Source organism: Schistocerca serialis, chromosome 1, assembly GCF_023864345.2.
Source record: "Schistocerca serialis cubense isolate TAMUIC-IGC-003099 chromosome 1, iqSchSeri2.2, whole genome shotgun sequence".
Taxonomy (NCBI): Eukaryota; Metazoa; Arthropoda; class Insecta; order Orthoptera; family Acrididae; genus Schistocerca; species Schistocerca serialis.
Genome location: NC_064638.1, coordinates 1,178,360,481 through 1,178,858,803, shown reverse-complemented (window position 1 = coordinate 1,178,858,803; position 498,323 = coordinate 1,178,360,481). Strand labels below are relative to the sequence as shown.

General features: G+C 41.8%; 2 protein-coding genes, 1 non-coding gene and 1 pseudogene across 4 annotated transcripts; all 4 read right to left on the bottom strand.

The window, feature by feature from the left end:
* Nucleotides 1-21,468: 21,468 nt before the first annotated feature.
* LOC126459712 (ionotropic receptor 25a-like) lies at nucleotides 21,469-303,324 on the bottom strand. The gene is made up of 17 exons (XM_050095879.1): nucleotides 303,265-303,324; nucleotides 211,978-212,073; nucleotides 200,089-200,244; nucleotides 182,973-183,176; nucleotides 172,570-172,736; nucleotides 150,894-151,073; nucleotides 129,152-129,391; nucleotides 112,818-113,009; nucleotides 102,900-103,127; nucleotides 95,395-95,494; nucleotides 85,278-85,455; nucleotides 68,776-68,959; nucleotides 60,061-60,182; nucleotides 43,028-43,175; nucleotides 40,581-40,750; nucleotides 35,782-35,903; nucleotides 21,469-22,500 (listed from the first exon to the last, which is right to left on the bottom strand). The coding sequence occupies exons 2-17, from the start codon at nucleotides 212,063-212,065 to the stop codon at nucleotides 22,271-22,273; spliced, it is 2,709 nt and encodes a 902-aa protein (XP_049951836.1). The 5' UTR covers nucleotides 212,066-212,073; nucleotides 303,265-303,324; the 3' UTR covers nucleotides 21,469-22,270.
* LOC126426963 (5S ribosomal RNA) lies at nucleotides 84,854-84,971 on the bottom strand (annotated as a pseudogene).
* A 14,162-nt stretch (nucleotides 303,325-317,486) lies between the features above and the next one.
* On the bottom strand, nucleotides 317,487-410,471 carry LOC126418691 (hornerin-like). Of its 2 annotated transcripts, none has more exons than XM_050085589.1 (5): nucleotides 410,418-410,471; nucleotides 363,661-364,804; nucleotides 355,545-355,816; nucleotides 335,055-335,207; nucleotides 317,487-320,762 (listed from the first exon to the last, which is right to left on the bottom strand). In XM_050085589.1, exons 1-5 carry the CDS (start codon nucleotides 410,463-410,465, stop codon nucleotides 320,583-320,585), a joined length of 1,797 nt encoding a protein of 598 aa, XP_049941546.1. In that variant the 5' UTR covers nucleotides 410,466-410,471; the 3' UTR covers nucleotides 317,487-320,582. The 2 variants fall into 2 exon arrangements, with proteins under 2 accessions (XP_049941546.1, XP_049941552.1); XM_050085595.1 differs by having other exon boundaries at nucleotides 364,504-364,804.
* Nucleotides 343,585-343,659, bottom strand: Trnas-cga (transfer RNA serine (anticodon CGA)). Its single transcript has one exon. It is a non-coding gene; the product is annotated as a tRNA-Ser (tRNA).
* Nucleotides 410,472-498,323: the final 87,852 nt, after the last annotated feature.

Genomic DNA, 498,323 nt, shown 5'->3' with positions numbered 1-498,323 from the left:
AGTGCAGGAGAGGTTTGATGGAGGTTCTTGTAGTTGTGGTGGTTAGTGGTAATCCAAGGTGGGCTTATGATGTGAATAGATTGCAAAGTTTTTTGAGGTGGCATTGTGCATGCTGCTCTAGTTCATGCAGGGCAAGGGTATCAACCTGGGAGATGGGATGTAGGAACTGGTGATTGTAGAGCAGGAGGATTTTACAGATTGGGAAGGGCTGTGTAAACAGGTTAGGGCACGATTATGGTTTTTTTAGGAATAGATTGGTGAGGGCTAGGTATTGATGAAATTTGAACAGAATGAGCTCATTGTGAAAGGGGGAGATACAATTGGAGGTGAGTAATTTGACAGGCAGGCCATTCTACCTCTGCATCTATACTCTGCAAACGAATTTGAAGTGAAACCTCCTGGCAGATTAAAACTGTGTACCGTGCTGAAACTCAAACTTAGAACCTTTCCAAAAGTCCCGAGTTTGAGTCTTGGTCTGGCACACAGTTTTAATCTGCCTGGAAATTTCATATCAGTGCACACTTTGCTGCAGAGTGAAAATTTCATTCTGGGCACTGTGAAGTGCATGGCAGATGGCTTACCCCACTGTACCATTTTTGGGGTTTCTTCATGAGAGTTGGCTGATTCCAGATATGATTCATTAATATTATAGTCATAGAATACTATTTTTTTTAAGTCCACAATTTTACATTTCTGAACATTTAAACCAAGTTGCCAATCTTTGCCCTGCTTCGGAATCTTATCAAGATCTGACTGAATATTTACGCAGCTTCTTTCAGACAGTACTTCCTTACAAATAACTCCAAGAAGTCTGAGGTTATTATTAATACTGTCTAAAAGGTCATTAACGTACAACATGAACAGTGAGAATCCCAAAACATTTACTTGGAGCACACCTGAAGTTCCTTCTACATCTGACAATGACTCTCCATTGGAAATAACATGCTATGTCCTCCCTACCAAAAAATCCTCAGTCCAATCACAAATTTCACTTGATACACCATATGATCATACTTTTGACAATAAGTGTAGGTGTGGTACTGAGTCAAATGCTTTTCAGAAATCAAAAAATACTGCATTTACCTGACTGCCATGATCCAAGGCTTTCATTATGGGGGATTCTTTGGGGGGATTCAGTCAGTCAGGCAATAAAGTGGGAACAGTATGTGGGTGTATTAACACGATTCACATTGTCTGTCGCACTTCACATAGTGTAGACCAGGAACTGTCTGCTAGGCATGCCTGATGTGAAACTGACTGGGCACGGCCCTTGCTGCCTGAGTTGTTGTTGTTCCGCCGGCAGAGGGCGCGGCCGAATTCTCGCGTGCCCTCTGGTGGACGGGACTTTACTTGTGGCAACTACTGTCCGTGACACGCCGTGCTGATGTGCACCTCCCGTGATCTTTCTGGTGGATACTGCAGTAGGACTGTGTTCTAGCTAGGGATAGGGGAACTTTTCCATACAGGTGCAGAAGAAAGAGGGAATGATCCATAATAGAGGACACAAAACATGCACAAGGACTATCCAGAAAGTAACAGATGTTTTGAAATGAAAAATTAACAATAAGGAAAAACCAAATTTTATTATATTCATTTTAAAGGTTCACGCTTAAGCTATTTTTCTACATGGTTGCTATTCAAACTGAGGCACTTACCATACCATGGTACAAGTTTTTTGTTACTGTCTGTGTAGTAACTTGCAATTGCAACCACTTGTTACTACCGGCTTGCAGTTTGGCATCGGTATCAAAGTGTGTAGCAGGCCATATCTTTATAGCTGAGAAGAGGTGGTATTCACTAAGAGCCAAATCCTAGTTGTAGGATGGATGACAAACACCTACCATGAAAATCCCATAGGGGCTTTTGGGTATAATTGGCCATGTGTGGATGTGGACTGCTGTGAAAAAACAAAACTTTTGTGCCAAGTTTTCTCTGGTGCTTAACTATGTCAAATGTATGACAATACCTCTCTGGGCTAATTGTTGTGCCATGTTCAAGGGAACCAGTGAGAATCACTCCCTTATAGTCCCAAATCACAGTATCCATGATCTTTCTTACTGACAGCATTTGCAAACATTTCCTTGGTTTCTTGGGAGAATTTGGGTGTTCCCATTCCATCAACTGCCTGTTTGTTTCCCAACTGACATTCTTCACTCAAATCTCATCCCCAGTTATGATATGAGTGATAACTTTGTTACATTTTTTCTTGTAATCTTTGAGGAAGGTCAGTGTTGAGGTATCTCTGTTTTTTATGATCTTCCATTAGGATTTTGGGAACCCTCCTAGGGCAAAATTTGTGGTAACCAAGTTTCTTCGCCACACTTCATGAAATTTGGGGAAAATGTTGTGAAAGTTCTGTTATCATGAGACAATGATTTTCACAAATTTTGTCATTGATTTTCATCACCAGTTTGTCAGTCACAACGCTAGGCCTACCACTGCAGTCCTCATCATGAACACCGGTATGGCCATTTTAAAAATCATTGCACCATTGCCTCACCCAGCTTTCACTCATTATTCCTTTTCTGTACACATAACAAACATAATGATAAATTTCAACTGATTTGAAGTTTTCTGTTGACGTAAACCTAATCACAGAATGCACCTCACATGTGGTGGGGTTTTCTATTGCAGCACACATTTTAGCATGCCTCAGAAAGCAAAGTAGCAGAGACACAGACCACACCCTATCACTGCTGGATGCATGCTGAGTATAGGAACGTTATGGCACCAAGATGGCAGCTGCAGCCTTGCCCACAACTGTGATAGATAAAAATGTCTGTTGCTTTCTGGATAGCCCTGGTAAATATACATTTCACTACCTCTCATTGTGTCCTGAACTGAGACATATCCTCCCCATCCCTCCCACACTGATATTCTGCTGCACACCCAACCTACACAATGTTGTTGTCCTTCCCTACTACATCCCTGCTCTGAACCCTTTGCCTCATCACTCGTATCCTTGCAATAGGCCTAGATGCAAGACTTGTCTCATACATCCTGCCTCTACCAATTTCTCCAGTTCTATCACAGGTACCTCCTACCCCATCAAAGGCAGGGCCACCTGTGAAAGCAGGTGTGTAAGCTACCAAGTTAATGCAACCACTGTGCAGCATTCTATACGGTCATGACAACTAACGAGCTGTCTGTCTGCACAAATGGCCACCACCAAACTGTGGCTAAGAGACAGCTGGACCACTCAGTTGCAGAGCATGCTGGCCAACATGATGTGTTTGATTTTAACAGCTGCTTCACATGTGTGCCACATGGATTTCTTCTTTCAACACTAAGTTTTCTGAACTGCACAGGTGGGAACTTTTCCTGCAACATATCCTCAATTTCCGTAACCCTCCTGACCTCAGCCCTAGCTAGGCCTTGTCCTCCACCTCCCTATCTCTTCCCTACTCTGACTCGACTACTCACACACCTTCTATCCCACTTCTGTAGTCCTTTCTGCTTCTTTACTTCCCTTTCTCCCTCTCCCTTGACTGTGACCCTCCCCCCTCCCCAACCTCAGCACAGCCTCATGAAGCTGCATCTAGCAGTCCTATCCTATCCTCGCCATGTAACTGCAGTAACTGCATATTCCAACATGTAGCTTTACCATCTTCCCCCTTCTTTACTCTGCTATCCCTCCCCCTCCCTGCCCCAGGTATTTTCTGCACTCTATGACCCACGCCAGCAAAGACTGCTGCTTATCTCAGACGCAGTCACCACTGGACCTTAGCACTTGGAGATGACAGTGGTCGTGTGTGTGTGAATTGTGTTTGAGTGAATGTGTGTGAGTTTTCTACGTATAATGGAGGTCTGTTCCTCCATATCGTCATTGCCTTAGTGAAACCGACGGAGCTTGGTAGGAGAAAGTGCTAACTCAAGAGAGTTAATTTTTTTAGTTACTGCATTTTATATGCAGGTTATGTTAAAAGAAAATAGAATAATTATAATAGGATGAAACAATTTCTTTAGTAGACAGGTATTTATAGTTGTGCAAATTGAACTTTTTGTAACAACCATGTAGTGCATTTGAAAATACAACAAATGTCATGATGAGACCTACCCTTGCTAATTGAGGGTTAGCACTTTCTATCGCCAACCACTTCAATTGAAACATACTCTACCTGTAAAGAATAGAACAGCTCTCAATAGATTCTTAAAACATGATTGGAATGATGGGCAGAATACCTTTACTTGCTGTCTAACACTAAAAAGTGCTTCAGAAAGAGAGGGGAAACACATAACAATCAAGAGTGATATTTTGGTGCAGCTTCTTCATCACAGTCTGCATTGATAGCTCAACTGCATATGACTGTATATAAAGTCCAAAAATAATCAGTTTTTGACAATATGATGTAATTGGATAGATAATAGCTGGAGAACACACATATAATAGAAGGTTCTACTTATGCAAGCTTTCAGAGCCAGTGGCCCTTTCTTCCACAGAAAGGTTGAAGGGTAAGCAAGATGGTTGAAGGGAAGGAACTGGAGAGGTTTAGGAAAAGCATTGAAGTTCAGAAAAGTAACCCAGAACTCCAAGTAAGGGAGACTTACCAGACAGGATGAGAGGGTCTTCCCTTCTTAACCAGTCCAGTAAGTCTCCCCTGACCTGGGGTTCTGGGTGACTGAACTGTAACCCTTTTTCTAAACCTCTCCAGTTCCTTTCCCTTCAACCTTCTTCCTTCCCCATCAACCCCCACAAGATGGAGCTACTAACTCCGAAAGCTTGCATAAGTAAAATCTTTTTTATTTGTATGTCTTCCTGCCACCACTTGGCGAGTAGATTTTTTATATATCCAGTTACATCATGCATAAAGTCCCTGTACTAATACATAAGAGTCAGTGTATTAGAATACCAGATCCTTCATCAACTTTATCCAAGGGCTGTTTCACACTTGCTAGGTGTACATTTGGTTGAGCAGTGAGAAAATGGACCCATGCAGAATATAACAAGCTCTCACTCTATGGGCAGATGAAGATTATGCCTTTCAAACAGTTATCAGATTAAATTATACAGAAATACTTGCTAATACAATAAGAAGTTACTACCTACATTAGTTTCTAGGTAGCAGACCTATTCATAAATCAGCTAGAAGTAAATACAATATTATAAATTAAGCCCTCAGCCCAACATTATATATCATTTATGCAGCTGAGATTGAAACTTCCCTATCATCAACTTTTAAACTGTTTCAATATGTAGGTAATATATGACATAGCTCAGTAATCATGTCACTTGAGGATACCTGCCATAGTCTAGACCATACTACCAAAATACCTAATGACTAGCTAATATAAAAAATGGGATAACAATATCACCTTGCTAATGACATGTACAGAAGTGGTGCTTACTTGAACATGTGTGCAGCATCCTGGTCCACTGATTAATTTGGGAGAACCTTAATATTAATGAACTTGACTGCATGATGTCTGGAACTAATTTACATCTCATGACTGACGTTCTAATATTGGCCCTTACTTTGTGGGGAGCTTATCCTGATGTAATGCTCAGACTGTGCTGATTGATTGTTGATGTGAGGCCTTCTACTACACTGGCCTTAGGTTAGCAATTACCAAATTAGACAAAATAAAGTACTGTGGTGGTTCTACCTGCTATTATTTCTTCGTTTGTTTTCCTCAGTTTCGATGTAATGATTGCTACACTGGCTGAAAAATGGGGTTTGTGGATTCTGACACTGACTACTTTAAATGATGTAACTGACAGGTGCACAGTTATGTTTTTCAGTACTTTAATTTTATTGTTCACAACCCCCTAATAATATACAGTTACATGACCAGTGCACTATTGTTTAAACTTTCCATAAGTCTCATTAATAGTTTTCAGGCGAAACTCTGCATACTGCTACAATAGTTTCTTGTTGACCATCTATGAGCAGTAAAACCTAACCACAAAGTTCACAGTTCTTGAAGAATAATCAGGTACATACGGAGCAGACACTGTCACTGTTTTTACACATGGCCTAGTTATTTAACACTTATTCCACAGTTAATTTGAAGCATTGTTGTTGTTCTAACCAGCATAGGTTATTCATCAAAAACTCTGCCATTGACTGACTGTCTCGTGACCAAAAATTGGGCCCTTATATATAATCACAATAATAGGTGCTGAAACTACACATTGTTTAAAGTTTAATTTACAGAAATTACAATTAAAACTTAACTCATTAAATTAACTGAATACATTGAAAAATTGATTCTTTTTAGCAATTTCTTCTACTACGAGGTTTATGCAAAATTATTTGTTTAAATCGTGAAATTAACAAATATGGTTACGCAAACAATACTTTTGACAAAACTGTTAATTACTTTGGCATTAATGAAGGACTAGTTTTGCCAACATGTTTTCAAATGGATTCAAATACATACTTTAAGAATACTATTAGTTCGTCTTCCAAATATTTATAATTAGGCTAGTATAGAATTTATATTTGTTTACAGAATTGATACAGGGTCAGCTTGCCTTGAGAATCGCTGGTGATGAAGTGTGCAGACATGGCCGGGGGTTTTTATTTTCCACAAAGTGCATTAATACTATGTGGATTACAGACATGAATTATCAATAATACTGACACAAGAAAAACATACAGACAGAATCTATATGTAAATTTCTGCACACTCTTCAACAATGATAAAGAACAATTGATTCTTAGTCATCTTGTATGTCAGCTGTGGCATTCTTCTGGGAAAGGTAGCTTCCACTCACATTTCAGTTTACAGACAGACTAACCTCCCCAGCATTTCCTGCCCCATTCTCTTGTGTGAATACACAAAAGAACTTCACTGAGTCTGTGTTCATATAGTGGAGTTATTTTCAGTTTTTTGAGTGTCTATTTACAGTTGTTAAATGAGTTATTGTGTAAAAAAGCTCAACAACTGGAGCTCTCAAATGTCTACCACACTAAAGAGCCTGACAAAAGTTTAACATGCTATCAATATGTATTTGACAATGTTGATTTCATTGTCCCCATTATCAGAGGCTGGAACAGTTTTCACACCTTGAGGAGGTGTCAAATGCATTACCACTGTTGTGTCTGACTTCTTAGACACTGAGGTGGCTAGTAATAATTCACTTAATTAGGTCACTCTGAATAAGTAATACTTTATTATGTACAACAAAACTTATCTTTGCTCACCAGGCTTGGCTGTAGCTACTAAGCTACAGTTCAGAACTCACAAAATGAGTCACAATTACAGAGTGGTGAATTGATACAAGTTCAGAATGGCCTTATTGTGGCTTCACAATAGTCACTAGAAAACCTAAGTTTGTAGACACTTGTTGACACAGGTCTGATAGCATTGGAATGTGGGCTTAGTTCACAAGAGACAGAAGTCCCTTCACTCCTCAACAGCTGACACGAGCTGTGTCATGGTGAGTAGGCAGCACAATGAAGTTGCTCTGACAGGAACTTTCTGGAAGTGGGTAGGATCTGACCTCAAACAAAACTGCCCTCCTGGCCTCTGGCAATGCTATTTCAAGGCAGAGGTGCAGTAGTGGTGCCACGGAACTATGGGAAACACGGCTTCTTCCTATCATCTCACTGACACCCCGTGATACCACTTTGCTGTGCAGTATGTCTGCAGTGGTCAATACTTCTTGTACAGCTTTCAATACTTGACAACATCACAACCCCAGTTTCATATCTTTTCAGAATCTGAAGAGGCTTAAATTGGCTACCTATGTAACAGAAGTAGGTTAGCTAGTTTTTATAGAACTTCAGACAAAAGTCAAGTAGTGTGTAGCTACCATCAACCGAAAGAGAACTTTGAAAGCTCTATCAAGGCATATCCTTTGAACATCTTTGCTTTTTCCTCAGTCACTGTTCTTCCAGCATGTTTTTAAAACATGTGTACAATATTCGTCTACTGAATAAAGTTATTTAGATAATAAGTTCTGGGATTTGTTCTACTCATCATCCAACATAGTACCTGAAATCCACATTGATGACCCTGATTATCATGAAATGCTGACACCTGTGCAACCAGTTTTTTTCAAGGACTGCCTCAATCGCTGCCATGAGCTGCCAATCCTTTGCAGATTTTATGTTTTGCCTTTCAACACCTCCCATGAAATTCTTTGACCTGAATTATGTACTCAGCATGTACAGTGCACCTGGGCGATATTGTGTTCTTCTGTTTACTATTTCAACTTTTGTGTTTTCCTGCAGTGTTAGTGCACAATAAACAATGACACTCTTCATACTGGTGTTGCTGTGAGACCTGACATTACTGTGCATCATGCACCAAACATTCAGTACACGTCACCATCAGTGTTCATTGCCTGCATACCACAGTGGTGATGCTAAACATCATTCACTAGACAGTTTGTCTTTATGAAGTTTGTTTATTGCACAGTGTTGCTTACTGTGCACAGTGGATTGCCCACCATTTCCTATGCTGCACCCAGTGCTTTCAAAAAACATTCCACATCTGGATTGTTAGGCTCCAGTACAACACTCAGAGGAAACAGCTCTAAAAATGGAATATAAAAGTGTGCCGCAGGGCTCACCACAATTGCATGCCCTAACCACTATGACTTCACGTATTCTGTGTGCTGCCACCATGCTACACCCTTGTCTGTCCAGTCCTGCATGAATGCTACTGACAGTGATCTCACAGCTGCAGCCCAGCAAACAGACCTTTGCATAGCCAACATAAACACTGACATGTGAAGGTGTGTGATGCCTATTGTGTGTGCCACCCACCTATACTGACTTACTGACTCTGCCTGGCTCAGCACAATTGCTGCTGATAGTGACGTCATGGCTGCTGCCCAGCAACCAGAACTTTGCACTGTCAACACAAACAGTAACATGGTGGGTGGCCATGCCCTCCGTACTACCACACTCACTTGGGAGGAGCTTGTTGACATTGCGTCTCACACCAGGCATCGATGCTTGCAGCACTGTTGGCAATGAGAGCAACCAACTCCTGACTTGGCCCTTCTCCACCTGCCTTTCCACTCCATACTGCACTGATTCTTCACTTCCCTCACTAACTATGACCACTGTCGAACTGCATGCTCATGCACTTGAACGGATGCACATTGCCATCAGTCCCATACTGTCACACTTGACTGACACATGTTGGATTTCAATGTCACCACATGTTCCAACGCACTCACCCCTTGTTCCGACACACCGACAGTAGATGTGCACTCATTGTTTGTTGTTCCCAAGACTGACAATGAGCTGATTCCTCTTCACAGTCCAATACTCTCAATGTTGCCAATGCAAATGCCAAGCCACCTTACATGGGCTTTCTCTGTGAGGAGCATTGTAATACCCAACTTCCAAATGGTATTCTTGCTCCACACACACATCACTCTCCATATTGTGCATTCCTTGATCATGCACAACCACACAGGGTGCTGCTCTCCATGGCTACTCACCCTGATGTCACCAGTCCTTCCCAACATATTGCTTACTTATGCCCAGCGACTTGTGGATACCTACAGCCCAACCAACCTTGCCACCTCACCTGGACCATGCTCAAGAACCAGTGGACCATGCACTAGTTTCTCCCTCCCCAACTACTGCATACTCACTGATTCAGGATCTGCAGTGCCATATACAGCAATATACGACATGCTCCACCCCAGCTATGACAAGTAACTTTACTACACAACAAAAGGTTGTGAGTTCACATCTTACTCAGCACCAGCCGTACATTTTGGTGGCACCACACACCAATGCCTGTCCGAGTGATGGTGCTGTCTGCTACTACAAGTGCCCCACACCAACTGCTTGAGCTTCCCTTCTAGCACTCTGCAAATGACAACCCATGCATTTCCTAAATTGAGCTTGAATGAGAGATTGGTGCCATGTTAGTTGAATTGCAGTTCACATGCTGCACTATTCACTGCATCCCATCTTGTCTTGGATTATGCCACAGTGTCACTGATTTGTGTGGCCACTGTCCGAGGACATTCTGGTCACTGACATGTGCTCGCAACGTCCACTTCTCCCATACCAACAGTAGTTCAATGTGGCTGACCTTGTGATGACATGATCTTCATCTTCGGCTTCACGCTCTTTCCACCTCCACCATGCTCTGCACTATCAGGGGAGTGGGTGGAAGGGCCTCTGTGGTGACCATCAACAACAGAGAGAAGTCAGAAAGTGACATCCTGGTATATCTAGTGCATATCTTTGCTTTTTCCTCAGTCACTATTCTTCTGCCTTAACATGTGTACAATACTCATCTACTGAATAAAGTGATTTAGATAACAAGTTGATGTGATTTGTTCTACTCATCACTTGGCATAGTTTGTTAATAGGGTATTTGACTGTTTTCTGCAAATTGTCTTAAATGGTTAATTATGTCATTTTATGCTCGTAACATGCTTTTTTCCCTCTTGAATCTCAATATTATTTTATAAAATTGGAAATGAAATTCAAATAATTTGAAAGCCCACTAAAATGCTCCATTCGAATCATGTTATGCCTGTAATGTCACTTGCTAGATTGTGGCTCCTACTGTCATAAGGTTAATTCACAGCGATTTATTGTTTTGGAATTTAAATTTTGAAAAATGGGTTACAAAAGGTGTGTAGGACCATAGTGTACAAATACATCCATAAAAACTATTGAAAAATTGTTTTTGAGTGTCCCAAAGAATGAGAAGGTGTGTAAAAAGTGGTTACACTGTACCGGGAAAATGCTACCATGTCATTGCCCAAGTTACCTTACTTAATTAAAAACGTCTTGTACTCAAAAGTTAACATTAATTTACTTCCGAGAAATGCTTTCCTTCTGTTGCAAAGAAGGGTAGTGTCATTCAACAAAATTAAACTCCTAGTAAAAATTGTCATTATACCCACTTCATTGCACCTTATTTGATAACTCAGTTGGTAGAGTGGTGGACCGTAGAATATAATAAGACGATATCCGTAGGTCACTCATGTGAATCCAGAATACGAACATATTTAAACTTATTTATAAAATGAATTGACACTCCTTTCAAATTAAAATCAAATCACAATTACAAAACTTACCTCACAAATTAGAAACAGAGTATTATTGTAATCTCCTTAGCATTTACATGCACTTACATTTGCAATAGCTGTACATTTGCAATAGCTGTTAGTTAATGGGTTCACACATTTTTGTTAGAAACAATGTTTTTTATCTTCGTATTGTCCAACTAGGATCCTTATTGTTTAAGCTTTTGAAGTTTCATTATCTTATGTAAGATAAAGTTAAGTCTGCTTCAGATACCGACATTAGTTAACACTCACAAACAGCACACGCATTATATTTATGCTAACTGCATGTTGTACATATTTTATATCTCTCCACATACAAGTCCTCATCATCCTACACCTCATTGCACTGTGGGAGTGTAATGATATCTTCACTACTAGGAAAGCTTTCCAAAAAGGGGAATTGTTTGTACGCAAAGTAAACCTAATAATTCTCAGTTGTCCATTTCTTAGATTAAGATTAATGTGAAGCTATATACTGTATAATTCAGCCCACCATCAAAACAACTGCTGTAAGGAGTACTTGCTAATGCTATTTTCTTATTTCATGTAGAACTTTTAAAAATAATAAGACCCTTCCAGGATTCAAACTTGTGTTCTTCTCATTCATAACCAATGTGTAATCTAGAATGGGATTTTCACTCTGCAGCAGAGTGTGCACTGATACGAAACTTCCTGGCAGATTAAAACTGTGTGCCGGACCGAGACTCGAATTCGGGACCTACCAACTGAGCTACCCAAGCTGAGCTACCCAAGTTGGTAGAGTGGTGGACTGTAGAATATAATAAGATGATATCCGTAGGTCACTCATGTGAATCCAGAATACGAACATATTTGAACTTATTTGTAAAATGAATTGACACTCCTTTTAAATTAAAATCAAATCACAATTACCCAAGCTTGGGTAGCTCAGTTGGTAGAGCACTTGCCCGCAAAAGGCAAAGGTCCCGAGTTCGCGTCTCGGTCCGGCACACAGTTTTAATCTGCCAGGAAGTTTCATATCAGCGCACACTCCGCTGTAGAGTGAAAATCTCATTCTGGAAACATCAACTAGGCTGTGGCTACGCCATGTCTCCGCTATATCCTTTCTTTCAGGAGTGCTAGTTCTGCAAGGTTCGCAGGAGAGCTTCTGTAAAGTTTGGAAGGTAGGAGGCATGGTACTGGCAGAAGTAAAGCTGTGAGGACGGGGCGTGAGTCGTGCTTGGGTAGCTCAGTTGGTAGAGCACTTGTCCGTGAAAGGCAAAGGTCCCGAGTTCGAGTCTCAGTCTGGCACACGGTTTTAATCTGCCAGGAAGTTTCAATGTGTAGTCTGTTACACCACTGAGCTGCCTGTCTGTCCAGTATCAGTGTTCACAAAATTCCTTTCTATTGTCAATTAAAAGTTTTGAATGAGTTTTACATCACTAAATCACTAAAACTATTTGCAGAAAAAGTACATAAAAACCTAGTAACTTCTGCTAACACTCCTGTAACACATGTGTAGCTAAACCTAGTAACTTCTGCTGACACTCCTGTAACACATGTATAGCCTTTCTTACTCCTAGTCTGTGACGTCACCAGAGCTTCAGCCAATAAAAGAGCATTTTCAATCACGTGACCAAATCTTGATATTTAATGATTTTTAAGCTTTCTTTACACAAAAATAACAGAAATTTTGTGAGAATACTGACTGCAAATGTGATTGGAATGTTATAATCACTCAGAATAACAGCAATCCAAACCATATTTTTAACACAGGAAAATAGCCTATTCCACAAATGCATTATAGCAGATTACCGTTCTAGATTTAAGCAAGATCAGTCATATTCCATCGTTCATGCTGACACCCATTTTGTAATGTATTGTGGATGTGAGGTAAGTGGCGCTACTCTCTGCAGGCTGCTCTACAGTTGCCAGCAACTTCTGAATTGAAGAGGTTTATGTAGTCTACCAGCAACACAATTAAAGATGAGAGATGTGCAGTAACTTTCTGGTTCATGATGAATTCAATACCAACTGACTACAACACAGCTGCATGGCTTTACAATATGTTGTCAACGACAGGACAGTACCAAGATGCTATATCTTCCAATCCAGTCCATTTAGCCATGGTTTATAGGAACATATTTTACATAAAAGCTCACCAAACAACTTCAAATAACTACTCACTTAATAAATTGGAAAATAACTCCTCCACATAAACAGGAGCTCAGTGAAATGATTTTGTCTACTTACGTAAGAGAGCTGGACAGGAAATACTGGGGAGATATAGTTTATCCGTAAACTGAAAAGCATTTAGAGTTCACAGTGGAAAGAGTCACCCTTCCCAGAATAGTGCTACAACTCCCATACAGGATGACTAAAAATTAATTTCCACTGTAGCTGTGTAGAACATTGTGCAGAGATTTATGTAGATTCTATCTATATGCTTTCTTTATATTTGTATTACTAGCAGTTCATAGCTGTATTGAGTGGAAAATATTCCCCCTCTCCCAGGAGAACCTGCAAACTGTGTCACCCGTAACTCATAAGATGCTGTGGAAGAATCGGTATAACTTTGTGAAATGCCCTGTAGTTGCTCTCTGTAATTTAGTGTGGGAGAGAATGGGAAACTGCCTGTTCACTCTTCATTTTTCACCTCCATAGCTAAGTGGTTAGTGTTGGCAGCTGCCTTGCAGAGGACCTAGATTCAATTCCTGGTATTGCTAAGAATTTTTCCTTGGTGAGAGTACTGTTCAGGGTGTAATCAGCTTCATGTTACCATTTGAGGAGTCACTTGCTGAGTATTAGCGGCTCCATGCTCTGGAAAGACAGCAAAACAGCTGAGAGAGCAGAGTGTTAACATCATGCCCCTCTGTATTGCATCTGCATGATGCTGCAAAGCAGATGATGGTACAACAGCCGATAGACATTCTTTGGCCTTCATGGCCTAGCATGGAACTCATTATGAAGGAGGGACACATGGCAACAACCCTGTGATCTACCTTGAGTCAAGCTTGTAACCTCCATCCCCTCATTTGCACTCTGTTACATCTTCATAGCACAATTTATCAATTAATATAGTTCTACTGATCTTAGATGTGGAACAAACATTTAATACTTCTTATTAACCCACTGCATTTAACAATAAATATCAAGTTTATGCCATTAAAGTACTACTTTTAATAATCTGTGATATTTCCATCCACTTCAAGGTGGGAACTATTAGCCCTAGTCAGTACCTCAGGCGACCGATGAAGGTATGATAGTATCATTAATGAAAGTTGAAGCTATAATCATGAAACAAAGCAGGGAAATAATCATGAAGGCTTCAGAGAAAGGCGATCTGTATACTTTAGTGAAGACAACTCCAGTATTTAACATGTGTACATAGCCATGACGCAAATCTTACCATGAGTTGGGAAATGGATTTATGGCTCCATACATTGATAAAGCTAAGAAACTGGTCAAATGAACTAGAAAAAGACTCGAAGTATCAGATAATTGGATAATTCAGTTGTATATTGTGTGCACTGAAGGAAAGATGAAAGCCAAATATTTCCCCAAACAGACTGAAAATAGGACAAATGAACTTCTACTTTCGCTACACAGTGTTCTAATGTGTGTACCTGGGCCACAGTCGCTTCATGGAGTGAAATATGTTGTCACATTCATTGATGACTGCCCAAGATATGCAGTAGCATATTTTCTAAAAGCGAAAAGTGAAGTGTTTCAGTCATTCAAAGCATATACAGGAAATTCTCAACAGAAAAGAATAGAAATGCTACATTGGAAACAAATATATGAGTAAATAATTCAAAGAACATCTGTGAACAGAAGGAATTTGGAGGCAGCTGACCATCACTAGCACACCTCATCAAAACAGTGTTTCAGAACAGTTCAACAAAATCTTTTCAAATAATGTATGATGCACGCGCTTGGAGAGCAGAATGTCACATAATTTCTGGAGTGAAGCAATAACAATGGCAAATTATCTGTGAAATAGATGTCCAACAAAAGCAGATAATGGTGAAAGTCCTTATAAATGACAGAATGGATGAGAAACAAATATTAATCATCTGCTATTATTCAGATGTCATGCAAGGGGAAAAATGAAAAATTTATAGGGGAAATATTAACCAAAAGAAACAACCTCATGTAATGGTTGGATATTCAGAGATCATGAAAGCTTATACACAGTGGAATCAAGAAACAGGAAATATGTTGTTATTGTGGTCTTCAGTCCAGAGACTGGTTTGATGCAGCTCTCCATGCTACTCTATCCTGTGCAAGCTTCTTCATCTCCCAGTACCTACTGCAACCTACATCCTTCTGAATCTGTTTAGTGTATTCATCTCTTGGTCTCCTTCTACGATTTTTACCCTCCACGCTGCCCGCCAATAGTAAATTGGTGATTCCTTGATGCCTCAAACTGTGCCCTACCAACCAATCGCTTCTTCTAGTCAAGTTGTGCCATAAATTTCTCTTCTCTCCAATTCTATTCAATACCTCCTCATTAGTTATGTGATCTACCCCTCTAATCTTCAGCATTCAAATATAACAATTGACAACAATATTGTATAAGATGAGACTATCTTTCCAGCAAAATTGAACAAAGGTATTACAAAAGTGATAGATGTTATGGAAACAGGAGAAGAACCTGACATTGAACAAAATGATTTGGTAACATGCATGGCTTCCAAATATATTGACGTAGAAAAGGAGACTGGAGAGGAGAGAATGATTACTCCACAACAGACGTTTGATAGTAACTGAGAAATACAAGAGCCACAATAAGCAAAAACTACAGAACATTCTCATTCTGCATGACAAGCCAAACCACCAAAATGGTTGGTAGACTACAGGACAAATGAAAAGAAGAAGATGTGTACAGTTGAAAAGGAGAATACAACAAGTGAAAAAAATCCACAAAGCATGCAGGAAGCCACATCAGCTGATGATATAAACAAATGACAAGAAGCAATATCAGAAGAATTGGTAAACCTGATGTGAAACTGAACCTGGACATTTGAACCATGTACTAAAACCACAAAGACAATATGAACAAAATAAGTTTTCAGACAGAAATGTGATGGAAGTGGAAGAATTACTAGACATAGAGCACAAGTGATAGCTTTAGGCAATGAGCACAGACCTAAAACTGATTTTGACGAGTCTTACACTCTAGTTGTAAGAATGAAAACTATATGAGCACTTAGGGAATAGCAGTTGAATGAGATTGGGAAATCCATCATTTTGATGTAATTGCAGAACATTTGATGGCTGAAATAAAAGATAAAGTTTATGGGAACACCCATTGCTTTCACAGATGCCACTGACAAACTACAAAGAAAATTCAATGGCATACCAAATCAAGAGGAATTTAGTTCTGGTGATTGGATCTGCAGAGTTGAAAAGTGCCTCTATGGGTTGCATCAGCAACAGAAGATGGAATGAGACACTCCACATATTCCTGTCCAAAACAGGGATATATGATCAGCTGAATACCATGTTTTTACAATGATCTACAGTGTGAGCTCATAGTAACTGTGTGTGTGGATGATATAATGTTGTATGGTGAGAAAAGAGAAATGAAGAAAATGAAAAATGTATTAAGTACTGAATTTGAAGTAAGAGACCTTGGAGTAGCACAACACATACAGTCAATTCAAGTTATAAGATGGAACTCTGATTTTAGACCAAACAGAATATACAAAAGAAATCTTTAAAAAATTCCAAATGGAAAATAGCAAACCTGTCAAAAATATATAGCTACAAAGCCCAACAGATAAAGACAAGATCAGCAAACAGGATGCATCAAAACACAGAACCATAATTGGAAGTCTTCTGTAGTTGACAATGGGTACAAGGCCAGATTCAGCATACTTAGTGACATATAAGCCAGTTCGGTAGGCTGTGAGTAAGGAGCATTGGCATGTCACCATGGATACACTAAGTTATTAGCAAGGTGCAATAAATGATGAGCTCACCTTCTGCAAGGCTGATACAAAAATCAAAATGTATACCGAGGCAGACCAGGGGACTAATCCAAATCACTGCATATTCTTTAGGGGACATTTAATAGTTTTTGGGGCTGTGGCTATAAGCAGGAGCAGCAGAAAATAGTGAACTGTTCCACTAAGTACTGTTGAAGCAGATGTAGTTTGTAATGAGTGGATCTGTAAGAGAAGCAAAGAGGATGAACACTTTTCTCATTGAGATTGGTGAAGTTTGTTTTTGGTCACCTCCTATGAAAATTTTCATAGATAGTCAAGGAGCAAAGAAATTTGCTGAAAATCGTGAGGCTCTGGAAAAATCCAAGCATATGGAACTAAAGATTTACTTCATGCAACATAATGTGGGAGCCAACAACTGAGCTTTGGTAATAAGTAGCGAGTGAGAGGAATGTCACTGACTGTCTGACAAAGGCAACTGACAACCTGAGGTTGAAAACTCATCAGATGTTAATGGAGGGTGGGATAAAGGACCGGTGGTGGGGGAGGGGTGATCAGTGATGTGAACTGTCCTTCTTGTGAACTTCTTGTTATGATGTATTGTGAAAGACATTCTGAATGTATGTAAAAATAAATGTGTTCTTTCATTTGTGATGAGCTGTGCATTTGTTTGTGTCCCCACCATTTTCATAACGAAGATTCACAAATGCTACCTTCCAGAACAATGGGCTCCTTTGTCTGTCATCAAAAGGGGCTATGGGTTTGTCAGACTATGATGTTCACCTGCTTTACTTCTTCATTGATAGTCCTCAGTATTGACATACTGCATTGTTATACTGTAGACAGTAGTATGTTGTTAACTCCCACAAATGATAATGAAATATTAAAGGTGATAAAGAGTCTAAAATCAAAAATGTCTGCAGGTGTGGATGAAGTGCCTGTGTCAATAATAAAAAAAGTTGCCCAACAAATTATAAAGCCCCTGGTACATATTGCCAATTTGTCTTTCAGCGAAGGTGTGTTTCCTGAGAGGTTGAAACTCTCTAAGGTTAGACCTCTGTTTAAAAAAGGAGATCCATACAAGGTAGAAAATTATAGACCAATATCCCTTCTCCAATCATTTCCAAAAATTAATGAAAACCAGACTCATAAATTACTTAGATGCTCACAAACTTCTAAACTGCAATCAACATGGCTTTCGCTCAGGCCACAGCACAGAATCAGCTATCCATGCCTATACCAAAGAGATTGTCAGGAGCCTTGACACTAAAAAATGTGTAGTGGGAATTAACTTAGATTTATCTAAAGCTTTTGATACAGTAAATCACAAAATTCTGTTAAACAAGATGCAGGCAATAGGTGTAAGGGGAGTTGTGAAGCAGTGGTTTGAATCTTACCTTCAAGATAGAACTCAGGTGATAGAAATCATTGCTGAACGTAAAAATCGGAAAATCAAGTGGGTCTCAGATGCAAAGAAATTGGAAATAGGTGTCCCACAGGGCAGTGTTCTTGGTCCCTTATTATTCTTGCTTTATATAAATGACATAAAAAATCCTAATATTTCTACCAAAATAATGTTGTTCGCAGATGACACTAGCATAATTATAAGTGATGATAAAAAATCATTAACCACCACAACTGATATAGTCCTGAAATATATTCAACATTGGTTTAATGCTAATGAGTTAACTCTTTATCTAAGTAAAACAAATTATATACAGTATGGCAAAGCAACTCAAGATATGGACCTCCAGTTAAAACTAATGGATAAGAAGATAGAGGGTGTACAATCCACAAAGTTTCTGGGCATGCACATGGATCAAAACTTACGCTGGAAAGAGCATCTCAAGTGCTTATCCCACAGGCTCAATTCAGCATGTTTTGCATTGAGGATATTATCTAGAGTATGCAGCACAGACTGTACTAGACTAGTGTATTTTGCTTACTTTCAGTCCATCGTGTCTTACGGCATAGTGTTCTGGGGTAAAACTAAATCAAGCTTAACAGATATCTTCAAATTTCAGAAAAGAGCTATACGAATCATAACACATAACTCTCCAAGAACTCATTGTAGGCCCCTTTTCAAAGAACTGCAAATACTCACAATACCATCACTGTATATTTTTAAAAGCATTCTGTGTACAAGAGCACATATGAAAAATCTACGTACAAATGAGGACTGCCATAATTATAATACTATAACTCGTAAGAATTTGTATGTAGAAAGGGTAAGGACAACACAAACCCAAAAGCATGTAAGTTATTTTGGAATAAAACTCTACAATGCTCTGCCAGTGTACATGAAGGCAATAATAGATGAAGTAAAATTTAAGACTGAGCTTAAAAATTACCTTTTAAGCAAAACTTTCTATGGTGTAGATGAGTACTTTGATTGTGTGTAAATTTATTGCCAAAAATTTTAATTTATATGTCTAAATTTGTACTTTTAAAAAATGCGTTGAAAGTGATATTCCATTATTATGTCTGTAGTACTTGTACTAGTATGATAACTTTGTTGTGACAATTCCTAGGAAGATAATAAAATGAAATGAAAAATGAAATGAAATGACTCAAAAATGGGTGGTGGAAGTTCAACACTGACTTATATGGCCAGTTCACTGTTAGTAAAGGTTAAGCCTCATTAATAGATTGCTGACAAATGTCAGCATACTGCTACAATAGTGTGTTATTGAACATCTATGAGCAATAAGTACCTAACCACACAGTTCACAGTTCTTTCAGAAAAATAAAATACGCGTGACACTATTTCTCAAATAAATTGAACAGACACTGACTGCACTGTCTTAACACACAGCCTATTTGTGATACACTAATTCCACTGTTAAGTTATTGCATTATTGTTACTCTAACTCATACAGACTTCCCATATGAAAATTGGCCATGGACTGACTGTCTCAGGACCAAAAATCAGGCCTTTACATATCCTCACAATGATAGGCACTGAAACTACACATTGTTAGATGTTTAATTTACAGAAATTACAGTTAAAACATAACTCATTCAAATAACTGAATCCATCAAAAAATTATTTCTTTTTAACAGTTTCTTCTACCACAAAGGTTAGGCTGAATTATTTGTTTAAATAATGAAATTAACAGATATAGTTATACAAACAATGCTTTTGACAAACCTGGTAATTATTTTGGAATTAATTAAGGGCTGGCTTTGCTAACATGTTTTCGAATAGAGCCAAATAAATACTTTAAGTATCCTAGTAGTTCTTCTTCCAAATATTTATAATTAGTACAGGATGTATATTTGTTTATAAGTCAACAATAGAATCTAAGTCACGAAACAATTACTGATTTCGCCCTATAACAAAAGATAGTAACTAGGAATCAAAATAAATTAGGAAATTGATTACATACACAAAACTAAGCACAAAATTAGATCTGATGCTATATTCTTTAAGATTGAGGACTAAGCTTTCTCTTTTATGGAAATGCAGATTATATACATACATGTTAAAGGTAATTAGGCAAAAATGAAAATAAAATGAATTTAAGGATGCATATGGCAAAACAAGAGAGGAAGTAAAAAGATCCCAGCTTGCTTCATCACAAGACAAACTAAAATTATATATATATATATTTGGTATCTGTTCTTTCAGATCTGTCTGAAAGAACAGACACCATTTTGATCCAGCAGCCATTAAAAATTAAGACAAAAAGGAATTACATACATTGACTGCAAGTGGGTATTGATTGAAATCAATGGGGAAAGTTGAAAATTTGTGCCAGACCAGGGTTCAACCCCGCATCTCCTGCTTACTAGGCAGATGAACTGACTACTAAACCATCCAGACACAGTGGTCACTGCAACTGTGTCCAAAAGAACAGGCACCACATAATTATATATAATTAAGGCAAGATGGCCAATGATCTCTCCAGTGCAGATGCATATCAGGCTTGAACTCTTACGGGAATTGGCAAAATGACATAAGTAATGAGAATAATGAGCAAGGGTCAATACATTAGTAGTGTGTGGATAAGATGAGAATTTGGGTCTGATGGGAGGCATGCTAGGGTAGACTGTGCAGTAACAGTGACTGCTGTGGCCAGATGGCATAGTGGTCAAAGCACCCACGTAGTAAAGAGGAGACTCATGTTTGAATCCCATCCAGCACAAATTTTCATGTTTCCCCATTGATTTCAATCAGTGCCAACATGCAGCCAATGTCTGTAGCTCCTTTGGGTCTTAAACAAATTTGTTTCTGTAACTATGGTCTGATTTGTGAACGATGGCAGTCTGCGCAGGTTGAGACAAGAATGGGGATTGTATTGTTGCTGGTTCAAAGTGACGGTTGGATTACTCTCATACAAGTGCTTTGCACATGATAAAAGCTTGTATCCAACAAATTATATCTGTCACTTGCTTCTGTAAAGTTTGATGCTCACTCCACCATCAGCCATGATGACTCGCAACAAATGGAATAAAAATTCACTAAATAACTTTGCTACAATTGTGTATCATGTTTGCATTGCATACAAATTTCACAGCAGAATGCTCAGTACACTACTGAATGCTCATTGGCTATCAGAGAACACATGAAAAAGATGCGCAGAACAAGCTTAAAGCTTGACTGTCATCATTCATGACGAACTATAGTGCCTCTCTCAAACTCAATGTGTCACCTTTACGATAAGTAGCAACCTGTCCTTTGCTTAATATTGTTGATATTCCAACATGGAATTTCCATTATTTGTTTCTGAAACTAGTGTTTATTTTCTTTTGTGCCTTTGCTCTTGTGTCCCCAGGTGAAGTACTGTTGCCTGTACTATACTACACTCCACTGAAATATCACTTACTCACACCCTCGCTTATATATATACTATGAGATTTGGACATCACACATTGAACTTCAGAACATGAATTCCATTTGTCTCACATGGAATGTCTGCAACAGTTTCATTTTTCATGCCATATATTTTTACACATAAATTTACAATGTGAACATATTTTTGCTTCTTGTGTTATAAAATGGGACTGATCCTGTTACCAGTTATTTATTTACAAACCATAACAATTAAAATAAAATTTTATTTTGTTTTCAGTAAAGAAGATAAACATATGATCCATAATTAATATTACATTTGAAACGATGAAAGTGGCCATTCAAGAATGACAATGGTGTGATGCTTTAGACAAAATGCGTATGAGATGATGTTACTTTTTTTGGTCTGAAAGTTTCCTTTTTACAAAAAGAAAACTTTTTGCAGTACAATACCCAAACACAAAGTGATGCTAACAATCCATGAGCAGAAGTCTTGATACTGTAATAATCATTCACTATTATTTACATGTTGGTTCCTAAGTGGTACTGCATTACTGAATAATAATGTTAATATAGCTGATTTCTTGGGAAAACTGAGATATATGAAACTCGAGGTGCAGTCTTTTCCATTACTGGCCGGAATTCTTTCCCTATTGTCACTTGTTTTTTGGGAATTTTTGCTGATGTTGATGTCACATTAACTGTTGTCAACTTTTTCCTCTTGTAGTAAAATATTTCTCCAGCAAGAGTTATCATAGCCAGTGCAAGTCCAAATAAGGTTGCTATGAAAACACCACCTGTAGCAAAGAAACAAGAATAGCAATGAAAAAAGTATGAAATATTATGGCAACAATAAAATGTTCAATACAATGTGCCATAGAAGAAAGGGAAAAGAGGGTGATGTGACTATACCTATTTGTGACATCAATGGCAGATGTAAATCAGAATTTTTTTATTATTATAAGGTCTCTTTATAAACCAATGTTATTTTCATTTTATCCATTAAAACTCTCTGGTGAAATCTTGTGACTAAAAACAAAGGGTTTGTTTGTAAAACAACATCTTCTGATACCAGTCATGATTTCATTTTCATTATATTTTGCATGATGCATTTCAGGAAATGATCCCCATTTTTCAAGTATGTGTTTTGTGTGCTATGCCATTTACTCGTGATGTTTTTGATGTGTGAGATACTTTGATTGTTTCGATGACACAGCTATTGCATGCACAGCAGGTGGGAAAGTGCAAGTAGGGGTGGTCAAATGTAATATCATGGGCCAATGAGCAGTAATAAAATTGTACTGTAAATTAGGAAAACCAGCATCAGAAGCTTACAAAGATATGAAGCTTGTTCACAGGAATGTTTGTCTTAGCCATGCACAAGCATGGTTTTCAACATTTAAGAATGGAAGTGAATCTTCAGAAGATGAAGCACATGTCAGATGCCCTTTGTCTGCTTAGGTAAATGGGGGGGGGGGGGGGACAAAGGAAATTGTTACCAATGATAGACAAATTACCACCAGAAAGCTTGCAGTGAAACTTGGTGTCATTAGGAATTACCTAGGTCCATTTTAGAGAGAGATTCACACAAGAGAAAGATTTGTTGCGTTTTGTGCCATTTTCGATAACACAAGAGCTGAGAGAGTACTAAGTGGCAAGTTGTGCCTGTTTCATTACCACAGTTAATAAGGATCCCAATTTGTTGAAACAAATTATAACTAGGGATGAAAGTTTGTGTTTTCACGTTGAGCCAGAGACAAAATGTCAGAGTATGGAGCATTGTCACTGAGGAAGGAGAAATTCAGGTTGCAGAAATCATCCATCAAGAAAATTATTATTGTTCTTTGATGCTTCTAGAGTGATCTATTGTGAGTTTCTCTCTGCGGGTATAACAGTGACTGGACAGTACTACTTAGGAGCTATGCAACATCTCTTTGCTCACATGTATCATTTTGGGCCACATCTGTTCAAGTGCTAGAGTTGGGTTCTTCTGCATGATTTCACTGACTCAGTGCGCACTAACCATGAAACAGTTTTTAGCATGAAAACAGAAATGCATGCTTGAAAAATTACCCTTTTTGTCTGATTTGGCACCTGCAGACTTTCTTCTGTTTGTGAAAATTAAATGAGCTTTAAAAGACGATCATTGTAGTGACACTGAGGACATTCAAAGTGCTGTGGCCAACAGACTAAAGGAGGTACACACTCAGGATTTCCAGTGTTGTTTCAACAATGCTTATGGTCAGTATAAAAGTTGTGCGAAGGTGCAAGGGGTTGATTTTGAAGCCATGTAAGTGCAAAATTGAAATAAAATTCTTAGTTTGGATGTAATGCTAGCTGTCTCATTACTTATTTGATGTGCTGTGTGTATTTGAGGTTGTCAATTGTAATTACAGAAACTCTTCACTCAAGGTTAATACAGAAATCAAAGTATAAGAAGTGCAAGGCCTGTGTTACAATACAGAAACTGAGAATGACAACAGCACTGCATTTGGTGTGGCAGTGAACTTTGAATATGAGAAAATATTGTGTGAAAATTCATGTTTTGAATTCGTGATACAATTGGATTGATAAAAAAATCAGGTCATCAAGTGGCAGCAAAACAGTATGAAAAATTAAGGAAATGTGCAAGATTTCAGAGCCGGTGCCTCCTTCTTCTAGCAGAAGGGTTGAAAGGGCGGGAAGAGGGATGAAGGAAAACGACTCGTGAAGTTTAGCAAATGGGGAGAGTTACAGAAAAGTCATCCAGAACATGTTATCAGTGGTGACTTACCATACAGGATGAGAAGGAAGATTCAAAATAAATGATTTAGATGGCTATATTTTGCATTTATATTTTATAGGTGGGCCTTGTAGTATAGTAGTGGAATAAATTAGATTTACTTTCATTCCAATTGATCCGTAGTGAGGAGGTTCTCCAGGATGAAGAACATGTCATAAAAACAATAATACATGAGAAATATTTACAACTGAAACAAATAATCTAATGTACCTTCCATAGGTCCCAAGCGGAATGATAATCATTTTTTAAAATCTAGATCTACATCTACATGACTACTCTGCAATTCACATTTACATGTTTGGCAGAGGGTTCATTGAACCACAATCATACTATCTCTCTACCATTCCGCTCCCAAACAGTGCGCGGGAAAAACGAACTCCTAAACCTTTCTGTTCGAGCTCTGATTTCTCTTATTTTATTTTGATGATCATTCCTACCTATGTAGGTTGGGCTCAACAAAATATTTTCGCATTCGGAAGAGAAAGTTGGTGACTGAAATTTTGTAAATAGATCTCGCCGCGACGGAAAACGTCTTTGCTTTAATGACTTCTATCCCAACTCGCGTATCATATCTGCCACACTCTCTGCCCTATTACGTGATAATACAAAATGAGCTGCCCTTTTTTGCACCCTTTCGATGTCCTCTGTCAATCCCACCTGGTAAGGATCCCACACCGTGCAGCAATATTCTAACAGAGGATGAACGAGTGTAGTGTAAGCTTTCTCTTTAGTGGACTTGTTGCATCTTCTAAGTGTCCTGCCAATGAAACGCAACCTTTGGCTCGCCTTCCCCACAATATTATCTATGTGGTCTTTCCAACTGAAGTTGTTCATAATTTTAACACCCAGGTACTTAGTTGAATTGACAGCCTTGAGAATTGTACTGTTTATCGATTAATCGAATTCCAACGGATTTCTTTTGGAACTCATGTGTATCACCTCACACTTTTCGTTATTTAGCGTCAACTGCCGCCTGCTACATCATACAGCAATCTTTTCGAAATTGCTTTGCAACTGATACTGGTCTTTGGATGGCCTTACTAGACGGTAAATTACAGCATTCAAGCTTTCACAACCAACGGTTGATTCATCAGGAAAGAGGGAAGGAGAGGGAAAGACGAAAGGATGTGGGTTTTAAGGGAGAGGGTAAGGAGTCATTCCAATCCCGGGAGCAGAAAGACTTACCTTAGGGGGAAAAAAGGACAGGTATACACTCGCCCACACACATATCCATCCACACGTACACAGACACAAGCAGACATTTGTAAGGCAAAGAGTTTGCCTTACAAATGTCTGCTTGTGATTTCATTGGTATTTCATCATACCCACTAGATGTTTTTGATTTTAAAGATTTTATGATGGACATTACTTCTGTTGGGGTAGTGAGGGTCAAATTCATATTATGGAAGTTACTTGAAATGTCTGGTCTGAGGTATTCCATAGCAGCATCTACAGAACCTGACAACCCAATCTTTTCAATAACAGTTATAAAATGTTTGTTAAAAAGTTCTGCAACACTATACACATCTGTCACCAATGTATCATTTGTACTGAATTGTATGTTAACCAGGAGCCTAGAAACAATGGAGAGGCTCCATCCCTGCTGCAGCCACAGTGGTCCACAACCCCATGACAACTACCGCAGTCCACTTCACCCCTCCGCTGCCCCACACTGAACAACTCTTTCAGGGTTATTGTGTGGTTTGGCCTCTGGTGAACCCTACAGGGAATGTCTCACATCAGACGAGTGTAACCCTATGTTTGTGTGGTAGCGTAATGGTGGTGCACGCGTACGTGGAGAACTTGTTCGCACAGCAATCACCAACATAGTGTAGCTGAGGCGGAATATGGGAAACCAGCCCGCATTCACTGAGGCAGATGGAAAACCACCTAAAAATCATCCCAGACTGGTTAGCTCACCGGACCTTGACACAAGTCCGCAGGGCGGATTCATGTGGAGAACCAGGCACTCCTTCCCAGTCCGGAAGGCCATGCGTTAGACCACACGGCTAACCAGGTGGGCCAATATATCATTTACTCTTAATGCTATTTGTCCCTCTTGATGTCTGGTTCTACCGGACTCCTGCTTCACTATATCCCATATTGTATTTATTTTGTTATCTGATACGACTATTTTTTTCTTGTAATATATTTGCCTTGATGTCCATATCACAGTCTTTAATATTTTGTAGTATTTCTTGTAATGTGCCACATCATCAACATCAGAACTGTTTTGGATTGACAGATACAGTTTCCTTTTTGTAGAAGAAAGCATGTCTGGAAACAAAATTACCTGGACAGTGCAATATGTAAAATAAGAGAAAGACCACCACACACCTATAACACACTGATGGATGGAGCACAGAAACATGTGACAGTAGATAGCTTCCACACTATCTTTTGAACACTAGCCCCTTTTCCAGCAGAAGTACACACATTCAAACACACAAATACAGAGACACTCAAATACATGCTCCAGTGGCCACAGAAACATTCATTTCTGTGTAGTTGTGTGTGTGAATGTGTATACTTCTGCTTGAAAAAGAGCTAGTGCTCAAAAGCTAGTGTGGATGTTGTTTTCTTCTATGTGTTTCTGTGCCTCATGCATCAATCCATTACAGGTGAGTGGTTACATTTCCCTTATTTTTCATGTTGCTCCATTCTGGAAACCAAAAGGTTTTTGTGGCCTTGCAATGTAATATATTCCAGAAGTCTCAATCAAAAACTATGATTAACTTCTTGTGGCTATGGTTTACCATCATGAAAAATTTTGTAAATAACATTTTAGTTGCCTTTTGACTGTAAAATTATGTATTTGTAAAACCCAATATTGTAATTTTGATCCTGTGGCCTTTATCAAGTGGAAATAATTGCGCCACAGTGTGTCAAAACCACAAAATCATCTGACATGTCATGACAAAGAAGATGGCTTTCTTTGCCTTGTTTTTGCGATTATGACATTTTTATGTGAAGCGCATCCCGAATATGTAGCTCATAGTCTGCTTTATTTTTGCATGCATCTGTGTGTTGAGTAAATAATTCCAAATCTGTTTTTGTTTCATATAAAACAAAAGCTAGTTTTGTCATATAGTGTTCTGTGGGAATGTCAATATGTTCCTGCTTATGAACCCATATGTGAACTGCTTGATTTCAGTGTATTGTAAATATATTGTTTGTATTCTACTTATTTTTAGTTCGCATCTATTTTCATACTCTCTCACATTTAATGGCGAATACCAAGTGCACCCGTGCCTGGAGGCCAGATGGGCAGGGTAACCCCCCAGATTTCAGGAAAAAGAAAAAAAATATCGTGGAGTCAGGTGTTATTCTTTCAGGAAAATGATTTAAAGTCAGTTCTATGCTGGTTTTTAATGGGGTCACAACTGTAACTTTTTTATCGCTAAGTCCTCGTTTGTCTTTCAAAATATTATTATAAATACAACCTATCCCCAGGTTTGCCTCCCCGCCCCCTCCCCGCACCCCCTCTCCTTACAAACTATTGTGTGGGCACTCTTGTCCTGGAGTGAGTATGCATTTCTGTTCTGAATGGCGCTATATCTTGTCACGGAATGAATATGTATTTCTACTTTGAATCGTGTTGCTTCTCACCACTGTATATGCTTTGTAGTCTTGGTGACTAAGGCATTCTTCCTTTCAAAGGCCGAAAGTGCAACACTAAATGTGTTTGCATGTTATAAACAGGAACTACAAACAATACATTTTAGCAGAAATCAATGTACTGCAATAATTCTCCCACCCCAATGAAAATTTAAAAGAAAATAATCCACATTTTATACTTTCTTCATTAAATCTACTAAAGAATTCTGTATTATTAAAGTTTACTAAATGCAGCAGAATTCAGTGAAGTACATTCACAATATACTTTACAATCTGTACAAAAAAGCCCTTCAATACAGAATATTTTTGTTGCATAATGGTAACCTAGAATAATATTGTCGCAGAAGAAGCTAAGTAGAACAATCATTATGGTGAAGTGGTTATGATACAAGACTGTTGCATGGAGAGTCATGAGTTCAAAATTCACCTGAGCTGTAAAATTTTAATTTCTATATTCGGTTCGAGTACATCGTAGAAGTATCCACAAATGTCAAGAATCATTGTACTGGAATGTTCTGAAACTGTATGTATACTGTATGTGTTCTGGCCGGAGGCAGTTTGCTCTGCGCTCTTATATGTGCAAGTACTGAATAAACCTTTGTTATGTGAAGTTAGTGTTTGTCATTCATCTAATTACGCCTTCTTCTAGGTGACATTATTCTGGTGGAGACGCTGGGTATTGGAACTTTTGATAGCGCACATTATCGACAACACAGTGGCTCCCATCAGGCCATGACAGAGCCACCATTTACATGGCGAAAAACCTGAGTTCAAGCCATATTCAACAGATTGCAATCTATCGGAGACAGAAGAAGAAGAGGATGTTACGATGACAGCAACTGTGTGCCACCACATGAGACATCATTCCGGGTTCTCTGGTGATGATGGCCAAGAATCAAACTAGTGGCTACTTGGAGAACACTTCCAAGCAACGGTATGAGAACAACAAGGAGAAGTTCACAAGCTGGGAAGTTTTCCAGGCGGAACTGCACATGTATTTCAGCGACACACAATGACAGAAGTGCAAGGCTGAAGATAAATTAAAGTGCAGGGCACAGTGTCCAAGAGAAACTACAGCATCCTACATTCAAGATATCTTGGAGCTGTGTAAAATAATAGATCATAGAATGAAGGAGTAAGATAAGGTTGCACATCTCATGAAGGGTGTTGCTGAAGACATGTAGCAAGCCCTATTCCTGAAGGAGGTTTTACCAGCAGACGACTTCATAAAATGGTGCCAGTATATCGAGACAATGCATCAAAAAATAATTACACACAAGAAGTTTGAACAGCTTCAAAACATCGTATCGATATCTCTGATGGAGGAAGGAACTGATTTCACAAGTATACTTCGTCAGATAATCAGAGAGGAAGTTTGGAAGGCACTTGGATTGCACAGCGAGCAAAAAACAGAGACACTTCAAGAGGTCACAAGGGAGGAAGTGGAACAGACATCGAACCCAATCTCTCCAAAGTTACGTTCAAGAACGCTGTATGAGGAGCCTATTTGGGCACCAAGGAAGACTGACATCTGGAGGACCCAGGATAACCAACCAGTATGTTTTCACTGCCAGAAGACAGCAGACCGATCTTAGCTGATGCCAACTCTGGGACGATGAAGATGAGCAAGAAGATGCGGGTGCAGGATGATGTAGGTCACCATTACCGCAAGCCAGCCGCTGGAGAGGATGCTCCCCAACACGCCGATCAAGGTCTCCATCACCGTTTAGAAGCTCTAGGTGATCACCTAGCTGCTGCAATCTGGAAAACTAAAGGGTGCGACCTTGGAGGTGAGGCCGCTGAAGAGAAAAATCCTCCACCGTTGATCACTAAAAAAATGATAGGAAATGACGTTGATATCCTCATGGATGGCCGACCAGCCCAAGCTCTTGTAGACTCTGGAGCATCATATTCAGTCATTTTGGAGAAGTACCTTCGCCAGTTGGAGAAAACCACATTCATCGACAACAAAACATCTCTGCTGAAGGTGGCTAATGGGAAATATGTAAAACCTACAAGAAGATGTGTCATTCATGTGGGTATAAGTGGCCCTACACAGCCCTTAGGATTCATCATCCTACAAGAGTGTAGTCATGACATCATTTTCGGATGGGACTTTTTGAAAGTTTCTCAGGCAATTATAGATTGTTGTCACTCGAAAATTATGCTAGACGAGAAGAGATACTGTGGACAGGAAGATGCGCATCCGAGTGTGTGGAGACTAGGGTGTGCTGGATGAAGTGATCATTCCTGCAGTCAGCATTAGAAAGGTAACTGTCATGTGTCTTGCCATGCATCAACCCATGGATCTCGTAGTGGAATGTAAGAGAAGCCTACCACTGAAGAATAACTTGGTGATCCCAGCCTCTTTTGTGTTGTTCAAGAATAGATTCAGTGACTTGTGGATAGTTAACTGTCACCTAGAACCACAGATCCTTCCAAGATGCACGTGCATAGGAAATACTGAGGTGTAAATCGCCGAACAGCTGAGTGTCATAGAAACCTCCCACACTGAGTCTGTGGGAGGAAATTGATGCTACCACTATGAGACAAGATCTTCTAGCTCTAGCTCTTCTAGCTTCTAAGGAACAACAGAAGAAGCTACTTGCCATTCTTCAAGAGTTCTCTGAATGCTTTGATCCACAGGTGAAGAGCAAATTAGACAAATTGACAGTGAAGCACCAGATTAGCACTGGAGACCATCAACCAATAAGCCACAGAGCATACCGTGTGTCAGCAATGGAATGTTGAATAATTCATGATGAAGTAGAGAAAACGATGAAGAATGACATCATTCAGCCATCACAGAGCCCATGGTCGTCACCAGTGGTTCTTATCAGGAAGAAGAATGACAGTTGGCACTTTTGTGTTGATTACAGGAAGCTTAATAAGATAACTAAAAAGGACGTTTACCCCCTTCCACGAATTGATGATACACTAAATTGTCTGAAGGGGGCTAAGTTTTTGTCAACCATGGACGTGTACTCATGATACTGGCAAATAGAAGTAGATGAGGCTGATCATGAGAAAACTGCATTCATCGCCCTGGGGCCTGTATGAGTTTAAGGTAATGCCATTTGGTTTATGTAACCGACCAGAAACTTTTGAACAGATGATGGATAATCTTCTAAGTCACCTGAAGTGAATGATGTGTCTTTGTTATTTAGATGACAGTATAGTGTTCTCAGAGACATTTGATGAACACATAAAAAGACTGAGGACCGTTCTCAAGTGTCTCCAACAAGGCGGACTGAAACTTGATCCAAGAAAGTGTCTCTTTGGAACAAAAGAAATCAAAATACTTGGACACCTTGTGTCACACGAAAGTTTGCAGCCATAGAGATGTGAGAAGCTTACTCAGATTATGTTCTTATTACCATTGTTTTATCAAAGACTTTTGTATCAAAGCCAGACCACTCCATGAGTTGTTAAAAGCCAATGCTAAATTTATCTGGGGTGGTGCTCAACAATATTCTTTCGACGTGCTGCAAGAAGCTCTGATGACTGATCCTGTACTTGGTCTGTATGATGAGAGAGCATGTGCAGAACTACACACAGATGCCAGTGGGTCTGGGATTGGTACTGTTCTGGTGCAAATTTTGAATGGAAAAGAGAAGGTTGTAGCCTATGCTTCTAGGACACTTACAAAAGCCAAGAGAAACTACTCAACTACAGAAAGAGAATGTCTTGCTGTGATCTGAGCCATGTGCAAATTTCGACAGTATCTCTATGGAAGGCCATTCACAGTTGTTACAGACCATCATTCACTTTGTTGATTGACAGGTCTTGAGGATCCAACAGGACGATTTGCCGGGTAGGCACTACGACTGCAAAAGTATAACATTACCATAGTGTACAAGAGTGGAAGAAAACATCAAGTTGCCGACTGACTCTCAAGAAACCCTATGCAAGACGATCAAGACTTTGATGAAGATAGTGACTGTCTCACTGCACTCCAGGATCTTCCTGCTAAGCAGAAGAATGATGCCAAGATATCTCAAATTATGCTTGTCTTAAATCGGTCAGAGGATGGGAAAGGACAATTTAAGTTAGTTAATGGATTAGTTTGCAAGAAAAACTTTGATCCATTTGGAAAGAGGTGGCTACCAGTGACTCCTAAAAACATGCACTTAGATGTTCTATAGAAATTCCATGACACACCTGAGGCCAGACATTTTGGATTTATTAAGTCATATGATAGGATCCGCAAGAGATTTTTCTGGCCAGGTTTATTTAGGAGTCCGTCACTATGTGTCGCACTGTTGAGAGTGCCAGAGGAGAAAGGCAGTTCCTCAGAAACTACCTGGGTGACCCATATGAATTCCACCAGCCGAAACGCCTTTCCAGCATGTTGGGACTGACCTCCTCAGACGATTTCCAATGTCTGCTAGTGGCAATAGATGGATTATTGTTTGCACTGATTATATGACAGGCTATGCCATCACAAAAGCTGTGAAAACAGCTGAAGCATTCAAGGTAGCCAAATTCATCATGGAAGACATTGTATTAAAACACGGTGCCCCATTAACTACGGATCAAGGGAAAGTTTTTCAATCAAATCTTGTGACAGAGATAAACTGTCAGTACAACATTACTCATCACATGATGACTGCTTACCATCTGCAAACTAACAGGCTTACTGAATGCCTTAATAAGACCTTGGCTGACATGCTATCAATGTTCACTAATGTTGAGCAGAGCAACTGGGATGAGGTGCCACCTTTTGTGATGTTTGCCTACAACACCACCAAAGAAGACACCACAGGATTTATGCAATTTTTCCTGGTGCATGGGTGTGCGGCGACTACGATGATGGACACTGTGTTTCCGTTACATCCTGATGATATGGACAATGACTACATCAGCCAGGTATTAACCAGAGCTGGGGAAGCTCGTCAGTTAGCTCGACTCCACATGCTGCAGGCTCAAGAAAACGTTCGCCAAAGGTATCACATGAGCCACTACCCTGTTGTCTACCAGCCTGGTGACCTCGTCTGAGTCTTCACTCCTGTTTGGAAGGTTGGTGTCTCTGAGAAGCTCCTCAGGTGCTACTTTGGACCTTATAAGGTTGTAAAACAGTTATCTGATGTTACTTATGAAGTTGAAGATTTCAACCCTGACACGAGATGATGAAAGATCAGAGATATGGTCCACATTCTTTGAATGAAGCCCTATAAAGATCCTGCAACCCAGGGTAAATTTGAAGCTCCAGCCACAGGCAACAAGCAGAAAGGTGACGAAGAGCATAGCAGCAAAGGAAGTTCTAAGAAGATCACCACCAGGGCAAACATCAGCCATCGGGAGTCGGAGTATGCAGGACCGATGACTCATTCCGGACTAGGAGGATGTAACACCAAGACGCTGTTCTCTTAAGGAGGGAGCAATGTCCACAGAAGAAGCTGAGTAGCAGTCACTGTGATTTAGTGGTTATGATACTAGATTACTGCATGGAGGGTCGTGAATTCAAAATTCACCTGAACTGTAAAATTTTAATTTCTATATTCAGTTTGAGTACAGTCTAGAAGTATCCACAAATTTCAAGAATCATTGTACTGGAATGTTCTGTAACTGTATATATACCATATGTGTTCTGGCTGGAGGCAGTTCACTCCACACTCTTGTATGTGCAAGTGCTGAATAAACCTTCATTAAGTGTAGTTACTGTTCGTCATTCATCTAATTACACCTTCTTCTGTGTGACAATATTACATACTCTGTCACTAATACTACAAGGCATACTCAGTGGCGAGAAGCAATGCTATTCAAAGCAAAAATACAAACAAGATGTAATAAACTTGAATACCAGTTCTGTCAAAAACTGCTAACATAGAATTCTGGGAATCCAGCAACTTTTTCCATTACTGCAAATTTTACTCTGATTTATAGTCTACTGAACATGAATTGGATTTACCTGATAACATACAGGGTGAGTCAGGAGAAATGTCACATAATTTATGATGTAATTCTATTTGTGAATATAAACTGAAAAAGTCCTATTAAAATGTGTCCATTTTTCAGTCATTATGGAGCTGGAGTGGGTTGAAGACTACACATGCCCTTGAATGAATATGAAGACAAGGGTGAACATTACTTACCAAAATGCTGTGTAGGCACTCAGGTGAACAGAATAATGGTGGGGCAGATGACTGACCCATCCTACAAGAGGTGTTCAAAAAGTCCCCCATCCCTCTCAATGCACTTGTTGTCTCAGTGGAGGGTGTGTTGTATTGTGCATAAAACATCATCTCAACTGGCTTTAATGTGGGCAACAACACTGGTGATGCAAGCAAAAAGTTTTTCCTTGTATCTGCCTACATAGCATACACATCCTCCTTTAATTATCATCATACCACATGAGACAGTCACTGAGAACTTAACTTGGAATGTTATTTCCCCCATGTCATATGGGTTCTTTATCACCCATGTATGAGAACTGCGGGTGTTCACGATACCATTGGTGTAAATGTAGACTCATCTGTAAATAAAGAGTATTGCACAATGTCTCTCTGTACAGTCAACCATTCACAAAATTGTTGTCTGCGTAATCAGTCACCTGGCTGCATATGTTGCATAGGCTGCACATGGAATTGGTACAAGCCCTTGGAATGTAACGTATGCCACACTCACTTTTATGGAATATCAGGGTGATGGCTAATGTGCCATGTACTGGTTGTGGGACTCCTTTGTACCAATTCAGTAATGTCTTCCCTTTCCTCAACTGACTGAATGGCCTCACATTCTGACATTACATTTATAATGGGTAGTATTCTGGATTCACATAATGTTTGAAAAACCCTGGGAAATATGCTGGCATAGGGGGTTCATCAATCAGGAAAACGTCTCTGGTATTCCATGACAGCTGCATGGGCACTGTCATTACGGACCAGTATTCAAACATCATGTCTGTGTATTCTGAATGGGTGAACACATGTGGCATGTTGGTATTACAGACACAATGAAACTACTCGATTAAACATCACTCCAGCATGACATGCACATGGCCTCACAACTGCTCACTGATCCAACCCAGGATTGCACACTGGGTACACCTGCAGCTGTTGCCTTGGTGCAACAACAAAGAGCTCCTGCACCTCTTGTAGGGTGCATCAGTCATCTGTCCTGCTATTATCCTGCCCACCATAGTGCCTACACAGCATTTCAGTAAGTAATATTCACACGTCTTCATATTCATTCATGGATGTGTGTAGTCTTTAACCCATTCCAGTTCCATAACGATGAGAGATTGGACATTTTTTCAAAGGACTTTTTCATTTGATTTTCACATGTACAATCACTTCGCAAATTATGTGACGTTCTTCCTGAATCACCATGTATAATCATAATATATTATTAACAGAGTCCACAGAATTAGACTAACGGTATGTTTTCGTGGTTTCAGTGAAAACAGTTACATTTTTGCACAGAATACTTTGACAACTGACTTACTCATTACTTAAATCCCTGGATCCTCTCCTTCATGATGGAATTTGATGGGCTTTACTGACATGATGTGTAAATGAATGAATGGAACTCCAGATGCAATTCAAGAATTTATGTATCGAACATTCACAAATAAATTCATTTTTCATATATTTTAACTTTCACATGTTAAAGGTGTTGTAGGAAGTTTATCGCATTTAAATTTACTTGTGCATAAAGGATTTCTTGTGGTACTTGCCCAAACTTTCCAGGGTGATTCCTTCACTGTCATCAGAGTTTGGACATGTCCCTTTTGCAGAATTATTCCAGAATTTTGCAGTTAGTGATTCAAAATAGCGGTCTTTCTGGAGATCAAGAATTCTGAAAGAATCAGAAAATTATTATCAGTGTTATCTGTTATTAATTTATTAAATTATAGCTGTAATAAGAGTCTGCTATAAGAATTAAGTGGAGGATTTAGTTGATAACTAAATTTGTAATAATAGTAGCAAAAGGAAATTAAAGATGGAATATGAGTAGTCTTTTGATAGCTTACTCATTTTACAGATAATGACAGTAGGATAAAGAAATCTGCTGGTAGAAGACAAGCACTTTCTTACCCAACTGTTACTTTTTAACAAATATTTGAGGTTTATATAATTCATCAAAAATATATAATAATGAAATAATGACTGACTTCCTCATCAGTATGTCACATGACCTTGTTTAATTCATCAAATATCTGTACTAATGATATACTGACAGACATTCTCATAAATATGCCCCATGGACTTGTACATTCATATTTTGCAGTCATACGTGTTTGAGATCAAGTGCCCCAAGTAAACCTAGCTTTTTCATTCTTTGACCAAGCTAGCAATTATCTTTTCTTCCCGAGCAAAGTATTTGTCATAAAATGCATCTAGTACATGTGTAAAAGTAATCATTTACATGTCTAAAAGTGATCACTTTTGCATCTCAGCTCCAGTATACAATTATTAATATTCAATCCTAAAGTATTGATTGAAAATATGAGCCATCACCTGGGCTCTAATGCAGATTTCCTATTATTTTAATTTTAACTGAATCAGCTACAGGTTCTTGGTGAAACATTGTAGATTAACTAAACAAACTCCATTTTCTGCCTTGTCTCTGGAACAAAGGTTTTCAGTGCACCTCTTCTGTAAATAAGGGCACAAAATAGCAACAAAAAGAATTTCAAGAACTTACCAAAAAAATCCTACATTCTACTTTTAAATCTGTCTTTCTGCTTCTCAATGCTTCCTCTATGCAGTGAGTAGCAGTCTTTTGTTTAACATACCTATATGATTTTAGTGCCTGACTGTTAGCACTCCAATACACGTAACAAAAACTAGCGTCACTCTCTTTGATCAGGTATGTGTAAACATGGACAAGTGTACATCAGAAAACTTTGATACTGACTATAGTGACCACTTTTCACAATTACTAACCATACCTGTAAACCACATTTTGACCAGTGTACAAAATATTATCCATTAAAGGAGTTATAGTCAGAAAAATATTGAACACTTCTAGTGTCTAATCAGCAAACAATCTTGGAGAGAAGTATATGATACCTCTATTACCAATGATAAGATGCAAATTTTTTAAATATTTTCAATCATATGTTTGAGACAGCTTTTCCATACGGGAAAGTGATTTCTAGAAGCACAGACAGATTAAAAAACTGGATTACATCAGACATTAGATTATCGTGTAAAAGGAAGTAGAAACTTTTTCTGCACTGAAAAACTGACAGCAGTTCAGACTTTCTTAGTTATTTCAAAAAATACAAATTAGTTTTGAAATGTGTCACAAAATAGGCAAAAATGACGGAAAATGACAAATGCATTATGAAGTCATCCAATAAAACTAAGTCCATGTGGGAAGATGTGCAGGTTCTTACGGGGAAGAAGACAACTCACAAAAATATTGTCGGTCAATGGCAAGAATGTCACTGACCCTAGGGCAGATGCAAGCAACTTTGATTCTTATTATGCAACAGTTGCTGGAAAATTGGTGATTGAAACTTTTGGTAATCCACCTAATACAACAATGAAAGAACTTTCATCTATTGAAATAAATAATATATCCATGTTCTTCAGTCTAGTGGGCCCAAGATAGCTCCTAAATACCATTATTTATTTATTTATTTATTTATTGTTCCGTGGGACCAAATTAAGGAGAAGTCTCCATGGTCATGGAACGAGTCAATGCATGAAATTATAACGCGATATTAGAAACAGATAAAATGAAATATAAAAAAACATATTCAGGTGACAAGTTGTAAGTTTAAATGAAGAAAATCAACAATGTAACACTGGAATTTGTTTAATTTTTTAGCTCTTCCAGGAGCTCCTCGACAGAATAGAAGGAGTGAGCCATGAGGAAACTCTTCAGTTTAGACTTAAAAGAGTTTGGGCTACTGATAAGATTTTTGAGTTCTTGTGGTAGCTTATTGAAAATGGATGCAGCAGAATACTGCACTCCTTTCTGCACAAGAGTCAAGGAAGTGCATTCTACATGCAGATTTGATTTCTGCCTAGTATTAACTGAGTGAAAGCTGCTAACTCTTGGGAATAGGCTAATATTGCTAACAACAAATGACATCAAAGAAAATACATACTGTGAGGGCAATGTCAGAATTCCCAGATTTTTGAATAAGGGTTGACAAGAGGTTCTCGAACTTACACCACATATAGCTCGAACAGCCCGTTTTTGAGCCAAAAATACCCCTTTTGAATCAGAAGAATTACCCCAAAAAATAATACCATACGACATAAGCGTATGAAAATATGCGAAGTAGACCACTTTTCATGTTGAAGTGTCACTTATTTCAGATACTGTTCTAATGGTAAATAAAGCAGCATTTAGCTTCTGAACAAGATCCTGGACATGGGCTTTTCACAACAGCTTACTATCTATCCGAACGCCTAGGAACTTGAACTGTTCTGTCTCACTTATAATATGCCTATTCTGTCTGATCAAAATATCGGTTCTTGTTGAATTGTGAGTTAGAAACTGTAAAAACTGAGTCTTACTGTGATTTAGCATCAAATTATTTTCCACAAGCCACGAACTTATTTCATGAACTACATTATTTGTTACTGTTTCAATATTACACACAAGATCCTTCACTATCAAGCTGGTGTCATCAGCAAACAGAAATATTTTTGAATCACCTGTAATACTAGAAGGCATATCATTTATATAAATAAGAAACAGCAGTGGCCCCAGCACCGACCCTTGGGGAACGCCCCACTTAACAGTGCCCCATTGGGACTGAACATTACTACCACTCTCAATATTGCGGTGAATTACCCTCTGCTTTCTGTTCTTAAAGTAAGAGGCGAACCAATTGTAAGCTACTCCCCTTACTCCATAATGGTCCAACTTCTGCAGTAATATTTTGTGGTCAACACAGTCAAAAGCCTTCGTTAAATCAAAGAAAACACCTAGCGTTCGCAACCTTTTATTTAATCCGTCCAAAACCTCACAGAGAAAAGAGAATATAGCATTTTCAGTTGTTAAACCATTTCTAAAACCAAACTGAACATTTGACAGCAAATTATGTGAATTTAAATGCTCCAGTAACCTTGTATATACAACCTTCTCGATAACTTTAGCAAACACCGATGGCATAGAAATAGGTCTAAAATTGTCAACATTATCAATGTCTCCCTTTTTATAAAGTGGCTTCACTACTGAGTACTTTAATCAGTCAGGAAACTGACCACTCCTAAAGGAAAAGTTACAGATATGGCTGAGAACTGGGCTAACATACATAGAACAATACTTCAGTATTCTGCTAGATACCCCGTCATATCCATGAGAGTTCTTGCCATTAATTCATTGAAGAATATTTATTAAACTGGTATTGATGATACTCCAGATTATATTGTAAAAATAACAAAAAGACACATACTGGCTCCTTTATTAGACATATGCAATTCATCCTTATCATGTGGTGTCTTCCCACAGCAATGGAAAGTGGCAAAAGTAATACCCCTGTATAAAAAAGGTGATCGGCAATGTATGGGTAACTATAGGCCTGTGTCACTACTGTCAAGGTTTTCAAAAATTATTGAAAAAGTGTTCTTTTCACAACTAACTACATTCTTCAACAAGAATAATATTATTTCTGGATGTCAACAGGGCTCCAAACCACAGAGGTCAACTGAAAAGTCATTTTCAACCTCATAAACTATCTTAAATACAGTGGACAATCTCAGAAAAATCTCAGGTTTATTCTTGGACTTAAAAAAAGCTTTTCATGTGACTAATCATTCTGTGCTCCTCAGAAAGCTTGAACAGTATGTTGTAAGATGTCTGCCAAATTAGTGAATTAAATCATTTTTGAAATATCACTCTTAGGTAACTGAAATTAAGTATATGGAATGAAATGAACTCCAGGTACACCTTTCAGAACAATGTGGACTAAGTTATGGTATTCCACAGGACTGTTTCTGTTTTTGGTATACATGAATGATTTTCCACTACACATCAGGGATTCTGAACCAGTACTGTTTTCAGATGACACCAATCTAGTGATTGAAGGAAATAAAGAAGAAAATCTTACTGCATCTGCAAAAGATATTACAAAAGAAGTGTCTGAGTGGTTTGCCAGAAACAGGCTAAGAATGAATTTCCAAAAAACACAAGGCAGAGGAAAATTTTCAGATCTGAAGGAAAAGAGTAATGTAAATGTACCCACTTTTCTTTGGTTTAGAATCTTTGATATAACGTGGCAGTCAGACAGAGATCTTTTCAATACAGTGTTACTCAATTTATATCTATTTTTGCTGAAACAATAAGAGTATTGGTGGGTAATGGGAGTAAAACATGAAAAAAGATATTTTAGGAAAGGTCATGGTACATTAGTGTACAGTTTTTTCTAAAGATTGAACCAAATCCAGTCATAGTATTCTTCTTTCAAATACAGAAATATAAAGTACACAGTTGCTTATCTATGAACGTACAGAAAGCAGCAGTATACAGTGTAAATTACTGAGAGTAGCCAATATACAGTGAACTTACTGTCTGCTGATCTCTTCCTGCAAGTGGCTTCCTTGTTGTACTGCAATGGCATATGGTTGTTCAGCAAACATTTCCCCAACCTCAGTCAGGTTGCAGTTTTTGGACACCTCATACCTTATCTGAGCTGCATCATGAATGAATGCGAACTTACCTTCCTCCTGGTCAATGACCTACAACAGAAACCTTTTGTGGAACCAGGTAACAGCAATACAGTAGCAGTATGACAATTATAGAGCTAATTAATTTGAAGAAAAAAATGACTTTTGTGATTGTGTCTAAGATTAAAAAAATGTAAGCAAATTTTGTTATAAAATGTCTGCAAGACATGAAATTTGTTGATGTAATCATAACATTAGTATGTGGATGCCAGAAACAGAACAATCTAGGACAAGCATTTAATACTACTTCTGAATCTCTTGTATGTGAAGGTTTTCTGCAGTTGGTATATATTGTTTCAAAAATGGGTTTTCCAGTATTAAATTAACAAGTCAGTTGGGTAATTCCACAACAATGTCTATTCATATGTCAATGACCTAATGAATGTGGAAAAGTCCGATCATCATAATCACATAGCAAAGAATATTTTAATGTTTTGAGTTCATTCATTCACATATCATGTTCCATGTATCCCACTATAAAGGAGGGCCTTGGGGGACATGGAGTCGCAAGTCATATGTTAACTATCAGAGGATGCCACTGCAGACAGCTATGACAAATTATGACTAGTGCTGACCTGCTGGCATTGATAGTTATATGAATTGTCATTCTTCCAGGTTACCAGGCAACTACTCTGATAAATGCCATTGTTCCACTTCTTACGTGTTTCAGCTGGTGTTTCTTTCTAACGCAAAGCGTTTATGTGACTACATGAAACACTATCAGCTGCCTGTATACTGCCACAGTCAAAACCTCTTTAGTACAAACATTACAGTTACAGGAAATTTACATCCCCAATTTTAATGTTCTGTACATTACAGAAATAATGCCCCTTAATTCACCTTAAATTTTCAATTTACTGCCTGATCTCTACGGGTAGCTGCTTTCTGAACCCTATACAGGGTCTACAAAAAAATTAGTTTTACTTCTGTTACCAGTATCATAGTTGTGAACTGTAGTAGCTTTTCCTTTGTGACAGGATATAAAGAATGGATTATGAACATATGAATGAATATTAGGAAATGAAAATGGTCTATCATCAGCTAATTGAGAAACTATGGATATTAATTAATACAATTAGTTTCTTGCTTTTGCTTAAGGAATATTAAAGTTGTTTTTAATATGCAGATATCATTTGTCACCTCATTGTTTCTCTTTTGTCTTGATGGTGTGAATGGCTCTTCCTTCCTTATACCAGTAAATCCAGGTTTCTTGTGTTGTACTGTATCTTCATTGAGTTTATTACACATCTTTTGTATACAATGCACAAAAGATATTTGAAAACTCAACATATGATTTTGGAAAAGTTTTTCATTCTGTGCCTTGTCTTTTTCTCCTAAGAACTTCATACTGAAAGTATTTTTTCTTTTTGTTTTCTGGCAAAACTTGTTTTGATTGTTCCTGTTTTTGTATGTGGTATGTAGGTATCTTTTTTCACTTGTGAGTAGTATTTCAGTACTTATTTCACAATACTGATAAGGATATAGCCAAAATATAGAACACTTTATGAAAAACCTTGATGGGATTCATGATTTCTTCACATTAAGATGCAAACTTTTATGTTACTTACATTTGGTGACAAGCTAAATACTAACACAAGCACATATCCATTTATTCAGCTAATAAGTACTCTACAAGAATGCAAATAGTTCAAAAAATACTGATGCTTTAGTATTAAGTGGCAGCTACAATTAATTTATTTTCTGTTGATTAAGTTTCCTATTTACTATCATTAATTTAAGTCTGTCAGTAGGATATTAATGAGAAACAGTTCACTCTTTTATTAGTATGTAAAACTGTTGACAATGAATGCCTTACCATGTTCTCAAGAGCAATGACATTTAGAAAAATGTCATGGCTTTGAAAAAAGGTGAAATTTTTCTAGTTACATTATTTTGTTCCAGTTCATTTGTGCAAAAAACTTCTTTGTGTATAATCTGTCACTGCAGATGTCTACTCTATATACTCATGTATGTTGTTAGATCTATATCTATCCATATATTGTATGACTAAAGGCTCATTTTATTATGAAATTTATTTCTGAGACTTACTTTAATATAAACTCTCCATAATAATTGCATTCTAGAATGAATCCTTCATTCTGCTATACAATGCACAGTTTTGATAATTCTTGAGAAATATAGCAGTGGCGATTGGTTGTGACTTGTGCGTGGATATCTCGGTAGGTGCATTGCCCACAACAAGCAGAGGTCTGGTTTGTGTCCTAGTTTGGCATGCAGTTTAGTCTAGCAGTAAGTTCCAACAATACCCTGTATTATTAGATGGTATACCTTTTGGAAGCCAACAGATGCATTGGGCACTGGCCCTGCCTGGTCAATAGCTTGAAGGATATGCCCATACTGCTCCTTGATGGGGTAGTCCCATACCCTGTACTTAGACTGGTCACTTGAACTGTTCAGTGTGATGTCTTTCCAAACACTGTAAAGATGAAATAAGTTCACATTTCTGGCAAGTTGTGTAAATGATACACTATCTTACAGGAAAAGTGAAGCAGCCAGAAGACGTGGTTCTGAAGTCAATGCAACTTTGTACGCATACTCACCGTCGGTGGCTATGTAAATGAGTAGAGTCACAATACTCTGTGACAGGTTGAACAGCCACCAGAGTGCATTAGTGTTGTTCATGTTCAGTGTTGTTACCAGGTCTGGTAGGATATATAAGGGGCATGAGCAGCATCAGATGTTGAGTGATAACTGAAGGACAAAGAGATGCCACATACTCGTGTGAGACAGCTTTATCAGAATCTGACAGATTTTGGAAGGGGCCTCACTGTGGATCTCCATTTGGCTGGCTGGTCAAATTGTGCCATATCCAGATTTGTGAGGCATTTGAATGTGACAGTGGCTCAATGGTGAACTGTATGAGAACATGAGGGCAGGCATACTCATAATCAAGAACCAAGCACAACATAAACCCCTCACTCCTACACCCGCCACCAAAAACAAGTGATGGACTCCCTACAACATTCTGAGCTATCCCATGCCATTGATCGGAGACTAGTGGCAGCTGGAATAGGGAATTACAGTCCCATGTGTAGAGTGCCATTAACACAATAATACAAATGGCTGTTCTGGAGTGGTGGCAAGAATGGGAAGCAAGGACTGCTGTGAAATGTGTCTCATTGTGTTCTGTGATGAGTTGTGTTTCTGGACTACCCTACATGAGCATCGTCAGATAGTATGGAGGTTACCTACTGAGAGATCCCATTCTTCCAATGTTTGGAGAGGCACAGAGGTGATACTGTTGGCGTAATAGTGTGGGGAATCGTGGGGCACGACTTCAGGTCGCAGCTGGTAGTGATCGAGTGAACTCTTAACTTTACACTGGTATGTCCCAGATGTCTATTGTCTTCATGTATTACCTCTCATGTGATAAAATCGCAGTGGCATTTTTCAACAGGACAATGCTCATCCAAAGATAGCCCATGTGTCTGTGAACTGCCTGCAAGATTTTGAGGTATTTCCATGACCAGTAAGATCCCCAGATCTGTCCCTTATAGAACATGTTTGAGACTAGCTCAGATGTCAACTCGGTCAACAGTTGTGGGTCAGCTTGCCAGAGGTGAGGATACAACAGCTCTATGACAGCCTTCCCAACCAAATCGTTTCAGTGCACCCAGCATAGAGGGGCTGCAACATTATACTGACAAGTGGGCTTGTACGGTCAATTATCTTTTGTAAATTTGACAGTTTTGTAATTAGTGCAATAACATTACATACTCTCTCAAACCTCGAACCATGAAGTTTCATTTTGTTTTCCTCCCCTCCTGGGCACTTCACTTTTTTGTCAAGCAAAATGGTATTATATGTAATTAAGAACTAGTACTTTCGTCATTTAACTGATGGGGAACAACAGTGAGCACAATTTTCTACACTCAATAATGTTTGTTGCAATAAAATTCTACCATAAAATACAGGGTGTACATAAAGTACACAAGAACCAAACATTGTTCAGATGATATACATATGTCATTTTGAAGAGAAACCCTGAAATTTTTTTTTCATGTATACCATCACAGCGTCGTTTGGTAATTTGCCGATAGTCAGCACTAGTTGCAAACATGGAGCTGTCACATTGACAGATTGGCCGTGCTACAGAAGGGGATAGCTGTCTCATGGAATGGCTTCCCCGATCACCAGATCTCAATCCGTTTGACTATTTTCTTTGGGGACACTTTAAAGATCTGGTGTATTTACTGCCTCTACTACATGATGTAGCAGAGTTTCAGGAGAGAATACGGGGAAGTGACTACCACAGTCGACGATGCCATGCTGGGATGGGTATGGCAAGAATTCGATTATGGTATTGATGTCTGCTGGGTCACTCATGGTTTGCATATCGAATGATTGTAAAAAAACTTTTCAGAGTTTCTCTTCAAAATGCAATGTGTATGACATCTGTACTATGTTTAGTTATTGTGCTATAAATAATTGAAAGCATTCCCGGACTTTATGTACACCCTGTATATCAACAGCTAAACTGTGTTTGTCTTATCAGTCATTTTCAATAACCATTGAATAATACTTTTGTGTCCAGTGACTAAGCAGAGAAATGTCAAATTATGGTTCCAAATGCTTGGGGTTAGATCCCTCATTAATAAAAGAATTTTTCTTCACCTTTAAACTCTGAAAATTCATCGTTTATGTGGATCTGATTCCATATCAAACTGAAAGTTTCTCTATAACTGACTGATTAGGTTAGCTCACACAGGTTGGAGGAAGGTGGAGGCATACCATCTGCAGAACAAACATGTCTCATAAAGCACTGTGATATTCACCCTTTTGATTGAGGACAAGTTTATATCTTTTTATTAATTAGTCAGAGTCAGTCAGACAAAAACAAGACATCAAGGAACATTGAAACAAAAATGGAAAAAAATGAATATCTTGTTATGTAATGTTATGCTGACACTCTAGCTCTGGTGACTGTATGATATACGCACTGAAAGCAACTTATCAAGTGAACTTATTACAGATTTCAAATGTGAAGTAACAGTAGCGAAGGCAAGTATTACAGGTATGTTGAACCTGGTTAATCAGATCATGCAGTTGTAATAGTGAATGAAAAACTTACTACCTGTACTGGAAACTCATGTGACTGTGATGCGAATTGTTCTAATTAACTTTTCTGAAAAATATCTTGAATAGTTAGATAGAGAAATGACTCATGAGGGCAATGTGTAGGGTCACCATCTGTTTAAAGTCAAAAGTCAGGACACTTCAATCAAAAAGTTGCAGTTGACTAAAAATGTGCAGTTCTTAATAATGTTTATCTGTTTTTATCCTCACATCAAAACTAAACTACAAATACTATATTTGAAACTTAAAATATTTAAAAGTTAACAGTATTTACCCTACACATAGGTGAAAATCAATGTGACAGGTCTGTCACTTAATAGATGTACTTGTCATATGGTGTGCATTTTGTATTTCCAATTAATTTACTGAGCATTTTAAACATGAATTGGGCTTTGGAAACCCTAAGATCACTGTACAGTAATATTAATAATGTTTTGCACTTATAGGACAGCAAAAGTATGAAAAATCAATAGTTATTCACTCAGTCACTTCATAAATACAACTGCTTCTTCAACACTTGCTACAGTATTATGAAAATGGGGTGGTGAAACAACTAACTTTTAAAGCCGTTGTCTTGTTGCTCTTACATGTATTTTCACATATTGGCTTTGGCTATCAATAATGAGATGAAATATTTAAGAACATGAAATTAAAATTTACACAGTCATATCTCAGACACAGATCTCAGATTGTAGAGCACGCCACTGTTAATTCAGATAAAAAAAAAAAAGGTTTGTTTCTTTTAGGTTGGTTCAAATGGCTCTGAGCACTATGGGACTCAACTGCTGAGGTCATTAGTCCCCTAGAACTTAGAACTAGTTAAACCTAACTAACCTAAGGACATCACAAACATCCATGCCCGAGGCAGGATTCGAACCTGCGACCGTTGCGGTCCTGCGGTTCCAGACTGCAGCGCCTTTAACCGCACGGCCACTTCGGCCGGCGTTTCTTTTAGGAGTACTCCAGGGCAGCATCACTTTTTCTCATATATCTGGGCAATTTACTGTTACAGTATGATACAGCCAAAATGCAGATGATTCAAGTCTAGTTAGAGTGATTTTTAAAACTCATTAAATTCTGCTATTGATAAAATCATAAAAACTACTGAGACTTGGTTCAGTGAAAATAAATTTACACTGAATGCAAAGAAAACAAGGTGAGACTCAAATGTCTCAAGGAAAATTTAATTGTATCAAATTACACACAGCTTGGTAAAATGATTCAGGGTGAAGACAATGTAGAACTGGCGGACAGACTAAAAGGAAGAATACAGTTTGCAAAACTGTTAGGAACGTGTGTAGCTAAAGCTATGAATTGGGAAGACAATGTAAGATTCCTTACACAAATACTTAAATCAGTCCTTTTTGCACTGAGAGCTACTGTAAGTATTTGCACATTAGAAGGCATACTTTGGAATGTCGAAACCTAATTTAAAATAAGTTTGTCTTACAAAAATGGGCCATTCGAATAATTACCCACAGTCCTACACATACTCACCACAGGCCTATTTTCAGAAAATTAGAAATACTTAATCTGCCATCGCTCTATGTTTTTAAATGTGTACTCTCTTAACCAAAGCAAATCTAAGCAATCTGCACAAAAATGCTGACTGTCACATTTAGAACACAAGAACAGGGATGATCTCCTTGTAGAACAAATAAAAGGAGCACAAACTCAGAAGCGTGTAAGCTATATGGGTATTAAGCTCTACAGTTCATTGCCTCCATACATTAAAGAGTTGAAGGATGATATAAATTTTGGATTAGAATTTAGAAAATTTTTAATTGCTAGATGTTGCTGCTCAGCGAATGAATATCTTGAAAATCAAGAAAATGATTTTATAAACTAAGCTCCAATATATAAATGCAGTTGTATGACAAATTCTGTGACAAGTTTCTATCTTTGTATGATTCAGTTTATACTATACTACTTCACTATCTATATTACTTTTTATTCTACATACAGTTATTACTGGAGAACAAATTATTATTCGCCATTCAAACACAAAGAAATTGTTAATTCACTGGTGTATGTGTAACAAGTCCAATACCGTTTGTATGATGACACGGATGCTAAAGAAATAAAGAAACAAAAAAGTATAAAAAAGTAAGACTGTGAAAGTACCTAAACCAAAAAAGTAGGGATTTAGGAGAGTCCCAGCATAATCATGTAGAGACACTGGGCAATTATAGAAAATTATTAGTTTCCCATGCGCTCTGCAACTGTTTGTTCAATTTTGTCCACTAAATAAAGTTCTACAGAGCAATGGGAGCGGCCTTTCCATTAATTGTACAAAAGTAGGGACGATCCTCACAAAACAGGGACTGTTGGCAATCCTACAATATCTAAGGTCTCTCTTTGTGGGATGCAGACCTGAACTTGTCGATCAAGTTAACATAAGAGGATGTAACCAGTTACTGTTACAGCATGAGTAAATGAAACGGAATGAATATTTTCGACAAGTGGTGTTCCACCACTGTTTTAAAGAACGTTTTCATATTTAGGCCAGTCCTTGCGATTCTGTCCTCACACCATTCCTTCAGCTATAGTTTTCAGCAATGACTAAAAGAGTAAGATGTGCCCAATGATTCTACTTCTTCGATTCAGAATGTCCTTTATTAGCATTGTTTTGTTGACTTGTTGCAGGACATCTTCATTACTTACTGGACCACTCAATCTGCTCTTCAGCACACTCGAATACCATCACATGTCACAGGATTTTTATTGTTTGGTTCTGTCTTCATTGATGTCAGTGCTTTGACCCTTACAGTGCTATACTCCTAACAAAGCTTTTCATGAAATTTTTCTGATCCCAATGGTTATATTTTTTGAAGTTATCAGCTGTTTCTCTTTGTTGAAAGATGAACTGGTTGTTGCTATCTCATTGTTTACTGGCATACATTAGTGTCAAGTGAGACCTCAAGTAGAGTGCGCGCAGAGTAACATGGCCGGCAGATGCACAATCGGCAGGGCACGTGTGAGGAGAGCGGTAATGGTGGTGGGTACAGGCAGGCGCTGTAGGGGAAATTCCGAGCGCTGGAGGAGAGCTGCAGTTCTGAAATGAAGCTGAAGCTCACATTTTTTTTTGTAAATATTAAGTGGAGCCTTTCCATGCCCACACTTGTATGGTGACCATTAAACAGTTCTGTCACCTTTGCTTTGGTTAGTATCCCAAAGGAATTCCGCTCAAAATACAGCAAAAGCAGCGATTTAATTTCGCCTTGCTTGTTAACCGTTTATAACTTTCAGAGAAGCGTTATGAACGGCGAATTTTAAGTAAAACCCACACATTTTACTTGTTGTCATGTTAAAATTTCCTTCTTCTGCCACAACACAGCTGAGTTTATACAGTGTCACCTCAGCAACATGTTGTGTAGACGTAATTGCGAGAGAATACTGAAACAGTGATTTGTTAAGTTTACTAAATGAGGAACTGAGGAAAAGTAAGCTCAATAATTGATGAAAAAGCACGCCCTCGGTACAAAAATAAATGTGTTATGTCTTCAATAATGTTGTTCTAAAATCCGTAGCATCTCCCTCGTTTCACCAGCTATCTATGACGCTAAAAATCACATTCTTTCATCAAAAGGGTCTATAGTTAGTGGAATAACACGATAGATAACGAAGTTTTGCATACTAACCATAAGGCAAAATGCTCTCCTGTTTACGTGCAATCATTTGTCAAAATCTCATTTTAAGATTTCAGACCGTTTATGAAATATGGGAAATGCGGATATTTCACTCTGGCTTCATCGCAGGCGTAAACGACTGTAAATGAGTGTGGTACATCAGATCAGTTTTCTCGAGATTGGTGACACAGGCCTGCACCCGAGTCTAAAGCACAATTCAGTATGTTAGCTAAATTTCATATGCAGCAACATATTATGTTATATGCACCAAAAGCAAAATCATAGCGATCACTATTTACCAGTGCAACCTTTTTCGAATTTGATGCAGTCTCTTACTTACATGCAAATATCACAATAACTATGACCATTAACGAAATGATAGGTACATCATAATGAAGTTGACATACAAAGCTATGAGCAATGGAAAAATGCATTTTTTTGCAGAACTGTTTCTCTAAACCTGTGTGCCAAAGATTCAGGGCGTGCGCCTAGATTGTCGTCACCGACCTGCCCAGAGCAGACAAAGACTGTTGGCCGCCCTTCCAACCAAATGAAGGAATTCACCCAGCGCTTTGGACGAAAGTTTGTCACTACGTGTCGGCCACCGTATCCTGTACAGAGTCTTATCTGGTGTTCAGCGACCGCGTAGGCCGTAGAGCAATGCTTTCGTACTGTCCTCATCGGAAAGCAAAATAGCTAACAACTTAACGAACAGAAAAATCGGTTTGTTGAAACTGAGTGAAGTTCTGGTTAACACCTAACATCCTTCAAATTTCATTGACCTATATAGGTGTCTAGGGTTGAGTCGATATTAGTTGATCCATGACATTTGGAGAGGCTGGGCAGAGGAGCTTCGTAGCCCTACCTCAACCAATAACGTAACGTGACTTTGTAAACGTCTCTATGACAATGCGTGAATGTTTTCACAGCTCTTTAGATGGCTACTGTTTTCGGCTGCAGCCGTTAGTGCTTCACGGAAGAAAGCTGGCAGCAGCACTGTGAGCTGTGAGGAAAATTCTTAAACCGCCTCGAGGATAGACAGCGGCGGCTGCCGTTTAAGAGCACAAGAGCACGTGAACACCTTACTTTGGGGAACCTTGTGGAGTTGTTTATTTTTCTTTGAATGATGTTAAATGTAGCATAGATACGGGAATCTGAAACATACAGCACTTAAACATCCCATGCTGTGCTACATCACCACTCCTCTATACTCTGTGAAACTTGGCATCCCAGTTGCTAGCACATCTTCAGTTTGTATGATGTAATTGCCTTATGAGTGTGACCCACGCGAAAGACAGGTTGTGGCGTCTAAGTCACAGCACAAGACCCTGCAGGTCTTACGAGTGCCAGCAACCATCTATGGTGGGGGACGAGTAAAACAAGTTTTGCATCAACCCGGTTCCCAGAACTCCTGAAGATAGACGTTGACTGTAGATATTGTATCACAGACACAGTCCCTTTGACTGTTCAGAGATGCCACTAAACCCGCCCAAAGATGTAAACAACCATGCATGAGGAGCGCCTATGAGACCTAGGGGGTGCGACAGCCGATCAGTTCCAGTCATTCCACCAGGAAGGAGGTATACAGCTCGTGTTGTATGTAGTTCAACCATGCCTTGACAGTCAATACCGCGGTTCGATCGCGTCCGCTTTGTTACTTTATGCCAGGAAGGGCTCTCAACAAGGGAAGTGTCGATGCGCCTTGGAGTGAACCAAAGCGATGCTGTTCGGACACGGAGGAGATACAGAGAGACAGGAACTGTTGATGACATGCCTCGCTCAGGCCGCCGAGGGCTACTACTGCAGTGGATGACCGCTGCCTACGGATTATGGCTCGGAGGAACCCTGACAGCAACGCCACGATGTTGAATAATGCTTTTCGTGCAGCCACAGGACGTCGTGTTACAATTCAAACTGTGCGCAATAGGCTGCATGATGCGCAATCTCACTCCCGACGTCCATGGCGAGGTCCATCTTTGCAGCCACGACACCATGCAGCTGGGTACAGGTGGGCCCAACAAAGTGCTGCATGGACCTCTCAGGATTGGCATCACGTTCTCTTCACCGATGAGTGTTGCATATGCCTCCAACCAGACAATCGTCGGATACGTGTTTGGAGGCAACCCGGCCAGGCTGTACGCTTTGCACACGCTGTCCAGCGAGTGCAGCCAGGTGGAGGTTCCCTGCTGTTTTGGAGTGGCATTATTTGGGGCCGGCATACGCCACTGGTGGTCATGGAAGACGCAGTAAAGGCTGCACAATACGCGAATGCCATCCTCCGACCGATAGTGCAACCATATCGACAGCATATTGGCGAGGCATTCGTCTTCATGGACGACAATTTGAGCCCCCATCGTGCACATCTTGTGAATGACTTCCTTCAGGATAACGACATCGCCCGCCTAGAGCGGCCAGCATGTTCTCCAGACATGAACCCTATCGAACATGCCCGGGATAGATTGAAAAGGGCTGTTTATGGACGACGTGACCCACCAACCACTCTGAGGGATCTACGCCGAATCGCCGTTGAGGAGTGGGACAATCTGGACCAACTTGTGGATAGTATGCCACGACGAATACAGGCATGCACCAATGCAAGAGGATGTGGTACTGGGTATTGGAAGTATTGGTGTGTACAGTAATCTAGACCACCACCTCTGAAGGTCTCGCTGTATGGTGGTACAACATGCAATGTGTGGTTTTCACAAGCAATAAGAAGGGCGGAGATGATGTTTATGTCGACCTCTATTTCAGTTTTCTGTACAGGTTCCAGAACTCTCGCAAGCGAGGTGATGCAAAACTTTTTTTGATGTGTGTATTTCAGATGAGTTTTAATAATTCTTGAGTGCATGTTTAAATGCATGCACGTTCTCGATAGCACACGACAAATTTAAGACCTTTAGTGGGCATCATTTCAATTAAATATTAATTTCCTGTGGGTTGTGCACAAAGCTAAGCATTCGCGAAATGTGGTGACAAGCTGACAAGACATCACAAGTTCGTTGCAGGGCCCAAATGTCTCGTTGTACCTGCTTATGTTTCAAATACAAACTAGCCCTAACCAGTCACCTACAAGTTTACATCAATAGATGGTAGCACACTACAGCAGACTTTTATCCCCATTCGCTTGGCATAAATCTCACTAGATGATAGCACACTCGTCAGATATGCCATTTCACTCACTATACCACAAAATTAGATCATGTGTCAGTGTATGTTATAATTGTGCTAATCGAAAAACCCATTTTGTGGGATTCTGAATGAGTTACAGCATGTTAAGTTTTGGATTTTATCATACAGTTATCCATTTGTATTTCTAAGAGGAGAGTGCACCGGTTTAGAGGGTTTCTTTCACATTTAGTCAAGCGAACATGTTGACAGATATTACTACTTGAATTTAATGATTTCTACAAACGGCAATTTGTGTTTCAAGTTGGTTGTTTACTGCGCAGGAATGAGCTTTCGTGTGCAGTGTCAACATGAACTCTGTTGAATCTCTTGTAAGTGCTGACAGAAAAGTACACTGATCAGATAGAACATTATGACCGTCGTCCTTGCTGTCATTGTGTAGAATAGTGAAGGCGCGCGATCTATCTGAGTTTGACCGAGGGCAAATTATGATGGCCCGGAGGCTCAGCACGAGCATTTCAGAAACTGAACGACTTGTTGGGTACTTGAGGAGTGCTGTGGTGAGTGTCTTCAACACTTGAGGAAACCAAGGTGAAACCATGGCCAGACGTCGTGGGGTTGGCTGGCCATTCCTCATCACAGATGGCGGAACTAACTTCAGACTTCAATGCTGCGCAGAGTACAAGTGTATCTGAACACACAGTGCACCAGACACTCCTAATGATGGGCTTCCACAATTGACAACCCATGTATGTGCCAATGTTAACACCACAACATCGGCAACTACAACTGAAATGGGTACATGACCATTGGCACTCGACGCTGGCGCAGTGGCAGAGAGTTGTATGGTCTGATGAATACTGATACGTCCACATCATGCCCATGGGAGGGTGCGAATCCGTCATTTTCCAAGGGAACAGCTCCTTGGCACTTGCACTGCGGGACAGAGAGAAGCTGGCGGCGGCTCCGTTATGCTCTGTGGAACATTCACATGGGCATCCGTATGTCCAGTGGAACTCGTACAAGGTACCATGACAGCCAAGGAGTATCGTTCACTGGTTGCAGACTACGTACATCCCATCATGACGATCATGTTTCCCGACGGCAGTGGCATTTTTCAGCAGGATAATGCGACATGTCACAAGGCCAGGAATGTGATGTCGTGGTTCGAGGAACACAGTGGCGAGTTCCAAATGATGTGCTGGTCCCCCAAATCGCCAGATCGGGAAACATGATCGTCATGAAGCGATGTACGTAGTCTGCAACCAGTGAACGATACTCCTTGGCCACCATGGTATTGTACGAGTTACACTGGACATATGGATACCCAAGTGAATGTTCCACAGAGCATGGATCACTGCCGATCGAACATATCTGGTATGTGATTGAACTTGGCGTCAGACTTCTTGGCTCTCCTGCCCGGAATTTGCGGACTTGTGTGGCAAGGCCTCATTACCTCCACGCCACGACGCATAACTGCTATTATCCGTGCCACAGTTGGACATACCAGCTGTTAGGTAGTTGGTTATAATGTTCTGGCTGATCTGTTAAGTGCTGAAGGTGCAATGTTCTTAAAGTACTCTCATCGGGAAGAGACTTTCAAGAACATGCCATCACCCAGCACAACGGAAATCCGTGCTCACTACTCTTGTCTGCAGAGCTCATGACATATGCGACAAGGACGGTTTATCTACTGAGATTCAGAACCTGAAGAAAACTTTGCAGAAGAATGGATACACCGAAACGCAGATTAGACACGCTCTCAAGATGAGCAAGAAGAAGAAGGAGAAGGACCTTCAGGAAGAAGAGAACAATAAAGGTCTGGCGTTCCTCCCGTACGCTGGGCCGCCCACGGTCAAGATTGCCAGGATACTGGAGAAGAACAACATAAAAACCATCTTCCATCCTCCAGCAAAAATCAGAAATATGCTGGGCTCAATGAAGGACAACCTGGGTCTAAGAACACCGAGTGTCTACAGTATTTCCTGTGAATTTGGGAAACAATATATGGGACAGACACAGCGCTGCGTAACACATCGCATCTCTGAACATGTGAGAAGCGTCTACCACGGACAAAAAGAAAAATCCGCGGTAGCGGAGCACAGCCTCAGTGAAAAACACACGTTTCAACTTGAAGAAACCAAGAGACTGTGTAGAGCGAAAGGTTTCTGGGACTCTATTATTAAAGAGGCAGTGGAGATACGGATCAGTGATAACCTGGTCAATCGGGGTAGTGGATTCCAATTCAGCAACGCGTGGAACACAACATTATCGAGAATGAGACGAGAGCGCACCGATGGAGGCAGGTCGGTGGCGGCGGATGGAATAAACAGGTCGCACCGAGACGAGACGCCAGGAACCGGCGCCCGCGGCCCCCCCCCCCCCCCCCCCAACACCACCACGCACCACCGCGCCGATTCCACTCGCGTCTGATTGGTCCGACCGGCGCCGAGGATGCAGAGAAGCTCGTAGTCCAGCGGATATGAAGTTCTGGACGGGACGTTAACCCGACACTTCGCCTGAAGATGGCAAGTAAGAAACTTGCTGAAACGTTGCTGGAGAACAACACATTGACTCGGCTGTCAATCCGAGAAGATTTTATCATCGAGATTCGCCGAGAAAGCCTGCATTCTCATATAATTTATTACCTGATGTTTTTTGCACTGCACCGCTACGTGGACTACCCCTGAAGTATAGACTACCCGTTTTGCGCCCCCACTTCAACACCTGATGTGCTGCCCTGGGGAAAGTAAGCATTAATGGCTTGCTCTTGCTACATGTCCTTGGAGGTACTAACCAACCTAAAAATATATTACTCGTAATAGATATAATTATTGCTCTGCAAATGAAGTAAATGCCGTTTTAATGTGTTCAGTACACTGTTCACAGTCACCAAGAAATATATCTACACTTGCGCCCGTTACACCCCGTATATGCAGTGTGGATCACAATTAGCCGCGATAAACTGACATATTGAACTACCGTCCTGGTTAGTAAAAATCTGATACTGCTCATTTTGGATTTCACCATCTTGGGATGCAGACAAGGAAGGAAAATCAAACAAGCAGAAGAGCACTACAAGTTTCGCAAGCTACACTCTTCACTGAGTGTGGCGCACCGAACCTCAGACTGCTTCTGCCAGTGGAGTGGTCACGAGACAGGCACCCTATAAACAATCTGCGTGGCGACTATTACCAGAAATGACGTCCATATCTCAATCACTATCAATTTTTTTCGTACCGAAAGACATTAATGTATGGTTATTTTACGTGATGTCGAATTCAAAAGGAACAATATGAAAAAAACAATATTTCTCCCCGCTGCGTTTTCCTACGTGGGCGACGGATGGAACATACAGTGTTATTTATGAACAGCTCTAGGGTTTCAGAAGACAATTGAAAAAAAAAAAAAACCTACTAGACATGCAGAAAACAGACACATACCAGTGGACAGGACATCTCTAAGTTTTTAACTCACGTTACAAGTACCCAATATGGGCACCGTTTGTGACGTGGCGAACGTCAATACGTGCATACTTGTTCGGGAAGGCGTGACAGCAGCCTGCTTTGTAAATCTGTTAGGTGGGTTGCCTACCTACAGGCGTGAGCTAATTCGATGTTGCAATAAGGAGCAGAGCAAAGGATGAAAACGGAACTTGAAGACAGTACAATCTACAGGTGCAAGCTGTAATTATAAGAATTCTGAATGTAATAGCAGGATTTCCTCTACCAGTTGGACACTGATGCATAGTAATAACATGCAGCAAATTCGCACTGGTTCTCTGATAATCTATCGTGAGACACAAACGTCCCACTGGTAGCGAAGGTGTTAGGTAGTCTACCTGAACAGAAATTTTTGGAAATATATTCACATAACTAACAGAGGTAAACAGACTGTGTATTTCATTTGACTCCTTTTTTTGGTTGATTTACTCACAATTTTTATTATCATTTTATCAATTGTCTTTCGCATAACCCATTTTTTGGGTTTGTTATTCATTACGATGCGACAGTGGTGTCTTACATTAACAAATAATGGATCTTCCATCACTGTATGTCTAGTATCAAAATATTTCTGCAGAAATTATTATGACACTTTTTCTGCTTGCGTTGAGTCGGCAGCTGAGATGTCAACAGTGCATTTTGCAATGAATTAACAGCTAGAGTGATAGGAATATTACCAAATATCTTCCCCTCTTTCTGGTATTAAATATGAGTAAGAAACCGAGTCGGGTGATCGGAAAGCGCCCAATGAGCTTTTAGGCTTACATCCGCCAAACAAACTATCTAGCGAGGTTGAAGATACCTGTTACGGATGTATGAACATTCCAGACGGAAAAAGTTAATATGTAGGCCTAACGGCAACGGTATGAGAAATTATTCAAAGTGCCTCGAGTTATGGTGTCATTTACTTTGAGGATACAATCCAGAAGAAACATGCCGGCGCTCGATTGGAAAGTGCTTCGGGGGACAAGTGTGAGCTTTACGAATTTGTATCAAAAAAATGTAAAAGAAATATGGAAGTCCGCCAATGTTATGCTGATTTTTGCAATTCATAGGTTATAGTTAAAAGTAACTATTTTTTGGCCAAATACCACCAATTTTAGCCGGCGGCTGTGGTCGAGCGGTTCTAGGCGCTTCAGTCCGGAACCACGCGGCTGCTACGGTCGCAGGTTCAAATCCTGCCTCGGGCATGGATGTGTGTGATGTCCTTAGGTTGGTTAGGTTTAAGTAGTTCTAAGTCTAGGGGACTGAAAACCTCAGATGCTAAGTCCCATAGAGCTTAGAGCCATCTAAACACCAATTTTTGCAATAACACAATAAAAACTAAAATGCTGTTCAATCTTTTGAGTAGATGTCTTCCAAGAGAAACTGTTGCAGGCCCAAACCCAAATATTCAGCAGTCGGTTTCAAAAGTAGGTAAACGACAACTCCCAAGAAAGAGTTAAAGGTGAGGAAGAAGGAAAAACTAAACGCTACAAAAAAGCTGTCGCTGACAAAAGGTGCAACGAACTCATTGTTCGTTTTCAAACCATACAAAAGGGCATAAGAATAATAACTGAAAACAGTAGTTGAGCTCCTTGTATAGATATGTTTAAAACACTGAGGATCTAAATTACACCATGTGATTACATTTACCTGTCAATTGGCACATCAAAAATAACATTAATAATTTTTGCACAAACAGCTCTGTTCTTGGCTACAGAATGAGAGCTAGACTGAACATACGTTTACCAAGAAAGAATAAACATAAAACTCAAAACATCATTTTCTACAAAGGAATAAAACTGTACAATGACTCGCTCAAGGAAATTAAATAAATTACTAAAACAAATCATATTTTAAAACAGTCAAAAAGCACCTGCTAACCAATAAATTCTATACACTGAAGGGCTACTTTTTTCTTTTTCTTTCGTGGAAAAGCTTAATCCCACAGCTATGCAATGCATAATACTAATACACTACACTCTTTCTGAGATCAACATTTCCCTCGTTATAGAGGGATGCTGACTCAGTTTTTTTCAGGCTAGCAAATGAGAAGTTGCTGTACAGAAAATGGAAACAGACATAGCCGCTATGACTCTGAAATCAGCTGATAGCGTGTGTAGTGTTACGGAACAATATGTGTATAGTGTGCGTAGTGTGTGTAGTGACTGAGGGTGAGAAGTGAATGTACAGTGTAGCACTAATCTTTTATATTGTTAAATAGCTTCTTTGTAAAACAGAAGTGTACACTGGGGATGACCCAAATGAGGCAGCACTGTTTTGCACTGACTGGTCTTGCATTAGGGAGCGTGGAGGCTCCATTTTTCATCTGGGTTTTCCGTGGTTACTCTAAAATATTTCAGGCAGATTCCGGAATGGTTCCTAGTATCAGGCCACGGTCGACTAGCTGTCCTATCCTTGTCGAACTAGGCCTGTAAATATACAAATGCCTGTATATATGAATTATATTATTTTTGATTTTCTTAAATTGTAGTAGCAAGGCATACCCAATAACTACATTTACATCTATATCTAAATCTACTTGGACACTCCGCAAATCACACGTAAGTGCCTGGCAGAGGTTCATCGACCCACCTTTACAATCATTCTCTATTATTTCAATCTCGAATAGCTCAAGGGAAGAACGATCACCTGTATCTTTCCGTGCGAGCTCTGATTTCCCTTATTTTATTATGATAATCGTTTCTCCCTCTGTAGGTCAGCGTCAACAAAATACTTTCGCATTCGGAGGAGAAAGTTGGTGATTGAAATTTCGTGAGAAGATTCCACCGCAACGAAAAACGCTTTTGCTCTAATAACGTCCACCCCAAATCCTGTATCATTTCACTGACACTCTCTTCCCTACTCCGCGGGAATACAAAACGTGCTGCTCTTCTTTGAACTTTCTCTATGTACTCCGTGAATCCTATCTGGTATGGATCACAGTGCGCGCAGCAGTACTCCAAAAGAGGACGGACAAGCTTAGTGTAGGTACATTTTCTAAGTGTCCTGCCAATAAAACGCAGTCTTTGGTTAGCCTTCCGCACAACATTTTTCCAACTTGAGTTGTTAGTAGCTGTAATTCCTATGTATGTAGTTGAATTTGCGGCATTTAAATTTCATTGATTTATCGTGTAACCGAAGTTTAACGAGTTCCTTTTTAGCACTCAAGTGGATGGTCTCAGACTTTTCGTTATTTAGGGTCAACTGCCAATTTTCGCACCGTACAGATATCTTTTCTACATTGTTTAGCAATTTGTTTTGATCTTCTGACGATTTTACTAGACGATAAACGACAGCATCATCTGTAAACAGCCTAAGACGGCTGCTCAGGTTGTCTCCTAAATCGTTTATATATATAAGGAACAGCATAGGGCCTATAACACTACCTTGGGGAACGCCAGAAATCACTTCTCTTTTGCTTGATGACTTTCCGTCAGTTATTACGAACTGAGACTCTCTGACAGAAAATAACGAATCCGGTCACGTAACTGAGACGACATTCCATAAGCACGCGATTTCACTACGAGTCGCTTGGGTGGTACAGTGTCAAAAGCCTTGTGGAAATCTAGAAATACGGAACGATTCCATGTAAAAGTGATCAACAGATGAATAAAACTACTGCTGCTACTAGTACTACTACAACTGCTAATTTTTATATGATATATGAGTGATACATTTTTATAACTAAGAATATTAGGGTGCAGCACTCAAAAATCTTAGACCCAACTGTTAGAATAGGAGCACAAGCTCAGGTTGAGAAGGGATAGAGAAGGAAAGTGGCCGTCTCCTTTTCGAAGGAAGCATCCGGATGGCAGGTTGGGACTTGAAATACCACCCCCCCTCCCCACCCCCACCTCCCCACCGTCTCAAATAGGAGTCCAGTGTTTCACCCAATGCACAACTGCGCACGACCTGCTTTAGAAACAGGGCAAAACTTCGGTGATGATAATGATAATGGAGTAGTGTGGGATCGACTTACTTGTAGAGCACGTCCTCGGCGTTCTTCATGTTGCGGAAGTACTCGTGCGTGTCTGAGTTCATCACGACCGTGTAGTTGATGCGGCTCTGGCGCGCCAGCTGCTCCAGGGATTGGACCGGCGACTGCGGGAGAAGAACACAACGCGTGTGCTTCGCTTGGTGTCCAGTTCACAGCAAAACGTCTGAATACTCTACTACATGTACGCAGGGAGAAACTGTAGAACATTGTAGGCATGGCAGCCGGCAACAACATCGAGGTGCGTGTAATACAGTTACATAAATATCGTCCATCTTTTTCCAAAATATTTGGAAAAGCAATGTACTCGATAATAGTCTCATATTTAACGAAACAATTTATTTAGAATTTCACAATTTCGATTCTAGAAAGATTGCTCGACTGAGATTGCCATTTATGCATTTAATCATTAAACATCACAAGCCTTAAGTAACAAAATATCGCCCGCCTGTATTTTTTGTGAGCTTTCAAAGGTGTACGTCATGTAATACCCTCCGAAAAACTCAGTTTTTATAGAACTGGTGGCTTTACACACACCTGGTTTGACTCACACTTAAACATAATGCAAAGAATTATGCTGAATAATCTATAGGACATGCAGCTAGCTAACTAACAGAGATGTGTCATTGAATTCTTCACTGATGAACAAATTGTGTCAACCAAGATCCATTGGCTCGTCCTTGAAGATACGTTCTTGGAATTTCAACAGCCGACCTCCCCGTGAAGCAAAACGCCACTCTCATAGTTTCTGCCGACTAAACAATCCCGCAACGAAACGCGAGGTACTACTGTTTAATCACCTTGGCAATGGTCACCAACAGATGAACAATATCCAACAATCAGTCGAACAGGTGTTTCTATATAAATTCTATTCCAGATGCACTCCTTAAAAGTCAGCGGTGCTCGCGCAATACTATGAACAGCAAGCCGGCTAAAACCATAAACTGATACACACACACGCACACACACACACACACACACACACACACACACACATTTATATATATATATATATATATATATATGTATATATATATATATATATATGTGTGTGTGTGTGTGTGTGTGTGTGTGTGTGTGTGTGCGTGTGTGTATCAGTTTATGGTTTTAGCCGGCTTGCGTTATGGAATTCACAGTTTCAACAAAGCGATGTCACAGAATTTCAAGTGCCAGGCATAGGGAGGATAAAAATGCGGTATTTTACGTAACCCACCAAATAAAAGTGACAAGGTGTGAGGCCTGGAGACCTGGGAGGCCGCCGGCGATGAAGTTCATATTCAGCTCCTACACTTTCAATTCAACGTCCTGGAATGGTGTCATTCAGGTAACTTCCGGCGTGCTTAGCGGAATTGTCTTAGCACGTCCGCGTTTTTATCCCCCCTTATGCCTGACACCTTTTACATTCTGCGACACCGCACTGTTGAAACTGTGAATTCGACGAGAGATCAGCTGCTTCATGTGCGTCAGGAAATGAGCCGCCATTTCCATAATTGTCATGTAACACATGGTGCTCGCAATGAATGAATGAATTTGAACTTTTCTCTTTCCGGGAACGTTGAAATTGTGTTCCTATCTTATAGCTATTCAAAAAGAAGTAACAAATTTAAAACATTTATTGGTTCCAAACTGCAAAAGATAGGAACACAATTTCAACGTTCCCGGAAAGAGAAAAGTTCAAATTCATTCATTCATTGCGAACACCATGTGTTACATGACAATTATGGAAATGGCGGCTCATTTCCTGACGCACATGAAGCAGCTGATCTCTCGTCGAATTCACAGTTTCAACAGTGCGGTGTCGCAGAATGTAAAAGGTGTCAGGCATAAGGGGGGATAAAAACGCGGACGTGCTAAGACAATTCCGCTAAGCACGCCGAAAGTTACCTGAATGACACCATTCCAGGACGTTGAATTGAAAGAGGAGGAGCTGAATATGAACTTCATCGCCGGCGGCCTCCCAGGTCTCCAGGCCTCACACCTTGTCACTTTTATTTGGTGGGATACGTAAAATACCGCATTTTTATCCTCCCTATGCCTGGCACTTGAAATTCTGTGACATCGCTTTGTTGAAACTGTGAATTCCATAACGAGAGACCAGCTGCTTCGTGTGTGGCAGGAAATGAGCCAACGTTTCGTAATTTGTCGTGTAACACATGGTGCTCACATTGAATGCAGAAAAAATTTAACTTTCTCTTTTCAGGAACGTTGGAATTCTGTTTCTATCTTTTGTAGTTTGGGAGCAATAAATGTTCGAAGTTTGCTTTTTTTTTTCAAAAGCCCTGTATATCATTAACAAAGCTGTTAACGATGAACACTAACTTTGTTAATGAAACCAACAAAAATCGGTAAAAACACGCAATATATGCATGTGACACACCGTTATGTAGCTCTTCATATTCTGTAGGGAATCTACATCTACATCTACATCCATACTCCGCAAGCCACCAGATGGTGTGTGGCGGAGGGTACCCTGAGTACCTCTATCGGTTCTCCCTTCTATTCCAGTCTCGTATTGTTCGTGGAAAGAAGGAGTGTTGGTATGCTTCTGTGTGGGCTCTAATCTTTCTGATTTTATCCTCAGGAGGGAGCAATATACTGCTTGACTCTTCGGTGAAGGTATGTTCTCGAAACTTTAACAAAAGCCCGTACCGAACTACTGAGCGTCTCTCCTGCAGAGTCTTCCACTGGAGTTTACCTATCATCTCCGTAACGCTTTCGCGATTACTAAATGATCCTGTAACGAAGCGCGCTGCTCTCCGTTGGATCTTCTCTATCTCTTCTATCAACGCTATCTGGTACGGATCCCACACTGCTGAGCAGTATTCAAGCAGTGGGCGAACAAGCGTACTGTAACCTACTTCCTTTGTTTTCGGATTGCATTTGCTTAGGATTCTTCCAATGAATCTCAGTCTGGCATCTGCTTTAGCGACGATCAACTTTATATGATCATTCCATTTTAAATCATTCCTAATGCGTACTCCCAGATAATTTATGGAATTAACTGCTTCCAGTTGATGACCTGCTATTTTGTAGCTAAATGATAAGGGAACTATCTTTCTGTGTATTCGCAGCACATTACACTTGTCTACATTGAGATTCAATTGCCATTCCATGCACCATGCGTCAATTCGCTACAGATCCTCCTGCATTTCAGTACAATTTTCCATTGTTACAACCTCTCGATACACCATAGCATCATCTGCAAAAAGCCTCACTGAACTTCCGATGTCATCCACAAGGTCATTTATGTATATTGTGAATAGCAACGGTCCTATGACACTCCCATACGGCACACCTGAAATCACTCTTACTTCGGAAGACTTCTCTTCATTGAGAATGACATGCTGCGTTCTGTTATCTAAGAACTCTTCAATCCAATCACACAATTGGTCTGATAGTCCGTATGCTCTTACTTTGTTCATTAAACGACTGTGGGGAACTGTATCGAACGCCTTGCGGAAATCAAGATGTTTCTATTATTTTTAAACAAATAGTTATAAATTATTCATTGAGCAAGTTTAAAACCGAGGCCAAAACAAATATTTCTTCAGATATACACAAACGATTATCGCCAGCATGAGAGAGCTCTTCCATTATCCCATCAATCCACATGTTTATTTAAAGGCTTTTTTGTAACTTAATATGACTTAGATTATCATTTGACTTACATAGGACTGCAGCGCCAACGTGAATAGAGTTGCTGTAGTGATTCATTTTAGTGCAATTCCATTTGTGGTGTACAAATCTGAATAGAGCCAGTTAATATTGCTATGTTTAAAATTGAATAATGGTGTTGCTAATCAACTAGGAGAATTAGCTGTATATATTTGAAATGTGTAAGTGTTATAATATGTCGAGTCTTACAAATAATGGTCAAACTGTAAATTGTTGTATCGAGTATCGAGTAAGGTAGTAGTCACATGGCCAAGGTTTATATAAACAAAGCAAGTGGTGCTCGTCTCGTCTTCGTCGTTTAGTCAGTGAGGCTGGTCTTGGTAAGATATTTGAAGAGACTGTGCGGCCAGAGAGCTCCTTGGGTTTAAGTGTGGTAATTCGGACTTGGTAATATTTTCGGTGTCGATCATTTCGGAACTTAGAAGTATTTTGGAACTCTGAGTGTTAATGAACAGCCGGCCGGTGTGGCCGAGCGGTTCTAGGCGCTTCAGTCTGGAACCGCGCGACCGCTACGGTCGCAGGTTCGAATCCTGCCTCGGGCATGGATGTGTGTGATGTCCTTAGGTTAGTTAGGTTTAAGTAGTTCTAAGTTCTAGGGGACTGATGACCTCAGATGTTAAGTCCCATAGTGCTCAGAGCTATTTGAACCATTTTTGTTAATGAACATAGGTTCACAGTTGGGTTCTCAGTGAGTGAGTATTTCCCGACTGCGGTAAATTTATACTGTGTAATGACTTGCAAGCGGATATTGCGCATTGTGATTTTCTCTGCAGTTTTAGTTACTTTGCTCCTCGGCTCCAAGACTTCAGTTCGCATTCGTTACTGCCTGTGAACGTTCTGCTTGCACTGCAGATTAATCATTTCATGCTGTTCTGAAGTTGCAGGGTGAGTCACTAACTATTGCCACGAAGAATAACTCCGAAAGTATGATAGGAGCTGAAAAGTTTGTGGGACAAAAGTTGTATGGGACATCGGGGACCATAATATGACGTTGTTTTTTTGCTGCTAGGCGGGGTCGCGTCAGAGATATGAAGGTCAACTTTGCTTTTTAAATGGGATGCTATAGTTTGGTATTTATTTTCTCATAGCGGCTATCGAGACGAATAAAATGATGCGCAACAGCAAGGTCTTTGAAAGTCAACGGAGGTCAAAAAGGTGGCATGAACGTCCATTTACAGAAGGTGTTCGAAGTGATGACCATTAGTATCATTGCAGTGCTGCAATCTTCTTATCATGGATTGAGTGGTATTCCTTATCACATCGGCACTTATCGAAGCACATGCTCTGACAATTCTCTCTCGCATATCTTCAGGTGTAGTCGGAACGTCTTTATAAACAATGTCTTTTACGAATCCCCATAAGAAAAAAATCTAGAGGCGTCAAGTCTGGCGAACGAGGTGGCCACGACACATCTCCTCCGCGTCCAATCCAACGATTTAGGAATTGTCTCTGCAACTCATTTCTAGCCATCAGCGAAAAATGTGCCGGACACCCATCGTGTTGATACCGCATCCTGTTCCTAAGGTATTTCTTCCAATAACAGACTTAATGTTTCTTGCAGGAATGTGGTGTACTTTCTTTCTTCGATGAAATAAGGTCCTATAATTCTGTCCTCGAGAATCCCACACCATACATCCACCGACCAAGGAGCCAATATGGATTTTCAGTTGCCCAATAATGCATGTTATGCAAATTAACATTTCCATGGTTCGTGAATGAAGCTCCGTCAGCAAATAAAAACAAATTAATAAATGTGTCGTTCCTCTGAATCTGAAGTTGAGCCCATCGACAGAATTCAATGCGACGCATACAATCTGTACCAGTTAATTCTTGGTGGAGACTAAGATGGTTAGGATGATATCTATGGCGATGCAGAACAACACTATTCTGGCTCATGACAGATTCCCTTGCGATTTGACGCGAACTAACACAAGGACCTCGAATAACAGTGACAAGAGTACCAATGTCCGTTTTCTCGTTAGTAACTTTCCTTTGCCGGATATGTTTCCGATACGTTAAAGATCCAGCTGTTCTCAATTTATCATACACATATTTAAATGTAAGACGTGTAGGGTGAGTACCTTGAGGATATCTTTCAGCGTATAAGTCTCTAGCTCTCACTGAATTTCGTTGGCGTTCTCCGTAAATGAAAAGCATATCGACTTGTTCTTCGAAGGACTACATCATCCACATTCGCTTGATTCGACGATACTAGTCCTACCATTCCTATTAGTGTCGTATTGCGAAACCGTCGAATGGTGTTTGCATGTCAATGGCACGTTAGATGGATAGTATTTTAGTTGACTAAGCTTCAGAGTGAAACTAGTCCTTACATCTGTAAAGGATGAGCCAGACAGTAAGAGATTTTACTTTATTATATGAACTTTCAAACGGTGACTTCATTTTTCCATTGCGGCCAAGCCACGGCCGGCAGTGTTAGCTGCCTGTAAATTCTTTCGTCCCACAGTCTAATAACAGGAAGTCAGCACCAGCGAAGGGCACCTTGTTCACGCGCCTCTCTCATGTGCTTACGAGGTAACGCCGCCCGAGGCGTCGTTGAGAAGGGACTGCTCTGGAAAGTTCCATGCCGCCCGCACGGTTTGCTCGGTCCTGACCAATCAGGGCGGAGGAAGCCGCGTGGTGCGTCGAACATACCCGGCCTCCCGTCGCCCGGCTCGCTCTCTTGTATTCTTGCTCACCCGCGAGTCGGATGCGCGCCCTGTAGCATTGAACATCTCCCGCTTCTCCCGGTGCTGCGGCACTGTGGACTTAGTTTTGGTAGACAACAACTTTCGGTAGCTTCGCGAACAATGTTCGCCAAATTGTAAGCTCTGGCTCACCCTCACCTCCCTAGGCCTATGTATCCCCTTTCAAATGCTTTAGCCAATAAATGTCCTTTCTCTACAAATTACCCTATTATTCCACTACGCCCACCGCCTGCCTATACGCGCCATCCTGTACAATCATTTAAAATTATTTAATTTTTTCCTGTTGATTAAATTGTTCCGGATGAAATTAACACGTAACTAATTAAGCTGGTGTACCGTTGGGTGTGCAAACTTGAGGATCAAAGTTCGCTTAGTAGTATGCGAAGAAGAAAGGAACATTGCCAGTTTAAGCGAGTGATTGTATTTCGTTTTACTGAAAAGGTGTGGTGTTATACACTAATTAAAAATCACATGAATCTCACACTTAAGCACGTATTCAGCCATTTACCTGTACGGGAAATTAGTTAAGTTGTGCATAAAATTACGTTACCGACTGCACACATAGAGGCATAGCGGTATTACTCCTGGCACCATGGTACGGGATGCAACGTCAGTGATAAGTGGGCTCATACTGGAAAGTTCTTTGTAAATTTCACTACATTTTGTAATCACTGAAATAACATATTCTCTCTCAGTCCGTGAAGTTTTATTTAGTTTCCCACAACTGTCGATGTAGTCCCATTAAGAAAGAATTGTTGAGGTCTACAGGAGTTGGACAAAAATATGAAAACACGGCGAGAAATGCATGCCTGGACATAAATGCAAATACCAACCAAGCCTGTTGTATTTGACCACGGCCGGGCGCTGTGGCCGAGCGGTTCTAGGCGCTTCAGTCTGGAACCGCGCGACCGCTACAGTCTCAGGTTCGAATCCTGCCTCGGGCATGGATGTGTGTGATGTACATAGGTTAGTTAGGGTTAAGTAGTTCTAAGTTCTAGGGGACTGATGACCTCAGATGTTAAGTCCCATAGTGCTCAGAGCCATATTTGACCACGAACGGTACCTCTGAAATGTCCTCAATACGTTGCAACTGTGAATCATGGTCAGAACAATGTTCCGAGTAGTTGTGAGCGCGCTACGTCGGAGGTAACTGAATTGGAATGTGGGAAAATGGTTGGTGCTCGTATGGTGGGTTCTTCTGCAACCAAGATAGCCGAGGTGTTTGGTATTTCCGGAGCCACATTCCGCTAAGTCACAACGCGGACGGATGTATGTGTTGAGTGGTCGTGACAGATGATAAGTGAAGAGGAATGTGATGAAAAATAAGAGAGCGACAGCTGCAAAAGTCACGCCAGAACTGAATGTCACACTCACGAACCCAGTCGGCATCAAAACAACACGAAGGGAACTCCATAAGCAGGGCATTGCAGGGCGAAATGTAATTCCAAAACCATCAATCTGTGATACAAATGCCCATAACAGAAAAGGTGGTGCCGAAGCCATAAAACCTGGACTGTGCAGCAATGGGAGAAATCATTTGATCGGATGAGTCTTGATTCACACTATTTTCAACTTCTGGCCAAGTCTACATTGAAGAGTGAAACATGGCGGGGGTTCCGTGATGATCTGGGCAGCCATATCGCAGCATTCCATGGTTCCCTTGGGTATTCCGCAAGACTGCATTATAGTCAAAGTTTATGGAATATTTTGGCTAATCACGTCTAAGCCACTGTGAAATGTTTGTTCTCCAATGGCGATTCTATGTTCCAAGACGACCGGGCCCCTGTTCACACATCTCACACCGCCCAGGGCTGGTTTTGTGAGCACGAGAATGATCCGTCACATCTTCCCTGGCCACCAAAGTCAGCAGACTTCAAATTATTGAGCCTTCGTGGTCTACTTTGGAGATAGGTCTGCGTGGTCGCTACCGACCTCTATCATCGTTACTTGAAGTTTCCATTATTTTACAGGAAGAATGGTACAAGATCCCTTGAAAACTACGAAAGACCTGTATTTCTCCAGTCCAAGAAGACCGGAAGCTCTTTTGAATGGCACCCGTTTTCCTACACAGTATTAGGCAGGGTGCTGTGTTGTGTTTTTGATGTGCCCATATTTTTGTCCACCCCCTGTACCTGTTAGAAAGCCTTGAATCCAGTCACAAATTTAGTACGATACTAGCTACTGTCACATTCTATTCACAAAAAGACGGTGTGAAACTTATGAAATGGCTTCAGGAAGACAGGGGACGCGGTACCAACCTGATCGCCACCACGTTTCACCGTATAGTAGAGTAACACCAGTGCTAGGGTGGACGTACCTTCATCCTCTCGACGGTGAGGAAGGCCGCCAGGTTGGCGGTGAAGGTGGCCAGCATGAGCACCACGAAGAGCCAGTAGGCGGCCACCAGCGTGCGGCCGGATAGCGCTTTGGGCGCCTCGCCGCCCCCTTGCGGAGTGAATGACGTCAGCGCGAACCAGAAGCTCTCCTTCAGCGTGAATTCTCTGCAACGGAACGTCACGTGCGGGTTACCTACAAGTAAAGTACGAACTGCGCTGGACAAAACGTTAGTCACTGCCTTAAAAAAGCGCAGAGTTCACTTTGGAGCATTGTAGACGATGTTGAACTGGTATCAGTCACGTGACCATCTTCCGCTGACGGGCGCTTTGCCACTGTATTGGTACGTGCCAATTGGTTCCAAGGAATCAGGGCAGGGAGACACAGGAGGTGGATAAAAATACGGGAACACCAAACACGCGACACATTAGCTTGCCTAATACTGTGCAGGACAACCATAGGCATTCGAAACAGATCCTAGCCGTCTCGTAATGGATAAACAGAGATCCAGTATAGTTTTCAAGAGAATCTTGTAACATTCTTCCCGAAAAACAGGGGCAAGTTCAGGTAATGATAATGGAGCTGTACAGCGATCAGACACCGTTCTCTCCAAAGCAGACCACAAAGCCTCAATCATATTGAGATCTGGTGTCTGTCGTGGCCAGGGGAGATGCGGCAATTCATCCTCGAGCTCACAGAATCAGTCCTGGTCGATGCGAAACGTGTGGACAGAGGTTCTTGGGCCAAAGCATCACGATTACAAACATTGTAGCGTGGGATGGATTTGATCAGCCAAAATAGTCGCATAATCCTCGGCAGTAATGCAGACACGTAGAGCAACCATAGGGCTCATAGAACACCGTGATTTCGCTGCCCAAATCACCACTGAACCCCCATTGTGTGTCACTGTTGGGACGTAGAATTGGCCAGAAGTTAAAAACAGTATGGAACAAGACCCATCAGGGCAAATGGCAGTCTTCCCTTGTCTGCAGTCCAGGTCTACGCCTTCGGCATCACTTTTTCCTGTTTCGGATATTTTCATTACCGATGAGTGGTTTTGGAATTCCAGCTAGTCCTTCCAAGGGGCGTTAAACCAAATCTTCCTACCTTTTTTTTCTACCAAGTCCTGCAATTCGCTGCTAATGGAGCTCCCTTCGTGTGAGGTCAGATTCGGTGAACGCGGTGGCCATGCAGTTGGCGCATTTCGGTTCAAAAAATGGTTCAAATGGCTCTGAGCACTATGGGACTTAACTTCTAAGGTCGTCAGTCCCCTAGAACTTAGAACTACTTAAACCTAACTAACGTAAGGACATCACACACATCCATGCCCGAGGCAGGATTCGAACCTGCGATCGTAGCGGTCGCGCGTTTCCACACTGTAGCACCTAGAACCGCTCTTCCACTCGGGCCGGCGCGCATTTCGGCTCACCCATTTACGAGCTAGCCTATCAGCGTCTTTTACTTCATGCACCATTGTACACTTGTATGGTTTCAGATGCAACCATTTCCTTAACACACACCAAACAGTCACAAGTGAGAACCCCAGCTGTCGAGAAAGACGTCGGGTCGATTTTGCAGAGCTGTCCACGAAGATTTGTCTCACTTGTTCTTTTCCGTCGTCAGACGCATGTGAACTACCCGATGAGTTGTTATGTCTTACCGAACATCAAGTTTCAATGAAACATGTACGCCAGTCATAAATAAAACACCCACTTGAAGGATCTTTACCATACTCTGTAGGAAAATTAAGTTGCAATGTTGCTGCAGACTTCGATTCTTCAAACCAAAACACACAGCGAGCAGCTCGGGACAAGTAAAGGCAGCCATGTTTGCTGCACTACCGATAACGCTTGCACTGGCCCACCCTCTGGACTAGCGTCCCGCCTGAGTGTAAACTTCATCTATTTTCCTTCAAGATGACACCAAGACCAAGTCTATGAGGCGTGTGAATATGTTTGTGCGCATTTTCAAAGTTGTACAGTCCTTGGTGATACGTCTTGGGCTAATATCTTGTTTGGTTGAAACTTCCTGGCGGATTAAAACTGTATGTCGGACCGAGACTCGAACTCGGGACCTTTGCCTTTTGCGGGCAAGTGCTGTACCAACTGACCTACCCAAGCACAACTCACGAGCATTCCTCACAGCCTTACTTCGACCAGTACCTCGTCTCCTACCTTCCAAACTTCACAGAAGCTCCCCTTAAAAACTGCAGTTTCATATCAGCGCACACTCCGCTGCAGAGTGAAAATCTCAGTCTGGAAACATCCCCCAGGTTGTGGCAAAGCCATGTCTCCGCAATATCCTTTCTTCCAGAAGTACAAGGTTCGCAGGAGAGCTTCTGTGAAGTTTGGAAGGTAGGAAACGATGTAGTGGTGGAAGTAAAGCTTTGGGGACGGGTCCTGAGACGTGCTTGGGTAGCTCAGATGGCGCCGGCACGTTAGCTCAGCGCTTTCAGTCAGAGACCTGGCTGGTCTCTGTCACACAAAAACTAAGTGAAAGGATCGACAACGAAATTCAATGGATGTCATGTGACGTCCGCTACGACCAAATACAACGAACAACAACGAACAAAATGAAAAAAAAAATGGTAGAGCACTTGCCCGCGAAAGGCAAAGGTCACGAATTCGAGTCTCGGTCCAGCACACAGTTTTAATCATCTGCCAGAAAGTTTCATATCAGCGTACACTCCGCTGCAGGGTGATGTTTGATTTTTGCAACTGAAATAGTAGTTAAAACTTGAAAATTCATGTTCAGAATATAACACAAACACCGAGATCGATTTCATTGAACTGTTAAAAACAAGAACGTTAGATCATGTTTGTACAATATATGATCATAACATTAAAATTTTAATATATAAGAATTGTATTCATTTTGAAAACGTACGATATGTTTCTCACAAGAAAACTGAGGAGGGAGGTGGTTGCCAGGTGCGTTGAGAAACAGGCATATTTTGTAATTTCTGGGTACCTATATTACAGTGTTGTGTAATGTTAGCGCTTATGTTGGAACTTTAGTGGTTTTTCATATACCGGGTGTCTGTCCTAAGAGTCGTTAGGTGCATTTTTCTGCTATTTCGGAGGATATTTGCAACTCAGTTTTTCCATTTGCATTTCAGCCCAAAGAATCACTGGCTGTCACGTCTTCCATGCCAAGCCCAGTGGCAGTCTCAGACCACTCCCCTTGATCCTTGCTGTCAACATTCTTAAAACTTGGCATTGTGCCCTTAAAAAAATCGGAATTTCATTATTGCAGTACAGTTTACAGGGGTTTACGAAAACAACGAAACACCGCGACAAAGGCGTACTTGAACGTACACTATGTGATCAAATGTATCCGGACACTCCCAAAAACATACCTTTTTCATATTAGGTGCATTGTGCTGCCACCTATTGACAGGTAGTCCGTATCAGTGACCTCAGTAGTCATTATACATCGTGAGAGAGCAGGATGGGGCGCTCCGCAGAACTCACGGACTACGAACGTCGTCAGGTGATTGGGTGTCACTTGTGTCATACGTCTGCATGCGAGATTTCCACACTATTAAACATCCCTAGGCTCACTGTTTCCGATATGATAGTGAAGTGGAAACGTGAACGGACACGTACAGCACAAAAGCGCAAAAGGCCGACCTCGTCCGTTGACTGATAGAGACCGCCGACAGTTCAAGAGGTTCGTAATGTGTAATAGGCAGACATCTATCCAGACCATCACACAGGAATTCCAAACTGCATCAGGATCCACTACAAGTACAATGACAGTTAGGTGGGAGGTGAGAAAACCTGGATTTCATCGTTGAGCGGTTGCTCATAAGCCACACATCACGCCGGTAAATGTCAAACGCGCCTCGGTTGATGTAAGGAGCGTAAACACTGGACGATTAAACAGTGGGGAAAACGTTGTGCGGTGTGACGAATCACGGTACACAATTTGGTGACCCGATGGCAGGGTGTGGTTATGGCGAATGCCTGGTGAACGTCTTCTGCCAGCGTGTGTAGTGCCAACAGTAAAATTCGGAGGCAGTGGTGTTATGGTGTGGTCGTGTTTTTCATGGAGGGGGCTTGCTCCACTTATTGTTTTGCGTGGCACTATATAGTAGGCCCGTGCTGTGGCACGGGCCTACTATATTGATGTTTTAAGCACCTTCTTGCTTCCCACTGTTGTAGAGCAATTCGGGGATGGCGATTGAATCTTTCAACATGATAGAGCACCTGTTCATAATGCACGGCCTGTGGCGGAGTGGTTACACGACAGTAGCATCCCTGTAATGGCTGGCCTGCACAGAGTCCTGACCTGAATCCTATAGAACTTCTCTGGGATGTTTTGGAACGCCGACTTCGTGCCAGGCCTCACCGATCGACATCGAAACTTTCCTCTGTGGAGCACTCCGTGATGAGTGGGCTGCCATTCTCCAGGAAACCTTCCAGCACCTGGTTGACCGTATGCCTGCGAGAGTGGAAGTTGTCATCAAGGCTAAGGGTGGACCAACATGTTGAATTCCAGAATTACCGATGGAGAGCGCCACGAATTTGTAAGTCATTTTCAGCCAGGTGTCCGCATACTTTTGATCACATATTGTAAATGCAGTCTTTAACTAAGATTGCAGGTTGCACTGTTGTATTTGACTACGAAAAACATCTTGAAATGTCCTCAATACGTTGTAAGGAACAGTCGTGGTCACAACGGTGTGCTGTGAAGTTGCGAGTAAGTGCGTTATGTCGGAGCTAAGTGAATCCGAAAGTGAACAAATGCTTGATAAGCGTACGGTGGCTACTTTCGTAACAAACGTAGCCGAAGTACTTGGAGTTTCAAGAGGCATACAGGGCAAGCGGGAAAACATCATCCGGTGAATCACAATGCGTGTGTGTTGAGTGATCGTGACGGACAGTTATTTAAGAGGATTGAGACGAAAAGTAAGAGGACTGCAGCTGCAAAAGTCTCTACAGAACTTAACGTCGCTCTCGTGAATTCTATCAGCACCAAAACAACACTAAGGGAACTCCAAAAGCAGGGCATTGGGGCGAGCTGGAATTCCAAAACCGCTCATCGGTGTTGCAAACGCCTTTAACAGGGAAACGTGGAGCCGAAACCATAAAGCCTGGTGTGTGTAGCAAGAGTGCCATTTGGTCGAAAGAGTCTTATTTCGCAAGGTTTCCAATCTGGCCTCGTTCACATCCCAAGAGCGGTGCATGGCTGGGGTTCGGTGCTGATTTGGGAGGCCGCATCGTTGTTTTCAATAGGCCCTGTGGTTACTTAGTAAGGCTTATACACTAAATGAATTGTCAGTAAATCAAAGTTGTTCTTGTATATTATCATTCGGTGCATCTTAGAAAGTAAATACACTACTGGCCTTTAAAATTGCTGCACCACGAAGATGACGTGCTACAGACGTGAAATTTAGTAGTGTACACTAGTGGCCATTAAAATTGCTACACCACGAAGATGACGTCCTACATACGCGAAATTTAACCGACAGGAAGAAGATGCTGTGACACGCAAATGATTAGCTTTTCAGAGCATTCACACAAGGTTGGCGCCGGTCGCGACACCTACAACGAGCTGACATGAGGAAAGTTTGAAACCTATTTCTCATACACAAACAGCAGTTGACCGGCATTGCCGGGTGAATCGGTGTTATGATGCCTCGTGTAAGGAGGAGAAATGCGTACCATCACGTTTCCGACTTTGATAAACGTCGGATTGTAACCTATCGCGATTGCGGTTTATCGTATCGCGACATGGCTGCTCGCGTTGGTCGAGATCCAATTACTGTTAGCAGAATATGGAATCGGTGGGTTCAGGAGGGTAATACGGATCGCCGTGCTGGATCCCAAAGGCCTCGTATCACTAGCAGTCAAAATGACAGGCATCTTATCCGCACGGCTGTAACGGATCGTGCAGCCACGTCTCGACCCCTGAGTCAGCAGATGAGGACGTTTGCAACACAACAACCATCTGTACGAACAGTTCGACGACGTTTGCAGCAGCATGGACTATCATCTCGGAGACCATGGCTGCGGTTACCCTTGACGCTGCATCACAGACAGGAGCGCCTGCGATGGTGTACTCAATGACGAACCTGGGTGCACGAATGGCAAAACGTCATTTTTTCGGGTGAATCCAGATTCTGTTTACAGCATCATGATGGTCGCATCCGTGTTTGGCGACATCGCGGTGAACGCACATTGGAAGCGTGTATTTGTCATCGCCGTACTGGCGTTATCACCCTGCGTGATGGTATGGGGTGCCATTGGTTACACGTCTCGGTCACCTCTTGTTCGCAATGACGGCACTTTGAACAGTGGACGTTACATTTCAGATGTGTTACGACCCGTGGCTCTATCCTTCGTTCGATCCCTGCGAAGCCCTACATTTTAGCAGGATAATGCACGACCGCATGTTGCAGGTCCTGTACGGGCCTTTCTGGATACAGAAAATGTTCGACTGCTGCCCTGGCCAGCACATTCTCCAGATCTCTCACCAACTGAAAACGTCTGGTCAATAGTGGCCTAGCAACTGGCTCGTCACATTACGCCAGTCACTACTCTTGATGAACTGTGGTGTCGTGTTGAAGGTGCATGGGCAGCTGTATCTGTACACGCCATCCAAGCTCTGTTTGACTCAATGCCCAGCGTATCAAGGCCGTTATTACGGCCAGAATTGGTTCTCCTGGGTACTGATTTCTCAGGATATTATGCACCCAAATTGCGTGAAAATGTAATCATATGTCAGTTCTAGTATAATATATTTGTCAAATGAATAACCGTTTAACATCTGCATTTCTTCTTGGTGTAGCAATTTTGATGGCCAGTAGTGTATAAGGAAAATTATCTGTTTATTCGGAATGTTGTCACTTCTAATATCTTTGCATGCTGAGCACATGGGCGATACAGAGTCTTTGATTTCCAGTGGTTGCATTATTGACAAAAGCGCGGGAAAACTAGTTGGTGTCAGTCAAGTCGCGCCGCAGCCTTGAGCAGCAGTATATTCTGTTCATCATAAGAATAAACCTGATGTAAACATTACGCTATATATTCTTCCGCGTTTGCTTGGATCTCATTGGAGTTCGTTTCACGTGGAGCGGAAGACAAGTTGTGACCAGTACAGTCAAGCACGATCATAAGGATACGTTTTATGCTGCGTAAAACGCACATAGACTGAGCGATAATGGGCGGGACAACAGCTTTACCGAGGCAGTAAACTCTGACAGCACTGGCCAACCAGCGGTCCAACTAGCCTGGAATGATGTGAGCAGCTGCAGTTCAGACGTAAAAAGAAACGGGAAAAGAAACAATATAGTTTTGAATGTCATTTAATTTTTAAAGAAAATGAAATAATATTAGGCAAAACTCCAGCACTCGTTCTCATAGTATTATAATCACAAGAGTGATGAAAATTCCTAACTTAAACGTAGCGTAATTTTTCTGAGCGAGCCGTGTGTGATGCAAAAGTATACTGCACGGATTTCACCGTACTGCTGAACACTGAAGCCAGTGAAGGTACTAATTACAGTCAGTCGTCTGGTAATCTCTTAGCTCCTTCCTTATCGGAATCCGAGAAATACATTCGGTAATGGAACTGTCATCTGTTACTTTGACAAAGAGTCGATCAACAACAGAATCCACGAAGCAACCGAGGCGCCGCATTTTCTCCTCTTCTTTTATGACGTGTCATTCTACATCCCACCAATGTCCGGCAGTGACATGAAAAAGCTGCGTGGGTTAGATCCAGTACGTGTGGTAGCTTAACAGTCTTGTTATTTCTCGGGCCAAATCCCTTAACTTGGTTGCAGATCAGTACTGTTGGGTTCATATTGCAATGGTACAGTGGCAAATGTAAAAATGCAGCAAATGCATGGTGTGCTCGATGCTGTGAAAATGATTGTTTTTCATGTTTCCACGACACATCTGTGTTATAAAACAATTGACATACTCCAAATAAAGAGTATTTAGTTTTTTCCTTAAAAAATAAATTGTTATCCTATCTCAATTTAAGCAACATTTGTTAACAGTCTTTCATAAAATATCGATAACTGAGAATTGATATTTGATAGCAGGAATTTCGCGTGCAATATGTAATTAAAAACGAAAAGACATGCATTATTCATAAAATGATGACGAATTTTACAATTGCGAGTTGTAGGTAATTCAGATTGAATGAGAAAAAAAATTGACTCAGGCGAGACATTAACCAACTAAACATGTGCAGTAATAAGTCAGCCAGACTATTACGCTACCGAGTCCGCTGAACACAAACTTTCATTTTTGTTGCAACTGTTGCCAATACAGTCCCTCGGAAAACTTCAGAGCCGATTATCTCTGTAAATTTAAGACAAACATAAAGAATAACCTATTTCTCGGCACTTTTTAATCGTGTTCCACACGCATGTTTCACTACGGAACAGGAAGCTGCCGCAGTCATTTTCGTACTGCGTATTAACAGCGCGTCGATCCGAGCACAACAGTGCAAAGGCTGCGACTATACACGATTTTTGAAATAAAACTACGTAACCAAAGCGTAATTAAGAAAAAGGTAGGATGGCTGTTAATACATTTGAATATCTTAAAGTTTCATTTAACGTAATTTAGTAATAATATATGTAATACATAAGGAGGACCTACTTCCTGTAATGTAACATCATCATGTACGTGTACTACGGTTACTGACCAATCATCGCTTTGGTGTTTGTTTACACCAGGTTTATTCTTATGATGAACGGAGTATAGTTGTGGAGTCGTGGAGAGAGGGTGTTGGATCATGGAGGAATGAGCAGCTTGGCGCACAGAGATTTCTACTGCAGATGTTCCATGGTGTGTGACCCGAAGATGAAGAATAACTTTTAAGATTATTTTATAAAGAGATTGTACTTCAGAAGAAGGTAAGATATTTTGAGCTTTCTATCTACAAGAGTGAGTTCAGTAATTATTTTGTGCAAAGACTGAATTGTGTCCAACGATATCTACGTGTTGGTAGTCAGAGAGAACAATCAATCGTGTGTTCAGTATTTTAATTAGCTCTCCCTCATTTAGATCAGTTAGATAAAAATGTATTAGAAATTCAAGAAAACAAATTTTGGTAATAGACATTATCGAGTACGACAATGCGGAGAGAGAGAATGCTTGTTGTTGGTATTTGTCAGAGTTCTTTTTCGTCTCATTAAAAGAATTTTAAACTAATACCTTTTGTCATTTATAGATTTTTTCAAAAATCATATCTTCACTGTTTGTTAAAATATGCGTTGTCATGCTGCGCACTTTAGTAGAAATAATAATTAATGATTTAGAAAACACAATGAAAAAACTGAAATAACGATAAGAAGGCAAAATGCCTTGCTGTGATTTATTTCAGCTCATCATTTGCAATGCAGCCAGAGCAAAATCAGGTTATCCGTTGCAACGAAGGAATTTGCTGTAGGGCTAAAATGAACGTTTTTGACGGAACATTAGAAACAGTTTTCAATTAGTGAAATTTCATGTACATTCTACACATGCTTTTTTTGTAATAGGGTACATTTAAATTACGCACAGTTAGCCATTGTGAGTATTGTTGTGAATAGATCTTTCGTGCAATCTACCATACAGATAATCAAATACAATTCAGATAATTAAATTCATATTCATATTAAGTAATTTGCATAAATAAGTTTATGTTAAAAAGTAGGGTAGCTACGCTGATTCTAGTTATGAGTCTGTAATCGGAATTTAGAAACCAGGCAGTTTTCAGACTGTTAGCGAGAAATTCAGCTACACACAGTTTCAGCATACAGCCAACTCTAAACAGATAACTTTCAGTTCTGTATGGTCACACTATTGCCAAGGTTTACGTGACCATTTGGGCTGATCAGGTCTGCTCGTGGTACAATGTTTGTTCCCCAATGCTGATGCTGTGTTCCTAGACGACAGGACTCCCGTTCACACAGCTTGCATCGTCGAGGACTGGTTTTATGAGCATGAAGGTGAACTGTCACATTAACATCACAGGTAGGGCATCTCAATATTATTGAGACTCTGTGGTCTACGTTCGAAAGAAGAGTATGTGGTCGCCATCCACCTCCATCATCATTACCTGACGTTGCTGTTATTTTGCAAGAAGAATGATATAAGATTCCCTTGAAAACCACATAGGACCAGCATTTATCCATTTCGAGACACCTGGAAAATGTTTTGTACGCCAACGGTTTTCCTACGCCTTATCAGATATGGTAATGTGTTGTGTTTGTGGCGTTTCCATATTTTGGCCCATCCCCTGTACTTTAGACTACAGTAAACCGGGTATATTTTGAACGTTTTTCAGATTTAAATGTGATTATCATGTCTGCTTTTTTACTTCTGCGACATTTTTGTTAGTGAACATAGGACCTTGTATGAAAGGTTTACATACCAATTAGTACAGTAGTGTTGTTTTGTGGTCTTTAGTCCAAAGACTGATTTGATGCAACTCCCCGTGCTACTCCATCCTGTACAAGCCTCTTCATCTCCGAATAACTACCGCAACCTACATCCTTCTGAATCTGCTTAGTGTATTCATCTCTTGGTCTCCCTCTACGATTTTTACCCCACACGCTTCCCTCTAGCACTCGATTGGTTATCCCCTGATGCCTCAGAAATGTCCTACCAACCGATCCCTTCTTCTAGTCAAGTTGCGCCACAAATTTCTCACCTCCCCAATTCCATTCAGTACCTCCTCATCAGTTATTGTGATCTACCCATCTAATCTTCAGCATTCTTCTGTAGCACCACATTTCAAAAGCTTCTACTCTCTTCTTGTCTACACTGTTTCTCGTTCATGTTCACTTCCATACGTGGCTACACTTCATACTTTCAGAAAGGACTTCCTGACACTTAAATCTATATTCTATGCTAACAAAATTCTCATCAGAAAAGTTTCTCTTGCCATTGCCAGTCGACGTTTTATATCCTCCCTTACTTCGACCATCATGAGTTATTTTGCTTCACAAACAGCAAAACTCATTTACTACTTTAAATATCTCATTTCCTAATCTAATTCCCTCAGCATCACCTGATTTAATTCGACTAGGGTCCATTATCCTCGTTTTGATTTTGTTGATGTTCATCTTATAGTATCCTTTCAAGATACTGTCCACTCCGTTCAACTGCTCTTCCAGGTCCTTTGCTGTCTCTGACAAAATTGCGATGTCACCAGAAAACCTCGAAGTCTTTATTTCTTCTCCCTGGACTTTAATTCCTACTCCAATTTTTTCTTTTGTCGCCTTACTGATTGCTCAACATACAGACTGAATAACATCGAGGATAGGCTACAACCCTGTCCCAACGCTTCCCAATCACTGTTTTTTTTTTCGTGTCCCTCGACTCTTATAAGTGCAATCCAGTTTCTGTACAAATTGTAAATAGCCTTTCGCTCTCTGTATTTTACCCCCGCCATCTTTAGAATTTCAAACAGAGTACCCCAGTCAACAGCTTTCTCTAGGTCTACACTAATGCTATAAACGTAGTTTGCCTTTTATTAACCTATCTTCTACGAGAACTCGTAGGGTCTGTATCGCCTTGCGTGTGCCTACATTTCTCTGGAATCCAAACTGATCCTCCCTGAGGTAAGCTTCTATGGGTTTCTCCACTCTTCTGTGAAGGATTCGTGTTAGTATTTAGCAGCCGTGACATATTAAACTGGTAGTTCGCTAATTTTCACACCTGTCAGCACCTGGTTTCTTTAGAATTAGAATTATTATATTCTTCCTGAAGTCTGAGGGTATTTTGCCTGTCTCACACCTCTTGCGCACCAGAGTTTTGTCATGGCTGGCTCGCCCACGACTATCAGTAGATCTAATGGAATGTTGTCTACTTCCGGGGCCTTGTTTCGACTTAGGTCTATCAGTGGCTTGTCAAATTCTTCATGCAGTGTCAAATCTCCCTTATCTTCTTCCTCTACTCCTCTTCCATTTCCATAATATTGCCCTCAACTGCACCTCCTGTGTATAGACCCTCTATTACTCCTTCCACCTTTCTGTTTTCCGTTCTCTGCTTAGGACTGGTTTTCCACCTGAGCCCCTGATATTCATACAAGTGGCTCTCTTTCTCTCGAAAGGTCTCTTTAATTTTCCTGTAGGGAGTATCTATCTTACCCCTAGTTGTATATGATTATAGATGCTTCCATTTGTCCTCTAGCCACTCCTGCTTCGCCATTTTGCGCTTTCTGTCAATCTCTTTTTTTAGACGCTTGAATCCCCTTTCGCCTAATTCATTTATTGCATTTCTATATTTTCTCCTTTCATCGATTAAATTCAATATCTCTTGTTTTACCCAAGGATTTCTGCTAGCCGCCGTCTTTTTGCCTACTCGATCCTCTCCTGCCTTCACTATTTCATCTCTCAAAGCTACCCATTCTTCTTCTATTGTATTCCTTCCCCCTGGTCTTGTCAATTGTTCCCTAATACTCCCTCTGAAATCCTCTACAGCCTCTGGTTCTTTCAGTTTATCTAGGTCCCCATCTCCTTAAATTCCTGCCTTTTTGCAGTTTCTTCAGTTTTAATCTGCAGTTCATAACCAATAAATTGTGGTTAGAGTCCACATCTGCCACTGGAAATGTCTTACAATTTAAAATCTGGTTCCTAAATCTCTGTGTAACCATTATATGACCCATCTGAAACCTTCCAGTGTCTCCAGGTCTCTTCGACGTGTACAATCTTCCCTCACGATTTTTAAACCAAGTTTTAGCTATGATTAAATTATGCTCTGTGCAAAATTCTACTTCTGCTTCCTCTTACATTCCTTTCCCCCATTCCATATTCCCTACTAATTTTCCTTCTCTTCCTTTACTGGCTATTGAATTTGAGTCCCCCATGACAAGTTTTCGGCTCCCTTAACTACGTGAATAATTTCTTTTATCTCTTCATACGTTTCCCCAATCTTCTCCTCATCTGCAGAGCTAGTTGGCATATAAATCTGTACTGCTGTGGTGGGTGAGGGCTTCGGGTCTATCGTGGCTACAATAATGCGTCCACTATGCTGTTCTTAGTAGCTTATCCGTGCTCCTATTTTTTTACTCATTATTAAACCTGCTCTTGCATTACCACCATTTTATTTTGCATTTATAACCTTGTGTTCACCTGGCCAGAAGTTCTGTTCTTCTGCCACAGAACTTCACCAATTCCCACTATATCTAACTGTAACCTATCCATTTCCCTTTTTAAATGTTCCAACCTACCTGCCCGATTAAGTCATCTGACAAATCACGCTCCGATCCGCAGAACGTCAGTTATGCTTTTCGTGAAGAAGACGTCGTCCTGAGTAGTCCCCATCAGGAGATCCGAATGGGGGACTGTTTTACTTCTGGAATATTTTACCCAAGAGGATGCCATCATCATTTAACCATACAGTAGAGCTGCATGCCGTCGGAAAAAAATTACAGCTGCAGTTTCCCCTTGCTTGCAGACATTCTCGGTACCAACACAGCAAGGCCGTTTTGGTTGATGTTACAAGGCCAGATCAGTCAATCACCAAGACTGTTGCCCCTGCAACTACTGGAAAGGCTGCTGCCCCTCTTCGGGAACCACACGTTTTCTGGCCTCCTAACAGATACCTCTCTATCGTGGTTGCACTTATGCTACCCCATCTGTGTCGCTGAGGCACGCAAGCCTCCCCACCAAGGCAAGGTCCATGGTTCATGAGGTGGGCGGGGGGGGGGGGGGGGGAGGGGGAATCAGTACATTACATTTTCCAAAACGCAGAGAAACTAACGGAAAAAATGTAGGTGGTCAAAATTAGTGTGGATTACGGGATGCAGTGACTGGGTTATACTTCCACCTCAAATATCAGCTACCATTCCATTTGTGGTCAATATTTCAAAAACACAATGAAACTTTGACCACTCTGGAACAAATACAGTGATCTACAGTATTAATATGTGCTTTATTAAGTCTCATAAAAGAGAAAAAACTTGTACAGTACATAAAACAAACAGTTTGATCCATGACCAAAATTATAAATAATATGAAAGGTACTAAGGTGAAGTACCACACACATAGCTCCAAATGTAGCTTAGCGTAATAACTTCAATTTCTTCCATTTCAGACATAATTATCGTTTCTAAACATCTATTGCAGTTAGAATTAAGGTTATCTTTCTTCATCTATCTAGACAATGTCTGACACTTGTGGCCACACAGTCTTCATTCCGTGTTTCCTGGTATATTTGGCATTATATGTTGTACTTCAATCACTGCCTGAACCACAACAGCTTGCAATTTGAGCAATATATGACCGACATTTGTTTTCTTAGTTGTAGGCACATTAACAGTAACAAATGAGCCTTCGACTATATAATGATAGTTAATGTACGCATTCCTTAGTTGCACACTGTAATTAGCAACAACACTATTTAATAAGTTGTGTATCTGTAACCCTGGGGTAACAATGACTGGTAGTTAAAGTAACACGGAAACAGAGAAATCATGGACGTGACCTCAGAAATCGTAATTTAGTAGCTGATATACAAATCTCTAAAAAAAAACTAATCAATTTTCTGTTTTGAGAATTAATCGAGTAATGTCATGATACAATTGAAACACCGATCGCTTTGCAGTTAAATGATATCGGTGGATTCAGTACAATCTGATTTTAACACACTTTTTCGCATACAATTATAAGTCGCAACAGGTTCGCCAACTGTTGCGCAAGAAATCAGCACTATACGGCGCCTCATAGAGTACATGACGGTACTTTACCAACAGACAATATATACTAAATACCCAACTGAGGGCCAGCAGAGCGCTGTAAAACTCTTGGCGATGAGTGGTCAAAATAACCACGGCGACCAAAGTACAAGGTAAGTCTTTACAACTTTGGAATGATACAGAAATTTGTTAAGATAACTTACAGATCGGTAGATGTACTATTTAGTAGCAAACAATCTCAAGTTTGATTCACGTAGTGCGTTAGTACCCCATTCCGCCAACCAGGAGTGCTAGCGTGGTGCACAGTTAAAATGGCTACTTTCACTGGTGTGGAGAGTGCTCGCTGTGTGTTTTGGTTTCTTGAAAGGAACTTTTTTCTCTGGGGTTTCATTAAAGACTGTATGTATATTCCTCCCCTACTAAACAATTTAGCTTACCTGAAAAATCGAATCTGCACTGCTTTTGCACAAGTCACGCACGGCTTTCTGCATCGAGTGTGGGAAGAAATTGATCACCAGTGAGATGTTTGTCGCATCACAGTTGGTGCTCATATCGAACCATAATGACACTTGGCACTTTTATAGGAAACTTGAAGTTGTCTGCCACAAAATTATGCATTTACCGATTCTGTAAATTATCTCAATAAATTTCTATATCATTCCAAAATTGGAAAGTCCTTTTTGACTCACCCTGTATATCTACTTTACGGTACTTAGATATTAATACTAAAATTAAACTCCTCCCGCACAGGCCATTAAGGCCGAAAGGTACCGACTGGTCGCCGTGTCATCCTCAGTCCACCGGCGTCACTGGATGCGGACATGGAGGGGCATGAGATCAGCACACCGCTCTCCTGACCATATGTCAGTTTCCGAGACCAGAGCCGCTATTTCTCAATCAAGCAGCTCCTCAGTTTGCCTCACAAGGGCTGAGTGCACTCCGATTGCCAATAGCGCTCGGCAGACCGGATGGTCACCCATCCAAGTGCTAGCCCAGCCCGACAGCGCTTAACTTCGGTGATCTGACAGGAACCGGTGTTACCACTGCGTCAAGGCCGTTGGCATTTAGACTCTAATACAACTGTGGCAATATTATTTCTTACCTTTAACAGTATAAACCGACGGTGAAAGTTACCCGTTCACCAGCTTCTACGCTCAAAACCAATAAAGTTTATTTGTGATCCAAATCCAATACTAAAATTAAACTCTTCCCGCACAGGCCATGAAGGCGCAAAGGTACCGACTGGTCGCCGTGTCATCCTCAGCCCACAGGCGTCACCGGATGCGGATATGGAGGGGCATGTGGTCAGCACACCGCTCTCCCGACCATATGTCAGTTTCCGAGACCGGAGCCGCTATTTCTCAATCAAGTAGCTCCTCAGTTTGCCTCACAAGGGCTGAGTCCACCCCTCTTGCCAACAGCGCTCGGTAGACCGGATGGTCTCCCATCCAAGTGCTTGCCCAGCCCAACTGCGCTTAACTTCGGTGATCTGACGGAAACCGGTGTTACCACTGTGGCAAGGCCGTTGGCATTTAGATACTAATACTAGTGGGGCAATATTATTTCTTACCTTCAACAGTACAAACCGATGGTGAAAGTTACCCCGTTCACCAGCTTCGACACTCAAAAACCAATAACGTTTATTTGTGACACAAATCCAACCTCTACTTATTCAAGTTTTAGCAAATGGCGGAGCGATGTCTCCATTTTATTCGAAACACTACATGCGACCGCTGTTTCATGGCAAGTCGAGCAACACGAAGTGGTCCATCCTACCTGCCATACTAACCTCAGTTCCCCCACTTCCGGGGCGGCCGCTGGTGGGGAGGTACGCACCTGCAGGGGTAGGGGTACATCTCCTTGTTGTTCTGGGCGCTGTAGGGCGAGTACTTGTCCAGCAGCCAGATCATGATGCCGGTGACGGTGAGCGCGCCCACGATGCTCAGCCACACCTCCAGCCGCAGCACCGTCATGAACTTGAACAGCGACGTCTCGCGCACCGGCTTCCGTATCACTGCGCACGCCGCCCAACGAGTGTTAACGAGCCATGCATCAACAACCAAGTAAGCACCATTTCCACTTTTATGAGGGCCTTCTTTTAAGGTTTTGCAAAGATAACTGAAGGAAACACACTGACGGGAAAAAATCGCAACACCAAAAAATAATTAATCAAGATGAGCCGTGCACAGCTCGTGTTCATGTCATTTATTGTTTGTCACCTTCTATTACGGTACTGCTGCCTCGTTTTCTTATTACATTTACTGGTGTCACTAACTTCCTGCCTTACTTGCCCGTGAGCGGCAGCAGCAGCGCGTATCGATAAGTGCACTGTCGTACCATCTCTGGAGCGACCGATAGTATTTCCGGGTCGTTGTGTGTCTGGGAGTCAGTTCACGCACTCCGCTGCTCGACTCGCTGCGACTCACCTCGTTACCGTCGCTCGCGCACGCCAACGCCACTAGCCAACGCCATGCCGAGAAGTAGGAATGGAGGAAGAGGCAAGATTGATGCTGCTGTTGAGCTCCTGCTAAACGCAGTCGGGAGCAACGGTTGCGGCAACAAGAAGAAGAAGCGGAAGCCTGTGGCACGATTACAGTGTTATAAGTGCCAAAAGCTGGGACACATAGCAAGGGAATGCGACGGCGCGGTAGCGTGTGTTAAGTGCGGGAAACCGCACGAGACACGCAACTGCACCAAACCAAGGGGTACTGCAGCGGTGTGCGTAAATTGTGGTGGCTCGCACGCCGCAAACGCGCGCAGCTGCAGCTATCTGAAGACGTGGAAGCAGCGGAAGTTGGCCACCACACACGAAGAGGTGGCCCAAGAAGAAGAAATGGTGGTCACCCCGCCCCCCTGCCTTAGTAGGGGACGACGTGGACGCCTTCCGCCAAGCACTGCGGGAAGCCAACGAGGACGCAATCACCGCGCTCAAATCCGCCATGGCGGAGGAGAGTCGGCCCTGAGAGCGGAACTAGAAGAGATGTGTCAGGAGGTGACTCAGCTGAGGGTCGCCTTGTACCTCGCGTCCCGCACGATGCCGGACGTGGCACCGACCCCCACCAGTACGGGGGTAGACGCGGCAACACAAACGACCGCTTCCCTGGCCGACGCGGCAACGCAGGTTGCTAGGGAGGTGGTCGTGCAGTCGGGGAAAACCGCCGACAACAAGGAGACGGCCTCCACGGGAGCAGTCGTCACTCCTGTCTCCCCCCCCCCCCTCCCCCAACAAGAACTGTGTGAGAGAGGTGCTCACCGAGATCGCAGATTCCCTGCGCGTCGGTAGCTACCCCCATCATGATCATCCTTACCCTTTCACAGTAGACAACATCCCTCCCCTACCTCATAAACCTTATCCATTCCACTGGGGGTGCGAACCCTAGAACCCGAAGCTGCATGGGAGGGAACTCGTCAGGCGTGCAGATCTGGAGCTCATAAACAAGCACCCCATCTTCACGGACAAGGACTGGAAGTACACGACTGAGCAAGCAGTCAAGTACATCCAGCAACAGACGCCGCCAGTGGACTTCTCCCTCCTGAAGGAAATAGAATTCGGGCAGCCAGGAAACAGCAAGAAAAAGAATAATAAAAAGCCGCCGGAAGCAGCCGGTAGATAATTCTTCAGCTACAGAAACCAGAGGCCAAACCAAACCGAGAAGAAAAACATTCCCAACAGATAGGACTCAGGAGGAACAGCTTATCCAAGCTTAAACTCTTATACCTCGGGGCAAGGCAGGCCCGTTAATATAGTGAGTGAGTGAGTGAGTGAGGGGAGTCAGTTGGAGACGGACCAGCAGTGCAGTCGGGACGCAGCAGCAGTGAAGTCGGGGGACGGAGAGCCGCTGAGGCGCCGACAGCCAGTGCTCGCCGACCGCTGGCGACACACATGAACTGTCCGACGGAGGGAGATTGGAGCGGGACGACCGTTGGTTGGTCGTTCGGTTGGTTGTCTCGTCGGACGACGTATATTTGCTCCTTTCAGCGTTTCCGGGTCTGGCGTGGAGCAGCGAGGAAGTCTCTGTGGCGCGTGTCTGGACGGGGCTTGGCGGCGTCCACGCACGGTCGGAGAGTGAGGGGCCGTTCCCGTTGCTACGAGGTCCGTGGCTCACCGATCCCGGACACGAAAGATAAGTTATCCTATCGCTTGGTCCGTTGAGTGTCTGTCGGTTGGGTTGTCGTCGGATCGTGAATGGTTGGCCCGACTGCCTGTTTCACCTAAGTGAGCGTTAGTGTTCGAATTACAGGCCGACCCTCGAACATCTGAGCGCCCTTGGATGTTCTGCCCTTTTTAAAAAAAATTTCTTCTTGTTGTTTGTACTTGTATGGCTTCTAGCAGTTTTTTTAAAAAAAAATTAGCGTTGTTTTGCTCTTAAGGCCTTCAGCCTAGTTTAAAGAACTGATTCACGTAAGGTCTTTGGTATTTAAAAAAAAAAAAAATGTTTTGGAGTTTTGGGTGATAGGCCTTCAGCCGATTTGAATTTAACTTGTTACTTCAGCCTAACTAAAGAAATGATTTAAGATAAGGCTGCCCTTTTAAATTTCTGATCACGCTTGCGTTTTAAGTTGTTGACCTTCAGCCGTTTTTAAATTGAAGTGACTTTCAGCCGGTAATCTCCCAAAGATTAAAGCTGTGTGTTTTAAAAATTTTTTTTGAGCTCTTGTAATGTTTGATCAAACAATAAAGTTGTATGTTCCAGTGTAACTGACAGCCCCTTATTTTGGCCCCTTTCCACAATTTATACTATCTGTCATGTCCTGCGGGTTAAGCAGGGGGTCTCAGAAGAGTAATTAAATTTCGGATACACATTTGTCTAGGTAACTTGTTTAAGTCATTAATATTGCAAGATCAGAGATTAATGTAAGCGCGACATAAGCACTCCGTCTTCAGGCCACGAGCGGCCTACCGGGACCATTCAACCGCCGTGTCATCCTCAGCCGAGGATGCGGATAGGAGGGGCGTGGGGTCAGCACACTGCTCTCCCGGTCGTTATGATAGTATTCTTGACCGAAGCCGCTACTATTCGGTCGAGTAGCTCCTCAGTTGGCATCACGAGGCTGAATGCACCTCGAGAAATGGCAACAGTGCATGGCGGCCTGGATGGTCACCCATACAAGTGCCGACCACGCCCGACAGCGCTTAATTTCGGTGAACTCACAGGAACCGGTGTATCCACTGCGGCAAGGCCGTTGCCGAGCGCGACATAAGACATGTGAAATGTTGGTACATTAACAATCAATGTAACCCCCAGACGAATGCAAGCACTCAATCCTACATGCACTCTGCTGTACAGGTGCCAGATCTAAGTTTGTTGGGATTCTATGCCTGTTGCACTTGGTCGATCAATACAGGGATGATTAATGCTGTTTGTGGATGACGCTGGAGTTGTCGTCCGATGATTTCTCATATCTTCTCGATTGGAGACGGATATGGTGCTGGAGTAGGCCAAGGCAACATGCCGACACGCTGTAGAGCATGTTGGGTTACAACAGCGATATGTGAGCTAGCGTTATCCTGTTGGAAAACACGCCCTGGAGTGCTGCTCATGAATGGCAGCTCAACAGGTCGAATCACCAGATTGACGTACAAATTTGCAATCGGGGTACATGGATAACCACGAGAGTGCTCCTGCTATTGTACGAAATTGCACCCCAGACTATATGTGTAGGTCAAGACACTCTGTTCGTAGGCTCTCTAGTGGCCTCCTTTCTAAACAACACGCTGTCATCACTGGCAACTGGCACCGAGACGGAACCAGCTTACATCAGAAAAAACAATGAGCTCTCGCTTGATGAGCTCTCGCTTGACTCCGCTGAAGACTCAAATGGTGGTGGTGTAGGGTCAGTGGACTGCACGCTACTGGGCATCTTTCTCGGAGTTGTCGCTGAAGTAAGCCATTTGTAACGGCTCGTTGTGTCAATGTGGTGCCAACTACTGCTCAAATTGCTGCTGCAGATGCAGTATGATGCTCCAGAGCCATACGCTGAACACGATGGTCTTCCCTCTCGGTTGTGTCTGTCACGTGACCCTCCGGTGCCCTGCCTTCTAGAGTGACCAACGCTGCCAGTAGTCATTACAGTGGCTATGTTCCTGCCAAGTCTTCCTCCAGTATCGCAGAAGTAACATGTAGCACCTCGTAGCCCTATTACACGACCTTGTTCGAACTCAGTGAGATGTTGATAACGGCAGGCCATGAAGGCCCAACGGTATCGACCGGCCGCCGTGTCATCCCTCAGCCCACAGGCGTCACTGGATGCGGATATGGAGCGGCATGTGGTCAGCACACCGCTCTCCCGGCCATATGTCAGTTTCCGAGACCGGAGCCGCTACTTCTCAATCAAGTAGCTCCTCGGTTTGCCTCACAAGGGCTGAGTGCACCCCGCTTGCCAACAGCGCTCGGCAGACCGGATGGTCACCCATCCAAGTGCTAGCCCAGCACGACAGCGCTTAACTTTGGTGATCTGACGGGAACCGGTTTTACCACTGCGGCAAGACCGTTGGCCTTATGCGATTAGCGCGGTAAATGAAAAGACATCATCTTTAAGACGTAGAAATACGCCTACCAACTTTCGTTGATGTCGCACAACTCTTTCTTGATGTTGCGATTTTTTCCGTCAGTATATTTATTTACACATACATTTTATTGCATCTGAAAATATTGACTACTGCATGCGTTCGCAATAGTTACGTAAACATTTATCGCACTTTGACATTGATACCTCAAAACATGATTTTGGTGGGATTCAGCTGCAGATTCACTGTACAAATACTGCGGTTTATCTTTTACATTACAAAGGGGTAGTAAGAAAATATAAATCACATAAATCTAAAGGCTGTGAAATCATTAAAATACTTACGATTTCAATTACGGATAACTTAAATTGATCTCCTATAGTACACTTGTCCGCTCTGGAGTATTGCTGCGCAGTATGGGATGCGCATATGATAGGATTGACGGAGGACATCGAAGTATTTCAAAGAAGGGCAGCTCGGAGGGTGAGAGAGAGAGAGAGAGAGAGAGAGAGAGAGAGAGAGAGAGCGAGTGCCACAGATACGATACGAGTATTTGGACGGCAATCATTAAACCAAGGCGTTTATTGTTGCGGCAGGATCTTCTCATGGTATTTCAATCACCAACTATTTCCTCTGAATGCGAAAAAAACATTTGTTTGCGCCCACCTAGATAGGGGGAAATGATCGTAATAAAATAAGAAAAGCCAGATTTCGCAAGGAAAGATTTAAGTGTTCGTTTTTCCCGCGCTCTGTTCCAGAGTGGAACGGTAGAGAAATACCTTGAAGGTGGTTCGATGAACCCTCTACCATACACTTGACTGTGAATTGCAGAATAAACAGTTAGATGTAGATATCATAATGCTATTCGTCATGTAGAGCGCCACTTCAAATTCGATTTTTATACTCAGCTTCACCACTGTAACAACGAAAGAAAAATGTTTATAATGCTCTTGTACTTTTCCGCAGCTTGCATGTAATGCCCACGTTTAGTGTTCGATACATTCAATGTATAAATACTTTATCTGATCATAATTTAACACACGTAACATGTGGCTGGATAGTTCGCATCCATAGAACTTTCATTACTTGTAATATTTTTTTGTGTAACCTTAGCCATTTAGTACAATTCCGTATTAGAATTTATTGTACATAATTTTACTTCTCTTTACGTCCTCTAAATTAATTTCATCGCTACTGCACAGACATGTTTTACTGTGCCCATATACTCTACACAGTGTCTGTAGCTTAACATCTTTACTATTCCAACGTCTTTAAATGGTTTTTGTTGCTCAGGAGCTTGTGCTTCCACAAAACATAGAATGGTGTGTGTTAAAGCAATTTCCAGAGAATTTAGCAACACTCGTAGTGCACGTGCCAAAATGTCGAAACTTCAAAACGTGTAACACAGACGACGAACTCGTCGCACATAAATATTCATCACTTAACTTTTCGCCACATTTAATGTTTTATTAAAGCCATTTCACGTATGTGAAGGAAAAATCGAAAAGAACACCTTCGTAACCATAACGAATTTTGAACGAAAAATTTATTTTTATCTCACCTGTTAGTGCACGAACCCAGTAACGACCATAAAGCGAGGCTCCAACAGGAAAGCAAAAAAGTCTTTAAGAACCACCTGAAAGCCGGCCGGAGTGGCCGAGCGGTTCTAGGCGCTACAGTCTGTAGCTGCGCGATTTAAATTTTGATTTAAATAAAACTTCTTTCAGCCGTACTTGGCGCTGTCTGCTGTTTTGAATTATAAACTTTATAGTTCTACTACAGCTTCGGTTATCATAATGTCTACTTCAGACAAGTAAGCGTTTCTTGAAGCGCCAAAATCGCGATCCATGCAATTCTTTTTTTATGTAAAGGAACAAAAACTCGATAACCGATAAACCAGGCGAATTTGGCCAATGAGACATTGATTCGAAGTTTCCTCCGTCAAATCTACACCCACATCTACATACACGACTGAACCAAAACATTACGACCACTTCATACATCGAGAGTGAACGAAGCATTGTGGCGAAGCTGAGAAGAAACGAATGGATGATCACCTTCGAGAGGGTATATCTCAAGAAGCTACCGCATCACTTCACCTCCAAGGCGATAATACTCGAGCCTGCGCCAAGTCTCGTGGCCGCAAGTAATTCGGGAAAGATTCATCCGCCCGTCGCTACTTAAGCCGTTGCCCGGCTCGTAACCGGCAGTTGCACCTTGTCAACCCTTCTGGGGCTGCCGCCTTCCAGAGGTACGTGGAGCTGCCAGCGGTCTTCACCCTGGCTATGCAGAGACTTGGCTTCTTGACATTTGGACCTCTCGGATTTTGGTATCTCTGCATGTTACAGTGATTCTGTTTAGAGACAGACGCTTCAAAGGGTGGTCCTTACAGCTCTGACTCTTTGTGACTTAGCCATTCTAGGCAAACAGTTGAACTTTGGCTTAAACAATCCGAGGTGTTTAGTAAGACAGAGACCTCGATTGTCAACCTGTTTTTGGTGTTATTGTGAATTTATGCTCCAAGACGGAGAAGGGTGAATAATGATGTTAGTAATAAACCTGGGTGTTAGTTCTCCCGTGGCGGAGCTGGTGCGGATTACTTCACGAAGAAACATCTGATGAGCACACACTGTTGTTGTTGTGGTCTTCAGTCCTGAGACTGGTTTGATGCAGCTCTCCATGCTACTCTATCCTGTGCAAGCTTCTTCATCTCCCAGTACCTACTGCAACCTACATCCTTCTGGATCTGTTTAGTGTATTCATCTCTTGGTCTCCCTCTACCCTCCACGCTGCCCTCCAGTACTTAATTGGTGATCCCTTGATGCCCCAGACAGAGGTGTACAAATTCCCATTGCAGCCTGCTTGCCCCTAGCTCCTCTGCAACCATTCATGCAGGTCAGCCTGCCGCGACGTAAACACAAGAGTACGCATGTACTGAGGCATAGTGGGTAATGCGACCGACTTGGGCTCCCGCAAGCCCGGGATACCTGGGTTCCCGCAAGCCTGCCAAGCTTCACGGGACCCGCTCAGCTTGCTGCGCCTGACAACAGGTTGCGCTGTCAAGCTACCGTGACTAGAGTAGCCAGGTAGTTAGCCCGCAGTACATTTATCGCAACGGTGGGGGCAGCACAATGAATAGGTCGGACTTTAGTGAGACTCAAAAAAAATTGACAACTGGCGAATACATGCTGGTAACGAAACAGAGCACAAGTGCCCCATAGGAAAGGTTTTCGTGTGTTTATGAGGCCGCTTCAAATAAATCGGTAGGTGTATCTCAAGGAAAACTATGTAAAAAGCTCTTAAGTACTTATTTAGGAACCTCGAGTATGTTACGACATGTGTGCAAATTTGACAAGCAGTTCCCTCACTTCGTAAATATCTTGAAAGAGGACAAAGATTTAGTGGCCGAAAAGGGCGTCGAAATGTGTGCTAAGGACCTGAGACCATTTAGCAGTATAGAGGGAGAAGGATTTCATGGTAACCCGCAAACGATGTCAAAATCTTTTGTAAGGTACTCTATTCCATGCACTGTCCGAAATATTATGTAGACAGTAATGTTCCTCTTGATGGTCAAGTGTGCAAAATTTCTTCAAGATCGGAATGAAACTGTAGGTTGGTGTAGAAGTGTGTAAGTAAAGTACCCACCGCCATGCACCATTCAGAATTTTAAGCAGATAGCGCCCTTCATCCTGCTTTGAATATCAAGTATGCCAAATTTCATCAAGATCGGAATAAAAACGTACAATTTGTCGAATTCCATTAGGTAAAGTAACAACCTCTGCCATGCACCCTACGAAATTTTAAGTAGACTGTGACCTTCCTCTTGGTTTCAAGGTATAGTGTGCAAAATTTCATCAAGATTGTATGCAATACAAACACACGGACACAATGACAACACACTTTCAGTTTTTCTCAAATTTTCCAATTTTTCGGTCGATTTTCGAAAAATTTTATTTCATAAAAACCTTGTCCTGAGAATTACGAACACCGGAAAAAAAATTGCCGAATTGGTCCAGCCGTTCTCGAGTTTTACGCTTATCAACGCATTTGGCAATTCATTTTTATTTATATAGATAATAAGCCCGAAATATACGCGTAAAGGAAGAATGTACAAATAAAACCCAATATTTTTTGACCTGAAATTAATATATACATAATGTTAGGGTTTGTCTTTTGGTGCTCAGGTAAAATAAAAACTTTTAATTAACGTTCATAGTACGACAATGAAGCGCGCAGACTAAACGGCTGCGTAGTGCAGCTCAGCAGTAATATGGGCAGGCAAGTAAGTTTCCCGCAGCCTGCCCGAGTTGGGTTCTGCTTGGCTTGGCTGGGAGTGAAGCAGCCTGCCCGTTCTGTTGACAACGAGCGGCGGCCTGCCCGCCTGGCCACCGGGCAAGCATGGGTGGGTTAAAAGCGGGACATGTACACCTCTAGCCCCAGAACATGTCCTACCAACCGATCCCTTCTTCTAGTCAAGTTGTACCATAACTTTCTCTTCTCTGAGCACACACTATGGATCAAGAATAAATTGAACAAAGATGAAGTAATGAGAAGTAGCAAAAATGAGATTAGCGATAAACTTAACATTAGAATTAGGAACCACGAAGCAGATGAAGTTAAGCAATTCTGTTACCTTGGAATCAAAATAACATACGGCAGACGACGGAAGGAGGACAAAAAAGGAGACTAACACTGCTAAAGAGTATATTCCTGGCCAGAAGAAGTCTGCTATATCAAACATCGGCTTCGACGAGGAAATTTTCAAGAATTTACATTCGGAGCACAGCATTGTATGGTAGTGAATCATGGACCGAAGGGAAACAGAAAGAGAAGAGAATCGAAGCGTTTGATACGTGGTGCTGTAGAAGGGTGTTGAAAATTAGGTGAACTCATAAGATCAGAAATGAGAAATTCTCCTTAGGATCTGCAAAGAGAGGAACATGTGCGAAACATTCACAAAAAGAAAGAACAGCATGAGAGGGCATGTGTTAAGACACCAAGGAATAGCTTTTACGTCACTGGAGGGAACTGTAGAAGGTAAAAATTGCAAAAGAAGACGGAAATTAGAATAGATCCAAAAAATGATTGAGCTAGTTGGTTGCAAGTGCTACCCTGAGACGAATCGCCATCAACAATGCAACATGTTCTCATGGCAGCATATACCATGGAGACGTTTGGAATTCAACCTTCGACACTGGGTGGAAAGCCAAACCGACCAAGAACTCAGCCCATCACCTCCCCTCCCCCTGCCTGACAAATACTGCAAGCAAAAACTCCTCTCATTATCGGAATTCGAACCGGCCACGTTCGAAGCTATCACCGCCGCAACACTCAAATCGCTGAACAGCGTAAGTCAAGTTATTGATGTGAGGAAAATTTCCAGTTGTTTTGCGGTCTTTACACGATAAAATGTAGTAAGTAGGCTCATTAGATGGTTTTACTTACCAATAGAGATGCCAGACTGGTCGAAGTAAGGAGCAACGAAGTCGATTACTTCTTCCCTCTCTGACGTCATTGTCAGCGGTGCGATGATCATGTCTGTCTCCTGAACATGAAACAATGTCACTGAGTCAGAAGATGAACAGTTTTTAATTTGTTGCATCGTCGATAATGGACGACAAAGAATTTCAATTTTATGTCACTCTTACTAATACCTTGTTAACGAGTTCTGGTAGCTGCGTTTTATTTGTTGATGCTCTCTAAATGGAATATCACACACTTCCGTCCCGGCTAGGTGGATTTGTTAGTAATTAAGAACAATGCTTCAAAATAGGAACTCAATAAAGACTTCGAGGTAACGAGATCATAATGTTCAGTGAAGTTGAGACAATGGCAAAGACCAAATTGTAACCGATCTGCCATATCCCATCGTGAATGGTTGGCCCGACTGCCTGTCTCTCCTTAGCGAGCGTTAGTGTTTGAATTATAGGCCGACCCTCGAACATCTGCGCGCCCTTGTGTGGACTGCCTTATTTTTTTAAATTTGTTCTTGTTGTTGGTACGTGTATGGCTTCTAGCCGGTTTTGTGTTTTAAATTAGAGTTGTTTTTCTCTTAAGGCCTTCAGCCTAGTTTAAAGTACTGTTTCACGTGAGCCTTTTGGCATTTTAAAAAAAAACTTTTCAGTTTTTAAGTCTTCGGCCTTCAGCCGGTTTGAATTTAACTTGTTGTGCATTTTCAACTTCTCGCGGCGTAATGAATAATCCATTAAATTTCGGGCATGCAGCCGCGCAAATAAAATTTCTTCTACTGATATTTCGGCCGCGTATCGTCCGGCCATCTTCAGAGCGAGTTCCAAGACTGAACTCGCTCCAAGACTGAACTCGCTCTGAAGATGGCCGGACGATACGCGGCCGAAATATCAGTAGAAGAAATTTTATTTGCGCGGCTGCATGCCCGAAATTTAATGGATTATGAATTTAACTTGTTTGCTTCAACCTATTGGATTCTTAAGTCTTCGGTCTTCAGCCGGTTTGAGTTTCAGTTGTTTGGTCTTAAGGCCTTCAGCCTAGTTTAAAGTACTGTTTCACGTGAGCCCTTTGGCATTTAAAAAAAACTTTTCAGTTTTTAAGTCTTCGGCCTTCAGCCGGTTTGAATTTAACTTGTTGTGCATTTTCAACTTCTCGCGGCGTAATGAATAATCCATTAAATTTCGGGCATGCAGCCGCGCAAATAAAATTTCTTCTACTGATATTTCGGCCGCGTATCGTCCGGCCATCTTCAGAGCGAGTTCCAAGACTGAACTCGCTCCAAGACTGAACTCGCTCTGAAGATGGCCGGACGATACGCGGCCGAAATATCAGTAGAAGAAATTTTATTTGCGCGGCTGCATGCCCGAAATTTAATGGATTATGAATTTAACTTGTTTGCTTCAACCTATTGGATTCTTAAGTCTTCGGTCTTCAGCCGGTTTGAGTTTCAGTTGTTTGGTCTTAAGGCCTTCAGCCTAGTTTAAAGTACTGTTTCACGTGAGCCCTTTGGCATTTAAAAAAAACTTTTCAGTTTTTAAGTCTTCGGCCTTCAGCCGGTTTGAATTTAACTTGTTGTGCATTTTCAACTTCTCGCGGCGTAATGAATAATCCATTAAATTTCGGGCATGCAGCCGCGCAAATAAAATTTCTTCTACTGATATTTAGGCCGCGTATCGTCCGGCCATCTTCAGAGCGAGTTCCAAGACTGAACTCGCTCCAAGACTGAACTCGCTCTGAAGATGGCCGGACGATACGCGGCCGAAATATCAGTAGAAGAAATTTTATTTGCGCGGCTGCATGCCCGAAATTTAATGGATTATGAATTTAACTTGTTTGCTTCAACCTATTGGATTCTTAAGTCTTCGGTCTTCAGCCGGTTTGAGTTTCAGTTGTTTGGTCTTAAGGCCTTCAGCCTAGTTTAAAGTACTGTTTCACGTGAGCCCTTTGGCATTTAAAAAAAACTTTTCAGTTTTTAAGTCTTCGGCCTTCAGCCGGTTTGAATTTAACTTGTTGTGCATTTTCAACTTCTCGCGGCGTAATGAATAATCCATTAAATTTCGGGCATGCAGCCGCGCAAATAAAATTTCTTCTACTGATATTTAGGCCGCGTATCGTCCGGCCATCTTCAGAGCGAGTTCCAAGACTGAACTCGCTCCAAGACTGAACTCGCTCTGAAGATGGCCGGACGATACGCGGCCGAAATATCAGTAGAAGAAATTTTATTTGCGCGGCTGCATGCCCGAAATTTAATGGATTATGAATTTAACTTGTTTGCTTCAACCTATTGGATTCTTAAGTCTTCGGTCTTCAGCCGGTTTGAGTTTCAGTTGTTTGGTCTTAAGGCCTTCAGCCTAGTTTAAAGTACTGTTTCACGTGAGCCCTTTGGCATTTAAAAAAAACTTTTCAGTTTTTAAGTCTTCGGCCTTCAGCCGGTTTGAATTTAACTTGTTGTGCATTTTCAACTTCTCGCGGCGTAATGAATAATCCATTAAATTTCGGGCATGCAGCCGCGCAAATAAAATTTCTTCTACTGATATTTAGGCCGCGTATCGTCCGGCCATCTTCAGAGCGAGTTCCAAGACTGAACTCGCTCCAAGACTGAACTCGCTCTGAAGATGGCCGGACGATACGCGGCCGAAATATCAGTAGAAGAAATTTTATTTGCGCGGCTGCATGCCCGAAATTTAATGGATTATGAATTTAACTTGTTTGCTTCAACCTATTGGATTCTTAAGTCTTCGGTCTTCAGCCGGTTTGAGTTTCAGTTGTTTGGTCTTAGGGCCTTCAGCCTAGTTTAAAGTACTGTTTCACGTGAGCCCTTTGGCATTTAAAAAAAACTTTTCAGTTTTTAAGTCTTCGGCCTTCAGCCGGTTTGAATTTAACTTGTTGTGCATTTTCAACTTCTCGCGGCGTAATGAATAATCCATTAAATTTCGGGCATGCAGCCGCGCAAATAAAATTTCTTCTACTGATATTTAGGCCGCGTATCGTCCGGCCATCTTCAGAGCGAGTTCCAAGACTGAACTCGCTCCAAGACTGAACTCGCTCTGAAGATGGCCGGACGATACGCGGCCGAAATATCAGTAGAAGAAATTTTATTTGCGCGGCTGCATGCCCGAAATTTAATGGATTATGAATTTAACTTGTTTGCTTCAACCTATTGGATTCTTAAGTCTTCGGTCTTCAGCCGGTTTGAGTTTCAGTTGTTTGGTCTTAGGGCCTTCAGCCTAGTTTAAAGTACTGTTTCACGTGAGCCCTTTGGCATTTAAAAAAAACTTTTCAGTTTTTAAGTCTTCGGCCTTCAGCCGGTTTGAATTTAACTTGTTGTGCATTTTCAACTTCTCGCGGCGTAATGAATAATCCATTAAATTTCGGGCATGCAGCCGCGCAAATAAAATTTCTTCTACTGATATTTAGGCCGCGTATCGTCCGGCCATCTTCAGAGCGAGTTCCAAGACTGAACTCGCTCCAAGACTGAACTCGCTCTGAAGATGGCCGGACGATACGCGGCCGAAATATCAGTAGAAGAAATTTTATTTGCGCGGCTGCATGCCCGAAATTTAATGGATTATGAATTTAACTTGTTTGCTTCAACCTATTGGATTCTTAAGTCTTCGGTCTTCAGCCGGTTTGAGTTTCAGTTGTTTGGTCTTAAGGCCTTCAGCCTAGTTTAAAGTACTGTTTCACGTGAGCCCTTTGGCATTTAAAAAAAACTTTTCAGTTTTTAAGTCTTCGGCCTTCAGCCGGTTTGAATTTAACTTGTTGTGCATTTTCAACTTCTCGCGGCGTAATGAATAATCCATTAAATTTCGGGCATGCAGCCGCGCAAATAAAATTTCTTCTACTGATATTTCGGCCGCGTATCGTCCGGCCATCTTCAGAGCGAGTTCCAAGACTGAACTCGCTCCAAGACTGAACTCGCTCTGAAGATGGCCGGACGATACGCGGCCGAAATACCAGTAGAAGAAATTTTATTTGCGCGGCTGCATGCCCGAAATTTAATGGATTATGAATTTAACTTGTTTGCTTCAACCTATTGGATTCTTAAGTCTTCGGTCTTCAGCCGGTTTGAGTTTCAGTTGTTTGGTCTTAAGGCCTTCCGCCTAAATTAAAGAACTGTTTCACGTAAGGACTTTGGTATTTTTAAAAAAAATTAATGTTTTGGAGTTTTAAGTGTTCGGCCTTCAGCCAGTTTCAATTTAACTTGTTTACTTCTGCCTAACTAAAGAACTGTTTTAAGATAAGGCTTACCTTTTAAATTTCTGATTATGCTTGCGTTTTAAGTTATTTTCCTTCAGCTGTTTTTAAATTAAAGCGGCTTTCAGCCGATAATTAAGTCCTAAAGATTAAAGCTGTGTGTTTAAAAAATTTTTGGGGTCTTGCAATGATTGATCAAATAATAAAGTTGTATGTTCGAGTGTAACTGACAGCCACTTATTTTGGCCCCCATCCACGATTTATTCTATCTGTTCTTTCCTGCGGGTAAAGCGGGGCGTTTCAAGTTCCTTCGCACATGCATGCATGAGTCGTGCTCGGGCAGCCAAATGATAAGGCGACCGCTAACGATAAATTCGAGTCCGGTCCGGCGCAAATTTTCACTGCCGTAATTCCATTATACAGCTGATGGTTGACCTTATTCGCAATTGCGAATACATTTAATATGTTTCATAACGGCTGAAGTCGCTGCAGGGATTGTTCTTTTCGACATGAATGCATATGGAAAGGAAGTTTGCATTGTGATTTAGAATAACACAGGCACTTTAATATCGTATTTTAAATTTAGATCTCTGCATTCCCAGCTTGCTGAGTCCCACTGATATAGTCTAACATTTAAATTTGTTTAGCGCTTAAGGGGGACAGGACGCCAAACAGGCCGACTTGGAGCAGGAGAGGCATCACAGGGCATTTTAATTTCCAGTGTCTACACTTTTACAAATAAATTCATCAAACTTTGTCAGCATGACCAGGAAGGATTCAGGATTCACACCCATTGCAGTGGAAGTTCGAAAACATAACAAAATAAATTTTTTTGCGTGCGAAATTTCATCATTTTTTCACTTACTAATGGCTGCATTTGTTGCTATAGGTACACTTTTCTTCATAAGTTAGAGAGATTCTTCGATGAATTTTGCACAGCATACATACCATACTCACAGGTGTATGAAACTCTACAATTTATTTAATTTATGAAAAAACGAATGAACTGTTATATTTTAAACTTCATGTTTAGAAAAAACACAAATTTTATAGTTAATTACCTCAATTTTTACCACAGTTTTTAATAGATTTGGAAAATTCTAGAGTTTCATACAGCTTTAAGTATGATTTGTATGCTGTGCAAAATTTATCGATGAATCTCTCTTACTTACGAAGGAAGATGTACCTACAGCAACAAATGCTGCCATTAGTAATACACTCCTGGAAATGGAAAAAAGAACACATGGACACCGGTGTGTCAGACCCACCATACTTGCTCCGGACACTGCGAGAGGGCTGTACAAGCAATGATCACACGCACGGCACAGCGGACACACCAGGAACCGCGGTGTTGGCCGTCGAATGGCGCTAGCTGCGCAGCATTTGTGCACCGCCGCCGTCAGTGTCAGCCAGTTTGCCGTGGCATACGGAGCTCCATCGCAGTCTTTAACACTGGTAGCATGCCGCGACAGCGTGGACGTGAACCGTATGTGCAGTTGACGGACTTTGAGCGAGGGCGTATAGTGGGCATGCGGGAGGCCGGGTGGACGTACCGCCGAATTGCTCAACACGTGGGGCGTGAGGTCTCCACAGTACATCGATGTTGTCGCCAGTGGTCGGCGGAAGGTGCATGTGCCCGTCGACCTAGGACCGCACCGCAGCGACGCACGGATGCACGCCAAGACCGTAGCATCCTACGCAGTGCCGTAGGGGACCGCACCGCCACTTCCCAGCAAATTAGGGACACTGTTGCTCCTGGGGTATCGGCGAGAACCATTCGCAACCGTCTCCATGAAGCTGGGCTACGGTCCCGCACACCGTTAGGCCGTCTTCCGCTCACGCCCCAACATCGTGCAGCCCGCCTCCAGTGGTGTCGCGACAGGCGTGGATGGAGGGACGAATGGAGACGTGTCGTCTTCAGCGATGAGAGTCGCTTCTGCCTTGGTGCCAATGATGGTCGTATGCGTGTTTGGCGCCGTGCAGGTGAGCGCCACAATCAGGACTGCATACGACGGAGGCACACAGGGCCAACACCCGGCATCATGGTGTGGGGAGCGATCTTCTACACTGGCCGTACACCACTGGTGATCGTCGAGGGGACACTGAACAGTGCACGGTACATCCAAACCGTCATCGAACCCATCGTTCTATCATTCCTAGACCGGCAAGGGAACTTGCTGTTCCAACAGGACAATGCACGTCCGCTTGTATCCCGTGCCACCCAACGTGCTCTAGAAGGTGTAAGTCAACTACCCCGGCCAGCAAGGTCTCCGGATCTGTCCCCCGTTGAGCATGTTTGGGACTGGATGAAGCGTCGTCTCACGCGGTCTGCACGTCCAGCACGAATGCTGGTCCAACTGAGGAGCCAGGTGGAAATGGCATGGCAAGCCGTTCCACAGGACTACATCCAGCATCTCTACGATCGTCTCCAGCCTGCATTGCTGCGAAAGGTGGATATACACTGTACTAGTGCCGACATTGTGCATGCTCTGTTGCCTGTGTCTATGTGCCTGTGGTTCTGTCAGTGTGATCATGTGATGTATCTGACCCCAGGAATGTGTCAATAAAGTTTCCCCTTCCTGGGACAATGAATTCACGGTGTTCTTATTTCAATTTCCAGGAGTGTAGAAAAAAATGAAGAAATTTCACATGTAAAAAAAAAAAATATTTTGCATGTGTTCAACGTCCACTGCTAAGAGTGTGAATTCTGAATCCTTCCTGGTCACGCTGACAAAGTTTTATGAATTTATTTGTAAATGTATAGACAGTGGAAATTAAAATGTTCAGTGGTGCCTCTCCTGCTCCAAGTCGGCCCGTTTGATGTCCCACCCCCCTTAACCTTTTAATTGAAACCAGTCATATATCATTATTTTCCATTTGCATTACTTTAAAAAAGCCGTATTGATCAAATTGTGACACTGTATGTGATTAGAACTGGAAAACTTAGTCTCTTTAAAAACGTGAAATATTTTGATTTTTTTTCGTAAATCATACAAAAATTTGGAGACTAAAACTAATTCTTTTAGTCTGTGAGAGAAGTATGTATGCTTTGAATGTCAGAGTGAATGGTGTTTGTTCAGCTGTGAGACTTTTCGGCGTCGAAAAGCACCATATTTTGATAAGAAAGGAGAGATTCAACTGAAAATATTTTGAGACGACAGTAGACTCAAATTGGTAAAAGTTCAATCTGAGAAAGTGCTCACAACAACTGTTTACGTATCTCTGGATTTCGTGCAGTCACGCACGACACTGGTGTGTTTAAACGATCGAGAAGCTTAGCTCACCCCCATGGCGAGGTCTCCGACGAGCCCGGTCCAGCTGCCGGAGGGCGACCGCGAGCCGAAGTCGTTGTCCTTGGCGGGCACCAGCTCGTAGTCGAAGTTCATGTGCGTCGGCTCGGCCAGCTTCTTCAGCAGGTCGATGCAGTAGCCGTCCCAGACGGGCTCGCCCTCCGGACCAACCAAGGGCGCCCCCGTCTGCTCGTCGCGTACTGGGAACGACCAAGGCACGCCCTGTGTCGAAAGAACACCAACAGGTGGCGATCACGTGTTCAAGGGACACTATCCGGTAAAAATATCAGTCATTTACAAGGAGATACGTAAAGTGTAGCGAAACAACGTAAGTTACTCAAAAATACACTACTGACCATTAAACCTGCTACACCAAGAAGAAATGACGATGATAAGCGGATATTCATTGCACAAATATATTATACTAGAACTGGCATGTGATTACACTTTCACGCAATTTGGGTGCATAGATCCTCAGAAATCAGTACCCAGAACAACCGCCTCTGGCCGTAATAACGACCTTGATACCCCTGGGCATTGAGTCAAACAGAGCTTGGATGGCGTGTATAGGTACAGCTGCCCATGCAGCTTCAACACGATACCACACTTCTTCAGGAGTAGTGACTGGCGTATCGTGACGAGCCAGTTACTCGGCCACCATTGACCAGACGTTTTCAATTGGTGAGAGATCTGGAGAATGTGCTGGCCAGGGCAGCAGTCGAACATTTTCCGTATCCAGGACCTGCAACATGCGGTCGTGCATTATCCTGCTGAAATGTAGGGTTTCGCAGGGATCGAATGGAGGTGTAGAGCCACGGGTCGTAACACAACTGAAATGTAACGTCCACTGTTCAAAGTTCCGTCAATGCGAACAAGAGGTGACCGAGACGTATAACCAATGGCACCCCATACCATCACGCCGGGTGATACGCCACTATGGCTATGACGAATACACGCTTCCAACCGCGATGCCGCCAAACACGGATACGACCATCATGATGCTATAGACAGAACCTGGATTCATCCGAAAAAATGACGTTTTGCCATTCGTGCACCCAGGTTCGTCGTTAAGTACACCATCGCAGGCGCTCCCGTCTGTGATGCAGCGTCAAGGGTAAGCGCAGCCATGGTCTCCGAGCTGATAGTCCATGCTGCTGCAAACGACGTCGAACTGTTCGTGCAGATGGTTGTTGTCTTGTAAACGTCCCCATATGTTGACTCAGGGGTCGAGACGTGGCTCCACGATCCGTTACAGCCATGCGGATAAGATGCCTGTCATCTCGACTGCTAGTGATACGAGGCCGTTGGGATCCAGCACGGCGTTCCGTATTACCCTCCTGAACCCACCGATTCCATATTCTGCTAACAGTCATTGGATCTCGACCAACGCGAGCAGCAATGTCGCGATACGATAAACCGCAATCGCGATAGGCTACAGTCCGACCTTGATCAGAGTCGGAAAAGTGGTGGTACGCATTTCTCCTCCTTACACGAGGCATCACAACGACGTTTCACCAGGCAACGCCGGTCAACTGCTGTTTGTATATGAGAAATCGGTTGGAAACTTTCCTCATGTCAGCACGTTGTAGGTGTCGCGAACGGCGCCAACCTTTTGTGAATGCTCTGAAAAGCTAATCATTTGCATATCACAGCGTCTTCTGCGTGACGGTTAAATTTCGCGTCTATAGCACGTCATCTTCGTGGTGTAGCAATTTTAATGGCGAGTGGTGTACATGTCTTCCGGTCAATACCGCGCACCAGTTAGGTTCCTTTCGGAGTATCCTGGTGAAATAAATCCATGTTTAGCAGCCGCATACAACTGCTCGCTGGACGAAAGACCCGCACCTAAAGACTGGAAAACTGCACAGGTCACACTAATACATAAGGTAGAAAATCAAGTAATCCGCTGAATTAAAGGTCCACATCATTGACATCAATTCGCTGTAGGCTTTTGTAACATATATCGTGTTAAAAGATTACGAAATATCTTGAAGAAACAGATCTACCGTTATGTAACCAGCGCGGGTTCAGACTATATCGTTCTTGTAAAAGACAACTAGCTCTTTACTCACACAAATTAATGAATGCTATCGACAGGGGATTTCAAGGCAATTCCATATTTCTAGATTTCCAGAAGGCTTTTGATACCGTACCTCGTAAGTGCAGCTCCTAATCAAATTGCTTATGCCGGCCGGAGTGGCCTAGCGGTTCTAGGCGCTACAGTCTGGAACCGCGGTACCGCTACGGTCGCAGGTTCGAATCCTGCCTCGGGTATGGATGTGAGTGATGTCCTTAGGTTAGATAGGTTTAAGTAATTCTAAGTTCCAGGGGACTGATGACCTCAGAAGTACAGTCCCATAGTGCTCAGGGTCATTTGAACCATTTTTGAAATTGCTTACCTATGGAGTATCGCCTTAGCTGTTCCATTGGATTCGTTATCTACTGTTAGAAAATGAATGGGAAGGCATGTAATGATTGAAAGTGGCATTTGGAGTTCCCCAACGAAAATCCGTATAGGTCATTTACTGTTGTGCTGAAAAGTAATGCCTCCGAATTTTTTTTCTGTTTCAAATATCGGTTAACGTATTACCTACCGTGCGTATTACTCGGTCGACTTCCCGCTTCGCTGATCCAGGTTACAACCTTCTATGACTAGAGGGTTTTGAATTGTAGCGGGTAACATGGCGGTGTGCAACGTGCATGTGAAACAGCGTGATGTAATCGAGTCGCTGAAAGCACAAATTTGAAGAATTCTTCCACACACGAAGCACTTCTCCTTCAGCTTGACGATGCCAGATCACAAACCAGTGCTGCGACATCTGGACTATCTGACGCCATGGGTTCACAGCCATCGATTATCCTCCACACAGTCCCGACTTGGTCCCATCCGATTTTCATTTGATCCCAAAATTTAAAAACACCTTCGGTGGTAGTGATGAAGCGATGCAAGCACAGGTGAGATTGTGACTCTGTGAACATTCTAGGCTGACGGTGTCAATAAACAGGTTTCTCGTTCTGAGACATATGTCTGTCGCCAGAGTGACTATGTTGAGAAATAAGTACGCAAACATGAAGAATAAAGAGGTAAAATGTTAATAACGTTTGTTTTACTTAAAAATGAAATGGTTGAAATGGCTCTAAGCACTATGGGACTTAACATCTGAGGTCATCACTCCCCTAGACATAGAACTACTTAAACTTAACTAACCTAAGGACATGACACTCACCCATGCCCGAGGCAGGATTCGAACCTGCGACCGTAGCAGCGGCGCGGTTCCAGGCTGAAGTGCCTAGAACCGCTCGGCCGCCTTCTTTAAAAAGCTTTAAGAGTTTTCATATAGGACATTTGGAGGCATTATTTTTCAGCACGCTCTCGTATATAAACAACTTGTGAGACAATGTAAGCTAAACAGTGCTCTTAGATTGTTTGCAAATGATGCTGTCATTTACGATCTACCTAAAGTCATCAGAGGATCAAAACGAACTGCAAAATGATTTACACAAAGTAGCTGTATAGAGCGGAAAGTGACCTAAAGACCACTCCACATGAGTATTAATATTCAATTAAATGTCGGTTACACGATAAATCACAGAAATTAAAGGTTGTCACTTCACCTAAATACCTGCGCATTACAATTACAAACAACTTAAATTGGTACCATCACACGGAAAAAGTTGTGAAGAAGGTGAACCAAAAGCAGTGTTTTATTGGCAGAATGTTTCGCAGATACAACACATCTACTAAAGAGATTGCATACACTACGCTTGTCTGTCCTCTTACGGAGTACTGTGCTGCGCACTAGGGATGGGATCCTTACCATGTAAGACTGGCGGAGAACATCGAACAAGTTCAGAGAAGGGCAGCTCGTTTAATATTATCAGAAAATAGGGGAGAGAGTGTCACGGACGTGGTATGCAGGTTTGGAGTGGCAATCAAAACAAAGACGTTATTCGTTGTGGTGAGAACTTTTCACGAAATTTCAACCATCTACTTTCTCCTCCGAATGCGAAAATAGTTTGTTTATTCCCACCTAAGTAGGAAGAAATGAATATTTTAATAAAATAAGAGAAATAAGAGCTCACAGGGAAACATTTAAATGTTTATTTTTCCCGTGTATTTTTCGAGCGTGGAATGGACGACAAATAGTCTGAATGTGGTTTTGCGAATCCTCTATAAAGGACTTAAATCTGAACTGCAGTGTAGTCATTGTAATGACACATTCCGACGCAGAGACATACAATACCTTAAAGGCTGCGCCAAAGATTTAAATTGAGAGCGATGTAGAATATAATCTTTGTAATGTTCACATTGGATTCTCTTTTGTTTCATACTCCAAGAATGAGGATGGACGTCATTTTTGGAGTGTGCGGAAAGGCAGGCATATAGTTAGTAATTATGGTTTGTGCGACGAGCACAGCAAGTCTTATTGTGTTGTGAATAAAAAATAGTGAGAAATATCTAAGTTTTACGAGAATTATTTAGAGTGACGTAGCATTGTATTCCTTGGTTTCCACCGTCTTCGTGAAGTGAACCGATGCCGACTCAGGAAGATACACACGGTCAACAAAGAGAAGAACACCGATGGCGACTAATGAATTAATATTGTGGCAGAAGGACGAATTCTACGTCTAAGGTGAGAACTCTGAATAAATCAACAATGGGGTAGAATTCAAAATGTAATTAATCGGAATGGTAAATTATATTACAGGCATATTTCACGCAGCACTGAATTTGTCCGCATTCAAGCCGGTCAATACAGTCCGTAGAAAAAAGCCTTTCCAAAACTCTAAAGTTACAGTTCCATGTCCATAATATTTCCTCTTAAAAAAAAAAAAAATAAAATTAAAAAAAAAATAAATAAAAAAAATGCATAAATTTAATTTTTTTTATTTATTTCGCCACATCATGTAGATGTAGATTTAGATACACTCTGCAAGCAATTTTACAGAGCATGTATGAGTTTACTTTGTATTAGTATTAAAAAATCAATTTGCGGATGGAGAGAGGAGAAAGTGATAGTTTTTATGCCTCCGTAAGCAGCCTAATCTCACTTGTCTTATTTTCATGAGCTCGACGACAGGTATCCATAGGATACCTACGACAGGTATCCTATGGAACGAGCAGAACTGTACCACAGTCTACTCTGGACACCAGTTTTCAAAATTTACGCAACAGCATTTTCCAATGATTCCCACAAGACCCCAGAGCATTGCTGTAACACTGTTTTGTGAGCTATACCGATGTGTTCCAATCCTTGTCTTTGAATTCCTTCGATTTTTGCTGTCAAGCGTACACCGAAAAAAGAGGGAACTAAGATTTAAGTATATTATTTATGCATCGAAGACGCCATTAGGTATGCAGCACAAAGTCGAATACCATAGGATGTGGAAGAAAATCGGCTGTGTCCTTTGTAAAAGATCCATTGTATCATTTGCTGTAATCGATTTAGTGAATTTGCGAGAAACGCAAATCTCGGTGGCCGGATGGGGTTTTTAGGACAGACCGAGTAATTGATGAACAGGCAGTGAATCGAAATAGGGAGAAAAAAATTGTAGTACAGCTTGACTAAATGAGAGGGTTGTTTGATAGGACACATGTCGAGGCAACAAAGAATCGTCACTTTGGTAGCGGATGGCAATGTAGGAGAAAAAAATGGAGAGGGAGAGAAAGGTTTGACTACATCAAGCAGGTTCAGATGGAATGTTTGTTGCATTACCTGTGCAGAGTAGAAGAAACTGGACAGGATGGTCTAGAGTGGGCAGCTGTATCAAACCAGCTTTTAGACTGAAAATCACAAAATTTTTTATCGTGAACTAATCGACAACAATACGTGGAAACCATTCTGTCATCTCAGAAGGCCTTCTCAACAATTATGCCGAAACGATCTATTGTTACAGAGAAGTAGAGTTCACGTCTTAGTACATGTTATTAGCAAGATGACGTATGTAATAAAATGTGAATATCACCAAGCGAGGTGGCGCAGTGGTTAGCACACTGGACTCGCATTCGGAAGGACGACGGTTCAGACCCGATTAGGGAGAAAATTCTATCCTTATTTAGGTTTTCCGTGGTTTTTCTAAATCGCTTTAGGCAAATGCCGCGATCGTTCCTTTGATAGGGCATGGCCGATTTCCTTGCCCATCCTTCCCCAGTCCGATGGGACCGATGACGTCGCTGTTTGGTACCCCCCCCCCTCCCCCCTAAACAAACCAACCAATCTGTACAGATCGAAATGTGTTTCCCTCTTTGAGATAGAAATACAGTACTTGTTTATCTTGACTCTTATGGAAAATAGAGCCTTATGAAATTGTACATTAATTTGTTATTACTGTTTACTAGAGGTAAAACCCTTACAGACCAGTTCACACTTGCCATCACGTCGCGTCAAAACATTCCATAATGTATTTCAAGTAGCGGCATTCACACAGGCCGACGTCACGTCACGTCGTCAAGGTTTCTCGGGAAGAAAGTTTTGACGGTGATGTTGAGTAGGGGGGCAGTGTGTCGTCGTCTGCTATCTTCCGAAGTTAACCTATTTTTCCCGTGCTCACTGTTGTTATAGTAGTAGTATATTTTGTGCTTTTGTATCTTCTTAATCTTTATTTAATTATTTTGTTTTGTTTCAGTGACAAACCGCAGAAGTTCTATTACGACTTCAAAATTTTTTTTGCATTGAGTGATCTGCGAATAAGCGAGGCTAGATACATGGAAGTGAAAAATGATTTAGGTTTTACAATAACAAAATGGAACTGACACCTACTCTGTGTGTAAATAAGAACATAAATTGATGAATCAATTTTCACTGAATAACCTTTTGTTAAGTGAAAAAGTCAGCTCTATTGAAAGAGAAAAATACAGTTCAAAAAAATGGTTCAAATGGCTCTGAGCACTATGGGAGTTAACATCTATGGTCATCAGTCCCCTAGAACTTAGAACTACTTAAACCTAACTAACCTAAGGACAGCACACAACACCCAGCCATCACGAGGCAGAGAAAATCCCAGACCCCGCCGGGAATCGAACCCGGGAACCCGGGCGTGGGAAGCGAGAACGCTACCGCACGACCACGAGATGCGGGCAAAAATACACTTGTTTACGTCGTTATTTGCTGCATAGGAAAAACAAGCGTAAGGGGTAAGGCAACCAGGCTCCGTGTATTCTATTATAAATACTGTTTGACGTGTTAGTATGTATATATTTTCGCTAGCAAATAGTTGTCGGTGTTTTGAAATGTCGTTTAACTTCTCAGCATTTTATCACACAAAATTGATCAAGAACATACAGCTGCGCCACGAATAAGTACAGGCGTGGATTTGTGGAATTCCTTTAAATCTCGCTATGAATGGAAGGTAGTAATTAAAGGTCCATTGGCACATCGGATGGCCGGCCGTTGTGACCGAGCGGTTCTAGGCGCTTCAGTCTGGAGCCGCGCTGCTGCTACGGTCGCAGGTTCGAATCCTGCCTCGGGCAAGGATGTGTGTGATGTCCTTAGGTTAGTTGGGTTTAAGTAGTTGTAAGTCTAGGGGACTGATGACCTCAGATGTTAAGTCCCATAGTGCTTAGAGCCATTTGAACCATTTGAACCAGCACATCAGATGGCAGGCGCGGACGATGTTGATATTCCGCAAACTATTCTGCAAGTCAGGTTTACGACACCGCTCGCAGACTTGAGGGCACGGCCCGGCGGGCACTGTGTACAGATGTGAAGTAATCAGGAGAGTACAGGATACAGCCGTGCTGTAAAGCACCCATACATTGCAGCTACAACAACGCCTAGTGACTTGCGTGTAGGGGCCGAAGTGGACTGAGTAAAGCTGGTGTTGTAATTATCGAAGAGCACTTCGCTTATCCCTCCAGAGGAACTACGTCAGAGGCGTAGGGAAAAGACGAAACCGACCGTTGTGGCCGAGCTGTTTTAGGCTCTTCAGTTCGGAACCGCGCTGCTACTAGGGTCGCAGGTTCGAATTCTGCCTCAGGCATGGATGTGTGTGCTGTCCTTAGGTTAGTTAGGTTTAAATAGTTCTAAGTCTAGGGGACTGATGACCTCAGATGGTAAGTCCCATAGTGCTTGGAGCCAATTGAACTCTTTGAAAAGACGGATAAATAAGCGAGCCAGGAGGCTCAAACCAAATAGTCTATTTGCCATTTTTCCCACGTCTAGAACCGGAGAGAATGACGATTGTTTAAGTTGCAGGCCAACAAAGGCGGCCTTTTGGCGATGGATATCGGCGGCCAGCCGGCCGCCGGAGCTATCTGCAATCTTCGCTGCACGGACGCATCATTGCTGTGTGGTGGGGCGCGTCACACCTTGGAGCTACAAAGGCGCGAGGAGCGAGAGGGCTGTTAGCCTCCGCTCTCTGGATGGCATCGTTAGGCGGACTGTAAGTTGGCGCCCACAGGGCCGGGGCCGGGACGCGAACTCGCGTCCTCCCGTGTGCAGAGATGTCTGCAGGCGCTGAACGAGCTGCCCTAGGTGGGCGGCAGGAGCTGCTGAGGCTCACTGTAAGGACGGCGGTCGGTTGTTTCCCATCGGCGCTCTACATGGTGTCCACGAGTTGCGCTTGGGGGAGCAGTCAGCCGTGTTCCGGGCCACAGGCACAGTTAACACACGCATTCGGCGGCCACTCTGTGGCATTCCTCTGGGTCCCAGGGCACGTTGGTATCCGTGGAAACGAGGCGGCCGATATAGCGACCAAGGCTGCAGTCTCTCTTTCTCAGCCTGCTGTTCACATAGTTCCCTTTGCCGATCTACAGAGCGTTTTCTGTCGTCGTGTTGCTCTTTCATGGCACGCACATTGGTCTACACTTCCCAACAATAAATTGCGGGACGTGAAAGCTCTCCCCTGTGCTTGGACCTCTTCCTCCCAAACTCGTCGTCGGGAGGAGGTTATTTTAACTGGACTCCGGATACGGAGCCATCGACACCTTTTAAGTGGCGATCCTCCCCCGCTTTGTCCTCACTGCTCTCAACTGTGGACAGTGAGACACCTTTCACTTCAGTGCCCCAACTTTACTCCGCTACGCGCCCTTTTACAGCTGTCTCCTGATTTATCTTCAATTTTGGCAGATGACACGCGCCCAGACGATCCCGTCCTCGAGTTTATTAGTGACAGTGGGATGACGTCGGTCATTTGAAGCTCTTTTTGGGGAAAATACCCCCTCCCCCTTCTATAGTGCTTTTCTAAGCTTTCCTTCTGTTTTTTAGTTTCCCCGCTTTCTGAGTTTCGCTCCCAATGCTGCTGATTTCCAATTTGGTTTTTTTACCCTTCACTAAGCCACAGAACGGACGCTAATGACCGTAGCAGTTTTGCGCCCTAAAAACATAACAAAAACAAAAAAGAACTTAGCCGTGGCGCGAGTAGGATCGCTACATCCTCAAGGCTGAGCAACCGGACGCCGACGCTGTAGATTCCAGATTCAGGTGCCACTGACCCACGCATGCTGCGCGGCGCCATCGCCGAGTTCAGGAAAGGCCGGCTGTGCTTCTCCGCACGCTTCGGCGTAAGTCATCCCTCTCTCCCAGACCACAACTCTCGGTCGTTCTGACATATCACAGTCCCTCAGCTTGGAGGTTGTAACAATACGTTATGAAGTTTGCTTTCGCCATTAATCAACTTCATCGTTGTTACTTCCTCAATTTCGATACTATACTCCGACTTTTTGTGTGACTGGTGGTATTTCATAACCTGGCTTTCACAGTTCCGTATTGGGCTCAAGCGAATTGACGTGACGTGAAACTTAAGTGATTTAACGCGATGTCGTATGTGAATACACTCTGACATTGACGTGACGTGACGTGAATCGGCCGTATTTATTCCAGAGGGTCTCTGGAACGAATGTTTTCGATATGAATCACAGGGTCGTTTGCTCTTTTCCATTGTGCACTTCGACGCCTCGGTAGCGAGACTCACCTCTGCAGTGCCGACGCGGAAGAAGCGTTTGGCAGGCTTGAGCTGCGTGTTGAGTTGCAGCCCCTTTTCTGCCGACCAGTTACCGAGGTCGATCTCCTCCGACCGATTGACCATCCGCAGCTGCAGCGGCGTGTTGAAGGTGAGCTGGGCCGCCTGCATGCGGAAGAACAGCGTCGAGTTGGTTTGTCCACGCTGTAGGGAGGATAAACACCTCTGCATTAGTGTCGAAATCGTATACGCAATCAAGAACTTAGAGAATGTTTCGTGAATAGGAAGCCAGAGCGGCAACAATTTCAGTGCAGCAATATCGAACACATGTCATAAAAAAAATCTAACATTGTACACGAACATGAAGTCCATCTCTGTAACCGACTGGCATCACCAGGACACAGGTTCGATTTCTGGTACCTCCAGGATTTTTTTTTTGATGAGCAGAATGGAACATTTTCTATCAGGGATCACAATTGTACAATGAATTGCGAGAGGAGATGGAAAAGATTAATATACTAGGGTCAATCCACACAAGTGGTCGAGCACTGGTTGCTTGACCATCTCAGAAAAAAATTATATTTGCTGGGTGAATTCCCCAATGTTGAGTAGTCACAAAAATATTTTTTTAAGAAAATGGATTGTTTATTATTTTGAAATGGCGGCCATATTTGTTCCAGGCCGCATGCGTTTTTTCGTATTTGCAAGCATCTACATTTTTTACAATTATTCAGTAGTGTGTTGTCCTAAGCCCTTCAGATAAAGTGCATTTAGTTCAACACACACTGGGCTACAAATTAAAATCATTATCACTTAGCTGAATGTATTCTTTAATATATTTTTAATAGTTCAAAGTTATCAGCCACAAATTATAAAAAACTCAGTTTTTGAACAGTAGTTTTCCAAAGAAAGATTAATTTCTCAGCTTAAATATTTTTTCTGCTATTACACTCGATAGTATAGTTACTTTTTATGGCATCAATGGTGAGCAGCTTACACTTAAAAAATACACTATTTTAAAAAATGGATTTTTTTTAGTTTTTCCATTTTGTGGCCTGCAATATCTTTGTTGGGGGACCAGATAAAAATCTGAAAATTTCACAGTTAATAGAACTTTATGATGTCAAACTTTAGTATAAATTTCAACTTTGAGATTCAATTAGAAGTTATGGAAAATATATTACAAACACGAGTCAAAAATACGTTTTTTAACATCTGCAACATCTAATAGGCTAATCAAATAAAGTATACCAGTTGCATAATGTAATACACCACATTACACCAGCTAATGATTATTTGTCGAAACAATGCTGTGGTAATTGTTTCAGCAGGCTAACAATTGCATCTGCAAGCCTATAGAAGTCTGATTGTTGTCGTCCCCCTTACACCAACAATTGTCTACTCACAGTTATTTAGCTAGAACTTCTTGAAGTGTGTAGTTGAAAAATGGTGTCTCAGTGTTCTGTTGGTATTATTATTAATGAAACATGTCATAAAAGTGTGTATGGAGTGTATCCTAAAGACCTTACTTTAATCGAATATTACAATGAAGAAGAAAAAGTGTTGTTTTACTTACGAGTCATCTCAGTGGTCAAATCAACATGCAAGTACCACGAAATGGAATACTTTAAAAAATTTCATCACCTTTTTGGTCAGTCTTGCATGGACCCTTTTGAGAAATATAAGAAACCTATAACAAAAGGTCTGCGAGAAATAACATTTGATCATTATTCTAAAAATAAAAGCCCTTTTGTCAATCTCATACGAGGAAAATCATTGTGTCCATCATGTTATTCTAAGATATTTGTAATTCACAAGAGAAATGACAGCGAAACCTCAGATACAGAATTTTGTGACTTATCAGCAACCATTAAAAAAATAGATACAGCTTGTGAAATCCTGGGTATATCGTGTGCTAGTAAAATTAGAAAACTAAGTCAAGATAAAACACCAAGTGCCTTGAATACAAAAACTGAGAAAGTGTCAGCTACAGTCAATAAGAATTACGAAGTTTCATTTCAAAATACAATTTGTACATAAACAGACGGAAGTTCTAAAACTTCACCAACCGAATATGATGATTTGATAGAAAAACTAAAAACTAAATGCAGTACTTCAAACAAAGAGTATAAAATTAAGATTATAAGTTTACTGTCGAATTCTTGGAGTCGAGCAAAAGTTAGTGATGAATTTAATGTGTCAGAACGTCTTGTTAAGTTAACAAGGCAATTAGTAAAAGAACAGGGAATTTTACCAGCATTACAAAAGAAAAGTGCATCTAATTTGGTAGATGAAAACACAATCAATAAAGTTATTAAGTATTATGATGATGACAATAACAGCCATTCAATGTCTGGCAAAAAAAGACTTTCTGTGAAAGAAAATAGTTCTAAGTTTCAAAGAAAAAAAAGGTTAATACTGTGCAATTTAAATGAACTATTCACTGGATTTAAAAAAGAAAATCCTGACATTAAAATTGGAAGATCAAAGTTTTGCGAGTTGAGACCAAGATGATGAATTGTTGCAGGGGCATCTGGCACCCATAATGTTTGTGTTTGTTTGTATCATCAGAATGTAAAGTTGATGATAGAGGGGGCCAATCTTAGAGTTGACTCTAAAGACCTTTTGGTTGTTATGGTATGCAATATTGACAGTCACGATTGTATGTATGATCAAGGGAAAATGTGAAGACTATCCAGGCAAGCAAGCCATTATTTGACATGTTTGAAGAATCCGAAGAAGACGATTTGATGCCTGACAATATAAAATACAAACAATGGGTGACACAAGACAGAAGTGAAATGGTGACAGTCGTAAAATAACGAGAAGAGTTTTTTGAAGTGTTGGTGGCTAACCTTGAAAATCTGATAATGTATCATTTTATTGCAAAAGCTCAAAGAAAATTTTTGAAAGACAAAAAGCAAACCTTGGCAGCTGATGACTGCTTAGTTCTTGCTGACTTTTCGGAAAATTATTCCTTTGTTGTTCAAGATGAAGTACAAGGGCACCACTGGGTAAACAAACGGGCCACAGTTCATCCATTTGTATTCTATTATACAGATGAAGATAAACTAATGAGCCACAGATTTTGTGTCATAAGTGACTACCTTGAACACAACACTACAGCAGTGCACATTTTTCAACTAAAATTAACAAACTACATTAAACAGCACTACCCTTCCATAAAAAATCTGATTTACTTTTCTGATTAGGCAGCAAGTTAATAAAAACAACAAAAAAATTTATTAACATCTCCTTTCATAAAGAAGATTTTGGGTTTGATGTAGAATGGCACCTTTTTCGCTTCATGTCGGGAGTACAACAAAGCGACCTGTCACAAAAGCAAGTCTGCAGTGGACTGATGACAATCATAGCATAACACCTCAAGAAATGTTTGAATTCTGTAAAAAACATATCAAAGGAATTACCTAAGTTTTTGTACAATGTGAGGAAATACAAGAAGTCTATGACAATGTCTTGAAGGAAAGGTACAACACTTGTCAGAAGATTAAAGGCACTCGATCTTTTCATTGTTTTATACCCCATTCACACAACTTATTGAAGTGTAAGATCACATTAACTTCTCCCGATAGTGAACGTCATCAGTGTGGAAAACTTGTACAACTGGTTCGTCAAAATAAAGACACAGTGGCTTGTGTTTACGATGAACAGTGGTGTATTGGCGAAGTTGATAATATTGACTGTCAAACCAAGATGTACATGTTGTATTTTATCCCCCTCCAGGACCAAGGACATTTTTAAAAAAATTGAGAGGGATCAAGTTTGGATGCCACTTAAAATGTACTAAGGAAGCTGTCTCCCAAGGAATTTACAACTGTGAGTGGGTGAACAAATTTCTCAAATGTTCAATAAGCGATGTACTAAAAACAAATAAGAGAACAATATAATGTAATTAGTAGGCTTATTTTCAATAAAAAAGTAAATAATCATAGATATGATTAAATTATATACTGTAACTGCTATATTTTATGAAGTTGTTGATGGCCGCCGAGTAAGTGACGCCAGAAACCATTTCCAGAAAGTTAAGTGATTTAGACAGGAATATAATTTAGTTTAACGCCGACAACAAATTAAATACGTGCATTAGTGTATCGTTTAGTCTTGCCATTAAAGGTTTGACATTTCTTTGCGTATTTTTTCAGAAAACACGAAAAGATCGTAACTTCGCGAAGTCGCGCTTAGGCTTAAATTTTGTAAACGTGTTTGTTTCTTGTTTCACGGTAATTTAACTAGTTTCTCGGTAACAAATAAGTAAACTACCGTAAATAGCGCATAACTTCATTGTTGTAATACAGATTTCAGAAAAACAGCGTAACTTTATATCAGAAACTTGCCTATATACACTTGTTTATAGGCCTAATTCTCGTAACGTTTTTGGAGAATCAAAGTTAAAGTATCTCGTTTAATTGTTCTTTTTTTCATTCCATCGAGTGAAATATATAATAAATAGCGTATAACTTCATTGTTTTAATACAGATCTCAGAAAAACAGCGGAATTTTAAATCAGAAACTTGCTTATATACATTTGTGAATAGGCTTAATTCTTGTAACGTCTTTTTTGATTTTCGGTAATTTAATTGATTTATTCTAGCTAAAGTATTATTTTTGCCATGAGTGAGAAGTGCCTGACTTGCCGTAGAATTGTTAGTTCCGGGATTTGGTGTGATGGATGTAGTAGTTTTTTTCACTGGGGGGACTGCAGTGGCGTGGGTGTTGGGAAAGTGGATCAGGCTCATCAGTGGTTATGTAGGATTTGCAGCAGAGATAGGAAGATAGTGGAACAGGAGGAGAAAATTGCTGCCCTTCAGGCTGAGCTAGATCAGGCTAGGGAAGATCTGGACAGGTTAAGGAGGGAGAAGGGCAAAGAGAGGTGGGAAGTGGCAACAGGTAGCAGAAGGAACAGGCCTAGAACTAAGTCTGACAGTTTTGTGGTGAATGTCAAAAATAAGTTTGACCTGTTGCTTCAGTTAGAAACTGATGAGCCTCAAGCAGAGGTAGGTGTAGACAGGACACAACAAACTTTCAATAGGAAATTGAAGAAGAATGTAGGAAAGTCATCGAAAAGGAAGAAAGTTTTGTTGTTAGGCAGTTCTCATGCCAGAGGTGTAGGCCAACTTCTGCAGGAGGAATTAGGACCAGAATACCAGGTCACAAATTTTTTCAAACCAAGTGCTAGTCTGGATCAGGTGACAGAGGATTTAGGTTCACTCTGTAAAGGATTTACCAGGGAAGACACTGTGGTTATTGTGGGAGGGCCAGGGAACAGCATCGACAGAGATCCTGGGTACAGTATAGAGTGTGACCTGATCAAGATTGCGTCGGCATCGAGACACACCAATGTTGAATTTGTATCTGTCCTGAGACGCCATGACCGGCCTCATTTGAACTCTTCTGTTGGGAGAGTTAATGTGGAGTTGGAACAGCTGCTTGGATCGGGTGCGGGGGCTCATATTGGTGTGGTTCCTGTTGATTATCTCAGTAGTTGGGACTATACCAGGCACGGCCTACATCTCAACAGGAAAGGGAAGGGGAAACTGGCTGGGGTAATAGCAGGAAATTTAAGGGGGGGAGGCACTGCCATGAATGGTAAAATACCAGTGGTTACAGGTGTTGGAGCAGCACCTTTTTTAGGATAGGTAAGACAGAAAGATGTCAAGTTCTACGAGAGGTCAGGATTGAAACAAATCTTCAGTTTAGGAAAGAAATTAAACAGCACAATTCTAGCACATTTGATCACCAATCACAGCTATCAATTATAAATTTTCACCAATCACCAGAAATTTTATGTCCACCAAGTTTTATCTCAGTCCTAGGTAATTGCATTGATGAATTAAAGTCACCCAACCCAGTTGACATAATCTGCCTCTCTGAACACCATGTGACCACTGGTATAGGAACTAGGCCTAAGCACAATGAGAAACTCAGACAGGAGAGTACTGCAAATGTTAGAATAAGGAAAGGTTCTCATAAAAGTATAATTAAAAATAATGTAAGTATATTTCATCAAAATATTGGGAGTTTAAAGAATAAAGTAGATGAGCTTCTGGTTTGTTTAGAAGATTTAGAAGCTGAGAATGATATAGATATACTATGCCTGTCTGAGCATCACATTGTTACTGATATGGATAAGGTAAATGTAAGTGGATATAAGCTCTCTGCACATGTAATGAGAGAAAATATGGAGAAAGGAGGAGTTGCCATATATGTCAAAAGTTATCATTGTGCAAAAAGTATAGAAACAAAAAAGTTGTGTAGAGAAACATATAGAAGCATGTGCCTGTGAGCTTAAATTAAATAAAGGCACATTTATAATTGTAACTGTATATAGGTCCCCATCAGGAAATTTTCATCTATTTCTGAAAAATTTGGACTCCTTGTTGTGCTATCTGTCAGACAGGGGGAAGCAAATTATTATTTGTGGGGACTTCAATGTAGATTCTCTGAAAGAGGGTAATAGGAAAAATGACCTTGAAGTATTACTCGGTTCTTTCAATTTGACACCCGTTATTGATTTTCCTACTTGGGTGGTAAAGGATAGCAGCTCACTGATAGATAACTTCTTTATAGACCAAGATAAGTTTAACCAGATAAATGCTCAGCCTGTTGAGAATGGTCTTTCTGATCATGGTGCACAGCTAGTTACAATATATGACATAGCTCCATTCAGCAATACTAAACAGTCCTCCAAAGTAGTACGTTCAGTCAACGATTTAACAATTGCAAATTTCAGGGAAAGCCTACAGCAGTTAGACTGGGATGAGGTGTACCGTGAACCTGATGCCAATTTAAAATATAATTTATTTCATGACATTTTTGTAAATGCATTTGAAAACTGCTTCCCCAAGAAAATAGTTAAATATACTCGTAAGAAACCTTGTAACAAACCATGGCTTACTAAGGGTATAAAAATATCTTGTAACCGGAAAAGGGAAATGTATCTGACAGCAAGAAAGAGTAGTGACCCAGAAACTATCAAAAATTATAAAAACTACTGTGTTATATTAAGAAAAGTTATTAAAAAATACAGGAGTATGTGTATCATGTCTGAAATCAGCAACTCTGATAATAAAATTAAAACAATTTGGAATATTATTAAAAGAGAAACAGGTCAACCAAGAGCAGAGGAAGACAGTATTACCATCAAATTGAATGAAAACTTTATGAACAAAAAGTCAGAAGTTGAAAATATTTTTAATAATCATTTTCTAAGTGTTGTGGATATAGTAGGATCCAGGTGTTCATTAGAAGATGCTAGGCTGTTAATGGAAGAGGCCATACCTATGCAATTTGATACAATTGAAATCTCACCCACTTCTCCCTCTGAAATTAGGGAAATAATAAACTTGCTTAAAAGCAAAAACTCACATGGAATTGATGGCATTTCCAGCAAAATACTAAAGGCTTGTTCTCAACAGATAAGTAAGATTCTCAGTCACCTGTGTAATAGCTCTCTGGAACAGGGCATTTTCCCTGATAGACTGAAATATGCTATTGTTATACTTTTGCATAAAAAGGGGGATAGATCTGATGTCAACAATTACCGTCCAATCTCCCTTCTAACAGCTTTATCCAAAATTTTTGAGAAAGTAATGTATTCAAGAGTAGCTTCACATATCTGTAAAAATGAAGTACTAACAAAATGTCAGTTTGGTTTCCAGAAAGGTTTTTCAACAGAAAATGCCATATATGCTTTCACCAGTCAAATTTTGAATGATCTGAATAACCGAACACCACCCATTGGGATTTTTTGTGATCTCTCAAATGCTTTTAATTGTGTAAATCATGAAATTCTGCTAGACAAGCGCAAGTATTGTGGCATGAGTGGGACAGTGCACAAATGGTTTAATTCATACCTAACTGGAAGAGTGCAGAAAGTTGAAATAAGTAGTTCTCGTAACATGCAAAGATCAGCACATTCTTCAAACTGGGGAACTATCAAGAATGGGGTTCCACAAGGGTCAGTCTTGGGTCCTTTGTTGTTCTTATTATATATTAATGACTTGCCATTCTATATTCATGAAGAGGCAAAGTTAGTTCTCTTTGCTGATGATACAAGTATAGTAATCACACCTGACAAACAAGAATTAACTGATGAAATTGTCAATACTGTCTTTCAGAAAATTACTAAGTGGTTCCTTGTAAACGGACTCTCACTGAATTTTGATAAGACACAGTACATACAGTTCCGTACAGGGAATGGTATGACACCATTAATAAATATAGACCTTAATCAGAAGCATATAGCTAAGGTAGAATATTCCAAATTTTTAGGTGTGTCCATTGATGAGAGATTAAATTGGAAGTAACACATTGATGATCTGCTGAAACGTTTGAGTTCAGCTACTTATGCAATAAGGGTCATTGCAAATTTTGGTGATAAACATCTTAGTAAATTAGCTTACTACGCCTATTTTCACTCATTGCTTTCATATGGCATCATATTTTGGGGGAATTCATCACTGAGGAATAAAGTATATATTGCACAAAAGCGTGTAATCAGAATAATAGCTGGAGTCCACCCAAGATCATCCTGCAGACATTTATTTAAGGATCTAGGGATATTCACAGTAGCTTCTCAGTATATATACTCTCTTATGAAATTTGTTATTAACAACCAAACCCAATTCAAAAGTAATAGCAGTGTGCATAACTACAATACTAGGAGAGAGGATGATCTTCACTATTCAAGATTAAATCTAACTTTGACACAGAAAAAAAAAATGGTTCAAATGGCTCTGAGCACTATGGGACTCAACTGCTGAGGTCATTAGTCCCCTAGAACTTATAACTAGTTAAACCTAACTAACCTAAGGGCATCACAAACATCCATGCCCGAGGCAGGATTCGAACCTGCGACCGTAGCGGTCTTGCGGTTCCAGACTGCAGCGTTTGGCACAGAAAGGGGTGAATTATACTGGCACTAAAGTCTTTGGTCACTTACCAAATAGTATCAAAAGTCTGACAGATAACCAACAAGTATTTAAGAAGAAATTAAAAGAGTTTCTGAATGACAACTCCTTCTACTCCATAGAGGAATTTTTAGATATAAATTAAGAAAAAAAATAAAAAAATAAAAATAAAAAATAAATAAAAACAAAAAACACAAAAAAATAAAGTTGTTATATTAACTTAAGTATGTTGTTAAATTAACCTAATTATGTCATGTATTAGAAAATTCGACTCGTTCTACATCATTACGATATATCGTATTCATGATCCATGGAACTAGTATTAATCTAATCTAATCTATTCCATAGGCCTAGATATCGCAGATGTTAAAAAACGTATTTTTTACTCGTGTTTGTAATATATTTTCCATAACTTCCAATCGAATCTCAAAGTTGAAATTTATACTTAAGTTTGATATCATAAAGGTCTATTAACTGTGAAATTTTCAGATTTTTATCTGTTCCCCAACAAAGATATTGCAGGCCTCAAAAGGGAAAAACTAAAAAAAATCCATTTTTTAAAATAGTGTATTTTTTAAGTGTAAGCTGCTCACCATTGATACTACAAAAAGTAACTATACTATAGAGTATAACAGCAGAAAAAATATTAAAGCTGAGAAATTAATCTTTCTTCGGAAAACTAATGTTCAAAAACTGAGTTTTTTTTTTTAAATTTGTAGCTGATAACTTCGAACTATTAAAAGTATATTAAAGAATACATTCAGCTAAGTGATAATGATTTTAATTTGTAGCCCAGAGTATGTTGAACTAAATGCATTTTATCTGAAAGGCTTAGGACAATCCACTACTGAATAATTGTAAAAAATGTAGATGCTTGCAAATACGAAAAAACGCATGCGGCCTGGAACAAATATGGCCGCCATTTCAAAATAATAAACAATCAATTTTAAAAAAAATATTTTTGTGACTACTAAACATTGGGGAATTCACCCAGTAAATATAAAATTTTTCTGAGATGGTCAAGCAACCAATTATTTTTTTCATGGACCACTTGGTACGGATTGACCCTACAGCGCAATTTTTTCCACCGCGTACAAAGTCTAGGGATTGATCAATGAGAGGAATCGAAGCGAAAAAGGTATAATGCACTTACGTCGGAAATGCACGGTTTCCATGCTAGGGACAATTTATTGTTACAGAAACTTCGGTCTAATATGCGCTGTTCCATGCAGCCACAGTTGAAAATGGTTTGCATGTGACTCAATGCATGCGTGTACGCGTCGTAGCATATTCTGTCTCACACGTTTACCGAACAGTGTCAAAGGCAGCACGAGTACGCTGCTCCAGTGTCTCCGCATCTGGAATGGGCTCTCCATACACGATATTTTTGAGGTGAGATGCCCCATAACGAGAAATCGCACGGGCTGAAATCCAGTGAATGAGCAGGTCATGCCATTGGACCTCAGCATCTGATCCATCGACCTGGGAAGACGTGACTGAAATGCGTTCAGACATTAACAGCGAAGTGGGCCGGAGCACCATAATGTAGCAGCTACATAGCCCTTTGAATCATCAATGGCACTTCTTCCAATAGGGGAGGCAAAGTCACCCGCTGAAACGCCGATAGTTCCGACCTGTTAGGCGACGTGGAAGGAAGACTGGTCCCAGCCCACACTTTCCGGCTGACCAATGCTGATCATTCGCCGTCACCATACCATTGGGATCTGCATACTATCCCACATATGACAACACTCTGCGTAAAGCTGGCCTCATCTGTGAATAGGATGGATTATACAAATCCCGGAATCATGGTTGCCTCGTGACGAAACCAGTGACACAACTGCTTCCGATGTGGAAAATCTGCCGCTAGTAAGCCCTGCACACGCTGTACGTGATAAGGGTAGTGACAATTGTTATGGAAAATGTTCCACACGTTCGTCTGGCTTACCCTGTACTGGCGGTCGCCTTCCCCAGTGTTAATCACATTTTCCTCCAAATCTAGTGTCCGAACATTTTGGATACGTTCTTCATGATTTCCTTCTTCCTGAAACTACCCTGCCTCAGACAAACGGTGAAACACTGTAGTAAACATTGAATGCTGTGGTTATTGTCGATTGGGATAAGTGTCCTGATACAACCTTTCTGCTCACCACCCGTTGCCACTTGCTTTTCCGTAAGTAAACAACATGTCGGCTAGCTCTCGATTCGAATACGGAACCATTGTGTACAACGCTGTATCACAGCCATTACGAGGTGAGTCAGCAAAAGAGGTCAATCAGACACAATATCACCAATGACTATGGCAGGGGGGGGGGGGGCGCTAGGTCATGACGTATGAAGAACAGTACCACCTTCCAGGAGGAAACCATGCATACTCTCAATGTGGCTGCATGGGACAGCGCATACTAGTCCGCAGTCCAGTAAAAGAAACTCCCATTGAAAATGATACAAATGAGGTCTTTGGAAAAGTCATTAATTGGTTTTCTGCAAATGGGCTTGCTCTAAACTTTGAAAAACACCGTACATCCAATTTTCTGCTCCAAAAAGTACAGTTCCTTCAATAAAGATAACACGTTAACAGAAGTCAGTAGTCAAGGTGGAGCATACTAAGTTTTTGGGTGTACATATAAATGAGAATCTTAATTGGAAAATTCGTATTTTGGATCTTCTAAAGCGAATGGGTTCAGCAACTTTTGCAGTAACAATAATTTCCAATTTTGAGGATGTACTTTCACTCTCTGGTGTCATACGGAATAATATTTTGGGGTAACTCAACACTTAGACAAAAAGTATTCACTGCTCAAAAGAAAGTGGTTAGAATAATGTGTGGGGTTCACAGTCGTACATCTTGTAGGTATCTTTTTAAATGATTGGGAATTTTTACAACAGCCTCACAGTACATTTACTCACTAATGAAATTTGTTCTCAACAACATGGACCAGTTTAAAAACAACAGTGACACTCATGATTATAATACCATAAGAAAGAAAGACTTACACTATCCTTTACTCAACCTATCTTTGGCACAGAAAGGGGTAAAATATGCTGCTATAAAATTTTTTGACAAATTACCAGAGGAAATAAAATGTCTGACAGACAACAGTAATAGCTTCAAAAAGAAATTGAAATCATGTCTCTTTGACAACTCCTTCTATACCATAGATGAATTCTTGAATAGGAATAAATAGATCTGTAAATATAGTACATGCATGTGGTGCCATTTAAGGGTATGGGGTAAATAATAGAGATATTAATATTTAACACTGTACAATCTTGTTTCATATGTGCATTTCTTGTGCACTTCACACGTTCCACATCACCGCAACCGGCTAACTACTGTATCTCAAACTAACAGTCTCTGTAAGAATGTATGATTGAATAAGTGGACAAAAGTTCATTAGACCTTTTTTGTTCCATATCCTATCCTCGTTCAATCCCTAGAGTTTGTACATTCTGAAAAAAATCACCCTGTATAGATTTATTTAAAAAGGCAGTAATAATATCTCCTACACAGTTACCAACATTGCTCAGAATGGGGTTTATTAACGAAACGGGACAACTACACACCTTGTCACACTAAAATAGATAATCACATTGCAATGGAGAAAACCTTGTATCAAAATTTATAGTGCACTATAACAGTATGATTTGTTATTCTCCATTCTCATGAGGTAAACATCTCACTCGTGTTGCAGGAAGAAGATGATTCAGTTTCCAGACGTACTATGGAAGGACATGGAGATGTGCTTGGAGCATGGTATCATGTGTGTGGGTCTGGAGTCAGTTTTTCGGACAGACTGAAAGTATGACGAGGGGCACGTCAGCATGTTCGTGGTCCACTGTAAAGAAACAGTGCTAAACTACTTTCTTACAGTATTATATAAGTTATCTTGTGCAAATTGTGTATGACCAGAAGCGTATTGTTCAATGGTGACGAGCCGAATGAGGTAGTGCAGTCGTTAAGACGGGAGGATGGAGTCCGCTCTGTCGGCCGATCCTAATTTAGATTTTCTGTGGCTTTCCTAAACTAATATACTTTCATAAGGTTCAGAGGCCGTCTTGATTTACCATCAAGAGCTGCTGATAAAATTCCTTACTGAACAATCAGTTTCGGCCCACAGATCAACGTCAGGTTGTAAATGTTTTGATGAACATGCTGATATTCTGCAAGCTGAAACTGGTTGTTCAATAAAGAAATTTTATGAGCATCTCAGAACGTTTTACCTAAATTGTTTCCAGCAAGATCTCACAATTTTAAACATGGCTGACAGCAGCAACCGTAAATAAATTCTCAGTGTCCAAAGTATACTGCCAACCGGTTGCATAAGTTTAATGTAAGAAACATTGATCAGGTTTCGATACCACTAAGGGTAACTTCTTCAGAAGGAAGTCACATAAATTGCCGGCCGCGATGGCTGAGCGGTTCTAGGCGCTTCAGTCTGGAACCGCGCGACGGCTACCGTCGCAGGTTCGAATCCTGCATCGGGCATAGATATGTGTGATGTCCTTAGGTTAGTTAGGTTTAAGTAGTTCTAAGTTATAGGGGACTGATGACTTCAGATGTTAAGTCTCATAGTGCTCCGAGACATTTAAACCATTTTTTGAAGTCACATAAATTACGTTGTAAACGTACATGATGAGCTAAAGAGCTGAAGTGAAACAACAGGAAATACGGTGTAAAGTCCTCCAGGGAAAAAGTAAAAATTGTTACACAGGCAGAGCTTGTTAAAAGAGAAGACATTACGTCATGTAATTTACGTGGCTTCCTTCTGAAGAAGATACCCTTAGTGATACTGAAAACTGGTCAAGGTTTTTACATTGAACTTATGCAACCAGTTGGCTGTATAATTTATATATTTAAAATGCCAGGATGGTTCCTTCAGTGGGTCCACAGGGGACCACCTTTCTTATCCTCCTAATAACATACAGTATATCCTATATTTATATATATTTGAGCTATTTATTTTCATTACGAGAATAAACACTATATCATTGTCAAATGGTCCCTGTGTGAATAAATAATTCAATAAAAAACATTGTGGGAGGCGTTTGGGAGAAAGACGTCCTTAAAGCAATAATTAAGAAGACGTAAATGTTACAGTACCTCACTAATGATGTATATAATCAGAAATAAATATCCCTCAATGCTACAGACATTACTTCACAGTACTTCGGCCAGGAGCATTTTATGCAGCAGAAGTTTTAACTCTAAACGTAAAGGCGATGATAGAAGCACCGGTAACCACAGACAGAAAAATACTAAGGAAAATTTTGGGACAAATTAAAGAGGATACACTATACAGAGGACGAAATAATAGTGAATAGTACACATTCACTGAAAAAAATTACGGACTTGATAGGGAAAAGGAGAAATCTTTCTGTAGCTTCATACAAAGGATGAATACCAACAGACCGACAAAGAGGCTGTTCATTCATTTCGATAACCCAAAAATGGATGACACATGGGGCAAAGTAATTGGAAGGGACACAGAAGAAATCCTAATCACTCCGCAAGATACCGAGGAACGACTGCTACTCAGAAAGAAATTGCAAGATTCCAAAGTTTTCCATGGAAAACAGAAGGTGACTGGAGTCACTTGGATAGAAGAAAGAAGAGGGGAACCTCCAGAAATGATGAGAGCACATGGAAGAAAATAAAGGAGAAACAGTTGAAATAAACTTAGTACAGAGTAGCTCATGCGTAGAAGAAGAAAAAAGAGTGCACTCAGCTTCAAGAGGAAGAGTGAAGAGATACTTGGAAGGTAAATAGCGGAGCCAAAGCTTGGAAAACTGACAGTAACTGGGGCAGGAATATGTCTACTCCATTACCTTCAGACCAGAATCAAACGACGTCACTAGCCGATCAGGAGACGGAGGTCGGTTGGCATCGTGTGGCCTTCAGGTCCTTACTGTGTAGGTCGTCTTTAGAAATACATCCTGTACAACAATATACAGTTAATCACAGATATAGCTATCCCTGACTACCATTCTAGAATTAGGCATGGGCACGACTGAAGCGGAGGTTCCTACTAGGGCGACCAACATTTGTGTGTCATTTTAAGGGAGGCAGTCAACATCTAACATTGATTTTAAGAAACTTTTAAGGGAGATTTAGTAGCAATAAATTTCAGCTGCACACGACCGTCGAATTTTCTTGGAATGGGCTACAATGGAGATATAAATATAAAAGAACTGGCAATTTTTGCTTACTCTTACTCTATTATGCCCTACGGTACCATAGTATGGAGAACTGCACAAACCGAAAAAAGCGTGTAACAAGACTCAGTTGTGGTGCAAATTCAGAGACAAATATTACACTCAAGTGTTCTAAATATGTTTGTTATATTTTTCTGACATATGCCACACTAAGACTATTCTCTCATTTTTGGGTCTGTCGAATGAAATATAATCTAAACTAATCTAAACTCAACAATTTATTTGTTCACTACATATAATACACAATAGAATCCGACAAATTTGCCCACATACAAGGGGGTCCCATTTATCTTGACCACCCTAAATAACTGATTGTCCAGATGCAAATTACAAAATGTTTCAGCAAATGTTCTTTAGCTGTTAGGGGGACATCAATCAGCATGATTGCCTTCGTTGTAGCTTTGCTTTCTACAATGATGTGAACAGCGGTATGACTTTTTTAAATGGCACCATGTATTTTTCATTAGGTATTTCACTTGCAATTTCCATCTGGACAAACAGTGGTCAAGATAAATGGGATACCCTGTATATCTTGTGGTCACTACAAGTACTTATGTACAGAAGCTGCAGAATTCTACAGTCTTGTACCTTCTAGTGCAAATTAAAAATATTCTTTGCAGTTATAATAAAAATGGTTTCTATCATAAGCTCTGACTTTATCAATCTCTGAGCAGGGAATCAACTCTTTCGAGGTATTGAGAAATTTTCTTGCATTGTGTGAGTCAGTTGAGAAATAAACAATGTAATGAGGGGTCTCTATAATCCTCCTGCACGGCTCCTTGTTGCTTCATTGTGTCATTTGTACCACAGTTACTGATCGGTACGAGGCGAGCGCATCCGTAGGTTGCCAGTACAGTACTGAGAAGTGAACATTTCCCCTGTCACGACCCCTCTAGATGCGTAGACTACGCCATTCCTTCTTCACTCTTTACATTCCCTTGAGCCAAACTCTCTTCTTTCCGTAGAATCAAAAACGGTAATACTACTGTATGTCAACAATAGTGTCGAGTATTACACGAAACCTTTACGAGATCTATCGATCATGGTACTTGAACTATCGATTGTACTTCGAGGGATTAATGTTTTCAATAGTGATCAGTGACGAAATATACGGGAGAAAGAGGCGTTCAGTAAGGGAGTCGCGAGGGGTAAGAGAATACTGCCGTAATGCGGGAGAGACCTGGTCTCCCCAGTGCTTACCAGCGCGATGGCCCTGAGGAAGGCGTCGTAGTTGCCGGTGGCGTTGGGCGGCGGCTCGGTGGCGTCCTCGGCGTCCACGCCCCCGCCCCCACCCCCGTCGCCCTCGTCGTCCGACGGCGAGCCGGCGTCGGCGGAGCTGCACTGCTTGGCCACCGGCCGCACCTCCAGCCCCTTGCTGTGCAGCTCCGTCAGCGCCTCCACCACGGCGGACAGCGCCGCTCGCAGGTACGCGGGCGCCACCTGCACCCATTGGCAGATACAGAACCTCGAGGAGGGGGCGCTAAAGGTATCTTGAGCTACCTTCAGTTTTACCGTAATAAAAAATAATCAAGTCACATGCTAAGTTTAACGAAAGAAATGCACTCTATTTTTTTTAATATCCGTCTTTTATTCTAAATGTTTGAAAGTTTTACAGTGTGTAGATACATCCTTTAGGAACAATATTTTCATTTCTTCACATAATTTCCATCCCTCTCAACTGCCTTACGCCATCTTGGAACCAGCGCTTGTATACCCGCACGGTAAAATTCTGGACCAACCTGTTGGAGGCACTGTTTGGCAGCGTGCACAAGGGAGTCATCATCTTCAAACCTTGTTCCATGAAGAGAGTCTTTCAGTTTCCCAAAGAGATGATAGTCACATGGAGCCAGATCAGGATTGTAAGGCGGGTGTTTCAGTGTTGTCCATCCGAGTTTTGTGATCACTTCCATTGTTTTTGACTGACATGTGGCCGTGCATTGTCGTGCAACATCAAAACATCCTGCTTTTGCCGATGTGGTCTAACACGACTCAGTCGAGCTTGAATTTTCTTACCTGTCGTCATATATGCATAAGAATTTATGGTGGTTCCACTTGGCATGATGTCCACAAGCAAGAGTCCTTCGGAATCGAAAAACACCGTAGCCATAACTTTTCCAGCAGAAGGTGTGGTTTTGAATTTTTTTTTTCTTGGGTGAATTTGCATTGCCTCTTCGTCTCTGGTGAAAAATGATGGAGCCTTGTTTCATCACTTGTCACAATTCTTCCAAGAAATTCATCTCCACCATTCCTGTACTGTTCCAAAAGTTCGCTACATACCGTTTTTCGTGTTTCTTTGTGAGCCACTGTCAACATCCTGCGAACCCACCTGGCAAAAACCTTTTTTAACGCCAACACTTTCAGTATTCTGCAAACACTTCCTTCCCCTATCCCAACGTAGCGTGACAATTCTTTCACTGTGATGCGTCTGTCAGCAGTCACCAATCCATTAACTCTCTGCACATTCTTTGTAGTGCGTGCAGTATGAGGCCTGTCGCTGCGAGGACAATCCTCAATATTGCCGTGCCCGCTTTCATCACGTAACCTGCTTGTCCACCGACTAACTGTATTACGATCGACAGCAGCATCTCCATACACAGTTTTCAACCTCTTGTGGATGTTTCCCACTGTCTTGTTTTCACGGCACAGGAATTCTATGACAGCAAGTTGCTTCTGACGAACGTCAAGTGTAGCAGCAACCTTGAAGACATGCTGTGACGGCGCCACTCACGGGAACAGTTTGAACTTAGTTTGAAAACAAGCGGGAAGGATGTATCTACACACTGTAAAACTTTCACACATTCCGAATGAAAATGTATTTTTACAGAAATAGTGTGCATTTCTTTTAGAAAGGCCCTCGTACAAAAGAGTTACAATTGTGGTTCTCCTCGTTAAATGATGAATTCTATGCGCCTGTTCTTCCTGGCAAATTGGTTAATTACATCGTCAATAGGACCATCAATGTCAGGGTGAGTGTTCAACAGAGCTAAGCCATTAAGTCGCTCCTCCTTCATTGTCGACCTCAGCCATGTCTTTGTATGCCCCAATGTTGAAAAATTTCTTTCTACTGCAGCAATTGATGCAGGTAGACAAGCAAATATTTTGTACAGCGCGTGAAAAGTAGGACAGTCAGATCTAGGACAAACAGACAACGCTTGCATAACAGAATCATGATCATTAAGGGCGTTTATGCTCGTTTGCTTGTATTAAAGGATGTCTCCAATTAGTCTCTCTTTAATCACAAAGAGTGATTCTTCTTCAAAGAATGGTAGCTCATTTAATGACTGATTCGATTTATGCGCCATATCATCACCGTCACGCCGGCCAGAGTGGCCGAGCGGTTCTAGGCGCTACAGTCTGGAACCGCACGACCGCTACGGTCGCAGGTTCGAATCCTGCCTCGGGCATGGATGTGTGTGACGTCCTTAGGTTAGTTAGGTTTAAGTAGTTCTAAGTTCTAGGGGACTGATGACCTCAGAAGTTAAGTCCCATAGTGCTCAGAGCCATTTGAACCATTTTTTGAATTACCGTCATGTTCCAGTAGTTGTGAGGGCAAAAGTACGAGGGCTATTCAATAAAGAATGATTATAATTTTTTTCTGACAACATACATTTACTCATCCTCATGATTTTGATAGTCCTTCTCAAAGTAGTCTCCCATGAATGCGATGTACTTGTCCCAGCGTTTCTGCGAGTCTTCAGATACATACTGGAAACCATTTTTTTAAACGTCCTTCAAAATCGCCTCCGCAGCCTTCACCACTGCTTGTGATAGTTAATAATGCCTCCCCCGAAGGCGTTTCTTCATGTTAAGAAATAGAAAAAAGTCGCATGGAGCTAAATCCGGACTATATGGAGGGTGAGGGATGCACTTCAAGTTGATTTTTGCAAGATATTCAGCAACAACCTTGGCAATATGCGGCCGCGCATTATCGTGGTGCAACATCCAGCCTGCTTCACGGAAATGTGGTCTTCTGCCCCTGATATGGACCTGCAATGTTTTCAGGACATCCCTGTAGTATTGTCCAGTTACTGATGTGTGTGCAGGTACTGACAAAACCATTCCAAGAATATCAAAGACTGAGATGACCATGACCTTCCCAGCAGAAGCAACCACTTTTGCTTTTTGGGGATTGGTGATGAAGGAGATGCCACACTGAGCTTTGCCGTTTGCTCTCCGGATCAAAATGATGTAGCCAAGTTTCATCAACAGTGATTACATTTGAAAAGAACTCCGGACCTTCCTCTAACATCAATTTTAACTGCATGCAGACCTGCACGCGAATGTCCTTTTGTTCGGGAGTAAACAGTCTTGGAACCTATCGCGCACAAACACGTGTCATGTGCAATTATTCTGTCACCAACGTGTGGTGGCACCCAATGAAATGTTCAGTATTTCAGAAAGTGATCCTCAGGTAATTCGTCGATCATCTCTCACAGCGACAGCAGCAGTGTTGATGTTTTCTTCTGTAAGAGCAGCAACTGGAGCATCGGGTCCACCTTCCTTTGAAATTGCTTGTCTCTCCCCTTTAAACATTTTAAACCACCTTCGAGCTGCGCTGTAGGGAAAAACAGATTCTTCATAGGCCGCCTATAACGTTTTATAGGCCTCAGCTGAAGATCTGTTGAGACGAAAGCAGAATTTCAAAGTCTCATATTGTTCTTCGCGTGTTATCTCCATTGCAGCGGTTGGCGATACTGAACATGTCTGACCGTGCCCGCTACTCACTGGCGGGAAGCAGGAGTCACAACAATGAAACTACTACGGCGTGTTTGTTGCACATAAGCTAACAGAATATCATAAGATTAAATTTTAGCGCGAGAAATTATGACCATAAAAAAATTATGCTCATTCTTTACTGAACAGCCCTCGTATGTTTGAATTTTACATGAATGCAAACTAGCTTCCTATTCGGCTACGTATCGAAGGTTCTCTGTACAAGAAAACAGTAGAATATTCGCGACTTTTCTCGAACAAATGCCAGACAGAGTAACGTATCGAGATCACTAGAATGGCCGCGACTTTTCTCGTGGGTATGTGTTAGCTATGTATGTGCCAGTCAGAAACGTATAAAATACGATGACGCGGACGCGCCTGCTACATAGGAAAGTACAACTACTCCATAACTCGATTCAGCCGCGTTGACTGGCGAAAGAAACGAACGAAAAGCGTACGAGGGCTGACTTAGGGGGGGGGGGGGGGGGGCGGCGTTGGTGGCAATGCGGGCGACCCCGCAAGGGGCCACTGCCTGCAGCCGAATGCAAAAAGCATCTACCACAATTTTAACAGCATCTAGCTACGCGTGAGAGGACGTCAACATTTTCATTTATGTATCTTTGTTGATGGTCCATTACCTAGTTAACTAGGCATTACATTTTGATATACATTCCTGGAGGCGATCTGCAATGTCTAATTGAAGATAATTTCGCAAGCCAATATAGCTAAAAAAGCATTCTGTTGGATGACCGGTTTCGAGAGAGCTGTGCTTACATCATCGGATCTGCAAGAGGATGAACAGAAGTTTATGCAAAATATTTTACAATCATGGTATTACAACTTGACAAACTGTCTTGTTAAATAACCTATGGAATCACAATGTAACTTATCCAGAATGAGATTTTCACTCTGCAGCGGAGTGTGCGCTGATATGAAACTTCCTGGCAGATTAAAACTGTGTGCCCGACCGAGACTCCAACTCGGGACCTTTGCCTTTCGCGGGCAAGTGCTCTACCAACTGAGCTCCCGAAGCACGACTGACGGCCGGTACTCACAGCTTTACTTCTGCCAGTATCTCGTCTCCTACCTTCCAAACTTTACAGAAGCTCCTGGCTCTACCAACTGAGCCACCGAAGCACGACTCACGCCCGGTACTCACAGCTTTACTTCTGCCAGTATCTCGTCTCCTACCTTCCAAACTTTACAGAAGCTCTCCTGCAGGAGCTTCTGTAAAGTTTGGAAGAGGGGACTGATGACCATAGATGTTAAGTCCCATAGTGCTCAGAGCCATTTGCCAAAGTTTGGAAGGTAGGAGACGAGATACTGGCAGAAGTAAAGCTGTGAGCACCGAGCGTGAGTCGTGCTTCGGTAGCTCAGTTGGTAGAGCACTTGCCCGCGAAAGGCAAAGGTCCCGAGTTCGAGTCTCGGTCGGGCACACAGTTTTAATCTTCCAGGAAGTTTCAATGTAACTTATGCTTTAAAATTTTTACTACACATTGTCCGTCAGTGTTGGATATCGCATTACATTCCAATTTGCCCTTTTCACTACCATGAAGATCATTACTCATCGGTTTGTCGAATACAAGAGTATTACGTACAAACATAAACATAACTATATTGGACTACAAGTGTTCACGTTCATCAGCAGCTGTCAACTGACAGTGGTGTAAACACAACGACTACCATTTTATGTGCACCAGGTTGCGGTATGGCGGTTGGCTGAATTAGCGTCTTGTACGTAGTATAAAACGTAGATGCAGAATTCCTTATAGCTGATAATACGTTATTCAAGTCCATTTGAAGATATGCACACAAAACAGGATAACCCTAAAATGTAAAAATCTGAAGAAAAGCGCTGCCATCTCTTACTAGATACGAGAAGTATCAAAATTGCCATCGCTCTAACCCCTAAATATCACCTTAGGATGTAATACAACACAGAAAATGTATTGCATTTCGTTAGACATGATTTCTGTAATGTCAAAAACGGACCAACCGTCCACTACACTCCAGCTTTCCTCTAGCGGAAAGAAACTGAACAGCTGAGTAGCAGGATAGACAACTTTGTACCAAATGATAGACGGACAACAGTTAATTGACTGAAATTTGAATAGGGTTAGGGGTACAGGTCGATTATATTGGAATTAATGAAAGTGTAAACATGAAATATAAGCCTTGTGTAATATTAATCTGTTTAAGAATCAAGTTTAGAACGTTTGAAGTGTTCAGTTGTCGCATTCGGTACAATACAAACAGCGAACATGGCAGAGGTGGAAATGGGAAACGTTGACAAAAATGTGAAAATCAGTGGAAATTATCGGAAGAGGAAGCATAAGCCACAGAGTTGGCGCAAAGGAATAGAGAAGAAGAAGCGAAACAGTGGTAAAATAGTACAGTAATTATAAGGGTGCAATGAAAAGGGTAAAATGACAAGGTTCAAATTTCGCCTGCCCGAGAGAACTTGTTTCGTGATCTCTGGAATCTAAGTGACAGCGATATTCAAAGTTCTTACATATTTGGATGTGTGAATATGAATCTTGTCAAAATTTTTCGGAAAGATACGCTTACAAGCCTCTGAAAATTCTAAGAAACATACCTTTTCTCCCGTAAATATATAATGAAATTAGGGAGCGTCTGTTTTTGAACTAAGATAAGTTTCTAACATGCATAAGTTAAGTTTACAGTTTCGTTATACTGGGTACAAAATCTCAAAGAAACAGTTTTTAAAAAGCAAACCGTACATCCATGCAGAATTTTGTGACTTATTCTCAAGGAGGGAGGATTCACGGACTTTAAGGCAAAGGAATGGTTTGGTTGCCCTTATCAGAAGAGGGCATTACAACAAATCTTCGTTGTAATTCAATCGTTACCCTTTTAATAGCTTTTGCGCAGTCATCTAATGTGGAAGCTTATATCTTACTGAATAGCAACCAATAAAAAAAATGCCAGATTCATGCATAAGATTTTCTAATTCCTTTCCTAGTGTAACCCCTGGAGGACTTTCACTGCACTGAACCACATGAAAATCCGTCATCTAGCGGTTCCCTTATTGATTTTTAAACTGTCCTTTGTCGTCATTTTGAACTAAAGTTCTTCAATTTATTTCCGGTTGTTTCAATCTAGGAAAGACGAAGTTCTAACAGCAAATTCAGCACCAATGTTTTCTGACGATTCTCCTTTATTCATAATGTACAGTGCACTTAACTTTTTGTCCATGGACACTAGCAGTTTCTGTAGCTTTGATGTCATTTTACATTCGCAACAAACGGAGGCACCAGAGTACTATTAACTAACATCGCGCCAGGACATGTGTGCGGTAGTTGGCTGAATTTAAACTTAATAACTGTGGTACTAGGCTGCTGTGCTACTAAATGCCATGTCTCAAAAAAATTGAAAAGACATGTTCAGGGATAACCGGAAATCCGAAATAGTGGGACCCCGATTAACGAGGTTTGACTTTAAATAGTGTATCCTCTGATGAGTCACAGCAGTGAGGAAACATATTTGGGTGAGAAGGAAAACAAAACTATGTTTTTGCACAAGGTGGACCTGATCTCCAACTGCAAAGTTCTTTATTGTTTGATGAAATAGTTACAATTTAGTATTTTTCAATTCTATTTTCCTTTTTTTTTCTCTGGAAGGAAGTGCTTCTCTTGAAACATTCTTATAATGTATAAGTTCTGTCATTCATTGTATCATACCTAAAGTTTCCCATGAGAGTATCGTTTTTAGGTAATGGGGATCTGCTGTCAAGACTGGAACGCGAGTGGTGCTATAACTTTCTGACAGCTGACCATAGAGCCACAGAAATGCTGGCGAGGCAGCGGCGAGTGAAATTCGGCGCACGAACTGATAGTTTGATGAACGAGACGCGACCGACAAGGAGGCGGTTCCCGATCTGATATCCAATTGTCCGGCTGTCCAGCTAGAATCTCGGGCCATCAGAACTGGATCTGGGTCATCGGAATAGAGCTGGGCGTCTGAAACATTGAAGGGCACTCAGTGTGCGAGCATCGACCAACCCGTTGCCAGGTTACAGCACAACACGCGATTACAGCCCGACTTTCGATCGGCAAACGGGCGAATGCCCGCTAAAAACCCGGCCCAGAGCAGTCAGGCGAATTACAGCAGACCTTATTTACTAAAGAGCACGTCGATCAATATTCCGTGCGGTCATTCAGATAGCTTGATAACATATTTCTTTTGCCATTTTACGTCAAAAACCTCCTTGTAAGTTTCCGTTCAAAATCTAGATCTACATGTAACATACACTCCACAAGTCACCTTATGGTGTGTGGCGGAGGGAACTTCTGTTACCACTATCATTCCACCTGTTTTTTGTTCAATTTGAGAATGGTGCGAGCGGTAAACTACTGTTTGTAAGCAGCCGTAAGACCTACAATTTCTCTCGCTGGTAGAGTCGCGGTATCTGTATGAGAAGAAATAACACTCTGACCGAAAAAAATCGCATCACCAAGAAGGCGTAGTGCGACATAAACGAAAGTTGGTAGGCGTGTTTCTACAGCTGAAAGATGACGTCTATTCAAATTTTGCGCCAGTGGCATAAGAGTGACGCTAGTAGCTCCACTATGAGAATGCAAATCAGGTTTGTTTTAAACACACGCTGTAGGTATCGTGAGCGTTAGTTAACTTTGAGATTGGAAGTGGTGAGTTGACCACGATCAAGAATGCTGAAACGTCTCTGTGAAGTCGTTTTATAAGACGCTTGTCGAATTCGGTACAACTTATTCACTTTACTACCCGATTTCAGCTCAATTCATGAACTCTTCCAGAAGGACTGAGCATTCAGATAAGGCCTATTGAATATCATATGTGTGTTTGAATGTGGGGTTTCGGTTTTGTTTTGTGGGAAACTCTGAGTTGGTCATCGTCTGCTGGGAGCAGACGATGTTGCTTCTCGTTGGAAGGAGAGCACAGGATGACCAACTTAGGTTTCCAATACCTGAACAGAGAGGTTTACCCATCTTAGTTGAAGGCTGTTTTTGTATGTGAGGTTGGTGACGGAGGGCTACCCATCTGGTAGCTTTCGCTGCATGGGGAGCTAGGTAATCTCGAAAGAGAAAGCGGCACTCTTCGGTGAACGCTTGGTGAGTACGGATCGTAGCTCTTAAGGGGGGTTTCAGGTGATAGGAAGCAAGTTGAGTTAGGACTTGGTTATGTTTAACTGTTGAAATACTTAAGGACTTCAGCTTAACTGAAGCGTGTGAAGCGAGTTATTTTTCCGAATATGCCATAATTAGATTGCTTTAAATAGGCGATTTTTGGGTGTTTGAGTTAAAAGTGTGGAAGCTACTTTGTTCATTTTGAACAACAATGAAGTAGAATTTCACACGGTAAATCTGATTAGGAAAAGCTGGTTAGGATCACTTCAACGGTACGTGAGTGTAATACTGTGTCGAAGTGAGTATGATTTTTAATGATTTTTAATCTTATGTTTTGTGGAAGTTGCTTTTGTCTTTGTGTGTCGATTTTGTGCCAAGTGTTTGGTAATCAATGACCCTTCTGGTCCACCACGGCACCGCAATAGGCTTTATTTTAACAGTTTGCTTGTTTAATGAGCTATAATTTCTGCAAGAATATCTGTTCTTTCGTGCGCTTTCTACCAAGCAGCACAACAGTTTGATTCGGAATGCACCACGTGCTCTATTTCAGGCGTTTGCAAGCAGCAGACGCAGTTAGTATGTTGAATAATTATCGCACAACCTCGTGGATTGGTTAAACCTCTGTCCAGAATAGTGCATGCGTAGAATCGTAATGGGAATCTCACTGAGAAATTTTTATGGTATGAATGCAAAGGAGATGATAGTATCATTGTCTCCCACCCCCGTTTTCTGTGCTTTTTCTTGCTGTAGTTAAATTTTGCTCTGTTACATTCTCACGTAATTCTAACTTAAACATTTCTAGTCAGGCACCAGTAATGTGTAGTGAAGATGTGCAACCAAATACTTCGATACAATAAATAATTTGCGTGAAAGATAAATTCTGTGGTCTTGATCTTACCCACGTACTCCGATTTCCAATCCTGAATTAATCAAGTTGCTTCATGCACGACATGGAGTGCTATTTATCTGGATACTTAAAGAAATTATTAAAGTAATTAAACTAATAATTTTCCAGCTCCGTTTTTTTTCTAAATGGTTAGAAAGGGCTTGGGCTGGTGGCGACCCTGAATTTCTGAATTTTTATCATTATTTGTGTGAGAGATAACGTATGTGGCTCGATGAGGAACGTCGTAAAGATAGTAATACGTTACAATGCCTTTAAGGCGACAAAGACGCTCTTTAAACACATTACTGAGTTTGAACGAGGTCATGTAATAGGACCAAAAGAAGCTGGATGTTCCTTCTGGGATTCTGCAGAATGACTTGGCAGGAATGTAACCACTGTACATGACTGCTGGCAGCTGCGGTCTTGGGAATGGACGGTCGCAGAAGACCGTGCTCCGGACGGCCACGTGGCACTACCGAGAGGGAAGACTAGTGTGTACAGCGTATGGCTGTGGCCCATCGTACTGCAGCTGCAGCAGCAATCTGAGCAGCAGTTGGCACCACAGCGACACAACGAACTAATACATGTAGGTTATCTCAATGACAGCTTCGGACCAGACGCTCTGTGCATTCCACTTATCCCAAACCAAGGCCATTTGCAGCTTCATTGTTGTCAAGCGAGAACTCATTGGAAGGCAGAGTGGAGGTCTGCTGTGTTTCCTAATGAAAGCTGGTCCTGCCTCAGTGCCAGTGATGGCCGTGCTTTGGTTAGGAGGAATCCAGTTGAGAGCCCACTACCAACCCGTCTGCATGCTAGAAACAGCGGACTCATACCGGAGATAGGATCTGGGATATGATTTCGTATGAGAGCACGAGCGCTCTTGTAGTTATCCCATACACCCTGACTCCAAATCTGTACGTCAGTCTGGTGATACGACCTGTTGCGCTGCCATCTCGTACATGAACAGTATTCAAATCAAATGGCTATAATCACTATGGGACTTAATATCTGAGGTCATCAGTCCCATAGACTTATAACTACTTAAACCTAAGTAACCTAAGGACATCACACACATCAATGCCCGAGGCAGGATTCGAACTTGCGACCGTAGCAGCAGCGCGGTTCCGGACTGAAGCGCCTAGAGCCGCTCGACCACAGCGGCCTGCATGAACAGTATTCCGTGCGGTATTTTCCAACAGTATAACGCTCGCCCACATACCGCTCTTGTAACCTAATAAGCTCTAACAAATGCCGATATGTTGTCTTGGCCTGCTCGATCGCCAGCTCTGTCTCCAATCGCGCACATACTGGACACCATCGGATGACAACTCTGGCATCATTCACAAATAGCATTAACTGTCTCTCTTTTGACAGACTAACTGTAACAGGCATGCAACGCCATCCCACAAACTAATATCCGGCATCTGTACAACACAATGCATGCGAGTCTGCATGCTTGCATTCACTATTCTGGTGGTTTCACTTGTTATTAACGTAATTACCTTGAAGTGAATATCCTAGCTGCATACAGGTGTTGATATAAGTCAACGGGGACAGTTGAAAATGTGTGGCATGACCGGGACTCGAAACCGGGATCTCCTGCTTCCATGTCAGACGCTCTATCCTTCTGAGCCATCGAGGTCACAGAGGACAGAGCGACTGCAGGGACTTAATCTGGCACGCCTTCCGTGAGACCCACATTCCCGACTTATTGTCCGCAGTATATTCATAGCGCACCTGCCCATTATACTCATTACTCGCGGCTTGTTGCCGATTCCCGTAAGAGTTCGGGCACTGTTTGTGCGTCCGCACAGAAGAAGATGGTCAAATGGCCGGCGAGTCTTGTGTATATATGAAGATGGTATCTGTTCTTTCAGACATGTCTGAAAGAGCACATACCACCTATATATATATAATATATATATATATATATATATATATATATATATATATATATATAATATGTACCAGAATTTCACATACGCAATGCCTTATCTCGTGCTTACTGTTAAAGTAATCACTTAAATAAGTTATCTAGAGCAATGTATTCCAGAAATTTCATTACTCTACATTAATTATTTTTTGATGTTTTTTCCGTCAGTGCTGTCCACGGAACGTGCGCTCTCGGAAATTCAACAGTTATTCTCTCTGTGGTGGAAAACGCCTCTCTTGTACTGTCTGTTACTGGACTTTGTTGGACATCTCCGTAAAGCTCTCGCGCTTATGAAACTATTCCGAGACAAGACGCGCCGCTCTTCGCTGGCTCTTCTCTGTTCGTTCTACGTTATATAAGCAGTGTTCAAATGAAAATACACGAAAAGTCGTAACGACAAAATCGATTGAACTTTGCATATGCCGCTTTGGGATATCTTAATGAAACTGACAGGCAACAGAAGCACCCATCGTGACCTCTCCCTAAAAAACTCAACGCTATGCCCTCAGCAGGCAAGGTAACGCTCGACGTCCCAGGTCCGATACTCATCGAATTCCTCGAGCACGGAATAACCATTAACAGTGACGTGAGCTGTGAGACATGTGGTGTGTCACTTGGACTGGGAATAAACAGAAAAAAGCTTTCCCTTGGGGGTAGCGCCCAACATAATTCTGAAAATTAAGCAAGCAGTGTGACGGCTACTATACGTACTGTGCAAGTAGTTGCTCTGTGCGACTCTAGTTACTATTTGCTGCGCCGGCCGTTGTGGCCGAGCAATTCTAGGCGTTTCAGTCCGGAACCGGGCGACTGTTCCGGTCGCAGGTTCAAATCCTGCCTCGGGCATGGATGTGTTTGATGTCCTTAGGTTAGTTAGGTTTAAGTAGTTCTAAGTTCTAGGGGACTGATGACCTCACAGCGGCCGGCCTCGGGATGGTGCGTGGAGTAGAGTCCAGTCTGAGATTTGGGAGAGAGAAATGTAAAAACCATTGTTGTGGCTTACCTATGTTCAGTTTTTGTGAATTTTCGAACTGTTGTTGTAATTACTAGCTAGAAGAAAAAGCAGACATAAAGAGTAAATCGCTGTAGTTAATCTAGAAAATATATTCAGAATCAGTTCAAACTGCAAAGTATGTTTCGTGATCGTTATTTTGATTAACGTTTGAAGATTAGATGTTCAGAGTTTTGTCTTTTGCATAAATGAAAAGAACCAATATGAACAGAGTATAGATATACGAACCTGCAAACTCTACGTGGTCAATCTTTTGTTAATTGAACTTTCGATGAAAAGAAAGTAATATACACCTTACTTGACTAACTCTAGTCTCGTGTCCCCAGTCAGCATCAGAAAACTGTTATGGCACTGAAATAGGCTCCACATAGGATGAATGAACGAATATACGCTGACGAGTGTACAGATTTTCGACAGTTTAAAGCAAGAAAGATTTTGTCTACAGATTTTTTAGTTGAGTTCATTGAAAAACAATCTGATAAAAGTTGATAACAGTAACAGAAAGAACTTACACCATTTTTATCGTAAGAAATGCAAAGACTAATATAGACAACTTTCGGAGGTTCCTTCTCTTCTGCAACAATCTGAAAAGGATGAGGTTAAACTCAAGTGCAAAGCTTAAAGTCAGTCACTGATTCATTAGTGCTCTTCCCACATTAGTTTCCCCACTTGGTCTAGCTATTTCAAGCACAACATATTACGAGCAAAAGACAATTAAGACATTATGCATTTTTTCGCGCCATTTTGTGGACCGGTCGAGTTCTGATGGGTGTCTGAGTGTTCGTCAAACAAGGAACGTAAGCATGCAGCCGTATGAACTCGACCGTTGGCATCGTGGAAAACGGGTGGTCACTGCGAATGTTCACGATAACATGGCTGAGCAGACGCAAGTCGTGGTACAGAAAACATCCCCAAAACATCACAGAACTCTCTGCAACCTGAAATACAACAATCCACATTACACGTCTCATTAGTCCATCGATGCACTCGACGCCTTGGATCAATTGAGAAGAAGCAAAACCGCAGTTAGTTGTACCACAAGTTGGCTGCTGTCCGCTGTGAATCACGGCCTTCTGCGGGGTATCCGACCCCAAAAGTCTACTGAACGCAGTACACATGCCATTATTCCCTCGGAACTCTGGTTACGATGGACCATCACCCACCGAAGGTAGAAATGTCTGCCTTGTTTGAAACCGATACTTTTGTATGCATATAGCTGGGAAAAATCAGCTGCTAAATAGTCGTTGGAATTCAAGGTGGAAACCTTCAGCTGTCCTTCAGTTTGCACAGTGCTCCTAGTCTCGTCAATAGACCATTTTCTAGCTTGGCCTACCGGAGAAATGCAAAACGTTAGAGACTGTGCGATCTGACAAGGTAGTGAAACGTAATTACCGTCATACTTACGGGCAGAAATGGCAGGAATGTTATACCAAGATGTAAACGATTACAAGTTGCCGTTGCAGGCCAACCATAGTCAGCAAAATTGTCACCAATATAGTAAATGTACTAATCTGACCAAACTGTTTGCTAATAAATATATAATGACTGAACTACATTCAGTTTGTAAGTAGGCTGTTTATGTTTTCTTATTGGCAACGTTACGTAGCGCTCTGTATGAAAATCACTGTTGTCTGCCATTGTAGTGTTGGGCAGCGGCAGCTGGATGTTAACAGCGCGTAGCGTTACGCAGTTGGAGGTGAGCCGCCAGCAGTGATGGATGTGGGGAGAGAGATGGCGGAGTTTTGAAATTTGTAAGACTGTCATGAACTGCTATATATAATATGACTATTAAGGTAAATACAGTGTTTGTTCTCTATTAAAATCTTTCATTTGCTAACTTTGCCTATCAGTAGTTAGTGCCTTCCTTAGTTTGAATCTTTTATTTAGCTGGCAGTAGTGGTGCTCGCTGTATTGCAGTAGTTCGAGTAACGAAGATTTTGGTGAGGTAAGTGATTTGTGAAACTTATAGGTTAATATTAGACAGGGCCATTCTTTTGTAGGGATTATTGAAAGTCAGATTGTGTTGCGCTAAAAAATATTGTGTGTCAGTTAAAGCACAGTCTTGTATAATTTTTCTAAGGGGACGTTGCAAGTTGAACTGAGTGATTAGTAAAATATTGTTATTTTAAATAGCAGAACCAAAGGAGGGGGGAGGGGTTGTGGAACTATTTCTTTAAAGTGAAATTTTAATGCTGCACTATCGACATAGGACAATGTAAAGAAACAGAAAAATTAGTAGAGAAAGCGATTACAAGCAAGAATTGAAGGGGAAGGGGGGAGAGGGTGGGGGGAGAAAAGAAAGAAAACGGACAAAAGCAAACAAGGGACATTAAAAGTCAATGAAAGAAGGTTGTATACATGGAAGAACCCTGGAGATACTAAAAGGTATCAGATAGATTATATAATGGTAAGACACAGATTTAGGAACCAGGTTTTAAATTGTAAGACATTTCCAGGGGCAGATGTGGACTCTGACCACAATCTATTGGTTATGACCTGTAGATTAAAACTGAAGAAACTGCAAAAAGGTGGGAATTTAAGGAGATGGGACCTGGATAAACTAAAAGAACCAGAGGTTGTACAGAGATTCAGGGAGAGCATAAGGGAGCAATTGACAGGAATGGGGGAAATAAATACAGTAGAAGAAGAATGGGTAGCTTTGAGGGATGAAGTAGTGAAGGCAGCAGAGGATCATGTAGGTAAAAAGACTAGGGCTAGTAGAAATCCTTGGGTAACAGAAGAAATATTGAATTTAATTGATGAAAGGAGAAAATATAAAAATGCAGTAAGTGAAACAGGCAAAAAGGAATACAAACGTCTCAAAAATGAGATCGACAGGAAGTGCAAAATGGCTAAGCAGGGATGGCTAGAGGACAAATGTAAGGACGTAGAGGCCTATCTCACTGGGGGTAAGATAGATACCGCCTACAGGAAAATTAAAGAGACCTTTGGAGATAAGAGAACGACTTGTATGAATATCAAGAGCTCAGATGGAAACCCAGTTCTAAGCAAAGAAGGGAAAGCAGAAAGGTGGAAGGAGTATATAGAGGGTCTATACAAGGGCGATGTACTTGAGGACAATATTATGGAAATGGAAGAGGATGTAGATGAAGATGAAATGGGAGATATGATACTGCGTGAAGAGTTTGACAGAGCACTGAAAGACCTGAGTCGAAACAAGGCCCCTGGAGTAGACAACATTCCATTGGAACTACTGACGGCCTTGGGAGAGCCAGTCCTGACAAAACTCTACCATCTGGTGAGCAAGATGTATGAAACAGGCGAAATACCCTCAGACTTCAAGAAGAATATAATAATTCCAATCCCAAAGAAAGCAGGTGTTGACAGATGTGAAAATTACCGAACTATCAGCTTAATAAGTCACAGCTGCAAAATACTAACACGAATTCTTTACAGACGAATGGAAAAACTAGTAGAAGCCAACCTCGGGGAAGATCAGTTTGGATTCCGTAGAAACACTGGAACACGTGAGGCAATACTGACCTTACGACTTATCTTAGAAGAAAGATTAAGGAAAGGCAAACCTACGTTTCTAGCATTTGTAGACTTAGAGAAAGCTTTTGACAATGTTGACTGGAATACTCTCTTTCAAATTCTAAAGGTGGCAGGGGTAAAATACAGGGAGCGAAAGGCTATTTACAATTTGTACAGAAACCAGATGGCAGTTATAAGAGTCGAGGGACATGAAAGGGAAGCAGTGGTTGGGAAGGGAGTAAGACAGGGTTGTAGCCTCTCCCCGATGTTGTTCAATCTGTATATTGAGCAAGCAGTAAAGGAAACAAAAGAAAAATTCGGAGTAGGTATTAAAATTCATGGAGAAGAAATAAAAACTTTGAGGTTCGCCGATGACATTGTAATTCTGTCAGAGACAGCAAAGGACTTGGAAGAGCAGTTGAATGGAATGGACAGTGTCTTGAAAGGAGGATATAAGATGAACATCAACAAAAGCAAAACAAGGATAATGGAATGTAGTCTAATTAAGTCGGGTGATGCTGAGGGAATTAGATTAGGAGATGAGGCACTTAAAGTAGTAAAGGAGTTTTGCTATTTGGGGAGCAAAATAACTGATGATGGTCGAAGTAGAGAGGATATAAAATGTAGGCTGGCAATGGCAAGGAAAGCGTTTCTGAAGAAGAGAAATTTGTTAACATCCAGTATTGATTTAAGTGTCAGGAAGTCATTTCTGAAAGTATTCGTATGGAGTGTAGCCATGTATGGAAGTGAAACATGGACGATAAATAGTTTGGACAAGAAGAGAATAGAAGCTTTCGAAATGTGGTGCTACAGAAGAATGCTGAAGATTAGATGGGTAGATCACATAACTAATGAGGAAGTATTGAACAGGATTGGGGAGAAGAGAAGTTTGTGGCACAACTTGACCAGAAGAAGGGATCGGTTGGTAGGACATGTTCTGAGGCATCAAGGGATCACCAATTTAGTATTGGAGGGCAGCGTGGAGGGTAAAAATCGTAGAGGGAGACCAAGAGATGAATACACTAAGCAGATTCAGAAGGATGTAGGTTGCAGTAGGTACTGGGAGCTGAAAAAGCTTGCACAGGATAGAGTAGCATGGAGAGCTGCATCAGACCAGTCTCAGGACTGAAGACCACAACAACAACAACAACTGTACTTATATTACTAGCACAATCACTTGTGAAGGGGGGAGGGGACGAAGAAGGCAAATTTGGGAGGGGGGGGGGACAAACCATAAACAAAATTATTGACTGAGCCACTGTAGCCACAGGATAAATCAGAGCACTAACACAAAGTAAAAAGGTGGGGGTGGGGGAGGAGGAAGGACGGACGGAAGTCAGCCATGGGAGAAGGTGGGAATATCCAGTAGGAAGAAGCGTGGAATGACAAGAGAAAAATATGCTAACAAAACACATGAAGACATTCCATAGCGCACATAAGAATTTTAAAGGTTACATGAAAATAATTTTTGTGCTTAACATCTTTTTATTCGTAATAAACAGAGTTAGGAAAAAGCTTCACTCTGCAAGTATCTCCTCATTTAAGGAGAACGTGTAGTATAACATTAACATATGTTTTTGAGTTTATTCACACGGATGTTAGCTGGATGATATTTACCTGCTTAGTTAATGCGTAAGCTTATACTTGACAGTTAGCGTCCCTTGTCACCCCCTTTGCCGGTTTTCGTCTCCTTCTCCTCCCCTCCCTCCTCCCCTCTCCCTCTTCTCCTCAATTCTTCTACCCACTTTCCCCATAATCTTTTCTTTTTCTTTACATTTGCCTTTGTCTATAGTAGAGGATCAAAATTTCACTTTAAAGAATTGGTTCTACCTCCTCTCTCCAACTTCTTTGGTTACGCTGATTAAAACTAGAATATTTTACTAAGCACTCAGTTCAACTAAATAACATTTTGTTTCTGTTTATGTTGTATAGTTAATATTACGATCTATTTCACAGATGTATGCTGTTTACTATCAACCAAAGATTGTGTTGTACCTCTCTGTTTGTTATGCTAAAGCTTCACTTGTTAGCATATGCTCTAGTGTTTTTATCTCTAACATGGCATTATCTTTGCCTGTTCTCCACGTACTACTTGACATATTTTCGACTGTTTATCAGTACCAGCCAAAGCTGTAAATTTCACTTTTTTTATTTATTTGATGATTAGCTACTGGCCGGGACCCATTCGCAAATCATCCAAATAGTCAAAATTCTATTTCCAAAAATGCGAGAAACATGTCAAAAATACATACGCTTTATGAAGTTCAAATGAACAGTTACAGTGCATACACCTGGCCGAAAACTACATCTACATCTACTTGGATACTCTGCAAATCACATTTAAGTGCCTGGCTGAGGGTTCATCGAACCACCTTCACAATTCTCTATTAGTCCAATCTCGTATAGCGCGCGGAAAGAATGAACACCTATATCTTTCCGTACGAGCACTGATTTCCCTTATTTTATCGTGGTGATCGTTCCTCCCTATGTAGGTCGGTGTCAACAAAATATTTTCCATTCACAGGAGAAAGTTGGTGTTTGGAATTTCGTGAGAAGATTCCGTCGCAACGAAAAACGCCTTTCTTTTAATGATGTCCAGCCCAAATCCTGTATCGTTTCTGTGACACTCTCCCCCATATTTCGCGATAATACAAAACATGCTGCCTTTCTTTGAACTTTTTCGATGTACTCTGTCAGTCCTATCTGGTAAGGATCCCACACCGCGCAGCAGTGTTCTAAAAGAGGACGGACAAGCGTAGTGTAGGCAGTCTCTTTAGTAGGTCTGTTACATTTTCTAAGTGTCCTGCCAATAAAACTCAGTCTTAGCATCCCCCCACAACGTTTTCTGTTTGTTCCTTCCAATTGAAGTTGTTCGTAAGTGTAATAACTAGGTGTTTAGTTGAATTTACGGCTTTTAGATTAGACTGATTTATCGTGTAATCGAAGTTTAACGAGTTCCTTTCAGCACTCATGTGGGTGACCTCACACGTTTCGTTATTTAGGGTCAACTGCCAATTTTGGCATCACTCAGATATCTTTTTTAAATCGTTTTGCAATTTGTTTTGCTCTTCTGTTGACTTTATTAGTAAATAAACGACATCGTCATCTGCAAACAACCGAAGACGGCTGCTCAGATTGTTTCCCAAATAGTTTATATACATAAGGAACAGCAAAGGGCCTATAACACTACCTTGGGGAACGCCAGAAATCACTTTTGTTTTACTCGATGACTTTCCGCCAGTTACTACGAACTGTGACCTCTCTGACAGGAAATCACAAATCCGGTCACATAACTGAGACGATATTCCATAAGCACGCGATTTCACTACGAGTCGCTTGTGTGGTAGCGTGTCAAAAGCCTTCCGGAAATCCAGAAATACGGAATCGATCTGAAACCCCCCTAGTCATCAAGTAAATAAAAAAAGTGAAATTTGCAACTTTGGCTGGTTTTCCGTTGTACTGATTAAGACAAGTTGCTGACGTGCAATTTTCCCAGCATGCTGCAAATTCGTTCATCTGTTTAGTTTGTTACTGACTTTCGACGTGAATCAGCCTTCTGGTAACAACTGCTCTGTACAGTTATTTTTTGTTGTTGACAATTTTACTGACTATGGCAGGTCTGTAACAGCAACTTGTAAGCGTTTACATCATGGTATAACATTTATGCCATTTATGCCTTATGTGCGATATTTATAACATTACACAAACTTGTCAAACTGTACAATTTCTTACGTTTTGCATTTCCTCGTTTATGATAAACTTGAAAATGGTCTGTTATCGATACCAGTAGTACAGCGCAAAATGAAAGACAGCTGAAGGTTTCCAACAGGAATTCCAACGAAACCGATACTCATCGACAAGGTGTGACAGTCGAGGTTGCATCCGGAGAGGATACTTTTAAGACCAGTTCTCTTACACCCTGTTACATGGCTACGAATGTTACACTATTTCTTGCATACACGATGGACAGTTCGCGCTGATACAACAACAAGTATGGGCAAATTCATTTACGGTGTGCTTGTGGGCCCATCAAAGGCGATATCTCCGTTTTGGCATTCTGTCATTTCTTCATGATGACCAGGATTATTGCGCTGATTCCATACATCCAACTGGCACAAACGCTATTTGATCAAAAGTATCCGCACACCTGTTAGTGTACTTTAGTGTGGAAAGTGCCCATCCTATGCCTTGACGATGGCTTGAACTCTGCTGGGAACACTTTCAGCGAGGTGTGTGAATGTCTGCGGAGGAAAGGCGAAACCAGAAAAGATAGTGATGTCCAACACTATGGTCTGGAGCGAAGTCTGCCTTCTAACTCATGGCAAAGGTGTTCCATCGGGTTCAGGCAGGAACTGGGCTGGGAAATCCATTTCAGGAATGTTGTTGTGTACACAGCATTGCCTCACAGATGCTGAATTGTTCCTCTGTTGTTTGTAGAACGCAGTGTTGTAAGATGTGCTCACATCCTTCGGCATTTAGTGTTTTCTTAAGCGCAATAAAGGTACCACACTGTAACAACGAAAAAGAACCCAACTCTGTAACACCACATACCGAGCGAGGTGGCGCAGTGGTTAGCACGCTGGACGACGGTTCAAACCCGCGTCCGACCATTCTGACATAGGTTTTCTGTGATCTCCCTAAATCGCTTTAGGCAAATGCCGGGATGGTTCCTTTGGAAGGGCACGGCCGACTTCCTTCCCCCTCCTTCGCTAATCCGATGGGACCGATGACCTCGCTGTTTGGTCCTCACCCCCAACCAGTCAACCAACCAACACTACGTCCTTCAAACTGACTGTTGGCGCTACATACTACGGCAGGTAACGTTCTCCATGCATTCGCCAAACTCCAAATCTTCCATCGGATGGCCACAGGGTGCAGCGTGATTTATCACTCTTAATCACGCGTTTCCAGTCATCCATTGCGCAGTGCCACGGCTCTTTACCTTTAGTGTCGCTAAGCATCGACTCCTAGACTACTGTACCCTATACTTTTTAACTCCCTACTCACAGTCACTGTGCTAACTGGACTGCTGGTAGCACTTTGGAGCTCACGAATGGTCCCTTCCACTGATTTCAAGGAATTTTTTGTTTTTACAGTCACCCTGCGCCAATACTCGACGGTCTCTGTCCGACAGTTCATGAATTCTGCCTGGTCTTGGTTCAGCTGTGGATGTTGCTTCGCGTGTCCACTTAACAGCCATATTACCAACAGCTGACTCGGGCATCCTTAGAAGGGATGGAATGTCCTTGATCGATTTGTTACTCTGGTGACATCCAATGACTAGTACATGTTCGAAGCCACTGAACTCTCCGGACTGCTTCTCTACTGACAACACAACACTCCCCGCATCCTTCTAAATTTGCGGGTCCGCCTCTGGTGACATCTATTACTGAATTCCGTATTTTATAGGGGTGTCCGGATACTTTTAGTCAGATAGTGTACATGCTACACCACTCTCACGACTTTATCAGCGGGGGAGGGTCACATAAGTGCCTCGTACCAGTTTCACATTATGTACAGCCCACCAAAGTGGACAATGTGCCCTTTTATGGGGTGACTAGTGCTTTGGTTTTCCGATGAGCTACATTCCCAAATTAATAATGTAAAGATTCCTTTGTACAGGTTGGTACTCCTGGAAAAAAATAATGTGGCCTTCTTCGCTCACCTATTCCAGAGGTACCTCATCATTTCGCTCTTTATCAGCAGATTCCTGCTAGCAGAAATTACACTTTCGCGTGCTGCTGCGGCCACGCTGCCAGGATGAGGTAGTGGCGGTTCGTCACCTTGCGCAGCGTGCACCTGCAGGCGTCGAGGTCTCCCTGCAGGGCGCAGCAGGAGGCGGGCTTCATCTGCAGCAGCGCCGTCGACAGGTTGAGGTGGTCGCGGCCGAAGCTGCGCCACTCCCAGTCCGTGAACACCAGCGTCCAGCGCTCCGCCTTCCGCACCAGGCCGCCGGCAGCCGCCTGCGTACACGTACACCTAGCAATCCTCACAAACTCACCGAAATACAAATCTGCTGGTCAAAGGCACTAGACCAGTTTTCTAAATTTCGTGTAGTACACTACTGGCCACTAAAATTGCTACGCCACGAAGACGACGTGTTACAGACACGAAATTTAACCGACAGGAAGAAGATGCTGTGATATGCAAATGATTAGCTTTTCAGAACATTCACACAAGGTTAGCGCCGGTGGCGACACCTACAACGTGCTGACATGAGGAAAGTTTCCAACCGATTTATCATACACAAACAGCAGTTGACCGGCGTTGCCTGGTGTAGCGTTGTTGTGATGCCTCGTGTAAGGAGGAGAAATGCGTACCATCACGTTTCCGACTTTGATAAAGGTCGAATTGTAGCCTATCGCGACTGCGGTTTATCGTATCGCGACATTGCTGCTCGCGTTGGTCGAGATCCAATGATTGTTAGCAGAATATGGATTCGGAGGGTTCAGGAGGGTAATACGGAAGGCCGTGCAGGATCCCAACGGCCTCGTATCACTAGCAGTCGAGATGACAGGCATCTTATCCGCATGGCTGTAAGGGATCGTGCAGCCACGTCTCTATCACTGAGTCAACAGATGGGGACGTTTGCAAGACAACAACCATCTGCACGAACAGTTCGACGACGTTTGCACAGCGTGGACTATCAGCTCGGAGACCATGGCTGAGGTTACCCTTGACGCTGCATCACAGAAAGGAGCGCCTGCGATGGTGTACTCAACGACGAACCTGGGAACACGAATGGCAAAATGTCATTTTTTCGGATGAATCCAGGTTCTGTCATGATGGTCGTATCTATGTTTGGCGACACGCGGGGAACGCACATTCGAAGCGTGTATTCGTCATCGCCATACTGGCGTATCACCCGGCGTGATGGTATGGGGTGCCATTGGTTACACGTCTCGGTCACTTCTTGTTCGCATTGACGGCACTTTGAACAGTGGACGTTACATTTCAGATGTGTTACGACCCGTGGCTCTACCCTTAATTCGATCCCTGCGAAACCCTACATTTCGGCAGGATAATGCATGATCGCATGTTGCAGGTCCTGTACGAGCCTTTCTGGATACAGAAAATGTTCGACTGCTGCCCTGGCCAGCAAATTCTCCAGATCTCTCACCAACTGAAAACATCTGGTCAATGGTAGCCTAGCAACTGGCTCGTCACACTTCGCCAGTCACTAATCTTGATGAACTGTGGTATCGTGTTGAAGCTAGATGGGCAGCTGTACCTGTACACGCCATCCAAGCCCTGTTTGACTCAATGCCCAGGCGTATCAAGGCCGTTATTACGGTCAGAGGTGGTTGTTCTGGGTACTGATTTCTCAGGATCTATGCACCCAAATTGCGTGAAAATGTAATCACATGTCAGTTCTAGTATAACGTATTTGTCCAATGAATACCCGTTTATCATCGGCATTTCTTCTTGGTGTAGCAATTTTAATGGCCAGTAGTGTATTAGTCATTACTCCATTCAGGTGGACGCCACAGAAAGGGAGCGATAGGGCAAGAGGTGAAGGAGGGTACCCAAGTTGTAAGGTGTCAGGCAAATCCAAAACCTTCCATGAAAACCCTGACATGATAAGCAAATCCAGTAGTATGTCACATAGCTCCGAATTAATCGTGACATTAAATTAACCAAAGTAATACGAGTAACAAGTGAGCAAATGGAATACCACAGACTAACACAAGAATGCCTAAATGCATGTCATACCTTCCCACCGTGAGACAGACGCAGTTCCGAGGGGAGAAACGAGAACAGAAGCCGAGAGCAGAACCGTGTTAAGCTAGGAGGCCCTACGATAAGGGCCAGACTGGACACCCACGTCGCCAGCTAACCACTAGGACCACCCCAGCTGCAAGTTTTAGCGTGAGACTTTTTCACGTCTCTGTTACGTTGCAAACTTTAAAAAACATTGCCACACTACGAAAAGTATAACGTTTCTCATTGGATAGACAGAATTTTTGTAGGTGGAGCTTAAGGTTAACATTGAGACCCTGATTGGTCAGATGAAAACACAGCCAGATAGTTTTTTTTTTAAACCAACTTCGGTAAATTGTAGTAAGGAGAAGTTAGGAGGGAGTTTCTTCCGAGATGGCGAGGTGAGCGGAGCTGTGCTGCCCGCCGCCCCCTGACGAACACCGACAAGGTAATGAACGCATGCGATGCTGCATAACAGCGCATAAAGCTTCACTCAGAACTGCAGAAGTCTCATCTGTTACTCCCCCTTTTTGCATAATACTACTGTCGATCGTCAATTAAAGCTCATGGTGTTCACATTTGCCACTTGAAGTAAAAATCTGAAACGCGATGATTTTTCTGTTATATAGTTATTGAGGAACCACATCAGCCACTGTAATTTACGACAAGTTAGATAAGTAATTAAAGATAATTGAGGGTCACTGTAGACCATTTTGATAGTTTGCTCTTTTGTGAAACTTAATTAAAACCTAGATTATAAATGTGATATGGCATAGGTCATCCTTCAATCCATTGTAGAACTTGGAAACCCATTCAGGGAATATTCGTTCACATTTTTGTTGAACGCAGTTGGTTTTTACTATCCTGTATCAAAACATTTCCTTTTATAAATAGTGAAATTTATAAACGATGCTTTGTGAGTAGAATAAAATTTTTACCAGCTAACTAAAAATAGGAAAGCCTTGATCCCCTTCCACTAAATTTAGTTAGTATTAAGATTCTTTTACAGGGAGTGCAGTGGAGCTGACGCTGAAATCATTAAGTATTTGGTTATATCATCGCTAGTCTCACCGAACTCTTCTGAATTCTACATGTCATGTGTGGTCTGGCGTCCCCTTACTAGCAAGAGGTCCCAGGTTCAAACTAGTCAATTCCCTAAAAAACACGCTCAGAGCGTCGTTGCGCGAAAGTGGTAGGGAGACACGATGTAGAACAAACAGACACCACGCAGAATGTTAGAAAATGGCGACTCTGCCAGGATGGTAAAATACCATGATTGAAGGTCGACCACATGCCTAACTAGGTCAGAAAAATATCCTGTTGAAAAATTTTCGTGGTAAAAAGTTTTTTTTCTTAAAGTTATACATAGTCGAAAACGGTAGCTGCAGCGATAGATAGTAATAAAGTATTCAATAGATAGACATTCTAGCAGGGACAATAGCATAATTAAGTTATGAATTTTAATATTGTTACAATTAAGTTTTCTCTCCAATGCAAGCGCACAGGTGGCGGATACATCGTTGACAAGCTGGTTCTGACCCAACAAGTAAGTGAGTGGTTTGTCAAGTCGTGTGAACAAATAGTTTATGAAACGCGTGAGATCGTATGAGCGCATGTTGACTCGAAATAGGGCGCGTGAATTGCTTTTAAAAGAGAAAATAAGGGATTCGGAATGATTAGCAATGGCGGATCGAGACCTTGACCGAATTGAGGTAGAGACCCAGCATGAAAATGGACAGAGAATAGAGGACAGTACAACAGACGATGCAGTATCGCGAGAAATAGGACATATAACGCACCATAACGAGGATAATGTACGTCAAGGCATAAAAAACATAAGTCAGCATACGACAGAGGAGCAGGAAAGTAGAGAGACAGTCGATGAGGATTCTAACTTGCGTCTTGAATACGTAGAACCCATAGTACAAGTAATCAGAGCTCCCTCACCACAGAGTACAAGGAATTCGAGCAGAAACGTGTCACCGCACAGTTCAATGCAATCGGTTGCAAACCAACACTTGGGCGAAAACACAGAGCGTAGGACGTCGGAAGAAAACGCGATAGGACCCACCAATCTGGCAGAATTATTACAATTAATGACGGAAACCATGACAAGACGGAATAAAGAAATTGCGAACCTAATTAAAATTCAGAATGCAGAAATGACGAAACAAAATGCAGAAACCACGACACAAATGCGTGCGATTAAAGAACAAAACAAAAAATTTCAGTTACACGTAAGTCATATTAAAGACGAGGCAAAAGAATCTCGAGAAGTGGTAGGAAACTTAATAACAGGTTACAATCAATTGAGAACAGACATTGACAAGGTACAAGAGGACGTACAAACATTGCGTAATGACATTCAGGACGAGATCAAAACATTACGTAACAACACCCAGGGAGAAGTCAAGAAACTGGAGAAACAGATAAACGTAATTACTAGACAAGCAGCAGGTACAGCGCGTGAAATTGTTGAAAACAGTGTTTTACACAAACGTGTCACAAAAGCAGCGCTGAAAAGATATGATCACCGCATAGTCAAAATAGAAGCGCAAACGAAGCGACAATTTCAGAAATTGCGAACAGAGATGTTGCAAACCATTGAGGAGCGTAGTGAACAGGATCGAACAAGCACAGAGTCTGCAACCACATCCGTATCTGTAACAGCACCGGAAAAACAATTAACGAAGATATCATGCATTTGCGATTCCAATCACAGGCGGAAAGTAACATACGTGACAACGGAAAGCCAGGTCGCGAAGAGTACAGTGCAATGCATTCAGCTACACGTTCACAACCGATGGAAGAAAATTATTGCGTACCACTCCAACGATGATACGCAAGGGTAGGCGAAAGTTACAGTGGACAATATCCAATGGATCTACCACAACCGGAAAGAACGACGGGAGAAATGATCAGAAACAAAAGTGGCGAGGAATCGCGAATTTCATATGGAACTATGACGAAGTACGACAATGATCATTTCCTCACAGTCAGAAAATTTCAACACTTTCTAGAAGGAAACTCATTACATCCACGAACTTTTATTGATCAATTCCGAGTAGGATTACCAGAACACCGGACGCTAGCACACAAATTAGACTTTATATGTGCACACATGTCAGGAACAGTCGCAGAAACCATGCAGAATGTTGCAGCGACATGCCGATCGTACGAAGATTTCAGAGAGAAGTTTCTCTCACGATATTGGTCCAGCGAAGCACAGAACAGAGTGAAGTACGAATTATTACAGAACCCATATTTTTAAAATTCAGGGGAGAAGAGTCCCGTGAAATTTTTCGAAGTAATGGCAAAGAAAAATCAATGCTTAGATGTACCATACAGTGACGGAGAGTTGATTAAATTATGCGCGATGAAGCTACCATTGAAATACCAGCAATCATTAGTAGGGCGCGGAGGCAATGACGTCGAAGCATTTAAAGGTATTCTAAGGGAACTAGAGTTCATATTTTCGGAAGATGACTCAAGAAAAAGACGAAGCGCACGTGAAAACGAAAGCAAAAAGCAGTGGAATCCACAAGACCCAGTACGAAGAAACAATAATTACGAACCATGTGATAACTTCGCATCAAGAAACGACAATAGATTTCAACAAAGAACCGGTTATGGATTTAGAAGAGAATATGGCAATAACTATAATTCACCCAGAAACGGCAACAACTATTACAGAGGGAATAACGACAACCGGAACGGGTACTGGAGAACCAATAGACCGACAAATAATCAACAAAGAAACCACTATCAACAAGCTGAACAAGAAAAGAGAATACAGATAGAAGAGGTGGAGGTAAGACCACCAAACCCCGATAAACGTTCGAATTGACAGCTAAGCGCCCATGCCAAAGAGAATGACGCACCGACCCAGGACAATTGCAGCACCTTGAACAGAGAAGTAAAAATCTTATCACGAGAAGAGAAGAAGGAAGAAACAAATCCGCAGGGACCAGAGAAAACGAAGACAAGAAAATAACAATATCGTGTTGGGACGAAATTAATTGGGAGAATACTGACGAGGAAGATGAATTACCAGTGGCGTGCACAACGAATGTAGGAGGAAAGGACGAAGTAATGAGTATTGCAGAGCTATTTGAGATGGAAAGTAGGGAAAGCGAATTCAATGAGGATAATGCGCAGTCGACAGAAGTTGAAAATAAGTTACTATTGGGCACACAACCCAACGTATATAATGAAGGAAGGTATGAAGCGATAATTAGAGCATTTAGATGCGATTATGTGGAAGTAGCGACGAAGAAGGAGAAGATAGACGAGGATGAGGAAAAAGTAGAGGATGTTGAAGAAAGCGTAAATGAAGGAAGAAATAGAGAAGACGAAATAAAAGAGAGAGAAGTAGCAGTCGAAGCTCATCCTACAGAAAGTTCGAATTCACAAGGGAAAATCCTAAAAAGACTCATGTATGATTCAGTGGAGGATTCGTTGATGCAAGAAGAAGAAGAACAGAACCAACCCTTTCAAATTCAACCAATTGTGAAGGCCATGGTAAAGCATATCCCAGTCAATATTGTAATTGATACCGGAAGTGAACTGACTGCGATCTCAGAAAATTTATTCATGCAGTGTAATGCCAATGAGGAATTGCCAGTTCTGAAAACACGTAAGATTAAAGTAAGAGGTCCTATTAGAAACAATGATGCGGAAGTTACGAGACAAACAAGGTTAACTCTTTCGTGCCAAGGCCAAATGATCGAAGCCAACTTCGTGATTATACCTAAACTAACTGTAGATTTGATTATAGGTGCAGATTTTTTAAATGAGAGACGAGCGATAATAGATATGGGGAAAGGTAGCGTAACATTCGGGAATGTCACACTTCTCTTTGAGCAAAAGCTAAAATTAGAAGAAATACCAGTTATAAACAAACAATTAAGAATGACGCGAGATAAAGAGGATGAAGAATTAGAATGGTATGCACAAAAGGGGGAATCGCCTCAACTCATGTTAGAAGTCCATAAAGAAATCGACGAAAAATTGCAAGAAGTTCAAGGTATTTCAGAACACAGTAAAAGAGAATTAGAGGGTATTTTACGAGATAAAGCAGAGGTATTTTTACCTAAGACTGGCAGTACTAAGCACTTTCAGTACAAGTTTGAAGTAAAACGGCACAAACCATTTAGAGTGCCACCCTATACAATCCCATTAAGCTACAGGAATAAAGTATTCCAAGAGATATCTAAAATGTTAGATGACGATATTATTGAACCAGCTACCTCCACATATAACAGCCCGCTCCATATTGTACAAAAACGAGATGAGAGCATCAGGTTAGTGCTTGATTCCAGACAGATCAACACAATCATAATCACTGAGACAGATCGCCCAGAAAAATTGGAGGAATTGATACAAAACTTCCACGGTGCTAAGATATTTTCATAAATTGATTTACGGAGTAGTTTCTGGTAAATAGAATTGGCCCCAGAATGTAGAAAATTTACAGCGTTTATCGTATTCGGTAGATGTTACCAGTTTAAACAACTGTCATTTGGTTTAAACATATCATCAGCAGCGTTTATTAGGGGATTTAATACTATACTCAGTCCTGAAATTTTACAAAAAATTACTTGTTATGTTGATGATGTGATTATAACAGAACCCTCTTATGAACATCACAACGACACATTAAATCAGTTTTTACAGATAATGAAAGAGCATGGGGTCACAGTAAATATAACAAAATCCAGATTTGGAAGGCGAGAGGTCAAATTTCTAGGACACATAATTTCCGAGAAAGGGGTAATGCCCGACCCAGAAAAACTAGCGGCAATCAAAGAATTCTGTACTCCATATAATAAGAAAACTCTCAGAGGATTTCTAGGTCTCACCGAATTCTATAAAAAATTTATTTGGATCGACTCTCTCACAACACCACGCCTATGTGCATTGACTGGAAAAAACACGCCATGGGTATGGGATCAACAAGCCAATGAAGAATTTTTAAACGTGAAAAACGCACTAACAACAGCACCGATTTTAGCACATCCTGATCTAACACAAAATTTTTGTATGGCCACTGATAGCGCGAAAACAGGTTTAGGAGTTGTTTTATTCCAAGAATACGAACAGGCAGGGCTAAGATCATATAGAACAATTGCATTTGCCAGTCGGGTACTCACAAAAAGCGAGAAAAACTATTCAGTCACGGAGCTGGAAGCATTGGCCATTGTATGGGGCTTCCAATGTTTTCGATACTTTCTATTCGGAAGAAAAACAAAAATATAAACTGACCACAAACCATTAGAATTTCTGTTATCCGCCAAACTAATTCATTGGAGGTTAGCCAGATGGATGTTAATACTACAAGAATTTGGCTTCACTATTACACACATACCAGGACCAGCGAATGTATTAGCAGATGCTTTATCACGATGGCCACAGGGTGCATCCAATAACATAGGTTTGGAAGCAGCTGAAGACCAGTTTACAATGTACTATATGAAACAAGTACCTTTCGAAAACTACATTACGACAGCATTGAAAAACATAGTCCAAGAACAGGACAAGGATCCCGAAATACTAGGAATCAAACACAAGTGGAGAAGTAAGGCTTTTCCAGACATTCGACAGCACTATCTCGTAAAAAACAATGTTTTATTTTTTAGACGAAATGTTGCAACGAATGAACGGTTAATTTATATCCCAGATGAACTAATTAATAAGTACATATGGTATACACATTTAAGTAATGGCCACTTTGGACCAAAGAAATGCTTTTTAAAAATAAAACAAACAAGCCATTTTCCTAATATGGAAAGACGAATTAGAACAGTATTAGTCAAATGCAAAAAATGTATGAGGGCTAAACACATCACTTTCCAAACCAAGCCACCTATGTATCCAATAATCCCTAAAAGATTAAAACAAATAGCTGCAACAGATTTGATGGGGCCCCTCCCACGCACAAAAATGGATATATTTTCATATTTGTCGTTTTGGAACTTACTTCTAAATATGTTACTTTGACACCATTAAAACGGGCAACAGGTCTTACTATAAGTAAAGCATTTAGACAAGATTTTCTCAGACAAGTAGGCCAAATGGAACGAATAATTTTGGATAATGGCCCACAATACAAATCAGTGCAATGGCAGAACACGTTAAAACAACATAAAATAAAACCCATCTACATATCTAAGTACAAACCTAGTGTAAATCCAGCAGCATGATTTACGAAGGACATAGGAACTTTATGCCGATTATATGCAGGCAAAAGACACAACACTTGGGATATATACCTTAAAGATTTTCAAGAAGTAATAAATGAAATGCCACATAGCACTACACTACTACCTCCAGTTACTGTACTTAAAAATATTGAACCCCCAAACATAACCAGAGAAAATGTTAGATTTCCTATTGTACCACGTAGACAGCACAAACAAGACGTAGCAACAGCACTCTCCAACATCAGAAAGGCAGCCATTAAAAGAAAAGAAAGAGGAGATAGAACAGCAATTAAAAGAACATTCTCAGTAGGCCAGAAAGTATTTGTAAAAACACACCATCTCTCCAGCAAACAGAAACACAAAATACGTATGTTTTACGCTGCATACAAAGGACCTGTCATAATTAGCCGAATTGCTCATGATAATGCTGTGGAACTAATGAACCCAAAAACAGGCAAAACCTTAGGACTTCACCATGTGAACCATATCAAAAACTTTGAAGATTAATTTTATTACTGCTAAATAATCAGCACAATATTTCAAGATTATGTTGCAGATAAGATCGTTAGGAGAAAGAAGAATGAAGAGGGAGGAAGGTGGGAAAAAGAAAGTAGTTTCAATAAAAACAAAAACAAAAATAACACCAATAGTACCATAGATTAAGGTGAAGAGATAAAGCATAGATAGTCTAACAGCATGTAATACTAAAATGCTATACACCATGACACTACACAAAAATAAAAAAACGAATTTGAGGTTTCTTGTAGAAGTTAAGACTCAAAATACCCTAGAATTGTAACATGGAAAGGGTACCGAAATTGGTAAAGCTTTTTAAGAAGGCGTAAAACAATGTAGGTACTAGACATATGTTAGAGGATTATAAATAAAACTTTTTGTAAGAACCATTGTAAAAAACTCCAGCAAGGACGAGATGCAACGACCCACAAGTTGCAATGCGAGAAGTATCAAGAAAGAAAATGACGTAATTAGCAAGACATGATTCCTACAAGGCAGAAGCATTGAGAGAAGGGAAAGGACAGCGAGACCAACAGAAGGCCCTTCTTGTAGCGAAAGTGGGCAGTAAATAAATCTGCTGCCAGGCGGAACCTGCAGAGACGCGACGGGACGCCGAATGCCGCAAGGGTCTCCGAGCGCCCCGAATGAACGGAGCGAGCAAAAAACGGCCCGACGAGAAGACGGCTTGGGCAAGCCACCACTGGCAAAAAAAAAAATATGTGTAAAAGTCACACTACTGCTATTAAACAGCACACTGATGCACGAAACTGAAGAAAACTTCCACAAAGTAAAAATGACACACCCAAACAATTTATCAAACTGTTACTAAGGAGAAGTTCAAAGCAACTACTTATCAACAAATATTTCCATATCCTGCCCAGAGAAGAACCAAGAATCAAGTAAGAAGCAGAGAAAAAGCGGGAAGAACAGAAGTTGAAGATTCGCAAGATTGAGACCAAGAAAGAAGATGGGTGAAGAATAGACGACATACCTTCCCAAATCCCTATCCTATTGTAAACTAGTCGTCTGCGAAGTACTACAACGAAAAACGACCGCTTTCAGCGACACATAACGATGACTTTCACGCATACAAAGCCAGTAAACCACGAGATTCTGCACTCACACCTCCATTCCATTATGGGACCTCCACAACAGCAACACACACTTGCAAAGCCAACAAGGAACGACGAACGAAGCTGTACATCAAATACTTGCCCACATCCATCTCGCTCAAGTCCATCACCTTCGTGCAAAAACATTCGCCAACCTCATGCTTAAACATTCGTAGGATTGTGTGAATGTGTGAAATCAAATTATGTGATGTAGGAATTGTGCAAAAGAAACATGTGAAAAACTAAATAAGTTAAGCACACCAGACAGCTAATAAACTACAAAATAACAGTCATTGACTATGGACTTAAGTAAAAACTAGACTATCGATAAAAATAAGTCATTTGTTCTGAAATGGACAGTATATAAAGAACAAAAGTAAGGCATAATAAACACTAAAACTATATGCCACTTATTTTCTCCTCATAAAAATAAAAGAATAACTATATTTTACTTATTTTCTCCTTATAAAAACAAAGAATAAAAAATTATCTTGTTGGATGTTTTGCCTTTTTTTAAACATTTGTACCATTTGTTAGGATAATACTTGTGTGTGCATATTTCTTTGTCAAAGCAATTCTTGGAAATAATTCTTATTTCTTAGTGTAACAATGTTGAAATGATTGTCTAGAAACAAAAACATTTTACTTGTACGTGATATTTAGAAAATGTGTTAGGAATAGATTTTACTTAATTACTACATTTATAAAAAAAATATATTTCTAAGAAAATCCATGTGAAAGACTTCTCACTTTCGATAACAAACTTCTTAAAAAAAAAAAACTTCACACTTAAATAAAGAAAGAAAATAATTAAAAATTAATAATAGCATAAAAATATTCCTCTATTGTCATTTTTGGGAATAATGTGGAAGAATATAAATTAGTAATACAAACTAGCATAGAACCAGAATAACGTGGCTGAACACTAGGCAACAAAATTTAGATAACGGAATAAGTTTTGACTGGCTTAGACAACGATTCAATCATTGCCTAACTTCAGTACAAAAATTAAGTTCGAAGGGTGGTGATATGTAAGGTGTCAGGTAAATCCACCACCTTCCATGAAAACCCTGACATGATAAGCAAATCCAGTAGTATGTCACATAGCTCCGAATTAATCGTGACATCAAATTAACCAAAGTAATACGAGTAACGAGTGAGCAAATGGAATACCACAGATTAACACAAGAATGCCTAAATGCATGTCATACCTTCCCACCGTGAGACAGACGCAGTTCAGAGGGGAGAAACGAGAACAGAAGCCGAGAGCAGAACCGTGTTAAGCTAGAAGGCCATATGATAAGGGACGGACTGGACACCCACGTCTCCAGCTAACCACTAGGACCACCCCAGCTGCAAGTTTTAGCGTGAGACTTTTTCACGTCTCTGTTACGTTAGGACCACCCCCCAGCCCATGTTAAAAGCTAGAGCCCTCCAGAAGAACAGTATAGACCTTACGATAACACAAAAAGGGCCACACCACCCGCAAGGTTTTAGCGTGAGACTTTTTCGCGTCTCTGTTACGTCAGGACCACCCCCCCCCCCAGCCAATGTTAAAAGCTAGATCCCTCCAGAAGAACAGTATAGATCTTACGATAACACAAAAAGGATCACACCAGCTGCAAGTTTTAGCGTGAGACTTTTTCGCGTCTCTGTTACGTTGCAAACTTTAAAAAACATTGTCCCACCACGAAAAGTATAACGTTTCTCATTGGATAGACAGAATTTTTGTAGGCGGAGCTTAAGGTTAACATTGAGACCCTGATTGGTCAGATGAAAACACAGCCAGATAGTTTTTTTTTAAACCAACTTCGGTAAATTGTAGTAAGGAGAAGTTAGGAGGGAGTTTCTTCCGAGATGGCGAGGTGAGCGGAGCTGTGCTGCCCGCCGCCCCCTGACGAACACCGACAAGGTAATGAACGTACGCGATGCCGCGTAACAGCGCATAAAGCTTCACTCAGAACTGCAGAAGTCTCATCTGTTACACCCCCTTTTTGCGTAATACTAGTGTTGATCGTCAATTAAATCTCATGGTGTTCACATTTGCCACTTGAAGTAAAAATCTGAAACGCGATGATTTTTCTGTTATACAGTTACTGAGAAGCCACATCAGCCACTGTAATTTACGACTAGTTAGATAAGTAATTAAAGATAATTGAGGGTCACTGTAGACCATTTTGATAGTTTGTTCCTTTGTGAAACTTAATTAAAACCTAGATTATGGATGTGATACGGCGTAGGTCATCCTTCGATCCATTGTAGAACTTGGAAACCCATTCAGGGAATATTCGTTCACATTTTTGTTGAACGCAGTTGGTTTTTACCATTCTGTATTAAAACATTTCCTTTTATCAATAGTGCAATTTATAAACGATGCTTTGTGACTAGAATAAAATTTCCAGTGGTAAACTTAACTGCTTTTTCGGCGTTATTTTACCAGCTAACTAAAAATAGGAAAGCCTTGAACCCCTTCCACTAAATTTAGTTAGTATTAAGATTCTTTTACAGGGAGTGCAGTGGAGCTGACGCTGAAATCATTAAGTATTTGCTTATATCATCCCTAGTCTCACTGAACTCTTCTGAATTCTACATGTCATGTGTGGTCTGGCGTCTCCTTACCAGCAACAGGTCCCAGGTTCAAACTAGTCAATTCCCTAAAAAACGCGCTCAGAGCGTCGTTGCGCGAAAGTGGTAGGGAGACACGATATAGAACAAACAGACACCACGCAGAATGTTAGAAAGTGACTCATTTATTTATCAGGTCCCGTTCGACAATGCAGACCAAAGCTACATGGTCTTAGATGGAGTCAGTTTATAGTATACAGAACGTTGAGTATAAAATTTATGAACAAAATTAAGGAATTGAAAACATACGAAGATATTGTGAGGGAGTGCAGGAACAAACAACGCATTACAGTGGAAAGTTCTCAACTACTGCAAGGAACTCCTCTACAGAAAAGAATAAGTGTTTCACTAGGGAGCCTTTTTTTATTGGACAATTTTTTTCTGTTCTTCTGGACGCCAGTTGAGAATAAAACCTGTTGAGCAATACTACGCTTATGGAAGCATTCTCCAAGCGAACATTGTCTTTACGCCTAGTGTTCAGTGAATGAATGCAGCAGTTTCTTTTGAATGTCTGTCCGACCTTTCCTGGGCTAAGAATATTCTTGGTAAGTGCCCTAAAATGTAACCTCATATGAGATAATAAAGTAAAAGTAAACAAAATAAACAAGCTTTCACGTTTCAGTGCCAGAGAAAGCGGAGGTCACCGTTATAATGGAAACAGCAGAATTCAGTTTCTGCACAAATTCTTGAACGCGATACTTTGAAAAAGCCATTACGTCTGTACTCAGCGCCAACGGCATTGCCTTATCGAATAGATTGGTTCCAGTCAGGTCAACGAAGTTAAGCAACGTCGGTTGTACTTGTATGCGCAATCGCCCGAGTACACCACGTGCTGCTGGGAGCTATCCCTTTGTCTTTCTGGCAAGGAGTAACAGGGGTGTTGGCGTGAAGATCCTGGTCACCAGACTGTGCGGATGCCTTCGATTAAATTCCAAACCTCTCCGCAGTGTCTCGTGACGTGGGGACATGCGACACTGTCGGTGGTGATCTCTGCGTCGCATGAGGACGTTAAGTTCGGTGACACCGAGGAATGCAAAGAAGTGCGGTGTAGCAGCCATTGTTTGGGGTCGCCTGCTCGTGCGTCTGTTGCCCAGGAGCCGCCACAGAGGTCAAAAGCCGCCCAATGTCCTAATTACAGGTCATTGATATACAGCGTGTAAATTTTAAGTTGCCAAACCATAATAACTCGAAAAATACGCTTTACACGAAAAAATGTGTAGAATCCAAAGTTGATTATCTTCAAGAGGGGACATCTGCTGGTGCTAAAATTAGCCCACCACCCCAGCCCCGTGGGGGTGGGGTGGGAGGCAACTTTAAAATTTCAAATGGGAACCCCCATTTTTTATTGCAGAATCAGATTCTACATAAAAAACTACGTACATTTTCTCTTAAACATTTGATTCTTGGTAGTTGGTGCTGTAATTCAAGAAAATCCATGTTCTCATCTTTGCGTGAAAAATGGTTACGGATAAATAAAAAATACTTATTACTTCGTAAATTTTGATTCACTGAAACTAAAACTCTTCATCTCTCCCCATAGGATGGGTTTGAGAGAAAGGAATTAGAGTTTAACAAATGTTGAAGGTTCGTGAGTCAGTTAGTTTTTAGTTAATGAGTTCACTCGTTAGTAAGTAGGATGTTTGGTTAGTTAGTTAGCTAGTCAGATGATTTGTTTGATAAGTAAAAGTTGTGTGGCCTCATGACTAAGAAACAAACAAAACTTACCCGAATCTGCGGGAAAAATTAACATTTGAGTCAACGTTTGTAAATCTCTAATTCCTCTCTCTCAGACCCCACCCTATGGGAAGAGAGGGACAATCAATAAAAGCAATGGATCCAGAACAGAACCCTGGGGCGTCCTACCGTCCCCAACTTTTACAAGACCCCAATCAGGTTATAAACTTTTCCGTGTTTGTTGATGCTGGAGCCCCCAACTTTATAAGATCCCAGTCAGGTTTAAACCTTTTCAGTGTTTGTTGATGCTGGACGACAACTTTTCCACATATGAAGTGAACCAGGCTGCATGCCACCATCGGGTTTCACGCTCTCCTCTTTCACATCATCATCCAACGGAAACGTAACAGAACACTACACACACACCTATTACAGTCATCTATATCTATCAGATACACTCAGAGCACGAATCTCACACTTCGTAAAGGAGAGGTGCCAGTGTGAGCGAAGGGTAGGTAAACCTTTCTAACTAGACGTCTGTAACTTCCCCTCGGAGTCTCCCAGCCATACGACTTCACTTTTATCCACCCTCAGTTATAAGAATTTAAAACGTTCGACTTCACTCACTGTTTGACTACAATGAAACAGTTAACTAGTGAGTAATATGCAGTTTGTATGGAAACTATTTCATAATTGTTCACAGTACTTTTGGAATGGTGGACGATGGAATGTTCAACTGACTTGACACAGCTCGTGCATTACTTGAAGACTGCACATTGCGTCCAGCATTCTGAGCCATGGCAACAGTAACTTCTTCAACAATTTACAGTGCTATTGGCCGTCTGCCTCTCCCAGGAGCACTTACCAAAACTCCAGTTAATTCGAACTTCCGAATCATGTTATTCAACCCCAGTGACGATATTGGACTTCTCTGTATTCCTTTAACGCGCCGATACTCGCGAAGTTTAGCAGCACTATTGCTGTTGTTTTGATAAAACAGCTTTACGAGTAAAGCCCTACTGACCCTGTCCAGACCTATGCTGAATGTCTGCAACTGTAATGCACACTGATGCTCTTTCAAAGCAACTACGCCGCCGTACCAGAACTGGCGCCTACCTGCAAGTCTTGACACTAACTCTACTACCAACGTAAATCCTGCAGCACACAGTCTGAACATCACTCATATAAATTTGAGTGCCCACACGGTAACAATAATTCTCAGTCTGTACTGGCTGATAAAGTGAAAGTTTAATTATAACCACCCCTTACAGCGCTAGCCAACGGCCATGCCCCAGTGGTAACACCGGTTCCCGTCACATCACCGAAGTTAGCTAGCACTTGGGTGGGTGACCATCTGGTCTGCCGAGCGCTGTTGGCAAGCGGGGTGCACTCAGCCCCTGTGAGGCAAACTGAGGAGCTACTTGATTGAGAAGTAGCGGCTCCGGTCTCGGAAACTGACATACGGCAGGGAGAGCAGTGTGCTGACGACATGCTCCTCCATATCCGCATCCAGTGAAGCCTATGGTCGAGAATGACACGGCGGCCGGTCGGTACCGTTGGGCCTTCATGGCCTGTTCGGGAGGAGTTTTTACAGCGCTAGTGCAGGCAGAAATGCTTAGAAGCAAATCGGTCAGTGCACGTTGTTGAACACGGGGCTCAATAACCGACGACCCTTGTGCGTTCCCATGTTGACCAACGACATCGTCAGTAATTGCAATGGGCATGGGCCGTCATCATTGAACCGTGTATCAATAGAAACGTGTCGCCTGCTCAGATGAATCTTGTTCCTTGTTACACGAGGTCGATGATCTTCTCTAGATACGCCATTATCCAGACGGACGCCTACAAGAAACATGCATTGCGGCACGTATGCAGGCCTGTGGGGTGCAGTATTATGCTATGGGAGAAATTCAGCTGGGTCCCAATGGAACCCGTGGTAATAATCGAGAGCACCACGAAAGCTAAGGACTACGTGAACATTACTGTGGACCACGTACATCCCTTCAGGCTTGATGTCTTCCACAATGCCGATGGTATGTTCCGATTGGTTAACTGTCTGTGTCATAAGGCCAGAATAATGCTTCATTGTTTTGAGGAGCCTGATAGTGAACTTTTCTTGATTGCTTGGCCACCATATTCGCCTGGTCTGAAGCCGGTAGAACACATTTGGGACATCAAAGACGTAATAAATAGGGTAGTCAGTAACAACAGGACGATGCTTTCATAGAAGCGATTAACGCTTGACTGCACCGAAACGCAGTACATACAGGTTCTGACACGGAACTGACATTTGTTGCATAGGGGGATCGTGACAGTCAATGAACGTTCAAATACTTCCCCCTCATATTGAAGCGTCACTGTGTGATGTCGCTTCACGGCACAGTTCACGACTGGTCCATTTTTCCTTGAGGAACTCTGACCCCTAGAACAAAGGACATGCAGCGTGAACGGCACACATTACCATGATCTGCTTCGCCAATATGAGATCCCCGTCTACTGGAGAAAGGTACTTTGGACTAAACTGTTTTGATGCACAATGGAGATCCAACTCACAATGGTCATGAGGTCATTCTGTTACTTCGTAACACATTTGGAGAAAACCGAATCATTCAACGATCGTTCCAAACTGTGTGGCCACCAAGATCACCAGATCTGAACCCGCGTGATTTCTGGCTGTGGGGTCACCTGAAGGACGAGGTTTATCAACGGGGCACAACACGCGTTGGAGGTTGAGATGAGCAACATCCAACCTGAGATGTTTCAGGCAGCAGTAGAGCAATCTCTAGTGTGGTTCCAGGTTGTCGTGGATGCAGGTGGTCGTCGTCACATTGAGCGACGTTTGTAATCTGGAACGCAAACATTGTATTAACAAATGTTACCTTCTCATATGGAGATTAAAATGTATCTCTTTCAATGGTTTATTCGTTGTTCGTTAATCTTATTTTTATGGAGTCCCTCGGAAGTAGCGAATAGAATAATTATAACCACCCTGTACTCTGTCGTCAGACCCGGCAAAGGTCGCCACTTATCTTACTTTACGGAACAGGCAAAACTCTGACCTCTACATTGTGTGACGAGGTGTCGACGTCCAACAACCTTGTTGCCTCTTAGTGGTTTTTGGCCACTTTCCATAAATGCTCACGACAGTAGCACGCGATCAGCCGACCAGTTTCTCCTTTTGCAAGATGATCGTTTCCACCCACCACACTATAACAATGTACCATTTGTAAGAGCCACTTATGTCAGTGAATTTCCCCATTTGTATACGGCGTCGGCGCCATAATCATTCCAATTTCACCTTTGTTAGACTTATATAATTCTCCTAACGCAGGAGGTAGCCGCAGAGGAAACCAGGCGTCATTCAAACTCGCAGTATGCATTGATGGAATGATTCATCAATGTACCATGTGCTTCTTACTAACGGTTAGTACTGAGACAGATACTCAAATTCTCTCTGTATCTCCATCTTTTTAGAGATGGTTGCGGGACTCGGCTGTTCGATGTTGTTGTTGTTGTCTTCAGTCCTGAGACTGGTTTGATGCAGCTCTCCATGCTACTCTATCCTGTGCAAGCTTCTTCATCTCCCAGTACCTACTGCAACCTACATCCTTCTGAATCTGCTTTGTGTATTCATCTCTTGGTCTCCCCCTACGATTTTTACCCTCGACGCTGCCCTCCAATGCTAAATTTGCGATCCCTTGATGCCTCAGAACATGTCCTACCAACCGGTCCCTTCTTCTTGTCAAGTTGTGCCACAAACTCCTCTTCTTCCCAATTCTATTCAATACCTCCTCATTAGTTATGTGATCTACCCATCTAATCTTCAGCATTCTTCTGTAGCACCACATTTCGAAAACTTCTATTCTCTTCTTGTCCAAACTATTTATCGTCCATGTTTCACTTCCATACATGGGGACACTCCATACAAATACTTTCAGAAACGACTTCCTGACACTTAAATCTATACTCGATGTTAACAAATTTTTCTTCTTCAGAAACGGTTTCCTTGCCATTGCCAGTCTACATTTTATATCCTCTCTACTTCGACCATCATCAGTTATTTTGCTTCCCAAATAGCAAAACTCCTTTACTAATTTAAGTGTCTCATTTCCGAATCTAATTCCCTCAGCATCACCCGACTTAATTTGACTACATTCCATTATCCTCGTTTTGCTTTTGTTGATGTTCATCTTATAACCTCCTTTCAAGACACTATCCCTCTCTTCCAAGTCCTTTGCTGTCTCTGACAGAATTACAATGTCATCGGCGAACCTCAAAGTTTTTATTTCTTCTCCATGGACATTAATACCCACTCCGAATGTTTCCTCTACTGCTTGCTCAATATACAGATTGAATAACATCGGGGAGAGGCTACAACCCTGTCTCACTCCCTTCCCTACCGCTGCTTCCCTTTCATGCCCCTCGACTTTTATAACTGCCATCTGGTTTTCGTACAAGTTGTAAATAGCCTTTCGCTCCCTGTATTTTACCCCTGCCACCTTCAGAATTTGAAAGAGAGTATTCCAGTCAACATTGTCAAAAGCTTTCTATAAGTCTACAAATGCTAGAAATGTAGGTTTACCTTTCCTTAATCTATTTTCTAAGATAAGTCGTAGGGTAAGTATTGCCTGATGTGTCCAACATTTCTGCGGAATCCGAACTGATCTTCGCCGAGGTCGGATTCTACCAGTTTTTCCATTCGTCTGTAAAGCATATGCGTTAGTATTTTGCAGCTGTGACTTATTAAACTGATAGTTCGGTAATTTTCACATCTGTCAGCACCTGCTTTCTTTGGGATTGGAATTATTATATTCTTCTTGAAGTCTGAGGGTATTTCGCCTGTCTCATACATCTTGCTCACCAGATGGTAGAGTTTTGTCAGGACTGGTTCTCCCCAGGCCGTCAGTAGTTCCAATGGAATGTTGCCTACTCCCGCGGCCTTGTTTCGACTCAGGTCTTTCAGTGCTCTGTCAAACTCTTCACGCAGTATCATATCTCCCATTTCATCTTCTTCTACATCCTCTTCCATTTCCATAATATTGTCCTCAAGTACAACGCCCTTGTATAGACCCTCTATATACTCCTTCCACCTTTCTGCTTTGCCTTCTTTGGTTAGAACCGGGTTTCCATCTGAGCTCTTGATATTCATACAAGTGGCTCTCTTTTCTGCAAAGGTCTCTTTAATTTTCCTGTAGGCAGTATCTATCTTACCCCTAATGAGATGAGCCTCGACATCCTTACATTTGTCCTCTAGCCATGCCTGCTTAGCCATTTTGCACTTCCTCTCGATCTCATTTTTGAGACGTTTGTATTCCCTTTTGCCTGCTTCATTTACTGCGTTTTTATATTTTCTCCTTTCGTCAAGTAAATTCAATATTTCATCTGTTACCGAAGGATTTCTACTAGCCCTCGTCTTTTTGCCTTCTTGATCCTCTGCTGCCTTCACTACTTCATCCCTCAGAGCTACCCATTCTTTTTCTACTGTATTTCTTTCCCCCATTCCTGTCAATTGTTCCCTTATGCTCTCCCTGAAACTCTGTACAACCGCGGTTTAGTCAGTTTATCCAGGTCCCATCTTCTTAAATTCCCACCTTTTTGCAGTTTCTTCAGTTTTAATCTACAGTTCATAACCAATTGATTGTGGTCAGAGTCCACATCTGCCCCTGGAAATGTCTTACAATTTAAAACCTGGTTCCTAAATCTCTGTCTTACCATTATATACTCTATCTGATACCTTCTAGTATCTCCAGGATTCTTCCACGTATACAACCTTCTTTTATGATTCTTGAACCAAGTGTTAGCTATAATTAAATTATGCTCTGTGCAAAATTCTACCAGACGGCTTCCTCTTTCATTTCTCTCCCCTAATCCATATTCACCCACTATGTTTCCGTCTCTCCCTTTTCCTACTCTCGAATTCCAGTCACCCATGACTTTTAAATTTTCGTCTCCCTTGACTACCTGAATAATTTCTTTTATCTCATCATACATTTCATCAATTTCTTCATCATCTGCAGAGCTAGTTGGCATATAAACTTGTACTACTGTTCGATACAGGATGTCAAATTAAACACCTTTCAACCTTCTAGTTTCCAAACTTACTTTATTTGGCTACCGGCTGCAGCGTTTTATTACACCATCTTCAGGCCCCTAATCGACGTGTACGAAGATTCTACCTCAGTTGTGATCAAAACAGTTGGCAGATGATGATTGAAGTGACCACCGCAGTAAAAATTTACTAATACCGCTGTTTTGATCACAACCGAGGTAGAATCTTCCTACACGTCGGTTAGGGGGCTGAAGATGGCGTAGTAAAATGCTGAAACTTGTACCCAAATAAAAAAAAGGTTTGAAACTAGACGGCTGAAAGGCATTTAATTCGACTAAGATTCTCCGTTGCAGAAATTTAGGTTTCTGATGTCGAAGATATATTGCTATCTGTCTTTTATTTTTATTTTTTGTTTTTTTGAGTCTACTGATATCAGCAAATAAGATCATAATGTTGGATTGAGTAAATGTTACTGATGTAGCATTACAGATAGAAATACAAGAGCTGCGCTGTTCTGAGAGGTGCGGCTGGAACAGCTTTATCCAGCAATTGCCCTAACTGGCGCGGGACATGGACTTACCTTGGAGTAGAGTTCGCTCATGTGGGCCGTATCGGCGAAGATGACGAAGTAGGAGGCGACGGGCCGCATGTCCTTGAGCCGGTTCACCGTCTCTGTTTCCAGGCCGTTCAGGGCGATCACTCGCAGCACCGAGTTGCCGATCAGGTGGTACAGCGCCTGGTCCAGCTCTGGGAAAACAGCACGCAGAGTGATGTACAGGGATGCAAAGTCTGACGCAGTAGTGGTTTATAGTGCACCCAATGCAACATGGCCCATTAAGTGTAGGCGGCAACAGCAGTGGTGGGAGGTTTTGTTGCGAGCAGGTGCCGCGCAGTAGGTGAGGCACATCTTTTGACTAAAAATTAATGACCTTACACTTAATCTCAATGTGCCTATAATAGACCCTCCCGACAGATATTGTGCATGGAAACTGTGACACTCTGCAATGTAAGACAGAGGTAGAGATGAAAATGTATAAAGTGAACCACACGGCAGCCGAGAGAGAAATGAGGCAGCTGCTCCTTCGGTAGAATGAGGCTGAGTTGCCTGATACTCAGTGTTGCCCAACAACGAAGACCAAGAAATATCGACTAAGGGGGGGGGGGGGGGGAAAGGAAATTCGTATAGTTGCAAATTTATTTACAGTGGTAGGTGGGACGGTCATGATCAACAAACTAAAAATCCAGACCGGTGGGATATGAGCGTGGGAGTGGAGATGAGGGTCGCTTACAGGTTACTTTTTTCAAATAACTTCCGGGAATTCAGCCAGGTAACACTTTCAGCGACCGCCGATATTTCGGCGGGAGAACACCCCGCCATTTTCAAGGCAAACTGCAACGGACAGGCGACGTACATGCAAATTTAATACCTCGGTTCTCGGACCCAAGCAGGAAAGATAACACACACACACTGAACACTAGTGCCACCAAAGATGGCCAAAGTCAGAGCTATCGATAGTGAGACTATGAATTCGCAGGTGAGGTAGCATTGAGTCTGTCCCTCTGTTTCTTGACAAGGGAGAGAGCCGGATTCCAAACAGAGTTTAAACAGAAACCTCCATCCCTGTTAACAAGGTTGCTCGCTAATTTAATCTCAACTGCCTCCCGAATCACACTGTCCCAATAGCTGGACGTGCATGCCAATATCTCGGTGTTATCATATAACATGGAGTGACCAGTATCCAAGCAATGTTCGGCAATAGCAGATCTATTTGGCTGCTGTAATCGTGTGTGCCGTTTATGCTCAGTACATCTGTCCTCCACGGTCCTGATAGTTTGACCAATATATGCCATGCCGCAGCTACAAGGGACACGATATACACCCGCCTAGGGAAAGGATTAAATTTTGCACCCACTCCGAAGAATTTGCCGGTAGTTGATTTTATTAGTTCAATTGAACAGGCAGTTTGCAAACTACCTCCTGACGCTGCAGAGGAAGTTAGGAGGGAGGCATGCCGTGTTTTGACTAGGGCTCGTCCACCCAAGAGTAATGTAACAGCAGCAGAGAGGGCTGCTTTACGCTCTCTCAAGGTTGATCCCAGTATTGTTATTTTACCTGCTGACAAGGGCAATGCCACCGTTGTTTTAAATAAACATGATTATGTACAAAAGATGCAACGTTTACTATCTGATTCAACGTATCGCAGAATCGATGCTGACCCCACGAAAAGTGTTGAGAGAAAGACCAACAGCCTCCTGAAGAAAAGTGGTTTGTCGCAGGACACAATCAAGAGGCTTAACACCTATAGTGCGGTTCCCCCTAGGTTATATGGCCTTCCAAAGGTTCATAAGGAAGGGGTTCCTTTCCGTCCTACAGTGAGTAACATCGGCGCCCCGACATATCGTGTTTCCAAGCATCTTGCATCTCTGTTGAGTCCACAAGTAGGACGGTGTGAACATCATATCAGGAACTCAGCTGATTTTTTACGTCGTTTGGAGGGACTGAGGCTGAATGACTCTGATATTTTAGTGAGTTTCGATGTGGTCTCTCTCTTCACTCGTGTTCCTCTGTCTGATTCGTTGCGGTTAATTGAAGCCAGGTTTGGTGCTGATTTAACTAATCTCTTTAGGCATGTGTTGACATCCACTTACTTTTTATTTAATGACCAGTATTACGAGCAGACAGATGGAGTTGCGATGGGTAGTCCGTTGTCTCCTGTGATCGCAAATTTGTTTATGGAAGACTTCGAGGAACGTGCATTGGAGTCGGCGCCTTTAAAACCCGCCTGTTTCTATAGATACGTTGACGATACCTTCGTTGTTTGGCCTCACGGTAGGGAGAATTTGAATGTCTTTCTAGAACATCTGAACTCGATCCACCCGAACATTTGTTTTACGATGGAGGTGGAAAAGGATGGTTGCCTTCCCTTTCTCGACGTGTTGGTTAGGAGGAAGGATGATGGATCATTGGGACATGCAGTCTACAGGAAACGTACTCACACCGACTTGTACTTACAAGCTAATAGTTGTCACCATTCGGCTCAGCGTGAAGGGGTACTTCGTACCTTGGTACACAGGGCACATATCGTTTCTGACGCTGAGACTTTGCCAGCTGAGCTGTCCCATCTTGAAGTTACATTTCGTCAAAATGGTTACAGTGATAGACAGATTGAACGTGCGTTGCGCTATCGACCAACTGTACATGAGGTGATTGATGATAATTCTGAGTCAACACCTAAATCTACTGCCTTCTTGCCTTACGTAGGAAACACGTCCAATAAGATCGGTCGTATTTTACGGAAATACGATGTGAAATGTGTTTTCCGACCTCCATCTAAAATTAGAGCACTTTTGAGTTCCGTTAAGGATGATCTTGGACTGCGTAAGGCGGGTGTATATCGTGTCCCTTGTAGCTGCGGCATGGCATATATTGGTCAAACTATCAGGACCGTGGAGGACAGATGTACTGAGCATAAACGGCACACACGATTACAGCAGCCAAATAGATCTGCTATTGCCGAACATTGCTTGGATACTGGTCACTCCATGTTATATAATAACACCGAGATATTGGCATGCACGTCCAGCTATTGGGACAGTGTGATTCGGGAGGCAGTTGAGATTAAATTAGCGAGCAACCTTGTTAACAGGGATGGAGGTTTCTGTTTAAACTCTGTTTGGAATCCGGCTCTCTCCCTTGTCAAGAAACAGAGGGACAGACTCAATGCTACCTCACCTGCGAATTCATAGTCTCACTATCGATAGCTCTGACTTTGGCCATCTTTGGTGGCACTAGTGTTCAGTGTGTGTGTGTTATCTTTCCTGCTTGGGTCCGAGAACCGAGGTATTAAATTTGCATGTACGTCGCCTGTCCGTTGCAGTTTGCCTTGAAAATGGCGGGGTGTTCTCCCGCCGAAATATCGGCGGTCGCTGAAAGTGTTACCTGGCTGAATTCCCGGAAGTTATTTGAAAGTTGTATACGCCAGGAGAAACTCAGGTCTCGCAGGTTACTTTTTTGGTTGTTCTTGAGTATTTCGAAAACTGCGGCATCCAGAAAATTGCTGCAAAAAAGGTCTTATTGATTGCAGGATACCTCGGCCTATTCCAATGATAAAATCATGATCAGCCGAGTGCTGGCGTCGCCTTGTTGCAACGTTTCAGTGACATTCGTACCCATCATATTCAGGTGAAGTCCCTGAGAAGATTTCGTCGCCAAAAAAGGTCCTATTCCTTAAAAGCTAATAGCTTCTGCGTTCCAGGAAATGAAAAATCTCAGATGATTAAAGACGGTGTTATAATTGAATAAAGTTTATATTTATTATTATATGAAGTGAGGAAAGAATAAATATTAAATGCAGCGTAGGATTAGCCGAGCGGTCTAAGGCGCTGCAGTCATGGACTGTGCGGCTAGTCCCGGCGGAAGTTCGAGTCCTCCCTCAGGCATGGGTGTGTGTGTTTGTCCGTAGGATAATTTAGGTTAAGTAGCGTGTAAGCTTAGGGACTGATGACCTTAGCAGTTAAGTCCCATAAGATTTCACACACACTTGAACATTTTTTGAAATATTAAATGTGTGTGCCACATCTAAGTGCACTAAGTGCAGTAGAAGTGTAATAATATCTAAATTGTGTTCTGGGCGTGTAATAGGGTGGAAAGTTGAGGGTGGAGGTTGTTAGAAGCATGAGGGAAGGTACGGCACTGGATTCTTGTCATGCACTCCCCTCCTTCATAGGTCTGCAAAACGAAGAGCGAGCAGGTATTTTCCCATTCTCTCTGCCGCAATAAAGGTGTTTCAGAAAGCTATACACACCATTCTTCCGCTCACCTTATGAATCACTGTGGATGCAGTGTGCAGACACGCTACAAAGTGCGTTGACCCTACATGGAATATAGTTATGAATTACTAATAATACTAAAGCAAGATGGGAAGAATCTACGTCTCTGCACATTCCTCTACAATGCTAGAGGGAAACTGTTCAAGAGGGTGTTAGTGGATGACCCACAGCACTATGTTGAACAATGGAAGACACATGTGCAATTTAATTGCCACACCTAGTATACACTATCTGATCAAAAATATCCGAACACCTATTAGTGGACGTTAATATGGGATGTGTGCACCCTTCGCCATTGTGAAGGATTGAGCTCTGCCTCAGACTCTTTTAGTGTGGTGCCTGAATGTCAGTGGGGGAGTGGGGGCGCATTCTTCCTCAAGAGACGAAACCAGGAAAGGTACTGATGTTGGACGCTACGATTTGGAGCTAGGCGCATTCGTCCCAAACCTGCAGAGTTGTTCCACTGGGTTCAGGTTGGGATTCTCGGCGGGCCAGGCCATTCGAGGAATGCTATTTCCACAAACAGATGTTTCTTTACGGCAGGGGGGCATTGTCATGCTGATAAAATTGTCGTCTCAGATCTGTTCCACCAATCTACGCAGTACAGAATGCTGTAAAACGTGTTCATAACATTCTGCTTTTAGCGTTTTCCTAAGCACAATAAGGGAACCACACTTCCACGTCGTAACACCGTGTCCTCTGGATTTCACTGCTGGCATTGTACATGATGGAACGTATCTTTCTCCAGGCAAACCCAAACCATTCCATAGGATTCCCACAGAGTACAGCGTGGTTCACCACTCTTAATGAATCGGTTCCAGTCATTCACTGTCCAGTGGCGCCGCTCTTTACTCCATCTAACGAAGAGCTGGTCGCCTACTGTACGCCGTTCTTTTTAACTCCCTACACACAGACATTGTGCCAGATGGGCTGCTTGTAGCACTTTGGAACTAACAACAGAGTCCTTCCGCTGTTTTCATGCGATTTTTTGCAACCCCCCTCAGCAATGCTCGACGGTCCCTGTCCATCAGTCCAAGAGGTCCTCCTAGTCTTGGTTTAGCCATGGTTTTTCTTTTGCGTTTCTACTTCACAGTCACATCACAACAACGTTAGATTGGCTGAAATGCACCTGATTGACTTGTTATTCGGGTGACATTAAGTGACCAGTGCTTGTTCGAAGTCATCGAGGTCCACTGATCAACCTATCGTGCTGTTGTTGCTTCTCTAGTGACAGCATATACTTTTATATTGGCAGGTCCGTCCCTCGTGAACATTTAGTGGCCAATTCCGCATTACATAGGGGCGTCCATATGCTTTTGATAAGACAGTGTATAGCATGTTAGTGTTGTGGTCTTCAGTCCTAAGACTGAATCTGCTTACTTTATTCATTTCTTGGCCTCCCTTTATGATTTTTAACCACTCCCCCTTCCACACACACACTCATACACACGCAGTTCCCTCCGATACTAAATTGATGATCCCTTGACGTCTCAGAATGTGTCCTAGCAACCGTGCCCTTCATCCAGTCAGGTCGTGCCACAAATTTATTTTCTCCCCAATTCTATTCAGTACCTCCTCATTAGTTACGAGATTTATCCATCTACTCTTCAGCATTCTTCTGTAGCACCACGTTTCAAAAGCTTCTATTCTTGTCTAAGCAGTTTACTGGTCATGTTTCATTTCCATACATAGCTACACTCCATACTAACACTTTCAGAAAAGACTTCCTGACACTTAAATGTATACTCGATGTTAACAAATTTCTCTTCTTCAGAAACGCTTTTCTTGCCTTTGTCAGTTTAGATTTTATATTCTTTCTCCTTCGACCATCGTCAGTTATTATGCTGCTCAAAAAGGAAAACTCATCTACATTTTTAAGTGCCTCATTTCCTAATTTAACTCCCTCAGTATCACCTGATTCAATTCTACTACTTCCATTATCCTCGTTTTGCTTTTGTTGATGTTAATCTTATATCCTCCTTTCAAACACTGTTCATTCCCTTTAACTCCGCTCCCAAGTCCATTGCCTTCTCTGCCAGAATTATAATATCATCGGCAAACCTTAAAGCTTTATCTCTTCTCCCTCGACTTTAATTCTTACTCGAAATTTTTCTTTTGTTTCCTTTACTGCTTGCTCAAAATACAGATCGAATAACATCGAGGATAGGCTACAACCGTGGCACATTCCCTTCTGAACCACTGCTTTCCTTTCATGCTCCTCCACTCTTGTAACTACCATCTGCTTCCTGTAGAAGCTGTAAACAGCTTTTCGCCTGCCACCTTTAGAATTTGAAAGAGAGCATTCCAGTCAACAGCTTTCTCTAAATCTACAAACACTATAAAAGTAGGTTTGCCGTTGCTTGACCTGTCCTCTATGAGCAGCAGAAGGGTCAGTATTGCCTCTGGTGTTCCTACATTTCTCCGGAATCCAAACCGTTCTTCCCCGGGATCGGCTTCTACCAGTTTCTCCATTCTTTTGTAAAGAATTCCTGTTAGTATTTTGCAACTGTGACTTATTAAACTGATAGTTCGGTAATTTTCACATCTGTCGGCATCTGTTTTCCTTGGAATTGGAACTATCACGTATAGTACATCGTGACATAAGTACGGGAATTGCATAAGCCGGACATTATGCAGGATGTTTCCGTAAGAGCACGCAAAAACGTAACAGGACATAGGGAACGCTTCACTGAACAATTTGAGGTAGGGAATTTGAGGTCGGAGAAGCTATGTTAAGGAGATATGGAAATAAACTTGTCTGCTGCTTTGTCCAGCATTACTGTTTTCCAGTTTATTTACAGCTGACGTGTGCACAAGTTTAATTATGTATATTTTTTATTTCTTGCAAGGATTGGAAGGGTAAGTCCTATTCCACGTCCTGCAAGGTCACTTGACCTGGATCGCCTTGATTATTTCCTATGGGGTTATGTATCGTCACTTCTGTATGAGACCCCAGTCGATAAGGAGATGGAATTAGTTGCCAGAATTGTAGCTGCCTGAGATGTGATTCGAAACACACCAGGGATTTTTGCAGGGTGCGTCAAAATCTTTTTCGCCGATGTCACGCTTGCATTGAGGTTGATGACTGTCAGTTTCAGCACACTTTGGAAGATACAGTACATTGTATCGGTGCAGTTAACTAATGTAAATAAAAAAGCACACAGAAATGTGGTTTTTATCCTACTGCCGGCCGTGGTGGCCGGGCGGCTCTAGGCGCTTCAGTCTGGAACCGCGCGACCGCTACGGTCGCAGGTTCGAATCCTGCCTCGGGCATGGATGTGTGTGATGTCTTTAGGTTAGTTAGGTTCAAGTAGTTCTAAGTCTAGGGGACTGATGACCTCAGATGTTAAGTCCCAAAGTGCTCAGAGCCATTTGAACAATTTTTATCCTACTATCTACTGAAGCTGGCTTCTCCGACCCCAGGTTCTCTTCCTTAAATTCTTCAGTGGAGCACCCACCACCTTCTGTTACATTTTTGCGCACTCTTACGGATACGCCCTGCATAAGGTATCAAAAATCTTTATCGAGACAGATAATACTCAAGCAGACTTTAATCATTCGCTATTAAAGATACTGTTCTGTAGTTTCTCTACTGGCTTTAATGACACACAAAAGTTGATGGGTGTAGAATTACACGCTCCAACAGCTCAGACCTTTAAACTGTATATAGATTGTTAACACAGATTCCAACATATACGATACTAGTATTATGGCACCGAAACAGACGACGACCGAAGAAAGGCAGAAATACTGAATTCAGTGTTCCGAAACTGTTTCACTGCGGAAAATCGTAACACGGTCCCTGACTTCAGCCGTCGCACGGACGCCAAAATGGAAAATATTGAAATAAACGATATCGGAATTGAAAAACAACTGCTATCACTTAGTAGCGGAAAAGCATCCGGACCAGACAAGATACCCTTAAGATTCTACAGTGATTATGCTAAAGAACTTGCCCCCTTTCTATCAGCAATTTATCGTAGATCGCTGGAAGAACGTAAAGTACCTAGCGACTGGAAGAAAGCGCAGGTCGTTCCCATTTTCAAGAAGGGTCATAAATCAGATGCGAATAATTATAGGCCTATTTCGCTTACGTCAATCTGTTGTAGAATAATGGAACATGTTTTGTGTTCTCGTATTATGACGTTCTTAGATAATACAAATCTCCTTCATCATAACCAACATGGATTCCGCAAACAGAGATCATGTGAAACTCAGCTCGCCCTATTTGCCCAAGAAATTCACAGTGCCGTAGACACTGGCGAGCAGATTGATGCCGTATTCCTGGACTTCAGGAAGGCATTTGATACGGTTCCGCACTTACGTTTAGTGAAAAAAATACGAGCTTACGGAATATCGGACCAGGTTTGTGATTGGATTCAGGATTTCCTAGAAGAAAGAACACAACATGTCATTCTTAACGGTTCTAAATCTGCAGATGTAGAGGTAATTTCGGAGTACCGCAGGGAAGCGTGATAGGACCTTTATTGTTTACAATATACATAAATGACTTAGTTGACAACATCGGTAGCTCCGTGAGGCTATTTTCAGATGACACGGTTGTCTACAAGAAAGTAGCAATATCAGAAGACTCGTACGTACTCCAGGAGGACCTGCAGAGGATTAATGCATGGTGCGACAGCTGGCAGCTTTCCCTAAACGTAGATAAATGTAATATAATGCGCATACATAGGGGCAGAAATCCATTCCAGTACGATTATGCCATAGGTGGTAAATCATTGGAAGCGGTAACGACCGTAAAATACTTAGGAGTTACTATCCGGAGCGATCTGAAGTGGAATGATCACATAAAACAAATAGTGGGAAAAGCAGGCGCCAGGTTGAGATTCATAGGAAGAATTCTAAGAAAATGTGACTCATCGACGAAAGAAGTAGCTTACAAAACGCTTGTTCGTCCGATTCTTGAGTATTGCTCATCAGTATGGGACCCTTACCAGGTTGGATTAATAGAAGAGATAGACATGATCCAGCGAAAAGCAGCGCGATTCGTCATGGGGACATTTAGTCAGCGCGAGAGCGTTACGGAGATGTTGAACAAGCTCCAGTGGCGGACACTTCAAGAAAGGCGTTACGCAATACGGAGAGGTTTATTATCGAAATTACGAGAGAGCACATTCCGGGAAGAGATGGGCAACATATTACTACCGCCCACATATATCTCGCGTAATGATCACAACGAAAAGATCCGAGAAATTAGAGCAAATACGGAGACTTACAAGCAGTTGTTCTTCCCACGCACAATTCGTGAATGGAACAGGGAAGGGGGGATCAGATAGTGGTACAATAAGTACCCTCCGCCACACACCGTAAGGTGGCTCGCGGAGTATAGATGTAGATGTAGATGTAGATTATACAGAAAAAGATCTGTATAATCAGTTCTACAATGATCTTGTGCGCTAACAGATCAGATGGATTTATTCTCTACTATTATTCGTTGTTAAACGTCCAATATGAAACGAAATCTTCCACAATTTTATTCTAGAGTGGATGAAAAAGAATAAACTATCCACGTCGTACAGGGTGGGGCAGTTTCAAGTACTTTTGGTTTTCTGAGTTTTAATTTCATCATCGGAATATATTTTCCGTGATTTGATAATTATTGGTGGTGCATGGTTAGTCGTTACAGAGTCTGATTTCGGAGAAGATGTAGAGTACTACCCCAACTAATTGTGATGTAAAATGCAAGCTTTCCATGGATTGTACAAGATAAAGAGACAAGACAGAGTTGCTGATTACCAGTAAGGAAATACTGATAACTAAATTTGTAGTTAACTTTAATTATAATTTACATGCTTCTTTTAAAGGAGTTCTGACTGTTATTTATTGATTTATAGAGGATATTCCAGGGAAAGGTTGCAGTGGCTATTATCTGGCGCTAGACGATGCAGTTATTAGAATAATATTATTTAGAAGAGGGATATTTTAAGATTTTATACAGGTATATTTTTCATGGTTTGAATCAATTCCTTCTAGAAGCACGACCTATCTCGGATGCATTGACAGATAACTTTGAAAAATATGAGTATTACAAGGCATTTTTGTAAAGTGAGACACAGAATGTGATCAAAGAGTGTAAACAAGAGAATTTCTGCAGTCTACTTCAGTGCTGATAGAAAATGTAAATTACTGTACCTTCCTCTGTGTGAAATATGAGTGCTGCATCAGACGCCTCGCGCGCCTGCAGGTACTTGTCAACGGCATCCACCAGGTTGGCAAGCGTGGCGTCGAGGCGGAGGTAGGGGAGTCCCCGGTGCTGCGCCTCATCACGCAGGCGCCGCCATCCCGTCCACGTGGCGTCCAGCAGCGCAGACACGCCCACCGCCAGTTCCCCGCACACTGTGCCGGTGAACGTTTTTAGATTATCACTTCCGCACTTCCACAGCGGTTTAAACCACGCACAACGTATTACGAGATATCAGTGGAGGGCCACTCGAAATGTTTTCGTCATTAAACTATTTTAGAACGAGAGAAAATCAGCATGAATCTATTGTTGTAACATTCTGTATTACGGTTCTCTTCTCTTGGTATTCACTGACTGAGCGTAGGAACAAATTAAGTGCATGTGTATGAGTTGTTATTTTATTTGCGTGTTTAATACCAAAATGGGACATCAAGGAATTTGGTAAAATTCTCTCTGAAAGTTCTTCAAAGTGTCGAAGTATGATTACGTGAGGTATGTTCTGTGCCAATTAAGAATTTACAGCATTTGTGCAAAGGCATGTTCTCATAGCAGATAACTCAGGCTTTACTCTTAATGTCGTTGGTGGACTACTTAGTCGCACACCATTGAGCAACGGAAGCTTGTGTCCACGCAGGGTATTCTGGCCGATGCGCGGGGACGTTTTCGTAGAAAGCGCTGGGCGAGTTCATTCGTTTGTTCGGAAGGAGAGACCCACACTGTTTGCCGCCTTTCGGCCGGTCGGCAATGGCAGAATCATGGCGCACGCCCTGCAATATTTCACAAATGATTTTACAAAAACATTCTGCAAAACAATTTCATTTTTTACTTATAGCTTTATGTGCCAGGTTCATGATGAAGTGCCCATCATTTCGTTAATGGTCATAGTTATTGTGATATTTACATGGAAGTAAGACACTGCGCGAAATTCGAAAAAGTTTGCAATGAAAAACATGCGTCGCTATTGTTTGCGTTTGGTGCATATTACATAATATGTTGCTGCATATGAAATGTCACTAACATATTAAATTTATCTTTAGACTTGGGTGGAGACTTGTGAAAACTGATCAGCTGTAGCACATTAATTCGCGAATGCGCCACGCCAGCGATAAAGTGAGAGTGAAATTTCCACAGCATTCCTCATACTTCATAAATGGTTTAAGATAACGAAATGAGGTTTTGGCAAATGATAGCACCCAAAGATGAGAGTATTTTGCCATATGATTATTATGCAAAACTTCATTATCTACCATGTTACTGCACTAAGCACAGATTTTTTCGATGAAAGAATGTAAATATTAAGGGTCATCGATAGCTGGTGAAACAAGAAATGCCATCGGTTTTGGAACGACATAAGACATTACGCATTTATATTGTGCCAAGGATGTGCTTTTTCATAAGATACTGAATTTACCAATGTTTCAGAATTCTCTCGCAATTGCGTCTGTACAAAATACTCGTGGGGTGAGACTCTGTGAACTCCGCTAGATTTTGGCAAAAGAAACAAATTTGAACATAGAAACAAGAGAAATGCGTAGGTTTTACTCACAATTCGCTACTCGTGATACTTCTCTGAACGTTACAAATGGTTTACAAGCCAGGCGAAAATAAATCGCTGCAATTTTGGCGAAATTCTTTTTAGATAGTAACCAAAGCAGAGATGACAGAACTTTTTGAATGGTCACCATGCAAGTACGGGCGCCGAGGGGCCCCACTTAATATTTACAAAAAAATGTGAGCGTAGGCTTCGGTTTAGAATGGTACTTCCCCTCCAGCACTTGGCATTTCCCCTACAGCGCCTGTCCACAGCCCCCACCACTACTGCTCTCCCCACGTATACCCTGCCATCTTCACATCTACTGGCCACGGTATTCTGTGTGGCCTCCACACTAAGCTCCGAGTGTGGTACCATGTTGGCTAAGTGCTCTCAGAAGTTACTTATCGTGTGCAGCAAGAGAAAACTTACTAATAGAAGTATTTGAGGTGTGGTGGGGAGGGGGTTAATGGACTCAGCGCCACTAAAACCCCATTCTCTAAAACACAAATAGTATACAGTCCTTTCTCATGTTACTGCTATCACCACTAGAAGGGTAAGAGACAAAGAGACAATGTGGCAGGGGTGATTCCTCCCACCTTTAAAATGGTGCTGCTTCATTGATATATATGGGCAGGTTTGCTGCCAAGTGGCGTAAGTCACAAAAACTGAAAAATGCGCTGACACCGCTTATTATTAGACAGGTAGATGTTTGCGTCCAACAAGCAGCTTGGGGCCCAATTCAATAGTTCATACATAGAGAGCGCTGAATGTTATTAAACTGAACTAGGCTGCTAAGCACCTTGGCAATCAATTGGTGTACATCCAAGTGCCCATGGCAGTCAGGTCTGGTACTACTATCTGATAACCTTAATTAGTTGTGTGCCCTTGTTCTGTATGTGAAACATTCATGTTATTGGTTTGTGTTGTTCAAAACTAAAATAACGTGGGCTGTGTGTTAAAGAATGCTAAAATATGGATGTGACTGCTGTGATTTCATGGCCGAGGAAGATTATAAAACATGATAGACATCAATGTGGTATCGAAAAAAGGTTGTGCGACAGTGGCGAATCGTACAGGGATCATTCAGGTAAACTCATACCACCTAAAATGTTTCGCAATGTAGGCTGCATGTTCTGTAAAGGGTGTTTTCAGTTAAAACGTTTCAAGAGTAGATTTATACATGGGGACTGAAAGCTCACAGATTATTGCCATGTCATAATTTACTCAAAACTTTAAATTTGCTTTCTCGAAAAGCTGACATTTGGATGTGCACTTCTTGGCAACCAATTGACCCATACCTGCCATTTAGCCACATGAGCGAGCATTTGACGTGTCAGAGCAAGAGTTTTCCGTACATAACAGTCTCAGAGCCCTGGCCATCTGGAGGTAGCTCTTATGATTTTATGTGATCCTCTGTTCTGGCCAGCCCATGTCAATTGTGGTATCATACAGCCACAGTCACATACATACATTCAGTGAATGGGATGGTCTGGATCTTTGCTCTAAAGAAAGTACAAGTAAGGGGCTGTCCCAGTTCCACTCCAAGTTCATCAATAGTAAGACCTTATCTAGTATATACACTACATCCACCTTTGATTTTTCCTAGCTCAGGGAATGAACTACACTCGCCTGAGTGCAGTGTACTATCAAACCATGTGTGACAAATGTGGTGCTTGCCGTAGAAATTTGAAAGAGGGGGTGTTCTGAGTAGACTGTAAATTATGATTTCATTGGGGCGAATGTAGCAGCGAGGAAACGAGGGTAGAACATTAGGCTCTTCCATGGCAGTGTAGGTTATGTAGGAAGGACAGAAAAATCGCTGAACAGGAGGCAAAAATTTGTGCCCTTAAGGCTGAATTAGAAAATGCGAACTTGGAATTATTTAGGTTAAGGGAGGAAAAAGAGAGCTGAAACTGGGAAAAGGTGGCAAGCAAGGGGCGAAATAGGGAAACACTTGAAAAAACTCCAGAAATTCAATTATTAAATCAGTTTGGCTTGCCATCTCAAGTGGAGGAAGGGACTCATCCGGATGTAGTTGAAAGTAGGTTGAAGCAGAATATTAGCTTAAAGAAAAAAGACAGGTCAGGATGAAACCAGAATAGGAAAAGAAGAATTCTGCTTATAGGCAGCAGTCATGGGAGGGGTGTAGGCCAGCAGCTTCAGGAGAAATTAGGTGCAGGGTACCAGGCCACAAGTTTTGTAAAACCAAGTGTTAGCCTTAACCAGGTGACAGAAAGCTTAGGTCAGCTATGCAGGGACTTTGAGGAGGAAGATCAGTTAATTATGGTTGGGGGAGCAGGAAACAGCCTGGTTGTGAATCCAAGATACAGTATTAGGAGTGACCTGGATGAAATAGGAGCAGAAACTGAGCACACAAATGTGGGGTTTGTGGAGGTCTTTCAGCGTCATAATCAGCCCTGGGGAAACACTGCTGTAAAGCATGTGAACACTGAGCTGAACAGGATGCTCCAGACACTGGCAAAATCTCACATAAGTGTTGTTCCAGAAAATGTCATTGGTAGGTGGGGATACACTACACATGGCCTGCACCTGAATAGGATGGGGAAAAATAAGTTAGCATCTCTATTAGCAGAAACTGTAAGGGGGTCCACAGTCACACAAGGGGTGATCCCTGTGGTTAATGGGTCCAAGTAGACAGATTTTTTTAGGTTAAAGCCAAAGTCCAGACAGATGACAATCAAGATAAATAGAATAAAAGAAACTTCATGTACAGTAAATAGGGTTTAAGCTCAGGGCAGCATCAACTTACTTCATCAAAAATCAGGGTATAAAAAATAAAGTAGATGAGTTATTAGTGTGTTCAGATGATCTCAAAAATAAGAATGAGATAAAGGAGGAGTTGTCATTTTCATAAAACGAGGGTATAAATGGAAAACTGTAGAAGTAAGCAAATTGTGTGTTGATCAGCACTTTGAGGTTTGTGCTTGTGAACTTCAGTTATATGATGTAGTACTGATATTAGCAACAGTGTCCAGGTGCTGATTAGGAGACTGGGAGCTATTCATAAAGAAGTTTGTCTCCCTATTATGCTGTCTGTCAGACATAAGGAAGAAGTTATTAATCTGTGGTGATTTCAATTTAAACTTTGTAAATAATTCTGAGAAGAAAAATGAACTAGAAGTGTTATTAACAACACATAACTTAGAATCAGTGATCAATTTCCCTACATGTATAGCTCAAGACAGTAGTACAATAATAGATGGTGTATTTGTTCAGAAAGAGGATGTAAAACAAACACATGCTTCCCCTGTGGTAAATGGATTGTCAGACCATCATGCACAACTGATTAACTTACAAAATCTAACAGGATGTACAGTCCGGAAACCATTAAGTAGAAGTATAAGGTCACTCAACCCGGTATCTATGGAGCACTTCAAAGAAAGCTTAAGAAATGTTAATTAGGGCGATGTAGATAATGAGCCAAATGCTAACGATAAATGTAACCTATTTCTTGATAAATTTATATCCGTTTTTGAACATTGTTTCCTAAAGAAAATTACTACATGTAACACCACACACTTTTCAAAGAAAACTTGGATTACTGTAGGTATTAAAGTGTCTTCAGAAAGAAAAAGAAAACTTCATGAGACAGCAAGAACTAGTAAAGATCCAGAAGTAGTTTTACACTATAAAATATATTGTAACATACTGAGAAAAGTTGTAAGGAAATCAAGAAATATGTATTTAGAGAAGAAATTAACAACTCGGCAATAAAATCAAATCAGTATGGAATGTTGTAAGAAGAGAGACAGGAAAAGTAACCACTGAGGTAGGTAGTATTACTATTAAGAAGAACGAGACCATCTTAACCAATAGCACACAAGTAGCTAATGTATTTAACAAACATTTCCTAAGTTAAGGAGCAAAAATTGGTGAGAACAGTTCAAATGAAAAAGCCAGGCAGTGAATGGAAGAGTCTGTTTTGAAAAAAAAAAAAAACTCTTGTGAAACAAGTAAAATTATAAAATCTTTGAAAAATAAATGTTCTGTTGGAGTAGATGACGTCTCTAATAAGATATTAAAACAATATGGAGCAATTACAGCTGATGTTTTGAGTCACATATGTAATGCATCATTAACTCAAGGTATTTTCCCTGACAGGTTAAAATATGCCATTGTCATGCTACTCAAAAGAAAGGGGGAAACCACAGATGTCAATTATTATCGACCAGTATCCTTGCTTACAGCATTTTCAAAAATCTTCGAGAAAGTAATGAACTCAAGAGTGGCTAGCCATCTAAACAGTTTGGATTTCTAAAATGCTGTTCCACTGAGACAGCAATATACAATTTCATTGTCCACGTAATAGAGTCTTTAAATAATAAAATGTCACCAATAGGAAATTTCTGTGACTTGTCCAAAGCATCTGATTGTGTGAACCATGGCATTATATTACAGAAATTACAGTTCTATGGTATAAATGGAACAGCATATAAGTGGTTTAAGTTGTACCTACAGATTAGGAAGAAAAAAGTTTTCTTATATGGGTCAAGCGATTTAAATAAGTTTGACACTTCATCTAACTGGGGTGAAATTACATTAGGTGTTCCACAGGGCTCAATCATTGGTCCCCTTTTGTTCTTGATACATGTGAACGGTCCCCTTCCTATCTGAAACAGGAAGCTGAACTGACACAGTTTGCTGATAATACAAGCTTCATTATTAATCCAGTAAAAGAAACTCCAATTGAAAAGCATACAAATATGCTCTTCAGAAAAGTCATTAATTGGTATTCTGCAAATTGGCTTGCCCTAAACTTTGAAAAAACACAGTACAACCAATTTTCTGCTGGAAAAAGTACAGTTCCTTCAATAACTATCAGAAGACAGGACAACTGTCAGAAGACAGGACAGAGTATACTAAGTTTTGGGTGTAGGCATAGATGAGAATGTTAATTGGAAAATTCATATTTTGGATCTTCTAAAGGGACTAGGTTCAGCAACTTTTGCAATCAGAATAATTGTCAATTTTGAGGATATAGAAATTAGTAAGGTAGCATACTTTGCACACTTCCACTCTCTGATGTCATATGGAATAATATTTTGGGGTAACTCAACATTTAGACAAAAAGTATTCACTGCTAAAAAGAAAGTGGTTAGAAAAATGAGTGGGTTCATAGTTGCACATCTTGTAGGCATCTTTTTAAAAGATTGGGGATACTTGCAACAGCCTCACAGTACATTTACTCACTAATGAAATTTGTAATCAACAACATGGACAAGTTTAAAAACAATAATGACATTCATGATTATAATACCAGAAAAGAGAAAGACTTGCACTATCCTTTACTCAACCTATCTTTGGCACAGAAAGGGGTAAAACATGCTACCATAAAATTTTTTGACAAGTTACCAGACGAAATAAAATGTCTTTTACAGCAGTAATAGCTTCAAAAATAAATTGAAATCATATCTCCTTCTATACCATACATGAATCCTTGAATAGGAATAAATAAATCTATAAATATAATATATGCATTTTGTGTCATTTTAGGAAATGGGGTAAATAATATAAATATTAATCCCTAACTCTGTATTGTAACATATACATATTAAAAATCTTGTTTCGTATGTGCAGTTCTTGTGCACTTGACACATTCCACATCTTAACGGCTACCGTACTGTGTGATTGAACAATGGAACACGCAACCAACTTACTAACTACATCATGTGCTTTCTGTGGATGTTGTTTTCGTTTCTGCATGTTCCCATTACATGTCAACATCAGCTTGAAGAAAGCTGTTTATTACAGTAACACCATAGCATCTACAAATAAAGATAACTGCTGTTTCTTTTTAGTAATTTCGAATCATGATGTGTTTAGAATACGTTAAAATATGTAAATACCCTACCCTATCGAATAAGTGGTTGTTTATTTCATGACAACAGTGCAACTATACATTTTTCTTGATGCAGTACTGACTCTGCATTCCGCAGTGACCTATACTTTCACATTATAGTGGCATTGTTCTCATAATTATTTTGGTATATAGTAAGAAGTTTTCTTGTGTTGCACATGTTTCCATTATTTTCTTTCATAAACAGTATTTACTTTGAACAATATTTTAATTCAAATGAATCTCATTCTCATTAGTTGAAGATGAAAGTGAGGTTAAAATTTACGACGTATATAGGAGGCTGAAAGGATGAATGACAATTTGTATCAAGCCTGAGATATGAACAGGGGTCTCACCAGAACACCACTCTGGCAAAGTGGCTGTGCATAGCTGTGTGGACTATTCTAGTACAACCAAATTACTATTCACGCCTCACACCTCACGCTGTTTAAGTTCAGTGGGAATACCTAGTAGGACGAGGTGTGAATGGGAATTTGATTTGAGGAGTGAGGTGTGCCAGGACAGTCTGTGCAGTTGTGCAAACCCAGTCTGCCACCGTGGCATAGTGGTTACTGCATTTGTGTATTCAGCAGAAGACCCAGCTTCCAATCCCAGCCTCAGTAAAATTTTTCATTCATTGCTTCAGTCTATATATAATAGAGGGAAACATTCCACACAGGAAAAATATATCTAAAAACAAAGATGATGTAACTACCATGCGAAAGCGCTGGGAGGTCGATAGACACACAAACATACACACAAAATTAAAGCTTTCGCAACCAACAGTTGCCTCATCAGGAAAGAGGGAAGGAGAGGGAAAGACGAAAGAATGTGGGTTTTAAGGGAGAGGGTAAGGAGTCATTCCAATCCCGGGAGCGGAAACACTTACCTTAGGGGGAAAAAGGACAGGTATACACTCGCACACACACACACATATCCATCTGCACATACACAGACACAAGCAGACATTTGTAAAGGCAAAGAGTTTGGGCTCCAGTACTTCTTCATTTTCTCCAACTGCTTGTCTCTGCTTATCTGTCCACACTGTTTTGGGTCGAGGTTTTGGCTCATCTTATTCATAGTTTGCGTTTTCTATCAGTAGCCTGAAGTGATTCCTGTCACGTATTATTTCCTCTGTAACACCTATTTTGTTGGCATCTGTCTTTACTGCTTCTATCCATCCTACAGTTTCTTTCAGCTCACTAACGTAATTAAAAATATTCTTTATAATCCATATTTCTTCCATTATTTTTAAATGCCGATAAAATTTTAGCAGTCACTTCCTCATTGTATCTGTGAACCTTCCTGTATTGTTGTATTAATCTTCAGTTCTCCTTTTAATTCACCTATTATTATTTTATTTCTCAGAATGTAGAATTTTTCTCTCTTTTTTTCTAGTTCTCTTAATTCGCCTTTCTTATTCAATGTTAGGCACTCTGATCCATATGTTGCTTGTGTCCTAATAACTGAATTATAATGTCTAATCTTCGCTTGTATGTATATTGATTTCTTATTGTAGTAGTTTTATGTTAATTTATATGCAAATTATAACTGTTTTATGCTTTCTTATTGGCTTGGATTCAGTCCCCAAAGTATTTGAATTTATCAACTCTTTTAATTTTTCCATACTTTGGTTTCATAAAATTTCTGTATTATGCTTGCATTCTATATACTCGGTTTTTCATAGGATACTTTAAGCCCAGTCTTTTCAGAAATCTCATGTAACAGATCAACCATAACTGTTGCGTCTGTTTAGGTTTCAGTTATCAATGCGATATAATCCACAAAGGCTAAACATTTACTTCAGATTTGTTCTTTCTTTGGCCCATGCTTGTACCCTTTGTGCCTCTGTTTTTAATGTGCTTTCCCATGTTTATACTATTTTATCCAACACCAAGTTAAAGAGAATTGGGGACAGTCCATCTTCTTGTCGAACTCCTGTTTTCATTTTGAATGGTTCAGAAGTTTCGCCTTGAAACTTAATCATTGATGTTGTATCCGTTAACGTTTGTTCAACAAATCTTCTGCTGTTTTCACCTATCCCTGATTCATAAAGTATATGGAATAGTGTTTGTCTGTCAACTGAGTCATAGGCCTTCTTGAAGTCTACAAGAGTAACTACTGTATTTTTATTTTGTATAGCGCTCACTCTCAAAATTGTTTTTAAATTTAAGAATCTGTTCTGCACAGGATCTACCTTGTCTAAATCCTGCTTGATAATCTCCTATATTAGAGCCTGCTTGTTCCTCAATGCTATTTAAAAGTGCTTTAGAAAGTACTTTGTATCTTACTAGTAATGAGGATATAACCATGTAGTTGTTTATGTCTGTTTTATCTCTTTTTTATGGAGAGGATGGATAAATGCTTGTTTCCAGTTTTTGGGTATGATTTCTTTTGTACAAATGTCTTTCATTACTTTGTGAATTTTCTACCATGCGGATAAGACCCCTAGTTTCCACATTTCTGCTACTATCCCATCCTGTCCTGGTGCTTAGTTATTCTTCAATGCTTTGGCAATCTTTTCTGTTTCTTCTACTGTAGGTGGTTCTGATGGTGGATTTTCATGTCGTGGTTTTTGAAATTGTAATCTGTCACTCGGCTCTTCACAATTTAATAGATTTTCAAAATATTTGGCTAAAATTTGGCAATTGGCTTTATTGCTTAAAACCATTTTTACATTTTTATCTTTAAAATGTAAACTTGGTGACTGGAATTCTGTTGGAATTTCTTTGAAACTCTTATAGAAGTCCCTGGTGTTGTTCCTGTTAAAGTTTGAAATCATTTCTTCTAATCTGTCTTTGTCATATTTTCTTTTCACTTATCTGATGCTTTTGCTGTCTTTTTCCTTTCTTCTTTAACCTCTCACCACTATTCATTTTTCTTATTACAGTTCCATTTCTTCCATGCCTTTATTCGACTGTCAATTGCTTCATCACACAGTTCATTCCACCATCTATGGGCTTGGTATTCTTTATGGTTGTCCCATTTCTTAGACTGACTCTAGCATTGTTTCTTTAATTTCTTCCCAATCATCCATTTTTCTTGTGTTTAATATATCACAGAATTTGTCCTGATTTTGCATGAGAAATTTAGTGTTTACTCTTGGAAATCTTCTTGGTTCTGGATTAGGTTTGTTTGGTTGGAACGTGGTCTTTATTTCAGTCAGATAATGGTCTAACTTTAGGCCCTTCGTTACTCTGACATCCAAGATTTCCTTGTAGTTACGAGTCATTACTGCCACATGGTCTAATTGATATTCACCTTGATTTGGATTAGTGATACCCATGTTTTTTTCTTTCTTGCAAGTTTCCTGAAAAATGTCGACATTAGTTTTAGGTTAAATTGTTTACAAAAATCTATGAGTATTTCCATAATTCTGATGGTTCTTTCATGTGCTGTGTAACCTCCAACTACTGATTTAAATTATATTTCTTTGTCGACTTGTACGTTAAAGTCGTCCACAAAAATTTTGATATGTTCTTTTGGTAATTTGGATGTTTCGTGTTCTAACATTTCCCAAAAATCTTCCACTTTGTCAACATTTGTTTTGTTGTGTTGGTTGATAGGTGCATGTGCATTTATAGTGGTGTAACGTTTATTGCCTGACTTGAACATCAGAAATAAAATTCATTCTGATGGGGAGCTAAAATTAGTTACTGATTCTGTAAGTTGCTCTTCAACCATAAATGCTGTCCCCTAATATAGTCGTATTATGGGAAATTTTAATGGCTGGTTTTCCTTTGTAGATACTGTGTTCACCTGACTCAAATGCAATTTCATCCAGCTACCTTGTTTCTTGAAGTGCTAATATAAGTGTATTGTGTTGATTGAGAGTGTCAGTTAGGTGTTTTGGTTTTCCAACTTTCATAAGTGTGTTGATGTTCAGAGTGCCCAGTAGGTGTTTTTTCTTGGGTCTTATCTTTGAAGAATTTCTGGGAAGCTCTGACTCTTTCTTGAATGATGTTCTAGGCTCTCCAGAATCCAAAGGCCTAGTTGCACTGCCATGAATAGCGATAGATGATTGGCTACTTCCTGGAGTAGTTTTCTTTTTGAAATTTACCATCATATATATATATATATATATATATATATATATATATATATATATGTATGTATATTCAGACTTGAAAAGGTGTCTGGAACCACATAGTTTCATTTGATTAAAAATTTATGTATTACATTTTAGGTTTAATTGATGCTGAAATCATGGAACTTACCAATGACATTGAGCCAGGTATGTCTCATATTGAAGATTTGGAGGAATATGATGATGAAAATTTCACAGGAGAATTTAATATATTTTGAAGAAGAGAGAATTCAAAAGGAAGCAGAGAGTGAAGAAGGAGATGAGGGAAATGTGATAATAATGATGATGCAGTACCATTGAGGAAGCAGTCCAGAGCACCATAGCTTGTGTCATAAACTACAATAAGGAAGTTCCATATCATGCATCTACCCCAGGTAATAAATAAAACCCATAATCTTTGTTCCACATGGAGGTTATCTGGCTGAAAGGGTTTCACATTTGTGCAGTGCACTTAAGAACAAAATATATCTTTGTTTCACAGAGAAAGGAACTGTTTCTTTCCAGTTCCATAAAAAATTGCAAATTCCTGAAAATTTTTCTGTTTGTATTTTCACAAATAATAATAAAATAATATTTTGTAATGCCTAAATAAATATATTTATGTACTTCAGTTGTCAGTTTATAAATAAAATTCAGCAGAAAAAACACTGGAAAAATTTATTACTAGGTTAAAAAACATATTTAATTCATGATATGGCATATGTATTTCATGTTCTAAAATTTTGGTGAATAATCATTTTGTCCCACAACAACACACTGACCACCAGTATTAACTTTTCTTTCATAAGATCTAAGCTCAAGACTGAGGAATGGGGTGGAAGCTTAATATGTTCATCAGACCCCACAGCGCCAACACAAGCAACTAGGATTTTTAAATTCACTTTCACAGTATAGCACCATTGTTGGGTACAGTGCCCATGTATTTAGTATGACAAAGCATGCATTAATTCGGGTTAACCTAGATATGGCTGTTGTCACTGAGGAAGGACTTTTGCAGAGGAGCTTTAAACATTTTATGGTACTTTTTTATTCTACTTTTAAACAGATGGCATTGGTATACATTTCTTCCAACTGACCCATACCATTGTTTAAAACAACATTTAGCTTCCATTTTTGAGTCTGCATTATTCTGTGTGCATGAAAAACTTGGTTTGCTGAAAATGGATTATCTGCCTGATGTCCTAGTTGATGGATTGATAGAACTTCTCTGTGAACATACACTCCTGGAAATTGAAATAAGAACACCGTGAATTCATTGTCCCAGGAAGGGGAAACTTTATTGACACATTCCTGGGGTCAGATACATCACATGATCACACTGACAGAACCACAGGCACATAGACACAGGCAACAGAGCATGCACAATGTCGGCACTAGTACAGTGTATATCCACCTTTCGCAGCAATGCAGGCTGCTATTCTCCCATGGAGACGATCGTAGAGATGCTGGATGTAGTCCTGTGGAACGGCTTGCCATGCCATTTCCACCTGGCGCCTCAGTTGGACCAGCGTTCGTGCTGGACGTGCAGACCGCGTGAGACGACGCTTCATCCAGTCCCAAACATGCTCAATGGGGGACAGATCCGGAGATCTTGCTGGCCAGGGTAGTTGACTTACACCTTCTAGAGCACGTTGGGTGGCACGGGATACATGCGGACGTGCATTGTCCTGTTGGAACAGCAAGTTCCCTTGCCGCTCTAGGAATGGTAGAACGATGGGTTCGATGACGGTTTGGATGTACCGTACACTATTCAGTGTCCCCTCGACGATCACCAGTGGTGTACGGCCAGTGTAGGAGATCGCTCCCCACACCATGATGCCGGGTGTTGGCCCTGTGTGCCTCGGTCGTATGCAGTCCTGATTGTGGCGCTCACCTGCACGGCGCCAAACACGCATACGACCATCATTGGCACCAAGGCAGAAGCGACTCTCATCGCTGAAGACGACACGTCTCCATTCGTCCCTCCATTCACGCCTGTCGCGACACCACTGGAGGCGGGCTGCACGATGTTGGGGCGTGAGCGGAAGACGGCCTAACGGTGTGCGGGATCGTAGCCCAGCTTCATGGAGACGGTTGCGAATGGTCCTCGCCGATACCCCAGGAGCAACAGTGTCCCTAATTTGCTGGGAAGTGGCGGTGCGGTCCCCTACGGCACTGCGTAGGATCCTACGGTCTCGGCGTGCATCCGTGCGTCGCTGCGGTCCGGTCCCAGGTCGACGGGCACGTGCACCTTCCGCCGACCACTGGCGACAACATCGATGTACTGTGGAGACCTCACGCCCCACGTGTTGAGCAATTCGGCGGTACGTCCACCCGGCCTCCCGCATGCCCACTATACGCCCTCGCTCAAAGTCCGTCAACTGCACATACGGTTCACGTCCACGCTGTCGCGGCATGCTACCAGTGTTAAAGACTGCGATGGAGCTCCGTATGCTTGTACTAGCGCCATTCGACGGCCAACACCGCGGTTCCTGGTGTGTCCGCTGTGCCGTGCGTGTGATCATTGCTTGTACAGCACTCTCGCAGTGTCCGGAACAAGTATGGTGGGTCTGACACAGCGGTGTCAGCGTGTTCTTTTTTCCATTTCCAGGAGTGTATGTATTATAGAAATAACTTTCACATATTTTCTCAGAATATCTTTATAATACAGCGAAGGTTAATATGAGTATTTTCATGCCTGACGTAACTTCTGTGACTGTGTGTCGAGGCACATCCTTCTAGAAGGACATTTCTCTTTTGCTGTGACATGATTATGCATCTACTTATACTTGCTTGTACTATATTTTAAAATTAAAAGAGTGCTATACTGGTATAAGTCACTAAATTGTATATAATATGCTCTTAATAAGGGTGTGTGAATTTTCATTGTATTTATTTTATCAGAACTGAGAACCCAAATTTATGTTATTGTCGTTTATTAAGTACCGATATAAAATCCTGTTTGTGAATGTTGCGTTTACAAGCTATTCTTTTCCAATGGGATTATTCTTATTTTGTTATAAGAAAACAAAATGCAATAGTAAGAAATAAATAACTGTTAAAAGTAAATCTGATATAAACAAATACTTACACTGTCTGCATAATAATTTGCAGGGAATGCATTGCATTAGACTAACGTCTTGAAATACTGGCTAGTACTGATTTGACAACGATATGCCTGAAAATCGTTTGGATGTCCCTTTTTTATCATTCGCCAATGCTACAGGTGATCTAACAAATGAAGAGTCGATGAAGAAGCTCTAAACACTGATAATGTTCCAGCAAGTGAGTTGAAAGCTCCTGGCATAATTTGCAATAAAGATTCATCTAACAATGTAAAATTTCCAAATCCACTGCTTTTCACAAATGATACAGGTACTGGCTGATCATCAAGAAGAGCTTTCCCGATTTCCACATTCACTGTTACAGTACCCTACACTTTTAACACAGGGAGGATGGTGGTAAACTGGACTGCATGGTATTTCGTTGGAGAATCGCTATTCCACGTCTGGAAGCAAACTGCCATGATGTATGCAAAGACGAAGGCTATCTAAGATAGCAAAAACTGATTCTATAAAGGGCAATCACCTAAACCCTGTGTCGCAAATATTGCAAAAATGCGGTTTTCACAATGGATTGGTAGCCAGGGGCTAGTGTCGTTAGCCAGTCAACAGATAGTAACAATACTTACCAAGTGTATTTTTTTGTGCAAACGTATATTTTTTTAATGGAAAATACCTATTAACATTAGCAAACTAAAATTAGGGTAAATTAGAATGTCAGTGGTATTTTTGTAGGATTCTAGAGCGCATTATTTACGAGATATCGTATTCTGAAATGTTCCCACACCGACACTTGCACAGTACCTGCGATAGCACTCACTAAAGAACAACACAAATGTTTACATTACAAACAGTTATGTGCATTCTGACCAGTAAGGATACAATTAACGATCATAGGTTATGTTAAAAATGACCACGGCAGTGGCAATACAATCCTACAGTCTGGTGGACGAGCAGGCTGCAGTAATACGTCGTTGCAATTCACTGGGTGTAGTTCATATGTCCTTGTAGACAGCGTCTGTCAACTTCCCCGGGAAATGGACCAGCCCTTGCGTCCAATCCAACGATTTGGAAACAATTTGTGAAGACATGGTGTAGCACTTCGTGCACAATGAGCTGGCCAGCCATCATTTTGGTACCACTGGTTTCTCCTTATCTGCAGAGGAAGCTGAGTGTTCACTATCCCCCATGCAATGGGGATCGTCAGCAGACCAACACTGCATATTACCGTGGTTTATCTGGCCATGATTAGTAAATGAGGCTTCATCACCAAATAAAATACATCGGGAATATCCTGTCTTAATGCTCATGTACGTAAGTTAACACGATTCACATAATGGTTTCCATGCACCTCTTGATGGAGAGAGATGTGGAGAGAGAATGCGTAGGCCAATTGCCTACTCAAGCCACTTCCTCTTACGATTACACAGGAGCTAACATGTGGATGAAGTGCAACTGCATCAATAACATTAATTTCCCCCCTTTTGTGTCGTCAGTTCTTTCCTTCTGTTACATTGTCAGGGTGTTGCACTACCACTTTCACATAACTGGTTGAGGAGTGTGATAAATAATTGTCTAGATAGTTGATGTCTATTGGGATATCTTGCAACATAAACTGTACAAGAACGTACTACATTCTTACTACACTCTTCATACACCATGAGCATGTCAGCTTCTTCTGCATTGGTAAACCCCATTGTCCACTCACGATTCATTGTTTGGACTGTCACACAGTAACTGACTAGGAAGTCGCAATGCACTCAGGGAACACACAAGCACACTGTAAGCAAACATATTAACATTGTACGTAGCAACTATGCAGATTGAATGGCACAAACAAGTGTCAGTGTGGAAACTTTTCAAAATACTGTATCTTGTAAATGACTCGTACTTGAATCCTGCAATAATCACCACTGACTTTCTAATTCACCCTGCATTTAGTCAGTTAATGTCAAAAGGCATTGTTCCATTTAAAAAGCATATATTTGCACAAAAATACACTTTCTTAGTGTTATTACAGTCTGTTTATTGGCTGACACTACAAGCCCGTGACTATGATTCTATTCTGTAAAATCCACTCATCAATAGATCTCTCCATTTCCACAATATTTGCTGTGCAAGTTTTAGGTGATTCACCTTGTGTGCGGCTAGGTGGAAAAAAGTGTCACTAGATCCTGTTTCAAGAAAGAAGAAGTAACATCACTGTCACTTAAGTCAGAAAAAAATGTGCAGCGTAGCGAATTAAATATAGTGTACCGATCATGTTTCTCGTTTGATATTTTTTCAAACAAAATAATAAGATGATAGCGATTTGATACTTTCATAGTGATATTGCTTTAAGTGCATTTATATACAGCTGTAGTACTTTGAAAGGATGGGGTATTTTTCAAAAACTATGCTGACAAAAAATGTAAAACTATTCTATACAAGTAACTTTCATTATAATTGATTAAGTAAAGATTTCATTAAAATGTAAGTAAAAATAATTCAGCCTTATTTGGTTTTAGCATGTCGTTAGTGTGCTTCGCGACTGGTTGCTGGTACTGACCTTTCTGCTGGAACTCCTCCACTTCGTGCTCGCGGTCCACCTCGATGGCGCTGAGGTCCAGCTGGAGGCGCAGCCCGGCGTAGCGCGCCTCCAGGCCGCTCAGGTTGGCGCGCAGTTCGCCCCCCACCCAGGTGGCGTTCACCTCGGTCACCAGCACTGCGCACAAGGGACAGGCGACCAGTGGCAACAGTCAGCGAGCCCAGCATGCCGTCACAGGATACCCCTCCTACCACTCTCCCACCCCCTCCAGGCATCCTCACAAGCCACGTGTAGACCGTTCGCAGGGTGCAAGTCTTTCGATTTGACGCCACTTCGGCGTCTTGCGCGTCGAGGGGATGAAATGATGATGATTAGGACAACTCAACACCCAGTCCCTGAGCGGAGAAAATCTCCGACTCTGCCGGGAATCGTTCCCGGGCCCTTAGGATTGACAATCCGTCGCGCTGACCACTCAGCTACTGGGGGCGGACAGTTGCGTAGTATCTGACAGTGGACTGTATCAGAGGTGTTTTAAAATTGCAGGGCGAACAATGGAGGAATAATACCGCCCTTGCGATTCTGAATCGAAACAACAGTGCATTACAGAGTGCCAACAAGCTACCTATTCCTGGTGAGTTTTTCGTTAAATGACGTCAATTTTAAGTGTGGTGAATATTCCCACCTCAGCCCTATAATTTCATGATGTTTCTATAGGTGGTGGCACTATATGTAGTCTTCAAAATGACGTTTGTAGCGGAAGTGCGTTCCAAGCAGAGAGCTGTCACTGAGTTTCTTTTGGCCGGAAGCCAGAGCATCGCATATATTCATAAGCACTTGCAGATCGTCTGTGGATAGCTGGTAGTGAACAAAAGCACACTGAGTCCTCGTGCGAGGCGTCTGTTATCATAGTAACAAGGTCATGAAAAGTTATCTGCTCTATCATGTGCCGCCCGGCGGCTGACAGCTGTGACCCCTGCAATGTTGGAACGTGCAGACACACTCATTCAACACCTTGCTGCTCAAATGGACGTCTCTGTCTGTGGTGCTGACACTCGTCCACCAGTTGCAGTATCCAGAGGTAGGTGCCCGCTGGGTTCCTCGCTGTCTAACAGAACATGAAACGTGAGTTCATCGCTTCAACCGGATGGATCGGCGCCACACCATCTCTCCTCCGAAGAAAAACTTCAAAGCCAAACCCTCAACCAACAAGGCCATGGCGATCGCCTTCTGGCACTCTAAAGCGGTTAGTCTTCTTGATGTCCTTCCTCATGGTGCAACGATCAACTCTGAAGCGTATTGTACTACGCTAAGTAATTTGAGGAAACGACTTCAGCGTGTTCGGCGCCACAAAACTGCAACCCGTCTCCTCCTTCTTGACAACGCAAGGCCTCAACAAGTCTGCACACACGAGCGGAGCTCACAAAACTTCACTGGACTCTTCTTCCTCAAGTACCCTACGGTCCAGACCTCACATTTTCTGACTTCCACCTGTTTGGTACAATAATGAATGCACTCCGAGAGAAGGAGTACATGGATGACAGGGGGTTATTGATGGTGCAAGACGTTGACTCTGACGTCGATCAGTAAAGTGGTGCCATCTGGGCGTACAGGTCCTCTGAGTAAGGTGGCGGAAAGCCGTCGCATTGATTGGAAAAATTTGAAAATTTGTGGTAAGTGTCTATGGGACCAAAATTCTGAGGTCATCGGTCCCTAGGCTTACACACAATTTAATCTAACTTATGCTAAGGACAACACACACACACACCCATGCCCGAGGGAGAACTCGAACCTACAACAGAGGAAGCTGCACGAACCGTGGCAAGGCGCCCTAGACCGCGCGACTACCCCGCGTGGCCATTGATTGGAGATTATGTTGAAAAATAGGGTTTTATAGCCAAAAAAATGGGGAATAATATGGTGAATTGGAATCCCGAACAAAACAAACTTGCTTTCAGACAAAAATGCGTTGCATTAGTTATCGAACACCCCTCGTAATATTATATTTTTATTGTTCTTCAGATGCAACTGATGTGATCTCAGTATAGGAGGGTATGACAATTTGTAGTCTAAGAAATAACAATGGATATGTTAAAACTTCCACAGAGGTATGTTCTGGCTGCTTACGACGAAACAGAAACCATAACATTTTATCTTCTTACGTTTTTTAAAAGACAAATGTGGAGAATTCACGACATAAATGGGATGAAAGCAACATGAAGAAATCCGTAGAAAAAGTCAGACTTCTTGAAATGACAATTGGGGAAGCGAATGAGAAATATTCAGTTCCAATAAATAGGTATCGGACCAAACAGGCGACATCAACTTAGGCCAGCGCTGGTGGTCGTTGTGGTCCCGGCTGACAACCTTTAGGACATGAAAAACTGGGTTGAAAGGAATGGAAGGGAAATGCAGCGGGAGAGAAATATGACTTCCAGCAGCACAGGGCATTGTGGCAATCCAACGGCAGGAGCTGAAAAATTTGTGCCAGACTGGGACTCGAAGCCAGATGCTCTACTTACTTCTTAGACCAATTGCCTCAATGCCTCAGCCATCCGAACTCGGTTTCCGACAGATCCAGTCTCAAGTTCCCGCTCGCCACATTGCACCATCCCCTCCCCACCGCCCACCATTCCCCTACTCGCAGACTTCTTGGTTATGTATGACTAATTGGTTATGTATGTTATGCATCCGCACTGAAACTTTTTAGCCGAACAGCCTCGCGCCCATACATTAATAGGTATGAGTGGTGCCTGTTCTGTTGGACATGACTGACGGAACAGACACCATTCATATCTATAATTAGTCGGAGGGCACTCGAGAACTGACCGTGCGCTAAGCACATTTGTCTATGTTGGTGTGACTGGCCATGGAGCTGATATGTGATGCAGGTAGCAGCATGATTCTTGGGGGGGGGATAAGTGGGGGTGCAGCAATAAATTTATTACTTCATAAATTTGGTGTAAAAATCACAAATATTCGAGCTTTTATGGAAGCTCAAGAACAATCTTCCTTTCTTAAGAACCGTGAGAGATTAAAATAGGAATGCTGTAAAATAAAACTAAGCAAATGATAATCTCCTTAAAAGAGAATATTGCATAGTAAGGTGACAGACAATGAAACGTGTGTCGCCGTTCATTTCGCCCTGTATTGTACACTGAGTACTTACTTAACAGTGAACATAATACTGTGGGAATTTCTCGATTCTGCATAAAGATAGTATGATACCACATATCTACGTGAGAATCGGCATACGTCGTCTGCAGTTCTCTGTGAATTTTGTGGAGGATGGTACATACCATTAGTATTCCATTACCATGTGGAGGACGGGAGAAATGGCTATTTAAATACATTTGTGTGTATTATATTTAGTTTAACCTTTTCTTTTCGGTCCATTCGGGAGCGATACATTGGTGGCTACAGTATACCTCAAGATTCTTCACTTAATACTGGTCCTTGAATCTTTGTTAGCAGTTTTTTTGCGACCCAATTGGCGTCTATCTTCAATCGTGTATACATTCATAGTGCCCTGTTATACCTATTTGTTATGGGTCTCACACACTTGTGCAGATTTCTAATATAGAAGGTACAAGTGATTTGTAAGTAGTCTCCTTTATAGACTCACTGCAATGTCCCAGTATCCTGTCAATGGACCGAAATTTGCCATCTGCTTTACCTACGACTGAGTCTGTGTGATTATTCCATTTGATATGATCACAGCTTAGGTATTTATACGAGTTTCTGTTGCTGACTTCAGTCCGAAGGCTGGTTTGATTAAGCTCTTCATGATACTCTTTCCTGTGCAAGCCTCTTCTTCTCCGAATATCTACTGCAACTTGCATCCTTCTCAATTTTCCTACTGTATTCATCCCTTGGTCTCTCTCTACAATGTTTACCCTCCCTCTCCCCCCTCCCACTTCCCTCTAACATTAAATTGGCGATCCCTTGATGTCTCAGAATGTGTTCTATCAACCGATCCCTTCTTTAAGTCAAGTTGTGTCACAAATTGTTTGTAACCCCAGTTCCATTCTCTTCTTGACTGTCGTCCATGTTTCACTACCGTACATGGCTACACTCCATACAAATATTTCCAGAAAAGACTTCCTAACACTTAAATATGTATTCTTTCTTTTTCTTTGGGCATTGGTCCCGCTTCAACGCGGGGTCGGCCTTGTTATTTGGGATTTGGCAGTGTTAGTTGCAGAGGGTGGCCTGATGCCCTTTGTGCCGCTACCCTGAACCCCCCCCCCCCCCCCCCCCCCCCGGGATATAAGTAGTGTACCCCAGCTGTCTGCGTCTAGTGTAAGCCATGAAATATTGCGAACGTTTTCAAATGCCTTGGAGGCATGTAAATGAGCCGGAACGCGGGGACCAGCCCCGTATTCAGCTAGCGGGATGTGAAAAACCGCCTAAAAACCACATGCAGACTGGCCAGCATACCAGCCCTTGTCAGTAATCCGCCAGGCGGATTCGATCCGGGGCAAGGGCCAGCGCGCCTACTTAAGTGTAGGGAGCAGCACATTAGCGCTCTCGGCTGCTTTGGCGGGTTCATCTAAATATGTATTCAATTGAGGCGCCATGTCACGTATTGCGCGGCCCCTTCCGCCAGAGGTTCGAGTTCTCTCTCGGGCGTGGGTGTGTATGTTGTTCTTAGCGTAAGTTAGTTTAAGTAGTGTGTAATTCTAGGGACCGATGACCTCAGCAATTAGGTCCCTTAGGAATTCACACACATTTGAACATTTCTTCTTCAGAAACGATCTTCTTGCCGTTGCCAGTTTACATTTTATATCCTCTCTACTTCGGTCATCATCAGTTATTTTGCTGTCCAAATAACAAAACTTGTCTACTACTTTAAATATCTCGTTTTCTAATCTAATTCCCTTAGCATCAACTGATTGAATTCGACTACATTTCATTGTCCTTGTTTTGATTTTGTTGAAGTTCATCTTATATCATCATTTCGAGAAAAAAAAATTCAAATGGCTCTGAGCACTATGGGACTTAAATTCTGAGGTCATCTTAACCTGAGGACATCACATACATCCATGCCCGAGGCAGGATTCGAACCTGCGACCGGAGCGGCCTCGCGGTTCCAGACTGTAGCGCCTAGAACCGCTCGGCCACTCCGGCCGGCCCTTTCAAGACACTGTTCATTCTGTTCGACTGCTATTGCTAGTCCTTTGCTGTCTCTGACAGAATTACAATGTCATCGGCACATCTTGAAGTTTTTACGAGGGTCGTTCAATAAGTAATGCCCCACATTTTTTTAAAAAGCCTTGTTGGTGCTTCACGTTTGATGTTTGTTCTGTGCGCCGATGAAGTTTCGAACCTTTCTGGCAGATGGGAGAAACATAGTACAGCGTCAAAATGGAGTCTAAATACGGCTCACGTTACAAGCAGCGTGCTGTTATCGAATTCTTGTGCGCTGAAAAAGAAACCGTGGTAAACATCCATAAACGTTCGTGTGCAGTGTATGACGGTAATGCAGTTGAAAAGAGTACAGCTGGACGATGGGTAAAGAAAGTTACAGCCTCAGGGAATGCAGAAACAGAGCCCCATGATCAGCCACGCTCGGGACATCCTGTCACAGCCACTGCTCCAGACATGCTGAATCGTGCGGTGCTGTTATGGATGGAGACTAGACAGAGAAAAATGTTATGGACAAGACATGTTGACGTATATTTTCACCAAATTCTGACTCTTGACAATAAATATGTTCTGAGAGAAAAAATGAGGGGCATTACTTACTAAACGATCCTCTTATTTCTTCTCCCTGAACTTTAATTCCTACACCAGATTTTTCTTTGGTTTTCTTTACTGCTTGTTCATTTTACAGATTGAATAATTTCCGGAATAGGCTACAACCATGGCTCAATCACTGCTTCCCTTTCATGCCCCTCGATTCATAGTTGACGTCTGGTTTCTGTACGAGTTGGAAAGTTCCTTTCGTTTCCAAGAGGGTATTCCAGACATAATTGTCAAGAGCTTCCTCTAAGTCTGCAAACGCTATAAATGTAGGTTTGACTTTCATTAACCTATCTTCTAAGAGTATTCGTACGACTAGTATTGCCTTGCGTGTTCTACATTTCTCCGAAATCCAGACTGATCTTCCCCGAGGTCGGCTTTTACCAGTTTTCTCATTCTTATGTAATGAATTCGTATTAGTTTTTTGCAACCATGATTTATTAAACTGAGACTTCGGTAATATCCGCACCTGTCAACACTGGTTTTCTTCGGAACAGAAATTATTACAATCTTTGTGAAGTGTGAGGGTATTTCGCCTGCTGTTGCATACAAACTGCATATCAGATGGAAGAGTTTTGTCATGGTTGGCTCTTCCACGGTTGTCAGTAGTGCTGACGGAATGTCGTCTATTGATCCCTTGGATCTCTCAGTATTTTGTCAAATTCTTCTCGCATTATCGTATCTCAACTACATCTACGACCTCTTCTATCTATATAATATGGCCTTCAATTTCATTTCTTGTGTGCAGACCCTCTACATACTGCGTTCAACTTTGAGCTTTCCCTTCGTTGCTTAGGACTGGTTTCCTATCTCAGCTCTTGATATTCATACAGTTGCTTCTTTAATTTTCCTGTAGGCAGTTACTATCTTCCTCCTTGTGAAATTTGCTTCTAAATCCTTACATTTGTCCTCTAGCCATTCCTGCTTAGCCGTTTTGCGCTTCTTATCAACCTCATTTTGTAAGACTTTGTATTCCCTTTCGTCTGCTTCATTTGCTGCATTTTTGCGTATTCTCCTTTCATAAGCTACATGCAGTATCTTCTGTGTTATCCAAGGATTTCAACTGGGGATTTTTTATTTTTATTATTTTTTTTTCTCTGGTGGCATCGCTATTTCATCTTTCAAAGGTATCTATTCGTCTACTGTATTTCTTTCACCTGTTCTAGTCAGTCATTGCTTAATGCTCCTTTTGAATCTTCGAACAACCTCTGATTCTTTCATCTTATCAAGGTCCTATCTCCTTGATTTTCTACATTTTTTCCAATTTTTTCAGTTTTAATCTACAGTTCGTAACCAATAAATTGTGGCCAGAGTTCACATCTATCCCTGGAAAAATGTTACAATTTAAAACACGATTCCGAAATCTCTGCCTTACCATCATATAATCAATCTGAAACCTTCTGGTGTTTCCAGGTGTCTTTCATGTATAAAACCTTCGCTTATGATTCTTAACCCGAGTGTTAGCGGTGATTAAATTACTCTCTGTGCAAAATTTTACCAAGCGGCTTCCTCTTTCATTCCTTTCCTATAGCCCATATTCATCTATTATTTTTCCTCCTCTTCCTTTTCCTACTATCGAATTCTTACCGATTCTAATTGTTAACCATTAATAAAGTAAGCATAGTAATCTGTGTACACTTAAAACAAGCAAGATATGTTAGCATATTGACGAAGCTTTTTCAGACAGTACGTCATTACAGACAACTACATCATCTGTAACAAGTCTGGAGTTGCTATTATTATTGTCTGCCAAGTCATTAATGTACCAAATGAACAGCATATGTCGCATTACACATCCGTTGGGGACGCATGACGTTAATTCTACATTTATCGATAACACTCGATCCAAAGTAACATACTGCGTCATCCGTTTCAAAAACTCCTCAATCCAATCACATATTTTGTTTGATACTCCTATAATCGCAAATTTCTTAATGCATATTGATCTGGTATCGGGTTCAATGCTTTTACGAAGTCAAGGAATACTGTAGCTACCAGTAGCCCTTGACCCATGGCTTTCAGGATGTCATGTGAGAAAGACGCGAGTTGGGTTCCGCATGAAGTATTTATGTGTGTGTTTTTATTTGTTGTTGTTTCAAAGCCCAAGGAGGGCGCTGTCTGGTAGCTGATAAATCCACTCTTCATCCAAAGATTACAATATTTAAAACAGATAGACTAAATTGTTTTTAAAAATTACATGGATGAAAAATATTTACGAATTTAAATTTTTTGTTGAATTTATGTTATAGTTACAATGTAAACACTGATGGTAATGTTAATGTTGCTGTAGTGTTTAATAGCGATGCTGGTAGTGCATACAAATAATCATGATCATGATAGAGGTGGAGTGATGAGTATGATGATGGGGCTCTGCGGAACTGCAAGTAGCGACTAAACGTCACTAAGATGGAGGAAGGAGGGAGGAAGGAAAGCGAAAAGATGGCGTGAGGCGGAGCATTGCGACTAGGATTCGAAAGAGGGGAGGGGGGTATGCTTTGCAACGGATTTCATCGTCGGGGAGTGGGAGTTGGTTGAAGTCGGTTGAGAAAGGATAGACAAGGTATGAAGGTGCATGGAAGGTAGTGGCGCAGCGGGGTACCTGGACTGGTAATTAGTGGAGGGAAATTGAGGCGGGGACCGCGTTTTTAAATTAATTTTTTGGATACAAAGGTGCTCTAGGATGAGCTGAAGGTGTGGGAAATGGATGAATTGATATGTGATACGAGTTGATGAAGGTACAGGGACGCGGAATGCGAGATGGAATGCATGTCTTTCCTGGATTTCAAGAGACTTGTAGGATTTAGGGGAGGCGGTGGTCCAGGCAACTCTGGCTTAAGTTGAGAAGGGGTAGACGAGTCTCTTTTAGGCGATGATAATGGTAGGAGGATGTGGAGCCCATGTTCAGCCTGTTAGTTGTTTCAGCCAGCTTCGGGCTTTGTGTTGGACGGTAATAAAGTGTCCATTCCGTATTACGTTTCTTGTAAAATGTGAAATTCGGCGGCCGGAAAGGCCACGATTAATAAAATGTTACAGGCTATTACGCCGTGGTCGAATGTATTTCACACTGAAACCCGACGTGTCGTCCCCATCTGCGGAGGATATTTTCAAGGGGGTTTGAAGCTTCTTTGAGAGTCCGATTCACAACCTGGCTCGCTACTGACTGCAAAAAATTCCGTTTACGCATGCTACCGCGAAGTGGCGTGACGTCACGCACTTTGATTTCCCACCACCGGGATCCAGATGTCATTCAGTTTCAGTTTAATTTTGTCTGAGAGGAATGCCATAAAAGGCCTGAATGAAATCGTTAGTATTATCGTTCCTCTGCAGACAATGGAAATGCGACAGTTGTTTTGAATTTGACCGACTATCATAGTAAGATTAACGATTTCTTAGATCCGCAGACATGTAGAAAACTGAATAAAGACCCCATCGACGAACTTCTTAGAACAGTCACACTGTAGATAAAAAGTGCTTTATCGAACACAGCGTTCACAAAAGTCTTGAGTTGCTCTAATACCAAGACTTTATGGCTAGCCGAACGTGCATAAAGAACACGTTCCTCTGAGACCAATAATAAGTGCCATTGGTTTTCCCATCTATCCGATTGCCATCTTCTTGAAATCATTATTACGGTCATATGTGGGCCAATCGGATTCATATATCAAGAATTCGGCATAATTTATCAGTAAATTAAACGGCGTAGTGGCCCATCTGGAGAACATATGAGTTAGTTTTGAAGTGGTATCGCTATTTTTATGGTTCCGCTCAATGAGATGTTGCAACAGTTGAATCGGGTTTTTCCTCCCAATATGACAAAATTACTTAAATATTCCCTCTCAGACACGTATTTCGAATGTAACGATGAATTCTACGAAGGGACAGATGACGTGGCTATGGGGAGCCTCTTAAGCACAGTTATAGCGAATTTCTTTACGGAAAACTTCGAGGAGCAGGCATTGGAAAAAGCCAACAAGAAGCTGAATATTTGGTTCCGCTATATGATGTCCGCAACTCGTGGTCTCCCGGTAGCGTTCTCGCTTCCCGAGCACGGGGTCCCGGGTTCGGTTTCCGGCGGCGTCAGGGATTTTTCCTGCCTCGGGATGACTGGGTGTTGTTGTGTCGTCTTCACCATCATCATTCATCCCCATTACGGTCGGAGGAAGGCAATGGCAAACCACCTCCACTAGGACCTTGCCTAGTAAGGCGGCGCGGGTCTCCCGCGTCGCTCCCCTACGCTCTGTAAAGAAGTATGGGACTCATCATCATATGAGTGATACGTTAGTTTTCTGGAGACATGGCAGAGAAGAACTAGGTCGTTTTCACAAGCATCTCAATAGGATTAATCTGAAGATTCAGTTTACCATGGTGGAGGAGATAGGTGGAAGATTAAATTTTCTTGATGCACTAGTTTTCAAGAAGGGTGATGGTTGCTTAGGCCACACGTTTTAGCGAAAACGCAGGCGCACCGATCTTGCCTAAACCCAGAATTCGAACCACTACCCACAACAAAAGTGAGACATTCCGGAAACGTTGGCGGATGGCGGAAAATCTGCAAATCAGAGTTACCTGACACGGAATTAAAATATCTCACCACTGCATTGCTCAAGAACGGTTATTCGTCCGCTGAGGTAAAAAGAGCATTAAGACCACCGTGCAAAAATCAAAGCTACGCACAAGCGCCTGTGAAATCGAAAGTTTTTCTGCCGTTCATTAAGGATGTTACTCACCAATTAGGGAAAATCTTGAGTAAACGGAACATCGCGACAATCAACAAACCCTCCTGAAAAATATAGGATTACCTAAAATAGCCCAAGGATGTTCGCAAATCGCTGCACAAAGCAGGAATTTATAGGATTTCGTGTAGTTGTGGAGAGGTGTACGTGGGTACTACAAAAAGAACGGTCAAAATACGACTAGAATAGCACAAGGGTAATTGTACAAGGGAGGAGACTGACTCATCATCAATTGCGGAACGTGATTTCCAAGCAGGAGACCACCACATTCACTCTGATAGGACTCAAGTACTGGTAGCGACAAGCGGATACCTTGAAAGGCTACACAGAGAGGCCATCGAGATTGTTAAAGACCCGATGAATTTCAGCAGGAAGGAGGAGGGCTTGAAACTGAATGACATTTGGATCCCGGTGCTGAAGAAGATGTGTACCAGTCTTCCATCATGAGATGATAGCAACAGCGGGCGGCGGCAACCGACAGCTGCCAAATACGCTTGGGTATTCAAAGCATATGAAGTCACGCCACGCGCAGGGTGATGCATAAACGGAATTTTGCTGCAATCAGGGTGTGAATCGGACACTCAAAGAGTCTACGATCTCCCTTGAAAGTGTTCTCCGATGGGGACAGAAAATTGTTACTAATTGTGATATTACTTTTCTGTCGAGGGTTAGTCCTAAATCCTTTACCGAGCGAGGTGGCGCAGTGGTTAGCACACTGGACTCGCATTCGGGAGGACGACGGTTCAATCCCGTCTCCAGCCATCCTGATTTAGGTTTTCCGTGATTTCCCTAAATCGTTTCAGGCAAATGCCGGGATGGTTCCTCTGAAAGGGCACGGCCGATTTCCTTCCCAATCCTTCCCTAACCCGAGCTTGCGCTCCGTCTCTAATGACCTCGTTGTCGACGAGACGTTACACACTAACCACCACTAAATCCTTTACTGTGGTGGTCGGAGGGTTGAGATGGTTGTAGATGGAGAGGTGGTAGTCTGGACGACAGAACTCACAAGTGGTGCAACCGAAGATGGTGGTGGCTTTGCTTTTCTGTGGATTTACCTGAAATTTCCGTGTATTACAACACTCGACCATGAGATTGAAATGGCGTTGGAGGGAGGCACGGGAGAGTTGGAGGTTGTGGTGGTTAGCTATGTAAGCAATGTCGTCAGCGGGAGGTAGGTGAGACTGGTGATTTGGGAATAAGTGTACGGGATGTGATGGGGAGGGGGGGGGGGGGGGGGGGCGTGACAGGACAGAGCCTTGAGGCACACCTGTGCAGTGGAGTGCACAAGTTCCAAGAGCATCGTTTAATTCATCTTCTCGTAATTGGCCACTTGAGATTGGTTACTATTCACATTAGATAGCTAATGTTTGCTTCCATTTTCTTCCTTGGACCACTTTTGAAACGAACAACTTTAATCATAATAAAATGAGCTTACGGAATCGGATGAGCAGAGGGTCGGACGTCGCCTGTGATGACGCAAGCTGCAGCTGGACAGCGATGACAGAGACCCACAGCGGCCACATGGCGAAACCTGTCCCAAAAATAAGCTCTCTCAGTTTCTAAAGAAAAACCGCTCTCTTGCCACGCAACATGTTGATTAGCAGCGGTATGGTCATGCAGAGACAACGAGGAAACAAAAATAAGAAACACTTTTACACTTGTTGGTGCAGAAACCTTTAAATTTGTTTTTTGTATATCTGAGTCACAAACAGTAGGCACAATTACTGGGTTACAGTTTGAGGATCTTTGGTGTTCGGCTACAAATGCGGACATATTTTTCCAGTCTGAAAACTGTGACATACCTGTAAGCGATTAGTTTCAGTTAGAGAAAACTACGATTGATATCTTTTTTATTATGCACATATGTTTTCTCTCCTCATTCATGTTTATTGTTACACATTTTAACAAATTATACACTCTAAGACAAAAACAAATGACACACAGGAATGTATTATCCGAATGGGACGGAAATCGGTAGATGTGACTTTCATGTACAGGCAAACAAATGACTATAATTTTAGAAAAATTAAATGATTTATTCAAGAGATAGAGCTTCAGCAATTGAGCAAGCAGTAAAGCGTGGCTCCACCTCTGGCCCTTACGCAAGCAGTTATCTGTCCGGCTTGGCTCTATTTGACAGAGTTGGTGGATGTCCTCCTGACGGGTGTCGTGCCAAATTCTGTCCAATTGGCGCATTAGATCATCAAAATCCTGAGCTGGTTGGCGGGCTCCACCCATAATGCTCCAAACGTTCTCAACTGGGGAGAGATGCGACGACCTGGCTGGCCAAGGGATGGTTTGGCAAGCACGAAAAAAGAAGTACAAAGTCTCACCGTGTGCGGACGGGCATCATCTTGCTGAAGTTTAAGCACAGGAGGGCTTGTCACGAAGGGCAACAAAACGAAGCGTGGAAACCCGTCGACATACCGCTGTGCCCGCACACGGCTAGAGTTTCTACTGCTTGTCTTCGTGCTTGTCAGATCATCCCTTGGCACACTAAGGTCTCTGGATCTCTCCCCAACTGAGTACGTTTGGAGCACTAAGGGCAGCGTCCTTCAACCAGTTCGGAATTTTGAGGATCTAATGCGCTAATTTGACAGAATTTGGCACGACATAGTTCAGGAAGACATCCACCAACTCTATTAAAAAGTGCCGTTTGGAGCGCTATGGGTAGGGTCCTTCAACCAGCTCGGTATTTTGAGGATCCAATGCACTAAATGGACAGAATTTGGCACGACATCCGTCAGGAGGACATCCACGAACTCTGTTAAACAGAGCCGTTTGGAGCACTATGGGCAGGGTTCTTCAACCATCTTGGGATTTTGAGGATCTAATGCGCTAATTGGGCAGAATTTGGCACGACATAGGTCAGGAGGACATCCACCAACTGTATTAAAAAGAGCCTTTTGGAGCACTATGGGCAGGGTCCTTCAACCAGCTCGAGATTTTGAGGATCCAATGCACTAAATGGACAGAATTTGGCACGACATCCGTCAGGAGGACATCCGCGAACACTGTTAAAGAGAGCCGTTTGGAGCACTATGAGCAGGGTTCTTCAACCATTTTGGGATTTTGAGGATCTAATGCGCTAATTGGGCAGAATTTGGCACGACATCCGTCAGGAGGACATCCACGAACACTGTTAAACAGAGCCGTTTGGAGCACTATGGGCAGGGTTCTTCAACCATCTTGGGATTTTGAGGATCTAATGCGCTAATTGGGCAGAATTTGGCACGACATAGGTCAGGAGGACATCCACCAACTCTATTAAAAAGAGCTGCTTGGAGCACTATGGGCAGGGTCCTTCAACCAGCTCGGGATTTTGAGGATCTAATGCGCTAAATGGACAGAATTTGGTACGACATAGGTCAGGAGGACATCCACCAACTCTATTAAAAAGAGCCTTTTGGAGCATTATGAGCAGGGTTCTTTAACCATCTTGGGATTTTGAGGATCTAATGCGCTAATTGGGCAGAATTTGGCGTGACATAGGTCAGGAGGACATCCACCAACTCTATCAAAAAGAGCCGTTTGGAGCACTATGGGCAGGGTTCTTCAACTATCTTGGGATTTTGAGGATCTAATGCGCTAATTTGACAGAATTTGGCACGACATAGGTCAGGAGGACATCCACCAACTCTATTAAAAAGAGCCGTTTGGAGCACTATGGGCAGGGTCCTTCAACCAGCTCGGGATTTTGAGGATCCAATGCGCTAAATGGACAGAATTTGGCACGACATCCGTCAGGAGGACATCCACGAACACTGTTAAACAGAGCCGTTTGGAGCACTATGGGCAGGGTTCTTCAACCATCTTGGGATTTTGAGGATCTAATGCGCTAATTGGGCAGAATTTGGCACGACATAGGTCAGGAGGACACCCACCAACTCTGTTAAATAGAGCAAAACCAGATAGATAACTGCTTGCGTAAGAGCCAGAGGTAGATCAAGGCATTACTGACTTACTCAATTTGTGAAGCTCTTTCTCTTGAATACATCACCCAATTTTTTCTGAAGTTGTAATCATTTGTTTCTCTGTACAAGTACGTCACATCTACTGATTTCTGTCCAATTCGGATAACTCCTTCGCAGTGAGTCTTTTTTTTTGTCTTAGAGCGTACCGGTACCTAGAAATTACCAACCTCGATGACAAATGCGTTGATAATTATTTCCTCACCACACTCTGTCTGTACAAAACGAAGGACTATTGACATTTGTTCTGTGCGAATCACGTCAGGAGTACGGACTGGTACGTTGCTTTCTAAAAATTCTTTTAAAATTAATCTTTGAATACTTGTTGATTATAGAGTGACGAATTAATTTCGTGTTACTTTATTGATACACACCAAACGGTGTGATGTGTTCTAATATTTTCAAGAAATTCCTGTTACTTTCTTTAAAGACAATATCTGTTGTTACTCTACGCCTACGGTCGGCAAACCGCTGTGCGCAGGTCTTCTGTTCCATAATAAGTTATGTTCGCTATCAAGAAGAAGCGTTCTGAAACGTTTCAATTCCTTACTCTGCTTTGGAAGGGTTTTCAGTATCCAGAAAGAATAGTGAATTCAAAAATTTAATTTCATGGTAGGCTTATACCTCACCTAAATCAGTTTAATCGGCAAACTACAGGGGAAAAGAAACACATTGTTTTTCTGTGTTAGAACATTCGAAAGCAAAAAATCTCTTTTTGTTGTAGAGTTTGAAAGATAAACTTTGACTCACTTTCGAAGACTGCTGTATTTAAAAAAACAACGAATTTTGGATGTCGAAATTTGAACGTATTTGTGCTCATATACAAATATTGGAGAAAACAAATACGAACTTATTTGTTGGTTCACAGCGAAAGTGGTCTGCTTTTATAGACCTAGAGAAGGAAATATACATACTTTGATATTTAACACCTGGAATAGTATTTCATACTTACAAAATCAGCATTTTTGACATTATTCCCTTATTCGAGTCTACATATTCATGCGAAAATTCATTTTGAAGCGTCAACCTTATGAAGAGTGAATTGAGAAGTCATATTGTTGATGAAAACTCAGAATCGTGCCTAAAATTAAAAACAGATACATGCAAAACTGGTTTAGACTAGCCGGCCGCGGTGGCCGTGCGGTTCTAGGCGCTGCAGTCCGGAACCGCGGGACTGCTACGGTCGCAGGTTCGAATCCTGCCTCGGACATGGATGTGTGTGATGTCCTTAGGCTAGTTAGGTTTAAGTAGTGCTAAGTTCTAGGGGACTGATGACCTAAGATGTTAAGTCCCATAGTACTCAGAGCCATTTGAACCATTTTTTTCGACTTAGACTTTTCAAGGAAGTGTAAGGCCACTGATTACATTAGTGTTTGTCAGTTATTGTCATGATTTAATTCTATGGATGCCTTACAATTTAACTTTATCTATAAATAATACCGTTTTAAATACAATATAATAGCTTAAGCAACGCAGCTACAGTTTAACAAAATTTCAAACTTTAAGTAAAGTTTATTAAATCAATTTTAGGAACAGTTACGGGGTGAAAGAAGATACAGTGAAGAGTGCTGAGAAATGTATGTTGAGATGGTGTGGACACGTTAGAGGAGATGATCCAAAGGAGATAGGCGAAATAAGTGTACAAGACGAGTGTGGAGAGATGGAAGGGGTTGACCTCACCGAAAGTTCCTCAATCAGACTGAGCATTGGTTTTAGCAAAGGCCAGCTTAGGAGTGTCCTAATTAAGTTAATAAAGATGTACCTACCTATAAAATTTAGGTTTAAAATATTGACTCTCAAAAGATATCTCAGTCGTTGTATTGTTGACAGTTGGCTCTTTCCACTAATGAGTTTTGAGAGCACTGTGTTTCGCTCGGAACTGTGTTACGCAAAGAAATGGATTAATACCTCATACAAGTTTTAATTCTCAGCCTGAATGAATCTCTGATTTTCTTCATCAAGCACTTCACCTAGACGCTTACGCGTGTTTGCTTCTCGTCTGACTGGTATAGAAGTTTGAGAATTTTTCGTGTTGGGCTAGAAGTCCGGACACGTTTTCCCAGTCTGAAAGCTCTGACATAGTTGCAAGCGAGATAATTCCAGCACTGAGAAGTTTGCAACAAAAAATAACTCGTATTTTTGAAACAGGATAAACGAGGTACTCTCTGTGGATGTCATCAGCGTGAGAAAATTTTCTTTTGTAGCTGGCCGGAGTAATCTACTATCTCTCTTACTGTATAAGTTACAGAACTAACATCGCTTTTAATAAGCCATTCCAGCTCAAAAATAATAGCGAAGTGTTTAGCTACATCTCTAGAAGGAAGGATGATTTTCACTATTCTGGGTTAGATTTGACTTTGGCACAGAAAGGGGTGAATCATTCTGCCACAAAAATCTTTGTTCATTTGCCAAATAGCATTAAAAGTCTGACAGAGAGGCAACTAATATTTTAAAAAAATTAAAAGAATTTATGAATGACAACTCCTTGTACTCAATATACGAGTTTTTTGATCTGAAGTAGTAACTGTAAAAAAAAAAAAAAGTAATGAAAACTCATGTTAAACCGACACGCTCCACATCATTATTAAGTAATGTCGTGGAACAAGTAACGTACTGTAAGCGGCCCAAGTGTACACTGTGTCTCTCCTTCAGTCTCACACACAGTTAATGATACACCATACAGACACGTGAATCGGAATATTTAGCGACCGTGTGTCTAGATCACGGTTACCTTTTTTCCTCCTTGATGCTTGTCTCCTCATTGCTGCGCCCACCAACTACTATTTAATCTTATAATTAAATGTTTCCCTGAAACATTTAAATCTCTTCATTATCTACGATAATGATCGAATTAGAAGAAATGAATTAAAATTAGTGTTGCGGCCGGGACTCGAACCCAGGTCTTCTTACTTGCTAGGCAAAAATTTTAATTCTTTTCTTCTAATTCGATCATTATCTTAGATAATGAAGAGACTTAAATGTCTGTGGGAAACATTTAATTATAAGATCTATAAGATCATGTTTGGTACAGGACTTTCCCATTACGTCCAACGCTGGGGTGCTATTCCAATGTCTGAGAGCCCTAGTAGTAGTGACAGTGTAAGGGAAAATAAGCAGAGGACGTGAATTGAAGTTTGTGTTGGGAAGGGCACTCAACTTGAGTAGTTCGTGCAGTAGAGTTGACCATCCTGCTGCGGTGGTGTAATGGTTGGTATTTCTGCTCAGCAAGCAAGAAGACCCGGATTCGAGTCCCGGCCGCAGCACGGATTTTAGTTCATTTCTTCTGCTTCGATCATTATCGCACTATTTAATCCTTTAGTTGTTCATTTAACTAGTTGCAGGTTGCGAGAGCATGGACCAATGAGAACCACAAATATCTGGTAAAGATCGACGTATATTGCACCACTAAACACATTAATGAGGCCTCAACCGTTCATACAGAGCTGTAGTAACAGGTTTTCCTAAGTTGTAATTGGCACTTAAACCACATTGTCTATTCGCAATGCATTACAACTTATTGTTGTGCTGTTCAATCAGATTGTTCGTTCACCAGGACTCCGATTATGTGAAAGTCACTGTTTGGATATTTAGCTCTTGAGCCAGTTTAGTATTGTCTCGAATGCGATAGATCGATTGTGACCATCTGTGTACATTATCGCTATCCAAGATGCGTTGCAGCGCCCGTCTAGGTGGCGTGGCGGTGGCTTCGAAGACATGATGATTCCGTGTCGCCGGCGGCTAGAAGCTCTCTCGCAGTCTCTGAGACCTGTCAGTCAGATACCCAAGCCTCATGGACTTATGACTGATGTTCTGAGTGTCAGCGTTTGTTTAGTGGCGGCACAGGAAAATTACACGTGTACAAATTGCTCAGTGGCGATTTTGATTTGAGTTGCCACAAGCCTATCGGCTGTGGTCAAATTCTGCAGACTACCACCTTCAGAGGGTTAATCTGTTCTAACTACGGTACAGACCCCCGTACCTGGTATTGTTTAATGATTTTGTGATATGACTGAGGCCTAGTAGAGCGAAGCAAGTTCTGGTTAGCGTAGCCCTTTCCCGCCTCTGTGTGCAGAGATTTGAAGCCATTTAAATCTGCAACATGTTGGCCTTTGGTGACTGTTACAGGTTTGGAAACTAATTTGAGCATGTTAAAGAAGTCTTTCGGCTTCACTCATAAAAGTGAGCATCACAAGTGTTAGATAATTTCGCATATTAATAGTACAGGATGGGGCTAATAAAACTGGTCCAGAAAATAGAGTTCCAGCGTACAAAGAAACACAGCAGAGGAAAGGAAATACATCACTATTCTGATTGTAGGAGATACTGAGAGTGACGACCATTCATCCCTTGCCACTTTTGGGCCCGGGTTCAGCAAGTTAGTGAAGGTGGATCGAAGCTGGACTGCTGAAAGTGCCTAATCTCATCCGAAATGTTTTTCTGCAGTTCTTGAAGACTATAAGGGTCGCTGCGATACACTTTAGACTTGAGGGTTCCCCACACAAAGTAATCGCACACTGCAGATCAGGTGACCTGGGTGGCGCCGGCCGGTGTGGCCGAGCGGTTCTAGGCGCTTCAGTCCGGAACCACGCTGCTACTACAGTCGAGGGTTCGAATCTTGCCTCGGACAAGGATGTGTGTGATGTCCTTAGGTTAGTTAGGTTTAAGTACTTCTAAGTGTGGGGGACTGATGACCTCAGACGTTAAGTCCCATAGTGCTCAGAGCCACTTGAACCATTTTTTCTGTCAGGCGTGAAGACTGTGTAAATGTGCTCCAAGGAACCAGTGTGGATCACGTAGCGGGCGTACACGTGGCTTGCACGTCACGGCGTGTGGTTATAAGCAAATATTCACGTCCAATCGTACACACTCGTCCGTGCCTCTTTTATTTGCCCCAGCCTAAAGGTTAATACCTTTGCCGAGCCAGGTTCTACTAGACACAAACGCTTTAACTTTTTTTAAAAAAAGGTTATTTTTTTAAAATCGTCAGTCATATTATCATGATTTTTCTTGCAAGTGGTTATTGAGAGTTGCAGTTTATGTAAGAAGTGTATCCCACAGGTCCTAGCCCTTACCCCACAGGTTGCGCTCCGTGTTGTGCTAATGGAAAATTCTGTAAAACACTTCTCTACACTAAACTATATGCATTGGCTGATCAGATAAAGTTTTACTAGTGTTATTATAAACGCATTTGACACTTCTGCTACAGAAATAGAATGATTTTAATACTTTAATGTTTTATGCTAGCTACAGAAATAGAATGATTTTAATACTTTAATGTTTTATGCTATTGGTTTAAAAGACTTGTGAATAGTCACGTGTTGATCAGAGGAGATGCAGTAAAATGAAATCATTTCCTGCTTGGATAATCACTTTGTTTTCAACTGATTAATTTAGTGCCCGAATGTTTTCGCTCCATGTTCGCTTGCATTAACAAATTGTATTTGTGACTATTTTATAGTGTACACTTTTCTCTGTTGTGGTTGTATTACCGAACTGTATCTAACCATTTGAAGAGTTGTGCCCATGGGCGGAGGTGAAGACTGAACTAGCTGCTGAACAGCTATGATGAAATTCTTTTATAATTGTTTAATTCAACATTGTGCAACAATTGCAATTAAAGTCTTTTCTGTTACACTGACTGATTTCAAGTTATCAAAACCGCTTGATCAGGTTGGTTCAACTTGCGTAAACGTTTAAAGTTTAACGATCTTTGCTATTACTTATGAAGTTTGCTAAAATAAAGGTTAAAATAAAGATTTGTGTATTTCTTTTTAATTAAAATTTTCTGCGTTCGGGTGCCTTCCGCCCACCATAATCTTCGCAAGCAATGTAAGTTCCATTTTTATAGTATGCACAGTTTCTCGTAATTAACTTTAGTTCATCCGAAAGACCCTAGTAATTACTTTTCACGAGTTTATCGGTCACCATTTTGCGACACGGCTGGCTGTTGATGACACGGCTCAAAAAATGATCGAAAGTATTTTCACACGTCAACTGAAGTTGCACACAGTTTATAGGTCTCTCTCAATTAGATTGTTCACTGAATTACGAGCAAGTCCACGATTGTTGATTCGGGACCTGCCGCGGCGCGACATTTTGTTACCTCGACGACACGACACAGGAATTCGAAAAATATACGAGGGCAGTTCAATAAGTAATGCAACACATTTTTTTTCTCGGCCAATTTTGGTTGAAAAAACCGGAAATTTCTTGTGGAATATTTTCAAACATTCCCGCTTCGTCTCGTATAGTTTCATTGACTTCCGACAGGTGGCAGCGCTGTACGGAGCTGTTAAAATGGCGTCTGTAACGGATGTGCGTTGCAAACAACGGGCAGTGATCGAGTTTCTTTTGACGGAAAACCAGGGCATCTCAGATATTTATAGGCGCTTGCAGAATGTCTACGGTGATCTGGCAGTGGAAAAAAGCACGGTGAGTCGTTGGGCAAAGCGTGTGTCATCATCGCCGCAAGGTCAAGCAAGACTGTCTGATCTCCCGCGTGCGGGCCGGCCGTGCACAGCTGTGACTCCTGCAATGGCGGAGCGTGCGAACACACTCGTTCGAGATGATCGACGGATCACCATCAAACAACTCAGTGCTCAACTTGACATCTCTGTTGGTAGTGCTGTCACAATTGTTCACCAGTTGGAATATTCAAAGGTTTGTTCCCGCTGGGTCCCTCGTTGTCTAACCGAACACCATAAAGAGCAAAGGAGAACCATCTGTGCAGAATTGCTAGCTCGTCATGTGGCTGAGGGTGACAATTTCTTGTCAAAGATTGTTACAGGCGATGAAACATGGGTTCATCACTTCGAACCTGAAACAAAACGGCAATCAATGGAGTGGCGCCACACCCACTCCCCTACCAAGAAAAAGTTTAAAGCCATACCCTCAGCCGGTAAAGTCATGGTTACAGTCTTCTGGGACGCTGAAGGGGTTCGATGTCCTTCCCCATGGTCAAACGATCAACTCTGAAGTGTATTGTGCTACGCTTCAGAAATTGAAGAAACGACTTCATCGTGTTTGTAGGCACAAAAATCTGAACGAACTTCTCCTTCTTCATGACAACGCAAGACCTCACACATGTCTTCGCACCCGAGAGGAGCTCACAAAACTTCAGTGGACTGTTCTTCCTCATGCACCCTACAGCCCCGATCTCGCACCGTCGGATTTCCATATGTCTGGCCCAATGAAGGACGCAATCCGTGGGAGGCATTACGCGGATGATGAAGTTATTGATGCAGTACGACGTTGGCTCCGACATCGACCAGTGGAATGGTACCGTGCAGGCATACAGGCCCTCATTTCAAGGTGGCGTAAGGCCGTAGCATTGAATGGAGATTACGTTGAAAAATAGTGTTGTGTAGCTAAAAGATTGGGGAATAACCTGGTGTATTTTAATGCTGAATAAAACAACCCCTGTTTCAGAAAAAAATTGTGTTGCATTACTTATTGAACTGCCCTCGTACATTCCACAATAATTTACACATACTTTTGATGACAGTTACTGACACAAAACACATGTAAAACTTCTATGGTGAACGTTTTACCTGCAACAGTTGTCTTTTAGGCCACACATCTGGTAGTACTCCAGGCGGAGACTCAGGCACGTGATCTAGGGCGAGGCAGCTATCGATTCTAAGGCTCCCAACCTACGAGTCTGCTCAAAAAATTCCGGAATATTCGTAATTTCGCGTCAATGGCGTGTTGTAGCGAAATGCGGTTGGCATCCCTATACACGCCTCTGCTTAATGTGTAACAGCCCCAAGTTTTATTGTTGTACGTCTTTTAGTTATTGTGTCGCACACGCGTTGCTCCTAACTCTGCCCCCTCGAAATTCGCAAACTGTGAGTTAGAAGAAGCAACGCGTCTGCATTAAATTTGCGTGAAACTCAAGCAAACCTTTACAGAGACACACCAAATGATACAGGAAGTCTACGGTGATGAGCGCTTAAGCGTATTCGGTGTTACGAATGGCCGGCCGTGGTGGCCGAGCGGGTCTAGGCGCTACAGTCTGGAACCGCGCGACCGCTACAGTCGCGGGGTCGAATCCTGCCTCGGACAAGCATGTGTGTGATGTCCTTAGGTTTGTTAGGTCTAAGTAGTTCTAAGTTCTAGGGGACTGATGACCTCAGAAGTTAAGTCCCGTAGTGCTCAGAGACATTTTGTTATGAATGTTCACATGGTTTAAAAATTGCCGGACGGAAGTTAAAGATGACCCTCGTTCAGGGCGCCCTTCGACGTGTACGACGACACTCAGGTCAAGAACGTCAACGAAACTGAGTGTGCCAATCGAAGACTGACTGTCCGAGAGATTTCACAAAAATGTAACATTTCACTTGGATCATGTCATGAAATCCTGGCACAGCATCTTCGAATATATCGTGTAGCCGCCAAGTTCGTCCCACGGCTCATGAGTCAAAACCAGAAAGACCCTCTCCTCGCAATCTCTGAAGAGCACAAAGAGAGAAATTACTAAGCTGCCGCATCCTCCGTACTCTCCAGACCTGGACCCCGCGGGCTTTTTTTTATTTATAAAGTTCGTAACCCCGTTGAAAAGACGAAGATTTGTAACGATAGACGAAATTAAAGAAAATTCGCAGAAGGTGCTTCGCGCGATCTAGCAAGAGACGTACCATGACTGCTTCCGGAAATGGAAATGGTGTTGGGAGCGGTGTATCAGCTGTGGAGGAGAGTATTTCGGAGATCACGCACAATAAGTAAAAGGTAACCGCAGAAAATTTGTGGACAAAGTTCCGGAACTTTTTGAACAGACATCGCATTATAGTACACTTACAATCGGTTACTTACTACAAAAGGATATATCACGAACATTTTATGTCATTCATAATACTCAGTTGTTTATAAATAATGATTTCTCTTTATTCTGCTTATATTTTGTTAGTATTTACATTTATTTATACATTTTTAATGATTATCACCCATTTCAAATGGTTCAAATGGCTCTGAGCACTATGGGACTTAACTGCTGAGGTCATCAGTCCCCTAGAACTTAGAACTACTTAAACCTAACTAACCTAAGGACATTACACACATCCATGCCCGAGGCAGGATTCGAATCTGCGACCGGAGCGGTCGCGCGGCTCCAGACTGCAGCGCCTAGAACCGCTCGGCCACTGCGGCCGGCCATCACCCATTTCCACAAGAAATTTTCACACTGCGATGGAGTGCAGGGTGGTCCTTTCTCCCAGGGGTGCTGGCCCCGCAAGGTACTCAGGAAAATTTCTGTGAAATTTGGAATGTAGGACACGAGGTACTGGTGGAAGTAAAGCTAGAGGGAGGGTCCTGAGTCGTGGTTGGATGCTCAATCGTAGAGCACTTGTCTGCCAAAGACGAATGTCCCAGTTTCGACTCCCGATTGGGCACACAGTTTTAATCTACCAAAATGTTTCAGGTATAAATATTACAGTGTCTACATATGCAATGTATACTGTGGGAATATTGTATGGCTTACTGGTCCATATAATTATAGAGTTGATATTCACGATTCTAAAGGTAGCATAGGGAAAGTTGGAGGGAAGTCGCTGTGTGTTAAGAGGGAAAAAGCACTCCCTTTGAAAAAATGTAAGGAAGGTCACACCAGCTGTGGACGAAGCGCCATCAGAGTAAAGTCATCTAGCAGCGGATACGAGCCTAAAATCGATAGACCTACATGGAATTATTACTCGGACTGACTCAGCTGGTAAGGATATTATTTATGTCCAAAAGGAAATGATGAATGTAATTTTACATTGCTACAGCGCATAATTAGAGTTTTGTGTGACTTAATAAAAACGAATTGCAGTCCGCATTGTTTTGTGTATTGATTATGATGTGTTTCAGGGAAGAATAGGTTACTTTGAGTTCGACTGAATAAACTAACCGTTATTAAGACTATCACGGTCAAAATATAGTAAAATAACGTCACACAACGTATACAGGTAGCTACGATTCCAAAAACATATCGAAGTCAGGCGTATTTTGCCAAATTGCCATCGGCAGGTTACGGCAGACCGGTTTTACATTCATATGTTATCATGATTTCGTCGTTGTGTCCTTGTTTTTAATTACACTCCATTAGTGTTCTTGAAGTAATAATGGTTGGCTGTACTAGATATGAGTTGTTGTCTGATATAGTTTTCAGATTATCTTCCTTTTCTTTAGGGCAATAATTATGTGACAGCTTATTTGAGAGGTGTACTAGTGATATTGTATGGTTACAAATTACATAGGGTGATTAAAAAAAATTACAAACTGACATGTCACAATGGGCATACAAGGTTGAGTAATCACATAGGAAACAGAGGTCGCAAAGGCCATCTGGGCTACTAAATATGTAAGTAGGCTGTTTAGGTTTTTTTATTGGTAACGCCACCTCTGTATGAAAATCACTGGCTGTGCTGTGTGCAGTCTGTGGCTGCTTTGCATTGTTGTAATACTCGCCATTGTAGTGTTAGGCAGCTGGCTGTGAACAGTGCGTAGCGTTGCGCAGCTGGAGGTGAGCCGCCAGCAGTGGTGGATGTGGGGAGAGAGATGGCGGAGTTTTGTAATTTGTCATGAACTGCTACATATATTATGACTATTAAGGTAAATACATTGTTTGTTCTCTATTAATATCTTTCATTCGCTAACTATCCCTATCAGTAGTTAGTGCCTTCCATAGTTTGAATCTTTTATTTAGCTGGCAGTAGTGGCGCTCGCTGTATTGCAGTAGTTCGAGTAATGAAGATTTTTGTGAGGTAAGTGATTTCTGGAAGGTATAGTTTAATGTTAGTCAGGGCCATTCTTTTGTAGGGATTTTTGAAAGTCAGATTGCGTTGCGCTAAAAATATTGTGTCAGGTTAAGCACAGTCCTGTATAATTGTTCAAAGGGGACGTTTCATATGTCGACCCTTAGCCGAGGATACCTCACTGGAATCTTCTGATTTTTTTCTTGTAGTTTGTGTAATTAGTGTAGATTTTGTTTATTGCTAGCGCGCAATTGTAGAGAGAATCTCCTTTGTAGTTGCAGTCTTTAATTGTTGTACAGTAAAACAGTTGTGGCATGCATGTAGATTTGCATCAAGTATTTCGCTGCTGCGCTTGCAATTAACTAGATATTATTTTCAGTGCTATGTTAATGTGTTCTCTTGTTTTTGCTCTTCAAATTGTGTATTTCTGTGTTGTCGTGTGAAATATTGTGACAATAATGGCGTGTGAAAAACGTAATACTAGGCTTCAAAGTAAACTGAGAAATGACAGTGAAGAAAGCAGTGTGTTAGCGCCGCAGAGTAATGAATTAACTAATGTTCAAAGTAGTAATTTGGTAATTGTGCATAGGGAAATGGAGCGGGCTGTAAATAATGGTGTAGGCAGTGAAACAATTAGTGAACAGGGAAGCGTTATCGATCGATCGGTCGGCAACAGCTCGCCTCAGGATTCCGAAATGACAGGACACAATCTTGCAAATACTGTAGATTCAGGTTTTGCGTCCTCACCGTTTTCTCAAATAAATCAAGACACATTTTCTGCTTTACAAAATGCGAATATTGCCGGTTCAAATGCACTGCCGAATAGCACTGAGGAACATGTTTCAGACACCAGTGCACTGTTATTACAGTTAATGCAACAAATGAGACAAAGGCTACAAAAGTTAGACACAACGCTTGAACAAAATCAGAAACAAATGGGACAAAATCTTCAAAAGTTAGACACAATGGAACAAAATCTTCAAAAGTTAGACGCAATGGAACAAAATCTTCAAAAGTTAGACACACTGGAACAAAATCAGAGACAAACACAGCAACAGCTTCAAAAGTTAGACTCATTGGAACAAACTCTTGACAAACGCGTGAAGATTTAACTACTGAGTTACATAACATTGAATCGAAATGTCAAAAAGTCTGTAATGACGTAAAAACTCAAATTTGTGAGCATTTTCAACCTATTTTTTCGCGGCATGAAAATGCGTTACAGAATCACGAAGCAGCCATAAAAGAACTGCAAATTATTGTTCATGAAAATCATGAGACCTTGAAAGCTAAAATTGACTCAGTTGCGTCTACCGATTCGGTTACGGAACTTGCAAAAACTCAGGAAAACTTAAAGGACACAGTAGAAAGACACATGGAGGAAATTAGTACTTTATCAGAGAAAGTAGTTGAACTTTCGGATCAGCTAAATAATTTATCTACGAAGGTAGATGATAATCTGAATGACACAAAACCGGTAGTCTTTAATGACACAGAAGAGTGCGAACAAATTAGGAAATTCAAACAAAATCAGAATCAAATTAATACGCAACACCAAAGAGAAATCCGCGAAGTACAAGATCAGCTGACACAGGTAGTACAAGAATTACGTATTTCAGAGGACACTCGCGCCCCAATACGGGAAGAGGGACATAGAAATACGGAACAGCCACAAAATAATAACACAGCGCATTTCGGAAATTATGAAAGAAATTGGCAAGGTGCACCGAATTTTGAAATGGAACCGCCGAAACGACGTAACAATGACCGATATGCGACTCGCCGACATGATGACTTTGACTATAAGCTGTTCATTACTACACGTAAATTCAAAACATTTAAGAATTCTGGCAACGACATTCATCCACAAGCATGGCTCCATCAATTCTCTCATTGTTTTCCTCCCAACTGGTCGTTAGAACACAGATTAGAATTTATGTGTGGCTATTTAGAGAATGAACCAGCTGTAAGAATGCGATCAGTCATTCACGATTGTCACAGTGAAGGAGAATTTTACCATGCCTTCCTCTCAGCATATTGGTCTCAAGCTACACAAGACGGAGTAAAACATAGCATCATGATGATGAAACACTTTGAACAATCTGAATTTTCCAGTCTTGTGAAATATTTTGAAGACATGTTGCATAAGAATCAGTACCTGTCAAACCCATACAGCCCCTCAGAACTCATCCGCATTTGCTTAATCAAATTGCCTGAACATTTACGACATATTATTTTAGCAGGACGTTGCAAAGATGACATTGAAGCTTTTCAGGGTCTGTTACAAGAATTGGAAATTGACACTGACAATCGGGGAACGCGGAAACAGGAGCACAACAATTACGGGTCACATCTGTCACAATTCCGCGATGAAAGAAATAATAACTGGACACGACAAGGCTATTCTCACAACACATATCGTGACCAAAACAGACACCACCCGTATGACAACCGTTGGCAGAGTAGTAATAATTACAGGGAAAGATCACCTCTCCGCGGTAGTGACTATCACAGAGACAATCAGAGAAACAGACAATTTGAGAACCAAAATAATTATTATCAAAGGAGACAGAATAACTTTAGACGCAACGGTCCAGCGCGCAGTTACGATTCAGGGAGAAATTCTCCACCACTTAACCGACAAGAAAGAAACTACAGGAACTACCGACAAAACGATAGACGTGAATTTCATCAGAACTGGCGGGATTCTAACAGAGCTGGGCCCTCTCGGCAAGGCGAATTTGTAGAAGTTAGGTCTCCTAATCCCAATAACGACGCGCGCCAACAAAGAGACAGACAAAGACTCGCACAGCAGGCAGCTGCGTGCGCCAGCTGACTCAGAGACAAATTACATAGACGCTAACCTTGAGTAAAATTTTAACATTCCTTACCGACGTATAAAACATGACAATTGCTTTTCAGTTGAAACTCTGCGTACTAGGAAGAGTAAAGATTTACACCACATTTCACATGTAAAACCGTTTATTGAAAGATAATCTGCTGTTTAACTTAGTCTTTGCCATAAAACTTTTCACTTCACATTTCTAGTACGCTTTGTCAGACTTAAGAAACTGTTAACATGCAACAATGTTTGAAGTTAAATATCCAGTCTAGAACCTAGGGAACATTTTTAAACAGAAATTACGAATGCATTGTTATAGTGAACAGACGTCACAGTGTTATTGTGTGTGTACATTCTTGCTTGTTAGTTGCACAATTACGTAACAACTATAAGGCTTACATACTTAGAACATTTACCAGTACTGCTAATGTGATTTTAATGCAACATTTTGGTTTACTTGAAAATATATTCCGGATTTAAAGTACTTTCAGTGAGATACCAGATGGCACAGTGGTTAGTTTATGTGACAACTACACGATTTTATCACGACGCTACTAATGAGTGACAATTTACAATGTTGCTTTTGCAGTGTTTCTGTTTTATATCTGCACAGTTTTCTGTTTTATTCTGGAAAGTAAAACATGTTTTAGTAGTAACTTTTGTGGTATAGCTACAATGAGACTGCCTTTTCCGTAGCACAACAATACGTTACAGCACAGTACTTTCTTCATCATGGCAATAAGCGTAATAACTAAGATATCTATACATAAAGCATTTCACTTTTGTTTATCATGAGGTAAGTACATTGACTTCTGCAGAACTTAACTTTCGGAGGACGATAAGTACGACACTTCCACAGAATTATCTTACAGCAAGACGCACATTTAGCGCTACAGGACACGCATTTGAATGATTAATTTTGTACTTAAACATTTATTTTTAAAGATATTTGAAGTACAATGATGCAAAGGTTTTCAGTGATTCATTTCATTTCATTGCTGTAATCTGTAGCACCTGAGGGTATAATTACATTAATCCTCAGGGGGGTACACGCTTACTTTGTGTATCATGTGTTTGGCAAGCACAAGGAGCCCTAGCTAATATGGTATTTGCTTATACAACTTAACACATCGGTACCATATTTCTCTAACACAGAATCACACAGCTATCTGATCATTTAACTGAGACATAAACATTTTTTTTTTTTACAACATCAGTGACAGATGTTTACGTAATTACACAGTTGGATAACTTCACATTTACGAAATTGTATTTTGTCTGTACTTTGAGAAATGCTCATATTTTTCGGAACCATTGTGATACTACGAGAGCTTTGAATGATGTATTTGGTATGAGATCATGATTTTTTAAAGTACGTTTGAGGTAGATGACATTATTGAAATGAGCAGAGAATATTTTTTAGGGTTTGAAATTATTGCAGAAAGCTACGACGTTTTTGAGATTTGACTGGGGTGTTATGATGTTATTACGACGACGATGTGTATTATGTTGTTGAGGAACGTTTATTATGCTACGTATTTCTCATGATGAAATATTGAAGAAGTGTCGATGAATATGTATATGTATAATGAGGTAAGGAATAATGAGTAGTGTTTAGGGACTCTGATTTGTGGAAAAGGTTGTTGGAAACCAAGAATCGTACTTTAAGGGTTATGAAATGTGTGTAAATGCGCGAATGTATCACAATGCTGGCGAAAATTTTTGGACTCTGTTATATTTACAGGATTTTGTTTCTACAGATTTGTAACGCAAATTCTTAACCTGTGAATTTTTTTATATGAGACTGTCACTGTAGCGGAAACTGCTGTCGTAAATATTTCCGTAAGAAAATTAAGTGACCACCTGCACGTCATGCATCGTGGGCACCCAGCCGTGTCAGAGACGCCTGGAGAAAAAGCCATTAGCGCGTGCCTTTTCAGAGCACAGGAAGAAAAAAAAATGGGAGGCCATTATCCTCGCTATCGACATTCCTTTGTAGAAAGCACCGCAAATACGACACGCTCATTACTTGGAAAGATACTTACATCTGCACACCTGATTATGACAAGCGTTTTTCTAGAGAATTGAGAGAATTTTTACTGCGTTATGAAATGCCATATGGTTAATGAATGATGTTTCATGCCGTCCTTTGTACATATTTGCTCATTTTCTTTAATATCTAGTTTCTAGCTGCACTGCAGCGTTGGTTAAAATAAAATTTAATATGTGTACTAATATAGTTATTTTATGCCTACAGATCCAGTCAATAAGAAATTAATGATTTACTTCCAAGAAAACGAGGGCACATAAATAGACATTTCCCTTCACAGGAATTGCATAAATAATTTCTTTACGATTTGGTAACTTATCTGCTAGTGTAAGTTCTCGTGATGCACCACTCTAGTGTTAAGATGTGACATAGGTATTAGACATGGCCATTTTTAGTGTAATATTTTTTCTGCTTGAGCTTTGTCATGTTTAGATGCTGCTGCTGTTTGCCAGGCGTAGTGCTACTATATTTCACGTTGCATTACTCTGTTAAGCCAGTTTACTACTGATTTATTTTTCTTGTTTGCTGCTCATTGCCTTATATTAGTTGTAATTTATGCTGCTTGCTTTGCCTATTTAAATTTTTTGTCATTGCTGTTTGTATTAATTTTTTTGTGCTGCTGCATTGCCTCGTCCCTTAGTTTAGCATCTGAGCTCAGTAGATTTAAGTTAGCTTAAGAGGGGGTAGACTATATAAGAACCTAACTATGGAGAATAGGGAAAGAATGCATTGAGAAGTTATATGAAAACGATTTGGGCCAAAATGAGTATTGTACAATGAGCCATAATTATTTTGAAAGAAATATGGTTAGAATACAGAAAAGAGGTATAGATAGGACTTTTTGGGAATAATGATGAATGAAGGGAGATCTCCAAGAAGTGAAGAAAGTTTTGTTTGCAAAATACTGCAGTACAACAAACCCTGTCCTTTCCTTTTGTATTATTCCGCTATATGTTTATGTACCCTTGTGTATTTGTCTTTTTCCCGTCTTTATGTGTTTAGCTAATAAGATTTATGTTGTAGAATTTTTCAAATACTATGTTATTTTCTTTGTAAAGATGTTTATACATTATTTATTCTATTCTGTCTTAATGTTCATGTGTGAAGTTGGTGTTTCGAAAGTTATTCTGATCTTTTATGTATGTACTCATGTCATAATTCCTGGAACACTGACGTATATGTTATTTCGATTCTTTTGTAAAGCCTGTGCTTCAAATGTTATCTGTATTGTTATGTTCTTTAATGATGTATTTTGTACCTTTGTTATTGTATTCTTATGTTATAAAATTGTACTTGACACCAGTTCATCATATTATTAACATGTAAGTTCCATTTCACTGCACACGTTTCTGTTGGTCATAGTATATGGACAATATGTGAGAAGTAGGGACTGATAGTGTTTGCACGTGTGTTAATACTTCAGCAAGGGACTGGATAACAGCATTGCTGGTTCTAAGGACAATTCCAAAAACTTTGTGAGTGCACAAGTGGTGGTTTATGTACTTGCTATATTGTCCGCAAGACTCTTCGATGGTGATTGTGCACCTGCACAGTCGCAACAGATGGCTGCTGGCCATCTCTTCAAGGACTACAGTGGGTCTACATCTTTGATGATCCATCAATACCATTATTTCTACAAGGACTGCAGTGGGTCTGCAACTTTGATGACCCACCAATACCGTAATGTCTACCAGGACTACAGTGGGTCTGCTCTGTGATGACCTACCCACCAATATTCTTCAAAACTTCGACTGACTCTGCTGTGGGTTTGCTCTGTTGTGGCGCATTACCTGTCTTCATGTCAAGAGTCAGCACTGTCTTTCCGCTGGAAGGACAACACTACTTCTTCAAGACTGCATGGAAATCCACTACTTCTGTGTGCAATTTCTTTTACTAATGAGACTTTGTGAAAAAAAACTGTAATTACTATTATGATGAATGATCAGGACTGTCTTCATGGACTGTGACAAAATTTTATCTTTTGACCAACATTGCATCAATAAGTGTGTGCATTTGATTTCTTTGTTATTGTAATTATGAAAATTTTTTTCAAATCATTAGTGGCCACTGCCCAAACCAATTTGTAAAATTTTTTGTGGGGAGCATGGGGGCTATGTAAGTAGGCTGTTTAGGTTTTTTTATTGGTAACGCCACCTCTGTATGAAAATCACTGGCTGTGCTGTGTGCAGTCTGTGGCTGCTTTGCATTGTTGTAATACTCGCCATTGTAGTGTTAGGCAGCTGGCTGTGAACAGCGCGTAGCGTTGCGCAGTTGGAGGTGAGTCGCCAGCAGTGGTGGATGTGGGGAGAGAGATGGCGGAGTTTTGTAATTTGTCATGAACTGCTACATATATTATGACTATTAAGGTAAATACATTGTTTGTTCTCTATTAATATCTTTCATTTGCTAACTATCCCTATCAGTAGTTAGTGCCTTCCGCAATTTGAATCTTTTATTTAGCTGGCAGTAGTGGAGCTCGCTGTATTGCAGTAGTTCGAGTAATGAAGATTTTTGTGAGGTAAGTGATTTCTGGAAGGTATAGTTTAATGTTAGTCAGGGCCATTCTTTTGTAGGGATTTTTGAAAGTCAGATTGCGTTGCGCTAAAAATATTGTGTGTCAGGTTAAGCACAGTCCTGTATAATTGTTCAAAGGGGACATTTCAAATAGCGTTCCAGTTACTTAGCCACATGCTACAAATGGACGCCCCCTAGAGGAGATGCTCAAAGTTTCGTCCAGATGCATCAAGACACACCTGACATAGACGCCACACTGAACAGCGCACCCTCTCAAATACACGTGTTGTAGCTCGAAAACATCCTGCGGCCGCAACAATCCTAGCCATTAGATCCTCGGGCTATGTAACAGGTGTTTCACACCCAACATACCTAAGGCCCTTCAGATACCCCCACAGAAAAAAATCGACTGGGGGCAGGTCAGATGATCGTGATGGCCATGCGACTGGCCCACCGCGACCAGCTAGCTAACTGGAAAGATTGCCTGCAGATGTGGTGCCCTCACTAGTCTGCTAAAACATGCAGGAGCCCCGTCGAGCTCAAATCGAATGCGGTGACGAATAGCCAAGGGAACATTATTCAGCATCTCTGGCAGGACCTCTCGCAGGAATACGAGATACGTGCGACCATGAAGTCAGTCTAGGAGAGCGTGTGGCCCAATTAAAAACAGTCTCCGACATATCGGTAAATTTCCATTGTGAGGCATTCGTAAGCTTACAAAAAAAAAAAAAAAAAAGCTCTAAGCACTATGGTACTTAACATCTGAGGTGATCAGTCCCCTAGACTTAGAACTACTTAAACCTAACTAACCTAAGGAGGACATCACACACATCCATGCTCGAGAGGGAGGATTCGAACCTGCGACAGTAGCAACAGCGCGGTTCCAGACTGAAGCGCCCAGAACCGCTCGGCCACAGCGGCCGGCGTACGGGTAGCAAGTGGATTCACATCCGCCCACGTACGCAGGTTGTGAACGTCCTTCACACTCTCAAGCGAGAACGCATCCTCATCGGAGAAGCTTCGGTCTGGTGCGAATTACCTGCAGAAACCAGCGTGCAAATCCCGTGCATTTGTTGTAGTCCTGTTGCATTGCATTGACGCTTTGGAAAAAATTTGGAAATTATAGGACCAAACTGCTGAGGTCATCGGCACCTAATCTTACTCACTACTAAATCTAACTTACGCTAAGGACATCACACACACCCATGCCCGAGGGGGGACTCAAACCTTGGACGGGGTGTCCGCGCGGACCGTGACAAGTCGCACATGACCACGCGGCTACCCCGCGCGGCATGGACACTTTGGAAATGAAACAGATGCAGTCCGTCGTGTACAATGCGCGGGGTTTCGGGGATATCACTGACGTGGGATACACCTCCTGAACTTGTTGATGGGGCACGCTGCACCCTTTTGAGAACCACTTCCTTCCACCGCAGCTGTCCATGTTGTTCGCTGGCAAGCACCATCCGGCTTGTGCTCAAGGAGCGAGCCGAGCCGGTTTCGGACAATCGGCCATGAAGGATGGAGAATAGTATGTGGCACGGTACCATTCTATTGGAATGTTTCACACAATACATTCGTGCAGCTTCTCGTCCGTTCCAACAATTACACGGCGTGAGTGGCGACGGTCTCTGTGTGCTCCGCCCGTGTTTCTATGGTAACGCCCCCTCGCGGCGTTTGGGGTCCCCAGTTCCTATGCGAATAGTGATCCTTGTTGTATGCCCTATGTGCCACGTCAATTTGTAGGTGATTTTTTGAGTCACCCTGTGTGTGTGTGGAGTTGGGTGTGGTGGTGTTACGTGTTACTGTACGGTATCAGCTATTTTGTCTGGCTATACGGAATTGACAAGGTGCTCAATATTTTGTCTGTCTATGCGGAGTTGACAAGGTGCTCAGTCATCAATTATTTTTCATGGCTGTACGGAATTGGCAGGGTGCTCAAGGCCGGTGAATTAATTAACAATCATTTTGCTTGGCTATAAGGAATTAAGGTGCTCAGTGCCTCTGAATTGCATCACCCTCCTGCAGTTGTTATTAATTGGTATCATTGGGCAGGCTGTGCGGATTAATTTGCTTGGCTTCTTAGAAGCCATTGGGTTGCTCAGGGTCTCTAAGTACTTCGGCAATTATTAGCGAGTGTCATTTTGTCAGGCTATGGAGAAGTATTTTTTTTTTTTTTTTTTTTATTAGCACTTTTCATTCCTTCTCCTAAGGGGAGAAGGCGGGCTGTTTTAGGGCTTGTCTGTTTGCCCTTTATCAGCCATAGGGTACATTTTTATTTTATTTATTTCCATTTTTCTTATATATCTGATTACATGCTATTATCTTATGTTGGGTATCTTTAATTTTACGTTATTTTTTGGTGTATATAATGTGAGAGAATATTGATTGATTTTGTCATGTATTAACTGAACATGTTTAACAATATAACTAACTTAATAAAACTAATTGTTTACTTAATTGAATTTAGTTTATAACTGGAAGTGGCACATTATTCTAATGGGGGATTTTTTTTTTTTTACAGCGCTTACACTTATTTTTCCCTCTGTAATACTTCTATGTGATGGAGTACGTTGTTTTGGATGATATATTCTAGCTTAGACTAATCTTAATACTAATGTTTACAGGTTCTCCTTTCCTGTTTTGTAGTACTTGGAGCTGGTTGCTACATTGTTTTTTGCCTTATTCTAGTTTTACATATTAGAGCAGTTTTTTTTTGTTAACAATAGTTCTTATCTTGTCTATGATTTCCTTAATGTTATTGTGTTTTGTTCTATGGGGTGGTTTCGCCTCCTGTCGGTTGTGTCATTGTGGGTGCTAAGTCGGGGAACTCAGTTGTGTTATGTGCTAATGTATCTTGTCTATTACTTCCTTAATGTTATTGTGTTTTGTTCTATGGGGTGTGTTGTGTGCTGAGTGTGGGGGCTGTCGTGGTGCACTAGGTCGTTTGTCGCTGTACTATTGTCTTTTGCCTAGGTGGGGTGGGGGGGTTTCGCCTTCTGTCAGTTGTGTGATTGTGGGTGCTAAGTCGGGGAACTCAGTTGTATTATGTGCTAATGTACGCGCCGGGTAAATGTATTTCTTTCTTGGGCGTCTTCTTGTGTCGACTATCATTCTGTAATATAGACCTTATACGTTGTTTTGACTGCGAGAGATAGTGAGACCTCGGACTGAGAGGAGGGAGGAAAATGAATGTAAAAGTAGAGAACAAGTAAATAAATATTGTAGTGCGAAAATGTAATGTGAAATGACAGAAATGTTCTATTATTGTTATATTCTTACTACTACTTACTTGTGTTAGCTATTTTTATCCAGCATGTACTTTTTACAGCCTTTTACTGTAAGGTCATTTTAGTAGTGTCTTTGGGAAATTTCTTGTACAATTATCACCCTTGTTAGAAGAAGCTGCTTTATATTTGTTACAATAATAAATGTACAGTTAATAAAATAAAACCCAACGTTTCGTCCTCATCTGCTGATTTTCAGACGGACGGAAAAGGCTTTACTACGAGAGTGAGTTCAACAGACTTGGTGGGTCTGGCATGTGCAGATTGTATGTTAATGTCTCTCCACGTAACTGTCAGTAATAAATTGTGTTCTGGCGACTGGAATAGAATTGATAGACTATTTACTATTGCACGATACTAGTAGGAAGCGTCGTTGACAACATCTAGCAGGCAGAAGAAGAAATTTGATAATTTGAAACCTAAACTGACAATCCGCCATTTAGTTGCTTCCCGCACGGTTATCAGTTCATCCGGAAATTCGTTATCTGACGATGAGAGATCTGTGTTTGTCAGCAGCGGAAATTTTGCCATTTGTCCGCACGTTCTGTCCGCGGAGGAAATAATGCTCAGTGTAGAAGCAGGCTTTCGCAGTGTGGATACGGTTATTGTTGAAGAAATCCGTTTAGAGGCTGTAAGTGTATTGGCTCGCACAAGGCCCTAAAAAGTAATTTAACTGTAGATGAGAGGAATGCCATAAAACATCTGGATAAGAACGATAGTGTTACCATTATTTTGAATGTGACGGACTATCACACTAAGATTAACGACTTCTCAGATCCGCAGAAATATAGGGAACTGACAAAGTTCTTAGAACTGTTACACGGTTTTAAAAACGTCCTTTATCGAACAGAGCGTTCAGAAAAGTGTGTTCAAAACAGTTGCACTACGACTAAGACTTCATGGGTTGCCGAAGGTGCATAAGAACATGTTCCTCTAAGACCTATAGTGAGTGTCATTGGTTCGCCCATCTATTCGACTGCCATCTTCTTGACAAGATTATTACGATCGTATGTGGGCCGATCGGATTCAGATATCAAGAATTCGGGACAGTTTATTAGTAAATTAAACGGCATAGTGGTTCATCTGGAGAAATAACAGTTAGTTTTGACGTGGTATGGCTATTTATTATGGATTCACTCAATGAGTTGTTGCAGCAGCTGAACTGGATTTTTCCTCCCCATATGAAGAACTGTTAAAATATTGTCTCATAACTATGCATTAGAAATGAAACGATGATTTCTGTGAACCGAGGTATGGCATGGCTATGCGGCGCCCCTAAGCCCAGTTATGGCGAATTTCTTTTCGGAAAAGTTTGAGCAGCAGGCTCTGGAAACTGCCTTACAAAAAACTGAATACTTCGTTCCGCTACGTGGGTGAAACGTTTGGTTTGTGGACAATCACAGAGCGTGGGATTATTGATAGTTGGGAGCTCCAATGTTAGGCGCTTTATGGGGCTCCTTAGGGACATGGCTGCCAAGAAGGGAAAGAAAACCAATGTGCACTCCGTGTGCATACCGGGTGGAGTCATTCCAGATGTGGAACGGGTTCTCCCGGATACCATGAAGAGCACAGGGCGCAGCCAACTGCAGATGGTTGCTCACCAATGATGTGTGTCACTTTCGATCACAAGAGATTTTCTCTGGTTTCGAGCGGCTAACAGAAGTGATAAAGGCTGCCAGTCTTGCTTGCAAGATGAAAGCAGAGCTGACCATTTACAGTATAGTCGATAGGACCGATTGCGGACCTCTGGTACAGAGCCGAGTGGAGGGTCTGAATCAGAGGCTCAGACGGTTCTGCGAGCGTATGGGCTGCAGATTCCTCGACTTACGCCAAAGAGTAGTTGGGTTTCGGGTTCCACTGAACAGGTCAGGTGTCCACTATTCGAAGGAGACTGCTACACGGGTAGCAGGGGCTGTGTGCCGTGGACTGGGCCGTTTTTCAGGTTAGAGGGTCACGATAAAACACAAAAAGTGCTTCAGTCACAATGGGTGCAGGCTGAACACAGGAAGAACGTAAATACAGGAACTACCGGTATAACAGTTGTAAATTGTCGTAGCTGTGTTGGGAAACTGCCAGAGCTCCAAGCGCTAATAGAAAGCACTGATGCTCAAATCGTTATAGACACTGAAAGCTGGCTAAAGCCGGAGATAAGCTCAGCCGAAATTTTTGCGAAGAACCTTACGGTGTTACGCAAGGATAGGCTAAACACAGTTGGCGGTGACGTGTTTGTTGCTGTTAGAAGTAGTTTATCTTGTCGCGAAATTGAAGTAGATAGTTCCTGTGAGTTGGTATGGGCAGAGGTCACTGTTGGCAACCGAAATAAAGTAATAATAGGATCCTTTTACTGACCTCTCAATTCAGATGATACAGTTGCTGAAAGGTTCAAAGAAAACTTGAGTTTGATTTCAAACACGTACCCGACTCATATGATTACAGTTGATGATGACTTTAATTTACCCTCAATATGTTGTCTAAAATACATATTTAATTCCGGAGGTACGCATAAAACACCATCCGAAATTGTGCTAAACGCATTCTCTGAAAATTGTTTCGAGCAGTTAGTTCATGAGACCACGGGAATAGTAAATGGTTGTGAAAACACACTTGACCTCTTAGCAACAAATAATCCTAAGTTAATAACGATCATCAAACCAGATACAGGGATTAGTGAACACAGGGTTGTCGTAGCGAGACTGAATATTGTAACCCCCAAATCCTCCAAAAATAAACGAAAAATATACCTATTCAAAAAAGCATATAACCATTCACTTGACGCCTTCTTGAGAGACAATCTCCACTCCTTCCAAATTAATAATATAAGTGTAGACCAGATGTGTCTTGATCCAAAGAAATAGTATCGGCAGCAATTGAGAGATTTATACCAAATAACCCCCCCCATGAACCATGGACCTTGCCGTTGGTGGGGAGGCTTGCATGTCTCAGCGATACAGATAGCCGTACCGTAGGTGTAACCACAACGGAGGGGTATCTGTTGAGAGGCCAGGCATGGTTCCTGAAGAGAGGCAGCAGCCTTTTCAGTAGTTGCAGGAGCAACAGTCTGGATGATTGACTGATCTGGCCTTGTAACACTAACCAAAACGGCCTTGCTGTGCTGGTACTGTGAACGGTTGAAAGCAAGGGGAAACTACAGCCATAATTTTTCCCGAGGGCATGCAGCTTTACTGTATGGTTAATGATGATGGCGTCCTCTTGGGTAAAACATTCCGGAGGTAAAATAGTCCACCATTCGGATCTCCGGGCGGGGACTACTCAAGAGGACGTCGTTATCAGGAGAAAGAAAACTAGCGTTCTACGGACCGGAGCGTGGAATGTCAGATCCCTTAATCGGGCAGGTAGGTTAGAAAATTTAAAAAGGGAAATGGATAGGTTAAAGTTAGATATAGTGGGAATTAGTGAAGTTCGGTGGCAGGAGGAACAAGACTTCCGGTCAGGCGAATACAGGGTTATAAATACAAAGTCAGATTGGGGTAATGCAGGAGTAGGTTTAATAATGAATAAAAAAATAGGAATGCGGGTAAGCTACTACAAACAGCATAGTGAACGCATTATTGTGGCCAAGATAGACACGAAACCCACGCCTACTACAGTAGTACAAGTTTATATGCCAACTAGCTCTGCAGATGACGAAGAAATTGAAGAAATGTATGATGAAATAAAAGAAATTATTCAGATAGTCAAGGGAGACGAAAATTTAATAGTGATGGGTGACTGGAATTCGGTAGTAGGAAAAGGGAGAGAAGGAAACGTAGTAGGTGAATATGGATTGGGGGTAAGAAATGAAAGAGGAAGCCGCCTGGTAGAATTTTGTGCAGAGCATAACTTAATCATAGCTAACACTTGGTTCAAGAATCATGAAATAAGGTTGTATACATGGAAGAAGCCTGGAGATACTGAAAGGTATCAGATAGATTAAATAATGGTAAGACAGAGATTTAGGAACCAGGTTCTAAATTGTAAGACATTTCCAGTGGCAGATTTGGACTCTGACCACAATCTATTGGTTATGAACTGTAGATTAAAACTGAAGAAACTGCAAAAAGGTGGGAATTTAAGGAGATGGGACCTGGATAAACTGACAAAACCAGAGGTTGTACAGAGTTTCAGGGAGAGCGTAAGGGACAAATGGCAGGAATGGGGGAAAGAAATACAGTAGAAGAAGAATGAGTAGCTTTGAGGGATGAAGTAGTGAAGGCAGCAGAGGATCAGGTAGGTAAAAAGATGAGGGCTAGTAGAAATCCTTGGGTAACAGAAGAAATATTGAATTTAATTGACGAAAGGAGAAAATATAAAAATGCAATAAATGAAGCAGGCAAAACGTCTCAAAAATGAGATCGACAGGAAGTGCAAAATGGCTAAGCAGGGTTGGCTAGAGGATAAATGTAAGGATGTAGAGGCTTATCTCACTAGGGGAAATTAAAGAGACCCTTGGAGAAAAGAGAACCACTTGTATGAATATCAAGAGCTCAGATGAAAACCCAGTTCTAAGCAAAGAAGGGAAAGCAGAAAGGTGGAAGGAGTATATAGAGGGTCTATACAAGGGCGATGTACTTGAGGACAATATTATGGAAATGGAAGAGGATGCAGATGAAGATGAAATGGGAGATATGATGCTGCGTGAAGAGTTCGACAGAGCACTGAAAGACCTGAGTCGAAACAAGGCCCCGGGAGTAGACAACATTCCATTAGAAATACTGACGGCCTTGGGAGAGCCAGTCCTGACAAAACTCTACCATCTGGTGAGCAAGATGTATGAGACAGGCGAAATACCCTCAGACTTCAAGAAGAATATAATAATCCCAATCCCAAAGAAAGCAAGTGTTGACAGATGTAAAAATTACCGAACTATCAGTTTAATAAGTCACAGCTGCAAAATACTAACGCGAATTCTTTACAGACGAATGGAAAGAATGATAGAAGTCGACCTCGGGGAAGTTCAGTTTGGATTCCTTAGAAATATTGGAACACGTGAGGCAATACTGACCCTACGGCTTATCTTAGAAGCTAGTTTAAGGAAAGGCAAACCCACGTTTCCAGCATTTGTAGACTTAGAGGAAGCTTTTGACAATGTTGACTGGAATACTCTCTTTCAAATTCTGAAGGTGGGAGGGGTAAAATATAGGGAGCGAAAGGCTATTTACAATTTGTATAGAAACCGAATGGCAGTTATAAGAGTTGAGGGGCATGAAAGGTAAGCAGTGGTTGGGAAGGGAGTGAGACAGGGTTGTAGCCTCTCCCCGATGTTATTCAATCTGTATATAGAGCAAGCAGTGAAGGAAACAAAAGAAAAATTCGGAGTAGGTATTAAAATCCATGGAGAAGAAATAAAAACTTTGAGGTTCGCCGATGACATTGTAATTCTGTCAGAGACAGCAAAGGACTTGGAAGAGCCGTTGAACGGAATGGATGGTGTCTTGAAGGGAGGATATAAGATGAACATCAACAAAAGCAAAACGAGGATAATGGAGTGTAGTCGAATTAAGTCGGGTGATGCTGAGGGAATTAGATTAGGAAATGAGACGCTTAAAGTAGTAAAGGAGTTTTGCTATTTGGGGAACAAAATAACTGATGATGGTCGAAGTAGAAAGGATATAAAATGTAGACTGGCAATGGGAAGGAAAGCGTTTCTGACGAAGAGAAATTTGTTAACGTCGAGTATTGATTTAAGTGTTAGGGAGTCGTTTCTGGAAGTATTTGTATGGAGTGTAGCCATGTATGGAAGTGAAACATGGACGATAAATAGTTTAGACAAGAAGAGAATAGAAGCTTTCGAAATGTGGTGCTACAGAAGAATACTGAAGATTAGATGGGTAGATCACATAACTAATGAGGGGGTGATGAATAGGATTGGGGAGAAGAGAAGTTTGTGGCCCAACTTGACTAGAAGAAGGGATCGGTTGGTAGGACATGTTCTGAGGCATCAAGGGATCACCAATTTAGTATTGGAGGGCAGCGTGGAGGGTAAAAATCATAGAGGGAGACCAAGAGATCAATACACCAAGCAGATTCAGAAGGATGTAGGTTGCACTAGGTACTGGGAGATGAAGAAGCTTGCACAGGATAGAGTAGCATGGAGAGCTGCATCAAACCAGTCTCAGGACTGAAGACCACAACAACGACAACACATACCAAATAAATTAACAAACGGCGGAGCTGATCCTCTTTGAAGCACAAAACTTCTGAGAACACTGTTGCAGAAACAACGAAACAAACATGCCAAATTTAAACAGACGCAAAATCCCCATGATTGACGATCTTCTACAGAAGCTAGGAATTTAGCGCGGACTTCAATGAAAAAGCTTATAACAGTTTCCACAACGAAGCTTTGTCTCGAAACCTGGCAGAAAATCCAAAGAGTTTCTGTTCGTATGTGAAGTATGTTAGCGCCAAGAAACAATCAATGCCTTCTCTGCGTAATAGCAATAGAGATAACTATCGAAGGCAGTGCTGCCAAAGTAGAGTTACTAAACACAGCCTTCCGAAAGGCTTTCACAGAAGAAGACGAAGTAAATATTCCAGAATTCGAATCAAGAACAACTGCCAACATGAGTAACATAGAAGTAGATATCCTCGGAGTAGTGAAGTAACTTAAATCACTTGACAAAAGTGAAGTATGCTGATGCAATAGCTCCATACTTAACAACCATATACAACTGTTCGCTCGACGAAAGATCCGTACCCAAAGACTGGAAAGTTGCACAGGTTACACCAATATTCAAGAAAGGCAGCAGGGGTAATCCACTTAATTACAGGTCCATATCATTAACGTCGATATGCAGCAGGATTTTGGAACATATATTGTGTTCGACCATTTTGAATTACCTCGAAGAAAACGGTCTATTGATACACAGTCGACATGGGTTTTGAAAACATCGTCCTTTTGAAACACAACTAACCCTTTACTCGTATGAAGTGTTGAGTGCCATTGGCAAGGGATTTCAGATCGATTCCGTATTTCTGGATTTCCGGAAGGCTTTTGACGCTGTACCACACAAGCGGCTTGTAGTGAAATTGCGTGCTTATGGAATATCGTCTCAGTTATGTGACTGGATTTCTGACTTCCTGTCCCAGAGGTCACATTTCATAGTAATTGACGGAAAGTCATCGAGTAAAACAGAAGTGATTTCTGGCGTTCCCCGATGGTAGTGTTATAGGCCCTTTGCTGTTCCTGCTCTATGTAAACGGTTTGGGAGACAATCTGAGCAGCCGTCTTCGGTTGTTTGCAGATGACACTGTCGTTTATCGACTAATTAAGTCATCAGAATATCAAAACAACTTGCAAAACGATTTAGAAAAGATGTCTGAATGGTGCGAAAATTGCCAGTTAACCGTAAATAACGAAAAGTGTGAGGTCATCCACATGAGTGCTAAAAGGAATTCGTTAAACTTCGGTTACACGATGAATCATTCAAATCTGAAGGCCTTAAATTCATTTAAATACCTAGGAATTACAATTACGAACAACTTGAATTGGAAGGAACACATAGAAAATGTTTTGGGGAAGGCTAACAAAATTTATTTTATTTATCGTGTCAGAAGCAAACTAAAAAAAAAAAATATTAGATACATTACTACATACATACATACATTATGGTTTATAAATTAAACTAGTCAAGAATGAAATAAATGAGTAGACACAGATTGTGTTGTCAAACATAAGGTAATTTTAATCTATACAGTGGATGCCCAAAAATTTGCAACGTCCAGTGCACTTTGTGTAGCGTTTACGAGGTCCTCCATGGTGCACACAGTTGGAGGTAATGTGCATTGTAGTAGATGTGTTGATGTCTGCACGGCAGCTCCGCAGTCACACTGGAGAGAGTCCACCTGGAAGCCCCACCTCTCCAGATTACTCTTGGATCTTGTGACAGAAGAACGCGGGCGGTTGAGTGATTTCCATGTGGACCATTTCTCTGGGTGGCCTGGGGAAAGAACTTCTTGCAGGATCAGCCACTCCTCCAGATGCTGGCATCTGACCTGCCATCTCTTCTCCCGGTGTTGATGTGGAGTGTCAGCGAGTGGTTCTGTACTGTGAAGGAAGCTCTTTCTAGACACAAGTCTTTGCTGTGCCGGTTGGTGGCCATGTAGTGGGTGGGCTTCGGATGTTAATGCCTTCTTCATTTCACTCCGTGCTGCTGTATCTCTTCGGATGTCCGGGGGGGCTATGCCGGATAAGCAGTACAGTTTTTCCACAGGTGTGGCTCTTAGACAACCCGTAGTGATACGACATGTCTCATTCAGAGCAACATCAACTTTCTTTGTATGTGTAGATCTGCACCATACTGGGCAAGCGTACTCAGCTGCAGAGTAGCAGAGGGCTAATGCGGATGTGCGTACTGTGTCTGGCTGTGCTCCCCATGTTGTTGCAGTCAGCTTCCTAACCACATTGTTCCTGGCAGCCACTTTTTGCTTTGTTTTTAAGCAGTGTTCCTTATATGTAAGAGCACGGTCCAGAGCGACTCCGAGGTATTTTGGAGTCTTGCAGTGTTCTAAAGAGGTTCCTTCCCAATCTATCTGCAAGGTTCTACTAGCCTGTCTGTTTCGAAGGTGGAAAGCACAGGCGTGGGTCTTAGAAGGATTTGGTTTCAATTGATTGTCCCTGTAATAGGCAGTTAATTCTTTCAGAGCGTCAGTTAGCTTCCGCTCCACCCTCTCAAAGCTGTGATCTTGTGCTGTGATTGCTCGGTCATCTGCATATATGAAGCTTTGTGTTCCTTCTGATAACGGCTGGTCATTAGTGTATATATTGAAGAGGGTGGGTGCCAGTACACTGCCCTGTGGCAACCCACTTTTCTGCTGCCTCCATCTGTTTCTTTGTCCTTGATATTCCACAAAATATCTTCGGTTCTGCAGAAGATTTCTAATTAGACAGGTTAGTTTGTAGTCCTTGGTGAGGTTGTATAGCTTCAGCAACAAGAGTCTGTGGTTGACAGCGACGTAGGCGGCTGAAAGATCTATAAACACTGCTCCTGTTATCTGCCGCCTTTGGAAGCGTCCTCTATATGCTGTGTCAAATTCAACACCTGTGCTGTGCATCTCTTCCCTTGTCTGAATCCTGCCTGTTGAGGGATCAGTAATGGTTCTATCATATCTGTAATTCTTAGGAGGATCAACCTTTCCAATACCTTATACAGTTGGCATAGGAGGGAGAGATTGGCCTATAGCTTTTGGCGTCATCCCGGTCTTTCCCTGTTTTATGTATAGCTATAATTTTTGCTTTCCGCCAAGATTTTGGTATCTTGCCGCTCTTGACACAATTATTCATTAGCTCGAGTAGCCAGCACTTTGCGCCTGGACCAAAGTTCTTGATGTGTTCACTTCTTATGTCATCTACCCCTGCTGCTTTTCCGACTTTGCACTTATTTAGAGCTGATCGAGCTCATTCAAACTGAATGGTCGAGACAGAGTGTTTCCCTCTTGTTCGGGCTCCCTTTCCAGGGTTCGTCTCCCGATTTTACTGGTATGGTCAGGTTTAAAATTTTTCAAAAGCTGGTGTGCGATCTGGTCTGTCTTCACATTTGTATGCGTATTGGGTTGGGAGGGATGATTGTTAAGATGTCGTAACAATCTCCAGGCCTTTTGACTACTTCTTCTCATCTCACATTCTGTCATCAGTTTAATCCACTGTTCTCTCTTCGCCTCAGAGATTGAGGAGAGAGTATTTTGCGCAGCCAGATTAGTCTCCTCGCTATAAGGGTTTTCTTTATATAGTCGATAGTATCCGTCCAGCAGAGCAGCTGTTTCAGGTGTCACACCCTGCAGATACATTGTCCTACACCCTCTTGGAATTGCTTGGAATTGATGCCCGGGAGCAATGTTTGACAGTTTGAACAAAGCTGTCATACTCTTCAGGAATAGGTCGCACAGACTTAATCTCCTTGTCCAGAATCTTAGCAAATTTTTTCCAATCAGCTTTCTTGAAATTGTATCTCCGTTTGAAATTCACCTCCTGTGGCCTTATTGCTGGAAGAACTTGACACAGTAGTGGCCTCTGTTGCGTCTTTGGTATGGGTGAGCACACTGATTTGGATCAAAGCTGTGTGATGTCTTCACTCACAAAGAGGAGGTCAGGATTAAATCCACGTTGCCACCTGCCACTGTTGAAGGAAGGGGGTAGCTTGCTGTCATGTATAAGAGACAACTGGCAGGATTCAGCCCGGGAGAGGACTGCCTCCCCATTTTCGTCATCTTCAGAGTATCCCCACAAATGACTATGGCCGTTAAAGTCACCGATTACTACAGACGTCTTGCTGTTATGGAAGTTCCTGGGTGACGTGAAGGAAAAAGGGCCGAAGGGGGCTTATACACAGAGGTAACCACGCAGTTACTCAGCTCCACTGAGATGACTTCGATGTTATTTTCTACGGTGCAGTGAGCACTGATTATCTGAAGCCCTGGTCTTACAAATATAGCACTTCCATACTGAGAGTGCGGTGTTTCTGCAGCTAGTTTCATGCCCGGTATTTTTGGTCGTCTCTGTCGCTCATCTCTATGCGTTTCTTGTATACACAGGACGTCGCATTTTTTGTCACGGCATAGGTTGGATAACAGATGTTCTTTGGCTGATGAAATGCCTTCAATATTTATAGATATGATAGTTAAAGTTGGCTCTGATAAGGACCGTTTATTTACTCGCATGTTTGTTTGCTTCTGGTGTGAGAGAATCAGCCGTCTAGGTATACCTAGACGCCCAGGGGACGCCCGGATGTGTAAGGCTTAGTTGTCAGGACACACCCTTCGTGCAGGCGTCTCTCATGTAACCAAAGACTGCGTTTTATTGGCAGGACACTTAGAAAATGTGACAGATCTACTAAGGAAACTGCCTACACTACACTAGTCTGTCCTCTTTTAGAATACCGATGCTCGTTGTGGGATCCTTACCAGATAGGACTGGGGGAGTACAATGAAAAAGTTCAAAGAAGGCAGCACGTTTTGTAATATAGCGAAATATGGGAGAGAGTGCCGCTGAAATGATACAGGATTTGCACTGGACATCATTAAAAGAAAGGCATTTTTCGTGGCAACGGAATCTTATCACGAAATTCTAACCACCAACTTTCTCCTCCGAATGCGAAAATATTTTGTCGACACTGACCTACATAGGGAGAAACAATCACCACTATAAAATAAGGGAAGTCAGAGCTCGTACGGAAAGCTATAGGACTTATAGGTGTTCGTTCTTTCCGCGCGCTATAAGAGATTGGAATAACAGAGAACTGGGAAAGTGATGTGAATTGCAGAGTATCCATGTAGATGTAGATTTAGATGTAGAAATAAAGTTTTCCGTGTTTTCTTTGTATGTCCTGTTAGTATTTATGTTTACTTACAAATTTAGTGATGAATATGACCAATTTGCGGAATGAATTTTCAGTCTGTAACGGAGTGTGCGTAGAGGCATTCTTCCAGACTTGATATCTCCCCCCCCCCCAAGGTATGCAGGAAAACTTCTGTGAAGTTTAGAAGAGAGGAGACGAGATACTGACGGAAATAAAGCTGTTAGGGAAGGTCGTGAGTTGTGTGTGTTCACTCTTACGTCTCACAACCAAGCCGGTCTCTTGTATGCTTTTCTCTCACCTCACATTCGCGTCCGTTACTCTCTACCAAAGGTACTGGTTTTCCAAACTTTCTCTGACGGCATTAACGCAAAATATATACATGTTAATACAAAATAATTTGTACAGGTTACAGCACATATCACATTTCTAATTAACACTTAGTATCTAAGGATTTACAGAATAAAACAAGGACATCATATCTACAATAAACATAATGAGCAAAAAAAATTAGGAGGCACATCTGTATTATAGTATCACATTTTATCCAGCCATCATGGTGAAGACATCTCGGATTGGATAACAGAATAAAATCTATAGACGTACATGGAATTATTACTCCACAGCTCGTTTGCTCCTCTGGCGAGTAAGAAAGCAAGGAAGATTGAGTTTAACGTCCCGTCGGCATCGAAGTTATTAGAGAAGGAGTAAAACGTCAGATTGTGTCAAGGACAGGGAAGAAAATCGACGGGTCCTTCCAAAGGAACCATCGCGGCATTTGGGGCGCTGGCACAAATTTGGAATTTTTACAGGGTGTATAAGGCCCGGGACAACCGGGAGATCCGGGAGAAAACCGGGAATTTTTTCATCCGGGAGAAAACCGAGAACTTTTTAGAATTCCGAAAATGTTTAATTGTTTTAGCTTTCGGCTAAATTTTTGTGATTTTCACTGGTAAGAACCAATACTCTAACAAAGGATATTACTGTATCCCGCTTCTGCAGAATAATACTGGAGCAACAAAACATGAACGAGATAAAAAAAAAAACGAAAATAAAACTTAAGTCGCAAAGGAAATGCGCCATATACAACAACAAAACACAGTGCTCATACAAGCGTCTGCCAACAGCAAAGTGTGTCAAAGGCTTTAGGAAGACTATGCAATGCTTCCTAACAACAAATTGCCTCCGATGAGCGTGACGTCACAACTGTTTACATTAGATTCGTTTGAATAGTAGCGGGCGGGTTCTTGGGCCTTCGCAGTTGGGTTGCGTGTGAGTAGTACCTTCTCCCGCTTCTGGCCACAGATGTGTGGCTGGGCGACACTGTCTAATATTGCCCCGGTTCGGAAATATCGGAGATCCGGGCCTGATGCACAGAGCAGTCTGAGTTGTAGTGGGGAGGTGGGTAGTCTCCATGTGATCTGTGTTCACGTTTAGTGATTTTGCTGTTTCCTCTTCATTTATTGCTGTCACATTAAATGAAAACAAAACGGATTTCTGTGTCCGGGAGCTATCAGATGAATTAAAATATATTTGCATAGTTACGGAAGGCTAAAATATGTTATTAGTTTCAGGTTTTATTTCCACCTTTCTGACAGAATTAATCGCCTTGCAGCACAATGAAGTTATTTTTGTCGGTTTGCTAAAGTGGTTTGGCTTTTATTAATCTTTTGCACTGAGGCAGTCAATTTATTTGAAAGGAAGTGTTTAATTTCACACTGTTGGCTAGTTTCAACTGTTCGCTGCATTTCAAGTGCACGTTTTCCATCTTCTAGCTTGTATGGCATTATACCATAATAAAGAACCAAACATGAGATAATACAGTACTGGTACTCAAGAAAATTTACATCCGCGTCTGGACATACGAATGTGCACTTTAAGCCGAATTACGCTTTTTAGTATGGTTCACGAAATTCCGATAGTCTTCAAGTATCCCCTGTTGTCTTGTTTCTTTTATGACATAATGCAAGATCTTTTAATATTTTACACGTACGAACATACGGGCTTCCTGCGTCATCGTAGCTGCGCAAGCGCAGTGACGTTTATTATCTGCCGCTCTCTGGCAACTGCTCAAACGAACCAGTTTCTAACAGGTCACGGGAAAATATTGCGACTGGTGGTTTGAAAAGGGTTACTTTCAAAGTAAATTTCCTTTTACGCAAGATGAACTATGTGCGAGAGTGTACCATGAATTTCTTAAAATCACAGAGCGTATGGCTCTCATTTAAAAATCAGCTCTTTGAGGACGACCATCTAGAAGAATTTGGAGCCCAGAAGATCAGACATTTTCATCGTTATTAACAATTTTACTGGCATATTTGTGTGATGTATCTTAAAGTGTAACACGCGCAAAAAAGATCGACATTAAATGTGGAAGCTTAGCTTCTCTTGCAGCTTATTAATCTTAGAGACCAATAATATATGTGAAAGTTTTGTTTTTCTTGTTTAAACCATACTACTCAAGACTGACTTGCTATTGGCTGACTACATCACGTGTCCTATGCTGTCATCAGCTGGCGAGATCACGTGGCATGAGCTATGACTGGCTTACAAAAGCGCGTCGCAATCTCAATTTCAATGCTTCGGAAAGTAACACGTGGTGTTTGATGGAATTCGAATTTATACCCTCGTAACACGAAAATATGCAGTGTACATGTTGCTGCACACCAAAGATCTTTCCAAAACGTGTTTTTTTCCCTCTGAGTTTCGTTCTCTAAAGTGCCGGGAAATTCTACGTCGGTGTATAAAGCCATAAACATCTAAAGGACTGATAAGTTTTACAGTGCCGAGGAAAAGTATACTGTCACTTAACATGGAAAAAGTGTATTTTAACCCGGAAGAAAGTCCTACGGGCCCGGGCTCGATTCCCAGCTGGGTCGGGGATTTTCTACGCTCAGGGACTGGGTGTTGCGTTGTCTTCATCATCATTTCATCCCCATCCGGCGCGCAGGTCGCCCAATGTATGTATGAATGTAATAAGACCTACACCAAGTCGGCATAACGTGACTAAAAGAAAGGAGCGACTGGTATAAGAAATCCTGAAGCATCAGGGAACTGGTAATGGCGGAAATGTGGAGGATAAAAGTCTTGAGAGGGAGACCAAGAGAGGAACGCAGTGAGCAGATTTAGAACGGTGTTGGTTTCAGTAGTTATTCGGAGATGAAGAGGCCTGCGCAGGGTAGGCTAGCATTGAGGGCTGCATCAAACCAGTCTTGAACTGAAGTCCAGAACAACAACAACAGTAACAATAGCAGCAACATAATGAATTACTATACCATACCACGATATTATAGCAGTTGACCTTCCGTGGTTGTTATTGGATACGCGTGTTAATGCTACAACAAAGAAGTATGGTAGTGACTAAAGAAACGCATCACATTGTGAATCGTTTCAAGACATGCGCATATGTACTATCAAGTGTCCACGTGAAACATCACGGTAATAACCGTCGACCGGAGCGCCCCTATTCCCAGGTGCAATAACATTGTGGTAGAGTAAAACTTTTGAGAGCTCTCATGAATATACTCTTCAAAGGAGGAAACTGGGTTTGCCAAACGAAAGTTCTTTAATTCACTTCCAAATTTTGCTACTGACAACAAATTTCATATTCTCCGGTAGGTCGGTGAATATGTGTGTGCTTATCAATCTTAGTCCTTTCTCTATTGATGTTATATTCTTGATTTCTTTGTAAGGATTGTTTTTGGTCCCAGTATTATAATCATTCTTTGCACCGTTTATTTCAGAAAAGAAAAAAAAACACTTACATCGACAGAGGTCTTCAATATGTACCAGTTGTCAAAATACTAAGTTTTCGAAGAGATATCTGCAAAATGTTCTAGGACTAAAACCAGATGTTATCTTATAATATGGTGCCGTCCTTTGAAAATGTTATCCTTGGAAGGCAAGTTCCCTCATAAAACGTTTCCGTAACTTATTGACGAGTGGAAATATGCACAAAATCTTTACAGTTGTGAAAACACACTTTAAAAAAAGGAACGTATTTTTGTTGGCATTTGTTCCTAAGTGGTCTTCTCAGGGCAATGGACAGCGCTTCTGTCTTATGTGGTTATGACAAGCGGTGTGTGTTGTGGGTTGCTATGGGGACAGTGAGCTGACTGACAGAAACTGTGGTAATACATTTCCTTCCAGTAGTTTGTGTGAGGAGTCGAAAAACCTTCCAGGAACCGCATTAGGTACATTCACTTGCCTTCTGTTGATCGATTTTAGTTGATTTTGTATTCCCTGTCACTTATCTCCATATCTGTCATCTCGGCATTCGTGCATTAGATTATGAGCGGAAACTGTTTCACGATCTTACGCAGTGAAACAATTTCGGAAGACCGAATTCAACATTTCGCTTTCTCTGTATCATCCTCAATATTTAAGGCAGTATGATACCTAAGCGATTGCGTTGGTGACTTTGACCTGTTTGCTAACTTTGCATTTGGTCTAAACTTCCTAAGATTAATTCGCCTCAACCAATGTTTTAGCTACGAGCATGATCGGTGAGTTCAGATCTCTGCTTTTGGGAACGACGTTCCTTGAGGTCAAGGGCACTGTCAGGCTACACGCCCTGTAGAAATCGAGCAATGGCGTGACGTTAGGATGTAGACAAAAAAATCAGGTCGCAACAATGTCCCACAGTACATGACGGTTGGTTCTACGCCTCCGTGGCTTTCTCCCTGACGTCTAAGGTTCGTGAATTGTGTAGACTGGCTGGGTGAGAACTTCCAGGTGGACTATAATACGCACTTTCCTATTCCGTCTGCAGGAACCATGACGGGGCGTGTTTCTGACGTGCTTACTTTGCGACCGGTGTCTCTGAGCGCAGACAATCCGCTAGCATCCAAATCGATGTTGCTGGGCCCACGCTGAGCCGATGTGAATAATACCTAACGTAGTCAAACACTTTGCTGGATAACATTCGCTAATCTTACAATCACTTTATCAGGGTCCTATATCCTTATTTCCTTACAGCTTCTACAATTAGTCTGCAGTTCATAGCGATTTACTTATGGCTAGAGTCCATATTCGACCTTAGAAAAGGTTTGCAGTTTAAAATCTCATTCTTAATGTTGCGTAATTTATCTGAAACCTTCCGGTATTTCCATGTATGCAACTATCTCTAAGATTCTTAAACCAAGTGCTGTCACTGATTAAACTGCGTTCTGTACAAAATTCTACGAAGCAGCTTCCCCTTTCATCGTACTATTTTTCCTTTTCGTACAATGGAATTCCAGTCCACCATCACAATTAAATTTTCATCCCCGTTAAGTATCTGAATAATTTATTTCATCTCATCACAAATTCTTTGAGTCTCTCCATCATACTAGTAAATTCTGGTAGGCGTTCATAATGTGTCTGTCTTGCTTACTATAATTCTTTCATATGCTGTTCAGAGCAGCTTAGCAAAATTCTTAGTTTCTTACTCACTATTAAACATATTGCTGTTGTACCCCTATTTAATTTTGTTTTGATAACGCTGTGCTTCTTTGACCAGAAGCCCTGTTTAATTGATATATGAACTGTAATATTTCATAACATACTACATTTCATAAATTCATTTCATTCTGTCGCTGGGATAAATCACAGCTCTACTTGCAAAAATTTATTCGTCACAAGGGAAACTCCCTAACGCCCTCCCCCCCCCCCCCTCCCACCTCCCACCCAAGTTTAGTGTTAAGATGGTGGCTAGCCCGTCAAAAACTGAACACAGATCAAGTATGAAAATAGGAAGATCGTGTGCTTAATGATGAAGAAAAAGGAAAATTAAAACAGCGAAAGGTCCAAGCTCAAGATGTGCAACGTCGAGCGAAATGCAAGAACGCTGGCGAACAGAGGTTCAGAGCGGTCTAAACCCTGGTCAGAAGTCGAAAAGTGAGAATAACAATTCCAAAATTTCCGATTTTACGATTTTTGGGGTCGCTGATTACGAATTTGATATCAAAATTATGAAAATCAAAATGGCGGACAAAAATGGAGGACATTTCCGAAAAATAATCACTTTATCGCTCAAAAATTTTCATCAATAGGTTTTTGAGGTCGCTGATTACGAATTCGGTATCAAAAGTATGAAACTGAAAATGGCTGGTATTGACATCACTTGAAACTTCCTGGCTAATTGACCGTGATTGATGTGTAAATCTTTCTCCTAAAATTTCCTCTCCGACTGCGGGAGACATCTTCACAGGTAAAGTGGCGAACCTCAACTTGAACTCGAGGGAGAGCAGAATATATGGGCAGTGTAGAAGGCACCGCAGTCCATCACGTGACGTCGGCTAAGAAATCACGTGTGGTAGTGCCAACATTCTCGACTGCAAGTAATCGATCGCCATTCTTACGTTGCAGTGTTGACATCCAAATTTAATTTAATTTAACACTTTCGTCTTTTGTTTTAAAATTATTACGGATTTTGTAAAGCTCAATAGCCTCTCTACACATATGAGCATGATAAAGCGGTGTTTTCGATATGACACTCGTCTCAGTGAATTTTATTTAATGATCACCCTCTTGGTAAAGACATTTCGCTACGGCCGATTTACCCGTATGTCCAAGGCGGCAGTTCCTCTTGTATTCAATCAGACGGATGGTAAAATTTCTTTTTGTGGTACCTGTTTAAGCCAGACCACAACTACAAGGAACTTTATACACGCCCGGTGTAGCCAAAGTATGTCATATATCTTTTTCCGATCTTAAACATTCTTTTATCATCCTTGTGAGTCTGAAGGTAATTTCCACACCATACTTGCTCAACATTTTCCCAATGGGATGCGTAATCGTGCTGATAAACAGAAGGAAAACTTTACCTTTGGGCGGCCATTGTTGCTCGTTTATTCTGTTTCTCTCCCTAGGACGAAGTGCTCGATCTATCTCCTCGTTCGAATAACCATTCTCCTTGAATGTTCAAACTCTTCTTTTAAATATGTCGGTTCCCAAATTTTGTGGGCTCTCTCCACCGAGGTTTTAATATCACCTCATTTTTTGGGCGGTGGTTAGAATCTTTGTTCAGGTAATGGTCAGCATGCGTGGCTTTTCTGTGTGCCCTATGGCCCAACGTTCTGTCCCGTCGCCGTGAGGCAGTTTCACAATATCTAGTGGAAAAATATCCGCTGTACATGAGATAGCTTCCTTTACTGGAATCACGGTAAATAACGACACACCCTTAAAACTAACAAGGATATCACCTTGGCCCATGTGCATTTCTTTTAATTTATGAATGAAATGATATGGATTTTTAATATGTCTATCAGTTCCACGAACATGAGGTTGCAGCAGTGAGGCAAGGTGCGTAGCTAATTCGTGGATGGGAGACCCTATAGCACTCTCACTACACCGGCTATAAATAAAATTCCTTGCGGATATGGTCTGGTTTTTATAGGTACCGCAAAATGAAGGGCTAATATCCGTCTGGTTGAACCCAAGTGGAATTGTCGCCTGGGACACACGGATAAATCGGGGGTAACGGAACATCTGTACCAGGAGGATAATCACGAAATAAAATTCACTTAGGTGAGTGTCATATCGAAAACATCAAATTATCACGCCCATATGTATGGAGAGGCTATTGAGATTTATTAACACTATAATAATTTTAGCAGAAAAGACCAAAAATTTTGATATCAGCATTGCGCCGTAAGAATGACAATCGATTACTTTCAGTCGAGAATGTTGGCACTATCAGAGACAATCTCGTAACCGACGTTACGTGATGGACTGTGCAGCCCTCTACACTGCCCGTACATTCGGCACTTCCTCGAATTATGCCTCTGCAGATGTTTCCCGCAGTCAGAGAGGAAACGTCAGGAGATAGTTCTATACATCTACCATAGCCTATTAGACCGGCAGTTTTAAGTGAACATCCATTAATATTGTTATCAAGAGAGTGAAGCTTGCAGAATTTAAAGAAAATTCCGAGAACACACAGAAGAGGTCCCACAGGCATCTGCTTTACTGTAAGCAAGCGCCTAACTCAAGTGCGGATCGCGTTTACCTGTCCTGGTGAATCACCCAGTCCATGCTCTGCTGTTGTAGTGATCAGACAACTTGCTCGTGAAGCTGTTGTTGTTGTTGTTGTAGTCTTCAGTCCAGAGACTGGTTTGATGTAGCTCTCCACGCTACTCTATCCTGTGCAAGCTTCTTCATTTCCAAGTAACTACTGTAGCCTACATCCTTATGAATCTGCTTAGCGTATTCATCTCTTAGTCTCCCTCTACAATTTTTACCCCTCCACGCTACCCTCAAATACTAAATTGGTGATCCCTTGATGCCTCAGAACATGCCTTACCAACCGATCCCTTCTTCTAGACAAGTTATGCCACAAATTCCTCTTCTCCCTATTTCTAATCGGTACCTCCTCATTAGTTACGTGATTTATCCATGTAATCTTCAACATTTTTCTGTAGCACCACATTTCGAAAGCTTCTAGTCTCTTCTTATCTAAACTATTTATCGTCCATGTTTCACTTCCATACGTGGCTACACTTCATACAAATAGTTTGAGAAAAGGCTTCCTGACACTTAAATCTATACTCGATGTTAACAAATTTCTCTTCTTCACAAACGTCTATCTTGCTATTCCCAGTCTACATGTTATACCCTTCCTACTTCGACCATCATCTGTTATTTTGCTCCCAAAATAGCAAACCTCATCTACTACTTTACGTGTCTCGTTTTCTAATCTAATTCCTTCACCATGATCTGATTTAATTAGACTACATTCCATTATACTCGTTTTGCTTTTGTTCATGGTCATCATATATCCTCCTTTCAAGACACTGTCCGTTCCGTTCAACTGCCCTTCCAGGTCCTTTGGTGCCTCTGACAGAATTAAAATGTCATCGGCGAACCTGAAAGTTTTTATTTCTTCTCCGTGGATTTTAATTCCTACTTCAAATTTTTCTTTTGTTTCCTTTTTGCTTGCTTAGTGTATAGATTGAATAACATTGGGGATAGGCTACAACCCTGTCTCACTCCCTTCCCAACCACGGCTTCCCTTTTATGCCCCTCGAATCTTATAACTGCCATCTGGTTTCTGTACAAATTGTAAATAGCCTTTCGCTCCTTGTATTTTATCCCTGCCACCCTCAGAATTTGAAAGAGAGTATTCCAGTCAACATTGTCACAAGCTTTCTCTAAGTCTGCAAACGCTAGAAACGTAGGTTTGCCTTTCCTTAATCTTTCTTCTACGATAAGTCATAGGGTCAGTATTGCCTCACGTGTTCCAACATTTCTACGGAATCCAAACTGATCTTCCCCGAGGTCGGCCGGCCTTTGTGGCCGTGCGGTTCTAGGCGCTTCAGTTTGGAACCGCGTGACCGCTACGGTCGCAGGTTCGAATCCTGCCTCGGGCATGGATGTGTGTGATGTCCTTAGGTTAGTTAGGTTTAATTAGTTCTAAGTTCTAGGCGACTGATGACCTCAGCAGTTAAGTCGCATAGTGCTCAGAGCCATTTGAACCATTCCCCGAGGTCGGCTTCTATCAGTTATTCCATTCGTCTGCAAATAACTCGCGTTAGTATTTTGCAGCTGTGACTTATTAAACTTTTAGTTCGGTAATTTTCACATCTGTCAACACCTGCTTTCTTTGGGATTGGAATTATATTCTTCTTGAAGTCTGAGGGTATGTCGTCTGTCTCATACATCCTGCTCACCAGATGGTAGAGTTTTGTCAGGGCTGGCTCTCCAAAGGCTATCAATAGTTCTAATGGAATTTCGTCTACTCCCAGGACTTTGTTTCGATTTAGACCTTTCAGTGCTCTGTCAAATTCTTCACGCAGTATCATATTTCCCCTTTCATCTTCACCTATGTGCTCTTCCATCTCCATAATATTGCCCTCAACTACATTGGCCTTGTATACACCCCCTATATATTCCTTCCACCTTTCTGCTTTCCCTTCTTTGCTTAGAACTGGTTTTCCATCTGAGCTCTTGATATTCATAGAAGTGGTTCACTTTTCTCCAAAAGTCTCTTTAATTTTCCTGTAGGCAGCATCTATCTTACCCTTAGTGATAAATGCCTCTACAGCCTTACATTTGTCCTCTTGGCCATCCCTGATTAGCCACTTTGCACTTCCTGTCAATCTCAATTTGAGACGTTTATATTCCTTTTTGTCTGCTCCATTTATTGCATTTTTATATTTTCTCCTTTCATCAATGAAATTCAATATTTCTTCTGTTACCCAAGGATTTCTGCTAGCCATCGTCTTTTTACCTACTTGATCCTCTGCTGCCTTCTCTGTTTCATCTCTCAAAGTTACCCTTTCTTCTTCTACTGTATTCATTTCCCCTGTTCTAGTTGACATATAAACTTGTAATACGGTGGTAGGTGTGGGCTTCGTGTGTTTCTTGGCCACAATAATGCGTTCAATATGTTGTTTGTAGTAGCTCACCAACGGTCCTATTTTTTTGTTCATTATTAAACCTACTCCTTCAATACCCCTATTTGATTTATTATTTATAACCCTATAGTCACCTGACCAGAAGTCTTGTTCCTCCTGCCACCGAACTTCACTAATTCCTACTATATCTAATTTTAACCTATCCATTTCCCTTTTTAAATTTTCTAACCTACCCGCCCGATTAAGGGATCTGACATTCCACGCTCCGATCCGTAGAACGCCAGTTTTCTTTCTCTAGATAGCGACGTCCTCCTGCGTAGTCCCCACCCGGAGATCCGAATGGGGGACTATTTTACCTCCGGAATATTTTATCCAAGAGGACGCCATCATCATTTAACCAAACAGTAAACCTGCATGCCCTCGGGAAAAATTACGGTTGTAGTTTCCCCTTGCCTTCAGCCGTCCGCAGTTTTGGTTAGTGTTACAAGGCTAGATCAGTCAATGATCCAGACTATTGCCCCTGCAGTTACTGAAGTTTCTTCAGGAACCACACGTTTGTCTGACCTCTCAACGGATACCCCTCCGTTCTGGTTGCACCTACGGTACGGCTATCTGTATCACTGAGGCATACCACTCTCCCCACCAACGGCAAGGTCCATGGTTCGTGGGGGCTCGTGAAGCTATACAGTGTAACCTCCCCACCGCAATTTTTTATAAGAAAGAAAATGGACAATACTTAATAGAAATGGGGAGCCAAGTGTAACGTCCCCACAAAAATTTTAAAAGAAAATAACGATACTAATTAGAAATGCTGATGGACATGGCTCTATGCGTAACCTGCCCACAATCAAATGTACTGACAATGGCAACAAATGTGAAATTCGCAATCTGACTCAATTATAAATCCTTCAAAAAATTAAAGTCCATTCAGTGACAAGAAAATTCAATTAAACCGAAATATCGGTTTTTGGCCCTGTGTAAAAACAATCAGAATTAAAGTCTTACCTCAGAATAAATGGATGTCACATATCTGCTCTTGTTGTTGCGCACCACTTGGAGGAACTACATTGCAAATAATAATATTCTCCTTTTTTTTTTGTAATTCTAGTGAAATTTTTCTTCAAAAAGAAGTGGAATGAAATGGGAAGTGCAACGAGATCTTTAGTTCAAAAAAAATTAAACTTTTGAAAAAATGCTTTTGAAATAAAAAATTATTATTGGGAGACTTGTTGGAGAATAATTACAATAAATAAAATTTTTCATTATCTAATGATTATATTAATTAACAGTATACCTTATTCCTCATCTTGACCATTGTTGCCGACCGCCTACATCACACAACCGCACTGGGCTGCTACTACTGACCGACCGCTCTGCATGACGACTACAGACTGAATACTGCTCTCAACTAGACAGAGCTACAGACTCGCAACGACTGACTGACTGCTACTCTGCATAGCGACAACTAACTCGCAAAGACTACTACTGACTGAGAACCGCTCGCAACACTCGCGCGGTCAAGCGCATACTCTCTGGTCACAGATGCTACAATGCCTCGCCATCGCTGCTGCGTTACATACGTGTTTCATAACCCTCCACTCGGGGGGCAAAAATTTGGCAGCGATGGTGAGTCATTTGGACTTGCCAAGCGCGGCAAAATTTTTCTTTAATTAACAAAATCCTACAACTTACAGAATATTTAAATGTTGTGCACACGCACTAAGTACAAAATATATCAGACAAGGACAAAATGTGAATACTAAACATAGTAGCAAATCAGAAAAAAGTATATACAAACTTTTTGACAGATAAAGTGCACAGGCACTGAAAAAATTCTTTAGCATATGCAGAACAAATAAACAGACTGGCAAGAATAATTAGATGTAGTACATAAAGTAAATGTTGTGCACACGCACTAAGTACAAAATATATCAAAGACAAAATGTGAGTACAAAACATAGTAGCAAATCAGAAAAGTATATACAAACTTTTTGACAGATAAAGTGCACAGGCACTGAAAAAATTCTTTAGCATATGCAGAACAAATAAACAGACTGGCAAGAATAATTAGATGTAGTACATAAAGTAAATGTTGTGCACACGCACTAAGTACAAAATATATCAGACAAAGACAAAATGTGAGTACAAAACATAGTAGCAAATCAGAAAAGTATATACAAATTATTTGACAGATAACAAAGTGCACAGGCACTGAAAAAATTCTTTAGCATATTCAGAACAAATAAACAGACTGGCAAAAAATATTATGTTGACAAGTGTACATGCACTGAAAAATGTCTTTAGCATTTTCACAACAAATAAACATAATGGCAAAAAAAAAAATTCATGTCCAAAGTGCACATGCACTGAAAAATGTCTTTAGTATTTTCACAACAAATAAACATAATGGCAAACATCATGTCGACCAGTGACATAAGTGTACTCACACTGGAGTTTAGCGAATCGAAAAATGTATAACCTATGAACATAAATGATGTTACCAAAAAAAATTTTTTCTTTATGTGACAAGAATCAGGATAGGAAAGGGAAGGATTGCATCATGGTTGTAGCACTTTAGATTGCACACAGCTGCTCTGAAAGTCCATATCTTTCCACAGTAGTACAACACCAAGTGACACAACTTGAAGTTCTTTTCCCATCAGAATTTATCAGTGTAGCCAAGACACTGAACTGTCGTAGTAATGTTCCATGTTTTCATTTTGGCAGTACATTAGGTACACCAAACAGTGGGACCATAATAATGTCTTCATCGCTCATGGTGGTGGACAGCATGTCGTGTCAACACCACACTCTTACAAGGCACACCAACGTAGAATTAGTGCAAAACCAAATATAGTGCTCCATGATCACTGGGATAAACAGGACAAATGGACATTGCAGTAATTCAGGGTAGTCAGCTTATGAGGTGAAGGACATCAAGTCACATAATATTGACAATTACAGTCTTCATTGATAGTTCGTGGCATTCATAGCCCAGTTATTGAACATTTCTGTACCAAGTATGTAGTATTACAGAAAAATGTTCATTAATTGTTTTACATAGAATCAGTAGCCTTCTTTTCCTGGTTACAAAATATTATGAAATAATCGCATTCTTTTCAGTTACAGAGTATAATTAAGAATCATTAACCTTCTCCTAATTACAGTTAATTAATCATTTGTCTTTAATTAATCATTTGTCTAATTACAGTTAATTAATCATTTGTATAATTACAGTTAATTAATCATTTGTCGTTAATTAATCATTTGTCTAATTACAGTTAATTAATTAATCATTTGTCATTTCAATATACTAAGAATTATTAGCCTTAATTAATTACAAAGCATTATTAAACAGTACCATAGTTAATTAATTATGTGTCATTCCAATCTATTAAGAATCATTAGTCTTTTCCTAATTACAAAGCATTATGAAACAGTCACATTCATTTCCAACAACAAAGTATCAACATTGGAAACAAGAGCTAATCAATGGCATAATTAATAACAATTCGTGGAGTGACATTAATTATTGGCACTCAGTGGCCAGCAAGTATTGAATAGAATAAAACATAGTTCATCATTCAGTATTATTCAGATCATTACAAAGTCATTATTAAAAATCAGTTAATTACAGTCAAATCATTAGTAATCACAGGCATTACAATAAACAGTGGCAGTTATTAGCTAGTGACAAAGCATTATTTTGAATATAGTCTCATTAAGAGGTCATTACTCGAGTGACATGCTATTCAGAGTTGATCAGTATTATTCAGAATTATCATAAACTAGTGACATTATGTGGGACTGGTAATACATTTTTTGGTAGCAATGCATTGCGTTGGGATCGATAATTAATTGCTGAGGCATAATACTTTTTGCTTTTGACCTATTGCTGCAAATGAGGATAGGTAACGTCATTCGTCATGAGTCAGCTGTAGCAAGATTATGTAACAAGGCAGTACATGTGATCACATTTATAAATGATAAACACAAATGGGTAAAAAATATAAAAATGCAAGTACTAGAACAGGTATAATAAGTAACAGGTTTAGTAAGTGTCATGAAAAACTTCTCCTGGAAAAAATACAAAAACGGATTATTGACCTGAAAGAAGAAACGCACACTATGCTGAAAAGTAGTGAACTTCGAATTAACAAGTAGTGAAATGTGTATAAAATGTGTTCCATAGCTGTCCTTTCCAAAACTTTCCGTCATCCTACTATGCAATGTAACACCTGCTGTCAAAGCAAACCGCAACAAATACTTAAATAACTACGTAGCATAAATACATAACTTCAACATTATCCTCATCTGTCACCTGTAAAGAAAAACTTCATTATTCATAACATCATATCCTTCATCATTATTCATCAGTATTCATTATCATCTGCAAAAAATCACTTCATTACTCATTACCTAACTATTCCTTATCTCTAGCATATTTCATCACTAAAACTAAGATGTGTAGTTCAGTCTGACAGCCTGCATCAATCACCTTGTAATCTGAAAGAAAAAATTAGTTAAGACTGCTATTCTGTGATGAATATAGTATATTCTTGTTAATGTTTGTTAATCCTGATCCATTTACTCTTCCTCATAAAGTTATTGCATCTCCTTTCGTTTATTCCGTAGGTGAAATTCCCATTTATGTTAAATTTATTTCTTAGAATCATCATTCCTTTCTGAAATTGATGAACAAAGATTAATGTCTTGCATTTAAATCCTATACCCACTAAATAATGACTGGTTTATGGTGACACAATTAACCATACAGCATAACATGACAGAAAACGTAATATGTCCAAGACATTGACAGTGTTCGGATGCAAAAAAATGTACACAGAATAATACAATGCAGTAGCAAAAAAAAATGTGAAACAGTCACGATGTTGAGATGTCATAAGGCAAAAAAAAATGTCAAAGTCGACTGGTGTGTGTTATATCTTAACTATTTCATAGTGCATACAAACAAAACTGGAGTACAGTCATATACACAAAAAAATGGAAAATGTGCACGGTCTGATGTGTAACGACAAGAAAAGCGACCTGCTAACCTTACCTTGCCGGGCACTTGCCAAGAAAAAAATACGATAATCATCAATAATTAGTCAGGTGAATTAATTGCATTAGTAAATGGCATCATAGTGTGTTGAATCATACAGTGGTTTCACTCAATAAACGGTTTAATGTTTGAGATATGGTGATTGCCTCTCGATTTTCTGGTTCTCAAAGTTTCGACGTGTACAACATTGGGGTGAGGGATGCTGCGAATCCGATACGGACCTGCGTATAGAAGTTCAAATTTACTGCACTTACCTTTTAATTTGCTGGATAAATAGTGTGTACGTACTAATATCTTCTGTCCAACGTGAAAGTCGCGGCGTGTACAAACCTGTTTTTGCTGTCTTCTCCGGCGCTCTGCGGCACGTTTGATGTTGTTCAGCGCAATGTCAATTATTTCGTGGTGTCGTAGGCGACGATTTTTGGGGAATTCTATTAATTCTTTAATTTTGTTCGGTGGTTCAACGTTTTTCAGTATAACAGTCGGAGATAGCATAGTGGATTCATTTGGAATGGAATTAATTACATCTTGGAATGAGAGTATGTGTGTATCCCAATCAATATGTCTTTTGTGGCAGTATATTCTGCACAGCTTACCAATTTCCTTCATTAATCTTTCACAAGGGTTCGAAGAAGCGTGGTACTTGGATATATAGATCGGAGAAATGTTTCTAGCTCGTAACATGCGTGTCCATACACTACTACGAAATTGAGATCCATTATCAGAAATTACTTTCATTACATGCCCTACATGAAATAGAAAATGTTTTACAAATGCTTTCGAAACAGTTTTAGCAGTAGCTTTGCGTAACGGAGTGAAAGTAACAAATTTTGAAGTGAGCTCAACAGCGACAAAAATGTAGCAAAAACCTCTGTTAGTTCTCGGAATCGGACCAAAAATATCTACTGCGGCCATGTGTCTTAATTTCACAGGTATAATGGGATATAAAGGAGGAATATGTGAAGTGGTGTCTGATTTAGCTTTCTGGCAAATTTTACAAGACGCTAAAACTCGTCGTATACGTTTTTCCATGTTGGTAAAATAACAGTTCTGTCTCAGTATAAGAAAACATTTTCGTGCTCCGTAATGTGCGTAACTTAAATGAGTGTACCAAATTAGTTTGTTAACCAGTTCGTCAGGAATGCATAATAACCAAATGTTGCTGTCAGGATGAGAGCGGCGAAACAGAATGTCATTGCGTACAGTGTAGTGGTTCCTAATCGTAACATTTTTCCTATCTTGCCAAAGGTGTTTAATTTCTTTCCACACATTGTCCTTATTTTGTTCTTGTGCTATGTCCTGTAATGACGATGAAATAAAATTTTCAAATGCAACCTGCTGAATGTACATGACACTGAAATTTGCTTTGCAGAAGTTGGTTGCTACGTCTTGCTGATTGTTACTGAGAGAACGCGATAGTGCGTCTGCTATAACATTTTGCGTACCGGGAATGTGAACTATTGTAAAATTAAATTCCTGTAAATATAGTTTCCATCTGCTTAACCTGTCGTGAGTGAATTTAGCTGAAAGTAAAAATTGTATCGCTCTATGGTCTGTGTAGACGGTGGTATGTCTGCCGTAAAGAAAGTGCCTAAATCTCGTGAAAGCCCATACAACACATAATGTTTCAAGTTCTGTGACGGAATAATTTCGTTCAGTAGGTGACAAAATGCGACTTGCAAATGCGATGTTTTTAATTACTGTAGAACCATCTTCTTCAATTTCCTGAAAAATATGTACACCTAAAGCGGTGTTAGAGCTGTCAGTGGCAAAGGAAAAATTTCTGGTGAGATCTGGGTGCGATAAAAGTAGAGCATTCAATAAAGCATGTTTCAAATAACATTCTCGTGAACAAAATTCTGCGTGTCAAAAGTAATGTTTGCGTTACTGTAGTATGCAATCTGTGCTGTATCTGGTTAAATTCTATCGTACGTGTTATTATTTACGGGAGAATGTTGTGGCATATCCACTGTATGAACTGTTCTGTTATTTCATACTGACGTGTTACGCTATGGATGACACCTATTGTCTGTTTCATTCATGATTATTCGTTGTTGCTGATGTTCTTGCTGCTGAAAAAATCGACTGTTATTAAATGTACGCTGAAAATTGTGCTCGTTATTTTTACGTCTGTCATGATAGTAATTTCTATACGGTACATTGCGATGCGAGTTGAAATAGTGTGTTGTCTGTACGTAGTTATTTCTTTGCTGCCATGCGTTACCATTTGTTGGAGCTGAGACTATACATGCACGCGGCGAAACATTAAAGTTTGGTTGACCTTGTAGACTGCATTGTTGGTTACGTATGCTAAGCGGTTGACTTTCATGCTATTGTGGTGAAAAACATCTATTGTTACCAAAAAATATGGTTCCGACTGCTCAAAATTTTATACATACTGATGATTACGATTTTATCTGTAATTAAAATTACGGCGGTACTGGAGTGCCTACTGAAAATTGTCACATTCGGTAAAAGATTTGTCGTATCCGGTTTTCATTACATACGTTTCTTAATACTAGGTAGAGCAATAGTTAAAGAGCAGTTTGGATAGATATAAAGGATAGTAGAAGAAAAGGCAGCAGTGCAGAAAACTAAAGATGAAACAGCACTACTACAGCTCGGGGCCCTATGCTCGCTACGGCACATATTCATTAAAGCGTAATGAATCCCCTGAGGTCATTTACGCACTGCAAATAAATTTTAGCTTTTGTGTTACAGGCAATAGCGGTAAAATTTCAAAGGCAAATTGTTGTATTCGTGCTAATTCAAATTTCTTCATTACAGGCAATGCTGTTGTAAATACAAAAATAAATTGTCGCATCTGGTTCAAAACTAGTTTCTCCATTACCGATAATAGCGGTGAATGTACAAAGATAAATTGTCGTATACAGTGCAAATCGTGTATCTGTGTTCTGTCATTATTAAATTCTTTACATTTGCTTACAAATGCAAATTGCTCGAAATCTACGTTCTCGTCACTCAGTTTGATAACACGTTCAGGTTTGTGTGTGAATCTGATCGTCTGTGTCATTTCGGATTTCAAGTTGCATAGCTTTTCAGATTTTAAGTCCCGTGGCTTTTCGGATTTTACGTCTCGTAGTCTCTGTAAATTGCTCACATGATACGCGCTGCGTGACTCTGACAAATGTTCGCGAAGTGGCGTCTGCTGTATGTTATTAACTGAAGTGTTTTTCATTTCTGTTACTTCTTGTTCTAAATTTGATAACTTCCTACGTAACGTGTTGTTAGATGAATCGATTTCATTAATTGTCAGCTGTAAATTTTGAAATTCAGGTGTTTGGATAAAAGAAACCGGTGCAGTATCGTCTGATTTATTGTCATTAGTATTTTCGATAACATCAATACGACTGGCCAATTCATCACATTTTTCAGTCAGTATTTTAACCTGATCATCGGTTTTAGAATCAGACGCATTAATCTGTTTTTGCAACTTGCGCGTAGTTTCGCTCAGTTTTTTAACATCAGCTTTGATGACATCGCAATCCTGTGTTAGATCTAGTTGTTCGAATCTATCTGTCACTGTTTGAATATTTACTGTGTGTGTATCTGTTTTTGCTTTAAGATCAGAAATTTCATCCTGTAATTCCGCGTTCAATTGTTCTATGGTATTAATTTTGTCGGACACTGTAGTAACATTATTGTCTACATACGTCTTCGCTTTCGCGAATATTTTACGTTTGTCCTCTTGTCTCTGTGCAGTGATTGTTTCCATGACTTGTCGTTTTACTTTGTTTTGATCTTGAATAAATCTGCGGAAACGCGTATTACTGTTCTGTATGTGCTGACTAAAGCGCTCGTTAATCTGAGTGTTCTGCTGTTCGAATTTCGCGTCTATCTTTGCGTCCATAGTGCGCGAAAGTTCTACCGTCATTGCTTTAAACTCGTCCCGTAATTGTGCAGCTTTTTCAGAGCATTGTTTAGCGACTCCGCTAATTTCGTCTCTGAGTGTTTCTGTTGCGACTGTTTGCATTTCTCTTAATTCTTGCGCAACAGATTTAATTTCTTCGCTATTTTTTTGTGAACACGCCTCAATTTCCGCGCGCAACTGTTCCTTAGTGTCATGACACTGCGCGGCAACAGCTTTAATTTGTTCACTAAGCTGCCTCGAATTGTCGTCAAATTTTTCATTTTGTTGTCTGACCTGTTCACTAAGTTGCTTGAGGTTTTCATTTTGTTGTTTGTTATCTTCCCTAAGTTGTTTGAGATTTTCGTCATTATTGTCAAGTTTCTCATTTAAGTGTTTGTTATCTTCCCTAAGTTGTTTGAAATTGTTGTCTGTTTTCTCATTCTGTTGTTTGATATCTATCAATATTGCCATAAATTGCTCCAAGGTGACATTACCTACTCTATTCTCAGTACTGTTTGATGGTATTTCTACAATTGTCGCGTTTTGTATGACCATTTGGTCATTCTGTAATTTACAAAAAGGTTTATCAGCCGTATGTATACTGTCGGTCACTATTTCGGAATTAAATAGATCCATCGTACTTTGTGTGATCTGTTCATATTCATTAGACAAATTTGTCTGTTCGTTACTTGGGTTTTCCAAATCGGGTGTGTTAAGCTCTGCAGCGCTCATTACAATAGAGCGTTCTGCGTCATCAATTGTCGTCAAGTTAACAGACGAGACAATTGAGTTCGTTTGTTCATCATTAAGGTGAAAGTCATCATTAGTGGTTGGAATGCACTGATTGTTAGTGAACGCAGGATTGTCATCATTACGTTGCGTATCACAATTACTATCGGTCACGTTGTTTAAGTCGGTAATTTCATTCACAATACTTCGCGATACACTATTCACAGTCTTTCGCGGCATTTTTACAATAGTCAAAATTTTTCACAAAGCAAATAAGCACAAAGCAAAAGCAACACACAAATACAACAAAGCAGCAAATTGCCGTTGACCTGTAGAAAGAAAGTCACAATATTATTAAAAGCGTTGCGCCAAATCCTAATTATCTAAGCAAATAAGAGCAGATATCTGACTGTCGCTCAAAAGACTCTCAACAAAATACGATCCTGGCAGGGTCGCCAAGTGTAACCTCCCCACCGCAATTTTTTATAAGAAAGAAAATGGACAATACTTAATAGAAATGGGGAGCCAAGTGTAACGTCCCCACAAAAATTTTAAAAGAAAATAACGATACTAATTAGAAATGCTGATGGACATGGCTCTATGCGTAACCTGCCCACAATCAAATGTACTGACAATGGCAACAAATGTGAAATTCGCAATCTGACTCAATTATAAATCCTTCAAAAAATTAAAGTCCATTCAGTGACAAGAAAATTCAATTAAACCGAAATATCGGTTTTTGGCCCTGTGTAAAAACAATCAGAATTAAAGTCTTACCTCAGAATAAATGGATGTCACATATCTGCTCTTGTTGTTGCGCACCACTTGGAGGAACTACATTGCAAATAATAATATTCTCCTTTTTTTTTTGTAATTCTAGTGAAATTTTTCTTCAAAAAGAAGTGGAATGAAATGGGAAGTGCAACGAGATCTTTAGTTCAAAAAAAATTAAACTTTTGAAAAAATGCTTTTGAAATAAAAAATTATTATTGGGAGACTTGTTGGAGAATAATTACAATAAATAAAATTTTTCATTATCTAATGATTATATTAATTAACAGTATACCTTATTCCTCATCTTGACCATTGTTGCCGACCGCCTACATCACACAACCGCACTGGGCTGCTACTACTGACCGACCGCTCTGCATGACGACTACAGACTGAATACTGCTCTCAACTAGACAGAGCTACAGACTCGCAACGACTGACTGACTGCTACTCTGCATAGCGACAACTAACTCGCAAAGACTACTACTGACTGAGAACCGCTCGCAACACTCGCGCGGTCAAGCGCATACTCTCTGGTCACAGATGCTACAATGCCTCGCCATCGCTGCTGCGTTACATACGTGTTTCAACAGATATAATGTATACGACTGTCGAAAAATGGGTATGCTTTTCGTTAATGGCGATTATCGCAAAACTGTTAGAGCAGTAAAGCTGAAAGATATTTTGATCGTATCTACTCCTCTTGATGTGTCCTTGCAGACTACAGTAAAAAAACCATACAACAGTAAGAATGACTCATGATCTGAGGGTTCCATACAAACTTAATTATGCATACAGATAATAATAATAATTTCGTTTTCTGAACGGCCTGGTGCAAGTTTTTCTATTGGACGCCACTTCGGCGACTTGCGTATCCTTAAACTACACCAGTTATCAAGCTGGGGAAAGGGACCGACAGTCTATCGTGGAACCCGAACCACGTGTTGTTTCTGGTGACTCTCATCGTTGAGAGGTTAAAATGAAGACTGAAACATTCGTCGTATGACCGAGATTCGATCCATGAGTATTCGGTTTTCAGGAAAGCTCTTTATCGCTTGACCACATTCTTTTCCGCACTGTTTCTTCGTCGTTCTTTCGTCACGGGGTAATTTACATCGCCAAAGGGCCGTAGACCTTAGTATGTGACATAAATTTCTGCTTGTTACCTCTACCCGTTCCTGTGAAGGTGGGTCTTAACAACAGACAGACCGTCGGACGGATAACAGATAGCAAATAAATATTTTTTATATCAAAATCTTAAAAATGGCTGTGAAACAGCAATTGTATAATCCAGAATAAATCGAAAAATCAGCCAACGCGTTTCTTTTGGTTGCACTGAAATAGAAGCTTAAATGTTTCACATCACAAGTAGACCTTAGTATGTGACATGAATTTCAACTTGATACCTCTACCCGTTCTTGAGCAAGAGGAGTGTCAACAGGTGGACAGCCAGACACGCGGACAACGATGTGATCCTATAAATACAGATTTTACGATTGAGGTACCGAAGCATAAAAATGGTGCAAAGGAAAGCGTAAAGAAAAATACGTGAACGCAAAAAGATCAGCTATTGAAGAGAGAAATAGAACTAATATTTTAACAGCGGTTGCATAGAATCCACGTGTTAGTACGAGACAGCTTGAATGTTTGAGTGGTTCAAATGGCTCTGAGCAGTATGGGACTTAACTTCTGAGGTCATCAGTCCCCTAGAACTTAGAACTAATTAAACCTAACTAACCTAAGGACGTCACACACATCCATGCCCGAGGCAGGATTCGAACCTACGACCGTAGCGGTCGCGCGGTTCCAGGCTGCAGCGCCTAGAACCGGTCGGCCACTCCGACCGGTTGTGTGAGTGGGATCAGCTGGAGAATCCCTCAGCGAATACTACACTCCAACGCATTTCATCCTTTCCACATTTAGCTTCATCAACAGCTACCCGTTAAATAGTTACAGTTTTCGTGATGGTGTCTATGAAAACGGAAAGTGATGCAAATCGTTCATGGAGGATAAAGTAGTGTTGATGAACCATGGGCAAATCGATGGGGCCTCTCTTTGACTTCAAACAGCAGTTGGTCTTGTTTGGCCACTGTGGAAACGAATACACCGTCACAGTGAGAGCAACAATTTAGGTATGCAACGAAGTGTATTTGTTGTTTGTGGTTCGCTTAAAGTTGTGGGGAACTTAAGGGTTCTTATAATTGAAGTCTGAGTGTAATACATTTTTATTTGTTCTTCACAATGCGCACATTTCGCTAAAAATTGACGGAGAGCAAATTTCTGCAAGAATGGTCTGCATGTGTGGCTTTTCTGTGTGCCCTATGGCCCAACGTTCTGTCCCGTCGCCGTGAGGCAGAGTCACAATATCTAGTGGAAAAATATGCGCTGTACATGAGGTAGCTTCCTTTACTGGAATCACGGTAAATAACGACACACCCTTAAAACTAACAAGGATATCACCTTCGCCACGTGCATTTCTTTTAATTTATGAATGAAATGATATGGATTTTTTATGTGTCTATCAGTTCCACGAACATGAGGTTGCAGCAGTGAGGCAAGTTGCGTAGCTAATTCGTGGATGGGAGACCCCATTGCACTCTCACTACTCCGGCTATAAATAAAATTCCTTGTGGATATGGTCTGGTTTTTATAGGTACCGCAAAATGAAGGGCTAATATTCGTCTGGTTGAACCCAAGTGGAATTGTCGCCTGGGACACACGGATAAATCGGGGGTAACGGAACATCTGTACCAGGAGGATAATCACGAAATAAAATTCACTTAGGTGAGTGTCATATCGAAAACGTCAAATTATCACGCCCATATGTATGGAGAGGCTATTGAGATTTATTAACACTATAATAAATTTAGCAGAGAAGACCAAAAATTTTGATATCAGCATTGCGCCGTAAGAATGACGATCGATTACTTTCAGTCGAGAATGTTGGCACTATCAGAGACAATCTCGTAACCGACGTTACGTGATGGACTGTGCAGCCCTCTACACTGCCCATACATTCGGCACTTCCTCGAATTACGCCTCTGAAGATGTTTCCCGGACGATATTGTCGTAGCGGGTCGTACACCTGAAGAACACCTTACAAATTTACATGCTTTGTCTCGTGTGTTATGTGAGGCAAGACTGAAGTGTAGACCGGACAAGTGTGATTTTTTTAAACCTGAGTTGCAGTATCTTGGTCACGTCATAAGCAGTCAAGGAGTACATTCTCTTCAGCCGCATTTGTTAGCCGTACGAGACTTGTCACTTCCTCGCAATGTCAGAGAATTGCAGTCAGTTTTAGGGAAAATTCGGTTCATACCGAATGCTGCACAAATCGCGGGTCCATTGCATCGCTTGCGTCGCAAGAATGTCCCCTTTGTTTGAACAGATGAGTGCTAAATAGCTTTTGAAAAACTTAAAGATGCATTGCTCAGCGATCGATGCTGCCAAACCAATTGCATTGAAAGTTGACGCTTCCTTTTACGGAGTCGGTGCCGTGCTTTCGCACAGAATTGGTGATAAAGACAGGCCTATTGCTTTAGCATCAAAAGTGTCGTCCAAAGCTCGGTGTGAAACTTCCTGGCAGATTAAAACTGTGTGCCGGATCGAGACTCGAACTCGGGACCTTTGCCTTTCGCGGGCAAGTGCTCTACCATCTGAGCTACCCAAGCACGACTCACGCCCCGTCCTCACAGCTTTACTTCTGCCAGTACCTCGTCTCCTACCTACCAAACTTTACAGAAGCTCTCCTGCGAACCTTGCAGAACTAGCACTCCTGAAAGAAAGGATATTGCGGAGACATGGCTTAGCCACAGCCTGGGGGATGTTTCCAGAATGAGATTTTCACTCTGCAGCGGAGTGTGCGCTGATATGAAACTTCCTGGCAGATTAAAACTGTGTGCCAGAGTGAGACTCGAACTCGAGACCTTTGCCTTTTGCGAGCAAGTGCTCTACCATCTACTCTAGGAGACGAGGTACTGGCAGAAGTAAAGCTGTGAGGACGGGGCGTGAGTCGTGCTTGGGTAGCTCAGATGGTAGAGCACTTGCCCGCAAAGGGCAGAGGTCCCGAGTTCGAGTGTCGGCCCGGCACACAGTTTTAATCTGCCAGGAAGTTTCATATCAGTGCACCCTCCGCTGCAGAGTGAAAATCTCATTCTGGAAAGCTCTGTGTAACTATTCACAAACTGAAAAAGAGGCATTGTCTATTGTATATGCTGTCACCAAATATGAGTACTGTTTGTGTGGCAGGAAATTCTACTTAGTAACGGATCACAAGCCTTTGCTGTCCTTGTTTCATCCAACGTAACCGGTTCCTGTATGATCTGCCCAAAAATTGCAAAGATGGGCTTTGTTGTTGTCACAATACCAGTACGAGATTGTGTATCGTCCGACGGCTCAACATCGTAATGCACACGCACTTTCACGTCTTCCGATTGGCCCTGATGCAGACTTTGACGCTTCTGCTGCATCTTGTTGTCACATCGAGGCTCAGGATTCTGAATTGCTTCAGTCTTTTCCGCTGAACAATAAGAAAATTGCACAGGCCATGGAAGCTGACCCAGATTGGAACATTTTGCTAATATACATTCGCACATCTTGGCCTCATTCATTGAACAGCATAAAGAACTCTATAGTGCGCCGATACTTCGCCCGTCGGCATAGCCTCGTTGTACAGAAAGGTGTAAGTTTTGTTCAAAATGACAGTGGAGAGTCACGTGTGGTGATCACTAAAGTTTTGCAATAAGAAGTGTTGCAGTTACTTCACCAAGGACATTGGGGGACTGTTCGTACAAAACGGTTAGCGCGTCGACACTGTGCTTGGCAGCGTATGGACGCCCAAATATAACAGATGACTACAGTGTCACGTCTGTGCGGAAAATTAGTCCGCTCTGCCACAAAAATTCTCTGTGTGGCCTAAGTCGCAATCACCATGGGAACGTGTGCACATACACTTTGCGGTACCGTTTTGGAACACTCGCTGGTTGATTGTGGTTGACTCGTATAGCAAGTTTCCTATTGCTGTGCCAAGGAACTCAAGAACGTCACGTAGCCCAATTCAGGTGTTGTCGATTTTTTGCCTCAAAGGTTTACCTAAAGTAATCGTGTCAGACAACGGACCTCAGTTCACGTCAAATGAATTTCAAACATTCTGTGAGCTCAATGGCATACAGCATTTAACTAGTGAACCGTTCCACCCACAGTCAAACGGCGAAGCGGAACGTTTTGTCAGAACCTTCAAGCAGCAGATGGCCAAATTCCGCTCCGCACACACCAGGGATAAAGCTCTGCAACTCTTTCTCGCCTCATGTCGTTCGCACCCAAGAGATGGACCATGACCAGCGGAACTGCTTCACCGCCGCCGCCATCGCACACTGCTCCACGGTGGGCGCGAGGCGAGATCGTCCATGGATTTGGCGCTTGCATGTATCTTCTTTCAGGTCCAGATGGCTTGCAGCGCCGCCGTCAAAATCAACTTTGCCTCTGTCATGTACGCGATGACCTTTCAGGCTCTCTTCCCCCAGATTCACGGATCCAGAGGACAGCGCCACCAGAGGGTGTCATCACGACACCGCAGGACGACCCATGGAGACAGAGCCTTCGCCTCCTCCGCCACCTCTCGTCCTACTGATGGAGCTGGACCCGCCCACACCGCAGCAGTCGCCACCTTCTTCATCTGTTTCGTGGCAGCAGGAGGTGGACGCGCACCCTTCTGGTCTTTTTCTGGGGGTCGTTTCCTCCAGAGCGCTGGCCGGATGGCGGGGTTTGGCCGGAAGCTTGACGTCCCCTGCAGCCATAGCTTCCGACCCGGCGAAGCGCCCACACACCTGCCTCCCCTGCCATGGTCGCACACCCTACACGACGACGATCCGTCGCTTTGGGGGGGAGGAATGTTTTGGCATAACCACAAGCACCGGAACGAAGATGAAGAACGCAAGAGTAGAGAAGGCGGTAAACGACGTCGGCCAATGGTGTGCTGATTAGGACTGCACCACGACAGGAGTGGCCTTTAAAAGAGGAGAATACAAGCGCCGCTCCTGCCAGCCTCGGCCGCTCAGTATTGGACGGTATTCACACAGTTGTAGACTGGCACTCGCAGATCAGTTATTAGTGATCCATAAGCCATTGCTTGTTTGGACGTTGTCTATGGCGAAAACATTACTGTTTCCATGTCACCCATCGCTTGCGACACTAGTTGTAAATACAAGTTAAGTATTGTCAATCTTCTTATTTGTAATAAAAACTATTAATGTGCTTTTGCTTGAATTGTTGTATAGCCCTCCACGAACGGAACATCCTTTAGGCAGCCTATACGAGACGAGTGGGCAGGAACCCACAGTATCCACATCTGGTGATGCCTAAAGGCTGAGGATGACACAACGGCCGATCAGTCCCATTGGGCTTTCAAGAACCTGTCGAACGGCGTTTCTTTTTTTTGTGTTCACCACCCTACCCCTTTATGACGGCTCGAACTCTGCTGGGGACACTTTCAGTGAGGTGTCTGAATGTCTCTGGAGGGATGGATCAGCCGATACTTCCCATAGAGCAGAAATCAGAGAAGGTAGTGATGTTGGACACTGCAGTCTGGAGCTAAGTAGACGTTTTAACTCATCCCAAAGATTTTCCATTGGGCTCAAGTCGGAACTCTGGGCAGGCCAGTCCATGTCAGGAATGTTATTGTAAGTAGATCATTGCCCCACAGATGCCGTTTTTTGACAAGTTGCAATGTCATGCCAATACAGTCATCATGCTGTGGAATGTCTTCATATCATTCCACATTTTGGGGTTTTTGAAGCACAATAAGACGACCACACACTAACGTTAACACCCCCCTTCTTTCTACATACTGCACTATTCGTTATGGCAGGCAACATTCTCTAGGCAGTCGTCAAACCCAAATCCTCCATCTGACTGCCCCAAAGTTAAGCGTGGTTCGTCACACCACTCGTTTCCAGTCATTCAGTGTCCAATGGCGTCACTCTTTTCACCACCTCAAGCATTGCTTAGCACTGACGATGGAAATGTGTGGATAATGAGGAGCTGCTGGAACACTGAACCACATTCTTTGTAATTCTCAGTGGACAATGACTGTGCTACCTGTGGAGACCACAAGTAATTCCTTCCACTGATTTCATGCGATTGCTTTACAGACACTCTGCAGTGCTTGACGGCCCTGTCCACAGTACATTTGGTCTGCCTGGTCTTCATTTAGGTGTGGTTGCTTTGTAACGCTTCCACTTTACCATCACACCACGAAAAATCTATTCGGGCAGCTCTGGAAGGGTCCACATGTCCCTGATGTATTTGTTATCCAAGTGACATCTAGTGACTAATCCATTTTCGAAGTCTCTGAACTCTCCTGAGCCACCCCTTCTGTTGTTACTGCTTCTCTACTGACAATACAATACTTTCCGCATCCTTTTATACTAGCAGGTCAGCCCTTTGTGACATCTAGTGGTCAATTCCACATTGCAAAGGGGCGTCCAAATACTTTCGATCAGACAGTGTTGTTGTGATTCTTCAATTTCTCCCGGCGTATTTCTTGCACGATTAGTCCACTGGTGTACTGCCGGACCATAGTGTCCAACGGGCACAATATTTAGGCTCAGCAAGGGAAACTAACGGGCAACTAGGACGGACGAGGCACTTACACCGACGCCACCACAGACGCCGACGTCAGCGTCTCACCGACCGCTGAAGCGCGGGCGCGGACCGCGGAGAGAACGCCTCGGGAGGGGAGGGGATTTAAGACGGCCGCCCGCCCCCAGGAGCTCGACCTACCATCAACGACCAGAAAACACCTATCTCTATATGCCAATGACACAGCCATCTACTCCCGAAGTATGAATGCTGCACACCTCCAGGCAAGACTGCAACAAGCATGTAATAAGCTGAGTGAATGGGCGACGAAATGGCGATTGTCTTTCAACGCCACAAAGACGCAGGCAATAGCTATTTGCAGAAGACCTCTTCCGCCTAACATCCAGCCCATTCAGATAAGGGGCACCCCGGTCCCATGGTCAAAAGCAGCGAAATACCTGGGTGTGACCCTCGATAGGCGATTGACATGGCAACCTCATATAGAAAACATTCGAGAGAAAGCCAAGAGAAGAATGATACAGCTTTACCCACTACTAAATCCATCGTCAACACTACCATCAAGACTGGGGGTGATATTGTACCTCACATTGGTGCGACCAATCTTAGACTACGCCGCTGTTGTGTGGGACAATGCTACCCACATACAACGGCTACCCACATACAACGGCTACAAATAATTCAGAATCGTGCTCTGAAAAGGGCACTCCACCTGCCATACCGGTTCCTAACGAACGAACTTAATCAACTCGCAGGGGTACCCTATTTGAGAGACCGATTCAAAACCACTGCCAAAGCCTTCTACGAAAGCACACAACACTCAGATAACAACCTTGTACGACAACTTGGACACAGGGTGCACTACCTGATCTCCACCAGATGGGCCGACGACCTACGCGAATATCAAGACTATACATCTTGTGTATATATACTCGTATTTTAAAACCTTTAAAATTAATTTTATTTTAAAAAATAAAAAAATTTAAAAAAGAATGCATGTGTATGCGAATGTGTTCACTGTAATATGTATAAGTGTGTACAATGTATATATCGCATGAATGTGTGAGCGAATGACAAATAAATAAATAAATATATAAATAAATAAAAAGTATGTATATAAAAAACAACATTCAGCCAATGTCTTTTAACTCATTTCAATGCAGAAAAAACAAGACAACCGAAAAGCTAATGTTTTATTGTCAGTGTTTTATTATTGAAGGCTTAGCCGCAAGGCTTGAACTTCTGTTTTCAGACTGGGCAATCCTAGATGCCCCAATAAATTCTGCAGCGGCCCAGGAGCTTAGTTCGTCAGTGCACCTGACGATGGCAACATGTCTGATCCCCGAAATATTGTGCCCGTTGGACACTATGGACCGGCAGTACACCCGTGGACTGTACGAGACAGTGTTGTTATTTGTCGAAATAAGAATAAAGTAATGTATAATTAACTGTAATGTGGCCTTCAGGACCATACACGCCACGAAAGCGAGATCACTTCGTAGAAAGCTTTTTCATTGGAGGAAATGATTGTTTGCAGATAGCTGTCGCTCTTTCGATACGTTTAATGACTCGTTGTTAATAACACGATGTGTGAACGCCCACTGACTCAGTAAACTTACATTTCTCTTTGTTTAAAGAAAATTTCAAAATTTAAATCAGCAAGGCCTGACTGAATCCTGTATGTCAGTTATTTTCAGGTTCTGTAAGTACGTCACACATTATTAAGCGAATTATTTAAGCCGTAATTATTAACTTCTAAAAACTCTGACAGTACTCTTCATAATAATTTTCTTCATTTGGCCCTGTCATAGCACTTTATAAGCGAATTTCCATCTTGTATAATGTTTTTTCTACTAAATGTCGTTTGAGGAAGGTAATTATTGCTGTATAGATACAAAAAACTCAGTCACAACTTTCAGTAGGTTCTGTGGTGTTCAACCTCGATTAAGGTGCCGAGAGATGGAAATTGAAATGCAATATGGACGGAGTAGCGTTTTAGAATGTGCTTTTTGGGCTGCTCTAAACTGATTCTAGAAAACGACCGAGAAACTACCCAAAATTGTTACACACGTTTCTCACCGAAAGTATTATTGCAAAGAAACATTCATAAGCTTAGAACACATATATCATTAGCTATTGTCCTGCGTTGAACACTGCTACAAGCAAATCCAGATTCATGGTATAAAAGCGGAACTGCTTTATAACTTTGATCTGCCAGTAAGAGTTTGCATAAAATTAAAAATCGAAGGGCTCTCAGTTTGAAATCCATTTGATACTTATCCTGGTACGTAATGTCACTTTCGTTCCTGTCAAGCTATGAAGGTTAGTTGCACTCTGAATGCCTTATATGCCTAGATGAGCTCGGTATTGTTTGCTCACACGAAAATGAAGGTATACTTATTCCAATACGACCGTAGCTAAAAAAAATCACTGCACGCTCAAACTCCCCCTTCTGAATGGTAACAGATTTTCTTTTTAATTTAGATATCACGTTCACAACAATATATAAATAAAAAAGTCCAGCTAAATTTGTAGGATTGTTTATAGTCAGTTTCCCACAATGAACAATTTCACAATGAAGAGTCACTTATTTATCTTGATTACTTAGAAACTATATGTGTCAGAAATGTATATAAAATCTGAAAGGGATATGCACTATCTTTGTGGAGGATCATCAGATTTGGATGTATATTCTATGCAGGACAGTAAAATGTACTGAAGTTGCAATTTTGTTGTTACTTTTTTGTATGAAAAGTCTTTTTCTCATTAACACTAGGTTATATATGTTTATATAGGATGTTCGGAAATTACCGTTACGAACTTCTAGACTTGTAGAAGAGAGTGAGTACACAATATTTTCAAGAGGAACCCATATCTGGAAACGAACCATTTCCGTTCTACAACTGTTTCAGTTCAGATTTTTAACACATCCAGTTTTTATTGAGGAACTGAATTACGCCTGACGCAGTACAGTTGCTAGATACCAATTCGAGAGGAAACATAACGAAACAATGTTGGTCCTCGACACATCGGTCCGCTGTTGTATTGTATCAGTACTGTTATGTAACAGTAATGCTAAAGTGTTAATATAAACAACTGAGATAAAGTGACAAATGAATGATCTGTTATATTTTGTATCGAATAGTTATCTAATAATTGTACAGCGTCACCCCTAATTCAGTTCCCCAAGCATAAATGGATGTGCTAAGCACCTTAATTCAAACCGTCACAGAACGGAAACGGTACATTTCCGGTCATAGGTTCCTATTCAAAATATTAGGTACTCACTGCCCTCTACAAGTGCTAGAAGTTTGTAATGGGAGTTTCTGAACACCCAATATTAACAAATACTTGATATCAAACACCACTGTATTGGTAACAAAATATAGAAGAACTACATAAAAATATTTTGTCAATGTCATTCTTATGTTAGTGGCTTTCATACCAATCTCACAGCTGTCAAAGATCTATACTTTCTATATTCACCTAAAAAATTAAACCCATACAAAAATTGATGTACTCTACACTTTTTGGTCATTTCTGTATATACACTCCTGGAAATGGAAAAAAGAACACATTTACACCGGTGTGTCAGACCCACCATACTTGCTCCGGACACTGCGAGAGGGCTGTACAAGCAATGATCACACGCACGGCACAGCGGACACACCAGGAACCGCGGTGTTGGCCGTCGAATGGCGCTAGCTGCGCAGCATTTGTGCACCGCCGCCGTCAGTGTCAGCCAGTTTGCCGTGGCATACGGAGCTCCATCGGAGTCTTTAACACTGGTAGCATGCCGCGACAGCGTGGACGTGAACTGTATGTGCAGTTGACGGACTTTGAGCGAGGGCGTATAGTGGGCATGCGGGAGGCCAGGTGGACGTACCGCCGAATTGCTCAACACGTGGGGCGTGAGGTCTACACAGTACATCGATGTTGCTCCTGGGGTATCGGCGAGGACCATTCGCAACCGTCTCCATGAAGCTGGGCTACGGTCCCGCACACCGTTAGGCCGTCTTCCGCTCACGCCCCAACATCGTGCAGCCCGCCTCCAGTGGTGTCGCGACAGGCGTGAATGGAGGGACGAATGGAGACGTGTCGTCTTCAGCCATGAGAGTCGCTTCTGCCTTGGTGCCAATGATGGTCGTATGCGTGTTTGGCGCCGTGCAGGTGAGCGCCACAATCAGGACTGCATACGACCGAGGCACACAGGGCCAACACCCGGCATCATGGTGTGGGGAGCGATCTCCTACACTGGCCGTACACCACTGGTGATCGTCGAGGGGACACTGAATAGTGCACGGCACATCCAAACCGTCATCGAACCCATCGTTCTACCATTCCTATGCCGGCAAGGGAACTTGCTGTTCCAACAGGACAATGCACGTCCGCATGTATCCCGTGCCACCCAACGTGCTCTAGAAGGTGTAAGTCAACTACCCTGGCCAGCAAGATCTCCGGATCTGTCCCCCATTGAGCATGTTTGGGACTGGATGAAGCGTCGTCTCACGCGGTCTGCACGTCCAGCACGAACGCTGGTCCAACTGAGGCGCCAGGTGGAAATGGCATGGCAAGCCGTTCCACAGGACTACATCCAGCATCTCTACGATCGTCTCCATGGGAGAATAGCAGCCTGCATTGCTGCGAAAGGTGGATATACACTGTACTAGTGCCGACATTGTGCATGCTCTGTTGCCTGTGTCTATGTGCCTGTGGTTCTGTCAGTGTGATCATGTGATGTATCTGACCCCAGGAATGTGTCAATATAGTTTCCCCTTCCTGGGACAATGAATTCACGGTGTTCTTATTTCAATTTCCAGGAGTGTATATATATATATATATATATATATATATATATATATATATATATATATATATATATATACTTATGAAAGGGGATATTAAATTAGCATAAACCAATTACTGAACTGTCTGAGCAGTTGAGCACAAGGGCTTACATTGAAAATCTGTACCAATAAATAACATTACACTGTTCATTCTTGAAACTTTCTTTTAGTATGACATAGTATTTCTTGTGTCACAATGCAAGATGAGTCACATTTTCATTTCTTAATGGTCCTTCAGATTCTGTACCTCCTATATGTGAGTGGATAGTGATTGCCTTAAACATTTTATCTACAAAATTACCTATTATACTACTTTTTGTGCCGAAAATTGCATTATTTTTCAAGATTTCTATCGCCAAATGATTTTCCTGTAAGCCTAGTAAAGGATGTTATCAGTGTCTCAAGAGCTGTATCTCTTTTTCAATAGAATTTGGAATGTATTTTGTGTGTTTCGTAGTTAAAACATCTTTTTAAGGTATGACAAAAATAAACCACAGGAGATTAGATTACGTTTTCATTCCACAGGCCGAAAAATGAGGTGATTCTCATGGATATGGCACAGGTCCGAAAGAATAATATAAAAAACACAGAACATTTGAATATGTTCGGGCTTCCCTTATCATTTGTCTGGAGATGTCAAGTTTTGTGTATCCATTACAACAAACTGAAACTGCTCATATTTCCAGAATTAATACAATGTCAGAATGTTACATAGTTACTCACTTTTAATAAATTTATCAAACACAAAATACCTAATTTTGACTGTTAGAACCAAGTGCTCCCAAAACTGAAATATCACAGACATTTTTACTTATGTTGGTTCTAAGAGTCCCTGTTAAGATATTCGTCTATAGAGTAGAAGAAATTGCCTACTGAAAAGTCTTTCAAACTCTGTGTAAATTGTGCTTCATTTGAAACCGTATTTTTACTGTTTTCTGGAATAATTGAAAATGTGTGTTCCTGAGTAATGGACCCATTTTTGGAATATGGTAAGTGATTTTAGATATTCATGTAGATTACTTTTCTTTCTAGGGACCCATTTTTGGACCATGGTAAGTGATTTTAGGTATTTATGTAGATTACTTTTCTTTCTAGTATTGATAGTATGTATTGAGCTATTGGTTGGAAAAAGAGTCATATTATTTGCATAAAATATCATTTAGGAATGAATACACTGAAAAGCAGTAGTTAGAATACCCAGTTCCTTGAACAGGTTCCTACATGACGTTTGTGAATTTACAACAAAAATGAATCTTATTACATGCTTTTGCACTCCAAAAACTTTTACTCGGTTTGACGTGTTACCTCAAAATATGATCCCATATGACATAAAAGAATTAAAATAAGCAAAGTATGCAAGTTTTTTTTATCTTTATATCTCCTATGTTGGACATCATTTGCACTGTAAACACAGACTCGATTAGACTCTTCAGCAATTCGGTGTATGGCTTTCCCAAATGAATTTATTACTGTATTGTAATTCAAGAAATTTAACATGGTCAAGCTCTTCTATGTGCATGTCTTTGTATGTTATGCACATGCTGGAAGGACATCTCTTTCAGATTCTGAACTACATTAGTGCGTCTTTCAAAATTTAATGACAGTCAATTAGCTTTAAACCATTCATTAATGTAGCTGAAAATTTGACTAGCAGCAATTTAAGTCTGTACTTTATTTGCTATTTATTACAATGTTTATATCATCCACAAACAAAACGAACTTATCATCTGGCAATAAAACAGATGAGAGGTCATTAATGTACATAAGAAAAAGCAACAGACCCAAGATGGAACCTTGAGGGACACTACATCTAATTAATTCCCAATCATGTGAAGTCGGACTGCTTACTGCATAGGTATTTCATAACAACACCCTTTGTTTCCTGTTAGTTAGGTAAGATTCAAACCATTTTGCAGCACTGCCAGTAACACACTAATATTCTAAATTACTTGAGAGAATGCAGTGCTTCATGCAGTGAAAGACTTTTGACAGCTCACAGAAGATGCCAGTAGTCTCTAATTTGATATCTAATGTACTAAGTACATTCTCACTGTACATGTAAATAGCTTTCTCTATACCAGAACTCTTAAGGAACCCAAATTGTGACTTGCACAATATATTATCTGCCGTCAGATGCTTAAGAAGATGTCTGAACATAACCTCTTCAAATATTTTGAAAAATACGGCAAAAGTAGTATTGGTTGATAGTTTGACGATAAGTCTTTATCCCACTTCTTTTAAAGAGGCTTAACTTCAGCATATTTTAGCCACTCTGGGAATGTATTTTTGTTTTCGCATGTTTATTTTGATCGATTATTTTTGAAGAGCAAGATACTGTTATTATTTTTGTCATAGCGTCGTATGGTTTCCAATGTAGCCACGATCTACAGCCGCGAAACTCCCGTTCATGTTTGTTGTACTCTGCGACAGCAGCCCTCCAAGCGGCCACTAAGTCACACTATTGAATATGATGTGTGCTGAACGCGAATAATATCTTTTATATTAATTTGTAGCACGCGTTCTTTGACAAAAGGAGCGTATGTAACGTAACAAACTGCAGCAATAAGAAAAGACATTTGACATAAGAAAATGACATTTGTCATTCTTCAGGTTTCGTAAGGACCCCGAGAGGTATGAAACATCAGGTTACAGGACTGTTTACTTACAATACTCTAGTAAATCGTAGGCATTTAGAGGAGATTAATTTTTCTATTTAGAAGCAAGATATGATTAGTAAATAGTGGATGATAAACTCACATTTTTGAACATAACAAGCCACCACAACTGTCACCGAAGAAGATAAAGCTGCATAGACGTGATGGAATCAATCAGGACAACTTTTTATCATTTTTTTATATTTTTGAGGACCATGGACACAAAATAAATTGCATATACATTGTAACGCTTTAATCTATAATTAATGAATACTTGTGAAAGTGAAAATGTATCCTAATTATGCCCTATTAAAGTAAAATTTCAATTCAGTACTAGCGCAAAGTTACACTGCCAGTCAGATTAGACTAGGGTTAAAAAGACTTAGTATTTGACGCACATCTGATGCTCTGGGTAAATTTTGACCATTCCAAAAGGAAATCAGTTGTTAATAATAGATAAAAACGAACAGAACTAATTCAATATTTTAGGTTTACCTTGAAATATCGAAATATATGTATCAACTTGGCATTGTTCAATTGTAGTCACTATCATCAGGCACTCTGTTTACAGCCAATGCAATCAAAGAATAAGCACATGGCTAAGAGGTTGCTGGTAAGTGGAAAGACAATTGGAATACGAGCTGGAAATTACAGAGGTAATAAAACTATGATTTTTACCACAAAATAATGCAAGTAGATGGAATACCAGCCATTTGAAACAAAAGTAATTAGCGGTGCAAAAATACCATAACTCATAAAAAGTTATCATGACTGACTGTAAGTAAGTCTCAAAAGCAATAAAACAGTTGCCTGAAGCAGAAGAAACCAATTCTGCAATTGTTGCTCATCAGAACAACTAATCTTAAAGCCTTCAATAAGGGCATCTTTTGAATATGAAGTAATGAGATTAAATAAATTCTTTTTCGTAAATTGGAGAATCACCTGAAGTGTAAAAATGTACAAATCATCTGAATCCATGCAAAATTATTATGTGGCAAGGAAAGTGTCCATCGTAAGGAGAACGGCAAGTAACAAATGTCATAGACACTAAGTGAAGAGTGACAAACTTATTAAAAAATATTATATTCAAGAACTAAAAAGAAGATAAAGACAGCTCATATGAGTTGCTAATTTATTAGGCTTGTGTTTCGTCTATTTCTGTTATAAGTTTCTCTCTTGCTTTACAAAATTGTTCTCGCCCCTTTTTTCGCTGAGAATCGTTAACGTATACATTATGTTACTGTAATGTAAGCTACGCTTTATAACAAATTTTGAATCATTACAACTACACCACATCTAGATAGATACTCCGCAAGGCACAGCTCAGTGCGTGGCGGAGGGTACCCTGTACCACTACTAGTCATTTCGTTTCCTATTCCGCTAGCAAATAGAGCGAAGGAAAAACGATTATCTACATGTCTCCGTATGAGTCCTAGTTTTCGTATCTTATCTTCGTGGTCCTTGCGTACCATGTATATTGGCGGCAGTAGAATCATTCAGTAATCAGCTTCAAATGCCGGTTATCTACATTTTCTCAGTGGTGTTCCTCGAAAAGAATGTCGCTTTCCCTCCAGGGATTCCCATTTAAGTTCCCGAAGCATCTCCGTAATACTTCCGTGTTGTTTGAACCTACCAGTAATAAATTCAGCAGCCCGCCTCTGAATTGCTTCGATGTCCTCCTTCAATCCGAACTGGTACAGATCCAAGACATTCGAGCAGTATTCAAGAATATGTCGGACCAGTGTCCTATATGCAGTCTCGTTTACAGGCGAACCACGCTTCCTTAGAATTAATCCAATAAACCGAAGTCAACCATTCGGGTTCCCTGCCACAGTCCTCACATTTTATTTCCATTTTATGCTTTGTAGCATTACGACCAGATGTGATTGTGTCAAGTAATACACTAAAAATGCTATATCCGAACATTAGAGGTTTGTTTTTCCTACTCATCCGCATTAACTTACATTTTCCCACATTTAGAGCTAGCTGCCAGTCAGCAAACCAATCGAAATTTTGTCTAAGTTATCTTGTATCTTCCTACTCGTACAATCACTCAACTTCGACATCTTGCCGTACCCCACAGCATCATCAGCAAACAACCACAGATTGCTGCCCACCCCATCCATCAAATCACCTCTACCTTTAATTGGAAGAACCTCATAGGACACAAAACAATAAGACGAACGTTTTATTCTGGGCAACAGGTTCCTAATGACTAAAAATTCGTAACTGAACGTACATCGCATCGATTAAGGATGGCAGCTTTCCCTGAAATAACAAGTTAGCGGTTCAACGCTAGTTTAACCTGACTATTGAAACCGCACCAAATAACCAATTTCTGAAAAAAAAACAATTTTCGGTATTTTATTCCTATGATTTCCTGTATTAAAGGTACACATCGAACAAAGCTTGCTGTTTGTTGCAGCTCTAACATAAAAATTAAGTGAAGATGGAGCAGAAACTACATATTTCTGACCGTGGTCGGATTTCAGTTGCCTGTAATGGTACTACGGTGTTGGAGACGCTAGAAGGGTAGACACGCGACTCAGAAGGTGACAACAATAGACTGCATTCAAATTTTTTGGGTACGTGTTCGGTCACTCACCAAAGGGGTGCTGGGCCCCCAAAGAGAGTTGTCACTGAAGAGGCTGAAGGCAGCGCTGTTGCGGCTTTTGCGCAAAGACTCACGATGTGCCCGAGACAATTTCAGAGGGAAACTGGTTTATTGTATGGTTCGGCACAACGGATAATGAAGGAGACTGTGTGGAGACAATGGAAGTCACAATTCGTCCAAGCATTGTCACCGGAAGACTGTGATGTTGGGGTGAAGTTTGCTGAATCCATATTGCAATGCACCAGATATCATGAATAATATTTTGTGGCAGACTAGGCCGTGTTCCGTATGGGTAGGTACTTGAATGTTCGTAACTGCCATTACTGGGGTCCTAGTGACGACAGTGCTAGAGTTGCGATTGAAAAACTTCAGTTACGTCCTTAGTTGACTGTGTGATGTGGTATTCATGATGATACTCTTATCAGCCCTTACATTCTTCTTGAAACAATGAGTAGGCAGAGGTATGTGCACATGCTACAAACTCCTGTTCATCCCATTGTTTGCCAGCCGCTGTGGCCGAGCGGTTCTAGGCGCTTCAGTCCGGAACCGCGCAGCTGCTGCGGTCGCAGGTTCGAATCCCGCCTCGGGCATGAATGTGTGTGATGTCCTTAGGTTAGTTAGGTTTAAGTAGTTCTAAGACTAGGGGACTGATGACCCCAGATGTTAAGTCCCATAGTGCTCAGAGCCATTTGAACCATTTTTGAACCATCCCATTGTTTTAACCTTGGACATAGTAGACAATGTGCACTGTATGCACATAGGAGGCTCCTCCCCGTTTTGCGTTGATTTCGTGAGAATGGTTTGAAAGTGTTCATTGAATGTCGCGGAAGTGTTGAGTGGCCACCAAGAAGTGCAGACATTATTCCACTGGTTTTTTCCTATGGCGATTTTTGAAAGAGAAAGTACACTACTGGCCATTAAGTCTGCTACACTACGAAGGTGACGTGCTACAGGCGCGAAATTTAACCGACAGGAAGAAGATGCTGTGATATGCAAATGATTAGCTTTTCAGAGCATTCACACAAGGGAGGCGCCGGTGGCTACACCTAAACTGTGCTGACATGAGGAAAGTTTCCAACCGATTTCTCATACACAAACAGCAGTTGACCGGCGTTGCCTTGTGAAACGTTGTTGTGATGCCTCGTGTAAGGAGGAGAAATGCGTACCATCACGTTTCCGACTTTGATGAAGGTCGGATTGTAGCCTATCACGATTGCGGTTTATCGTATCGCGACATTGCTCCTCGCGTTGGTCGAGGTTTATACGGAACGCCGTGCTGGATCCCAACGGCCTCATATCACTAGCAGTCGAGATGACAGGCATCTTACCCGCATGGCTGTAACGGATCGTGCAGCCACGTCTCGATTCCTGAGTCAACAGATCTGCACGAACGGTTCGACGACGTTTGCAGCAGCATGGACTATCAGCTCGGAGACCATGGCTGCGGTTACCCTTGACGCTGCATCAGAGACAGGAGCGCCTGCGACGGTGTACTCAACGACGAACCTGGGTGCACGAATGGCAAAACGTCATGTTTTCGGATGAATCCAGGTTCTTTTTACAGCATCATGATGGTCGCATCCGTGTTTGGCGACATCGCGGTGAACGCACATTGGAAGCGTGTATTCGTCATCGCCATACTGGCGTATCACCTGGCGTGATGGTATGGGGTGCCATTGGTTACCCGTCTCGGTCCCCTCTTTTTCGCACTGACGGCACTTTGAACAGTGGATGTTACATTTCAGATGTGATGGCTCTGAGCACTATGGGACTCAACTGTTGAGGTCATTAGTCCTCTAGAACTTAGAACTAGTTAAACCTAACTAACCTAAGGACATCACAAACATCCATGCCCGAGGCAGGATTCGAACCTGCGACCGTAGCGGTCTTGCGGTTCCAGACTGCAGCGCCTTTAACCGCACGGCCACTTCGGCCGGCTCACATTTCAGATGTGTTACGACCCGTGGCTCTACCCTTCATTCGATCCCTGCGAAACCCTACATTTCAGCAGGATAATGCACGACCGCATGTTGCAGGTCATGTACGGGCCTTTCTGGATACAGAAAATCTTCGACTGCTACCCTGGCCACCACATTCTCCAGATCTCTCACCAACTGGTCAATAGTGGCCGAACAAGTTTGACTGAATGTCCAGGCGTATGAAGGCGGCCAGAGGTGGTTGTTCTGGGCACTGATTTCTCAGGATCTATGCACCCAAATTGCGTGAAAATGTAATCACATATCAGTTCTAGTATAATATATTTGTCCAATGAATACCCGTTTATCATCTGCATTTGTTATTGGTGTAGCAATTTTAATGGTCAGTAGTGTATATACCAGAAAACCTTGTGACTTGGACACTTTAGAAGCAGTCACTAGGGAAAGCTGCGAGCTAGTACCAAACGATATGTTGCAATGGTCTGTTAGGAACGTTGTACTCCGACTGCAACGGTATATACTAATGCTGGTGCCTGTGTGGAATACGCAATGCCAAAGACAGTAGTACGTAATAAAATTGAAAGCAACCATGTAACATTTTTAATGAGTGAATAATAGTTAAATAAAAAGCAGGATAGGTGTATCACCCTGTACGTCATTGATACTGCACTTCGTAAAATACTTCCAGACAGCTGCCAACATGAGTAACGTAGAAATAAATATCCACGGAGTAGTAATGCAACTTAAATCACTTAATAAAAGCAAATCTTCTGGTCCAGACTGTATACCAATTAGGTTTCTTTCAGAGAAAGCTGAGGCATTAGCTCCATACTTAACAATCATATACAACCGTTCCCTCGACGAAAGATCCGTACCCAAAGACTGGAAAGTTGCACAGGTCACACCAATATTCAAGAAAAGTAGAAGGAGTAATCCACTTAATTACAGGCCCATATCGTTAACGTCGATATGCAACAGGATTATGGAACATATATCGTGTTCGAACATTATGAATTACCTCGAAGGAAACGGTCTATTTACACACAGTCGACATTGGTTTAGAAAATACCGTTCTTGTGAAATACAGCTAGCTCTTGATTCGCATGAAGTGTTGAGAGCTATTGACAAGGGATTTCAGATCGATTCCGTATTTCTGGATTTCCAGAAGGCTTTTGACACTGTACCACACAAGCGACTTGTAGTGAAATTGCGTGCTTGTAGAATATCGTCTCAGTTATGTGACTGGATTTGTGATTTCCTGTTAGAGAGGTCACAGATCGTAGTATTCGCGTAAAACGGAAGTGATATCTGGCGTTCCCAAAGGAATTGTTATAGGCCCTTTGCTGTTCCTTATCTATATAAACGATTTGGGAGACAGTCTGAGCAGCCGTCTTAGGTTGTTTGGAGATGTCGCTATCGTTTATCGACTAGTAAAGTCATCAGAAGATCAAAACAAATTGCAAAACGATTTAGAAAAGATATCTGAATGGTACGAAAATTGGCAGTTGTTCCTAAATTACGAGAAGTGTGAGGTCGTCCACATGAGTGCTAAAAGGTATTCGTTGAACTCCGGTTACACGATAAATCAGTCTCATCTAAAAGCCGTAAATTGAACTAAATATCAAGGGATTACAATTACGCACAACTTAAATTGGAAGGAACACAAAGAGAATGTTGTGGGGAGGGCTAACCAAAGACTGCGTTCTATTAGCAGGACACTTAGAAAATGTAACAGGTCTACTATGGAGACTGCCTACACTTCGCTTGTCCGTCCTCTTTTAGAATACCGCAGCGCCGTGTGGGATCCTTACCTGATAGGAGTGACGGAGTACATCGAAAATGTTCAAAGAAAGGCAGCACATTTTGTACTATGGCGAAATATGGGAGAGAGTGTCAGAGAAATGATACAGGATTTGGGCTGGAAATCATTAAAAGAAAGGCGTTTTTCGTTGCGACGGAATCTTCTCACGAAATTCCAATCACCAACTTTCTCCTCTGAATGCGAAAATATTTTGTTGACATTGACCTACATAGGGAGAAACTATCACCACGATAAAATAAAGGAAATCAGAGCTCGTACGGAAAGATATAGGTTTTCGGTCTTTCCGCACGCTATACGAGATTGGAACAATAGAGAATTGTGAAGGTCGTTCGATGACGCTTCTGCACTTTAATGTGATTTGCATAGAATCCATGTAAATGTAGATGTAGATACATGATGTATACAACTAATATCCTATGAGAACGTTGAGAAACTAGCATCTACACCACATGGGGCAAGACTTGCACACTGCCTGTACACTTGTACCATGTAACAGGCTACACCACATGGTAACAGGCACATTATTGTCTCAGCAATGCTGCGCCAACTCTTATACCATATGGTTTTTGCTCATTTCTGTCGGCTTTGTTATTAAAATAGTACTGATGGGTTTTCTCATTTTCTGTAATAACGCAATATTTCAAACCAATGCATATCTTAGGACTAAAAATTACTTTAAAAAATTATTTAAAAACGAAAAGTATTAACACTGCTGCTATGAATAATTGATATTTCGGTTTTTTAGCGGGTTATTAGCAGAAAATAAAAGCATCTGTTGTAATCGAGATAAATCAAATATCGAAAAATACCAGCAACTCAAAACTAAAGTACCGGTATAGGTTTTAACCGGTCGGTGACTCCCTCCCCTAGTGTCGATCCTCCATACTCGTGGAAGTGCATGAAATACATTGTTTATATTCTACTAGCTTCTGTCATTTCATTCACGAATATTTGCCCTATTTACATTTAGTTTGCGATCATTCACTTCTCCTGATATTTCACTAAGTCTTGGAAAGCAGAAATATACTATTTGATAAATTACGTAGAAAAGATTTAAAAACAAACATAATACTTACGCCGCACACAACATGCTTTCTCACCGCTGGGTGCTCTAGTGTTGTTCCAACCATTAGGCAGTGAGACCGTGATGTGGCTTTGATTCTGATCTTCTACTATCTGTTTCTGTTTTATGTTGTTATGTACTACGATTCAGCCTCAAAGTCATTAATACATTACGTTTTTAAAAATATATGAAGCTGTGGAAGTTTAGATACAGTTTTACTTTGGGACATTTTCGAAAAGATAAACACACCTATCCGCATATTTGTGGTCGGTCAAAAGTTACATTGAAATTATTTAATGTACAACCATAATTTCTTGTTTACGGATGTTGTACTGTTCTTCAGTTATTTTTGCCTTGTCTTTCCCTAAAATATGAACAAAAATTTGTTCGGAATGACTCTCGGGATCTGATTAAAACTAAAAAGCGTGCCTTAAATAGAATTTATTACGAAACGCAGATTTAATTTTTGAACAAGTTTTTCAATTGAAGTGTTGTGCGTATTTTTTGACGTGGAAGTGTCTATTTGTTCATTGGTCGAACAATTTTGAGTGACAAAAGACGGTCAGATTTGAATCGCTAATAACTGTCGGACTAATCATGCGTAAACAATGGTTTAACCGACAACGGATACACCATGTTGCGTTTGTCGCGCAGTATTTGTTATCCTGTGACGTCGTCATAATGGTGAAGGCGCATGTGCGGGATTGTTACGAAATAGCTCTGTGTAATGTTATAAAAAGGTGAAACGATTTAACTAGGACATTGAATCGGATTTATTGTGAATAGCTTGCGTAGCACGACTAGGACTAAAAGTAAGACAATAAAAATGTTCGTCGGAATATAAGAGAAAACCGGCATTAAATTGAAATCCGCAAAATAATGGAAGATGTCGTCTTCTGTGACTCATAAATATGCTCGAATTACAGAAAACGCGAATCAACGGAAAGATCACATCAAAACAAATCCAAAAAGCCTCAAAAATCTAGCGAGGAGAGAAAGCGACTACTACTGAGCGTCGAAAAGGAAATGAACATACATGACCCATCGGCTATGCAGCGGTTGGCGGGTCATGTGCAGACATCGTTGGAAGGCAATACAGAAAACAGTGACAAAACAGACATAGATGGCAATGTGACAGCGCCAGAGGATTATGTATCGCGACCATCAAATGTAGTCCTATTGCTCACCGACGCTGACATGGCGAACATTAATGCGCGTACATCGATTGAGCGTGCTTCGGTACATGCAGTGTTATAGTTGCGCTAGAACGGGTGGGAACGGCATTCCCAGAGATATTTATGCCAGACCATGCCTACATAAATTTTATCGCACTCAACAGTCATAAAATTCCCTGAGTGCAAGGAGATGTCTGTTTTCCCACGACTACAGTCTACAGCTACACTAAAGCGAGACTAGCAGTACAAGTATTAACTCCATTTTCGTTGCAGGGCTTATAGATTGCACTGATACATAGCAAATAATTTACTTCAAAGAGAGTAGACGGCTTCTAGAAAAAATGTAACTGATTCGTGATTTGTATATTGATAATGGCCAACCGGTGTGGCCGTCCGGTTCTAGGCGCTTCAGTCTGGAACCGCGTGACCGCTACGGTCGCAGGTTCGAATCCTGCCTCGGGCATGGATGTTTGTGATGTCCTTAGGTTAGTTAGGTTTAAGTAGTTCTAAGTTCTAGAACCAAAATATATGTATTGCTTATAATGTCCAGAAACAGACGAATATAATTATCGCACAACTAATTTTTCGGAGGTAACCCTGTCGCATCGGAAAGAGAAAGAAATGAGGAGAAAATGTGATGAAAATTATAGGTTTGGTTTTTCTGTTACTGACGGTTGTTTCTATGTTTTCTGACACTAATTTTCCACTCGCTTATTCTGCTAATGTCCTTTTCTCTCCCATTTCTATCCACGATTTTCTACTTATTTTGATACTTTGTAAATGTAATGCATCCCATTCTCCTCACGTTTATCTTCTGCGAAAGGCAAAACTGATTAAAAACAATGTATTTATTGGTAAATTATCTTCTACAAAAAATGTTAAAGAAATGTAGAGCTGGCTTTTGAGTCTCGGCAATCCAGCAGCCAGAAAACGAAGCATCTAGACTACTGAAGACAGTACTTCGTAAACATTATCGCGTAGACGAACAGGAATATATCCTCCAAACTCTTCAAAAAAATATTTTTGACAAAGTAATAACACGAAATACGGAAAAACTTTAACAGTTCATACTCCATAGTGTCAGGAGACATTGTTGTGTTAGTATTTCCTTGACCTATATTCTGAGCACAATATTCAGTAGGGCATGTACACTCATCCGTGTAAGTTTTTACAGAAAACCTGGTATCAGTTACCTTTCAATGTAACGTGACGGACAGTTTGGCTTTTAGAAAGGTAAAGGCATAACAAATGCAATTCTGACGTTGCGATTAATAGCAAAACCAAGACTGAAGAAAAATCAAGACACGTTCGTCGGATTTGTCGTCCTAGAAAGAGTGTGACAATGTAAAATGCTGGAAACAATAACCAAGAGGGGACAATAAGAGCGGAAAACCAAAAACGAAGGTCTCGGATTAGTTGGATGTTTGACAGGGATGTGGTCTTTCGCTCCTGCTGTTCAATCTGTACATCGAAGAAGCAAAGATTCTAGAGTGGAGTGAAATTCAAACACAGGATGAAATGATGTCAATGACACAGTTCACTGATGACTTTGATATCCTCAGTGACAGCGAAGCAGAAGTATAGGAGCTGTTGAAAGGAATGAACAGTCTGATGAGTACATAATATGGATTTAAAGTGAAGTGGAGCAAGACGAAACTGATAAATAGTAACATAAGTGCGATTAGTGATAAATTCAGAATCAAAATTGGTGTCCACAAAGCAAACAGAGATAAGGAATTCTGCTTACTTGCAAGCAAAATAAAGCATAGGAGGTCTGCTCGGCACTCTTCAGGAACAGAACAAACTAAACAAAAATTCTAAATCTTTTAAAACGAGATGCAGCTTCCACTTGCGACAAGAGGTCTCCAGTAAAGGGATAGAGTTGTCAGACGCTAGCTGCTACAGGCTGTCTGTAGAGGTGGTATGGGAAATAGTCTTAAATTCACAGAAAAAATTAACATTCGTCACACATTTTCTACTAAAGAACGTTGGATATGGAAAGACTGTTTAAGGGAAGTTAGAAAGGAATAAAAAAATTCTTTCACATTTTTGGATTCTTATGTTATTATAAAATTTGCAACTTTCCAAATAAAATTATATATATATAACTTATAAACTCACATAGTAACTATTTTATTTTATTTTTTTAAATATAATCTACAGCGGTAGAAAATGTTAAAATTTTTATGTGCATTACTTCAAGATCTAACAAAATCGGTAATTTTTTATGTAGAAGGCTGTGGATTGTTGTGTTATATAGGTTAAATTGCGTGTTTATATTGGTAGCACTGTCAAAAACAGCATCATATCGTTTCATAGTATAAATATGCGTTGTATGTCGAAGTGCTAACGTTTTTCCGAGGAAAAATGATGAATAGATTGGTACATCTCTCAAAAAGTAAAGTATGACGTCAAAACGAAGTGTTTATAAGAAAAGTGGATTTAGTGCTTCGAAGATTAAAATAAAACGTTGTGATGCACAGTTTTCTCAAAATGAAAGTAATGTAAATGGTAGTTTAGGTTATATTCTGATAGATTTACGCATCCTAACAAGGGTGTTACGTGAATGTGTGTGTGTTGTAAAATATGTGGAGGACCAGTTAGTTTACATGAAGACAGTGAGGTATCAAATGGACTAGCCAGGAAACTTATCATTAATTGTGCCAGTTGTAAATATACTCACTCATTTTGGAATTCTAAGTGTAAAGGTGATTATTTTGAAGTAAATGTTAGGTGATTTTATGGATTGAGAGATATTGGCAAAGGACACACTGCGGCAGAAACAATGTGTGCCGTGATGAATATGCCACGCTCACCTTGTAAAATCGACAAGCATGCAGGCTTTATTGGAACTGCTGAGGAATCTGTTGCATGTGAGTCAATGAATGGTGCTGCAAACGAAACTGTTGAAATAAATGATGGTATGACTGACATACCAATTGCTATGATGGTACTTGGCAGAAGCGCGGCTACAGTCCTATGAATTCTGTTGCTACGATGACCAGTGTGGATACTGGAAAGGTAATACATATCGAGATTTTAACCAAACATTGTTATAAGTGTAAATCAGGGAATGAAAAAGGGCTTATCTGCGACAGAAATTATGAAGAAACAAGTCGTGCCTTTGCAGCTATTGAAATTTTTAGTCTATCTGTGAACGAAAGGGGAGTATGTTACACTAAGTACTTGGGTGATGGAGACTCAAACGCATATAACAGTGTAGTAGACGCTCAGCCTTATGGTGAGAAGATTATCACAAAACTGGACTGTGTTGGTCAAGTCCAGAAGAGGATGGGCACCAGGTTGAGGAAGTTGAAACAAAGTTTGAGAGACAAGAAACTTTCTGATGGTAAAACCATAAGAGGCAGGCTGACAGACAAAATGATTGATGAACTACAGCAGTATTATGGGATGGCCATTAGAAATAATACTGAGGATTTGTTGAAATTAAGCAGGCAGTATGGGCTACCTTCTTCCACAGACAGTCAACTGATAAAAAACCACTACACCACCTTTGCCCTCCTGGACCTGATTCATGGTGCAATCACCGCAGTGCCCAGTACTCATACAGTTCATACAGCAATAAACATTCCATCTCAGCAGCAGTCTTGGATATCATGAAACCTATTTACATAGACCTGGCAAATCACGAATTACTGAAGAAGTGTCTGCATGGTCAGACTCAAAATCCCAATGAGTCTTTCAATAATCTTATATGGACTCGCTTACCAAAAAATGATTTTGTTGGAATGAAGACACTAAAGTGTGGGGGGGGGGGGGGGGTCAGTGATGCTGTTATTGCTTTTGATGCTGGAAACAATGTTAGGGTGAAAGTGCTACAGCATATGGGAATTAGTCCTGGAGCCGAAATTGGGGACGTTAGAGGGACCCTTTGCCGTTTTAGAATGTCAAATTAAACACCGTTCAGCTGCCAATTTTCAACCTTATTTTATTAGGGAACCAGCTTCAGCGCTTTATTACGCCATCTTCAGGCCCCTGACCAACATGTAGGAATAATCTACCTCGCTTGTGATCGAAGCAGGGGCCAACAATACTGGTATTAGTACAGGCCTACTTGCTACAGTGACCACTTCAAATATCGCTCCCCGAGTCGGTAGATTACTCCTGCGCGTTGGTCAGGGGCCTGAACAAATGGCGTAATAAAGCGCTGGAACTGGTTGCCTAATAAAATAAGGTTGAAAATTGGCTGCTGAAAGGTAGTTAATTTGACATCCTCTATCGAACAGCCGAGTCCCTCGACCTTCGCTAAAAAGATGGACATGCAGAAACTTTGCCGTTTTATTCACGCACATGGTTATACGCACTCCTGCGTGATCGCACGACAGGATGGCGGGAAACAGGCGGATTGAAAACGCATAAGGTACCCTCTGCTGCTTTGCATCCCATTCAGATTTCGTTGAATGGTTTTGAACGGTCTCTGGTGGCTCCACCCCGTACATGAGAGTAAAAATTGTGGCCGCGCTACACTGTAAAGCGGTGCCATCACGTTCAGTGGAAATTCATCCTCTCAATATCCTTAAAGAACATTTGAAGCGTCCGAGGGTGTCAGCAGAGTCAAACGGCGTCAGCAACATTTCCCCTGTTGCTCATCGCAATGCGAACTGTCGTTTTCGATCGCGGAATATGTGGGAATCCATGCCCTGGGAAAGGGGTGGTTTCATTGACTTCCTTTGTGCTGCCTCCAAGAGACCTTTTCGTGTCGATTCTGAGCGGCCGTGTGTCCTGGGCCATCCACAAAAAAAAAGAAAAAAAAAAGAGTGATTTCAGAGCTAGGCGTCGTGGTTCTGATTACCATCACATGACGTCAGAGGAATGGGTCAAATGTAGGTAAAGGGGGCTGTGACGGCCTTCTCCTCGTGTGACACGTGGGCAGAACTGTGGTGAAATTCGGTGTCAACGTGACATCATTAACGCACCTTACAGCTCACATGAACTTCTAAGCTGTGGCCGTTTTTCCGTATGCGGCGACAGTTTGCTGTTTGGAGTGTTGCCGAGCCCGAGGGTAACGTCGCAGAGCGCCAAGGTTGTGCGCAATTACAGAGAAAGGTTTTAGGTACCTCTGAGCCAGATTTCAAACGTATGCGGCGCAATAGGAGACAGTTACGGGGTTTCGATGAAGCGACCCTTTCATTCTGTTGTTCAGTACAGATGCGTGTGCCTAAGCACAAAGAAAGCTGACAACCTCTATATAATAAATGAACAAGCTAAATTCTCAAAAACCTGAAATGCTGTTCCACAGTTATTACTTCCAAAAATACACATGTTCATCATCATTATATACGAGTATTTTACTGATTTCAGGATGTTACTTGAGATAGTATTCGTAACAGGAGAACACATATGTACGTATTTCAAGTGTGCCTCAGTTTATTGTAGAGGTAGCTTGGTAGCGTGCATAGCGCATAAAATTTCTAGTTTCGTTCTAATCGTGCTGTCTCGCGTGTCAGTCAAGTTTTGTAGTTTCTAACTTTGCAGTCTTCGGTGTGTTAAAGAAAGTCATTTCATAATAAACTGAGGTGACAGAAGTCAAGTGACAGCGATACGCACATATTGTAAAGGGACATCCTCCACAAGCATTACTTTTCCTCAACAGTAGTTGTCGATACCAGTATTATTTTTCGAATTTCGGACAGGTCAGTATTATCTCAGCTGCTTTACTGAAAACTTTCGTATAATTTTATACACAGTATCTTATATTTCAAGCTAAAGCTAATGAAAAGGAATTATTTTACTTTGGTTGTTATAATCGAAAAGTACTAGTTGTGAATGTAGAGTCACAATTATTCTTTAGAAACATTTGAAATTTCGAATTATTTGGCACACTTAAAATTTCTATTATTAATTACGCAATCTAGCACAGTTTATTATGTTTATTTCTGGATTCATTTATGAAATAATAATCGAAAATAATAGAAATTCATTTGTCAAGAAAAACTGTAAACGCTTTGGAATATTGTTATTCCGCTGAGTGAGAGAGTAATAAGCAAGCCTCTGATGTGATTCGGATGTACTTTTGTACTAAAATTTGGTGCGAACAATTTAATTTAGGGTTTGTTAATATGAAAACTCAAAGGACTGTATGATATACTAAAATGTGACAAAACATATTAACGTAACAACAAAAATTCTGCAGCAACAATCTTCAAATGTATTTAGATCAATTCAACCATGAAGACCTAAAATGTGAGAATTTCAGCTTCAAGAATCAGACCCCTAGACAAGAAGAACTGGAGCCAACTCTACGTGAAAAGGTAAGTAAACGAGAAAGTTTATTGTAATCGTCGCTCCTCTCAAATTTTCATAAAAGACTGATGTAGGAAGAAGGGGATAGATTACAGTATACAGATGGCTATAGTATGGCGTACACAAGGTATGAAATGGCAGTGGATCGGCAGAGCTGTCGTTCTTGTGAAAAGGCGTCCGACGTGGTTATGGCTGCACGACGGGAACTAACAGACTTTGAACGCGGAGTGGTAATCGGAGCTAGACGCATGCCTATTCCATCGAAATCGTTAGGGAATTGAATATTCCGAGACCCGCAGAGTCACATTGTGCTGAGAATACCATTTTCAGGCATTACCCCTCACCACGGACAATGCAGTGGCCGACGGGCTTCACTTAAGGACCGAGACAGCGACGTTTGTATAGAGTTGTCAGTGATAACAGACAAGCAATACTGCTTGAAATAACGGCAGAAATCACTGCGGAACGTACCACGAACGTATGCGTTAGGTCAGTGTGGCGAGATTTGGCGTTAATGCGCTACGTCAGCAGAGGAGGACACGAGTGCCTTTGATAACAGCACGACACCGCCAGCAGCGCCTCTCCTGGGCTCCTTACCATATCGGTTGGACCCCAGACGACTGGAAAACCGTGGAATGGTCAGATGAGTCCCGGTATCAGTTGGTAAGAGCTGATGGTAGGGTTCAAGTGTGGCGCGGAACTCACGACACCATTGGCCCAATTTGTGAGCAAGACTGTGCAAGCTTGTGATGGCACTTTATTGGTGTGGGTTATGTTTACATGGAATGGACTGGGTCCTCTGGTCCAACTGAAAAGATGATTGACTCGAAACGGTTATGTTCGGCTACTTGGAGACCATTTGCAAGCATTCGTGGATCTCATGTTCCCAAAGAAGGATGGAATATTTATGGGTGGCAATGCACTGTGTCACCGGACATCAACTGTCCGCAATTTGTTTGAAGAACATTCTGGATGCTTCGAGGGAATGATTTGGTCACCCAGATCGTTCGACATGAATTACATCGAATATTTATGGGAGAATGTCGAAAGGTTTGTTCTTGTACAAAGTTCTGCACCGGCAAGAGTTATACAGTTACGAACGGCTATAGCGGCAGCATGGCTCAATATTTCTGCAGGGGACTTCCAACGACTTGCTGAGCCTATGCGACGTCGAGTTGGGTGCACTACGCCGTGTAAAATGAGCTCCTACGTGATATTAGGATTTATGCCACGATTTTTGTCACCTCATTGTATTGTTAGCATTTGCAGCTATTCTTCCACAGTTGCAACTTACATTACGTTTATCGTGCGGATAAGAAAAATTCCGTCTTTTGCAACTGGATATTTTGTTCTGTTTAAGAAACGTAGAGCTACAAAATACGGAATTTTTGAAACCTTCTGGCAGAGTAAAACTGTGTGCCGGACCAAGAATCGAGCAAGGGACCTTTGCCTTTCGCGGGCAAGTGCTCCTGTTCTGGAAACATTCCCAGGCTGTGGCTAAGGCATGTCTCCACAATAATCCTTTCTTCCAGGAGTGGTAGTTCTGCAAAGTTCTCAGGAGAGGTTCTTAGAAGCTTGGAAGGCAGGAGACGAGGTATTGGCAGAAGTAAAGCTGTGAGGACGGGGCGTGAGTCTTGCTTGGGTAGCTCAGTTGGTGCCGGCACTGTAGCTCAGCGTGTTCGGTCGAAGGGTTAGCTGTCCTCTGCAATAAAAGAAAATGAGTAGATGGATCATCGATCAACTTAAACGGGTGTCTTGGACGTCCGCCCGAACAAATGCAACGTACAATATCGAAAAAAAAGGCCCGCGAAAGGAAAAGGTCCGGAGTTCGAGTCGCAGTCCGGCACATAGTTTCAAATTGCCAGGAAGTTTCATATCGGGGCACACTCCGCTGCAGAGTGAAAATCTCATTATGAAACTTTTATTATTTACACGATAAACACAAAGCGATTTCACTATCATTACTGCGATTATTATTCAGAACTGACCTCCATCCACGTCCAGTATACATGCTTCATTAATTCACCGCTTAACGATCGCTTAAAGAATCGAACTCAGGAGTACAGAACTGTTTCAAACATTATTCGTGCATCTCAGTGTTTATGACGCCCTTCATCCCGAAATACGTGTCGTACAGTGATATAATTTTACAGGTGCATTCAGTGGTATATGTGGATACTCTTTGCAAAATGTGATTGCGAATACAGTTAGTAATAAAGAATTAATAAATTAAAGCGTCATGCCTGGACCTTATTGCATGAGCAGACGAAATGTAGTAAGCGATAAACTTTTTTCCTTTCATAATTTTGTGTGGCGTGTCAGCGAGAAAAAGTTTCGAATTGTTTGAAAATATGTGTAAAGTTTGTTGGGAGCCGCTAAATAGTCTTGTTCTCAAATACAGGGTGAATGTAGTCCGTGTAATTTGGGCGCCTTGAGTTAGGCTGCCAGAATATATGTGTACAATGTCTAACTTTAATAGCCGTGCTGTGTGAGGCGTCTTGTCACGGTTCGTGCGGCTCCCCCCCTCTCCCTCTGTCGGAGGTTCGAGTCCTCCCTCGGGGATGGGTGTGTGTGTTGTCCTTAGCGTGAGCTAGCTTAAGTTAGATTAAGTAGAGCGTAAGCCTAGGGACCGATGACCTCAGCAGTTTGGTCCCATAGTCCTTACCACAAATTTCCAATTCTAACTTTAATACTTGAGGACATCACCTGCCAACAATGGACATCTATTTATGTCTATTGTGCAAGTTGAAAATTTGTAGCAGACCGAAATTCGAACCTATGTGTTGTGCTTACTAGACAACGTGCCGACCACTACGCTATCCGGTCACAGTGGTTTCCACAACTGCACGGACTAGCCTACCGGACACAGTGGTTACCACAGCCGCACGGACTAGCCTACCACGCTTCCTGTCAGAGCCAGATGTAGTGCCCCTGCTACTGATGTAGTGCCCCTGCTCATTAGCATCATTACTCGCGGCATCTCACTGAGTCCCATAAGAGTTGGAGCTTGGTGTGCGTCTGTATTGAAGGGCTCATTGGCCGTCATCGCCGTAATCATATACGAGGTGTCAGCTCTTTCGGAAGTGTCCCAAAAGAATGGACACCATTTTGATCTTGCGGCCACTATGAAGCAAGACACAAAGTGAGATATTAGCCGCCAGTGAACACTGATTTATATCAATGAGGCTACTTGAAAATTTGTGCCGGACCGGACTTCGAACCCGAGTCTCCACCTTACTAGGCAGATGTTCCGACTACTGCATCATCTGGACACAGTGGTCACTGGCCACTGGCAGATAATGTCTTCAATTCCTTTGTGTCTCGATTCACAGTAGCTGTAGGATAAAAATGATGCCCTTGGAAATCCCCGAAAAAAACAGACAGCTCGTTTATACTTACGGCGATGACGGCCAATGAGGCCTCAGTGCAGATATGCAGCAAGCTTTGACACTTATGGGAACCGGTGAGATGGCACCAGTGATGTGGCTAATCATCAGGGTCACTACGTCAGTAGTGTATGGTATTAGTTGAGAATTTGGGTCTGACAGAAGGCGTGCTAGGGTAGTCCGTGTGGTTGTTGTGACCACTGTGTTCGGATGACGTAGTGATCAGCGCATCCACCCAATAAGCAGAAGACCTGGTTTCGAATTCCACTTCGGTACAAATTTTCAAATTTCCCCATTAATATACTCGTAAATCAGTGCCCACTGGCAGCTAATGTGTTTGATTCCTCTGTCTCTTGATTCATAATGGGTGAAGGATCAAAACGATGTTTGTTATGTATGAAGACAGTAACTGTTCTCGAAAGAGAGCCGAGCGGTCTAAGCCGCTGCAGTCATGGACTATGCGGCTGGTCCCGGCGGAGGTTCGAGTCCTCCCTCGGGTATGGGTGTGTGTTTGTCCTTAGAGTAATTTAGGTTAAGTAGTGTGTAAGCTTAGGGACTGATGACCTTAGCAGTTAAGTCCCATAAGATTTCACACACATTTGAACTTTTTTTTTTCTCGAAAGAACAGATACCATTGACGACCGTGCAGCTTCCCTAGAATAAATGATAATTAATGAAACCCTCCGCTGCCGACAGGTGTTGCGGATACTCGTATACCTCGATGGGCACAGCTGAAAATGTGTGTCCCGACTGGGACTCGAACCCGGGATCTCCTGCTTACGTGGCAGACGCTCTATTCATCTGAGCCTACCGAGGACACAGAGGAAAAGCGCGACTGCAGGGACTTATCCCTTGAACACTGGATGTGAGACCCACATTCCCAACTGTCCACAATTCTACATATGTAATGTACCTAATAGATATTTGTCCATCCACTCATTACTCGTGCACACTTTGGTGATTCCCGTAGGAGTTCGGGCAACCTGTGCGTATTCGCACAGACGAAGGTCAGTGGCTGGGTAGCCTTTAACTATATGTACTAAGCTAATAACTGTTCTCGAAAGAACAGATACCGTTAATGACCGTGCAGCTCCTCTAGAATAAATGATAATTAATTGAAACCCTCAGCTGGTGACAGGTGTTGTTGATATACCTCGATGGGGACTGCTGAAAATGAGTGTCCCGACCGGGACTCGAACCCAGGACGCTCTACCCATCTGAGCCTACCGAGGACACAGAGGAAGAGCGCGACTGCAGGGACTTATCCCTTGCACGCTTCCCGTGAGACCCACATTCCCAGCTGTCCACAATTCTACATATGTGGGTCTCACGGGAAGCGTGCAAGGGATAAGTGCCTGCAGTCGCGCTATTACTCTGTGCCTCGGTGGCTCAGATGGACGCCGGCACGGTAGCTCAGCGTGTTCGGTCAGAGGGTTTAGATACCCTCTGTAATAAAAAAAAAAAAAACTGAGTGAACGGATCAACGAACAACCTGAACTAGTGCCATCGGACGTCCGTCACGAACAAATTCGACGATCAATATAGAACAAAATGAGATTAAAAAAAAAAAAGGTTAGAGAGTCTGCCACGTAAGCAGGAGATCCCGGGTTCGAGTCCCGGTCGGGGCACACATTTTCAGCAGTCCCCATCGAGGTATATCAACAAGAAGTGTCGGCAGCTGAGGGTTTCAGTTAATTATCATTCATTTTTGTTATTTCGGAAATAACACGACTTATTGTGTAAAACCTTTAACGTTACGTTTCTTAATGATTAGGGTATGGCTGTATTTTATATTATAAATTCGGTCAACAATCATATGGAATAACGAAAATAAAATTGTTGTTCTCCATGGAACCTTTTGGACAGGCAACCTCCAACTAGCAGCAACAACAAATAATACAGTTACCTCTGCTATGCGATGCACCACGCCTATACTCGCGCAGGTGCCCAGCGGCGGCCGTGGCTTCCCGCGGCGGACTGGCCGTGCTATCTGGATGGCCAGCAGCCACCACATCGACCAGCGGTCGTCACGCGGACGCGCAGGTGGATACCAGACAGCCGAGAGCTGTCGCCATCGACCCGCACAAATTTTCTACATCGAGGCAGCGCCGAGCGCACACGGCAAGTACCCGGTATAACAGTAATCATGTTCACTGTAAAAGGCCTCTTTACTTACGGCCTGTAATCGCACCGACCGAAATTGAAACACCGCTTTGATATTTATCAGACTTCGTGGCGCTGTTGAGCAAATGACGGGTGTGAAATAATTAAGCTTCCATTCGGCTGGGAACTGACGTCCATGATCAACATCAGTATTAGGTATTAGGCTGTTGCCATCCGCCTCTTCGTCAGCGCCAGTCGAACATACCTGCGATCTTCACATGGTGCAGCTAGAGTTGCGCACTGCCAAAACTACGATTCGGTAGTTTTGGTTCAGTTCATAAATGACGAAGGAAATGATTGGATTACCGGTGATAGTCGTGGCATTGGTAGCGAAAGAAACACACGAGTAAAAAACGGGAGCCGACTGCTTTTCTTTGTCTTTTTATTTGTTTGTTTGTTTGCTTGCTTTTTACTAATTAGAATCGCACGTAGTTCAGTGTTAGTTTATTGTGAATTTGATATACTTACAAAACGCTTCATAAGCAATAAAAGTTAGCTAATCGCGTAACTTCTGCGCTTTTGTCCAAACAAAGTAATTATTTTTGATGCAAGTGCGCTTTACATGAGCAAACGTAAAAAAAAAAATCTGTGTAATTGTTGCTGTTAGTTTGTACTCAATAGAACGTTCTTCATCATGATCAAAGGTAAGAGTTTTCTGTTACCAAATGGTTCAAATGGCTCTGAGCACTATGGCACTTAACTTCTGAGGTCATCAGTCCCCTAGAACTTAGAACTACTTAAACCTAGCTAACCTAAGCACATCACACACATCCATGCCCCGAGGCAGGATTCGAACCTGCGACCGTAGCGGTTGTGCGGTTCCAGACTGTAGCACCTAGAACCGCTCGGCCACCCCGATTCTGTTATCATTGATAATTTCGAAACATGTTTGTGAATAACAGAAATGTGTTTTATATAAGCTCGACGCAATATGAAGCGATGTTTGATATGTTTTTTTACAGGTTTCTCTTAATTTTCCTTTTTTTTGAGGAAATTGCGTTTTATAGAGTCATATGATACATCTGTATTGTCTTCATTTTTCGTTTTTAATAAAACATCCCTCTGTTTCACGTTAAACGAATAAAAGCTGAATTAAACATTGACAGTTTCAATTTTGTTACAAATAGTGCTTGTTTTTAAGTAAAAGGCAGGAAGACAACTATGTGGAGCGTAAACGTTCTATAGGTTGCTCGGCCCTTTATATGTGCTCACTCAGTTTCTACGTGGTTCCTCGCTTCCTAAATCTTGGGGAATCTAGTGAGACACTGATCACAAACGCAAACGAAGTGATCTAATTAACGCCCGACAGGTACGTATCACACCTAACGTACAGGTAACGCGGTTCCGATCTTAACTGTCTATGGCTAGTAGGACAACTACTGCAGTCTACGCTTGGTCTAGGGTGGCTGGCCTACGGTCGTTTTACAACTCTAGGTTTAGGCAGTCTATAGGGATCTGTGCCTACACGTCTTGCCTCACACTGGTCCAGAGTCCATCTTGTTAGCACAGATTCTGCAGTCATTGCTCTGCAGCCACAGACACCTGTCTGTACGATCTGTCGGTATGATGCTCTCATGCCACCAGTCCGACCTTTCTTAAAGACCAAAGATGACGATAAATGCGCGCATACGTGAGCGTTCTCTGAGGATGCTATATTGTGATCACCGTCTGAAAAGTTCCGGTATGGAATGTTAATAAACATTTTCCACAGCCGTGGAAATGGTGGTGTTTTAGCCTGGTAGCATTTAGTCGAGCTGTTCATGGTGTAGCACTTCCGCTAGCGTAGCTCACACTGTGTGAGGCTTACGTAAACATCAAGCTGCTGCTGCTGGTGTTGGGATCTGCAGTCCGAAGACTGGTTTGATGCAGGACTCCAAGCCAGTCTACGCTGTTGTAAAAGTCTCTTCATCTCTGTATAACTACTGCAATCTACATTTGCTTTAACCTGCTTACTTCAGTAAAGCCTTCGTGTCTCTCTGCTATTTGTAACCCCCACGCTTCTCCCCAGATCCACCTCAAATGTTCCTTGTAGTCTGAGGATGTAAAACGCTTTAAGGAATTTAAAAAAACTGGATGATCGAGGAAGGACAGGTACTATACTTCGTTCATCAGACGAATAAGGGCCGGCCGTTGTGACCGAGCGGTTCTAGTCGCTTCAGTCCAGAACCGCGCTGCTGCTGCTGTCGCAGGTTCGAATCCTGCCTCGGGAATGGATGTGTGTGATGTCCTTACGTTAGTTAGGGACTGACGACCTCCGATGTTATGTCCTATAGTGTTTAGAACCATTTGAACCATTTTGAACGAATAAACCTGATGTAAACAAACACAAACGCGATGATTGGTCAGTAGCCGTAGCTCCGGAACACTGGTGTTGTTCCGCTCTTGGAAGTAGAGCCAACTTATGCATTAGACTGGATTGGATTGATATGGGGAGATTAGACCAAACTGCGAGGTCATCGGTCTCATCGAACCAGGGAAAGATGAAGAAGGAAGTCGGCCGTGCCCTTTCAAAGGAACCATCCCAGCATTTGCCTGAAGCGATTTGGAGAAATCACAGAAAACCTAAATCAGGATGGCTGGACGCAGGATTGAACCGTCGTCCTCCCGAATGCGAGTCCAGTGTGCTAAACACTGCGCCGCCTCGCTCGGTACTCTTTGTATTAGACTACTTGTAACTATGAAACTGTAAAAGAAATTTAAGACATTCTGGTGTATTAGCAGACATCGACGTTTTTCTTAATCATACTTAGCTAAGTAATTTGTATTTCAAACATCGTGTACAGTCACAGTCTCTGTAAACGATACTTGCGAGAGGTTTTTCTCGCTGTTAGTACATACTGTGAAAATAGATGACACTGCTTCCCGCTTCGTAGTGAAACATGCGCGACGAAACGCCGTTAATGGCGAGAAACAAATTGTTCTCAATGTTTTTCACAAGGTTACAGAGTAAAATAAGCTTTGATATTTTTCGAGAATCACTATATAATAAAGTAATTAAAGATTGTATTTAAATTACATGCGAGGTTCTGTAAGTAAATATCCGTAGGTCACTGGTTCGAATCCGCTTCGGCGGAAACATTTTTGTAGCTGTAGCTCAGAAGGACAACTGAGGGTTGTTCTTCGCGCAGCACTGGAATTCTCTTTCACCGGATTGAATCTTCACCTGGGCGACGGTGATTATCGCGAGGAGGAGCCCGAAATATTGACGTACCATGAGACGATTATGATTATTCCCAGAGACAAAATAAGTAATGCATTAATTATTGAATATTAATACTGTGATTAGTAATATTCTGGATGGGATACAGTTTATATGTATGTTTCTCACTACTGAAAGTTTTGAAGTAAGTCATATTAGCCGGCCGCTGTGGCCGAGCTGATGAAGGCGCTTCAGTCTGAAACCGCGCGGCCGCTACGGTCGCAGGTTCGAATCCTGCCTCGGGCACGGATGTGTGTGATGTCCTTAGGTTAGTTAGGTTTAAGTAGTTTTCAGTTCTAGGGGACTGATGACCTCAGATGTTAAGTCCCATAGTGCTCAGAGCCATTTTTGAACGTCTCATTATTTTGTTCTCTGTGGTGACAAATTAACCAACTTCACATGTTAAAAAAAAATTCGCAGCATCGTTGAATGTCAGTCGTATATGCTGTGGGGCGGCGGTTCGGATCTCGTTATGATCCATAATTTTTTTGTTCGGTTTGAATACCTACATCATTTAAATATGAAATTCATCAAATATATGTTAATTAACTTCACTATCACTTTTGAAGAAAACTGCACGTCTTCTAGTTTCTAATTACGTATCGTACGCAAAATTCTGGTTTTCATTGCAAATATAAATTCTTAGTTATCGATATTTTATAACAGGTTGTTAGAGAATGTTGAAGTTAACAAAACATCCAAAGTCAAATATTTTGGAGAAAAACGTAAAATCAGATCCTGTTTGTTCGGATATTTCCATTGTTTTGAAGAACAGATTTGGACTTACACCAGCCAGAGAGATCAGCATCGTAGAAACATCGAAAACAATAATTATCTCAGCTTCGAGCACGCTGCACAAATGCCGCATTTTTACAGTTGTCACTCTACAATAATCTTGCGATGTGTCCTGTCAGTCGATCTCTTGTTATCGTCAAACTGCTCCATGAAGTTCCTTTCTTATCCAATTTGATACTGTAGCTCTTCATTAGTTACTTGATATGCCACTCTAATCCTCAGCATTCTTCCGTTGGACAGAATTTCAAAAGCTTACAATCTCCTCTTGTATGTACTGTTTATCGTCCTGGTATTGCTCATTTATGAAATGTAGAGTGAATTATCAGCAAAAGAAGGGAGAAATTTTGTCGTGGACCATTGTCACAAAAGTTTCGTAAGAGTAAAGTGTAAGAATACGTGGAAAATCAACGCGAGTTTTATTCTACAGCAAATGTTTTTGTAAGAGCATGAAGTTAAAAGTTGCTTAAATATAAATAAATTTGCAGCGCTAATTGGTTAAAACTGCAGCGTCCGTGAATGATGAAGATCAGCCATTATGTGGGTTATCGTTTTGATATAAATCATTCCCAGTTTCAGAACTAATGTTCTGGCAGTTAACTTTAAAATTCAATTTCAACGTATTTTATCATGTGGGAGAGGCTTGGACTTCTAGAAAACATTCAATTAACCATTACTGAAATTAGCAAAAGACCGTTGTGGCGCATTGGTGAACCGTGAGGCTGTATCCGTGGAAGGTAGGAGAGAGAAAGAAAGAGGCTTGTAGATAGATAGATAGAGAGAGAGAGAGAGAGAGAGAGAGGGAGAGAGAGACAGATTGGCTGCACAACAAGCATTGTACTAGATATGATCTTTAACTTAATTCTAAACAAGTCGTCGCTGCCCTACACATTGCAAATAAGTGAAGAACAAAGTGTGATGAGTTAACATACTCGTACATCTACTAGGAGGAGTGAAACTTGAACACACTCGTCTGATATGTGTTGAAAAAAATGGTTCAAATGGCTCTGTGCACTATGGGTCTTAACAGCTGAGGTCATCAGTCCCCTAGAACTTAGGACTACTTAAACTTAACTAACGTAAGAACATCACACACACTCATCCCCGAGGCCGGATTCGAACCTGCGACCGTAGGGGTCGCGCGGTTCCAGACTGAAGCACCTAGAACCGCTCGGTCACACTGACCGGCGATATGTGTTAAATTTAGTGATAAGTGGGTATTTCTCGTTAGGGAGAACTCATAAAATGATTACCCACACCGAATGGTTATTGCTTTGATGATCGCAGTCCATTTTTACCGACAAAGGATTTATAATTAGCGACTTCTATATTCGTTAAACTCTGCAATATAATCAGAAATGCTTGGAGGACTGAGGACATAAACCATGTGTGCCGTTTACTTAAGCATAATAAAAAAATATACCTGCACTTGACTCGTAAAGACGTTATAATCCACATGTTCCTCCAACGATATGTTATTGTGAACTCACCCAGAAACGATGTTACACCTATGTGTTGTGTTAATTTGTTTCACATACACAATTACTGTGAACTTCATATAGTTACATTAGCCGAGTACCTAGCGTTGCCTGGCTATGATATTCTCCTCCCCCCACTCTCTATCCATCTGCTCGTCCCCCTCTCCCTGTGCATCACCTCCTTCACTACCTCTAATTCATATCCTCTTCCCCCCCCCCCCCCCCCCTCAAACGCACGCTTTCTAAGTGAATTGCCTCCACCCTATTCTGTGTCCTCCTCCTGTTCCCCCTCTCTCTGTCTATCTCCTCATCCCTCCTTTCTCTACCCATCTCCCCTTGTTTCCCTCTCCCTCCTACTCCTCCTTCATCCTCTCTCTGTCCATCTCATTCTCTTCTCTTTCTCTGTACATTTCCTCCTCCCACTCTCTGTTGCCCCCTCCTTCTCCCCCTTATCTGTGACCATCGTCTCCTTCCCCCTCTCTGACCATCTCCTCCTCCTCCTCACCTTCTTTTTCCATCACCAAGTTATCACCCCCACCCCAGTAACAGGCTGGTGCTTCTTAATATCTCAGTATTTCTTGTCAGATAGTAAATAATATATATACCAAGCTTAGTCGAAATCGACCCAGGCCTTCAGGAGGAGCCTTCTAACTGTAGTTTTGTCAGAGTACACACATATCCACATATTTACACTTTAAACATTTACTTCTGCACATATTTCACCTGTGCCTGTAGCGAATCACGCCCTGTAGTTCGTACTTAAATTATATTTGTACCAAGGTTTGTTGTAACCGGGCCAGTGGTTTCGGAGGAGATGTGAAACGTGCATACATACATTTTTATGGTTCTGTCATGGAAGCTGTGATGCTGAGTTAATATGAACAGTAAATAATTTTTTGCCAAATACCAGAACACACCGAAGTTGAAGTGGTTCTGTGTAATTACTCACAGAAAGTTTAACAACAGCAGGAAAAGCACTTTGTATCTTGAATCAGGTTATACCTCTACACCTTGTGGTATAATTTATGTTTTTTTGGCTATTATGCTTACACCTGAGCCAGAAATTTCCTGTATATGTCATTGTATGATAAAGAGTGTGTTTAAATATAATTTTTGTTTTCGGATTTTTTCTTGTACATCTAATAGTTCCCCATTTTTGAAGGTATGTCCTTTTGAGAACATCAGATATGTGCTGTTGTTTGGAATCTTATAATACTCCATATTATAAAACTAAAATAAGGGAGTATATACCAGTTGTGTGCACATTTTGAATCTGTCACTTGGCCGATTTTTGGTCAGTCTGCCTTGTCTTGTTTAATAGGAAGTATGTTGGACCACACCCTGTGAAGTGTTATGAATTTCTTCAAAGGGGTTAATGTTGAGCCAACGTTTGAAATGCAGACCTATGGTGAGATCCATCCTTGTTTTGAATAATTCCGGAATTATTAAGATTTAGTAAAGTTCCCTTTTACTGAAAGTTTTAAATTTTTCTTAAAAAGACAAAGATAATTTTTATTATAATAACTTTTGTTGTCATTTGGTTTAGCTACTGTCTCTTTGTGTATAGTCTGTTCAAAATAAATTTTGGACTTAGGAAAGAGTTTTAATGGATTATGAGTGCGGAAAATCAAAATTAAGGTTTTGTGATATTCTTGTAAATAAAAGCATGATATAAAGGCAACTTGTATGTGAAAGGACCAACCAACCATGCAGTTCCTCCTAGTATTGCTATATTGTTTTGACAGTGGCCTTGTTTGCTAACATCAACCATGTTCTACTACCCCCCTCCCCCGCCCCTCTCCCCAGAAGGGGGCTCGGTACAGAATTCCATCAGACGATCAGCCGATCGGCAAATTCAAAATGTGCGGGCAACCGGCACAACCTCTACAAAATTGTTGCATGTTATAAATAAGATTATTAATTGGACTAGTAGTTGTCGCTGTCTTTAATGTAGTTGTACTGCTGTAGTTACGCTATATTTTGACTGGATTGACGTTTATCCATATCTGCATCACTTAACCAATGCACCTCCAAAATGGTATTAATCATGCATCCATATTTAAACAAGGATTTACAGAACTGAAGTATTTCAGATGTTTGTTCTGAGATGCTATAATACAGTTGCTTTGTATCAGTGGAATCTAGTGGCAGAATGTCATTAACAAAACTTCGTCTAACACCAAAATAACAATGATTACTCGCTCTTTGACTTGCATTAAAAACGCAGCTGTTGAGCAAGGAATTAACTGTTTACTGGGAACGGATAAGATTTTCAGACTGACTGTTCTGTTTGATGTTTTGGCTTTCAGTCCAAAGACTGGTTTGATGCTGCTCTTCATGCTACTCTATACTGAGCAAGCCTCTTCAGCTCCGAGTAACTAGTGCAGCCTACATCCTTATGAATCTGCTTAGCGTATTCATCCCTTGGCCTCCCTCTAGGAGTTTTACCCTCCACGCTTCCCTTCAATACTAAATTGGTGATCCCTTGATGTCTCAGAATGCGTCCTACCAACCAAACCCTTCTTCTATTCAAGTTGTGCCACAAATTCCTCTTGTACTCAGCTCTACTCAGTACCTCCTCATTACTTACGTGGTCTACACGTCTAATCTTCAGCATTCTTCTAGAGCACCACATTTCAAAACCTTCTATTCGCTTCTTGCCTAAATTGTTTATCGTCCATGTTTCACTTCCATACATTGCTACGTGCCATATAAATACTTTCAGAAAAGACTTCCAGAAATTTAAATCTATACTGGATGTTAGAAAATTTCTCTTCTTCAGGAACACTTTCCTTGCCATAACCAGTCTACATTTTATCTCCTCTCTACTTCGATCACCATCAGTTATGTTGCTTCAACAAATTTTTCCTTTGTTTCGTTTACTGCTTGCTCAATATACAGATTGAATAACATACGGGATAGGCTACAACCCTGTCTCACTCCCTTCTGAACCACTGCTTCCTTTTCGTGCCCCTCTACTCATAACTGCTGTCTGGTTATTGTAAAAATTGTAAATAGCCTTTCGCTCCCTGTATTTTATCCCTTCCACCTTTAGAATTTGAAAGAGAGTGTTCCAGTCAACACTGTCAAAAGCTTTCTCTGAGGCTGCAAAACCTATAAACGCAGGTTTAGCTTTCTTTCACCTACATTCTAAGACAAGTCGTAGGGTCAGTATTGCCTCGCGTGTTGCTACATTTCTACAGAATCCAAACTGATCTTCCAAAGGTCGGCTTCTACCAGTTTTGGCATTCGTATGTAAAGAATTTGTATTAGTAATTGGCAACCATGACTTATTAAACTGATAGTTCGGTAATTTTCACACCAGTCAGCACCTGCTTTCTTTGGAATTGGAATTATTATATTTTTCTTGAAGTATGAGAGTATTTAGTCTGTCTGATGGATCTTATTCGCCAGATGGAAGAGGTTTGTCATGGTTGGCTCTCCCAAGCCTGTAAGTAGTTCTAACGGAATGTTGTCGTCTCCCAGGGCCTTATTCCGACTTAGGTCTTTCAGGACTCTATCGAATTCTTCACGCGGTATCATATCTTCATCTCGTCCTCTTCAATTTCCATAATATTTCCCTCAAGTACATCGCCCTTGTGTAGACCCTCTATATACTCCTACCACCTTTCTGCTTTTCTTTCTTTGCTTAGGACTCGTTTTACATCTGAGCTCTTGATATACATACAAGTGGTTCTCTTTCCTCCAAAGGTTTCTTTAATTTTCCTGTAAGCGGCATATGTCATATCCCTAGTGATACTTGCTTCTACATTCTTACATTTGCCCTCTAGCCATTCTCACTTAGCAGTTTTGCACTTCCTGTCATCTCATTTTTTAGATGGTTTTATTCCTTTTCGCCTGCTTGACTTATTGCATTTTTATGCATTCTCCTTTCATCAATTATATTCAATGTCTCTTCTGTTACCCCAGGATTTCTACTAGCCCTCGCTTTTTTACCTACTTCATCTCCTGCTGCCTTCACTATTTCATCTCTCAAAGCTACCCATTCTTCTTCTACTGTATTCCTTTCCCCTGTTCTTGCCAGTCGTTCTATAATGCTCTCTCTGAATTTCTCTGCAACTTCAGGTTCTTTCTGTTTTTCCCATGTCCCATCTTCTTAAATTACTACCTTTTTGTAGTTTCTACAGCTTCAATCTACAGTTAATAACCAATAGATTGTGGTCAGAGTCCACATCTGCTCTTGGAAATGTCTTACAATTTAAAACCTGGTTCCTAAACCTCTGTCTTTCCACTATATAATGAATCTGAAACCTTCCGGTATCCCCAGCTCTCTTCCACGTTTACAGTCTTCTTTCATACTTCTTAAACCAAGTGTTAGCGATGATCAATTTATGCTCTGTACAAAACTCTACCAGGCGGCTTTCTCTTTCATTTCTTACCCACAGTCCATATTCACCGACTACTTTTCCTTCTCTTCCAATCCCTACTACCGAATTCCAGTCCCCCATGACTGTTAAATTTTCGTCCCTCTTAACTATCTGAATAATTTCTCTTATCTCGTCACACGTTCCTTCAATCTCTTTATCATCTACAGAGCTAGTTGGCATATAAACTTGGACAACTATGGTAGGCGTTAGCTTCGTGTCTTCCTTCGCTACAATAATGCGTTCACTATGCTGTTCGTAGTAGTCTATGCAAGTTCCTATTTTTTTATTCATTATTAAACCTACTTCTGCATTACCCCTATTTGATTTTGTAATTATAACCATGTATTCGCCTGACTAGAAGTCCTGTTCATCCTGCCTCGGAACTTCACGTATTCCCACTATATCTAACTTTAAACTATCCATTTCCCTTTTTTAAATGTTTCCCCTTGGTTTCAGCCGTTCGCAGTACCAGCACAGCGATGCTGTTTTGGTTGATGATACAAGGCCAGTTCAGTCAATCATCTCTGCAACTACGGAAAAGGCTGCTGCCCCTATTCAGGAACCACACGTTTCTCAAGAGATACCCCTCCATTGTGGTTGCCTCAGTATCGCTGAGGCACGCAAGCCTCCCCACCAATGGCAAGGTCCATGGATCATTGAGCGGGATGTTCCAACTATGTTACGACTATTTGTATCGTTAAAGTACGCACGCTTCCCCAGATCGGCATGATGATTTTACGAATGTGTGATGGGCTTTGGTTTATATCAAGAGGCATTCGGAGGGAAGAATTCATTTGTAAGAAAGCTTAACAGTCTTACTCGAGTTCATAAAAAGAAGAAGGCAGGAACCATGCAGGCAGACGTCTTTAACCATTTAAGAAAACAATGGCCATTCTCTCGAATACGAGTTAGTGTCATAGCTTATGGTCTCTCACTCAAGAGTCGTAAAAAAGAAAAGGTTTGGACAAAACTAGTAAGTGGGAGAACGAAAATGCCGAACGATGGTACTTGTCACAGTCTATCAGTGCTATACTTAAAGCCTAGCAAGGATTAAGAAATTTAAAATGCTACCATATAACGAAAATCGACCTGCGAAATTGCAACTTACGAATGGTTAAGGGGTTTCATTTAATATTTGACTAGCGTAATTATCCACTATTGCTTATAATTATTGTGGTAGCGCATACAATTAATTTAACGAGTATGTAAGACGTTTAGATCTCTATTTACATATATTGTAAGAGGTATTCTGACCCATATTTTTGCAGAAATGAAGCTTACTGTCTTGTTTATTTGGACATTGGTGTTGTGTGGGATCAATTGTTATTGTAATGAAGCTTACTGTCTTGTTTATTTGGACATTGGTGTTGTGAGGAATCAGTAATTATTGTTATGGTGTGCTGTCAGTAATAGCATTTTACAACAGTCTTCAAATGCTAGTCTATGGTGACGCAAGTGTTATGATAATGAAGTACAAGAAATGTACTGTCGAATCTGAAGTTTCATTTGACATTAAATCTTAGCGTGAATACACTGTAGAGTTGGTAAAATCTATGTATTTTTGTTATAATTATTTGCTGTTTAGACGTGCTGAATGATTTGTATATACATAGAATGTGATTAGGACTCCACTTTAAACTTTAGGTCATCCTGAAACTGGCTGAGTATGTAAGTTACAAAGATCATGCGTCGTAAAGCACTCTTAAGTTGAAATTAGCAGTCAGGTTGGTACAACCTTACCTTTTATTTGCTGATTAAGCTTTACTTCACACTCACCAGTAGGTCGGGAACTGGGAGGTGGGAAATAAACAAGCTAAATCTGTACCATTAAAATATATTTTATTTTGAGTTCCAATGTAAGCACATCAGATATGTTTATGAAAAATACACAAGGTGGTCAGTAATTCAGTCAAACCAAAGGAAATGAAAACAAAGAGAATATCACATGTGTTGCAGTGCTGAGAATACTGCTATTTCAGCTTATCATGGCGAATATCTGTACACATTTCAAAAGGAGAAACAACTGGACCACAGAATACACACTCATTAGGGAGAACACATACCACAGTTGGGGACAACGCCATTCATCATCGTAAGCCCAGAATATTAGTGCAGTTTTTTCAAAATATTAAATACTTTGGAATTATATTGGAGTACTAATGAACTCAGATCCTATTAGCAGATACATAATATAGCAGCTTGTGATTCTCATCCGTTTCCTAATATAGGAAACTATGAAGTGGTTTTCTGATAGCCATTGCATATCCCAGCTTGCACTATTGAGAAATATGAATATCAATAGTTTTTAGGTAGCATTATAAAATTTGTAATAGTAAAATATAATACTAGGTTTCTAATACGATATGTATTTGCGTTTGAACATTACATGAAAGCTGTAAGAATACTCGGCTTTTCACTAGCAAGTGTACACATGAATATTAACTTTCATGTAGTAGTACCCAGCATGACCGAAACTAACGTAACAGTAACTTGAAAAGGTACCAGCCAGCACTAAGATTCAACTCGTGCATTACAGGGATGTTTTGCTGTGTGGACAGACAGATAGATATATGGATAGATGGGTGCATATAGGGTAGCTCTATGTTTCGGATGGACGACACAAAATCGTTTGTCCATGTAGCTAATGTCGTCAATAATAAATACTAAGTGCATGTACAAGCCACTGATTAGGTATGATTCATTAGAGAGAATGTATACAAAGTTTTGAAGCATTGCCCTTAGTCAACTTACATACCTGTTGGGAAATTTAAATAGACTGCAATGAAGCGTAAATGAAAGGATTTGGATCCATTACTGGAGATCATATTGAAAGAATATTTCGGGAATGAACCCACGTTGCAACTGAGTTTACTTCTTGTTTGTCTTTTGCTTTCACTTTATCAGCATATTTAACGTCGGTTTGCAACGCATCGGCAACGGAACTTCAAACCTACTGCAGGTCCCATCTGCCAAGTCCGGCATTACTGCGTATTAGTTTACAAATTACAAATCTGTGATAAAATAGTTTTCGATTGTGTAAAAGAGTTTCACTCAAAAGCTGGTGGTATGTTTTCAAATACGGCTTCAAATAATTTTTACAGCTTTTATTAAGATGCAAATTCATTCGAAAGACACCAGTGGTTCTAAGAGGAAGACCATTGTGAGTAGAACAAATGAGATATTTTAACTGTGAAATTCATCTCCTGTGACTTCACGGATACGCTTTAAGATACCTAATTCATGTACAAAGCCAAGAAACCAGCACGGTTGTGTGCTACCCGGTTCTCCAGCAGCAAAGTCCAGGAAGGTGGTGTTTTCATTTTGGGCACTAGGGAACGTCAAAATGAAAGAAAGCGATCTGGTGTTTAACTGTTTGTTGAAAAATACGACAGACAGGTAGCGAACTCATGATACCACAGAAGCGGAGAAGTGAACCTGGGTAACTGGAGAAACGTACGTTGTTCATAAGGCAAATAATGATATTAAAATGGTCAAGGAAGAAAGTGTATCAAAAACTCTTACATGAATAAGGGACAGGTTGGCTGTATTTGCATAAGGCATCCTGCAGTAATTTACCTTGGAAGCGAGGAAATAAAGGAGAGCAGAAAACGTAGGGATAAATGTATTACAGTAAGTTAAACCTATTACTGGACTCGTAGTGCATAACAAACATGCGTAAATGAAGAAACTGGGACGCTGTAGAGCAGGTGAGTATATCCACTGTGGAAATGTATATATAACATCAAATCATTTGCAAGATGTGTATTACCATAGTCAAATATAACAACTATGGTTTCTGCAGCTGTTCAAGTTGGTCATTACGTTATTGGCTTTTATAGCGAGGTGTAAATCTGGTTGACTACTTCTCTTCGGGCTTAAAAGTTCTCTAAATACTTCCCTATGTCCTCTCCTACAGGTGTGTGTATTCATAAGCCACATTATATTTCTTGTCCATCCAGCTAGTGAGCACAGATTTCTCACTTTTATATATCACTACAATTTGCAGTATATTTTTCTTACGATTCAGTAATACTGTCCTATAACAGAGGAAGTCGTCCACTAGCAGCTAGGAGAATGGGACGCACGAGTGAGCCTCAAAAGAGGGGTGGGGGGTGGGGGGGGGGGGGAAGGAGGAATGGATTCGGGGATCATGATCGGAGAATGAACTGAATGGTGATGTAGTTTAAGGCGTCAGGTGTCTCACCCTGAAACTGATCATCCTGGTAGACGAATCTTCAGCAGACATCGCCTTCGAAAAGCGGACGAGATGGGTTTACCAATCGTTAAAATCGCATCTGCCTACGAAACAGCGCGGTAGCTGACTGCTTGTTTGGGCGTGGGTTCGATTCTAGTGCGTGGCGAGTTATATTTTTTCTCATTTTTCTATGTTATTGTGGTAATTTCACTTTTTGTAACAGTTGATTGCCGCATCCAATCGAAGACAGTGAGATAAAAACAACTGCTTTCATCTTTAGTAACTTACGTTGTAGCCACTTATAAATTTATTTATTGTGATACGATTTACAATTTACAGGTTTGTTATTAATGTTTCTAGGACGACAACGCTCTTGCACCATGAACATTGTACAGTTACAGTCAATTTTTAATAAACTGAGGAGGGAAACATATTTCATTAACGTTCTGAAATCTCGGTTGTCAGTCGGTAATGTTGCAGCCGTAAACCAGCATCTAATCCAAATTCAGCGTCCGTTTCCCCTACTTTTCTGTGGTAAACACCAAAGTATTTCAACGGTGACAAAATTAAAAAACAGGTTTTACGCAACTTGTGTAGAACCCACAACCCCGACCTTGCCAGCCTGATTCCATAGAAGCCAGGCTGTTCACAACCACGAAAGCGGATGCCGTTTATGGGCTAGTAAATTCATTCATCCGCTTTTCGAAGACGATATCTCGTGAATGAAGGTCCACCGGGTTAAACGGCATTAGGGTGGGATAGCGAGAGCTTAAACTAGATCATTTTATAAACAGTGCCGCACAGTTTCAATGTATTTAAAAAATGGCATCACGAAACTATCAAAAGTTACTGTAATATGTGTTTGTTTATCGACAAACAACTCTGGTCGAGTGACAAGTCACCCACATATTAACAGAAATGTATAAGGAATAGTACACGTCAGAATAATTAAGATGAGCTACTCTGTTCAGCAGATATACGGGGATACCATTACATTAGGTTAAAGGAAGGTTCCTTGACGACAAGTACATATTTATCATCAATTGCAGCATCTAAATCAAGGTTAAAAATGCGTATACGTAAAGACATTAAAAAAATTACACATCTGTATTACCACACCGCACTTAATGTACTGAGGCGTCGAGACAGTTACCGTATGCTGCAGTCAAGTAGAGCGACCAGAGCCGAAATAGCACAGTCACAGCGGAAAGGCAGAACCGCTGTAGTGTGGGTGACCTGTCTGTGGCTTTGTTGTGGCTTTTGTGATGAAAACTGATTCTTTAACGAAATAGAGACGTTCCGAGCCTGTATAAGTACACCTCATATCTAGTGAGAAGGATTGCAGTCTGCCAGCCACCAGCTCTAAGGGGGGGACTTACGACAGTCACCGAGGATCAACCAGTCTGCACCTCCAGAGTCTTCCGCGTGTAGTTGCGGCCCCACTCTTCACGTTGACGCAAATGTTGTCAACTTTCCACCCACCAACTGATGGGGCACCTTTAGGCCTACCTCTGACCCTGCCGGCTTCCTGCGCTGATCGACTACGGTTCGAGGCCGAGGCGTCACTCTGTGGGCGAACTTCTTACTGCCTACCTTTGCGTGTGGGGGCAGACAATGCTGCTATGATCAGTTTCGTCCATGCGGGGCCCACAGCGTGATTCTGCGTGTCTTGCCCTGTGCAACCAGGCAGCCTGTTATTTGCATTCTGGTTCACCGCCCGATGCTATGGTCAGGAGTATTGTCAAGTCACTGCCGCCATCGCGCCTCTGGCCGTTTGACGTTACATCCCTCTGTGCAATCTTCTGAAAGCCACATTACTTCGGAGGCTGCCTTTCGCTTACGCACAGGGGACGTTGGTCTCTGCGAGTATCATCATGATTGTTGTAGTTGACGAATAAAAAGTGAATATTTTAACAATGAAGCTTTTATGACTGTCACTTACGGATGAGTCCATTGCATTACACAATTTTTCCATTAGTCACTAAGTGCATAAGTTAACATCCATTGCACTGTTTCACACACCATCTTACCAAAATCGTATCATAAATTGACACACTGGAGCATGTATGTCTGAAGGTCGGAAGGCGAATGTGGCTTTCTCTGTTTTGTTAGTTTTATTCGTTGTCCACAAGCAAGACACAGATATTGTAAATTATGCATCTCTAATGAAGCTACCATCGATTTTCGTAACTTGTAAGCAGTCTCGCTGCACTCACATAAAAGCGAACATCGGCTGACTCAGTCGTAAGTTTATCATACAACTTCTGTGTGACAGTATGTGGAACAGTGCAATGCGCTTTTAAATTGTACACGTAGTAACTAGCAGAAAAGCGAATAGGACAACAGGGGCATGTAGAGGGTGTGCAAAATAAAACTGGCCTGCAAAACTATTTCACGCACCTTAAGATAGGCAACCCAACTGACAACGTCTGCTCAAGGGGTGGATGATGTTGGGTTGCCTACCTTAACGTGCATGAAATAGTTTTGCGGGCAAGTTTTTATTTTGCCATCATATATAACTAATATGCACTCACGTTGTATTTTTCTGCATCTATAACTATGTTTTTAATGTCTTTATGCATACTGTATTTTTAACTTTAATTTAGATGCTGCATCTCAATAATTATGTGCTTGACGCCAAGAAGCCCTCCATTAACGTGATGTAAAGGTATCCATGAGTATCTGATACACACAATAGTTCGCCTTAATTATTTCGCGACGTACTATTTCTTACAGATTTTCGTTAATTTTTAGGTGACCTGTAGGAAACTGTATGCCGCCAAATAAAGACATATTACAACAGGTTTTGGTGGCTTGGGGACGCCACTTTTTTAAACTAAGTCGTCAGTGAGTCCGTTCTCTGACCCCACTCCCCATTCCCATCCAGTTGCCAGTGGACTGCAGAACATCACACTACACTTAGGGCCATGGGTACCCCCTGCTTGAACCTTCTCGAGTCTCGCCACAGCGAGTCTTTGGCGGCGCAACTGTTGCCCTTCAGGACGCCGCCTACTGCTTGCCCCCCGACGTCTTCTTGTGCGAGGAGTGGCCGCCGTTCTTGGCGTACTGCGACGAGTGCTCGTGTGAGCTGGAGCGCCCCCCGTGTGCGGCGTGGCCGCTCTTGTCACTGGTCGCGTGGCCCTTGCCGCTCTTACCGGCGGACCCGTGCTTTCCCTCTGAGCCGCCCTTCTGTAACACAACACGAAGGGACACTGTGAGATGGAACTCTTCTGTGCAAGTTTAGAGATTTCTTTTTTTCTTCACTTAATGTCATTTACCTTATTTGAAACATGCACAAGAGTCATTCAGTAAATAATGCCTTACAATTTTATCAGACGATGTTTACTCCTAAGAGTTAGAATTTGGTGTCTACACACCATGAGAAAAAAAGTGAAGCTCCAAGAAGATGTGGTCAGTTGTGAATTTAACTGCTTACACAGGAGAAATAGATAATGTACGTAATTTTAGATCTATTTCTATGCCATCAGTGTTTGTAAAAATTATTGAAAAGGCTGTGTATGTAACGATAATCGATCATTTTATATCACACGATTTGCTGCAGTTCGGCTTTAGAAGTCATTTAACAACTGAAAATGCTATATTCTCTTTTCTCTGTGAGGTACTGGATGGGCTAAACAAAAGGTTTCGAACGCTTGGCATATTTTTTGATTTAACTAAGGCATTTGATTGTGTTGATCACAAAATATTGCTCCAGAAGTTGGACCATTGCGGAATACGGGGAGTAGCTCACAATTGGTTCACCTCTTACTTTAGCAACAGGCAGCATAAGGTCATTATTCACAACGTTGACAACGGCTGTGATGTGGGGTCTGAGTGGGGTTCTGTCAAGTGGGGGGTGCCCCAGGGATCAGTGCTGGGGCCACTCCTGTTCCTTATTTATATAAATGATATGCTCTCTAGTGTTACGGGTAGCTCTAAAATATTTCTGTTTGCTGATGACACTAGCTTGGTTGTAAGGGATGTTGTGTGCAACATTGGCTCGGTTTCAAATAGTGCAGTACATGACCTCAGTTCATGGCTTGTAGAAAATAAACTAACGCTATACCACAGTAAGACTCAGTTTTTACAGTTTCTAACACACAATTCAACAAAACCTGACCTTTTAATTTCACTGAACGGGCATATGATTAGTTAAACTGAACAGTTTAAATTTCTAGGTGTTCAGATAGATAGTAAACTGTCGTGGAAAGCCCACGTTCAGGATCTTGTTCAAAGACTTAATCCAGCCATTTTTACTATTCGAGCGGTATCTGAAGTGAGTGATCGTTCAACACGAAAATTAGTCTACTTTGCTTATTTTCATTCGCTTATGTCGTATGGTATTATATTTTGGGGTAGCTCTTCCCGTTCTAAAAGGATAATTTTGGCTCAGATACGGGCGGTTCGGGCAATCAGTGGTGTAAGTTCACGAACCTCTTGTCGACCTCTGTTCACGAGTCTGGGACTTTTAACTTTGGCCTCCCAGTTATATATATTCCTTACTGTCATTTCTTGTTAACAATATTAACTTATTCCCAAGAACAAGCAGCTTTCCCTCAATTAATACTCGGCAGAAATCAAACTTGCATTTGGATCGGACTTCATTAAGTCTTGTACAAAAAGGAGTCCAGTATACTGCTGCATCCATTTTCAATAAACTACCACTCGAATTCAAGAATCTTAGCAGTAATCCACGCGGTTTCAAATCGAAACTGAAGAGTTTCCTCATGAGTCACTCCTTCTATTCTATTGAGGAGTTCCTTGAAAACTTAAGCTGATTCTTATGTTGTATTGTTGATTGCGTTTACTTAAACTAATGGACTGACTTTTTTCGGGTTCATGAAATTTTTTTTATCTGTTATTACTTTTATGTTGTAATTTCATGTACTGACATGTTGCATGATCTTGGAGACTTGCTCCTCAGTTTGGTCCTACGGAATTTGAAGTGTAAAATAAATAAATAAAAATACACCTTCTAGAAGTATGCCAGTGATTTAGAGTTGCAATTATCTGGGACAGATAGAACGGCCACCACAGTGGAATAGTGTTATCCATGTTTAGTGTTGCTACCAAGTCTGATAGTGCATGTAAGGAGCACGAACAGCATGAGATGTTGAGTGATCACTGTGTAGGATGCAGAGATGCCGCATACTCATGTGAGACAGCGATAGCAGCACCTGGGTCAGTCTGAAAGAAGTGGCCTCATTATGCGTCTCCATTTGGCCAGCTGGCCGAATCGGGCAGTACCCAAATTTGTGGGGCACTTGAGTGTGACAGTGATCCGATGCTGGACAGCATGTGAAATGGATGGCAGGTACGTTCGTCGTCAAGTTGCCTGCCGACCCCGTCTGAACAACACAAAGGAGGATCGCCGTTACTGCGCACCAGGCTCATCCTATCCCTTTCACATCTGTGCTTGCCATATGAGAACAAATAGTTTACTCCCTGCAACGTTCAGTGTGATCCCACACCACTGGTTGGAGACTACCATTAACTGGACTAGGGAACTATCATCCCACGAGTAGACTGTCGTTGACACCACAACACAAATGGCCGCGTTTTGAGCAGTGCCGTGACTGGGAAGCATGGGTTGCTGACGAATGACGTAGTATAGGTTTCAGCGATGAATCGCGACTCCGCACTGGCCCTGGTGACCACGTTCGGTGAATATGGCAGAGACGGGAGAACAGATACCATTGAATGTTTTGGAGAGGCACAGTGATGTTAGAGTATTTTACAGGCTATAAGACGCACATTTTTCTTCGAATCCAAACGTCAGGTACGTCTTACACTGTAAATTAATGATAAAAGGTCCAGTGTTTGATTTAAAATTCCCGCCAGCCTTAAAAATGGCCATATAATCGATGCTGCAGATGGGAGACCTATATCTGTGTGGCAACATTGGATTCAACTGGCACCAGCAGTGCACCGATACGACGAACAGGAGTCGCAGGTATTCACAAGCTGGCTAACACTATCTCACTCCAGCCCCACCATCACAAACCCAGAACACTGTCTGCCATGTGATGCGTGATTTCAGTGTGGGGTGCCAGTGAATTAGAACTGAAGGTGATTTGTGTTTCCGGTAATAGTACAATATTTTTGTTAGTAGCTGGTTTCGTAATGGAAAAAAATAGAAGGTATTCATATTGTGCAGGCTATAAATTGAAAATAACAGCGTATGCAGAAGAACATGGAAACAGAGCAGCTGAGCGGCATTTCGGCCCTCCACCAACAGAAAAAACCATTCGCGACTTGCGGGCTAGTAAAGAAGAACTGAAAAAAAAAACGTGGAATAAATTTCCTGTACTTTACATCTATGGTCACAAATTTTTTGTCATCAGACTACCGGTTTGGGTCTGTAATGACCATCTTCAGACCTATTTATAAAAAATTGCTCTGAGCACTATGGGACCTAACTTCTGAGGTCATCAGTCCCCTAGAATTTAGAACTACTTAAACCTACCTAACCTATGGACATCACACACATCCAGGCCCGAGGCAGGATTCGAACCTGCGAGCGTAGCTGTCGCGCGGTTCCAGACTGTAGCGCCTAGAACCGCTCGGCCACTCCGGCCGGCAGACCTATTTATAAGAACATGTCCTAATACACTGGAGCCATAGTGGCATCGTCAAATGAAAAACACAGAATCAGCACTAGCATCATACCACTCTCTTGCCTGTTGTCAGTTTTCGTGACCGGTGCCGCTACCCCTTAATCAAGCAGTTCGTCAAATGGCCTCACGAGGGCTGAGTGCACCCGCTTGCCCACAGCACTCGGCAGACCCAGGTGGTGACCCTTCCAAGTGTTAGCCAAGCCCAACAGCGGGCTGCAAGCGGGATGCACTCAGCCCTTGTGAGGCCTATTGAGGAACAGCTTGATTGAGAAATAGCAGCAGCGGTCACGAAAACTGACAACGGCTGGAAGAGCACATGCTGACCATATGCCCCTGTGTATTTGCATCCGGTGACGCCTAAAGGCAGAGGATGACACGGCGACTGGTCGGTACCGTTGGGCCATCAAGGCCTGTTCAGACGGTTGTGTTTTTGTTTTGCATCATCAAAAAAGCCATCGTCACTTTCTTCAAATAAAATCTGATTGTGCTAGCTTACACTGATAAAACCAGAGTCAGTGGGAATTTGATATCCAGTCCTACTGAAGCTGTAGTACAAAGATGTAATTTCCAGAAACTGCTATATTACAGCAATCCACCACTAATTTAGCGTCATCTATAATTTTACAACCAATTTTTATACGCTCAGTACGAGGAGTCGGCGTACTGAACACAGGGGCGCATATGCAGAGACAGCGAGACCGAAGATCACAGCACCGGTACATTATCAGGCCGGAGGCGTTTTCTTGCCTACTACGTCTTACGACATTGAAAATATTCACGGGAAAAAGAGGAAAACAAGATAAATTGTCATGCGTCCACCCAGAGGTATGGTAAGAAGCGATATTTAAAACGGATGCATGTTTTTAAGATTTTCCTCTTTTATGTGTTGAGACAAAATTCTGTCTTTAGAAACTTTCTCGCACGTGAAACCACACAAAAATTTATTATATTCACATAATTGTTCCTGAGTGTGCATATGTCATGTAACAATTACGTACAAAACATAAAGTCCCAGTCTCTATAATTTTGCATTGTGGATTTTAGAAAGCGCCAATCGATTCTTTAACGAAGAGTTACATCAGAACTCTACTCACATAAACTGTTTATGAGTGTCATCAACGCGCAGCTAACCAACTTGCTAGTCAGCTACTTCTTTCGTAAATTTCATGAGTTGCGACAAGTTCGAAGCAAAATTAACCGTGACCCAGGACAGCATTTGTCTCTTTATTGCAGTTAAGGACCATAGTCGTACACAACAGGTAATTAATTTGGTCTATTTTGGCCTTCTGCCACATTTAAGTACAAACGGTTTGTCTAGACTGTAGCTGTAGATGATATGTCACGTACTGTATTAATTGAAGGATGAATGTAAAGTGTGGGACTCATGCAGGCGTCATGCCATAAATACATCATGCATACATGGGCGCCACACTTTACATCTCATCTTTCAAGTAATACAATGCATGACACATCACGTACGGGTACAGTCCAGACAACTACACGGTCCAGTCACATTAATGCGAGCACCGCCTATATTCTACGTCAACGTGCTATAACCACTCCCAAACGGCAGGTCGCAGCGCTACCAGTGGAAGGAATGTAAAGTGTGTCCCAATCGCTAACAGCTGGTGGCCGCACTGGCAGCAGACGGTGTGTAGTGCATGCTGTGGAGAGTGGAAAACAATACAATAGGTGTAATGCGGAAACGGAACGATTTATCTGACGCCCAAAAGGGCACGATCATTGGTTTTCGGACCATTTCCGAAACTGTTAAGGCTTTCGTGACCACTTGTTGACAAACTGCCTATTGGCTTCTGTCTCGGGTTCTTCGGCCGACGTTCATCTAATGATTTTTACTGACGTTTCGCCAGCACGAGTGGCTGGCATTGTCAAAGCTTCACCCTCCATTGCCGGTGTTGAACTGGAGCCGAGCTCGCGGCCGCAGACTATATGTACGTGGCGCGCCAAGGTTCGAGGGCTTCTCCGCGGTCATTTCCGGAGCGGTTCTCCTCTTGCTACCTGCGACGGTCGTTCGCTGCAGTACGGGAACGAGGATCCGCTTATCTTGATGCTTTCCTCTTTCTTGTTGAAACTGTTCGCGTGTTTTTATATTTCTACAGCTTCTCTGAACAAGCGCGTGTGGTAGTGCTTCTCTACAGCCAGAACTTTCTTGACGGAAATGACCGCGGAGAAGCCCTCGAACGTTGGCGCGCCACCCACGTACGTACAGTCTGCGGCCGCGAGCTCGGCTCCAGTTCACCACCGGCAATGGAGGGTGAGCTTTGACAGTGCCAGCCACTCGTGCTGGCTAAACGTCAGTAAAATCAATGGATGATCGTCGGCCGAAGAACCCGAGACAGAAGCCAATAGGCATTTTGTCATTTCCAAAACGATTAGGTTCGTAAACTGTTCGTGTGCCACAGTGGTTAAGGTACTATATCGCGCACTGCAAAATGGCGCTATCCATAACCAACACAGAGTGGCCGTGCGGTTTGAGGCGCCGTGTCACGGATTGCGCGGCCCCTCCCGCCAGAGGCTCGAGTCCTCCCTCGGACATGAGTGTGTGTATTGTTCTTAGCATAAGTTAGTTTAAGTAGTGTGTAAGTCTAGGGGCCGATTACCTCCGCAGTTTGGTCCCTTAGGAATTCACACACATTTGAACATTTGAAAACCAACACATAGGGAAGTCTAGTGCAACACGAGCCGTAGATGCGGGGTTGAACGACGGCTGCGGGGATGTGTACATGTGACTGGACAGTGCATGTTATACGAAAACTTCTGTAAGAGCGCGATGTTATTGTACATATCTTCATGATCATGTAGCTTTTGAAGTTTTTTTCTAGTTTATTGATATGTATGTGTTTTTTACCATTGTCAATAAAGTTTGCTTGTTTCCCGTGACTTTAAGATTAGAACCCGAGAGTATACTTGGGAGAACGTCACAGTGATACTGAAGGTACTGAACTGGAAGGCTCTTCAAGATAGATGTAGACTGACCCGAGCAAGTCTATTAACGAAGTTTCAAGAACCGGCTTTAAATGATTACTGTAGGGATATACTGCAACGCCCTACGTGTCGCACACATAGGGATCGAGAGCATAAGATTAGAATAAGTACTGCACGCACAGAGGCACTCCAACAACCATTCTTCCCGCGCTCTATACGTGAATGGAACGGGAAGAAACCCTAATAACTGGTACTATGGGACGTATCCTCTACTATGCACCTCACGTTGGTTTGCAGAATATAGGTGTAGATCTAGGTTGGCAAAGGTTTTCTGTTCGGACGCCTGCGTGTTTTAAATTAGTCCTTGGAAATGGCACTGATTCTTGTCTGTTTTGACCAGTACCGTGTTCGTTACTGACATTCACGAATTTTTAATGTGCTTTTGTCCTATCTGTCAACTAACGGTAAAATTAATTACAAGTGCTGCATTTATTTGCGTATGTGGGAAAACTACTGTGCGAAGGAATATCGCTGTCGATCAACGTAGGTACAAGGGACTGTTTGAAATCAGTTGGTCTGAGGATTTCACTGTGTTCGGGAGCTGTATTGCGAATGCTCGTTTCGTCAATAAAATTGTTTTACAGAGTATCAGGACCGTGTGTTTACTTAACGTAACTATAAAAAAAATGGTTCAAATGGCTCTGAGCACTATGGGACTTAACAGCTGTGGTCATCAGTCCCCTAGACTTAGAACTACTTAAACCTAACTAACCTAAGGACATCACACACATCCATGCCCGAGGCAGGATTCGAACCTGCGCCCGTAGCAGTCGCGCGGCTCCGGACTGCGCGCCTAGAACCGCGAGACCACCGCGGCCGGCAACGTTACCATCTCCTGTAACATGTGCAACTACATGGGTGACGACCGACGATCTCGATCACTTATAAATTCAACGTATCTGTCTATTGTGGAACGACAATGCTGCTGGCACTGTGCTGTGCAGTTTTCACTGGTTGACAACGTTTCTCCAGCCACGTCACCCACTATGGATAACACCTCACATGCAAGTCGTGTGATAATCTCTTCGGCAGGGCTACATTAGTGTGCAACGATGCAAAACAACGGAAAGTGAGAAACAATTTACTCTGTGATTTCGGGTGGAACCCCGTTTCTCTTCCAAACCTGGCTAGACACAAGCCAAGGCAGTGTAACCATGTGGAGACGTGTTTAATCGATTTTGATGGAACAACCGCGTCGCGCGCGAATAAGATCGCTTCGGAACTCGTGCAACTGGCTGCATCGCACTACGCCATCTCCCATCCAGCATGTCGCGCCGCTTACGGAGGACAATATTTGCTCGACAGTTCTTACAATGCGACCATCGCCCAGGCAATCATTCGGCCACAGGACGCACCTCAAACTACTGTCTTTACGACCAGAACAACCTACTTTGTGGTTTGCCATTGTGGACAATATCTTCAAATCGAGTGACGTCATTAACAACGACGTCAAATTCGTCACGTTATTAACCAAAGTCGGAGAACATATGGAGGCAACAAGTGATATCATCTTCACCCCTCCAGCAGACAACAAATACAAGACAGTCGAGACTGATCTTCTACGTCGCCTCACCCGCTTCCCCGGTGAGAAAATTTATCACGTCGTTTGCGACGAAGTTTAAAGTGACGAGAACCCATCGCAACTATGATGTCGCCTACGCACACAGATTGACATTCGTCTCTAGCCAGCTCTTTACGATTTACATAAACGATCTGGTTGATGGTATTGACAGCGACATTAGACTGTTTGCCGATGATGCTGCAGTCTACAGGAAAGTAGTATCACACGAAAGTTGTGAACAAATCAATGAGGATTTGCCGAAAATAAATGCGTGGTGTGATGACTGGCATTTATCTCTCAGTATTAGTAAGTGTAACCTACTGAGTATAACAAGCCGAAAATCCCCATTAATGTACGAGTACAAAATAAATGCCCAGTCTTTCGAAGCGGTAACATCAGTCAAATATCTGAGTGTGACTATTCGAAATGATCTCAAATGGAATGATCGGATTACGCAAGTAACGGCTGAGGCGAACTCTAGATTGCAGTTTATTAGTAGAATCCTGAAGCGATGCAGTCGTTCAACAAAGGAAATAGCTTACAATACTTTAGTTCGTACAGTCTTAGAGTATTGTCCGTCTGTATGAGACCCTTACCAGTTGAGTCTGATTCAAGAGATTGAAAAGGTCCAAAGAAGAGCGGCAAGATTCGTGACTGATACATTCAGCCATCGCGAGAGCGTTACAAATCTCATAGAAAGTTTGAAGTGGGACACACTTGCAGACAGACGACAGACGAAGGAGCTGCTCACTAAAGTCCGAAATCCGATCTTCGCCGAAGATGTAGAGTATATATTATTACCACCAGATATTCAAATAGCGCAATGACCACCATTCAAAGACAAGGGAAATTAGAGCTCGTACTGAGGCGTGCAGTCAGCCATTGTTTCCTCGCGCGAACAGCGAGTGGAACAGAGAGGGGAGGGGGGGGATATGACTTTGGCGCGAACTGTGCCCTCCGCCATACATCGCTTGGTGGCTAGCGGAGTATGTATGTAGATGTACATGTAGACCACAAATTGTGGACTTTATGGGCTGTGAAGCTCCTTACGCAAGTGCAATTGGCAATGGTGAGCCATGAAAACAAATCCTTGGACGCACGCCTTAAACATGCCGATCGAATAGATTCGATCATAGGAAACAAACAATACATTAATAATGTCGGCGGGCATAAAGCGGACGTTCCTCGGCAATTGATGCGGCGACCCCCTACCACGAGCCGAGCCGACTCCGTCCACCCCCGCCGACTGACGTTACCGCACCAGGCCGGAGCGAAGACCTCGCTCGACACCAACAAACCCAGATCACCAACTGCGTCACGTCCGCGGGTAACAGAAGTCATTGTTCTCTCTAATGTTGTAGGTGTAGGCATCACTGTTCTTCTCAAATTGTGACAGATTATTTATAACGAAATTCATTAGAGAATATATGTACTGGATGGTACAGTTAAAATGCCTAGCTCCTTGAACAGGTACCTACTTGACATCTGTAGGTGAACATCACATATTATTCTTACTGCTTACTTTTCTGCAACGAGTACTGTCTTTCTGAGCAATGAGAAACCCTGGAAAGTTACTCCATACAATATTATACAGTGAAAATATACGTGGAATATGTCAGGAGGTTGATACTTCTGTTTCCAAGATTAGCGGTTATGCGAAGAGCAAAAGTAGCTGAACATAATTGCCTGAGCAGCTCAGTAACTTGCTTCTTCCAATTCACATTTTCGTCCATATGTAAACCCAAAAATGTGGAGCATTCTGCTCATGAGCTACATCAGTTGTTTATATGACTGTATTTGTTGTGCTGAACTGAATGTAGTGTTTTTTCATTTAAATTTGGGCTGAGTCCATTTTTATGGAACCACTTAGTAATTCCTTGGAAAATATTGTTTACTAACTTTTCTGCTGCTTTCTCTGTAACGGCAAAAAGTACCATTTCTGCTTGTTGAGTGCCAAGTGAAAGTCATTCACATGTATAAGGAATAGGAGTGGAGGAGTGGACCAAAAATTGAACCCTCTGGGACTCACCCCCCCCCCTCTCTCTCTCTCTCTCTCTCTCTCTCTCTCTCTCTCTCTCTCTCTCTCTCTCTCTCTCTCTCTATATATATATATATATATATATATATATATATATATAGCTCATTTTATTACTTCTCTTCAAATCACATTAATCATAGAATGGAAACACACAGCAAAAGAACGTACCAGCGTGACTTCAAACACTTTGTTACAGGAAATGTTCAAAATGTCCTCCGTTAGCGACGATACATGCATCCACCCTCCGTCGCATGGAATCCCTGATGCGCTGATGCAGCCCTGGAGAATGGCGTATTGTGTCACAGCCGTCCACAATGCGAGCACGAAGAGTCTCTACATTTGGTACCGGGGTTGCGTAGACAAGAGCTTTCCAATGCCCCCATAAATGAAAGTCAAGAGTGTTGAGGTCAGGAGAGCGTGGAGGCCATGGAATTGGTCCGCCTCTACCAATCCATCGGTCACCGAATCTGTTGTTGAGAAATGTGCAGGAGCACCATCGTGCATGAACCACATGTTGTGTCGTACTTGTAAAGGCACATGTTCTAGCAGCACAGGTAGAGTATCCCGTATTAAATCATGATAACGTGCTCCATTGAGCGTAGGTGGAAGAACATGGGGCCCAATCAAGACATCACCAACAATGCCTGCCCAAACGTTCACAGAAAATCTGTGTTGATGACGTTATTGCTCAATTGCGTGCGGATTCTCGTCAGCCCACACACGTTGATTGTGAAAATTTACAATTTGATCACGTTGAAATGAAGCCTCATCCGTAAAGAGAACATTTGCTCTGAAATGAGGATTGACACATTGTTGGATGAACCATTGGCAGAAGTGTACCCGTGGAGGCCAATCAGCTGCTGATAGTGCCTGCACACGCTGTACATGGTACGGAAACAACTGATTCTCCCGTAGCACTCTCCATACAGTGACGTGGACAACGTTACCTTGTACGGCAGCAACTTCTCTGACGCTGACATTAGGGTTATCGTCAACTGCACGAAGAATTGCCTCGTCCATTGCAGGTGTCCTCGTCGTTCTAGGTCTTCCCCAGTCGCGAGTCATAGGCTGGAATGTTCCGTGCTCCCTAAGACGCCGATCAATTGCTTCGAACGTCTTCCTGTCGGGACACCTTCGTTCTGGAAATCTGTCTCGATACAAACGTACCGAGCCACGGCTATTGCCCCTTGCTAATCCATACATCAAATGGGCATCTGCCAACTCCGCATTTGTAAACATTGCACTGACTGCAAAACCACGTTCGTGATGAACACTAATCTGTTGCTGCTACGTACTGATGTGCTTGATGCTAGTACTGTAGAGCAATGAGTCGCATGTCAACACAAGCACCGAAGTCAACATTACCTTCCTTCAATTGGGCCAACTGGCGGTGAATCGAGGAAGTACAGTACATACTGACGAAACTAAAATGAGCTCTAACATGGAAATTAAGCGTTTCCGGACACATGTCCACATAATATCTTTTCTTTATTTGTGTGTGAGGAATGTTTCCTGAAAGCTTGGCCGTACCTTTTTGTAACACCCTATATATATATATATATATATATATATATATATATATATATATATATATATATATGTTTTGCTTTCTGTTTATTGAGTATGATACAAACCAGCTGTGTGTAAAGAACCAATTTCATAAAACTTGAGGTTTTCTACGACAGTAACATCATCATTTAATAGATGAAAGGAGAAGATTTAAAAACTCATCAAATGAAGTAGTACAAACGCTTAAAAAATTAGACTGATAGGAAGTGCAAACTGGCTAAACTAGAATGGCTAGAGGACAAATGTAAGGATTTAGAAGCATACTTCACTGCGGGAAAGATAGATACCGCATACAGGAAAATTAAAGAGGCCGTTGGGGAAAAGGGATGTAGCTGTATTAATATCAAGAGCTCGGGTGGTAAAACACTCCTAAGCAAAGAAGAGAAAGCTAAAAGGCGGAAGGAGTATATAGAAGGACTGTGCAAGGGAGATGAACTTGAAGGCAGTTTTATGGAAATGAAAGAGGACGTAGATGAAGATAAGATGGCAGGTATAATACTGCGAGAAGAATTTGACAGAGCCTTGAATTATCTTAGCAGAAACAAGACCCCGGTCGTAAACGATATTCCGTCAGGGAGAGCCAGTCATGACAAAACTGCTCCATCCGGAGTACAAGATGTGAGAGATAGGCGGAATACCACCAGACTTAAAGAATAATGTAGTAATTCCAGTTACAAAGAAGGCAATTGGTGACAGGTGTGAAAATTACCGACCTATCAATTTGATAAGTCATGGTTGCGAAATACTGACACGAATTCCTTACAGAAGATTGCAAAAACTAGTAGAAGCCGACCATGGGGAAGATCAGTTTGGATGCCGGAGAAATGTAGGAACATGCGATCAATACCGACCCTACAACATATCTTAGAAGATAGGTTCAGGAAAGACAAACCTATGTTTATAACATTTCTAGGCTTAAAGGAAGTCTTTGACAATGTTGACTGGAGCACAATATAGGGAGCGAAAGGCTATTTGCAACTTCTTTATAAATCAGATGGCAGTTACAAGGGTCGAGTGGCATGAATGTGAAGCAGTGGTTGAGAAGGGAATGAGATAGGCTTATAGCCTATCCTCAATGTTATTCAATATGTGCATTGAACAAGCAGTAAAGGAAACAAAAGAAAAATTTGGAGTAGGAATTAAGTTGCAGGGAGAAGAAATGAAAACATTGAGGTTTGCCGACAACGTTGTAATTCTGTGAGAGATAGCAATGGATTTAGAAGAACAGTAGAACGGAATGGACGATGTTTTGAAAGGAAAATATAAGATGAACATTAACAAAAGCAAAACAAGGATAATGGAACGTAGTCGAATTAAATCAGATGATACTCAGGGAATTAGTTTAGGAAACGAGACACGTAAAGTAGTAGATGAGATGCGCTATTTGGGCAGCAAAGTAACTCATGACGAGGATAGAACATGGAGACTGGCAATGGCAAGAAAAGCGTTTCTGAAGAAGAGGAATTTGTTAACACGGATTACAGATTTAAGTGACAGGAAGTTTTTTCTGAAATTATTTGTGTGGCGTGTAGCCATGTGTGGAAGTGAAACATGGACAATAAACAGCTGAGACAAGAAGAGAATAGAAGCTTTTGAAATGTGGTGCTGGAGAAGAATGATGAAGATCAGGTGGGTACATCGCGTAACTAATTAGGGGGTTCAGTCCGGAACTGTGAGACTGCTATGGTCGCAAGTTCGAATCCTGCCTGGGGCATGAATGTGTGTGATGTCCTTAGGTTAGTTAGGTTTAAGTAGTTCTAAGTTCTAGGGGACTGATGACCTCAGATGTTAAGTCCCCTAGTGCTCAGAGACATTTGAGCCATTTTAAAATTAGGTGGTACTGATTGGATTGGGGAGAGAAGAAGGCCAAAGGAAGGGCTCGGTTGATTGGACACATTCTGAGACATCGAGGGATTACCAGTTTAGTACTGGAGGGAAATGTTTAGGGGTAAAAATCGTAGAGGAAGAGCAAGAGATGAATACACTAAGCAGATTTTCCGCCCCCGGTAGCTGAATGGTCAGCGTGACGGATTGTGAATCCTCTGGGCCCGGTTTCTATTCCCGGCTGGGTTGGGGAATTTTCTCCGCCCATGAACTGGGCATTGTGCTGTCCTCATCACCATCATCCCATCATCCTCATCGACTGCAGGTCGCCGAAGTGGCGTCAAATTGGAAGACCGGCACCCGGCGAACGGTCTGCCCGACGGGGAGCTCTAGCCAAGCGATAAAATAAAATAAACTAAGCAGATTCAGAAGGATGTAGGTTGCAGTAGATGAAGAGGATCGCACAGGATACAGTAGCATAGAGAGCTGCATCAAACCAGTATTCGGATCGAAGAGCGCAACAACAGCAACATGACCACACTTCCGTGGGGCACTCCTGACGATGGTGAAGGCTCGCCGTCGAGGTACAGGGTTCTGTTACTTAAGAAGTCTTCGAGCCTCTCACATATCTGGGTATCTACTCCGCATGGTCGTACCTTCGTTAGCAGTCTGCACTGTGGTACCGTATCAAACGCTTTCCGGATATCTGGGAATATAGAATCTGTCTGTCGTCCTTCGTCGGTACTTCGCAGCATATCGTGCTAGAAAAGGGTAACCTAAGTTTCGCACTAGAGATGCGCTCCAAATGCATGCTGATTTGTGGACAGCTGCTTCTCTGTCGCAAGGAACGTGGAGCAAGTACAAACCGTTGCCTTTTTGGCGGACTCCTTCTTCTTGCCCTTCTCGCTGAAGTGGGAGCCCTGCTCTCCGTACTTGTGGTAGCCGCCTTTCTCCTGGCCGTTGCTCCAGAAGTCGTCCAGGTGGTGGTGCTCGTCCTTGTGGTACTTGTCACGGTATCCCTGGAACACAAACAACAGGCTCCGGTAACACAAGATTCTTCTTCCAGATCTCACGCAACAAATCAACAAACGTCTCCAGGTTACTGTTCACTGGACTGTTAACGTTGATGCATCTTGTAATAAGTACTCGTACGGATTTTAGGTAAGAAGATTAAATCTTATATGAAAGTCATTTGGTTGTAATATGATTTCAATGATTTGAGAAACAGCAGAAGTCGAATGAAATACAAAATAGAACTGATCCATTGGATTACTGTCCCTTATCACTCACATTTATTTCTGGCAGAAACCTAGTAATTACTTTGTTTAAAGACTGTCATCTATCTAAAAATGAATAACATCATCCGTGGAATTGTGTATGGGTTCTGAAAAGATTGATCGTGTGAAATTCAATGAGGCCTTTTCACGTATTATATCGTCACTCTCATAGAAAGAGAAGACCAGGTTGGTTAGGCGCTTCTCGATTTTCGAAAAGCTTTTGATCCAGAATGGCATTCTAAATAAAGTACGTTCGTATGCGATCTCTAACCAGGCTTGCGACTGGCTCAAAATTTTTTCTTGTTGGAAGGGCGTGGCCTGCTATCTTTAACGGAGAGTGATCCACAGACAATGAATCTCTGTCTGATGTGCCTCAGAGGGATCAACAATATCGTTGCAGTTCATGTTACACACTAATGGCTTAGCGCATAGCATTATTTACAATCTCATACGTCCTCGAAAGGTTTAAGAGTGGGGTTAAAGTCTGAGACGAAAGGATATCAATAAGATTAGCTGATGACAATGCTATCCTCAGTGAAAAGGAAGAATGACAGGACGTATGAATGGAATGAACAGTCTAATGACTACAGAATATTGACTGAGAGTAAACCGAAGAAAGGCATAAGTAAAGAGCAGTAGCAGAAATAAGAGAGCGATAATCTTAACATAAAAATTGGGAAGCACCTGGTAGTCAAAGTTAAGGAAGCAGGCCGGCCGGAGTGGCCGTGCGGTTCTGGGCGCTACAGTCTGGAACCGAGCGACCGCTACGGTCGCAGGTTCGAATCCTGTCTCGGGCATGGATGTGTGTGATGTTCTTAGGTTAGTTAGGTTTAATTAGTCCTAAGTCCTAGGCGACTGACGACCTCAGAAGTTAAGTCCCATAGTGCTCAGAGCCATTTGTTAAGACGTCGGGGAATAACTTCCATGCTCAGAGCCATTTGAACCATTTTAAGGAAGCAAAATAAGACATGGCGGACGAAGCACCGTGGACATAAAAAGCGGGTTAGTAGATGCCATGTTGCATCTCCATGATGCCACGTGGAGTAGGATGACACGGCGGCCGGTCGACATCGTGTGGTCTCCAGGGCCGGACTGTGGAGTTAAAGTCAGTGATATTCTTAAGTTTGGTGTACGGAACCAGTTGCCCCCTCTGGCTCGATATAGAATATTTTCATTTTGTTTGCTTTCTTGCCCCCCACTTATTTTTGTATCGGTCTGCATTTAAAACACCTCCACTAAAGCGCAAGAGCCGACGGAATGTGGTGTGCGACTTGTCTGGAAACGATCCTACTCCATTCAATCATGGTTTTTGGTGTTGATAACAAGGGCTCACTTTAATCTTCGCCTTCCAGCTTGCATTGAGAGCTTCGATGAGCCAATGACGGAAATAAAAGAAAGGTTGAGGAGCGGGGATTAAAATTCAGTGTGAACGGATACCACTGTTAAGGTTCGCTGTGACATTGCTGTCTTCAGCGAAACTGAAGAATTACAGGACCTGTTGAATGGAATGAAGTCTAATCGGTAGGGATATGAACTGAGAGTAAATCGAAGAAAGATGGAAGTAATGAGAAGTAGTAGAAATTAATACAGCGAGAAACTTATCAGAATTGGCCATCAGGAAGTAGATGAACTCAAATTTTGCTACTTAGGCAGCAAAATAAACCGTGACGTATGAAGCAAGGAGGAAAGATAAAGCACACAAAATGATTCAAATGGCTCTGAGCACTATGGGACTTAACTTCTGAGGTCATCAGTCCCCTAGAACTTAGAACTACTTAAACCTAACTAACCTAAGGACATCACACATCTATGCCCGAGGCAGCATTCGAACCTTCGACCGTAGCGGTCGCCCGGTTCCAGACTGTAGCGCCTCGAACCACTCGGCCACCCCGGCGGGCAAAGCACACAACGCCGGCCGCTGTGACCGAGCGCTTCAGTCCGGAACCGCACTGCTGCTACGGTCGCAAGTTCGAATCCTGCCTCGGGCATGGATGTGTGTGATATCCTTAAGTTAGTTAGGTTTAAGTAGTTCTAAGTCAAGGGACTGATGACATCAGATGTTAAGTCCCATAGTGTTTTGAGCCATTTGAACCATTTTTAAAGCACACAAGCACTGGCAAAAGGGCATTCCTGACCAAGAGAAGTCTGATAGCATGAAACGTAAGTCTTAATCTGAGGAAGAAATCTCTTAGAATGTGCGTTTGGAGCACAGCATTCTATGGCACTGAGACATGAACTGTGAAAAACCGTAACAGAAGAGAATAGACCATTTGAGATGTGGTGTTACAGAAGAATGTTGAAAATTAAATGGACTGATAAGGTAAGGAATGAGGAGGTTCTTTGCAGAATCGGCGAGGAAGGGAATATGTGAAAAACACTGACACGTAGAAGGAACAGGATGATAGGACATCTTTTAAGACGTCGGCCGGCCGGAGTGGCCGAGCGGTTCTAGGCGCTACAGTCTGGAACCGCGCGACCGCTACGGTCGCAGGTTCGAATCCTGCCTCGGGCATGGATGTGTGTGATGTCCTTAGGTTAGTTAGGTTTAAGTAGTTCTAAGTTCTAGGGGACTGATGACCTCAGCAGTTGAGTCTCATAGTGCTCAGAGCCATTTGTTAAGACGTCGGGGAATAACTTCTATGCTGTAGAGGGATCTGTACAGGGTAAAAACTACAGGAAGACAGAGACTGATATACATTCAGAAACTAACTGAGAACGTAGGCTGCAAGTGCACTCTGAATGGTGCCAAAACTGGCAATTGACCCTAAATAACGAAAAGTGTGAGGCCATCCTCATGAGTGATAAAAGGAATCCGTTAAACTTCGGTTACACGATGAATCAGTCTAATCTAAGAGCCGTAAATTCAACTAAATACCTAGGTATTACAGTTACGAGCAACGTAAATTGGAAGGAACACATAGAAAACTTTGTGAGGAAGCCTAATCAAAGACTGCGTTTTATTAGCAGGACACTTAGAAAATGTAACAGATCTATTAAAGAGACTGCGTACAGTTCGCTTGTCCGTCCTCTTTTCGAATACTGCCGCGCGGTGTGGGATCTTCGTAAGATAGGATTGACGGGGCACATCGAAAAAGTTCAAAGAAGGGTAGCACGTTTTGTATTATTGCGAAATAGAGCAGAGTGTGTCACTGTAATGATACAGGATTTTGGATGAACATCATTAAAAGAAAGGCGTTTCTCGTTGCGGCGGAATCTTCTCACGACATTCCAATCACCAACTTTCTCCTTCGAATACGAAAATATTTTGTTGATGCCGACCTACATCGGGAGAAATGATCAACACGATAAAATAAGGGAAATCAGAGCTCACACGGGAAGATATAGGTGTTCGATTTCTCTGCGCGCTGTTCGAGATTGGAATAATACACCATTATTGTGAAGGTGGTTCAAATTGTTCAAACGTGTGCGAAATCTTATGGGACTTAACTGCTAAGGTCATCAGTCCCTGAGCTTACACACTACTTAACCTAAATTACCCTATGGACAAACACACACACTCATGCCCGAGGGAGGACTCTAACCTCCGCCGGGACCAGCCGCACAGTCCGTGACTGCAGCGCCCCAGACCGCTAGGCTAATCCCGCGCGGCCAAGGTGCTTCGATGAACCCTCTACCAGGCACTTAAGTGTGATTTGCAGAGCATCCATGTAGATGTAGATGTAAAAGATTGGCAGAGGAAAGGAATTCGTGACAGGTCGCATCAAACCAGTCAAAAGACTGACGACTAAAAAGTATGTGCACCTTGTGACCTACCCATGAGGAAATTAGTCCGGTCTGTCGAGACCGCATAGGCAGACGAGTTTGTCTCTACCTGTAGTATTCTAAAGTTGTCAGTTAATAAGCTGAGAAGATGGACAGGTGTTGCCACACACAAAGAAAAGGGTTGTCTTTAAAGTATTCGCATTTTAAACCCAAGAGACCTCGAATGGCTGAGAATAACTGAGCCGAAAAGGGAGTGGCGGGGCTGGATTGAGCTGTGAGTGATCGATAATCTTCAAGATTTTCGTATAATGAAATATAAAAAAGAATTTTACAATCAATTTCCCCAGTTGGGAACTGTTTTTAAAATTGTACACTCAATAGGAATAACAAATTGTTAGTCTCAGAATCAGGCCAAAATTCCAAAGCGATACATGAAACAAAAGATTCAAAACAGGTAATAGGCCACAAGAATACGCACATAATGTTAAAACCACTGGAACAATAAAATTAGAGAGAGCTTCCTACCAAACTAAGAACAATCAGCCAAAAAAATTTAAAATACATAACGGACTCAAACTATTGTACCTAGGCCAGAGCATCACACACAAGCTTGCTATAACCGTGATACTTCTTACATGAAGGCTTGTTCTAAATAATAGTACAAACAGTCTGGCCAGTAAGACAGTTATAATTTCCCGACAGTTTTAAGAGACACGATCAATACCGAAGCAATTTGAAAATTTAAGAAAAACGACGAAATGCATTCACAAGTTCTCGAAATAATTTAGACCTCCTTTTCAGAACGGATTTATAACAATAATATGAACTAGAAGAAACAAGGCTTCGTTCACAATAATTGGAAGAGGAAACTAGACCGAGACACAAGCATGCTAGCAGGAATGTGTCAAGATTTGTTTCAGTTATACGTGCTCACATCACATGGCACAAGTGCGATAACATGTGCGGTTCATTCAATGTTACTGGACAGCTGCATTGAATAAGCAACATGCAACTCTCAGAACTAGGAGTAATTCTATAACAGGAGAGGCGTGTTCGCACTTTAGCACTGATTGGAACCGCGTGTACAAAGAAATGAATCCGCTCTCTCCTTCGGGCACACTACCAGTCATACCGGAGGGATAATTAATAACAACTTCCGCCAAGAATTTAAGGGAGCACTGTATATCACTCTCTCTCTCTCGCTCTATCTCTCTCTCTCTCTCTCTCTCTCTCTCTCTCTCTCTCTCTCTCTCTCACACACACACACACACACACGCACATACAGCTCAAAACAACGCTGCCCCAAGTTGTGCTTTCAAGGTAGCAGCAGCATGAGAGAAAGCTCTACCGGGTGATCAGAAGCAGTCTGAAAAGCTTTAAATGTGTAGCAGGAGAGGTTGTGCTGAGAAATAATTGTTAAGAAAAAAAATCGATACTTTGCGCCGTTTCCTGGTTAAGTAGTATTGAGATTAGGCAATAAGGCCGTTGCGCGTGCAAATTCAAGCGGGTCGGAAGATGCAGTTAGCTTCAGTCGTTCTCATAGCGTTGATAATAGTGCACGAGACTGCTCAGGTTTTGGCTGGGGTTCGATTCTTACTACAGTCTTTTGTCCAATTTTTCTATCGTCCTCTTGTTTGGTTTTAGGAAACCAAACGAAGGACACTTTTGGCGACACCGTCTCTGGTGGGCCGATTGAATTTGCGCGCGCAACGGCGTGACTGGTTACTTTCAGTGCTAATTAACTCTGAAATGGCGCAACGTATCGAATTTTTTTCTTACGATTGCTTTCCAGCACAACCTACCGTGGAACACCTTTACAAGCTTTTCAGATTGCTTCTGACTATCCTGTACAGCAAAAAGGACCAGGCTTGTCATTAACTACTGTTCTCGGCCAGTCATCATCATCAGTTTTCTGCTGTATTAGCATGTCCTTTGTACCTCAATTTCATGCGATTCATTGCTCCTTCTCAATGCAGGCGTGTGTGTTGCGGTCCATCACATCATCCATGATCTGAAATCTCTTCTTCCCTCGCCTCCTCTTTCCTTCCAGGTACCCTCCTTTTCTTTTAGTATATGTCCAATCTAATTTCTTTTCCTTCTTTTATTACATCGAGTACCTCTTCATTTGCCACTCTATCCATCCAACGTATTCTTCCCCTTCTCCGCCAATTCCACATGTCAAAAGCCTCCAGCTTTGCTCTATCTTTCTTCCTCACCATACGAGAGGACACTCCATACAAAACACTGTATTAGCCTTATCCTTACATCTTTGTCCAATTGCTGCAAAAAATTCTCCTTTTCTTATAAAATGTCTCTTTCGCCTTTGCTATTCTGGTTCTAATTTCTGTGCTGCTCTTAAAGTCCGTTTCTATTTTGCTCCATTCAGCATTATCTTTATCTTTTTATTTCCTCCCAGTGTCATTAATTTATTTCATTTCACTTATTTTCATTGCGTGAATCTTTCCTTTAGCTTTATTGGTATCCACTATATCCCGTAGTTTTTTTCATCTGATACTAGGAGAACCACGTCGTCTGCAAACCTCAGACACCTTATTGTACTGTTCTTCTTCCAATTTTTACCCCATTGTCATCTAGTGGACAATGATATTTTCTAAGTGTAGATTGAAAAGGATGGGAGACAGACAGCAGCCTTGTCTTACTCCTTTTCCTAGTTCTAACCAGTTGGTACTTTCTCCTCTCACTTTCACTGATGCTTTTTAAGTATAAAGAGTTTATAAGTAGCCTGGTTTTCCAGGCTATTCCCCTCATTATAGTTGCAAGCTTATCTCAAGCCTCATTATCAAAAACCCTTTTCCAGGTCTACAAAACAGATACATAGTTCTCTTCCCTGTTCAATAATCCTCTCTCCCAAAATTCTCAAAAGTTTTATTGCATCTCTTGTGCCCGTATTCCCTCTAAAACCAAATTGTTCTTCAGACAATTTCCCTTCCATTACTTTACCAATATTTTATTAATGATTCCTAACATAATATTCGCAGCATGTGACATGAGGCTAATTGTCCTGTGCCCACTGCAATTCTTGGTACCTTGTGTCTTTGGTAATGGAATCATTAGTGTTGACACGAAGTCCTCTGGCCATTCACCACTGCCATGTATTATTTTACATAACCTCAATATTTCCCTCACACACGGCCGCCGAGTATATAACGGCTACCCACGCGTTCCATCAAATCCTGCTCGTTTGTGTTGGGTCTCCCCCCCCCCCCCACCATCAACTGCCGACGGCGCTAGTGTTGCTCACGGCCACTGCTAGCGCACCCTGTTACAGCGCTGGCGCCTCCATCGGTCTAGTCGCAGGGCCTTTGAACTCGTCGTGGACGGCGACGTATAGTGAAGGCACAACAACTCTGACAAAAAAAAAAACATTTGTGTGTTATTTGTCTGTGAGAAGAAGGGAAAACTTCTAACAGCGCCTGTCAGAGACTGAAAGCGCCATCGGAAGGACGGTTCATCGTTCCGCAGTGTCGCTGTTTGCGGTGATTGGGATGCCACGACTGTCACGCGAATACGGAACTGATGGGTTAAGGAGGGACATATTCAACAGTATGCAGGACGTCAACAGCTCCGCGCGACTAGCGCCTGAGAGGACATTTAGTGTTCGCCTGGCCGTGTGGGATCGTACAGTCACACCACATACTTTGATTCAGGAAATGGATTCGTTTGCCAAGAAACTGGCGTGCCAGCGACTATGATTGTTGAATTCTGTCAAAGAGCTGAAGTAGCATGGAATGACGTGCCTCTGTCCACAGTTACTAGAATACACAGTAGGCATCACAGGTTATGTGAGCAGTAACAAATTATGACGCTCACACCACAGTGGATCCAGTCACTGCTCAACAACCCACCACTACCATAACGTGCTGTGTTGACGTTACGTTTTTGAATGAATACAAGGTTGTCTACGTGAGTGTGAGTTCTTCAAATGGTTCAAATGGCTCTGAGCACTATGGGGCTTAACATCTGAGGTCATCAGTCCCCTAGACTTAGAACTACCTAAACCTAACTAACCTAAGGACATCACACACATCCATGCCCGAGGCAGGATTCGAACATGCGACCTTAGCAGCAGCGCGGTTCCGGACTGAAGCGCCTAGAACCGCTCCGCCACATGGCCGGCTGTGAGTTCTTACCGGTGATTTACGATCAAGTGCAGAGTTACAGTAAAGTTAGTAGTACGCCGAGGAGTCCTGACAGTACGTTTTGAATTGTTTTCTACGAGAGATGATGGTTTGTAGTGCGATCACAAGTTGGACTAACCACTGCAGACAAAGAAAAAGATTATTTCCTAAGAACAATGAAACGAAACAGAAATGGCTAAATGTTTCTAATGTGCCAACTGGTTTTTAGTTGAAACTTCCTGGCAGATTAAAACTGTGTGCCCGGCCGAGACTCGAACTCGGGACCTTTGCCTTTCGCGGGCAAGTGCTCTACCAACTGAGCTACCGAAGCACGACTCACGTCCGGTACTCACAGCTTTACTTCTGCCAGTACCTCGTCTCCTACCTTCCAAACTTTACAGAAGCTCTCCTGCGAAGGCAAAGGTCCCGAGTTCGAGTCTCGGCCGGGCACACAGTTTTAATCTGCCAGGAAGTTTCATATCAGCGCACACTCCGCTGCAGAGTGAAAATCTCATTCTGGTTTTTAGTTGCTAATGCTCATGATGACAGATGGGCAGGACTCGTGTTCAGATATTAGGGAGTAGCTTCCATGGTGCTAGAGCGAAATGTAAAAGGTAAAAATTGTAAGGGAAGTAAGTGCCGCTCCGAAATGAAGACGTTAGTGCAGGATAGGAATTAATAGTGGGCCGAAACAAGCCAGTCAGAGGACTAATGATTCATAAAAAGAATATACAGGGTGAAGAAAAATTCGCGCTCCCGGACTTCGCAGCGCGATGCCTCACTTACTGACAATACAAAAATGTCTGTCACAGAATTTCGTCCTGCGAATATTTCGGGCAGGAAATGAACGTTAAAGATGAGCAATCTGGCAACTCTGTAATAAAGTGTGTGGTAACTATCTCTGTCAATAGGTAGAGTAGTGCTGTGCAGTTGGTACAGTGGATAGTGTTTTCGGTTGGCATGCTGGGGATCGACGGTTCGATTCTGGTTTAGGTATATTTGGCTTTATTTGCTGAAATTAGTCTGCATGGTACAGTATCTGGCATCTTAATCGTCATACAGCGACTGTAATGGGTCTCCTACAAAACATTTGCAGTTTCGTATTACGAACTCAGAAATGAGAATACCATCGTTTCCTTTGGTCAGCTTCTAAGGAACCTTTTGCATGACATGTACCCGAATTGTTTCGCAGCAATGCACTCAAACTTGTTTTGTGTGTACCCTCCCGCAATGGTCCCACCGATTAATACCAACTATTATTCTTGCCACGTGCTGGTCCATTACAATACGTTAGGTCTTTACGTCACCAGTAGGGCTAGCAAGCAACTGTGCAAATAATTTCGATGTGACCAGTCGGGGAGGGTACACAGAAAACAGGTTTGGAAACTAGTAGATGGAGTGGCGCGAAACAATTCGCGCCCACGACGTGCAAAAGGCTTCTTTAAAAATGACCAATGAAAACGATTGTACTTCCATGTCTGTGTTCGTAGTATATAACTGCAGATGTTTTCTAGAAGACTCTCTGGAATTGTTTTATGACCATTAAGACGACAGATACTATACCATACAGACTACTTTTAGCAAATAAAAATAAATATGCCCCAATGCAGACTCGAACCCTCGACCCCCTGTATGGCAACCCAAACCACTACCTTTTCTTCTTTTTTAAAACCATCAACATTACCAGTTTTTTTTAAAGAAGAGTAGAGTGATCAGTTCTGAGCTGGTGGAGTCAGGGTGGGCAGGAGTCGAAACCCGAGGTTTGGCCATGATGTCTCCCTCTTCCCATCCCTTAATCACTCACCTCTAGGTTTTTTACCGGGAACAGGGTAAGTAAAGAAAATATCCTTATTTGTAAAATCATAAATACAACAGAAATGCCATCCTTTCGGTGGAATCAACAAGAGACATTACACTCGAACGAGGCGAGCAGAAGTCTTCATTAACAAGATGTCGGAAAAAAATAATAACAATGATACTGAATTAATGTAAGAGGTGTTAGGCAATAGACAAAAAAAGGAAGATGGTGCGGGGCTAAGACTTGCAGGCAACTGCCCGGCAGATGGAGCGTGGAGGCAGAGTGGGCAGGGGTCAGCATGCGAGGCCTGGCCACTGTGTCCCCAGCACCGCTACCGGGAAGAAGCGCCCGAAAGGAGGGTTGAAGCTGAGGAGGAGGGGACAGTAGAGTTGGGGGAATGACCAGCGTGCTATGGTATAGTGCATAAAAGGGAGGCGCTTATCCATGTGCCTACTCCACTGAGGGTTACGATATAGAAAGTAGCACGGATATGTCAGCAAGTTGGGGGGAGGGGGGGGGGGTAATGTCGTCCGCGTGTAGCACCATCCAGCTGATCGAGGGTCACGTAAAGATCGCGTGTAGATATTTGGCGAAGAAGGCGCGGTAGCGCGGTCGGTGCTCGGCTTCAATGTGGGCGGTTTGTAAGTATTGCCAGAAGTCGGGGCGTGATTTGTTGCCATCGTTAGACATGTAGGTGATCGTCCATCCCTTGACCCATACAGTCGCATGATTTTTGGGGAAATGAGTATCCTCGGGATGGATAAAAGTCTATGGGCCAATCAAATCCGGCGGAACGCGGAGGTAAGAGGCAACGAACTGTTGCCTAAGTTTCCTGACGTCACTGGTGGCATAACAAGTCAGTTGGTGGACATTGTCAGCCATGTGGTGCCAAATTGAACAAAGCGGAGAGTACGTTTGTCCGATGGCGTGAAGCCGTTGATTTGTGGCGAATTTTCCACATGCGACGTGGTACCGTGGTGACCGGACGTTGGAGGGAAGGGAAAGCTGGTGGATATGACGCCAAACCGTGGGCCACGCGTCGATGGATGTCTGAGTTCGATGTTGTTGCTGGATATGTAGCGAAGCAGTGGGGTGTAAAAATATTTCGGTCCAAGAGAACGCGTGTTCGGTAAGTGCGTGTGAGCATAACTGAAGTCGATGATGAAATCAGAAACGTGCGTCAGGTGGTGCTTGATGTGTCCGACTGGTACTGGTGGTGTTATGGTCGCTGGCATAAGAATTTCCAGCAAGCTGCGCGTAAGGGAGGTGCCCCCGTGCCACTGCTTGTGCATGGTGGACATGTATAAGGACGCCGCTCGGAGTCTATTTATACTAGAAACCGTGCCTGCATATGTCATCTAAGCTCAGACTTAGCTCCCAACTTATATTAGAGTCTTCTAAGCTGCCAGAGGTGGCATGTCTCTCTACCAAATTTCGCACACTATATACCCACAAGCCACCTACAAATTTAATCACGTATTCGTCATAGTACACTGTATATGCACAATAAATAAAATTTATTTATTTGTTGTTGTTATATCCCAAGGGACAAGCGGCTCCATGGAATACAGTAGTGTCATTTTGTCATTTGGACTGGCTGCGAAGCAGGCGTTAAGCAGCGAGACGATATGTGTCTGAACCAGTAGTTCCAATCTGGTGTACAGAGGGTGACCTTTGCCTATCACATTCTTGTAATTGATAGTGGGAAAATTATTATTTCGATTTTCATGAGGAAAAGTAATTTCTAAACTATATTTGAATGACCATGGTCCGCAGGCACTTTGTTCATAAAAATAAATGTTTGTAAACAAGCACTTTATGTCCTTGTGACTGCCGCTCCTAATCCTCTCATATAATAAGCAAATGCCGTGTTCATGTGCATTTTAAGACACTGTGATACATTTTTGGTTCAAATGGCTCTGAGCACTATGGGACTTAAAATCTGAGGTCATCAGTCCCCTAGAACTACTTAAACCTAACTAACCTAAGGACGACACACACATCCATGCCCGAGGCAGGATTCGAACCTGCGACCGTAGCGGTCACGCGGTTCCAGACTGAATCGCCTATAACCGCTCGACCACTCTGGCCGGCGATTCATTTTTATTTAACACATAAATTATGCACTCAAGTGCAATTTGAGATACTGTTATTCCTTTGATTTACTATGCAAGTACTACACTAAAATTCAGTCTAATAATATCCAGCAAAAATTCAGACACTGACATGTGCTGGGTGGTTATAATTAAAGTACAGACACTGACAGAGATCCAGTGTGGGTTGTAATTATTGTATGTCAGCGAAAGTTGTGACAAATGCTGTATTAATGTGGGCCCTACTAGTGCTTGAAAAAAATTAGTTCCAATTTTGCCTAACAGGTGCAAATCTGGCACTGTACAGTATCTCATCGACGTCTCTGGTGCTCATATTTAATAAACAGTGTAAGTGTGGTTAATAATATAATCAAAATTGTGCCTTTCTCATTTGTTTGACTTTTTCTCTCCATTTTCTGTAGCTTACCCATACATATGAAAATATTTCTATGTGTCACTCTTGGATTAACAGCGCTAAATTTGCACCTGTTGGCCAAAACTAATAGTTTTGCAGTGTAAATCGATTCCCCATTAATGCATTAAAATATCTACGAAGTTTTGCTGCCAGTCTCCAATTACAGTTCACATTGGACCTCTATAAGCAGCTATACTTTAATCATAACTACCCAGGATACAGCTGGACAATTGACAGTAGCTAAAAGAGGTTGAGGTAGCCATTCCCAGCACAGTTGGACATCCAAAGTCTCAACTAATTGACTGCATGAGGTACAGGGTCTGCAAAGAGTTTCAGGGTATACATGAATTTTCTTTTTGAGGAATCGTGCGAAATGTAGTCCAATGTTGTTCTAACGCTCCCAGTCGGATTGGTCATCATCAGTTATTCCCAATTTATGTACTGTGTTTTGGCCACAGTGTGCCCAGCTCTGACATGATTGACAGAGCTACATGTTTTTCCTGGTAAGTTTTCTCCCAGGGATTGGATGGTAGGAACTATTTTACTCATCTCTCATAACCCTGGAAGTACATCCAATGATTTCTCTACATTGCTGGGGCTAGCTGGCCGTTGTTGACCCAGCCTGGTTTTCTAGGTTTTAGTTGGGCACATGGTAAATTGTGCAATGTTTGTTGAAGTGGTAAGTTTCTGGATCTTTAGAGTTTCGTCCGTTCATATGTTACAACTTGTTGAAATTGGATGTTTGGTAGAGCAATACTGGCGAGCACTGACAGCCTTGGCATTGCTGTGGATTTAAGAGTTTCTGTCATGATCCACATTGCATAGTTTGGCTGGATATCTATTTTGTTGCTATGGCTGCTTCTACTCCGCAAGGGAGAACAGTTTTTGGCGACAGGATACACAACTGCTTGTGCTGTAGTTGTCAAAGTGTTTGCATTAAATCCCCAGCTAGCACCAGCCAGTTTCCTTTATATATTGTTTCTTGATTTTAGCATTATCCTGTTCCTTGTACATGTTTCCTAATTGTCAAGGATTTGTCGAGAATCACACTCAGTATTGGGATTTTAGGTTGGGGTGCATTTTCTATTTGCCGAAGATTACAATTAGCTCTTTGGAATTCTGTAAGTTAGATGGAATGAACTGACTTCTATTTTATTAGGCTTCAGGCGGTCTCTACATTTTGTTATACTGGTCAAGCTTTTCTAGTTCGATAGTAAGTGTTTGTCGTTTTCTTCGAATGTGCTGCTTTTAGCTGCTGTCGCTAGGACGTCGGTGTAGCCAATCTTCGCAGAATCAGGGGTCACTATGTCTGTGGCGTACAAATTAAATGAAAGTTGGGTCAAACCCGATTCCTGTGGGAGACCGTTCTTTATAATGGAGGATTTACTTATAGTTTCTCCAATGCTGAATTTAAAAAAGCTTGAAACTGTGTGATTCAGCTTATACGTTAACCCATCCAGCCACTTACCGACCTTTGCTATTGTGATGTCAATAAATGCTACTGAGGATTGTTTTCTTTTAGAAGCCAGTTTCTATAAATGATATTAGGGCGAGAACTTCAAGGTCGATGCTCCATTTCACAATTACAGTTAACAAGGAGTAACAGCTCGTTATAAACCTTAGTTCACATAGGTTCAGTTCATAGCAACATGTAAGGGCAAGTGTCAGTATAACGGTGTAGACACAAAAGGCAGCCATAGTGGAAAAAGAGTGTTTCTGAACGGTGAAGCTGGCGAAAGAGGCGCCTTTTCTCTTTGGGTGCATAAAGGATACAAGCAGTGATTATACTCCAGAGGGGCAGCTGCAGACTGTGTGTGACTAATGGTGGGCTGCTTCAATTTCCGAAGCAGTACATGGTATGTTAAAGGTTCTGATCACTCAGATCTCCAAGAGGGGAACATATTGAGACGAAATACACGAAAGGAAGAATAGGGGATTGAAGGAACGAAAGATAAAAATCGGAACATGGAATACCCTCAAGTTGCTGCAAGCAGGAGAGCTAAAAATGCAAAACAGGAGATGAAAAGGATGCACCTGACGAATGTGACGTGAAATAGGGAGAGAATGCAGATTGTAAGTTTTGTGTTGGCAGAAGACCCAACACCGTGTTACGAGTGGGGGCCGAAATGCACGCGTTTTAGCTCAAGCAGGCTGGCGTGAGGAGGGAACTATACTGACGTGAGGTCTGGAACATGACAGGGAATGAGAATTCAGAAAGCGGACGTAGTTAGTTTTATACTTAACTTTAATCCATTAATGATGAACGTCGCTCTTGACGGTACATGATTCACGATATTATCTGTTCAGAATACATTCTTGAAGTAATTATAGTAACTGAATATGGCGCCTTGCTAGGTCGTAGCAAATGACGTAGCTGAAGGCTATGCTAAATTGTCGTCTCTGCAAATGAGAGCGTATGTATACAGTGAACCATCGCTAGCAAAGTCGGCTGTACAACTGGGGCGAGTGGTAGGGAGTCTCTCTAGACTAGACCTGCCGTGTGGCGGCGCTCGGTCTGCAATCACTGATAGTGGCGACACGCGGGTCCGACGTATACTAACGGACCGCGGCCGATTTAAAGGCTATCACCTAGCAAGTGTGGTATCTGGCGGTGGTACCACAGTAAGTTTTTCTACTCAGATAAAATCAAGAGTGGCAAGAACAGAGTAGTAACGGTGACTGAACAGAAACTGAAACATAAATTAATGAAAGAGCAGTATATTCATGGAAGACCGATGATGCAATTGCAGAGTAGTTTGGAAGATGTGGTATTAATAGAGGTATACAAGCCAGTCAGCCAGTTTATAGATGAGAAGGTGGAAGAATATTATGAGAATGTTAAAGAACTTACCGAGGAAGAAAATAGAAATGCCTGAATTATCATTATAAGGGCTGGAATGCAGTGGTGGGTGAAGGAATAACTAAGATACAATAAGAAAATTTGGATTAGCGACAATAAATGAGAGAGGTGAACGACTAATTAGGTTTTGCAAATAAAACTCACTAATGGTGGGTAGCACATTATCTGAAAAGCGCAAAAGGAAACTTTACACATGGATATCATATTGGAGTAGAGAAAGGAATCAGTTGGAAAAGGTTTAGGAACTGACTCAAGAGTGGCAAGGATTACCCAGGAACATTGGGTGGGAAAAATACCAGTGAAGTTGAAGAAAGTACAAAGAGATAACGTGAAAGAAAAATTAAAATTAGGGACAGTCAAGAAGGTAGCAGAACTGATGACTTCTGAGTTTGTTCCCTTTCCTGCCCAAACCAACCAATCAACCAAGAAGTTAGGTAAGGTTTCAGAGTTGGAAAAAAGGTTCATGGGAAAGTGGGAGAGATGTAGATTTGAAGAATGTGTAATGGAAAGTAGGAGAGAGGTAGAGTTGAAGAATCTATAAATGACTGATGGATGTCCATTCCCAGTAACTGATTGGTCAGCGCGACAGAATGTCAATCCTAAGGGTCCAGGTTCGATTCCCGGCTGGGACTAGGTGTTGTGTTGTCCTAACCTTAATCATCTTATCCCCATCGACGCGCAAGTCACCGAAGTGGCGTCAAATCAAAAGACTTGCACCCAGTGAAGGGTTTACCTGACGGGAGGCCATAGTCACACGACATTTACATGTTACCTGATGGATAAAAGTGGGTATCAGGAAAGAATGGATAATGGAAAACATTTTAAAAAAGATGGAAGACTGGAGAAAGCGAATAAATGTAAAACATGAAGAACGCAGTAAGAGGTGCAGAAACTGCATAATATGTGAAGGAGAGAAACTGAAGAAGCAAGAGAAAGATAGATGAAAGGGAAATGCGACGGAATAGAGAAAATGAAGAGAGAGGGAAAGCGTGAAATGATGTTCAAATTGGCTAGAGAAATAATTTTTGAAAGTAAAAAGATGAGGACTAGCATGGAAATAGAAAGAGAGGATGTCACAGTAGCTGAAGAATATATAGAATATCTGTATAAGACGGACAGGGGTAAGGCATCTTGGAAGTTGAAATAGAAATGGCGCTGAAGTGGAAGTGTTGATGAGTTTGAGAAACAGGAAGAGGAGGAAATAGTCTACCTGTGTAATGAGGCGATATACGGCAGAGGGGAGTGAGCTGATGACTTTCTTGTAATTGTAATGATATCAACTGAGAAAAAGAGAAGTACCAAAAAGTGTGAACAGCACAGGACTATCAGTCTAATCTCTCACATAGCTACAGTATTGCTGAGAGTGCTGAGTAAATGGTTGTATGACAATTTGGATAGATGGACTAGTGAGGAACAGTTCGGATTCATAAGAGAAAAAGGAATGATACTATTGGCCTGTTATGAATCACAGGGGAAAATTATACTGAGAAAAATTGAGAAATTAATGCAGTTTTAATTGATTGTAAAAAGCTTTCGACAGAGTTCAATTGAATAAGCTGATAGATATATTGAAGAGGAAGAGAATAGACTAGAAGCAGAGATGACTGGTACAGAATCTATATGTATGAGGGTCAATTCAAAAGAAATGCACTCCATTTTTATAAAAATACAGTTTTCATTCTGCATGTGTGAAAGTTTTACAGTGTGTAGATACATCCTTCCAGCTTGTTTTCAAACTTAGTTCAAACTGTTGCCGTGAGTGGCGCCGTCACAGCATGTCTTCAAGATGGCTGCTACACTTGACATTCGTCAGAAGCAACGTGCCGACATTGAATTCCTGTGCTGTGAAAACGAGACAATGGGAAACATCCACAAGAGGTTGAAAAAGGTGTATAGAGATGCTGCTGTCGATCGCAGTACAGTTAGTCGGTGGGCAAGCTGGTTACATGATGAAAGCGGGCACAGCAATATTGAGGATTGTCCTCACAGCGGCAGAACCTCGCACTGCACACACTCGAGACAATGTGCAGAGAGTTAACGAATTGGTGACTGATGACAGGTGCATCGGAGTGGACGAATTGTCGCCCTAAGTTGGGATAGGGAAAGGAAGTGATTGCAGAATACTGAAAGTGTTGGCGTTAAAAAAGGTTTGTGCCAGATGGGTTCCCAGGATGTTGACAGTGGCTGACAAAGAAACAAGGAAAACGGTATGCAGCGAACTTTTGGAACAGTTTTCATTCTGCATGAGTGAAAGTTTTACAGTGTGTAGATACATCCTTCCAGCTTGTTTTCAAACTTAGTTCAACCCGTTGCCGTGAGTGGCGCCGTCACAGCATGTCTTCAAGATGGCTGCTACACTTGACATTCGTCAGAAGCAACGTGCCGACATTGAATTCCTGTGCTGCGAAAACGAGAAAATGGGAAACATCCACAAGAGGTTGAAAAAGGTGTATAGAAATGCTGCTGTCGATCGCAGTACAGTTAGTCAGTGGGCAAACTGGTTACATGATGAAAGCGGGCACGGCAATATTGAGGATTGTCCTCACAGCGGCAGAACCTCGCACTGCACACACTCCAGACAATGTGAAGAGAGTTAACGAATTGGTGACTGATGACAGATGCATCAGAGTGGACGAATTGTCACCCTAAGTTGGGATAGGGAAAGGAAGTGATTGCAGAATACTGAAAGTGTTGGCGTTAAAAAAGGTTTGTCCCAGATGGGTTCCCAGGATGTTGACAGTGGCTGACAAAGAAACAAGGAAAACGGCATGCAGCGAACTTTTGGAACAGCACGAGAATGGTGGAGATGAATTTCTTTGAAGAATTGTGACAGGTGATGAAAGATGGCTCCATCATTTTTCACCAGAGACGAAGAGGCAATCAATGGAGTGGCATCATGCAAATTCACCCAAGAAAAAAAATCAAAACCACACCTTCTGCTGGAAAAGTTATGGTTACGGTGTTTTTCGATTCCGAAGGACTCTTGCTTGTGGACATCATGCCAAGTGGAACCACCACAAATTCTGATGCATATGTGGCGACACTGAAGAAACTTCAAGCTCGACTGAGTCATGTTCGACCACATCGGCAAAAGCAGGATGTTTTGCCGTTGCACAACAATGCACGGCCACATGTCAGTCAAAAAACCATAGAAGCGATCACAAAACTCGGTTGGACAACACTGAAACACCCACCTTACAGTCCTGACCCGGCTCCATGTGACTATCATCCCTTTAGGAAACTGAGACTCTCTTCGTGGAACAAAGTTTGAAGATGATGACTACCTTGTGCACGCTGCCAAACAGTGGCTCCAACAGGCTGGTCGAGAATTTTAACGTGTAGGTGTACAGGCGCTGGTTCCAAGAATACGTAAGGCAGTTGAGAGGGATGGAAATTATGTGGAGAAATGAAAATACTGTTCCTAAAGGATGTATCTACACACTGTAAAACTTTCAAACATGTAGAATAAAAGATGCATTTAAAAATACGAGGGCAGTTCAATAAGTAATGCAACACATTTTTTTTCTCGGCCAATTTTGGTTGAAAAAACCGGAAATTTCTTGTGGAATATTTTCAAACATTCCCGCTTCGTCTCGTATAGTTTCATTGACTTCCGACAGGTGGCAGCGCTGTACGGAGCTGTTAAAATGGCGTCTGTAACGGATGTGCGTTGCAAACAACGGGCAGTGATCGAGTTTCTTTTGACGGAAAACCAGGGCATCTCAGATATTCATAGGCGCTTGCAGAATGTCTACGGTGATCTGGCAGTGGAAAAAAGCACGGTGAGTCGTTGGGCAAAGCGTGTGTCATCATCGCCGCAAGGTCAAGCAAGACTGTCTGATCTCCCGCGTGCGGGCCGGCCGTGCACAGCTGTGACTCCTGTAATGGCGGAGCGTGCGAACACACTCGTTCGAGATGATCAACGGATCACCATCAAACAACTCAGTGCTCAACTTGACATCTCTGTTGGTAGTGCTGTCACAATTGTTCACCAGGTGGGATATTCAAAGGTTTGTTCCCGCTGGGTCCCTCGTTGTCTAACCGAACACCATAAAGAGCAAAGGAGAACCATCTGTGCGGAATTGCTTGCTCGTTATGTGGCTGAGGGTGACAATTTCTTGTCAAAGATTGTTACAGGCGATGAAACATGGGTTCATCACTTCGAACCTGAAACAAAACGGCAATAAATGGAGTGGCGCCACACCCACTCCCCTACCAAGAAAAAGTTTAAAGCCATAACCTCAGGTGGTAAAGTCATGGTTACAGTCTTCTGGGACGCTGAAGGGGTTATTCTGTTCGATGTCCTTCCCCATGGTCAAACGATCAACTCTGAAGTGTATTGTGCTACTCTTCAGAAATTGAAGAAACGACTTCAGCGTGTTCGTAGGCACAAAAATCTGAACGAACTTCTCCTTCTTCATGACAACGCAAGAGCTCACAAAACTTCAGTGGACTGTTCTTGCTCATGCACCCTACAGCCCCAATCTCGCACCGTCGGATTTCCATATGCTTGGCCCAATGAAGTACGCAATCCGTGGGAGGCACTACGCGGATGATGAAGAAGTTATTGACGCAGTACGACGTTGGCTCCGACATCGACCAGTGGAATGGTACCGTGCAGGCATACAGGCCCTCATTTCAAGGTGGCGTAAGGCCGTAGCTTTGAATGGAGATTACGTTGAAAAATAGTGTTGTGTAGCTAAAAGATTGGGGAATAACCTGGTGTATTTCAATGCTGAATAAAACAACCCCTGTTTCAGAAAAAATATGTGTTGCATTACTTATTGAACTGCCCTCGTAATAGTGTGTATTTCTTTTGGAGCGATCCTCGTAATATAGAAAATAAGAATAAGGATTGGAAATCAAATGTCAGAAGGAAGTATTGGTAAAGAATTCTCTACAACAGAGCGCGATACAGACGCTGTGCCTACTGGAGTTGCAATTCCAGTGTTCACTTCTGGTACAGACCTTGTAGATGCTATTGTTGGTGCAGTGGCCACAGCCCTAGCACATGTGGCTGGGCGCAATGCCACCCTACTGCCAGTACTAACCTTGGAGAAGGCGTTGTTGCCCTTGTGACCACCGCCCTTGTACTTGTGGCCGTGCGCGCCGCCGTCCTGCTTGTGGTGGTGCGACGCATGCCCGCCGCTTTCGCTGTGGCTGCTGCCGCCCCCTTTCTCCACGACTGACGAATGCTGGGACTTCTCGCTGCCTGACGAACCCCTCTCCCCCGACTCCTTGTGGTGGTGTGACGAGCCGCCGCTCCCAGACGATCCGCCGCTCGACTTCCCACCAGCGCCGGACCCGCCGTGGCCGCCTCCACCTGCGAAAAAAGTCGAGCACTGTTCTGGCCGATAGCTGATGTATCCAGTAGTAGGAAATTGGCATGCTTCCTTTGACGTCATCGGTAGAAATGGAAAAATACTACGCGACGTAAATGGGCCTCTCACAGCTAATATATGGCATGCAAGCTTCTTCTTCTCTGCATAACTACTGCAATCTGCACCCATTTGAACCTGCTTACTTAATCGCGCCTTGATCTCCATCTGCAATTTTACACAGCAAATTTCCTTCCTCTACCAAACTGACGATTCCTCGATGTCTCCAGACGTGTACTATCAACAGATCTCTTCTTTTAATCAGGTTGTGCCATAACTTCTTTTCACCCCAATTCGACTGAGTACCTCTTCATTTGATAGTCGATATCTCCATCTAACCTTCAGCATTCTGCTATTATCTTCTATCCAAACTACTTACCATCCACACTTCACAGCAATACTAGGTTACGCTCTGGAGAAATACCTTCGCAAAAGACTTCCTGACACTTACGTTTATACTAGACGTTATATCGTCTCCATTTCGGCTATTGTCAGTTATTTTGCCGCCCAAATAGCAAAACCCAAATACTACTTTCAATGAAACTTCCTGGCAGATTAAAACTGTGTGCCAGACCGAGGCTCGAACTCAGGTCACGAGTTCGAGCCTCGGTCCGACACACAGTTTTAATCTGCCAGAAAGTTTCATATCAGCGCACACTGCGCTGCAGAGTGAAAATTTCATTCTGGACTACTTTCAATATCTCATTTCCTATTGCAATTCAGTCAATATGACTTATTTAATCTGACTAAATTCCATTACCATTTTTTTACTTTTATTGATTTTCACCCTATAATGTCATTTCAAGAAACTATTCATTCCAATTTTATTTCTTCTCCAACAACTTTAATTCTCTTTTTAATTTTCAGCATGGTTTCCTTCACTGCTTCCTTCTTGTACAGATTGAATAACATCGAGAATGAGCTACAAACGCATGTCACTCCCTTCTCAAGCACGACTTCCCTTTGAAGTTGTTTGGCTTTTATTCCTGCGCTCTGGTTTCCATACATTGTAAATAACTTTTTGCTCGCTGGATTTTATCCCTGATGTCTTAAAAATTTTAAAGAGTATAGTCTAAACATTGAGCAAAGATTACTCTAAATCTGCTAAAGTTATAAGTGTAGATTTGCCTATCTTCAGTCACTGTTGTAGGATAAGTCGTCGGTTTAATATTACCTCGCATGTTCCTACTTTTCTGTGGAACCCAGTCTCACGATTCCTCAGGAAGGCTACCACCAGTTTTTCAGTTTCTTCATTTTTCTGTAAAAAAAGAAACGCACTACGAAGGAATTATGCGAATGTGACGGAAATCGGTAGCTGCGATGTATGTGTACAGGTAAACAAATGATTACAATTTCAGAAAAAATTGATGACTTATTCCAGAGCAAGATCCTCACAAATTAAGCAAGTCAGTAATGTGTTTGTCCACCTCTGGCCCTTATGCAAGCTGTGATTCGGCATGACGTTGATTAACGCAATTTTTGGATGTCCCCCTGAGGGATTTCGTGTCAAATTTTGTCCAATTGACGCGTTAAATCGACAAAATCCCGAGATGGTTGGCGGGCCCTGCCCATAATGCTCTAAACGTTCTCAAGTGGGGAGAGATCCGGGGCTTTGTGGTAGAAACTCCTGCCTTATGCGGACGGGAATTATTTTGCTGAAATGTAAGTCCAGAATTGCTTGCCATGGAAATGGCAATGAGCGTTTGTCGTCATTGGCCGGGAGGCCCCTTATGGGGCAGGTCCGGCCGCCTTGGTGGAGGTCTTATTACATTAGACGCCACATTGGGCGACCTGCGCGCCTAATGAGGATGAAATGATGATGAAGACAACACAACACCCAGTCCCTGAGCGGAGAAAATCCCCAACCCGGCCGGGAATGGAACGCGGGCCCCTCAGGACGGCAGTCCGTCACGCTGACCATTCAGCTTTCGGGGCGGACATTGCTTGCCATGAAGAGCAACAAAATGGGTCATAGAAGATCGTCGAGTACCGCTGTGCTGTAAAGGTGCCACGGATGACAAGCAAAGAGGTTCTGCTACCCATCACTCCAGGTTGTCAGGCCGTATGGCGGGCGACTGTCAGGTTGGTATACCACCACTGTCCGGGGTGGCTGCAGATGCGCCCTTGCTGGTCTTCGGGACTCAGTTTGAAGCGGGACTCATCACTGGAGCCAATTCTACTCCAGTCAGTGTGATTCCAGGCTGAATGTGCCCGATACCAATGCAAACGAGCTTATTGGTTTACGGAGGTCAATGGTAGTAGCCACCAGGGGAGACATGAGCTCCAGCCCCTTTTCTTCGAGCCGCTTGCAAATGGACCATTCCGTCACTGAAGCACCAGTTGCACGTTGGATTGATGATAATGATGAACTGGGGGCTCTGACAACTGCTCGGTCCTCACGTTCGGTCGTCTCTCTAGTTTCACCACTACCTCACTCATGCTGCTTTCGGCCACAGTTTACTCATTCCTCCCAACATCATCGAATAGTGGCATTGCTCCTATTCAAATATCGAACGACTGGCCGATTACTCCAACTGGTTTCTTTGAGCCCAATTACATATCTTCTCTCAAATGCTAATATCTGGGGATTCTGCTCAGCCGCCTATCTGCGAGGCATATTTACTGTCCAACTCAGGTCAAGGAATGAAATACGCAAAGACTTTATGCCTTGGTATCGACATGTCTCCTATTCACTATCCTTGCCAGCTGTGTGATGAAATTATGCGGCACCGTCACACATTCGTATTGGCCGCCGAAGTTTGCTGTTTTGAATTTTCCGTCGATGCATATATATGAATATCAGTTTCTGACCAATTTGCATAAATCCTTCATGGTGCATCCTTGATTTTTGTGTTAGAGTGTACTTCGTGTGAGATACAAGGAAAAATGAGTCAGGATACTGAGTGGGCTGCAGAGCCTTAATATAACTACTGAAGATGAATTTGAGGTGGTCGGTGCATAGAGCCAGGTGGATAGTTGGCAGTTGGAGAAACGGAGAAGTTTGGAGGAGATCTCTATCCAGCAATAGATGTCAAACTGCGGCTGCTGCTGATTTTTTATGAGGGATGTTGGATGTAGTAGCTATGCAAACATGACGAGACCAGCACACAGCATAGAAAAACATACATATGGACCTTGCTGAGGTAAAATTGCTTGCTTGCATCAGTGATGCAGATAGCCGTACCGTAGATGCAACCACAATAGAGGGGTGAGTCGAGTCTAACCCGTCCTTCCTGAAGAGAGGCAGCAGACTTTTCAGTAGTTGCAGGGGCATCAGTCCAATGATTGATTGATGTGGCTTTGTAACACTAGCCGACATGACCTTGCAGCTCTAGAGCTGACAACAACTGGAAGTAAAAGGAAACTACAGCCGACATGAAATGAAATATGCGTATGGCGTTTGTGGCTTGGATCCCCCTCCTGGAAAATTCGTCCGCCTGTTGCAAGCCTTTGTAGTTGACGCCACTTCGGCAACTTTCACGTCGATGACAATGATAAAGTAATGATGAGGACAACACACACACCACACCGTCTCGAGCGCAAAAAATCCTCGACCTTGTCGGGAGTCGAACCCAGGGCCCTGAGACCGAGAGGCACGTAAGGGAGGTCTGCTGACACTACAGCCGATGATGTTTTCCCGAGCGCATGCAGGTCTGCCGTGTGGCTTAATGACGATGACATCCTCTTGGGTACAATTTTCCGAAGGTAAAATAGTCCTCCGTTCGAATCTCCGAGCGATAATGTATAATACTAAACGAGAAAACAGGAATTCTATGAGCAGTGTATTGAACATGTTATTGTAGCCAAGATAGATACGAAGCCAACACCCATCACAGTATTACAAGTTTATATGCCTACAAGCCCTATGGCTGATGAACAGACTAAAAGCGTGTATGATGACAAGAAGGAAATTATTGAGAGAGTTAAAGGAGACGAAAATTCAATTGTGACAGATGAGTCGAATTTAGTACTAGGAAAACTAAATGAAGGAAAAAAGTAGGAGAACGTGGACTTGGGTGAACGGAATGGGAAGTCGCTGGTATAGTTTTTTATATAGCATAATTTAATCATCTCTAACATTTGATTTAAGAATCATGAAAGAAGGTTGTAGAGGTGGAAAGAACCTGCGGTCACTGGAAGGTTTCTTGTTGACTATATAATGGTAAGAAAGAGATTTCGAACCAGATTTTGAACGGCAAAATATTTCCAAGGGTATATGTGCACTTTGATCATAAATTATTATTTATGAGCTGCTGTTTATTACTGAAGAAATTACAAAAAGCTAGAAAATTAAGGAGATGGGTTGTGGATAAATTGAAAGAATCAGGGGTGGTTGAGAGTTTAAGAAAGCATTAGGCAACGTTGAACTGAAACAAGGGAAAGGAGTACAATAAAAGACTGATTGGTAACTTTGAGAGGTGAAATAGAAAGACGACAGAGAACCACACAGATAAAAAGACAGGGCTTTGTAGAAACTTTTGGATAACGAAGGACATATTGAATTTAATACTTTTGTTTGTGTGGCCATCTTCCGCAGCAGCTGTTAACATCTGTTATTATAGGTTATCGGTCTTGAGTTGACTGCAATGTAATTAGAAAGAATTACACCAGACGCGTTTAACTGTTTTTACAAAGCATCTTCTGTGGTATTCTATAAATTGGATATCCTCGTTTGTACATTTTTTTATTTTTTTAGGTTAAAAACAGCGTTTTCTTTATAACGCTTGTCTGCAAGCTACTTACGGTGTTTCTCTACGTAATCTGCATCTTCCCCTGTTGCCAGCAGTGATTGGTCTCGTCAGACTTCATTTCACATCTGAAGTTTTTGGCATTTTGCATTATTTCCTACGCTGCAATATTTATAATTGATTTTCTTAACTGTTTTTCATTCATCACTGCCACAGTGTTTATGCCTTTGCAGATGTGAAATGAAGCCTGCAGACACCAACCATTGGTAGCAAGAGGGGAAGGTGCAGATTACGTAGAGAAACACCGTAAGTAGCTTGCAGACGAACTTTATAAAGAAAAGCTGTTTTTTTACCTAAAAGAACCAGAAAAATAAATGTACAAACGTGTGTATCCAATTTATAGAACACGACAGAAGGTGCTCTGTAAATCAAAGCGAAACGCGTCTGGTGTAACTCTTTCTTATTACGTTGCAGTCAGCTCAAAACAGATAACGTATAGTAACAGACATACTGAATTTAATTGACGAAAGGTGAAAATATGAAAAAACTGCAACTGTAGCAGATGAAAGGAGACACAGATGTCCAAAAATGAGACTGACAGGAAACGCAAAATGGCTAAGTGGGAATGGCTAAAGGACAAATGCGAGGCTTTAGAAACGCGCGTGACTAGGGGAAAGATGGATACCACCTATAGTACCGTTAAAGACACCATTGGCAACAAGAGAAGCAGATGAATTAATTTCAGGAGCTCAGATGGCAAGCCAGTACTGAGCAAAGAAAGGAAAACTGAAAGGTGGAAGGAATACTGAGCGTTTGTATTGGGGGAAACAAGATTGAAACATTACAGATAAAGAAGATGAGATAGGAGATATGATAACGCGAGAAGAGTTTGACCAAGTAGTGAAAGGTCTATGTTTACACAAGGGCACTGGAGTAGGAGGCATTCCCGTAGAATTATAAAGATCCTTTGGAGAACCATCCATGACAAAACTGTTCCACCTGGTGTGAAAGATATATGAGACCGGAGAAATATCTTCAGACTTTAAGAAGAATGTAATAATTCTAATTCCAAACATGACCGGTACTGACAGGCGTGAATAGTGCCAAAACCTCATTTTAATAAGTCATGGCTGAAAAGTATTGAGACGAATTATTTACAGAAGAATGGAAAAACTGGTAGAAACGAACCTTGGGGAAGATCAGCTTCGGTTCCAGAGAAGTGTAGGAACACGTGAGGAAATACTAACCCTACATGTTATCTAAGAAGAGAGATTGAAGGAATACAAACCCACCTTTGTACATATAAAGAAAAATTTTAAAAGTGATTATTGGACTACAGCCACTAATAACCTGAAGGTAGCAGGAATAAAGTACAGGTGACGAAAGATTATTTATAACGTGGACAGAATCCAGAGTGCAGTTGTAAAAGTCAAAGCACTGAGAGGCAAGGAGCAATTGAAAAAGGAGTGAGGCAGTGTTGAAGTCTATCACCCAAGTGACTGAATGTATGCATTGAGCAAGCAGTAACGGAAACCAGCAGAAATTGGGAAATGGAATTGAAGATCAGGGAGAAGAAATGAAAGATTTTGATGTTTGGCGATGACAATGTAATTCTGTTAGAGACAATGAACTACCTGGAAGAGCAGAGCTGAACGAATAGTGCGTTGAAAAGAGATTATAAGATGAACATTAGAAAAATCAAAACAAAATTAATAGAATGAAGTCGAATTAAATCAGGCGTTGCTAAGGGAATTAGAGTAGGAAACGAAGCACTAAAAGTAGCAGATGAATGTTGATATTTAGGGAGAAAAATAAATTAAGGTGGCCAAAACAGAGTGAATGTAACATTGAGATTGGCAATAGCAAAAAACTCCTTCTGAAAAAGAGAAAATTGCTAATGTCCAATGCGGAATTTTACTTCTTCAGACTTGGAATTGTTAACAATAACTCATTTTTAAGTTCCTTCATGTTTGACCCATAAGATCTGACAAGACTTTTCTGCTACTCTGTAAATTCTAGATCTTTTTATTTTTGGGGTTTACATATCTTCTGAGTTATTTTCTGCATTGCGCTGTAGGTGTGGCATTCTGTCTATAGTTCTTGTCTGTTCAATAGCTTTCTCATACTATAGACTTTTTATTAAATTCGTATTTGCTTTTGTGGGTGGTATCCATTTCTTCAGAGTAATTTGCTTTGCTGTTTCCCGTGTGTCGGTTTCTTATATCCTGCGCTTTGAGATTTGTGTATAAAATAAAATTAAGCCTCACAGATGATGTGTCCGACCTTGCACAAAACTGGCATTGGGAAAGATGTCCATTTCCATCGTTATTTCTGCAAACATGTTTATTAAATAGTACCAAAAATAAAAGGGGATTAGAAGGTTTATAGCAGGATGTGTACAAGGTTTTTGACTACATTGTAATGCATGATATTTGGACGACTCATCCTGTGGCCTTTGACAAATAGTGCAAGTAATCCGGAATGAAATTTTCACTCTGCAATGGAGTGTGCACTGATATGAAACTTCCTGGCAGATTAAAACTGTATGCCGAATCGAGACTCGAACTCGGGACTTTTGCCTTTCACGGGCAAGTTCTCTACTGTCTGAACTATCCCGGCACGACGCACGACCCGTCCTCACAGCTGTACTTCCGCCCGTACCTCGCCTCCTACGTTCCATTCTTCACAGAAGCTCTCCTGCAAAACTTGCAGAGCTTGTGCTGCTGGAAGAAAAGATATTGCGGAAACATGGCGTAGCCACAGCGTAGGGGATGTCTCCGGAACGAAATTTTCACTATGCAGCGGCCTGCGCGCTGTTATGAAACTTCCTGGAAGATTCAAAGTGTGTGCCAGAGCGAGAGTAGAACTCGGGAGCAGTTGCTCGCGAAAGCCAAAGGTCCCCAGTTCTAGTCCTGGTCCAGCACACAGTTTTAATCTGCCAGGAAGTTCCAGTGCAAGTATTCGACAAAGATAATTCATTCCAATATTGTGCATCAAAAGGAAATTGCCAGTTCAGCAGAACACAGGATACCTAGACTCTTATATTAATGTTGGGTAATATCAACAGAAATCGCAGGTGTCGTTCAAAACTTGATACTGACCGTGTGCTCCAGACGATGCGTGAGTGGCCTTATGATGTGATGCTGCTCCGTCTGCAGGTGCAGAGTGATGGGCATGTTGAAGTGGCGCTGCTCCCACATACGCTGAGTGGTGTGAAAAGTGGTGGAGTGGGAGAGTGGCGGCAACAGGCACTATGTGGTGGATGTGGTGGAACGAAGCGGCCCCTGCCGCTGGACGATTATGGTGGGCGTGCTCCTTGAGAGCTGCAGCTGTTCGACGTGGCAGGAATGAAGATTCTGCCTCCACTACTTGTGGAACACGTTGACCAGGTCGCTTCGGAGCCAGAGCAGCTGGTGATGTAAAATATGGAGTCTGCCTGGAAGGCGCTTCTTCTCCTACCGGTGACCCTCGATGGAGAGGTTGCTTGGGCGCTGCCGCTGCAGGAGATGGGAGATATGGGGTCCTCCTGCCAGGTACCACCTCTGCTCCTGTTTGGCGGTCAAGAATTTGTTGGAGTTGCGGAACAGACTGCTGCGCCGACATTGGGTGTTGTGGTGGAGGTGCAGCTTGTACAGTCTGTGCAGGTTGGTGCTGGACATGATGGTATGGAGCCTTCACAGTCTCTGGTAAGCTCTGTTGGAAATGTGGGGGTGGGGCTACTGCTATGGCGGCCAGGTGTGGGGCCTGTTGGAAGAATGCCGCCTCTGGTGTAGACGATTTTTGTGGTGTCTGGTGTGGCGACAGTCTATTGGGCACAGTATGGTGAGGCAGTGCCCCAGCTGAGTCGGAGCTGACTGGGATTTGCTGTTTCTGGAATGGCTCTTCCACCGGTTCTTGGTGATTATGATTGCGGAATATGACTCCTGTGAATTCTGGATGGTTACCGTGCGATGCCAACTTCGCTGCGGGTTGTCCACCCTGAGCATGCTGCTGGGGCGGCTCGTCGTTCAGTTGGGCTGGGCGCGCTGGCTTCGGCTGCTCCTGGTCCGGCGCCTGTGGTCGCTGCTGGAGAGAGGCGGCAGCCACCACAGCCGCAGAGTCCGGGACGACCCCAGTGATGGCAGCTGCCCTGTGCAGCAGCGCCGTGTTCGCCTGGTGGAACGGCACTAGCAAGTGGCCGCGGCCTTCACCGCCAGCCTCCTCTCTCGCTTCTTCGGCGCTCGTCGGAGCTGACAAGAACGCCGCCTGCAACAGTGGACAGCGAACGGAGAGGTTATTTGCTGGAGTCAATACGTCTAGAAGCAAGCATACGAATGAATCGAGCAGCAGACGTGGTCCAGCTGTGCATACTGCACTATCTGCGAAGCAACTTAACTGGATACTGACGTTCCTATGCTGGTACCCATCCAGTCCCAAAACCGCTCTCTGTGTCAGACACTACGCCACCATGTTCGACAAGGAAGTTGGTGTGTGCTGAGGCTTTTGAGTCGAGGAGGCGTCTGGTCTACCCGGTAACTTAATAAGTACAGATTGATTCTTGCAGAGAAGATAACAGCAACCATCCACTTTTTATAATGCTGTTTATTTATATAAATAGTGCCGCTACCGGTTTCGAACCGACAGATTCATCATCAGACGCCTTGAAACTTCCTGGCAGCTTAAAACTGTGTGCCGGACCGAGACTCGAACTTGGGACCTTTGCCTTTCGCGGGCAAGTGCTCTACCATCTGAGCTACCCAAGCACGACTCAAGCCCCGCCCTCACAGCTTTACTTCCGCCATTACCTCGTCTCCTACTTTACAAATTTCACAGAAGCTAGGAGGGTAGGAGACGAGGTACTGACAGAAGTAAAGCTGTGAGGACGGGGCGTGAGTCGTGCTTGGGTAGCTCAGATGGTACAGCACTTGCCCGCGAAAGGCAAAGGTCCCGAGTTCGAGTCTCAGTCCGGCACACAGTTTTAATCTGCCAGGAAGTTTCATATCAGCTCACACTCCGCTGCAGAGTGAAAATCTCATTCGGGAGTCAGACGGCTTGTTCACGTAAAGATACATTTTTATTGTAGTTCATATCGATTTTCGCTTTTCATTTACCCCTATGGTGAAATTTCTTGGCGTGATGGTGCCGTCGAAAAATTCCTTACCATTACTTGCAGTGCTGACTCCTTGTGATCATGCAGTATCGATGACTATATGAAGCACTTCTTTGATATAATGTACACGTATAATGTATAACTCCACTTTTTGGTGTGTGTGAGTGGTGCTTTACATTTCATGTGTACATGTGCATGTCAAGAAAGTGTTTCATATAGTCTTCGCTACTGCTTGAACCGAAGCAGTGAATATTGAAACGTGCAACGTAATGGCGCCGAATTTTCGACGGCACCACCGCACCGCACCACATGGGGAAATAAAAAATGAAAACTAATGTAAACTGCAAAAAAAGTATATCTTACCGTGGACAAGCCATCTGTCGGTTAGAAACCGGTAACGGGGCTATTTACGTAAGTAATTAGCATTACAAAGAGTGGATGGTTGCTGTTATTTTCTCTGCAAAAATCAACATGTCTTTTACACATAGCCAAGGGCTCAAAATGTCAGTTTTTGACAAAAGAGCAACTTGGTAAGTGATTATTGTACCCCTCTCCATCCAATCCCACACGATCGTACAAGTTCGCTTTTTTAAATTTATTTTATTTTTTATTCTTTTTTTTCGGACTGAACGTCTTGCCTCGCTTCAAACCCACATGCAAAAATTGTGCAAGTTCTGTGCTATTTCTGTGGTTTACGCCGTCAATCTACACCAAATAATTGCGGCGTGTGTAACTGAGTTTCCTTAAGACAAAAGAACCATGACATCGCCATGTCAGTAGCTCGTAATTATGTTAAATTGAGTTATTTCGGCAAACTGCTGGGTGTGACAGTTTGAAATGGAGTGTATAATGTTGTACTATCGGGAAATACTAGTAGATAATGTCTAAGGCAAAAATGAATCAAACTGAATCAAGGGCCAAGAAGTTATTCAAGAAGAAAAATCTAAGACAGGGCCTAAATAACCAAATGCCAATAGCATGGAAAAAGGTAATGATCAATAAACAGTCGGGGGCGATGATGTATCGGTAAGGCGCCTGGAAATCGAGAAGTACCCTCCGTCATACACCATAAGTTGGTTTTCGGTGTACTAGATGTAGACGTAGATGTACAGTATACGACAATGGATGCAAGGAACAATACTTATTACCCCAGTGTTTAATATATAAGGTGAACCAGAACTCCACCGACAAAATTTTGGCCGTTGTTTATGGACATATTTTGAATATTTTGGTATCAGGGACCGGTGGTCTCTGGTGCCTCGTTGCAGAGCAATAATGTAATTATGATTTATTCGTATTTGTTACCAGAATTTTCTTTATTTCTGTGAATACACTCTCACAACAGTGGAAAAGCCTGTAATACGTAGTAACGCGGATGAATTCGGTTATGTAAAGATGCAAAACTACTGTGATGTGGTTGCTGCAGCTGCGGGAACAGCTAACAGGGGAACCACGCGAACTTCATACTGACAGGATGTGGAGGAGGGAAGGAGGGGATTAGTGTTCAACGTCCCGTCGATAACGAGGTCGTTAGAGACGGAGCACGAGCTTGGATTAGGGAAGGATGGGACGGAAACCGGTTGTGCCCTGTCAGAAGAACTATGCTGGCGTTTGGCTGGAGCGATTTAGGGAAATCACGGAAAACCTGGATCAGGATGGCCGGACGTCGCGAGTTTGAACCGTTGTTTCCCCGAACGCAAGTCCAGTGTGCCAACCACTGCTCGTTGGCGTGGTGTGTAGCGCACGACGAAACCTTCAACGTGAATAAATAGCAAGTCGCAACTCTCAACCGCTCTCGAGAAAATCGAGTTTGAACAATATACCAGCAGCTATATGCTTCGCATGGTCGCAAGTAATCAAGGATTTCGCAGTCGAAAGAGTAGCCGAGGTCAATGGATCGAATCCCAATGCCAGTAATTTTTTTTACTACCACGTAACTCTGATGCCAGTAATGCGTGGTACGGTGCGAAATTGTGTGATGACCAGGAACCGTTTGCGAATGTAACCCAAGTTTGTTATGCAACAGACACTTTGAAAGACCATGCACATGCACAGATTCGACTGTATGTTACAATAATTACTGCTTAGAGTATTTCTACCACCAGTACCATAAATAAAATGAGTATACTGATTCCACCGAAAGTTCTTGTGTATTTTTTTTTTTTTTAATTTTCACCCTCCTTACGAAAATGTCTTACTCCATTTTTCAGAATAAGATTATGAAAATAATAATTTAAGATTCTATATTGGTTATTTGCAAGGTAATAATGACTCTATTGGTAGAATTACAGGGAAATGAAAAAAAGGAGTGGTGGCCGTGAGATTCGATCGACTGACCTCGCGCTACTGAAAATATGTGCTTACACACTTGGCTGCGGACACACTATTAGCGACCATACAGGGTGACAATTATTGGACTATACGAAGGAAAACGTAAATTAGTTTCAAAGTATGGCGTGCACACACTTTATTCATTATGTAAAATTCACTGCAAATATTCGGATGTATGTTATGACATGTTAGATATGCCTGCCATCATTGGCGATAATGTGGCGCAGAATAATAGCGAAATTCTGCGTGACCCGCTGAGGTGTTGGAACATCGATGCCGTCGTTCACATCCTGAAGGGCTGTTTTCAGTTCAGTTATGATTTTGGGGTTATTACTGTACACCTTGTCTTTAATATAACCCCACAAAAAGGAGTCGCTTGTGTTCAGATCCGGAGAATATGGCAGCCAATCGAGGTCCCCAAAGTGCTCTTCCAGGACATCAAACTCTCTGCTTCGATGGGGTCGAGCTCCGTCTTGCATGAACCACATCTTGTCGAAGTCAGGGTCACTTTGGATAATGAGGATTAAATCATCTTCCAAAACCTTCATGTACCATTCGGTAGTCACCGTGCCATCAAGGAATATCGCACCGATTATTCCGTGACTGGACATTGCGCACAACACAGTCACCCGTTGAGGGTGAAGAGACTTCTCGATCGCAAAATGCGGATTCTCAGTCTTCCAAATTCGCCAGTTTTGCTTGTTGACAAACCCCTCCAAATGAAACTGGGCTTCGTCGCTAAACCAAATCACATAAGCACGAAAGTCTTGCTTGTCAATTCCGTGGACAATAGTGTTGGCGAAACACAACCGCTGTTCCAGATTCCTGGGGCTTAATAGCTGATGGGTTTGATTTTTGTATGGGAAGAGATGCAGGTCTTCAACAACAACTTGTCGCAGTGTCTCCCGGTTGATTCCCACATGTTCTGCAGCTCGTTTGATCATTTTCCTGGCGCTGGTTTGTAACACAGCACGTGTCTTCTCGATGTCTTCAGGCTTTTTCACTAATTTTGGACGATCAACATTGCCAACACAGTCATCACGAACACTATCCCTTCCGTTAAACTTGCGAATCAAATTCTTAATTGTTAGCACACTTGAACCGGTTGTCTTCAGTTTGAACTCGGGCGCAAACTTCCTTTGAGCCGTAGTTGGGCTGTTATTGTTCACATACTAGGCCTTTACAAGCGCTATACGCTCAGACATTTTCACGTGCAAATGGCTACAATAATAAGGCGTGTGCGTATGCGCATACTAATTCCCATCATGCCCCGCAGTCAACTGTGCAGTTTGAACGTCCAATCGCAAACCATTCGGAACTTATGACGATTTTATTTAATTTAGTTCAATAATTATCACCCTGTATAATGACGCGTAAAATTTTCAAACTCGATTTTTCGTGAACGCTGAGAGCTGCGTCTTCGTGGTTGGTTGGTTGGTTTGGGGAAGGAGACCAGACAGCGTGGTCATCGGTCTCATCGGATTAGGGAAGGATTGAGAAGGAAGTCGGCCGTGCCCTTTCAGAGGAACCATCCCGGCATTTGCCTGGAGTGATTTAGGGAAATCACGGAAAACCTAAATCAGGATGGCCGGACGCGGGATTGAACCGTCGTCCTCCCGAATGCGAGTCCAGTGTCTAACCACTGCGCCACCCCGCTCGGTTGTCTTCGTGTTTACACACGTCGAAGTCATAGTCGTGCCCTACACGCCCTATTAATATGAAGCAAATCAGCTAGCGGAAGTTCGTGCGGTATACTTGTGAGCATAGCATCGTTGTGCCCCTCTTTCATTGCATTCAGAACCCATACACGAGGTGCATATCGGAAAACAGCTCACCAATTATTTCCGTGCTACTATCTATCACTGTTAACGTACAAATAACACTGCCGGAAAAACAGACCCGAGACACAACCGCGCAGCACTAAACGCAAGTTCAACGAAGAACAGTAAAATAGGAATTACTGTTATCAACAGCAAGTGCTGTGAGTGAGTGGATAAAGTTTGCTTCCAGGCGTGAGACGTAGCACATACCTTTGACGTTTACAGTGTTGTGCAGATATTTTCGATGCAGTATCGATACAAGGAGTAATAAATCAACTAAATGTACACACATCAAAAAAGTTTTGCATCACCTTGGTTACGAGAGTTCCGGAACCTGTACAGAAAATTAGAATAGAGATCAACATAAACATCATTTCAGCCCTTTTTACTGCTCATGAAAATCACACATTGCACGTTGTACCACCATATAGTGAGACCTTCAGAGGTGGTGGTCCAGATTGCTGTACACACCGGTACCTCTAATACCCAGAATCACGTTCTCTTGCATTGATGCATGACTGTATTCGTCGTGGTACACTATCCACAAGTTCATCAAGGCACTGTTGGTCCAGATTGTCCCACTCTCAACAGCGATACGGTGTAAATTCCTCAGAGCGGTTAGTGGATCACGTCGTCCATAAATAGCCCTTTTCAATCCATCCCAGGCATGTTCGATAGGGTTCATGTCTGGAGAACATGCTGGCCACTCTAGTCGAGCGATGTCGTTATCCTGAAGGAAGTCATTCACAAGATGTGAACGATGGGTACGCGAATTGTCGTCCATGAAGGCGAATGCCTCGCCAATATGCTGCCGATATGGTTGCACTGTCGGTCGGAGGATGGCATTCACGTATCGTACAGCCGTTACGGCGCCTTCCATGATCACCAGCGGCGTACGTCGGCCCCACATAATGACACCCCTATACAGCAGGGAACCTTCACCTTGCTGTACTCGCTGGACAGTGTGTCTAAGGCGTTCAGCCTGACCAGGTTGCCTCCAAACACGTCTCCGACGATTGTCTGGTTGAAGGCTTATGCGATACCCATCGGTGAAGAGAACGTGATGTCAATTCTGAGCGGTCCATTCGGCATGTTGTTGGGCCCATCTGTACCGCGCTGCATGGTGTCGTGGTTACAAAGATGGACCTCACCATGGACGTCGGGAATGAAGTTGCGCATCTTGTAGCCTGTTGCGCACAGTTTGAGTCGTATCAAGACGTCCTGTGGCTGCACGAAGAGTATTATTCAACATGGTGGCGTTGATGTCAGGGTTCCTCCGAGCCATAATCCGTAGGTAGCGGTCATGCACTGCAGTAGTAGCCCTTGGGCGGCCTGAGCGAGGCATGTCATCGACAGTTCCTGTCTCTCTGTATCTCCTCCATGTCAGAAGAACATCGCTTTAGTTCACTCCGAGACGCCTGGACACTTCCCTTGTTGAGAGCCCTTCCTGGCACAAAGTAACAATGCGGACGCGATCGAACCGCGGTATTCACCATCTAGGTATGTTTGAACTACAGACAACACGAGCCGTGTACCTCCTTTCTGGTGGAATGGATGGAACTGATCGGCTGTCGGACCCCCTCCGTCTAATAGGCGCTGCTCATGCATGGTTGTTTACATCCTCCGGCGGGTTTAGTGACATCTCTGAACAGTCAAAGGGACTGTGTCTGTAATACAATATCCACAGTCAACGTCTATCTTCAGGAGTTCTGGCTACCGGGGCGATGCAAAACATTTTTTGATGTGCATATTTACTCTGTACCGAGCCAGCGGAACCACGAGTCCCTTATACCAAAATAGTCAGAAAGTGTCCCTGAAGAACGTATGAAATTTTGTCGATGGAGTTCGGTTCACCATGTATGAGAGGCGTTCAACAAGTAATGCACCAGGTTTTTATTTCAGCCAGTTTCGGTTGAAAAATACGCAATTTGTTGTGAGAATATTTCCGCCTCTGCCATGAAGTTCCGATAGGCGGCGGCACTATACGTAGCTTTCAAATTGGCGTCTGTGACGGAGGTGCGTTCCAAGCAGAGAACTGTCACTGAGTTTCTTATGGCGGATAACTAGAGCATCACAGATATTCATACGCACTAGCAAAATGTCTACGGAGACCTTACAGTGAACTGAAGCACCGTGAGTCATCGAGCGAGGCGTCTATCGTTATAGCACCAAATTCGTGCAGACCTGTTCGATATCCCGCACACAGCTGCGATTCCTGCAATGTTGGAACGTGCAGACACTCTCATTTGCGATGATTGACGGATCACAATCAAGAATATCGCTGCTCACCTGGACCTGTCTAAAACAAGCAAAAATGCAATCGCGCTTCTCCTTCTCCTTGGCAACGCAAGGCTTCACAGAAGCCTGCGCTCGCGAGTGGACCTCACAAAACTTCACTGGACTGTTCTTCCTCATCCATCCTACAGCCCGGTTGTCGTACCTTCCAAATGGTTCGACTGGCTCTGAGCACTATGGGACTTAGCATCTGAGGTCATCAGTCCCCTAGACTCAGAACTACTTAAACCTAACTAACCTAAGGACATCACACGCATCCATGCCCAAGACAGGATTCGAACCTGCGACCGTAGCGGTCGCGCGGTTCCAGACAGAAGCGCCTAGAACCGCTCGGCCACTGCGGCCGGCTCGTATCTTCCGACTACCATTTCTTTGGCCTAATGAACGTATACTTCGCGGAAAGCAGTACAAGCATAGTGAAAGGGTTACTGATGCAGCAAGACGTTGGCTTCGACGTCGACTAATAGAGTGTTACCTTGCGGACATTCAGGCCATTCCAGTAAGCTGGTGTAAGGCCGTATGTGTTGCATTACTTTGGAACGCCCCTTTTATCTCGAACGTTCACTCTAAGCAACCTGACAATGTTGGATAATGTCACAAGCGAAACAAATCTTCGGTGTTTTCATGACACGGCGGATTTCCTCTCTGGAGGCCCGCATAAGGACAGAATCGACGCGATTTCACAATAGCAGTGGTAAATTCCAGATAGTCGCCTTAGCAAATGCCTGTACGAGTGGAGCTAATCCTTAAAGACGCTTAGCTAATGGTTTGGACTCGGAAGTAGGAGAAACCCGCTGGAAACAACAACCTCCTCAAGGTAGCAGTGGGGAGGGAAGGAGAGACGCAACAGAAAGGGAGAGCTCATCCGCTGTGAACTGTGCACTCTCACTAGAGAACAACGATTTTACAACCTCAATGGCGATTGATTTACAAATGATGGAGCACGTGAACTTGTTATTACTCCACTTTGCAGCCTTGGGGAGAACCGAAGGCGGTGATCAGAGAGAAAGTCATTTCACGCTACGGTTACCGGGTGCGACGGGTGAAGGGTGTTTAGATTCGTTTGCTGCCCGTGAATGTGAAAGTGAGGGCAGTCTAGAGCGTGAACCCTGACTAAAGCAAAGCACGCAGGAGGCGATCTGGGCGACATCTGCTGTGTTCTGTGTGGATGGTAAGTAGAAGTCAGGTGCATTCTGAAAGCAACGGGCCGGAGGCTGTAAAGTGCAAACCTCTGAAGGGGTCGCAATGCCATTACCTAAGATGGAAGTTGTGCTTCCTATAAGAGTGCTGAGGCCCCAGACTCGTCGCTAGACGGAACATATAAAATGGGTAGAAAAACGGATGCACATAATTATCGCCCAATTTCACTGACATCGATTTGTTGTAGAATCATGGAACATATTTTGTGTTCAGAGATAATGACCTTTCTAGACTCTGAGAAGCTAATCTGCAGAAACCAGCACGGTTTTAGGAAACAGCGGTCATGCGAGACACAGCTGGCCCTCTTTATGCGTGATATACAACCGGCTCTAGATACCGGCTCCCAGGTTGATCCCATATTTCTCGACTTTCGAAAGGCGTTCGACTCAGTTACGCACTGTCGCTTGCTCCAAAAAGTGAGCGCTTACGGCCTATCCGATGACATATGCGATTGGATAGGACATTTTCTAACAGACAGAGCAGTATGTCGTCCTGAATGAGGAGACTTCAACAGAAACAAGCGTACCTTCAGGTGTGCCCCAGGGGAGCGTAATAGCCCCGCTGCTTTTTACGATTTACATAAACGATCTGGTTGATGGTATTGACAGCAGCATTAGACTGTTCGCCGATGATGCTGTAGTCTATAGGAAAGTAGTATCACACGAAAATTGTGAACAAATCAGTGAGGATTTGTTAAAAATAAATGCGTGGTGTAATGATTGGCAGTTATCTCTCAGTATTAGTGAGTGTAACCTACTGCGTATGACAGGGCGAAAATCCCCATTAATGTACGAGTACAAAATAAATCATCAGTCTTTGGAAGCTGTAGCATCCGTCAAGTATCTGGGTGTGACTATTCGAAATGATCTCAAATGGAATGATCAGATTACACAAGTAACGGGTAAGGCAAACTCTAGATTCCGGTTTATTGGTAGAACCCTGAAGCGATGCAGTCCTTCAACAAAGGAAATACCTTACAATATGTTAGTTCGTCCACTCTTATTGTTCGTCTGTATGGGACCCTTACCAGTTGGGTCTGATTCAAGAGACTGAGAAGGTCCAAAGAAGGGCGGGAAGAATCGTGACTGGTACTTTTAGCCATCGCGATAGGGTTACAAATCTCATAGAAAGTTTGAAGTGGGACACACTTGCAGATAGATGACGCGCTAAACGGAAGGGGCTGCTCACTAAATTCCGAAATCCGATCTTCACCGAAAATGTAGAGAATATATTATTACCAACAACTTTCAAATCTCGCAATGATCACCATTCAAAGATAAGGGAAATTAGAGCTCGTACTGAGGCGTTCAGACAGTCGTTTTTCTCTCGCGCGATCCGCGAGTGGAACAGAGGGAGGGGGGATTTTACTTCTTTGGCGCCAGTTGTGCCCTCCACCACACACCGCTCGGTGGCTAGCGGAGTATATATGTACATGTAGATGTTGATGGGCGCACACCTGCGTGACGCACAGACCGATCATGAGTGCGCGTTGACCAACGACCGCACTCAGCCGTGCTGATAACAGAGAAATGGAGGGTCCGATAGAAGAATGAAGGGGTGTAGTGCGTTCCCTTACAGCGGACGGAGTAAGGGGAACGAAAATGCATGGAAGAATGGCACAAGTGCACGTAGAGCACTGCACGACCGTTTCAGTGCCAACACTCAATGTGACCTCTGGGACAATAGCTGCCAACGTAACTCGCCGGTCTTCAGTACTGACGTCATCCTCCTGCTGGACAATGGTATCGGTAATGCGGCGTGGCGTTCCAGACCATGCCTCATCGGCCATTGACGTCCGTCCCTCCTTGAATCGCTTGTGTCACGCCTTGACTCTTGCAAAGAACATGCTGTGCTCTTCGTACAGATGCGCCCGTCTTCCATGAACTTTCATTCCTCGCACGCCCTCCGCCGTAAGAAACCGGAATGCACGCCTTTGCTCTTCCTGTGAAGCCTCTGTTTTTATGTTTTCAACAGTACTGAATGTAGTGGAAGGTCGACATTCGCACGTGCTCGCTCGTGGAGGTGAGCCCACGTGTCTCTAGCGGCGAGTTTGCGGCCTCAGCGCTCTCAAGCGGAACGCACCTTCAGCGGCTTTTATTTTATGGCCTGCGGGCTGCCTCTTGCACATCAACTTTGGTTCTTTATCATTGCTTCAAGAATTCATGTCATTTACACAGTACTTTTTCGCTAAAGAAAAGAAGGGGAATTACGCTTCGGTGCTATCGTTTAGTGGGGGTAATACGAGCATATCTAGTACCGGACCATATTTGTGATGAGTTTCAAAAGGCCCTAACAAGTATAAGTCAAGGCTTCGTTCATAACGAGACGAAATCGACGGTAGTATAGGTTATTTCAGGAGTCTATAAATAATATAAAATCATTGAAGGAATGATTGAAGTTGATATAATTGTCCATCTAGATCGCATTTTTTAATTTTAATTAACGCTCTTCGTCCACACCCTCCATTACAATTTATCAGATAACAAACAGATGGTAAGCTGTGTTTGCTCTAATATTACAGTAATACACACAAAGACAAAAACTGAAGCGTGCCACATTTAAGAAACCTCGATAAATTGTGTCTTGTCGTTTCTCAGGTGCATTTATACCGCAGTCTAATGCTGTTGAGTAAGGCGGTCCACCTTAAACAACGCTCAGTGGCCGTAAGGTGACGCTAAGTGCAAACAAAGGTGTCCATATAACATTCCGATTAGCGTATACCCTTTTCTCGTATTAAGCGTGGAGTTATTTCGTATAAATATATCTAAACTAATAAGAGCAGATGCCCTTATTGACACAATGAAAGTACCATTTGTACTATCTTACAAAATGTGATGAAACCGACGTCCATCAACCTCAATTCAAGCATGAGATCGGCGGACAAGATTTTGACCCACCCTGACAAATAATGACAGGCAGCTACAATTCTGGAAACTAATTCCCTCTCCGTATCCACTGGGGTCTCGTGCATAAGTGACTTTAGATATTCCCATAAAAAATAATCTAGGGGTTAAGGTCAGATGACCTCTGCTTCGATTCCAGCGACCAGGAAATACAAGACTGAGATGGTTGCGGACATCCAAAATGAAATGAAGCGGTGCACCGTCATGTGCAAAAATTTATTAGGACATAGAAGATTCCCTGACGCCTCAACTGGTGGCAGTACATGACCATGGATCATAATCTGCCCCCTCCCCCCTCCCCCTCTCCTCTGGTCGCTTCATGTCCCTGCAGTATTCAGAGTGGAGTTTTAACAGCAGCTTTTAAGCACTTTTCTTGCATTCTGCATTTCCATCCAGGAAACATAGTTTCCAGCAAGTACGACCCCTGCCCTTTGTGGCTACTGAGGTTATTTTAAGAATTGTACCAACTATGAGACGGTATTGGGTGGAATTTGCATGTATGTACTAGACTCTCTATATAGTGACCTTGTGCCTCTTGATACACCTTTGGAGGCTTTGGCAGTTTGGATAAGGACACATCAGGATATTAGCATATTTAATGTTTATCTCCCTCCTGATGATGTCATGTCCCAGAATGCACTGTCTGCATTAGTCTTTCATCCCCTCCCCCCCCCCCCAATCTTCCTAGTCTTGGACGACACCACCGTTTTTTGGCGCAACAACGATGACTTACCATGGTAAAGTCATCGAAACACAGCTCAATCTTTGTCTCTTGAACTCTTGTGCCCCAAACCCTTCAGTGTAGCACATGGAACTTATTTGGCCATTGATCATTCCTTATCCAGTCCCAGTCTTCTGCCGTCTATCCACTAGAGTCCATGATGACCTTTCTGACGTTCCTGTCCCCCCCTCAGCGTTGCTCCTCTGGTCGTGCGCCCACATGGTTCTCCGTAATGCTGGTTGAGATGGGTTCACCTCTGCTTTTAGATTAGATTAGATTAGTACTTGTTCCATAGATCATGAATACGACACTTCGTAATGATGTGGAATGTGTCAGATTAATAAAATGTGTCTATGCAAGATACTACATTACACAAAATATTACATGACACTTAATATTTTTTTTTGGGTGTGTGGTGGGGAAATTACCCACTTACTATATAAAAAATTCATATAATGAGTAGGAGTTGCCATTTAGAAATGTTTTTAATTTCCTTTTAAATGCTATATGGCTATCTGTCGGACTTTTGATGCTATTAGGTAAGTGACCAAAGACTTTTGTGGCAGCATAATTGACCCCTTTCTGAGCCAAAGTTAGATTTAACCTTGAGTAGTGAAGATCATCCTTTCTCCTAGTGTTGTAGCCATGTACACTGCTATTACTTTTGAATTCGTTCGGATTGTTAATAACAAATGTCATAAGTGAATATATATATTGGGAGGCTACAGCGAAGATCCCTAGCTCTTTAAATAAGTGTCTGCAGGATGATCTTGGATGAGCTCCAGCAATTATTCTGATTACACGCTTTTGTGCAATGAACACTCCTTTACTCAATGATGAGTTACCCCAGAATATGATGCCATACGAAAGCAGGGAATGAAAATAGGCGTGGTAAGCTAATTTACTGAGATGTATATCGCCAAAATTCGCAATGACCCTAATAGCATAAGTAGCTGAACTCAAACGTTTCAGCAGATCTTCAGTGAGTTTTTTCCAGTTCAACCCCTCATCAATGCATACACCTAGAAATTTTGAATATTCTACCTTAGCTACCGAGTTCTGATCTAAGTCAATATTTATTAATGGTGTCATTTCGTTTACTGTGTGGAACTGTATATATTGTGTTTTGTCAAAGTTTAAGGAGAGCCCATTTGCAGAGAATCACTTAATGATTTTCTGAAAAACATAGTTTACAATTTCATCAGTTAATTCTTGTCTGTTGGGTGTGATAGGCAAAAAGTACCAGCTTTGTATCTTCGTGAATATAGAATGGCAAGTCATTAACATATATTAAGAACAGCAGAGGACCCAAGCCGAACCTAGCGGCACCCCATTCTTGATTGTTCCCCAGTTTGAGAAATCACCAGTTTTTTGCATGTTATGTGAACTGCTTATTTCAACTTTCTGCATTCTTCCAGTTAGGTATGATTTAAACCATTTGAGCACTGTCCCATTCATACCACAGTACTTGAGTTTATCTAGAAGTATTCCATGATATACACAATCAAAAGCCTTTGAGAGATCACCATCGCAAGACAGTATCGCTGAAGCTGTTCAGCATATAACAGCAGCTATTCTTTTGGCAGTGAACCAAGCACCCCATCCCCCTCGGGATCTTCCTGTCGGAAGACGATAGCCTGGAGGACCCCAGAGATTGCTCCGGCTATTAGAGATCGTAGGCGGATTGTCCAATGCCCGCACCCTTCGCTGGAACGTCTGTAAACAACCCTGTCCTTGTTTCAACTACCTCATAAAGCGACGAAAGCAAGAATCCTGGGAACGGTACTTTTCCACCATTCTATCATACACCTCTCCATCATAGGTGTGGGCAAATATAGCTGCCTCTCTGGCTTCCATGTACAAAAAATTACATTACGTAAAATATGCCCACAATCCGAGAAATCTTTGCCTCTCTTTTTCGTTTTGTTTGATCAACATACACTAATTAGCCGGAACTTTATGAGAACTGACATACTATTGATATAAACCCAACTAGGCCATACACACATCCATGGTGCACGTCGTATGAGCGAGCGTGCTGTCTGTGTGTAGAATGAGGAAGGCGCGCCATCTATCTGAGGGCAGATTCTGACACCTCCGAGGATCGGCAGGAGCATTTTGGAAACTGCGCGACTTGTCTGGTGTTTACGGACTGCTGTGGTGAGTGTTTTCAACATGTGGCAAAAACCAAGGGCAAGCCACGTCCAGACGTCGTGGTGTCGGACAGCCACCCCTCATTACAGATGTCGGATGTCGTAGGCTGGGCAGACTGGTAAAACAGGACAGTCGGCGAACTGTGGCGAAACTAACATCAGATATAAGTGCTGGGCAGAATACAAATGTGTCTGAACACACAGTGCACCGAACACTCCTAACGATGGGCCTCTGCAGCCGACGAACCATGCATGTGCCAATGGTAACAACACGACATCGGCAACTAAGTCTGAAATGGGCATCTGATCATCGGCACTGGACGTTGTCGCAATGCCAGAGCGTTGCATAGTCTGATGAACCCCAATACCTCCTGCATCGTGCCAATGGGGAAGGTGGGAATCCGTCGACTTCCAGGGTAACAGCTCCTTGAAAACTGTACTGCGGTACTGAAATAAGCTGGCGGCGGCTCCACATCGCTCTGGGAAACATTCATATTGGCATCTATGAGTCCAGTGGATCTCGTGCAAGGCACCATGAAGACTAAGGATTATCGTGCACTGGTTGCAGACTACCTACACACCTTCGTGACGGTCAGGTTTTCCGACGGCAGGGGCATTTTTCACCATGACAATGCGCCATGTCACAAGGCCAGTAGTGTGACAGAGTGGTTCGAAGAACACATTGGCGAGTTCCAAATGATGTGCTGGCTCTCTAACTCGTCAGACCTGAACCCAGTCGAACACATCTGGGATGTGACTGAACGTGTCGTCAGAGCTCAGCTCCCCCCTCTCCGGAACTGTGGGAATTAGGTGGCTTTTGAGTGCAGATGTGGTGCCAACCCCGTCCAGCGACCTACCAACACCTCACTGCTTCCATGTTGCGACACGTCCCCGCTGTTATCCTCGCCAAAGATGGACATACCGACTATTAGGTAGGTGGTCATAACGTTCTGGTTGATCAGTGTACGTATGTTCTTCTTTCTTTACTTTTTTAACTGGCATTTGGCCATTGTCATATAACCATCTATCACATTTACGTAGTACCGTTCTTAATGGTTATTCCACTATACACATCGTTAGCTCATATAAAAAAAAAGAAACAAAAAAAAAAAAACAAATAGACTGTTTGAAATATGACAACACTAGAAACTACCCGTAAAGTGCAGAGTGCGATTTATAAGATTTCCTGCAATTTGTGTGGCAAATTATATGTAGGTCCCAGAATTCGTATGGTGGTGGCCCGCTTGATCAACCGGTAGGCTCGTTCATTTACTTAAATCCCAACATGACCACGGGTCGAAACGAAAACGACTGACCATCCAGCTTGAAGGAGATCAGATACATGATCCTGGATAGTGGTAACCATTGTGAGCGAGAGTAGCACTACTAAGAGAGTCACTACCGATTAGGATACACTTGCCAGTGCAAGCACAAACATGGTTAAGGGCTAGTTTAATGGCCGTCAATTCAGCAGTGAAGACACTGCAGGTGTTTAACAAAGAGTTGAGTTCACTGTAGCATGCATGTATGCATGTAAAGACTGTTTGTCCGTCGATTGTTGAGCCATTGGTGAATACCACTTCTGGACCTAGATACACCTCAAGGACAGCCAAGAACAGGCGGCGAAAAATCGTGACGGCAATGGAAACTTTTGGACTAAAAGAGACATCGAAACAAATCCGAGATCAGGGCGCATACCTTGGGGGCCGATGCAATGTTTCCTGACCAGAGGCGACACTGGAGGAAGATGCAATTCCGAATAGGGACGCTAGAGGCGTGCAGCAATTATAAACCCAGGTCTGGGTCGCTGTTGTGGGAGGGGCAGCTTCCTTCTAGGGAAAAGGACGCGGTATTTGGGATGTTCAGGGAAGCCACAACTGGATATAGTGTAAATCAGCCTGATAGGCAATGGAGGGAGCCCAACCTCGACTAATAAGCTATTCGCAGCACTAGTTCAGAAGACTCCTATTTCAAGTCAGACCCCACAATGGTCAATGGGGTCCAGTATCCGCAATGCTGAGGTGATGCTGAACCAGATGTAAGACTCCTGTAATCAAGATGGGACATAATCAGGGCTTTGTAGAGCCGCAAAACGGTAGCGCGATCTGCACGCCAGATAGTGTTACTGAAGCAGCGAAGTGTATTGAAGTGTCACCAGCACTTTCGCTTAAGTTGGGGAAGGTGGAGAAATCAAATCAGCTGGGAATGAAAGACAAAAAGCAGCGTGTCTCAGTACAAGAAGTAACTCATCATATAGTAAATCTCTGGGTGAGGGTGAGCAGTGCGACGACAACAGAAGCGCATGACACGAGTTTTGACTGCTGAAACCGAAAGTCGTGTGTGAGAGCCCATGACTCTGCCTTTTGCTTGGCGCCCTGTAGGCGACGCTCAGCAACACACGTACTAGAGGAGCGATAATGAAAGCAAAATTCGTCGGCATGTAAGGAGGGCGATACCGAAGACCACACAACCGATTCTAGACCATTGATGGCCATCAGGAAGAGGTCAACGCTCAGGACAGAGTCCTGAGGGATCCCGTTCTCTTGGATTTGAGGGTACTATGTGAAGCACCCACTTGGACCCAAAACGTCCCGTGCAACAAGAAGTTCTTGACAGAAACTGGAGTGGGTCCCAGAGAAACCACTAACGTAATTTAGTAAGGATGAGGTGATACAATGTCATGTCAAAAGTCTTGCAGGAGAGTGGAAGACGCAGAGGTATCTGATCTTTGCTCATATCTGTGACGGAGAGGTATATGATCCAGTGGTGGAAATGTACCGTTCCCAGGATTCTTGTTTTCAGCATTTTACGACCCTACAGGTGTACCAAATATTTCCTTGGATGCTTGCATTTATACTGTCACCTAAGAGTTTGCTGAGCATTATGCTTGTGCAAATGCGTCTGAGAACTACCATACCGCGTTTCGGCCCATAAAACTGTGGGTGGAGTGAATGCGCTTATCTTTTACTACCCGCCACCTGTAGCCATATAATGCTCCATTCAGTGCATGGGAACTCTCCAGTGCTCTAGTCCATTGCCCTGATATCCACAACAAAGTGCTGAAACGTCTCTCAGTGTACTGTCAACGTCACATTCTTGTCCTCTTTAACCGAATCTGGAACGAGGGTGAGTTTCCCTCTGAGTGACAAGAAAGCGAGATATTTCCGGTCCGAAAAGCGGGTAACAATCCCCTAGAGATGAACAATTATCGCCCAGTCATCCTTACCGACGTTCTCTATAAGTTGCTCGAACACATGGTGAGCAGCTGGCTGTGTTGGCTCCTTGAGTCCCAGGGCCTTTTGGCTGCATCTCAGGGCGGTTTTCGCAAAGGTCGCTCCACTGTTGATAATTTGGTTCACCTGGAGTCCACCATACAGACGGCCTTTGCACATCGTCAACAAATCATCGTTGCCTTTTTCGACAGGCTTATGACATGACATTGCGTCACCCCATCCCTACTCCGTTACATTAGTAGGGTCTCTGGGATCCACTCCCGATTTTTGTCAAGAACTACTTGTTGCACTGTACCTTTTAGGTTCAAGTGGACTCTTCTCTTGGTACCCCCAGATAAGTGGACCAAACAAAACGAAAGAGAGATAGCGAAAGATTTCTCGGATTTCTGCGGGCTTATTTTACGTAATGTAATGTTTAATGACCTGAAACTACAGGTTGTCCTTACTATGTGACAAGTCTCATCAAAATCGATTACCTCAGTGCCAGTGAACATGTGGTTAAGTACAGACGTGTTGCCGCACTCGCGGAAGTTTCCTGCAGAGAGAGAACTGCACTCCGAGTTCATCTTTCCGCACAACCCATGACTGACAGAAGTCGAGGGTCTGTACTGGGCCGCATCCGCAACAGACAACTCTCCTTCATTTGTTAGAAAATAATAAAAAAAAAGGAGTTGAAGAGAATTCAGGAAGATCGCTCCTAACAAAATGAAGAAGTAAACTGGAGGACGTGATTAGTGGATATTCTTCTATTGAAAACCAAGCGTTGTATTGTGGGAACAGTAGGAGAAAGAGTGTGGAGCAGCGTACCACACGTTGACAGGAGACATGTATTCTGGCGAACAGGATGGACATTAGGTTCCTACTAGTTTAAACGTATGAGTTGTGAACTAAGGATAAAAGTTTCCTGTTTGCGATAATACACGAAAATATAAATATGCTGTGTAACTTCAACTCTCTTGAAATACAAATCGTGTGTATCTTGAGAGGATACGATTTTTTATAATGTTAATACAATTCTGCGGTGAGATTGTTAGCGAAGAAATATAACGTAAACGTTATGTAACTTTAAACCATGACTCAACTTTTGTATAGGAGGAAGTACTTTTTGAGTATCGACGTCTTTATGACGCAAAGCAGAGCAGGCACGGCTCGCGCCGTTACGCACTGGAAAACGGCCGGGTGTTGCGGTCTGAGAACCGACAGCAAGAAACTGTCCGACCGCACCTTTTATGTCTACCGAGACTTCGATGCCTAAAAAAGAAACCCGGGAGTAGACACGCTTCGGTGCCAATCACATGAGATTTTGCTGAATAATCAAAATCATTTTCTCAAAAGTGAAAGTGAGGTCTTCTAATTCAAATAAATTGTCAGCTTAGAACAGACCATTCATTTATCTTGTTTCATACATCAGTCTCATCATCAGGCATGCTGATGTAGCCAACCCTCTCCGTCTCTAGCCATCTTTACCATTTAGTTACAGTTAATGCAGTTTATTCCACTAATAATGCTTTGCAAAACGGATATTGTGTGGCTGCCTCTTGATTTTATATATATTTTTACCAGTACATTTTTCTAAGCTGTTATGTCGAATTAAGTATCTAATTAACTTTTTCTTCTTTGTGTCATGTTAATCATTGTCATTTTCTTTTTAACTTCGTTTAATGTTTGTTCAGTGGTTTTCTTTCTGTGCAGGTTATTTTATTTTTCTTCTTTGTATTATGTAAACTATATTCTTTTTTCTTTAACTTCTTTTAATATTTGTTCAGAGGAATTTCTTTCAGTCCAGGATATTTTTGTTGGTCTTGTCCATATATCAATCTCTATTAGTTCTAATACTGACTTTCTTTTCATATGTACGAAGGGCTCACCCTTCATAATTATAGCTTAGAATGCTCCACAAAAAGTCTTGATGAGTTTCTTTCTCGCTCGCACATCAGCTGAAAATTTGTTGATAAATTCCTCTTATTTCTCAAGACTTGTTTGGTTATTGTAATTGTTCTTTTAATGTCCATTATATTTCTGTTTGACTTCTGTTGTAGCTCTTCCCAGGTAGGAAAATACACTTATTTGCATTAGTACTGCATTTCCTAAGTTGGCCCTTAGTTGTCTGTTCAATTTTTATTATTATAATATTTTATTATTGTTTTATTATTATAACATTTTTTGTTTATTTTTCGTTTGTGGTTATCCAAGGCAGTAGACAAAATTTTTAACATGCAGTCATGTACTTCTAGCAGATTCTGAAAAGCAACATCAACAAATCGAATATAATGTTATTCCTCACCATTCATTTTGATCTCTTTGTAGCCACTTTTCATTGTTTGCACTGCATTTTCTGTAAATAAATAAAGTAAATAAATACAGAGAAAGAGAGAGAGAGGCAGGGCAGCCTTGGTCGGACACCTGTTCTTATTCTAATGTTTTTCTTGGCGTCATTGGTATTATTTCTCTACACTGATTTTTGTAGGTTTTTTAAAATCTCTCCAGTCTATTCCAACAATTTTCAGCTCCCTAAACATTATCTTTCAGAACATTTTATCAAAACGTTAATGACTGCCACGTAAGTTTTCCTTTTCATGTCAATTCGTGTTATAAAATCAAACAATGGAAAATCCAGAAGTGGGTGTGTCTGTCGTCTATTTTTGACAAAGGCCTTGTTGGCCGAAAGCTTATTTTGTGACAGTCTTTTTGTTGTGCCTCAGCATTTCCGCTGTATGGTGAGTAGCAACTATCCCTTTCATAACATTATTGTTGCATGTTTCTAAAATTATTTATAGTGCCTTTATAGCCTTCCTGGTTCCTTTTTTAACGTCGGTATCATTACAAGGATACATTTCGGGGAGGATGCGTTCAGGAACACTTTAATGGTTACATTACATGTATTCGCAGTTCCGAATATGATGAACCACACCTATATAATGGAAAGGCAAAAATGAATATTTGTGCCAGACCGGGAATCGCACCTAGTTTTCCCGCTTATTGCAGCTGATATGTTGATAATGAAAAAAAAAAAAATTTAAGCCATGAGTCTTGAAAACCAAGAACAATTATTGCCTAGTAACTCTTCAGGCTTTCCCGGCGAGATCTTGACATGTGGAACAATCGGGTGTACTGCCGGATGTTTGCGTCGCTCTGGCACAATATTTCGGCCACGTAACTCGTTGCCTTCTTCAGGTGCTACCTGAGACTGCCGTATTGGAGGATCTTGTCCTCAGGAGCAGCACCAGGCGGGCGCGGACCGCGATGGGAACACCCGACACAGGACAGGCCTCAGAGAGCTGCCACAGATGGCGACCAAGTCGGGCGCGGACGTCCGGGAGAGCACCGGGGAAAAGACAACACCTTACCAGCAGCACTAGGCGGGCGCGGACGGCAAAGAGAGCACCCAGCACCCTCTGGGCATAAATACTGCACAAGATCCTCCAATCGTGTTAATGCGTAGCCTTACCCAGACGCACGGACAACATCACAGCCCAGCATCCTGTGATCCACCTACTAGATAACTAACATGTTAACGGAGGTGACAGTAGAACTTTTGGTTTGGTCACCACGTTGGTGCGGGCGTGGAAGGGCCCCATCTCTTTATAAATCCAATACGGCAGTCTCAGGTAGCACCTGAAGAAGGCAACGAGTTACGTGGCCGAAATATTATGCCAGAGCGACACAAACATCCGGCAGTACACCCGATTATTCCACATGTCGTTATTGTTGCCTTGCTTTGTTCCGAAGGCTACAATGTAATACCATCGTCAGTGCTATTTGAGTCTACATCCGGACTATCTGATTGTAAATTTAAGATGATAGGTTCAAGGTCTACAAAGTGTTCAGAAATTCCCGTTACAAACTTCTAGGACTTGTAGAGGGGAGACAGTATATAATATTTTGTTGAGGAAAAATGGTTCAAATGGCTCTGAGCACTATGGGACTTAACATCTGTGGTCATCAGTCCCCTAGAACTTAGAACTACGTAAACCCAACTAACCTAAGGACACCACACGCATCCATGCCCGAGGCAGGATTCGAACCTGCGACCGTAGCGGTCCCGCGGTTCCAGACTGAAGCGCCTAGAACCGCCCGGCCACATCGGCCGGCTTTTGTTGAGGTACTCACGTCTGAAGACGTTTCGAAAGGATACATGACGAAAAATCCAGCTATCACAGTTAATGCACTGTTTAATTTACGAGACTAGAGATAGAGGAAGAGTTCTGGCCGCTGCACTGGAAATTGAAAAGACACCAAGTAGGATAGAGAGAGTGTACCAGAACATGCTTCGCAGGTACAATGTCTGTAACAACGTTGGTGGTCGCAGCATCGAGCCGCTGTTGTACGTACAGTGTGATGGGTTCTTTTTTGTTTTTGAATAATGGAAACACGTAATGATTAAGTGATAGTATCAAAACTTTGCTTAAATGATAAATGAATGTTCGTTATTTTTCCTTTCGAATTGTTACCTAATAATTGTACTGCGCCACACCTAATTCACTTCCTCAAGCAGAAACGGATGAGTTAAATATCTGAACTGAAACCGTCGTAGAAATGAAACGGTAGGTTTCCGGACACGGAGCGAGATGCCGCAGTGGTTAACACACTGGACTAGCATTCGTTAGCGCAACGGTTCAGACTGGCGCCCGGTCAATCAGATATATTTTTTCCATGATTTCCCTAAATCGCTCCAGGTAAATGCCGGGATGGTTCGTTTGAAAGGGCATGGCCGATTTCCTTCCTCATTCTTCAGACCATGCGCGCTTGTGCTCTGTCTCTAACGACCCCGATATCGACAGGACGTTAAACTCAATCTTCCTTCGTTTCCGGACATGGGCTTCTATTCAAAATGTTATGTACTCACTTCTCTCTACAAGTGCTAGAAGTTTGTAATGGGAATTTCCGAACACCCTGTATATCCATATATTCATCTCCATATGAGTCTTCTTTCTGAATCTTTATAGCATACAGCACGCATCTGTCCACGCTGAAACGGAGAAGCCTTTTTCCTTCATGAACAAGCTATTCTGTGTCTGATATCTTGAATGCTTTGCTCTTTTCTGCCACGTAGCCGTTAACCTGTGCACAAATTAATTCAATTGGATTATAATGACAATGATATGGGGGTAAACGCAAAACTGTGTGACCAATTCACGCTCAGGTAAATTAGGTTGGTACGTTTTGTCGCATGACTTGTGTAAATTAAAGATTTGCAGGAGTTCGGCGTGAGTCTGGTTTATACTGTGTGGAATGTCAGAGAACAATATCCGCTTTCCTGGTGTGTGTTTGTACTTGGAATTTTCTCTGCAACAGCTGAATGACAACTGGCATTGCCCACTGCAGTGACCGACTTCGGAGCAAGGTATGGCAAGAAGTGTTCAGTGAATCCGTTCTTGAAAGCGACAGCGCTCATTTCCAATGATAATCAGTTCTGTTTATCTTGCTCCTAAATACAAGTTTCCTCTCAGAAACAAAATCAGAAGAAGAACCAACATACAGGATAATTACTGGTCGCAGGTTCGAATCCTTCCTCGGGCATGGATGTGTGTGATGTTCTTAGCTTAGTTAGGTTTAAGTAGTTCTAAGTCTAGGGGACTGATGACCTCAGATGTTAAGTCCCATACTGCTTGGAGCCATTTGAACCATTTTTAGAATAATTATCCAGGAACCTATTCGTGTGGGAACTTTAAAACCATAGATACCATTGTGTTTGTGTGTGTGTGTGTGTGTGTGTGTGTGTGTGTATGTGTGTGTGTGTGTGTGTGTGTGTGTACTGAACCGGAGACCTAGAAACGACGGCGAAGATTCGTCCCGGTGTAGCCCTCAGTGGTACACAAACCCACAAGAGGCCGCAGCAGTCTACCCACCTCACCGCCGCCCCACACCGAACCTAGAGTTATTGTGCGTGGACCGCCTCCCCCTAAGAACGGCTCATACCAGATGATGAGTGTGATGAGTGTAACCTCAAATGTTGGCGTGGTAGACTAATTAAGGCCTATGCGTATGTGGTGGAGACAGTATATGCGCAGCAATCGCCGACATAGTGTAACTGAGGCGGAATAAGGGGATAAGGGGAACGAGCCCGAATTCGCCGAGGCAGATGGAAAACCGCCCTTAAAAGCCATCCACAGGCGATCCGGCACACCACACCTCGACACTAATCCGCCGGGCGGATTCGTGCCGGGAAGCAGCGCGTGAGACCGCGCGGCCAGCGGGCCGGGCGTAGATATAATTACTATTGCAGCAGATTTTCCTGTAATGATTCTGATTCAGCCATGTTTCGTCAACATAATAAACTGTTAAAGTATCTTCTTCTAGTACATCGTGCATATTTCTCAAGAATGTGGGTCCTGCTGCAACTATGTCATTCCTTTCCATTAAAAGCTTTCTTGCATCTTTACTTTTAACATATTTGAAACCAATGTCTTTAAATTTTTTGCATTGACAGACCACTACCTTTGAAGGATATTTTCTGGTACATAATTGTAAAAAGCTTTAGGGACATCCCGCGTGGTCTAGGGTGCCTTGTCACGGGCCGCACGCCTTTCCCCGTCGGACGTTCGAGTCCTCCCTCGGGCATGTGGGTGTGTGTTGTCCTTAGCGTAAGTTAAAGTTAGATTAAGTAGTGCGTAAGCTTATGGACTGATGACCTCAGCAGTTTGGTCCCATAAGACCTTACCACAAATTTATGTTTTCTTGTGGCATCAGACATTCACTATTTGTATACATTTCAAACATGGAGCGCCTTAAAATATCCTTGTCAAAATTATCGCTTTGTGTTATTTATTTCCTGCGATTTCTATCCTCTCAAGGCGACACGAAACCAAGCCTTCCGGTCGTGTCTCTGCTCTAAAACTTTCGTTTACAATTCGCTGTACAATTTTCTTGCTTACACCACATCCTTCTGCAGACCGGTCTTGTTTCTTCAGAATGTCAACAGCAGAAGTGCCAATTTCAGATTCACTTTTGAAAAAGTTATAAACGCGTTAATTAATCCCCCTCGCCTTCTTGTGGAGCACGTCATCATTATTACCGTCATCTGACTTTTTTTTTTTTTTTTTTTTTTGAAAGTGCACTAGTACCTGCAAGAGACACTGGCCGCGTGATAGGAATTTGCAGCTATGCTTCATTCATCATAAGAATAAATCTCATGTAAACAAACACAACGCCATGATTGGTCAATAGCCGTAGCACTTGTACACAGGTGTTGTTACACTCTTGGAAGTGGGTCCTTCTTAAGTATTAGGTTGTTATTTCTATGTTAAGGGAAATGGAACTTTTAAGATATTCTAACGTATTAACAGCCATCAACAGTTTTCTTAATCATATTTTAACTACATAGTTATTATTTCAAAACTCTGAACAGTCGCAGTCTCTTTGCTGTTGTGCACTGACTGTCACGCTGTTAATACTGCTCGCTACTACGTTGTGAAACACGTGCGTGTAACAACTGACGAGAAATCTGTTGTTCGTAAAGTTTTTCACAAGTTTACATGGTAGAAAAAAACCAGCTTTGACATTTTCCGAGGAACTGTATTTATTAAATTAAGAGCTATTACAGCAAAGGATGCGTAGTTGAATCGGTACCGTCGTAGAAGATAATCCATCTATATGTCAGCTTTGACATTTTCCGAGGAACTGTATTTATTAAATTCAGAGCTATTACAGCAAAGGATGCGTAGTTGAATCGGTAGCGTCGTAGAAGATAATCCATCTAAATGTGATGGAGGCTCAAACCACGATTTCGTGGTTCTTTAAATGTAAAATTCATCAAATATATGCTAATTAACGCGTAAATGAAAAGTGTACGTCGATGTTAAGTCCCATAGTGCTCAGAGCCATTTTGAACCACTGCAAGTTGGTTGGACTAGCTAGCTGACCCGTGCTGCCCAAGTTAAATGCGCCATTACAGCTGTTACCCGTATTATCGCTCACTCGGTGAGCACGTAAAGGACAAAAATAAAAAGTAACATTGTTATTGTCTTGACAGTACTCCAGACAGCTTGGATTGCGCTACACTGGAAACTGAATCCATATGATTCCAGCAAACGCGGGAGAAAACACGAGGTTAATTCTTATGATGAACACAGTACAGCCACATGGAAAGAGAATGTATCTTTCTGGCTGGCAGTGGTTAATGGAAGAGGACGCGCAGAATGACTCGGAACTGGGCCTTCCTAAGTGACGCAGATAGCGCCCATTTTAACACAGGAAAACGTAGTGTACAGTGAGGACTTTTCTAGCCTTCTCCAAAATGCACAGCTGGAAACCGTATTGGCAGTCTGATGCAAAACCGCACAGACCAGTTCGCAGTCGCTGTCCAGACGATCAAAAAGTTCGCTGGCAGAAGTTGGAATCTGAGAAGAAATGAAGATGCGCACCACTGGAGGATCTAGTTGCGCAACGTAGTTACAAAACGCCGGAGGAACTAGCCGACGAAGAAAAGGTGAGAGGAGCCGGCCGTCGGCTTCTACCAGGAAGTCCGCTCGCATTCCTGAGCGGCGCGGCGCGGCGCGAAGAAGGCTCAGCACCCGCGAAAGGGTGGAGCGCGGTGGGACGGGGCGCTCGCGGCCGGGCAGCCAGCCTTTCCCGTGTCGGCTTTTTGCGCCGCCGCCTCCTCGCCCGCTGGAGCGGAACAGACACAATGTGCGCCGGTGGGACGAGGTGGTGTGCAGAGGCGCGAAAGCGGCGGAGAACCACCGCGGAGCCCGCTCACCTGGCGCTGGCGCTCTCTGCCCGCCACCGCCGTCACCCCTGTCACATCGTCCACTCTCCTTACCTTGCTACTAGGACTATTGACACCATTAAAAATTTCGGGAATCCGATATATCGATATTCATAAAAACTCATGACCGGCTATTGATGCATCAAGGAAAAGTATCGATATATCGACGGATGAAATATTGACAAACCGGCCTATAAATAATATTGACTGCACATCGTAAATATGCTGCCAATTTTAAAGCTGTGTAAGTTCTTATTTATTGGCTAAAAATGGCTCTGAGCACTATGGGACTTAACATCTGAGGTCATCAGTCCCCTAGAACTTAGAACTACTTAAACCTAACTAACCTAAGGACACCACACACATCCATGCCCGAGGCAGGATTCGAACCTGCGACCGTAGCGGTCGCGCGGTTTCAGACTGTAGCGCCTAGAACCGGTCGGCCACTCCGGCCGGCTTCTTATTTATTATTAGATATAGGGGAACTCGGGGCGGAACGGGATACTTAATGTTTAACAATTTCTATAAAATAAGGGAACACAAGGAAACAGTTCTTCAAGTGATAAAAAAACACCTTGTAGTGTAACCTAATGTACCTTATTTTAAAATCACTTAAAACAATACATTTTGCATTTTTTACAATTTTTCAAAGAAAGTCTTGCATATTTCCCGTTCCGCCGCACCCACGGGGCAGAATGGGTCAAGGGTATTTTTTGTTAAATTGTTGCACAAACGTTGAATTTGAATTGCTGATATCGTATGAAACTACGACAAAATGTTGTATAACAGGCAATTCAGACTAAGGACTGTGTAATTTAAACAATTAAAAAGTCATTCTTCAAGATAAGAAAATACTTTAATGTCATTCTGAAAAATGTACAGTGCTTAATAACCAGCAACTATTACCGGCCGTTGCGGCCGTGCGGTTCTAGGCGCTTCAGTCTGGAAACGCGTGACCGCTACGGTCGCAAGTTCGAATCCTGCCTCGGGCATGGATGTGTGTGGTGTCCTTAGGTTAGTTAGGTTTAAGTAGTTCTAAGTTCTAGGGAACTGATGACCACAGATTTTAAGTCCCATAGTGCTCAGAGTCATTTTTGAACCACTAATTACTATCCCTTTCGAGAATAGTCACAAATCAGTATTTCATCTTCACTGTCTATGCCAGCACACGAATTGTGTGCACACTCTGGTATGCGACCCAGCCCTCATTAGAAACGGAGTAGAAGTCCCCACAGTAGACACACACAGCATCCTCTCTCTCTGATTCTCTCTTGTCCATCATCTTCTTCCTTTTATTTTTCTTAAGGTCTCTGAAGTCCTCTGTTTTGGTTTTTTTGGGCGTATAGTTTGATATTTTTACCTTAAGTTGCATTGCGCCTGACGTCTCTGTCCTGACGTTGTTTATATTTGTGCCCCCTCCTCCTTTCTGTATACCTACTTTACGTGCGACAGCATTCTGCAGTTCCTTCTTATAAGGAGAATCTGTTAATACGACGGTTTTTCCTTTTCGTCTTGTAGTCCGCCGTGTATTTTGACAGATTAGTGGGATTGGAATAACAGCCTCGGGCGATTTCTGGAAAGCTGAGTTGTTCGGCGAACATAGCTGCTTGGGAGAGTCTGGCATCCATGAACATCCAGGCTGGATTTGCTTTCTACTTGCATCAAAATATGACGGGGCAGAACGGGACACTATCCCATTCTGCCCCGTCCCGTTCCGCCCCAACAGCACTTTCGATGTTAACAACTTTTATGGAGTGTAATAACTGACGTATTTAAACGCATTAAATAACTGAAGTATAACAAATGCCATGCGCTTGAAGGGAATGTGTCATTTTAGGGTACACAATTAACAATTAACAGCTTACCTGGCGTTGAAATTCACTAAACGTTAGAACAACGCAAGCGGTAACGTGACGGACAACAATTCACTTAGATCTCGCGCTTCAAACTAAATCAGAATGGCTGCCCTCACTTCCCTTCCATTCGGAGAAATAGTTACATGCCCATACATCAGATTGCAACACCGTCCAGTCTAGAAAAGACCAATTTCCCATTGTGCCCCGCCATCCCGTTCTGCCCCGAGTTCTCCTACTGTACATCATCAACAAGTTAGCAACCTACCTATTCCCTTTAGAGCAAGAACTGAAAGCAAAACGATTCACCTTCACGCTTCGAGATAATCACTTTGCAAACAATGGTAACTGCGCGTAAGCGGCACAATAAAAGGTGTCCAGTGGGTCCATCGTTCGGTTTAGTCACATATCGGGTTTGTCTGGAGCACTTAATGTCGACTTCGTTGTTTTTTTTTTTCATTTTTTTTTTCATTTCTGCCAACGCTAGCGACCTAGCAGTTGTAGTGTCAAAATTGCGTGGTGAAGTTCAACATTGCAGTTTCTGTTGGTAGCGACGATTGCGTCAGCATTTCCCCTCACATGTGTCCGACCACCGCAAAGACCAATCTTGTCGTTTAGTGTTTTGTTCATCATTTTCAGCGACTGTTTTTGAAGAATGCTGATGTGAAGAAATAGCACACTTAGTGCGTTAAAAATTGTTTTTTAATGTTACTGGTCTGCTATTTCTTCACAGCGGAAGTCTTGTTATTCCATTCACACGGCCACCCCCCACTACAATCGGACTTCTTTTGCTTCTGTACCGAGCGAGGTGGTGCAGTGATTACCACACTGGACGGGAGGACGACGGTTGAAACCCGCGTCCCGCAATCTTGAATTAGGTTTACCTTGATTTCCCTAAATCGCTTCAGGCAAATTCCGGGATGGTTCCTTTGAAAGATCACCGCCGACTTCATTCCCCGTCCTTCTCCAATCCAATGGGAACGATGACGTCACTGTTTGGTCCCCCTCTTCAAATCAATCACCACCACCCTCTGCTTTTGTGCCACATATACTTGCTTCACACAGACAGAGTGAAAGATTGGACGTGATGAAACCTCAAAAAGTAGTAAGAGTCCTTCACACAGTGAAAGTAAAATTGTGTTCTACTATAATTTCAACAGGACAACTTCAAATACTTACCGAAAATTGTGAAAAAATGTAATATAAAATAAAAATATCCGCACTTGATATTGCCACTTTGATATCGATATACAGGAGTAAAATATCGGCAATATATATCGATATTTTTTGAAAAAATATAATTGTATCAATTCTTTACCAAGAGCTCTACTTTCTACGACGATAATGCAGATGAACTGCGAGGTTTTCCTGGGTCAGAAGGATGCGCTATAACGTCAGACGTAAAGTACACTGATGAAAAAGAAATTGTACCACCTAATAATAATTACGGAGAGTAACGAAATTTCGAGAATACATTTGTCTGGGTACATTTACATCTAGATCCATACTCCGCAAGCCACCTGACGGTGTGTGGCGGAGGGTACATTGAGTACCTCTACCGGTTCTCCCTTCTATTCCAGTCTCGTACTGTTCGTGGAAAGAAAGATTCTCGGTATGCCTCTGTGTGGGCTCTAATGTCTCTAATTTTATCCTCATGGTCTCTTCGCGAGATATACGTAGGAGGGAGCAATATACTGCTTGACTCCTCGGTGAAGGTATGTTCTCGAAGCTTCAACAGAAGCCCGTACCGACCGAGCTACTGAGTCTCTCTCTTGCAGAGTTTTCCACTGGAGTTTATCTATCATCTCCGTAACGTTACGCGATTACTAAATGATCATGTAACGAAGCGCGCTGCTCTCCGTTGGATCTTTTCTATCTCTTCTATCTAACATATTTAAATGATTAACACTGCAAGATCACAGGTTAATGTAAGAGCGAGATAAGCCATTGGAAATGTGAAATGCTGGTACATTAATAACCGGTGTAACCGCGAGAATGTTGCACGCAAGCATGGAAACATGCATGCATTGTGTTGTACAGGCGCCGGATGTCGGTTTGTGGGATGGAATTCTATGTTTGTTACTGCTGTTCATGGATGACATTGGAGTCGTTGTTCAAAGATACCACATACGTGCTCGACTGGAGACAGAGCTGGTGATCGAGCCGGCCAGGGCAACATGTCGAAACTCGGTAGAGCATGCTGGGTACAGCAGCGGTATGTGGACGAACGTTATCCTGTTGAAAAACACCGCCAGGAATGCTGTTCGTCAGTGCGTCAGTGACAGCACAACAGGTCGAATCACCAGACTGACCTACAGTTTTGCAGTCACGGTGCGAGGGATAACCTCGAGAGTGATCCTGCTGTCATACGAAATCTCACCCCAGACAATAACTCCAGGTATACGTGGTTGCAGGCCCTCAACTGGGCTCCTCATAACCAACACACGGCCATCACTGGCACTGAGGCAGAACCAGATTCCATCACAAAACACAACAGACCTCCACCCTGCCCTCCAACGAGGTCTCACTTGGCACCACTGACGTCACAAACGCCGTCATTTGGGGTCTGTGGAATGCACGCGACAGGGCGTCTGGCTCGGATTTGTCCTTGAAACAATCGATTTCTAACAGTCCTTTGTGTCTCTGTGATGCCAACTGCTGCTCAAATTGCTGCTGCAGAGGCAGTACTGTACTACAGAGCCAACGCCGAACACGACGGTCTTCCCACTTAGCCGTCCGGAATTCGGTCTTCTTGTGACCGTACATTCTCGTCACCAGTGATGCCAGCAGTCACGTACAGTCGCTGCATTCAGGCCAAGGCTTTCTGCAGTGTCGCAGAAGGAACATCCAGCTTCTCTTATCCCGATCACACGATCTCGTTCAAACTCAGTGAGGTGCTGATAATGGCGTCTTCGTCGCCTTGAAGTCATTCTTGACAAACACCAATTCACCAGTTCCAATGTCAAACGCTCACGATCGTTACAGCGTATATTTAAAGCAAACGTGATTTGAATCCTCACAGAGGCGCTTGTACGCCTATCAACTCTGGTTATGCAGCACAGCTCCTTGGTTTTGCGTTTTTTTGTTTTTTTTTTTCATCAGTGTAATTCGAGGAGTACCTCAAGGGACTGTAGTAGCACCGTAACTGTTAACTGGAAAACATCCGGTGATGTCTGCTCTCCATGCTGTGGGTGGTCACTAAAGGCGATCTGAGGGGGTCCTTATGGTATATAGGAAGCAACGAGAAACTACCACATTTACAAGGTCACGAGAAAAATGTTACAAGTAGCATGATGAAGCCTTCCAAGGTAAAAATTAATGCCGAGTGAAAAATGTCTCCCCATTTTCGACGCTTCGCTGGGAGATCTAACGGAGATCCCAGTGAAACAAAGAAAAAGGAAGATTAAGAATAGGAACATAGAAACTTAAGAAAATATTACTTGTATTAGAGGAACAAGTTGATAACTTTAGGCATTCAAGATGCAAAATAACTTATAACATGGCGTATAATATGGAAATTTTAAAAAAAGGATAGCTGTTGCACAAGAAAGTTTTGACGAAAGGGTGAGTGTTTTCTGTGTTCCATGAAGTAAGCATATGAGGAAAACATTAGTTAAGAGTTTTGCATAGAGTGTTGCCGTGTATGGTGCTGGAATGTGAACACTTCAACAGAGAGATGAGAAACGCTTCGAGGCTTTTGAGATATGAATTTGGAGAAGGAAAAAATATGTGAAATGGACAAATTATGTAAGGAACGAGATTCTGTGACAGAGAGTGAACGAGAAAAGACAATTAAGATGAGGAAAACAAATTGGTTAAGACTCTGGAAGAATGGAGACTGCTTGATAAAGGACGCAAAATGGTTCAAATGCCTCTAATCACTATGTGACTTAACATCTGAGGTCATCAGTCCCCTAGACTTAGAACTACTTAAATCCAACTAACCTAAGAACATCACACACATCCATGCCCGAGACAGGATTCGAACCTGCGACCGTAGCAGCAGCGCGGTTCCGGACTGAAGCGCCTAGAACCGCTCGACCACAGCGGCCGGCAATAGAGGATGCACCAGAAGGAATCTACACCTACAGCTACACATATATAATTAATCTACAATGCACGATTAAGTGCCTGGTAGAGAGTTCATCAAACCACCTTCAAGCTACTGTAGTTCTCTACCGTTTCACTCTTGAACAGCGTGCGGGTAAAAACGAAAACTTAAATCTTTCCGTGCGAACTCTGAATTCTCTTCTTTTATTATTATGGTCATTTGTCCCTATGTAAGTGGGTGGCACCAAAATGTTTTCACACCCTGAGGAGAAAGTTGATGATTGAAGTGCTGTGAGAAGGTCCTTCTGCAACGAAAAACGCCTTTGGTTTAACGACTGCCACACCATTTCGCGTACCATATCCGTGGCACTCTCTCCCCTATTTCACGATAGTACAAAACGAGCTGCCCTTCTTTGAACGTCTTCGCTGTCCTCCGTCTATCCTATTTGATGAGGATTCCACCCCGCATGGCAATACTCCAGAAGAGAGTGAACAATCGTAGTGTAGGCAGTCTCTTTAGTAACTATGTCACATTTTCTGGGTGCTCTGCCAATAAATCGCAGTCTTTCGTTGCTTTCTCCACAACGTTATCTATTTGATCGTTCCAATTTAAGTTATTAGTACGTGTAATCCCTTGGTATTTAGTAGAATTTACAACCTTTAGATTTGTGCGTTTTATCCTGTAACCGAAATTTAAGAGATTCCTTTTAGCGCGCATGTGAATGACTTCACAATTTTCATTATTTGGAATCAATTGCCACTTATCGCACTATACAGATATCTTGTCTAAATCGTTTTGCAATTTTCTTTGATCCTCTGATGACTTTATAAGCCTAAGAGGGCTGCTCAGATTGTCTCCTCCATCGTTTGCGTAGATGAGCAACTGCAGAGGGCCTGTAACACTTTCTTGGGGAATGCCACATATCACTTCTGTTTTACTCGAAGATTTTCCGTCGATTACGTACTGTGGCGTTCTGGCACGAATCATGAAAACAGTCGCACAACTGAGAATAATGAATAAGATACCAGCTAGATGACGGATACAAATAAAACAGTTTCTGCGTCAGTAAAAAATGTTCAAATGACACAGGACTTGACTGCTAAGGTCATCAGCCCCTAAGCTTACACACTACTTAACCTAAATTATCCTAAGGACAAACACACACACCCATGCCCGAGGGAGGACTCGAACCTCCGCCGGGACCAGCCGCACAGCCCATGTCTGCAGCGCCTTGACCGCTCGGCTAATCCCGCGCGGCTCTGCGTCAGTCACTTGTTTATTTTTCCACTACACGTTTCGAATGGTGCACACAATCATCTTCAGGTGGAGAGTTGTTTACTTACGTGGCTGGTGTTGGTGAAGAGTGCAGACGTCTTTTCACTGTCGCATACCAAGGGCGGGATAGGTTATTTCACGTTTTTTGAGGGACGGTAGAGTTGTAAAAGGTCTGCATACTGTTGCCTGATGTATATCCTCTCCAATGCACATTTCATTTACACTGCCGAGCAAAACACCTCAAACTGACTGATGGATCACCGACAACATTGTCACAGACAGTCACTTTGTGAGTCATTGCCTTGATGTTTTGAATTTAACGCATGATATTGGTGCGAGGTCTGGTTTTCAGGAACTACCAGCCAAACACTGGCGACGAAACAGTTCGTCCTGCACCAGGATTAGCAACGGATTAGTCGAGAGCCATCACACAAGCCTGCCTTAAGCATTTCGGATGCAGAGGTGATTACGACTCAGTGATGACACATTTTAGTGGGAACGTCTCAATACGAGGCTGACTTATGTAGAGCATACCGCAGGTCTGTGAGTGCTCTTATTGTGTTTTGCCTTGTCTGCCCGGAGAAAGCCGCCGGCACCTGATACGACTTTCTGTTCGCGTCGCAGCGGCGCTTCCTGTTCCTTGGTGCGGATCGGGTGGTGCTCTTACGAAGCACAGAAATTAATGCTGTGTAACGAAAGAAAGGGCTTTATAACGTTACTTAAAATCCGTCTTGATTGCAAATTTTTTTAATTATTCATATGACCGGTTTCGGTTCATTCAGAACCATCTTCAGATCTGATATTTCAGTTACAGAAGTAACCCGTCCAAATCCAGCAACTTTCACATGCTACGTCACATAAAAAAAAAGAAAGTTGCTGGATTTGGACGGGTTACTCCTGTAACTGAAATATCAGATCTGAAGATGGTTCTGAATGAACCGAAACCGGTCATATGAATAATAAAAAAAATTGCAATCAAGACGGATTTTAAGTAACGTTATAAAATCACTGATTGCTGTTATCCGATAAGACATTATGTCTGTTTTTGCAAAGAAAGAAAGGGCGCCAAATACAGGCGAAGGAAAGCAGATCCTCCCGTCGAATTTAAAATTTGGAAGCAAAGCGAGAGTAGTATACCTGTCGTAATTGATATGGGAGAGATGAATTAAATCTAAACCGCTAATTAAGGAGAATAGAACACTATTCACACTTCCGCCTCTTCTCAGCCCTGTAATAGAAGTGTAAATTATTTTCAACTTTCATTATCAAACGATTGCACTCACTTTACACTGATGAGGCAAAACACTACGACCACTGCTCACCGCAGCGTTTGATGCCGTCTGGTGGAGTTGCAGGAACGTGACTCAGTAAAAAAGTATTAAGCGGAGCAGACACGGACGGGGGATCACCCAAGCGAAGATATGGACTCCATTGAGATAAGGACTTTGACAAAGAGCAGATTATTATTACTCAGAGCCTCTGAATGAGTACGTTGGTCGAATCTTCGCGTGCTAATGTGTGGACATCCACGGAAAGAGGTAGGATAGCGAAACTACAGCTAGGCGCTAAATGGTTGGATGTACACGGCTGCTCACAGAACGTGGGGTTCGGAGACTTGTCTGTTCTGTAAAGTAGGATAGTTGATAATCTGTGGTGTCTCTCTCGAAAGAGCATAATGGTGGCGCACGCACAAGTGTTTCGGAGCGCACCATTCATCGTACATTGCTGAACATGGAGCTCCGCAGCAGACCACCCCTATGTGTCTACATGTTGACCCAACGACATCATCAATTACAATTTCAGTGATCAAGGGACCACCGAGATTCGACCGTCGATCAATGGAAACGTGTCGACAATTCGGGTGAATCACATTTTTGCTACACTAGGTCACTGGCCGTCTCCCCAAACGCCGTCATCGAGGTGAACGGCGGCTCGAAACGTACAGCGCGCCATGGTCGCAGGCTGGTGGCAGCAATTTTGGGCTATGGGAGACATTCTCCTGCGCCTGCACGGGACCTGTGGCAGTAATCGAAGATACGCTGACAGCTGCGAACTACCTGCATCCCTTCGTGCTTGATGTCTTCCCCGACAGCGATGTCATCTTTCAGCATAATTGTCCGTGTTTCGGCGCCAGAACCGTGCTACAGTGGTTTGAGGAGCATTATGCACCATGTTTATAAGGGGCTCCCATAACCGGATTTCGTAAACCGATTTCCCAATACGGCTTCTGGTTAGTCATGTAAACACTCAAAATCGATTATGGAAATCTGCTTCTTTTTGCCGCTTTTCCACTTCCACAATCGATTTCCGCTACCATGTAAACGTACAACCATTTTTGAAACGTATTTGGGCTGTCAGGTTACGAGTTGATTTAATAAAAAAATTCGGCTGATATGGACGAAGTGACTTTTTCCACAGTGAAGGAGACGTATAAATATTACATTGAGCGTGAAGCTGTCTACTTCTAATATTTAATTGAACAGAAATAGCGATGTGCTAACTAAATCGGAAAAGGGAAAAGCTGCTTTCCAGCAGTCATATTTAACTAGGCTAAAAATCGGCTTCAGGCCTTAACATTTAAACACGACAACGAAAAACGGTTTCCGTGTTCAGGAATATATGTTCAACGTAAACGTAGTGATAGTGAACTCACGTTGATGTCTCGGCGACCAAATTCGCCTGATGTAAATCTTATGGAATCCATCTTGGTCGGTATCGGGTACCTTCACCGCATAGATAAATCAGCGGCCCGTCACTTACGCGAATTACATGACCTGTGCGTAGATATCTAATGCCACATACCTCCACAAACCCACCAACAAACTGTCGGATCTCTGATACGGAGAATCAGTGATGTATTTCGTTCCAAAGACGGACAAACAAGCTATTAAGCAGGTGGGCATAACGTTTCGCTCATCAGTGCTGCAATCTCTTCTGAAACGACTAAAATTACTGCGGTAAATCAAGGTTCTTCCAAATGTGAAAAACTGTTCCAACGTACAATACTGTCATGTACCTAGGAACAAATATTCTATTCAAATTTAAAATTGTTGGAGTCGAAAATATCTTGTCATTACCGAATTTAATAGTGCGCTACGTTATTAATCTATTACACACCGATCCAATAACCAGTAAGTGAAACCAAATTAAGAAATATTATCAAAAACCAGTTAAAAGTGACTGGCAAGTAACAGTTACTTCCATTTTCAAGATAGGGGGAATTGTTAAGACATTAAAGAAACTCAGTTCATTTGCAATTCCTCCATTGCAGGGCACAAGATGATGCATGGCCGAAAAAGTATGGCTTAACTGCCCTCATCATATGTAATTAATTTTAAAAATATACTGGAATTTACTCATCATAAACTCTGTAATTGAACAATTATCAATATTATTCAAATATCTTTATACATTATACAGCGCTTAAATATGTAGAGCTCCTAATATTTACAAATGCTGCACAAAACACTAGTTCATGGCTCATAACAACAAAAACAGTAGAAAATTCCGGAATCTGCTTATGGCGACTTTTCATGCTCATTCCTTCGTGGGATTCTAATATCAGTCACGAGTTTGAAACACCGACCAAGAAACACCATAGTGCACGGGTACAACACTATACGCTACTAAAAGAGTGACTCTACCAGTACACGGGACAAGGGAGGAAAGTCAATAGAGCAATGTTACGAAACTGAAGTAATGAAAGTGACGCTACAGCATTATTTAGGACACTAGAAACTTATGCAAAAGAGCGGGATTCGGATTCATGTCATGATTTTTGATTCAGATATTCCACGTAATAAGAACGGTTCGGTATCCGAATCAGTTTAGAGAATTCGGGGGACGGTCCTTTGAAAAAAACCGAAGCTGATACTTACTCTTTACGCTGTGCCTCCTACGATCTACAGAAATGTGTATGTATCCGAGGTTGTAGCATATGTTTGTGCGTTGGTATTCCTTTCGGTGGTAATACTTATATTTCAAAATTTGGCTACGAAAGAAATTTTATCGCCATTTGTCAGGTGGCAAGGGGAAGGGAAATGGTGGTATACCATATCTAATCACAGGACTTTGCGCCAAACTCCTTGGTTAATTGCAAACCTCTCCACTGGGTCTCATAAAGCGAGGACATATGGCACTGTTGATGGTGGTTGTCTATAGGAAGGGGGCGTTAAGCGCGGCGATCCTTTTGGAGCCATTCGAGACGGGTAGGATGTGCCTCTGCCGGATTCACCTTTTCGTTTCTTTTATCATCATCAAAAACACGATACTACACTATCAGCTCACTCGTTAGTGTCATCATCTACGCGAGACAGTTGCACTCAAGACACCCTGCAAACAAGCTGTCCAAGTTGCGTCAACTGGAAACATTTGCACAAGTCCGTGAGGCGTACAGGTAGAACTAGTGGGACACTAAATCTGTTACCACGAGAAGCACCGACCTTTATAACCGACAATCGAATTATGGCATGGGTAATTAACTTCACGACATCGGCTCACAAGTGACAAACTGGTGTAACCATTTCAAGTACCTGCTTCTTGTGGTTTATCTACTAAAGACACTGCCTATATGACGCTTGTCTATTCTGTTCTGACGTACTGCTACGCGGTGTGCGATCATTACAAGACAAAATTGACGGCGAACATCGAAACAGTTGCAGAAGGGGAGCTCGTTTTGTACTATCGTGAAATGCGGGAGAGTGTGACGGATATCATAAGCAAGTTCGGGTTGCAGTCAGTACGACTACTGATATTTCAACCATAACTTTTTCGTCAGAATGCCAAAATCCATTGTTGACTCCCACCTGACAGGGAGAGAGGATCATCGTGATGAAATAAGAAAAATCAGAGGTCACACTGCAAAATTTAGGCGTCCAGTTTTCTCACGCGCTATTAGAGAGTGGAATGGTGGAGAAATTATATGAAAATGGTTCTATGTACCCTTTGGAAAACACAAAAGCTTGAAGTAGGAAAGATTCAGGCGTCCAGTTTTCTCACGTGCTATATGAGAGTGGAATGGTGAAGAAATTATATGAAAATGGTTCTATGAACCCTCTGGAAAACACTTAAACGAGAAGTAGTCATGTACATGTATGAACCTAACACCGAATCGACGTTATCGTCCATCAGTAGTCCCCGCCATGTGACTCCCACGTTGATAAGGTACATCGACGATCTTAAACCGTGATTACTTTATGAAAAGTTCAGTCCAGTCGTTGTATCAGTGAAATACTAATGTCCAAGGACATATGAAGCCAGAGTGATTGCATAAAACAACAAAGGAACAGACAAGCTAGAAGGGGAAAACAGCAACTCACATAAAATGTGTATGAGTATTGCAAAGAGTATGTGTTTTTCCTTCTTCTTGGGCCCCGCAACTATCAAACATTGGTTAGACGCCGTCATGGTTTCGCTGAGGTTGTGGAAATTATGTATAAAGTTTATTGGAAGTCGCAAAGTGCTCTCATTCCCAAATAATAGATGAATGCAGTCTGGCTAATTTGCGACCACGTGCTACGCTGACTCAGGACACAACACAATTTCTAACTTCATTATTTGATTCAATGTGTTAAAACTTCAACGTAAGATCATATTTCTTAATGCTGAAATAAAGGCTGTTGCCCCTAGAAGCCATTAGACATTGTAAGCGTGTGTATGTAGTACAAGGCAGTTGATGATGTCTAGAGGTCGAAACTGAGCAATAGCGAACAATTTTATTCAACGAAGACTGCCTCACAGGAACCATGACGTCTTTTAAATTAGATAGGTTCAATACAAAATGTGTAGGACAGGTATTGGTTATCTTTGCTTACTTAACACACTTTAAACAATAAGACTGGAAAATATGTGATGCTTCTCTGGCATTGTGCAAGTGTGTCTCTGTTTCTCGAAAAATTGTCGCTTTTCATCATCGAGTACAATTTTTATTTCGTATATACAGTTACATGAAATCATTGTTGAAGAGGTTACTCCCTAAGAAATCTTTGAATTTCCGTATGTAAATCTTGGTGCAGTGAAAGATAAGAGGCGAGGTCTTAACAGGAAGGATTGAAAATCACTGGCTGTGCTGTGTGCAGTCTGTGGCTGCTTTGCATTGTTGTAATACTCGCCATTGTAGTGTTAGGCAGCTGGCTGTGAACAGCGCGTAGCGTTGGGCAGTTGGAGGTGAGCCGCCAGCAGTGGTGGATGTGGAGAGAGAGATGGCGGAGTTTTGAAATTTGTCATGAACTGCTATATTTATATATGATGATATCAAGGTAAATACATTGTTTGTTCTCTATTAATATCTTTCATTTGCTAACTATCCCTATCAGTAGTTAGTGCCTTCCATAGTTTGAATCTTTTATTTAGCTGGCAGTAGTGGCGCTCGCTGTATTGCAGTAGCTTGAGCAGCGAAGATTTTTGTGAGGTAAGTGATTTGTGAAAGGTATAGTTTAATGTTAGTCAGGGCCATTCTTTTGTAGGGAATTTTGAAAGTCAGATTGCGTTGCGCTAACAAAATATTGTGTGTCAGTTTAAGCACAGTCTTGTACAATTGTTCAAAGGGGACGCTTCAGGATGTCTTACTGTCTAACGCGGCAGAGAAAACAATACGTAATGTAACAATATACTTTGCCGAACGCTAGTATTTTACATTATTAAATATGATATATCCAGTGGTGAAAACGACAGAAAAGCCTTTGAAAAGGAAATTTTGAAGAATGTACCATAGTGTTTTGAAATTGGCATTATGGGAAACACAGTTGGCTTTAGGATGCTGAGAATGACACCCGTCGAAAGCTAGTATGTCAACGATGCCCTCTGATCGGAAACCGATAGCTTCTGATTAGTATTGTGCGGATGTGCCTAATAACTCTACTGAATACGAGCGAGAATTATTTTCACATTTCAGTAATACGTTATCATGTTCCCTGAGAACCTGCAAATTCTTTAAATTTAAAGTGTGGTGAAGGTATTAATCAAGTAGCACGTTTGACGAGATACTAAGAATCTATTAAAGGATTACTGTAAAAATTTACGCAGTATGTTATCTTTGATGGAGAGTCATCGACAGTCGTATCAGCAACTTCAGGCGTCCCCAGGGAAACCTGTTTGTAACCGGGTTGTTCATTAATGAACTGGCACACAATATTATCAGTAACCTCAGAAGTTTCGCAGTCGATGCAGTTATCTATAAAGAAATTACAGAACTATTCAACAAGATCTCGAAAAGATTTAAAAGTGGTGCAAAGACTGCCAACTTGATTTAAACGTAAATTATGAACCTCACAAAACAAAACAAAAACAAAAAACTAACGTAGTGTTCCATGACTAAAATATAAATTGTTCACAATTAGAATCAGTCAACTCATACAAACATCTGGGCGTATGAATTTGCGGGGAAATGGAATGGAATGATCTCATAGCGTCACTCGCACCTTAAGGCAGGTGTCATACTTCGGTTCACTGGCACGATACTGGAAAAATATAGTCAGCGTTCACTACCTTTCGCTTGTATGTGTCAATAAGCGTTACACTAGAGGAAAAAATGAAATGAGCGTATCGCATTTACTGGCCAGGATATCCCCTTCGGGGTTCGGCCGCCGCATTGCAAGTCTTTTTAGTTGACGCCACGTCGGTGACTTGCGTGTCAATAAAGATGAAAGACCCACAACACCCACCCTCCTGCCGGGAATCGAACCCGGGCCCCCTTGCGTGGTAGGCGGTACAGCTACCGCTGCGCTACGGAGGCGCACTACAGTAGAGGAAACGGAAGAGAACGTGGAATAAGTTCGGTTTATTGGTAGAATACTAAGGAAATGCGGTCTACAAAGGAGATCGTTTACAAATCATTCGTGCGTCCCTTCCTAAAATAGTGTTCAAGTTTGTGAGACCGTACCAAATACGACTCTAGAAGGGGACAGTGTACACAGAGATTGGCGGCACGAATGGTCACAGAGGTTTGTTGGACCCGTAGAAGAATGTCAAGGAGGTACTGACCAAATGGAAGTGGCAGTCTCTCGAAGACAGAGGTAAACAATCCCGAGAAAAAATGTTCAAATGGGTGTGAAATCTTATGGGATTAACTACTAAGCTCCTTAGTCCCTACGCTTACACACTACTTAACCTAAATTATCCCAAGGACAAACACACACACCCATGCCCGAGGGAGGACTCGAACCTCCGCCGGGATCAGCCGCACAGTCCATGACTGCAGCGCCTTAGACCGCTCGGCTAATCCCGTGCGGCAATCCCGAGAAAGCCAACTTCCAAAGTTTCAAGAACCGGCTTTAAATGATGACTCTGGGAATACACTACAACCCAATACGTATCGGTACAATTTTAAACTATATTAATTACAGCGCGCACAGAGACAGTTAAACAGCTATTCTTCCCACGCTCCTTATGTGAATGGAACGTGAAATACAATGGGATGTACCCTTTGCCACGCACTTCACAGTGGTTTGCAGAATTTGGATGTTGATGTACGTAACTAGCATAGTCCACGAATTCTGCGTTACTGTTTTTGTGGGGCTGATAAACGGCACACAAGATTCTCCACCATACATTATGTCCCACGAGAAATGATGAATATTCAGGGATATGACTGGAAGATTATTCGAAGCAAAAAAGGTTAGTAAACATGGACCTTAAATGCATACTTTAAGAACAGTGAGCACTTGTTCATCTTCGGTACCTTGAAACAAATGTCTTCTACAGAAAGCTCTTTGCTTTCCATATTCTGAGAAGTAGTACGGACAAAAACAAAGAAAAAAAAAAAAAGAAATTGTCCAGTAGACATGAGCTCTAAATTGCATACCTTAAGAGCTACGAATACTTGTTCTTGGTCGATACTGTGAATACATCTCTTCTACTGAACAAGCGTCCATAGGTCTTAAGGTATGCATTTTAGAGCTCATGTTTGCTAGACTGCGTTGCTTCGAACGATCGTTCTGTTGTATCCCTGAATATTCACCATTCCTCAAGGAACACTCTGTTTAATTAGAGCCATGATGCAAAACTTTGATAGCAAAGAAGATTATTTTGCATGGCAAGCACACTGCTAACAAGGAGTAAGGAAAGTGATGTAGGAAAAGAAGAACTTGGATGTCTGAGCTTCTACGACAGTGTGAAATGCGTGGACATAGAGAACTTAATACTGTATTGCAGCACCTGCTTTCCTAAGCATTATTCACAAACTTTGCACATATGCCAGTTGACGTTTTTCACTGCCTTATAATCACAAGTGAGGAGTAATTTTAAAGCATAACGCTAATCGCCGACGACCAAGACAACCCTATGGTTATTAGAAACTGGAAAAATTTAGTTTTAGTCGTTATTTCGCAATTAAATAGCTGCTAGTCAAAGTATATCTCAGTTTCTGATGTTTGCAGTGACGTATGCCGAGCACTTCAAGGATTTTATTCAAGCACGTATAAAGAAGATAACGTCAATAAAATAAGATTAATGAAACATGAAATGTACACACGACTTGTCACAAAGGCTACTTGATTAAGACTGCCACAGGTTGTTGGAGGGCAGATTGCTTGATCCCGAATAAAAAATTCTTTTTACTTATCATCAGAAATAACTGTAATAAATCAGTCAGGTTGCTACAGCTACGATGAACGTCAGCAACAAGTACGATGACGTCTTTCGTATATTTTTAATTGTAATCAGCGTAACAGAAATTTGCACTTGTGTTGTTTTCAAGTAAATTTACTCTGCATTTCCTTTTTAATAAAAAGTAATACAAAGCTTGTGCTTATTCACTCCGTTCTCGGCTGTCTGATGAAATTATCGTCTTTCTCTCGTCTCCTTTTGGAGGAGTTGGAACACTAATCTTCCTCACTTCCTTCCCTGAGAGCTTTGTCAATTCTCTGCCAGTCATATGTATATTGTCTTCAGATCACTTCATGGCTAACGCAACTCGTCTGAACAACAAAATAAATAAGGTACGAGATGAAAGATTTCTGTACGGCCGAAGTGGAGAGGACACGAACTTAAATTGATGGATCACTAAAAGACCCGACATCCAGCGAACGGCGAACGAACACTGGCGAGTTCGTACCGAACACGACCAAATGCTGTTCGTTCGCGCTCGCCTACCGTTTGTATCAGAGAGAATTTTCGTTCACATGTGTTCCCTCGATGTAAATCAGACTTAAGTGGTCATTCTTATCGCCCTGCACATGTGACAGGAACTGGAAGAAATCCAAAAACGTAATATCACAATAAGTGTCCTCTCCCATGTGTGGTTTGCGGAGGCTGTATGCAGATGTACATATAGTGATAATTCAAGACATCCGCAGTTTTGATGCTGAAGCGTTGGAGGGATGTAAGGAAAGTAATGAGGCTGAGAACATTGTGAGCGATCTGGCAACGCTGTATTGTTCTGCTTGTGTAGACCAGTGTGTTCAGCCCTTCCAGGAGCTCAGTCCGAGTTTCAGCTCCGTACAATCATCACGAGACTTTTGAGACGGCCATTTTTCGCTGGCACATATAATTTTTGGAAGATGAATCTTGCTCAGGGAGACCTTCAACTTCAAGAAACGGACGAAAACTCGAACGCCTGGGTGGTCTTGTGAGAGCTGATCGATGTTTAACAATAAAGCCGATGGGTAACCTGTTAAATACTGTCATTGTATATCAAATACCGCCCGTAGTTTTGCACATGCGAAATGTGTGTGCCAAAATGGTGCAGAGAAGCATCACGACTGAGCAGAAGGGCTATCGAAGAACCGTGTGCGTAGATCTTCTTGAGAGAATTTCCAATGATCAAGAATGTATCAGTCGTGTGGTCACAGGCGACGAATCTTGGATATTTGAGTGCATCCTGAGATAAAATGGCAAAGTGAGAAGTGGCACACTGAGACCTCCTCTACAGCAAAAAACTAGAATGAGCAAATGAAAGCTCAAAACAATGCTGATCTGCTTTATTGACATTAGGGGTATCGTTTATAAAGAATTTGTTCTTCTAGGACAAACTGTCAACCAAGTGTTTTACAAAGATATCCTTGTAAGGTAAGCTAGTGAGACCAGATATTGCAAACAAGTGAATGCTGCATCATGACAACGCCTCATGTCACACTACCGCTTCCATGACGGAATTTTTGACCTCAACAGGCATTCCTGCTCTTTCACAGTCTCTTGTATCCACCTGTTATGAGTCCTTGGGACTTTTTTCTTTTCTCGAAACTGAAGAAACGTCTAAAAAAGCATCATTTTGGGACTGTGGAGGACATTCAAAACGTGTTAAAGGCTTTAAGAACTGAAGCGTTTCAGCGCTGCTACCATGACTGGGAACAACGACTCCACCGCTGTGTAGCTGCCGAAGGGAACTACGTTGAAGCGGAAAATATTGTTTTTTGAAAAAATAGGAACTATGGTAGGCAAAATAAATCAGTCTCACTACTTTTATCACAGACCTCGTTAACAAACACAACTCTTGGCGGGCGAGCAGGAATAATATGCATGGGCGCTTCAGCAATCAGCTGCCACGAGCTGTCAATCGAGAAAAAAAATATCGCTAGTGTAAACGGGGCTTCACTTTATAATTATGAGAATATTGAAGGTCGATCTGCTTTAATTGTTAAAAACCGTTCAAAAGCCGAGATCGGAGAAAATATTTTTTTTTATTCAAGACAACAAGTTTCAACAGTCTTAGCTGTCATCTTCAGGTCTTACAAACTTTTTTGTTACAAAACATGTTCATTTTACGCTGAATCTCGTGCACAAGATGTCAAGTGGATAAAACTCAGCACATTATAAACATTAGTCAGAGGTAGAATATTTATAAACATGCAAGGTGGTGTACAAATTGGTTCAAATGGCTTTGAGGACTATACGACTTAACATCTGTGGTCATCAGTCCCCTAGAACTTAGAACTACTTAAACCTAACTGACCTAAGGACATTACACACATTCATGCCCGAGGCAGGATTCGAACCTGCGACCGTAGCGGTCACGCGGTTCCAGACTGTAGCGCCTAGAACCGCGCGGCCACTCTGGCCGGCTGGTGCTGTATAGTTTTAAATATTCTAGCGATGACATACGTTTACAATATGCTGAGTTTTATACATTTGACATGAGGTTCAGTGTAAAATGAACATGTTTTATTACAAAAAAGATGTTTAAGACCTGAAGATGACAGCTAACTGTCTTGAATTAAAAAGTAGTTTGTCCGATCTTGGCTTTTCAACGGTTTTTAACAGATCAATTAATTCGTAAACGTGCTGGCACTCACCGCGCACAGGAGCGCTAGCACGGCCGGTGGGCCGCTTCTGGTGGCCATGGCTGCGGTGTGCGGACTGCAGGGCGATGGCCCGGAGCGCCGCTCTTATAACGGACGGCCCCCTCCTGCCTGTAGGCGCCCACCGCAGACGGTGTCTCTGCGACCGGCCTCTCACGTCTGCATACCACTGGGGAGACGACTCCGTTGGCTCCGCACAGACGAGATCATCTTGGCGCCTAAACAGTGTAAAGCGCCGTGAAATCAAGTAGGAACAGACTCTCACAATATTGCTCTGAATGAACTTAGGCTTGATAATCGAGAGTGATTGCTCCCAATAGTAGGATTCTGGGGTGAAAAGAATTAAACTTACTGAACTCTTAACTCTTCGAGGGGCAGGTAAACGACATAAAAATTTACCCCAGGATGGTATTCCGTCTCCCTTACTCCACCTCTCACTTTTTTACTGCTGGAGTTAATTTTATTCGGCTTGTGGTTTTATTTATTTAGATATGATTATATATGTGTAGCAGCAAGTACGTTGGTACATGGTAACTAGTAACTTTGCTTTACGATATTAAAGCTTGGATTTGCAATGTTCAGACTGATATAAAACTGAAACTGAGAGCTGATGGCAGTACACAAAATTATTTGTAACAAGTTGCTATGGTTTTGATTCAATGTTATTACACTGTCTTTACTTGGTAATGCTTTCTTCATAAAAGCAAGTAACTTTCACTAACGTTGAGTAAATATTTCACTTTGGCTGTATGAGTCACACTAGCATACATATGTTAAGTTCAGACATGGAGTTGCAGAGGGAATAAACACTTTTATCATAAATGTGGCACACCGTGGATCAAATTATTGCCTTTCCACGTCTGCTCTGGATAATCATGTAGGGAACATTCACTTGCTACTGTAACGTAATCAAGAAAGACAGAAAACTGTATCTGAACTCACTACCTTGCATCGTATTCAGAAAAGTCGGTAATGAAATTCAAATGATCGTTACAGCACTGAATGTTGGTTACGTTATGCAGTGGATTTTTGAATACTGTTAATTAGAACAGGCTCGCGGCTAGCACGCGTTCTCTTAATCTCAGGGAAAAAATGTAAAATATTACTTTAGTTTCACAGAGCAGATCTTGCCACAAAAGTCATAACACAGTTATTCGTTATATTTTTGTGCCCGCATAGAACATGTCGCACAGTACCTTCCAAATCAAACTGAGAAATGCACTTAATAATGTAACGTAGTCTGCCGGCACTGCTGGAAGCTGTAAGAAAATGTTAAATATTATTATGTTACCTCGCTTTACCGGCGAGGCGACTGCGATGCCTGAAATAAATATTTTTGAAATGTGCCGCGTCTGCGGCCGTTGCCCTCGAAGATTGGTACAGCGGCTTTCGCTAAATTAAATGCTGAAAATGTCTAAATTATTTACGGGACGAATGGCTGGCAACTTTACAAATTATTTTAAAAACATATTTGCTCAAACTCTATATATTCAAACAAAAATGCATTAATTTTACACACCTTTTTACAACAACTCGCCTAATGGCGGATCTCAAGCTTCATGAACAAAAGACTCACGGCCACCATATACATTTGCTTAACACGCAAGTGTTACTCGTAACGAAACCCAAAGAGAACAGAGAAATTATTACAATGCTTTTTACTATTTATACTTGTACTGAGTTGTCCTTTTTTATCTGAGGCACAGATCATAATCACTAATTCATTTAACAAGGATACGATTTTCATGGATTCAAAGTTAAAAAATGCATAAAACGTCAAATAATTATGAATCTTCTACGTACACACATAATATATTCGTGAAATGTTTACACAGTCTTGCTTTATTACTTCACTTGGTCATGTTTATTCGTGTTTAAATTATTTCTCTTTCGCCGTGTGCGTGGCACTATATCGATACATGTTAACTGGTCTTACACACACGGAAGAAATTCTGTCACACGCTTTTTATGACGATTGGCCAGGAGACGCTACAAGGCATGAAAACTAATGTACATTTCTCACATTTGGCCCTCTTTTAACACTTTAGTTCTATTATTGTGATGCGTTTTATACAGTAATTTTGCAGTATAGAAGTCCGACAGTTGGTGGTTCAACTTTGGTTCAACTTCTTTCAAATTTGAAACAGTTTTTACCTGCTCTCAGACAGAAAGGTACTTTGCATAAAAAACACATCCACACCAGGACCAGGATTTTTCTTGAACTGTAAACTGCACGTCTTCTAGATGATGAGTGAATAGACTGATGTTTACTGATTTCGCGGTGAATACTTTCGTCTACGTAAGGCTTATGTGCTTTGATTTGAGACGGTTTTATTTATTTATGTTTTGTATACAGAGGATGAAGCAAGAGCCACTGAAACTATTTCTGAGTCAACAAACTTTTTTACACCTCTCAGCGAAAATGAGTGTAGCGTCATTGTCATCACTTTTATCATTGTTGTCACTAGAAGGAATTTCATCAAATAACATCCGGTAATATTTTTCCACTGTTATTCTTTTTTGGCGAGCAATAGTAGGTGGAAAAGAAGGGCGGTCGTTAGCGCCACTAACTACACATAAATCCATCTGTGAATAAAGAAAATAAAAAGTTATATTACATGTAGATTTATGGATGGTCAACAGATGAATATAAACAATTACTACCAACACCAACAACGCATAAAATATCGGTTCGTGTCGTAAATAGACGGCGTAATTCTCTTGTCAACTATTGAAACAATAGTCAACAATTAGTTTGTTAGTTGACTGAAATACCGCCCCTGAGCGGTAAAGAAAATATGTGGTTAAGCATAGTGACTACCGCCCTTTCCAAGCGTGATCCCCGAACTTTAATGAGTTCATCATCATAAACCAATGGCTATGTCTTGTCGATTTAGCCACGTCCCTCTCTCCATTGTCATCCTCTTCAATTCTTCATACGATTTTATCCCCATATCCTCTTTGACGTTATTAAAATACGTTGCTCTTGGCCTGCCTCTTTGTTTTTCCCCTAAAACTTTTCCTTCAAATACATTCTTTAGGAACTGGTTGTGTCTCATTATGTGCCCTATCATTTTTGATTTTCTTCTTCCTATATAATTTAGCAGCGTTCTGTTCTCATTCACTTCCCTTAAGACCTGTTCATTACTTTTCCTATCTACCCAGCTTGTTTTCGTCATTCTTCTCCATATCCACATTTCCATTGCTTCCAGTCTCTTTCTCTGCCTTTCCAAGAGTCCACGCCTCACATCCGTATGTTAAGAAACTCCAGACAAAAGTTTTGGCAAACTTTTTCCTACTTTCTATACTCACATACTCGTCTTGTACATTAACTCAAATATGAGAATACCAGAATCAATAATATTAAATGCAAATCATTTCCTGGGCATTAATTGTAGCTGCCGCAAGTATACAGGGTGTGGTCAATATTCAGAGATATGACAGGAAAGATCATTCGAAGCAAAAAGAAAAAAAAAACCTATAGTCCGATTAATATTACTTGATAGTTGACACATCACGCGCTGGAGCTGGTTTTCTCCAATCAGAGCGGTTAACGTCATGGCCCAACGTTCGGCGTTGGTCCGGCTTTCTTTCTTGTTGTGTTTGGATGCCGAATCTATTTCATATTTCATCACACATGATAGCCACACCATAAACGGCACACACACACACACACACACACACACACACACACACACACACACACACACACAATGATGGTAACGATATACACGCGTTTCACACACAGCTCTAACCAAACTTTACTAGATCCTTCCACACATAGACGCGATTCAGCGTCACATATTATACAGTTATTATGATCACAGAAATCGGCTTGCGTTAGATTAGTTTCGCACGCTGTTATATGAATCCGAATTCTCGAAGACCGTAATTCATCGTTGCTACCGTGATACCAAAGCGTGTTCAATTATTTGATTCAAATATAATTTTTTTTTAAATTTCTAATATATAGCCTCGTCATTTTCAGCATCGCATTGGTGTTATTATTTGCTCTTATTTTTCTTCTTTCTTTCGTTTGGAGTCTCTTTGCATAGTCTGTAATCTACAACCAAGTGCCAACAATGACTGCTCATCGGTTGGTAAAGCGGCAGTTCTTGTGTAAGCATAGTTTCAGATAGTCAGCGAATAATAGGGATAAATAACAGTTTGTTATTTAGCGCTGAAACTGACATTTTTAGATCTTGTGTTTGCTCGTAGAGCTTACCTTTAATCGTCGTGAACAAAGCGATCGTGATATTAGCTCTGCTGCTGATTACTGACTGCCGTTCTCTCGGATACATTGCACATCACGAGGTTGTGGTTAGATTAGGACACGAGTTGAAATTCAGAGCTAAAAACGCGTCGTTTGTCGCAGTTCAGTTATTGGTCACTTACTGTCGACAGACCATCTCGCATTTCCATCATACCTCTTTACCTTTACTACTGTGAAACGCATCTCTTCTACTGAAGAAGTGCTCACATCTCTTAAGGTATACATTTTAGATCCCAAGTTTGGACTTTTTTATTTTGGTCTCTATTGCCATCTCTCACAACAAGAAAACCAAAGAGCTAACAGCAGAAGAGATTTGTTTCACAGTACTGCGAAGATGAAGAAGTACTCGTAGCTGTTAAAATCCGCGTTTTAGAACCTATATTTACTAGACTTTTTTTTGCTTCGAATGTTCGTTCCTGTCATGTCTCCGAATACTGACCACTCGTCCTGGGACACCCTGCGTGGTACCAGTGTTGAATAATAAGTACACAAGCACGCAGAAAAGCACTCAGTTACTCGAAATACACTGAGGCCCCATCCCACGCAATTCACATACGATTGTAAACAAACCAAGCATTTGTACACCAGTTGTCAAATTCGGGTACTGCGCGGTCAATCAGAACAAAGCACGTTTACGACAGGTTCGCACGCACGTCGTACCCTATCAGATCTAAAGTATCCGGACACCCTCAAAAACATAAGTTTTTCATATTATGTGCATTTTGCTGCCACCTACTGCCAGGAACGCCATATCAGCGACCTCAGTAATCATTAGATATCGTGCGAGAGCAGAATGGAGCGCTCCACTGAACTCGGAACGTGGTCAGGTGATTGGGTGTCACTTCTGTCATACGTCTGTACGCGAGATTTCCAAACTCCTAAACATCCCTAGGTACGCTATTTCCGATGTGATAGTGAAGTGGAAACGTGAAGGGACACGTACAGCACGAAAATGTACACGCCGACATCGTCTGTTGACTGACAGAGACCGCCGACAGTTGAAGAGGGTCGTAATGTGTAAAGGCAGAAATCTATGCAGACCATCACTCTGGAATTCGAAACTGCATTAGGATCTACTGCAAGTACTATAACTGTTAGGGGGGAGGTGAGAAAACTTGGCTTTCACGGTCCTGTGGCTGCTCGTAAGCCACACATAACGCCGGTAAATGCCAAACGACGCCTCGCTTGTTATAAGGAGCGTAAACATTGGACGACTGAACAGTGGAAAAATGTGTGGAGTGGCGAATCACGGTACACAATGTGGCGATCCGATGGCAGGGTGTGGGTATGACGAATGCCTGGTGAACGTCATCTGCCAGCGTGCGTAGTGCCAACAGTAAAATTAGGAGGTGGTGGTGTTATGGTGTGGTCGTGTTTTTCATGGAGGGTGCTTGCACCTCTTATTGTTTTACGTGGCACTATCACAGCACAGGCCTACATTGATGTTCTAAACACTTTATTGCTTCCCACTATTGAAGAGCAGGCAATTCGGATATGGCGATTGCAACATCCAACACGTTCGAGCGACTGATCATAATGCACGGCCCGTGGCGGAGTGGTTATACGACCATAACATCCCTGTAATGGACTGGTCTGCACAGAGTCCTGACCTGAATCCTATAGTATTCCTTTGGGATGTTTTGGAACGCCGACTTCGTACCAGGCCTCACCGACCGACATCGATACCTCTCCTTAGCGCTGCACTACGTGAAGAATGGGCTGCCTTTCCCCAAGAAACCTTCCAGCACCTGACTGAACGCATGCCTGCGAGAATGGAAGCTGTAATCAAGGTTAAGGTAGGTCAACACCGTACTTAATTCCAGCATTATCGATGGAAGCTGCCACGAAGTTGTAAATCATTTTCAGCCAGGTGTCTGGATACTTTTGATCACAAAGTGTGTAACAGCGGGTTGCAAATTCATTTATATCATAAACGTTATCTGTTAGATGAGAAATCAGAATCTACTAAACATAGAAAATGCACCGAAAGAGTGGGAGTAGGTCTGACTGTTATTTCACTAATTAGTAGAAAAGTTGTAGGGAAGAATATGGAGCAAAAGCTATATTTATATGTTCATGCTATTGCAATTGCAATTTTTGTCGTCGATAGACTATTGCGACTGGAACAACATTTTATTTTAAAGAGAAGACAGGTACAACATTACCTTCGAAACTGAGACCCTTAACAAAAATCTTCACTCTGACTGCATCTAACCTCGTTCCGGGATTCCGAGATAGTTTGGTGCCTAAGAAGTGCAATGCAGGTATTTGACGATTTGGGGTTGCAAATAATGTATCGTGAGGCATAATTTATCTGCTGCAGGTAATAATAAGACGGTTGTACTGTCGCCGTTGTCGTCGTGAGCTATGTATCGTGGGACTGATGTTCCAGAATGTGCGTAATTTGAAACACGTGCCACTGAGGCACTTGCGTAGGATGTACTACATGGCACCTGCTGTACAGTTTCATTTCGGTGACTGACTGGTAGAATGTAGTTCAGGGCTTTTTCACATCAAAGCATAGTCTTCGCAATGTGGAAAATTGATATCGTGCACACCCTTTGTTTCAACGCCGACTCATCGATTTGCCTCCCTTGCAAACGTGAAAATTGTCATAGTTCAACCGCGTTTAAATCAGAACGCACAGTCCACAGTTTAATCAATATTAATAACTGTTTATGCTGCATTCAATATGGTTGATTTAAATGATTTTCCTTTTCTTTTCGCTCGAAATCCAAAACACCAGCCAAGCTGTCACGTCAGCAATTGGTGTCCCCTTCTCCCAGCCGTACTACTCGATTGTTTTGCTTCGATAGACGACAACAGGCTCTCTTATAGCAAAGAAACATGCAGATACATGGAAACATGTACGCTGATAGATGTATTATTTCAATATATTGACATCTGGTACTAAATAATACAAACAAAACAAAATAATAAAGAGAAAAAATAATGTAGGTACCGTAGAGCTTTACAAAACAATGTAAAACCACTCCCTCCGAAGCTGTTTCTAATGCTTAATTCGTTTTTGAGCTTGTACTATTACATTTTGTCTACCAGAATTTGCACTTATGAATTTTTCAGAAATAAATACGAAAACGATACGCCTGTGCACTTACTGTGAATTTAATCACCCATTCTGCTGTATCGATCGTTGAAACCTCATGTCTACAAGACGAATGGAAACGCTGTATTAATTTTGTTCGTCCGCTATTTTTGTTCTTCAATCTTGTGAGAGTCGTCTTTCGTGTGTTATCTTGGTGCGACACCGCAGTCATGGTGCTGCGCTTTTGTAAAAATTCCTATGGAAATCTGATATAAGTTTTCTTAATAGAGTACAACATCAAAATTGTTCTGCCTTTCAATTATATTTTAAACTTCTTGATTTCTCTACTTTTTTTATATTTTAATTCATACGATGTGTTCTCAAGGAGGCGCGGCTGGATCAGAGTAGTCGACGGTACACTGTTAGTGGCCTTTAGCGACCGAACACTGTTTGTGTCCCGTCACTGCGTTTCGTTGCGTGTTACGCAGTACGTCTCTGAGGTATCTGTACCGGTCATTTCTTGTATCGTGTGGAATTTTGCTTGCAAGCCATACATTCGATGATTCACGCGTTTCTCTAACAATGAATGTTGTCGCACTGGCTACATCAGTCGGCCACAGGCCCCTACAATTAATTCAATGTGATTGTGGACCCCCACCCTTTCTTTGTTTTATTTATTTTTACACTGAGTCGTACATGACGACAATATACGCGCAACGACCATCTGATAACTCCCACCCCTATTAGAAATTATGTTCTAATTTGTATCAGATCTCAATAATTTTAGTTTTCAAATCTATTTACGGGTATTAACGCGTGAAGACGCATAAACATTTTGATGAATTAAGGCCGTATTACTGAATGCTCACTACTTGGAAAAAAAATGGTTCAAATGGCTCTGAACACTATGGGACTAAACTTCTGAGGTCATCAGTCCCCTAGAACTTAGGACTACTTAAACCTAACTAAACTAAGGACATCACACACATCCATGCCCGAGGTAGGATTCGAACTTGCGACCGTAGCGGTTGCGCGGTTCCAGACTGTAGCGCCTAGAACCGCTCGGCCACACGGGCCGGCACACTACTTTGAATGAAATGAAATGATGCTGTTGGCCGAAAGATCCCATTTGAAGTTATTCGGCCGCTGACTGCTCACTTCGGCGACTTGCGCCTCGATAATGATGAAATGATAAGGTCGACCGGGAATCGAACGCGGGTCCCTCACATGGCTGTCAGCCGCGCTGACCACTCGCAATGTCGAGCTTCATTGGAACGACCAGCTGCCAGTACGCTAGCTATTCACCTTTCGCAGTAAACTCAGCAGGTAGATGTGCTGGAAGTGTTTCCGTCAAGTACTTATATATTACCAAGGGTAACTGCAGCTACGCTGTGTACAGGGACAGAATGCTAAAACACATTATGCCAAATCAAGGGCACCCATGGCCTGGGGGAAAGGGATTCCGCTGTCCCCCATCCCGCCCCCCCCCCCCACCAGCTCTAAGGGAAAGGGAAAAAATACAGTGTATTCAGGTGTTTTTCTTTCAAGAAAATGGCCTAAAATTCTATATTACGGAGGTTTTTAAGACAGTGCAACTTGAACTTTCTTCCGACTGCTTAAAGCTCGCCAATCGTCTTCCAAAATCTTAAAAATACTCTACTCCGCAAGGTCTAGTCGTCCCCCCCCCCCCCCCCCTCCTTACAAACTACCGTATGGGCGCTCTTGCCCCAATTACATCTAGATCTAGTGAATATATCTATTTCGACTTTGGCTGAGACATGGGAGACGATGTAATGAAATTTTCTGGTACACAAGCAACTTTTAAAGTTTATAGGTATGATATAATACAGACAGGAGTAATCGTGTTGGTCTCTCTCAGAAAACGCATTCAAAAGTAATAGCTCTTTAAGCAAACTCTCCCGATAACTTTGTAGATGACGTGCTGTCCAGACATAAAAAGGAATAACGGCAAGTCAACCTACAGAAAATCCATATTCAAAATTAATGTGGTTTATGTGAGCAGCCAAAACAATACGAAAAGGCACTTGTTATAGTTTTAAGACAGAAACAGAAAACTAACGAAGAACTTCGAATAATAGTTTTACAGAAATAAAACATTAAGATAGCTGCCACCTGGCTTGAAACCCGAAAGCTTTCCGTCAGAAATGCGTCGTGTTTTGCAGAGGGCAAAGTTTAAATATCGATATTAGCATCTGAAGTCGAAAATACGGAATCTGACACCTAAAATGGACATCTCTAACGTCAGCCATGAGAATACTTGGTTCTAATTCAGTGAAGCGTCTCAAAGATAGGTAAGATTTCTTATTTTATATTATTTTCTGTTTCCAAAAGTAACTAAAACTGGCTTGTCTACATGGTGAAGGAGAGAGCAGGGTAGTTAAAATTTTCGTATACGATCGAGTGGAGATGGAATTCTTAGGTAGCGATACATGGCGACGACATCGACGTATTCCACTGTAACCAAGTCGAAAAATCTGAAGAGAACTCGTAACGGCAGAATCCAGAAAGCTATATACATCCAACAGTGATGATAGCTGTCTTCCGTCCGAAGACTGGTTTGGTGCAGCTCTCCACGCTGACACACCTTGTGCGTCTCTTCATTTCTGCATAAGTAGCTTAAGCTACATCAGTATGAACCTGCTTAATGTACTCAAACATTTGTACCCCCTCACACTTCCCTCCATTACCAAATACCTTCAGAATATATTTCTTATCATTTAATTCGAACTATCAGTTTAATAAGTTACAGCTGCAAAATACTAACGCGAATTCCTTACAGACGAATGAAAAATCTGGTAGAAGCGGACCTCGGGGAAGATCAGTTTGGATTCCGTAGAAATGTTGGAACACGTGAGGCAATACTAACCCTACGACTTATCTTAGAAGAAAGATTAAGAAAAGGCAAACCTACGTTTCTAGCATTTTTAGACTTAGAGAAAGCTTTTGACAATGTTGACTGGAATACTCTCTTTCACATTCTAAAGGTGGCAGGGGTAAAATACAGAGAGCGACACGCTATTTACAAATTGTACAGAAACCAGATGGCAGTTATAAGAGTTGAGGGGCATGAAAGGGAAGCAGTGGTTGGGAAAGGAGTGAGACAGGGTTGTAGCCTCTCCCCGATGTTATTCAATCTGTATATTGAGCAAGCAGTAAAGGAAACAAAAGAAAAATTCGGAGTAGGTATTAAAATTCATGGAGAAGAAGTAAAAACTTTGAGGTTCGCCGATGACATTGTAATTCTGTCAGAGACAGCAAAGGACTTGGAAGAGCAGTTGAACGGAGTGGACAGTGTCTTGAAAGGAGGATATAAGATGAACATCAACAAAAGCAAAACGAGGATAATGGAATGTAGTGGAATTAACTCGGGTGATGCTGAGGGAATTAGATTAGGAAATGAGACACTTAAAGTAGTAAATGAGTTTCGCTATTTAGGGACTAAAATAACTGATGATGGTCGAAGTAGAGAGGATATAAAATGTAGACTGGCAATGGCAAGGAAATCGTTTCTGAAGAAGAGAAATTTGTTAACATCGAGTATAGATTTAAGTGTCAGGAAGTCGTTTCTGAAAGTATTTGTATGGAGTGTAGCCATGTATGGAAGTGAAACATGGACGATAACTAGTATGGACAAGAAGAGAATAGAAGCTTTCGAAATGTGGTGCTACAGAAGAATGCTGAAGATAAGGTGGGTAGATCACGTAACTAATGAGGAGGTATTGAATAGGATTGGGGAGAAGAGAAGTTTGTGGCACAACTTGACTGGAAGAAGGGATCGCTTGGTAGGACATGTTTTGAGGCATCAAGGGATCACGAATTTAGCATTGGAGGGCAGCGTGGAGGGTAAAAATCGTAGAGGGAGACCAAGAGATGAATACACTAAGCAGATTCAGAAGGATGTAGATTGCAGTAGGTACTGGGAGATGAAGAAGCTTGCACAGGATAGAGTAGCATGGAGAGCTGCATCAAACCAGTCTCATGACTGAAGACCACAACAACAACAACAACAACAACATCATTTAATTTATGTTCGACTTTAACCAATTTACCTATTTCAGTAATGTCAGTCTGCATTTATATCCTTTTTACTTCGGCCACCGTGAATTATTTTACTGCTTAAAGAATGAAACGCAGCTATTGCTTTTAGTATCCGGTTTTTTAGTCTAATACCATCAGTATCGTGTGATTTAGTTATTCTTGCTGTATGTGCTTCGATGTTGCTCTCATAACCTCTCTTCAAGACACTATCCATTACGTTAAGCTATTCGTCAACTACTATGCCGTCTCTGATAGAGTTACAGTGTCGTAAGTAAACCTCAAAGTCTTTGTATTTTCTCTCTGAATTTAAATTCCCTTTCCGGATTATTCTTTGGTTTCCTACACAGATTGCTCATTGTAAAGATTGAATAACATCTGGGATGGACTACGATCCTGTCTCATTCCCTTCTCACCCACTGTTTTTCTTTCATGTCCTTTGACTCTTTATTACTGCAGTCTGGTCTCAGTGCAAGTTGTAAACCTTTCGCTCCTTTATTTCATTTCTGCTACCTTGAACATTTCAAAGAAACAACTACATTCAACATGGTCAAGAACTTTCTCTAAACCTACAAATGTTATTAACGGAGGTTTGTCTTTCTTGAACCTATCTTCTACGTCTAGAATCAGCATCGCCCCGCGTGACTCCACATTTCTCTGGAACCCAAACTGCTTTGTACAAATAAATAATCCAGGTCAGTATTTTGCAGCCATGACTTATTAAACTGATGGTTCGCTAATTTTCACACGTGTCAGTACATGCCTTCAAAATGGTTCAAATGGCTCTGAGCACTATGGGACTTAACTGCTGTGGTCATCAGTCCCCTAGAACTTATAACTACTTAAACCTAACTAACCTAAGGACATCACACACATCCATGCCCGAGGCAGGATTCGAACCTGCGACCGGAGCGGTCACGCGGTTCCACACTGAAGCGCCTAGACCGCACGGCCACACCGGCCGGCTCAGTACATGCCTTCTTTGGAATTGGAATTATTTATTTGTTCTTGAAGTCTGATTATATTTCGCTTGTCTCATATACGCTGTATACCAGGTGAAACAGTTTTGTCATAATCTGGCAAGGATCTCAGTTGTTCTGAGAGAATGTCTTCTACTGCAGGGGCATTGCTTGCTTCTAAGTACGTGAAATTTCTGTCACATATAAATGTGTGATATCAATTCCTTTTGCGGCCTTTGCATAGCATCAATGTTTATGGGCACTGTAAATGTATGCTGGAAGAGGATGCTTTGCGTCTGGCTACCGGACTTCGTGTGAGTCTCTGAACTAACTGCTTCAAACAGTTTCTGAAAGAAAAAGCATTTAGTACAATATCTGTCAATGTTTTATTACAATCACTCTCTTTACATATACGTTTTCGCCAACATATCGAGAGTAGACTGAAACCACCATAAACTACAATTATTATAATTATTCGGAATGAGACCCCAATTTTCTTAACCATTCAGCAACTATATCATAGCGACAATGGCATCTACTCGTACTAACTCACGGTAACTAATTACTTTCACTAGAAGATAAATTACTAATGCCAACGAACATGACAGCACCAGCTGAATTTAGTCATCCTATCTGTACACCGTTAGGTTCTGGGTAGAATGTTCGGCTCAACTTATTTCCGGCTATAACCAGCTTCCAACACTTATAACAATTTCTTTTTCAGTGCTTTCTACGATCTCTTGAAGCGATGATTATTTACCAATTTACAACTCCGCTAACGATGTTTTCTAGATCTCCCCTCGGTATTTCATGACTAATGTTTAAAGATGCTCCCTTTTTGACAGTACCACTGTTTGCACTTTTACGAGACACTGTAACCTTAAAAGCCGGTCTGTAGTGTTCACACAGCTCCCCCTACCCGCATATCTGCCTGGTTTGTGTAGTGGACCTCTGGTCCATTAACGTGATCCCGACACCTATCCACCCAAGTCAAGAAATCTGCGGCCTGCACTTTCGCAGAACAGTCTGAGCCACTGAACCAGACCGACCACTAGGCTCTGTATGAAATGTTCGCAACTGGTCCTGTCAGCGATGCTGCAGACGGTGAGCTCCGTCTTCATTTTGCACGACTGGCCGTCTTTACCACATCAAAGCCACCAGAGACCAGAGATAATCTCTTCTGCTACGAAGCGACACTCTTGTGATGTGATTCCCTTCAACTTGCTACGCTTTTCCGAAAATGCGAGATAGACTGCAACCAATCGATCTACTACAAATCGATTTCTTCAGATATCTGCTTTGTTCGTCATAGCTCTAATTCCACCTAGTAAATGTTGTTCTGACGTAACATAACAGACACATTCGGTCGCTACACAAAACCTCCCTTTTTCATATTCATCTATTTACTTATATTTATCGTCTTTTTTAGTTTTCCGTCGTTCCTTAGTTGCTTCAAAATTCAAGGAAGTATGTTTCGTCTTTGCAACTGAGTGAAGGCTGTTTGTTTTTTGTCAAACCCGTTTCGCTTCTCTTATTTATGAAGCATCTTTAGTAGCTTGTGTCGTCCTGCAGATGTATTTACACGGTCGCCATGCTCCAGACGGCCTATTTTCGGCGTTTTTTCGCCCACATTTGTTTCAACATTTCACATGCACTTTTCGCTGTGCATTGACTGTGTGTGGGTTTTCACATTGTGATGTGTTGCCAACTGTCCCTGTGTGTTTATCTTTCGTCTATTGCGTGAGTTGTATGTCTGTGATTTGATATGTGTTCATTGTGTGTGTGTGTGTGTGTGTGTGTGTGTGTGAGAGAGAGAGAGAGAGTGTGTGAGAGAGAGAGAGAGAGAGAGAGAGAGAGAGAGAGAGAGCAAGGGAGAGGGGAGTACTTAATTATTTAGTCTGGCTATGTATTACATTCCTGTTTGTTAAAAGAAAGTAATTAATGACTAAATCAATACAAGCAATAACTCACTGATCATGTTCACCACTAAAACAATAACAAACAGAAATCTAAAACACAACAAGACTAAATAATTAATTAATCTCGTCTCCCTACCTCCTCTCTTCTCCCACCCGCGGTCTCTCTCTCTCTCTCTCTCTCTCTCTCACACACACACACACACACACAGATACACACAGACACACACACACACTCACACACACACACACACACACACACACACACACACAAAATGAAGAAATATCTAACACCACTTACACAACACAAACAAAAGATGAAAGATACACAGCGACGATTGACAACACTACGTACTGTGAACACACACATTAAGCACACAGTGAAAAGTGGACGTGAAGCGTTGAAATAAATGTCGTTAAAAAAAAGCGCTGAAAATCGGCCATCAGGAATATGCAGAACGATTAAATACATCTTCATGACGACACACATTGATCAATATCACAAACCGTAAGTAACAAATGGTTCAAATGGCTCTGAGCGCTATGGGACTTAACATCTGAGGTCATCAGTCCCCTAGAACTTAGAACTACTTAAACCTAACTAACCTAAGGACATCACACACATCCATGCCTGAGGCAGGATTCGAACCTGCGACCGTAGCGGTCTCGCGGTTCCAGACTGTAGCGCCTAGAACCGCACGGCCACTACCGCCGGGCGTAAGTAACACCAAATGACAATTTAGCTCCGTGAAACTCGCGCTGTAGGAGTTGTTTCTAACCTTAAAAACGAGGGTATAATAAGGGAAAACGAAATGTCTATAGTAAGATATTGGTAACTATTATGTAATTCATTTATTATATAGTAAAAATAATATGCAATAGGGCGACTGAAGATGCTTTATAAATAAAAGAAGCGAAACGCAAATGGCATACAAACAAAACTGCCTTTCATTTAGTTGCAAAACGGAACATATGTCAATGAACTTAAGCGTATATTTACTTTATCAGGTGGCTATAATTTCACACCTTACAAGCACTCATCTACATACCCTGCCGTGATTTAAAACCGGAATTAGGTATTGTTTGATAGGTTGTACATCATATATATGAATATTTAAAGAAGACTGACATTGTCACGTACACCTTGTAAATAGTTGTTAACGCTTACTGCATGAAAGGTGATGGTATTGTCTTTACTATCGAAACGGGTAATGAGTGATTGCCTTTACTAGCAGAGGTTGGAACGCCAGTGGAAATCAAAAGGCAGGCGTAACCCAAGCCCTGGGTGGAAAAGCCCGTAGACGTGTGTTGTTCCTGCTAAAAACAGGAAGTAGCCCAAAACGGATGATCGAGGCACCTGAGCGCTGAAGCACAATAGAGTGGCGGCTGGCCGGTTTTGTAGCGAGGCAAGTACGATAACCAGAAACTCTGAAAATCTTGGACGCAGCGGAGAGGAACAAGGAAGCATTACCTCGGAAATCACGCAGGCTGGGTTATTTACGAGGATTTTTACTCTGAGAAGTGTACCATTGTATGAATTTCTAATTAACGGGGATAGGTATTTCCTCGCAAACTTCCCGCGCTGGACGACAAAAGACTAAAATATGGTTGGTCGGCGTTCCGAAGAATCTGGAGAGAGGGAGAATATTCCGTGGTTTCGAGAATATGATTCGCTTTCTGTAGTGACGAGGGAGGGGAGCCAAGCTGTGCTGGGAAGCCAGCGGTGGAGAGAAAGTAGTCTTCCGTTTTGAGCGCCCGTTTTTGACGGTCGCTCAGTATTTGCTTTTGTTGTGTACAGACGGACTTGCTGTCTTTGCTCTCAGGAGATTTTAGAACGGTTAGGCACTGCACTGTTGCGAACTTATACGATCCTGGATTTCGCCTCTGGTAGGGAGTCGTCGTTGAGCACGCAGCGTACAGTGACTGAGAGCACTTCTACTGCCTATACTTACGTTGAGACGTAATCTGAACTCCATCCTTGTGGCTGGGAGTTCGCGTTTCTCGTCTGTACAACACAGAGAGGAGAAGACAGTGTTAGAGTTTAGTAGTCAGAGTTTTTTCATTTTGTGGCTCGAGTTCTTCCATCGTTACAGACGTGTACGAGAACCATCACAGACACATTAAACGCAGAATATACGGTGATATTGCTAATTGCTTCTGCTTATTAGGGCTATAAAGCAAAACAGCTGTGATCACGTACGTTGTATTTCCACTGAGGTTGCACAACACTGTACTTCATCTTTGAAAGTATTGTCTTCTAGTGTTTGGTACACAGGTGATGTCAGCCATCTCGCGTTATTTATATCAGATCGCGTAGCCATAAAAAGGGCCAGATTTGGGCAATTTGATCAATCACATTAGTTAGGAAATGTATTTGTATCTCTTAATGTGCATTGGACATTGATATACAAACATTTGTAATATATAAAGGGATTTTAATCTACAATAAATGCATAAGCAGAAACAACTTTATCATTTTGTAGTTACTAGTTCCCTTAACCATTCATTTAAGTTGGTCTTGTAATTTATATGTTAAAGAGCAAAAAGGAGAAAATAATATCACAGTCCTAAGATCTGCTTCAGGGACTAGTCAGACACAGCCAAATCTTGATTTTCGCGTTCAGAATTTTCCGTTGCGCACATTCATTTTACACCCGCCTGGAGTAGCATCTTAAAAGCTTTCTTCGTGTTGTTGAGAGGTTTTCGTAATTGGTTTCTTTTTTTTTTTATTTAGAAATTACACCCAGGTTTACCAACATGTTTGGAAGCCAGAACCACGTTTTTCGCTATGACATAAGAGGTTTTGTGGGGGATGTCTTCTGTCAACATATTCACAAAGCCTGCTACGAGAACACTAGTTACCGTAATTATGAAACTTTGTAGAGAAACTTTTTGAAGAAATTGATGTACTTCAATCAAAGCAGGAAACGACTCAAATAAAGATTCTGTACATGTTCCTGAGCGCAGTTACGCTTCAAACGTTGTTACTAATCGGGAGACTTTCAATCCTTCTTTAAGCAAGCAAGCAATGTTAAGTTGAGTCCTTTACCATAGTTAACGTGAGTTTGCTTGACAGTGTGATGGCAGAAATGTTAAGGGTCACGCGTAATATCAGAGAATTTTATTGACTTGTTATCTTCTACTTCATTAATCCAAAATTTGGTAATGCAAATCTTTATACCATACTCTGAAACAATTCTGAACTTTTAAATTTGTACCTTTGAGAGATTTCACAGTAATGTTTCGTTAACTCGTGCAGCAAGTGAACAGTGTTAAGGCATTGGTAACTCATGTAAAGTGCACTCAGTTTGCAAGTAAACAATGTTAAGTACCCATTGTCGTATTTTAAAGAACAAAATTTTGGACAGAACTTACGATTTTGAAAATATGTCGTTGCTCTAGAAATATTTGAACACAATGACTCAACTGAATAATAAAAAATCCTTGATGGATGCACTCGAAATATTTATGAAATTTTCTGCAAATTTTATTGACCAATTTCTCAAAACAACCGAATTCTTTTACCATTGATTACAGCCGACGCCTTCGATTTACATGCGAAGGGGACCGGCAACTGGCGAGTGTTTTCCAACGTCATTTTGGTGTACTGAACTACCTGTACTATTGGCCATCAACATAACTAAAATTTACACTTTACTTAATTTGAGAATTAAAACACATCGAAATTCTGACAAAGAACTTGTCTGACGCCATGGGAATGACATCACAAGCCATTAGAATAAAAGCAGCGTCCTCAGCTGGAGAGAGTGGGAGCGTTTTTGGCGGGTAGCACTGGTTTTGGCGGTTGTCGTGATGACAGTCTTGGCAGACATTTGAGCAGACGGCAGGTATGCGTTTGTTTCCAAGATGGTTCTGCATTATTTTTGCCATTGGTGACGGTGACAACACCGACTGATTGAGACTGAAGAATAGACCAGTCGTTCAATGCATCGATCTCATGTTGTTTACGTGCAAAACAATAACGAATGAGGAAGATTTGAAGTTACTATTCTTCATTTATAAAGTTAAAAGATCACCATAAACACGCACTGTGTAACACAATTAAAAGACAACTGTTTTGAAACCGCGTCATTATCTTCCATTGCGACGCATAAGTTTCAAATTTGGCTCAAAGGTGCCTACCAGCTGCCTTGGTAATGGTGTAAAAGTGTGGAAGCCGGCAACGTCATCGTCGGGGTCGGCGATTCTTCGAACAGCTAGCTTGCGAGAAAAAGGTCAAACTCAGTAGTTCATGTGAAATGTAAGGTGGCACCAAAGTTCAGCACAATTCTCCTCAACGTCTACAGACTTTAAAAAACCTCTGGCGTGCCACAGGGAAGTGTTATGAGACCATTGCTTTTCACAATATATATAAATGTCCTAGTTGATAATGTCGGAAGTTCCATGCGGCTTTTCGCGGATGATGCTGTAGTATACAGAGAAGTTGCAGCATTAGAAAAGTGCAGCGAAATGCGGGAAGATCTGCAGCGGATAGGCACTTGGCGCAGGGAGTGGCAACTGACCCTTAACATAGACAAATGTAATGTATTTCGAATACATAGAAAGAAGGATCCTTTATTGTATATTTATATGATAGCGGAACAAACACTAGTAGCAGTTACTTCTGTAAAATATCTGGGGGTATGCGTACGGAACGATTTGAAGTGGAATGATCATATAAAATTAATTGTTGGTAAGGCGGCTACCAGGTTGAGATTCATTGGGAGAATCTCAAAACACTCGTTCGACCTATACTTGAGTATTGCTCATCAGTGTGGGATCCGTACCGGGTCGGGTTGACAGAGCAGATAGAGAAGATCCAAAGAAGAGTGGCGCTTTTCGTCACAGGGTTATTTGGTAAGCACGATAGCGTTACGGAGATGTTTAGCAAACTCAAGTGGCAGACTATTCAAGAGAAGCGCTCTGCATCAAATGGCTCTGAGCACTATGCGACTCAACTGCTTGGGTCATCAGTCGCCTAGAACTTCGAACTAATTAAACCTAACTAACCTAAGGACATCACACACATCCATGCCCGAGGCAGGATTCGAACCTGCGACCGTAGCGGTCGCTCGGTTCCAGACTATAGCGCCTTTAACCGCACGGCCACTCCGGCCGGCCGCTCTGCATCGCGGTGTAGCTTGCTGTCCAGGTTTCGAGAGGGTGCGTTTCTGGATGAGGTATCGAATATATTGCTTCCCCCTACTTATACCTCCCGAGGAGATCACGAATGTAAACTTAGAGAGGTTCGAGCGCGCACGGAGGCTTTCCGGCAGTCTTTCTTCCCGCGAACCATACGCGACTGGAACAGGAAAGGGAGGTAATGACAGTGGCACGTAAAGTGTCCTCCGCCACACACCGTTGGATGGCTTGCCGAGTATAAATGTAGATGTAGAAAGCCGCCGTCGACGTTTTGGTTGGTTGGCTGGTTGGTTGATTTGGGGGAGGAGGTCCTTAGTGGTTCCACCCTGTATATCAGAGCAAAAACTGTGGTCGCGCTACACTTCAAAGGGGTCAGATCACGTTCAGTGCTATTGAAGACCCACGATGTCCTTACAGAAGTGCTGAATCGTCCGGGGTCAAATGTTCTCAGGAACTGTCGTTTTCGACGGTGAAATATGTGGGAATCAACGCCTCAGAGGAAGGGATGGTTTGATTTACGCCCTTTGTACCACCTCCCAAAGTCTTTTCGTGTCTATTCTGACCGGCGCTGTGTCTGACACGTTGTCCTTGGACACCCATTCGAAAACCACGTGGTTTTAATTCTGGGAGGCGCGGTTACGGCCTTGATCGCGGCGGCATCAAGAGAAGAGGTGGAATCTGGGTAAGAGGAAATGCGACGACTTTCCTGTAGTGTGACACGTTCGCGATGGCGTTGGGCAGAGTTGTGGTGAAATTTGGTGCCAATGTGAGATCACTAACAAAACCTGCAGCTCACGTGAACTTCTGAGCTCTGACCTTTTTCTCATAACCTTACTGTTTGAATCTTATCCAAACTCGAGGATGAGTTTGAAACGTCCCCTTAGAAAAATTAATGAATTACTGTGCTGATAAACCTCTAACATTATTTGATTTTCAAACAGCTGAGCAGAACTGAACGTACTCAGACATTTCGCTCTTTACCTATTCTGATCAACACTAAACTGACAGCCAATATTTTTAGCGCAACGCAATCTGACTTTCAATAATCTCAACAAAGGACGGCACTGACTAACAATAACCTACACCTTTCATGAATCACTTACCTCACAAAAATCTTCGTTACTCGAACTACTGCAATACAGCGAGCGCCAGCTAAATAAAAGATTCTAACTACTGAAGGCACTAACTACTGATAGTCATAGTTAGCAAATGAAAGATTTTGATAGAGAACAAGCAATGTATTTACCTTAATAGTGTTCAAAAGTCATAATATGTATAGCAGTTCATGGCATCCAGTCTTACAAATTTACTGTCTCTGATGGACATCCGCTCTCAAAACTCCGCCATCTCTCTCCCCACATCCACCACTGCTGTCGGCTCAGCTCCAACTGCGCAACGCTACGCGCTGTTAACAGCCAACTGCCCAACACTACAATAGCCAACAACAATGCAAACCAGCCACAGACAGCACACAGCACAGCCAGTGATTTTCATACAGAGCGCTACGTGGCGTAACCAATAAAAAAACCGATACAACCTACTCACAAGTTGTAGTGTGCCATGCTTCTGCGCCATTACAGAAGCAGTTTGTAGGCACCGTTGACCCACATTTCAAACTCACTCGTATCAGTGGGAGACAATTACAGGGTTTCGAAAAGGTGATCCTTTAATTGTGTTGCACAGTCCACATACTGGTAAAAAGCTGCGGACCTGCAGTTCTGAACAACAAAGGACTACAAGGTTAGTAAGATACGGATTTGGGAATCTACGTTATTGGAAATTTGTGGTAAGGTCTTATGGGACCAAACTCCTGAGGTCATCGGTCCCTAAGCTTACACACTACTTAATGTAACGTAAACTAACTTAAGCTAAGGACAACACACACACCCATGCCCGAGGGAGGATTCGAACCTCCGACGGGGAGAGCCGTCTACGTTATTATTAGGGGAGTCTCGAGATGATGCCAAATAAAATGAACAGGACGTAGATCTCAACACATCGTTGGTATCGACGTGAGCGACCACCTGCAGTTGGTTGCAGTTGTTACTCTTCTTGGCAGCCACATCCCATGACGCGCATAATACTGGCACTCGTAACCACCAATAATTCCATCCTCTGTGAATGTCCTGAGCTTGCAGCGCAAACGACTGCACTTGTCTAACGATCATTACCAGTCACAGATAGAGCCTGAAACTCTTTTATCAGAAAACTTGCGATGTCTTCGACCAGGAGTGAGGGATCAACCTTATCGCGGGGATTAATCGGGCTAAACGTAACCGTTGAACGATCGAAGGCACGTGGAACACGTGCTGGCAGTAGCCACGCCCGCCCCTTCAACCCCCCCCCCCCCCTCCCCTCGATATCCATTGGCAACAGGCTCAAGGTATGCCATCAATGCCAGGAGCTGTATCAGAAGGGACTCCATCACAGTTCGCACTCGAGACACATCATTCACAATCCGTTTCATACTACAGACGATTTAAATCGACACTGATCAGGTAATAAACAGAAGTCTACACCTTTCAACGTATAAGAGCAACTGGGAAAGTGAGGTCTGATCGGTAGTGAAATGAAAGCCACAGTGAAAGACGATTAAATTTTGCACAGATGTGTTGAACAGTGTCTGCAGTTTGCCCACCGATCTCCTCACATCCATCTTGTCAGTTCCGAGCGCACAGTGAGCACGTAAAACTGCCAAGATAGATAGTGTCTCCTGCCAAGTGTGAGGGCCTGGTGAGAGATTTCGCCTGATATCACACAGCCCACATAACATAACTGTCACACGTTTCCTCGTTCATGACAATTTTCGGCCCAATTTGCGGGGGCAATGCTTCTGCAGCGCTTTCGTTTCGAAGTACGAGGGTGGTTTGAAAAGTTCACGGAATCACCACGAGAGGTCAGCGCTAGCGCAACGAGTTATTCACGTGATATTCATTGGACTGTTGCCTATAAACACGTGCCACGTCAGTGCTCTTGGAAGAGAGTTGTGGCAGTGACTTGGCTCTGTTGTTGTTCTCGCATAGTGATTTGCGAAGATGGAAAAAATCAAGATTCGAGCAGAGATTAAGTACTTAGTAAAGAAAGGTATGAAAGCAAAGGACATTCATGCTGACCTTCAGAATAAACTGGAGGACTCTGCTCCTTCATATTCAGCTGTTGCCAAGTGGACAAATGAATTTAAATTTGGTCAGGAGAGCTTAAATGGTGATCCGCACAATGGTCGGCCAAGATGTGTCACTACTCCAGAAATCATTGCAAAAGTGCATAAAATGGTCATGTAGTATTGCCAATTGAAAGTGCGTGGATTTGCTCACGCTTGCCGAAGTCATCTGACAGGGTAAATCACTTTTTAACTGAAGAATTAGAAATGAAAAAATTATCTGGAAGATGGATGTCGCGACTGGATCAAAAACGCACGAGAATGGACATGTCGGAACAATGTTTGACACATTTTAGGAGAAACGAACAAAATTTTTTGCGCCAGTTTGTGACCACAGATGAAACTATGGTGCACTACTATACCCCAGAGACAAATCAACAGTGAAAGCAGTGGAAACATACTAATTCTCCGCCACCAAAGAAAGGAAAGACAATTCCTTCAGCGGGAAAGGTAATATCAGTGTTCCGGGATGCGAAGGGGATTCTGTTTGTAGATTATTCGCCACTGGGCAAACAATTACTGGAGAATACTATGCTAACCTCCTGGACAAATTGCAACAAAAGATACGTGAAGAAAGGCCAGGTTTAGCAAGGAAGAATGTCATCTTCCATCAAGACAATGCGCGCCTGCACACATGTGCCGTTGCCGTGGCAAAACTACACAAATGAATTGTTGCCACATCCGCGCTATTCACCTGATGTGGCTCCGTCGGACTTTCATCTCTTCCCAAAATAGAAAATTTTTCTTGGTGGACGAAGATTCACTTCAAACGGAGAACTGATAGCTGGACTTGACAACTATTTTGCAGGTCTGGAGGAAACTCATTTTCGAGATGGGATCAAGGAACTCGAACATCGTTGTGCCAAGTACATTAATCTACAAGAAGACAACACAGAAAAATAAAAAAAAGTTGCATGATGTAAGTACATTTTTTCTATTCTGTTCCGAGAATTTTTCAAACCACCCTCGAATTTGATCACCCACAATACAGTCCGTAAATGGCTCCCCCTGAGTTTCATCTCTGCTTACATGGACCGCCTACTATGAAGAGATTTTGGCACAGACAACGAGCTGTAGTCTACCTTAGAGAATTGGGAAGCGCAAGGCGGTTGCCTTCACTGATGAGGCTATTGGAAAGTTGCTACAATGCTACAAAGATATCTTAGTCGGAAAGGCGACTGTGTAGAGAGGTAGCTGGAAGGTGTAGCTGATTTTCACAGTGGTTTCCATTTTGCAACCGATTGGTCCTTACTTTACGAGTAGCCGTTCGTACAAACTTCAGAAGTACTACTTAGGAGCTAGTAATATAGTAAACAAACGGTATGCACGGCTGGTGATGTGCGAACAGAGGAGGCGCCTCTCGAAGTGTCGATGGTGCTCCCATAAGATTTATGTGGAATACTCTAAAAGAAACAAACAATATTTTGTAAACATTGTAAGGTGTCAGGCAAATCCAACACCTTCCATGAAAACCCTGACATGATAAGCAAATCCAGTAATACGTCACATAGCTCCGAATAAATCGTGACATTAAATTAACCAAAGTAATACGAGTAACGAGTGAGCAAATGGAATACCACAGACTAACACAAGAATGCCTAAATGCGTGTCATACCTTCCCACCGTGAGACAGACGCAGTTCCGAGGGGAGAAACGAGAACAGAAGGCGAGAGCAGAACCGTGTTAAGTTAGAAGGCCCTACGATAAGGGACGGACTGAACACCCACGTCGCCAGCTAACCACTAGGACCACCCCAGCTGCAAGTTTTAGCGTGAGACTTTTTCGCGTCTCTGTTACGTTAGGACCACCCCCCAGCCCATGTTAAAAGCTAGAGCCCTCCAGAAGAACAGAATAGATCTTACGATAACACAAAAAGGGCCAAGTTTTAGCGTGAGACTTTTTCGCGTCTCTGTTACGTTAGGACCACCCCCCAGCCCATGTTAAAAGATAGAGCCCTCCAGAAGAACAGTATAGATCATACGATAATGCTAAAAGGACCACACCAGCTGCAAGTTTTAGCGTGAAATTTTTCGCGTCTCTGTTACGTTGCAAACTTTAAAAACATTGCCCCACCACGAAAAGTATAACGTTTCTCATTGGATAGACAGAATTTTTGTAGGTGGAGCTTAAGGTTAACATTGAGACCCTGATTGGTCAGATGAAAACACAGCCAGATAGTTTTTTTTTAAACCAACTTCGGTAAATTGTAGTAAGGAGAAGTGAGGAAAAGAGTTGCTTCGGAGACGGCGAGGTGAACGGAGCTGTGCTGCCCGCCGCCCCCTGACGATCACCGACAAGGTAATGAACGCACGCGATGCTGCATAACAGCGCATAAAGCTTCACTCAGAACTGCAGAAGTCTCATCTGTTACATCCCCGTTTTGCGTAATACTAGTGTCGATCGTCAATTAAAGCTCATGGTGTTCACATTTGCCACTTGAAGTAAAAATCTGAAACGCCATGATTTTTCTGTTATACAGGGTGAGTCACCTAACGTTACCGCTGGATATATTTCGTAAACCATATCAAATACTGACGAACCGATTCCACAGACCGAACGTGAGGAGAGGGGCTAGTGTAATTGTTTAATACTAACCATACAAAAATGCACGGAAGTATGTTTTTTAACACAAACCTACGTTTTTTTAAATGGAACCCCGTTAGTTTTGTTAGCACATCTGAACATATAAACAAATACGTAATCAGTGCCGTTTGTTCCATTGTAAAATGTTAATTACATCCGGAGATATTGTAACCTAAAGTTGACGCTTGAGTACCACTCCTCCGCTGTTCGATCGTGTGTATCGGAGAGCACCGAATTACGTAGGGATCAAAAGGGAACGGTGATGGACCTTAGGTACAGAAGAGACTGGAACAGCACCTTACGTCCACATGACCTTTTTATTGGTCTTTTTCACTGACGCACATGTACATTACCAAGAGGGGGCAGGTACACGTACACACGTGGTTTCCGTTTTCAATTACGGAGTGGAATAGAGTGTGTACCGACATGTTAGGCCAATAGATGTCCAATGTGGTGGCCATCATTTGCTGCATACAATTGCAATCTCTGGCGTAATGGATGTCGTACACGCCGCAGTACATCTGGTGTAATGTCGCCGCAGGCTGCCACAATACGTTGTTTCATATCCTCTGGGGTTGTAGGCACATCACGGTACACGTTCTCCTTTAACGTACCCCACAGAAAGAAGTCCAGAGGTGTAAGATCAGCAGAACGGGCTGGCCAATTTATGCGTCCTCCAGGTCCTATGAAACGCCCGTCGAACATCCTGTCAAGGGTCAGCCTAGTGTTAATTGCGGAATGTGCAGGTGCACCATCATGCTGATACCACATACGTCGACGCGTTTCCAGTGGGTCACTTTCGAGCAACGTTGGCAGATCATTCTGTAGAAACGCGATGCATGTTGCAGTGCTCTCTGATACACACGATCGAACAGCGGAGGAGTGGTACTCAAGCGTCAACTTTAGGTTACAATATCTCCGGATGTAATTAACATTTTACAGTGCAACAAACGGCACTGATTACGTATTTGTTTACATGTTCAGATGTGCTAACAAAACTAACGGGGTTCCATTTAAAAAAACGTAGGTTTGTGTTAAAAAAACATACTTCCGTTGTAACCTCCCCGCAAAATATGTTAAATAATAATGGAAATGGAGCAAAGCGTAAACTCCCCACACAAAAATTAAGGGATGAAAATTGACCATAAACCCACACAATAATATCAATTAAATAATGAACCATGAACCAAATGTAACCTCCCAACAGAAATAATAATCTCTGGTAAGTTTTATAAGGACAGCAGCGCTGACCTTCGGCCCTGTATTCTGAATAAAAAAGTAAAAATTCTTACCTCAATAAAAACTGCAATTATATCTGCTCTTAATTACACATTCTTCGACACAGCTTCGTGCAATGCTGGCGTATATATATTTTTTTTTTTTGATTCTTGGAAGCAGTGATAATGCATTGGAAATTGAAATGAATGCTTTTCTTTAAAAGAGTTACTTTATATTATAAAATTATTATTGGGGCATTTTTTTGAACAAATAAAATTACAATTAACGTACATTATTAATTATGCGCAAGGCTGCTTCTTTACCTTCTACAACAATACTCATCCTCCAGAGTCCTGACCAGAGTCGCGAGCAGAGCACACAGCCGACGCATGCCGACTCCCGCAGACTACTACTGTCCACTCGCTGCTAAAGCCGACCGACTACTACTGTATCCGACTGACTACTACTGTCGACTCGCGCAGACAAGCGCAGACTCGCGACAAGCAACAACTAACAATAAACTACTCTCTGGTCAGAGATTCTGTCATGCTTCGCCCATCGCCGGCAAAGCATACGCCTTACACCGTGCGTTTTTGTATGGTTAGTACTAAACAATTACACTAGCCCCTGTCCGCAAGTTCGGTCTGTGGAATCGGTTCGTCAGCATTTGATGTGGTTTACGAAATATATCCAGCGGTAACGTTAGGTGACTCACCCTGTATAGTTATTGAGAAGCCACATCAGCCACTGTAATTTACGACAAGTTAGATAAGTAATGAAAGATAATTGAGGGTCACTGTAGACCATTTTGATAGTTTTCTCTTTTGTGAAACTTAATTTAAACCTAGATTATAGATGTGATATGGCATAGGTCATCCTTCGATCCATTGTAGAACTTGGAAACCCATTCAGGGAATATTCGTTCACATTTTTGTTGAACGCAGTTGGTTTTTACCAACCTGTATTAAAACATTTCCTTTTAGCAATAGTGCAATTTATAAATAATGTTTTGTGAGTAGAATAAAATTTCCAATGGTAAATATAACTGCTTTCTCGACGTTATTTTACCAGCTAACTAAAAATAGGAAAGCCTTGAACCCCTTCCACTAAATTTAGTTACTATTAAGATTCTTTTACAGGGAGTGCAGTGGAGCTGACACTGAAATCATTAAGTATTTGGTTATATCATCGCTAGTCTCACTGAACTCTTCTGAATTCTACATGTCATGTGTGGTCTCGCGTCTCCTTACCAGCAACAGGTCCCAGGTTCAAACTAGTCAATTCCCTAAAAAAACACGCTCAGAGCGTCGTTGCGCGAAAGTGGTAGGGAGACACGATATAGAACTAACAGACACCACGCAGAATGTTAGAACATTCGATTTATTTTCCATACCTTTGAAACTTATGCAGTTTATTTATAGATTATGCTTATCCATTACGGATGTTTTAGAACCGTCACTGTATATTGAATGTAAATAAGTTATGCACAACTGCAACCAGTCACTTTTTTGAATAATAATGCTTTATTCCATAAACCGGTTTTCGAACATTTTTAGGTTCATCTTCAGATGGTTTCGGGAGGATCCGGGAAGTTACATCATTACTGGTAGTAGCATAATGCTGGGTGCTGGTTTGTGACAGTATAGGCGGCTTTTTTCGGATCTGTCTGCCTCCATTTTGATGTCCAGAACACTTTCACACGAACTATATTAGTTTACACTTTACCAGCGTCCAGCATGCGCTTTACAATTGTTGCTTGTTGTTCTGTAAATGGAGGCAGACAGATCCGAAAAAAGCCGCCTATACTGTCACAAACCAGCACCCAGCATTATGCTACTACCAGTAATGATGTAACTTCCCGCATCCTCCCGAAACCATCTGAAGATGAACCTGAAAAGGTTTGAAAACCGGTTTATGGAATAAAGCATTATTATTCAAAAAAGTGACTAGTTCCAGTTTTGTATAACTTATTTACATTATTTATAGATTGTTTAGATTGTTGAGAAACAAACTGTTGTTGATTGTTGAGAGTCAAAATGTTGTTTTTCCACCAAATCTTCATCCAACTGCCTTAAGCCGCCACGGAACTAACTCACGCCGGCCAGGGTGGCCGAGCTGTTCTAGGCTCTACAGTCTGGAACCGCGCGACCGCTTCGGTCGCAGGTTCGAATTCTGCCTCGGGCATGGGTGTGTGTGATGTCCTTCGGTTGGTTAGGTGTAAGTAGTTCTAAGTTCTAGGGGACTGATGACCTCAGAAGTTAAGTCCCATAGTGCTCAGAGCCATTTGAACCATTCGAACTAACTCACGTGCACCTGCGCCGTAGAAGGCGGGACCAACACGTCAAAACTACAGTTTAGCAGCCTTCATACGGGAATATTCAACTTCAAATCTCGGTCCACGAAGGGATTCCTTCAGTTTACCGAAAAGGTGGTAAACTCATGGTGCTAGATCTGGGCTGTAGGGTGAGTGTTTCATTGTTGTCCACCCAAGCTTCGTGATATCAGTTGTGGTTTTCTCACTGAAATATGGCCGGGCGTTATCATGCAGCAGGAAAACTATGTGTTTTTCTCTATGTTGTCGAGCGTGACACATTCGAGCATGGAGTTTTGTAACGGTTGGTGCGTAGTGTCAGAACTAATGGTGGGTGCGTGTAGGATAACGTCCACAAGCTACAGTCCTCCTCTGTTGAAAATAAAAGACAACTATGATGTATGTATGAGATTGGATTGACAAATGAAAATTTGTTCCAAGGCCGGGATTTGAACCCATGTGTCCTGCGAACTACGCAGATGCGATAACCGTTACGCTACCCTGACACATTGGCTTTGCACAACTGCATGAACTCCCTTAGCACGCCTCCCATCTCGATCAAATTCCCATTCACGCCTCAGTTTACTAGCTGTTCGAGCTCGGGGTGAATACTAAGTGGGCTAAGGCGTGAAAGGGAGTTCGGATTAAGTAGGGAGACGAGCTGAGGCAGTCCGTGCAGTTGTGTAAAGCCAATGTGCCAGGGTGGCATAGTGGTTAACGAGACTGGGTAATGAGCAGGAGGCCTGGGTTCGAATCCTGATATCGATAGTAATTTTCATTCGTCACTTCAGTCTGCGTATAACGAATAGGTGTTTGAGACTGAGAATGTCTATGGTAACATTTAGTTTCATCGAAAAAAAGGTAGCTTCACTTTTCCTAATGAAGGCGCAGGTTTGGATTTGTTTTTCTTCGACGAATTTGCATGCTACTCCATCGATCACCTTTTCATGAAGCAGCCAGGTTTCATCTCCTGGCATAATTCTCGCGAGCAAGTCGTCTCCAGAATTCTCTTACTCTTCCAAAAACCACGCTGCACACCGTCTCCCGTGTTTCCTTATGTGCATTCGTCAACATTCTGGGAACCTACCTGACACAAACCTTTTTCAGCTTCAACTACAGAAAACTCATCGTCCTTCGAGATGAATGCTGTTGTTTTTTGAAGCAGAGATTTACTCATTTTCATGAAACGGAATTAAAACTGTGAAGAAGGCGGTTCGTAAGTCGTTCTCGGGTACCTAAGTGGGCAGAGCACTTGTCCGAGAAAGACAAAAGTCCTAGCTTCGAAAGCTGGTGCTGCACGCAGTTTTAATGTAGCAGGAAGTTTCATATCAGCGCAACACAGAGCGGAAAAAATCATTCTGGTAAAGATTTAATCGCTTGAATGTCATCAGGGAATTTACGGGAATTACCACTAGGCCAATACCCCCTTAGCACTCTTTAAAATTCTAAGTTAATTCTTAAATTCCCTATCGACATCTCATTTGCTTTTTCTTGATCTGTATTCACTCAATAACAACAAACTGAATAAATTGGAACCGTAAATTACAGAGCAGTTCCAAGCGAAATGCGGACTGTACTTGGTACTCTTTCTACTTAACTGACGTATGAGCGTATCAGTCGCTATGGTTCGTTGCTTATTGTTTTAAATATTTAAGTACGCAAAACAATGTCAATCACACTTTTGCTTCAGTGTTCGAATAGCTATACATGATATCAATCATTATTTAAGGCCCGTCATAATCTATTTTATTTCTTCATTTTAGACAAATCATTTCACAAAATATTTGCCCGATTTTTCCTCATTTTTTTTAAAAATTCAATTTTCTGCCATAAGTGAAACTAGCTATTACCTTGTGTCGTCATTATCAGAGGATGTACAAAAGACAATAGCCAGTTTTATGTCAAGTACCAGAAAAAAATACAAAATAACATTGAAGAAAGAGTATTATGAGCTGAAAGAAAAATAGTGCACCAGACAACGTAACAGTGAATAGGAGCTTGAGCCGCGAGATATGAATTTCTGTCACGTTCGGACACGGCTCGCTGGTCACCGAAAAGTATGAAAGTAATTTTGGCCATTTTAAATTCCCACTTTAGTTCTGTTCTAGGTAGTCCGATATTCTCATTGATAAAAAAAGATACAAGTGCGTTTAGGTAATAAAACATAATTGTGTTAAAAATATATAAGCGTATTGCGTTCTCATTCCGTTCCTTCTCGCCTCTTGACATCCATCAGATAAAGTAAAAGAGGTTGAATAATAAATAACATTTAAATAATTTATAGTGTACTATGTATTTGTCGTAACTGTGGTATCAGTTGCCTGAGACTATGTATGGTCAGATTAATCGCGAGGAAAAGACGAATCCGCAGCCTTATTATTCAGTTCAGAGTTATCCTACTTTGTAAGAATTTACAAAAAAATTATTTCCCCAGTTTGCCGGGTGCCACTAAAAATTATTTTCCCTGTTTGCCGGGTACCACCAGATAGAGCAGGCGGTGCTGGTATCTGTTACTTCATGTGTTAAATATGTATAAAGCCAACCGAGCACAGGAGGTGTACTTGCGGATTACAACCTTCATACAGGGATTTTTCCTTGGTGAGAGGACTGGAACCGGATGCACTCAGGATCGTGAGGCCAACTGAGGAGCTACTTCACCGATTAGTAGCTGTTCCAAGGCCAAGAAACTCGGCAACGACCGGGAGAGCGGTGTGCTGACCATACCACTTCCGATGACGCCAGTAGCAGAGGATGACACGGCGATCGGTCGGACCCGGCTGGCCTGTCTAGGGACAGGACGCGGAACTTTACTTTTACCAACACACATGTACAAAGTTAAATACAATAGCACCACCAATCACGGTATAACTGTATATATGGATGTGGGTCCCTTATCACGGGATAATTATATATCTTTATTTTTATAATTATATTTTATGATTTTGGTTGGGGTAGTTTCAATATTGTGGGCTAGCCTGAGACTTTTAATTAACTTATACCGCGATAACATTCATACGGACATCGGCTGCCTCGAAGTACGTACGATATAGTATTTTTTAAACACAACACGCAACCTTCTAATAAATAGTTTGCGTGAGCGCTGCTATTTAGAAAAGAAAATATTCGTATTCTTACGCAAACTGTAATTATTAATATGGGTCTCAGGGGCTACTGGTTATTTATGTACCAAATGTCACAAAGATTAACTGAGATATTGCGGAACTTATTGAATGGAATGATTTTCAATATTTCTTGTTCATTATTTGCAAGGCAAAACTGGAAAGATTCTCATCGACTGTTAAGCGGGCAACATGAAACATACTGAACTCATTCAGTGCTGTGAATTTTAGTAAATGAAATCTGTCACTACTCTTTTTAACTTTGAAATTAATGAAAGATCAAAATTGAGAAGTCTCTCGCATTTGCATTTGTTATTATGACATGAAATTTTAATTAAATATACAGTCAGCGTAATGGCCGACTAAATCCTGCTAGGGGAGATGAGCTGCCTACACTACGAAGTTCTGTAAAAACTTTGTTAATTACAATTAAAGGTTGCTATCATGAGAGGTGACAACTAAGTCAATAATACACACTTTCTAATAACAATTATAAGTATATGTTACTAAATTACAACCAAACTTACATTAAATATTATCCAGCGCTACAATGGCGGCTTACCTCTACACAAAACAAAAACAGGAGAGAGAGTTCAATCAAAGCATTGTCTCTGATCTTCATGGCCTATGTTCCACAGAGATTATACAAAAACTATTCTTTTTTAATTGCATCGATATTTGTGTTTGGATAATAATAATTTACAATTTTTACTGATGGTTATACATCGCGCAGACATACTTAGTTTTTCGATAATTTATGGTTCACACGTCGTATAGCAAAAACTTCTTTTCCCTTTCTCCAAATGTCCATTTATGTGACGTAGCGTCACACACCAGAGAAGCTAATATTATTGCAATACTGCAGTTAGTGGAGGACACTCTTTCCCATCCGGTTATACACTGTGGTAATTATTTATGTCATTTGTGCTGGAAATCTGTGACTGACTGAGATAAGAGTTATGGCTGCTTGTCAAAATTTTCATATGGGTCGCTAGACCAGTTTTAATTTCACTTCCCTTTTCAGCCAATCACGTACTTATGATTGCGTACTAGACGTTTCATGTTGTTTCTTAAACAAACAGTCGTGCTGAAAATGATTTTGTCTCATGTATTAATGAATTAGAAAGCTGAAGTAGAAGCTCCGGCACATGGAAAAGTTAGTCTTAGGAACGGTCAAGACACGATTATCGGTTTAGCAAGCGCTTTGGTATTTGGAGCTGTCAGAAACGGTTGCCGTCTCCCTTTCGCCACTTGAAGAACGTGAGAACGTGTGAGCAAGAGAGAAATTTTTTTCTTTTTTTAAATTACGATCGAATTGACTAATCTCAGTGCGTGACCACTGACGCTGACGGCAAAAATACTGAGAGAGGCACTAGATGAAAATACTAGCAGACTGTACACTTTCACACTCTGATATGTTAATGGATAAATTTTGGGCATCGGTAGCGAATGTGAATAAGATACTGATCGGGCGTAAACGCGAAACGAGACTAATATGTAGAGTAAATCAAGCTAACGAGGTATTAAATAAGTACGATATTGCAGGGCCTGTGTTATTCCGATTACGATGCAAAGTAGGAACAGGCACTGCGGTGACCACAGCCGTTATGAAATACGTTAAATGAATTTACGACGACAATGAAAACTTGTACGAGCACAGATCGTAGACGCATGGTTGACGACATATGGAGATTTGAGCCTGGCCACGTTAAATGAATTTACGACGACAATGAAAACTTGTACGAGTACAGATCGTAGACGCATGGTTGACGACATATGGAGATTTGAGCCTGGCCATGAGGCGTACACGGATAGCCGAATGGTAAAGCGACTGCTCGCTATAAGAAGAAAGTCCGGGTTCGAATACCGGTCCGGCACAAGTTTTCACTGTCGTCGTTCGGTTCTACAGATGATGGTCTTCCTTATTCGTAGATGCGAATTCATTTAATATACTTCATAACGGCTGTGGTCGCATGCATGTCCAAAGGAACTTTGCATCGTAATCAGAATAACACAGGGACTGATATATAGTACACTGAAGAGCCAAAGAAACTGGTACACCTGCGTAATATCGAGTAGTGCCCCCGCGAGCACACAAAAGTGCGGCAACACTTGGCAGGGACTCGACTAATGTCTGAACTAATGCTGGAGGAAACTGACATCATGAATCCTGTAGGGCTGTCGATAAATCCATAAGAGTACGAAGGATGGAGATCTCTTCTGGCCAGTACGTTGCAAGGCATGCTCAATAATGTTCGTGTCTGACGAGTTTGGTGGCCAGCGGAAGTGTTTAAACTGGAGCCACTCTGTAGCAATTCTGGACGTGTGGGGTGCCGCATTGTCCTGCTGGATTTTCCCAAGTCCGTCGGAATGCACAGTGGACATGAATGGATGCAGGTGATCAGACAGAATGCTTACGTACGTGTCACCTGTCAGAGTCGAATCTAGACATACCTAGGGCTTCATATCACTAGAACTGCACATGCCCCACACCATTACAGAGCCTCCAACAGTTTGAGCAGTCCCCTGCCGATATGCAGCAACCATGGATTCACGAGGTTGTCTCCATACATATACACGGCCATCCGTACGATGCAATTTGAAACGAGACTCGTCCGACCAGGCAGCATGTTTCCAGTCATCAACAGGCCAATGTCGATGTTGACGAGCCCAGGCGAGGCGTCAAGCTTTGTGTCGAGCAGTCTTCAAGGGTACACGAGTTGGCCTTCGGCTCCGAAAGCCCATGTCGACGATGTTTCGTTGAATGGTTCGCACGCTGGCACTTGTCGATGACCCAGCAGTGAAATATGCAGAAATTTGCGGAAGGGTTGTACTTCTGTCACGTTGAACGATTCTCTTCGGTCGTCGTTGGTTCCGTTCTTGCAACATCTTTTTCCGGCCGCAGCGATGTCGGAGATTTGATGTTTTCCGGATTCCTGATATTCACGGTAGACTCGTGAAACGATTGTACGGGAAAATCCCCACTTCATCGCTACCTCGGAGTTGTGTCCCATCGCTCATGCGCAGAATGTAACACCACGTTCAAACTCATTTAAATCTTGATAACCTGCCATTGTAGCAGCAGTAACCGATCTAACAACTGCGCCAGGCACCTGTTGTGCTATATAGGCGTATTATACCTGTTATACATATGTCTGTATTTGAATACACTTGTCTATACCAGTATCTTTGGCGATTCAGTGTATTTATCTGTTGATACCAGGCAAGCGGCTTTCAATTACGTCTGACCTGTACGGGAATATATATAGTGGATGTAAGCGTACAGTTCCTAGACGCATGTACAGTATGGGTCTGGTTGTGAATCGTGCACCGATAGCCCAATGGTAAGGCGATCGCTCGTGATAAGCGGGAAGAGCTGGTTCGAGCCCCGGTCCGGCAAAAGTTTTCATGTCGTCATTCCGTTCTACAGCTGATGGTTTCCTTATTCGCAGTTGCGAATTCATTTAATGTATTAAAGAAGATTAATACTGGATTAAAAATGAGAAAGAAGAGACACAAAGTCACATGAAATTTTATGGCTGTAGACTAAATCCTATTCTGTCATATCCGTGTAAGACAATCATGATACTGAACTTTTATATGCCGTAGAAACTTAAAATAGTGAGATTTAGCAGTTGTAACTACGAAGTCCGTCCAACTCAAGAATAAACATGTGACACAAAAAAATAATGATATATGAGACAGCAGATGGTATGTGGCACAGTAAGTACCAAAATTGTCCAAGCATTCCACGTTTTTCTAAATGGTGTTTAAAGAAATGAATTACAAACACCGATAGATAATAACAAAAATAATAACGCTCCAGAACGAATGTCGGATGAAGTGTATAAACCCATTCGATGAGGTAAAAATGGAAAACCTTTTAAAATCCAAATGAGTTTGAGACAAGGGGATTGACTTTCCCTATTTCTGTTCAACATCACTTTGGAAAAGATTATGAGGGAGACATTGGAGGAATACACACAACAAAAAATAAAGCGAATTTCTTTTGTAGGATCAGTTAAAGGCCTTACGATACATGCACTAGCTTTCGCAGATGACATTGCTCTCCTATCCACAAATATAGCAGATGCAATGAAACAAATAGAAATCTTAGCAAAGCATGCAGCCAAATTTGGTTAACAGATATCATAAGAAAAAACTAAATTCATGTCTAGCAAATATGAGGAAATCAAAGAATTGCACACAATTATTGGATGTATCGAAAGGGTCAAACACTTTAAATATTTAGGAGAAACAATAACGGATACTGACATAGAAAAAGAAGCTGTCAAACTTCGAGTAGCTAAACTTAGGAGGGCACACATTTTAAAATAGAAACAGTACAACAAAAACTACCTATCTCGAAATGCAAAGTTATTACACTACAATACAGTGACGAGAAAAGTTTAATTTGCAGTAGAAACACTCTCCCCCAAGAACAAAGGACTAACAGATGAGCTCGAGAAGAAGGAAAGAGTAATTCTGAGGAAGATTCTTGGTGGACACAAAAAAATTGGTAAAAAATGGGTAAAGATGAGTAATGACAAGATCTACTAATTTGTTAAAGCTGTCACAACGGAAATGAGAAAGAGAAGGCTGATGTTCTTTGGTCATCTAGTGAGAATGGATGATGGCAGATTAACGAAGAAAATCTTCAACAGAGGAAAACCCCCAACTCTTGGTTGCAAGGAATAAATAAAGACCTCGCTGAACTTGGACTTACACAAATGGACGCAATGAATAGGGACAAATACAGAAAGGTAATAACTGAATTCTAGGTTTTTCAGGAGGCTCCAAAACCGAAGACCAACAGAAAACTAACAGCTGAATATCTGGAAAACTGGCAGCTGGCAGAAGAGCAGCCCGAGAGAAGAGAAAGAAAAAAGTCAACATGAAATAAAATTTGTAACGCGGTCCTTAGTTGGCCAATTCGTGTAAATAATAAATAATTGCTGCAAAATGTCTGGAACAGTGCTGTAATTTTTCCACATCTGAAAGGAAAAAAAACTATTCTCAGCAGCCATATAAAGAGTTTTCATATATTTAAACTAGGAACAATGAAGAAGTGTTCCTTTCTTTCTTTTGTTAGTCATAGATCTTACCGGATGCGGCCTCTCCCGTGCCAGCCCCCTCATCTTAGGTGTAGCGCTTGCAGCTCATGTCCTCAGCTATTTGCTGTCTTTCTCTACAGCTCCCTCTAGTATCATGGAGGTTATTTTTCCGATGCCGTAACACGTCCCATGCTCTTGTCCCTTTTTCTTCTCAGTGATTCCCATATGTTCCGACCTTCGCCAATTCTACAGAGAACCTCAGCATTCCTTATCTTATCAACCCACCTGATTTTCAATATCCTTCTGTAGCACCACATCTCAAACTCTTCCATTCTGCTCTGTTCCAGGTTTCTCCACAGTCCATTATTCAGGGCTGTATTTTACACCAGTATACTTCTCCTGACCAGGAATGCCCTCTTTGCCTGTGCTAGTCTGCTTTCTATGAGTTCCTTGCTTGGTATGTCGTGTGTCCTTTGCTTTCAAGACAGCAGAGTATCTTAAATTTCGTCTTTTTCGTTATCACCCAGTTTGACGTTAAGTTTCTCGCTATTATCATTACTGCTGATTCTCATTACTTTCGTCTTTCTTCCATTTACTCTCAGCAATATTTCGTGCCCATTAGACTGCCATTCGACATATCCTGTAATTCTTCTCCACTTTCTGTGAGGATAGCAATGTCATCAGAGAGTCTTATCCTTGATATCCTTTCATCCTGAATTTTAATACCATTCTTCAGTCTTTCTTCAATGTACATGTTGAATGGCAGAGGTGAACGACTGGATACATGTCTTACACCTGTTTTATTCCGAGCACTTCGTTCTTGGTATCCCACCTTAATTTTCCTTTTGGTTCTTGTACTTATTGTACATCAACCGTCTTTCCCCGTGGCTTACTTCCACCTTTTTCGAACGCCTTGCATCATTTCCATTGTCGAACGCGTTTTCTGAATCGGCAAATACTGTGAGCGTGTCTCGATTTTTCCTCAGTTTGCTTTCCTTATCAAGCGCAAAAACAGCACTGCCTCTCCGGTGCCTTTAACTTTCCTAAACCAAACTGATCGTCATCTATCAGATCGTCAGATTTCTTTTACATTCTTCTGTATGTTATTCATTTCACTAGATTGGATGCATGAGATGTTAAACTGATTGTGCGATAGTTTTCGTACCTGTCTGCCCTTGCTATCTTCGGAAATGTATGGACGATATTTTTCCGAAAGACTGATGGTACGTCATCAGTGTCATAGATTCTATACATCAAATTGAATAATTGTTTGGTTGATATTTCCACCTAATGATTTTTAAATTCTGACTGAATCTTATCTACCCCTTCTGGTTTGGTTGATTTGAAGTCTTCTGGGGTCTTTTAAATTCGGCCTCTAATACTGGATCCCCTGTATGTTCCTTATCGGCTCCAGTTTCTTCTTCCTCTCAATAGGGGTCTTCAGTGCACTGTTTCTACTTATCCATTCTTTCATTGCGTTTAACGGTTGAATTCCTGTTGCACTCTTACTGTTACCATCCTTCCTTATCATTTCACCGAAGTTTGTTTTCATTTTCCTATATGCTTAGTCAGTCCTACCGACGATCATGTCTTTTTCGATTTGTTCCCTTTTTGCTGCAAACATTTCGCCTTACCTGCCTCGCATTTCCTATTTATTTCATTCCTAAGACATTTATGCTGCTTAATTGCTGTCTTTCCTGAACATTTTTGAACTTCCTTCTTTCGTCGATCAGTTGAAGTTTCCTTAAACTTAAGTTTCCTCTTCATCATGACTAAATTATGATCTGAGTCTATATCTGCTCCTGGGTACGCCTTACGCCTTACAATCTGATTTCGGATTTCCTGTCTGACCATGGCGTAATCCAGCTGGAATCTGCCTTGCATCCCATTTTTTTCAAGTATACCTCCTCCTCGTGTGTTCCTTGAACCAAGTATTCGTTAATATCCTCTGAAATTTATTACAGAACACACTTCGTCTTTTTTCCTCGCTCATTCCTACTGCTTCCCCCATACTTTCCCGTAACCCTTTCCTCGATTCTTTTCCCTACAACTGCGTTCCAGTTCCCGACTATTAGATTTTCATCTCCCTTTACATATTGAATTACGCATTCAGTATCGTCATATACTATTTATCTTTCACCGGCGACATCGGCATGTATACCTAAACTATTTTTGTAGGCTTTGGTTCGCTGTCGAACCTGATGAGAACATCCTTATCACAAAACTATTCTCGGTTGATCACTCTCTGCCCTACTTTCCTATTAATAACGAATCCTATTCCCATGATATTACCGTATATTCGTCTGAGCAGAAATCCGTATCTTCTTTCTGTATTCACTGACCCCTACTGTTTCTAGACTGAGCCTCTGGATTTTCCTTTTCTGATTTTTCTAGCTTTCCTACTACGTTCAGACTCCTCAAACTTCGATTCATAGAATGTTCGTTGGTTACTCCACCTTTTCATCATGGTCAGCTCCCTTTTGGCAGTCCCCTCCCACAGATCCAAATAGGTGACTAATCCAGAATCTCTTGCCAATGGAGGTGTAATCATCGCCCATTTCGAGTTACAGGCCACGTGTCCTGTGGATACACATTGTGTGTCTCTAATGCACTGGTTTTCTTGTCTTCTGCATCCTCATTTAGTTGATCATTGCTGATACTTCCGGATTTTTTGGGGCTGTTTCCTATACCAAGGGCAAGAGAGTGCCCTAAACCTCTGTCTGCTCCTCTGTCCTGTTTGAGAAGGCCATTGGTAGTGTGGGTTCATACACTGAAGTCTTAAACTGCCATTGATAATGATTTTTACTCAAAATTTAACCAATGACTGTGTTTGAACTTGGGACCCATAAGGTTCTGATTACTAAAGAAAGGCTAATTAAAGGAACTACCCCTAGACCTTAACACATCTGAACTAGCTACCTTTTGTTGATGACAATGCGCTGTTTGCAGCTAATAAAGATATAGCCCAAGGGCTTGTGGAAGAACTTGATAGAACAAATTTGAGAACAAGCTCAAACACCAAGGTAACAATAAAACAATGTCTAATCAAGACATCAAAACTAAAAGAAATAAACATAAGAATGAAAGTGACATGAAGTACTTTTATTAAACTAAATAGATATTTCGTAAGTAACCTTCCAGTTTCTTTGAAATGGGTGTATTACTAGTTTCAGTTACGGCAGTGAAAGACTGATTTTAATGCGCAAACCATTGAAAAACTTTGGGTTCCTTTGTGAGCATAGGAGAGATGAATCTTGAGTGTTGTTAGGACAGAGAGACAGATATAACAATGATCTAGTTGAAGGCGACAGTGCAATGAGAAATGTGGCGTAGGTATTTAAGGTCAACTGCCTTGCGGTATGACGACGATCGTGATAGTGATGGACTGGGGTCCATCACAACGAATTCAATTTTGAATTCACAATGTGATGATCGTCACAACGCAGATTTGTTGCTCTAAATCGTTCCTTTAAGATGAGTTCAGGATGAACGATCTGTAGATCGTCGTAAACGTAGAAATACGATTGATTTCGTAAGGAAAAGCTCTAAATACTACCACGATATACAACTGTAATAGGTACCAATTTGATTAAAGAGGATAACTGTAATATATATTCTTTAAAACTACAGCTAAATATTAAAATTCTTAATAATTTTGGCATGTGTCTTTCATAAACACGACAGCATCTTTTAGGTGCTTGCTGTGACCATAATGCAGAAGTCACCTACTACATCTGCTATTAAAGACGTAACTAAATAACTATCACAAAGTTATTAAGTTTCGTGTTTGGAAAACACTTTACATTAATTGTTTCTATGAAAGCGTCAGAGAGTTACATTGGCTGTGACGCACATTGGCCATAATGCGAAGATGGAGCTGTGTTCGGTCTTCCTGAGGTCATAGGCCTGTTTGGGAACCAACCAAGCCAGGAAAAGATGCCACGACAGATTTGAGGGATCATACTCCATATCGTAAATCTCCAGAAACATACAAAATACTGTCTTGCAACAGCGCAGTGGTGTACAAACTGGCTGTGAGAAAGAGGATCTCTGACGATGATTCCAGGCAGTGTTGTTTCAACAATGGCTCCACGAAGATTGCATTGGGTTCGCGACTCGAAACCTCTCGAAACGCCAAATATTTAACACAGTGCCGAATACTCCAGCAGAGGAAGCCTGATAACGGCGCAGCAAATTAGGTTGTGTCAACTGAAGTAGTACAATTCTGGTCCGCAAGTTTGAAAGTGTATTGTTGCAGGTGATTCGAGTAGAATTTGGCGTGTGAATTTTCAGTATTTCATACGTGGCTACTGCTACAGCTGAAAACACCCACGCTACCGAAATATAGTGACAACACAAACTGTGGGAATTCCAACATCATATTATTGCGTTGGATAATATACTGATGGAACGAAACACTGACTTGATAATCATAATACTTCCACTGCCTGCTGCGCTGTTTGTGACAGTGTTGTAAATGCTGCTTATTGAGGAATCTGCTGCCACATGACTGAACGGCATCGCATCAAATTCTGCAGCGCGAACAAGTCTTTGCGGCTTGAACGACCCGGTTTCTCGTATGTTTGCATCCAAGCCCAATTGTGACATCTTTCTCTGTGATTTTCGGGCGCTACAACGCGTTTCTTCATTGGATTATATGCACGTCTGAAAATACCTGAAACAAACAGAAAGTGTTTGACAACCAGTCACGAACTGTAAACATTATGAAACTCGAGCTTTCCCGGCGAATCAACAGTGTGTATTGTTCTTAGGAGTCCAGCTGGGAACAGTCGTTTACAAAACGCGACATTTCGACAGCGCAACTTGCCGCCATCTACAGGATCACCTGTGGATGACGGCAAGGTACGCTGTCGAAACACCGTGTTTCGTAAACGACTGCACCGGTCTGCACATCCGAGACCAACACAAACCATTGGGAAACCATGCTGTGGGAACATAAAAGGCAATTTTGTATTTCTCATAAGGATGGTGCAGCTATCTGAATGCGCCACGTGATAGCTACGGAAAATTCGTTTACAAATCGCTGCGCGGTCTAGGGTGCCTGGTCACTGTCCGTGCGACTCCCACCGTCGGAGTTTCGAGTTCTCCCTCGGGCATGGATGTGTGTGTTGTCCATAGTGTAAGTTAGTTTAAGTTAGATTAAGTAGTGTGTAGGCTTAGGGACCGATGACCTCTGCAGTGTGGTCCCATAGAACCTCACCACAAATTTTTCTACCAGTCGCATAATGACGTGAGCTGCAGAGGAGGACAACATGTAATGTCCATCATGTTGATTTCCAAAGTAAATCTCCGTGGAAATAGTGTACCGAGTCTACGCAACTGATAGAGAGAGGAATTTGAAGCCATACTTGGCCAGTTTACTTTGTAAATAGCGTCGAGAGCTACAGCGACCTGCGAATGGAATAAGCTGCTCTTTTTCTGTCAGATATTCAGAACGTACGTAACTGGCTCTGCTGTTATGTGTGAAATGTTCAAATATAAACCGAACTGGTGTCAATTTGTCTTTTTGTTTACGTTGTGGTCCAGTGTTTATGTAATCGAACCACATGTACCTCAGAAGAAACTGGAAACGCTTCAAAGTGACTGTTGTTGGAGAAGCTTGAATTCTCGTTCTCTATGTATTCCACATGCTGGGAATTTTTCCGCGACCTGAGAGAATGGATCCCGCTAAAATCGAAAGGTCAATGATGGCTTTTACTTCAGTCAAATAGGCAGACCTGTCATTCTTATTCTTTTCCTTATCTTTACCAATTTTTATGTTTGTACTGACTGTAATAGCACTAATAAGTGTGATATCTATTAGCGTCGAGAAACGATGATCCCAATCTTTACTCCAGCAAGACGAGTTACGATATTTCTCCTTCTAGCTTTGACTCCCTGATTGGCAGGAGCCTTCCTTCATTTTGTACTCTTATCAAAAAATTAGACAGGCCTGAATCTGCACCATCTGAATCACCAAGATTGCTCACTTCTGATATTATCCTCAGACTCGGTACAGCAGTCTGACACAGAATCAGAAGACAATCCATCTACAGAGGTATCTTCGTCTGAAACAATCTCAGTGAAACACGTGGAAGCGTCTTCTTCCATCATCTGTTACAAAAATAAAATCAATTAACGAAAATTTCAAATTCAAAGGCTTCAACTGACAGGAAAGCGTGTTGGTTAAGTGTTGAGAATGGATAACGATTGCACTCTGCAACTTGCTTTATTATAGCGATTTCTTTATTCCTCTCACGCTCGTTTAGTGCCAATTTTAATAACCTATCAATCACGGATCAAAAATATGCTATCTTGATTCTTTCAGGGTGCCAAGTCACGCATTTAGAAATGCTGCACACTGAACTTAAGGGACACCTCCCGACAATGTTGGAAGAAACTGAGATTTTTACACACTGTTTACAAGAGCCTGACAATATTAAATCATCATTAACAGCGTATTTTTATAGAAACTTTGAAATTCTCTTCCAACTGTCCACTTGCCTGCACGGTACTGCGAAACTGCGCGCTGTGCAACGCCACCAAGCAGAAGCAAATGCAGTTAATCATAATCGTCGCACCCTGTTTCCCTATAACTTCAGTTGCTGCATGGAATTTCGCTGTTATGATTTATTGTTTAATACTTTTCACGGTCTTATACTTACAATGTTTCCATTTTCTAACTCATAATGTTTAATGACACTTCATGTGGTTCTAGGTCCTCTGCATAACTCCACCTCTGTAATTTTACAATGTTTATATTTTTCACTATTTATACATCCATTGTTCTAGGCCTATACTTTTAATAATTTAACGAAAAAATCTTTACAGAATTTTATTTTTATACTTTCAGAGTAAGAATTTACGACGCTATACTTCCAAACTTTGACAATTTGAGTGTCTTCAGGTGCTTATTCAGGTTTCCTTACTTTATTTCCAGTTTTAAAATCTACTGTTTTATCCGCCTTTTACAGCTCTACGCATCCATTCTCGTATCTTAAGAGAAGGCTTTTACATTATTGGCTTTTTGGAATTTTAGTGTAAAACCCTTTCTTATAGAACCCCAAGCATCCTCAGCCCCCCGCCTTCCGCCACCCTTGCCTTCTTTGCCCACTCTCAATCCCCCCTCAGTTTATTTTATAATTTCACTATTTCTTCACTGATAAAATGAAATGAAATGAGCGTAAAGCATTGAAGACCGGGAGGCCCCATCCGGGGAAGTTCGGCCGCCGAGTGCGAGTCTTATTTCAGTCGACGCCACATTGGGCGACTTGCGTGCCGGTGATGAAAATGAGATGATGATGAGGACAGAACAACAGAAAGTCCACGTGCGAAGAAAATCTCCAACCCGGCCAGGAATCGAACCCGGGACCATTGCATGGGAGGCAAACACGTAACTACTTTTTTTTTTTTTCTTTCGATATAGTTCGTTGCGTTTGGTCTGGGCGGACGTCACAAGACATCCGTTCAAGTTGATCGTTGATTGATTCCTTGACTCAGTTTTTTTATTACAGAGAGCACGCAGCCCACTGACCGAAAACGCTGAGCTACCGTGCCGGCTTCACTCAGCTAACCAGGCGGACATTTCATCACTATTTCATACCCCTTACATTTTACATAAGCGTTGTTCTGCACTATTGGTGTTTCAGCGAGAAGTTTTACCTGATTATACGTTCTGTAATTTTAACACGACCTTTCCTGTTAAAGTCATGACATCCCTACCAATCCCTCCCTGCTTCCTTTCCACTCCTCCAAACAGCCTCACACCATCTCCCTTCCCCTCTCCTACCCCCTACCTCCAACATATAATTATTTAAAACATTGATTGCAGTTGCAAAATACAGTACTCTGATATGTTGTTCTGAGTAGACACAAGACGGGTTGCTGATGCATTTACTTAGGTAAATTATATGTTTATGTACAGTGGTTTTCTTTTCTACTATTGTAAAATATTAGATGGTACATATTTAGTTTTACTTTGTTTCAGATCTGAAGGTGACCCAGAGTGCTCGAAACGTGTAATCGAATTAAGTAAGTATGCAGCTGAGACGGAACAAAAAATAAGAATTACCTTAAATATCTACTCGTACAGAGTAGCTGAGTTCTTCAAATGTTCAAATGTGTGAATTCCTATGGAACCAAACTGCTGAGGTCATCGTTCCCTATACTTACACACTACTTAAACTAACTTATGCTAAGAACAACACACACACCCATGCCCCAGGGAGGACTCGAACCTCCGGCGGGAGAGCTGAATTCTCTCAGGAGGCTTATGTCGACTATAGTAGTCAAGTTTTATAAGCCTCGAGGGAGAACAGAGCCTGGAAGACCTAACAAAGGATGGTAATATCTCTGACTATGACGTCAGTACATACATTTTGCTTAGACTGTAAGTGCAGAAGAAGAACACACATTATAGATTTAGAAGAAAAAAAATCGTTGTTGATCACAAAAATATTTTTTTAGAATATTTTGTTTTAATGGTAGCCGGTTTCAATCTTGACGATTATCGTCATGTTATTATGTTCTCTGAAATGTAGATAATATTTTCGTTAAAGGGCGAGAGGAACAAAGAGAAGTAAGTGATAAGAACATGTAAACAGAAAATTTATAGCAACGTACAGGAAGGTCTGTACCCTTAGATGGTGTGCAGAGTCGTCTAGCGGAGGACGAACACATAACAAGAGACATATTCGTCGAGTGCTGGATAGCATAGGAACGATACGCGTTAAATAATTGGGAGTTCCGCCCGTCGCCTATTGCATCACCACAGAAGAAGCCAATAAGGCTATTTATATGAAGATAATGTACGAAAAAGCTTGGAATAATCAGTCTTGGTGCATTATAGAAGAAAATGTATAAAATAGCAGGCTAAAAAATACATCAAAATTATCTACTATATACATTAGTTACACGTGAAAAAATATAGATAAAATGCATAGACAATCTATAAAAATCGGTTGTAAGAACTGCAGCTGCCACCTATGGGGCACTACGTGGAAGAACAACAAAGTCGTAGCATCGTGATCGATGTAGAGACGACTGTAGGCGACGCCGACAGTTGTCATGGAGATGGGCGCCTTGGAGCCTATCGTCACCTAATATTGACTGACGATACATTATGAGGTCTATCCGGGAATCAATTGACGTTTTCATATATCGTGGCGGTGGGCAGGGCTGTAGCCACCATCTTGGTGCCTTGACGTTCCTACACTCGGTAAGCATCCAACGGTGGTAGCGGGTGGTCTGTGTCTTTGCTCTCTGTGACAGGTTAAAACGTGCGCTGAAGTAGAAAATCCCGCCACTTGTGAGCTGCGTTGTGTGATTACGTGTTTGTTGGCAAAAAATTAAAAACCAATTGAAATTCATCGTGCGACCTTTGTGATGTGCACGGTAAAGAATAATGAGTGAAGGCTGACTGACGTGTTGGTACATCGATTTTAAAAATGGCCTTACCAGTGTTCACGATGAGGACGGTTGTGGTAGACCTAGCCTTGCGACTGACGAACTGGTGTTAAAAATCAACGATAAAATTCGTGAAACTCGTCGTTTCACGATTACAGAACTTTCGCAACATTTTCTCAAATTTCGCGGAGTTTGATGCATGAAATTGTGGTGGATAAGATCGGTTACCACAAATTTTGTGCTAGATGGATTCCAAAAACCGCAAAAAGAGAGAGTGAATGCAGCGCTAGAGGAAGAAGATAACAAGAAACATGGTAACGAAGTTGTCGATCGTATCGTAGCTGGGTACGAGACTTGGGTGAAGCAAGTCAACTCCGAAACAAATAGGCAGTCGATGAAATGGCAACCCGCAAATTCCCACAAGAAACCAAGGAAGTATTTTCCGACGCTGTCAGCAAGAAAGATTATGGCTGCTGTGTTTTGGGACTTGAAGGGTGTGATTCTCGTTGATTTTGTTGAACGTGACTCAACAATTAACTCGGAAATGTGTTGTCAAACATTAACAAATTTAATGCGAGCGTTACAAAACAAGCGTCAGCAACACCTAGCAGAGTTTTTTTTTCCCCACAACAGCACACGTGAACCCGAGATCTCCTGCGGTGTTTTGGGTGGACAGTGTTTGATCATCCACTATACAGCTCGGATTTGGCGCCGAGCGGCTGCCAACTCCTTCCAGCAATGAAGATACGGCTCGCTACACAGCGCTTTGATACTGACACCGAACTGGATGCCGGTTTAAACCAGTGGTTGCAATCGTAAGCGACAGATTTTTACAGAGACGGATCGAAAAACTTGTGCCGCGGATGTCAAATGTGCCTATTTGAATAACGATTACATATAAAAGTAGTTTAAGAGAGTATCTTTAAAATGTCTATAATAACATTTAGTTTTTCCATATTGATGATTTTTCATTTCAAAACGTCTGTTACTTTCTGGACAGCTTTCGAATAACAGAAAAAAGTGCCGCTATTATCGTGGAGTCCTAGGCTGACCGCTTCTAAAATGAGAGACACTGGTCGGTTCATCGGTGTTCCTGTCACAATTTTCCGGTACATCTTTGGCTCATTAGATTAGATTTTCATTCTATAGATACGTGCTGAGAAGATCCTCGTGGATGTGTAACATGTCATTTTTTTTAAAGCTGAATTAACAATACTAATAGTATGAATATATACATCATTTGTTTCTATTAAAAAATTCGTCATTGAAGTAGAAGGAGTTGGCCACTAGTAAGTCTTTCAGGCTCCTTTTAACCTGAACTTTATTTGTAACTAAATTTTTTATGTTTACTGGCAAATTATTGAAGATGAGTGTTCCATTGACGTTCGTGTTTCCATGGTCAACGACGGCGTCCGTCATTGGTACAACCTGACTTGTCGTCTACCTCACCACAGACGCGCTTTATGGATATGCTCCACGTCGCCCGTCTTTGTGACAATTGATGGCGTCTTCGATATTCATCTTTGCATCGATCACTGTGCTAGGACTTTATTGTTACTTTCACGTACTGCCCCGAGCTGGCATTTACGGTTCTGATAACCGATTTTATTGTAATTACCTGACAATGTCAGAAGAAGAGTGATCTCTGTATCAATGTAAAAATGCTTCCAAAATAGAATTTATGTTACCCACATTGAAGTTGATACATACGTACTTGAGAACTGAGCCTGTTATCGACGGTCATACATATGACAGCAGTGTATGTGCTTTATCTGATGTATCTGACACCTCTGTCCCTTGCTGATACAGTAATGGCTTTTATTTTAGAGTACTTAGTGTCGTATGGAAGTGTCTCTTCTGTGAATTTACCCTTATGTTTACAGGGGCCAGATGGCAATGTGCGTCTCCGAAGGGCTTTGTGATTCACGTATCCGATGGTCTGAAGGTGGCAATAAAACTTTGTTGAAACTAATAACCAGAGTATGTATCAGTTGCGACCAGGGCAGTAAAACTTCTATTTTGGAAGCTTCTCTACATCGATGTTTAATGACTGTTTGTGCTTTTTAATCTTTTTTATTAGATTTGATTCAGTTTTCATCCCATAGATCCAAAAATGAGATGACTGTTGTGTGTGTGAAACAAGTTAGAAAATAGAGTAGAAGGAGTTGCCTATCAAAAAGTCTTTCAAACTGTTTAAACTGTCTTCACTGGAAACCACATTTTTAATGGTTGCTGGCAGTTTATTGAAAATGTGTGTTTCTGAGTATTGGACCCCTTTTTGGACCAAAGTAAGTAATTTCAGATCTTAATGTAAATTTTTCTTATTCTCGGTATTGATACTATGCATTAAGCTATTTGTTGGAACTAGAGATATATTACTTGTAACAAATTTCATGAGGGAATAAACATACTGAGTAGCAGTGGCTGGAACATAAAGTTCCCTGAATAGGGTTCAACATGATGTTCTTGAATTTACACCACAAAATAGTCTTATTACACGCTGTTGCACGCCAAAAACTTTTGCTCGGTTTGTCAAGTTACCCCAGAATATGATTCTGTATGAATAATTGAATGAAAGTAAGCAAAATATGCAAATTTCTTTACAGTTACATTCCTGTATCCGAGATCATTCTCACTGCAAATGCAGACTTGTTTAGGGGCTTGAGCAATTCTGTGGTATGCCCTTCCAAACTGAATTTATTATCGAATTGTAATCCCAGAAATTTAACACTGTCGACCTCTTCGATTTGCATGTTTTCATATGTTATACACATGCTGGAAGGAAATCTCTTACAGGTTCTGAACTGCCTGTAGCGGGACCTTTCAATGTTTAATGACAGCGAGTTAGCTTTAAACCATTTATTAATGCCAGTGAAAATTTGATTATCAGCCATTTATAAACCTGCACTTACATTGCTTCTTATTGCAATGTTTATACCCTCTGCAAACAAAACAAACTTAGCATCTGACAACGTAACAGACGAGAGGTCATTGATGAACACAATTAAAAGCAATGGACCCAAGATGGAACCCTGAGGAACATCATATGTAATTAATTCCCAATCACATAAAGCCTGACTGTTTACTGCATAGGTATTTTGCAACGACACTCTTTGTTTGATGTTTGTTAGATTTTGCAGCATTGTCGATGATACCATAATGTTGTAATTTACTTAAGAGAATGCTGTGGTTCACACAGTCAAAGGCTTCTGACAGGTCACAGAAAATGCCAGAAGCCTCTAATTTATTATGAATTATTATAATTATTTATATTTTATTTATTATTTTATTTTATTTAATTTATTTTTGTTTTTATTTATTTATTTATATTAATTTTTATTATTATTATTTGTATTATTATTATTTATTTTATTTAATTTATTATTTACATTTTATTTATATTTTATGTACATATGTATTATATTATTATAATAATTGAATTATTATAATGAATTAAGTACATTCTCACTCTACATGTAAATAGCTCTCTCTTAAGACAGATACGGATTTAATCTGCTGTTATATATATTTTCCTTTACAAAGACCCATAAGCTATGTAATTTCGCCTCTCTCGTTTAACCCAGGAATGTTTGGAGGAGAACGGATGTAAAGTACTGCCAGAAGTGACAGAGTTACGCTACGCTACGCTCCGTTCCTGAGTCGAGTTCCCGAAGAGAGGCCAGCCTTGCAGGGCAGCCGTCTCACCGCGTGGTCACTGATCGGCTACAGCGTTCCGTCACGGAGAGGAGACGCTACTCGCTGAAGAGGCGGTTTCGCAAGGGGAGAGAGCGGCAGCGCCTACCCACAGCCAACTCAATCGCCGCCACAACAGTACTGACAGAAGCCTTGCGAAATCACAGAGTTTGCGTATTGGTACCGTCAACACAATCCAGAAGATAGCATTGGCAGATAAGTGAGAGAGCTTAACGGCTTACGCATCCAGGTTGCTGACAAGATTAATATACATCATCATCAGTGTTCTGCCCTAGGGCAGGTCTTCACGTGTTGCTCTCCGTTCAGTCCTGCTACCCTCTTCGTTTTCTCATAATTGTTTCCTGTTCCTATACTACCACCATCTGGTATCTTCAGTGTCTTCTTCTTCTTCGTCTTCTTCCATTCACTGTTCCTTTCATAGCATCTGTAACCGCTCTTTAGACAGCGGTTATACAGAAAAGAGTATCGTATTAAATTAAATTCTGTAATACAAAATGACCTAAGAGCCAATAAACGGTAGTAGCATTTCGAAGTAATGTTGTTGTTGTTGTTGTGGTCTTCAGTCCTGAGACTGGTTTGATGCAGCTCTCCACGCTACTCTATCCTGTGCAAGCTTCTTCATCTCCCAGTACTTACTGCAACCCACAGCCTTCTGAATCTGCTTAGTGTATTCATCTCTTGGTCTCCCTCTACGATTTTTACCCTCCACGCTGCCCTCCAATGCTAAATTTGCGATTCCTTGATGCCTCAGAACATGTCGTACCAACCGGTCCCTTCTTCTTGTCAAGTTGTGCCACAAACTCCTCTTTTCCCCAATTCTATTCAATACCTCCTCATTAATAATGTAATCTACCCATCTAATCTTCAGCATTCTTCTGTAGCACCGCATTTCGAAAGCTTCTATTCTCTTCTTGTTCAAACTATTTATCGTCCATGTTTCACTTCCATACATGGCTACACTCCATACCAATACTTTCAGAAACAACTTCCTGACACTTAAATCTTACTACTTTAAGCGTCTCATTTCCTAATCTAATGCCTACAGCATCACCAGATTTAATTCGACTAATGGATTTCATAAGATTTCCCAAAGCTATCTTAGCGAACCTCTGCCTGTTACCGCATTTTCGATTGGAAAAGACAAAGTTTGATGTGACCAAAATACATCTGCGTTATCGAAACTGACTGTTAGGATGAGATAGGAAGCAAATCTTTCAAAACGAGCACACTCAGTACAGTATGACTTGCGCAGTTGTGGTGAGTTTCAGACAGTCCAACACCTTTATTTCTGCCCTGATTGACCACCCAGTGCAACGTCGAGAATCTCACATCAATAAGTCCTAACGCACAGATGTCACCCTCTTAAGCGCTGAACTATGCTACCGAATACGCTTTGATTGGCAATATGTAATTTGTAACATATAAGTCGTTTTGTAAGTGCCAAGGGCGCAGTAGAGTTCTACTACCATAGCTTTCAGAATACTATAGGACTCCAGTCCCCAGCTCCTACAGTCATCAGGAGGGAGCCAGGTAGGATGCGGTGGTAAGGTCCTAGTTACGGTCGAGGGCGCGAAGGAAACATCATGGACAATCACACATTTATTAGGCAATAATACAGGTTTGTGTTACATAGTTTCGTGCCTCGGCTGTGCCGGCGGAGCAGTGTCTCTTTAGTAGAGGAAAGCTGGAAGGCTCAAGTCACAGCAATACGACCAGCGCAGCATCTGTGTCTGCCACAGGAACGGGATGAGCAAAAGTGGCGCTCACCCACTCGAAGGCGGATGTCGGACAATGTCCAGGTCATGTAGATCAAGCCTCCAGCAGACTTACAGGGTGATGGCGCCCTCTGCGCTCCATCATTGTTGCTTCGGAAGACTCGTGGTTCCATAGACGATCGAAGACAGCTTGGCGTGCTGACGGTCGACGTCCATAGCCTAGCCTCCTCTCTCACTGGAGTTTTATTTTTTTCAGTTGCTGCCTTTGTTTAATGACCCACCGTCTCATTGCTTATGGTGTCTGTGAATGCCTCTTGGTTGCTGTGACTGGGTTCGGGGACCGAGGCGGTAGTGTAATACTACCCCGGCACCCGCCTCCACAAATACTAATCCAAAACCATTAAACAATGAAGAAGAAAAAAGTGTTCAAATGTGTGTGAAATCTTATGGGACTTAACTGCTACGGTCATCAGTCCCTAAGCTTACACACTACTTAACCTAAAGTATCCTAAGAACGAACACACACACCCATGCCCGAGGGAGGACTCGAACCTCCGCCGGGACCAGCCGTAAAAATGAAGAAGAAATTCTATTAACTACGAGAAGCAAAGATGGATAGAGGAAGAGGCAAGGAAGGACAAAAGAATGTGTGTCCCATCACCGAATTGGAGCGGCGGTGAGGGTCTTAGAAGGAATTCAAGTCCGTGACGCCGCTCCCAATTTCTATTCGTATCCGGTCGTTAGCTCCTTCTAGCTGCACAGACGACTGAGCCTCTCCGGTGGTATTCCCCGACCTATTCCCGTATCTGTCGGGTTGGGCTCTGTACAGCGGAACCACAATGAAGATCCTTCTGGCCAGGCTGCATGTCGCTGCTCACCAGGAGGCAAAGGTCCCTCGGAGAGCTACCTGACATTAAGCACCTTATCGACTGCTGACCTGGTGGGACTGGACCAGTTGGTTTTCTGGAAGACAGCTAGATGTGTTTACATTGTATAGGGTTTTTTGGAAGACAGCTAGATGTGTTTACATTGTATAGTCGCTAGTAGTGTTATTTATGGATTCTTCCGTAGCTTCTTGATAGAACAATTCCATATTGAGGGTTGAATAACACTTAGGCGGTTTTTTGTTCTACTGATTTTTATTTGTATCAACTATATTTCGGCTTATTAGGCCATCTTCAGATAACTACAGGCTATTGTTCAAGGAGCTTGTGTTCCTACGAACCGAACATTCTGGACTAAGATACAACGCTCTTACATACGATCTTTAGTTGTGGTATTGTCTTTGAAATTGTCAAACAGGTCTTTTGACTTTTTGTTCTCTAAAACCGTTCTTTAACATAAAAAATTACATTTTATGGTTTGTCAGTACCATGTATAACAAGAATTAGAATTATTTAGTAGGAAAATTATAAGAAATATACAATTTTTTGGTTTTTGTTGTGAACAGTTGCACTGGACATTAATTGTTGGTTGTACAACAGCGATCTTTTCTTTGGCGATTACAATTTTGTTATTAGAAAATTATACATTAATATATACCAAATATTACATTGTTAGAGTTGAGTTACAGTTAGGATTGTAAACACATAAGGGACATTACATTATATTGGGGTGTGAATTTTTTTACTATTGGGACAAATGGCTCTGAGCACTATGGGACTTAACATCTATGGTCATCAGTCCCCTAGAACTTAGAACTACTTAAACCTAACTAACCTAAGAACATCGCACACATCCATGCCCGAGGCAGGATTCGAACCTGCGACCGTTGCAGCAGCGCGGTTCCGGACTGAAGCGCCTAGAACCGCACGGTCACACCGGCCGCCTTACTATTGGGACACTTTGTGGTTAGTAGCAGGTTTACTTTAGTGTGTAAAGTTTAAAAGTGGTGATGTGCTCAGTTGCAATTGGTCATTTAGCACCAGCTGGGAATTTAGGGCTAGGTGTTTGTTAATTTTAAGTGATTCTAGTACGCTGAGTTTTCTGCCTTTGTTGGCTATATGTAGCACTTTGTGTGTGTTAGATATTTGTGTCCTCCTTTGAGCACATGTTCAGCAAAGGTGGAATCTGATTTATTTAATCTCCAGCTGCGTTCATGTTCAGTCAGCCTTGTTGGTATGGCCCTGCCCGTTTGACCATTGTACAGTTTCTTGCAGTTAGTGTAGGATATTTTGTAGACCCCACTGTTGCTTAGTTTATCTGTTTTGTTCTTTCTGTTGAATAGGAGATTAGCTGTAGTATCTCTAGTTTGTCTGATAGCTTACCTAGATATGGTATAGTACACCAGTTGGTTTTTGGTGTAGTTGTTATTGCAGAGGGGGCATAAATGTAGGGCAAGATTTTCCTTCTTTGTTTCTTGTGCAGGATTTTGTCAACTAATTCAGGGTTATAGCCATTGTCATATGCAATATATTTAATGGTGTCTACTTCTGTTTGGAAATTTTGTTTTGACATTGGTATGGATGTGAGGCGATGTACCATTTTATGTTAAAGAACAGTTTTACAGAACAAAAAGTCAAAAGATCCGTTTGACAATTCCAAAGACAATACCACAACTAAAGATCGTATGTAATTGCGTTGTATCTTAGTCCAGAATGTTTGGTTCGTAAGAACACAAGCTCCTTGTAAACAATAAGCAGTAGTTACCTGAAGACGGCCTAAGAAGCCGAAAACTAGTTCATACAAATAAAAATCAGTAGAACAAAAAACCGCCTAAGTCGCTAGTCCGATGACAACTCTTCAGATGCAGCCTCATCCCCGTCAACCCTGTGAACTTCCTGTCATCTTGCCTTCTGTGCGATCTTGTCATCAAGTATTGTGTGGGTTTGGAGATATTGTCAGTTAGTTTATCAACGGTTGGCCATTGTTCACAGTTGTAAATCATGTCTTTGGTAGTTTGGTCAATGTTTGATGTATCTATGAGTAGTGTGTGTCTTATGTTTGTGCATTGTCCGCGGAAAAAGATGATATGTTCAGGAGAACCTTCTTCCCCACATGTGCACCTAGGTGTCTGCCACAGACTCACGCGTTTCAAGTGCGTGGGATAAGGGCCGTGTGCCGTTAGGAAGTGTACCATACCATGGCTGGGATCGATATGTCTAAGTTTTAGTCTTTCCCTTATGTTGGGGAAGTAGTTGTATAGTCTCCAGCCCTTATCACTATTGTCCCACTCAACCTGTAGGGTATCCAGTCGCCACGTCTTAAGTTGGCTTATTGTTTGTATTGGTACACCAGCGATCTTCCGAACCTGGTCTTGTCTCCCCATCTTTAGCTAGTACGTCGCCGCTTTGTATCTTATTGTGAGATTTATCGGGAATACTCCAAGTGCCACACACAGTGCTTCAGCTGAGGTGCTACCGAAGGCCCCAGATAGTCTCAATAATAGACTTCTCTGCCCACGTCTGACAATTGTCTTGTTAGTCGATAGGCTTAGTTTGTGTGCCCATGTGCTTGCGGCGAAGCTTAGTACTGATTCGAAGAGAGCGCAATGGTATGTTCTCATGACTGACAAGAGGAGTCTGAAGTAGTCCGAATTTAGCCTTGCCAGTTTGTGGAATATTTTTTTTCCTTTGTCCGTCGTGATTTTTATGTGTTGTAAGTTCAGTTTTTCGTGGATGTGGATCCCAAGATAGCGCGTGACCTGCGATCGTTTAATTTTGGTGTTTTTGGTTTTGACTGTGGCGTTCCTCTGCAGGAGACCCTTCAGCAGAGTGTACGTTAATATGTTTTCCGCCATCTTGAGTTTATTGTTGATGCACCATTGTATGATGGTCGTAGTGTGGCATTGGCTCTTTCTTCTAGCTGGGGCCTATTGTTCGCAGCTATTGCCACCATTAGATGATCGGCGTAAGTTTCAACTCCATCTCTCATTTCATGTCCCTCCAGTGTCTGTAGAAGGAGTTCCAATGGGATGTCCCAGAAGATGGGGCCACAGATCGGCCCTTGGGGACAACCTTTCGTGATACATTTGATCACTTTCTGGCTGTCCGTTTGCCAAACGATAGTTCAAAAATGTTCAAATGTGTGTGAAATCCTATGGGACTTAACTGCTAAGGTCATCAGTCCCTAAGCTTACACACTACTTAACCTAAATTATCCTAAGGACAAACACACACACCCATGCCCGAAGGAGGACTCGAACCTCCGCCGGGACCAGCCGCACAGTCCACGACTGCAGCGCCTTAGACCGCTCGGCTAATCCCGCGCGGCGAAAACGATAGTTCTATCCCTGCAGTAGTCTAATAGACTTTTCAGAGAGTTTCTGGTGCCCCTAGATGTCTTAACCTCTGGAACACTGCAGGCAACCATATATTGTCAAATGCGCCTGCAATGTCGACCATGATTGCTATAGCGTATCTGGAGGGGGTTGTGTGTACTATCTCGAGAGATCTGTTTATAGCATCATCGGTTGATTTACCAGCTCGAAATCCAAATTGGTGTGGGGTGAGGCCATGTAGGATTCTGTGTGCCCGTAATCGTTTTACAGCAGTTTCTCTAGAATCTTGGCTAAGGTATTTATTAGGCAAATTATCTATACGACTTTGGATCTGACGGATCTCTGTCTAGTGATTTCTTGATTATGACTGCTTTTGAGATTTTCCATACTAGAGGTACTCTACCCAGCCTTAATGCATCGTTTAGCAGCGTAGTTAGAAATGGGGTGATCTGTGGTGTTATTTGTTTTAGTACCTCTGAGTGGATACCGTCTGGCTCGGGTGCTTTCTTATTTTTGACTTTTGTGATCACTAGCGCGACTTCTTCCTGTGCAAATGGACAGGTGACTGTATTTCTGTAGTATGGTGTATTAAGTTCTGTGCGTAGAACTGACTGATGTTAGGTGTCGTCATCAGCATTGTCGTCTGGGAGGAGCTTATGCAGCAGGAATTGTGCTGTTTGTCTCCATCCCTTTGCCACTGTGCCGTCGTCCTGTCTCAGCGTACCCATAACTAGTGGGCTCTTTATTTCTTCCGTTATTATTTTGTTGGGTTCCTCCCATATGTTTGTTTGCGTTTGTGTCTCTACTTGTCTGTTCCAGAAATCAGTTCTCGTCTTAAGTAGTTGTTGTTTGTTCCTGTCCTTGGCTTGCGTATACGCTTGTAGTCTTATTTGTCTATCCCTTTCAGCTATAGTACGTTGGTATAGTTGTCTGGTTCTTCTTGTCTCACGTTTAAGTCGAGTTAGTTCGTTGGTCCATGGTATTGACTGTTGTTTTGTGCTATGAATTGTTGGAATTGAAGTGTTTTGCGCGATTCTAATGATTTCTGTGAGTTTGTGTGCCCTTTAGTCTACACTACCTGCAATGTCGTCTATGTTCTTCTCTCACTGGACGGTTGCAACTGACGAAAGGGCTGAGACTACGGACTGGGTAGATGGTAATCAGCACTCAGCTATCAGCAATGCGACATTTGTTAAGACGGGTGGAGTATTTATGTTAGCACTTCCCGTGCGTTCTGTGGTGGTTGGGATAGCTATGACATCATGTGTCCTCAGACTTTTGCAACTTCTCCTTTCAGAGGCTTTTTCTATTGGTTCGACACCAGAAGACTTAATGTTGCATTATCCCTAACCTTCCTTACGAAACTCTGCTTTGTCACTAGTACGACGGTGTCTCTCGGCTTCCATGATGTAATTATGTTTCGCTTGCAGACTCGGGCTCCTTGTCGTTCCCCGGTTCTGCTACAGCTTCCGTCTTTTCCACAACTTGCTCAGCATTTCCCCCTAGATGGCAGTCTGCTGGTCATAGACACTGGCAGTTCGGCTTCCGGGAGCTGCAAAGGAAGAACTTAGTTGAATTTTTAATGTCCGCCAGGGATACTATACTGGGGCGTAACAATACTTTAACTCTTCCAAGTGATTAGTCTGCTTATAACGTAAACTGGAACAGTAAGCATTACATACATTGTGAGACCCACGGAGAGGGCCGTCTATGATGTAGAAACAAGTGAGGAATGTACATTTTTTCTTATGCTCAGTATGGTGAAACGACTTAAAATCGTGAAATATTACTGAATTACTTTGGTAGTATCAACAACACTGCTACCTAATGAAATAAATTTAAGAGATTCTTTGAAATTACTCCTCAGTGGAGTAGAAGGAACTACCCAACAGTTAAGCTAAACTAAACTAAACTCCGTCCGGACAGGCCATGAAGGCCCAACAGTACTGACCGGCCGCCGTGTCATCCTCGCACTAGAGGCGTCACTGGATGCGGATATGGAGGGGCGTCTAGTCAGCACACCGCTCTGCCGACCGTATGTCAGTTTACGAGACCGGAGCCGATACTTCTCAATCAATTAGCTCCTCGGTTTGCCTCACAAGGGCTGAGTGCACACCGCGTGCCAACATCGCTAGGCAGACTGGATGGTCACCCATCCAAGTCTAGCCCAGCCCGACAGGGCTTAACTTCGGTGATATGACGGGAACCGGTGTTGCCACTGCGGCAAGGCCGTTGGCTACCCAACAGTTATGCTCAGGCAAATTGTTGAGGTCATTATCTACCCATACTTCTTACTCTTTTCTGTATTAATCACAAGCCCTTGTAGTCTATATGGAGGTTGTTTTAGTCCCAGTTTTATATGCATGATTTTCACAGTGTTTTAATAAAGGCGAAATATTCCTGACAACAAATAACATTAAAGGAAATACGTTTTGCGACTAAGTGCTCAAAATTCCAAGTTTTTAGGAGGTCTCTGGAGCATGTTAAGAACTAACACCACAAATAATTCCTACAACACGCTTGTGTGTAATAAACATACTCCCACATAAGCTGAGTTTCCCAAAAACTTAGCCCACAACTCATTAGTGGACGAAAATATTGAGAATAAACTAGTTTCTTGATTTATATAGCTGTAATCACGCGTACTTAAATTTTAGCTAAAGTAACGAGATTCATATTGAAATGTTGGACTTCCCGGAAAACTGAATTCTATGTACTTTCACTCCATTGTTTGAGTAGATTATTTTTTTAGCCAGTGGAGTTGTGAGAAAAGCACTTAACTGCACTTACTGAATATTACCAAAATCTGTTAATGTAACATTAGTTTTCAAGTATTTGTTGATGTTTTCAAATACTTCATCATCCGTCTTTTCTATAAGACCAGTGGTGCCATTTTTTGTTCCTATACTTGTTCCATTTGCACAAAGAGCAAGATTTGCATATTTCAATTTTTGCATGAGGAAACCACGGTTAACACAGTCTAAATCCTTATTGAAGTAACAAAATATTCTCACATGTAATAACCTCATATTCCCAGTTGTAATAATCTATCATTTAGAGATTTTGTTGTATCATGTATCAAGACATTTGTAGTCAATTCAGTTGAAAGTCTTTTGCGAAACCCAGTCCTTTTATTCAGCTTATCAGGAACAAATCTGCATTCGATGAAGCGAGGTTTTCTCAAGAACATAATCTGTCATTGTAGCGAGTTATTATGACTGACTGGAAATTCTCTTATGTAATTTTATAGGCCAAGTGTTTGTTTACCCAGAAGGTTATGTGAATACTGTAGATGCTTGCCTCAAATTCCCTTTTAAGGAACAATCGGGTATCAACTTCCTTCCCTCTGAAGTGATGTTTTGTTTGTGTTTGTATTTTACGATACTGAGAAAGCAACTTTTCGATGAAACTGATGCTGGAGAGCTTGCATATGTCTAATCGAATATACGTCTTGGTGTGCAAGCGGATGCTCCATCTCTTCCCAGCAGCCTAAATTCACTTGTTTTGAGCCAGTTCATTTGAATGTGAATTCACTTGTCAAATAATCGATGCAGAAGGATGGACCCTCTCACTGATAAACCTAATTTCAGGGGTGGACAAAATTATAGAACCACTAAAAACACATTGCCATGGCTAACAGATTGTAGGAAAACCACTGGAAAACGATAGAGAGCGTCCAGTCGTCTCGGAATGGACAAATACTGGTCCTGCACGGTTTTCAAGGGAATCTTATAGAATTTTTCCTGCAAAATAATGGCTAGTTCAGGTAAAAATGATGGCGATGGTTGGCAATCACGCAACCTACTCTCCAAAGAGGACCGCAAAGGCTCAATAATGTTGATATCTGTTGACTATGATGGGTAGGTGCGATGTGACAATTCATCCTAGTAGTCACAAAACCAGTCCTGGACGATGCGAGCAGTGTGAACAGGGATCCTGTCTCCTTTGAACACAGCATCACACTTGGGGGAACAAAATGGCCGTACAATACGCCAGTGATGCTGCCTTGCAGAGTAATCACGGAGCCCATGGAATACCACGCTATGGCTGCCCATATCACCACCGAACCGCCTCCATGATTCACTCTCCACAGCAAGCAGTATGTATCGTAGGCTTGGGACGGCATAGTCTCTGTTAGAAGTTTGAGACTCATCCGAGCAAATGGATTTCTTTCATTGGTGCGGACACCGGGTTTTCTGACGTCGTGCACCACGTTTTCTTGTTACGAGCATTTGTGTCACTTATGATTGCTTTTGGTGTTCGAGCTCGCCCTGCAAGTTTTCCTGCTTGTGAGGCTCTCTTCGTGTTCTTTTGGTGCTGAGACGGCTCACAAGTATGACACTTTGTTGCTGTCGTACTCTTATTTTTCATTATAATCCTCTTCAATGACCATCCGTCACGATCATTCAACACACATTTTCGTCCTCGTTGTGTCTTAGCAGATGATGTTTTTTCGGTTTCCACGTATGCTGTGTAAATACTGGATGCGGTGCCTCCTGAAACACCAAACGGTCCCTTGATAAGTGAAGCACTCGCCATACGAGCTCCAACGACTTGCCAATGAGTGAAATTGACTTAGCTCCAATGTAAGGCCCTCAAAACTGCACAGAACACTGTTCTGACCACGACTGACACTGGCAATGTACTGAGGACATTGCACAGGTGCCGTTCATTGTCAAACATCTCATGCAGACTTGCCTAGCATCTCCATTTATGCTCAGGCATGCACTTCTCACGGTGTTTCCATATTTTTGTCCAACTCTTGTCCGTCTCTCAAGCCTCTTAACCAATGTGGTATCAAATGCTAGATATCGAGATAAGTGACTCAAGAACTCTTGAGGGAAACAGTGTTTTACAAAATCTTGCAATTACCATTCAAGGAAGTTTTATAATATGAGAAATGCAAAGAACTGTATATTGTATGTTAACCAGGGAACTAGAAACGACGGAGAGGCTCCGTCCCCGCCGCAGCCGCAGTGGTCCGCAACCCCACGACGACTACCGCAGTTCACTTCATCCCTCCGCCGTCCCACACCGAACCCAGGGTTATTGTGCGGTTCGGCCTCCGGCGGACCTCCCCCCCTCCCTCCCCCTTAGGGAACGTCTCATACCAGACGAGTGTAACCCCTATGTTTGGGTGGGAGAGTAATGGTGGTGTACACGTACGTGGAGAACTTGTTTGCGCAGCAATCGCCGACATAGTGTAGCTGAGGCGGAATAAAGGGAACCAGCCCGCATTCGCCAAGGCAGATGGAAAACGGCCTAACAACCATCCACAGATTGGCCGGCTCACCGGACCTCGACGTAAGTCCGCCGGGCGTATTCGTGCCGGGGACCAGGCGCTCCTTCCCACTCCGGAAAGCCGTGCGTTAGACCGCTCGGCTCTCTGGGCGGGCATTCAAACAGTACCTCATAATGGTTCCAGAATATACGTCAGGATTTCTCGGACTGTGGCCCGAGTTTCCGAAACGAGTCTATGACATATGTGTCTATGTTATTTTAAGCTTTGTTCACTTCATACACATAGATTTTGGTAAACTATAAAATTGTAGCGTAATTTGCTACTAATGTACACGGTCCATAGGTTTGGAAACGGTGTATGAGATGTTCGACTTTGTACACTCACAGCACAGGTCTCATGAAATGATGGCATAGTCCAAACATAGGCACGTAGGACTACTCCCAGGAGACTTCATGGTGTGTAACATCACCTCTGGCGGTGACAGTCGCTTCATTTTGGCGATGAAGAGATTCCACAAGTTTCTTCAGGCATGCCTTACTCAGTTGAGTTTACAGATTGCTTCTCTTTGTTTTCAAATAACCGGTTTCACGCCAGCTCCTCATCTTTAGGCGATTTGCTGTAGCTATGGAGCAATTTGTCGATACGGAACTGTAAGTTCACCGTCTGTGAGTTATGACAGTGATGTTATAGTTCCGTATTGACAACTTAACTCCGCAAGTGTAACAAATGATCTGAAGATAGGCAGGTGGCTAGAAACCGGTTATTTGAAAATAAAGAGAAGCGGTCTGCTGACTGAAATTGGACGATTTTGCGTAAGTAAGGATCGTGTGCACTCCCTTATGTATGTAATTTTGATATTCAGTTGAATCCCCTTATTGATGGTTAGATCCCATAGAGCTACCAAATTGCGGAGAAGTTTTGTGTTTGCTGAAAATTTCCTAACGGATCGAATATTCCATCATTCCTCGAGCGCGCATCCAAAATATTTTTAATTCTTGTTCCGATATTTCAGTTGACAGCCTTTCAGCCATTCTCAGGGTTAGTACGGTTGCAAGTTTCTAAATCATTTTACATACTGTGCAGTAAACGCGCATGTTTCAAAGGTAACACAATTTTATGGATGACAATGCGCGACAGCGTCGAACAGCTCAGGTGGAGTAGCTCTTGGAAGGAGAGGATATTCGGCGAGCTGGATTGGCCTGCCCAAAACGTTAAGCCTCCAAGAGTAAAACAAAGAGCAATCGCAGGTCAGCGAATCCACAGTGCTTACGAAGTATAAGGCCGTTACTTGATATTTGATTTCGTGTTCCCTCCTGCAGTTACCGAAATGGTTTTTCTATCTAAGTCGGCACATAATTTTTTGTTTTTAAATGATTTATATTGGCTATATTTCGTGTTATGTTGTTTTTCTACATGCTGAGTCATCCAGCCCCCTTTGTAATTCTATAATGGCGTTTTCAGCCTTTAAACTGTACTTCTAAGCTGTTATGTAGACAAAAAATTACCATGTGTGCTGCTGTCAAATACAGCATTGCCTTTTACTTCATGTACTAAATAATGTCTCACAATATTCATCTGTCTATATTTTGAATGCTAAGCAGCCTATTTGTATTTGCAGCTGCTCTTGGTGTGATGTTCACCTGTCCGCAATTGCTAAAGTGGGTGCCTCAGTCTGTTGCTACCTGTGACTTGACGTGTGTGAGCAACCCATAGTGGCTTGCCTTCCATGTATTCTTTTTTTAAAATGTTGTGACTAAAACTTTATTGCTTGAAATTTATTTTATACGTGACATGTAAGTAGCGTTTTTTTCTTGTGCTATTAGTTAGTACTTACATTTATATAAAATTTTTTCCCATAATTTTTGTACTTATGTTATAAGCCAGTTCGAATGTTTTACTTCTGATGAATGCACTCATAGTAGTGCCGAAACCAGGTCAAAAGACTTAATTTTTGCGATCGAAGGCTGTTACTGCTTTAATTTCACTTTGTAAACGGTTGCTGACCAAGCAGCCATGTTTAAAACCTTAAGATGTATGTTGTTGATTATAAAGTACGGCATACGTCAGAATACCAGACAGCGAAGACTTAAAACAATATTTCCTTTGAGAGTGCCGATGTGAAATGAGGGGTTTCCATGATTTTTCGAGCTGGAAACCCTTGCTTGGTTGAGAAGGTTGTTTGCTAATTTGCTACTTGTATTTGCATGGCTCCCTTGGCTACTGGATCCCAGTAGGATGAGGCTGTAGCCAGTATTTTAACGATCCCGTAATCCTTGGAAAGGCCAGTGGAAATACGATGCTCAGCCACGGCAGATTTATTAGGCCATAGAACGCGGGTTTATCGCTGGTATTTACGTCAACGTTACTGTACAATGCGTATTGTGCGTCCTACGTGACTTTCAACCCACTCTCATGGAATTTCATATATACCCGTCTTTCTTGGAAGCAGGTAATCCTTCATCCCAGAAGAGCTGCTGTCTTTCCCTACGGAAGGAAGTCCACAACCACTTTCTGCTTATATATTATGCTTGCAGTTTTTGAAGCGATATTTCTCACATACGGTATATAGACTTTAGACTTTACATTCTTGCTCTTCTTTTGGTTGGTCCAGTGTATGCACTTTCAGAGCTATCGACCGATTGTGAGCTGGACAATGATAATAACGAGGTTGCATCGAAGTCTACGGCCTTTCTGCTTTAAGCAGGAATCATGTCCAACAGGATTAGTCATATTCTGCGGAAATCTGGTGTGGAACGTGTTTTTCGACCACCGTCTAAGATTAGGTGCCCTTTAGCATCTGTAAAGGATGATCCTGCTTTGCATAAGGCAGGTGTCTGCACACTCTTTGAAGTTGTGGCGTGTCATTGGTCAGACTATCAGAACCGTGGAGGATCGGTGTACTGAACATATGCGTCACACACGCTTACAACAGCCGAACAAATCTGCTATTGTAGAACATTACTCTCTACCTGGTCAAACACCAGAGAGACAGAGTTTATGCTACCTCGCCCTTTGGTTACTAATATTCACTCTCGATAACTTCTGACGTTGGTTGTCTTCGGTCGTATAGCGGTGCTATCGTTTACATTGTGTGTGTGTGTGTGTGTGTGTGTGTGTGTGTGCTTGTTCTGTTTGCGCGTACGTTCTACATACCGATGATTAAATTTCCTTGAACAGCGCTGCCTCGATTCATTTGTGGCTTGCAAATGTCAGTGTGTGCACCTGTCGAAATATAGCAGTTATCGATGATGTCACTCGGTCGCACTCCCGTAAGTTATTTGAACATTGTATACCTCTGGAGAAACTCAGTTTTGGAATTAGATGTTGTTTAGTTCTTATTACTGCACTGTGCCTTTCGCGGACATTTACAGCGTTTACAGTTTGGCCAATACTGTATGTTCTGATTATATGCTGATCGAGCGCAGTCTCTGGGCTACGCCTTAGAAGTAACTCTATGCAAACCGCCGCAACGTACTGCCCGGTGGGTTGCTGCTCCACAGGCGTCATTCTTGAGGAAAGCTACTTACTAGTCGTAATACACTCCTGGAAATGGAAAAAAGAACACATAGACACCGGTGTGTCAGACCCACCATAATTGCTCCGGACACTGCTAGAGGGCTGTACAAGCAATGATCACACGCACGGCACAGCGGACACACCAGGAACCGCGGTGTTGGCCGTCGAATGGCGCTAGCTGCGCAGCATTTGTGCACCGCCGCCGTCAGTGTCAGCCAGTTTGCCGTGGCATACGGAGCTCCATCGCAGTGTTTAACACTGGTAGCATGCCGCGACAGCGTGGACGTGAACCGTATGTGCAGTTGACGGACTTTGAGCGAGGGCGTATAGTGGGCATGCGGGAGGCCGGGTGGACGTACCGCCGAATTGCTCAACACGTGGGGGCGTGAGGTCTCCACAGTACATCGATGTTGTCGCCAGTGGTCGGCGGAAGGTGCACGTGCCCGTCGACCTGGGACCGGACCGCAGCGACGCACGGATGCACGCCAAGACCGTAGGATCCTACGCAGTGCCGTAGGGGACTGCACCGCCACTTCCCAGCAAATTAGGGACACTGTTGCTCCTGGGGTATCGGCGAGGACCATTCGCAACCGTCTCCATGAAGCTGGGCTACGGTCCCGCACACCGTTAGGCCGTCTTCCGCTCACGCCCCAACATCGTGCAGCCCGCCTCCAGTGGCGTCGCGACAGGCGTGAATGGAGGGACGAATGGAGACGTGTCGTCTTCAGCGATGAGAGTCGCTTCTGCCTTGGTGCCATTGATGGTCGTATGCGTGTTTGGCGCCGTGCAGGTGAGCGCCACAATCACGACTGCATACGACCGAGGCACACAGGGCCAACACCCGGCATCATGGTGTGGGGAGCGATCTCCTACACTGGCCGTACACCACTGGTGATCGTCGAGGGGACACTGAATAGTGCACGGTACATCCAAACCGTCATCGAACCCATCGTTCTACCATTCCTAGACCGGCAAGGGAACTTGCTGTTCCAACAGGACAATGCACGTCCGCATGTATCCCGTGCCACCCAACGTGCTCTAGAAGGTGTAAGTCAACTACCCTGGCCAGCAAGATCTCCGGATCTGTCCCCCATTGAGCATGTTTGGGACTGGATGAAGCGTCGTCTCACGCGGTCTGCACGTCCAGCACGAACGCTGGTCCAACTGAGGCGCCAGGTGGAAATGGCATGGCAAGCCGTTCCACAGGACTACATCCAGCATCTCTACGATCGTCTCCATGGGAGAATAGCAGCCTGCATTGCTGCGAAAGGTGGATATACACTGTACTAGTGCCGACATTGTGCATGCTCTGTTGCCTGTGTCTATGTGCCTGTGGTTCTGTCAGTGTGATCATGTGATGTATCTGACCCCAGGAATGTGTCAATAAAGTTTCCCCTTCCTGGGACAATGAATTCACGGTGTTCTTATTTCAATTTCCAGGAGTGTATAGTCTACCCTTGCACTGTGCGAGGTATACGCTGACAAAATGTAAAATACCACGGTTCTAAAAATAAATGGAATTTGTTTGGACTTGACAACTACTTTCTGACGTTTTCACAATTGATTGATGTTTAGTTTGTTGGATTTGCTCCGGTAATTTGTTAATTATCGTCATTTAAGAATTTTGTGTGCACCAAAAAATGAATTTGACTAGAGAACATTTCTGGGGTATGATTTTTCACGATTTAAAATCTTCATTAACGCCTAAAGCAAGTGAAGATCGGCTTAGAAGTGAATTTCGCGAAGAAGCCCCACCTAAGGAAACAAGTTATAATCGGTACTACGAATTCAGAAGTTATTGGTTTTTTTCTTAGTGATGAATTTCTTGAAGGACGCTCAAGAATTGGCGTTGTTGATGAAAATAACATCACTGTTCAAGCAATTTTCGAAGAAAAGCGACGGACATCTTATTAATTTTTTCGTGTGACATTGGGCACTGGTATGAACCACATCCAAACACTTTACATCAACATTTAGATGTGAGAAAACTATGTTCTAGATGGATTCCACATAAAATGAATCCTAAACAATAACAAAAACTCATTGACTGGTGCAGAAAACTCAAAAAATAAAAATTTGGTTTGAAATATCGCTACTGGTGATGCGTCTGGAATTTATTGTTGTTGTCCTGAAAAGGAAAGTCAATCGGGGCAGTGGATTCTCCGAACAGAACGTAAGCCTACATCAGGCAAAGGAATAAGCAGTGCCTGCAAGAAGATTATTAGTTTTTTTTTTCTAAAGCGGGCCTCATGGTCACTACAGCATCAGAAAATAGGTACAGAAAAGTCTGTTGGCCGCAAATTTTGGAAAAAGTCCATGAAAAACGTCCGAAAGGATAAATAATCTTACATCATAACAACGCATCGACGCACCAGAAAAGCAAGCAACTGAGTAATCAGGTGCCCTAAGGATCAGTCCCATGGATCCTCGATCTTACAACCCTGACATAATACCATGTGATTTCTTTTCGTTAATCGTAAAATAGGGGGAATCACGTTTTCGTCATCAGACATAATAAGAAAAACTGGCTTCTAATGTGCCTCAGGAAGAGTGGCATTATTGATTTATGGACTGTGTAACTTAATTCATCTCTATTCATGAGTTATTAGGATATTCGTACTGCATATAATAAGAAATGCATTCCTCAGAACTACTCAGTTTAGCCGTTAATAATTGGTACATCGGTTTAAACAAATTGAAGAAATATTCACAAAAACACTCTTGCAACGTATAACAGAATGAACGGCCTGCAACTGCATGCGGAGGAATTACAGTTTTGCATGATCAAGTGATAACACAACTCTTTCATGCTCGAAGTCCATCCGCACGTCCTGTACCTATTAAATCCTTCCTGCCCTTATCTGATCAGTTGTCGTTCTTACCCTGCCCTCCAGATGGTGTGGCACAATTAATCTATACATGAACACAACGCAGGAAGAATTTCGTATACCAAAAAATAGACCACACTCTACTATGATAAAAACACACTGTATTGTTGAAGCCCTATGTCCTAGAGTTAGTTTGGTGTACAGTAGCAAGAAGAAATACGCAAAAATTCAATCGCTACACAATAGCAATCACGGAGCCTGCGCGGAAGATGCTAATTCTGGTTGACAAGAAACACCTTGAAATTTAAGTCGCTACTGTAGCGACTCCAGTGTAAGATCACAACACTGCTGTTGCTGCCACGCGACACCTGGGAAACAGAGCGCCAGGATAGTTCTAAATCTGCTAGGGAATGAGGCACAAGATATTCCAAAGATAATGAAATTATTGACCTACACAGTCATAACCAGAAGGTCATCAGCAACGACTTAATATAACACTAAGAAAGTTCACATCCAGATGATAAGTATCGACCTACTTACCATCACCTGAGTAAGAGACGACGTAACAATACGTCCTAAGCTTTGTCCATCTGCGCTACCAGTGTCTAAGTCTGTAGTTACTGTTGCAATCAACATCAAGTGGAGTCTCTTTGTACATCACTGTTCATATTCTGACTTTGACAGCATAATGTGAACATAAAAACTACGTATCCAGAGACATATTAAGTCTCAACTTTATTTATGGTAACGAATGTATGCCAAAGCAATGAATTAATTGAGCAGGGGACCCGGATTCGTATCCCAGCCTTGGTATAAATTTTAATTCATTTCTTCGACCTATATTCATTATAAAGTGAAAAATTACGAAGCTTATTACGCCACTGGGGCGGAACTTTCATTAGCTACAGGTTCAGCCTCAGCCAACGTCCGACGTGTTTTTCCTCAAATAGGGGAGTGTCATGGGACCGTTGCTGTTCACAATATACATAAATAACCTTGTGGATGACATCGGAAGTTCACTGAGGCTTTTTGCAGATGATGCTGTGGTGTATCGAGAGGTTGTAACAATGGAAAATTGTACTGAAATGCCCGCATCTCGTGGTCGTGCGGTAGCGTTCTCGCTTCCCACGCCCGGGTTCCCGGGTTCGATTCCCGGCGGGGTCAGGGATTTTCTCTGCCTCGTGATGGCTGGGTGTTGTGTGATGTCCTTAGGTTTAAGTAGTTCTAAGTTCTAGGGGACTGATGACCTAAGCTGTTAAGTCCCATAGTGCTCAGAGCCATTTTTTTGTACTGAAATGCAGGAGGATCTGCAGCGAATTGACGCATGGTGCAGGGAATGGCAATTGAATCTCAATGTAGACAAGTGTAATGTGCTGCGAATACATAGAAAGATAGATCCCTTATCATTTAGCTACAAAATAGCAGGTCAGCAACTGGAAGTAGTTAATTCCATAAATTATCTGGGAGTACGCATTAGGAGTGATTTAAAATGGAATGATCATATAAAGTTGATCGTCGGTAAAGCAGATGCCAGACTGAGATTCATTGGAAGAATCCTAAGGAAATGCAATCCGAAAACAAAGGAAGTAGGTTACAGTATGCTTGTTCGCCCACTGCTTGAATACTGCTCAGCGGTGTGGGATCCGTACCAGATAGGGTTGATAGAAGAGATAGAGAAGATCCAACGGAGAGCAGCGCGCTTCGTTACAGGATCATTTAGTAATCGCGAAAGCGTTACGGAGATGATAGATAAACTCCAGTGGAAGACTGCAGGAGAGACGCTCAGTAGCTCGGTACGGGCTTTTGTTAAAGTTTCGAGAACATACCTTCACCGAAGAGTCCAGCAGTATATTGCTCCCTCCTACGTATATCTCGCGAAGAGACCATGAGGATAAAATCAGAGAGATTAGAGCCCACACAGAAGCATACAGACAGTCCTTCTTTCCACGAACAATACGAGACTGGAATAGAAGGGAGAAACGATAGAGGTACTCAGGGTACCCTCCGCCACATACCGTCAGGTGGCTTGCGGAGTATGGATGTAGATGTAGATGTAGTTACCTGATACCCCTACTTATGACACAATGTGAGACGCTTCACTTTTACTAATATCTACAGTTTTGATTTTACTTTTTGCTGTACTGGTGCATCCAGTGATAAACGTTTCGTTGCGCTGCTTGAAATAATTTTACGATGGTGCTAACTTCTAACTTTTACTAATATCTACAGTTTTGATTTTACTTTTTGCTGTACAGGTGCATCCAGTGATAAACGTTTCGTTGCGCTGCTTGAAATAATTTTACGATGGTGCTAACTTCTTAAAAATGTGTTTTGCTGGATGGACTACATTTTCTCCTCCCTGGCTTTAGGGTTTGAGACGAGTACAGCCACTTGTTGCTAAGGAGTATCAGTATCCAGCACAATGCCTCTTACTTTTTCCCTTCGTATCCTTGCGCCAAGACTCTACAACCCTTCCGACGCTCCGCTTCGCCTCGATTTACTGTGTACTCAGAGGCACACCACGCCACACTACTATGGCTGGACTCATACGTCGCGCGCCTCGGCGAATTCTGAAGCTAGCGCTAAGTTACAGATTAAACAGCCACAGATCCAAAGGTCAGATTGCGATGCGACGGTCTCAGATTAAAGAGAACACACATTAATGAAATGTTCTGTTATAATTTCATCTCTTAATATACTGGCTTCGAGGCCCAGCGCCTCGCATCATGCCAACTCATACTGGACGTTACATAGTGATCAGGCTTGCAGTGTGAGTTACGCGCAAGACAGGTGGCGTCAGATGGTTCGAGTGTATGTAGTCTCTATACCATTTGATAGAGGTCACTAGCTGATGGACTCTGTTTGAGCTGTAGTCAAAATACTGTCACGTTTATTTCCGGTTCTATTTGTTTAATCCTCTAATTGTTTATTAATTACTACTATTATTGTGTTTAGTTATGAGAGAGAAAGAAGGTGTGAATGTGAAATAGTGTTTTCTGTAAAGTTTGTATACTATATAGCGAAGTAATTGGTCACATGAGGAATGTTGGAGAAAGACGTGTGTCTTAGTCATTCCTACCGAGGAATTTGTTATAAACTATTTCGTCAGTTTGTGGTACTGCGAAATGAGATTATGGTTTTGGTAAAGTAGTTTTGTTAACAGGAAATTCATTTCATGTTAGTGGGTTTTAAAAATTTATTGAAGGCAATTTACTGTTCTGATTCAGTGACAAATTTTGATTGGTTCTGTATATAAGCGCGGGATTGAGCGGATTGAATTCTGCTTTCTGATTGGCTGTGATGTTTCTCTGCCAATCAGAAATTAGCATATCCACGAGTTTTTTTGGGAACTGGAAGCTCCTTTTGTGTAGAGGGAGAAGTAGAATCAGCGCTTGGATCTCTTAGTGATCACATCTATTGAAATGTGCTGCATTGGAAATTATTAATATTGTACCAAAATGTTTGAGAAGTGTCGTAAAGTGTGGAAGAGTTCGAGTTCATGTACAGGGTGAAATTCAGAGCTTCTGGTGACGTTTAAAATAACTAAATACCGCTTGGCGTGTTCCGTGAGACTTATATTAGCAACATTTGAGCGAGCAATTCTAAAATAAAGAATCCATTTGTAATCTTTCTGTGAAGGATAACTACTAATCACCATGAACTGACTACGGTTATGGATGAGGTATGCATGTGGATTTTCCAGACTTTGTACAGCTCAGAGTAAGATATGGTAGTGACTGGTGCATGCAAGCTTACCGTAATAGAGTGAAATTCAACGCACATAAATACTTTCATTTAACTATTCCTTTCACCGCCAAAGAATTTTTGTGCGACTTGATGTTACGATGTGTATAGCTTCCAGCTACCCTTCATAACTGGTTTTCACGTCTTGCTATTAGCTTTTTTACACTCTTTCTTCGGTTACCCAAAGATGTTGCAGGAGGCCGATTACTTTTTCTCGCTTGTCAAGCACAGAGTTGGAGCATTTGCGATGTGCTTGATGCACAATGCAGCGATCTTTCTTTTTGTGGTTGGACGTGGTCGACCGTAAACAGATTCGAATGCCCCACAAATAAGGATACTGCATGATTCGGCCAGCTGGTTGAATGGAGTCCACAATGAGAGCACTTCAAAACTCTGTCAGGCCCTGATAACACTGTCTTACGATAGTAAGAGACATCTTCATGTCCTACACAGTGATGCTCAATAAATGACGCTGTTCACGCCCTTTATATACTCTATCTGGTCTGGTAACAATACCGAACACGAGCAAGCCCAATGCACTCTGGTGGCCGTTTCACCTGTCACAGCGAATATGATGATCGCTATTCCTATGTACGTCGGCGTCATCAATATATTTTCGCATTTGGAGGAGAAAGTTGGAGACTGAAACTTCGTAAGAATACTCCGCCGCAACGAAAAAACGCCTTACTTTTAAAGATGTTCACCCAAAATCCGGTATCATGTCCGTGACACTCTCTCCCCATTTCACGATAATACAAACCTGCCCTTCTTTGAACTTTCTCGATGCATTCCGTTAATCCGTTTTGTGAGAAGATTCCGTCGCAACGAAAAACGCCTTTCTTTTAATGGTGTCCGGCCCAAATCCTGTATCATTTCGGTTACACTTTCTCCCCTTTTTCGCGATAATTCAAAACGTGCTGCCCTTCTTAGAACTTTCTCGATGTACTCCGTCAATCCTAGCTGGTAAGGATCCCACACCGCGCAGCAGTAGTCTAAAAGAGGACGGACGAGCGTAGTGTAGGCAGTCTGTTACATTTTCTAAGTGTTGTGGCAGTAAAACGCAGTTTTTTGTTTGCCATCCCAGCAACATTTTGTGTGTGTTATTTCCAATTTAAGTTGTTCGTAATTGTAATTCCTAAGCATCTAGTTGAATTTACAGCCATTAGAGTTGACTGATTTATTGCGTTAACGGAAGTTGAACGGATTCCTTTTAGCACTCATGTTGATGATCTCACACTTTTCATTATTTAGGGTCTACTGCCAATTTTCGCACAATTTAGATATCTTATCTAATTCGTTTTGCTATTTGTTTTGATTTTCTGATGTCTTTGCTAGACGATAAACGACAGCGTCATCTGGAAACAACCTAAAACGGCTGCTCAGATTGTCTCGTAACTCGTTTATATAAATAAGGAATAGCAGAAGGCCTGTAACACTACCTTGGTGAATGCCAGAAATCACTTCAATTTTATTTGATGACTTTCCGTCAATTACTACTAACTATGACCTCTCACATGAACCATAGACCTTGCCGTTGGTGGGGAGGCTTGCGTGCCTCAACGATACAGATAGCCGTACCGTTGGTACAACCACAACGGACGGGTATCTGTTGAGAGGCCAGACAAACGTGTGGTTCCAGAAGAGGGGCAGCAGCCTTTTCAGTAGTTGCAGAGGCAACAGTCTGGATGATTGACTGATCTGGCCTTGTAACACTAACCAAAATGGCCTTGCTGTTCTGGTACTGCGAACGGCTGAAAGCAAGGGGAAACTACAGCCGTAATTTTTCCCGAGAGCATGCAGCTTTACTGTATGATTAAATGATGATGGCGCCTTCTTGGGTAAAAAATTCCGGAGGTAAAATAGTCCCCCATTCGGATCTCCGGGCGGGGACTACTCAAGAGGACGTCGTTATCAGGAGAACGAAAACTGGCGTTCTACGGATCGGAGCGTGGAATGTTAGATCCCTTAATCGGGCTGGCAGGTTAGAAAATTTAAAAAGGGAAATTTATAGGTTAAAGTTAGATGTAGTGGGAACAAGACTTTTGGTCGGGTGAATACAGAGTTATAAATACAAAATCAAATAGGGGTAATGAAGGAGTAAGTTTAATAATGAATAAAAAAATAGGAGAGCGGGTAAGCTACTATAAACAGCATAGTGAACGCATTATTGTGGCCAAGATAGACACGAAGCCCAGGCCTACTACAGTAGTACAAGTTTATATGCCAATTAGCTCCGCAGATGACGAAGAAATTGATGAAATGTATGATGAGATAAAAGAAATTATTCAGGTAGTAAAGGCAGACGAAAATTTAATAGTCATGGGTGACTGGAATTCAAGAGGAGGAAAAGGGAGAGAAAGAAACATAGTGGGTGAATATGGATTGGGGCTAAGAAACGAAAGAGGAAGCCGCCTGGTAGAATTTTGCACAGAGCATAACTTAATCATAGCTAACACTTGGTTTAAGAATCATGAAAGAAGGTTGTATACATGGAAGAACCCTGGAGATACTAAAAGGTATCAAACAGATTATATAATGGTAAGACAGAGATTTAGGAACCAGGTTTTAAATTGTAAGACATTTCCAGGGGCAGATGTGGACTCTGACCACAATCTATTAGTTATGAACTGTAGATTAAAACTGAAGAAACTGCAAAAAGGTGAGAATTTAAGGAGATGGGACCTGGATAAACTGAAAGAACCAGAGGTTGTAGAGAGTTTCAGGGAGAGCATAAGGGAACAATTGACAGGAATGGGGGAAAGAAATACAGTAGAAGAAGAATGGGTAGCTTTGAGGGATGAAATAGTGAAGGCAGCAGAGGACCAAATATGTAAAAAGACGAGGGCTAGTAGAAACCCTTGGGTAACAGAAGAAATATTGAATTTAATTGATGAAAGGAGAAAATATAAAAATGCAGTAAATGAAGCAGGCAAAAAGGAATACAAACGTCTCCAAAATCAAATCGACAGAAAGTGCAAAATGGCTAAGTAGGGATGGCTAGAGGACAAATGCAAGGATGTAGAGGCTTATCTCACTAGGGGTAAGATAGATACTGCCTACAGGAAAATTAGACACACCTCTGGAGAAAAGAGAGCCACTTGCATGAATATCAAGAGCTCAGATGGACACCCAGTTCTAAGCAAAGAAGGGAAAGCAGAAAGGTGGAAGGAGTATACAGAGGGTCTATACAAGGGCGATGTACTTGAGGACAATATTATGGAAATGGAAGAGGATGTAGACGAAGATGAAATGGGAGATACGATATTGCGTGAAGAGTTTGACAGAGCACTGAAAGACCTGAGTCGAAACAAGGCCCCGGGAGTAAACAACATTCCATTATATCTACTGACAGCCTTGGGAGAGGCAGTCCTGACAAAACTCTACCATCTGGTGAGCAAGATAGATGAGACAGGTGAAATACCCTCAGACTTCAAATAGAATATAATAATTCCAATCCCAAAGGAAGCAGGTGTTGACAGATGTGAAAATTACCGAACTATCAGTTTAGTAAGTCACAGCTGCGAAATACTAACACGAATTCTTTACAGACGAATGGAAAAACTGATAGAAGCCGACCTCGGGGAAGATCAGTTTGGATTCCATAGAAATGTTGGAACACGTGAGGCAATACTGACCCTACGACTTATCTTAGAAGAAAGATTAAGGAAAGGCAAACCTACGTTTCTAGCATTTGTAGATTTAGAGAAAGCTTTTGACAATGTTGATTGGATTACTGTCTTTCAAATTCTGAAGGTGGAAGCGGTAAAATACAGAGAGCGAAAGGCTATTTACAATTTGTACAGAAACCAGATGGCAGTTATAAGAGTCGAGGGGTATGAAAGGGAGCAGTGGTTGGGAAGGGAGTGAGGCAGGGTTGTAACCTATCCCCGATGTTATTAAATCTTTATATTGAGCAAGCAATAAAGGAAACAGACGAAAAGTTTGGAGTAGGTATTAAAATCCATGGAGAAGAAATAAAAAGTTTGAGGTTCGCCGATGACATTGTAATTCTGTCAGAGACAGCAAAGGAATTGGAAGAGCAGTTGAACGGAATGGACAGTGTCGTGAAAGGAGGTTATAAGATGAACATCAACAAAAGCAAAACGAGGATAATGGAATGTAGTCGAATTAAGTCGGGTGATGCTGAGGGATTTAGATTAGGAAATGAAACACTTAAAGTAGTAAAGAAGTTTTGCTATTTGGGAGAGCAAAATAACTGATGATGGTCGAAGTAGAGAGGATATAAAATGTAGACTGGCAATGGCAAGGAAAGCGTTTCTGAAGAAGAAAAATTTGTTAACAGCGAGTGTAGATTTAAATGTCAGGAAGTCGTTTCTGTAAGTATTTGTATGGAATGTAGCCATGTATGGAGGTGAAACGTGGGCGATAAATAGCTTAGACAAGAAGAGAATAGAAGCTTTCGAAATGTGGTGCTACAGAATAATGCTGAAGATTAGATGGGTGGATCACATAACTAAAGAGGAGGTATTGAATAGAATTGGGGAGAAGAGGAGCTTGTGGCACAACTTGACTAGAAGAAGGGATCGGTTGGTAGGACATGTTCTGAGACATCGAGGGAGCCAATTTAGCATTGGAGGGCAGCGTGGTGGGTAAAAATCGTAGAGGGAGACCAAGAGATGAATACACTAAGCAGATTCAAAAGGATGTAGGCTGCAGTAGGTACTGGGAGATGAAGAAGCTTGCACAGGATAGAGTAGTCTCAGGACTGAAGACCACAACAACAAAATGGCCTCTCTGACAGGAAATCACGTATCCAGTTACATAATTGAGACGATATTTCATAAACACGCACTTTGGCTACATGTCACTTGCGGGGTACAGTGTCAAAAGCCTTCTGGAAATCTAGAAAAACGGAATCAATTTGAAATCCCTTTTTAATAGCACTCAACACTTCGTGTGAGTAAAGAGCTATTTACGTTTCACAGGTTCGATGTTTTCTTAATCCGTGTTGACTGTATGTCAACAGACTGTTCCATTATCCTACTGCAGGTCGACGTTAATGATATGGGCCTGTAATTTGATGGATTACTTCTACTACCTTTCTTGAATATTGGTGTGACCTCTGCAACTTTCCTGTCTTTGGGTACGGATCTTTCATCGAACGTGCCGCTATATACGATTGTTAAGTATGGAGCTAATGCATCAACATACTCCGAAAGGAACATAACTGGCGTACACTTTGGACCGGAAGACTTGCTTTTATTAAGTGATTTAAATTGCTTCACTACTCCGAGGATATCTACTTCTACGTTATTTATGTTGGCAGGTGGCCGGCTGGGATGGCCGAGCGGTTTCAGGCGCTACAGTCATTTTGTGGTTACTTCAGTTTACTCGCAATATGTTGGCGAAAACACATGTTTAAATCCAGAGGTACGCATTAAACATCATCTGAAGTTGTGTTAAGCGCATTCTGTGAAAATTATTTCGGACACTTGACTCACGAGTCCAAGCGAATAGTAAATGGTTGTGGAAACACACTTGAGCTCTTAGCAACAAATAATCCTGAACTAATAACGAGCATCAAAACGGATACTGGGATTACCGAACACAGGGTCGTCGTAGCGAGGCTGAATATTGTAACACCCAAATCTTCCAAAAATATAACTATTTAAAAAAAAAAACAGATAAAAATTCACTTGACGCCTTCCTGAGAGACAATCTCCACGTCTTCCAAATTAACAATGTTCCGGTAAGTGGAGACTAGATGTCGTTTAAATTCAAAGAAATAGTATCGTCAGCAATTGAGAGATTCATACCAAATAAATTAACAAACGACGCAGCTGATCCCCCTTGCTACACAGAACAGATCAGAACACTGTCGCAGGAACAACGAAAACAGAATGCTAAATTCAAACTAATGCAAAATCTCCCACACTGGCGATCTTTTACAGAAGCTCGAAATTTAGCGCGGACTTCAATGGAAGATACTTATAATAGTTTCCACAACGAAACTTTGTCTCGAAACCTGGCAGAAAATCCAAAGAGATTCTGGTCGTATGTAAAGTATGCTAGCGGAAAGACACAGTCAAAGCCTCCTCTATGCGATAGCAACAGATATACTATCGACGACAGTGCTGCTAAAGTAGAGTTACTAAACACAGAAGACGAAGTAAATATTCCATAATTCGATTCAAGAACACCTGCCAACAAAAAAAAATCAAATGGCTCTGAGCACTACGGGACTTAACTTCTGAGGTCATCAGTCCCCTAGAACTTAGAACTACTCAAACCTAACTAACCTAAGGACATCACACACATCCATACCCGAGGCAGGATTCGAACCTGCGACCGTAGCTGTGACGCGGTTCCAGACTGTAGCCCCTAGAACCGCTCGGCGAAGTAACCACAGACTATAACAGTATGAGTCGCGTACTTGTTTGAAATTAGGGTCAAGTTTTCTTTTAATCTTTCCGCAATTGTATCATCTGAGTTGAAAGGTTGGTAAAAGGATCCAGTTATTATTTTAGTCCGATTTTCAAGAATGACCACTGCCCATAATAACTCACATGAATTATCTACTTCAGTTTCGATACAAATTAAACTACTTCTAACAGCAAGAAGCACGCCATCGCAACTGTGTTCATCCTATCCTTTCGCAACACCGTTACTTTCTTCGCAAAAATTTCGGCTGAGCATATATCCGGCCTTAGCCAACTTTCAGTGCCTTTCTGTTAGCACTTGGAGCTCTGGCACTTCTCCAACAGCCGGCCGGAGTGGCCGTGCGGTTCTAGGCGCTACAGTCTGGTGCCGAGCGACCGCTACGGTCGCAGGTTCGAATCCTGCCTCGGGCATGGATGTGTGTGATGTCCTTAGGTTAGTTAGGTTTAATTAGTTCTAAGTTCTAGGCAACCTCAGAAGTTAAGTCGCATAGAGCTCAGAGCCATTTGAACCATTTTTGAACTTCTCCAACATAACTACGACAATTTACAACTGTTATACAGATGGTTCCTTTATCTACGTTCTTCCTATGTTCGACCTGCTCCCTTTGAGACTGATGCCCTTTTTCTGTTTCCCTGAGACACTCTAACCTAAAAAACACCGCCCAGCCCACAGCCCCTGCTACCCGTGTATCCGCCACGTGCGTGTACTGGACTCCTGGCCTATTCAGCGAAACCTGAAACTCAGCCACCCTATGGCGCAAGTCGCAGAACCGCCTGAGCCTCTGATTCAGACCCTCCACTCGGCTCTGTACCAGAGGTCCACAATGGGTCCTGTCGACTATGCTGCAAATGGCGAGCTCTGCTTTCATCTCACAAGCAAGACTGGATGCCTTTACCATTTCTGTTAGTCACTTGAAATCAGAGAGAACCTCTCCCAGTCCAAAGTGACACACATTACTGATACCGACGTGAGCCACCACTTGCAGTTGGCTGCACCCTGTGCTCTTCATGGCATCTGAAAGGACCCATTCCACTCCTGGAACGACTGAACCTAGTATGCACACATAGTGCAAATTGGCTTTGTTCCCGTCCTTGACAGTCATGTTCCTAAGGAGCCCCACAACGCGTCTAATGTTTAAGCTCCCACCCACCAATAATCCCACCCTCTGTGGTTGCCTGAATCTTGCAGGCTGAGGGGTTTCATCTGAAACAGGACAAGCAAGTGCATTTGGCTAAGGGGCAGTGTCAGCCACAGACAGCACCTAAAACATGTCTGTCACACTAACCAGGCAGGCCTTACGTGGGGCCCCCTGAGAAGTTATTCTCTCCTACCACGCCGCAAGGTGGCCTCCCACACGACCACAGGTGAGGGCTCAACCTCAGTGCGAGCAGTAACTGGCCTGGCTAATTACTTGTAAATAAAATAAAAATGGTGTATTTAAAATTCAGGTATTTCGAAACAAATTACAGTAATAAAATTTAGTTGTGGTGCAATACCAGTAACTGGTGCTGAATAAAAATTTACATCTTGCATCTGTCAAACCTTTTTATTCCCTCTGTTGTAGTAATAGACGGCAAATCATCGAGTAAAACTGAAGTGATATCAGGTGTTCCCCAGGAAAGCGTCCTGGGACCTCTGCTGTTCCTGATCTATATAAATGACCTGGGTGACAATCTGAGCAGTTCTCTTAGGTTGTTCGCAGATGATGTTGTAATTTACCGTCTAGTAAGGTCATCGGAAGACCAGTATCAGTTGCAAAGCGATTTAGAAAAGATTGCTGTATGGCGTGGCAGGTGGCAGTTGACGCTAAATAACGAAAAGTGTGAGGTGATCCACATGAGTTCCAAAAGAAATCCGTTGGAATTCGATTACACGATAAATAGTACAATTCTCAAGGCTGTCAATTCAACTAAGTACCTGGGTGTTAAAATTACGAACAACTTCAGTTGGAAAGACCACATAGATAATATTGTGGAGAAGGCGAACCAAAGGTTGCGTTTCAATGGCAGGACACTTAGAAGATGCAACAAGTCCACTAAAGAGATAACTTACACTACACTCGTTCGTCCTCTGTTAGAATATTGCTGCGCGGTGTGGGATCCTTACCAGGTGGGATTGACGGAGGACATCGAAAGAGTGCAAAAAAAGGGCAGCTCGTTTTGGATTATCACGTAATAGGGAGAGAGTGTGGCAGATATGATACGCGAGTTGGGATGGAAGTCATTAAAGCAAAGACGTTTTTCGTCGCGGCGAGATCTATTTACGAAATTTCAGTCACCAACTTTCTCTTCCGAATGCGAAAATATTTTGTTGAGCCCAACCTACATAGGTAGGAATGATCATCAAAATAAAATAAGAGAAATCAGAGCTCGAACAGAAAGGTTTAGGTGTTCGTTTTTCCCGCGCGCTGTTCGGGAGTGGAATGGTAGAGAGATATTATGATTGGGTTCGATGAACCCTCTGCCAAGCACTTAAATGTGAATTGCAGAGTAGTCATGTAAATGTAGATGTAGAAGTCACAATAAATTGCTTGGATTTAATTAATTACTAATTGATGAGGCCATATGATCTAAACGATCATGGACAATGCTATTGGATTAATACTGCTTTTAAAATAAAAATCTGTTTTTTTGTTATGTGACTTTTTAAGTATACCATATAGCTAACAAACATTTTACGTTTACCAATAAAATCGTTTCAAATAAAAGCAGAAAAACTAAAACCTACGAAATTTCAGTTTAAAAGTGACCAGTCATGGGATTTGCGACCAGAACATGTATTGCACGATGGAATAGTAGCACACCCTGAGAAATGTGCCCTTTGTTCTAGCATTAAAACGTTAAGTAACAAATGAAACTGAGTTACTAGTTATACTGATACTGCATGCATGACATTACAACTAGAAAATCAGAGAAGTTATAGTTTATACAGAGCATTACTTAAAATCACTCTTCCTATGCACCATTCGTAAATGGGACAGAAAAGGGTGAAATACCAGTGATACCAGAAGCTCACTCTTCCACACAGTGTAAAATGCCATGCTGAGTATAGCTGTAGATGAATACTATGTTATGTGTTTTATTTATTCTTACTGAATTCATATAAAACTATATAAACAAAGAATTGTGGACATTACATGAATATTTTTACAGATTTACAGTGCAAAAAATGATAAAATATCACATTAAGAAGATGATTTCTGTAAAGAAATAATTACGTTTCAACAAGTGATCATTGCAGAAAATGTTCTTTAGATAAGTGTTTTTTTTTTCAATTATATTGTGTGAAAAAAATTATTTGTAGTATTTCAAACACATCTTCTAATAAAAATACGTGTTTGAAATAAGAAAATTTGCATGTTTTTAAAATGAGGAAAATGTAGAAGTTGTAATAGCATTGTTCTGTAGACAGACCTGTTAACAAATCCAGAAAATTACACTGTGAAAGAGTCTCTTTATAAACGATCGGTAATATAAAAAGTCTACAAGCATGCATAGATTGCACACTTTAACTGAAGATAAAAATTAACAGAAAATATGATTATCATACTGTGAAAGTTTTATGTGCAAGATTTTACAATCACTGGAAGAGAAACTGCTACTGCAGTTCAGTTAACATGTGTGAATTACTATTGTACAATTAATCACATCCTATCAGAGAATGATATGTTACTGAAAATAGATGTCATACCCCCAAATATGCTAGCACATGAAAGAGTACCTACCTCATATGGTTTTCCATGTAGGGCTCTATACTGGTAAATTAGACAATAATTGTATTAGCACAAACAAAATATCGCAGAAGTTGGAGTATGGTATATATTGTTAAACATTTTCAAGGCTTAAATATGCAGTAGGAAATGAAATTTGTTTCTTACTACCACAGTGAATGAAATGCTTGGATAGCTACTTTATTTGACAGTAGGACAGCTTCAAAACCTGCAAGATATGAATTTCATCAGAGGAGTCGCCAAATCGATGATGTTAAATGAATTTTAATTCTATGCAATATGTCTCATTTGAAGATTTGATAACTGTGAAATTGTTCTGTAGGTCTGCTTTATCAGATAATATTCAGCATGCAGAATTAGTTAACTATTTTTCCTGTATTTTGCTGTTTCGATTACCAGAGAAGAAGACAGGATTATTTGGGAAGTTGTTTGGTAGGAAGTGTTACATGAGCTTATATACCTGAAGATTATTATTTGGAATTTTGGATACACAGGCCATTTTATTGCTTAGCTTCTCTGTTCTTCTTATTCTACTTATTGTTATTATTATTATATAGTTGATGAGTTTTATTTTATATGAGCAGTCTGCCCATCTATAGGGGATTTCCAGGTACTTTATCAGAGGCAGGTGTTTAAGATAAAATCACTATTATGAAATCTTACCAGTGTCTAGTGGGAATTGCTCTTCGCTTTGAATCAGGTGTCTTCAGACTTAAGTATGACTTTGACGTTTCATACAAATGGTCAAGCTGAGATTAACTTCCACAATTTGAGGAATACATATGTCAGAAAGATGACTGATCTAACAATTTGAGTTTGGTACAGAGCTTTATCTAGTCAAGGGGAGATACTACAAAAGATGCAAAGTGTTTGTTGTTTAACATTGTGTGATAGAAATTTAAGAAGTCAATAGCTGTAGTAAAAGTATAATTTTGAATAATAAATACCATTATGAAAATACTATACTAATTATAAGAGAAATAACGCTGGATGTTATGGAAAGGTTGAATTGTTTCCAAAATACTAATGTAGTCGACGACTCACTCAGTTTCCTAAAACTGAGTGTAGGAGAAAATTTTAGCTTATTTATTATATTCTCAGATGAAGAAGAGTGTTGCCAATTTTCTATATCCTATTGTAGGCTTAAAATATGACAAACATGATGAAAGTGGTTTAATAAAGTTTGATGATGCTAAGTGAAAGCTAAAATAAGAGAAAGCTGAATTTAACAAAAAATTAATCTACCAATGTACAAATACTAGTAATGAAGAAAGTGTTACAGTGAAAAAGGAACAGTGCATAACAATATTCACTTATTAATTCTTTGCTGGTGTAATACCTAAGGTTAACTGTTTCCATTCTGTAGCAAATCGAATTACACATGCAAAGATTCCTTTGTTAGGTATAAAGCTGTATTATTGTGTTTATTTTTAGATTTAAAGGGATGAGGTAAGTTTTGAGATAGTAAGAATCCTTAGTACACAGAAAATGGATCACAGAGATTAAGTATGGAATGGGAATATGCTACTCATGGAAAATTTATCCATTACACATTTTGTATACATGTCAAAATACTTAATACACACAGATTTTGTATGGAATGGGAATATGCTACTCAACGAAAATTTATCCATTACACATTTTGTATACATGTCAAAGTACTTAATACACAAAAATGAAGTTGTCAAAACTCCAGTTACCCTTAGTTACATACTAAACCATATAGCAAATGAATCACATTGTAGTGATGTCAAAACCACAATATGGTTAACTATGCAAGCACAGTTAAATTCAACACATAGTGTACAACATTAAAGCCTATTTGAGTTCTATGTTTCCTGTAAAAAGTATTCCATATTGACAGAAGAAATTTGAGAGATCTGCTCAGGTGATACAGGGTTTGCTTATTTATAAATCTTGAAGATTTCAAGCATAAGAAGGAATTATAAAATTTGCATCACCATCAAAATAGATGTACTAAATCAGATATGAAAAGCAACCTGTACCATGATATGATTTCAGTACTTAATTTCTAACACACATGGATCACAATAATTGAATCTTAGTTAGAAACAATGAATTGCATTAGAAGTTAAGTCATGGCCTGAAAACATTTTTGGAGTAAAGTTATTAGAAGAACAATTAAAAATCTATCTAAAAGTTGATGTATCTTTAGTATACTACCAAACTAGTTAGAATATGTTAAGACAAGTCATTAGAAGGATAGATTTATCTAATTAATATAGAAAATTATCTATATTTAGAAGGGAGTAAAATTAAATAGAAGCAAATCAACAGGCCACAAAATCCAGTAAAGTCACTATTGGTAAGAATGAGTGATAGACGATTTTAACAATTTTAATTGATATTCCAGTCCATGTTTGTAGGAAAGATGCTTATTGCAAAGTGCAACATCGATGTGTGTGTACATAAACATGCATGCCTCCTTGGTGTTGACAGAATAGTGTCACCTTAAGTTGGTCACGAAATTTGATGAAAAGTATAACTGTTTAAAAGGCAATAGGAAACATATGTGTAATTACTGACTTGTTACATTGCTGTGAAAGTTATGTAATGTTCAATAGTGTCCTGAATTCATAATTATGAAGTATTCAGCAAATCAGTGTATTAGATGGTACCAAGCATGAGGTATTTCACTCAGAGATTAAGATGGCAAAATAAGATAACCTAACAAGTATAATTATATAAAATGCGAATTTTCGATAGATTCTTAAGCTGTCCAGTTCCAACATTTAAATAAGAATTTCCTGCAATGCAGAATATCTATAGGATGGTTTGGAAATTTATGAAACACTTGAATACAATAGTGCAAGTGGAAAAGACTCAATTACAGCAGTGTTACTGAAATAGTCAGAACTAAACATTATAAAAGATCCTCAGGTTATGTGGGTTATAAAAGATCCACATATTATGTGAGCATTCAGAAAACAGAAAGAATTTCATAGGAGCAGTAATCGACTCACTATATGAAAAGTGAGGCAAGCAAAATACCAGCTATCACAGATGAGTTTCATTTGCACCACTGGCATAGCAAATGCCATCAAAAATTTTCCAGGGGAGAGTTTATGAAAGTGTAGATAACACTAAGGGATTACCAGCATAGTTTTCGAAAGAGAAAATGCTGCACAAAACATATTTTTAGATTAAAGTCAATCATTTGCCATGGAACACTGCCCAAGAAATCTATAACAGTATGATTGAATGATTTCAAGAAAGTCTTTGACTCCATAGACAGAGAAATAATAAGAAACATTATTAGAGAATTTGCTCTTAAAGCAAAATTAGTATTCATGAGACATCTATAATAGTAAGATATAATGATTTCATGAAAGCTTTTGTCTCCATAGACAGAGAACAAAAAGAAAAACAGTTGGACAATTTCCTGTTAAAGCAACATTATGGAGAAAATTCATTAAAGTCTACAAATTATGATACTTAAACTAAAATTCGTGGGAGAATAGTCTAAGACTTCTGAAATAAAGACTGATGTAAGATGAGTGTACCACTTATCATCTTTGACTGCATTTCAGAAAGAAATGTAAAAATCTGGAATTTGGAGATAAAAAATCACAAAACAGTGTCTTTTGTTCTAGGAAAGAAGTCAAAATAAACTCTCTAACTTTTGCACATGATTTTATGATACTTTCAGTTGTGATGCATCCTCCAATTTTGGTAACATGTGGCCCTGCACACCGCAAGAACTTTTCAATGAAGAGACTGATTCTGAATCGTTTTTCTATTTGTTTTGGTCTTCTGATGTCTTGCGAAAATTGGCAGTCAGCCATAAAAATACTATTATATTTTTAATTTTAACTATGAATAAAAATATTTGTGTCATTTTTGACATAGTGCCACTGAGTTTCAATACATGTATTCCACCACTTTGGAAATGCATAGATACTGTGATAAAAGAATTATTTTGGTCATGTCACACAACATGGTTTTCATCTCTTCTTCACTTCTGAAATGCGTGCTTCGTTAAGTGCACCAAACAGGTGAATGTCACTAAGAAAGAGGTATGGTTAATAAGGAGGATGTACCAGACATTCAGATTTAATTTCCTGAATAATGCCAATTATTTTACAGGCTGTATGCGGTCAGGCATTGCCATGCTGTAGCAGTACTCGCAAAGTCAGACGTCCTCATCATTTACTCCTGATTGCAGTTCGAAGTTGATTTTTCAGCATGTCTGAATAAGGAATGCTGGTTACTATCATTCACCTATCCATGTAATGCTCTAGAATTACTCCATTTGCATCCCAGAAGAGAATAACATGACTTTTCCAGCAGAAGGTTGAGTGCAGAATACTTTTGGCTTTGGTGAAAAGCTGTGATGCTTGATCTTTTCGTTTCTGTTTGATAACAGTGAACCCCAAATCTCATCGCCTGGAACCCGTTTTTCCCAGAAGTGCATCACCTTTAACATGGAAACAATGCAAAATTTCTTCATAGTCATCAACATGGTGGTCTTCCAGTTCATCAGTCAACTGATGTGGCACCCATGTTGCAGACATCTTACTGAAGTGCAGTAGACTGTGAACAATATTCTGCACTGAAACAATACTAATCTTCAATCGTGAGGCCATTTGCTTAGATTTACGTGTCTGTTCTCCTTTACAAGCTCCTCCACTGACACAATTATCTTGTCTGTCACTATGTGATGAACCTACCCTGGCCTTGGGGCACCCTCCACAGAACTGACACTGCTTTTAAACTTCCTACGCCACTTGTACACTTAGCGCAACGAAAAACATGAATCACCGTACTTTGCAGGTATTCTGGACTGTACAAAAAACTCATCATAAAGCGCTCCTCAGTCGCAGTGCATGTTCACAGCGGGGCAGCCGTTTTGATTTGAATGCTGCTGCCTTCTCCTACATTGTAGCAGCACCTGTCGGTCACTTTCTGAACCTCAAGAAACACTACTGCCACCGTCCAATAACATCACACAAATTTTCGTAATTTCATGTAACTTTCAAGGTTTTTATTTGAATCACCCTCGTATAATCTTCACAGGATGCCATACTTTACGTCACTAATGCCATTTCTAAATATTTCACTGTTGACATTTTTTGTGATCTTGGCACACACTGCAATTATGTGAACTAGATGAGGTCGAATGTTGCTTGTCTTGTGATCTTATCTGTACAACAGAAGACAGAAGATCATAGTAATAGATCTCACCAATGGTAAAAAGCTAAAGTCAGAGTAGAATGTGTATAAGATATGATAACTCACAGTTAAAAACTTAGTTGCCTCTGTTATGGATCTGCATGTACAGTTTTAGTAGTTTTTCCACAATTGCAATATTTATTTTTGTTTGTTTTACAGCCAAGAAAATAGATGAACAAGCTTTAATTTAATTCACAGTAAAAAGCAAGTTTTCAGGTTATGGAAAGTAATATAATGTCATTCCAACTAAATAACAATTTTTTACAGTTTCTAGAAAAGGTATGGATATTAAAAACCTTGTAAGAAACTCGACTTCAAAATTCTGTTACATCCAGATTGATAACAAAGTAAAATGAAACTGTCACATAACTCAGTGCCTTAGAAAATCAGTGTGCCTTCTTTTGCACTTGGAAGCATTTCTCAGAACTTTGACTTGTAAACAAAAAAGGACCTTATTTTCCACACTTTCTTGGCAGTCTTCAAGAGGAATTGTATGGAATAACACATGAAAAACAATGAAATACTGACTCTTTTCTATGACATTAAACAAATTGGACTTTGTAGGGTAAAAGTGAATGGTGAACAGCCTTTACTAAGTTGTAATGTGTCTAATGTGTCTACATACTCAATTGTTTTTCGATTCTATTGTTAAGTAAATATTTAGGCTGATATAAATGTAATTTCGTAATGAACTGCAACATACTCATACATACATATCGAAAGACAATGTTTTACTGTTTGAAGTCTGATTATTAACTTAAGGGATTCATGTATTTAATTCACTATTATTATAAAGCTTGATGTTTGTTTTTTGTATTATTCACCATGTAACTCAAGGTTATCTAACTTTCTGTGAAACTATATGTTTGGATTGGCTGTATGAGTGCAACTAAAGGCCATAAAAAATAAACGTGCACACAAATATGCACACACATACGCGCACAAATTGAACTTCTCTTGTGCTGTAGACCATAGACTTGAGTTCTCTGTCCTTAACAGACAGCCTGGATAATATGGGAAGAAACAGCAATTGCAAATATTGAAAGCTGTCATACTATTTCGATTAGGAAAATCATGTTATAATCTGTAAGCCAAGAAATTTCTTGTGAAATAAAGCTTTTTTCCGTTTTTGGGAAACAGTATTTCATAAACTTTCGTGTAGTTACAGACCTGTCAAATGTATATTGCAAGAAAAAAACTGTTAACACTGAAGCAAATGTCCACCCCGATAGCTGAGTGGTCAGCGTGATGGATTGCCGTCCTACAGGCCCTGGTTTGATACCCTAATGGGTCGGAGATTTTTCTCCGCTCAGGGACTGGGTTTTGTGTTGTCTTCATCATCATTTCATCCTCAT

Excerpts from the sequence above, each read along its gene's own strand:
- LOC126459712 (XM_050095879.1), bottom strand. The coding sequence starts at position 212,065 with ATGTGGCCGCTGTGGGTCTCTGTCATCGCTGTCCAGCTGCAGCTTGCG. Across the intron at positions 68,960-85,277 it reads ATGTACCCCTACCCCTGCAG|AGAATTCACGCTGAAGGAGA; the intron begins GTGCGTACCTCC and ends GTTCCGTTGCAG. Across the intron at positions 60,183-68,775 it reads TCACCGTCGAGAGGATGAAG|TCGCCGGTCCAATCCCTGGA; the intron begins GTACGTCCACCC and ends CTTCTCCCGCAG.
- LOC126418691 (XM_050085589.1), bottom strand. The coding sequence starts at position 410,465 with ATGGCCACCAGAAGCGGCCCACCGGCCGTGCTAGCGCTCCTGTGCGCG. Across the intron at positions 364,805-410,417 it reads TGCTAGCGCTCCTGTGCGCG|GCGGCGTTCTTGTCAGCTCC; the intron begins GTGAGTGCCAGC and ends CCACTGTTGCAG. Across the intron at positions 355,817-363,660 it reads CGCATCGTCTGGAGCACACG|GTGGAGGCGGCCACGGCGGG; the intron begins GTCAGTATCAAG and ends CTTTTTTCGCAG.